Source organism: Elephas maximus, chromosome 5 (genome assembly GCF_024166365.1).
Source record: "Elephas maximus indicus isolate mEleMax1 chromosome 5, mEleMax1 primary haplotype, whole genome shotgun sequence".
In the NCBI taxonomy this organism is placed as follows: domain Eukaryota; kingdom Metazoa; phylum Chordata; class Mammalia; order Proboscidea; family Elephantidae; genus Elephas; species Elephas maximus.
This window is the reverse complement of record NC_064823.1, coordinates 146,669,352-147,109,387: the sequence shown is the minus strand read 5'-3', so window position 1 is coordinate 147,109,387 and position 440,036 is coordinate 146,669,352. Positions and strand designations below refer to the sequence as shown.

General features: G+C 38.4%; 3 protein-coding genes across 31 annotated transcripts; 1 reads left to right on the top strand and 2 right to left on the bottom strand.

Annotated features, from left to right (window-relative positions):
- Window positions 1-7,163: 7,163 nt before the first annotated feature.
- DCAF16 (DDB1 and CUL4 associated factor 16) lies at window positions 7,164-26,696 on the bottom strand. Of its 6 annotated transcripts, XR_007517753.1 has the most exons (5): window positions 26,415-26,586; window positions 18,510-18,620; window positions 17,847-18,210; window positions 8,637-8,766; window positions 7,164-7,182 (listed from the first exon to the last, which is right to left on the bottom strand). XR_007517753.1 is itself a non-coding variant. In XM_049887035.1 (3 exons), exon 3 carries the CDS (start codon window positions 17,584-17,586, stop codon window positions 16,936-16,938), a length of 651 nt encoding a protein of 216 aa, XP_049742992.1. In that variant the 5' UTR covers window positions 17,587-18,210; window positions 18,510-18,620; window positions 26,614-26,696; the 3' UTR covers window positions 8,790-16,935. The 6 variants fall into 6 exon arrangements, 4 of the variants coding, with proteins under 4 accessions (XP_049742992.1, XP_049742991.1, XP_049742989.1 ...); XR_007517752.1 differs by lacking the exon at window positions 7,164-7,182 and having other exon boundaries at window positions 8,043-8,766; window positions 26,415-26,584; XM_049887035.1 differs by lacking the exons at window positions 7,164-7,182; window positions 8,637-8,766; window positions 26,415-26,586 and adding an exon at window positions 26,614-26,696 and having other exon boundaries at window positions 8,790-18,210.
- NCAPG (non-SMC condensin I complex subunit G) lies at window positions 26,625-86,249 on the top strand. Of its 2 annotated transcripts, XM_049887010.1 has the most exons (22): window positions 26,625-26,986; window positions 29,291-29,491; window positions 33,451-33,679; window positions 44,693-44,838; window positions 45,898-45,982; window positions 47,897-48,089; window positions 48,553-48,702; window positions 57,268-57,408; window positions 57,880-58,003; window positions 59,343-59,432; window positions 59,753-59,932; window positions 63,663-63,773; window positions 66,640-66,759; window positions 67,675-67,902; window positions 70,597-70,778; window positions 71,066-71,240; window positions 73,514-73,675; window positions 73,883-74,021; window positions 74,412-74,498; window positions 76,087-76,168; window positions 77,124-77,203; window positions 80,433-86,249. In XM_049887010.1, the coding sequence occupies exons 1-22, from the start codon at window positions 26,876-26,878 to the stop codon at window positions 80,453-80,455; spliced, it is 3,039 nt and encodes a 1,012-aa protein (XP_049742967.1). In that variant the 5' UTR covers window positions 26,625-26,875; the 3' UTR covers window positions 80,456-86,249. The 2 variants fall into 2 exon arrangements, with proteins under 2 accessions (XP_049742967.1, XP_049742966.1); XM_049887009.1 differs by lacking the exon at window positions 80,433-86,249 and having other exon boundaries at window positions 26,626-26,986; window positions 76,087-76,156; window positions 77,124-77,247.
- On the bottom strand, window positions 77,223-294,488 carry LCORL (ligand dependent nuclear receptor corepressor like). 23 transcript variants are annotated; one of them, XM_049886993.1, is made up of 11 exons: window positions 244,419-244,486; window positions 234,199-234,276; window positions 231,220-231,311; window positions 228,481-228,630; window positions 227,995-228,049; window positions 226,924-227,003; window positions 225,870-225,999; window positions 219,031-219,091; window positions 129,191-129,442; window positions 110,784-110,877; window positions 96,112-102,787 (listed from the first exon to the last, which is right to left on the bottom strand). In XM_049886993.1, the coding sequence occupies exons 6-11, from the start codon at window positions 226,965-226,967 to the stop codon at window positions 97,945-97,947; spliced, it is 5,424 nt and encodes a 1,807-aa protein (XP_049742950.1). In that variant the 5' UTR covers window positions 226,968-227,003; window positions 227,995-228,049; window positions 228,481-228,630; window positions 231,220-231,311; window positions 234,199-234,276; window positions 244,419-244,486; the 3' UTR covers window positions 96,112-97,944. The 23 variants fall into 23 exon arrangements, with proteins under 23 accessions (XP_049742960.1, XP_049742942.1, XP_049742950.1 ...); XM_049886992.1 differs by lacking the exon at window positions 228,481-228,630 and adding an exon at window positions 227,827-227,892; XM_049886989.1 differs by lacking the exon at window positions 228,481-228,630.
- Between the last annotated feature and the right edge of the window lie 145,548 nt (window positions 294,489-440,036).

Sequence of the window (440,036 nt, the reverse complement as noted above, 5' to 3'; positions counted from 1 at the left end):
CGGGACGCAAGGAGGTGCGGGGTTCGGGGCGCACAGGGTGAGCCTGCGCTCGGGGTGCGGGTGCGCCCCTCCGCCCATCTTGGGGAGGAGCCGGAACGTTGCGGGAGGATTGCTGGAGATCACCGAACAAAGGAAAGAAGCAACAAGGGCGGGTGGGCGAAATCTGGGACAGGGAAGAACGGCACGCGTAGTGCAGTCAGCGGCAGGAGCACAGCAAGGAAGGTGACTTGCCCAAATCCACGCTGCTGCTTAGGGCCGACTGGAGCCAGAGCCTTTTTCGTTTGTTTGGTGTGCGGAGGGGTTGTTGTTGTTAGGTGCCATCAAATTGGTTCCGACTCATAGCGACCCCACGTACAACAGAACACTGCCCGGTCTTGCCATCTGGGGAGGGGTTAGCGGACCAAATCTCTTTGCGGCTTGTTTTCTCTGGTTTCAAACAGTTGGCTTTTGGGAAAGTAAGAACAGCGCCCTGATCAGATTTTCGTAAAGCGTGCATCAGTCACAGCGTCATCGGTAACAACGCAGTTGGCATGGATAATAGATTTCATTTTACAAACTACCTTGTATCAAGGGCTTTAATAATCTTGGTCAAGCAAGCAAGGAAGCTTACAGAAGAGCTCGGAAAGCCATAACCCCATCCCTCCCCACTGCCGGTAACGATGCCCATTTTTATAGATGAAGTAGACCCAGAACATTTTGTACCAAGTTGGACAATTACACGTAATAAAGTTGTGTCTGAAACGGAGGAATTCTTATTTTAAATTCCTTACTTTTCTCCCCACTACATTATACTGCATAAGAATGGCCAACCTGGTGTGTGTGTGTGTGTTTAGTTTCTAGTTTGTCATCTTTGTTTAGGTTAGTTTACCTCTCAGGACAACCATCCCCTCCCTCAGTTAATTCAGAAAATCAAATGCCTAACTAGAATCACTGCCAAGGGATTGGTACAGGTTCTTGGGCCCTGAGTTAAAGTTTCTGGAGGTAGAGGGCCAGGAATTCACATTTTAAACAAGCCTCCTAACCTGTTGAAACCTGTTGCCATCGAGTCTGATTCCTATTCATAACGACCCTATAGGACACAGTAGAACTGCCCCATAGGGTTTCCGAGGAACGCCTGGTGGATCCAAACCGCCAACTTTTTGGTTAGCAGCTGAATGCTTAACCACTGCGCCACCAGGGCTCCAACAAGCTCCCTACTTAATATTCTAAATGACATATTTAGAGTAGTTTTTGTAGGGTCTTAATATATACTGACTTTTCCAGGAATTCAACTATTGTGTAAACTAGAGGAAAATTAGCCTTTTTGTAAGTTGTTCACTCTTATGGCCATGTGGTTCATGGTATTTGGTTGCCAATACAACACACTTGTATCGAGGCTGCCGCATTCATGGTGAGTCTACTTACATCCTCAAGCATGGTGTACTACATTGTCATGAAGTTAATCATACCAGCTCATTTATATATTGAAATATATATTATTTAAATATAATGTGTTCTTTTATTTCTCCTTTATATTACTGTCAAGAATTTACACTAATTTAAAAAAAATATATAAGTAAACTAGGAGGCCCTGAGTGGCACGAACAGATAATTAAGCACTGGGCTACTAACCAAAAGGTTGGCGCTTCAACCCACCTAGAGGCACCTCGGAAGAAAAGCCTGGAGAACAGCTTTCGAAAGGTCACAGCCATGAAAACTCTACAACTCTGAATCACATGGGGTTGCCGTGAGTCAGAAGCGACTTGATGGCAACTTTTTCTTTTTTTAAGCAGAGTATATTATGTATGAATATCAGGATAGTTCATGGATATTATTTTTTTTAAAAGGTGATGTTGGGTCTGCGAAGTATTGACTTTTAGTTATTTAAATATGATTTTATTAGGTCCAGAGACCAAATTATTTCCTGACAAGATACATTATCCTTTCAACTTTATAATGGGAGATAGTGGGAAAGTCAGATTTCCTTATCAGGCTCTTTTGGGCCACAGCTACTGTAATCAAGGTGTCACGAGTAGACCCATCTTGGAAAGTCTTCTGCAGTTCCCTGGATTTTCAAGCACACTGATTAGTAGGCCCCTTGACACTCTCAGGAATGAATTAGAGGGCAGAAGAGAATTAAGCCCTGTATCAAACACAGGGCGAGAGAACATTTGTTAGATCGCTAACGTAATCTTGGCTCTGTGCTAAGCCCTTTGCGCATGTTCTTACCCCCTCTATGGTAGTTATTATCCTTATTCTTTTTTTTTTTTACAGACTGGGAAACTGAAGCTAAAGGACGCTACGTGGCTTACCCAATTTTATGCAGTTAGGAAATGCACCTAGGTCTATCTGACTTCAATGCCTAGACACTTCCCAGAACACAATGCTGGCAATCTGATTTAAGAAAAAAAAAATTATTTTTAATTATAAAAATAATATGCTTCTTGTAGTACCCTCCCCCAAAGGCCCTCACCTGTAATAATACAAAAAATGAGTGTACAAAGAAAACAAAAATCACCCCAAATCCTGCATTCAGAAAATTACTGTATTTTGGAGATCCTTCTAGATATCTCTCTGTACATACATAGAAAGGTTATGCATTTATGTGTATTTTTGAAACATAAATGGGATACCATACATAATGTTTTTTGAACCCTATTCACTTAAGAATATAAAGTGAATGTCTTTTCTTGTCAATAAAGATCTACATTTCCAGCCAGTATTCCATTACATACAGTAACATTTTTTCTTTTTTTGCTGTTTTAAGTAGAAATGTTTCTTATATGTTTGCAATGTGTGTTTGCTATGTCATGAGAATATTCAGCTTTGTTCTAGAGGATGGGAAAAACAAAAAGGATATATGAAACGTATGTTACGTATTATGAGTAAACAAGTATCTAGTGAGATGGGATTCTTAAAATATGTTAGGTACAGATAGTACACTCTAAGACACAATAAAAAAGTGATAAATGGAATATATGATAAAAAGGATGGAAGAAACAAGAGTGGTGCTAACATAAAAGGATGGAAAGGCCACGTCGTAAGATAGAAGATGATGCCACCTTCAGGACGATAGCAATGTCATCCCTAAAATGGCCATTCACTGGTGTTACACATTCTGGCCCCAAAACAGATTAAAAATGTGGCTCTCAGCAGGCCTTAGCCAGGCATACTTAACCCTGCATACTTCTCAAACAGCATGTGTTGGTTTTAGGCACCCTCCACCTGCTCAGCCCTCTTCAGTCTCAACTGGGAGCCTCCTAACCGCACCACCAGAGGTGGAGGTTGATGCAGCAGAAATGAGACGTATCAGCATGGCAAAACCCAAGGGTTTAAGCAGTGTGGTCCTCACATCTCCCTTGCACCTTATCCTTCCCTGTATCTTTCCAATTTCTGTTTAAAATTGATTGAATAAACCATGTAATTTGAGCATCTTAATTTGGGCTATGCGGTTTCCTTTCCCCTGACATCTGGGATCACCTACCTGATAGTGTAGCTACCACTGCATAAGGTAATTTCCTACCTGACATTGCTGTACCTGGATCTTTGCACAGATGTGCAAGTATTTCCATAGTAACACATTCTAGAATAAATCTGTTTTACAGAATGTACAAATTTTAAACAGTGATAAGCTTTGCCACACTGTTCTCTAGAATAGTTATTCCAATTTACACTCTCATTAGTTGTTGTGTGCCCTCGATTCCAACTCATAGCAACCCTATAGGACACAGTAGAACTGCCCCATAGGGTTTCCTAGGCTGTGAGCTTTACGGACGTGGATACCCAGGTCTTTACTCTCACAGAGCGGCTGGTTGGTTCAAACCGCAGACCTTTTGGTTAGCAGCTGAGTGCTTATCCACTGCACCACTAGGGCTCCTCTCATTAGTAACACGTAAACACGCATATTTTCCCATGCTATTGCCAATATGAGATGTTACCGATCTTCAAATATCTTCTAATTTAGTTAAGTGTTTCTTTCCCCAAGCTAATTACTAAAAAAAATTACTAGTGGGGTTGAATAAAAAAAAAAAAAGGATCAGTTGTTGGTATTAATCCCTTTGTGAATTGTGTTTGCCTTGTTTTCCTCCAGATCACAAAGAGCTTTTCCTTCGTAGAAGCTTTGAGGACCCTACCTATCACATATGTTGCAAATATTACTCTCAGTTAGTAATTTCTTTTAACCTCCTTATGCTCTCTAAACATTTTTAATTTATATATAGGGAAACCTGTTGATCTTTTCCTTTATATTTTTTTTTTTTTGCTTTTGCATCATGCTTAGAAACATTTGTAAAAACACGTTTATAAAAATCCAATCCAGAGTTTCTCTAAGTACTCTTCTGGCTTTATTTTTTAAATGTTAACATCTCTGATCTGGCTGGAATTTGTTGATATATGGAGTGAAGTTGGAATCCAGATTTGTGTTTTTCCAGATGGCTAAACAGTTGTCCCAACAGGTACCAAATAATTCCCCTCCCTACACTTATAAGCATTGCCTTAGATGATTTCTTCAGTAGACATTCACTTAGCTAATCTTTTAGGGTTTGCTAAGTAATTCTCTTTCGTAATCAAGGAGGTAGAGAGCCCTGATGACACAGTGGTTAACTGCTTGGTTGTTAACCAAAGGGTTGGCACTGAGGGAGAAAGATGTGGCAATCTGATTCCATAAAGATTACAGCCTCAAAAACCCTATGAGGCAGATCTACTCTGTTTTACAGGGTTGCTATGAGTTGGAATGGACCCGAGGGCACACAACAAGAACAATCAAGTAAGTAGCATGGGTAACTCTATTATTACTATTACTAACACACTTCTACCACTCACCTAAAAACAAAGAGATCGCATTCTTAAGTATTTCATTGAACTCTTTTACTTAGAATGCCATTTCCCCTAAACCAAAAAAAAAAAAACAAAACCAAACCCACTGCTGTCGAGTCCATTTCCCCTACTCTGACTTATTCCTACTCATCTTCTGGACCTCAGCTTAAACATCACTTCTTCAGGAAGGCTGTGCCAGTGCCCCCAGACAAGCTCTCATGGCTCTGCATTTCTGTGTAGCATCCATGTCATATTTTATTTTTAAAAGCTTAAGTTTTCTGGCAAATACCTCTTTTTTTTTTTTGAGTGAAGAATACAAGAAATGAACAAACGGCTTAAATCGGTACTATGTTTTTATTGTAACCCTAACACGCATTAACTAGTTCCCGGGTCTCGGTATCAAGTCATCCATCTCATTTCCAAGGGAGGAAAATGAAAACAAAAAACACTTTGTCACAAAATGACAACATTTGCACTGAGATTGCAGTGTATCAACTTAACACCATGAAACACAGAATTGTGGAAGGCTTGGTGGCAAAATCTTAGATTAAATATAATCTAATATGATCAGTGGAGTCCCTGGGTGGTACAAACAGTTAACATGCTAGGTTACTAACCAAAAGGTTGGGGGTTTCAGTCCACCAGAGGCACCTAGGAAGAAAGTCTTGGAGATCTATTTCTGAAAAACTGAGCCACTGGAAAACCTGTGGAGCACGGTTCTACTCTGACACAGGGTTGCCGTGAGTCAGCGTTGACTCTCAACTCGACAGCACCTGGTAATATGATCGCTATGAGCTCCACAAATTGTTTCAGAACAGCTTCTGGGCAATATGAGCCTAGGAACCCGGACACTGGTAGCCATTTTGTCTCATCTTCCCCATTAGAGCTGTATTAAAAGTAACAAAGGTGGGATAAAAGGTGGGATAAAAGAAGAGTTGAGCACACAGGCTAACAGCAGTTAGTGGCACGAGTATTTTTTTTCAGTACCTGGAACAACCAATTTACAAAGTACACTTGACTTCAATTTAGGGTAAACAAGCAGGAAGTGAATCTGGCAGTTCAATATTGTTGCTTTTCTGGTCTTTTTCTGGAGTTCAAAGGTAATCGAACAACGTAACTGTCTAGTACTCAAAAACTGAAGCTTTCTAATTCATTACACAGCGGTACAGTGCTCTATACTCAATGGAGAATCAAAGGTTTTTTAACTGATTAAGCATTTATTTTTATTACCGTCCATCGAGGTCAGACTGGCAATTTGGCTGACTATAACTGATATCTGCAATGTAGCAACTGTTTCTCAATGACCATTTCTGAAATTAACCACTGCTTTTTTCTTTTTTTTAAGTTGTCTATTGTGTCCACGCAATATAAATCCAAGTATGATCCAGAATATTTACATACTTTGTACCCAAAATATGTAGTGAACTACAAATCAATAAGAAACAGGCAATCTAATTTAAAAATGGACAAAAAAAAACTTAAACAAGTATTTTGAAAACAAAGTATCTGAATGGCCAATAAGCTTATGGAAAAGTGCTCAGCATGATGAATTACGGAAATGCAAATTAAAGCCAGAAGGAGATACCATTACACAATCACCAGAGTAGGTAAAATTAAAAAGACTGACACTTACAAGTTGTTTGTAAAGATGTGGGGCAACTGGAACTTTCCTACATTGGCAACGGTAGGGCTGTAAAATGATACAGCCAGTTTGGAAAGTGTTTGGCGGTTTTAGTAAAACTAAACATACACCTATCCTGTGATATAGCAATTGGACTCTTAGGTGTATATCTAAGAGGAATAAGTATATATATCCACAAAAATGCAAGTACAAGAGTGTTTATTGCAGCTTTATTCATAATAGCCAAAAATTGGAAAGAACCCAAATGCCATCAACAGGCAAACAGATAAATGAATTATGGTATATTCATAAATGTGATACTCTACAGCAATAAAAAAGAACAAACCACTGAGACATGCAAAATCCTGGACCAGTCATACAGATATTACGTTGATGACAGAAGCCAGGTATAAAACAGCACATACAGTCTGATCCCATTCACGTGAAATCTGAGAACAAGCCTAACTATTTTTAAAAAAGGGTGGTTATTGCTCCAGGAGGTAGAGACTGGCAAAGGGCATTGTTGTTGTTGTGTGCCATTGAGTTGACTGGAATCAGAAATTTTCCATACCTTGATTTGGAGGTTATATTAGTATATATGTGTGTGTGTATAAAATCAAGACATACACTTACGATTAGTGTACTTCACTGCATGTATGAATGAAACAAAAAAATCCTCAAAACTGGACCAATAAGTAGCATCATAAACGGAGAAAAGACTGAAGTTGTCAAGGATTTCATTTTACTTGGATCCACAATCAACACCCCTGGAAGCAACAGTCAAGAAATCAGACAACGCATTGCACTGGGCAAACCTGTGGCAAAAGATCTCTTTAAAGTGTTAAAAAGCAAAGATGTCACTTTAAGGACTAAGGTGCACCTGGCCCGTGCCATTGTGTTTTCGACTGCCTCATGCATGTGAAAACTAGACTGGAGGAAGAAGGAAAGGAAGACCAAAGAAGAATTGATGCCTTTGAATTGTGCTGTTGGCGAAGGATATTGAATATACCATGGACTGCCAGAAGAAGGAACAAATCTGTCTTGGAAGAAGTATAGCCAGAATGCTCATTAGAAGCAAGGATGGGGAGACATCATCTCACATGCTTTGGACATGTTATTAGGAGAAGGACATTATGCTTGGTAAAGTAGAGGGTCAGCGAAAAAAAGGAAGACGCTCAACAAGATGGACTGATACAGCGGGTGAAAGAATGGACTCAAGCATAACGATTGTGAGGCTGGCACAGGACTGGGTAGTGTTTTGTTCTGTTTTACACAGGGTTGTTATGAGTTGGAACCAATTTGACGGCACCCAACAACAACAACATGCTATCCCTCACTTTAAAAAAAAAAAAAAAAGCAGGGTGGAAAAGTGTCTTTGCATGGTTTACTCAATAGATTTGATGACAAAGAGAAAAAACTCATCATCACACATGTTGTCTGTAATTAAACCACAATTTATTCTGAGATTAACAATATTGATGTGAATAGGGCACAGGATAAAAACACTCAAGCGTAACTCATAGAAAAACACCTAAAGCATTATACAGGAATATATCATGGATCTGCCACTGGATCTGACAATATTTTTGGTAGCAAAAACACTATGGAAGAAGAAACACGATAAGAAATTTCAAAATATTGTTTTAGAAAAGTAGATAATACTTTATGCTTTTGAGTCTACAGAGGCTAAAAATTGAAATGAAAAGCTTGTTGAAATTATGGCTATAAACTATGCAACATTTCTGTAAATAATTTTTGTTTTGAGATTTGCCCAAGCAAAGGACAAAGTTCCTTTTACAAAACAAGTTATTGAAAATTTTTTCTGAAAACAATCTGCAGTGCCTACCTTATTGAAGGTGAGCATCTGTCGCAGTTGTAGAGTATGATGTCTGAAGGAGCAACCTAGTAGCTGGCAACGCTACAATTTTAGTACGTTTTTAATTTCAAACTTCTAAAATCTGATTATGTAATTATAGTGATTACATTTTAAGAAATAAAATTTCAGATTTATTCTTGTGACACTGAGATGCATCCAAGATGTGGAATTTGGTATACTTCTAATTTCCTCATTTCATCATTAACACCTGGTTTCCTATGTACTCGTTCTTTTTTCCATAATATTCCAACACCTGTCTTACTCCTTTTGACATTTTCCATGAACTTGAACATTTCTTTCCAAAGTTTCCTAGAGACCCACTTCCTGGAACCCCATCCTACTTACTTCGATGCAGTAGTCATCCTGGAACTTTCTTTCATTGGTCCCCTGTGTGAGATCCTTTGTTTTCAGGATCCCATGCCTTCTTACTTAGAGTACTTCTTTGTTCTGATACACCATAGCCTCCAGCATCCTCCTAAGAAAGGGTACATGGTGAGATCAAAAATTGAGAATGTACACGTGTAAAGATTTATCTTAGGCCTACGCTTGGATTCTAGGTTGGAAATAATGTTTCCTCTGAAGTTTGAAAGTCTTGCTTTCATAGTCTAGCATCCACTGTTACTACCAAAAAGTCCAAATATCATTCTGAAAACACCCTTTTTAAGTAACCTGTTTTTCCCCCTTTGGAAGCTTTTTTGGAGTCCCTGGGTGGTGCAAAGGGTTAAGCGCTGGGCTACTAACTTGTGGTTCAAACCCACACAGAGATACCTCAGAAAACAGGCCTGGCAATCTGCTTCTCAAAGGTCACAGCCATGAAAACCCTATGGAGCGTAGCTTTACTCTTGATACACATGGGGTCACCAGGAGTTGGAATCAACTGGACAGCAACTGGCTTGTTTTGGAAGCTTGTAGGACCCTCTTTAACCTGGTATCCTGAAATTTCATGATGATATGCTTTTGTGTTTTTAAATTCACTGCGCTAGGCACTCATGAGCCCTTAAATCCAGCAGACTCATGTCTTTTTTAGGGATTTTTTTTTTCCCCTCTTCTCTCACTTTGAACCTGCTATTAATCAGATGTTGCATCTCGTCCCGATCTTCTGATTTTCTTTGTTCTTTCCTATTTTCCATTTCTCTTTTTGTTCTACTTTCTGAAATTTTTTCATCTTCCAACACATCTACTTTTTTCCAACAGCATTTTATGATTACTTATTTTTAAATTTATTTTTTGTTGTTGCTGAGAATATACACATTAGCATATACACCAATTCAATAGTTTCTACGTGTACAATTCAACTGCCTGGATTATATTCCAGTTGTGCAACCATTCTCACCCTCCTCTTCTGAGTTGTCCCTCCCTCGTTGACATAAACTCATGTCCCCTAAGCTTTCTGTCTAATCTTTCCAGTTACTGTTGTCAGTTTGATCTCAGTTTTTCAGAGTACCATGCTCAAGACAGACATTTTCTACTAATTAAGCTAAACTATTGTTTGGTTTTAAGAAGACTTCAGGTGATATTTTTGGCTTAAGGTCTGAAGATTATTTCAGGGCAATAGTTTTGGGGGTATAGATTATTATTTTATTTTAAAAAATAGCATCCTTAATGGTCTGAGGCAGGAGGAACCCGGACTGTTAACTCAGAACTAAAACCATTCCTGAAACCAACTCTTCAGACAATGATTAGACTGGACTATGAAACATAAAATAAGACTTGTGAAGAGTGTGCTTCTTAGTTCAAGTAGTTACAGGAGACTTAATGGGCAGCTCCTGTCCCGAGGCGAGATGAGAAGGCAGAAAGGGATAGGAGCTGGTTGAATGGACTTGGGAAACTTGGGGTGGGAAGGAGTGTGCTGTCACATTATAAGGACTGCAACTAGGGTCACACAACAGTGTGTGCATAAATTTTTGTATGAGAAATTAACTTGAGCTGTAAACTTTCACTTAAAGCACAAAAAATGAAAAAAAAAAAGCATCATATTCTTATTTTGTGGATACAATATGTTCTCCTGTGACTCTGAGAATATTAATTATATATTCCGTTTGGGGAGTTTGTGTTCCTGTATTATTTCCATTTTTCTCAGGGCCTTTTATTTGTTTTGATCTTCATCATTCGTGTTGAAGGTTTCCTCAAATGCCTAGTAATCCTGGCTATAACTTCATAGTGATTTCAAGTGACTGAGAGCCATGCATGAATGACCAAGGCTGTGGACTCTGGGCTTCACTGTGACACATGATTGAGAGGCAAGCCATTTTTTCATTGTTAACTTTTTGGGTGGCAAGGGGAGTACACACAGGATGTGGGCTGGCCAGGGCTAGCTGTAAGTCTGGCTGCCAGATTCTGTAGCTGGATGGAAGAAAGGAACCGGAGGCTCCTAGCATTTAGAATACCAACATTCTCTTAATCCTCTTGTTTTTATGATAGCACCTCATTACCTCCACCACCCTCCCCTGGACCCCAGTTCTAGATCTGTTTGGTTCAGTGTCTCCAGAAAATAAGCCTCCAGTCTTTTGCTAGAAAGAGGGATAATCACCTGGCTACAAAGAGAGGAGAAAAGTAAACTTTCAACCAATCCCCTTGTTTCAAACTTTTCTCTCGTCCCCACCTTCCAGGATACCTTGTGCCTGCCTTCAAATTCTTGAGTCTTTGGGGGCTCTGGAAGGCAAAAATAAGTGTTCCAAATTTTAGACCTCTCCTGTGATGAAGAATGCCTGTCCGAACTGTGCTACCTATCAAATACATATATATTTTAAATCAGTACACTCAATCTTTCCCTTCATGGTAAGGGGCAGTAATAAATTAACTGTTTAAAACACAAACCAATAAACCTAAACTTCCTATTCATTGAGACTGCATTTTGAAAATGTATATGTCTGGAGATGTTTTAATGATATGTGATTATTTTAGCCAAATATGTATGTCCTATAAAAACTTGTATCTGTAACTGGACTTCCTCCTCCACCACTCAACAGTGGTAACTTTGAGGCAATTATGTATTAACTCTCCCTTCTCACATCAAGTACCTGGAGCTTAAAAAACAAAACAACATATAATAGGAAGAACCAGACTTTTCCCTGGGGAACAACCACAAGACTACAACCTAAGTTTAATCAATGTTACTAACACATTTATAGGGTTGCCAGATAAAACGCAGGTGGCTAGCTAAATTTCAGGGAAGTAGTAAGTATTCTAGTATAAGTATGTTCCGTATTTCATTATTTATCTGAAATTTAAGTTTATTTGGGCATTCTGGTTTTTTATTTGCTAAATCTGACAACCCAACACATTTAAAGACGTGTCGTAAGTAGAAAGTGACAAACATAGAAAAGCTGGGTTCAAGCAAGTAAACTGCGATCTGGACCAAAGCATTCAAGCCCCTGGAGGTCTACTTCAATACCAGGCAGGTAGCCAGGGGCCACCACCATACAACACATTTTGCGACTAAGTCCCCCTGGGACGCACTGGCTGTGACCAACATTGATGCCACCCCTTCAATTAATGTAAGAATTTGGTTCTCCAGGTTGTGGCTGGCCCCTTAACTGTGTCACCAGAGTTCTGCCACTCTATCAAAGCTATTCTGGTAACTTAGGGCTGTAACCATCAAGCCAATCTAGCATCTTTTTTTTTGTTTTGACTGAAGATGGCCATACCCTTGGCCTATTCCAATTGTTTGGGCATCTACCAAAGGAAGTTGTCTTTATTGGACCATTGCCTAATTACTACATTGCAAAACATCAGTTGGAGAAGCAGCCTTAAGCATAGGCTGAGCAGTGGACCCAACACAGTAAACTTAATAATAATATACTAGCAGCTCTTTAATGTACTAACTGCAAAGTCATTTTTAAACACTGTTTGATTGCATTCCTGTTGAAATCCAATTTGATATCTCACCAGTTCGGTTTCTGTATATAGTAGGAATTCAATTTTAGTCTTATTAGGATGACCAGGATCCGGACCATCCCTCTAGATTACTGGCTATGTCCTACTCCAGGAAACAGGACATAACTACCCAAATGATCCTAGACATTTTCAAATCATGTTATTATGATCATCTTTGTCTTTCCAAATTGGACAAATATATTGTCCAAATTCCACGCAATTTACTGCTTTATGATCCAACCTTAAACCGTCATTAACATTTTTAACTGACTCCACAACTGCACGCTATCATGTATATGGGCACATGATCTCTGACACTCCTCAACAATTTGTCACTGAGCGTGATGCTCTCAACCATCTCTTGAACCGATATCTCAAGTTTTTTCCTACAAAGTTTCACTAGTCATATCTTGCTGTTCGTTCAAACACTGTTTAGAAGGCAACAACCCCGGTACTGTTGGTCTGCTACGCTGATATTTTAAATGATCTTTAAAAAAATGACTATTATCAAGCATTCATTTACCATATGGCATTGGTAAGAGCTGGCCATAGCTCTCACAGTTCACAGGCAGCTGGGTAGGTGGCAAGTGTCGGGTCATTGTGGTATCCTTATCCTTTCCATTTTCTTGGTATCACTTCAAAACTTTTAAAGTATATAATCCCATTGCTGCCACCAATTAAAAGAGCTTGGTAGTCTGCGCACAATGTAAAACATGTACCCATCAACTAATCTCTGTTTAAAATTGTCACAGAGATTTTCCTTCTGCTAATAGTAAGCTGACACAGAAGAAATACCTGGTGATTGGTTTCAGTTAGTATGGCTCCCGCAGTTTCCCTCAATTCAGTGAATATTGTTCATTGGTGGACTTATATGTTAGCAGCTTGCACAAAAAGATGTCATGGTCTAAAAAGTTATCCAGGCTTTCTGGGCTTTTCTATATACCCCCCAATCAAAACCCAAACCCACTGCCATTGAGTCTATTCAGACTCCTAGCGCCCCTATAAGGACAGAGTAGAACTGCCCCATATGGTTTCCAAGGAGCACCTAGTAGATTTGAACTGCTGATCTTTGGTTAGCAGCCGTAGTTCTTAGCCACTACACCACCAAGATTTCCTCTATATACCCCAGCCGTGAACAAAACACATCTGACCCTGATCTTTGTGTGCCATTGCCTCGTGAACTTAACATATATAACAAATCTGTATATAAAATACCCATATATTTTATCTATTCCCTTGGATGACTACCCTTATGGGGTCTGACTGTTGGAATATGCCCGCCACATGATTCTACACTATACTTGGATGGCTCCCCTATTGAATTATTTTATACGACCCTTCACTGTAAGCAGTTTTCAAACATTTCAAAGACCAGTATAAAGATTAGGGTTTAAATGTATTTAATGTGACCCTAGAGAAATGTGGTCCGTGGCCAAAAGTTCTAGGGTAATGTATATTGGTTCCATATGTTTTATAACTAACTTCATATGTGTGGTATTTTATTTAATGTTGTTTTCCCAGTACTTGAACTATAGCAGGTACTCCATAATTGTTGTCGGGTGAACAACAAAATTTCTAACAAGAGATGTTTAAAACTAACAGGCTACTCTAAAAGACATTGAATTCTCTAACACTGGAACCAGAAGCAGAAAACCATCTATTAAAGATGTAAGAGAATTTATGTGTCTGTATAAAAAAATAACCAAAGTGACTTCTTTGCTTTAACAATCTACTCTAATATCAAAACACTGTTTTCCTCATAGAGAAATTTTTTAGATGGCTAGGTGTAATGGGAGCACCATTACAGCAGGAAAATCCCCTAAAAAACAAAAGCCAAACCAAACCTGTTGCCATCAAGTCAATTCCAACTCACAGTGACCCTATAGGGCACAGTAGAATAGAACTACCCCATACTGTTTCCAAGGAGTGGCTACTGGATTCAAACCGCAAACCTTTTTGGTTAGCAGCTAAGGTCTTAACCACTGTGCCACCAGGGCTCCAATAATTTGCCTGCCGTCTGCCATGTATCAATATTTTTGGGGGGGGGAAGCAGGTAAGATTAAAAGACAGAATTATGTTCATCTGAACTTCAGGTGGAGTCCCCAAGTGGTGCAAATGGTTAACCTGCTCGGCTGCTAACCAAAAGGTTAAAGGTTTGAGTCCACCCAGAAGTAAGGCCTGGCAATCAACTTTTGAAAAATCAGCCACTGAAAACCATACAGAGCAGCACAGTTCTACTCTGACACACATGGTGTCGCCATGAATCAGAATCAACTTGATGGCAAGTGGTTAGGGCTTAAAGTACCTGGACTTCTTCAACAAAAAGAGGCTGTCTACCTGCATTGAGAGAGGATAATAACTTTATCTAAGTTGTGAATGTCCATTGGTTTAGAATTCCTATTCTTTACCCCTTTGTTAAGTATTTCTACAAATGGAGGATACATTTGTCCCTCTTTATCATAATTACTGTGACTGCATTTAAACAGAGGTCCACATAGCCATAATAAAAATGGCAAATTCACTCCTCAACTCCAAATTCAAGGCACAGAAGTTAAGGCTTACTCAGGTATCTACCATTTTGTGCTTACTGGGATTATCTGAAATATACAAACAGGTTCACATTTAGGTCTTGATTGAATATCTGATATTCTCTTCTTCAAATGTGCTTCTTCTCTGAAGCTGCCAATTTCCCTTCCATCAAAGATATTATATACATACAGATACTACATCTATTAACTCTATTCAGCATTTAATGAATGTTAAATATGCCTTAAGCAAAGCAGGATCTATTTTATTTGAGGACAAATGACCATACTCTGTTCAGCATGTACAAAGCTGTTGGTTTATTCAGTTGCAAAGCTGGGGAAAATGCTTCCTTCTAGAGTGAAGACCAAAATGTATTCATGAGCAAGGCACTTTTATACACACACACAGAGAAAACAGAATGTAATATGGTTACATAACATCAACATATTTTAATTTGTAGGCCCACTCTTTACCTCTTACTACCCCACCAAAAAAAAAAAAGGAACTGGTGCTTGTAACATTTTAAAAACCAATTTCACAGAACATCTACATAAGAACAGTTTTTGATACATTTACTCACACTAATAGTATGATATGGTTCTGGTCAGTAATTTTCTACTAACATATTTTTTCTCCCTTTTACAATTTCCTTCTTTTTCCTTAAAACAGGACAACTAAGGCTCAGCAGAAATACTCATTAGGTTATAAACATTCTTCTTTCTCCTTAAAGTTGCTATACAGTTGTAGGACTTGTGATTCTCTGTTTCAATTTTTTATGCTACATTGTATACTGCACTTAATTATGGAGAACAGAAAAAGCAAAACTAAAATAAGGAAGAGGATATATGATACATCTTTAACATCCATTTTCTGATTCCCTTCAGATGCCCAGTCAACCAGGGCCACACACAGGTTTCATCTTTATTGTTGGGTGTGTGAAAAGATTGAATGGTCTCATGCAGTTCATATGCTGTATACTGATTTGTTTTGACTCATCTACAAACAGAGCAAGACTCTTTGTTCAGGTAGAAGAAAATCTAAAGCTTAACTACTGAACAATGTTGCTAAAACTCTTAATGTTGCATTAGGCTAAGTTTTTTTATAGTAAGTTTCTTTAAAGTTACAACGGTCCCTAAAGAGTTTGCAATGCATGTGCGAAGTGCATACACTTCTGCTCCAGGCAATGTTATACAGATGAAACATTTTAACCCTTTAGAGGTTAATACTGAAAGGATAAATGCTTTCTCAATCCTTTTCCACTGGTCTTTTGGAATGTGTATAACTTGTTCTTGACCAAAGTCTGGGTTTCAAGATGCACGAAACATATTCCCTATAGAACAAGCATCTGTTTAATCTCGAGGGATGACTTTACAGGTCAAGTTAGCCAGAGGCAATGGTGGAACCTATGATACAGAATGTTTATGCTGTAATTATGGGTACTGTAATAGGCCTGGAATAGTGTAGGTTAGGTTTGAAACTGCATCCCCCACCAAAAAGTAGGAGCCCCTACAGTGTCTTATATGCAAGTATATTTATATAAAAGCTGGGAAAAACCAAGAACCCAGTGCCGTTGAGTCTAGTCCAACTGATAGCGACCCTATAGGATAAAGCAGAACTGTCTCCATAGGGTTTCCAAGGAGCAGCTGGTGGATTCGAACTGCTGACCTTTTCGGTTAGCAGCCAAGCTCTTAACCATGGCGCCACCAGAGCTCAGAGAATATTCCTGTTATTTTCCTTTTTTAGTTACTCAATTTAATCTAACTATCTAGAAATAAACGTCAGAGCAGAGTCTGCTCAGGAAAGTATTACTGGGGGTTGCTAACTTTCTACTGCCCACAGTGGTTATTCTGAAAGTTGAGCCACAAAAGAGGTGGTGACCTACTTTTTCCTTCCTATTAATAATTAGATATCTAGTTAAAGCCCATTCAAATAGGCAGAGTAAACTGAGGAGCAAACTTAGTATAGAGAATAGTCACCTTATCTTTTGTTATATGGTCCCATTGGAGTATTTCTCCACTGAAGTTCTGTTTTTTCACAGGGGGATGCCCACAATACACATTTTCTAGAGCTGAGTTATGGGAGGGTACTTGGTAAAAAAAAAAAGGTAGCTATGGCTTATTAAGGGATGGCACGGTTTCGGTTGAGAAGCCATTAGTTCCTCAAACGTGGGCTGTGTAATGATTAACTTTGTATCCCTCTCTCAAACAGCAATGTAAAAATGATCAGAGTAAATGATGGATCTTTACAGTGATGCACTTAGGAGTTTGTTAACTGCCTTTTGGAAGTCAGTGTAGGAGTAGGTAGTGTTGATGGGTTCGGTGCGAGTTGTTTCCTTAACTGTTTTAGTTAGCCAGCCACAGCAACAACCGGAAACACATGAATTGGGCATCTGTTTTAGGTATTCAGGTATGGGCGTGGCTCTACTCAATGTTCGGCCTAACTGTTTGGTGGCAAACTGCAGTGCTCCATTTAGAGATGCATGATCTCTAGAGAGCCGGCTGGGGCTTATAATGGGCTTCTGAAAAGGTGGGACGCCACAAGAAGCCAGAGGGGGCCATTCAGGAATTGGTTCCAGTTTGGGTACACAATGGGAACAGTGAGAGAGTCTTAGACCTATCTCTCGAAGTATATGGACTGGTGTGCTTGGATCCAAGAGTTTAGCATGATATAACCAAGAATTAGGATTTAAAGGTTTCCAAGTTGTAGAATATTTTAAAAGACACTTAACCTGCCAGGCAAGACTCTCAAGAGGTGTTAAGTTGGGCACCACGGGGTCTTCTTCCTCAGAGGAATCCCACTCTTCCCCAGAACTCTCATTTAGGTAATTAGTGTTTTCCTCTTCCTCACTTTCTGACTCTGATAGTGGGTCAGGAGAGGGATTTCTGGGGCCCATGAGAATAGAACAGAATAAAGAACCAGAAAGAAGGTAAAAAGCTAAGCTAGAAAAATACTGACTAACACTGGCAAATAGAAACAAGAGATTAAAAATCCTTTACAAACTGATTTGTCTCTTGGTCCGTAATACACAAGCAGTATGCTTCTGGCCTGCCCCACTGTGCAATTCTTCAAGATTATGTTGTATATTCTTCTGTTACAAAGAAGGTATCTCAGTTGTCAGGACCAGTTCAGTGTGTAAAAGTGTTAGTCACTTACCAGTGGCACAGGTCACAGAGTTATCTCTTCAAATCATGGCTACCCAAGAAGAGAAAGGGTCCTCATCCAGGCAAGCTGATTTTCTTAGCATAGTGTCAACTGGTAATGATACTGTGAAGGGGCACTTTGTGCATTGTTTTGTCGGCAGCAATATTATCTCTCGTTGGAAATTAAAAGCTTGGTGGTCTGCTTCGTTGTCCACTGGTGCGGCAACTTTTGTGCAGGGGGATGGCAGATGAGTTGTCAAGGGCACCTGGTGTGCAAAGATCCGATGGTTTTCGTAAGTGGTCCAAATGCCCTTGGAATCTGGTGACTTAGTTGTTGGACTATCTGGAAAGGTAGCCTTAACCTGTGAGTGATAAGACTAAAATAGAGACATGATATTAAAGCCTAAAAGCAATGGGTAATGTTACTGTCTACCTAACTTTAGAGTATTCAAGAACATGGATGCTGAGCAAGAAGCCTTATAGACTTTTCCAACTCTATCTCATAGGCTTAGGCCTATTTCCCTGTTGGGAATGGCTCTCACAATCACAAAATTGGGGGGAACAGGGTCATTTTAATCCTTTGTTGGTACACAGTTGTACCCCACAATTACTTCTGCAAAGGCAGATCCCTTATGCCCCAAACTCCAAATACAGAGCAATAAAGGTATCTTTTTACCTTCAGATGTGCTTGTTGGGATTAGTTTTAGGGGGCCTGTCCTGGTTGCAGAGCTGTTAGATGTTAGGACTCTTGCTGGGACCTCAGAGGTTGTGGTCATATGACCATACTCTACAGGTATGAAAGAAGATGGCAGGTATAAATTTTAATATAGTAGCAATTATATTAAATACAAATAGGAGAGACCCACAATTAAAAGGCATATATTCATACTGGATTAAAACAGTAGCAACAGTATTTGACAATATGCTGCCAAAGAGATACTTCAAACCAAAATGACACAGACAGATTAAAGGACAAAAAAAGATCTATCAGGCAACTATGGACCAAAATAAAGCTGGGATAACCATCTTAATATCCAAAAAAAAAAAAAAAGAATTCAAGCCAAAAAATATCATAAGGGACAAAGATGGAAATTAACACTGATAAAAGGATCAGAATATGAACCTTAATATAGAATTTATCAGTAAAAAGTGGAAGAACTGAAGGGGAAATACATAAATCAGCAATTACAGTTGATTTTAAAACAAATCTCAAAGAAATGAAGAGATCGAACAAAAAATAAGCGAAAAAACATAAGAAGCCTGAAAAAAAGTTAAAATACTAATACAGCTTAGGTATTATATAAATATACACTCTTTTCAAACATATAAAAATAGACCCTGCATTAGGTTATAAAGTATAACTAGATTCCAAGGATCTATTTCATACAGACTATATTGTCTGACCCAAATGCATTAATGTAGACATTAAAAGTTGGTTAAAAACAATCTTATGCTAGAAAACGAAATAATTCATGGATTAAAGTGAAAATCATAAGGAAATTATTATGGATTGAATTATGCCCTCCAAAAATTTGTGTTGTAAATCCTAACCTCTATGCCTGTGGTTATAATTCCATTTGGGAATGGGCTGTCTTTGTTATGTTAATGAGGCAGGATTAGTGTACAGTGTATCTTGAGTCAATCTTTTTTGAGACATAAAAGAGATTCAACAAGCCAGCAGAGCAGACACTCGGAAAGACAGATGCCAAGCCACATAAAAACCACCAGCAGAAGCTCAAAAGAGACAAGAACCTTCCTCCAGAGCCCTGAGACAGAAAGAAAGCCTTGCCTAGAGCTGGCACTTTGAATTCAGACTTCCAGCCTCCTAGACTTTGAGGAAATAAATTTGTTTGTTAAAGCCACCCATTTGGGGGTATTCTTGTTATATAGCAGCACTAGATAACCAAGACAAATTTTAAGAAATACTAAAATTGAAAAATAATGCAAAGGCATGAGGCAAACTTTGTGGGACTTGGCCAAACCAGTACTTAAAAAAAAAAAAAAAGGTGTAGCTTTGAACACATTGATTAGGAAACAAAGTTTAAATAACCACAAGTTAAGCATTCAGTTCAAGATACTGGGAAATGAGCAACAGTTAAGAGAAGCAGGAAGGAAATAAAGACAGAAGCAGAAATAAGAAAGAAATGGTGCATGAAAGAATAACACAGAGTAATAAAACTAAAAGACTGTTTTCTGAAACAGGAAAGATGAAACAGGTGAAACTGATCAAGAAAGAGATTTAAAAATAATAAAAATGAGATAAAAAATTAAAAACATGATAACTCCATGCTACAAATGTGAAGATCTAGATGAAGTGGCTAAATTCTGGAAGAATACTAAAATTCATGCTGGAAGAAACGATCACTCGAATAGAACAGACCAATACATATTAGAGAAACTGAAAAGGTAATCATCAGCCTCTTATTAGAAACACCAGACCCAGATGGCTTTACGAGTTCACTAAACTTCCAAGGAAACTGTTATCTTATTCAAGAAAACAGAAAAGCATGAAAACTGACCAGCTCATTTTATGAGGATGATAAAACATTAATTACAAATCTAAGAACAAAATCATAGTATAGGCCCATTTTACTTGCAAAAATCCTAAATAAAATATTAAAAGAATTCAAAAAAATTGTTATAATCAAGCAAGAGAGCATGAATAGCTTTGCTTCAGAGGTTTCCACAGTCACAGACTAAAGGAAAAAAAACTCAGATAATTTTATCAATTGTGGATGTTTATTCTTAGTTCCTGGTCAACACTTTTTATGATTTAAAAAATAGAACAAAACAAAAAACTCTTACCAAATTAGAGAGAGAAAAATAGCATTCTCAACTTGGTAAAGGTTATATACTAAAAACTTTGAGCAAATATTATCTTAAAGAAAGACCTTAGATATATCCCCTTTAAAAATGAAATTAGGTAAGGATAAATATGATGGTGGGATACTGCCCGACATATTACTAAAAGTCCTAGTGAATGTTTAAAAAAAAAAAAAATGAGTGGTGTAAGAACTGGAAGATATAAAACTATTAATTCGCAAATCATCCAACAAAAAAATCCCAACAGAATCAACATATAAACTATTAGAGTTAATAAAAGAGTTCAACAAGGTTCCTCTATCTGAAATTAATCTATGAATATTCATTAATTTAACAGCTTATATAACATTTACTATTTTCCAGGTAGTAGTCGAGCAACTTTACAAATGTTAACTAACTTAGAATTCCAACAACCCTACAAACCAGGTACTTCCACTGTCCCCATCTTACACATGATGATTAAGATACCAGCCCAAGGTTATACATCCAATAAGTGATGGAGTCAGGAGCTGAACCCAGGTGCTCTTAAATTCTATACCAGCAATTGTCATATGCTGTCAAGTCAATTTTGACTCACAGTGACACTACAGAACATAGAACTGTTTCATAGGGTTTCCTAGGATGTAATCTTTACAAGCGCAGATTGTCAGTCTTTTCTTCCATGGAACTGCTAGTGGGTTTGAACCACCGTCCTTTTGGTTTAGTCACCAGCAGAGTGCTTAACCACTGTGCCACCAGGGCTCCTTAACCAGCAATATTAACTAGAAAATATATTACATAAATATCTTTCATAATGGAGGTAGAGGAAAAACCTAAAAAGGATCTAGGAATTAATCAATAATATAGAAGACTTCCATGAAGAAAAGTGTAGAATTCTGATAAAGAACACTGAAGATGATTTAAAATAGAGACATTTCATGATGGAATAACTGAATACTGTAAAGATGTCGACTTTCCCAAATTAATCTATAAATTCAATACAAATTTAATTTATAAACTTATAGCATTTATAAGAACTCCATAAACGCTAAAATTTATATGGAAAGAACATTTCCAGAATAGTAGAATCAACTGTATAAACAATAGTAAAGAGATTCTTGCCCTGCAAGATATTAAGATATATTACAAAAACACAGAAATGAAAATAAGGTGAAATTAGTGTAAGAGCAGACAAATAGTGCAACAGAACAGAAGAGACCTCAGAAACACGGTCATATATAATTTGAGAATACAGTATACAATAAAGTTCGCGAATAGTTGTATTTAGCTCGTAATATTTGTAGAACTGCCTCATTATACAAAGAAAAATAAAACTGGATACCTATATAATGCCACATACAAAAGAGGACTCACGATGGATGAAAAAGCTAAATGGGAATGGCAAAACTACGTAGTTAATAGACTATAACGCACTAGAATATCTTTGTGAGTTAAGGCCAGGCAAAGACTTCTTAAACAAAAAGCAAAAGATGAAAAAATGAATTCAATCATACCAAAATTAATCATTACTGAACTGAACTAAAGACATCAAGAACAACCAAACCAAAAACCAAACCCAGTGCTGTCGAGTCGATTCTGATTCATAGGGACCCTATAGGAAAGAGTAGAACTGCCCCATAGAGTTTCCAAGGAGCACCTGGCAGATTCGAACTGCTATCCCTTTGGATAGCAGCCGTAGCACTTAACCACTATGCCACCAGGGTTTCCATCAAGAACAAAGTAAACTACAAATCAGTAAGAAAAAGGCAGCAATTTCAATAAAGAAATGGTAAAGAATACCCAACTTAGAAAAGAGAAAACCTAAAGGCCATTAGCCATACACGTAAAGAGATACCACATTGTGCTAGCATTTTGGTAAAAATTAGAATGCTGGATAACGCCAGGTGTTCAGTGAGGAAGCAAAAGAAATCCCTATAGGAACCAGCACTGCTGGTGGGATTGTAGACTGGGGTTACCTTTCTGAAGTCAAATTAATGATTTACTAACATCTCATGATCTAGCAATTCTACTTCTAGGTATATCCAAAACCCAAACCAAACCCATTGCTGTTGAGTCGATTCGGACTCATAGGGACCCCACAGGACAGAGCGGAACTGCTCCATAGGGTTTCCAAGGCTGTTAATCTTTACGGAAGCAGACTGCCACATCTTTCTCCTGTAGAGCAGCTGGTGGATTTGAATCACTGATCTTTCAGTTTGCAGCCAACTGCTTTAACCGCTGGGCTACCATGGCTCTTTCTAGGTATAGAGTGCAAAGTAATTCTCTGTAAGACCAACATGTATGATGATGTACACTGAAGCTTTACTTGTGATGGTAGGGAGTTAGAAGCATTCTGGGTCTCCATCACTGGAGGAGTGCATTAGGTAAAATGTGATAGAAGCACATCGAAGCAGACAGAGCAACAGGGACGGACTTTAAAGGCATAGCTCTAGATGAAAAAAAGCAAAAAACAGAATGATCATGCCATCCTGTATGGCTGATGTCCAAAATGAAAGTCAGTGAACATCTCCGGTTTTATGTTACACTGAGTTGTGCTAATAACTTACGATATAGTTTCAGGTCAGTAACTTTTTTGTAATGAACGTTTTTCTGGGTTCTATACATTATTCTTTTCATCTCCTTCACTTTCTAGCACCGTATTTGGCATATACCAGGGACTCAGTGAATGTGTCTGAAAGAATTAATGAGAGAATGATGAAAGTCTGCAGTAACTGAACACATGTGCTCTGTTTTTATTCTAGGAAGACAAAAATTCCCAAATTATATTTAGGTTATTTGGTAATACGCTGAACAAAGGAAAGTGAAACAATTTTTTAAAGGAGGATCAATAAAGACTATACTATTACATCAATATAAAGGGAACTTTATATTTAAACTGTGGAAACTAAGATTGTATATATAAGCATGAATGTAAATATTTTTAAGTTAAGGTTATAGTATTTTTACCTAGTTCAATCTGAAAACAAAAAGTAAATTCAAGCCATGTCACATACTGTAAGTATTTTAAACAGGGGCAGTTGTTGGTTTTTAACTGTTCTGTCCTCATATTTTATTATTTTCATTTCAACCCCATTCCATCTGCAAAATTATTAATACTTCAGTTATTGTGTTACTCAAAGCATTCTTAAAGGGCTCACTACTTTAGCGGTGATAAGACATAAAAAGTCTATCTGAAGGTATATGTAAATTCTAGAGTGAGCTCATCACTAGTTTTCTTCCACATTCCATGTGCATATTTTTTCCATCATCAAAACTGAATTAACCACACCTATAAAAAGATTTTTTTTTATACTATCTAGTCCCATGTATAATTTACCTTTAAATGAATGATTATTTTGATATTTGGGAACTATCTTTACTATAAATATTCTTTAGTTTTTGTTATTTCTTCACCTAAACTAAGTTTATTGAGGACAGGAAGAGACTTCTGTGAACTATGAGTTTATTCTCATAGTGGTTAGTATTTGTTCTTTTCCACCGCACTAAAAGTTAAGTCTAGTTTAAAAAGACCAGATTTAGTGGTCTGACATACTGGAGAAACCCCAAGAGCATGGCCCCTGGACACCCTAATGAAGTAATGAAGTCGCTCCTGAAGTTTACCCTTTAGCCAAAGATTAGGCCATAAAACAAAACTAGACTAAAGGGGCACACCAGCCCAGGGGCAAAGACCAGAAGGCAGGAAGGGACAGGAAAGCTGGTAATAGGGAACCCAAGGCTGAGGAGAGTGTAGACATGTGGGGCTGGTAACCAATGTCACAAAACAATATGTATGCTATTTAGTGAGAGGCTAGCTTATTCTGCAAACCTTCATCTAAGGTACAATAATTAAAAAAAAAGTTAAAAAATATGGTTTAATTATTAAAAAAAAAAAAGGCAAAACTAAATCAAAATACAATTAGGCTGACCTCTGGAGTTAGGTGGTACAGCTGCTAACCAATAAGGTTGGCAGTTTGAATTCACCAGGTGCTGCTTGGAAACTCTGTAGGGCAATTCTATTCTGTGCTATAGGGTCGCTATGAGTCTGAATCGACTTGACGGCAACGGGTTTGGTTTCGTTTTGGTTTCTGGTGGCCAGATGCTTCATCATCCTTCAGTAACTGATAAAATGGTCTAAGTCTTCTCTCATTTGTGGTGAGATATCCAAATAAAATATAATAAAGGACATAACACTGCCAGAAACGTCCCAAACAAAGCACAATTATAGTAGGTCCCCAGAACATAAAAAGAGTTGAGCAGTTAAAAGCCACGAAATGAGAAACATTCTTAGTTTACCAGTTGACCTGACATTAACAACATATATGTAATGGTTCTCAAAGTATGGACCAGTTTTGCACGCCAGTACTGTAGCCACTTGCCCAATGTATCGATTTAGCACTTAAATGTGGCTATATGGGAACTGATATGTGCTGCAAGTGTAAAATAATGCCCAATTTTGAAACTTAGGACACAAAAATGCAAATTACCTCATTAACAATTTATATTGATTAAATGTTGAAATGAATTATTTTGAATATGAAACCAAAAACCAAACCTGCTGACATCAAGTCAGTTCTGACTCATAGCGACCCTATTTTGGATATACTTGGTTAAAAAATTAACGTCCTTTCTAAGTTTCTCTTTCCAGGTATTCTACATTTTAGGAACAGTGAGTTACAAACGTTATCAGTATATTCCATTCATACTTAGGACTCTAGGCTTTTGCTCTAGCTGATTAACCTGGAATACTGTTCTTGCCTTTTCAGAAATTAGATATTCTGGTAATTCAAAATATCAACTCAAATGCTACATTTATTACTCTAACTAGCATCTGAGCCTACAATGTTTCAGGAATTAGGGATACGAACCAAGAGAATGGGTGACTACATTATGGCATATTCATACAATGGAATACCATAGCAGCCTATCTGTGCCTCAGTTTCCTCATTTTAAAAGGAGATAGAAGTTATCCGACAGGGGCTGTTTGTAAGGATTAAATGAGGTAACGTGCTTAGAACAGTGTCTGGTACATGATCAGTAGGTGTTAGTTATTAACATGTCAATATGAATAAACCTGAAAAATTCGACTTGAAAAAGGAAGTTGTGCATATGAATGTCCATACAATGTTAAAACATGCAAAACAACAATTATTCAGGGGGTTATTCATATGCTGTTAATATATAAAAACCTGCGCGGGGAAGGTTAATTCAGAAAAGCCGTTATTTCTGTGGAGGGAAAGTAATTGAATACGAGAAATGTATACTAGAAGCTTTGTAATTTTTTTTTTTTGGTTGGCAGTTGGTACTGAGATGCTCGTTTTTGTCTGTCTGATATATTCCACTAAAAAATAAAGAGGTTTAAAGACAGTTCCTGCTCTAAGGCATTTCAAATGTCTTGACCATAACCACTATCCTACAGTATCCCAGTTGTGTTCTCCTTTGTTCACTGCCTTGTCGTTATGCATAGTCGTAAACGAGGCCTCCTCGAAAGCAGGGACACCTAGAATCATCTGTTGCTAAATTAAATCGGTCTTTTTAGAAGTCATCAGACTGCCTCGCTCCCCTGCAGCCCCTCCAGGCTGCCCTCCTCCAACCCAGGACCTCAGGCCTTAAAAGAACGCAGCCAGGATACCTCCGAACGCCCCCTCAGTCGACCCGGGAATGTTGCCCTCCAGTAATCCCTTTTTTTCCCTCCTTGACGCAACTTGAAACGCCCTTTCTCCCGGGATACCCCCTCAGCCGGAGCATGGATGGCTCCCCTCAGCAGACCCGCTGTTCTCACCCACGGAGGTTGTCTTCCTTCTCACCTCCCAGCTGGCCGCAGGACCCTGCCAGGCCTAGCGCCGCCAGCCTGACGTCCCGCGGGTCGCACAGCAGCTCCGCTCCCCACGCCCCCTGCTGACACTACTTCCGGCCGAACTAAAGTGCCCGCCCCTCATCCCCCGAAAGAAAACTTCCTATCGGGAGAAAGCGGGACAGACCCAACACCGCATGCGTCAAATCGGGGAGGGACGTGAATGCGTGTGGCTCCTTCTTCTCCCGCTCCCGCGCCGGACGCGCTCCCCTCAGTCTCGCGATACTTCCCCCCCCCGCGGGAATTATTTGAACTCTCGAGCGGTAACCACACCCTGGGGCTTCGAGGAGCTCTGAGGCTGGCTTGTGGCGGTCTGAGGAGACTGAGGAAAACTTGGCTTTGGGTTGACCGAGCACGGCCAGGGCTGGTCTCGGCTGGGTCACGGCGCCATGGGAGCGGAGAAGAGGCTGCTCTCGATTAAGGAGGCCTTTCAGCTGGCCCAGCATCCGCACCACAACCAGGCGAAGCTGGTGGTGGCGCTGAGCCGCACCTACGGCACGGTAAGCGCGGCGCCTGGCCTGCCCCACGGGCCTCCCCCGACCCTCCGGGCTAGGGGCACCAAGGGGATAGGACTGCGACTCCGAGGCGCTCATTTGCGGGCCTGCTTCATGCCCGGAGCTTCGGGACCCGGATTAACCTTCCCGACCCGCTTGGGAGGGACCCGAGGTTCGGAGAGGTCAGGCGACTGACTTGTCGAGGTCGCCTGGATCCAGGTTAGACTGACCCCCAATCCCGGGCGCCATCCACAAGGCGTCCGCCTTTGCTGTTTCGTCTCGGCCATGACTGCCCACCGCCCGGGCGCGGACCGTTAGTCCTCAGTCGGACGGTGAACTTGGAGAGTAAAGCATTTTTGTGAGCCCCGAGATGACCAGGCTCCAGTTGCTGAGCCAGCCGCAGAGCGGGTCCTGAATGTGGTCTCTCCGCGGTTGTTGTCTCTTCTTGTCACCTCCGGTCACCGCCCACGTCAGAAACGCTGTCAGCCAAGTTACTCTTTCTCCGCCCCCACAGTTAAATTGAACCTAATCACCAAATACCACATTAATCATCAGGACCAGGTCTTTCCTGTTCATGTAAATACTATTTGTCTCTATGTTTGAGGGGAGTCTTGGAAAGAATAGGACAATGAATTTTGGGAAAACTAGTGACCTTGAGGTACAAGAACAATTGCAATATAACAGAGCTTGAGGATGTGAGCTCTGTATCAAAAAGCAATGGCTGTGTGATTAAACCAAACCAAACTCACTGCCAGCCAGTGGATTCTGACTCAGAGCGACCCTGTGGGACAAGTAGAACTGCCCCATAGGTATTCCGAGACTGTAAATATTTACGAAGCAGGCTGCCGCATCTTCAGCGAAGTGGTTGGTGGGTTGGAACAGGTGACCTTCCGGTTAGCAGCTGAGCGCTTAACCACTGCGCCACCAGAGCTTCTGCTCTGTGATAACCAAACCAAAACCAAACCCGCTGCCATCGAGTCGATTCCGACTTATAGCAACCCTACGGGACAGAGTAGAACTGCCCCACACCGTTTCCAAGGAGCGCTGGTGGATTCGAACTGCTGACCTTTTAGTTAGTAGCCATAGCTCTTAACCACTATGTTACCAGGGTTTCCCTGCTGTGTGATAAAAAAAAAAAAAAGGAAGGCCTAAATATGATAAATATTAAAAGTCAGTGTTGATTTTGAGTTGTTCAGGAAGCTTTTTTTTTTTTTAGCTTTGTCTGTTTCTATTGGGATATATCCGAACAAAATACCTTTCAAGAAAACAGATAGATATCCACTATTTCATAGTTAGTAAAAAAAATCCATGTTAACTTTTTGAAACAACTAAGTAAGAATTTTAGTGTAATTAAGAAGCAAGACTTCCAGGCAAAAGAGAAAACAAAAACACACAGGCAAACAATTTAAGAAAAATGCTGTCATTTTTCATTTGTTTGAAAAAATTAGCATTGACCAGGACTGTATGTGATTTGGAGATATTTGATTTGAAAAATACACATGCATATACATATATAACCAGTTGCTTGTGTTGATTCCAGTTCATGGCAACCCCTTGTGCGTCATAGTAGAACTGTGCACCCTGTGGTTTTCAATGGCTGGTTTTTCTGAAGTAGATGGCCAGCCCTTCCTTTATTCCAAGGTGTCTCTGGGTGGACTTTGACCTCCAACCTTCTGGTTAGCAGCCAAGTGTCTTAACTGTTTGCACCACCCAGGGACTGTGTGTGTGTGTATGCTGTTTTTTTTTTTATTGTGGTAAAAATGTATATAACAAAACATTTGCCATGTCGGCATTATTTACATGTACGATTCAGTGACATTAATTATGTTCATGTTGCGTAATCATTACCACAGTCAGTTTCCAAATTTTTCACCACCCTTAATAAACTCAGTGCCCCCTAAGCAATGACTCCCCCCTTTTCACCTGCCTGCTGCCCCTGGTAACCACTGACAAACTTTGGTCTATTCTAGATGTTTCATATAAATGGGATCATACAATATTTGTCTTTTTGTGACTTATGTATTTCAGTCAACTGGTACTAAAGACATTGAGAATTCAAGAATGTTAAAAAACAATCAAAGAAATTATTTTATTGTCAAAATTTGTGTTTGTTTGCTCCCTGGTAGAAGTAAATTACAGCTTGGAGAAAAATTCATGCAATTCATTTGCAGGTTTGGATATTTGAGAGTTTACTAAATAAAAATGTTAGTTTATCTGAGTGAGGGTTAGAGCTTTCAACAGCCTTAAGGTAATGTTGGGAATAAAGGATTTTATCAGTGCGGTTTACTGGGGGTTTCTTTTGTCTTCCAGATGAACGATAAAGCAGTTTTTCATAAGGAGTTCATTCATTACCTTAAATATGCTATGGTGGTCTATAAACGTGAACCAGCTGTGGAGAGGGTAATAGAATTTGCAGCAAAGTTTGTTACTTCATTTCACCAATCAGAGATGGAAGACGATGATGGTGAAGATGGTGGCATTTTAAATGATTTGTTTACTTTTCTCTTAAAGGTATTGTGAAAACTAGCACTTGGGGGAAGGTATTATAGAAAATTTTGCCCTAATAAAAGGCAAAGGGAGTATGTATATTTTAAAGAATGAAATATCTGGCAATTGAGAAAATGTCTATGATTGTTTCTATAGAAAATAATTAGAAATATGATTAAGATAAAAGGTGGACTTTTAAAATGTGCCAGCATTAAATTTTTAATGACTCTGTGTTAGATATAATTTTCATCTTAAAATGTAAATAATCAATAGAGAGATTAGGATTTTATCTTAAACATAAAGAAATGCTCAGGTTTGCCATACATAAACTAAATTAGTTTATTGCAAGGTAGTCATGGTGAAGCATGCAAGTAAGACCTCACACGACAGCATTCATTTAGAACTTGAGAATCAGGATTAACAATTACAGTGACGGTGGTAGTTCAGTGGTTTGAGTCCAGATCTTTAGACTTCAGGCTTTTACCTTTTATGAGAGGTTCTTGGGAAGAAGGTTTAACCACAGCTCGAAGTCTGTGGAGGTCCTTCACAGCTAGGGTCTGAGGTTGGCAGCGGCATTCAGAGTCTAAAGTGGAGTCTCTTGCCTCTGCTCTGCTCTTCTCTGCCTCTACTCTTCTCTGAAAGCATGAGCCAAAACCCAGTGTATGTACACGTATATATGAATTTTTAACCTTGGCCTTTCACGGTAAGTGCTAGGTGATGTCATGCTTACAAAGACTAGTATGTCACCTTTTTTTCTTCAAGGTCAAAGATTAGGGGATTACTTATGATATACCTAGTGCCTCAAGGCCACCTTACAGAAATATAATTTTATGCCCTAATTCCTTTATCATATCACATATGTGCCCAGCCAACTTAGGTTTCTATCATATCATGTATTTGACAAACCAGTTTAGGGAGGTTTAACTGTATGTTCTGCCACATGACATACTTCTAATTTTTCTGTCGATAATTTAGAAATCCCCTATATAGTTATGAGTTATAATTTATCATAGTGAGCAAGCACAATGCCAGTTGCCTAAAGGTTGTTGACCACTTTCTTCTATTTATCAATTTCTAAATTTTCAACACTTGTAAATAACTTTCTGATGGCTTATAATTATGGTTTCTAACAGCTTGTAAGTTGCTGATGACATAAGTTTTCTGATTAGAGTATTTCACAGAAGTATATCTATGTGTTTCTGTTTTTAACTTTGTTATGAGTGAATTGTACATAGCATTTTGAAAGCATTATAATGTTGAAAACATTATGAAAGCCTATGTGATTTGAGAATATTATGTAGGCATACAACATTCTCTGAACCAGTTTTCGCATACATTTGTTTTAAATGAGTTCTCCATTTTAGAAAGAAAACAATAGTTTTTATAAAGGGTGTCTTAGCTGTGTAGTGCTACTATAACAGAAATACCACAAGTGGGTGGCCGAAACAAATAAATTTACTTTCTCAAAATTTAGGAGACTGGAAGTCCAAGCTCAGGGTGTGGCTCTAGGGGAAAGCTTTCGTTCTTTCGACTCTGGAGGAAGGTTCTTGTCTCTTCAGCTTTTGATTCCTGGTTCCTTGGAGATCTCTATATGTCTTGGCATCTATCTTACCCCATCTCTGCTTGCTCCCTTGCTTGTTTAATCTCTTTTATATCTCAAAGGGGATTGACTCAAAACACACCCTACACTAAACCTGCCTTATTATCATAACAAAGACAACCCATGCCCAAATGGGATTATAACCAGTCTTGTTGTTGTTAGGTGCTGTAGAGGCCTAACTCACAGGGACCCTGTGTACACAGCAGAATGAAACACTACCTGTTCCTACGCCGTCCTCACAGTCGTTCTTATGCTTGAGGCCATTCTTGGAGCCACTGTGTCAGTCCATCTTGTCAAGGGTCTTCCTCTTTTTCTCTGACCCTCTACTTCAACCAAGCATGATGTCCTTCTCCAGAGACTGACCCCTTCTGATAACACGTCCAAAGTACCTGAGACAGGTTTCACCAGCCACCCTTCGAAGGAGCATTCTGGCTGTACTTTTTCCAAGACAAATTTATTCTTCTGGCAGTCCATGGTATATTTAATATTCTTTGCAAACACCTTAATTCAAAGACATCAATTCTTCTTCAGGCTTCTTTATCAGTATTCAGCTTCTGCGTGCATATGAGGCAACTGAAAATACCACGGCTTGGGTCGGGCACACCTTAGTCTTCAAAGTGATGTCTTTGCTTTTTTACACTATAAAGAGGCCTTTTGCAGCAGATTTGCCCAATCCAATACATCCTTTGATTTCTCGACTGCTACTTCCATGGGCATTGACTGCAGATCCAAGTAAAATGCAGTCTTTTACAACTTCCATCTTCTCCGTTTATCATAGTGTTGCTTATTAGTCCATTTGTGAGGATTTTTGTTTTTATATTGAGGTATAGTCAGTAAGTGCTTCAAGTCCTCTTTACTTTTAGCAAGCAGAGTTCTGTCATTTGCTTAACTCAGGTTGTTAATGAGTCTCCCTCCAATCCCGATGTCCCATTCCATTCTTCTTCATGTAATCCAGCTTCTTGAATTATTTGCTCATTGTAGAGATTGAATAAGTATAGTGAAAAGATACAACCCTGGCGCACAACTTTCCCAGTTTTAAACCACGCAATACCCCTTGTTCTGTTTGAAAGACTGCCTCTTGGTCTATGTACAGGCTCCTATGAGCACAATTAAGTGTCTGGAATTCCCATTCTTTGCATCGTCATCCATAATTTGTTACGTTCCATACAATCGAATGTCTTTGCACAGTCAATGAAACACAGGTAAACATCTTCCTGGTATTCTCTGCTTTCAGCCAAAATCCATCTGACATCAGCAGTGATATCCCTTATTCTACCTTCTCTTCTGAATCCGGCTTGAATTTCTGGCAGTTTCCTGTCGATGTACTGCTGCAATAGCTTTTGAATTATCTCCAGCAAAATTTTACTTGCGTGTAATGTTAATGATATTATTCGACAATTTCTGCATTCTGTTGGATTATCTTTCTTTGGAATGGGCACAAATATGGATCTTTTCCAGTCGGTTGGCTAGGTAGCTGTCTTCCAAATTTCTTGGTATAGACAAGTGAGCACTACCAGCATTGGATCTGTGTTTTCAAACATCTCAATTCGTATTCTCTCAATTCTTGGAACCTTGTTTTTCGCCAGTGCGTTCAGTTCAGCTGGGACTTCTTCCTTCAATACCATTGGTTCTTGATCATATACACCTCCTGAAATGGTTGAACGTTGATCAGTTCCGTTTGGTACAGTGACTCTGTTTATTCCTTCCATCTTCTGGTGCTTTCTGTGTCATTCAGTATTTTGCCCATAGAACCCTTCAGTATCGCAGCTCAAGGCTTGAATGTTTTCTTCAGTTCTTTCAACCTCAGAAGTGCCGAATATGTTTTTCTCTTTTGGTTTTCTAACTCTGGGTCTTTGCACATTTCATTATAATACTGACAGGTGAGTGGTAAACCAGTCGTAGAGGTTAGGATTTACAACATATGTTTTGGAGGACACTTTTCATTTTATAACAGAAAAATAATACGCTCTTGTAATTTAGCAAATACTTATCAGACTACTTTTAGCATGTATGAATATATAGTTAGTATACATTTGGATCAAAGTAGCATTATGATTAATTTGATAGCTTTATGTTTTCTTTGCAAGAAAGGAATCATTTTTATCTTCTTGAGTTGTAAACATATAGAAATTCAAATGGTATGTGATTATTGTATTTTTACGCAAATAATGTGTGCCTTCTATGCTTGTCTTTCAGCCCCCTGCCCCCTCCAGGAGGTATTTTCTTAAGTGTTGCTATGCCAATTTTTTTACGTGTTACTCTTGAAATAAATTTACATGGCATGGTTGGCAAACCAATGTAGAAGACATGCATTATTTGTGTAAAAATATGGTATGTAGTAATGGTATATAACTGAATAACTTTTGATTTGTTTCTGTTTCAGTCTCATGAAGCAAACAGCAATGCAGTCAGATTTAGAGTGTGCCAGCTAATAAACAAGCTCTTGGGAAGTATGCCAGAAAATGCTCTGATTGATGATGATTTGTTTGATAAAATTAAAGAAGCCATGCTTATTAGATTGAAAGATAAAATTCCAAATGTTAGAATACAAGCAGTTCTGGCTCTTTCAAGACTTCAGGATCCCAAAGACGATGACTGCCCTGTGGTTAATGGTATGTGTGACTTTCTAAATTTTCTTTTCAGTTTTATTTAGATTCTGTCAAATTCTCAGTAGTCGAATTTTTTTTTTTTTTTTTGTGAACTATATATGTGGAAGAGTAATATAAGGAGCCTTGGTCGTGCAAATGGTTCAGTGCTGAAAAGTTGGTGATTTGAACCCATATATCATCTCCACTGGAGAAAGACCTGCTGATCTGCTTCTGTAAAGATTGCAGCTGAGAAAATCCTATGGGGCAGTTTTACTCTGTCACATGGAGTCACTATGAGTCAAAATCAACTTGATGGCACCTAAGAACAACAACATAAGTTATGTATTTATACAGTTCAAAAACCAAAAACAAATACCCAAGTAGCCACCACCCAGCTTAAAAATTTAGGAATATTATCAGTACCGGTTGCAATCCTTTTGTTCTACCTCAGAGGCAACTACTCCTCTGAATTTTGGGTTAATTTTCCCATTTTCTTTATAATTTAACCATGTATGTGTATCCTTAAATAATATTTTCTGTCATACTATATACTATGTGAATCATTCCGTATGTATTTTTCTGTGACTTTTTTCTCAGTTATTTTTTGTTCTAAGATTCATGCATGTTAATACATATTTTTTACTGTATTATAATACCCTGTTATATGAATATAACAGTTTATTCTTTCTAATGCTGATTGACCCTCTAGTTGTTGCCAGTTAATTTGCTCCTAAAAACACTATTGCTGCTATGAACTTTCTTGTACTTGGCTTCTGATGTTGTGAGCCAGTTCAGATTCATAGTGACCCTATGTACAACAGAACAAAACACCAGTCCTGTGCTGTCCTTACAAATATTCCAGTGTTTGAGCATATTGTGGCAACCACTGTGTCAATCCATATTGTTGATGGCCTTCCTCTTCTTTGCTGACACTGCCTTACCAAGCATGATGTCCTTCTCCAGGGACTGGTCCCTCCTGATAAAAACATGTCAAAGTATGTGAGATTGAAGTCTCCACATCCTCATTTCTGATGAGATTGTATTTCTTCCAAGACATATTTGTTCATTCTTCTGGCTGTTAGTTGTTAGGTGCTGTTGAGTTGGTTATGACTCATAGCGACCCTATGGGCAACAGAACGAAACACTGCCCTGTCCTGTGGCATTCTTACAGTCATTGCTATGTTTGAGCCCATTGTCGCAACCACTATTTCAATCCATCTTGTCAGGGGTCTTCCTCTTTTGCTGACCCTCTACCTTACCAAGCATGATGTCATTCTCCAGGGACTAGCACCTCCTGGTAACATGTCCAAAGTACATGAGAAGAATTCTCACCATCCTCACTTCCAGGGAGCAGTCTGGCTGTACCTTCCCCAAGACGGACTTGTATGTTCTTCTGGCAGTTCATGGTATATTCAATATTCTTTGCCAACACCATGATTCAGAGGCATCAATTTTTCTTTGGTCTTCCTTATTCATTGTCCAACTTTCATATGCATATGAAACATAACCTAACCTGTTGTCGCCGAGTCAATTCCGACTCATAGCAACCCTATAGGACAGAGTAGAATTGCCCCATAGGGTTTCCAAGGAGCATCTGGGGGATTCCAACTGCTGACCTCTTGGTTAGCAGCTGTAGCTCTTAACCACCAGGGTTTCCTCATATGCATATGAGGCTATTGAAAATATCATGGCTTGGGCTAAGTGCACCTTAGTACTCAAAGTGACATCTTTGCTTTTCAACACTTTAAATAGGTCTTTTGAAGCAAATTTGCCCAACACACTACATTGTTTGATTTCTTGACTGCTGCTTCCATGGACGTTTACTGTTGATCCAAGTGAAATGAAATCCTTGACATGGTGAATATTTTCTCCATTTATCATGATGTTGCTTACTGATCCATTTGTGAGGATTCTTATTTTCTTTATGTTGAGGTGTAGTCCATACTAAAGGCTGTAGCCTTTGATCTTCATCAGTAAGTGCTTCAAGGCCTCTTCGCATTAAGCAAGAAAGGTTGTCGCATCTGCACATCGCAGGTTGTTATTAAGTCTCCCTCCGATCCTGATGCCATGAACATTTTCATATTGTCCAGCTTCTCAGATTATTTGTTCAGCATACAGATTGAATAAGTGTGGTGAAAGGATACAGCCATAACTCACACCTATCCTGATTTTAAACCATGCTGTATTGCCTTGTTCTGTTTGAATGACCGCCTCTTGGTCTAGGTACAGGTTCCACATGAGCACAATTAAGTGTTCTGGAATCCCCATTCTTTGCAATGTTACCCATAATTTGTTATGATCCACACAGTCGATTGCCTTTTCATAGTCAATAAAATACAGGTAAACATCTTTCTGGTACAGCTCTGCTTTCAGTCAAGATCCATCTGACATTAGCAATGATATCCCTGATTCCACGTCCTTCTCTGAATCTGGCTTGAATTTCTGGCAGTTACCTACAGAAGTATTGTTGCAAACACTTTTGAATTGTCTTCAGCAAAATTTTGCACTTGGGTGTGATAGTAAAGATATTGTTCCACAATTTCTGCATTCTGTTGGACCACCCCTCTTTGGAATGAGCATAAAGATGGTTCTCTTCCAGTCAGTTGGCCAGGTAGCTGTCTTCCAAATTTCCTGGCATAGACTGGTACTTCCAGCACTGCTTCTGTTTGTTGAATCATCTCAGTTGGTCATCAGTTCCTGGAGACTTGTTTTTTTGCCAGTGCCTTCAGTGCAAATTTTTTTTTTGTTTTCAGTGCAGCTTCGACTTCTTACTTCAATACCAGCAGTTCTTGATCATATGCTGTCTCCTGAGAAGGTTGAATATCGACCAATTCTTTTTGGGTACAGTGACTCTGTATTCCTTCCATCTTTTTTTTTTTTTTAACAATTTTTTTTTCCCTTTAATTGAACTTTAGATGAAGGTTTACAGAACAAACTAGTTTCTCATCAAACAGTACACACATTGTTGTATGACATTGGTTAACAATCCCACGACATGTCAACACTCCCTTCTCAACCCTGGGTTCCCTATTACCAGCATTCCTGTTCCCTCCTACCTTCCAGTCCCTGCCCCAGGGCTGGTGCACCCTTTAGTCTTGTTTTGTTCCATAGGCCTGTTCAATCTTTGGTTGAAGGGGAACCTCAGGAGTGGCCTCATTACTGAGCTGAAAGGATGTCTGGGGGCCATACCCTCAGGGTTTCTCCAGTCCCTGTCAGGCCAGCAAGTGTGGTCTTTTTGGGTTAGAATTTTGTTCTATGTTTTTCTCCAGCTCTGCCTGTGACCCTCTATTGTGGATCCCTGTCAGAGCAGTCAGTAGTGGTAGCCGGGCACCATCTAGTTGTACTGGGCTCAGTCTGGTGGAGGCCGTGGTACATGTGGTCCATTAGTCCTTTGGACTAATTTTTCCCTTGTGTCTTTAGTTTTCTTCATTCTTGCTTGCTCCCAAGGGGGTGAGACCAGTGGAGGATCCTAGATGGCCACTCATAGGCTTTTAAGACCAAAGTAGAATGTAAAACGTTTTCTTTAAAAGCTCTGTTATGCCAGTTGAGCTAGATGTTCCCTGAGACCATGGTCCCCACAGCCCTCAGGGAGTGTGGATTGTATCTATGGAGCTACCGTGGCTCTGCCTTTTACACGGTGTGCTGGCTTCCCCAGTATTGTGTACTGTCTTACCCTTGACCAAAGTTACTGCTTATCTATTGTCTAGTGTTTTTCTATCCCCATCCCTCCATCGTAACCATCAAAGATTGTATCTTTTTGTATGTAAACCTTTTCATGGGTTTTTACAGTAGTGGTCTCATACAATATTTGTCCTTTTGTGATTGACTTATTTCACTCAGCATAATGTCCTCCAGATGCATCCATGTTACGGGATGCTTCACAGGTTGATCCTTGTTCTTTAGCGTTGTGTAACGCTCCATTATGTGTATGTACCACAGTTTGTTTATCCATCTGTTAATAGGCACCTAGGTTGTTTCCATCTTTTTGCTATTGTAAACAATGCTGCAGTGAACAGGGATGTACATATATCTGTTTGTGAGACGACTCTTATTTCTCTAGGATATATTCCTAGGAGTGGGATTGCTGGATTATATGGTATTTCTATTTCTAGCTTTCTAAGGAAGCGCCATATCATTTTCCAAAATGGTTGTATCATTTTGCATTCCCACCAGCAGTGCATAAGAGTTCCGATCTCCCCACAGCCTCTCCAATATTTGCATTTCTTTTTTAAATTAAAAAAAAAATTTTATTGTGCTTTAAGTGAAAGTTTACAAATCAAGTCGGACTCTTATACAAAAATTTATAAACACCTTGCTTTATACTCCTAACTGCTCTCCCCCTAATGAAACAACACACTCCTTCCCTCTTACATTTCTTTTCCATTTGGCCAGCTTTTGGCCCTCTCTACCCTCTCCTCTCCCCTTCAGACAGGAGATGCCAACATAGTCTCATGTGTCTACTTGATCCAAGAAGCTCATTCTTCACCAGTATCATTGACTATCCTGTAGTCCAGCCCAATCCCTGTCTGAAGAGTTGGCTTTGGGAATGGTGCCTGTGTTGGGCTAACAGAAGGTCTGGGGACCATGACCTCCGGGGTCATTCTAGTCTTGGTCAGACCATTAAGGCTGGTCTTTTTACGAGAATTTGGAGTCTGTATCCCACTGCTCTTCTGCTCCCTCAGGGGTTCTTTGTTGTGTTCCCTGCCAGGGCAGGCATCGGTTGTAGCTGGGCACCATCTAGTTCTTCTGGTCTCAGGCTGATGTAGTCTCTGGTTTATGTGGCTGTTTCTGTCTCTCGGACTCATAATTACCCTGTGTCTTTGGTGTTCTTCATTCTCCTTTGCTCCAGGTAGGCTGAGACCTGAGACCAGTTGATGCATCTTAGATGGCCGCTTGCTAGCCTTTAAGACCCCAGATGCCACTCTCCGAAGTGGGATGCAGAGTGTTTTCTTAATAGATTTTATTATGCCAGTTGACTTAGATGTCCCCTGAAACCGTGGCACCCAAACTTCCGCCCCTGATATGCTGGCCTTTGATGCATTCAGTTTATTCAGGAAACTCCTTTGCTTTTGATTTAGTCTATTTGTGCTGACCTCTCCTGTATTGTGTGTTGTCTTTCCCTGCATCAAAAATAGTTCTTATCTATACTCTCCAACATTTGTTATTTTCTGTTTTATTGGTGCGTGCCAGTAATGCTGGGGTGGATGGTATGTCATTGTGGTCTTACTTTACATTTCTCTGATGGCTAGAGATTGTGAGCGCTTCCTCATGTGTCTGTTGGCCGCTTGAATGTCTTCTTCGGTGAAGTGTCTGTTCATTTTCTTTCCCCATTTTTTAATGCATTATTTGTCCATTTGTTGTAGAGGTGTTGGATTTTCTTGTAGATTTTAGAGGTTAGACCTTTGTCTGATTTGTAATAGCCAAATTTTTTTTCCCAGTTTGTAGGTTCTCTTTTTACTCTTTTGGTGAAGTCTTTTGATGAGCATAGGTGTTTAATTTTTAGAAGATCCCAGTTATCTAGCTTATCTTCTGGAGCTTGTGTGTTGTTGGTTGTGATTTATATACTGTTAATGCCATGTACCAGGACCTCTAGCGTTGATCCTATTTTTTCTTCTATGAACTTAATGTGTTTTGGCTTTATATTTAGGTCTTTGACCTGTTTTAAATTAGTTTTTGTATACAGTGTGAAGTATGGGTCCTGTTTCACTTTTTTGCAGGTAGACATCCAGTTTTGCCAGCACCATTTGTTAAAAAGACTGTCTTTTCCCCATTTCATGGACTTTGGGCCTTTGTCAGAGATCAGGTGACCATAGGTGGATGAGATTTACATCTGGGTCCTCAATTCTGTTGCATTGGTCAGTGTGTCTGTTGTTGTACCAGTACCAGGCTGTTTTGACTACCATAGCTGTATAGTAGGTTCTGAGGTGAGGTAGTCGAGCCCTCTTACTTTATTCTTCTTCAGTAGTGCTTTACTTATCTTGGCCTCTTCCCTTTCCATATAAAGTTAATGATAAATTTTTCCATCCCTTTAAAGAATGTTGTTGGTATTTGGATTGATATTGCATTGTATTTGTAAATCGCTTTGGGTAGAATTGTCATTTTCACAATGTTGAGTCTACCTATCTGTAAGCATGGTATGATTTTCCATTTATGTAGATCTCTTTTGGTTTCTTGCAAGTAGTGTTTTGTAGTTTTCTTTGTGTGGGTCTTTTATATCCCTGATTAGATTTATCCCCAAGTATTTTATTTTTTTAGGTGCTATCATAAATGGTATTGTTTTCATTTTTCTCTTTGTTGGTGTACAGGAATCCAAGTGATTTTTTAGGTTGATTTTGTTTCCTGCTACTCTGCTGCATCTTTCTTAGTTCCAGTAGTTTTCTTGTGGAGTCTTTTTGGATTTTTTTAGTAACGTATCATCTGCAAATAGGGAGAGTTTAAGCTCTTCATTTTTTATTAGCAATTTGGATTCCCTGTATTTCTGTTTCTTGCCTTATTGCACTATCTAAAACTTCCACCTCAAATAGGAGTGGTGATAAAGGGCATCCTTGTCTTATTCCTGTTCTCAAAGGGAATGTTTTCAGCCTCTCTCCATTGAGATCAGTGTTGTCCGTTAGTTTTGGATTGATGCCCTTTATTAAGAAATTTCCCTTCTGTACTATTTTATTGAGAGTTTTTATCAGGAATGGGTGTTGGACTTTGTTGAATGCCTTTTCTGCCTTGATTGAGATGATCATGTGATTCTTTTCTTTGCTTTTATTTATGTGGTGGATTACGTTGATTGATTTTCTAATGTTGAATGCATAGGTGGTATGAATTCTCCTTGATCATGGTGTATTATTTTTTTGATATGATGCTAAATTCTATTGGCTATAATTTTTGTGTCTATAGTCATGAGAGATATTGATCTGTAATTTTCTTTTTTTTGTGGTGTCTTTGCCTGGTTTTGGTATCAGGGTTATGGTGGCTTCATAGAGTGAATTTGGAAGTATCGCTTCCTTTTCTATGTTCTGAAATAGTTTGAGCAGTACTGCTGTAAGCTTTCCTCTGAATGTTTGGTAGAATTCTCCAGTGAAGCTATCTAGGCCAGGGCTTTTTTGGTTGGGAGTTTTTAAAATTACGTTTTCAATCTCTTCTCTTGTTATGGGTCTGTTCAGATTTTCAATGTCATTTTGCGTTAGTTTGGGTCACTATGAGTTGGAATCGACTCAATTGCACTGGGTTTGGGTTTTTTTTGGTTTGTTGGGTAGGTAGTGTGTCTCTAGAAATTTATCCATTTCCTCTAGGTTTTCAAATTTGTTGAAATATAGTTTTTCATAATATTCTGTTATGATCCTTTCTATTTCAGTTGGGTCTCTTGTAATGCCGCTTATTTCTTATTTGGGTTATTTGCGTTCTCTCCTGTTTTCTTTTTGTCGGTTTGGCCAGTGGTTTGTTGATTTTGTTGATCCTTTCAAAGAACCAACTTTTGGTTTTGTTGATTCTTTCTGTTGTTTTTCTATTCTCTATTTCATTTATTTCTGCTCTGATCTTTGTTATTTCTTTTCTTCTGGTGGCTGTGGACTTCTTTTGCTGTTGTCTTTTTGTTCAAATTGTGTAACTAATGTTTCAATTTTGACTTTTTCTTCTTTTTTGATGTGTGCATCTAGTGCTATGAATTGACCTCTGAGGACTGCCTTTGCTGTGTCCCAAAGGTGTTGGTATGATGTGTTTTCCTTCTCGTTAGATTCTGGGAACTTTTTGATTCTGTCTTTTATTTCTTCTATTACCCAGTAATTTTCAAGCATGGTATCATTCAGTTTCCAGGTAATTGATTTTTTTTCCTTACTCTTCTTGTTGTTAATTTCTACTTTGACAGCATTCTGTCAGAGAAGATACTTTGTGTTATCTCAATGCTTTGGATTTTGTTGAGGGTTGCCCTGTGGCATAAGATGTGGTCTGTTCTGGAGAAAGTTCCATGTGTGTTGCAGCTGTTGGGCACAGTGTTCTGTATACGTCTATGAGGTTAAGTTGGCTGATTGTGCTTTGTAGCTCTACTGTATCTTTGTTGAGTTTCTCTTCCAGTTTCTTTTGCTGCTATGTTGTTCAGTGTTCTACCCATAAAATCCTTCATGATTTCAACTTGAGGCTTGAATTTTTTCTTCAGTTCTTTCAGCTTGAGAAATGCTGAGTGTATTCTTCCCTTTTAGCTACTCTGTGTTCAAGAGCAATTTGCAGAGGCTCTTCCGACATCCTTTCTGGTCTTTCTTTCCTGTCTCTTTAGTGACCTTTGTCTTTCTTCGTGTGTGATGTCCTTGATGTCATCCCACAACTTGTCTGCTCTCTGTTCATTAGCATTTGATGAGTCAAGTCTATTCTTGAGATGGTTTCCAAATTCAGGTGGGATACACTCAAGTTCGTATTTTGCCTCTCATGGTCTTGTTTTATTTTCTTCAGGTTCAACTTTATCTTGCATATGAGTAATTGATGGTCTGTTTTGTAGTCAGCCCCTGGCCTTGGCCTGAATGATGATATTGAGCTTCTCCATCATATCTTTCCACAGATGTAGTCAATTTGATTCCTGTGTTTTCTATCCTGTGAGGTCCATATGTATAGTTGCTGTTTACATTTTTGAAAAAAAGGTATTTATTTGCAATGAATAAGTCGTTGGTCTTACAAAATTCTATCATGTGGTTTCTGGCTTTGTGTCTTTCACCAAGGCCATATTTTCTGACTACTGATGCTTCTTTTTTTTCCAACTTTTTACATTGCAATCACTAGTAATTACCAGTGCATCTTGTTTGCCTATTTGATCAATTTTAGACTGCAGAAGTTGGTAAAAATCTTCAATCTTCTTAGTGGTTGGTGCATAAATTTGAATAATAGCCATGTTAACTGGTCTTTCTTATAGGAGCGTGGGTGTTATCCTATCAGTGACAGCATTGTACTTCAGGATAGATCATAAATATTCTTTTTGACAATGAGTGCAACACCATTCCTCTTCAATTTGTTATTCCCAGTTATGATTGTCTGATTCAAAGTGGCAGTACCATCCCATTTCAGCTCCCTAATGCCTAGGAATAAGTCTGTCCTGGAAGAAGTCCAACCAGAATGCTCCTTAGAAAGGAGAACGGCAAGACTTCGTCGACATATTATCAGGAGGGACCAGTTCCTGGAGAAGGACATCACACTTGGTAAAGTAAGGGTCAATGAAAAAGAAGGATCGTGAGGATGGTGTAGGATTGGTCTGTGTTTTGTTTTGTTGTACGTAGGGTCACTATGATTCAGAATCGACTTGATGGCAGCTAACAACAGCAGCAACACCTAGGATATTGATTTTTATGGTTTCTGTTTCATTTTCAGCAACTTCCAATTTTCCTGAATCCATACTTCGTATATTCCACATTCCAATTATTAATGGATGTTTGTAGCTGTTTCCTCCCATTTTGAGTCATGCCACGTCAGCAAATGAAGGTCCCAAAAGCTCGACTCTATCCATGTCATTAAGGTCAATTCTACTTTGAGGAGGCAGCTCTTCCTCAGTCATATTTTGATTGCCTTCCAACCTCAGGGGCCCATCTTCTGGCACTATACCAGACAGTTTTCTGCCGCTCTTCATAAGGTTTTCGCTGACCAATTTTTTCAGAAGTAGATTGCCCAGTCCTTCATCCTAGTCTCTCTTAGTCTGGAGGCTCTGCTGAAACCTGTCCACCATGGGTGACTCTGTTGGTATTTGAAATACTGGTGGCATAGCTTCCAGCAACTTGCAAGCCACTACGGTACAATAAACTGACAGACATGTGCTGGATGGCTTCTGGTACACATGTCAAAGGGTTTTGCTAGGGTGTATGTCTATGAGGGGGTTTTGCTAGGGTGTATGTCTATGAGGGGGCTTACTGGGATACATGCAGGCTCAGCTTTATATGATAATGTAGAAGTATTCAACCTAGTAATATCATTTAACATTCCTATTCATAATGTGTAAGAATTTTTATTGATCCATAATCCTCGTCTATAGGGTCGCTATGAGTTGTAATCGACTCGATGACAATGGGTTTGGTTTTGGTTTTTTTAATCCTCTCCAGTATTTGGTATTGTCAGATTTTAATTATATTTCTTCTGTATAAAGCCTGTTAATGTGTTTTACTCACTTTTCTATCAGGTTGTCTTATTGATTTATTTGAGTTCTTTATTCTCAAAAGAAGTCTTTTGGTTATATAAATTGTAGATATTTTTTTCTACCTTAGGTAGCTTGTTTAATTCTCTTTGGTGTGTCTTTTGTTGAACAGAGATTCTAAATGTCTAAATTATCTGTTTCTTCCTTTATGACTTGTACTTTTTATCTCTTATTTAAGAAATCTTTCTCTACCTCTGGGATCAAAAATATAGTCATATTTCACTTTTCCATATATGCCTAGGAATATTTCAGACACTCTTCTGTTTTATCATTCTATTTGTCTATCCCTGTTATTTTAGCTTTATAGTCAATCTTGATACCTGTGGATATTATACGACACACATTATAATATTGTGTAAAATGTAAATGTTTTAACAGTCAACATGTAACTTTATCATAAACGTGGGGAAGACGTGAGAAGTGGAGGTAGAATAAACGTTTAAATACAGCTAAAGAATTTTGTTTCAAGGAGTAAAACCAGAAAGCTATTTCTTTTTAGGACTCATTAAACATCAAAATAATAGGGCCCTATTTTTTTTTTTTTTTTATGAAGCCATATCAATTTAAAACAAACTGCTTGCTATACTAGACTTTCTTCTAACTCTTGAGGAGTAACAAAGACTTAATCTTTAGGGGATTGCCAAGATCTTTAGGGCCTTTTTTTTTTTTCCAGTTTTACTCTTCAGGCCCAGTCCATTGACCTATTTCTCAGCCCATCCTTGAAAGAGAAGTTGGGGGAAAAATCTTCAACTAAAATTGAATGTGTAAGACTGAAAAATGGTATCTTTATCATTTTAAAAACATTTTGAAATGTCAAAATGTGGGTTATTTTATGACTATAGTTTTTTCCTTAGTGTACTAAATATGTATTACTCTGTTTTTAGCATATGCTACTTTGATTGAAAACGATTCAAATCCAGAAGTTAGGCGAGCAGTGTTATCATATATTGCACCATCAGCAAAGACTCTGCCAAAAATAGTAGGACGCACCAAGGATGTGAAAGAGGCTGTCAGAAAGGTGGCTTATCAGGTAAATAAGTTCAATACCTTTTGTAGGCATTTTTTCAAAAATAATTTATTTTGTTGTTGAGAATATACACAGCAGAACATACACTGACTCAACAGTTTCTACATGTGCGATTCACTGACGTTGATTGTATTTTTCAAGTTATGCAAGCATTCTCACCTTCCTTTTCCCACTTTTTTCTCCCCCCATTAACATAAACCCACTGCATCCTAAATTTTCTTTTTAATCTTTCAAGTTGCTGTTGTCAATTTGATCCCATATATATAGATCTTAAAAGGGTACAGTACTCAAGGCAGATATTCTTTACTAGTTAAGCTAAACTATTGTTTTAAGAAGACTTTGGGGAATAATTTTGGTTTAAGTTTGAAAAATTATCTTGGGGCAACACGGGTTCATCCAGCCTCCCTGACCTCAGAAAGTCTGGATTCCATGAGAATTTGATATTCTGTTCTGCTTTTTCTCCCTTTTGATCAGAATTCTTCTATAGAATGTTTGATCAAAATTTTCAATAATGGTAGCCAGGCACCATCTAGATTTTCTGGGCTCATGGCAAAGAAGAATGTTGTTCATGGAGGCAATTAGCCACACATTCCATTGTCTCCCCTATTCCTGACTCTTCTTCCTCTGTTGGGTAGGCATATTCTTCAAAGACAAGAAGCCATATTCTTAAAGTACTTTTGAAAAATACTTGGCACATAACAAGAATTTCTCCAATTGTATTTTTTTTGAAGAGTATAGGTTAGTTACTGTATTTTTTCATGTTGCATATAATAACATAGAATAAATAAAATTTTTTCATGTTGCATATAAAAAAACTGGCATATCAGTGCTTATGAAAATATCTCCTGGGGGAGGGCATGGTTGGCAAAGAAATGTAGAAAGTGTGTTATTTGTGTAAAGATACAGTAGGTAGAATCTTATTGTATCAAATATATTAGCAGATATTAATTTATTTTGGAGAGTCAGGTAATTTTATTAGGTGAGGGAAACATTGCTAGTTAAGAAATCTTTAGATAGTGTTGGATTTAATGACCATCTTTTTATTATTATTTTTTCTTTAAGGTTTTAGCTGAAAAGATTCATATGAGAGCTATGTCCATTGCTCAGAGAGTAATGCTTCTTCAACAAGGTCTTAATGACAGATCAGGTAAAATATACATATTTATATATAATACATTAGTAGATTTTTAGGTCACACTTAAACAGTTTAGGAAACAAGTGTCCTAAGTTAGGTCAAATAAACCTGTCATTTACATCAACCTGGCGAAATCCATTTTGGTGTGTTGTGTAGAAAACATTTCCTAGGGTTAAAGGTCTTGTTACTTGAAATGAGTATAAAATAGTGGCATCAGAGGTCCTCTAACTTCGTGAGGAGGAGGATAATCAGCATCAGCCCCGACATATTTCCACACCCCAACCTTTTTACTATGCTAACACCAGCCATCCTCCCCAAAGCACAGTCTGCTTCTCTTTCTTCACTGTTAAGGCTCTCCAGTGTTACAGCTCTGTGTCTCCTGAGTATGGCAGATTCTCAGCGCAGGGACCCTGGATCCGAAGGACGTACTCTACTCCTGGGTCTTCTTGATGATAGTGAGATCTCCCCTCAATCTGTAGGATAGGCTTTTTTTAATCCTAGCAGGATGACAATACTGACTAATTCCCTTGGTGGGCCACAGGCACCTTATGTGCAATGTTCTAGCCAATTCCAGCAAGAGGTTTACACACCTTATTTGCATAGTCCCACTCAGTCATTTTGTGGGAGTTACAAGACCATGGCAGAAAGGCCATATAAAAAGAGAAACCCATTGCCCTGCGAGCAGAGTTCATATGTTTCAATCTCCCTGTGTTTTATAGATAGGGAAACTATAGCTTAAAGCTGTACAGCTAATTCATGTCAGCAGTAGGGCAGGGCCCCTCTTCCTTCTGTCCTTTAAAATCTGCTATATATCCTTTGTGTATTCCTGACATAAATGTGTTCTGTGCATCAGAAACAGCCATTAGGAAAGGTCAGGTTAGTACAATGCATATGTTTTCTTCCCCCCTCTTCCTGTTAATGTAGAGAATCTGCTTACAGTGATGATAAGTAATGTTGTTATAAAAATTTTCAACTCCCATGAGAAGGCTTTTTTTTTTTTTTTTTTTTTTTTTAGAAGGCTAAGCTGGCTCAATTTTGCTGTGGCAAAAAAACTTGAGTTTGAAAACATTGTCAGTGACCTTAAAAGCTAAGAATAAGGCTCAGTCAGTGATATGTACTTGTATGAATCACTGCTACAAACAGCAATCAACGTGTAGCAGGTGAAGTCAGGCAACAAGTAATAAAATGAGTATTATTCATGGCATCGCTACGAGTCAGAATCGATTTGACAGCAACTAACAGCAATATGGAGATCCTGGTGGTGTAGTGGTTAAGTGCTATGGCTGCTAACCAAAGGGTCAGCAGTATGAATCCACCAGGCACTCCTTGGAAACTCTATGGGGCAGTTCTGCTCTATCCTATAGAGTTGCTATGGGGTCGCTATGAGTCGGAATCAACTCGACGGCACTGGGTCTGGTTTTTTTTTTGGTTAACAGCAATATGGAAACCCTGGTGGCGTGGTGGTTAAGAGCTATGGCTGCTAACCAAAAGATCAGCGGTTCAAATTCACCAAGCACTCCTTGGAAACCGTATGGGGCAGTTCTACTCTGTACTATAGGGTTGTTGTGATTCGGAATCAACTCGATGGGAACGGGTTTGGTTTTTTTTTTTTTTTTTTTAACAACAATATAGTCTGGACTAACACCTGAAGCTCAGTGAACTCGGGAGAGAGAATGCGAAGATTTCGTTTTAGGCTGTGGTGGGGGTAGAATATTTGGTTCTGAAGTGAGCACCATAGTGACTTTTGCAATAATTGTAGTTTTTTTTCTCTAGTATGCTTTGTGTTCTGCCTTAAACTTTACTCACTTTTATTGTAATTATTGACTTTATGTTAACATTGATCAAATAAAAATGAATTATAGCAGGCAAAATGCAGGAAATGGAAGCTAGAGGGAGACTGTTGATCTGTTTCAAATGACTTAACAGATGCTGTGAAACAAGCAGTGCAGAAGCATCTTCTCCAAGGCTGGTTACGTTTCACTGAAGGAGATATTTTAGCGTTGCTTCATCGGTTGGATGTGGAAAATTCTTCTGAAGTGGCAGTCTCTGTTCTCAATGTCTTATTTTCAGTGACTCCTGTTAATGAACTGGTGGGGATCTGTAGAAACAATGATGCCAGGTACATGAAAGATTCATTATTGGAAATGCGATACTGATAAACATCTGCAGTTAAAACTCGTTTGTTCTTTTTTTTCTCTTCATAACCACAAATTATTTCAGTACCTTATATATATCCCTCTTTATTTTCTTTAGTCTGATGAATGTTTTTTTTCTCCTGTTTATTTTCTTTTCCTGGTGTAAGAACTCATTACTTTATCATAGACTATCTATTTTACCTGTGTTCCAACCCCTTCCCCCCTATTTTGTTACTTTGATTTTTGCATTATTCTATGATGGCAAAATTAAACATTTGTCCCTATTATATGTATGCTCATTTGATTATTTTTGGGGGGTCTAAGTTTCTTCATTCCTTTTTGTGTAGTGAGTGACTTTATAATTTAAAAGGATGGTGGTTATAAATCAGGTTTGTTATTTCTAACGAAAGATTATGCCTTCTTTCATTCTCTCCCTTTTAAATGAAGGAAATTAATTCCAGTGGAAACATTAACTCCTGAAATTGCATTGTATTGGCGTGTCCTTTGTGAATATTTGAAATCAAAAGGAGATGAGGGTGAAGAGTTTATAGAGCAGATTTTGCCAGAGCCTGTTGTATATGCAGAGTACTTACTAAGGTAAAATTTCTTCCACTGACTTAGACTCTGCTTGTGTTTTTGCATGTGTCAACCTCCCAGGCCCTTCTCTCAAAGTCTTGCTTGATTGGAAATAATAGAAAAATCATTTTTTTGGATATGTAGAGATATGCACATTGGGTCTTTCTGAAAAATATCCTGTGCTGGTTAGTACGCTAAGAGAACAAAGTAATATTTTGAGGATCATTTCTCAGAACGATTAAGATGTGATCGTGAACATTGCCCCATAAAGTTGATAGTGATGATGTGTTACTTTTTGAAATTTGCTGGCAAACTTTTACATTCCAGATAGTAAATATATTTGGCATTTTGAACCATGAAATCTTCGTCATAATGACTCAACTGTGCCAAAGGCAAGTATGTGAATGAGTGTGGCTGTTTTCCCATAAAGCATTTATTGATTTTTATGGCGTTAAAATTTTAATTTCATATGTCACGAAATATATTCTAATTTTTTTTCAATCATTTAAAAATGTAAAAATCACTCATAGCTTGAGAGTGAGAGCTGTACAAAAAACAGCAGATTTGGCACATAGGCCATAGTTTTCTGACTCCTGCTTTATGTAATCAAGGAGGGGATCTTTGTTTTAAGTTTTATTATTGATTAAATATTTTTACTATCTGGCTTTTCTAATTTTTAAGGATTTTCAAAATATGGCTTTCTCTTAAATTACTTTGGCTACTCTAATTTCTACTTAATTTTTTGAAAAATTACAATAAAACATGAGTGTGTTGTCAAAATTCAAATACAAAAGTACGTAGAATAAAAATGTGGGATTCTTTTATCTTCTACTTCTCCAATTCCATTATATCTTCAGGGTTAGTAGCTAAACAATTTGGGACTGTTTAGGGCTTTCAAACCTATTTCTTTCTATTTATATATTACCGTTTATCATTGCCACTGAGTTGATTCTGACTCATAGCGACCCTATCGAACAGAGAGTACTGCCCCGTAGAGTTTCCAAAGAGCGACTGGTAGATTCAAACTGCCAGGCTCTTGGTCAGCAGCCAAGCTTTTAACCGCTGTGCCACCAGGGCTCCCTATTTATATATACATATATTAAATGCATGAATGATTTTTTAAAATATAACATATAATACTTATTTAAAATTTTTTCACCTATTAATATCTGGGATCGTTATCTGTTAATACATATAAACTATCATATTATTAACAATATGATGTTCCATAGTATGATGGTAACATTAAATTTTTCCTCTATTGGTGAAGGTTTAAGATATTTTCAGTTTTCACTTGTAAGAACAATGATGTATTAAACTTTGTACATTTTTAATGTGTGTTTGTGGTTTTGTGGAGTGTATCCCCAGAAGTGGAATTCCTGGGGTAAATACACATACGTATATGTATTTTGATAGGTATTGGGGTACAGATTTTTAACTTTATGCTTTTGAAGCATTTTCTAAAAAGCTTGTTTCATATAACATGAATTATGGGCTTGAATTCTTTTTGTATGAAATATAGTACGCTACTTTAGCTTATAATGGTCCCATATATAAGCTAAGGAGCAAAGTTTTGAATGCATATAAACATCTCATGCAAAATCTTGAATCCATGATAAAAGTCTCAAATATGAGACAATATGGAAATGCATAGCTTGAGCCCATAGTAACATCATGAAAAACGTGTGTGAATCTAATAAGAATTTTAATAGCTATTATTTTTTTTTATTATTTCAGTCTTTGACATTTAATTAGAATATTCCTTATAATGCTGTTCAGGCTGTGTTGAAATGTTTCCAAGAGGAGTGAGTTTTGGGTAATGCGTAATAATATGTATTAGTATAAAATGAATAAATGCTTAGAGAAGACAGGGAAAACATGAGGAAATGTTAAGTATTTAAATGGTATAAAGTGGGAGCCTGCCCTCAAGGACTGCTTTACAGATTGATTAATTCTTCTTTCCGAAAAGTGACATGTTCACTTTTGGCTCCTGCAGCTCAAAGAGGTGAGGAATTCTCTTTAATTGCCTTTGTCATGTAATCTTTGAGCTTTGAAATAAAATAAATTCAACCTAATCAGTGTATTTTCTTAATTTATAATTACAATAGTTGAAAGAATACTTGAGGAGCATTACTAGATACTACCACTCGTCTGTCAGTTTGTCGTACTGTGGTGGCTTGCATGTTGCTGTGATGCTGGAAGCTATGCCACTGGTATTTCAAATACTAGCAAGGTCACCCATGGTGGACAAGTTTCAGCTGAGCTTCCAGACGAAGACAGACTAAGAGGAAAGACATGGCGATCTTAAAAAAAAAATTGGCTAGTAAAAACCTTACGAATAGTAACAGAACGTTTTTTGATATAGTGCCAGAATATGAGCCCCTCGAGTTGGAAGGCACTCAAAATATAACTGGGGAAGAGTTGCTCCTAAAAGTAGAGTTGACCTTAAGGACGTGGAGTGCAGCTTTTGGGACCTTCATTTGCTGATGCGGGACAACTCAAAACGAGAAGAAAAGCAGCAGACACCCGTTAATAATCAGAATGTGGAATGTATGAAGTATGAAGTTGTCAAAAATGAAATAGAATGCTTGAAGATAAATATTCCGTGGATTAGTGAGCTGCAATGGACTGGTATTGGCAACTTTGAATCAGACAATCATATGGTCTGCTACACTGGGAGTGACAGATTGGAGAGGAACAACATCATAGTGTCAAAAAGAACGTTTCAAGATCTATCATGAAGTAGAGTACAGTCAATGATAGGATAATATCCATACACCTAAAAGGAAGACCAGTTAATTTGACATTATTCAAATTTACTCACCAACCACTAAAGCCAAAGATGAAGAAATTGGAGAGTTTTACCAACTTCTACAGTCTGAAATAAATCAAGCATGCAATCAAGATGCACTGATAATTAATTATTGGTGATTGGAATGCGAAAATTGGAAACAATGAAGAAGGATCTGTAATTGGAAAATAAGGCCTTGGTGATAGAAACCATGCCAGAGATCACATGATAGAGTATTGTAAGACCAACTACCTATTCATTGGAATATCTTTTTACAACAACATAAATAGAGGCTATACATGTGGACCTCACCAGATAGAATACACAGGAATCAAACCTATTAAGTCTGTGGAAAGAGAAGAATCGAAGAAGCTCAATATTATCATCAGTCAGAACAAGACCAGGGGCTGACTGCAGAACAGACCATCAATTACTCATATATAAGTTCAAGTTGAAGCTGAAGAAAATTAAAACAAGTTCATGAGAGCCAAAATATGACCTTGAATATGTCCCACCTGAATTTAGAGACCATCTCGAGAATAGATTTGACGCATTGAACACTGATGACTGAAGACCAGATGAGTTGTGGGATGGCATCAAGGACATCATACAAGAAGAAAACAAAAAGACCAAAATGGATGTCTGAAACTTGCTCTTGAGTGTAGAACAGCTAAAGCAAAAGGAAGAAATGAAGTAAAAGAAGATATAAAGGGCAGCTGGAGAAGACAAAGTAAAGTATTATAATTAATTATGCAAAGACCTGGAGTTAAAAAACTAATAAGGAAGAACTTGCTTGGCATTTCTCAAGCTGAAAGAAGCGAAGAAAAAATTCAAGCCTCAAGATGAAATATCGAAGGATTCTATGGGCAAAATATAGAACAACATAGCATGAAAGCAGATGGAAAGAATACACAAAGTCAATGTAACAAAAAGAATTGGCTGATGTTTAACCTTTTCAGGAGGTAGCATATGATCAAGAACCGACGGTACTGAAGGAAGAAGTACAAGCTGCACTGAAGGTATCAGCGAAAAACAAGGCTTCACGGATACCTATTGAGATGTTTCATCAAATGAATTCAACCCTGGAAGCGTCCACTGGACTGTACTAAGAAATTTGGAAGACAGCTACCTGGTCAACTGACTGGAAGAGATCCATCATTGTCACGATTCCAAAGAAAGTTGGTCCAAGAGAATATGGAAATTATCAAAGTTTCCTCATCGGTTGAATCACCTTCTTTGGAATGGGCATAAATACGGATCTTTCTAGTCAGTTGACCAGGTAGTCGTCTTCCAAATTTCTTGGCATAGGCAAGTGAGCACTTGCAGCGCTGCATCAGTTTGTTGAAACATCTCAATTGGTATTCTGTTAATTCCTGGAGCCTTGTTTTTCGCCAGTGTCTCAGTGCAGATTGTACTTCTTCCTTCAGTACCATCAGTTTCTGATCATATGCTGCCTCCTGAAATGATTGAACGTCGACCAATTCTTTTTGGTATAATGACTTCTTTGCATTCCTCCCATCTTCTTTCGATGCTTCCTGTGTCATTTAATGTTTTTACCATGAAACCCTTCACCACTGCAACTCGAGGCTTGAATTTTTTCTTCAGTTCTTTCAGTTTGAGAAATGCCAAGTGTGTTCTTCCCTTTTGGTTGTCTAACTCCAGGTTATACATGTCGTTATAATACTTTGTCTTCTTAATCCGTCCTTTGAAATCTTCTTTTCAGCTCTTTTACGTCATCATTTCTTCCATTAGCTTTAGTTACTCTGCGTTCAGAAGCAAGTTTCAAAGTCTCTTGACATCCATTTTGGTCTTTTCTTTCTTTCCTGCCTTTTTAATGACCTCTTGCTTTCTTCATATATGACGTCTTTGTCATTCCACAGCTCGTCTGGTCTTTGGTTATTAATGTTCAACGCATCAAATCTGTTCTTGAGATGATCTCTAAATTCAGGTGGGATATACTCAAGGCCATATTTTGGCCCTTGTGAACTTGTTCTTATCTTCTTCAGCTTCAACTTGAACTCACATATGAGCAATTGATGGTTAGAAACCCTGCTGGCATAGTGGTTAAGTGCTACAGCTGCTAAACGAGAGGTTGGCAGTTTGAATCCACCAGGCACTCCTTGGAAACTCTATGGGGTCGTTCTACCCTGTCCTGTAGAGTTGCTATGAGTTGGAATTGACTCAATGGCAGTGGATTTGGTTTGGTTTTATAGTCAGCCCCTGGCCTTGTCCTGACTGATGATATTGATCTCTTCCATTGTTTCTTTCCACAGGTATAGTTGATTCGATTCTGTGTATTCCAACTGGCTAGGTCCATGTGTATAGTTGCTGTTTCTGTCATTGAAAAAAGGTATTTGCAATGAAGTAGTTGATCTTACAAAATTCTATCATGCAATCTCTGGCTTCATTTCTATCACCAAGGCTGTATTTCCAAACTACTGACCCTTCTTCCTTGTTTCCAATTTTCTTATTCCAATCACCAGTAATTATCAATGGATCCTGATTACATGTTTGATCAATGTTAGACTGCCGAAGTTGGTAAAAATCTTCAGTTTCTTCATCTTTGGCCTTAGTGGTTGGTGCATAAAATTGAATAATAGTCGTATTAATTGGTTGTCCTTGAAGGCATATGGATATTGTTCTATCGCTAACAGTGGTGTACTTAAGGATAGATCTTGAAATGTTCTTTTTAACGATGAATGAAACACCTTTCCTCAAGTTGTCATTCCTGGCATAGTATACCATATGATTGTCTGATTCAAAACGGCCAGTATCAGTCCATTTCACCTCACTAATGCCTAGGATATTGATGTTTATGTGTTTCATTTTATTTTTGATGACTTCCAATTTTCCTAGATTCATACTTTGTACATCCCAGGTTCCAATTATTAATGGATGTTTGCAGCGGTTTCATCTCATTTTGAGTCCTGCCGCATCAGCAAATGAAAGTCCTGAAAGCTTGACTCCATCCACGTCATTAAGGTAGACTCTGCTTTGAGGAGGCAGCTCTTCCCCAGTCATAGCTTCCAGCATCACAACAACACACAAGCCCCCATGGTAAGACAAACTGACAGACGCGTGGGGGTTCAATCCGTATGCTGAGAAAATAATCCAAGAAGCTGGACTATGAAGAACAGGGCATCAGGATTGGAGGAAGACTCGTTAACAGCCTGCAATATGCAGATGACACAACCTAAGGCAAAGAGAATTTGAAGCTCTTACTGATGAAGACCAGAGACTACAGCCTTCCGTATGGATTACATTTTAATGTAAAGACAACAAAATCCTCGCAACTGGACCAATAAGCAACATCATGATAAACGGAGAAAAGATTGAAGTTGTCAAGGATTTCATTTTACTTGGATCAACAATCAGCACCCATGGAAGCAGCAGTCAAGAAATCAAATGACATATTTCATTGAGCAAATATGCTGCAAAAGGTCTCTTTAGAGTGTTAAAAAGCAAAGATGTCACTTTGAGGACTAAGGTGTACTGTACCCAAGGCATGGCTTTTCATTTGCCTCACTTGCATGGGAAAGCTGGAAGGAAGACCAGTGAAGAATTGATGACTTTGAATTATGGTGTTGGCAAAGAATATTGAATGAACAAACCTGACTTAGAAGAAGTACATCCAGAATGCTCATTAGAAGCAAGAATGGCAAGACTTCATCTCAGGGACTTTGGACATGCTATCAGGAGGGACCAGTCCCTGGAGAAAAACATCATGCTTGGTAAAGGAGAGGCTTAGCCAAAAAGAGGAAGACCCTCAGCAAAATGGATTGACATATTGTCTGCAACAGTGGACTCAAACATAATAATGATTTTGAGAATGGCACAAAACTGGGCAGTGTTTTGTTCTGTTGCACATACAGTCACTATGAGTTGGAACCGACTCAATGGCACTTAACATCAACAACGTTACTTGATAGAAATAGTTTACTCAGGTAGAGAAACAAAATTAAGTTGGATTTTTTCATGATAATATTAATAATATATTTCTAGGCATTTTATAGCGAGAGGGTCAGTGACTAAGAATTCCAATCTAAAATGGTTTCTTGATATCTGAAGTGTTCAAATAAAAAGAAAAGTCAGGGATATTAAATGAGGCTTATTAAATAACAACTAAAAGAGACACGAATACAATTTGTACGGTGCTATCTTAAATGTTTGTTTGTGGGAGAGAGCCTATTTAAAAAAATGTTCTCTTGAGTGATCTCTTAATCATAATGAATATCTTTATAAAGATTAAAAAGAGATGATTTCAAGGTAATTATAATTCGTGGCTAATTTTAAGTTGTGCTTATGGGGTTTATGATTTTTAATCTGTTAATTATATGGCTACTCTTTGAATTTACTTAAGTAATCTCCATCTTTAATGCATTGTGCTGATGCTGGTGTGAGGAAGTGGGAGAGATTCAACAATGAGTTTTTAGCCTGTCAGAAAATAGGAACTCTGCTGATCTATTAGAAACCCTGGTGACATAGTAGTTAAGAGCTACAGCAGTTAACTAAAAGGTTAGCAGTTCAAATCCACCAGGTGCTCCTTGGAAACCCTATGGGGCGGTTCTACTCCATCCTATAGGGTTGCAACGAGTCAGAATCGACCCGACGGCAATGGGTTTGGTTTTTTGGGTTTACTGATCTATTACTTTTGATGATAATTATCAGCCATGTAGTTGTCCCTAAGTACCCTCCAGTCATTCTGTGGTCCTTTGCTTCTGTAAAGATTTACAGCCTTAGAAACCCTATGGGGCACTTCTACTCTGTCCTGTAGGGTTTCTATGAGTCCAAATCGACTTGCTAGCAATGGATTTTAGAGCTCAAAGGGTGGGGTTGCTTTGTAGTTCCTAATCTCTTGGCCAGAGTGTAGGAGTCTATTTACCCTTTTTTTTATCCTTTTATACCCGTACCCACAGGGTCGCTATGGGTCGGAATTGACTTGACGGCACTGGGTTTGGTTTGTTTTTTTTTATCCTTTTGTAATTGCCAAGCCCATTTACTCATGATATATTATTTTGCAGTTTATCTTGAGTTTTTGTTGATATTTTTTAAATGGCATATTATCACCAAGCTTATTGTTTTCTATTTTATTTCCAACCTTAAGGCATCTATTTGTCTAATAATTCTTTTTTTTTTTTTAAGTAGCTTTTTTGTTCCACACACAAAAGGGAGGCCCTTCTGGTAGACTATTGAGTATAATCTAGGTGAGGGTTGTTAAAGACTAGGAATAAAAGGGTAATTGATGGTGTTTGTTTAGGAGCACCAACATTAAAAGTAAGTAATAGAGATTAATAGGGTCCCTGTGCAAGGGTAGTACAAATTTGTGAACTATGCATATTTTTCTGATTTTTAAAAAAAGTTCTTTGTATTCATGAATTGCTTGTGTAATTACTAGTATTGTTACTATTACTTTAAACAAAAAATTTTTGAGTTGATTAGGCATGAGGGAGGACAAGCTCTTCATGGCTAATTGGATTTTTGGAACTTTATAATTGGGAGAATGCTGGTGACACTGAAATACTTAGTTAACAATCTGGGCAAGAAAAATTTGTACCTTTTGAAAATTTCATATTGACTCTGTAATGAAAGTACATTTTTCAAATTTAATGAAATTACATTTTTCAAATTCATTTGATTCCAGTCAGTTTGTTTATGGAAGTTCGTAACATCCGCAAACATCCACGTTTGGGCTAATGTGAACTGAAAAAGGCGCTTTTCTGTCCGAATCTTGGGAATCAACTCCTGTTTGATGTTTTTAAACAGATTCTTCATTTTATTAATTCTGCTTTCTTTAGTTATATTCAGAGCATTCCAGTTGTTAATGATGAACAGAGAGGTGATTTTGCCTATATTGGAAATTTGATGACAAAGGAGTTCATAGGTCAACAATTGATTCTAATTATCAAGTCTTTGGATACCAGTGAGGAAGGAGGGAGGTATGTCTAAATGTTAATACTCATTCTAATTTATTCTGATATCCTATACTAAAATGTAGTCCTGTTACAATATGATCGAATGTATATAGCCTAGCCGTTGCAAGTGCTATAAAGTTTTCTTTTCCCTTTCCTTTTCAATATATATACATGAATCATTCAATTTCTTCAGAACAAATCAGTGAAATTGCAGTGTTTTGGTTAAAAATTTCTATTTGTATTTTTTTTCTGGAGAGGTTTGGTATTATTTATCTGAAAAGTTTGATTCGCTTCTGGTTTTTATCATTTCATCATCTTGATTTATGAAATACCTTAGTGTCATTTATAAAAATTATTTTTCTACAGAGTATGAATATTTGACTTAAAATTAAAAATTGTATACCTATAGTATTAAACATGAATGAAAAAACTGAGAGTGAATGTGTTTCTATTTTTATGATGATACTAAATTAAAATAGTTCTTTTTCAATGCAGGAAACGACTGCTGGCTTTCTTACAGGAGATTCTTATTCTACCAACAACTCCAATTTCCCTGATTTCTTTTCTTGTTGAGAGACTGCTCCACATCATTACAGATGACAATAAAAGGACAGAAATTGTAAGATTTTTTTCCCTATTGTTGATAAAGATAAGACGTTTTGATCAATGGTATCAAGAACTATCTTATACTCTGTTCAGAACTTTTTGCTTTATTTATTTTTACTTGCTTTTTTTTTTTTTTTTTTAGTTTTGTTTCTTCAACAAGTTTATAAACTTCTTAGGAACAAATCATACACATATATGTCTGTGTGTATATATACATATATATGCGTATATAATTTTTTTAATAGTCTTCTTAGCATACCTATTGTTGTGTTCAGTCAACTTGAAATGGAGCAGATTTGGGAAAAAATGACAAGAGGGATGAGGTTTTGCCCATGACAAATTGAGCAGTAGAGTATTTGAATGAGAGCTGACTCAAATCACACATACCTAGGTTCAAGTCTCTGGCACACTGTGACTTTCAACAAGTTATTTAGCCTTTTTACTTGCCTGTAAAAGAAATAACAATGAAACCTACCTTTCTTGTGCAATTAGATAATACCCTGAAGTGTTTGGTAGGTACAGAAATAAATATTATCTATTATAATATTACTATTTCCAAAAATGTTGTTTCTGGGGCACCCAAAAAAGACAGACCTATATCATTGCTTTTCATAAAGTCATATATTCTCAGACTTGCCGGTTAATTCAGAGGTCATCTTGTCCAGTCCCTCTTTATACGTACATACTTATACGTAAGTCCCTTCAGCAACACTTTCATTACGTGCTTGTCCGGCCTCTGCTTAAGTACCCCCAGTTAGGAAGCAGTCTTTTCCCGAATTAGCAGTTCTGATGTTCTGGTGGTTCTGAAAGTCCTTCCCTATGTTATTATAAGGATAAAAGATATAAAAGAATCTTCTGTCTTTCTATGTTTAATTCATATGGAGCCAAACGGGGAGGGAGTTGAAGATTTTAGGCAGAAAATTTTAGTTTGTAATGTCTAATCTTTGGTACCATAATTCATAATTTCTGTTTTTCAAACACTGTTTTTAACATGTATGTGTATATTTTGCTCTATTTTTCAGTGTTGTTAGCTGCCGTAGAGTTGACCCTGACTCATGGCCACCCCACGTGTTACAGAGTGTAACTGCTCCATAGGGTTTTCTTGGCTGTAATCTTTACAGAAGTAGTTTCTGTGGCCTTTTCTTTTGCGGAGCTGCTGGGTGGGTTTGAACCACCAACTCTTAGATTAGCAGCAGATTACAAACTGCTTGTGCCACCTGGGCTCCTTATTTGTCAATACATTATGGAATTACTCTTTTGTTGTTTAAAATGTAACAGTTTGTTACCACCTTCTGATATAGAACATGAATTAAAAGATGTACTTTAAATTATAACTTTCTTATTGATATCAGGTTACAGAAATTATCTCAGAGATTCGGGCACCCATTGTTACTGTTGGTGTTAATGATGATTTAGCTGATGCAAGAAAGAAAGAACTCAAGGTAAATGCCTTCTAAATTACATAAAAGTATAGTGTAGTTTTGTAAGTCTATTATTTCTTTTTGCTATAGTTTGGAAATGTTTCACACAAAGTCAAATTATTGATTAAATATTGAACTATAAGAGTAAGTAAAATCTAACCAGGTTACGTGATTCTGAAAGATTTGTCTGTGTCAGGAAGATTACAACTTTATCTATATAGTTCTGCTTCTACTTAAATTCTGCGTTGCTGGGATGTTAAATATTACTGTTTAGATTGTTACAGATTGTCATATTAATTGTTTTTGTTTGGTGCTGAAGCAAAATTTTTGTCTCTCTGTAGATTGCTGAAATAAAAGTGAAACTTATTGAGGCAAAAGAAGCTTTGCAAAATTGTATTACTATACAGGATTTTAATCAGGCATCAAAACTAAAAGAAGAAATAAAAGCATTAGAAGATGCCAAAGTAAACCTATTGAAAGAGACAGAGCAACTTGAAATCAAAGAAGTCCACATAGAGAAGGTATAGTTTTTTCATACTAAATCTCAGCTGTTATTAATAATCTCAATGAAACCTTGTTTTCTTTCTTAGCTGCCAGAATATATTGATTTTGGAGGGTTTTATACAAACACTAAGAATTAGAACGAAAGAAGTGTTTTTTAACCCCTGCAGTTCCTTTGGACTTTGAAAGGCCTTAATTTAACTATTTAAGTGAGGACTTTATTTGTTCCCTGCCTTGCTGATCCCTGGAATCTGAAATCTTCCTCCCTTCTCAGGGAACACGCCTACCAGTGGTTTTCTTCTGATTTTTCAGTCTTGAATGGTTTACAAAATGCATCAGTCTTTTACTTGTAGAAGGCTCGTGACATTTCTACTGCTAGGAAAAGAGTTACTATGGTAACCATACCATCATGTGTTTATTTTTTAAAGCTCAATTTCTCTTATATTTTTAGAAAAAGCTGACTCACTTTACTATTTTTAATGTGGCACAGTGATAAAGTGTTGGGCTGCTAACCAAAAGATCGGCAGTTCGAATCTACCAGCCGCTTCTTGAAAACACTGTGGGGCAGTTCTACTCTGTCTTGTAGGGTTCCTACGAGTAAAATTAGTTTCTTATGTGGATTATTTCTTTCCTCATAGATGTTTAAACATAAGATGTTGATGTTGTTAGGTTTCATTGAGTCAATTCTGACTCATAGCGACTCTGTATACAACAGAATGAAACACTGTCTGATCTTGCACCATCCTCACCATCGTTTTGCTTGAGCCCATTGTTGTAGCTGCTGTGTCAGTCCACCTCACTGAGGGTCTTCTCTTTTTCACTGACCCCTCTACTTTACCAATCATGATGTCCTTCTACAGGAACTGATCCCTCCTGATAACATGTCCAAAGTATGTGAGACATAAGCTCGCCCTTCTTGCTTCTAAGGAGCATTCTGGTTGTATTTCTAAGACAGATCTGTTCATTCTTTTGACAGTCCATGGTATATTCAATATTCTTTGCCAACACCATAATTCAAAGGCATCAGTTCTTCCATCTTCCTTATTCATCTTCCAGCTTTCGCCTGCATATGAGGTGATTGAAAACACCCTGGCTTGAGACAGGCATACCTTAATCTTCTTAACACTTGTAAAGAGGTTTTTTTTGCAGCCAATATGCCCAGTGCAATGCGTCTTTTTATTTCTTGATTGCTGCTACCATGGGTATTGATTTTGGATCCAAGTAAGATGAAATTGTTGACACCTTCAAACTTTTCTCCATTTATCATGATGTTTATTGAGCCAGTTGTGAGGATTTTCTTTTTCTTTATGTTGAGGTGTAATCAGTACTAAAGGCTGTGGTCTTTGATCTTCATCTGTAAGCGCTTCAAGTCCTGTTCACTTTCAACAGGCAAGGTTGTATCATCTGCATAAGGCAGGTTGTTAACGAGTTTTCCTCCAATCCTGATGCCCCGTTCTTCTTCTTATAGTCCAGCTTCTAGGATTGTTTGCTCAGCATAGAGATTGAATAAGTACGGTGAAAGAATACAACCCTGATGCACACCTTTCCTGACTTTAAACCATGTAGTATCTCCTTGTCCTGTCCCAGCAACTGCCTCTTGATATATGTATAGGTTCCTTATGAGCACAGTTAAATGTTCTGGAATTCCCGTTCTAGCATTGCAAGCAGGCAGAATTGAATGTTTGCAGGCCCAGAAGGTAAACGTGCATGTTGTGTTAAAAGCTTCAGGTCAATATGACTAGAGAATTAAGGGGGTAGGGGAGGGTGGAGTAGGTAAGAGATTAAATCTGGGGAAAAATTAACGTCCAGGTCAGTTAACACTTTCATGAGTTAGAGCTGAGGTGATGGCAACTAACAACAATAGTAAGCAATTATTAAATAATTTGTGCCTTATCGAAAGGTCATGGAGAACCATTAAAGAGTTTTAAGTGTGGTATGAGATTTATGTCTTAGAAAGACCTCTGTTGTTTAGAAAATGGATTAAAGGGTGGTGAAAGTTTAGGCAGGGACACCAGTTGGAGGCTTTTACAGTAATACGGTTTCGAGGCACTACTGCCTGAACAAGGTAATGGTGATGGATATGGAAAGAAGTATATGAATTTGAGAGAGACTTAGGAATTAGCATCAGGGAGGAGAGGGAATTAAGAATGTACCTCTTAGGTCTTTTGATTTGGACAGTTGGGTACATGGCAGTGACATTTACCGAGATAGCACAGAAGGAGGAGGGATTTGTGTTAAATTTAGTTAGTTCCCTCTTGGACATGTTGAATTTAGAGTGTTTGTGGAACATCCAAGAGGAAATGTCTTGTAGCCACTTTTATATATGAACCTGAAACTTAGAAAATAGCTGGGCGAGGTCATGAATGGTAAATGGAGTTGTACCACCCAAAGAGCATGTATAGAGTGATAATATGCCTTAGAGAAAATGAGCATTTAAGAGATGAGCAGAAGAAACAGCACAAAAGAGACCAAAGAATGGTATAATCAGAAAGATAGGAGGAAAAATCAGGAGACCATGTGGTCATTGTAGCCAGAGAAAGAATGGCTAGAGAAAAAAGGGAATAGCCTCAATTGTTAGATATTGAAAGGAGACAAGTAAGATAAAGAATGACATTTCTCATGGTCTTAACAATTAAGGTCATGAGTCACCCTGGAGAGAGCAATTTGGTCAAATGAAAAGGGGAGTAGCTGCTATAGATTATAGTAGAGTAAGGAGTGAGTGGGAAGTAATAAGGAAGTGGAGAATCTAGCCAACTCCTTTAGAACATGAGATTTTTAATTGATGAAAATGGTTGAATGATTTGGTTTGGGTTTTTAACGTGGCAGATGGAAGCTTACATTTAAATGCTTTTGGAAAGAGCCAATAGAGAAAGAAGTAGATTATCCAAGAAGAGAAAGTATGACGGGACCTGAATGCAAAGCAAAGGTGGAAGGAACAACTTAGACTAGAGAGCAAGAAAAAAAAAAAAAAATTTTTTTTTTTAATTCCAATATGCCATATCTAAAAGCAGAAAGGGTAGATGTGGTTGCTCATGAGTTTGTGGGTTTTGTGGCAGGAAGCTGAAGGAGTTCTAGTCTAATGGTTTTGGGATTTTCTGTGAAATAGCAGGTGAGGTCACCTGCTAAGAGTGAAGAGAAAAGATGTACAACTGGGAATTTGAAATAGTTGTTGAGGATTTTTCATCCTGAGTATAGTGTCAGGGAAGGTAGGCAGTTGAATTCATCTAACATTAGTGTTTTGTTAGGTAGTACCTGACCATTTTAGTAATTTCCCAGATCAGCTATGCTGCTGCTCGCATATATAAGCTCTGTATAAATATTTCTTGAATTTATGACTTCATCACATTACTATTTCTTAAGCAGAACACATTTCTTTTAAGCATGTCTGAACAGTAGGAGAGAACAAAGATGGGACTACATTAGTCATAGATATCCTAGATATATTTATAAGGTGAGGAATTATATTATTATTTTGTTCTAATTTGTGATGGTAAATTTGTACAGTGATTACACAGCCCAGTATTTTTTTCTGAATTATGGAGAGCTAGCCATTGACTCGGAGCATCTAGATGAGAAACTTAGAGGCATGTTTTTACAACTAATTGGAATTTTAAAATAACTTGTGAATTCACTGTTATATACGTTCAGTTTATCATTTTACTTTTAATTCTATAGAGAGATGGAAGTCCCATGTCTTGCAGAAATAATGGAAATGTTGTTACTAATGCTGAATATTGTCTTTCATTTTAGAACGATTCTGAGACACTGCAGAAGTGTCTTATTTTGTGTTATGAACTGTTGAAGCAGATGTCCATTTCAGCTGGTATAAGTGCAACCATGAATGGGATCATTGAATCTTTGGTAAGTTGGTAGCCTCTGAGGCATTATTTTAACTCACCCCTTCCTCATTTTATAAGTAACATGTTCCTTTGAGTTTAAAAGGATGGGGAAGTTGCTATTTTAAACATCTGATAAATACAATAAAAAGAAAAATATAGTGGCTACTTTGTATTGTGAGGATTAAATGAAATAATCAATATAAAGAACCTGGTACATAGTGAATATTCAATAAATACTAAGTTATAATTATTCTTTTAAGAGGTTTTAAATAATTTTATACTAAAAGGAGATGCAGAATGTCTTCATTCTTTGAATTGTAAAAAGAAATGCAGAAACACATCAGAAATATTAAAGTCCTGGAATTGTGCTGTGTAGACTGAAAGACTATGAGAAAGTTATATTGTGAGTCCTGTAAAAGGAATTTGTTTATTATTATACTGACTTTTTGTTAAAGTTACCTTTTATAGGTAATCACCATTGCACTGACCATGGAAATGTAAGTCTGCAAGACACTAGAGTATCGCTCTCCAGTAGAAATACAGTCAATCCACATGGAACTTTAAATTTTTTAATAGCCACATTAAAAAAAGTAAAATAAACAGGCGAAATTAATTTTTAAAATATACTTTAACTCAGTGTATCTAAAATACTATCTTTTTGCCTTGTACTCAATATTAAACAAAAAAAAACTATTGAGATATTTTATATTCTGATTTTCATGCTGAGTCTTCTAGTACATCTTAATTTAGACTAGTTACATTTCAAGTTTTGGATAGCCACATGTAGCTAGTAGCTACAATAATTAGACAATTCAGGTCTAGAGTATTTTTTTTTTTAATGGTGCTATTCATCCAAAGCAAATTTGAATATACATGAGCTTTTACAAAGGAGCCCTGGTAGTGCAAACAGTTGAGTGCTCAGCTGCTAACTGAAAGGCTGGTGGTTCATGCCCACCCAGCAGCTGTATGGGAGAAAGACCTGGCAGTCTGCTTCCATAAAGATTAAAGCCTAGAAAATGCTACAGGGCAGTTCTGTTCTGTCACATGGAATTGCTATGAGTTGAGACCAACTGGACCGCAGACAACAACAATGAACTTTTACAGGATTTTCTTAAAATTCTTTTTATTTAGGATTGGCAGTAAACAGCCAATGAATGTGATCTGAAATCTCCTTCATTGTGTTGTCATGTGTTTCTAAATGCAGAAGGACTAGTTGTTGTTTTTAACAGTCTAGGGCTTCTGATTAAACACTAGATTGTACTCAAAATAACTATTAGAATTAAATTTTATTTTTAGTGAAGCAGATGTCTTCCGTGAAAAGTGATGCTTTTTTAGTACTGCTTGGGTGTTTTATATCTGGTCCTATTTTAAGAGAATAGTAAAGTAAATTATGCAAATTAAAGCAAGGATAGTGAGACTATGTCTCACATATTTTGAACGTGTTATCAGGAGGGATTAGTCCCTGGAGAAGGACATCATGCTTGGTAAAGTACAGGGTCAGTGGAAAAGAGGAAGACCCTCAATGAGATGGATTGACGCAGTGCCTACCAGAGAAGGCTCGAACAACAGAATTGTGAGGGTGGCGCAGGACCGGGCAGTGTTTCGTTCTGTTGTACATAGGATCATTACGAGTCGGAACCTACTCGACAGCACCTAACAACAACAAAGTAAATTATAGCATAATTAATTAAGCATCTAAAATAGTGAATATGAAGACTGTATGCAGAAAGGATACACAATGTTGAGTGAAGAAAGAACACAAAATTGAATAGTCATCCTGATTTTAAGTATATAAAAACAATCTATGGCTAAAGATTAAAATACCATGGAGAAAATAAACAGGCAAGGTATTTGGATAAAGGAATTACAATATTTTTTGGAGTTATTTTGTTTTAAATTAAAGGTCATTAATTTTAATACTGGGGATAAATGCATGGTATACAAAACAGATAGATTCTGCCCTCCTGTATCGTCTGGTCAACTGAGAAAAGTTTCCATCAATGGAAATGTATGCCTTTAATTATTGCTGTAAAAAGAGGTATATGGTCATATATAAACTTACAAGAGGGGTATTTGACCTATTCATGAAAGGTGACTCTGATCTGGTATTTGAATAGACATGAATTAAGTGAAAAGAGAGGAAAGAGTGCTCTAGACCTGCTTTCTCCAGTATGGTAGCCACCAGACACTTATGGCTGTTGAGCACTTGAAATATTGCTAGTCCACATTGAGAGGTACTGTAGGTGTAAAAATATACTGGGTTTTTAAGACTTACTATAAAGAATAAGAATGTAAAATATCTCATTAGTAACCCTTTTATATTGAGTACATGTTGCAATGATAATACTTAGATTGTATTGGGCTAAAATGTGACAGTTCATTTCACCTGTTCTTATTTTTAATGTGGCTACTAGAAAATTAAAACTTAAAATATGTGGCTCCCATTTGTGGCTTGCATTATTTCTATTGGACAGCACTGAAAAGTAGACATTAAAATCAGACCAGCTGGGCAAGCAGAGAGCAAGGGGGATCATGGTATAAATGAGACTGGGAAAGACTACACAGTGCATGGTATTATTATATGTCATTTAAGGGGGTTTGATCTTTATCCTGTGAGCACTGGGAAGCCATTGAATAAGTTTTAACAGGGTGGGAGGCGTCTCAAGATCAGACGGTATTTCAGAAAGATTACTCTGGCTATCTTGTTGTGTTTTAGCAATTTAATATTTATCTTTTTTTTTTCAAACCAAGAAGATTTCTTTAATAGCCAGTATGGGAAATGCAATAATCTATGATCTCACATGGAAACCATCATTTTGACTATGTTTTTAATATGATGTTCATTTCTTACCCTGATCGCAATTATTTTAATTCCTAATTAATTTTAGATTCTCCCTGGAATAATAAGTATTCACCCTGTAGTAAGAAATATGGCTGTTTTATGTTTGGGATGCTGTGGACTACAGAATAAGGATTTTGCAAGTAAACACTTCATGTTACTATTGCAGGTAGGTTTCATTTTTGTGTCAATATTTCATTTGTACTTGGTGAAATAAATACTTTGTGGTAAAAATGCTAATATTCTAAATCTGTCTATCCCAGGGTTTATTGAATTGGGTCCATGGATGATTTTTAAGATTCAGTGATTTTTGTCTTTGATGTCTTTGTAGACAGGAGATGAAATGTCATTTAATTTAAGATATTCTTTAATCATATAGCACATATTTATTGAATACATGTTATGTGCATGGCACTGTTTTAGGTTTAAAGCATGCGGCAGTGAAGAAAACCAAAATAAAAATTCTTGTCCTATTGGATCTTACATTCTGAAAGGGAAACGCACAAGTAAAAATATGTATGTGGTATGTCAGGTAGAGAAAAATAGAGCAGAGAAGGGGAATGAGGAGTGGGACTAGGGAGAGGGAACTGTATGGTCGAGAAAGCCCTCACTGGTTAGTTGACATTAGGCCCAATACCAGAGGGAAGTGAGAGAGTGAACCATGTGGATACCTGGGATAAGAGCTTTGCAAGCAGAGGGAAAAACAGGGAAAATGCCTGGAGGTCGGATTTGGCTTGGCATGTTCCAGAATCAGGAGGACATGTGGCTGCAGCAGACTGAGCAAAGGGGAGAGTAAAATAAAACCAGTTGTACTTTGGTTTCAGGAATTTTGACTGTGAAAATGACCTTTTGTTAAATGAAAAATAGCTCTAAATTTTACAATATTAGTAAATAAGAATGTAACTTTTAAATCAAAATTTTAATTATATTTCTGAAAAGTGACTTTTCTTGTAGACTTAACATTGTCATTGAAATTAGACTAAGAAAAGAAGAAAAAAAAATAAGATACATGTTAATTTTATGCAGGATAAACACAATAAAAAGTTGACTGAGTTTACTTTTTGGGGGGGATGTCTCAATTTAGGTTTTGCAAATTGATGATGTCACAGTAAAAATCAGTGCTTTAAAGGCAATCTTTGACCAACTGATGACGTTTGGGATTGAACCATTTAAAACTAAAAAAATCACGGCCCCTCAAGGTGAATACTCAGAAATAAACAGTGATGACAAGCAAGAGTTGAGAGAAGCTGAAGAAGAGACTGCTACGGCTAAGAATGTTCTGAAACTCCTTGCTGATTTCCTAGATAATGAGGTAAGAAATAATGGCTGCTTTGTGACTATGAACTATCATTTTCAGCATGTATTTGTTTTTGCTCTTTATATTTATACATTTTAATTTTTAGTATGGAAGTTTAAACTTGACCAAAGGGTATTTAATTTTCTTTTTGAGTATCTTATTAAATCTCAACTTTTCACTTTTAGCATACCTAGTTTTTCACTGTCAAAGTACATGTGCAAAGAATTTAAATATATAAACATAAACAAAAATGGTATTTTTTTTTCTCTGTAATTTAAGGGCTTAAAATTTTCCCCTAAGAGTCTTAAGAAAGAATTTAGAATAATTTTACCTTGGGAGGGTGGAGGGTCTAGGATAGTATGTGGGATTGGATCTCCTTCCTTAAGGTATTCTTTAAGGAAGAGTAGGACATGTGGCTACAACAGATTGAGTAAAGGGGAGAATACCTTTTTAGAGCATATAGAAATATTTAATTTTTTAGTTTAGTTTTTCCATTTTTTTAGCTTTAGCCAAGTGCTATACTGACTTCCTGTTGGAAATTGTCCAGTGCCATGGGCTTGCTGACATAGCAAGTGTAGGAGACCTATTGAACATTAACACTCTTTGACAATGAGTGGTTTTTTTGGTTGGGGAAGGTGGTAGTACTGGTACATTAACTCTCTTTCTGGCTAACATAGATTCTCTGACTTTATTTTTGCCATCACCACTGAAAAATCTAGATTTCTTGACATTATTCTCTGGGCCATAATTAACAATCTTTTATTATTCATGCTTTAAAGGCTTGCTATTGTGGCTCAGGAGTCCTGGTGGCACAGTGGTTAAGAGCTCGACTGCTAATCAATAAGTTGGCAGTTGAAATCCACTAGCTGCTCCATTGGAAACCCTTTGGGGCAGTTCTACTCTCGTATAGGGTCACTATGAGTTGGAATTGACTCGACAGCAATGGGTTTGCTTTTTGGTGTGTTCTGGCTCAATTCAAATTCTTGTCATTTAATTTCAAGTGGGTAACTGTTGCTATCAGGGAAGTATGTCACGGTTAGAAATTGAATTTCAAAAGGGGGCATATGCAGGCTTTGGGGTTGCAGATTTGTGTTCTGGTTGCATCTGTGTGAATCTTGGTTAAGATATTTACTGCCTGTCCTGTTTCCTCATCTGTAACATGGGAGTGATAGTACCTACTCTCTGGGATTGTTCTTTAATTCATTCAGCAAATATTTAAGTGGCAGTTATGTGCCAGTCAGTACATTCTCTGGAGAGTTCAGTGCTGAATGAAACAGTCTCTGCCCTCATGGTTGTTGTGAGCATTAAATAAGTTAGAGTGTGGAAAGCACATGGCAGTGCCTACCACTCATTAATATCATTGACCTCTGCGTCTTTTCCATTTTTGTGTTTTAAAAATGTTTTTTGAAATATCTCTTCAATTTGCTCATTCCACTGTTTTCACTTCTGTCTCCCTAGTTGAGACTTGTCTTTCATTCCTAGGTTATAACGTGAAGATAATTTTCCTTAGATCTCAATCATGTCCCCCTACATTTTCAAAAATCTTCTGTGGCTCCATATCCTACCTCATTAAGCTTTAATTTCTCTACCTAATTTTCAAGGTCTTTATAATCTGACTACCAAGTAAACTTTTCATTAAAACTAGTAAATAATTGTTAACATTTTTTGAGGATTTACTGTGTGACGGGCACTATGCTAAGAACTTTACATCTGTTATTTCTTCATCCTTGTAACTGTCTTATCTGATAGGTATTTTTATTATCTCCTTTTTGTTTATCAAAAAAGTGAGGCACAGGGAAGTTAAGTTATGTGCAGGATCACGCAGCTAGGATGTGTCAGAGGCTTGAGTTGAATTCAGACTCACTAGTCGGTATTCTTAACCACCACTGTGTATATCTGCACCTTCGTTCATACACCACCATGTTCTCTTCTTCTTCTTGCTTATGTTTGTTTTGGTCAGTCTTTCTTGAAATGACCTTTTTCACCTGTACACCTTCTATTTACATTCTAACCATAATTCAAACACACTGCTACTCTCATTTCTAAAGCTTTTGTTTATAATAGACAATTGCTAAAAGTTTCCTATGTCTTAGAACAGCTAGCACTATGCTAAGCATTCAAATACATTTAATTTTGTTTTAAAGAATTTTAAGGACACTGAAGGATGTATGACTAGGCTAAAGATTTGTCACTCAACTTTAACTTCAAAGGGGGAAATAAATCTTCCTTAACAAATTCATAATAACTAGTGATTTTTGGATAGTTCACATAAAAACATGGCAAGCTACCTTATACGGCTTAAAGAGGAAATACATCGACTTCTCAATTAGAGACATGATTAGGTTCTAAAGACCAGGTTGTTATACAAAATTTGCCATTATGTGAAAATGGAGGATGATCACATTAGATCAGGAAATGGAGGATGACTACATCATTACACATCTGCCAAATTAAATCATTACATAACTCCCAAACCACTGAGGATCATGGCCTAGCCAAGTTGACACATAACCGTAACCATCACAGCCAACGTTACTCTCGCCTTGCACCTTGGTGTTCATTGCTGCCAGACATGCATTGTTAATACGCAAAGTAGTTGGATAATTTTTTACTATTGTCGAAAATGCAAAATGTCAGATAATGAGATAGTCTATAAGTGAAGAGTAGGTGTATGTTAAAACTTCTTGTAATAAAAGATGTTTTTATTAGGTGTCTGAACTCAGAACAGGAGCTGCAGAAGGACTAGCCAAGCTGATGTTCTCTGGGCTTTTGGTCAGCAGCAGGATTCTTTCTCGTCTTATCTTGCTATGGTATAATCCCGTGACTGAAGAGGATGTGCGACTTCGACATTGCCTAGGAGTCTTCTTCCCCGTGTTTGCTTATGCAAGCAGGTATTGAGTCATACCAATAAATCAAAATCTGACTTGAAGTCAAATTCAGGCCCGCCCATGAGTGATGTCTATAATGTCATTTTATTGATGATGTTCTTTTTCTTCATTGGATAAATGATGAAATGAGAACTCAGCTACCTTTTATCTACCTGAATTATTTGGCTTTTTCCTCTGTGGAAATGTGGTTTATCTTGATGTGTTGAATTTTATATATGATATTGTTAAGAATCATAATCTTCGTCTCTCATAATATTCTGCCCACATACTTTCAAATTGTTTTCCCATAGGACCAATCAGGAATGCTTTGAAGAAGCTTTTCTTCCAACTCTGCAAACATTGGCCAATGCCCCTGCATCTTCTCCTTTAGCTGAAATAGATATCATGAATGTTGCTGAGTTGCTTGTAGACTTAACAAGACCAAGTGGATTAAATCCTCAGACCAAGAATTCCCAAGATTATCAGGTGGGTGAGTATGTGAGTCTGTGGATGGTAAGGATGAAGCATGCAGATTACCATTGTAAAATAATCCCTCTTATAGATTCTTTGAAATAGCAAGGAGCTGCATTTTGATCTTGAGACTTCTGGTCTACATGGTGGTGCATGACGCAAAGTTAAGAAAATGGATTTTTGGGGAAATGTGGAGGTAGTCATACGAAAATAAAATTAATCGCTTCTGCAAAGACGTAAATGAGAGGTCATCCCTATCACTGACCCTCTCTTCAGCCAATACTGGCTATTAATCACTCCTTAGTGATGTTCTACAACTATCTAGAACCTGCTGAGTCTTCAAACATTTACCTGCTATATGCCTGATACAAGGAAAGAGAGTTTCAAGAATGAAACTGCCCTCAAGCTTATTTTGGTTTTTGATTTAAAAAAAGATAAGTCAACTGCAAACTGACCCACCGAATAAATTTCAGCTGGATTTTGAAACTTTTTAATGTCGTTTGATCAGACTTGTTACCACCTTTGAAAATTAATGTGTTATTAATGATTTCAGATGCTAGCTGATTAAGTCGAAGCTATCATTCTTCTGTAACTTTAATTGCTACTTAGTGACTACATGAAGAGTCCCTGGGGGTGCAGATGGGCAAGTGCTTGACTAACCAAAAGGTTGGCGGTTTGAACCCCCCAGAGAGAGCCTTGGAAGAAAGGTCTGGCAGTCTGCTTCCAAAAGGCCACGGCCTTGAAAACCCTATGGAGTGCAGTTCTACTCTGCAACACATGGGGTCACCATGAGTTGGAATCGACTTGACAGCAACTGGTTTTTTATTAGTGACTACATATCCCGTTCAAGTCACTGTTATATACTATTAGAAAGATAAGATTACAAAGAGTATTAAGGTGAGTTATGGCAAAGGTAGGCGATACCAAAAACCAAACCAAACCCAGTGTCGTCGAGTCGATTCTGACTCATAGAGACCCTATAGGACAGAGTAGAACTGCCCCATGGAGTTTCCAGGGAGCACCTGGCAGATTCGAACTGCCGACCCTTTGGTTAGCAGCCATAACACTTAACTACTACGCCACCAGGGTTTCCAAGGTAGGTGATATAACTATTAAATGCTTTAGGAGTTTAGAGAAGAGCAGGATTCATGTGGTAGGGATGATGAGTACAGCATCGGTAGTTTTAAAACTCTATAGGTAAAATTCAGTTAGGTTTTGGTGTGGGATTTGAGGAGTGATTTGGATAGAGAGGAGAGCATGTTTAGTGGTGATAAATATAAATGGGGCCATACAAGTTATGTTGGGAAACTATAAAATCATTCTGGCTAAAGATCTGGAATTGGGACATTAGGGCAGAAAGTTGGGGTAGATCGTAGAGTGCTTTAAAGACCAAGGAATTTTAGGAGTTGGCCCTATTTGCAATGAGTTAGTATGCAAGGCCGATGATGAAACGGTTAATTAGATGAACGCTATTTGTTAGACTAATAATGGTGGTTTTTTGAGTTGGATTGGTGAGGGAATGGGAGAGAAAATGTTAATCAACACAGCAGTTAAGGATTTGTGTAGTTCGGAGATAGTAGCTTGAGTAGTGGAAATTGGCAGAGAAAAAGAAAAGGGGGTATAAAAGCCTAGAATGAAGAACTTTAAGAGTCAGAGGAAATAGAGGAGTCCAAGACAACTCTAAGGTCTTAAGTATAGGTGACAGAAGACCCCAGAGCAATTGTTGACAGTAGTTTATTTAGGGGGTACTCTCTCAGGATCAACATCTGTGAAGGAATGAGGGAAGTAGGTTGGGACAGAGGAGAAGTTGAACTGCGATGCAGTCAGAGGCGATGAGCCCTACGGTTGATCCTGTACGGTGTTCCAGAGCTGGGATGGCCCTTTAAATTGTCTAGAACTGAGACAAGTTGGCAGGGCTGGGGTACCCCCACATCAACCAGTCACTGGATGTGCACCGACCCTGGGGGAAGAGGTGTGGCCTTGGGCAGGATTCACTCATCAGCCTGGATCAGTTCTGCAGTCGGGAACTTTTAACCTCCAATGCTCACAGCAGTGGAGGGAATGTATGCTTTCATCCTAAAAGGGGCAGATCTGGGCCTGTACCACAGCATCCACTAAAAAAAAATCAAGAAGGGGAGCTTATTTGGGGAAGATATTAAATTTGGTTTTTGACATTTTGCATTTGAGATTGTGGCAAGCTAATTAGTTGGAAATGTTTGTTAGATGTATAGGTCTATATTTAATCATGCCATTTTCTATTTATAAAGATTTTTCTCTTGGTTTTCTAGGCCTTAACAGTACATGACAATTTGGCTGTGAAAATTTGCAATGAGATCTTAGCAAGTCCATGTTCACCAGAAATTCGGGTCTATACAAAAGCCTTGAGTTCTTTAGAGCTCAGTAGCTGTCTTGCAAAAGATCTTCTGGTTCTACTAAATGAGATTCTGGAGGTAAAACAACTTGAAATTATTCATAATTACTGTGTGTATATTTATCAAATAACATATTTGTAACTTTGCTTATTTGAAGTAAACATTTCCCTCATATATTTCATATAAATTTTAGGATGTTTTCAAACAACTTGTTGTCAACCTACTTTTTCAAAGGGAGGTTAGAAAATGTCACATTTAAAGTGTTATTAATGTTTTCTATTACAGCAAGTAAAAGATAGGCTGTGTCTGAGAGCTTTGGAGAAAATGAAGATTCAGTTAGAAAAAGGAAACAAAGAACACGGTGACCAAGCTGTAGCAGCCCAAGATGCCAAGATGACAGTGACTACTAGTCAAAATGAAGATGGTAATGACATACTAACCTGAATAGTTACAAGATTCTCTTTCATCTTCACTGAGACATTTTTTCTTTAATGCGTGTGACTGGATTTCAGAAATGAATGAAAATTTTTTCTAAATATTGCCCCAGGGAAAGGGTATTGATGATAAGTGTTTCTTCTACTTTTCTAGCTTTTTTTTTGTGTGTGTATATTTCTCACCTTATGGTCATGAATACTATTTTTTTTAGGAATGTTTTGTTTATTTTCCAGTATCCACATTATACTTATGATAACTTCTCAGTAGCTGGCTAATGGAATTGTCATTTCTGTTTATGAACAATGGACTTCCAAAGACCACTTAAAATATTTCATAAGACTATCTTTTGTTTACATTGTTGTATTCTTTCTTTTAATAGAAAAGAATAAGGAAGTCTATATGACTCCTCTCAGGGTTATGAAAGCAGCCCGAACATCAAAATCCACCCAGCAAAAGACTAACCGAGGTAGTATGTTGGTTGATTCATGTATGACTTTTAGCTGTATAATAAAACTGCTTTCAAATTTGTCTTCCAATGAAATATTTACAAGTTTCTTTGTTTCCTCAGGGATAGAGATTTTTAAATGTCTTAGGTACCTTTAATTTTCTTTTTAATTCTTTCAATTGGGATCAGTAAACTTTGTTTCTAAAACATCTAAAGTCAGTGTTGCTCCAAGTGCTTTTGATTGAAAGCAATATGATGCAAAAGATCATTTTGTAGACTATTTGATTTGATCAAGTGATAATTTTATCTTATCAGTAGTCTAAGCATTTAGGTCCCTTTTTCCTACCCAGCATTTTTTGGGGCTATGATTTTCCTTCTTATCATATTTCCCCAACTTATTTACTTCTCAAGGAATATCCAACAATAGGGGATTTGTTGGAATAAAGTAAATGCTGAGTATTAGGGGAACACTTGGAAAAAAATCTGAAATTCAAGATGTTTTTATTGTTTTATTATTATTACAAAAGCGATGCATGCTTATTACAGAAGAATCAGAAAATACATCCAAAGTACTATAAAGAACACTAATAATCCCACTCATGAGCCAGCCACTATTTTAACCCTTGAAAAATATTTTTTGAGTCCCCTTTTTATACAGATAAAATTTTATTTTCTTAAAATGGAATCTGTTCATAATACTGTTTTATAACCAATCCATTATTTAAACATCAGTTGCTAGATATTGATCCAAATTAGTCCCATATTGTTGGATGTTTTCTCGGGGATAAATGAATTAGAGATTTAAAAGGAAATAAGGTATGGAGAAAAATGAAGTCTTAACCCAAGCGAATGGGGCAAATTACTATTCGCCCAAATTATTATACCGAACAACTTAGTTTTGATCAGATTGCTTTTAGTCAGATAATACACCATGAGAACTCCACCCCTTTTACAAAAGAAATGGCCCAAACTTCATTTATGCATGCTCTACTTCACTGGTTATCACGAATGAGGAACATCACAAGGCATACTTGTCTGACTTCTTAGCTTTGTTTCTAGTAGGTAGAATTTTTGTAACTCCCAGTCTACAGTTTGAGGTTCAAGTTTTTTCACTGAAATATATTATAACTCATTTGAACTGGCTTTGTATATGTTTGAATATTTCACAAGCAGTCATTACCTTACTGGTAAAAGTTCTACTTCTGGACCGGTTTTATGGGCCTAATGTAGCTCCACAATCTTAATTTTCATTCGTTTTTCTGTATATTTTGTACTATTAGCCATATAGAGCTACTGTTTCTATAGCATGTTTTTGCATGCTTCTGCCCCCACATACATTGAGCTAAAATTTGCCTCCTTATAACTTGTTCATAATTTCAATATTTTCCCTTGCCCAAACTTAACAGAGCTTAGGAGAGAAATTCATGTAAATTTTAATCTTTATTGGGTTCCTTTTCTTTGTGGGGTTGATAATTGGTATCAAGGTGATTGAGAACAAGGAGGAATATGTTAAAGAGGGAAAATAAGGGATTTGGAAAGCCCAGAAACTAAATTAAAAGCAATAAGCAATTGGTAATAAAGTCTGATAGTGAATTATTCTATCCTCAAGGACGGAGAAAAGTGACAGCTTCGGGTAGGGTGAACCGAAGACATCACACCGCTGAGGCTGACTCTGAAAGGTATGCCATGCGGTATGTAATATATAGAAGTCTATCTTTTTTTTAATGTCTAGAAGTAGAGAAAATATTGTAGTTTGCCTCTACTGTGAATGAGAGAAACTCTATAACAAGACAGTGAAAATTATGAATAGCTGTCTTGGATGTAAGGTCTAAAATTCCATAATCAAAAGCATTTTACTTCCTATGACTTGTATGCTTTTGTGTATAGTTCGCCTGGCTTTAGTACTTGGTAGTCATCTTTAATAATACGTTCTCTCATTTGTTTCCATGTATTCTACTAATTACATGACCCTGTTTGTACGTCTCCCCTAAAATTTGGAACTAGCAAACTTTTGAGATTTAGGTAGCATTTTGAGTTCAGTACATTTACAGTGATAGAATAATTCTGCCTATAATTTGGATATATTAATGATTTGCGTGGGAGAGTGTTAATTTTTGGTTCCTGCCAATTAAACCAAAGTTGGAAGCTGAAAGTTCGTAGCTGTCTTACCTTTATCTCTTCATTGGTAAAAACGTTTAATACGTGTATTTTCAGTATAGCTTTAGATTAAGTCTTTACTAAATTTAAAGTATCTTTTTGGGAAACTTGTTATTAACAGTGTTTTAGGAATTTGTTGCCTAAATCAAGAAAATTTAGATTTTTTTTCACTTCTTGAGTTTCAAAAGTACTCTTTTGGACAGTTGTTATGGCCCCTGTTTACAAGTTTCATTGCAAAAGTTTGGTTTTATTTTATCTACATAATACGAGGTTCCATATAGATAAAAAAATTTGGTTAGTTTTCCAAGATTCATGTTGCTGGATACCAGTCAGTAGTTTTTTTGTTGAGATTTTAGTTTCAAGCTTAGACAACGGAATCAGGTTATCAATTACACACTGACAGAGTATCAGAAACTAACGTAAGGTTTATTTATAAACTGTAGTTTAAAAGCTTGTATTTAAATTGGTGTATTTTTAACATCTGTGTAGTGATCATGAAGTTCCAGAACCAGAATCAGAAATGAGGATGAGATTACCACGACGAGCCAAAACAGCAGCACTAGAAAAAAGTAAGCTTAATCTTACACAGTTTCTCAGTGAAGACAGTAGTTAAGAAAGATGGTGGACGTGGAGTTCTTTTAAAAAATATCCTTTAAAATTGTGTTCACTTGTTTGCTTTTAATAAAGCTACCCTTGTGTCAGAACAAAAGCACCTGACTTCTTTATGAGACTTTGTGCTGTGCAACTCCATGTTTACTTTGGCCTATACTGAAGCAGCAGGACAGGTTTCTTAGTGCTACGTCAGCCGTCAGTGAGATCTGTTTAATCGGGATTTCAGGGGGGGCCAGAAATCTCATTTTTAAACAAACTTTCTACGTGAGTCTAATGAATTCTCAAGTTGAAGATCTTGGCATTATGGAAAACTTTTGAATAAAATATAACTAGTAGCTTGCATTTGAGAAGCTTATGACTTAGATGAGGCAGATCCAACATAAGACGAAAATGCAACAACACACATTTAAAAATGACATTTGACAAACTGGCCGGGGAGGAGCTTATTTTCAGGGAAGAGAGTTTAATGAAATAATTCCAGTGAAATGGAAAAAAGCTCTTAAATGGGATGGAGAAGTAAGAAGCTTATCTATGAAAGTCTGGATGCATTTTAATCCATGACTCTGCTTGGCCTCAACTTTCAGGGTCTCCACAGGGCAGTGGGCTAGCCTGTAATACTATAAAATAAAGAGACCTGGGTTCTGGCCCTGCCTTCGTGGCTACCTACGTGAGTTTGGCTCCCAGCTTGTTCATGAGGTACACAACTGCAAGAACACTGGGCTAAGAGATGGGAAACCAAGATGCTACTTTAAATTCTTCCATGTGCCATGTGACCTTATAAAGTATTCCTTTGAGCCTTATCTTCATCATCTCTCAGGTAAAGGGATTAGATCAGATGATTCTTTGGTGCCTTTCTAGGTTTTTAGAAAACATTTTATTAGGAAAATGTGACCAAAAAAAAAAAAAGTAGAACTAGTTTAATGGACCCAAATACCTATCACCTAGTTTCAACAGTTAACATTTTGACAATCTGGTTTCATGAATCCTACCCTGAAAATATTTTTGATAATCTACGTGCATGGGTGATTCTCTTCCTAACGTATTTACATGTGGGAGCTCTGGGGCACTCAGTTCTCTGTGATGGTGGTTCCTGGGTTGCAGAGATGTAACGTGTGCATGTTTAGTCAGGAAGTTTTTTGTTGGTTTTTAGCATAATAAAATTATGAATATTGCTTATAAATAAAAATAATACTATTGGGAAAGGAATGTGACTGGAAGTCCTCTTTCTATACTAATTTGAGTACAATTTCTTCAATGCCAATTTTGTCATCTTCTGAAATAGGCACTTGTCTGGTTTATGAAATTTACACTGTATGAAATTAGTCCTTTCCTTCTGCAACATCCAAGTGAAGAGCCCAGCAACACACCTCTTATCCACTTGATAATTACCTTTTCTCTTTATTATTCAGGATAGAAATGTCCTAATATTAGGTCTATTTTAACAATAATTGTGCTTTTTAAAATTTATTTACCAGAGCCCATTTATTTAAGGTGATCTAATTTGGAGCATAAAGTCAGATCCCTGGCTTTTAGAACCAAATTGCTACATTACAACCAGATATGTGCTCTATAGAACTCAGAACTATAAAAGGAGTCTGAAAGTTTAAAAAAAAAAGAGCTCATTAAGCATATATGGCAATGATATAGAACAATGACAAACTGATGCTTGTTCTTCATTCTGTTGGCTCTGTGTCTTTTCCTGTGCTTTAAATTCCTTATGTTGATCTTCTTTTGTTTAATCCCTGTCATTTTAAAAACATTTTTTAGGGGGTAGGGAGGAATAAGGACTTAAAAAGTACACAAAATGTACTATGAGGAAAAGTCTTTAGAAACACAAGTTAACTAAATCCCATTTATGCCATAGCCAGGTCAGGAAAGAAGCCATGTTCTGATAACTTGCTATTACCACCATACCAAAGCATGCTTTCTCTGTATGGGAAAAATACATTTAAAACCTTTAGTATTCTTACAACTGAAGTCTTGGACACAATCACGTAGCCATTGCTGAAGCTATGCTTTGCACTATTAGGATTAAAGGTAAGAAATAATATCCTGCTTTTAATAGACATTCCTTTAAATTGTAAAATAAATGTCTAAAACGCAATAAAATAAAACCAACAGACGTAAATCCATTTACTGTTTTTCATTCAAAACTGGTAACTTAAAAAAACCGAAACAGTTATTCTTGTCTGCAAGATGTAGAGGCACAGATTCGCTGAAGTAAACATGCAGTTGTGCCACGGCTTTTCCAGCCCACAGACTCCCTAAGTTTAAAAGAGAAAACTGATCTGCTGAAATCCTCCTACAAAGGGAAACATGCTATTGAAGATAAACTGTGATCAATTTTTCTATAAAGACATAACTTTGAAAGAGACAGACTTCCAAGAGACACCTTTGCCTTTTACCAATTTGCTTCGAGGTAGTTGGTATCCACCTGCTACACAACTGACCATAGGTCAGGCCATCATCACAAGTCTTTACAATACTAGCATTCTAAATCCCATATGCATTATATATTAAACTTTGTGCACAGAAATAAAAAAGGACAATTATATATTTAAACTCAGGGCATACAAAACTCACAAAATACCATTCAAAAGAGAAGCATCAAAATCCATTTGTACTGCAAAATTTCACAATGGTCTGGTGCAAAACGTTATGTAAAAAAAATACCAAAAATATAATCAAAATGATTAATGCTAATGATTTAATATAGACAAGTCACAGGACTGGAAATATTTCAAGATCAATTGATAAATACTTATTGTTCAGCAGAAAGAATATTGACATACAAAATATAGTGCAAGAAGAACCGCAATCTATTTCTCTTCACTTGTGAGATTTTGGTTATGAACTGAACAGCTTGCTAGAGATGATGCTGTCAAATTCAGATTCCATTCAACGGGATGATTAAGGCACATCTTTATAGGGCTCAAAGGGCAACTTGCTGTATTCCCGTCAGACAAATTCAGTTTCTCATCAGTTTTCATTTGTAGCGTGCTGGAAAAAAGAGTTTAAGGCATTTTAGTTTTACTTTAATCTCAAATTATCAACCTTGTAAAAGAAAATACAGTAGTTTTATCGTTTGGACCTCTAAACATCAGAGTACATAGTACTTATCATCCTGAAAGTAATAGAGTACATAGTACTTATCATCCTGAAAGTAATGTTTTTTTTTTTTTTCAGCTCTTGCCTTCTTACAGAACTGAGTAAAAAGAACAGTGCCACGTGTAAGCCACGTACTTCAGAGATCACTCAGATACACTGAACAAAAAATTGCATATACGGATTACATTAGTAAACTTCAGAAAGGGCATTCCTTACTTAACCTGCTGAGCCTGGCAAGATTCAACCCCACAACTTGTCCTTTAGCCTACCAGTCTCAGAGCCACCTTGAAACAGGAAGAAGGAACTTCTGTTGAACGCCTGCTATGTTCAAGGCACTTTTCAAATCCATTATCTCGTTTAAATATTACAACAACCAAGCGAGGTTAGTATAACAAAAATAAATCCATTGCTGTTGTGTCAATTCCAACTTGAAGCAACCCTACGGGACAGAGAACTGCCCCATGGTTGGTTTACTTATCCTAATATATGATAAAAGTGAGTCTCAGTCAAGTACAAATATGCCCCAGTTACTGGGCTAGAATTGGAACACAAATCTGTTCTCACTTCAAAGCCTTTGCTCTTTCCCTTATACTTAACTAATTAGCTCTCCAATGAGATTATTAAGTTATCAGGAGTAAATGTAGTCTTGTCTTGATGGTAAAAAACTGTCAAGTTGTCCAGACTGCATGTTGGCCAGCTCAACAGAGGAACAAGTGTTGGCATCCACAGGGTATTTATTCTGGCTGCCTAAATCACAGAATTTCTGTATTTATGTAAAAGTTTGTAGCTTGTTTGGATTAATATCAGGTTGGACAGTTCTCTATTCAACATTATTGCCTAATGCACACCCTCTGTTCTGGTCAGACTTGTATCTTATTTCACAAACTCATTAAACACAATTCCTATCCATTTGTGTTGTTCCCACGTGGGAAAACTTGCCCTCCACTTTGTTTAACCAACCCATATTTCAGGTCCTGACCCAAATCACACAATTTGGGTATCTCCACAGATTTCTGGGCTTCTAACTCCCCTTTGGGAGCCCTGGTGGTGCAGTGGTTTGGAGTTATGGCTGCTAACCAAAGGTTGGCAGTTTGAATCCACCAGCTGCTCTTTAGAAACCCTATGGGGCAGCTCTACTCTGTCCTATAGGGTCGCTCTGAGTTGGAATTGACTCGATGGCAATGGGTTTTTTTTTGTTTTGTTTATTTAACTCCCCTTTACACTTAAAACTATTCTGGGTTGTCTGCTATTGTTCCGTGTGTGATAGTCTGGTAGCACCTACTGGACCTGAAGGGAAGGATGTTAATATTCTTAGCTCTGGAGACACATACAGTGCTGAATACACAGCAGCAGCTCAGTGAAAATTTGATGGACGTTTGTAAAAATCATGTAATGAAACATCTGGGACAGAGTGCTACTCTTCAGAATCACAGAAACGTGAGTCCGAAGGATAGTCAGTCCACCCCCCATGTAATGCACATGTACACGTGTAATTCCTTGTCTTAAATATTTATGGTAGCCAATTCACATCTTCAAATGTGAATCCTTACACTTAGGAATTGTATAGTTTTTCATACATCAGCTCATTTAACACTCAACTCTGTGGTTAGACTAAGTCGCTCCTCTGCTTTCTCCAACTTTAAGTCTAAAAATCTTATTTATGTACTAACAAGGAAATGAGGTGTCTAGTACTTAAGTGACTTGTTAGAGTTAGTAAATGGCAACATCCAGACTCCAGTAGCATTTTTTCAGATCCCTTTTGCAGCTTCAGCCAATTGACTCATTTGCCATTCAACAAACCACAATGTTTTGCCGTATTTTAACACAGCTATTGGAATCGACTTGATGGCAGTGAGTTTTTGTTTTGCTTTGTTTTTTATCATGTTCTCCCTAGGCTCCCAGGCAAACAGTGCCAGTTCCACTGAATGACATGGTTTCAACTATAACTATTATAGATAGTAGGTAAAATGACATAAACTACAAAGTAACTTAAAAGATTACTCGTCAAAAGTAGCAATCACTTTAAAGAACCAAAACAGATGTGATTAATAAAAAATAGGAGTATATTTAAGTCTCAGCTTGATGTGTGACAGATGAAAAAAAGATCCAAAACAATATTTTCATTCATATCAGAAATCTTAACTGATTTTAGAAAAAAAGTTTTAATTGGTTACAATTATTAGATTGATGGCCTCAAGGACTTCAAGTTTTGGTCTTTGAGTAGGCAAAGCTCAGATAAAGCAGTAATGTTTTTCCTTCCTTTGAGGACTACTTAGTCTTCATATTTTTATTTATGCATAAGGCCATACACATGGATAGAAAGAAAGTACTATTTTGTTTTAAAAAAGAACTAAGCTTTACTAGTAACGTACAGACTGTGTTTAATTCATAAGTATATATACAGTTAAAAAGAACAAGTAGGTGTGCAGTCACGGTTTGGGCACTGCTGATCCACCAAGTACCATGGATAGAGGAGTACAGTCAGCCTATGAGGTGCTGGAACCAGAGACCTTAGAACATTAAAGCTACAAGAGATTTATTTTTTAACAGAGAAACTAAGTTACAGAAAAATAGAACGCTTTCTTTCCAGTGTCCTAAAGCCAGATATATCTGGAGCATTGTAAGAACCTTGCTAGTACTTACCAGAGCACTTTTTGTTTCCCTTTTCAATACCAGAGTCAATTAAATGATTTTACAATCATTTATTGAGCTCTCATTAGAAAAGCACTTTTGGGACACAAAGACGAGGAAGACATGCTCCATGTTCTCAGAGTTTGCAGTCTAGAGGGAGTGTTTATAAACATTCCTTTCTATTTCAAAATTAAAATTTTGACTAAGTAGGTTTGATGTCAGGAATTTGTGCTGTAATCAGACACATTTGAACCAAGTGAAGGATTAGTAACTGTTCAACTCGATGTAATTTTTAAGTGTTTTTTTTTGCTTGAAACTAGGTAAAATTAAATCAATCAGTACAAATGTTATACAAGGAAAAGTCACTGCTCCTAGTCCCTCTTCTAAGGGCAACTCTTGTTACCAATTTCTTGTGTATTCTTCCAGATAGTCTCTTCATAATGAAGTATAGAAATATTTGTTTCAACATCCCTTTACCCCCTACATCATTCTATAGTTATGTATTTGCTTTCGAAAAATATATACTTCGGAGATTGTTTCGTATCTGTATAATACAAAAACTTAGTTCCTTTAACAGCTACATAGAATTCCACTCTGGGTACATCAAGAATTTATTTCACCAATCAGTCCTCAACTGATATTTGGGCTGTTCTAATCTTTTGCTTAAAATAGCAACAATGCATTCAGTATTCTTGTATGTGTGTCCTTAAGTATATGTGCAAGTATAAGGTTGATTTCTAGGTGTGGAATAGCTGGATCAAAGGGTGTGTGCTTTTAAATTTTGGTATGTCCTTCATAGTATACCAATGTACGCTCTGACCAAGAACGTATGAAAATGTCTTTCCTCACACTTTTACCAATAATATGTAATAAAACTTAGGGATCCCTGAAAATCAGACAGGCTAAAAAGTGGAATGTCACTGTTTTAATTTGCATTTCTTTTATGAGGAAGATTAAGCGTACTTTCACATTTTAGAAGTCATTTGTATCTCCTTTTGGGTCCTTTGCCAATGGGGATAATGACCTTTTTTAATTGTTGTGTAGTTGTTAAGAAAATTAATCCTTTGTTACAATCCCTCCTCCTCCTCCTCTCTCCCCCTAATTTGTTTTCTATCTCTTTATGGCTATTTTGGAGCCCCTGTGGCTCAGTGGTTAAGAGCTACGGGTGCTAACCAAAAGGTCTGCAGTTAAAATCCACCAGCTGCTCCTTGGAAACCCTATGGGGTGGTTCTACTCTGTCCTGTACAGTTGCTATACAGTCTGTATGCTGAGCAAATAATCTGAGAAGCTGGATTATATGAAGAAGAATGGGGCATAAAGAATGCTGCTTCAAAGGGAGGACAGCAGGACTATGTCTCCGGTACTTTGGACATGTTATCAGGAGGGACCAGTCACTGGAGAAGGACTTTGGACATGTTATCAGGAGGGACCAGTCACTGGAGAAGGACTTAGACTTGGTCGCTTGGTAGAGGGTCTGCAACAAAAAGGAAGACCCTCAATGAGATGGACTGACACAGTGACTGCAACAATGGGCTGAAACCCAGCAATAGTTGCCCAGGACTGAGCAGTGTTTTGTTCTGTCGTATACAGGGTCACTATGAGTCGGAACTGACTGGACAGCACCTAGCAACAGCAATGCAGGGCCTATGCTCTACTACCATATTTAAAAAAAAAAGAAAAAAATTTGTTGCCATCGAGTCGATTCTGACTCGTGGCAACACTATAGGACAGGTAGAACTGCCCCATAGGGTTTCCAAGGAGCAGCTGGTGGATTCAAACTGCCGACCTTTTGGTTAGTAGCCAAGCTCTTGGGTTGTTTTAATTCAGTCATGACCCCACCTTCATGTTAATACCTATTTATTTCTTCAAAATACATGTGAGATAAGTGGAAAAGTGTCTGGTTTACAGGTTTCAGACACAAAGTTATCCCTAAGGGCTAGTAGCCATGACCCCACCCAAAAGAGCTGTACAGCATGAAGCTTCCTCGTAGCATCATAGCATTTATCTAAATAAGGAGCTTCTGCTCATCTCTTTCAGCTTCAGGGGGAAAAAGGGGGGGGCATAGAATTCTTTTTGAGCTACTGTTAAGAGTATTCTTTAGGTCAAGGGTTTCAGGGAGCACAAATTCATCTTTTCAAAGGGAGAAAGAAGTCAGCTGCTTGCATAAATTGGATTTTGGTATAGAATTTGGAATTTGAACAGTTACTATAATGTACCCAACATCATCAAATTTGAATTCGTCAATTTAACTACAAGGTCTGGATGACTGGTTACTTCCACCACAGAATACCTCTGGAAATGGTGTCTTCCAGTTTTAACTCAGTAAAAATGTACTGAATACCTACTGTGGTTCAGCACTACCCTTGAGTCTGCTATCTCCATGAACCTACCCATATATTGTGATAGGGTTGTTAAATGCACAGGTCTAGATCAGAGAACCTTCACAATGTGGACAATTGTATTCCCATGTTTCTGATGTGTAAGTTATAAAAAGGAAGAGTGATTCGTCTATTGGACTCTTTGATATTGATGGTGCTGAGGCTCCAGGAGTCTTTATATGGAGAGAGGACCTTCGTGCCACAAAGCAGGGTTTGAGTTCTAAGGGGAGTTGGCATGTATTCATCAACCAGGTCCGGTGGTAGCTTCGGTCAGAACTCTTCCCTCAGTAGCCAAGCAGTACCTAACTAATACACTAGGAATTAAACAAAGCGTGATGGTGTCTGTTCTCAAGAATTCTGTAGCTTAGTAATGGGGCAGGGGGAGAAAGTATACATAAATTACTGAGCTAAAAAAGCAGCATGTGATAGAGAGTAACTGAGAACTAACGGATTACAGAGAGTCTAATCACAGCAGAATGAGAGGCTCAAGAGAATATTTAAAATATTCAGGGATGAGGATTTTAGTAAGCTGGGGCAGAGGAGGTGTTGTAGAACCTGAGTTCCGATCTTGAATCCAACCACTGACCAGCTGGATGCATGTTCCTTAAGCTCTCTTAGCTCCAATTTTTTATTTACCTGGAAAATGAAGACAGTGAAAACACCCACCTCATTATGATAATGTGATTATTAAATGAGTTTACGTAAAGCACTTGGTACAGGGACTACATATAAAATTCTTGGTCTGCTGATACATTGTTAAGAGTCAATAAATGTGAGTTAATGCTAGTACTCATAACAAAAAATAAAATAAAAAGGTACATGAGTTTTTATTAGGAATAAAAATGGTTGTCTATCTGTATGGTTTGTTTCTGCAGTGTCCACCATATAAGAGATTGTTAAATGAGAGAATTTAAGTCAGAATTTTCTTCTAACTTGCTTTTAATTATCCAGTGTGATTATGTGGAGAAGCAGCAGAACATGGTGATTAAGAACAAGACTTTGAAATAAGATAATGTTCGATTACAACTCTAGATTTCTAACTTATTTGGAACAATTTTAGGAAAATTCCTTTTTTTTTTTTTTTCAATATAAAGATGACACAGAGATTAGCACACTGGTGCAGGGTAGGTGCTTCATAACAAGTAAGTGCTATTATAACTATTAGAGAAAACCACGGTAATCAAGAATTCACACAAGAACATGTAGAGTGGAAAAATGTTTTTATAACTGAGAAATCTGGTATCTACTTGAGTTTTTAGTTGAATGGGAAATAAAAGTAATTATAATCAGATCAAGGGGACAAAACCAATCCTCTTCAGAAATCAATGAACACAGTCTGTTCTGCAAAACAATTTAGAAGACATCCATGACCATGTAGGATCCGAAAGACTTCCCCTGCATTTAATGAACTTGTATATTAATACAACAAAACTGTACCTGTAACAGTGTCTTAAATATAATAAGCATTCAAATATCCAACAAATACATAAATGTGACTCAGCCACCTTTAAAAAATGATTTAAAAAAGGAAATTTCACTACTAACTTAATGTGAAGTTAAAAGCAATTAGCAAGCTGTTGCTCTATAATAACGCCAATCAATTAACAGTAAAGAAGGCAGAAGCTGACATGACTTAAGATGTTTTGGACTCTGTTCTCACCTGCCTTCTCAGAATCTTATCATCAATGCTCATAACCAATAATTCCTGCTCCCCTTCCCCTCTGATATACCATCTGTGGTAGACTGATTGCATTAATAGCCCCAATTCTTTACTCATCTCTATATTCAGTCTCTTCATTGTGTAATTTTGTGGTGTCTTCCCATTCTGCCTCACCCATGTGATGTGGTCTGGCCAAATGAGATGTCAGCAAATATGATGCAAGCTGAAGCTTGATAAATGGTTTGGACATTTCCACTTACTGAAACTTCTGCCTTTGCCATGAGAACATGCCTGGGCTAGTCTGCTGGATAGATGGGAGACACGTGGAGCACATATCTGAAAGGCGGCTAATAAGAAGACATGTGAGGGAGCCCAGTCAAGATCAGAAGAACCTCCCAGTCTAACTTGCCAGCCCACAGACCCATGAGCAAAATAAATGTTTATTTTTTTAAGCCACTGAGTTTTGGGATGGTTTGTAATATAGCACTATTGTGGCAGTAGATAACCATCTCTTCTCCTCAACTGGATCCTTTCCATGGTGTTTAAACAAGTCAAAGAATGTCTCTCATTCTTTAACAAACAAATAAAAAAGAAAACTTTATTCAATCACTCATTTTCCCCAAGTTAACACTTTTAGAGCCAGACTAAAGAGTTATCCTAAAATCACTCTCCATTTTCTTACCTTCTTATTCTTGAACCTACTTCCATTTGGCTTCCAGTCCTTTGTCCTTTCACTCCACAAAAACAGCGCTTAATAAAGTCACCAATGACCCTCACATTGATAAATTTAATAAGCAATCTTTAGTTCTCAAATTTCTTGTCCTCTTAGGGACATTCAACTCTGGTAGCCATTCCTTCTTTCTTGAAAGTCAACTTCTCTTAGCTTTTGAAACGAAACACATTGCTGGCTTTCCTTTTGTCTCGGTTATCAGTCACTTCCACTGCAGGGCATCTTACACTACCTGGCTAATAACTGTTGGAATTTCTCCAGGTTGAGTCACAGGTCTTCTTTTCTTCTTATTCTACACTCTCTCTTTAGGAGTTCTCATCCATACTCACAGTTTGGGTCATCAGTGATATCCTAGATAACTCTACCCACAGCTTACATGTTACTTTTTCAGAGAGGGTTTTCCCAACTACTTAAAGTAGTTCCCTCTCTAAACTCCTAATTGTCCAATTTCATTAAGACAATTTATTACTGCTTCATGTTTTCTATTTTGTTTCTCCCTCCCACTGAAATACAAGCTTGATGGAAGTAGAGAACCTTGTTGGTCTCGTTCAGTACTTTATTTCTAGCACTGGTATTAGACCTAGCAATAGTTGAAGATTGATAAATGTTTGCTGAAAGATTTCATCTGGCATTGCTGCTTCTGGCCATGAAGGAGTAACAGAAACCAGATTTACAACTCACCTTAAATAAGACAGAAAGAAAGGAGGGAAGAAAAAAAGGGGGCGGGGAGAGGGAGGAAGGGAAGGAGGATCATTTTAAGAATCTGAATGGCAGGAAGTGCAGTGATCACCGAAAGAAGGGAAACAAATTGGTCTGGCTTACTTCTGGAGAGTTTCTAGGCTGCAACACAGGGAGGGGAATTCAAACAGAGATCAGAAGTTTTCCTGAATTGAGGACACAGAGTTTGGAGTTCAGGGAGACCAAAGTGACCACAATTTGTGGGGCAGAGTACAGGAGAGGAGAGAGTTTCCAAGAGACAGTTTCTGAGAATGAGAGATCCCCTAGAGTCTAGCGATGAATACTGGTAAGTTTGAATACTTCCTAACACTGTGAAAAGGGCTACTGAAAAGGACCAGGCAGATAATCCCTGGCTATTACATCAGGCTGGATATAGTTGTGTTCCCACTAGCCAAAATGAAAAGACCTCCTAACAAATGGGGCACTGTGTAGAGCTCTCAGGTGTGTATTGATATTGCTTCACAGCCCATTGCTATTGAGTCGATTCTGACTCATAGCAACCTTATAGGACAGAGTAGAACTGCCCCATAGGGTTTCCAAGGAGATGCTAGTGGATCTGAACTGCTGACCTTTTGATTAACAGCCAAGCTCTTAACCACTGCACCACCAAATTAGCCCTAAAGAGGTTTTCCCAACCCTGGCACTATTAACATTTTGGGCTAGATAATTTTTTGTTGTGGGAGGCTATCTATGCATTGTAGATTGTTTAGCTGCATCCCTGGTCTCTACCCACTAGATGCCCATGGCACCCAAGTTATGACAATCGAAAATGCCTTCCAACTCTGCCAAATATCCTTGGGGTGGGGGAAGGCAAAATTATCTCCGATTGAGAACCACCATCTTAGACTACAGGCTGTTCTGGTGTGCCTAAAAAAACAAGCCAAATGTTTCTGAGTAACTTAACTGTGTTGCAGAACAAAGCCCCAAAATATTTAAAACATAACCCCTCCCCTGACACACCCCAACACTCAACAACATAAAATTCACAATGTCTGGCATCTAATCCAAAATTACCGGGAATGCAAAAACATGAAAATATGGCCCATAATAAGGATAAAAATAAATCAATAGAAATCGACAAAGTAATAACAGATGACAGAATTGGCAGACAAGGCTGTTAAAACAGGTATTTTATGTAAACTCCATATGTTCCAGAAATTGGGGAAAGCATGAGCATGATGAGGAGAAATATGGTAGATATACAGAAGACCCAATTTGACTTCTGGAGTCAAAAATATATAACTATATAAAGAAAAATATCCTGTATGGGATTAACAGCAGATTAGACACCAGCAAAGAAAAATTTAATGAGCTTAAAAACATAGTAACTATCCAAAATGAATCAAAGAGGAAAAAAAATTAACAAAAATGAACAGAGTGTCAGTGATCTGTGGCACAAAATACTTGTGACTGGAATCCCAGGAGAGAAAATAGAAACATATTTGAAGAAACAATGACTGAGAAATATCCAAATGTGATGAACACTAAAAACTCACATACCCCAAGCAGAAGAAACATGAAGGAAACCATGCCAAGGCACTTTCATTATCAAATTACTGAAAACCAGCAATAAAGAGAAAGTCTTAAAAGCAGCCAGAGGAAAAAAAGACACATTGCATATAGAGGAACAATGATAAGAATAACAGCAGACTTCTCATCAGAAACAATGTAAGCTAGAAGACCGTGAAGCAATGTCTTTCAAGTACTAAAAGAAAAAAAAAAACAAAAAATTGGTCAAAGTTGAATTCAATACTAAGCAAAAATATCTTTCAAAAACAAAAGTGAAATAAAGACTTTTTCAGACATACGAAGGCAAGGCTGAGTTAATTAACTGCAGACCTAAACTACAAGAAATGCTGGAAGTTACTTAGGAAGAAGGAAGAAGATTATTGGATCTTTATAACAAAAATAAAGAGCACCAGGAATAGTAAATTTGTGTGAAAAATGTTTATTATTTTAAAAATATCTTTGAAAGATAACTGACATACTGAGAACTTATCAGATTTGTGTAATTATTTAAGCAATGTCTATGTCTCCAAATAATCTTGACTCATGAGGGCAGGAACCATATCTATTTTTGTCCACCATTATACCCCATGTGTCTAGCATACTGCCAGACACATAGGAGACAATTTTTTTTGAATGAATAAATTAATGGAATCTATAGAAACAAGCTTTTAAAATCTAGCTTTCTATGTTTGTAAAGCACAGAAAGTAGCAGTTTTCCAGGTTGCCAGGAACTGGAGGGAAGAAAATGCCAAGATGCTAATTAAAATGCAACAAACAAAAAAACCTAGCAGGATGAAACTGTCAGATACCTGCCCAGTCTTGTCTTCCCATTAAACCGTAGGTGAATTCAGTAGGCTTACTATAACGATAGTCACGAGAATCCTCAGCTCCACTATAAAGAGAAAAATTTACTGCCTGGGAAAAATGAGAGAGAGAGGGAGAAAGGCAGCCATGAAAGCTGAACTGAGAATTTTGTATTCCCAAGTGAAGAAATAGAAAAGGAAGAAAAGAGGGGAGAGAAGGGATGAACACTTAGACCCTGAGGCAGGAACGTATCATGATACGAAGCACTGAAATCAATCTCTAACAGGTAGTAGCAGCTGGTTGAGGAGAAGGGTGACCCTTGAACTTACCTCAGATAAAATAAAAGCAGGCTTGGACGCTGCAGGGCCGTTCAATAAAGATTTACAAAACAAAACCATATTGGCACTCATGGCTCTTCCAGCACCACTCTGCTGGATAATAAAACAGGTCTTGTCCCATAAAAACAAAACACTAACATGTCAGAAAGCATAAGAAATATACTGTACTGTGCGGGGAAGGGAGGGAACGGATGGGAAGTTGGGGATGAATGGGATAGAATGATTTCAATCAATTAAATGAAATTTCCATGGCATTTTTCCCCCTAGCCACGCTATATTAAAATTCTAAGGATTTAAAGCAGGGTTGGCAAAGTTCTTCTGCAAAAGGCCAGAGAGTAAATATTTTAGGCTTTGCAGGTCAAGTGGCCTCTGTTGCAACTACTCAATTTGGCATTCGGTTACTCTAGCACAAAAACAGCCATGGATAATATGCAGAAGAGTGAGCATGGCTGTGTTGCAATAAAACTTTATTTACACAACCAGGCCCTGGGCTGGACTCCCAGATTTAGAAAATTAATCCTATGCTTGAAAATAGTACTGTACTCCATATCCACTAGTATGGACAATCAGCCAGATTATCTTTTCTCAAGTTACACTAATTATATGTTGCCAAAGCAAAAACAACTTGGCATATCTTTTAGATAACCTCTTTGAGTTCCACTATAGGTAATATCTAATACAATGTCTGGCAAATCACAATTCAGTGATTGTTAAATAAGTTGAATGGTTTTCTATAAAAAACATGGGGCAATTAGTCGGAAAGCAGAATATCCTGAAAATTCAGTAATGGTTGAAACAGCAATGGGATATAAAATATTCAAGAAAAATTTTAAGAAAAAATATCAACACACTGGATTATCAAAGTAGCTGCTTTATATTTTAATAAAGTATTGTGGCAAAAGTTAGAAACACTTCAAAACTTAAAACTCTTGCTTTACTCAGTTTATCAGAGAATTATGATGGGGTAAAAAAAAAAAAAACAACCAAAACCTGACCGTAAACAAAAGGTGTATTAATTAAAAATTCCTAATTGTATTAGAATACTTTAAACAGAGTCAAAGTAATAATTTTACTTACGGCATTGGCAATTAGCAAAGCGGCAATATGAAGCCCATATAAAAAAGAATGTGTTGATGAACTGATTAGTTTTTATATTAAAATATCTACTTCATTTCATCCAGTTCTCACCAAATGAAGACTATGAACATGCACTTGTGAAGACACTGATCTCACATATTTCCCCAAATTCACAGTAAATATTTTCTCATTATGACCTGTAATACAGAGAGTAAAGCCTCCTGAGCTGACTCCTTCCACAGCTGTTCTTAGCTCAACATGAAAGAAATTCTAATATACAGACTAAACAGAATGAAATCATCTTTGGCTTCAAGGTGTATACCACAGTGTTCTCTTATGTGTTAATAAAGCACTTAAAATTTAATTTAAATTACCCTAACTTAATTTATATACAACTGGGCAACTATAATGAGGAACAATATAAATTAATTTCTCTATTTACAGCCATTACATTCTCTCTAGGACTATCACAGTAAAACACAGAGAAACCCTTGCAGGAAACTATGGAGAGCGGTGTTTCTCAATCACGCTCCCCAAACTATATCCTGCGGGATACTAACAGTTTAAACGGTAAGGCCTGGGGAATGTGACTGAACGTGCTAAGGGGCCCTGTGACTCCAGAACAGGAGAAAGAACTGCGCATTGCCCAACCATATCTGACCACTGAACCCTTTGCACACAGAGCATCTTGGGGGACTAGCAGTCCTTGGAATACATCTTTGGAAATGTTTGTGTACTGGAAATGTTTCTCTATCAAAATGTAATTTGGAAAATCATTCACTTTTAGTTTTTCCATTAATGATAACGATGACTTTTGAACAACGGCACATGAAGACGCTCTTTAAATACTGCATTAAAATGCTCAAGGACAGCCTGTGCCCAGGGCTGTCTCAATCATACAATTTTAAAAGAACACGTTAAGTTAGGACTCAGAAAGTGTAGTAAAATGTTCAAAGCAGGATCAGAGGAGGATGCATTGCTGTTATACCAGCTAGTTGGAAACCACCCATCAGTTATAAACCTGTGTGAAAATCAGAATCCGGAATGGAAAAAAAATGAATGTATATATTCAGTCATTTCTGCAGATAGAGTTCAAAACAGGAGAAGCTGCTAAACTGAACTGTTTTCAGTCATCTCAGAATCCAATTCAAGCATCTACTTACATTTCTGAATTTTTATGGGAAAATTAAAAAATGCCTTAGGATGAATACTGCTCGTATAAATGCTTCAAGTTCATAGTAGGGTATTTTTAGTCTTAAAAACTTCTGAGATGTTCAAATTCAGCTTGTTTACATCCAGATATTTATCAATTAGAAAAAGGCACATATTACATATTTGTTTTGGGAACTCAAGATATGGACATTAAAAAGGCTATATGATTATTTTCAATAGCCACCCTTCATTTTGGGACATTATCACCTCAAAAATCATCTCCTGTGACTGGTTATTCACACACCCCATCTTGCCCCCAAAACTATACTGTGTGCTACTGTTTGAAAGTCTTTTTAAATTCCACTATTCACAAAATAAAGGATATATTCCTGGCTTGATCTTTGTCCTTCTGTTCTACCCTCTCGGTCACCCGAAAACCAAACGAAACCAATTGCTGTCGAGTCAATTTTGGCTCATAGTGACCCTATACGACAGAGTAGAATTGCCCCATATGGTTTCCAAGGCTGTAATCTTTATGGAAGCAGACCGCCACGTCTTTCTCCTGAGGAGCGGCTGCTGGGTTTGAACTGCTGTCCTTTGGTTAGTAGCCCAGCACTCAACCACTGCACCACCAAAGCTCAACTACTTTAAAATGCAAGGGTCCACCTTACAACCTGGCAGCTGAGATAAAACCAAACAGCTGTGAAGTCATGTATCTCTCAAGACAGCTCTTACCCATTCTCCACAAGTATTTTAAGCCTCATCTACATTCCTCAATCCCACCACATTATTTGCTTCATAGAAAACCTAACAAAACAAACAAGACAAAAAAAAAAAAAAAAAACTATAATATCCTCTACATTCTGCCCATGAATTTATAAACTCATTGCATCCCTGCATATTTTCCCCACTTCCTTCATGTTCTAAGAGAGATGCGACCAAGGCTGCCCTTTCTAATAATGGCCCAGATGCTATCCTCAGTAACCAACTCAGGAGCTTCACTCCATCTCCACTGCTCCCATCTCGTTTTCGTATCTTCAGCCTTTCATTCTCCACTGGTTTCTTTCCTCTGGCATCTAAACAACTTTTTTGTTTTTAAACACCTGCCTTCAACCCCAAGTCTTCCTTCAGCTACTTCTCTAGGAGTGCTCTCTTATATCTCACTGAATGCTGCCCCCATCTGCCCAGATACTCAAGCCAAAAACCTGGACCTTACCCTTTACTTCTCTGCTCTTGAAGACATAAAGATTCTGTTTCATCCATCTCTCTCGAATTTATCTATTCTTCTCCGCCTTTACTGTCACTACCCACCCAGTGGGCTCTGTGGAAGAAAGGTCTGGCAATCTACTTTCGTAAGGATTACAGCCAAGAAAACCCTATGGAGAAGATCTTCTAAGTAACACACGGTTGACAGCTTGACGACACCTAACAACAACATTAGGGATCAAGACACTTTTTCATTAACTGACGTTAACCTCACAATTTAGGGTAGGCTTCCCTCAGTAGCTTTTTGTTTCACCATTCTACTGCATCCCCCCATCCATGATTCCTATTTTATGCCTCAGCTTTAGTGAACTTACTACAGTGAAATTACTCAGGGTAACCAACAAGCCATGCTCTCTTTCGTCCCACAGGTTTTCCACACGTAGTTTGTTCTGCCTGAAACATTTCCTTCTTGACTTCTCATAGCCTTGAATACTTCAAGCCTCAGTATAGATGTGACTACACAGGAAACCGTGCTTAGCTCCCTGGATCTGGGTTGTTTCTCTCACATGCTCCTACAGTCCAACTGTTGCTCCTACCAGAGCACAGAGCACTCATCTGTCTACTAGGATTGCCGATTCATTCTTCTCTCCTCCTGAGATTATAAGCTCCGTAAAAGCAGAAGCCATGACTTTAATCCTTCTCTCTCATGGTACACATTTAAAGCATAAAATACACTGTATTTAGTGAAGAAATAAACAATGTAGGCCTTGTTTTCTCACGTAAATGGAAAGGGAGCTTTCTGAGCCTTGCACAGTAGGCGTTCATTAAGGATTTGTTGAATTATGACTACAATGATCTAGAATGACATTTCTTCTCCCTCCTCTCCCTGTCTATACCTGATACATGCAGTGCACATGTGGCGAAGTATAAATTTTAAAACTCCCCTGTATTAAATTATATCTGGATAGTTCATGTCAAAATGTACAAAAACAAGACATTCATGGTTTTTCATCAATAGAAATATTTCATAATTCACTATACACATTGCCTTAAAATTTTTCTACAAAAGTCCTGTTGTTAAAAGTTTCCCTCAAGTCTTCAGCCACCAATAGTCTATGAAGAAGAAACACATGTAAAACTAATAATGAATTTTAGCATCACTTCCAAAAAAGGCAAAAAGAAGTATGGAATATCAAGAATAATGAGGGGGGGGGACACTTTAAGAAAACATTTAAAAACCAGATAAATATACCAAATGTGGCTATAAATACAACTTTGTTAGAAAAAAAAATCCTTGTTGATTAACAAAAAGAATATTAAAAAATAGAGAAGGAAAGTTATCAGTAAAAGACAAATAAAATTTTAATCAGAACAGGAAATAGTACTAGTAGTTTAAAAAATGAAAAAAGGGTAGATGAAAAATGACTCAATATGATACTAAAAATTTTTAAAATATCCCCAAAGTATTTTGAAATTAATTTGAAAAAGCAATAATAAGACATCTCCCATTTTACTTTTCTAGGATGATGTATTTATAGGGTGACGAATCATATTAAAATAAATTGTATACTTGTTCCTTAGGAATAACAACGGTTAAGAAGCTGGAAAGACAAAATACGGTTCTGTTGTGAAACAAATTAATACAAACTACCTTTGCTAAACTGTAACAAGCATGAAATGAGGATGGTAGAGAGAATTAAAAATGAAACTTTACACCTTACTCTCCACTTACAAAAGTCTTTTAAAGGAAGTGTGGGTATCTCTAGGTGAATTATCAGTTGCTTTTTTTGTAGTTGCTATTTTTAATCAGTACCAAATTATTTACTCTTCTTTTCTTTCTGACAGAATATTACGTTATTTTTGTTACAATGTTATCCTGAGGGCAAGAGACAAAGGACACTCTTTTCAGTTTTGATTCATCTTTCAATGAGACTACTTTGACCACCTTTATAATTGAGCATTAGATATTACTTAAGTGGGTATTTTGAATTATTCGGTTAAATAATTAACTTTGGGGGGCCACAGTAATTTAACCTATCAAAACTCTAGAGTTTCATTACTGCTTTTAATATTTTAATAAAAGACCCAATACTATTGGTTTTAGCCTTTAAAAAAGGTAAAAAGTAACAAAAATAAAACCAGTAACACCCTAATTCCTCCCCCCCACAAAAATAAGCTTCCCTAAAATGTACAGTGTAATAATGAAACCATATGATAAAATATCCTTCAATTTCTGAATGTAACCCTTCATGCCAGGGAAGCATCAGTCAGTACTAGCACACCCCTGAACACCCTGCATCGTCTAGCACTTGTTACCAGAGGTGGAGACGGCTACACTGGCAGCTGCAGTGCTGGTGTACCATTTTTGCTAGGCTCTGAGGATGAGTCTCCCCGAGGCAGCAAGGTCTCCTCAGCACGAAAGGTCAGTGTAACTGAGTAAAGCACGCAACTACTTCCTAATTTCAGCTGGCATTCTGAATTAAAGATTACCTTAACAATTACCTGTATATGACTCTTTCTCCTTTGTTAGGCTATGTGTGGCAAGGAATCCTTGTCTTTTATCATTGGAAACTAATTCAATGTCTAATACAAAAAACAGTACTCAACCAGTTTGTTGATATATTGAGAAAAACATATTGTTCCCGTGACACCTTTCAAATAACCTGCGTCCTAAAGTCCTCCCAGAAGCAGCACCAAAGGGCATAACAGCATAATGGTCAACGTGAGACTGAGATCCTAGGCCTATCCCATATGATGATCTTTATCAACTTGGTCTTTACTTCTTTTACATGGTTTTATTGTTGTTATTTATTACATTGTCAAGAGTATAAATGTATTTTAGCCTATAGTTTAGTAGCAAATTTTTAGTTAATTACTGGACATATTTATCTGTCAGAGTCAAATTGTTTTTTTAAGTTAGATCTATCAAATTCAAAAGCAGAGAATATAACTTTTACATTAATGATATGATAAGTTGAGCTTTCTGTGTCAACTTAATGTACTTTAACATGCTTGAAATCCTAGGTACACTAAGACACGGGGAAGGGTACTGGTATATTTATACCACTGCCATCGAGTCGATTCCGACTCATAGTGATCCTATAAGACAGAGTAGAACTACCCCACAGGATTTCTAAAGAGCGGTTGGTGGATTCGAACTGACGACCTTTCAGTTAGCAGCCAAGCATTCTAACCACTGCTCCACCAGGCACCTCACTGGTATACATAGCAGCGCATAATTTCCTGAATTTCATACTAGGTGCCAAGAAACGAGGTTGTCCAAATCTTTTAGAAACTAAAACTGGATCAGCTGCTCCTTTTCCATCTATCATGCTTGACTCAAGGCACCTATGATGAAACTTTAAAATTAAGGAGAGAAGAACTTACCTAGCTGGGATTTTGAATAATAGTTTGCCATTTGTCCACTCTTGCAAGACTGTCGTTTATGTCTTTTTGTTGACATTTCTGTGGTCTTCCAAGGTGGTCTTTTTCTTTTGCTCAACTTGCTAAGGACTACAGAGCTATCGGAATGATTCTTGTCATAGTTAACACATTTATTTAATTTACTATTGCCATGTTGGCTGGCAAATTTATTGGCAGAAGGGTTATTTGCTTTACCATTTTCTATTTCTTTAGACAGCATTTTCAAGGGATTTTGCCTAGCGGAATGGGATCTTAAGGTAAAGCGCTTTGATTCTTCTCTCTGAGTCTGACGATTACTTCCATTGTCAGTAGGGTCAGGAGAGTACATGATTGTATTTAACCTAAAAGTATTTCTGTGCTCAAGATAGTTGATCTTCCTCAAAAATATTCTACAATCTTTTAAGGTTTTTGACCTCCAATCATTTGCACATACATTTCCTAGCTTTGGTCCCTTTTCTTCTTTTTGGCTGCAACTTGTCTCATTCTCCTTTATTTCTGACTTAAACTTATTCTCTAAACTAGCGTGTGTTTTGAAGCCAGCCACTGCCTGTTGCAGAAAGTCATCCCTGATCTCAGGTGGCAAAATAAGCTGATTATCTACTGTGCTGCTTCCTTGGAGTGGGATGTCAACATGTGTTCCTTCCTCAGTCTTATTTAAAAATTGGCTCTGGCAGAAAAATCTTAAGTTTCTCCTTTGAGAGTTCCAACCAACCATTTCACGGTTGCGCAGCTTTCTCTCTCTTCTCCACCTGTCATGCTGCAACCTTTTAAACTCAGTCCTTTTTAATCTTGCTAGTGTTAAATTATTTTTCACTTTTAAGACAGGAGAGCTAACCATTTTATGCAATATATGCAATTTCCCTGCTGATTTTGAAGGAGAGGATAGTGCAAATTTTTTAAAGTGCTTTCTGATGGGGCTGGTATTAAAATCAGAATGCTTGGTCCCTAATTTAATTTCCCTGGTATTTATTACCTCCAAAGGGTTTCGAGCATTTGCTTTTCTAACTAATGAAAGAGACTGCGTTTCTGTCGTTTGCATAAACCAGGTACAGAGTTCATTTAAATCATACTTTTTCTGAAAAAGCATTTTTACAGGTGAAACTTCAAGTTCCACAAGGCAGGTTTCCAAAGGGTTTGCTATTTTGAAATGATCGTTTTCAATGTGTTCTCTGTTTTTATGAACAGAACTTTCAGCTTCATCTCCACTCACTTGCACCCAAGCATTTGTTATTTGCTCAAATCTATTGTTTAATTCCTCCAATAAAGAATCGTTTGAAGAAGTAGCCCACCACCTGAGTAAAGAGTTTGATGAAATTATAGGATCCATGGATACTTCAGCAATGGGTATTAATTTGTCATCTTCCAAACACTTTTTTGCATGCCTTGAATTTCTAGCTCCTGAGGTACCTTTGGAAGCTATTTTTATCCTTGACTGCCTATGTCTTTCCTTCTGGCCTTTACTTTTCTGCAAATGGAGTTTATATGACTTATGGAGCAGAGCGTTTCTATAAATGAGGGGTCTAGAAGATGTTAATGAATGCAGAAAATGCAGAGATGGTTTTCTGTCTCTCATAGAGTATCTCAAAGGTATAGCAGCAGCCATACTTTTTGATCCATTCTTTAAAATGTCTGCTTCCGTGTGCCTTGTTCTCTCTCTTTCATTACACCGGCGATTGTACTTTTCTTCAGGCAAACTCTTTCCTAACACATTCCCCTTTTCTAAAGGAGGTAAGTAGCTGTTAATACTTACTTCTCTTTCCTGAGGTGAAATTCTATTAATAGTCACAGATATGCCAGAGATTTTCACTTTTGCAGGCCTACCAGGCTTCCTAACTACTGTCAAAGGCTTCTGGCTTGGTTGAATAATGTTGTTGGAGAGGTGAGGTATTACAGACTTGTTCTTGATCGGTCTAACATACTCATAGCCAGGCCCCAAGGTTTCACTTTCAGTAGTCAAACTTGATACAGCACTTACTCTTTCAGTGGAGTCAATTTTGAGGTCTCTAATATGTCTCAGACTACTGTATTCAGCTGAAAAATCAGCAACATTATTGTTGAAAGACATAACATTGTTTATGTTTACACTTCCTTCAGAAACATACCTTTTAGTTCTTCTTGACCGTCCATAAACAACAGTTACTGTGATACTATTTTTATAAAGACCTTCTTTTACTCCTGATACGAGTGATTCTGGGCTTTTCTCTTCAGCACTAAAGGCCTTGTTTTGGCAAACAGGGATGTCTGTTTGATCCGTTTTAGGTTTTGGCGGTCTTCCAATTGGTCGCTTAATCTGTTTCACAACTTGGGGACCTATTTTTTTAGGTCTACCTGGTTTTCTTTTAAAAGATGAATCAGTTGCATTGCTTGAATTTTCGTTCGGTTCTTCTTGTGGCTTATCACTATTCATATTAGCTATATACATTGTAGGAGATTCTGGAATTTCGTTTGCACAATTAAATTTCTTTAGTTCTCCTTGAGGAGTGTCAACACCATTATGATTAGAACTGTAATTTTCAAAGTTAGCATTTGGGATATCTTCATTTGTTTCCTGTTTTTCTTCAATTACATGACGACTTGGACATTTTTCAGAAGGAAGATCAATATTTGATTCTGAAGTACCAACTGAAGTCAAAATGTATTTGACTGCTTCACTGCTTTTAACCTCAGAGAGAAACATGAGTTTGACAGGACTAGAGTAACTGGAAAAAGAGCTTTCAATTCCTTCATGTTTTGTTGGTACATCTTCAACCCTAGGAATCAAGCTACCCGTTTCTAAAATAGATGACTTTTTCAGATTATCAAGTCTTTTATTATTCAAATCCATTGCAGGCACATGACTGCTTTTGATAATCTTGCTGGATGCCAGCACAGGTTTTGAAAAACTCTGCTCTTTGCATGTCCTTCTACTCACGTTAACAGTCATATTTCTCTCAGCGTTTTGGTCTTTACCATAGGCATCGTCTATCGGTTTCTTGGATGCCTTATATCCTTCTGATAATGGCTGATGATTACTCCAAGACTTTTGGGCCATATTTATTGTATCTTCCAAGCGCTCGACAACAACTTGTAAATTTGAATGCATTGCAATTTTGTTTAGATCTATATTGTGTGAGCTTTCAATCTGAATATTTTTCACTGTATCTTTTTTTGGTATGGATTCAGATACTTTTTTAGGCTTAGAAGATTTTTTAAATACATAATTATTTGTCACATATATAGAATACCACCCTGGAGGCACGATATTTCGTTTAGTTCTACTCAGAAGTCCAGGAACATCACTTTTTGAAGGAGTATGGATGGTTTCAAATTTTGGATTCTCCCTATAGTTCTGCAGTTTTTTCCCCCCAGCTGCAGATTTCTCCTGTGGTTTTCTTGTGCTCATTTTCTCAGGGGTTGTTTTACAGTTTCCTGAACATGTGTCAAAAGCCAAGTTGGTTTCTAAACTATGAAGAGGTAGTTGCAATGGCTGTAATGTGGAATCTGGTGAAAATGATGCTCCCGCATGGTTTTTATCTTGATGGCTTTTAAAATTTTGTAAAGAAGGTCCCTGACAATGATAGGCTGGGCCTTTGTCCATTGAAAATATCTCACTATTGCGCATGGATTTCCTCAACTTTTTTTCAGTGTATCTTTTTCTTATAAAATTTTCACCAAGGCTAGCCAGTTCTCTTTTTATCTGTAAAGACTGCCTTCTAACTATGGGTGAATCAGGAGAGTTGTGCATTGCAAAGAGGGTTTGCTGTCGCTTTTGAAATCTTGTCTGAATAATTTTATTTTCTACTTTATCGTGTTGACTCAGTAACTCCATAAAACTGTAATCATCGGCCTTTGCATTGTGCAAGAGAGAGGTTATTAAATTTCCCAATTTTAAGTCATTATCTGTATTACAATCCCCACTAGATGATTTCACAAAGTTTGTCATATCTGTAGCTTCTATTGACTTTAACTTTTCATTAATACGATCTATTAAATCTTGAAAAATTAAACTGTTTTCACCTTTTTCCTGATTTGCATTACAGTTATTGCCGTCTCCCAAGAGCAAAGAATCAGAGTTAATGGGTGTTTTAGTTTTATATATTTTACCTTCATGATCATCCTTGTCACTGCTGACTTCTGCTGGTATGAGAGATGGAGGCTGGTTAATGTTTGTTTCAAGTCTGTTATTTTCTAAGGCTGAACATTTTGAAATAACATCTTTCAATTTTTCAAATTCTTCAGTCTGCACAGGTGATAATGGCGGGGGTGAGGGACTTCGAGACCTACACACATCTTTAAGATTGACTGAAAGATCACATACTTCCCTGGACAAAGGAGGAGTGTGAAAGGCTGATTTTGTAGAGTGAATGTTCGACAACTGTCCGGAACAGCACCTGAGAGAATTATAACCATTTGAACTTCTTCTATTCATTACTGTCTTAATGTGTTCAATAGCTACAGTTTGGCAGGATAAACAATGTGAATCTTGGATACAGTCTGACAGAGGTGCTAACCCAGGACTTTGTCTTGCATTTTGTAAACACCCTCTTTCTGCCAGTCTATATTCCCCACAACTACAAAATAGACCATGTAAATCATCTTCGATTAGGGGCTTTTGAGAGTCTGAAGACACAGCATATGATGTATTACAACAACAAAGAGAAGCAGCATTTTGCTCTTGAACTAGAAATTTCAACACAGCCAAAATTTGTTGCCGGTGATGTATGCACAAAGATTCCAAAACTCTGCTTAATGCTGATTTTTCTTTATCCATTTTAGTAGCTTCCTCTGAATTTGCATCAACAGTTGAACTAAAAATAAAAATCAAACAAAAATAATAAATTACAGCAAAAATACCAATAGTATAAGGAGTTTTAATCTTAACAGTGTTTGAACAAGAGAGATTTTGATATTGCTGGACTCCTAACTCCTACATTGTTGCAATAGTGACATCTTGATTATTGTTTGGCAAAAATATAATGAAGCATTGATGATAATTAATTTCTTATGATAAGGTATACGAGTCAAAGCCAAGCCCTGTTTTTGTAATGTGAACGCTATGATTATATACAGGATTATATTTACGGATTGATAATGTTTAGTGCTTTGGATATACTATGAATATTTAATGGAAAGTGCTTCAAAAGAAGTTAACGTTTTTGCAAGTGGATCTTTTATGTTATTTTTATAACTAATAATCAGTCCATATTAGTGCAAACAAGGAAATTAAGATATAGGAGCAAAATCTTTTCTATCTTTATTTAAAATAGATATTTTTCAAAGCAGTAAAAAAAGTATTAATAAAAGAGAGCTACGCATAGTAGTCGCAAGAAAAATTAAGGAATTTAGATTTAAGATAAATAACAGAATGTCTTTCCTTAGGTTAAACCGTAGGCATTTTAACCTGATTTAAGAAAATTAGAATTTAAGCTATTTAAAAATAAAATCTATTTTTAATTGATTTTAAATACTAAAGTAATTACATCAAAACTAAAGGCATTACTTACCTAATTATTTAATTTCAAATGCTGGAAAATGTCCCACTGCAGAAACTAATACGAATCTAACTTTAACTAAGACCCAGGATTGCTTAGCAACCAATGTAGAAATCTACAAAAAAATTTTTAATCCAATGCCAGCAGTAAGAAAAACAAAATATATTAAAGAATTCTGTTTCAGAAAAGTATCTATTTTAATTAAACATATCACCAAACTCTGTACATGAAACTAGCCTTCCACTCATTTCTTAGATTTGTTGTTGTTAACAGTGTCTGGTTTGCAGAAATTTTATTTAGGATTGGAATTGGGATATGCTGATTATGAACTGCCACTGAAGAAAGTATTTTATTTAAAGACTTATTATGTATATTAAAAATTAAAGAATTTTCTTTTAAAATGAAAAGTGGAATTAATCTTTTATTCTATTCCCTAAAATTTGCTTAATCTACTTCACAGCCAAATATGCAATACTCCATTTACATTTTGTAAAATTAGATTATTTGACTAACAAAAACATCAAAGCAAATTTTGAACATTTGTAAAAATTTTTCTGGAAAAAAGACAACTTTGCTAGATTCAACCAAAATCTCACTAAAACTAGCCAGTATGTAATCTGACATCAGGTAGCTATCACATGAAGTAAGAAGTCACAAAGTTACTTAAAAACTTTTGAAGCCCAGTGCTGCCTCCAGACACATGATGACAGGCCATGACTCCAATAGCCTTTCCTTTCTGAAAATCTCTTTTTGTAAATTTTATCATGGCTGGAAAGTAAAGTGACCCCAAAGAGCCACTATTAGACAATTCAAAACACATATGTTGAGAACAAAGGCACAGGGGAATGGCAGCTATCAAATACTAAGTGATAACATATTCTTTTCCAGCAAATTAAAAATTAATAATTTTCAAATAAGTGAAAGAAAACACAAAAAGTTCTGATAAGCGTACTTCAACAGTTTCCTTAAAATTATGTCATGGCCTATTAAGTAAATCTGTTAACTAATAATTAAAAAGGGAAATTACATGTTTCTTAGAAAAATATCTTGTACTGTATTTAAAGATTAATACCCTTTCATAATAGTTCCTAAAATGCTGAAAGGCTTTTTTTCTGTTAGTGAAGTCATGTGTAAAATAAAAATAATCAAGACTAAGACTTAGTGTTAAGTATTTTGAGAAATGTTATAATTTCAAGTTGCCAAATTCAAAATTATTATAAAAACCACTGAAAGATTTTCATATTCCCTTTCTGACATTCCAACGAAGTCTATGCTTTACAAGGAAAATTTTCTTATTCAGTTTTTTACTTAATGAAATTTTAAAAATACCACATCCCATTCTAGTGCTGTATGAAAAATTACTTAATAAAGTTACCGATTAAATATTCAGGTATTAGATTTATATCTAAGTTGTTACAGAACTCTACCATATGCTTATTTGGTTCATTTTTTTTTCTTTTCCATATTTCTTGCATGTTAGAATCTCAAAGAAAAATCTATCATATAACCAACTAATAGGTGAATACACACAGAAGTCTTGAACCTAGAGTTTATTTCCAAGTGACTGTATAAAGCTTCTAAAATTCTATTTTTCATAGATTCCCTTGTTAATTCCTTGTTTTTAATGTTAAAATTTTTTCTAACCTTTCCTGTTTATCAACTAAAACATCCTGCCTATTTTCTGTACATTATCCATTTCACCCATTGTAAGTCTTGTTGCTGAAATATTTCCTCAGAGAAAGTAAATTTCTCACATTAACGTTAATAAAACTGCTTCCAAAAGTGAATCAAAGAAGTCAGTGTAGTCAGTTTTTTTCTTTGCTTTTCCTTCCTTTTACTGAATGAGTAAATCAATCACACACCAACAGTGTTGTCAATTTATGTGCAAAAGCATTGAAGTGCTTTACTACAAATTACAACCTAGAAACACATTAACTGAACAATTAAAATTCATACAATCAGATTTAGGTGTATAACAACACAAAGTAGAAACAGAATTACAGTACATTTACAACACAAGACAGATACAGGAAGTCATTAGAAAATATTGTAATAAATAATTCATGAATTATAGTGCAATTGATTTATGCATAAATATAACTAATTGCCTAACAATCAGTTTATATTAACAAAATCTGTCAAAATCAAGGCAGCCACAGAGTTTTACTAATTTACTGCGACAATGGAAATACTGCAATTAAAAAACAAATACAAGTATTTGTACTGTAAACAACTAAAAAATCAGTCTCACTAAAGTTAGTATACAATTTAATATAAAATTGTCATTAGCTACCAGAAATGGTTTAAACAACTTTACTGAGCAGTAGTTCTAAAAACAGAGGCACTGTTTTTTCTTTTCTTTTCTTTCTTTTTTTTTTTTTTTTTTTTACGTATAAAATACTTGAGGAACATTCAAATAAGTAGAAAGCACGTAAGGGTTGCTTTCACCTTCATTAAAAGTCTGCTGAAACTGGATTTTTCAGAAAACTGTCAATAAGTGGTAACTGGTAACTAAATTTATAAAGTACTTTGAAAGTTTAACGTAAAGAACATCTTAATGGACTCATTGGGGAGAAGGGGAACCCATAAATTTCCCTGCCTTTCCTGGTTTGTATAATCAAAAGCTAACTCAATAATTAGAAACATCGTGTTTCTTTTAAAAGTTATGGGTTGATCATTATTATCTATAGACTATTAAAAAATATTTTAATTTACTAATTCTGACCAAAAATAAATAATACAAGTACTAAAATGCTGCAAATTAACTCTAATATTACCTATAAAACTACTGATCACTGTGAAGTCAATAGCAAAATGATCCCTGATTTCATGAATCCTGCAAAGTTTTTGGTCAGGTCATCTTTTAAATGATATAAAAGTGTTCTGTAAGTTTCCCTTTACTATAAACTTCTCAATCAATTTATTAATGTAAATATAGCGTGAGGAATAAAAAAGCTCAATACAATATAAATCTCATGTAATGCCTTCAAGCCCCCAAAGTTTGAAGTAAAATTCCCTATAAAGAGATCAATAAACCTGGTCTGGAACTTTCACTTTAGATTGAACTTTGTTTTTCAATGGGAAGAGGGGGAAATGTCTAAAATAATCCAAGTTCTGGCCCTCACAAAATATGGCTTAATTCTTTAAAAAGAAAGATGACCCTGACATCTGCTGTTTTGTAATCTATTATGTATATTTTCTTGGAGAAAACAAACAAACAAAAAGAGCAAGAGGACTCATATCCTAGTATGCAGGTAACATTAACGGCTGAAGAGGGCTGAAAATATATCTAAGAGACCAAATAACTACTTGGTGGTGTAGTTTCTCATTCTTCGGTTTCTTTAAAAATATGCAAGCAGTTTTTTAAATTTAATAGCCGAAAATCTCTTTAGTATTAAGTTTATATGTGATTATTAAATACACACAAACACAAGTGTAAAAACACAAGCATTTGACAAGGTGCACTTGTTTTTTAAAATTCAGCTAAAAGTATTCCTTTTGGATTTAGGAAAACTGGCTTAGAGAAACGATCAGAACCTGAATTTTAACAGAGAAAAGGGGCACTCGGAGAATTCTGAATATATAAAGCAAATCCCCATCCTTTCCATGGAGGCACATGCTTTAATTTCACCAGTAAAACTGCATACTCCGTAGGTCCGTCACGGATGCTCTGGGCCATACTTGGAAACTGCTCTATGAAGGTGACTGGTCTCTCTCAAGAGTTCACGACAAGTTAAAATGCACTGCCCAGCTTCTAACTACCAATTAACAGAGAGTTTACATTACTGAAAGTTCAAGACAGCTTCAGTGTTAAATATCTGTAAATCTATTCAAGACCCTGAACAAACTGCAAATTTGGTTATTAGCAAAATGATAATGTATCGCCCACCAAAATGAAATCTGTAGTTCATTTTGATAAACTGAAAATGTTTCGAAATGTCACAGCAGCAAATATATTAAAGTTACACTGAGGTTTTTCAATAGCAGGAGTGTGTCACAATCCTTAAAATTTTAAAGTAGTCATAACATCAACTAACCAGCACATTTAAACCAAAATTACCATTCTCGAGCTTTTTCTGTGCACATTATAAACATGCTCTAAGTTGCATTCCAACTTTCTTTTCTAACCTTACACATTAGCTTATTTTTCAAATGAAAAATGAAATTAAATTATTTCAATAATTAACTTTAAATTATTTTTTGTTCTTAGTATTCCATCTTATATTAAAGGGTTCTATAGCTGCTGGGGTTACCTGTGAGTCAGTTTTTTTTTTCTTTTTAAGTATATACCTTATAAACCCCAACTTCCTGCTAAATCAACTATTAAATGATAAATATTAAATTTCATTACACATATAATTTACGGTTTTCTTCTCTATTCCTGGCGGATGCACCTGAGTGCATCTTGTATCTCATAGAATGCACTGTAGTGTACTAATACTGTATATATTAATTTTTCTTAGTATGGAAGTAGCTGTCCATTTAAACTTTGATTGGTTGTTGGGTGTACTTACAAGAACTGTAAGTATGTTATGTAAAAAGGTTTATAAACGATTAATATCATATTTCCATTACAAGATGGTTCAACTGAATGGCTGGAGTGGTCTTTCACCAATAAAAATGTTTCACTTGACAATTACTTGTTTTCCCACAATGCTTTATGCTATTGACTACTAAAGAAAACCTGAATCTTTTTCACCTATTTATACAAGGATTAGATACAAACTATCAGAATTAAGCAACTATATAATTCTGTCCACAGTGAAAACCCTGAATAAAACTTTTTTTTCAAAAGGCATGTAAGTGGTTTTTGAACTGTAAAATTTCATGTCTCCTGTCAGAGTGAGCATCTGTAATTCCCACATGTGTGTATACAGACACACAAATACACACCTGTGCACATACACACACACGCAAACACACACACACGCACGCGCAAACATTTTCCTAACAAGTAATCTACACAGGCTTGCCGCTGTTTTTGCAGCTGCCAGTCCCTGAATCTGTCATATATAACCCAGTGTCTGGTAATCGGAGTTTCTTCTTCGGAGGAGTCTTCAGTGTTCCAGATCTTTCTTTTACCTTGTATTCTAAAGTGCTGTGAGGTACCCCATAAATTCCTTGTGCTTTGGAAACACTCATTTTTCCGCTCATTACCATTGCAATAGCCTCTTCCATTATTTCATGATCATACTGCCGATAGCGGCCACGTTTTTTCCTGGGCTGCTTACTATCTCTTCGATCCAATCCGTCTTCAGTGTTTTCTGAGGTTCCATCCACTGTTCCATTTTTAGAATTAAGACACAAAGGAGAGAGGTCCCCATGTAGAAAATAAGAGTCAACACTTGAGTGAGTTACAGGCCCAGAACATTCTATTTTGTTCTGCTTAGGGAGTATATTTTTCAGTTTTTGGAGAGCTGATCCTTCCAGGACTGAAGAGGTTTTAGAAACTTGATACATAACGTCCAGCAGACCAGAACCATCAGGCTGTGGTTTTGCGATAGAACTCACTCGTAGCTGAGGAATTTTTAACTGTACAGTGGGATTTGAAGTTTCATATTGTAGGCTTTCATCTTTTTCTTTAAATTGAGTAACCATTTTCTGTAGAGTTAACTGATGGAGGTAACTGGAAGCTGTTGGGAATTTTAATTCTGAGGTTTCAAGTAGATTGAGCTTACTTTTTTCTGTGCGCTCTGCTTGAGCTCTTGCCCACAAGGCTACTTTTTGCAGCACTGCACAAGTGTCTTTACTGTCTTTATATGAGTAACTATCATGGAAATCTCGAGTTTTGTTTTTAAAAGATGCAGGCTTCCCTGCTGGTAAGGCTTCTAAGTGGAGAAGTAAAGTTTTTTGAGGTACGCCATAAAGTATGCCTGCTTTATTTATGTCCAGTGCTCCAGACTGAATGTCTTTCAAAGCTTTTGAGAGCAAACCGTCTGCAAGCTCAGCACTCCTTTCCACATAGTCCTCTCTGTTTCTCTGCAGTCTCCTGGATGGATGGAATGAAACGATGGTAAACTGATGCATGAGAGACTCTCACACAGCTATGGAAGGGGAGGGTCCACTCCTTTATTATACTCCTTGCTTAGGTAACATCACTGCTTATGATACTTTTAAGTCTGTGAGATGTAGTACTTACTCCTTATCAAAGCAAACGCTACAGTCCTGGTAGGACAATGTGTCAATCATACGGTGGCCTCAACGGGCAGACCTTCCAAGAACATAACATCCTAACTCAGTATTTGTAAAAATATTCTCATGATGTTGCTATTCCTCTGACAGATGCTTGCAGAGTAACACTTAGAATTTTTATTTGCACAATTAGTGTTCCATTATAAAAAATACCCAAATCCTAAAGGAGCTTTTGTTAGTAGAAACGTGACGTTACCGCTAAACAAGTAATAAAAGAGTCAACCCCTTTAAAGGAAATTTGTAGCAGCAAGAATATTACCAAACACAAACATCCCGTATTTCCACAGACTAATTTTTCTCTAGACAAAAACTTAAAATTTGCAATAAGCTGATAAATCATATTTGAATGAGTTAGTTTTAAATGTTACAAATGCTGTTTCTATCTCTAATGTACCACTGTAATTTTCAAAGCTCCTCAGACAGAAACCTCACTGTAACTTAGGATTCAAATGCAACTACAACCCTGGTTGAAACAAATTATGGTCTACATCTAAAAAGGCCTCCTATGCTTTTAGTTAATGGGAAGATGCAAAAGTTAAATAATAAAATTAAAAAAAAAAGTAAATCCAAGAATCCAACAGAACAGCATTTTATAACTAATTTTTTATTTTAAATAATTTAATGACAGCTTTCAAAACATGAAAGGTCTATGTGTGGTGATTACTAAAATTAAATAGTTTGTCACCACACCTAAAGCACAATGAAAAAAATGTACACAGTATGAGCTAGCTTTAAAGTATTAAGTACAGTACTTTTAGAATTTGTTCACTGTTTAAAAACTTAAATATTGAAATTAAGTATTTTCCTTAAAATTGCCTCCTGGATATTTAAAATTGTCTTTACTTGTCCTGCTTCTTAGTCTGTATTCTATGAGTAAGAGGATAGTTCATTTTAGCAACATGAACTAAAGTTTGGTGATTGTTCTGATAACTTTTCTTTAACAGAAAGAATAAAAAAGAAAGAGAAAAGACAAATGAAAAGTATGAGAGAGACGTACTTATGAGGGACAAAAATTCTGGAGGAAAACTACGTATGTAAATCTACTCAGAACGGTATTCAGAGTTTTCTGCAGAGGTAGTTTACTATTAGTACCAAATGGTATTTCCTAGATATTGCTTACCCAGCCATTGAATTCTCAGAAGGAGGGTCACACAGGGATGATTCTTCAGGTTTTACGCTGGTTTTCTTTGTAGAGAGATCTAACACGCCATCCCCTGTAATTTTGGCAAGAGAAAAGACTTTATATTTGCGACACATAAGCAATCTTTACATTTTAACGTTTTATATTTTACTGATTTAACTTGTATTTGACTGTGGCCGTTAACTATTCATCTTATGGTCTTAGCAAAAGGGCATGTCTGGGATGGCACTATTTAGGAAAGAAAGACAGGAGGGGCTGGAGGGCCAAGGGATGTGAAGATAGAGACTGTGGCACATCCAATCTGTTACGAATCCACTCTGACCATCATTACCGGTCACTCCTCCCACAATTTTGCAGGAAACAACCATCTGCTTGCTCATCCAGGACTGCTTTGCACGCGCGGCTGCCCAGATGATGCTTTCTTTGGGAAGGTAGGAGTGGTGTAAGTTGTATACGCGGAGAGAACAGTAAAAAGGATGATGAGTAAGAGAGCTGAGCAGTTAGCATTTACTAGGACTAGCAACATGTGGCACACGTAAACTGTAACTCTATGTATAACCAATGCATTTTTTAGAACTCATGGTATTTAACTTATATTTTCAATTACTAAAATGTACAGTAGTTTAATGATTGCCTACATAATATGTTGTGGTTATATCTATGGTTGGATGAAGAATAATCAAAGTCATAACTTATAGTAATATAATTTTTAGGGAAAATAACCTGTTACAAAATGACTGCCTATTTGTTATTATAGTCATTTTTATTAGTATTATAATATTTACACAAATAAAACTTCAAAAATTCAGACATACTATTAATCTGACAAACTGCAGAGTCAAAAAGAATTACTAAACTATAAATTTAAAACACAGCAATAAATAATACTGTGAATATGTCTTTACTAACAGCTAAAAAAAAGGAAAGTTTAAGCTATAAAAAAGGGATCATTATTTTATTAAAAAATACATGTTAAACTATATACTTGAAAACTCAACTGGGTTTTATTATTACCATATGAATTCACCTAACACTTAAGTAACCTGGGAGATACGAGGTGAAAAAGTAAAACATCACACCCATAACCTCCTATGTATAATCCAACAATTATTTATTGTTTATGATGTGCAAAGCAGAGGTAAAAAAACGTCAGATGAAGTACCTGTTAGGATCTAGTGTGATGATTCATACAATAATGCTAACAGTGACAATACCAAACATATTTCAGGTTGAGGATAAAGAATGAAGAGTAAGTTGATAATGACCACAGGGCTGATGGGTTGCTATTTTATAAACAGAGTCCATTGGTGCAGGCCTTTGACTTGAAGAGTCCTGAACAAAGTGAGGGTACCAACCAAGAAGGTATCTGGGGGAAATCTTCTAGAAGGAACAGTCTGTGCAAGGGCTCTGATGTGCAATCACTTATGCAATATTTAAGGAATGAATAGTAAAGAGGCCCAGGGTGGCTGGGATGGAGTGAGCCAGGCTGAGAGTGAGATGAGATTAGAAGCACTGCCAGAAGACATATCACATAAGACCCTGTAGGCCATGGTAAAACTGTGAGTTTTATTTTGAGAGAGACAGGAAGCCATTGAAGGGCTTTGAGCATAAGACTGACATGATTTTAGTGTATGGTTTTAAAGGATCAACCTGCTGTGGGGCACAGGGCCTGCATGGGGCTAAGGGTGGAGGCGGGAAACTGGTTGGAGACAGTGCTATGCTATTTCTCATCTCTGTTCATTCGTATGTTCAGCTAGTTTCCTCTGCCTGGAAGGCAACTAATTCTGCCTTCCTTCTATCCCCACACACATTCTCACCAATCTTATTTAGCATTCAGGTCACATCTTGTACTTGGTTGTCAGTCTTCTAGGTTCCAATACCAGCAACACTTACCTATATTATTTAGTATTTAGCAGGCTGTAGTCCAGGTGCTTATATACTTACCAGTGTTAGTCATCAGTCTATAAGCTATGTAAGGCAGTGTCTGTTTTGTTCACTGATGTGAACCACTGTCTACAATAGTGCCTGGCACACAATAAATTTCAATAAATATTTGCTGAATAGAATTTTGAAGAACTGCAAGAAATTCAGTATGGCTAGAGATTAGTTTGCCTGTAGTAAAAGTGTAAAAGTATCAAGTTTTTTTTTAAATGAAGTATCTTGCTTCAGTTTACTGGTAATCTCCCACTCCTTACGTATCAAAGCATTTACTCATGAAACCCATTACCACTAAGTTGATTCCCACTCACAGTGACCCTACAAGGCAGTGCTACTCTGCCTTGTAGGGTTTCCAAGGCTGTAAACTTTACGGAAGCGAACTGCTACGTCTTTCTCTCGAGGAGAAGCTAATGAGTTCAAACCACCAACCTTACGGTTAGCAGCTGAGCGCTTAACCACTGCGCCACCACAGCTCCCCAATGTACTTAAAAAGTCCCTCAAATATGCTAGGCGGTGGCATCATGTCTCTGGAAGTACAGCACATTGTTGGAATGCTCTTTCTACCTATTCAGCGTGTCCAATTCCTACTTTGACTTCCCTACTCATCCTTAGAGATCCACATCTCCCCAAGCAGAAGCTCATTATCTCCTCCCGTGGGCCAGCAGCATCCTCTGGCGCTGTACTGTGTTACACTACATAAATACAACACTACGACACTATCGTGCAATTATTAATTTACATATCTTTTTCTCCCATGAGAGTGAATTCCTCAGAGTTGGAGATCTTACTATTCACTTGTGTTTCATTAAATCTAATACAGTATTAGAATCTTCTAAAGGAAGAACCAAATGCCGTTTTCTCAGTTTCATTACCATTATTTGTCTTTTCTAGTATTAAAATCTTACTCTTCCTTCAAGACCTTTAAGACCATCTTCTTCAAGAAATGATTACTGTCCAACCCATATTCACGTTTATAACTGTATCCACTAATTTTGATTTTGCTCATGTTTTATGTACAGTTTGTAGCATATGAAACATACTTCCTCGTAAGTCTGTTAATTCCTAGTAAAAGTTACAAAATGAATTAATGAAATTTTCTTCAATGCTAAACTGTTCTAGATTGTTAAGATATTCAATATAAAATTATTCCACAAATAGGAATCACAAAAGGAGGTGCAGGGAGCCCCTTTTCTCCTTTACATAAACCCTGTAAACCAGCCATAGCTCCCTGGCTAGGGCAATATAGGTATTCTTGTCCTTTCAGGAGCATCCTTTGACTGCTGCTTTGACAGCCACACACAGCTCTGGTTACAGCTCATTCTAATCTTGAGGATGAGCTAGACCTATGCCCTGTTCTATCTTTATGATACACTCCTGACTCTTTCTCTGCAGAAACTCTAAACAGGGACCCAGATGAGAAATGCTTTAATCTTTTTTATTACAGTCCCATCTACAGATCTAGGCTGTCTCTGTTACAGGTTTTGCTAGTAACTAAAGTAACATATCATAATCTGTGTCTAGTAAAAATGGAAACTGTACTCTTTACATATTTGTCACCCATTGCACTAGAGTCGATTCCGACCCATAGCAAACCTAGAGAACAGAGAACTGTCCCACAGTTTCCAAGAGCGGCTGGTGGATTTGAACTGCTGACTTCTTGTTTAGCAGCCATATCCCTTAACCCCTGCGCCACCAGGGCTCCATATTTGTTGCGTCATGTTAAAATTCTTTAATCAATGGACATTACATAGTGAACACAAAAAACATAAATATGTAAGTAAATAGCTCTGATGTACATTAAAGATTTTTAGGTAAATTTTAGTTATCAACAGCAAATTTCACTTTCTTTCAGCAGTATTACCACTTATACTATTTTGTGACTACTATTATTACTTCTTTGTGTTTAAAGCCTGTAGCTCAATAGCTAGAGAAAACAAAACCAGTTATCCCTAGGATTGTCTGAATTAGAAAAGCAAAGCAATAAGGAGAGACGGGGAGAGATTGGGAAGAAAGATGGAGAAAAAGAGAGATCAGGTTTATTTTCTTACTCCTTCTGATAATTTCTATCTAGCTGATTTATATCAGGATCACTCATTGGACAGGTGGCTATCACGTCATAACTAGACTGTTTTGTTTGATGTGTTTATTCCCAAAGTCCTGATTAATTCAATGGATAAAAGCTAAGCATTTATTATTCTATATGCTCTAGGGTAATACAAAATAAGTAGAAGAAATAGTTTGACCTTGTACATTTTAGAGTCTAGATAGAAACATGGGATGGATTTATACGAAGCAAAAAGAGGTAAAATTCTTGAAGCAAAAAGTTAAGTGTAACAAGTTCAAACAGAAATACAAAAACTCACCAAAGCTGTTTATTTTTCTGTCATTCTAATTACCAATGCTACTGTTTTATGTATTATTACAACAACTTAAATTTTAAATGGACACACATCTCATGTAAAGGTAAAAACTCTAAAGAAAACTATAGTCAAAATTACCTTGAAAATTCTCTAGAGAAGTCAACACATGGGAGATCAAAACACTACCTCTCAATAATTGGACAATTGTTTCTCCCAGTGTAGGAAAGAATAAGCGATTTCTTTGGTTAAATATGTCATAGTTGACATGTGTTCAGAGCCCATATTGACGGAAGATGAATATCTTTAAATAACTTCAGGGTAGCAACGTATTATGGACTAAACTGTGTCCCCCCAAAACATGTGTTGGAATCCTAATCCCTATACCTGTGGATGTAATCCTGTTTAGAAATAGGGTTTTCTTTGTTATGCTAATTAGATTATATCCAAGTATCTAAGCACTTCTGAATTATAAAAGGAGCAGATCAGACACAAGGGAAGCATACACAGGGTAAGACTGAGGCTATGTGAGGATCACCAAGGAACCAAAGAATACCTGGGGCTACCAACAAGGAAAGAACTGACAAGGCGGAGACCTTGACTTGGACTTCTAGCCTCCAAAACTGTCAGAAAATCAATTTCTGTTTTTTAAAGTCACCCACTTGGAGTATTTCTATTACAGCAGCACTAGGAAACTAAGACACAAGGTTAGCACTGTTGGATAGCTGCTCAATGGAAGGCATGTGGACATTAATGAAGAGAATAGCAAAATCATCTTCCATTTCATCTCACTCTGGATTATGCTCGCTGGATGGAATGGCAAGCATAATTCCCACAATTTTTGAATGTTTATTCCTCTCTCTCTCTCTGAGTACTGAATTCATATACATTACATGGGCATATGCTGCAAATCCAATGAGAATATAACAGAGTATTAGTTAAGAGTGAGACTTCTGGACCAGACTGATGGGTTCAAATCCTGGCTCCTCCATGTTTAAATGTGTGACTCTGGGCAAGTTATTTAACCATTCTTAGCATCAGTTTCCATCTCTGTAAAATGGGGATGAAACAGTGCTTATCTCATAGGCTACTATGAGGTTTAAAGGAGCTCTTGTATGTAAAGAATGGTGCATAGAACCATGTTCAATAAATATTAGTGATTATTGCTATTATAAATCTCTAAAGATTAAAATCCTAACAATAGAATTCTTTCCCAAACTTCTCATCTAGAATTGTTATGCTCTGTACCATCCCTCTAAGTTTCCAACTTTCTGTTTGAACTTCAAGGTCCAGCAAACGATACTGGAAATTTTTGATCAAAATGGCAAACTGAGCTGATGTGGAAAGGCCCTATTCCTTCTCCACACACATGGAAATGCTGGATAAATATTTACACCAAACATTTACAAAAATCACAGCCAAATTCCAAAGTAAGAAAAAGAAACCCCCAAGGTTCAGAAAACCAGGAGGAAAAATACAATTGCCTTTTCTTACTTATTTAACACCTATTCAAGCATGTGTATGTGTGTGTGTGTGTATGAAAGGAGAAAGGAGAGGGAAGGAGAAGGAGGAGAGAGAGACTGATTTAATTCATTCATTTGTATCACTTGGGTTGTATTTAGTTTTTCACTATTACAATAATGCGGAAATGAACATTCTTGTAAATATTTTCTTGTGTTTACGTGCAAGAGTTTCTTCAAAATATACACCAAGAAGTGAAACTGCTGGACACTAGGACATATTTAACTTTAGTAGGTATTACCAAATTTCTTTCCGACATCCTTGCCAACATTTCGTGTTGAGATTTTTAATTTTTCCTAATCTGATGAGCCAGTATCAACTTGACAGCAGTGAGTTTTTGGTTAGATGAACTAAGGAGTTAAAGCTCCAGAGTCATGAGGGATACAAGCAATACTACATAAGAGCATCACATTGGCCAGGCCTTAACACTGGTATTTTCTTCCCTCAGTTGCCTCCCAACCCACATGCAATATTTTTTTTAAAAAGGGAGGTTACTGTTCTCCCAATGTGTTTTATCTAGTGCATAAATAATCTAGTACTAAGATCTAAGGTAATAATTAAGACTGGGTGCAAAGTCTTAGCTCAAGGATGTTTATTTGTGTCCTGTTTCTATAATGTTCTCTAATCACACAGGGTATAAGTCATTATTATGTTTTCAAAATACACAAACACACACACACACACATATATACTTATAATACGAATTTAGAAACAGAAACATGCCTACCCTTGTGAGGCTAATCTTAAGTATTAAAAACAAATGAACGAACCAAATCCATTGCTATCCAGTTGATTCTGACTCACAGCACCCCTATAGCTATTATAAACCTGTAAGTCATTAGAAAGTTATTTAGAAAATTCCTGAACTTAGACATGGAAATATGTAAAGTATGTGAAGAATATAAAGTTGATTTTGATCTGGCATGCTGTGACAAAAGAAAACATAATTAATCTCTGTAAACTAGCCTTGAGACGTAAGTCTAAACAATCTCCCTAATCTCTAACTTTGAAGAGAAGATGTGACATCTGGCTAATCTCTAGTTCTGGAGAGAAGACATAACATGCTGGTCTTTGAGGTTGTGATCCTTATCCTTATTTGGCCCTTATCCTGTGAAGCCAAGGTGAGAATTTCAATATAAACCCTGAAGTTCTGCTCACTCAACAAGAGAAGGCAGAGGCAACGGGATCTTCCTCTAGTCTCTGAACTCTCTCAGAATACCGAGAGCCTGCTGAGACTGCCCACAGCTGCTGACCTTGGAACCTGGCTACGAGGGACCTCTGCTGACTTTGAGCTGTGGTCAAGCCTTCCTTCCAAGATCTCTTGTGAATGTACTTGTTAATTCTGATTCTTGGGTTCTAAAAGAATGCTGTGAAGCCTTTCTTGCGTGGCTTGCCATGACTACGTTTGCAATAAACATGTTTATGCATGTCAAACCTAGGTACTTCTCTGTTAATTTCTAAGATTACAATCCTACATGAAAATTTAGGACTGTTAATCAAAAAATATTGGAAACTGCTTATATATCTGAAGATACAGAATAAGTTAAATATAATGTGATACTTTTACAAAATATAATACTATCCAGTTAAGTAAATCAATTAGACTCTTAAAATAATTCTGCAGAAAAATATTTACTAACACAAGGTATTTAAAAATATTAATTAAAAAAAAAAAACAGGTTACAGAAGATTATTGTTTTCCCGTGGTGTCATTAAATTTGTTCTTTTATCTCTGTAACTCTGATAAACTTGGAGTTAGATCTAAAGCAAGTGGTTCTCAAACATTTTGATTTCATAATCCGTCTTCACTCATAAACATTATTGAAGACCTCAAGGAGCTTTTGTTTATGTGCTTTATATTTACTACATCTATATCAAAAGAGAACTAGGAAAACAGGACATAGTTCTAATCATTAATCAGGATGCAACGTAAGACAAAAAGATACAAAATAGAAGAGACATGAAGACATGAAGAGCAAGAGTAAGAACATCAAGTATGTTTCACGTTTCAACGCCAACTGCAACAGGAGATAGAGAGTTGTAATATATTTGAAATGATAATTTAATTTAAAGACATGCATCTTCAGTTTTAGGATCCATTATGACTCCCATGCAAAATAAGTGAAAAGAAACTGATTCCCAAACATACCCTAGACAACCTGAACAACACCATGAACAAAACAGAGACGGAGAGCTGGGAGAAGGGGGAGAGCAGGAGCGAGCGAGAAGGAAAACAAGAGGGGAGGGGAGAGTGGGAGGGAGAGGAAGAGTGGGAGAAAGATAGAGGGGGAAGAAGAGGGAGAGATCCTAAAAGCTGAGACAGTGAAGATTATCTACAAAGGAAAGACTATTAGTTGGGCAGCTACAGCATCACTGGAAGCCAAAAGACACTATTATAGTATCCTTAAAATGTTGAAAGAAAGTAAATTCAGCCGAGATTTGTGTACCCAGAAAAATTCTTTTAAGGACAAAGGAAAAACAAATGAGTTTACTACCAATAGACCCTTATAAGAGGAATTTCAGATCCCAGAAGAAAATGAGATGTAAGAAGGAATGGTCAACAACAACAACAAAAAGATAATTATGGATGTAGCTCTAAACAACATGATACAAAGTTATAATGTTTAAATTGTGGTGTCATAAAAAGGGAACCAAAGCACTGATAAAATGGCATAAGTGTCAGGGGCAGGTGATGAGTTAAAACACTTCAGGGTAACCACTAACATAATGGATTATATAACTTCAAAAATGGCAAAGGGAAAAAAGGTGAAATGTGATGAAAAAACTCCATCATTCCAAACGAAAATAAGAAAGGAGAAAAAAATACATAACAAAGGGGACAAATAGAAAACATAAAGTAAGATGACAGAAATAACTACAGGGGCGATGAGTGCTTTAAAAGGATACAGGAAAACAAAGCTAAATTTTGGTGGGAATTATTAATGTACGTGTATGCATGTGGGTTTATGCATGTCTCTGTGTGTTCAATTTGGGAGGTGTAGGGGAAGTTTTCCTAAGGAAATGATGTTTAAAGTGAGACCTGAAAAAAAACGAGTACAATTTTAGAAAAAGCGGTGAGGGTAGAGGGTAGCTTCTACACTTGAGTGTTCTGAGGCCAGAGTGTTATGACATTCAGGAAACTGAGAGAAAGCCAGCATGATGAAGAAGAAAGAGAGACCCAGACAAGACAAGACAGGCAGGCAAGGGTTAGACAGTGAAGTACAGTATTTTAGACTTTATCCTAAGGACAATGTGAAGCCATTAAAGGTTTTTAAGTGGTGAGAGGTATACCTAGATTGGGAATTTTAAAAGACAACCTACTGTTTCCTCTATCCCTAGGGTCGGAGAAGGTTAGTTTGGAAGGGACATGAGCTCATCTAATTGTATTATGTTTTGTTCTTCACATTTACTAAATCATGGCTTCTTCTCAGGCATGGAACATAAAGTTTTCTTCCACATGAGTTTAGCCTCAGAAAATAAAAGCTCAGCACAGAAAAACAAGAAGGAAATTTTATTGTCTTCATTAGTGGATACAGAAATATACCTTTTGAATTGCACTTTAAAAGCAGTTTGACATTTTCCTAACGGAATTAACAACAGACTTCATTTATAAACAGTGTAGTTAAGCATAATACATAACACCACATACAGCTCTCTTAATTACACTAATATCTCAGCTGACAGCTGTACCTACCTTGATCACAGCCGAGAAACCAGAAGATAACGGTAGTAGCAGCAGCAACAACCATGGATACTCAATGACTAACTATAGTACTGAAATTCATACATTCTATTCCACATTCTCTCAGATGCTCACTTGAAGACTATCATATTTTTATGCAAATAACGTGCACATTATATGTTTTTTGCGAACCATGCAATCCTCCTTGTGCATTATTTTCCTGGGCATGTCATGTGCATTGTATGTGTGGGCACGTTATTTACGTGGGCACATTATTTGTGAAAATACAGTAATTGGTATTACCCTCATACATAATTTGTTTAAAAAAAGAAGGCAATCTTACTCAAACCAGCAGACACAGTTTTCCAAAATTTTAGCCTACTGAGAGCAGTATAATTTTTAAAAAAGATTTTATCTGTTGCCAATTAAAAAAAAAAACAAACCTACTGTCGTCAAGTCGATTTCGGACTCATAGAGACCCTACAGAACAGAGCAGGACTGCCCCGTAGAGTTTTCAAGGAGCGCCTGGCGGATTCAAATTGCTGACCTCTTGGTTAGCAGCTGTAGCACTTAACCACTACACCACCAGGGTTTCCTGTTGACAATTAGTTTAAGAGAAAATAATCCTAAAATATTCAAGTTACTGTAAGACAGTGCAATCGTTAATATTCGTAAAAATGACCCTTAAAGTTCTACATGCTATTTAAGATAATATAAAGATATTTCAGAGTAGTTTCCATCCAGAATTCTAAAATAACAAATTTCATTGTTAAATATCAGAAATCCAACGGTCAAGCCTAAATCAGCAGCATTAGTTAGCTGTATTTAGGAATAGCGAAAATTTTTAATCCTATAAATTCAGTATGTCATACATTATGCCAAGCACTGGGGATCCAAAAATGAAAAGACAAGGTTCCTGCTCCTAAAGGTTTAGTACAAGGGTTTAACAGACATGCAAACATTCGTAAGGCAGTAAGAAAATTACCATAATGAAAGTTCTAGCAAAATATTCATTGGACCTCACAGCATAAAACTGTAATGACAAGGCCAATTAAGTGCTGTTTCCATCTCTGCCCACATTTAATCTTATTTTGTGTAGGCTTGGTAAATACTTCATAGTTGTCAAGGTAATGATAAAGGTCCATAGCTGCAAATTTCTTCCTGTACATGGGAATTTAAGAGAAGTGTTTACTTTCGAGTCAGGTTAAAGCTGGAAGCTTAAAAGACAAAACAAAGCAAAACTTTGATCTACTCATGTTATTTATACTTGTTTCTTAGTGTACCTGGACAAAAAAGAATCACTGGCATTGACAATGCATGATTTACTTCCCTATCACTTTCTGAAGCTCAGAGTATTTATGCAAATCTGCACGACCTAAAGAGCACAAAGAAATACCTACTAATATTTAAACACCTGGATTGAAAACACAATGAAGAGGTGAATGGGAATGTTTTTCTCAGGGTAACTGTATTTTAAGTCAGTCTAGAGTTTGTGGAAGAGAGGGCAAAGATAATGAGGAGAGTGGAAACTGACTTAGGAAAACAATTAAGGAAAAACTGAAAAGATTATCACAGAAAACAGATGTTTGCAGAGTATAACAGTTTCAAGAATTGTTTACACTCCCAATATGTAAAAGTAGTAGTCTTTCTCATATTGTTGCAAATGTGGCAAAAAAAAAAAAAAGCCCCTAAAGATTAGCATGGAAAAGTGTTTTTGAGATATAATCATTTCTATAAATATTTACAGTACTACTAACTAATAGATGGAATACACAGGAATAAAATCAAACACATCTGTGGAAAGAGAGGATGGAGAAGTTGTGTCCTCAGTCGGAAAAAGGCCAGGGGCTGAATGCAGAACAGACCATCAACTGGTCATACGCAACTTTAATATGAAGCTGATGAAAATTACAGCAAGTCCACAGGAGCCAAAATACGACTCTGAATATATGCCACCTGAATTTAGAGACCATCTCAAGAACGTTTTTGACGTATTGAACACTAATGACCAAAGACCACACAAGTTGTCAAATGACATCAAGGACACCATACATGAAGAAAGCAAAAGGTCATTAAAAAGACAGGAAAGAAAAAAAAGACCAAAATGGATGTCCGAAGAGAGTCTAAAACCTCCTCTTGAATGTCGAGTAGCTAAAGCAAAAGGATGAAATAAAAAGTAAAAAAGCTGAACAGAAGATTTCAAAGGGTGGCTCACGAAGAAAAAGTAAAGTTTTATAACAAAGCTTGCAGACATGAAGTTAGAAAAACAAAAAGGAAGGACACGCTCGGCATTTCTCAAACTGAAAGAACTAAAGAAAAATTCAACCCTCAAGTTGCAAAATTGAAGGATTCTATGGGGGGAAATATTAAATGATGCAGGAAGCATCAAAAGAAGATGGAAGGAATACACAGAGTCACAGTCCCGAAAAGAACTGGTTGACATTCAACCACTTCAGGAGGCAGCATATGATTAGGAACCAATGGTACTTAAGGGAAGAAGTCCAAGCTTCCCTGAAGGCACTGGCAAAAAAAAATGGCTCCAGGAATTAATGGAATACCAATTGAGATGTTTCCACAAACAGATGCAGTGCTGGAGGTGCTCACTGATCTATGTCAAGAAATTTGTAAGACAGCTTCCTGGTCAACAGACTGGAAGAGATCCATATTTGTGTCCATTACAAAGAAAAGTGATTCAACAGACTGGGGGAATTTTCAAATATCATTAATATCACATGCAAGTAAAATTTCACTGAAGATCATTCAAAAGCAGCTGCAGCGGTACATGGACAGGGAACTGGCAGAAATTCAAGCCATACTCAGAAAAGGATACAGAACCAGGGATATCATTGCTGACGTCAGATGATCTTGGCTGAAAGCAGCAAATGCCAGCAAGATGTTTACTTGTGTTTTATTGACTATGTGATGGCATTCGACTGTGTGGATCATAACCAATTATGGATAACATTGCACAGAATGGGAATTCCGGAATGGTTAGACTTGTGCTCATGAGGAACCTGTACAAAGACCAACAGGCAGTGGTTCGAACAGAACAAGGGAATATCAGGAAAGGTGTGCAACAGGGTTGTATCCTTTCACCATACTTCTTCAATCTGTATGCTGAGCAAAAAATCCAAGAAGCTGGACTATATGAAGGAGAACAGGGCATCAGGATTGGAGGGAGACTCATTAACAACCTGCAATATGCAGATGACACAAACTTGCATGCAGAAAGTGAAGAGGACTTGAAACACTTACTGATGAACATCGAAGACTATAGCCTTTAGTATGGATTGCACCTCAACATAAAGAAAACAAAAATCCTCACAACTGGACTGTAAGCAACATAATGATAAACAGAAAAAGGCTAAAGTTGTCAAAGATTTCATTTTACTGGGATCCACAATCAATGCCCAGGGAAGCAGCAGTCAAGAAATCAAAAGATGTATTGCATCGGGCAAACCTGCTGCAAAAGATCTCTGTAAAAGTGCTCAAAAGCAAAGATGTTACTTTGAGGACTAAGGTGTGTCTGACCCAAGCCACAGTGTTTTCAGTTGCCTCATATGCGTGTGAAAGCTGGACAAGGAATAAGGAAGACTGAAGAAGAACTCACACCACGGTGTTGGCAAAGACTACTGAATATGGATTGCCAGAAGAATGAACAAATCTGCCTGGGCATAAGTACAGCCAGAATGCTCCTCAGAAGCATGGATGCTGAGAATTTGTCTCATGTATTTTGGACATGTTATCAGGAGGGACTAGTCCCTGGAGAAGGACATCATGCTTGGTAAGGTAGAGGGTCAGCGAAAAACAGGAAGACCTTCAACAAGATGGACTGACACAGTGGCTGGAACAATGGGCTCAAGCATAACAAGGATTGTGAGGATGGCGCAGGACAGGGCAGCGTTTTGTTGTACATAAAAGGTCGCTATGAGTCAGAACTGACTTGATGCACTTAACGACAACTACTAAGTAAAAGTAGTATACTCACATTGTTACAGGTGAAAAAAAAGTAAAACAATGGGCAAATGTTTAAGAGAGATTTGAGCTTATTTATCAGAGGTGTCGAACAATAATGTTTTTTTCTTTACAAGCAGTTAGTGTAAATCAGTGCTATAATTATCATCTCTTATAGAAGGAAACCCTGGTGGTGTACTGGTTGAGAGCCAGGCCTGCTAACCAAAAGGTCAGCAGTTCGAATCCACCAGCCCCTCCTTGGAAACCCTAAGGGGCAGTTCAATTCTATCCTATAGGTTTGCGATGAATTTTTTGTTTGTTTTATGTTATAGAAGAAAAGAACCCTATATTGGGAAGGAAGCTAGGCAGGATACTCCGTTGAACAATTTCTTTGCTTATCTGGACATGCTGGTTTGTTCTTCTGAGAACTGTCTTTGCCTATTTTTCTATTGTCTTTTACTCATTGGTTACAGTTTTGTTTTGTTATTCTAATGGCTGTCACTTATATAAATTGTAAATACTGTCCCCAAAGTGGAGGTTTGCCAGTTTCACTCTGTTCACAGCGACTTTGTCTCCAAAGCTGAGGCTTGACAATTTCACTCTGTTCACGGCGAATTTTATAATACTTAAGGTATTATTTTGAGTTCATTAAGTTATTATCCCATATTTTGTTTTCAAAGTTTTAGTTTTGCTTTTCACATTTAGCCCTTTAACCCAACATGAATTAATTTTGCAAGTGGTGTGAGGTAGGGATCCATCTATTTTTTTCTCCATATGCATAACCAATTGCTTCAGAACCATTTATTCAATATGCTATCCTTTCCAGTGATTTCTAATCACATCTCTGTCCTGAACCAAAACCAAACTCGTTGCCATCAAGTTGATTCCAACTCACAGCAGCCTTACAGGACAGAGTAGAACTGCCCCAGATGGTTTCCAAGGACTGTCTGATGGATCTGAACCAATGACCTTTTGGTTAGCAGCCATAGCTCTAAACCACTATGCCACCAGGGTTTCCGTCTTGAACCAAGATTCTACCAGTATCTGGAGAGTTTCTGGGCTCTCTAATCTGTCCTACTAATGTCTATCCTGGACAAAACTAATCTGTTTTAATTTGCTACACTTAATAAGACTTGCTATGTTTTAGGGCAAATCCCTCACAACCTTCATGTGGCTATATTTGGTTCTTTACATCTTGCTTATAAATTTTAAGATGAGCTACTCATCTTTTGCAATAAACCCTATCAGGATTTTTACTGGAATAGTGCTGGATATGTAAGTACATCTTCTATAGCCTTCTCATCCATTAAAACTGAAAACATTCATTTATGGGGTCCTCTTCAGTATCCTTCAACAAAGCTTTATAATGTTCTTCATAAGGTCTTATACAGTTCATTAGTTCCATTCTAAGGCGTTTTAATGTTTTCCCTGGTGCTGTAGCTGTTGTAGAAGAGATTTTTTTAAAAAAAACTAGATTGTCTAATTGAGTGGTTGCTGATACGTAAAATTCACACTGACTCTTAAGTATATCTTTTCTGAATTTTTCCAGCGGTTCTAAAAGTTTACCTAGTCTTCATGTTTTCTATTTAAAGAACCATATTGTTTATAAACAACCACAATTTGCTTATTCTTTCCTTATCTCATTATTTATTCTCATATTTTTACCATGTCTTTCTCATTATGCCCTCATATACGTTCACACACATAAAAGCATCTCATAAAATTTTGAAAATCAGTGAAAGTGTGCATTTTTGTTTTGTCCTTTACTTCAAACCATTAAGTTATGGTGTTTTTGGTAGTTTTCCAGTAGATGCCCTTTATCACGGTTACCAGAGTGGCCATCTAGTCTTGGTTTTATAAGCATTTATCATAAATCTGTATCAGCTTTTGTAGCATAATTTGTTTATTAAGATGGTATCATTTTTCTTTTTTAATTTGATAATGCGGAAGATCACAAAGGTTTTTCAAATCCTGAATCATCTCTGTAGTCCCGGACATGATTTGCTAGGTTTTTGTACTTCACTGGATCCAATTTGCTAGTATTTTATCTAGGACTTTAGCACTTAGGTTTGTAAATGTGACTGGATTACAACTTTCTTTTGTCATCCTTGTTTGCTTCTGACATCAACGTTATGCCACACTTTCTCTCTTACCTCTCTTCTGTGGAACAGGCTTCTCCAAAGAATGGCAAATTATCTACTACTTTAAGGTAATATAAAGTTACCTGTAAGACCATTTGGGGTTGAGAATTTTAGATTCATGGATTAGACTATCCATACATCTAGTTATTATACAAATTATCCATATTATTTATGGTTAGATTATCCATTGGGTTTATAGATTAGATTATTTAATTTGAATAAAGTAACTCACAAAATGAACAAGTAACTTAAATGAGCACTATGAAGATGTTATAGAGTGAAATAATATGAATAATGTAAACACAGAAGCAAATAAAAAAAAAGAAGTGACACTGCTAATTCTGGTAGGAGCTCTTTAGCAACTATACTATGACTAAGAACACTGAAATCAAGCCAAACATTTTTTTAAATTCTTAAGAAAACGATGTGAAATATGGAGTTATACATTCTCTCATTTCTAACAAAACTCTCCCTAAGTGTATATGGTATAATAAAATACTGGCGGTAAAAGTCTTCGTGGTTAGCATTTAAAAATTGTTTATAGCATTTTTATTTAAACCTTAAAAAATTTTAATTTGTAGAAAGATTACTATATATAATGTATTAGTGTGTATACATGCACACATACACACACAAATGCACTGAAAGGTTATTTTTTTTTCCCCCTGATTTGATTTACAAGTAGGCAAGTCTAGAGACCACCAGTGAATACCACAGCAAAATAATCTTGTAAATCTGATCTTTTCACTCTCTGCTTAGAACAGTCTTGCAGCCCTCTGTGGACTTCTTTAGAAGAAAATTTGAAATTCACAGTATTTCCTACATGGATGGCGTTCTCATAATCTGGTCCCTACCTACTTAGCCACATCTATTACCATTCTCCCTCTTGCTTGCTACACTACAAGACTAAATGATTTCTATCTTAAGAATTCTGAAATCACAAATGACAATCAACCAGAAAAATTAAACTAATCAAGAACACTATTTGATGTACAGATTTATATCCATTAGCATTTTTCTTTTCAACCTTGGGATGTTCATATATATATATTTGTGACTTTGCCTGGAATATCACAATAATTTAAAAAATGTACATATTGTTGTTTTTTACATACTTGGACCTGCCTTACCACTTAAAGTTCATGGAATCATAGAATTTAAAAACTGGAATTTTACTTTTAAAATGTCATCTATTCCAATTGCTCATCTGATGCTTCTGAATTGCTCCAATGATGAGGAAACCAGGGAACCATTTTCTCCTAGGGGTCCCTACCCCCTTTCTACTTTAAGAAAGGTCTAATCCTTAGAAATACTATTTCTTATGTGAATCTGAAATCTGTTTCTCTCTAAATTCTAGCTAGTGATTCTAATTCTACTCACTGGATCATACAGAGGAAGTTCATTCCTTCTTTACTGTAACAGCCCTACAAATATTCATAGACCAATCTCATGTTACTTCTAAGGCATCCCTTCTGTGGTGAGGAACAGGAGATAGAAGAGTATGAAGACATTGTGTTTGAGTATCTTTTATGAGTTCATTATTATTATGGCCATATTATAAAGTAGGAAATTAAAGTTCCAATAGGTAAGTTATTTGTTAAGTAATTTAGGGAAGCTAAGCAGCAGAGCTGAGATTCTAATCCCCAATCTGTCAGATAACAAAGCCTGTGTTCTATTCTTTTTAGTCAGGTAAACTTCCTCCCCTGAAGACCGGAGACATAAAGGGGTACAAAGATGGAAAAGCAAAACAGAAAAGATTCTGAAACCTCTCTCTGCTTTCCAATTTTCAAAATTCCCTGTACTGATACAATTTTTCCTTAAGCTTTATATCATAGTCATCTTTGACATTTCTGTCTTAAAACCTTATCTAATTATTACCTTAAATATTTCTCAGATCTTTCTACATAAACATAAATAAACTCATACAACTTAAAATCAGGGAATCAAGAAAAATTTTTTTTTCCGTATTTCAGTCTCTCTTAATTCTAATCTGTTTTACACACAGAAAAGACTATCTTCTTTAAATATTGGCTAGTATACACTTTTTTGGAGCCCTGAATTAATACCACTGCCTTCTGGGATCAAATTTAATGTTGACTTTTTTATGGCTTCAAAGTCTGACACCACCATCCCTAAATTCCAAAGCTACTTGTTCTCTCTTCTCCAGGCAAATACTTATTTGGCATCCTCCACACCCACTTAAAAGACTCTTGGTTCCATTAAACTCAATTAGATAAATCCAACATAGCTTTCACCATTAAGGTGTCTTATGAAAATGTGTCTATGTTATTAATTACATGATTAAACTATATTTATCACATGTATTAACTTTCCTCTTTTCCAGGCCACATCATAAACAACTGGAAGACAAATCATTGACTTTCTTATTATTTGAAAAAAAAAAAAAAATACATTTTTTCAAAAACTAAAAAAGCTGAATGGCAAGTGCTTAATTAATGTTCTCAGCTGTCCACTGTGAAAGTACTTATCACACACATCTTTATACTTATATCCTTTCTAAGTCATTTGCTAGGATTCTCTCACCATACACTTTATTATGAAAAGAGATGACAGTAGCTCAAGCAAATCTCTTTTATAAATAATTAAATACAAAAGCTCTAAGTTAACACTTCTCTCTAGCCCATCTCACATTGGCTAATTACAAGTAATATTACTCCTAAAATAAATTTCTCTATAAATATAAAAAAACTTTTCTTAAATATAAAAAGCTACATATATTTTAAAAGATATTAAAATGTAAAGTTATATATGACACATACAAAAAAATCTTACCTTGCTGAGTATTTTGTTCTTGCATTCGATTCACAGTGAGGTCTAAGGGGCCTTCCTGCTCTTCCTGAAGGGAGCTTTCTGCTTGATTCATTTGGATACTTTTACATATTAGACTTGGTCCAATTGAACCATTTCTGTTCTCTTGAATTTTACCACTTTTTGAAATGTACTCAATTGCAAACTGACGTATCATCTTTTTCATTAATTCCTGAGCAACTAGGGGAATGTTAGGATCACAGTTCTGAGGAAGATCTAGGGAAGAAATAGATATAATAGGTATTAAAAAAGAGAAATAGAAGTACCAATACTTAAACTAATTTTTTTTACAAACTAATGATTTCAGATTTTAGCATCGCTCCATAATGAGAAGTGGTTCCTAGTGCTCAACAATAGAAACCTCATAGATTTAACTTGCTTTATGATAACATAGCAAACAAAAACTTGGTATATTTCATCAGTTCTTACAAGTAAACATCTTCTGTCCCAAACTAAGAGGTGAAAATTAGACACAGAATAGCTTATTTCAGAGTTCTAATATTCATTCAAATGTATTCTATTAGATGTTAAACCACTTCATGTGTAAACATACATTGTATATGTAACTTAATATGCATAGTAAAAAAAAAAAAAAATTTTTTTTTTTTTTTTTTTTTTTTTTACCGCCATAATTATTAAGAAAACACCTAAACTCTTATAACTCTGTATCCATTACATCTTCAATTCTGTCACATATCAATGTGCATTTCATATACAGTCTGAATGTCATCATCAAGAGCCTTTTCCTTTCCCTAACTTTTTATACCAAAAAATTTCAGTCCTATAGAAAAAATGATAAACAGTATAATTAATACCCAGACAGCCTCCTCTAAGACTCAAGAATTGTTATCATTTTGCTGCATTTGCTTTCTTTTCATATTTCTTGTTTGCTGAAGCACTGAAAGGAAATTGCAAGTTTATGACATTTCATTTCTAAATATTTTAGCATGTATCTCCTAAGAACATTCTTCTATAAAATCACAATATCGTTAGTGAGGGTCATAACCAATCCTCAACCCCAAAGCATTTTTATCAGCTGCAACTATAATGAAGTTTGGCAGCGATTTAAAAAATTCTGCTCAAAAATTGTACAACAACAGATGAATGATTTTTATAGTGAGAAGTATGGGGTAAGCACAGACCACTTATAAACACGAAATATGAAAGTGATGAGAGAGTTCAGAATTGGGGTGTGTGTGGGGGGCAGGGGGACTTTTCACACACATTCCTGGCCATGCTCTAATCCCTTTATTTACTCTGACACATTCCTGGCCATGCTCTAATCCCTTTATTTACTCTGGCCCTTCACAGTAGAGTGATTGGTAAATTGAAGGAAAAATAAAAACAAAAACTTTGGTTAGGTTTATGCTTCTTCCTCTTGGAAGCGGGCCTATTTCTAGAGTTACAGCTCTTTTCTCCTCAAATCTTACCCAAGCAGTCCCTTTTCCTGAGAATTAGGTGTGTACATATACATACATATATATGTATATATATGACAACCCTGGCGGCATAGTGATTAAGAGCTACAGCTGCTAACCAAAAGGCCGGCAGTTCAAATCCACCAGGTGCCCCTTGGAAACTCTATGGGGCAGTTCTACTCTGCCCTATAGGGTTGCTATGAGTCGGAATCGACTCGATGGCAATAGGTTTGGTTTTTTTGGTTTGGTATATACCCAGAAAACCCAGTGCCGTCAAGTCGATTCCAACTCATAGTGACCCTACAGGACAGAGTAGAACTGCCCCACAGAGTTTCCTAGGAGCGTCTGGCAGAATATATATATATAATTATGTTTTTGGTAAAAGTTTACACAGCAAATTTAACAATTTCTAAATGTAATGTTCAGTGACATTTGTCACATTTTTCACAATGTGTCAACATTCTCTTATTTTCATTCTGGTTGTTCTGTTTCCATTACTCTAGCTTCCTCGCCCCCCTTACCTTCTCATCTTTGCTTTATGGTAAATGTTGACCATTTGGTCTCATATATATATTTTTAAATGGCTCATTACTCACTAGTGATACAGTTTATTTTATGATCCAATCTGTTATTATGCTGACAGGTGACACCTCCAGGACTGGTTTCAGTCCAAGTTTAAAGGATGTCTCAAGGCGACAGTCTCAAGGATTCCTCTAGTCTCTATTTTTTTTTTTTTTAAGTATTGGAGTTTTGTTCTACACTTTTCTCCCAATCTATTGGAGACCATCTATTGTGTCCCTGGCCACAACGGTCAGTAGTGGTAGCTGGGCACCATCTAATTCTTCTGGTCTTAAGGATAGACGAGGACATGGTTCATGTGAGCTATTAGTCTTGTAGTTTCTTCTTTGAGTCTTTGGTTTCCCTCTTTCTCTTCTGTTCCAGACAAGTGAGACCAATAGTTGTATCTTAGATGGCCACTCATAAGCTTTTAAGACCCCAGGCACTACTCATCCAACTAGGATGTAGAACATAAACTTTATAAACCATGTTGTGCCAACTGATCAAATTGTCTCACAAGACTATGGTCCTAAGCCTTCAAACACAATAAAACCAATCCTGGGAGGTATTTTATTACAATCTAAGAAGGCTTCATAATTGTGCCTCCTGTGTGCTTTATTATAGGTACATGCAGCACACACAAACATGTATATATTCATGCCTACAGAGACACCTATACATGCACCTACATATACTATCTTCTGCCTTCCTATACACATGAATGTACACACATCTACCTATGTAACCAAACACGTAGTTTTGGTTGTTATTGCTGCTGTTACAGAATTGTGTATATTACATTTACTAAAAATGCTCCTTATTCTTGTGTACGTCTTAGTGTCATCATTTACCGGTCAAGTTGTGCAGACTTCGCCTTCATCTGGTATTGCCTTTCCTATCACCAAAAATAACAAGCAGTGGATAAGGTTTTTTCTCATCTTTTTTTCAAACTTAATCTTGCTTAGGTTAATTTTGGTCCTCAATTTATGGACTGACATCACCTTACCAATTCAAAATAATAAAAGTTACCAAAAAGAAAGAGGCATAATTACATTTAAAAAAAAATTTTTTTTTTTTTAGGATGTCTGAGACTGGAGTTTGATAAAGCCTCCCTTGTTTTGAAGTTCAATATTAGCTAGACCACTTGTCTAAGCAATTTGAAGACAAGTCTTCTAATCCAGCATCTATCATCATAGGTTCATGACTCTCTAATTTGAAAAGCCCTGAAAACATACTAATAGGGGGTGGCGGGGGGGGGGGGGCATAACAAAACTACCATACCACCATGACCGCATTTGATAGCAGCACATGACCTGAGCTGACATGAGTCCATTTACATACTTCGCTGTGGAAATATCAACATATTTGATTACAAGCTGCTTACCTCAGACCTTGCTGAAGATGTTACATAACTTATATATACTGTTTTACCTTTTTCAAAACAAAGAATTTTGGATACTGAAAAACATCTGAGAAAAGACAGTGGTGGGCCTATAATAAAAGTAATGGTTTAGCCTCCGCATTTATTGTTTGTTTAGAACGAGGCAGGGAACAGGAACATTATCCATTAATGGGCTCTGGAGTAAAAGACCTGACTAGGTTACAGCTGGAACCACTGTCCATCGTTATGAGCTTAGGCTATACAGCCTCTCCATGCTTTAGTTTCTCCACCCATAAAAATGGAAATAACAACAGTGTAGAAAAGCCTTGTTCACAAAGATGTTATAAGAATTACATGAGACAGTAAATAAAAAATTGAACACTGTACACGACATATTAACAGTTCAATAAATGTTAGCCGTTATCATAGATTCTAGTAGAAATAACAAGGGAGATAAAAAGACTGAACAAGTTATATTTTATTTAAGTCACAAAATGACAAATAAGTAAAAACATGTATTAACTAGCTTAATAACTAGGAAAACAAAAAAGATAATTTCTAAGTCCATATGATACCTTTTTTTGGTCCAGAATAGGTAGACTTAGCATATGTAACCTAACTGAAGTGAATAACCAAAACAAGAAATTTCCGTGTTGCACATACAAATCCCAATATATTCCATTTCTTGATTATTACCTCCAGGAATCTGTGAAGGCTTCTGTAAACATTCTTCACCTTTTTTTCAAACCCAATCTGGCTTCAGATTATGTGTTAAAAAGAGATACGGGCTTTATTTCCAGGTGCTTTCGTTAATTGCCCTCCAATCTGTTAACTAACATCACCTTATCAACTCAAAATAATAAAAGTTACCAAAAAAGAAGAGAAACATTATCACACTCCTATCTTCTTTGTCTACTGAGATTATCATGTGATTTTGCCCTTAGTCTGTAAATGTGTTATAATATTGGCCTCAGAGAACGTGTTGGGAAGTGTTCCCTCATCATCTACTTTTTTGAAAGAGTTTGTGAAGCACTGGTGTTAATTTTTCTTTACACATTTGGTAGAATTCACCAGCGAAGCCATCTGGCCCTTATTTAATAAGAAGATTAACTCTTTATTTGTAATATATACACTGCCAGTGTTTTCTCCCAGTTTGACATTTGTCGTTCAAGGGCTTTTTTGCTAGACAGTTTTAGAAAACGTAATTGAACTTTTTAAATGAGGTCAATATTTTATTTAGTTGCATCTGGACATTTAGTCATAGTTAGAAAGTCTTTGCCCTATACTCAAGTTACAAAACATTTCACCAATATTTTCCTCTAGTACTTAAATACAGTTACATATTTTTTATATTTGGATCTCTTATCTAACTGAAATTTATTGTGGTATGCATATGAAGTATGGATCTAATTTTAACTTTTCCAACTGGCTTTCCAGTTATCTCATAACCATTTATTAAAATAGTCCATATTCCCCCCCGCCAGTGATTTGAAATGTCATCAGCATCATATATAAATTTCCCTGGGATGTGGGTCTATTTCTTGATGAGTGTGCTTGCCTATTCAGGTGCCAGTACCATAGTTTTAATTTTCTTTAATTAGTTTTATTACATGTTTTAATGGTTGGAGGGGCCGGTACAGCCTCACTGCTCTTTTTTAACCAAGGGTTTTCCTAGCTATTACTGTGTATTTTTCCAAATACAAATCCTTCCAAAATTGCATACTTGCTTTCCCATATATTAGCTACAGAAAAAAAATTATGATATTTTTTAAAAGATCATATTGAATTTACATATTAACTTAGGGAAAACAGAAATTTCTTGCATGCTTTTTCCAAAGTATTTTTTTTAATTACTACTGTGTGCTTACATTTAATTATATCACAGATTATATGTCATCATTATTGCTCAGGAGCCATTGAGTCACTTCTGACTCACAGGAAACCCATGTATAACAAAACAAAATGTTTCCTGGTCCTGTACCATTCTCACAACCATTGCTATGTTAGTGCCCATTGTTGCAGCCACTGTGTCAATCCATCTCACTGCAGGTCTTCCTCTTTTTCATTGACCCTCTCTACTTTACCAAGCATGATGTCCTTCTCCAAGGATTGGTCCCTCCTGATAACATGTCCAAAGTAAGTGACACAAAGTCTCACCATCCTCGCCTCTAATGAGCATTCTGGCTGTACTTCTTCCGAGACAGATTTGTTCATTCTTCTGGCAGTTCATGGTATGTATATTCAATATTCTTTGTCAACACCATAATTCAAAGGCGTCAATACTTCGGTCTTCCTTATTCATTGTCCAGCTTTCGCATGCATATGACGCAATGGAAAACACTGTGATTTGGGTCAGGCACACCTTAGTCCTCAAGGTGACATCTTTGCTTTTCAAAACTTTGCAGCAGATTTGCCCAATGCAATACGTCCTTTGACTTCTTGACCACTGCTTTCATGGATGTTGACTGTGGAACCAAGTAAGACGAAATCCTTGACAACTTCAACATTTATCATGATGCTGCTTATTGGTCCAGTTATGAGGATTGATTATGTATACATGAAAGCAACTGGCTGTTCACTTTATATCCCGATATCACACTGAATTCTTTGACTATTTTAGTTTTATCATCAATTCTCTTGGGTTTCTATTACCATCTACAAAAAGAATTAGTTTTCTTTCCTCTTTTTCAATTTTTATGCATCTAAAAGTCTTCTCTTGGCTCACTCGAATCGTAGTGGGAATGCTGCCAGGGATTCCTCCCACACTGTTATGGAAATACCATCAATTCTATTTTATTGAGTATTTTTACCAGGAACGTATGTTCCATTCTGCAGAAAGCCCCTTCAGTACCAATGGAGATGAATGTGACTTGTTTGTTCCTCTTTATATTAACAGATGAATTACACTACTGGATTCCCTAAAACTATACCATTATTGCATTATGGGAATAAATCTCACTTAACAGTGATGTACTGTTTTCTTAATGTAGTGTATAAATCTGTTTGATACTTTATTTAGGATTTTTGAATTGACACAAGGAGATTGGTAGTTGTGTATTATTTTATAAGACTTTTAACTAGATCAATATCATACTTATATTTTTTATGCTCGAAAAATTTGCAGAACATTGAGAATTATCTATCTGATCTTTGAAGGTGTGGTAAAATATCTATTTGAAACCTTCTGAGTTTGCTTGTTTTGTTGAGATTTCTTGATACCTTTCTCTGTTTCTTATAAAGAAATTACCTATTTTAAGCTTTCTATCTCTTTTGGGACAATTTTGGTAAATTGGATTTTCCTAGGAAATTATCCATTTTACCTAAGGTGCACAAAATAGAATCTTGTGACTTTTACAATTGTTTCAATGGTTATTTCCCATTCTCATGTCTTGTGTATTTGTGCTTTGTTCCCTCTTCTCAATTAAGTTACCTAAGGGTTTCTCTATTTTGCTGACTTTATTGAAAGAACCAGTATTTTTTTTCTATTTAATTTTTTGGATCTGTGCATTTAATATCTTCTGCCTCATTAATCTTTACTTTTATCTTTATTATTTCCTTCTTTGTGATTTACTCTGATCTTCTTTACTGTGCTTTTTCTAGTTTTGAGATGAGAAATTTAATTCATTTATTCTCATTCTTTAATTTTTAGTGATATAGTACGTAAGGCTGTAAATCTTTCTCTAATCACTGCTTTTATTATATTCCTTAGATTCTCATACATAGTTTTTCATTATCTGCCATTTTTTATACATTCTGAAATTCTGGTTTCTCCATTTTCACCCAAAAGGTATTTACTAGAGTTTTACATCAGGGGGGTGGGCCTTTTGGGTTTTGATTTTGTCATTTATTTCCAGATTTGTTGCATTATAAGAACAATATGTTTTCTATATTGTTTCTATTTTACAGAAATTATTCAGGATTTCCTTGTGACTTAATACATAAAAAATTCTTTGGATATTCCACATGGACTTCAGAAGTATGTTGTATATTATGTGAAGATGAAGTTCAGTACATATTTATATGATAGCCCTTACGGATTATTTTGTTTAGGTCTTCTATATCCTTACCTATTCTGTATCCAGCTCACCCATCTTGGGCTGAGATAGATGCGTTAATTCTCCTGTGTCTGTCCCTGTCTCTCAACTCTCTGTAATTTCTGCTTCATAAAGGTAGATGCTGGAACATTTGGTAAAGAGATACTCATATCTACAGTGTAAGTTTTGGCTTTTAATATTATAAAATAACCTTTTTTTGTTGCTCTTTTAACTTAAATTCCACTCTAACTGACATCAGGATTACAATCTCTGCTTTCAGACTATTCTTATTGCTTCCATTTGCCTACTATACCTTGCCCATCCCTTTATTTTTAGCCTTTTTGAATCATTTCCTTTTAGGTGCATATATATACCTTGAAGTTGGGTACTGGACTGTTAAACACTTTGGAAATCTTTTTAATAGATGAGTTAGGCCTATTTACATTTCCTAAAATATCTGACCTCTTAGTTTACAGAGTAATATTATAATTACTGTTTCTTTGCCATGTGGTCTATTTTCTTTGCTTTTCTCATTTTCCAGTAGTTAAGACAGCTTGTATTTCTGTTGGTTTCCTTTTTACCTTTTTTAATTTTTTAAACACCCGTTATGATGCCTTTAGTGGCCCTTTTCCTTAGGTTACTATTTGGTAGCCTTCCGGAAGCTACTGCAAGCTGTAAATGATATCTCTGAGGCCCACATACCTATGTGACACTCCATGAACTTATTTTACTTTCCCGCCTCTTTATCCTCCCGGACCAATCCCTTTGCTGTAGCCTTAGACATAGCCAATACTCACATTCTTTTTGCCATTCTTTTGTACTAAGCTTGTCCTCTATTAAAAACCCATTGCCATAGAGTAGTGCTCACCTACTAATGTAAAGGGTGGCAGTTTAAAACCACCCAGTGGCGCCACAGAAAAGCCTAGCAATCTTCTTCTATAAAGATTACAAGCAAGAAAATCCCATGAGAAAGATTAGTCCAAAGGACTAATGGACCACAACTGCGACAGCCTCCACCAGACTGTGTTCAGCACAACTAGATGATGCCCTGCTACCACCACAGACTGCTCTGACATGGATCACAATACACGGTCCTGGACAGAGCTGGAGAAAAATGTAGAGCAAAATTCTAACTCACAAAAAAAAGGCCAGACTTACTGGTCTGACAGAGACTGGAGAAACCCTGAGAGTATGGCCTGCGGATACTGTTTTAGTTCAGTAATGAAGTCGCACCTGAGGTTCACCCTTCAGCCAAAGATTAGACATGCCCATAAAAAAAACGAGGCTAAATGGGCACACCAGCCCAGCAGCAAGAATGAGAAGGCAGGAAGTAAAACGAAAGCTGGTAATGGGGAACCTAAGGTAGAAAAGGGTAGAGTGTTGACATGTTGTGTGCGTGGCAACTAATGTCACGAAACAATATGTGTATTAATTGTTTAATGAGAAGCTGGCTTGCTCTGTAATCTTAAGTACAATAAAAAGAAAGACAATCCCATGGGGCAGTTTTACTATGTAATACATGGGGTCATCATGTCCTCTAGTCAGAGGTCACAAAAGCCTACAGGTCAAATTTTTACTAACAATATTTACAAATAAAGTTTTATTGGAACACAGCCATACTCATCTGTGTATTTATCATCCATGGATGCTTTTGTGCTACAATAGCAGAGTTAAGTAGTTACAATGGAGACTACGCTGACCAAAAACTACAATATTTACTATCTGGCCCTTTACAGAAAAATTTTGCCAACTACTGCTCCAGTCCCTCACACATCTGTCAGTTTCCATTACTGTGGAAGCATGCACATTGCTGTGATGTTGGAAGTTATGCCACTGGTATGCAAATACCAGCAAGGACACCCATGGTTGATAGGTTTCAGCTGAGCTTCCAGACTAAGGAAGACTAGGAAGAAAGACACGGTGGTCTATTTCTGAAAAGAATTAGCCAATGAAAACATTATGAAACAGCAGCAAAACAATGTTTGATATAGTGCTGGAAGATGAGCCCCCCCCAGGTTGGAAGGCCCTCAAAATACGACTGGGGAAGAACTGCCTCCTCAAAGTAGAGTTGACCTTAATGACGTGGATGGAGTCAAGCTTTCCAGGCCTTCATTTACTGATGTGTCACGACTAAAAATGAGAAGAAACAGCTGCAAACATCCATTAATAATCGGAACCTGGGATGTATGAAGTATGAATCTAGGAAAATTGGGAATCATCAAAATGAAATGGAATGCATAAAGATCGACACCCTAGGCATTAGTGAGTTGAAATGGACTGGTATTGGTCATTCCGAATCAGACAATCATATAGTCTACTTGAAGAGGAATGGTGTGGCATTCATCGTCAAAAAGAACATTTCAAGATCTATCCTGAAGTACAATGCTGTCAGTGATAGGATAACCCACAAGGACAACCAGTTAATGTGACTATTATTCAAATTTACGCACCAACCTTTAAGGCCAAAGATGAAGAAACTGAAGATTTTTACCAACGTCTGCAGTCTGAAATTGATGAAACACGCAGTCAGGATGCACTGATAATTACTGGTGACTGGGATGAAAAAGTTGGAAATAAAGAAGGATCAGTAGTTGGAAAATATGGCCTTGGCGACAGAAATGATGCCAGAGATTACATGAGTGAATTTTGCAAGACCAATGACTTCTTCATTGCAAATACTTTTTTCACCAACATAAACGGCAACTATACATATGAACCTCGCCAGACAGAATACACAGGAATCAAATTAACTACATTTGTGGAAAGAGACGATGGAAAAGTTCAATATCATCAGTGGCAACAAGGCCAGGGGCCGATTGCAGAACAGACCATCAGTTACTCATGTGTGAGTTCAAGCTGAAACCGAAGACAATTAGAACAAGTCAATGAGTACCAAAGCACAACCTTGAATGTATCCCACCTGAATTTAGAGGCCATCTCAAGAATAGATTTGATGTATTGAATATTAATGACCAAAGACCAGATAAACTGTGGAATGATATCAGGGACATCACACATGAAGAAAGCAAAAAGACCGAAGTGGATGTCAGAAGAAACTGTGAAATTTGTTCTTGGAACGTTCAGTAGCTAAAACAAAAGGAAAAAATGAGGAGCTGAAAAGAAGATTTCGAAGGGCGACTTGAGAAGACAAAGTATTATATGTGCAAAGAGCTGGAGATAGAAAACCAAAAGGGAAGAACACGCTCAGCATTTCTCAAGCTGAAAGAACTGAAGAAAAAATTCAAGCCTCGAGTTGCAATTCTGAATATCAAACAATGCATGGAGCATGAAAAGAAGATGGAAGGAATACACAGTCACTATACCAAAAAGAACTGGTTGACATTCAACCATTTCAGGAGGTGGCATATGACCAGGAACCGATGGTACTAAAGGAAGAAGTCCAAGCTGCACTGAAGGCACTGGTGATAAATAAGGTTCCAGGAATTGATGGAATGCCAATTGAGATGTTTCAACAAATGGATGCAGTGCTGTAAGTGCTCACTCGTCTATGCCAAGAAATTTGGAAGACAGCTACCTGGCCAACCTACTGAAAAAGATTCGTTTACTTATGCCTATTTCCAAGAAAGGTGATCCAACCGAATGTGGAAATTATCGAACAATATCATTAATATCACATGCAAGCAAAATTTTGCTGAAGATCATTCAAAAGTGGCTACAGCAGTATATGGACAAGAACTGCCAGAAATTCAAGCTGGATTCAGAAGAGGATGTGGAACCAGAAATATCATTGCTGATGTCAGATGGATCCTGGCTGAAAGCAGAGAATACCAGATAGATGTTTACCTGTGTTTCATTGACTATGCTAAGGCATTCAGCTGCGTGGATCATAACAAATTATGGATAACATTGTGGAGAATGAGAATTCTGGGGACATTTAATTGTGCTCAATGATGAACCTACACATAGACCAAGAGGCAGTCATTAGAACAGGACAAGGGGATACTGCATGATTTAAAGTCAGGAAAGGTGTGCGTCAGAGTTGTATCTTTTCACCATACCTATTCAATCTGTATACTGGGAAAATAATCACAGAAACTGGACTATACGAAGATCGGGGCATCAGGATTGGAGGAAGACTCATTAACAACCTGCATTATGTTTTTTTTTTTTTTATTATGCAGATGACACAACCTTGCCTGCTGAATGTGAAGGGGACTTGAAACACTTATTGATGAAGATCAAAGACTACAGTCTTCAGTATGGATTACACCTCAACATAAAGAAAAAAATCCTCACAACTGGCCCGATGATAAACAGAGAAAAGATAGAGGTTGCCAAGGGTTTCATTTTACTTGGATCCACAATCAACACCCAGGGAAGCAGCAGTTATGAAATCAAAACACCCATTGCATTGGGCAAGCTGGCTGCAAAAGCCCCCTTTAAAGTGTTAAAAAGCAAAGATGTCACCTTGAAGACTAAGGCGTACCTGACCCAAGCCATGGTTTCAATCGCCCCACATGCACGTGAAAGCTGGACAATGAATAAGGAAGACAGAAGAATTTACACCTTTGAATTGTGATGCTGGTGAAGAATACCATGGGCTGCCTGAAGAACAAACAAATCTGTCTTGGAAGAAGTACAACCAGAATGCTCCTTAGATGCAAGGATGGCGAGACTAGGTCTCATATACTTTGGACATGTTAGCAGGAGGGACCAGTCCCTGGAGAAGGACACCATGCTTGGTAAAATAGAGGGTCAGCAAAAAAGAGGAAGGCCTTCAACAAGATGGACTGACACAGTGACTGCAACAGTGGGCTCAAGCATAGCAACAATTGCGACGATGGCATGGGACTGGGCAGTGTTTTGTTGTGTTGTGCACAGGGTCAGAACCAACTCGATGGCACCTAACAACATAACACTGCTCTAGCAGATTACTCAAGTAGGGCTTTTAAGTACATTGTTTCCTGAGCTCTTGTATGTTTAAAGCTATTTTCTACAACCTTAACACACGGGAGACAATTTGGCTTCGTACAAAAACCTTGGTTTACATTTTCTTTTCCTTTCAGTTTTTTTTCAAAATGTTGATCCAGTATTGTCTTGTTCTAAATGTTGCTGAAAAGTATGGCTGAATTTGGTTTTCATTCTTTGTGACTTAGCCTTTTTGTCTGGAGGACCAAAGAAATACTTTATTTTTATATTATCATATTTGACTATTTTTTAAAAAGATATTTATCAAAGTTGACTATTTTGGGTCAATTATCCCAGGTACACAGCCGCCTATGTAGTTTAAAATATTTTATTTCCGGAAAGCTTTCTTGAATTATATTTTTAAATATTAACTGTGTTCCATTATTTTGATTCCTTTTTTAGGGTTCTAATTATATCTGCTGGATTTTCTTCACCTATCATCTCTATCAGTTTCTTTCTCTTCCTTTTTACCTTATTCCATTTTCATGTCTTTTCTCAAAGATCCTTATTATATTTGCAATCAAATCTACTCTCCTTTGGATACTCTCAAATTAAGTATTCATTTCTAAAATGATTGTTTTTTTTCTCCTGAAATATTTTCTCTTGCCTTTGCTCAGTTCTTAATTCCCATCTTCGTTTTTTTTTTTTTCCCAAGTTAAAAACTTTTCTTTTAAGGCTACATAATTCACTTTGGAGGGTATGATCAGCTTTCTTATGTTTTGCTTTTATTTTTAGAAAATTTTCATAAGTTGATAACGCTTTCTCATTTCCTGTTTTTTCTTTGTATGGCCCAAGTACTATTAATTTTGAATCACTTTATTTCCTCAGAACACCCATTATTATGTGTAGACAATTTTTATATATAGAAGGGAACAAAAGAACACTCCTATATTATTATAGTAATGTATAGTTTCTTTAATTAGTGGGGGTTTTTCATGGTAGAAGGAGGGAAGGGTTGGTGTACTTTCGGATTTTGTAAAAGGACATTTAATATCTTCCTTCTATTCAGTATCTAGCTTACAAACAACATCCCTTCTAATTTACCCTTCTCTCCCTGAGATATGGTACCTTGCTAAGATTGACACCTCTGGTCCTGCATTCCTTCAATCCCCTTCCTTTTTACTCCCTAGTATCCAGTACTCTAACCTTAGCAATTCCCCACTAAATGTAGAACTCTCCCACCATCCCTGGGGTTAATTTAAATGTATGATACTTCCCCTAAGGGTCAACTCCCCTGCTCTTTTTAGTGCACCATCTCCAACTGATTCTTTAGGGCTAACTTTCTTGAGCTGTTGAATACCAACCTGCAATTTGAAGTCTATATTAATCTGTTTTTCTAATTATGCTGTAGAAGTAGATTATGCGTAGTTTTATTTTCTCTCCTATTAATACATATTCCTTTGCAGGGAGAGAGGTAAAGAATGTATGAAGAAATTTAATTTGCCCCACTACAGTCTTAAAAAGAGAAGACACCAAATAGCTTCTGTTTCTGTGAGCTTTATCTACAATTATTATATTCAAAATTAAAACCAGAAAACTTCCTTCATTTTTCATGGCTTCCTCGGATCTCTTTCAGATCAATTCTCTTTACTATACACAATTGGCTGTTTAATACTTTTACTGCACTTTTAACTTTCATTATCATAATTCTAACTTTTAGAAGTTTTAGTTACTTATTTTACACACATATTAGGAAGTTTTTAATAGCTCCTTACTCATGTTTTCAATTTTATTTTGTTAGATATATTAAAGCAATTAATATTGTTTTAATCATTTTAGAAAATCCACCATCTTTGAAGGTTTGGTCTTCTTTATTATTTCTGCTAAGTCTTGGATATTGTGCCTTGTTTGCTTGTATGTTTTATGATTTATTTTACTTTTGGGGGTGGATGAGCTTTTTTTCTTTTTTTTAAACATCATTGTATATAGGAATTTTTGAGGTGTAGGATTTGGCTCCTAGAGTAGCTACCAAGTTGATTTTAAATGTAAATCCTTGACTCTCGATTAATGTAAATTCAGATTCCTAAGGACTGGGAGAGTTTGCCATGGCTAAATGTTACCAGGGGATATTTTTTACTTTTAGATATAGATATATTTTCTGGTTCTTTATTCATTTTAAAGTTCTGTTTTGTTTTTTAATCTAGCACTTCTTGTTGCTTCTTTTAGTGAAAGGGTTTCATATTTCTAATCTGCCCCATTTCCAGAAACAAAAGTCTTCCTTGGAATTATAAAGTTCTCCTTCATATCAGTGGAACTAATCATACAAATTCTGGAAACAAATCGCTACTTTCTTTAACTAACAATTCACGTACAGCAAATTACTCATATTCTCTAATTTTAGAGACATAATTGATACAAAGATTTAGGATTATTTCTTTACATGATTTAAAGATACTATAAGTGACTCGGAAACCCTGGTGGTGTAATGGTTAAGTGCTACAGCTGCTAACCAAAGGGTCAGCAGTTCAAATCTGCCAGGCGCTTCTTGGAAACTCTGTGGGGCAGTTCTACTCTGTCCTATAGGGTCGCTATAAGTCGGAATCGACTCGATGGCACTGGGTTTGGTTTGGGTATAAGTGACTTATTGGGGCCCTGATGGTGCAGCAGTTAAGTGCTCAGCTGCTAACCAAAAGGTCAGTGGTTCAAATCCACCAGATGCTCCTTTGAAACCCTACGGGGAAGTTCTACGCTGGCCTATAGGTTCACTATGAGTCAGAATCTATAACACGTTTGAGTTTTTTTTTTTTTTTTTGTAATTTATCAGATCTACCTTTTTTTTTTTTCACCTTTAGTAATCTTCTTAAGCTTAATGACACAGTGAGGCATTTAAATTTCCTGTGTAACCCTGCTGAGAAGCTCTAATCGTACATGGAAAAATTCTAAGAGCCTAAATATAGAATCAGGGAGCCTTGGTGCTGCAGTGGTTAAACCATTCGACTGCTAACAGAAAGACTGGCAGTTCGAACCCACTAGCTTATCCATGGGAGGAAGATGCGGCAGTTGGCTTCTTTAAAGATTTACAGCCTTGGAAACCCTACGGGGCAGTTCTACTTTGTCCTATAGGGTCACTATGAGTTGGAATCAAACAGACGGCAGTGGGTATTGTTTTAAATGCAGAATCGTAAACAGGATTAGTGATTTTTCAGTGCTCTCATAATCTCAAAATAATCCCCTAAAATGTTTAATCTTCGTAGGACAAGGAGAGATAACTAAATCCCCATAGTAAAACTCTCCTCGAGCCAGGGTTACTAACACTGATAAAAAACACATCTTCCACTTTGGAATGTCTCTAAGACATAAACATATTTAGATTTAATGCAAGAGACATGTTAAACAAAGTATTTTATTTTAAAGGAAAAAAGTTGTAATACAAAATACATTTAGGTCAGTTAGCAATAGAATAACAAAACATGTCATCTGACTTGATGACCCATTACTACTTACTTCCTAGGTGAAGCTGCAAAAACGTTAAATTAAGGTCTAAAAACCTTGTGACAAGAAAGAATCAGATGAATTAAATGAAAAATCCATGATACGATTTTAGAATTTTTTGTTTAAAAAACTATTCAATAGATGGCACCAGAGATCTTTCAGAATTAGGAATTCTAAGATGCACTGTACTATTCGTAACGCTTAGTTCTGACACTGATACCTGCTTTGAGATCCTGTTTATTCATTAGTGAATAATCTGACTGATGCTTCTCAGAAAAATATGTTATCGACAACTAATTTTAGCTGCAAAATATATCACTCCATAAGTAGGTAAATAATCATAGAAATCTAGGAATAGAGATCTGATGAATTATAGAGCAACAGTAATTCCCTATTATGGGTAAATGAAAAAAGTATTATATTGAGATATTTAAAAACCAAACTCCAACTCACATTTTGACAACTACACAGCACGTTCATTTGACACTTCTTGAATACTAGTGAGCAAATACTTCATTAGTAAGTTATCTTTCTCCACTGACTAAAGGCATTCACTAAACATGTCAGGAAGGCATTTTAAAATTTATTTTCTCCTCAAGCTAGGATACAGTATATGTCTTTCCAAAAAGCAGAGGGTGAAAATACGTTAATTACCCACCAAGCAACCAATCACCCGCTCACCCACCTAACTACCAGTATTTCACTGACATACTCAAAATGCACTTTGATAGGGAACAAATAATGTAGCCCTGACTTAGGAAATAATCTCTTCCTCTACCCTTTTAGTTTAGATCACTTAAAAGTGATGTTTACCCATTGATGAAGTTCCAATACTATAATGTCACTTTGGTGGGCACAAGAGAGATGGCGTAGAAGGAAGGCAGAAATAAAAGTAGTATCTGGAAAGGAGAATACAATATACTCTTGTTCTCTCACATTTAGAATTCAATTCTCAGAAAACAAATTAATTAATTATGGCAGCATATGGCTGAAATAATACAAGTCAAATATATTAATAATTAATTACCATTATAGACTTCTGTACATTGAACTAGAATTACTATTATGAAAAAATATTACTCAGTATTCAAAAACAAAAATCCAATTTTCAGAACATAACTATAGTTGAAGAACAATAGAAACACAGAATGAAATTAAGCCTAGGTAGAAACCTTGGTGGCATAGTGGTTAAGTGCTATGGCTGCTAACCAGGAAGTCGGGAGTTTAAATCTGCCAGGCGCTCCTTGGAAACTCTGTGGGGCAGTTCTACTCTGTCCTGTAGGGTCGCTGTGAGTCGGAATCGACTCGATAACAGTGGGTTTTTTAATACATTAATTGAAAACCAATCTTGGAAATGAATCCCTTGAAAGTCTACTGCATATTAATGAATAATACAAAAATATGACCACTGATGGGTCTCTGATTTGCTTAAAAATAAAGGTATTAATCTTAATTTGTAAAAAATAAACTATGGTACCTACATCTGGAGAAATACACCTTATGTAGTATATATAACACAGGGATTCTCAGTATTTTATAATATAGTTTCCTATTTTTAATTCAAAGATATGGCAATAAGGGGTCTGGCAAATTTTATAAAGAAACAGTAATATTAATTATAGCCGAACATAAAGGAACTATGTGTTTGGTTCAGTTTATTACAGTCTTATTGCAGGCAGTGTAAGACTTTTTTCGGCTTTAGGAATGGTTAAAATAGTTTCTGCACTCTTTTTACCACCTTCCAGAACTACTAGTCCACCAGACTAAGGCAAAATCTAATCCAATCCCGTCATTTTTGGAGAGGGAAACAAAAGCCCAGAAAAATCAAGTGAGAGATGGTGGAAGAGCCTAGAACACAGGTTTCCTGTTTCCCAATCGATACTGTTTCTACCAGACCATGTGATCTCACTAAAATTACTACTACATGTCACTCCCCTTTTCCGAATCTATTTGATTCCTGTGTTAACATAGTTTGAAGAGCAAGCCCAGAAAGGAGAAGATATTCCATCGCGTGAACCAATTGGGTTCCTGAGTTTTCAATACTCAGGAACTGATTGGAAAATTTATCTGAATTTATTCAGTCCTGAGTTTAAATCATGAGAGTTCAAATAGAGAGGGAGACATATATTTTATAAGAGGATGGATGAGAAAAATTTTGGTGCCTTACTTTCCTTCTTGTTTTCTCATTCACCCCACCCCAATGTTCAATAGTCAAACTGTCTTTCTGTCTATAGCGCCATGTTGGTTCCTGACTAAAATCTCTTTCTTCTTTTTCTTTTAGAGATAGAGAAATGGTAACTTAATTAGAAAAAGATTATTCCAGTTTATCTCCAAATTGCTGCTCACATATAATATTGTAGAAGGTTCTCAATTACCACACACAGAAGTACATACAGTAGCTTAAATAGATTAAATTGAACAATTATGTTACAAACCAACATACCCAGTACTCATAGGTCATTTAACACTATTCAGTAATAATTTCATAATTCATTATATTTTATAAAATTTGCATATAGGGTTAAGTAATTTGTAAAATGGCATATGTTAAGTGCCCTTTAAATTCCCCCAAACATTAGAGGTATTCATCCTCAGCTTAAGTGGGGTCTCTGTTTCTCATGCCTATTCCTTAATGCCAAAATAATATTACTCTAAGATAACAATCTAATCATTTTAAAGTTTTCAGACAAATTTTGCCAACATCGCACTGCAAATGTTCTTCTGTGTCTATATTCATGAGAGATACTGGTCTGTAATTTTTTTTGTGGTGTCTCTACCTAGTTTTGGTATCATGGTTATGCTGGCTTTACAGATTGAGTTTGGGAGTATTCCATCCCTTGCTATGCTCTGAAATACCTTTAGTAGTACTGCTGTTAACTCTTCTCTGAAAGTTTGGTAGAATTCTCCAAAGAAGCCATCAGGGCCAGGGCTTTTTTTTGTTGGGAGTTTAATTACCTTTTCAATTGCTTCTTTTGTTATGGGTTTATTTAGTTGTTCTACCTCTGTTCATGTTAGTTTATGTGGGCAGTGCGTTACTAGACATTTGTCCATTTCCTCCTGGTTTTCAAATTTGTTGGAGTACAATTTTTCAAAGTATTCTGTTATGATTCTTTTAACTTCAGTTGGGTCTGCTGTGATATCACCCATCTCATTTCTTATCTGGGTTACTTGCTTCCTGTTTTTCTTTTGTCAGTTTGGCCAACAGCTTGATTTTGCTGATCTTTTCGAAGAACCAGCTTTTGATCTTGTTAACTGTTTCAATTGTTTTTCTATTCTCTATTTCAACTATTTCTGCACTAATTTTTATTATTTCCTTTTTTCTGGTGCCCGTGGGTTTCTTTTGCTGCTCATTTTCTATTTGTTCAAGTTGTAAGGTTAATGTTTTGATTTTGACCCTTCTTTTTGGATGTGTGCATTAATTGCTATAAATTAACCTCTGAGCACTGCTTTTGCTGTGTCTCAAAGGTTCTGGTAGTATGTGTTTTCATTCTCATTTGATTCTGTAAATTTCTTTATTCCATCCTTGATTTCTTCTATAACCCAGTAGTTTTTGAGCAATGTGCTGTTCAGTTTCCATATATTTCATTTTTTTCCCCTTGCTTTTTCTGTTATTGATTTCTACTTTTATGGCTTTATGCTCAGAAAAGATGCTTTGTAATATTTCAATGTTCTCGATTCTGTTAAGACGTGCTTTGCAGCCTAATATGTGGTCTATTCGGGAGAATGTTCCATGTGCGTTGGAAAAAAAATATAATTGGCTGCTGCTGGATGGAATACTCTGCACATGCCTATGGTATCAAGTTGGTTGACTGTGGCATTTAGATCTTCCATGTCTTTACTGAGCTTCTTTTTGGACGTTCTGTCCTTCACTGAAAGTGGTGCGTTGAAGTCTCCTACTATTATTGTGGAGCTATTTCTCTCTCCAATACTGTTAGAGTTTGTTTCATGTATTTTGGAGCCCTGTTGTTGGGTACGTAAATATTTATTATGGTTATGTGCTCCTGGTGTATTGATGTTTTAATCATTATGTAGTGTCCTTTCTTATCCTTTTTGGTAGATTTTGCTTTAAAGTCTATTTTGTTAGAAATTTATTGCCACTCCTGCTCTTTTTTGTTGTTTGCCTGATATATTTTTATTCCATTCTTTGAATTTTAGTTTGTTTGTATCTTTGAGTCTAGGGTGTGTCTGTTGTAGGCAGCATATAGATGGATTGTGTTTTTTAATCCATTTGCCACTCTCTGTCTCTATATTGGTGCATTTAGTCCATTTACATTCAGCATAATTATTGACAGGTCTGAGTTTAGTGCTATCATTTTGATGTATTTCTGTGTGTGTGTTGCTGCCAGTTTCTTTGTTAATTTTCTGTGCTGAGTCGTTTTTCTTTATGTATTTTCTTTTCATCATTATCACTGTTGTTGATTTTGTATTTGCTGAGTCTTTGTATTTTTCTTCTCTTTTATTTTGATGTGTATGATTGTTAGTTTCCTTTGTGATTGCCTTAATATTTACCTTTGTTCTGTCCTGTGTTCTAGTCTGTAAATGTTCATCTAGTATGTTATAACCCATTTCCATCCACTACTGCATATATTTCAACAAAAAAAAACCGAAACCCATGCTATACCAGACAACTGGAAAAAACATTTTAAAAAGTTTATTAATAATCAGAAGACAGGGCACTGAAAACCCTATGGAATACAGTTCTACTCAGACACACATGGGGTAACCATGAGTCAGAATCAACTCAACGGCAACGAGTTTTTTTTAATAAATAAATGCCACTTTCTGCAATCAGTACACTAGAGTATCAGAAAAAGATATCCTCAATATATACAGTAGTATTTATATAGCTAACTTAATAAAATTAATTAACAGTAGAATCTAAGGATAGTATGCCTAATTGATTCTCACAGTTTAAAAAAAATATGATTTTCATTATTGATTTCATCTTTACCAAAATCTACTTCAATAAAGGCAATAAATACTAAACCTTACTGATTTAGATTTCTTCTTTGCCTCATTATACCATAGGGAAAGATATTAACACGTATAACACGTGAACACCAAAGCATAAAGAGCAGAACATACCCCTGCCCCTCACAACAAGAGTTATCGGCTAAACCATATAAAAAGAAAGTTGTCATATTAATTATCGACTTACAAACCCTGGTGGCGTAGTGGTTAAGAGCTGTGGCTGCTAACCAAAAAGGCAGCAGTTTGAATCCACCAGGCATTCCTTGGAAGCCCTATGGGGCAGCTCTACTCTGTCCTGTAAGGATCGCTATGAGTCAGAATCGACTTGACAGCAGTGCGTTGTGTTATGTTTTTATGTTATCTATTGATAAACCTAGCTACACATTTCTCAAATTAACAACAAAAAAAAAGACTATAATAGACACTTCACTAAAGACATTCAGGTAGCTAACAGATATATGAGGAAGTGTTCACGATCATTAGCCATTAGAGAAATGCAGATCAAAACTACAATGAGATTTCATCTCACTCCAACAAGGCTAGCATTAATCCAAAACACACAAAATAATAAATGTTGGAGAGGCTGTGGAGAGATTGGAACACTTATACACTGCTGGTGGGAATGTCAAATGGTACAACCACTTTGGAAATCGATTTGGCACTTCCTTAAAAAGCTAGAAATAGGGGCGGGGCCAAGATCGCGGACTAGGTGGATGCTACCGCGGATCCCTCTTGCAACAAAGACTCGGAAAAACAAGTGAATTGATCACATACATAACAATCTACAAACTCTGAACAACAAACACAGACTTAGACACGGAAAACGAACAAATACGGGCAGACAGCGACCGTTTTCAGAACTAGGAGCCAGCGTACCAGGCAGGTGACCTTCGGAACCCGATCTGGGGCAGAGCCCTGGGGGGCAGACGGCACAGACAAGGGGCCCAGCCCTACCCCCCCCCCGAACCCATCCCGGGAGGGAGTCTAGCTGGTTGGCGCGGGCGGCGTAGCGGCGCAGCCGGAGGGAGAAGCACCCGGGAGGCAGTGACTGCTCTTGTAGCGGGGAGAGCAGCGTCCCAGCCGGGGAGTTATCCTGCCGGGAGCTTGGCGGGAAGCGGGCGTGGCGCAAGCGTGGGGATCAGCTATATTTCCCTAAAACGACCCGGGGCGGGGCCCACACGTTTGTGCGGGGGACGCCCACTCAGTTGGCGCGTGCGGAGTGGCGCACCGGAGGGAGAAGTCCCCGGGAGGAAGTGACTGGTCTTGGAGCAGGGAGAGCAGGGGGCGGGCCCACCTGGTCGTGCGGGTGACGCCCACCCAGTGCGCGCGAGCAGTGCGGCGCACCGGAGGGAGAAGTCCCTGGGAGGAAGTGACTGGACACGGAGCGGGGAAAGCAGCGTCCCAGCCGGGGAGCCATCCCGCTGGGATTTGGGTGCTCGCGGGCGGGGCGTGAGCGCGGTGTCCAATTATATTCCCCTGAATAGACCCCGGGGGCAGGCCCACCCATTCGAGCAGGAGACGCCCACCCAGTTCACGCGAGTGGTGCAGCGCACCGGAGGGAGAAGTCCCCGGGAGGAAGTGACTGGTCTCAGAGCGGGGAGAGTAGCGTCCCAGCCGGGGAGCCGTCCCGCCGGGATTTTGGCGGACGGGGGCGGAGCGTGAACGCGGGAATCAGCTCTGTATTCTGTGGTGCTACACTCCTAGCTCTCTGATCTCTCCCCCACCCTCCCCAGGCGGCTCCATTAACATCCAAATACCCTGAGCCAGACGGAGAATTCAGATAGGGATCTGACTGCATTTTTTTTTTTAGCTGATTACCTGGAAAATCTAGTCTCCCAGTGATGGCTCGGAGACAGCAGTCCATATCAAACCACATAAAGAAACAGACCATGACAGCTTCTCCAACCCCCCAAACAAAAGAATCAAAATCTTTCCCAAATGAAGATACAATCCTGGAATTATCAGATACAGAATATAAAAAACTAATTTACAGAATGCTTAAAGATATCACAAATGAAATTAGGATAACTGCAGAAAAAGCCAAGGAACACACTGATAAAACTGTTGAAGAACTCAAAAAGATTATTCAAGAACATAGTGGAAAAATTAATAAGTTGCAAGAATCCATAGAGAGACAGCATGTAGAAATCCAGAAGATTAACAATAAAATTACAGAATTAGACAACGCAATAGAAAGTCAGAGGAGCAGACTCGAGCAATGAGAATGTAGACTGGGACTTCTGGAGGACCAGGGAATCAACACCAACATAGCTGAAAAAAAATCAGATAAAAGAATTAAAAAAAATGAAGAAACCCTAAGAATCATGTGGGACTCTATCAAGAAGGATAACTTGCGAGTGATTGGAGTTCCAGAACAGGGAGGGGGGACAGAGAACGCAGAGAAAATAGCTGAAGAACTCCTGACACAAAACTTCCCTGACATCATGAAAGACGAAAGGATATCTATCCAAGATGCTCATCGAACCCCATTTAAGATTGATCCAAAAAGAAAAACATCAAGACATATTATCATCAAACTTGCCAAAACCAAAGACAAACAGAAAATTTTAAAAGCAGCCAGGGAGAAAAGAAAGGTTTCCTTCAAGGGAGAATCAATAAGAATAAGTTCAGACTACTCAGCAGAAACCATGCAGGCAAGAAGGGAATGGGACGATGTATACAGAGCATTGAACAAGAAAAACTGCCAACCAAGGATCATATATCCAGCAAAACTCTCTCTGAAATATGAAGGAGAAATTAAGATATTTACAGATAAACACAAGTTTAGAGAATCTGCAAAAACTAAACCAAGACTGCAAGAAATGCTAAACGAGATTGTTTGGCCTGATGACCAATAATATCAGGTACCAGCACAATACAAGGTCACAAAACAGAACGTCCTGATATCAAGGCAACTCAAATAGGGAAAGCACAAAAACAAACAAATTAAGATTAATTCTAAAAAATAAATAAATAAACAAAATAATACACATAACAGGAAATCATGGAAATCAATAGATAAACGATCACAATAATCAAAAAGAGGGACTAAATATAGGAGGCATTGAACTGCCAGATGGAGAGTGATACAAGGCGATATAGAACGATACAAGTTAGGTTTTTACTTAGAAAAATAGGGGTAAATAATAAGGTAACCACAAAAAGGAATATCAATTCCATAACTCAAGAAAAAAGCCAAGAAAAACGTAACGACTCAACAAACATAAAGTTAAACATTATGAAAATGAGGATCTCACAAGCTACTAAGAAAAACGTCTCAGCACAAAAAAGTATGTGGAAAAATGAAATGGCCAACAACACACATGAAAAGGTATCAAAATGACAGCACTAAAAACTTATTTATCTATAATTATGCTGAATGTAAATGGACTAAATGCACCAATAAAGAGACAGAGAGTCACGGACTGGATAAAGAAACACGATCCATCTATATGCTGCCTACAAGAGACACACCTTAGACTTAGGGACACAAACAAACTAAAACTCAAAGGATGGAAAAAAATATATCAAGCAAATAATAAGCAAAAAAGAAGAGGAGTAGCAATATTAATTTCTGACAAAATAGACTTTAGACTTATATCCAACACAAAGGATAAAGAAGGACACTATATAATGATAAAAGGGACAATTGATCAGGAAGATATAACCATATTAAATATTTACGCACCCAATGACAGGGCTGCAAGATACATAAATCAAATTTTAACAGAATTGAAAAGTGAGATAGACATGTCCACATTTATAGTAGGAGACTTCAACATACCACTTTCGGAGAAGGACAGGACATCCAGTAAGAAGCTCAATAGAGACACGGAAGACCTACTTACAACAATCAACCAACTTGACCTCATTGACTTATACAGAACTCTCCACCCAACTGCTGCAAAATATACTTTTTTTTCTAGTGCACATGGAACATTCTCTAGAATAGACCACATATTAGGTCATAAAACAAATCTTTGCAGAATCCAAAACATCGAAATATTACAAAGCATCTTCTCAGACCACAAGGCAATGAAGCTAGAAATCAATAACAGAAAAACTAGGGAAAAGAAATCAAATACTTGGAAAATGAACAATACCCTACTGAAAAAAGACTGGGTTATAGAGGACATCAAGGAGGGAATAAGGAAATTCTTAGAAAGCAAAGAGAATGAAAATACTTCCTATCAAAACCTCTGGGACACAGCAAAAGCAGTGCTCAGAGGCCAATTTATATCGATAAATGCACACATACATAAAGAAGAAAGAGCCAAAATCAGAGAACTGTCCTGACAACTTGAACAAATAGAAAGTGAGCAACAGAAGAACCCAACAGGAACCAGAAGAAAACAAATAATAAAAATTAGAGCTGAACTAAATGAATTAGAGAACAGAAAAACAATTGAAAGAATTAACAAAGCCAAAAGCTGGTTCTTTGAAAAAATTAACAAAATTGATAAACCATTGGCTAGACTGACTAAAGAAAAACAGGAAAGGAAACAAATAACCCGAATAAGAAACGAGAAGGACCACATCACAACAGAGCCAAATGAAATTAAAAGAATCATTTCAGATTACTACGTAAAATTGTACTCTAACAAATTTGAAAACCTAGAAGAAATGGATAAATTCTTGGAAAATACTACCTACCTAAACTAACACATTCAGAAGTAGAACAACTAAATAGACCCATAACAAAAAAAGAGATTGAAACGGTAATCAAAAAACTTCCAACAAAAAAAAGTCCTGGCCCAGACAGCTTCACTGCAGAGTTCTACCAAACCTTCAGAGAAGACTTAACACCATTACTACTGAAGGTATTTCAAAGCATAGAAAAAGACGGAATACTATCCAACTCATTCTATGAAGCCACCATCTCCCTGATACCAAAACCAGGTAAAGACATTACAAAAAAAGAAAATTTCAGACCTATATCCCTCATGAACATAGATGCAAAAATCCTCAACAAAATTCTAGCCAATAGAATCCAACAACACATCAAAAAAATAATTCACCCTGATCAAGTGGGATTTATACCAGGTATGCAAGGCTGGTTTAATATCAGAAAAACCATTAATGTAATCCATCACATAAATAAAACAAAAGATAAAAACCACACGATCTTATCAATAGATGCAGAAAAGGCATTTGACAAAGTTCAACACCCATTTATGATAAAAACTCTTACCAAAATAGGAATTGAAGGAAAATTCCTCAACATAATAAAGGGCATCTATGCAAAGCTAACAGCCAATATCACTCTAAATGGAGAGAACCTGAAAGCATTTCCCTTGAGAACGGGAACCAGACAAGCATGCCCTTTATCACCACTCTTATTCAACATCGTACTTGAAGTCCTAGCCAGGGCAATTAGGCTAGACAAAGAAATAAAGGGTATCCAGATTGGTAAGGAGGAAGTAAAGCTATCACTATTTGCAGATGACATGATCGTATACATGGAAAACCCTAAGGAATCCTCCAGAAAACTACTGAAACTAATAGAAGAGTTTGGAAGAGTCTCAGGTTATAAAATAAACATACAAAAATAACTTGGATTCCTCTACATCAAAAAAAAGAACACCGAAGAGGAAATAACCAAATCAATACCATTCACAGTAGCCCCCAAGAAGATAAAATACTTAGGAATAAATCTTACCAAGGATGTAAAAGACCTATTCAAAGAAAACTATAAAACTCTGCTACAAGAAATTCAAAAGGACATACTTAAGTGGAAAAACGTACCCTGCTCATGGATAGGAAGACTTAACATAGTAAAAATGTCTATTCTACCAAAAGCCATCTATACATATAACGCACTTCCAATCCAAATACCAATGTCATATTTTAAGGGGATAGAGAAACAAATCACTAATTTCATATGGAAGGGAAAGAACCCCCGGATAAGCAAAGCATTACTGAAAAAGAAGAAGAAAGTGGGAGGCCTCACTCTACCTGATTTCAGAACCTATTATATAGCTACAGTAGTCAAAACAGCCTGGTACTGGTACAACAACAGGCACATAGACCAATGGAACAGAATTGAGAACCCAGATATATATCCATCCACGTATGAGCGGCTGATATTTGACAAAGGACCAGTGTCAGTCAATTGGGGAAATGATAGTCTTTTTAACAAATGGTGCTGGCATAACTGGATATCCATTTGCAAAAGAATGAAACAGGACCCATACCTCACACCATGCACAAAAACTAATTCCAAGTGGATCAAAGACCTAAACATAAAGAATAAAACGATAAAGATCATGGAAGAAAAAATAGGGACAACCCTAGGAGCCCTAATACAGGGCATAAACACAATACAAAACATTACCAAAAATGATCAAGAGAAACCCGATAACTGGGAGCTCCTAAAAATCAAACACCTATGCTCATCTAAAGACTTCACCAAAAGAGTAAAAAGACCACCTACAGACTGGGAAAGAATATTCAGCTATGACATCTCAGACCAGCGCCTGATCTCTAAAATCTACATGATTCTGTCAAAACTCAACCACAAAAAGACAAACAACCCAATCAAGAAGTGGGCAAAGGAGATGAACACACATTTCACTAAAGATATTCAGGCAGCCAACAGATACATGAGAAAATGCTCCCGATCATTAGCCATTAGAGAAATGCAAATTAAAACTACGATGAGATTCCATCTCACACCAACTAGACTGGCATTAATCCAAAAAACACAAAATAATAAATGTTGGAGAGGCTGCGGAGAGATGGGAACTCTCATACACTGCTGGTGGGATTGTAAAATGGTACAACCACTTTGGAAATCCATCTGGCATTATCTTAAACAGTTAGAAATAGAACTACCATACAACCCAGAAATCCCACTCCTAGGAATATACCCTAGAGATACAAGAGCCTTCACACAAACAGATATATGCACACCCATGTTTATTGCAGCTCTGTTTACAATAGCAAAAAGCTGGAAGCAACCAAGATGTCCGTCAACGGATGAATGGGTAAATAAATTGTGGTATATTCACACAATGGAATACTACGCATCGATAAAGAACAGTGACGAATCTCTGAAACATTTCATAACATGGAGGAATCTGGAAGGCATTATGCTGAGCGAAATGAGTCAGAGGCAAAAGGACAAATATTGTATAAGACCAGTATTGTAAGATCTTGAGAAATAGAAAAAACGGAGAGGAACACATACTTTTGTGGTTACAAAGGGGGGAGGGAGGGAGGGAGGGAGGGAGAGGGCTTTTTATTGATCAATCAGTAGATAAGAACTGCTTTGGGTGAAGGGAAAGACAACGCTCAATACAAGGAAGGTCAGCCTAATTGGACTGGACTAAAAGCAAAGAGGTTTCCGGGATAAAATGAAAGCTTCAAATGTCAGCGGAGCAGGGGCTGGGGTCTGGGGAACTTGGTTTGAGGGGACTTCTAAGTCAATGGGCAAAATAATTCTATTATGAAAACACTCTGCATCCCACTTTGAATTGTGGCGCCTGGGGTCCTAAATGCCAACAAGCGGCCATCTAAGATACATCAATTGGTCTCAACCCACCTGGAGCAAAGGCAAAGGAAGAACACCAAGGTCCCACGACAACTAAGAACCCAAGAGACAGAAAGGGCCACATGAACCAGAGACCTACATTATCCTGAGACCAGAAGAACTAGTTGGTGCCCGGCCACAATCGATGTCTGCCCTGTCAGGGAGCACAACAGACAACTCCTGAGGGAGCAGGAGACCAATGGGATACAGACCCCAAATTCTCATAAAAAGACCATACCTAATGGTATGACTGCGACTAGAGGAATCCCAGAGACAATGCTCCCCAGAACTTCTGATGGCACAGGACAGGAACCATCCCCAAAGACAACTCATCAGGCATGAAAAGGACTGGTCAGTGGGGGGGGAGAGAGATGCTGATGAAGAGTGAGCTAATTAAATCAGGTGGACACTGGAGAGTGTGTTGGCAACTCTTGACTGGAGGGGGGATGGGAAGATAGAGAGAGAGGGAAGATGGCAAAATTGGCACGAAACAAGAGACTGAAAGGACTGACTCAATAGGGGGAGAGCAAGTGGGAGAACGGAGTAAGATGTATGTAAACCTACATGTGACAGACTGATTGGAATGGTAAATGTTCACTTGAAGCTTAATAAAAATTAATTAAAAAAAAAAAAGCTAGAAATAGAACTATCATAGGATCCAGCAATCCCACTCTTTGGAATATATCCTAGAGAAATAAGAACCTTTACAAGAACAGATATATGCACATCCATGTTTACAACTGCAAAAAGATGGAAGCAACCAAGGTGCCCATCAATGGATGAATGGATAAATAAATTATGGTATATTCACACAATGGAATACTACGCATCAATAAAGAACAGTGAGGAGTCTGTGAAACATTTCATAACATGGAGGAACCTGGAAGGCATTATGCTGAGTGAAATTAGTCAGTTGTAAAAGGACAAATATTATATAAGACAACTATTATAAGAACTTGAGAAATAGTTTAAACTGAGAAGAAAACATTCTTTTGTGGTTACGAGAGAGGGGAGGGAGGGCGGGTGGGAGGGGGTATTCACTAATTAGATAATAGATAAGAACTACTTCAGGTGAACGGAAAGACGATACACAAGACAGAGGAGGTCAGCACAAATGGACTAAACCAAAAGCAGTTTCCTGAATAACTGAATGCTTTGAAGGCCAGCATAGCAGGGGCAGGGGTTTGGGGGCCATGGTTTCAGGGGACATCTAAGTCAATTGGCATAATGAAATCTATTAAGAAAACATTCTGCATCCCACTTTGAAGAGTGGCGTCTGGGGTCTTAAATGCTAGCAAGTGGCCGTCTAAGATGCATCAGTGAGCCTCAACCCACCTGGATCAAAGGAAAATGAAGAAGACCAGGGCACAAGGTAATTACGAGCCCAAGAGATAGAAAGGGCCACATAAACCAGAGACTACATCATCCTGAGACCAGAAGAACTACATGGTGCCCGGCTACAACTGATGACTGCCCTGACAGGGAAAACAACAGAGAACCCCTGAGGGAGCAGAAGAGCAGTGGGATGCAGATCCCAAATTCTCATAAAAAGACCAGACTTAATGGTCTGACTGAGACTGGAAGGACCCCGGTGGTCATGGCCCCCAGGCTTTCTCTTGGCCCAGGACAGGAACCATTCCTGAAGCCAACTCTTCAGACATGGATTGGACTGGACAATGGGTTGAAGAGGGATGCTGGTAAGGAGTGAACTTCTTGGATCAGGTGGACACTTGAGACTTCGCTGGCATCTCCTGCCTGGAGGGGAGATATGGCGGTGGAGGGGGTTAGAAGCTGGCGAAATGGACACGAAAAGAGGGAGTGGAGGGAGAAAGCAGGCTGCCTTATTAGGGGGAGAGTAATTGGGAGTGTGTAGCAAGTTGTATATGGGTTTTTGTGTGAGAGACTGACTTGACTTGTAAACTTTCACTTAAAGCACAATAAAAATTATTAAAAAAAAAAAAACTAAAAAGTGATAAAGTGGAACTTGTCTAATGTTATAGATTGAATTGTGCCCCCTCCATATTTGTGTCAACAAAAAAAGACCAGACTTACTGGTCTGACAGAGTCTGCAGAAACCCTAAGACAATGGCCCCCAGACACCCTTTTAACTCAGTACTGAAGTCACTCCTGAGGTTTACCTTTCAGCCAAAGATTAGATGGGCCCATAAAACAAGATTAAATGGGCACACCAACCAAGGGGCAAGGAAGAGAAATCAGGAGGGGATAGGAAAGGTGGTAATGGTGAACCCAAGGTCAAGAAGGGGAAAAGTGTTGACGTATCATGTAGTTGGCAACCAACGTTACAAAACAATATGTGTATTAATTGTTTAATGAGAAACTAATTTGCTCTAAAAACCTTTAACTAAAGCACAATAAAAAAAAAAAAAAAAATGTGTCAACTTGGCTAGGCCATAGTTCCCAGTATTGTGTGACTGTCCACCACTTTGTCATCTGATACGGTTTTCCTTTGTGGTGTAAATCCTACCTCTATAATGTTAATGAGGCAAGACTAGAGATAGTTATGTTAATGAGGTAGGACTCAATCTACAAGATTAGGTTGTCTCTTCAGATATAAAAGACAGAAGCAAGCAGAGAAACAGAGGAACCTCACATCACCAAGAATGAAGAACCAGGAGGAGGGCATGTCCTTTGGACCCAGGGTCCCTGCACTGAAAAGCTCCTAGAACAGAGGAAGACTGATGACGAGGACCTTCCCCCAAAGCTGACAGAGATAGAAAGCCCTTCCCTGCAGGTGGCACCCTGAATTCGCGCTTCTAGCCTCCTAGACTGTGAGAGAATAAATTTCTCTTTGTTAAAGCCATCCACGTGTGGTGTTTCTGTTACGGCAGCACTAGATAACTAAGACATCTAGTTTTACATCTACTAAGTACACAGTCAGAAGAGCCATTTGACTTGGGCCTCACTCACACTTACCAATTAACCGCATATTTAGACTCTGACATCATCTTCAAATAAGGTTATATGTTTATATCTGACAGGATTAAAAGAAGGCTTTAGCCTTGCAACTTTAAAATTCTATCCCATTTCTAAACTACCTGGACATTACAAATTAACACTTTTTACAGATCCTGAGTCAGAATGATGCCTTTGAACTGTGGTGTTGAAGAATATTGAATATACCACGGACTGCCGAAAGAACAAACGAATCTGTCTTGGAAGAAGTACAACCAGAATGCTTCTTACAAGTAAGGATGGCGAGAATACATCTTACATACTTTGGACATGTTATCCGGAGGGAGTGGTCCCTGGAGAAAGACGTCATGCTTGGTAAGGTAGAGGGTCAGCAAAAAAGAGGAAGACCCTTAACTAGATGGACTGATACAGTGGCTGCAACAATGGGCTGAAGCATAGCAACAACCTTGAGGATGGTGCAGGACTGGGTAGTGTTTCATTCTGTTGTGTGTAGGGTTGCTGAGTCGGAATCGACTCAACAGCACCTAAAAACAACATGAGTCACAACTGACTCAGCAGCAATGGGTCTGATTTGGTTTGGTATAATAATCTTGTGAATACTATATTATTTCATTTCATAAATGTGTTTAAAGCTTAATTTGTTATACATTAATATTTAAAAATACAACAGTTCCTACAACCCACCTCAAAAAGTAAAGTTGCCAAAGCTTCTCTCAACCTCAGAGGTCCCCTTCTTATTTTCTTAGCTTAGTTTCTTCTGTATGTCTAAGTTTCTTTACCTACCACATGGAAGATGTCAAAACTATTATATCATTCAGCTAGCAATGTTAATCTACCCAACAAATTAGGTAGGAAGTATAAAGGCACTTCAACAAATGTTAAAGCACTATTCAACAAACACAAAGCATTAGTAATGATATCACGAAATAACTGAATCTGGAATTTATAAAGAGCACTTCCAAATGTGCAACAGTAAGCAAACAACCCAATTAAAAATTGCCAAATGACTTGAACAGATCCTTTAAAAAAGAAGATAAACCCAATTAAAAATTGCCAAATGACCTGAACAGATCCTTAAAAAAAGAAGATATACAGATAACTAATGACAACATTAAAAAGTGATCAACATCATTAGTCATCAAGGAAATGTAATTAAAAGCAAAATGAGATACCACTTTGCATACACTAGAATATTTATTAACAAAGACTGACAACGCTAAATGCTGGCAGAGATGTAGAGCAACTGGAATTCTCATGTACTGCTGGTGAGACTGTGAAACGGTACATTTTAGAGAATGCTTCAGCAATTTCTAACATATTTTAAACATACAATTGATCCGATAACCCAGCAATTTCATTCCTTTGTATTTTTCCAAGAGAAATGAAATACAGAGAAACCTGTGAGAACTGAAACTCAGTGGGGCTACCTTGTTTTTCCGGTTCTTGCACGTTTTCCACCTTTGACAGGGTGCAGTCTTACCACTTTTTTATCGCTTGTTTTAGTGGAAAATATTTTAGTTTTCCTTCTTTGACAGGTTTCCACTTTACAGAGGCTCCAGCTTTTGCAGGTTTTACCGTACATGTAGTCCCCGACTTATGGAAGGGTTCCATTCCAACGACTCCATCATAAGTTGGTTCTTAAATTGAATACCCTTTTTTTCATATACAGTAGTGTTTTGAACAGTAAATCACAACACTGAACATTTATGAGTGAACATCTGAGGATAACATCAGCAAACTGCATACTGTAACACTGTACGTAGTACATATTACTAACAAGATGTAAAGAAAAAAACAGGTTCGTTCGTGTGGTTTGTCATAACTTGAATAGATGGTAAGTCAGGGACTGCATGTATATGTTCAGAGCAACATGTATAAGAATACTCATAGCAGCCTTATTAATAATCCCTAGCTACCTATTATTAACCTCTTGCAGATGCGGTGGTAAGGAAGACAAAGAATCAAAGATGATTCCTGCACTTTAATTCTGGGCAAGTGGGAAGGTGGTGACTGCACTAACAAACAAGGAATGTAAGAGGAAAGTGGAGCCTTGGTGGCACAAAGGTTAACAGTTCTGCTACTAACTAAAATGTTGACAGTTTGAATCCACCAGCCACTCCTGGAAACCCTATGGGGCAGCTCATTTCTGTCCTGTGGGTGGCTATGAGTCGGAATCAACTCGATGGCAACAGGTTTTGTTTTTTTGCTTGTAAGAGGAAAAAGAATGGGTTTACAAAGGAAAATAGGTTTAGTTTTGGATTCACCAAATTTAAAATTCCTCCCACAATATATATGTGAGATGTTTAGAAATAAACATCAAACTTACAAAAGACTGTGGCTCATCTAAATAAAGATTAAGTGCTGAGGATGAGGGAAAGGGTGATACCTGAAGAAAAGCGCGCGCACACACACACACACACACACAGTGACACCTGTAAGAGCCATAACTTGACGGAATTGCTTGTTTCTCCAGGTCTCGCAAGTTTTCCACCTTTGAGAGGGTACAGTCTTACCACTTTTTTATTGTTCTCTATTAAGGATCCTCATAAACGCCCAGAAAGTATTTCTTTTCGATTTTATAGGATGGAAAAGGAACCAAACCATTTATGATATGCATGTTCTTTTAAGTTATGTACACATATGTGCATATATTATTCAATACTATTTAATAAATACATCTGATGTGTCCCTGAAAAACATACGTTGTAATCCTAACCTCTATGCCTGTGGTTATAATCCCATTAAGGAATGAGATGTCTTTGCTATGTTAATGAGGCAGGATTAGTGTAGGGTGTATCTTGAGTCAATCTCTTCTGAGATATAAAGGAGATTAAACGAGCAATCCATTTGTGGTACTTCTGTTACAGCAGCACTAGATAACTAAGACAAATCTGGTACTGGAAGAGTGGAGTGTTGCTCTGATAGATACTAAGATGTGGAAGCAGTTTTGGAATTGGGTAATGAGTGGAGGCTGCAAGAGTTTTAAGGTGCCTAAGAGTAAAAGCCTAGATTGCCTTGAGGAGACTGTTGGGAGAATTATGGATATCAAAAGCAATTCTGCTGAGGTGTCAGAAGGAAGTGAGGAGAACTATAGAGAAAATCTCTATCATATCAGAGAATACATATGGTGCCAGCAACAGAATGTTGCTAGAAATACGGATGTTAAACATGCTTTTGGTGAGGCTTTAAAAGAAAATGATGAACACGTGATTAGACAATGGAGAAAGGGCAATGCTTTTTATGCAGTGATAAAGAACTTGTCTGAATTATGTTCAAATACTTGGTAGAAGGCAGAACTTGTGACGAACTTGAGTATCTGACTGATGAGATTTCTAAGCAAGATCTTAAAGGGGCTGCATGATTTCTCCTTGTCACTTACAGTAAAATGCGAGAGGAAAGACATGAACTATGCAAAATGAAAACAGAACTTCAAAGATTTGGGAAATTTCATTGTACAAACTAAAGGCATGTGTCTTAGAATGTTTACCAATGACATGGCCACACAAACTTTTGTTAAAGAGATTAAGCCTGTGATTGATGGATTCAACCAATTACCACAGCAGAAAACCCATCAACTTAGACTGAAGACGACAGAGAAAGAATGAAAGAACACTGTCTGCCCCTTGGAATTCTACAAGCAGGGAACAGACCAAAGGAGCTACATCTGTTGTCCTCCAAGAAAAGAAAAGAACCATCCCTGGAGTAGCTTGGAGATCAGCAAAACTGTTAGAGGGAGCACGGGAAGCACAGCCTTCTTGGTTTCAAAGGGTGGGGCCACAGTCTCCTGGATCTCAAAGGGTGGGATCTTTGCCAACCTGGTTCTGGAGTGTAGGGCTACCAATAAGGTGTGCCACCATCCAAAGTGAGAGGCCAGGGCTGCCATGTCCAAGGGGCAGAAGAATGGGACCTGCTGGGGCTGAGGGGGTGGGGTCACTACTCAGATGGGCTAAAAGAATGAGGCCAGCCCAAAGCCAAGGCAGCAGAGTTGCCACCCTGCTTGGAAGGCAGAACTGAAGCCCAGGGGTGAGGGCCCTCGACCCAGAATCCAGAGGGTGTGGCCAACACCCAGAGTCTGGTGGGTGAAGCCATTGCCCAGATGGTCTTTGAGAAGAGAAGATTATTTTTAAGACTGGAGAGTTAATATAATTTGTTCTGCTGGGTTTTGGACTTAGCGGGTGCCTGGTATCCCTTCTTTCCTTCCAATTTTTCCCATTTGTAATGGAAATATCTATCATGTGCCTGTTCTACCACTGAACACTGGAAACAGATAACTTGTATTCTAGATTTCACAGGTTCAAGGATGAAGAGGAATTTTACCCTAGGATGGAATATGCCTAAAATCTCACCCATATTTGATTTAGATGATTCAGAAGATGAAATTACGACCCTGGAGTTGACTTATGACTTTTGGGATGATGTGATGGGGTGAATGTGTTTTGCACATGGCAAGGACATGAAATTTCAGGGGCCAAAGGGTGGAATGTTATGGATTTAATTATGTCCTCAAAAATTTGTGTTATACATCCTAATCTTTTTGCCTGTAGTTAAAAACCCATTTGGGAATTGGTGGTCTTTGTTATGTAAGAGGCAGAATTAATGTAGGGTTTATCTTGAGTCAATCTCTTTCGAGACATAAAAGAGATTAAACAAGCCATCCATTTGTGGTATTTCTGTATAGCAGCACTAGATAACTGAAATAGCTATTGTTTAGGTTTTTTTTGGATGAAATTATTGAGACAAATTTCTCAGTCTGTAGCCTTATCAAAAAACTCCTGGTGTCTTTCAACTTTTCCAAATTCCTTCAAAGCCTTTAAATAGCTGAAAATTGTGTTTGACTTAACGGCTAGGCTCTTCTGATGGTAGGTCTTCATCATCATCTCATCATCTTCAGACTGCAAGTCCACAATTTACTGCAGGTTTATATCATCCATTGCTGTGGCAGTTTCTTTGTCAATATTAATGTAAGATGCAGTGCTGACCCTATTTTATGAAACACCACTATAAATGTAATTTATTGTGTCCTGAATTTGCATGATGTTATTGGGCTCAATAACTGTTTCCTTTTGTGTAATATCACCAAGGCCAAACAAGAGACCACAGTTCTTAAAAGCATTTTCTTACACTTTCTTCCTTAATCACTTTGACTGATCGATTAAGACATGAAACTGCATAAAGGATATCTACTTTTCCTGAAATCTCCGATGGCATCTTACACATCTCAATGTTGGCAATCGCTTTTTGAAGCAATAGCTTCCTGTAGTTTACTTTAACATTTTGGATAATACCATTACCCAGAGGTTGTAAAACTGACGTCATGGATGATGGAAAAAAAATTAATTTAATATTGGACAGGTGTAGTGACCAATGACAAGCAGCATTGTCAATGAACAAAAGAATGCTTCGATTTTGTTTTTTCATGCTACTGTTGAGTTTATTTAAAAACTCTTCGTAAATTGTTCTCGTTATCCATGCTTTTTTATTCCATTTCCATTCCACTGAAAGCTAATTAATTTTGATATTCTTGAAGCACCGTGGTTGCTCACTCTTTCTAATTACCCATGGTTTCTCAAATGTCCCATCTGCAAATGTGGTCAAGAGGATGGTAATTTGCTATTTTGAAAACTGACCCTGCAAGCACTTTTACCCCTTCATTTTCAGGGTTCTATCAGGCATTGCCTTGTAAAATAGAGCAGTCTCATCGGCATTTGCAACGTCTTTAGGATCATACCCCCTTATGATCGCTTTTAATCTTGTGAACCAGTTTTGAACATCTTTGTTGACCTCATTTGACTCCTCTCAAGCTACACTGCAAGTGATTCCATGTTTTTTTTTTTTTTAAGCTCTGAAGCCACACATTAGACACTGAAAATCCATCAACTTTTAAAAGTTTTGCCATTTCCTTTGCCTTTGCTTGCAGGATAGGTCCTGAAATGGGGACTTTTTTGGCAGAGGCTTGAAGAAACCACTCAAAAACAGATTTGTTGATTTCCACATAATATCTATCCCTTCCTTTCTTGACTCTCACATTGGTACTGCTCAGGTATTTTTCAATTATTTTATCCTTTTCTTTCATAATTGAGCAAATTTGCGTCTTCTTGCACTTGAACTTAATTACAGCTTCTTTAATGGTCATTTTCTCTTCAGTTATTTTGACAACATCAAACTTTTCTTTCAGAGATAAATTTCTCACTCTCTTGTCCATGGCTGTGAAGGAATAAGCTTTATTAAAAAAGGAAACAAAAAAGGAGGTACATTCTTACAAAAATTAAAGAATTTATGATCTTCTTGAAAACGTGAATATCTCAAACAAAAAAAAATGAAAACTATCAACATCGTTAGCACACTTCAGTAAAATATTTAAGAAAAAAACACATCTGAAGAATGTTTTTGCTTTTATACACACATTGAATATGTTAAGTGAGGAACTGTTTCCCTATTTTTTGGGCAAAACAAGAAATTTTGAAGGAAGAATTTCACAGAAATAGAGCTAATTCTGAAAATTGTAATAACGTGTATCAAAACCACAAACAGCTAAAGCGAAAACTAAAAATTAAAGATATGGAGAAGAGTAAAACTTCTCAAGATAAGGAAAAAAGTGTGTTTTATCAGATTTTAATGAAAATAATGGAATTTATAAGTGTCTCTTACCTTCTTCCAACAAAAAAAGAAAAAGGCAAAACCGTAAAGCATGGACATACTCAGAGAACAGCAGCAATGCACAGAATGCACTCACACACACTAACAATGCATAAGGAAGTGGAAGACTAAGCCTTCATCTCTGACTCTTGTACTTCTTGGAAGTATTTCTAACTTTTGCATAGGCACTTCCATGTATTCGGGTTGCAGTACCAATGATTTTCTGATTCCATACACACCTCCCAGTTTTCAGCTTTCAGAGAATATTTATTAGACTGAAGTAATCGTTTTCGCAGAAAATACTTGAATTTTTCTTCTCTGACAGGTTTTTGCATTACACAGGTTCCGGCTTTCGCAGTTTTTACTAATTATCTGTCTTACTCACATACTTATATAATATGCATATATGTATACAAGGAGCCCTGGTGGCGCCGTGGTTAAATGCTTGTGAACCCTGCAGCCATGCTGCAGGAGAAAGATGTGGCAGTCTGCTTCTGTAAAGGCTACGGCCTCGGAAACCCTATGAGGCAGTTTCACTCTGTCCTAAAGGGTTGTTATGAGTCGGAATCAGCTGGACAGGCAACACGTTTGTTTTTCTTTTGGTTATATATGTATACAGTAAAATCTGTGAAAGCTGGAACCTGTGTAAAGTGCAAATCTGTCAAAGAAGGAAAACTAAAGTATTTTCCATTAAAATGAGTGATAGAAAACTGGTAAGACTGCACCTTGTCAAAGAATAAAAAAGGCAGTCTCGTTGAGTTTCAGCTCTTACAGGTTTCACTGCGCGCACACACACACACACACACACACACACACAAAGTTGATGCCTTTCAATTATGGTGCCGGCAAAGAATCCTGAATATACCACAGACTGTCAGGAGAACGAACAAATCTGTCTTGGAAGGAGTACAGCCAGAATGCTCCTTGGAAGCCAGGATGGCAAGGCTTTTCCTCTGGTACTTTGGGTATGTTATCAGAAAGGACCAGTCCCTGGAGAAGTACATCATGCTTGGGTCAACGAAAAAGAGGAAGACCCTCAACGAGATGGACTGACACAATAGCTGCAACAATGGGCTCAGACACAGTAACAACTGTGAGGATGGTGCAGCATCTGGCAGTGTTTCGTTCTGCTGTACATAGGGTCGCTGTGAGCCGGAACCAACTCAAGGGCACCTAACTAACAATGGCAACAACAAGGACATGGTCCTTAAGGTATGACATTCTAGGGAACAGCATAAACCTGCAAATAGTTAAGGAAGTAGGCAGGATTCTTAACCTTTTTTGTGCAAGAACTCCTCTGCTGGTGTGGTAAAAGAAGCATATTTTTAATTGCATAAAGTAATATATAGAGTTAGAAAGGAAACCAACTATACTGAGACATGGTTGTCAAATTTCTCTTTAAAATTGTGATAATATATGTGCTTCTTTCTTAATGCATTAAAAAATATATGATCTAGTAATAAGTCTAATATCTACTATAATTTTAAAGTAGTGGAGATGTAAATAACTCAAGATAAAATATGATATGAAAATACCTATGATTTCTGACTCTACTGCTGTTTGTTGTCCACTTTTATATTTGAAGGAAATGCTGTTTCTTCTAGAGATTAGCGAAAAAAAAAAAGATGTAATTTTTTTTCTCATTTGAGTTCATTTGAGCCATGAAATCCTATCCACAAACTTTTTGAGGAGTCCGTGAATCCCAAGCTAAGAACCCCTGAGCTAAGAGATAAAACCAAAGAGATATACAACTTTGATAAAACAGTATCATGGAAATTAGAGCAGCAAAATAACATTTGCTAATTTTAAATTAGAATGATAAAATACTACAATATAACCTGCAAAAGCCGGAACCTATGTAAGGTGAAAACTTGTCACAGAAGGAAAACTGAAATATTTTCCACTAAAACAACCAACAGTAAGTAGTAATACTGCACCCTGTTAAAGGCAGAAAACTTTTGAGACCTGGAAGAACAAGGCAGTCCACTCGATTTCCTGCTCTCACAGGTTTCACCGTATACGCATTGCTTTGCTTCTTACAACTACTAGGTGGAAAGAGAGAAAGGTGAGACAGCAGAATGTTAAGCATTGTTTTTGTTACTGCTGTGTGCTGTTAAGTCAATTTCGGCTCACAGAGACCCCATGTGACAGAGAACTGTACCATAGGGTTTTCTTAGACTGTACTCTTTATGGAAGCAGATCACCAAGTCTTTCTTCCACAGAGCCACTGGGTGTTCAAACTACCATCCTTTTGGTTAACAGCCAGGTGCTTAACCATTGCACCACCAATGTAAGGTAGAAAAAAATTCATGGGTTTTTGAATATTTTCAGAAAAAGAACATAAATCACAACTGTATGTAAACTAATCCTAAAAAATACATTCCCACTAAAAATTACTTGATAAGCACCGTAAACATTGTCAATATAATCATTATTCTATGTAAGTGTACTCAGACATTCCACTCCATCCTGTTTCATCCAGTTTCCACTTCTTATACAATCCACTGACATATTCTGCTGCTGTGGATTGAATTGTCTACTCCCAAATTATTGTTAGAATTCTAACCTGTGGATGCAATCCTGTTTAAAAACAGGGTATCCCTTGTTATATTAATGAAGCCCATATCAGTATAGGGTCTTGTCCTACACCTAATTATTTCTGAGTTACAAAAAGAGCAGATCAGACACAGATGCAGGCACAATAAGGGGGAAAACTGACTCTATCTAACCATGACAGAGACAGATGAATCTACGAGCCCAGAACTCCAAGGACTGCAGGCTACTAGAAGCTAAAAAAAAGGAGCCTTGGTGGCACAGTGTTTAAGCGTTTGGGGGTTAAACTGATGATGGGAAGTTTGAACCCACAGCTGCTCCACGGGAGGGAGATGTAGCAGTCGGAATCCTTAAAGATTACAGCCTTAAAACCCTATTAAGGCGTTTCTACTCTGTCCTACACAGTCATTATGAGTCAGAATCAGCTTTAAGACAATGAGTGTGGGATTTTTTTTTTGGTGGCACAACAGTTAAGTGCTCGGCTTCTAGTCGAAAGGTTGGCACTTCAAACCCACCCAGCGGCTCCTTGGGGGAAGACCTGACAATCTGCTCCTGTAAAGACTACAGCCTAGAAAACCCTATGGGGCAGTTCTACTCTATCACATCGGGCGGCTGTGAGTCAAAAATCAGCTCGACAGCACCTAATAACAAAAACAAGCTGCAACAGAGAAAGAAGGACCTCTTCCTACAGTTGTTATTGTTAGTTTGCCCTCAACTCTGCTCCAACTAATGGCAACCTTATGAGCAGAGGATGGTGCAGGACCAGGCAATGTTTCATTCATTCCTCCTACAGCCATGCCCCGAATTCATACTTTTAGCTTCCTGAACTGTCAGAAAATAAATTTCCTTAGTGTAAAGCCACCCACTTGTGGTATTTCTGTAACAACAGGACTAGGGAACAAAGACATCTACCACGCAAGCCAGGTTCAGAACAGATTAATAATGACAGTACGAGCCTTCAGGTGGCCTAACTGCTACCCTACATATATGAAACAGTTCATTATGGTACTGAACAAGAGGATAAACCATTACACTCTTAGAAGGATGCAGTCAGGTACTTTACTATAGATACATTACCTCCATGGTCATATCTCTCAACCCAACAGTCTGCTTTGTGCTGGAAGTCTGACCAGAAAATACTTGAAATGCTGAATGATTTCCCACACTCATGCTAGACTGTCTTTCTACCTCCTCAGAAACAATGGCACTTGCTATTAAGTAGTATCAATCTCTAATCCAAAAAAGTAGTTGTTTAGATAACTACTCCTATCACAGCGACCTTCAACACAGTTTAGAAGTTATTGCAGAGAGGCTATTCTGGGGAGTAGGGGCTATTATGGCTAACAGTGGCATGAATGTCTGACTTGCAGAATACACGTACTCTGGTCAGTGTGGTATTCAGAGAGATGCTAACCTATCTAGAAAAACTTTTGGAGCTGCTAAAATTGGGGCACTCATGGGAATAAACGGAAAAGGAAGTAAAAGCGTTGAAAAGTTGGCTCAGTACCCAAGAAAATTTAACATTTTAACAGACTGCAGCTCAAATAAGGTTGTAAAAAGTCTATTACAAATCAGTTAAGTTTGATAAGAACCACTGTGGACCACTGTAAGATTAAAATGTATTGTTTCCTGGTCATGACAAGTCCATGCAGAATATCTAAATGCTGTGACAACAGGTAGAAAGGTGAACTGAGTAGTGAAGCTTAATACTCAACTAGCGAGACTAATATTGCTCTTTCTTGCCTATTCAATAAGAGCCAAAAAAGACCCTAAACAAAATGCAAATACAGTACTATTGACAAGTGTTAAAAAAACACTAGCTGTTTACCTAGAAATTAATGGGCTACTACAGAGGCACAGAGCTGTATTTTAACTAAAGATCACTTTTTATTTTTACAAATAAAGTCATTAAAAATCAATTAGCAAGACTCTAATATATTTCTGTTCTTCAAAGTCATTCACTTTGTGGTACTTCTAGTATAGCAACCTTAGGAAACTGAGACAGATTTAACTACAAACTTTTATTTGGATTCCATCAGTTTTTCCACTAATATCCTTTTTCTGTTCTAGAATCCAAACCAGGATCCCATACTACATTTAGCTGTCATGTTTCCTTAGTCTTCTCTAATTGATGAAAGCTCCTCAGTCTTTACTTGTCTTTCATGATATTGACATTTTTGATGAGTGTTGGTCAATTATTTGGTAGAATGTCCCTCAATTTATGTGACGCCTCTCATAGTTAGACTGAGGTTATGCATTTTTGGCAAAATTTACCACAGAAGTGATGTGCCTTTCTCAGTTCACCGTATTAGGGGGGTAAGTGAGTTGTCTTAGTACTAGGGATATGACCCTTGATCACTTGGTCAAGGTGGTAGCTACTAGGATCCTCCACTGTAAACTTACTATGTTTCTCTTCATAATTAATATCTTTGGGGCAACACATTTAGGCTTTGCAAATAATCTGTTTCTCCTCAGACTTTTGGTCATGAATTTTAGCATTTGTTGGTGGATGTAACAATTACTGTGCTATTCTGAGGTGATTTTCACGTCTTTCATTCCTTTTACATTTTTAAATTAGATTTTGCTAGAAGAAATCCAAGGACTATTTCCTTATTTATTTCCAGATGAAAACCTGAATATTTATTTTATTCTATCAATTATAACCCAAATTTATCACTTATTTTGTTGCTGGAATTGTTCTAGCTTTGGCTACTGGGATCTCTTTCAGGTTAGTGCCTATTAACATGTTTCCATCCTTTTGTGAACGCTTCCTTCCTTTCTGGTACCGTAGGGTGCTCCAGACTCATCCTGTATTTTCCCAGCGCCAGTCCTGGAAAAAAATCGTTTCTCCAAGGAGCCCCGAGTTCCTTTTATCGTAGAATCATTTTATTAAGGATACATATTAATGTCAATCAAAGTCCTCCACTTCACTGGGTCATCTTAAGTACATAAACACATTATTTTGAAGAGCACTGTTAATATAATACTGCTCCATGACCATATACATCTTTTGTTCTGAAAAAATATTCAACAACAATAAAGGAACACTCTCTATCCATACTCCTAAACATTACTAAGGTTAACACAAGTTGATTAAAACAATAATAATTAAAAAAAAAGCATGTGCAAGGAAGATCTATAGACTTGTCAATATCATCCATAATTTCATCACTATACTTTATTACACTTTCCAGGCACATATAAGGCGTACAACACTGGCACTAACTCTAATAACGTCAACGAACTACAATGCCAGAGGTACATGAAGATACCCTAGTCAAGGTGAACACTATTACCCCACCAAAGGAACAGTGGTTCTTTTACAAGCAGCCTCAATAATATCAATCATGACTGTCAGTAAAGTTATGTTTTTTAAGAAAAACAGAGGTGGATAAAAACTTCCATAAAAATATCAGCTCACAAATGAGTAGCTGATAAGAATGAGATATATGCAAAGAGCCATCATGGTATACCACACCCAAAGGGATTTTGGGTTCAAATAATGCTGCATAATTAGAGTCTATGATAGGACTTCCTAGGATACTTAGCTAGCATTATTGTTCCAGCTGCTCAAGTGAAACGCTGACAGACTCACTTAACGGGTTTAAGATAGAAGGAAACCTAAAACAGGCCACTTTTTAATACCCTGCTGGCTTAAATAGAAAATAAGTTTTTTAAAGACCATACATGAAAGGAATTAGAATAACGACTACCAAGGCTGGTCAACTCTGTAAACTACCTAGGCTGAAGTTTTATTTCCAGGTGCCACACATGGGTATTGAAGGTTGGAGTACATGCTTCTAAAATATTTTTCTAAAATGTTTCTTTATACTTTGGTTCACCCTTAAATGCTACATGTACATTTACATATCAACATATTTTAACTATTTTAGCAAAATTGTGGTGGCTTGCATGTTGTGATGCTGGAAGCTAGGCCACCGGTATTTGAAATATAAACAGGGTCACCCACGGTGGACAGGTTTCAGCGGAGCTTCCAGACTAAGACAGACTAACAAGAAGGACCTGGCAGTCTAACTATAAAAAATTTGGCCAGTGAAAACCTTATGAATAGCAGTAGAACACTGTCCGATACAGTGCCAGAAGATGCAGCCCTCAGGTTGGAAAGCCCTCAAAATACACTGGGGAACAGCTGCCTCCTCAAAGTGGATTCGGCCTTAATGACAAGGATTCAGTAAAGCATTCAAGACCTCTATATGCTGATGTGGCACAATCCAAAATAACAAGAGCTGTAAATATCCGTTAATAATTGGAATGTAGAATCTATGAAAAATGAATCCAGAAAACTTGGAAGTTGTTTAAAATGAAGTGGAATGCTTCAAGGTAGATACCTTAAGCATTGGTGAGCTGAAATGGACTGGTATCAGACATTCTGAATTGGAGAAACATATGGTTTATTATGGCGGTAATGATAAATTGAACACAGCTCAAAAACAGTTGTACCAGGACACTGATAGCGAACTGCCAGAAATTCAACCCAGATTTAGAAGAGGATGTGGAACAAGAGATATCACTGCTGTTATCAGATGGATCTTGGATGAAGGCAGAGAATACCAGAAAGATGTTTACCTGTATCTTATTGACTATGCAAAGGCATTCGACTATATGGATCATAACAAATTATGGATAATAATACTGCAAAGAATGGGGGATTCCAGAGCATTTAATTGTGCTCAAGCAGAACCTATACATAGACTGAGAAGCAGTTGTTTGAAAAGAACAAGGGGATACTGGGTGGTTTAAACTCAGGAAAGGTATATGTGTTAGGATTGTATTCTTTCACCATATTTATTCGAAATTTATGGTAAGCAAATAATCTAAGAACCTGGACTATATGAAGAACAGGGTATCAGGATCAGAGGGTGACTTGTTAACAATATGTGATATGCAGATGACATAACCTTGCTTGCTGAAAGGATCTGAAGCACTTACTGATGAAGTTCAAAGACTACATACAGCCTTCAGTATGGACTACACCTCAACACAAAGAAAAGAAAATCCAACTGAACCAATAAGCAGTATCATGATAAAAGGAGAAAATATTGAAGTTGTTAAGGATTTCATTTCACTTGGATCCACAATAACACTCATGGAAGCAGCAGTCAAGAAATCAAACAATGTATCGCACTGGGAAATCTACTGCAAAAGACCTCTTTAAAGTGTACAAAAACAAAGCTGTCACTTTGAGGACTAAGGTGCAAATGATTCAAGCCATGGTATTTTCAACTGCCTCATATGATGTGAAAGCTGGACAATGAATAAGAAAGACTGAAGAAGAATTGATGCATTTGAATTATGGTATTGGCAAAGAATACTGAATACACCATGGACTTCCAGAAGAACAAACAAAACTATCTTGGAAGAAGTGGAGCCAGAGTGTTCCTTGGAAGCAAGGATGGCCTGACTTCGTCTCATATACTTTGAACACGTTATCAGGAAGGATCAGTCTTGATAACATGTCCTTTTCCAAGCAGAAGGACATCATGCTCTATAAAGTAGTGGGTCAGCGAAAAAGAGGAAGACTCTCAACGAGATGGACCAATACAGTTGCTGCAACGATGAGCCCAAACCTACCAACAACTGTTAGAAGACATGGGACTGGGCAGCGTTTTGTTCTGTTGCACAAAGGGTCTCTATGAATCAGAACTGACTCGACAGCACCTAACAAAAACAACAAGCGAAACTATAGGGCTAATATTGTTGCATTTTATCATCTAAGAAATTGAAGCACAGAAGTGACTTTCATTTATATAAAATAAAACAAATGCAAAGAACATTATAATTAGTATTGCATTCACCGACAAATCTACCTCCAAAAGTATCCAAAGAGCACTACATTTACTGTTGACGCTATAGGTTGCTGTTGTTGTTAGGTGTTGTTGAGTCCATTCTAGTTCACAGTGACCCTATGCACAACAGAACGGAACACTGCCCGGTCCTGCACCATCCTCACAACCCTTCTTATGCTTGAGCCCATTATTGCTCCCACTGTGTCAATCCATCTCGTTGAGGGTCTTCCTCTTTTCCACTGACCCTGTACTTTACCAAGCATGATGTCTTTCTCCAGGGACTGATCCCTTCTGAAACATGTACAAAGTATGTGAGATGTAGTCTCACCAACCCTGCATTCTGATTGTACTTCTTCCAAGACATCAAGGCCATATTTTACAACTACTGATTCTTCTTTGTGTCCAACTTTCACATTCCAATCACCAGTAATTATCAATGCATCCTGATCGCATGTTTGATCAATTTCAGACTGCAGAAGTTGGTAAAAACCTTCAATTTCTTTGGCCTTAGTGGTCGGTGCATAAATTCGAGTAATAGTAGTACAAACTGGTCTTCCTTGTAAGGTATGGATATTATCCTATCACTGACAGCATTGTACTTCAGGGTAGATCTTGAAATGTTCTTTTTGATCTTGAAATGCAACATCATTCCTCTTCAAGCTGTCTTTCCTGGCATAATAGACCATATGATTGTCCAATTCAAAATGGCCAATACCATTCCATTTCAGCTCATTAATGCCTAGGATATTGATGTTTATGCGTTCCATTTCATTTTTGATGATTTCAATTTTCCTAGATTCATACTTCATACATTCCATGTTCCGATTATTAATGGACGGTTGCAGCTGCTTCTTCGCATTTTTAGTCATGCCACATCAGTAAACGAAGGTACCAAAAGCTTGACTCCATCCACATCATTAATGTCAACTCTACTTTGAGAAGGCAGGTGTTCCCAAGTCTTATTCTGAGTGCCTTCCAACCCGAGGGGCTCATCAGACAATGTTCCACTGCTATTCACAAGCTTTTTCACTGGCTAACTCTTTTCAGAAGTTGACCACTGGCTTCTTCTTCCTAGTCTATCCTAGTCTGGAAGCTCAGCTGAAACCTGTTCACCATGGGTGACCCTGCTGGTGTTTGAATACCAGTGGCACAGTTTCCAACATCACAGCAACACGCAAGCCCCCATGGTATGACAGACAGACATGTGACACCACAGGTATACATGTTTTAATTACTAAAATCTAAACTAGCATCTTCTGTTTTAATGAAACTCTCCTTTCGTGAGGGAAGACAATACAGTCTAAGCATCTACAATTATTATGCCTCTTCTACAGGCAAAAAACTAAGTCCCCAAAACAAAAAGGCTTAGTAATTTGTTAGAATCACATAGCTAATATTGTGATAGGGCTAAAATTGAATCCATGTTCAGTGGTAAGGCTCATGCTTTCCCCTTTCTAAAAAGGATAGAAAATTTTAGATGACTTCACTCAAAACTTTTCATGAATGGAAAAACACACACATAAATAAACAAATTCATACGGGAAAGGTAGAGGATAACTGCTACTTGGTACTAACAAATTAACAAGCTCTAGTCAGTGGCAGTTAAGCAGCAGAATTCTTGTCTTCCATGCGGGAGACCCAGGTTCAATTTCTGGTCAATACGTTTCATACGCAGCCACTACCTGTCTGTCATGCTATGATGCTGAACATTTTTCACTAGAGCTTCTAGACTAACATGGCCTAGGAACAAACGGCTGGCAATCTACATTGGAAAATCAGTCAATGAAAACTCTATGGATCACAATGTTTCCAACTCGACAGCAACTAAAAACACAGTATCTCTAGATAAACATCATAAAACAGTTTGAGCATATTGTAGATATAATGTACAACTAGCCAAGAGTAAATAGTATACTGTAGCAGACTATTCGTAGTTAATTATCCATAAGTTAAAAATGATGAGATGGCCATTTACAAAACTAATTTATCATGCTTGGCAAGTTCAGTACTTGATCAAACCCTCCACTAGGATCCTAAAATCCTTGTATTTTATAAAATCAGATAGAAATTATCGGCCACAGAGGTTCCAAAGTAATTCTTTAAAACAGAATCATACTTATATTAAATGCAATAGAACAAAAAGCTCATATATTAGGGCAGGGTTAAATTCTTAGTAAATTGAGGATAAAGTTCTATGTGTATAAAAATGCATTAAAAAGAAACAAATTTTATGTGAGAATAAGAAACTGAAAATATTGGATTAAAAATTATGCAAGACAGAACTTTATCTAACCTGTTACAAAACAGTAAGTTGGTAAATTGATTCAATGGCTGGCTTATAACTCAGGTGTTTTTATACTAGAGTTTATCACCCATAAAAGTTTATCATCCATAAAGTATGTGTAGTTCTATCTGGAGAAAACTCCATCTCCCTCCCTTTTTATTTCAGGTCAGCACACATGAAATATTTCAGTTCTTGACTAATATCCTTGACCTATCAAAAGTAAGTTTCGCTGTTTTTTTCCTTAAAAGCTTTGAATTTGAGGTTCTAATACACCTAATTTAGTATGTTGGGTTGTTATATTCTTTAATTTACAGTCACATTACAATTAAGTTAAAGTCTTATAACCAAAATCCCAAGAGGAAATATATTTTTAAGAATTCTGGATTAGATTTCAGAGGCATTTTTTACAATGGCAATGAAAATTTTCTAAATTTATTCTTTAATAAGGGGCATCTTAAAATAAACTACACAAAAGAACTTTCACAGTGATTTTTACTCTAAAAGTCATCTAACAACCTGCTGTTTATAGCAAAGATCACCACTTTAAAGTATACCAACTAATCCATTTCGCAGTTTAATTTAAAAAACTTAAGCTACCATAAATGGTTTATAAATGCAAACAGACAAAATTAAAAACAAAACAAAACAAAGTTTAAAAAAAAAAGAGGGAGAGAAAAGCGGACTACTAAAAGATGTAGATTTTCCAAGAAGTTAAAACAAACCACTGACAACCATTTATAATAACCCCTAAAAAGATAAAATACTTAAGAATAAATCTTAACAGGGATGTAAAAAACTTATACAAAGAAAACTACAAAACACTAGTGTGAGGAACCAAAAGAGACCTACAGAAATGAAAAACATACCATGCTCATGGATAGGAAGACTCAACATTGTGAAAATGTCAGGTCTACCCAAAGCGATCTATAGATATTAAAGAATGCTGTTGGTATTTGGATCAAGACTGCATTATGAGATGGAAAAACTAATCACCAACTTTGTGTGGAAAGAGGCCCAGATAAGCAAAGCAATGACAGACACATAGACGAATGGAACAGAATCAAGAACCCAGATGTAAAATCCACTGATGGTCAGCTGATATTTGACAAAGGACCAAAATCCATTAACCTGGAAAAGATAGTCTTTTTAACAAATGGTACTGGCAAAATTGGATATCCATCTGTAAAAAAAAGAAACAGGACCCATACCTCATACCATACAGAAAAACGAACTCAAAATGGATCAAAGAACTAAATATAAAACCTAAAATGATAAAAATCAAGGAAGGAAAAATAGGGACAACCCTAGGGTCCCTAACACATGGCATAAATACAATATAAAACATAACAATGCACAAACACTGGATGAGAAGCTAGGTAAACTGGGGGCTCCTAAAAATTAAAGATTTATCCTCATGAAAAGACCTCAACAAAAGAGTAAAAACAGAGACTACAGACTGGGAAAAAAATCTTGGCTATGACATATCCAACAAATGTCTAATCTCTAAAATCTATAAAATACTTTAACACCTCAACAACAAAAAAGACAAATAATCCAATTAAAAAATGGGCAAAGGACATGAACAGATACTTCACCAAAGACGACACTCATGCAGCTAACAGACACATGAGGAAATACCCGAGATCATGAGCCTTTAGAGAAATGCAAATCAAAACTACAATGAGATGCTATATAACGCCAATATTACTGGCACTAATCGAAAAAACAGAAAACAAATGCTGGAGAGGCTGCGGGAAGACTGGAACTTTAATGCACTGCTGGTAGGAATGCAAAATGGTAAAACCACTATAGAAAACAGTATGATGCCTCCTTAAAAAGCACACGATCCAGCAATCTCACTCCTAGGAATACATCATAGAGAAATAAGAGCCGTCACATGAACAGACGTACTCACGCCCATGTGTGCTGCATTATTCACAATAGCAAAAAGATGGAAACAACCTCAGTGCCCATCAACTGATCAAAAGATAATCAAATTATGGTGCATATACACAATGGAATACTAGCCCACGATAAATAACAAGGATGAATCCATGAAACATTTCATAACATAGATAAATCTGCTCAGTGAAATAGACAAATACTTTATGAGACCACTATTATTATAAAAACTCAAGAAAAGGTTTATACACAGAAAAAAGCAATCTTTGATTGTTACAAGGGAGGGGAGGGGTGGGAAGGGAAATCACTAACCAGACAGTAAATAAATAATATCGTTAATATCACATGCAAGTAAAATCTTGCCGAAGATCATTCAAAAGTGCCTGCAGCAGTATATTGACAGGGAACTGCCAGAAATTCAAGTTGGATTCAGAAGAGGGCGTGGAACCAGGGATATCATTGCTGAGGTCAGAAGGATCCTGCCTGAAAGCAGGGAATACCAGAAAGATGTTTACCTGTGTTTTATTGACTATGCAAAGGCATATGACTGTGTGGATACATAACAAACTACGGGTATAGCTGCAAAATTCTAATGGGAATTCCGAACACTTAGTTGTGCTAATGAGGAACCTGTGCATATCAAGAGGCAGTCTTTCGAGTACAACAAGGGAATACTAAGTGGTTTAAAGTCAGGAAAGGTGTGCACCTGGGTTGTATTCTTTCACCATGCTTACTCAAACCGTATGCTGAACTCTATGAAGAAGAATGGGGCATCAAGGTTGGAGGAAGACTCATTAAGAACCTGCATTATGCAGATGACACAACCTTGGTTGCTGAAAGTGAAGAGGACTTGAGGCACTTACTAATTAAGATCAAAGACCACAGCCTCCACTATGGATTACACCTCAACATAAATAAAACAAAAATGCTCACAAATGCAGCAATAAGCAACATCATGATAAATGGAGAGAAGACTGGAGTTGTCAAGTATTTCATTTTACTTACATCTACAATCAACACCCATCGAAACAGAAGTCAAGGAATCAAAAGATGCATTGCATTGGGCAAGCTGGCTGCAAAAGACCTCTTCAAAGTGTTGAAAAGCAAAGATGTCACCTTGAAGACTAATGTGTGCCTGACCCAAGCCATGGCATTTTCAATTGCCTCCTATGCATGTGAAAGCTGGACAATGAATAAGGAAGACCAAAGAAGAACTCATGCCTTTGAACTGTGGTGTTGATGAAGAATACTGAATATACCATGGACTGCCAAAAGAAAGATCAAATCTGTCTTGGAAGAAGTAAAACCAGAATGCTCTTCAGAAGTAAGGATGGCGAGATTACGTCTCACATACTTTGGACATGTTGTCAGGAGGGATCAGTCCCTGGAGAAGGACATCATGCTTGGTAAAATAGAGGGTAAGTGAAAAACTGGAAGACCCTCAACGAGATGGACTGCCACAGTGGCTGCAACAATGGGCTCAAGCATAAGAACTGTGAGGATCAGGCAATGTTTCGTTCTGTTGTACACAGGGCCACTGTGAGTCCAAACCAACTCAAAGGCACCTAACAATAACAACTTCGGTGAAGTGAAAGATGTCATGGACTGAATTATGTTCCCCCCAAAATGTGTGTATCAACTGGGCTGGACCATGATTCCTAGTACTGTATGATCTTCCTATATGTTGTTAATCCTGCCTCTATGATGTTAATGAGGGAGGATGGGTGGCAGTTGTGTTAGTGAGGCAGGGCTCAATCTACAAGACTGGATTGTGTCTTGAGGCAATCTCTTGAGCTATAAAAGAAAGAAGCAAGCCAAGAGACAAGGGGACCTCATACCACCAAGAAAGCAGCACCAGGAGCAGAGCACTTCCTTTGGACCCAGGGTCCCTGCACCTGAGAAGCTCCTCAACCAGGGAAAGATTGATGAGAAGGCTGACAGAGAAAGTCTTCCCCTGGAGCTGACACCCTGAATGTGGACTTTTAGCCTACTTTACTGAGAAGAAATAAATTTTTCTTTGTTAAAACCATCCACTTGTGGTATTTCTGTTATAGCAGCACTAGATGACTAAGACAAAAGACAACACTTAAATAGGGGAAGTCAGTACAACTTGACCAAGACAAAGTCACAGAAGCTTCCTAGACAATGAACACATTGAGGGACCAAGTTACTGGGGCTGAAGGCTGGGGATCACAATCTAGGGGGACATTACGTTCAACTGGCATAACATAGTTCATAAAGAAAATGTTCTACCATCCTACTTTAAGTAGCGTCTGGGGTCTTAAAAGCTTGCAAGCGGCCATCTAAGGTGTATCTATTGGTCCCATTCCATGCAGAGCAAAGAAGAATGAAAAAACCAATGACTCAAGGAAAATATTAGTCCAAAGGACTAACGGTCCACATGAACCACAGCCTGCACCAGCCTGAGCCCAGAAGACCTATATGGTGAGAGGCTACCACCATCAACCACTCTGGCAGGGATTACCGTGGAAGGAGAAAAATGTAGAACAAAATATAAACACAGGAAAAAAGACCAGACTTACTTGTCTGACAGAGACTGGTGGAACCCCAACACTACGGCCAGTAGACACCCTGCTAACTCAGAACTGAACCAGCTCCTGAAGTCTACCTTTCAGCCAAAGACAAGGCTATAAAACAATGAGGAATGTGCTTCTTATTTCTATCAAGCATAGTAGGCCAAATGGGCAACACCTGCCCAAAAGCAAAGATGAGAAGGCAGGAAGTGACAGGGAGCCTGGACGAATGGACATGGGGAAACTGGGGCGGAAAGGGGTAGAGTACTGACTCACTATGGGGATTGTAACCAATGTCACAAAACAATTTGTGTATAAATTTCTGATTGAGAAATTAACTTTTGCTGTAAACTTTCACCTAAAGCACACAAAAAAATTAAAAACCCTTATTTTCACAGCACCCCTTAACATACAATTTTTTTTTTTTTTCTTTTTGGCCAGGGGAATTGGAATGAATGCATAAAGATGAGTCCTATTAAACAAAAAGAAAACTCACCTTAGAAACATATTAGTTCATAAAGCAAAATTTTACCACACCTGAAGATATAACAAGTGAAAAGGTGAATGCTGACCAGGAAACTGCCTTTGTAGTTTCTGGGTAGGAACTTCTGAGGAGGTTACTCCTGTATTTGTTCGATATGGCAGTATTCCTGAACTATATGGCTGTCTGGTGTCCTACAAGTTCCTAGAAAGCTTGAAAATGTTATTCCAGAAACAGCATGCATGTATGTAGTGAACATGAATGTGCCATTTTTCTTAAAACTTTATGCCTAAAATGCATAATTTACTTGTACATAAATCGAGAGGCAAGTATATATTGCATGTTGGAGAGTGTCTTTTGTATTTTATGTCTCTGACCAAAATTCACCTATTTGAAACACAAATAAAAAATGTTTATTATATAAGGAACTGAGAATATAAAAATTACTATGGCATTCTCTGTCTCCAAGGACTTCAAAACCTACAGACCTCAATGCTCTTAAGAGGATATGGTAGGACAATATCTAAAATTGGCAAAATTGCAAAGAAAGGTGAAAATGATTTTGTATAATCAAAATTATCCTTGAAAATTCCTTTCACAACCATAAGTAGGATATGCAGTATTTAAGACCTACAATCTTATCATAATTACGTATTATGAAACACATCTTTTAAACCATGTTCTATTTGCAGAGATGCTTACAGCACAGGAGGCGTGTAGGAACTAAGAGCTATTAAAATAACAAAATTCAAAGGTCTCCCATCTCGCAGTCTCTATGGGCTACATTCTGACCAAATGGAACAATAAATAGATGTCCACACGACATAAATTTTTATTTTTCATCATATTCTTTCTCTCCTTGGCAGAGCACATGTAATTCACGTTCTATTTTGTGTACGGGATATGTATCTAAGAAGAAACCTTTCATTTCTGCCTGGAGGGAGTAGAAAAAACAGGGAAAGGATCAGCGAAGATAAAACAGCTTTTCTTTCAAGGATGATTTCATTCATGAAGCAAAGAAGAAATGGGAAAAAGCAAAGACATTAAGGTGCAAATAAATACAGCAGGAGTTGAGTGGGTCCCTAGCATTGATACTAAGAAGCTAAAGAAAGTCAACAGTTTTTTTTTTTTTTTAAAGTAAGGGAATAATGGCTTTGTTTTAAAAAGAAAATTAGTGACAAGATGAATAGGTGGGGCTACGGTAACGGTATAAGCAAGAAAAAATATGAATTGGACTGTCAATAAAAAATTAATAGTTCAAAATAGAATCACAGGATAAAGTGGACTTAGCAGATTCATTCAACGAATGTTTAAGGGGAGGTTTCTACTCAAGGTAACCGGGAGTGTGGGTTATTTACACAAAAAACCTGACATGCAGAATAGGGTTTTTTAAATAGCTCTCATTTTCTGGGGAATGGAAGAGAAAAACTTCATTGAATATTTATTGGGCATAAATTGATGTACCAAGTACTAATGGAAAAAAAATGATAAAAGAGTGTTTATCCTCAGAAAGTTCAAAGTTTAACAGAGAAGATAATTTCACATATCAGAATAAAAAATATTATGGTACTACAGTCATCCAGAGAACAATCATCTGGCAGTCTGGGAAAGGGGAATGTGTGAGTAGGAGTAAAAGGGAATAGCTAAAATTTTCCAGTGTTAGACATATCACTTCCTTGGAGATTCTGTGTGATGTATTTGGAAGGAGATAACCTAGAACCAGCTGGGAATATGAACCTGAAAAATCAGGACCAAGAGCAACGATTTTCTAGCAATAGAATGTGAAGGTTTAAAGCTATAAGATAGGGTAAGACTTCCCAGGGAGAACGTGTAAAATTAAAAGGAGGGTTGAGAATTGAGCCTAAAGAAAAAACAATATTTAAGAGATGAAACGAAGAACAAGTATGGCCCCTACATCCACCTTCTCTCATATCAAAGAAAAAAAAAAGGAGGGGGGACAGAGAAGAGGAAAGAGAACTGGAAGAAAATGGGCAATGAAAGCCAAAGGAAGGAAAAGAGTTTCTAAGAAAAGAGGAGAACGATCAACAAAGTCAAACACTGCAGTCTAAACAGCAAGGGATAAGAAGTCCTTGTTTCTGGCAAATTAAGGGGTACGGTGTATATGTAGTATTTTTATATACTGTCCAGAATTCAACTCTCTTATTTTAGCACTCCAATCTCCTTTTTCAGGGATTTAGCCTTTTTGTGTAGTAAGCAGAGAGCACCATTATAAAAAACATTCACTTCACCTGGCAACTCTAGAATCTTAAGCTTTTTATATACCTGGTTTATTTAGTTATCTTCATTGCCTGGACACCTGTTCCTATTTTTTAGCTAGCTGTACTACAGACTTGGAAGAGGCTAGATCCATCCTCTTTCTCCCTGCCCTAGTGCAGCTAAGACCGTGGAGGAAATGTGTTAGCCTGGCAAATTAAATGATTCCTCTCAGGACTTGGCGGGGGGGGGGGGGGGCGGGGGCGGGGGGAGAAAACCACACATAGTATGGAAGCAATAAAACGCAAAACATACAAGCCTGTTTGCTATCATGATGCATCTTTGGATATGGTTCCTCCATATCCCTAGATTCCTTCTCATTTTCCAAGCTTGGTCCTCAAGCCTCCAGCCAATTCTGAAAAGTCAGTACCTTCCCAATAACTCCCTTTTCCCTGGCTGTTTGTGTGTGCTGCTGAGTTAATAACTACTCACAGCAACCCTATATGACAGAGCAGAACTGACCCACAGGGTTTCCTAGGCTGAAATCTTTACCAGAGCAAATCACCAGGTTTTTTCAAAGATGGAGTGGCTGATGGGTTTAAACTGCTATCTGTTGGTTAGCAGACAAGCACTTAAACATCACGCCACCAGGGAGGGCTCCTTCCTAGTTAATGTTGTTATTGTCAGGTGCTGTTGAGTCAGTTCAGACTCACAGTGACCCTACGTACAACAGAACAAAACACTGCCCAGTCCTGCGCCACTGTCACAGTCGTTATGCTTCAGCCCACTGTTGTGGCCACTGTGGCAATCCACCTCGTTGAGAGTCTTCCTCTTTTTCACTGAAACTCTACCAAGAATGATGTCCTTCTCCAGGGATTGATCCCTCCCAATAACACGTCCAAAATATGTGAGATGTATTCTCACCATCCTTGCTTCTAAGGAGCATTCTGGTTGTACTACTTTTAAGACAGATTTGTTCATTCTTTTGGTAGTCCATGGTGTATGCAATATTCTTTGCCAACACCATAATTCAAAGCCGTCAATTCTTCTCTCTTCCTTATTCAATGCCCAACTTTTGCATGCATGAGGTGACTGAAAACACCATGACTTAGTCAGACGCACCTTAGTCTTCAAGGTGACATCTTTGCATTTCAACACTTTAAAGAGGTCTTTTGCAGCACATTTACCCACTGCAATGTGTCTTTTGATTTCTTGACTGCTGCTTCCGTGGGTGTTGATTGTAGATCCATGTAAAATGAAATCCTTGACAACTCCAATATTTTCTCTAGTGTTTAACAGCTATGGCTGCTAAACAAAAGGTCTGCAGTTCAAATCCATCAGGTGTTCCTTGGAAACTCTATGCGGCAGTTCTACTTTGCACTACGGGGTCACTATGAGTCGGAATTGACTCGGTGGCAACGGGTTTGGGTTTTTTTTTGGTATTGTGATGTTGCTTATTGGTCCAGTTGTGAGGATTTTTGTTTTATGTTGAAGTGTAATCCATACTGAAGGCTGTGGTCTTTGATCTTCATCATTAAATATTCAAGTTCTCTTCGCTTTCAGCAAGCACGGTTGTGTCATCTGCATAACACAGGCTGTTAATGAGTCTTCCTCCAATCCTGATGCCCTGTTCTTCTTCATATAGTCCAGCTTCTCAGATTATTTCCTCAGTATACAGATTGAATAAATATGGTGAGATGATAAAACCCTGACACACACCTTTCCTGACTTTAAACTGTGTAGTATTCCCTTGTTCTGTATGAACGATTGTCTCTTCATCTATGTACAGTCTCCACATGAGCACAGTAAGTGTTTGGAAATTCCCATCCTTTGCAATATTATCCATAATTTGTTACAATCCACACAGCCGAATGCCTATGCATAGTCAATTAAACACAGGTAAACATCTTTCTGGTATTCTCTGCTTTCAGCCAGGATCTATCTGACATCAGCTATGATATCCCTGGTTCCAAATTTTCTTGTGAATCCAGCTTGAATTTCTGGCAGTTCCCTGTCGATATACTGCTGCAGGAAGTCTTAAATGATCTTCAGCAAAATTTTACTTGTATGTGACATTAATGATATTGTTTGATAATTTTTCTGTCCAGTTGGATCACCCTTCTTAGGAACAGTCCTTCCAACCTGAGGGGCTCATCTTCCAGCACTATATCAGACAACGTCCTGCTAGTATTCACAAGGTTTTCACTGGCTAATTCTTTTCAGAAGTAGATCGCTGGGTCCTTCTTTCCAGTCTGTCTTAGTCTAGAAGCTCAGCTGAAACCTGTCCACCATGGGTGACCCTGCTGGTATTTGACTACCAATGGCATAGCTCCCAGCATCACAGCAACACACAAGCCTCTCACACTATGACAACATTACAAATGTGTGGGGGTGCTGGTTAATTGTTAACTGTTGTTAGGTGCCGTCGAGTTGGTTCTGACTCATAGCGGCCCTAGGCACAACAGAACAAAACACTGCCTGGTCCTGAGCCATCCTTACAATCGTTGTAAAACATAAGCTCGTTGTTACAATCACTGTGTCAATCTATGTCGTTGAGGGTCTTCCTCTTTTCCACTGACCCTGTACTCTGTCGAGCATGATGTCCTTCTCCAGGGACTGATCTCTCCTGACAACACGTCCAAAGTATATAACACGCAGTCTCGCCATCCTTGCTTCTAAGGAGCATTTTGGCTGTATTTCTTCCAAAACAGATTTGTTCATTCCTTTGGCAGTCCATGGTATATTCAATATTCTTCGCCAACAGAATCCAAAGGAGTCAATTCTCCTTCGGTCTTTCTTATTCATTGTCCAGCTTTCACATGCATATGATGCAGCTGAAAATACCATGGCTTGGGTCAGGCACACCTTAGTCTTCAAGGTGACATCTTTGCTCTTCAACACTTTAAACAGGTCCTTTGCAGCAGATTTACCCAATGCAACGCATCTTTTGATTTCTTGACTGCTGCTTCCATGGCTCTTGATTGTGGATCCAAGTCAAATGAAATCCTTGACAACTTCAATCTTTTCTCCGTTTATCATGATGTTGCTCACTGGTCCAGTTGAGAGGATTTTTGTTTTCTTCATGTTGAGGTGCAATCCATACTGAAGGCTGTGGTCTTTGATCTTCATTAGTAAGTGCTTCAAGTCCTCTTCACTTTCAGCAAGCAAGGTTGTGTCATCTGCGTAACACAGACTGTTAACCAGTCTTCCTCCAATCCTGATGCCCCGTTCTTCTTCATATAGTCCAGCTTCTCGGATTATTTGCTCAGCATACAGACTAAATAGGTATGGTGAAAGAATACACCCCTGGTGCACACCTTTCCTGACTTTAAACCAATTGGTATCCCCTAGTTCTATCCAAACAACTGCCTCTTGATCTATGTAAAGGTTCCTCATGACCACAATTAAGTGTTCTGGAATTCCCATTCTTCGCAATGTTATCCGTAATTTGTTATGATCCACACAGTCAAATGCCTTTGCATAGTCAATGAAACACAGGTAAACATCTTTCTGGTATTCTCTGCTTTCAGGCAGGATCCATCTGACATCATCAATGATATTCCTGGTTTCACTTCCTCTTCTGAAACCAGCCTGAATTTCTGGCAGTTCCCTGTCGGTATACTGTTGCAGCCATTTTTGAATGATCTTCAGCAAAATTTTGCTTGCGTGTGATATTAATGATATTGTGCTATAATTTCCACATTCGGTTGGATCACCTTTCTTGCGAATAGGCATAAATATGGATCTCTTCCAGTCACTTGGCCAGGAAGTTGTCTTCCATATTTCTTAGCATACACGAGTGAGCACCTCCAGCGCTGCATCTGTTTGTTGAAACATCTCAATTGATATTCCATCAATTATGGGAGCCTTGTTTTTTGCCAATGCCTTCAGAGCAGCTTGGACTTCTTCCTTCAGTACCATTGGTTCCTGATCATGTGCCACCTCTTGAAATGGTTGAATAGCAATTAATTCTTTTTGGTACAATGACTCTGTGTATTCCTTCCATCTTCTTTTGATGCTTCCTGTGTCATTTAATATTTTCCCCATAGAATCCTTTACTATTGCAACTCAAGGCTTGAATTTTTTTCTTCAGTTCTTTCAGCTTGAGAAATGCTGAGCATGTTCTTCCCTTTTGGTTTTCCATCTCCAGCTCTTTGCACATGTCATTATAATACTTTGTCTTCTCGAGCTGCCCTTTGAAATCCTCTGTTCAGTTCTTTTACTTCATCAATTCTTCCTTTTGCTTTAGCTGCTCAACGTTCGAAAGCAAGTTTCAGAGTCTCCTCTGACATCCACCTTGGTCTTTTCTTTCTTCCCTGTCTTTTCAATGACCTCTTTCTTCATGGATGATGTCCTTGATGCCATTCCACAACTCATCTGGTCTTCGGTCACTAGTGTTCAATGCATCAAATCTACTCTTGAGATGGCCTCTAAATTCAGGTGGGATATACTCAAGGTTGTATTTTGGCTCTCGTGGACTTGCTCTGATTTTCTCCAGTTTCAGCTTGAACTTGCATATGAGCAAATGATGGTCTGTTCCACAGTCGGCCCCTGGCCTTGTTCTGACAGATGATATCGAGCTTTTCCATCATCTCTTTTCACAGATGTAGTCAACTTGATTTCTGTGTGTTCCATCTGGCGAGGTCCATGCGTATAGTCATTGTTTATGTTGGTGAAAGAAGGTATTTGCAATGAAGAAGTCGTTGGTCTTGCAAAATTCTATCATTCGGTCTTTGGCATTGTTTCTGTCACCAAGGCCATATTTTCCAACTACTGATCTTCTTTGTTTCCAACTTTCACATTCCAATCGCCAGTAATTATCAATGTATCTTGATTGCATGTTCAATCAATTTCAGACTGCAGCAGCTGATAAAAATCTTCTATTTCTTCATCTTTGGCCCTAGTGGTTGGTGCATAAATTTGAATAATAGTTGTGTTAACTGGTCTTCCTTGTAGAAAACTACTCAGTGCCATTGAGTCGATTCCGACTCATAGTGACCCTGGAGGACAGAGTAGAAATGCCCCATAGAGTTTCCAAGGAGTGCCTGGCACATTTGAACTGCCGACCCTTTGGTTAGCAGCCGTACCACTTAACCACTACACCACCAGGGTTTCCTTCCTTGTAGGCGTATGGATATTATCCTATCACTGACAGCGTTGTACTTCAGGATAGATCTTGAAGTGTTGTTTTTGACGATGAATGCAACACCATTCCTCTTTAAGTTGCATTCTCAGCATTGTAGACTACATCATTGTCCGATTCACAATGGCCAGTACCAGTCCATTTCAGCTCACTTGTGCCTAGGATATCGATGTTGATATGTTCCATTTCATTTTTGGCAATTTCCAATTTTCCTAGATTCATACTTCGTACATTCCAGGTTCTGATTATTAATGGATGTTTGCAGCTGTCTCTTCTCATTTTGAGTCATGCCACATCAGCAAATGACGGTCCCGAAAGCTTTACTCCACCCACATCATTAAGGTCGACTCTACTTTGAGGAGGGAGCTCTTTCCCCAGTCATCTTTTGAGTGCCTTCGAACCTGGGGGGGTCATCTTCCAGCACTATATCAGACAATGTTCCCCTGCTATTCATAAAGTTTTCACTGGCTAATGCTTTTCAGAAGGAGACTGCCGGGTCCTTTTTCCTAGTCTGTCTTAGTCTGGAAGCTCAGCGGAAATCTGCCCTCCATGGGTGACCCTGCTGGTATCTGAATACCGGTGGCATGGCTTCCAGCATCACAGCAACATGCAAGCCCCCACAGTACAACAAGCTGACAGACACGTGGGGGTGCTGTTAATAGCAGGAGTTAAATCAATACGTTTTCCCTTAAAATGGTTTAAATTAGTAGCTTAGAATAAAGAACGCTGATACAGGAGCTATCCATTTTTTTTACTTTGTTTCACTGGGACAATTCTGCCCAATTGTTAACTTCTTTTATAAAGACTGTACTGACAATAATATATTTTCTTTCTAGCCCTCACCTGAAGTAGAATTATTTGTACCTTTTTTTTAGGGATGACTGTGGCAAAAGATGGCTGGAGTAAAGTGAAGGAAAAGGTCATCAGAAGTGAAGCTATCAAGTAACTCAGAGGCCAGAGTGCTGGATGATTCAGCTACATAGATTTGGAAATCACCAAGAACTATTATGGGAATAGTATTTGGGAGGAAGAAGGAGAAAAGGCTGGTAGAGGTCGACAACACGGTAATATAGACGGAATAGTTTGATGGTTTGTGCTGCAAAGGAGCTCATGGTTTTGAGGAAAGAGGGCAAATAAATGATCAGGAAGCAGTTATGAAGATCTTGTAGGTTGCCAGCCAATTTCATCACCCTTATGGTATATGAAGCGAGGAATTAAAACAGCCACCAAGAGAGGGCTGCAGGAGAAACATCCTTTATAAACAGATATGTTTCAATCACAGCAATAAAGAGAAGGGAACATTCAGACAAGAGTCTGAGGACATACGGGATTTTGTTGGTGAGGGACAAGTTTCAAAGGCACAGCAGAAAGGATCTGGTACTTATAAAGGGGTAGGAAGCTGGGTAAAATTAGGGGATAAGTGAGGTAAAAGGAGATAAGAATCTAGGCGATTATGAATAATCTGGAAGTCCTCCAATGGAAGCACCGCAGGTAGAAGATGATCTTACCAGAAACATACATTTCACTTAAATGATTAGTTTTCTAGTTGATGACATTAAAGCCTTAAATCCAGTTCTAATTTTAGGTGTGTTCTTGGCATTTGATTAATATCCTCCAGGCATACGGTAAAACAAGAATAAAAACCTTTTCAATTAATACCTCTGAATGCAGCTCACAATGATACATGGATTATGTTATGGTACTAACAGAGTTTCCTGAGAGGTCCAAAAGAGTAACCCATAAAAAGAAATTCAGAGGCAAAAAATTATCTTAGGTGAAGGGAAGATGAAAGCACAACACAGGGGAAGTCTGTACAACTGGACTAAACCAAAAGCAAAGAAGTTTCCTGAATACAACCAAAACGCTTCGAAGGCCACAGTATCAGCAACCAGGGTCTGGGTACCATGGTTTCAGGGGACAGCTAAATCAACTGGCATAACAAAATGTATTAAGAAAACATTCTGCATCCCACTTTGGTGAGAGGCATCTGGGGTCTTAAATGCTAGCAAGCGGCCATCTAAGATGCATCAATTGGTCTCAACCTATTTGGAGCAAAAGAGAATGAAGAACACCAAAGACATATGGTAAAGATTAGCCCAAGAGACAGAAAGGGCCACATAAACCAGAGACTCCATCAGCCTGACACCAGAAGAACTAGATGGTGCCCAGCTACCACCAACAGGGAACACAAAAGAGAATCCCTGATGGAGCAGGAGAACAGTGGGATACAGATCTCAAATTCTCGTTAGAGGGACCCTGACGGTCATGGTACCTGGACCCTTTGTTAGCCCAAGATCGGAACCATTCCCGAAGCCAACTCCACAGACAGGATTGGACTGGACTGTAAAAATGGACAATGATACTGAAGATGAGTGAGCTTCTTGGCTCAAGTGGACACTTCGAGTCCATGAGTGGAATTCCTGTCTGGTGGTGACATCAGAAGAAAGAGGGGGAGAGGAGCCAGTTAAATGGACTTGGGAATACAGGGTAGAGAGAAGGAATCTGCTGTCTCATTAGGAGGTGAGCAGCTGGGAGTGCATACCACGGTGTGTATGGCTTTTTGTATGAGAGACTGACTTGATCTGTAAACTTTCACCGTAAAGCAGAACAAAAGAACAAAAAGAAACCTAATGGATGATTAAAGTGATATCACAAAGGCACACTTGGATAAGATACACTTAGGGCCTGAATGAATCATGGCAAATTTACATAGTCACTCAAGGATGCCAGCAGTTAGAGAAAAGCAATCTACAAGATTAACACTCCTTGACTCTGAGAAATCAAATAATTTACAATCAGTCATAACTCAACTGTTAAGTGAATATTAGCATTTATTTTATGCCACATATGAGACTCAAAAATTAAGAGTTTCAAAGCAAAAAGGCTTGTATTCAGAAAAGGCATGGAAAATTTCATATGAAACTTTGCTTTCAATTAATTTAAAAGGGTTGATTAATAGAAGCTTTTAACTATCTGCATCAAATCCATCCGGACGGTCTCTGAAAAGAAAGGGTCAGAATAGGAGTTAACATGAACTGTAAATGTGTGTTGGGGTAAACGATAAAAGAAAATTTATACATATTTTGACAAAGACAGGTTTCCTTTTATTATACATTTAGTGGTATGATTCATTCAGCTACTATATACATACAACTTGTCCAATTTAGCTAAGTCAAGCAGCTTTCCTTACTTTAAAAATAAAAGATGAGACATCTCCCTGAATCAGAAGCCAGTGACTTATACTTCTTTAGGTGATCAGAGAATGTGAAGCTAAAAGCCAAAATAGTTTATAGCTCATGGGAATAGCTTTGGAAAAATCATTTTATACCTACATGCTTATGTTTATTCACATTAAAAACAAACTAATATTCAATCTATTCACAGTAATAAAAGGACAAAGTAGGAAAGGTAAATTATATGAACATGCTAAATAATTTACTTAATCAAATAGAACAAACGAAGTACTAATAACAACTAAACATTTAGAAAAACTTGGAGATACCTGGAATACAGTTTATCTTAGTACTCATTCATTCATTTATTTATCTGTAGTATTCTAGATACTACAGCCCTGGTGGCACAGTGGTTAAAAGCGCAGCTGCTAACAAAAAAGGTTAGCAGTTTGAATCCTTGAAAACCCTACAGGGCAGTACTACTCGGTCCTACAAGGTCGCTATGAGTTGGAATTGACTCCATGGCAACGGGTCTGGTTTTGTTCTAGATACTGAGAAGTCAGCAATGACCAAAACAAAGTCCTTGATATCATGGAAATTTTTCTTTAACACTCTAGTCAATTTCAATTTTAAGATTACCTGCTAGTAAGAATTTAACTTTGAAAAATGTCTACAGTAAAAAATATATAAAGCTAGTTAAGAATTCACCTCACTAAAACACTCCCTCCTTTCTATTTATTCAATACTGATAAGAGAATTTTTGACTAGCTTCTCATTACAAGAGATTATTCTAATTGTATTTTTGTTTAAGTAACAAGCTTTCATTCCCTGGAAGTTCAAATGCCACTGCCATTCCTATCATCGATTATTAGGAAATAATAGGAGACCACTCACTACAATTGTTCACATTTTGGGAGGAGGAGCCAAAATGGCAGAATAGATAGATGCTTCCGGTGAGCCGTCTTTACAACAAAGACCCGAAAAAACAAGTGAAATGAGAATATTTATGACAACCTAGGCGCCCTGAACATCAAAGGCAAGCTAAGAAAATGAACTCAGGGGAAGGAGGAGGAAGAGATGGCTCAGAAGCAGAAAGGAGTTACCAGACCTTAATCGCGGGGAGACCTCAGGCACCATTCCCAGAGCGGTGGCGGCAGGCTGGTACCAGCATTTGGCCGCAGTTTCCCCAGGGAGAAGCAGCCAGCCACGAAGCCTGCTCACACCTCTGGAACCAGAGAAGAACGGCGCTCTCGGCAAAAGCTAAATACTTGCATGTATTTCCCCCCCCGCCCCATTTCCAAGCCATCTCCAGTGGCTGAGTTCCCTGGGCCTGAGATACGCACCATTGAGCGCCTAGAGCCATCCGTTCGGCCTTGATGAAGGAATAAATTTGCAACTAGGGGAAAAGATAATATGCAAGCTCCACTGACTGGGGGAGCTCAGGACAGAAGCAGCTCCTGTCCAGGCATAAACGGTCCATGGACTTTGAGTGCCTTTCCCCTCTGCATGGACCAGTGTGGGCCTATTTTAGGAGAATAGGCCCTTGTTGGCAAACTTGAACCATTTCAGCTACGTGGCGGAGAGGTGGGTGTTTGATGTTTGACATTGCTTTGCCTATTAAACAGGGTCCTCACCTACCCACATCAGGGCCCTAAGGACTAGTAGCTCCACCCAGGTCACACAGCCACCCATGATAGGGCTCCAAAGATAACTTGTACCACCCAGTCCTTACAACCAAAAACACTGGGTGCCCATGGCCTGTCTGCAGAACCCACCCACCTGTAGAATCTAAGGAACAGGGACACGCTTTCCTCAGAGACACACGGCGGATGATTCTCAGTCCCCTGCCTTATTCAGAGTGTGACCCCCTGCTGCAAACAGATACCGGTACCTACACCAATCACCCCTGCCCATCTAAGACTGTAGGACAAAGCCTGTACCATACACTTGATGATCAGCTACCTGGACACCTGAGCTGAATTCATACAAGAAAAGTGAATGGCCTCCTAGACTGATATGCCTGATAACAGCTCTAGCCATCTGGGGACAGGAGGTCAGAGCTCCAAAGGCGAAAATAATTAAGCCAGCTCACCCAAGCAACCCATTTGGGCAGATCAATACAAAACAAGGAAAGAAGCTACGACACAGTAAGCAAACATATAATAAACCAATACAATAACTTATAGATGGCTCAGAGACAACAGTCAATACCAAGACATATAAAGAAATAAACGATGATCGCTTCAACAAGCTCTCAAAACAAAGCATCCAGGGATCTTCTAGATGAAAGTGCATTCCTGGAATTACCAGAGGCAGAATACAAAAGATTAATATACAGAACCCTTCAAGACATCAGGAAGGAAATGAGGCAATACACAGAACAAGCCAAGGAACACACAGATAAAGCAAATGAACAAATTAAAAAGATTATTCAGGAAAATAATTAAAAATTTAATAAGCTGGAAAAATCCACAGACAGCAATCAGAAATTCAGAAGATTAACAATAAAATTACACAAGTAGACAATTTTTTAGACAACTCAGTAGAAAGTAAGAGAAGCAGAAACGAACAAGTGGAAGGCAGAATTTCTGAATTTGAAGATAAAGCACGTGGCACCAATATATTTGAAGAAAAATCAGATAAAAGAGTTAAAAAAAAAAATGAAGAAACCTTAAGAATCGCATGGGACTCTATCAAGAGAAATAACCTATGAGTGATTGGAGTACCTGAACAGGGAGGGATAACACAGAGAATTGTTGAAGATTTGTTGGCAGAAAACTTCCCTGATATCATGAAAGATGAGAAGATATCTATCCAAGATGCTCATCGAACTCCACGTAAGGTAGATCTTAAAAGAAAGTCACTGAGACATATTATAATCAAACTTGCAAAAACCAAAGATAAACAGAGAATTTTAAGAGCAGCTAGTGATAAACAAAAAGTCACCTACAAAGGAGAGCCAATAAAAATAAGCTTGGACTACTCAGACACGATGCAGGCAAGAAGGCAATGGGAAAACTTACATAAAAAATTGAAGTAAAAAAATTGCCAGCCAAGAATTATATATCCAGCAAAACTGTCAATCAAATATGAAGGTGAAATTGGGACATTTCCAGATAAACAGAAGTTTAGGGAATTTGAAAAAAACCAAACCAAAATTGCAAGAAATACTAATGGGAGCTCTTTGGTTAGAAAATCAGTAATATCAGGTATAAACTCAAGACTAGAACACTGGGCAGAGCAAACACATGTCAACCCAGACAAGGATATCAAAAAACTAAACCAACATTAAAAAAATGCTCAAAACAGGGTAACAGTGATGTTATTACATAAAAGAAGACAACATTAAAACAATAAAGAGGGACTAAGAAATGTAGTCACAGATCTTCCACATGGAGAAGATAAAGAGATATAAAGAAATAAAATTAGGTTTAAATTTACAAAAATATGGGTAAATAATAAGGTAACCACAAAGGAGACAAATTACACATCAAAATAAAATACAAAAAAAAAATAGAGACTCAGAAGAAACAAAATCAACAACGACAAATATGAGGAAACAACAAAATATAATCTATTCAGCACATAAAATTAAGTGGGAAAAAGAAACTGTCAACAACACACAAAAAAAGACATCAAAATGACAGCACTAAATTCATACCTATCCATAATTACCCTGAAGGTAAATGGACTACATGCACCAATAAAGACACAGAGTGGCAGAATGGATTAAAAAACAAGATCCATCTAGATGCTGCCTACAAGAGACACACCTTAGACTTAGACACACACACTAAAACTCAAAGGATGGAAAAAAAATATCTCAAGTAAACAACAATCAAAAAAGAGCAAGAGTGGCAATATTAGTTTCTGACGAAACAGACTTTCAAATCCATCAGCAAGGATAAGGAAGGACACTATATAATGATTAAAGGAACAATACACCAAGAAGATACAACCATATTAAATATTTATGCACCCAATGACAGGGCCGCAAGACACATAAAACAAACTTTATCACCATTGAAAAGTGAGATAGACAGCTCCACAATAATAGTAGGAGACTTCAACACACCACTTTTGGTGAAGGACAGGACATCCAGAAAGAACCTCAATAAAGACACGGAAGATGTAAATGCCACAATCAAACAACTTGACCTCACAGACACATACAAAACACTCCACCCAAAAGCAACCAAGTACACTTTCTTTTCTAGTGCACATGGAACATTTTCTAGAATAGACCACGTATTAGGTTATAAAGCAAGCCTTAGCAGCATCCAAAACACTGAAATATTACAAAGCATCTTCTCTGACCATAAGGCCATAAAAGTGGAAAAAAACAGCAGAAAACGCAGGGAAAAGAAATCAAATACTTGGAAACTGAACAATACTCTGCTCATAAAAGACTGGGTTACAGAAGACATTAAGGATGGAATAAAGAAATTCACAGAATACAATGAGAATGAAAACACGTCCTATTAGAACCTTTGGAACACAGTGAAAGCAGTGCTCAGAGGTAAATTTATATCAATAAATGCACATATACTAAATGAAAGGGCCAAAATCAAAGAATTATCCTTACAACTTGAACAAATAGAAAGAGAGGAACAAAAGAAACCTGCAGGCAGGCACAAGAAGAAAACAAAAATTAGAGCAGAAGTAAATGAAACAGAAAAATAATTAAAAGAATTAACAAAGCTGGTTCTTTGAAAAAAATCAACAAAATTGATAAACCATTGGCCAAAATGATGAAAGAAAAACAGGAGAGGAAGCAAATAACCCGAATAAGAAATGAGAAGGGTGATATTACAACACACTCAACTGAAATAAAAAGAATCATATTGGATTACTATGAAAAACCGTACTCTAACAAATCTGAAAACCTAGAAGAAATGTACGAATTCCTAGAAACACACTACCTAACAAAACTAATACAAACAGAGGTAGAACAACTAAATAGACCCATAAAAAAAGAAGAGATTCAAAAGGTAATCAAAAAACACCCAACAAAAATAATCCTGGCCTGGACAGCTTCACTGCTGAGTTCTACCACACATTCACAGAAGAGTTAACACCACTATCACAAAAGGTATTTCAGAGCATAGAAAAGGATGGAATTCTACCAAACTCATTCTATGAAGCCACCATATCTCTGATACCAAAACCAGCTAAAGACACCACTAAAAAAGAAAATTACAAACCTATATCCGTCATGAACACAGGTGCAAAAATCCTCAACAAAATTTTAGCCAAGAGAATTCAACAAAATATCAAAAAAATAATTTGCCATGACCAAATGGGATTCACACCATGTATGCAGGGATGGTTCAACATTAGAAAATCAATTAATGTAATCCATCATATAAATAAAAGAATCACATGATTTTATCAATTGATGCAGAAAAGGCATTTGACAAAGTTCAACACCCATGCATGATAAAAACTCTGAACAAAATACAAATAGAAGGAAAATTCCTCCACATAATAAAGGGCATTTATACAAAGCCAATAGCCAATGTCATCCTAAATGGAGAGAGCCTAGAAGCATTACCCTTGAGATTGGGAAGAAGACAAGGATGCCCTTTAACACCACTCTTACTCAACATTGTGCTGGACGTGCTACCCTGAGCAATTAGGCTAGATAAAGAAATAAAGGGCATCCAGATTGGCAAGGAAGAAGTAAAACTATCTCTATATGCAGATGACATGATCTTATACCCAGAAAACCCTAAAGAATCCTCAAGAAAACTACTGAAACTAATAAAAGAGTTCAGCAGACTATCAGGATATAATATAAACACACAAAAATCAGCTGGATTCCTCTACACCAACAAAAAGAACATCGAAGAGGAAATCACCAAATCAATACCAGTTACAGTAGCCCCCAAGAAGATCAAATACTTAGGAATAAATCTTACCAGAGATGTAAAAGATTTATACAAAGAAAACTACAGAACACTTCTGCAAGAAACCAAGAGAGACCTACACATATGGAAAAACATACCTTGCTCATGGACAGGAAGACAACATTATAAAAACGTCTATTACCAAAAGCGATGAATAGTATTAATGCAATTTCCATGCAAATTCCAACGACATTTTTTAATGAGATGGAGAAAGAAATTACCAACTTCATATGGAAGGGAAAGAGGCCCCGGATAATTAAAGCATTACTGAAAAAGAAGAACAAAGTGGGAGGCCTTATTCTACCTGATTTTAGAACCTATTATACCACCACATTAGTCAAAACAGCCTGGCTGATACAACAACAGATACATAGACCAATGGAACAGAACTGAGAATGCAGACATAAATCCATCCACATATGAGCGGCTGATATTTGACAAAGGCCCCCAAAAGAGTTTAATGGGGAAAAGACGGTCTTTTTAACAAATGATGCTGGCATAACTGGATATCCATCTGCAAAAAAAAAAAAAAATGAAACAAGACCCATACCTCACTCCATGCAGAATAACGAGCTCAAAATGGATCAAAAGACCTAAATATAAAATCTAAAATGATAAAGATCATCGAAGAAAAAATAAGGGCAATGTTAGGAGCCCTAATACATGGCATAAACAGTATACAAAACATTACTAAGAACGCAGAAGACAAACTAGATAACTGGGAGCTCCTAAAAATCCAACACCTATGCTCATCCAAAGACTTCACCAAAACGGTAAAAGACTACCTACAGACTGGGAAAAAGTTTTTAGCTATGACATTTCTGATCAGTGCCTGATCTCTAAAATCTACATGATACTGCAGAAACTCAACTACAAAAAGACAAATAACCCAGTTAAAAAACGGGCAAAAGATATGAACAGGCACTTCACTGAAGAAGACGTTCAGGTAGCTAACAGATACATGAGGAATGCTCACGATCATTAGTCATTAGAGAAATGCAAAACAAAACTACAATAAGATTTCATCTCACTCCAACAAGGGTGGCATTAATCCAAAAAAACACAAAATAGTAAATGTTGGAGAGGTTGTGGAGAGACTGGAACACTTATACACTGCTGGTAGGAATGTAAAATGCTAAAACAACTTTGGAAATCGATTTGGCACTTCCCTAAAAAACTAGAAATAGAACTACCATATGATCCAGTAATCCCACTCCTTGGAATATATCCTAGAGAAATAACAGCCTTTACAAGAACAGATATATGCACACCCATGTTTACTGCAGCACTGTTTACAATAGCAAAAAGATGGAAGCAACCAAGGTGTCCATCAATATATGAATGGATAAATAAATTATGGTATATTCGCACAATGGAATATTACACATTGATAAAGACCAGTGATGAATCTGTGAAACATTTCATAACATGGAGCAATCTGGAAGGCATTATGCTGAGTGAAATTAGTTCGTTGCAGAAAGACAAATATTGTATAAGACCCCTATTATAAGAACTTGAGAAATAGTTTAAAAAGAGAAGAAAAAATTCTTTGATGGTTACAAGCGGGGGGAGGGAGGGAGGGTGGGAGAGGGAAATTCACTAATTAGATAGTAAATAAGAACTAATTTAGGTGACAGGAAAGTCAACACAGAATACAGGCGAGGTCAGCACAACTGGACTAAATCAAAAGCCAAGAAGTTTCCTGAATAAACTGAAATGCTTCGAAGGCCAGCGTAGCAGGGGCAGGGGTTTGGGGACCATGGCTTCAGGGGACATCTAAGTCAACTGGCATAATAAAATCTATTAAGAAAACATTCTACACCCCACTTTGGAGAGTGGCGTCTGGGGTCTTAAACGCTAGCAAGCAGCCATCTAAGATCCATCAATAGGTCTCAACCCACCTGGATCAAAGGAAAATGAACAACACCAAGGACACAAGGTAATTACGAGCCCAAGAGACAGAAAGGGCCACATAAACCAGAGACTACATCAGCCTGAGACCAGAAGAACTAGATGGTGTCTGGCTACAACTGATGACTGCCCTGACAGGGAACATAACAGAGAACCCCTGAGGGAGCAGGAGAGCAGTGGGATGTAGACCCCAAATTCTCATAAAAAGACCAGACTTAATAAGTCTGAGACTAGAAGGACCACAGTGCTCATGACCCCCAGACCTGTTGGCCCAGGACAGGAAACATTCCCAAAGCCAACTCTTCAGACATGGATTGGACTGGACAATGCGTTGGAGAGAGATGCTGGTGAGGAGTGAGCTTCTTGGATCAGGTGGACACTTGAGACTATGCTGGCATCTCCTGCCTAGTAGGGAGATGAGAGGGTGTTAGAAGCTGGCAAAACGGACATGAAAAGAGAGAATGGAGGGAGGGAGCGGGTTGTCTCATTAGGGGGAGGGTAACTGGGAGTATGTGGCAAGGTGCATGTGTTTTTATGAGAGAGAGAGACTGACTTGATTTGTAAACTTTCACTTCAAGCACAATAAAAATTATAAAACTCTTCACATTCCATATACAGGAAAAATAAAAACCTACGATAAACATACATCATTTCTCATAGGTACTCTGTAGTCTACATACTTCAACTAAAATAATCCTAATCCTAGGCTGCTAAGTAATAGAAAAGGATAAAACTTCCTCAAAACCCCATTGCCATGGACTCATAGCAACCCTATAGGACAAAGCAGAAATGTCCCATAGGGTTTCCAAGGAGCAGCTCGTGGATTCAAACTGCTTGACCCATTGCTATCAAATAGATTCCGACTTATGGCGATCCCATATGTTGCAAAGCAGACCTGCTCCATAGGGTATTCTTGGCTGTAATCTTCACAGAAGTAAATTGCCAGGCCTTTCTTCCTTGGTACAACTGGGAGGGTTCAAATTGTCAACCTTTCAGTTAGGAGTCGAGTGCAAACGATTGGTGCCACTTGTTGTTGTTAGGTGCCATCGAGTCAGTTCTGACTCATAGCTACTCCATGCACTAGAGAACAAGATACTGCCTGGCCCTACGCCATCCTTACAATGGTTATCCTTGAGCTCACTGTTGCAGCCACTGTGTCAATCCACCCCGTTGAGGGTCTTCCTCTTTTCTGCAGACCCTGTACTCTGCCAAGTATGATGTCCCTCTCCAAGGACTGATCCCTCCTGACAACATGTCCAAAGTATGTAAGACGCAGGCTCCCCATCCTTGCTTCTAAGGAGCATTCTGGTTGCACTTCCTCCAAGACAGATTCGTTCATTCTTTTGGCAGTCCATGGTATATTCAATATTCTTCGCCAACACCACAATTCAAAGGCATTAATTCTTTCTTCTTTCTTATTCATCGCCCAGCTTTCACATGCATAGGAGGCGACTGAAAATGCCATGGCTTGGGTCAGGTGCACATTAGTCTTCGAGGTGACATCTTAGCTTTTCAACACTTTAAAGAGGTCCTTTGCAGCAGATTTACCCAATGTAATGCATCTTTTGATTTCCTGACTGCTGCTTCCGTGGTTGTTGATTGTGGATCTAAGTAAAATGAAATCCTTGATAGCTTCAATCTTTTCTCCATTTAACGTTTTGCTCATTGGTCCAGTTGTGAGGATTTTTGTTTTCTCTATCTTGAGGTGCAATCCATACTGAAGGCTGTGGCCTTTGATCTTCATTAGTAAGTGCTTCAAGTCTTTTTCGCTTTCAGCAAGCAACGTTGTGTCACCCGCATGAAGCAGGTCGTGAATGTCTTCCTCCAATCCTGATGCCCCAGCCTTCTTCATGCAGTCTAGCTTCTCTGATTACTTGCTCAGCATACAGACTGAACAGGTGTGGTAAAAGGATACTACCCTGACCCACACCTCTTCTGACTTTAAACCAATCAGTATCCCCTTGTTTTTTCCAAACAACTACCTCTTGATCTATATAACGGTTCCTTATGAGCACAATTAAGTGTTCGGGAATTCCCATTCTTCGCAATGTTATCCATAATTTGTTATGATCCACATGGTTGAATACCTTTGCACAGTCAATAAACGACAGGTAAACATCCTTCTGGTATTCTCTGCTTTCAGCCAGGATCCATCTGACATCAGCAATGATATCCCTGGTTCCATGTCCTCTTCTGAAACCAGCCTGAATTTCTGGCAGTTCCCTGTCGATACACTGCTGCAGCCTTTTTGAATGACCTTCAGCAAAATTTTGCTTGCATGTGATATTAATGACATTGTTCTATACTTCCCACATTTGGTTGGATCACCTTTCTTGGGAATAGGCATAAATATGGATCTCTTCTAGTCAGTTGGCCAGGAAGCTGTCTTCCATATTTCTTGGCATAGATGAGTGAGCACCTCTAGCGCTGCATCTGTTTGTTTAAACATCTCAATTGATATTCCATCAATTCCTGGAGCCTTGTTTTTCACCAATGCCTTCAGAGCAGCTTGGACTTCTTCCTTCAGTACCATTGGTTCCTGATCATATGCCACCTCTTGAAATGGCTGAACATCGACCAATTCTTTGTGGTATAATGACTCTGTATTCCATCTTCTTTTGACGCTTCCTGCATCATTTCATATTTTCCCCATAGAATCCTGCACTATTGCAACCCGAGGCTTGAATTTTTTCTTCAGTTCCTTCAGCTTGAGAAACGTCAAGCATGTTCCTCCCTTTTGGTTTCCTGTCTCCAGCTCCTTACACATATCATTATAATACTTTACTTTGTCTTCTCGAGAAGCCTTTTGAAATCTTCTGTTCAGTTCTTTTACTTCATCAATTCTTCCTTTTGCTTTAGTTGCTCAACGTTCGTGAGCAAGTTTCAGAGTCTCCTCTGACATCTAGGTCTTTTCTTTCTTTCCTGTCTTTTCAATGACCTTTTGCTTTCTTCGTGGATGATGTCCTTGATGTCATTCCGCAACTCGTCTGGTCTTCAGTCACTAGTGTTCAACGCATCAAATCTATTCTTGAGATGGTCTCTAAATTCAGGTGGGATATACTCAAGGTTGTATTTTGGCTCTCGTGGACTTGCTCTGATTTTCTTCAGTTTCAGCTTGAACTTGCATAGGAGCAATTGATGGTCTGTTACACAGTCAGTCTCTGGCCTTGTACTGACTGATGATATTGAGCTTTTCCATCATCTTTCTACAGATATAGTTGATTTGATTCCGTTGTGTTCCATCTGCTGAGGTCCATGTGTATGGTTGCCGTTTATGTTGGGGAAAGAAGGTATTCGCAGTGAAGAAATTGTTGGTCTCGAAAAATTCTATCATCTGATCTCTGGCATTTTTTCTATCACTAAGGCCATGTTTTCCAGCTACCAATCCTTCTTCTTTGTTTCCATGTTTCGCATTCCAATCACCAGTAATTACCAATGCATCTTGACTACATGTTCGATCAATTTCAGACTTCAGCAGCTGATAAAAATCTATTTCTTCATCTTTGGCCTCAGTGGTTGTTGTGTAAATTTGAATAATATTCGTATTAACTGGTCTTCCTTGTAGGCGTAGGGATATTATCCTAACACTGACAGCATTGTACTTCAGGATAGATCTTGAAATGTTCTTTTTGACTGAATGCAACACCATCCCTCTTCAAGTTGCATTCCCAGCATAGTAGACTATATGACAGTCCAGTTCGAAATGGCCAATACCAGTCCGTTTCAGCTCACTAACGCCTAGGACAGCGATGTTTTTATGTTCCATTTCAATTTTTGACAATTTCCAATTTTCCTAGATTCACACTTTGTACATTCCAGGTTCTGATTATTAATGGATGTTTGCAGCTGTTTCTTCTCATTTTGAGTCATGCCACATCAGGAAATGAACATTCCAAAAGCTTTACTCTGTGCATATCATTAAGGCTGACTCTACTTTGAGGAGACAGCTCTTCCCCTGTGTTTTAAGTGCCTTCTAACCTGGGGGGCTCATCTTCCAGCACTATATCAGAAAATATGCTGCTGCTATTCCTGAGGTTTTCACTGGCTAATGCTTTTCAGAAGTAGACTGCTGGGTCCTTCTTCCTAGTCTGTCTTAGTCTGGAAGCTCAGCTGAAACCTGTTCTCAATGGGTGACCCTGCTGGTATCTGAATACCGGTGGCATAGCTTCCAACATCACAGCATCACGCAAGCCCCCACGGTATGACAAACGCAGAAACGTGGGGGTTGTGCCACCTAGGTACGTCTCTAGCTGTTAATATAAGGAGCCCTAGTGGTGCAATGATTAAGCGTTTCGGCTGCTAAACAAAAGGTCATGGTTCAATCCTACGAATGGCTCTGTGGGAGAAAAGACCTGCAAACTATTCCCATAAAGATCATAACCTCGCAAACCCTATGGGGCAGTTCTACTCTGTCCTATAGGGTTACTATGAGTCAGAATCAACTTAATGACACACAACCACCACCTATTAATATAGTAACCGTATCTACCCCATAACATTGTTTTGGTATTAAATTAGATAAGGCATAAAAAGCATTTAATGCAGAGTGATATCAGAAAGCCAGCAGAGTAGTAAACTACATGCTCCCACCCCACCATACAAACAAAAAAAAAAGCAGAAACTGTGAGAATTTTGTCGCAACACTGGAAAAACACAGTTTTTCACCAATCAAACAAATGCTATATCAAGAAAAAGGCAACTTTAAAACAGTAGGTAAGCTCTGTGGCTTTTTTTCTTATCTCCCCTGCCCCGTCGAGCACTTAAAGGATATGGTCAGCATTCCCAGTGTGGTACCCTAATTGCTGGTTCTGGAGAGTGAAAAGAAGATTTTATTAAAAAATTATGAAGTTTCTCAGTTCTAATCTGGGTGGCTACATAAAGGATTGAAGCAAGGAGCTTTTGGGGTGGGGGCGGGGTCAGGAAAGTGGGAGGCACTTCCTGAACACTGTAAGGCAAACAGGCAACCTGTAGCCGCCTGAGACAGTGCAATTGAAGCATACATCAGATTGTCTAAGAACTGGGAGGAAAAACCTGGGAGAGAGTTTCTTTGAGAAATAAGGGCATTTAAAAAAAAAAAAAAAGTATACTTTTTTTATATATATATAAAGGGGATTTAGAAAGTCCAGGGCAATTTGTATACCCAGAAAAGACCCGATAAGCTTTCGCTTTGGACTGATCGTTAGGCTCAGTGTAAGCCTGGCTAAGAGCTGAATGTAGGTGCCAGCACAGAGCCAATCTACACAGACTGAAAAAGATACTTGTCTTCTGTTGTTTTTGTTTTTTCTTTTAACTCCTGGCGTTCAAAGAAACCTGACAAAACACTGGCTGAACACAAACTAAAAGAATACAAACTTCAGTGACCATACACCTCAAGAAACACAAGCTTTGCAAAAAAAGTTTGAAAAAGTCACTAAACCAGTAGACTAGTACAGTCTTCAACAATCCAAAAGGGGGGAAAAAAAGGAGAGAGGGGGCAAAAAGCAAATCCTGAGGTACAGCAAGAAGTCAATTTCCAGAGCTTCCACACTATGATATTCAAATGACTAGCTGTCAACAAAAAATCAGTAAAGTTACCAAGCTACCAGTGGGGAAAGCATCATCTCTTCAACACATGATGCTGGGACACCTGGATATCTATATGCAGAATACTGAATCTGGACCTTTAAAATTTAAAAAACAAAAATTTTTTTAAAGAAAACGTAGGGGTAAATCTTCATGACCTTGGATTTGATGATGATTCTTAGATACAACACCAAAAGCAAGAGCAACAAGAACAAAAAATAGATACACTGCACCAGATCAAAATTAAAACCTTTTCTGTATCAATGGACATTATCAAGAAAGTGAAAAGACAACCTACAGAATGAGAGGAAATGTCTGAAATCATATATCTGATAAGGGTTTGTCATGGATTGAATTGTGTCCCCCCAAGATATGTATCAACTCAGCTGGGCCACAATTCTAGTACTGTCCACCATTCTGTCATCTGGCGTGATTTTCCCATGTGTTGTAAACCTATCTCCATGTTGTTAATGAGGCAGGATTAGATGCAGTTATGTTAACGACACAGGACTCAATCTACAAGATTAGGTTATGTCTTAAGTCAATCTCTTTTGAGATATAAAAAACAGAATCAAGCAGACAGAAAGGGGGACCTCACACCACCAAGAATGCAGGTCCAAGAGGGGAACCCATCCTTTGGACCTGAGGTTCCTGTGCTGAAAAACTCCTGTTGTAGTTGTTGTTAGGTGCCACCGAGTCGGTTTCGGTTCCGACTCATAGCAACCCTATGGAAACAGAATGAAACACTGTCCAGTCCTGCGCCATCCTCACAATCCTTGTTATGCTTGAAACCACTGCTGCCGCCACTGTGCCAATCCAACTGTTGAGAGTCTTCCTCTTTTCTGCTGACCCTCGACTTTACCAAGCATGACGTCCTTCTTCAGAGACTGGTCCCTCCTAATAATATGTTTAAAGTATGTGAGACGAAGTCTCCTCATCCTTGCTTCTAAGGAGCATTCTGGCGGTATTTCTTCCAAGACAGATTCGCTCGTTCTTTTGGCACTTCATGGGATAGGCAATATTCTTCACCAACACCACAACTAAAAGGCATCAATTCTTCTTCGATCTTCCCTATTTATTGTTCAGCTTTTGCATGCATACGAGGTGACTGAAAACACCATGGATTGGGTCAGGTAAACCTTAGTCCTCAAAGTGACATCTTTGTTTTTTAACACTTTAAAAAAGGTCTTTCGCAGCAGATTGTCCAATGCAATGCGTCTTTTGATTTCTTGACTACTGTGTCCATGGGTGTTGATTGTGGATTCAAGTAAAGTGAAATCCTTGATGACTTCAATCTTTTCTCCGTTTATCAGGATGCTACTTATTGGTCCAGTTGTGAGGATTTTTGTTATCTTTATGTTGAGGTGTAATCCATACTGAAGCCTGTAGTCTTTGATCTTCATCAGTAAGTGCTTGAAGTCCTTTTCACTTTCAGCAAAGCAAGGTTGTGTCATCTGCATAACACAGGTTGTTAATGAGTCTCCCTCCAATCCTGATGCCCATTCTTCTTCATACAGTTCAGCTTCTCTGATTATTTGCTCAGCATATAGAATGAATATATATGATGAAAGGTTACAACCCCGATACACACCTTTCCTGACTTTAAACCACGCAGTATCCCCTTGTTCTGTTCAAACAACTGCCTCTTGATCTATGACAGGTTCCTCATGAACACAATGAAGTGTTCTGGAATTTCCACTCCTCCCAACGTTATCCATAATTTGTTATGATGCACAAAACCGAATGCTTTTGCGCAGTCAATAAAACACAGGTAAACATCTTTCTGTCATTCTCTGATTTCAGCCATGATCCATCTGACATCAGCGATGATATCCCTGGCTCCACATCCTCTTCTGAATCTGGCCTGAATTTCTGGCAGTTCCCTGTCGATGTGCTGCTGTAACCGCTTTTGAATGATCTTCAGCAAAATTTTACGTGTGTGTGCCATACTAATGATATTGTTCAATAATTTCTGCGTTCAGTTGGGTCACCTTTCTTTAGAATAGGCATAAATATGGTTCTCTTGCAGTCTTCCAGGTAGCTGTCTTTCAAATTTCTTGGCACAGACGAGTAAGCACTTCCAGTACTGCATCAGTTTGTTGAAATATCTCAACTGGTATTCCTTCAATTTCTGGAGACTTGTTTTTTGCCAGTGTCTTCAGTGCTGCTTGGACCTCTTCCTTCAGTACCAACGATTCCTGATCATATTCCAGCTCCTGAAATGATTGAACATCGAACAGTTCTTTTTGGTACAGTGACTCTGTGTATTCATTTCATCTTCTTTTAATGCTTCCTGCGTCGTTCAGTATTTTGCCCGTAGGATCCTTCAATACTGCAACTCGAGATTCGAATTTTTTCTTCAGTTCTTTCAGATTGAGAATTACCAAGTATGTTCTTCCCTTTTGGTTTTCTAACCCTTACACATTGTCATTATAATACTTCACTTCGTCTTCTCAAGCTGCCCTTTGAAATCTTCTGTTCAGCTCTTTATTTCATCATTTCTTCCACTTGCTTTAGCTACTCAACGTTCAAAAGCAAGCTTCAGAGCTCTTCTGACATCGATTTCAGAGTCTCTTCTGACATCCATCTGGTGGCACAGCTCTCAGTATCACAGCAACACAAAAGCCCCCACAATATGACAAAATGACAGATGCGTGGCGGAAAGAGAAGTTCCTTGGGCAGGAGATGATTGATGACAAGGACCTTCCCCCAGGGGTGACAGAGAGAGAGAAAGCCTTCCCCTGGAGCTGACACCCTGAATTCGTACTTCTGGCCTCCTAAACTGTGAGAGGATAAGCTTGTTTGTTAAAGCCCTCCACTTGTATTTCTGTTATAGCAGCACTAGATAACTAAGACAGGGTTTAATATCCAGTATACACAAAAAACTCCTACAACTTAACAACAAGACAACCCAATTAAAAACTGGACCAAAAGGAATAAACATTTTTCACATGAGTAAATGTTCAACATCATTTAGAAAATGCAAATAAAAACCACAATGAGATACCATTTCATACCCACTTTTTCAGGATATTACTGAAGCCCTGGTGGCATAGTGGTTAAGGGCTCAGGCAACTAATCAAAAGGTTGGCAGTTCTGATCTACAAGTCACTCCCTGGAAACCTTAGAGGGCAGTTCTGCTCTATTCTGTAAGGCTGCTATGAGTCAGAATCGACTTGACAGCAATTTTTTTTTTTTTGGTAGGATATTACCAAAAAAAGGAAAATAAAAAGTGTTCTCCAGGATATGGAAAAACTGGAAACCTTGTATTTTGCTGGTGAGAATGTAAAATGGTGTATGTAGCCCTATGGAAAAGTCTGGCAGTTCCTCAAAAAGTTAAACATAGAATTACCATTTGACATAGTGATTCCACACCTAGCTTCGTATTCAAAGGAACTGAAAGCAGGGATTCAAACAGACTCTTGTACATCAATGTCTGCAGCAGCATTATCTGCAATAGTGAAAGGTAGAAACATTCCAATTGTCCATCAACAGATGAATGGATGAATAAAACATGGTACATCCAAACAATGGAGTATTATTTAGCCATAAAAAAATAAAGTTTTGATATATGCAACAACATGGATGACCCCTCAGAAAACACTATGTTCAGTGAAATACACCAAACACAAAAGGACAAATATCAGATGATTCTACTTATGTGAAATATCTAGAATATGCAAATTCATAGGGACAAAAAGTAGATTAGAGGTTACCAGGGGACAGAGGGAGGGAAGATGGGGAGTTATTACCCAATGAATTCAAAGTTTCTGTTTGGGGTGCTGAATAGGAACTGGCTCAGATAAAAATGACTGTAAAGCCTTATGAAAATTACAAGACAATTTCGAAGTATAATAACAAAGAAGGATTTGCTCAACAGTTTTGAAACATAAAATATAACAAAAGGAGAGAAAAAGTGACTGGGTATGGTGACTACTTGGCAATAACAGGTATTCAATAAATGTCACTTCCTTGTTCCTCAGTCCTTTTCAACTACTACCGTAGTGAAATTTATACGTGTCAGTTTTGTTATATTTGCCAATAATTTATTTCTCTATATTTTAATAAAGCCAGAAAAATAAAATTCATCTTTGATACCAAATGGGGGGGGGGCTGCTTAGTGCTCAGTCATAAATCAGAGCATAATACATCATCATCTAAAAAAAAAAGGTAGTAAGTTCTCAATAAATAGCAGCTTACATTTATCATTATCACCATCCCAAAAACCAGAAGTTGGGAAAGGAAGTAAACAAGTTACTATAAGGATATTAAAAGATTTCTTTACCAACGGTGGGCGGGAAGTAGGGGTGGAACTATACAGTTTTAGTTTATACCTGAAGTAGTATAATGTTGTTTGGGTAGCCTGTGATAAGTTAAAGATATATATTTTAAATCCTAGATCAACCATTTAAAAAAAGAGAGATACAGCTAATAAATCAATAAAGGAGATAAAATAGAACACTAAAAATAATAGCTAATAAGTCAATAAAGGAGAAAAAAAAAGATTTCTTTACATATTGGCAAAATTAACAACATGTATATACTCCTCAAACCAAGCAAGAGAGTTAAAGCATCAGTAATGCTGAAGTTACCACTATCCAGGACTCCTACAAACGGCCAAGTGTGGGTGAATTTTCAACAATCAAATAAAAGCTTCACTAATAAGACACTTTATCAACATTTTACTTGTTATTCCAAAGACTCAAAAATATTTCCTATCTTCAAAAACATTATATATTTCTTTCCTTACATTTCAAGGGAGAGTTAGCAGACATTCCTCTACTCCCTACTCCCCCTCACAACACAAAACAAAGGAGTTAAGACCATTTAAAAGATATTGTTATCTTCCAGCCCCATTGTGCCATCTTGAAAATTTCTATAACAGTTGTACTCAAAAAATAATAAACAATAAAAACAAACCCAAGTAAACAAACAAGCAGAAAAATTCTTATGCTTAAATGAATCTACAAAGTGAGGGACTCCCAATAAAAGAATTAACAAATATAAGACGAGAAGTAAAACAAAAATACTGGTAAGAATTTTTAATTTAAAAACTGCAATCTCTCAAAGGATCTTAAAGAAAACCAAGAAATCCCCAAATGGAGAGGTGACTAAACATCCATGAACACTCACCCAACCATTGGTAGGAGACCTCTTGGAGACCGAGATGCTTGAATTAGCTGAAATAGTACCAAGTTTTTACTGATTACTCTTAATAGGGCAATGGAGCACAGGTTAACTCCACACTATCAAAAAATTGAAGTCATTATTACAGGTAATTCTAGCTACTACCATTACAACTGACTCGAAGGAAAAGGCAATTCAGTAATGAGTTCTAAGGTAAACAAAACTTACTGTGTGCATGTGTGTAAATGTGTATATTTCTTCCTGTTCTCATAATGATGTAAGTCTTATGGCATAATTCTTCAAGTATAACTATACTGACAATAAAATTTTCTAAATTAATAAAAGTATTATAAATTTCTTTTCAAAATCATGTAAAATATTTCAATAATGGTTCAAATCAATGTTTCCAAAAAAAGAATTTTTTCTTTTACAATAATACCAATTTTTCAACATGAATATTGTAATTCCTTCAGTAATACACTGGATAAGGTTTTCAGTCCCTCGCACTTAAAAAAAAAAAAATACAGTTCTTAAGTTCAGACTCTTTAATTATACTAATGATTGTCTTAACCAGATGATTCTCACATTTCAATACATAAAAGAACTCATGTGTAAATAAAACTCATTCCAAAAGGCAAGGACTACTTAAAACCTTATTAATGATTAAAACCTGAAAGTTTCCAACAATTTAATAAAAAAAAAAAATCAGATGATACCCAATCCAAAGAATTTGAGGAAGGCAGAGTCAACACCTATATGAAAATATGGTAACGTTTTTCTCCAACTCTAGAAGCTGGGAGGTTGGATGATTTTTTTCTCCCAACTAATTCCAAAGGTCTATGTCATAAAAATTAAAACACTTTACTACCACAGGAATGGTGAATAACAAGTGGCAAAGGTATAAAAACTGCTTCTGCCTGATATATATGTGCCAAGTAGGGTAACAAATGAAACAAGCCCTATTTGGTTTGAATAGTTGAGATAGACAGGAAGCAAAAGAACACTGACTTTTTAATGTAAAGTAAGCCTATTCAAAGCACAAAATAATCAAACAGCAAGCCACTAAATATGCTCCAACTTGACTGACGAATGACTTAACTGTTACATATTTAAAGATAACCACATAGTATCATATATCCCTGAACTGATAATCTGTAGTGCCCTTCCTCTGCTTATTCACACATCAGAACAGGATACATGACTCATATATAAATGTACACACACACACAAATACATATATACATACGTATACATATATATATGTATGTGTGTGTCTTACCTATCCAGATGTAACTGCTTTTTAATGCGACTATAATATTAGTTACTGAACACTTAAGTGATGTATGCCATATTAGCGGAGTGAGATGAACTGGATTATAAAATTTTTAGTGGATACAGAGAACTAAGATTTTTACTACATACCACATTTTCTACGGAAAGAATATTCCACATATTCTCCAACAAAGAAAAGAACTCAGTGAACTTAGTTTCAACAATCAATATAAAATTCTGCTGATTTCCCATGATGAAAAACTGACTTCCATCAATTTTGCTCTAAACAGCTAATACATCAATTTTGATGCTTGTTTCATAATAAATGCTATAATTATAAATGAACAAATGAAAAAGATCATTTCACAAAATAAAATTTAATGACCAGAAAACAAATATTACAACAAATTACTATATTTTCTGTTTGGATAGACCTTTCATCTCTTACATGTTATAACTAAAAACATTTTCTATTCTCTGCTCTTAGAAATTCTTCAATGATTTCACCACAAGTAAGCAGCCGAACAATATCCACTTCCATACATAGTAAGGATAATGAATCAAGTATTTCTTGAATCACTGCTACATGCTGAAGGTTTCTGAGTCTCGTTAGGGACGAAAATGATTGTTCTGTTGTGCAGTTTGTGATCATTAGCTAGGAATATGCATAAAGTAATTTCAACCTCAGGAAATGTGCACTGTATATTACCTTCTATTACAGAATCATACATCCTACATGAGTAAAACCTGTCTTCCCTGAATCTGTAAACTTAGTTCTCAAGTAAAAATGAAATTGTTGCACTTCTCCATAAAGGTTTGTATTGAAGTCATCAGGATAAGCCTGCACTAATTTCTTGGATGTCTTCATGTATTCCACACTGTTTAAGAATGAAAAATCTATATGAAAGAAGTTCATACACTTTTGTCCTTCTTTTCATCCAAGATTCAAGTCTGTCAGTGGTAGTGTAGTACGTGGTTATACAAAATTCATCTCTGCCACTCAATCATATTTCTGGAGCACTTTCGTCATTTATTTGTTTCTTTCTAATGGTTTTGCGATGATGAACTGCTTGATAATCAGTATTTGGCAGTGTTTTTTTCGTTGTATTTTCAAATTTTTCAATATCTTCTCTTAAATTATGCAAATGCCCCATTTAATGACTGGTAAAAAAATTTTTTTTTTTTTTTTTAAAGATTAAAGCATGTTACTTTTGAATCTTGGAGAGCTTGACTGATCTGACGAAAATGCTACAATATATTATTCCACATAACCAACATAAATGCACACTCTAGTGTTTGCATTTTGTTGACAATGTTTTCAGCTTCTTGTTTGATATCTTTTTGTATCCGGTCTTCAACAATATTTTCTAAGGCATCTAGAATTTGAGTGTATAATTCCAGGATTACACTCGTTGCTACAGCATGTGCTTCCCAAAGTGTATTAGAAAGACATTTTAATACTCAATCATTGCCCAAATATGTTTTAAGAACTGCCCATCGGTAAGTAGAGGCAGCAAAATATGTGTAGAATAACTGGACAGTAGAAAAAAAATCAACTGCATTTGGACAAAAATCCCCTGAGCTGCATACTACAAGATTAACTGAATGCACGGCACATGGTATGAAAGTGGCATATTCATTACATTCTGAAATTTTCTGTTGCATGCCTTTATAACATCCTAACATATTGGCAGCATTGTCATAGGACTGGTCTTTGAACATAGAAAAATCAATTTCGCAAACTTCACATAAATAGCTAAGTATCTAATCTGCAATTTCTTCACTGGTATGACTTCTTAAGCTAGTAAATGTGATAAATCACTCGACAGGTTTCCCGTCTGTTGGAGATATGTATCTTAAAACGACACGTAGCTGATTTGTATGAGAAAGATCAGGAGTGGAATCTACAGACAAACTGAAATACTGAGCTATGCTTATTTCACTGAAAACAGTTGATGTAACTTGATCACTTACTAATTCTTCACATGTTGTTTCAGGCATATGTGATGGGCTGCCCTTTCCTGTGTTATCGTATTTTGAGAAATGATCTGCTAAAAATGGATCAAACTGAGCAATAAGTCCGAGTAAACCCCCAAATTTTCCATTTTTGTAGGGACCCAAACACTTCTGCTTCTTCCTCAAAAAGATAATCCACGTTCAGCAACTGCTTTAATGACAGCAACAATGCACTGCAAGACAGCTTTCCAGTACTGTTCTTTATTAATTTTTGTTTCCAATTCATGAGTGAAGTCAAAACTATGTCTTTGGTTTAAAGATGACAACGTAAAATCTCTGTGAATTGAACTGTTTTCATGTCTATCAACCACACTTGAATCGCATCAATCGCTAAAGCCATCTGTATCAAAAGGAGAATTAAATGACTTAGAACCAAATAGTTTGCAAACAAAACAATATACAGAGCTGACTGATGGGGCATATAGTACTCATTCCTTCTTATAATTCTCACTATTAGCTTTCCACCCTAGAGATATATTCTGGCTATAGAACTTTGTTTTCTTACCATCCAGAAATTTTCTACATCCAGAATTTTCAAATGGTCTACCATGATGTTGACAGTGCCTTGGCCCTTTTTCAATCCAATAATTTACATCATTAGATCAAACTGAGCAATACAAAGCAGGATCTGTATTTCTGTTATTTATAGGATGTGCAGATGCGACAGTTCCACATTCTAAAATAGCTTCACTTTCTCTACCATTTATTAATTTTTTTACTACAGCAAGAAACAGATGCAGAATTCGGGACAAATTCTGTTATATTCGTATTGCTAGTAGTAATTTCAGCACTAGTGGTACTAGTACAACAATTTGCACTTTTAAACTCGTGTGATCGACGGAAGAAGTCTCTTCTGATTCATTATGTTTTAAAAAGGAAATTAATTTTGTAATTCTCTTTAGTGATTCATAAGTCCTTTTCTTTTTATCTTCTTTGAGCTTTCGCTTTTGTGCTCCAGTTAGATGTTGCCGTTTCAGTTTACCTGGATATAAAATTATGTCACTGTTTAAATTTGCTTCTACTGTAGCAAATACATTTGAATAACTGAAAATACTTAAAATTTATAAAACAAAGTTTATAAAATAAAATTCATATTTGAATTTGGATATTCATACAAAAATTTATATTTGAAAATCAGTAAGTAAAAAAAAAATCAAGTTGGAACACGTAATTTCGGTTTTCAGGTATGAAATGGTCAAAAGAAATAGTACGCACGAGGCAGTTGGAAATAATTACAATTGCTTGTCATACAATGTCTGTTGTCAGGCCCTTTGCAGATCTCAGCGTTTTTCATCTTGAAATAATACTTAAAAACTTGCACACTCACATTCTGTTCTTTGATGGATGGGTCTTCACAGTTCATTGGACTACTGCTGATACCCGAAAGAGGCGAGAGTGATGACAAAAAGCATGATACCAATACAAGAGTATTAACAATCTGAAGGCGTGTTTTGGTTTATTTTGCATAGTACCAGATAGGTCACAAGTCACGTGGTTATACTGCCCCTGGCGTGTTCTCACGTGGTTGATGAGACAGAATGGAATGTGAGGTTATACCCGACTGGTCCAAAATGAAAAAGAAAATATAACTGTTACTGTGTACAAAATTTGTAAAATAGTACCAATTTCATTTAATGCCCTATGAGTTCCCTTCCACTATGGTGCTTGCTTTTCCTTGTGTCCTGTTTGCACATCAACGGGTGATCCCTTTGACAACAAGTGCCCCTGTTTTATTGCTGCCCTAAGCATGTGGTTACCTTGCTTCTTGGGTAATCCGTCCCTGGCCAAGGGGATGAGTGGAGCTGGAATGCAGCCTGTACTCTGCTCTCCAGCTGTGAGCCCTAGCTGAGAGCTCCAGAGGGAGCATCTTTTCTAAGTCACACAGACTCCACACAGAGTCGCTTTCCTGACTGGACTCGCTGGTTGTTTGATGCCACCTGTGGTGACAGGACTTCCTTGGACTTCCTTAATGCGGCCTTTTGCCTTGGTTCTTTGGAAAAACAACTCGAAAGATTCATCCTCTAAGCCTTAAGGAGTTACCTTTGCCCTAGTTTTCTATCCCAGAGGGTTTGTTACTTTTGACCAGGTTGACTGACATTTACTGGGTAAGTTGTAAACAATTTGCTGTAATTCTTTTTGTCCAGTCCTGGGCTGCAGCCTGCCCTGTGATTGGTATGCACTTAACAGAAATTGGTCAATAGACTAAGTGAATGAAGTGAGCTGTAGCCTAGCCATGTATGTCTACTATGTAAATGAAGTGTCTGGCCTACCAGGAGAGTACTGGTCAGTTTGTACCCCTGGTGAGAGTACCACGACTTGAAACTGACAAGTTTATCTATTTAGGCAGCCAGCCCCACAGAGAGTTTTGAGACAGAAAGACCCAAGATGAGAACCAGCAGGAAGAAGCAGAAGGAAGTAGAGAAAGAGTGGAGGCAAGGAACCTCCTAAGTGAGCTGTAACACTGGTTAAGGACTGGAACACCAAAGACATCAAAAGGCCCAGAAGGGACTGAGGCACAGAGCCGGTGGCAAAAGGCCCAGAAGGGGCCCAGAGGTAGCACTGGAAGTGACAGGCGGCAAGACCAAGAAGATACTGTACTCAGGGAGCTGAAAGGAGCCTGTACTTAAGGGGGTAGGGAGAAGGCCTGCACTACTCAGAGGAGCTGAGAGAGCAGTCCTGCATTGAAGAAGGAAAGCTTTATCTACATGCTTCCTGATCCTGATCCCAAGTTGTACCCTGTTAATTCCTTAATAAGCCACTTAACTGTAAGTACGGTCTGTGAGTTCTCTGTGACCGATGCAATGGATACTGAACCCAAAAGAGAAGTAGAGAATGCCATGGGAGGGACAGCTGGTGTCAGAATTTGTAAAAAGGTTGGAGAGTGGATGTGTGCCTGACCTCCACCTCAAAGGAATCAGCTTTGTGTTGATTCTGGTCATTGTTCCCCTGAGGTTAGACAGTTTCTGATGCTACTACTACTACTAGTACTACTAGTACTACTACTACTACTACTACTACCACCACTGCCACCCCTACCCTTCTGCACTACTCCTTCCTTATAATTTTGCTATCTTCTCATTTCGTCAGGCCAGACTAGTAAAGCAAAGACAAAAATATTAATACCCTGCCCACCGCCTACTTAGCAGGAATCTTCTCCCTGCTCTATCTTTTTTTATATTTTATCTGTAGTTGGATAGAAGTCTGCTAGTCTCCAAGGTAGAAAGGTGCAGTGAGCTGGCACACAAAGCTTATTTTGGACTCCTTTTTTCAAGCTTAAAAATCTGACTTTATGCAAAGGTTCTTTGTTGTTGATCCTATACAATAACCCTTTCAAAATAAATGCAGGGATTAGATACTAATGTCACAAATGTGCTTTGGCAAGCAATAAATACCAAGCTTATTCCTGAAATCTAACCTCTCAAGAACAGAAGTGTCCTAAACATGAAACATTCCATGACAACGAGAACTTTCTTCACCGGTCTGTGAAATCCTTCCACTTGTCTATCATAGACACTCTGGGAGAAAAAATAACTAGTTGAAATACAAAGAGATTAATGGCAAAGACACAATGAGGTATATTCAGGCCAAGATATGAATATAGATCTCACTGGTCGTCCAATAACGGTCTCTCACTAACAAAAAAAAAAAAAAACACAGATACAGCAAAGTTTTTAAATAAACAAAAATGGTGAAGCCAAACCGTACAATTTATAATCGCAATGCTACCACTACGTTATAGACTTGCATTCCATTAACGTTACTGCAATTGCTGAATTACCAAAGTCATCATTTTATAATAAGAAAGCTTTCAGAAATCAAACCAAGGTCATTAAAGTAGTCATTCAGTTGGCCTCATTTGATGAATAGAATCTATGGTGCTGGCTCAAATGGCTTTTCAATTTTTCATCTATACCAAAGAGCTTAATTGAATAAGTTATTTTTAATAAAATTTTAATAGTTAATAATTACTGCTTTTAAATGTTTTAGAAAAGAAAATTATTCTGCAAATACTTTCTAATTGTAGGCTGTTTGCAAATCCAGAATTAAATTGAAGCTAGTGGATATAGTCCCCCAAAGGCTGGAAAAAGTCACCTTTGTGGCTGAATTTTTCCATGTATGTCAGGTCAGTCATCTTTCTTTTAAAGTGAGATGGCTGGTAAAAAAAAAAAAAAAATTTTTTTTTTAGCCTTGGCAATACTAAATAGCTTCCATTTAAGCTCTAAAACAGATGTACTACAAAATCCTGAAATTTTCAAGCAAGTTATCCAGTATGGCTGTATTTTTCAGTAAAATAAAGAATTTTACGTCAATCTCCTACATTATAACCCCCCCCAAAAAACCCATATATTATATAGATGAAAATTCAATCTATTCACTAAATAACTTCAGTTAATAGGAGAATGAATAGAGAGTAAAAATTAGGTATATTTCCATATATGGCTCTGAAACTGTCTCAGCTATCTGGGAAGGGGAAAAAAAAAGATAAATATTAAACTGCTAGATTCTTCCCAGTGCTCCTTCTTTGAAAACCAGATTCTTTTCATTCACTCATTCCTTTGCTTACTCATTCATATATTTATTGAGTGCTTGCTTTATATAAGTTTCCTTTATATAAGGCATGACTGGATATAGTGCTTTATTGTTCTACAGACAAGGGCTTTTTTCTAAAATGTATAAGATCCTTTACAGAAACCAGGTATTTACCTGGAAAAACAGAGGAGTGCTTCTCTCTAAAGAAATAAAATAATCCAGAGATATCTATGGCAGTTAACCACGGCCTTGATGCCTGTGGTAGACTGTGTGATTGGCTTACGATTCTCTCTCTCCTGGCAACTTTTGCCAAGATAGTGCTGGAATGGCTTTCTGGGAAATCAACCTAGAAAGCAGTCAGTACATATTGGACATAGGAGAAAAGTGGACTGGCACAGGAGACCTCTGTGGAAAGGTGAAATTCAAGAGATTTTCAAGTACCCATGAAGATAACTTAAAGATTCTATTAGGGTTCATGAAGCAAGAGGACAAAAAGGACATTAGAAATCTCAGGAACATAAAGAATAAATAAACAAATGACTTGGCTGTTCCGTGAACACAGTTATAACATGTAGACAACTTTAATGATCAACTTTTAGGATCAATCTACAAAGAAAGCATAGGAGATTTAAATATGAATACAGAATAGATTGTAAATATTATCAAACTTGATGTGAAAGAACAAATGACCAAAAGTAAACATTGTGAGAGGAAAAGAAAGTGCAAACTGAAAGACACGGATGCTAAAAATCTGCATCTTGAGAAATGGAGAATCAAATATATTGTCTATGATTGCTGAAACAAGAAATTAAAGTATATAAAACCGTAGTATAATAAAATATGCCCCCACGTCTGTCAGTCTGTCGTACTGTGGGGGCTTGCGTGTTGCTATGATGCTGGAAACTATGCCACTGGTATTCAGATGCCAGCAGGGTCACCCACAGAGGATAGGTTTCAGCTGAGCTTCCAGACTAAAACAGACTAGGAAGAAGGACCTGGCAGTTTACTTCTGAAAAGCATTAGCCAGTGAAAACAAATTATGGATAACATTGGGAAGAATGGGAATTCCAGAATGCTTAATTGTGCTCATGAGGAACCTTTACATAGATCAAGAGGCAGTTGTTCGGACAGAACAAGGGGATACTGATTGGTCTTTTAAAGTCAGGAAAGGTGTGCGTCAGGGTTGTATTCTTTCACCATACCTATTCAATCTGTATGCTGAGCAAATAATACGAGAAGCTAGACTATATGAAGAAGAACGGGGCATCAGGATTGGAGGAAGACTCATTAACAACCTGTGTTATGCAGATGACACAACCTTGCTTGCTGAAAGTGAAGAGGACTTGAAGCACTTACTAATGAAGACCAAAGACCACAGCCTTCAGTATGGATTACACCTCAACATAAAGAAAACAAAAATCCTCGGAACTGGACCAATAAGCAACATCATGATAAACAGAGAAAAGACTGAAGTTGTCAAGGATTTCATTTTACTTGGATCCATAATCAACAGCCATGGAAGCAGCAGTCAAGAAATCAAGACTCACTGCATTGGGTAAATCTGCTGCAAAGGACCTCTTTAAAGTGTTGAAGAGCAAAGATGTCACCTTGAAGACTAAGGTGTGCCTGACCCAAGCCATGGTATTTTCAATTACATCATATGCACGTGAAAGCTGGACAAGGAATAAGGAAGACCAAAGAAAAACTGACGCCTTTGAATTGTGGTGTTGGCGAAGAATATTGAACACACCATGGACTGCCAAAAGAATGAACAAATCTGTCTTGGAAGAAGTACAGCCAGAATGCTCCTTAGAAGCAAGGATGGCGAGACTGCGTCTTACATACTTTGGACATGTTGTCAGGAGGGATCAGTCCCTGAAGAAGGACATCGTGATTGGCAGACTACAGGGTCAGCGGAAAAGAGGAAGACCCTCAACGAGGTGGACTGACACAGTGGCTGTAACGAGCTCAAGCATAACGATTGTAAGGATGGCTCAGGACTAGGCAGTGTTTCCTTCTGTTGTGCACAGGGTTGCTATGAGTCTGAACTGACTTGATGGCACCTAACAACAACAGTAAAATATGTATTAAAAAGTGACAATTATATTGAAAGGTAGGAGAAGAGAAAATGGGTATTTGATAATGTCTACAACTGATGTCAAGAAATAGTGGTAAGCACATAATATTCTGAGATAGGAAACTAACACAGCGTTGCCACGGACAGTTGTGTAAGTTGTGCACAGTGCTATTGAACATGGCAGTCCTGACTGACCACAAGAATACCTATTAACAAACAGTTTAAAAAGTTAAAAGTACCAGTAGTCCCCAATTTACAACATATTTAAGTTAAGATGAATGGCACTTTCAACCTTCGATATTTTTGTTTGGTTGGTTCCTGTGCATCTTATTGTTCGTATATCTTCCTGAGAGGAAGTTATGGGAAAATGCATGCAGGGGATATAGAAAAAATGGCTGAGTTACATGAACATGCTCCAAGTGTTTTATCAGGATAATATGCTAGTGACAGTGAAAAAATCATCCATATGGCAAGAACACTGAATGCAGAACGCCAACGTGGAACAGCTCATAGATCACAAAGAAGGGGAACTGAGAGATCAGGACTTAATGGGTTTTGAAGAAGAAAGAAATAATAAGGAAGATTAGAGACACTGTCAAAAAATTGTAGTGAAAGGATTAGCAGGAGTTTTTCTAAACTAAATCAGGGGCTTCAGTTGCTTGAAAATATGAACCCAAACGCTGATCGCTTTGCTAAAGTTGATAGGCAGGTTCAGGATGAGATGTACTGCGAAATACACGAAGGAAAAAAACAAAAGGACCATACAGACAACTCTCACTAAATTTCTGACTAGAAACACCATCCCCATTCCCGGGAATAATCTAGATAATCTAGAACCTTCCAAAAGTGGAGTTATTACTGCAATTGACAAAATGCCAATGTCATCCAACTCTTCTTCATCATCAGTCAATTTTTATGATTTGTGTATTTTTTATGTATGTATGTACTAAAATATATTTGTAAGTTTATATGTAATGTTTCCAACCCCAAAGATAAAGATTGAATTTATGAAGACACTGATAATAAAAGGCAGTAATAATGAAATTTTTAGAAAAAGGAAAAAATTCAACATGTCAGAAGCAACTTCCGATGGAGTCGCTGGAAAGGAACTTGTCGTAACTCGATGACTACCTGCAGTTTGTTATGGGAAACGGGACTGGGATTGAGGAAGGCTGAGATAGCTGCTTATCGTCTTTTCATAATAAGCCACTCTGTACTAGTTTATTCTAAAATCACATGCAGGAATTACCTTATAAAAAGAAATTTTTTTATGTCAAATTAAAATAAATAAAGGGCCACACCCGCCCAAAAGCAAAGGTAAGAAAACAGAAGGGGCAAGAAAACCGGACAAATGGAAACAGGGGACCTGGGGTGGAAAGAGTGAGAGTTCTGACACATTATGGGGATTGCAACCAATGTCACAAAACAATTTGTGTATAAATTTTTGAATGAGAAATTAATTTGCTCTGTAAACTTTCACCTAAACCTCAATACGGAAACCCTGGTGGCATAGTAGTTAAGTGCTATGGCCACTAACCAAGAGGTCGGTAGTTCAAATCCACCAGGCGCTCCTTGGAAACTCTATGGTCCAGTTCTACTCTGTCCTATAAAGTCGCTATGAGTCAGAATCAACTCGACGGCAGTGGGTTCCTTTGGTGGGGTAAACGTCAATACAATGTTTTTTAAAAAAGATACAGTTTCTAAAAGGAAGGTAATCAAATGCTGTACAACAAAAACTATAACATCCGCCATGACTAAAAGAACAGATTCTGTGTCTTGTCTCTCAATTGCCAGGTAATAAAAGAGCGACTTGGCTGCTACCCAAAAGGCTGGTGGAACAAACCCACTAGCTGCTCCACAGGGGAAAGATGTGGCAGTCAACTTCAGGAAAGATTACAGCCTTGGAAACCCCATGAGGCAGTTCTATTCTGTCCTACAGGGTCCCTATGAGTAGGAATCAACTCGCAATAACAGTGTATTACCACCTGACAAACATAATGTGCCCAAAACGTTTACTGAATTTTTGTGTATGAGGTACTGCTGACTAAAAGATATATTTTATGATAAGGTATTGTTATGGATTAAATTGCGTCCCCACGATATATGTGTTGTAAATCTTAATGTCTATACCTGCAGGAGGAGCCCTAGTGATACGGTGCTTAAGAGCCTGGCTGCTAATCAAAAGGTCAGCAGTTTGAATCCACCAACCGCTCCTTGGAAATCCTTTGAGACAGTTCTACTCTGTCCTACAGGGTCGCTATGAGTGGGAATCAACTCAAAGGCAATGAGTTTTTTTTTTTTTTAACCTGTGGTGATAATTCCATTTGGGATGTGTTTTCTTTGTTATGTAAATAAGGTAATATTGTAGTGCCTGTCCTATATAAAGGAGCAGATGAAGGAAGGAAGCGAGCTGAAACAGAGGGGAATATACAAGCGGAAGCTAAAAAGAGACAAGGACCTTGCTCCAGAGTAAATACAGACAGAGAGCCTTCCCCTAGATCTTGCACCCTGAATCTGTACTGATAGCCTCCTAAACTGTAAGAAAATAAATTTCTGTTCGTTCAAACCACCCACCTGTGGTATTTCTGTTATAGCAGCACTAGGTAACTAAGACAGGTATTCATCTTAAATATTACATTTTTAAATTAAATCATCCTATTCATACAAATGCAAAAGTTGTTTAACATATTTCTGTGAAAGTGAACAGTATTTTATAGTTATGTACAAATTTTAATCATACTAAATTTTCAAAATAAGAATTTATCACATTTTTTTGTGCACCGCAGTTTTGCTGGAGTGGAAATCGCTGTGAAAAATCCAACCCGAAGTAGTTGACATTTTGGAGGGCTTTTTATTTTTATAAATCCTTCTTAAAGGGTGCTTTAAATGAAAATATTGCTTCAATAAGTTTTGCATAATCTTCACGGTGCTAAAATAAACTCCTGGATCAAGGGATTCATAATACAAAACGGACTGATTTTTAAACTTACAGAAAAGCACGTTTGAAGATTTATTCTCAAAAGTGAGTACTTGCAAACCAGACTTCTTTGAGAAATAAAGGTGTGTTAACAGGCATTCTATTTTAGCAAATGAGATTCCCCAACAGCATGATGCAACTGTTTCGTTAGCTGTATGCAAGTACTTGATTCTTCTTGCTCTTCCCATTCCTTGTAGAAGCTATCTGGGCAGCTCTTAAATGCTACCAGGACAATTTCTCCCTTCACTTCCTCCTGCCAAACCGAGTGCACCAGTGCCATAATTGTCATCAACATGTGATCATCTGTTTCATATTGCTTTAACTCGTGCTGAATCAAAGCACCAGTGTGATTTGCCATTTCGTATCAGCTCTTATTCTTGGAAAGTAAAAAATATGTGAACTCTCCTTATGTTTCTTTTTTCCAAATGAGAAGACTGTGAATAAATTTACATTGTCCCATTTGATGCATTGTACTGTTTGACTGGAGGAAGAAAGATCAGTTGGATAGAAAAGAGAGGAAAAAAAAATTTCAAGAGAAGAAAATTGATGGGGGGAGGGAGAAGAATGAGGACTGTACTTGTTGTGCGCTTTTGAGTTAATCCGACTCATAGCAACCCTATAGGACAAAACAGAGCTGCCCTATAGAGTTTCCTAAGCTAAAGCAAATGGAAGAAATGATGAAGCAAAAGAGCTGAACAAAAGACAAACTATAATCACGTGACTTGTGATGTATGTGGTCCTGCGCCAAGCAAACCAAAATACTGTGTTCAGATCGAGCATACCCCCATATTTGTACCAAGAATCTTTGCCATCGCTCTCACACCCATCAGGTTATCAGCAGATCACGAGTAGTCCAAAGAACTGTGAAGATGCAGCATCAAAGGACAGAAAGTGAGTGCGTAAGTTTTAAGTATTATTTCAAGATGAAAAGCACTTGTGGAAATCTGTGAAGGGCCCATCAATAAACATCGTATGACACACAAATGAAATTATCCGTCACTTATTGAACATGAAAGAATTTTTTAAGCTTTGAGAACAACAGAATAAGGAAGACCAGAAGCATAAATATATTTTACAGGTGCCCAAAGTATGCAAATAAAATGTCTAACAGAAAGTCAAAGAGAGACTTGAGAACAGAGTTAAGAAAAGGAATGACCACTGGAAGACTAGAACTAGAATGACTGAGGTTCTTACTGCCTCTAAAAATATGAAGAAAAATTACAGATAAAGATAGAAATAATCTGGAACAAAGTATAATTTATATATAAAATACTTCTGTATGAAAAAAAAATACAATACTTTAGTTCCCTACTGCAAATTTTAGATGAGAAAGCATGCTAATATTACCTTTCTTTCGAAAGAGTGCATGTAGGTAATTTTCTGCTTGGCATTCAATCTTATCAGTGTTGGACTGGCCCTGAGATGATAGCTCCTCCGTTGGTGTTGACTGTGAAGAATCAAGAGATGGTATACAATCCTAAAATTAGTAAAAAATAACAGAACACAAATCACTTCACTTAAAATGGAATTCCATTAAAAATGGCAGAAAGAAATTATTCATCTAAGTGCTCATTTGTTCAACTTTTTAAATATATGAAGTTATATAGACAGACCACAAAATTTGGGACAGGAGACAGGAAAAAAAGATTTTTTCAGCTCTGATGAGAGAATCGAATTAGTTTTATTCCTTAGCAAAACACCAGTCAAAAAAAAAAAGGGAGGAGCAGATCAAATAAATTCGATGAATAAATTCACTATCTGGCATGTCAGTAATGTAATCCTTTCAGAGACTTTAACAAAGCAGATAAGTTTACCCACTAATCTGACCAAACTGGATATAGTTCTCCCTTCTTCTTGGCCCTTGTCACAGAAGTATATTAGGAATAAACATTTTCTATCATACAAGATGCTGCTTGCATAGTATATGCCCTGTATACAGTAGACATTTAATACTTAATCATTTACACAAGAGATAATTCTGATGTCCAGAAGACTTCAAGAGTAAGTGAAAGGCTAAAAAATAGCAGCCCATCATCCCCCTACTAATTTATCCCTAAGAAATCAGTTTCTACGGTGGTCTGAGACCAAACTAGGCCTCTAATCCCACCCTAGGCTATACCTAAAAACAGCACAGACCTAAACTGAACTTCATCAATCAGGGAACAAAAGAAAGAAATGTGAAATAAGCAAAAAAAAAGATGAGTTTTCTGGAAGCCTCACTTGTGAGTTAAGCTAAATGTTACACTTTCACCGTTAGACCTTAAAATAGTCTTCTCATTACCAATATCAAGTATTTAGACTTTAAGTCACATATTTTCAGAACAAATTAAGTTAAAAATATAAGAATTCTGTTACAATTGTGCCATTAATTTAGAAATAATTTCATAGCACTAAAACTTACACTGACTGCTTCTCTCTGTAGGTTACAAAATGAACATTTTTCATCCATAGACCAGTCAGTCAGCTCTTCTGGTTCACAGTCTTTAAAAGAGGGAAAAATACTCATTAAATTCACTAACTTTATTAAAACAAACAAAAATACCTCTCCACAACTGCAATGGGTTATATATAAAAAAAACTAACTACTAACATTCAGGGCAGAAGGCCTAACTTTAAAATCAAACTGATGACATCTAGAACCAGAATAAACAGAGAAGGCTAAAAGGACAGTAAATTTTGCACTATTAGGGGACAAGGTAACAAGGGGAATAATGAACTGGTCATAAATGAATACCTTTCCAGCAATAGGATTTTAAGTATCATCTAGTCTTCTGAAAGAGTTCTGCAGTAGCACCGCTAAGCACTTGGCTACTAATTAAAGATTGGTGGTTCAAATCTACCCAGAGGAGCCTCAGAAGAAAGGCCTGGTGATCTAATTCTCAAAGATCACAGCCATTAAAAACCCTCTGGAGCACAGTTTTACTCTGCCACACATGGGGTCGCCCTTAGTTGAAATCAACTCGACAGCAACCGGCTTGTTTTTTCAGCATTCTGAAACATGCAACTTTTCACTGTTCATTAACCTTATTTTTCATTTTAGCTCTGAGAGAAACTAGAACAAATAAAGAGATATGAGGAGGAAAGGAATAAATTTTGCATATCATGAAAAGCAACATACAACCAGGGAAATGGAAGGATCAGAAAAACTCACGGATTTGAGAAAATGAAGTAATATCCAAGAAAACAAGTAGAAATTCATAGCTAGTAAAGTCAGATTTTTATTATAATTGTTCAGAGGCTTTGTTGCAAGAGTTAGAATAAAAAAGAGATAAACAAATAATAGGTTATATTATTCAACACATACATGGATTTTTTCCCACAAGACTATCTGTTCTTTATAATCCAACTGATGTAATAAATTACAGAGTTTCTGGAAAACAAAAACGTTTTTCTACTGAAGCAGTTTTATGAGAAGTATAATAACAATGTCATTCTAACTGTACTGGGTATAGACAATGATTTTCAAACTTACTCCATGCAGCAGAAACCTCCAGATTTCTCTTCCCAAACAAATTCGTGTGCTGAACCTCAAATACATAAAATCATTATCGTGTGAGCCAGTTACACTGGGACTAATTTGAAAAGCACTGGTGTACCACAGTAATTTATTCCATATTTTTTAAATACATGTAAAGTTGAACACATGTTTCTGCCAAACTGCACAGGAAATAAGCTTACTATTTTCTGGATTAATAATGAATGAATATTAGTTATGATCAGCCCCAAGGACTCTCTTGTATCAATACAGCTATATAGGTCAGAAAAGAAGATACATAATTTGTTGGAATATAAAGAGTATAGTGATATCTCCCCCCTTTAATACTGGCAGTGTTGTTGTTAGGTGCTGTCGACTCAGTTCCGACACACAGTAACCCTACGTACAACAGAACAAAACACTGCCTGGTCCTGCATTTTGGCAGTAGCGGTCCACATATATATATATAGTTCTAATACTTACCTGAACTTAAAAAAAATAACGGAATGGGAACATAACATGTAGTAGAGGGTAATGGAAAGATCATTGGATTTGAAGTCTCTGAATATCTGGGACAAAATTCTACTTATTAGTTGTCATCTTAACAAGCCACAAAGTTTTTAATTGCCTCATCTGTGGATCAAATGAAAAAAATGTGGAAATGATTTATGAACTACAAAGCACCATGCAAAGGCTAATAATTAAGAAAAGCAGAATCATTAATTCTTTTTTTAGTCCTATACCATCATACAAAGGAGCCCTGGTAGTACAATGGTTAAGTGCTTGGCTGCTAACCAAAAGGTTGGTAGTTCGAACGCACCAGCCACTCCGCGTAAGAAAGATGTGACAGTCTGTTTCTGACAAAATTACAGCCTTGGGAATCCTATGGGACAGTTTTACTCTGTCTTATAGGGTTGATGGAAACCCTGGTGGTGTAGTGGTTAAGTGCTACGGCTACTAATCAAAAGTTCGCATTTCGAATCCACCAGGTGCTCCCTAGAAACCCTGTGGGGCAGCTCTACTCTGTCCTGTAGGGTCGCTATGAGTCAGAATTGACTCGATGGCAATGGGTTTGGTCTTCTGATTTATAGAGTCAATATGACTGGAATCAACTCAATGGCAACAGGTTCGGGACCATTACACATGTATTTAATAAGATTAGTTTGCAGAGGACAAATAACATTAAATTTCTGGTTTAAAAAATAGATCACTTTTTGTGAAACAATCTAACAAATCAAAAAGCTTAAGCTCTCCATACAATTAAAAACCCATCTTTATAGAAATGTAGCTGTGTGAGCCTACTGTTTTCAACCTTTCCCTGTAACAGAATCATACATTCACACCTCTGAGGTAGGACTGTAGTGCCTTCACTAGAGAGGCAGATGTGCCGTGACCAATGGAATGGATGTGAAAAAGTGGCTGCGTGTCATTCCAAGCTGAAGCTTTAGGAGGCATGGTAAGTCTCCCCCAGTCCTCCTGACCCTCCAATATTAAAGGAACTTCCTCAGTCATTATTCCTTCATTCCGGGCCCCAGAGTCAGGCAGAGAAACAGGATCCCAATCTAAGCTTGGAGTCCAGCTGCACCAGATGACCCTTGAGTGTGAAATAGATTTTGTGGAGTCGTTTGTTATGCACCATTTTGTAGCAAAAACCTGACTCCTATTTTTTTTATGTCAGGCATAATGTGATTTTGGTAGGTCAAATGAATTTTATGCTTTTTTATTATGGCCCTGTGAATAGGAGCTATGAAACGTATCTAGCACTGGGAATTTTATTAAGCAGGTAGGTATGAAGAAGGGGTATTTTTGAAAAACGGTTCTAAGGGGTCATCAAGTTTTAGTGCTAAACATGTTGACTCATTCCAGATCCATGCACTATAAAAAACATGGACAACAACTTTGGATTAAGACATATACCAGTTTTAAGATAAAAAATGAGGTGTGCTGAGACTACTGTAATTTACTTCAGTAGTAGGTCTTTAAGAAAAAGTTACTTAAAGTAAATGACTACATAGTTAACTGGTACTGAATAATCAATTGGTTATATATAAGCCATTAGATTTTGCTAGGCTTAAAAATCTATGACTCTGCTAACAAATATTTAATAATTACTCTCTTTATAGTAGTAGCTTTTGAATTTGACTCCAAATAAATGATGGTGAGATATATTTTTTACATATGGGAAAAGATTTTAAAAGATCAGCTCTTTCTCAGATTTCCTCTTCCCCCAAGATTATCTTTCAGTGTCATTAAAAAGTAAATGAATACTGTAATAAAACACATTCATTTTACCTCTCAAACAAAATTTGACAGTGAATCAGATATTCCTCTTTAAAACTGGATTTTTTAAATTTCAATACATGAAGGTATAAGCTCAAAAAAGGTCAAATTATATGCATTACAGAAATAGCCTTATTGATAAAGAGCAATGTGATAATGAAAACTGGTAATAAATGTCTGACAAATATGAACCTTTCCACCCCGGATATTTATTCTTGTGGTTAAAGCCTGGCTCCAATCATTTTATCTAATCTATCTTAGATAGGTGACAGTCTTTGAAGTAAGGGAACTCAAGTTTTGAATCATAAGCTTTTCCACATACTTGATGTGACTTGGAGCCCTGGCGACTCAGTGGCTAAGAGCTTGGCTGCTAACCAAAAGGTCGGCAGTTTGAATCCTCGAGACACTCCTTGGAAAACCTGTGGGGCAGTTCTACTCTGTCATATAGGGTCACTACGAGTTGGAATCAACTGGACAGAATGAGTGAGATGTGACTCTGTGCAACTTAACTTCTCTGAGATTCTCTGAGCTTCAGTTTCCTCATCAAATGATATAACTGCATTTTAATGCTGCAGAAAGAATTAAATGAAAACATATGCAAAATACCTAATGAGTTTAATAGATGCTTCCTTCACTTTCTCGTAAATAACCTCGCTTCTTTTTAATGGTTTTATTCTTATCAGTAGCTTTATCCATAGCAAATAAATTCAGAGCTCCCAAATACCAAGCCCAGTGAAAAGTAAAATGAGGGTCATGAGAAACTGGTTATAAATACAGTCGGCCCTCCGTATTTGTGTGTTCCACATCCGCATTCAATCAAGCAGGGATTAAAAATATTCAGGAGGAAAAAAAAAAAGGTAAGTTAGAAAAAGCAAAACTTGAATTTGCTGCACACCAAGCACTACACCGAATCCCCGCAAATGAAGTGATGCGTAGGCATACCTGCGGTAGCCTCTCACCATTTCACAGATCCTCCGTCTCTCTCCAGCACTCCTTGTTTGAACATCGTTCACCTCGCATCTTGTAATTATTCCCTAAACAATACCGTACAACAACTATTTACATTGCATTAGGTATTGTAAGTAATCAAGAGATGATTTAAATAAAGTATACAGAAAGATGTGCTTAGGTTATATGCCAATACTATGTGATTTTATATAAGGGGCTTGAACATCCTTGGATTTTGGTATCTGCAGGGGATCCTGCAACCAATCCCTCTCAGATACCCAAGGGGTGACTATACGTTGATTTGGGGAGAAGATATGAATAGGGGGCAATGCAATTTAAAAAACTTTTTCATTATGAAAATGCATGTTAATTCTATAAAAATGTACAAAGGGGAAATGAAAAATTATTCAGAATCCCATCATTCAGAGTCGGAAGAAAGGCCTGGCGATCTACTTCCAAAAAATCAGCCATTGAAAACCATAAGCAGCACAGTTCTACTCTGTCACATGTGGGGTCTCCATGAGTCAGAAGTGACTCAACGGCAACTGGTTTTGGTTTTATTATCCACAGACAGTGACTAACATTTTGCTATATAGCCTTTTGTATATTCTATATATTCTATGTGTTTTTAGGAATTGTTGTGTTATTGTTGTTAGGTGTTGCTGGGTAACTTCCAACTCACAGCGACCCTATGTACAAAAGAACGCAACACTGCCCACTCCCGCGTCAACCTCACAATCATTGCCTATGTTTGAGCTCGTTGTCGCAGCCACTGTGTCAATCCATCTTGTTGAGGGTCTTCCTCGTTTTCGCTGACCCTCTCTCTACTGTACCAAGCATGATGTATGTCCTTCTTCAGGAACTGGTCCCTCCTGATAACTTGTCCAAAGTATGTGAGACAAGGTCTCACATCCTTGCTTCTAAGGAGCATTCTGTCTGTACTTCCAAGACAGATTTGTTTTTTTGTTCTGGCAATCCATGATCTTTCAATGTTCTTCGCCAACGCCGTAACTGAAAAGCACCAATTCTTCTTCAGTCTTCCTTATTCATTGTCCAGCTTTTGAATGCATATGAAATAGGATCAAATTATACACTTATCCTTATTTATGAAAACTATTTCCATGCTCAAATATACACCTAAGTCATATTTAATAGATTAGTATATCCCATCAAAGACATGTCTAATAATTTATTTAACCTTTTTTTTTTTTTATCCTGTTGCTGGATAATTAAGCTGTTTCTCCATTTTTGGTATTACAAACACCACAATGAACAACAGATAAATATTTGTATGCATGTGTGATAAGAACTAATACAATTTATATAACTACCAATAGTATTAGATTCTCTAATTTTAACTATACAATATAAAATAATCATCAATTCATAACAGAAAAATCTGACTTTTAAGTTAATACAAGGCTATGGGTTCCTAGCAGGCAGAGAACTCTACTTATTCATCTGTTTTTTCTCACTGCTAACCAGAGTGCCTAACACTAAACAGCATTCAAAATATTTCATTCAATAAATCTTATTAAAAGGTAATTATGTTGTCTCCATCATTGTAAACTGCTAAAAAAAGAAATTAAACCAAAACTATTAAATTTCAGCCAACAGTATAAAGCAGGAGCCAGAAAATTTTTCCTGTAAAGGACCAAATAGTAGATATTTTAGGCTCTGTGAGGCATACAGTCTCTGTTACAACTATTCAGCTCTACTACTGAAGTGAAAATGCAGCCATACACAATACATCAACCAATAAGAATGTCTGTTTTCCAGTAAATTCCAATTTCATATAATTGATGTGCCATTAAATACTATCAATGCATCTTGACTACACGTTTGATCAATTATGGACTGCAGACGTTGGTAAAAATCTTTAATTTGGCATTAGTGGTAGTGCGAAAGTTTGAATAACGGTTACAATTAACTGGTCTTCCTTTTGGGCATATGGATATTATCCTCTCACTGACAGCACTGTACTTCAGGACAGAAGTACATATTCTTTTTGACAATGAATGTGACACCATTCCTCTTCAATTTGTCATTGTTGTTGTTAGGTGCCGTCGAGTTGGTTCCAGCTCATAGTGACCCTACGCACAACAGAACGGAACACTGCCCGATCCTGCGCCATCCTTACAATCGTTGTTATGCTTGAGCTCATTGTTGCAGCCACCGTGTCAATCCACCTCGTTGAGGGTCTTCCTCTTTTCCGCTGACCCTGTACTCTGCCAAGCAATTTGTCATTACCGGTACAGTAAATCATATGATTGTTCAATTCAAAATGGACAATATCAGTCCATTTCAGCTAACTAATGACTAGGATATTGATATTTATGCGTTCCATTTCATTTCTGACAACTTCCAGCCTTCCTAGATTCATACTTTGTACATTCCACATTTTGATTATTAATAGATGTCTGTGGCTGTTTATTCTCATTCTGAGTCATACCACAACAACAAATGAAGGTTCCAAAAGTTTTACTCCATCCAAGTCATTAAGGTCGACTCTACTTTGAGGAGGCAGCCCTTCCCCAGTCATATTTTAAGTGACTTCCAAGCTTAGGGGCTCATCTTTCAGCCCTACCTCAGACAATGTTCTGCTGCTATTCATAAGGTTTTCATTGGCCAACTTTTCAGAAGTACACCACCCGGTCCTTCTTACTAGTTTGTCTAAGTCTGGAAGCTCCACTGAAACCTGTCCACAGTGGGTCATCCTGCTGGTATCTGAAATACCACTGGCACAGATTCCAGCATCACAGCAACACGCAAGCCCCAGAGTGAAACAAACTGACAGAATGATGAGTGGTGGTGCAATCAAGATGCACTGATAACTACTGGTGACTGAAATGTGAAAGGTGGGAACAAAGAAGAAGGACCAGTAGTTGGAAAATATGATTTTGGTGACAGAAACAACGCCAGAGATTGCATAATAGAATTCTGCAAGACCAATGACTTCTTCATTGTAAATACCTTTTCTGAACAACGTAAACAGCGACTGTACACGTGGACCTTGCCAGATGGAATACACAGGAATTAAATCAACTACATCTGTGGAAAGAGACAATGGAGAAGCTCAATATCACCACTCAGAACAAGGCCAGGGCCAACTGTGAAACAGACCATCAATTGCTTACATGCAAGTTCAAGCAGAAGCTGAAGAAAATTAGAAAAGGTCCATGAGAGCCAAAATACGACCTCTGAATATATCACACCTGAATTTAAAGACCATTTCGAGATAGATTTGATGCCTTGTACACTGATATAATGACCGAAGACCAGACCAGTAAGCATCAAGGACATATACTTGAAGAAAGCAAGAAGTCATTAAAAAGACAGGAAAGAAAGAAAAGACCAAAATGGATGTTGGAAGAGACTCTGAAACTTGCTCTCGAATGTAGCATAGCTAAAGTGAATGGAAGAAATGATGAAACAAATGAACTGAATAGAAGATTCCAAAGGGTGGCTTGAGAAGACAAAGTAAATTGTTATAATGACATGTGCAAAGACCTGGTGTTTGAAAATCAAAAGGGAAAAACATGCTTGGCAGTTATCAACCTGAAGGAACTGAAGAAAAAATTCAAACCTTGTGTTTCAATACAGAACAATTCTATGAACAAAAAACTGAATGATGCAGGAAACATCAAAAGAAGATGGAAGGAATACACAGAGACACTACACCAAAAAGAACTGGTCCATGTTCAACCATTACAGGAAGTAGCATATGATCAATAGCCTATAGTATTAAGGGGGAAGAAGTCCAAGCTGCACCAAAGGTGCTGGTGAAAAGCAAGGCTCCAGGAATTGACAGAATACCAACTGAGATGTTTCAACAAACAGACGCAGTGCTGGAGGTGCTCACTCATCTATGTAGAAAAATTTGGAAGATTGCTACCTGGCCAACGAACTGGAAGAGATCCATATTCATGCCCATTCCAAAGAAACGTGATCCAACAGAACGCAGAAATTATCAAACAATATCATTAATATCACACACAGGTAAAACTTTGCTGAAGATCATTCGAATGTGGTTGCAGCAGTACATCAACAGGGAACTGCCAAAAATCCTACCAGGTTCAGAGGAGGACACGGAATGAGGGAGATCACTGCTAATGTCAGATGGATCTTGGCTGAAAGCAAAGAATATCAGAAAATGTTTACCTGTGTTTTATTGACTATGCAAAGGCATTCAACTTTGTGGATCATGACAAACTATGGATAACAATGCAAAGAATGGGAATTCCAGAACACTTAATTGTGCTCATGAGGAACCTGTACATAGGCTGCGAGGCAGTCATTCAAACAGAACATGGGGATACCGCACAGTTTAAAGTCAGGAAAGGTGTGCGTCAGAGTTGTATCCTTTCACCATACTTATTCAATCTGTATGCTGAGCATATAATCTGAGAAGCTGGAGTATATAAAGAAGATTACGGCATCAGGATCGGAGGAAGACTAATTCACAACCTGCCATGTGCAGATGATACCGCCTTATTTGCTAAAAGCAAAGAGAACTGGAAGCACACTTACTGATAAAGATCAAAGACCACAGTCTGCAATATGGACTGAGCCTCGACAGAAAGAAAACAAAAATCCTCACAACTCTATCAATAAGCAACATCATGACACAACAGAGAAAAGACTCAAGTTGCCAAGGATTTCGTTTTACTTGGATCCATAATAACACCCACAGGAGCAGCAGTCAAGAAATGAAACGATGTATTGCACTGGGCAAATGTGCTGCAAAAGACCCGTTTAAAGAGTTTAAAAAGCAAAGATGTCACCTTAAAGACTAATATGCGCCTCACCCAAGCCATGGTATTTTCAATCACCTCATATACACGCAAAAGTTGGGCAATGCATGAGGAAGGCTGAAGAAGAATTGATGCCTTTGAATCATGGTGTTGGCTAAGAATACTGAATATACCATGGACTGCTGGAAGAACGAACTAAGCTGTCTTGGAAGAAATACAGCCAGCATGCTCCTAAGAAGTAAGGATGGCAAGACTTCATCTCATGTACCAGTAACCAGTTCATGGAGAAAGACATCATGTTTAGTAAAGTGGATGGTCAGCAAAAAAGAGGACAGCCCTCAATGAGATGGACTGACAAATGGGCACTACAATGGGCTCAAGTATAACAACTGTGAGGATGGCACTGGACTGGGCAGTGTTTAGTTCTGTTCTATGCTGGGCTCCTATGAGTCAGAATCGACTCAATGGCACCTAACAACAGCAAAATATTAAACTTCTTTTGATTTTTTTCAATTATTTAAAAATGTAAAAACCATTTTGAACTCCAAGGTATTCAAAAACAGGCAGTGAACTGGATTTGGCCAACAGGCTGTATCTTGCTGGCCTCTGGTATAAATAATCTCCTTCTGATATGTGGCTCCATATATAGAAAACCAGTAAGCATCAATCAGCCAGTTTACACAGGCCTACAACAGTGAGGTTCAGGCCACATATAATCTTCTCAAATTTTTGTAAATATCCATAGTCAGAGTAAGTAAATCAGATGACTCCCAGATGAAAGAAACTGGCCCACCAATAAGACATGAGAAAAGAGTAACTAAAGTGGAAAACAAGAATAAATTTTTCTTTAAAACATCCTGTGACAGTGGGAGAAATGAGTTTTAAAGGAGATGGAGAAGGAAGAGAGGCACGTTTCTGGGAGTACATAAATGTTCCAAGTTTATGGCAATCAAAGGTTCTTTGAAAATCTCACTTCAAAAAGAGGAAAGAGCTATGTTTTCCTCAGTATGACAAAGAATCATGAAAACAGACCAGAGATGGAACTTCTGTTTTGTTTCCAACAAATTAAAAATTAGTGTTTAGCACTCAAAAGTTTCTCTCAAAACTCAATCTGGAGGTGGTTCTGAATTCAGTTTCAGGATTAATATTCAAGACACCGATACATATGATACAAAAGTCTTTACCAGTCTTCAACTAAAAAACACATGGTGTGACAAAGTTGATTTTTAATGCAATGGTATGAAATTTAGAATGTATTTTTCCACACAGTAGCCAATTTTATAAAATGATGTGAGTCTACTTAACTTACATGTAGCCAAAATAATATACATTTGATTTATACTAAAAAATAATCTAGAATAATATACAAGAATCCTTTGCTATCCAATTTATTTGGTTCCTTAGTTTTGAATAGGGAGTAACAAGGCTTCAGGTTTCAAAAGACTTATCTAAACACACACTAATGTACTTGATTCCTGCATATAGATTTGTATAATGAGGAATACCCATGCGTGTAGTCCTAGTATTTAAATATTAAAGCACTTTAAACAATGGTACCAACAAAGAAAGTGCATTTATTTAGAAGAAAATGAGAAAGAAACTGGAGGATCCTATAATGAACAGCTTTTACATGCTTTTTTCAAGAGGCTCTACACTTTGGCAGCACTGGTTTAATGTCCCCTCAAAATGTATGGCTCTCTTCATCCTTGACAGATAAACAGATTTATTACTGAACTAATATCACTACTCTTATGCCATAAAATTTTATTAGAATTTTTTTTTTTTCCTTTAAAAAAGCAAGAAAAGGAAGGACAAATGTATCTAAAGCACCTGAAGAAATGTTTGGACACTTAGGGTAAAAAAGGGCAGTGAAGTAAATACGTGTGAGAAAAAAATTGCCTCAGATCCTAAGCTTAGCTAATTTTATAACAGAAAAAGAAAGAAGGGAGGGAAGAAGGAAAGGCTTGGAGGGAGGGAGGGAGGGAGGGAGGGAGGGAGGGAGGGAGGGACGGAGGGAGGGAGGGAGGGAGGGAGGGAGGGAGGGAGGGAGGGAGGGAGGAAGGAAGGAAGGAAGGAAGGAAGGAAGGAAGGAAGGAAGGAAGGAAGGAAGGAAGGAAGGAAGGAAGGAAGGAAGGAAGGAAGGAAGGAAGGAAGGAAGGAAGGAAGGAAGGAACTGCATAAAGTAAAATACCAGCATGAATTGAAAGAATAAATAGAATGAGATCTTCAGCAAGCAAGCATTAATTATTACAGATCCACAATGTTCTGCAGCCATTAAAAATGTTGATTCCGAATTTTATATACCCAGGAAAATATGTTCCTGATAACACAGTACGCACAAAAGTGTAGATACTCTGAACATATACTGCTGTTAGGTGCCAAAGAATCAGCTCTGACTCACAGTGACCATATGTATAACAGAATGAAATGTTGCCCAGCTCTGTGCCATATCACAATAGTTGCTACGTATAGTATGAATATACTATATCCTATTTTAATAAAAGAATAAATACATACAAACATATTTAGCATTTATAGAAAAAATGTTAACAGGTAGTGAAATTGGTGGTAATTTTTTCCCTTCAGGTTTATTGTGTTTTGGAATTTCCTAAAAAGGAATATATACTACTTGATTACTAAATAAATAAGTTTAAAATAACAAAAACGCAGAGATTTATGTCCTTAGAACATTTTGCCCTTTGTGTAATACACAGCTAGTCTCTGAAGGAATGTAAAAACATACATAACTATATAAATAAATGTGAGGTGAGCAAGAAGCTATGAGTCACAAGTTGTAATGTGGGTCCATTAGGTAATTTACCAAGGTGAGTAGTTATAATGCTGAGTTTGGATGTGAGCAAGGGTAGCAGGTAAGAAAGGCTGAAGGAACATCAAGCACAGGTTAAATTCTTGATTCTTTAGATTTTTTTCTTTGTTCATTTGTAAGCTCAGCAGAAAAATAGGTGGAACTTACAATCAGTTGATACTGCTTATAAATATATCTGATATGAATATTTAATTAAGGGCAAAAATATGCTAAAATAAGGAGAGGGTGATTAAAGTTAGGATATTTTAAAAAATAAAATCCTCCTGGCCGCTGAACTGGCAAAAGTTCTCTGATAGATATACTTACAAAGATGACCAAAAAAAAAAGAGTAGCTGCTGAGGCTGCCTATTTAAAAAAAAAAACAAAACAAAAACTGCCTAGTCATAAGAATAATAAAACACTAGACTAACGTAAATTTTGGACTCTTCCTCCTTAAAATGTTGTGAATGGACATCATTCTTCTGGCTGAAGACAAGTGGCTGGGACAGCTGATCTGTCATAGCTACTTCCAGCTCTGTGGTTTCTAACAACTATCCTGCTCAACATTAAGAAAGATATTACACATCCAAAAATGAGAGGAACATTCTTGACCACCCCCACCACCACTATCGCTCCCTCAACTCTAGACTTATTTACACAGAAGAAGGACCCTTAGAGATGCCTTGTTCTCAGTAGAAACAAAGGTACCATAGTAGAACAGAAGGCGCCAGAGTTGGCACACAAAATTGACCAGATACGAGATCTAGAAATGATTCAATCAGAATCAAGACGGAAAATCTAGACAGGATCCCCATCTTGAAAATGAACTGTACTATAAAACCTAAGTCTACAGAAATGTCCTTAGTGCTCTAAATTTTAGTTAAGTTTCCAAGCAAGCAACACATCAGCTAACATATGGTATCACAGCAATTACATCACAGATCAAAATCACCACTTGAGTTATGTTTTACAAAGTAACAATATTCCAAGATCAAATTTAGGATCCTATAGCTGAAGGTAATCTCTCCCCACCAGTGTTGACATTTAAAGTGGAAGTCCTTTGATTCCTGGACAGTGGGCAGAAGTAGTCATTTGGGTCTTTCTTGTTATCCCCTAAAGGAAAAGGAAGGAGAGGATATTGAGTTCCAGTGGCAGCAATGGTGAAGCTACTGTCTTCAAAGCAGCAACGTAAAGGAAAAAAATTAGCAGACAGGCAGCAGTGCGCAGAGTACCAGACTGAAGAAATCAGCCTAAAATTAGGCACTTCTGTTAAACATGGGAGTTTTAGAAAGAAATCCTAACCTATGCACCCAGTGCAAATTCAGACATGCCCAGGCATTTCTGGAGATTCTGTTAAGAGTTTATTTGTAGGTGGAACCAGGGAACGTTACTGTATGAAATCAACCCTAAAAAAAACAGGATAGAAATATCAAGCTCTTTATGGAGAACCTTTTGAAGAAACAATTAAAAATATACAAGTACTTGATATTTAAGTTATTCTCTAGTATTTCCCTCAAGAGGATTATGCTAGAGCCCTTGGAAGAAGGAACTTTAATAATTAACAAATGGTACTATGAAAACCTAAAACTGAGCACGCAAGGCAGTGTTTCTCAAAGCGGCAATCTGAGTTACAAGCTGCCTGTATCATGAGCGACAGCAGATAAGCTGCAAACTTATAACCTATATTGCCGTACAGGCGCTAGGAGCCCAAGGGCTTCAATGAGTCATTCAAACATTTCTGAGCACTGACTAGCTGCTGGGAATACTGATTTAACACTATGTTCCTAACCTCAAAGGCCATAAAGCCCTTAGGAATACATTTAAGCTAACCCAGAGGTGCTTTCCAACTAGATGGGGAAGACTACAAAATTAATTCATATCCCTATATACCTGAAAGGTCCCATCTCTGCCTCTGGCACAGTTTAAGAAAACATGGGTTATATGTGAAAGAAAGTATGAATTTGAGACTTCCAATACAATTAAATTCATGGTTTTATAATTTTATCAGCAGGTTAAACTTCAACTGGTATCTCATACCATACTATTACTGTACACATAATATGATTAATATCACTGAAAAAATTAATAGTTGATACAACTGCATAATGCTCTTAATTTAGTCAGCTGTAGGCCTTTCTAATATTCATGTTTTCCTAAGAAAAATGCAAAAAGTGTGCTTTTTAAAAAGTTTTCTTTTTTAAGTTTCATATTCTTGATTAATAGGAAAAAAAAGGTATATAAAAGGAAATAAAAATCATGCATAATCCATACTCAAAGATAACCACCAGAACATTTTGGTGTCTTTTCATTCTAGTCCATTTTCTATAAAAACATACAAGCTTCCCCCCCCCCCAAAATAGGATCAATCAATATACAGCATATGCATAACAACGTGATCTTCCACCTAACAACGGCAATCTTTCCATGTCATTAAGCACATCTCCATAAAAAAAAAACTCTTAATAGCTGTATATACTACGATTACAGGTAAAAGTAATTTACTGAACATCTTATTTTTTTTAATACATAACAAAAAAATTGGAACTTTAAAAGCATTATAATGAGAAGCCTTATAGATTCCATCTTCTCCACACTTATCTGTTTCCTTGAGATAGCCAGAAGCAGATAAACTGTTCAGCTATGCATGTTTTTTAGGCTTTTGATATTTACTGACAAACTCTTTTAGGAAGGCTGTATTAGTAATGAACAGAAAGTCTTTATCCCTAACCACCCCTTGAAAATATTAAGCCCATCGACGTCGAGTCAATTCCGACTCATAACAACCCTACAGGACAGAATACAACTGCCCCACAGGGTTTCCAAGGAGCACCTGGTGGATTCAAACTGCTGATCTCTTGGTTAGCAGCCAAATTACTTTCAATTTGACAGTAAATCTTTGTTCTTTGGAATAAAAAAAAAAAAAAAGTTGTATAAAATAACATACAAAACATGTAAACATACAAAAAAAATTCATGATGATAACGTTACACTTTGGTAACAAAATCAAAGCCTGAAATAATATACTTTTAGTCAATTTTTGAACATTTATACAAAAAATGTTAAGGAAATCTTGTAAAATCATACAGATAGCAGAAGCAAAAAAATAATTTTTGACAAATACTAGGAAAATACTTTAGTATGGTTTAACGACAGTGGAGAAAGATGTGGCAGTTTGTTTCTGTAAAGATTTACGGCCTAGGAAACCCTATGGGGCAGAGTTTTACTCTGTCCTACAGGGTCGCTATGAGTCAGAATCAACTCAACGGCAGTGGGTTTGGTTTTAAAGATATATGTAAGTTTGAAAAACGTAAAGTGATAACATTAAGGTAAAATTACTGTTTAGGAATATCTTTTTTTATAAAACAGTTGCAAAGACAATCAAAACAGGTCACACCTGTTAAGAAATGTATTCCTATTAAATTAAAAAAAAAATTGCTACTGTCCAACATTAATATCATTACTACCAATATTCCAAGTCCACTTTTCCTTTGGACAACAGCAACAAAGGCTTTCTTTATTTTCACAAACTATCTTAGAGAAGAGCCAAGTTTATAGATTAGAAATATGTTGCCCTTATAAGCTTAAGTGACTTTCCCAAACTTAGTAAGAATAGGTCTCTTGACTTCTAACCAATATCCTTTTCTATAAAGTCTTCATTTAATAAATGTTTTACAACAACTCAAGCTCTTCAGATACTAGAAACAAATGTCCTGACAAAAACAGATAAAAAGGAATCGGTATGTTCAGCCACAGACTCTCCCTTTCCAATATTCATAAGTGTTTCACTAAGAAAAATACAAAAAGACTACCGAGATCTTAAAAAACAAAAAATAAAATTTCTTGGGACAACTTTTTAGAAAATATGTATTTAACTGAACCTATTAAATCCTTTTTAAGAGTAAGTCAGAAATGTATAAAATGAAAACTAAATTTCAACATGGAATGGACAAAGGTTATGAACAGGCACTTCACCAAAGAAGACATTCAGGAGGCTGACACATAACATGAGGAAATGCTCACGATCATTAGCATTAGAGAAATGCAAATCAAAACTACAATGAGATCCCATCTCACCCCAACAAAGCTAGCATTTATCCAAAACACACAAAATAATAAATGTTGGAGAGGTTGTGGAGAGGATGTCACAGGACCAGGCAGTGTTTCTTTCTATTGTGCACAGGATCACTATGAGGCGGAACCGACTCTAACGGCACCTAACAACAACACCACACACAGTGAAATATTACACAATGATAAAGGACAATGAGGAATCCATGAAACATCTCACGACATGGGTGAATCTGGAAGGCATTATGGTGAATGAAATCAGTCAGTCACAAAAGGACAAATATTGTATTAGACCCCTATATAAGAACTCGAGAAAAGGTTTAAACGTAGAAGAAAACATTCTTTATGGTTATGAGGGTGGGTGGGAGGTAAATGGGAATTCACTAACTAGACAGCAGACAAGAATTCTTAGGTGAAGGGAAGGACAGCACACAATATGGGGAAGGGGGAAGCCAGCACGACTGGACTAAACCAAAAGCTAAGAAATTTCCTGAACGCAACCAAACACTTTGAGCAGCAGGAGTGGGGGTCTGGGGTTTCGGGGAACATACAGGTCACTTGGCATAACAAAGGTTATTAAGAAAATGTTCTGCATCCTACTTTGGTAAGTGGCATCTGGGGTCTTAAAAAAGCTAGCAAGCAGCCTTCTAAGATGCATCAATTGGTCCCAACGCAACTGGAGCAAAAGAGAATAAAAAACTTCAAAGACGAAAGGAAAACACTAGCCCAGGAAACAAAAGGACCACATAAACCAGAGACTACATCAGCCTGAGACCAGAAGAACTAGATGGTGCCCAGCTAACACCAATGATCGCTCTGACAGGGACCACAACAGAGGGTCTCTGATGGAGCAGGAGAAAAGTGTGGTGCAGAACTCAAAGCCACGTAAGAAGACCAGACTTAATGATCTGAGACTACAAAAACTCCAGAAGACATGGTCTCCAAACTCTGTGTTAACCCACAACTAAAACCAATCCCAAAGCCAACTCTTCAGACAAAGATTAGACTGGACTACAAAACATAAAATAATACTTTTGAAGAATGTGCTTCATAGTTCAAGTAGATAAAAAAAAAAAAAAAAAAAACACGAGACTAAATGGGCAGCTCCAATCCAGAGGCAGGATGAGAAGACAGAAGGGGATAGGAGCTGGCTGAATGGATACGGGAAACCAAGGGTAGAAAGGGGGAGAGTGCTGTCACGTTATAGAGGTTGCAACTAGGGTCACATAACAATACGTGTATAAATTTTTGTAAGAGAAATTAGTTTGAGCAGTAAGCTTTCACCTAAAGCACAACCAACCAATCAATAAATAAATGGAAAAAAAATTTCAACACTGAGCCAAAAACAAGCTTCACTTTGTTTTGATTTTAGTATACTAATTTTTTTTTGTTGTTAATAAAACAAAAATCTTTGCATCATTTTATTTATCCATTTTTGGAAAATACTGCATAATTAGAAGAGATCACAAATTCTTATTTAATATAAAATTAGCATAAAACAACCATATATAATTTTTAATCAGGGGGCAGGAGGTTAAAATTTAAAAATAAAAAAACCATTTTACCTTCAAACAAACTGAGGTCTCTTCGTAGCCGTGGTCCATAAAGCCCTTCTAAAATACTCTCAAAACCTGTGTTTTTAAAGAAAAAAAAAAGGTCTATTAACTGCTGGAAAAGCTTAATTTTATAATAATCAAAAAACTCTACAGCTATCAGCAAATTATAAATTTAATATACTGTGCATTGTTCTCTTATTGGTAAGTGAATTGAGCTGAATTGTGTAATATACAACATAGTAAATAATCATATATGACTATCAGAAATTATATCACTATGCTATAAATGAAATATTCAAACTCAGGCATTCATTACTAAAATAATTAAAAACCTTTGTCACTTAGAAATATTCCTGGCTTAAAACACTGTGAGCATATTCCTTATTATTTTATAGAGAAAGGAAGAATATTTAGAAACGACAATATAATCCTGTTTGTGTTACAGAAAACGTTAACTTTTTAAAAAAAGCTTTAAATTCAATTACAGAAATGAGTATATAAAAGTCAATTTTAAGAAATTCCCATTGTGAAAAGTATGATGTGTAAAGCTTAAAGCAACTTATAAAATTTAAACAGCCATTTGTTCATAGCTAAGGACTAACTTTATGGACTACCTTAATTTTTTTACAGAAACAAATCACTGAAAATACTGACAAATTAACAAAATCCCAATTCACATATTTATCAATTATTCTACTTTCTGAATATACTAATTTTAAGATTTTTCAATTTTTTAAGTGTAGATCATACCCAATTTTATCATTTTTAAATGGGGGGTAGCTTATTGATAAGCTTATTGACAAGGCATCTAAAGAAAAAGGACAAGGATGGCAAAATACTTTGGAAACCAAGAAAAGCAGCTAACTTCATGCAATACACAACATTTCTAACATGCAATATTTCTAAATGAAACAACTAGGAAGAAAAAACAAAATTGAAGATGGCATGAGAGACCAACAAATTAAGGAAAAAGTAGGTTTTTCTCAGTGGTATTCCTAAACTGTAAAGCATTAGAAATGTTCCTTCAGAAATATTTCATAAATTATAAGATGCTTTTAAAAAAACACTTTAGCAACTCTCAAATCAAGATGCATCTAAAAATCAATTGTGTGTCATAGTCTAATTGGTAACATTTTTTCATTTGGTAGATCAAGAACTAATAATACATTTTACAACCGATGATGTATTAAATTTGACAAAGTAAGGTAATTATGGTACTTTGTACAGATGTTCTCAATAAATCTTTATGAAATGACTTAGCACTAACTTTGATAAGTAGAAATTTCAGATAGAAAGTGAATGAACGACCACTAGAGTTTCCAAGGATACTACAGAAAAAACTTTCGTATTGAGTAAAGACTCAGACTAAATAAGCCCAAACTCTTCTTCTATAATTAAGATACTCTAGTTTTACTTTGAGGTTCCCAACAAAAACCAAATCAAACCTGTTGGTGTGAGTCGATTCTGACTCACAGCGAGGTTCCTAGACGGTGCAAAATATATTGTGCTGGACCGCTAACCTAAAGGTTGGTGGTTTGAACCCACTCAACAATACAACAAAAGACAGGTCTACTTATCTGCTTCAGGTAAGATTACCCTATGGAGCACTTCTACTCTGTAACACATGGGGTCACCATGAGTTGGAATCCGTTTGGTGGCAATTAACAACAGTTTTATTTTGTTGTCATCAATGTCATTTAGATATATTGCAGATTACTATTTTAGGATGTTATTCCGTGGTATGCGTGGAAAAAAAAATGCACACAGCCTCTGAATTTAAACAATGCAATGGATTTCAAGGAAGAGATCTTCAATTTCTAGCACTGCTAAAAGAACTAAACTGAATTATGCGATATACAACATACTAAATAGTCGAAAACAAGTTTCACTTTCTGTTTTGATTTAGTATACTAAAACTATAGTAAGATTTAGGGAAATCTTACATAATTATACAGATAACAGAAGTAAAAAAACTAATATTTGGCAAACATTTTGATATAAGATTGTCAATAAACATACTAAGCTCTACATTTGGGGAAATCATGTAAAGTAGATCTTGAAATTTGGGACTATCAACTGTCAAGGGTTGCATATGAAATCTAGACCTCAAGACTAAAAAGTCAGATGATCAGAGCTGCAACGGATCTAACCAAAGTATTAATCATGTTGGTCTGCCCTTTCAATGTGGTTCTGGAGGTAGAGAATGAGACTCAAAACTGTGGCAGAATCAGGACTGGCAATGAGACTGGGTTGCAGAAAATGGCCTCAGAGAGGTGGCTCAGTAAGATAGGTGAAAACAAACCCAAACCCATTGCCGTTGAGTCAATTCCGACTCACAGCGACCCTAAAGGACAAAGAAGAACTGCCAGACCACTGAAAATCATGGCCCAGCCAAGTTGACATACAACCTTAACCATCACGGTCCACCACTTGTCAACCTGGCACCTGTACACATCTCCTTAAACCATACATATTCTCTGAATAAAGGTAATTATGAAGTCATGCTTTCACCTAACAGGATACAACTAGCACACATACAAACAAAAATGCTCTAGCCTCACTTACATCTTCTATTTTATAAGTGAAGAAAACAAAAATATTTGGTGCACGCACACAAAGCAGAAATACTCAACAACTGCAGTCCTTGTTTTTGCAACCGGTCACACGGTTTTATCTGGTATTTAGAACTGCCTTCTACCACCTATTTCGTATTCGCTTTACCCTCAGCAAGCACTTCAGCCGGCCGTGATTCTCTGCCTGGTGGGGTGGCCCAAACCTTCACTCCTGAAGGGTCTGGGCCATTAGTAGTCACGTCAGAATTGGGTTGCTGTAATCTTCCACTGACTTTAGTCACAGTTCAGGGTAGTGCTAAAAGACCCCCTAAAGGATCTCCTGCATTCCAGAGATACTCTTTTTTACTTCCTTTATGCAGTATCAATCTGACTTCTTCTTGGTAATCAGGATCAATTGCTCCAGACTACCTTCTCTGCCTGTTGATCCCGAGGCATAAGCAGCCCAAAGTGCCCAGGTGGCATTCTTAACTTCCAGTTCAAAGGAATCATGGATGTGTCTCCAGATGAACACATTCCTCCCTTTGGAAATAAGACCTCTAGACCCGCAGAGCACATGGTCTCGGGGACAGGAAGCAAATATTTTGCAAGTGGGTCATTAAGGGTAATAGTGAGTAGTGCCACTCCCATTTCCACCCCCTCGATTCCTGGACTCACGAATCCTGGCTATGGGAGAAGCAGCATCATATATTGGATGCTGGTTTAGAGCATACACAGCCTCCTGGAGAATACTGTCCCAACCCTGAACGGTACTGCCACTTAGCTGGAGCCATAATTTTGTCTTTAGAAGGCCATTCCATCTTGTTCAATCAAACCATGATGATGGAGAACATGGTAATACCAGTGAATTCCACGAGCATGGGCCTACTGCCACAGTTCATTTGCTGTGAAGTGAGTCCCTTGATCCAAGGCAATGCTGTGTGGGATACCATGACAGTGAATAAGGCATTCTGTAAGCCCACGGATGGCAGCTTTGGCAGAAGCACTGCATGGGAGGAAGGCAAATCCATATGCAGAGTGTCTATTCCAGTAAGAATAAACCACTGCCCTTTCCATGATGGAAGTGGTCCAATGTAATTAACTTGCCACCAGGTTGCTGGCTGATCACCTTGAGGGATGGTGCCATATCAGGGACTCAGTGTTGGTCTCTGCTGCTGGCAGATTGGGCACTCAGCAGCGGATGCAGCCTAGCTGGCCTTGGTGGGTAGAAGTCCATGTTGCTGAGCCCATGCATAACCTCCATCCCTGAAACCATGGTCACTTTGTTCATCAGCTCATTGAGCAATGACAGGAGTAGATGGTGAAAGAGGATGTCTGGTTTCCACAGAATGCATCATCCTATCCACTTGATTGTTAAAATCCTCTTCCGCCGAGGTCACTCTTTGGTGAGCATGCACATTGTGTTGTTGTTGTTAGGTGCCATCAAGTTGGTTCTGACTCATAGCAACCCTATGTACCACAGAACGAAACACTGCCCCACCTCGCGCCATGCTCCAATCGTTGTTATGGTTGAGCCCATTATTTCAGCCACCGTGTCAATCTCTTTCCCTCTGACCTTGTGTTTTACCCAGCATGATGTCCTTCTCCAAGGACTGATCCCTCCTGACAACATGTCCAAAGTATGTAAGATGCAGTCTTGCCATCCTTGCTTTTAAGGAGCATTCTGGTTGTACTTCTCCTAAGACAGTTTGTTCGTTCTTTTGGCAGTCCATGGTGTAGTCAATATTCTTCGCCAACACCACAATTCAAAGGCGGCAATTCTTCCTTGGTCTTCCTTATTCACTGTCCAGCTTTCCCATGCATATGATGCGATTGAAAATACAATGGCTTGGGTCAGGCACACCTTAGTCTTCCAAGTGACATCTTTACTTTTCAACACTTTAAAGGGGTTCTTTGCAGCAGATTTGCCCAATGCAATGCGTCTTCTGATTTCTTGACTGCTGCTTCCATGGCTGTTGATTGTGGATACACGTAAAATGAAATCCCTGACTTCAAACTATTCTCCATTTATCATTGTGTTGTTTATTGGTCCAGTTGTCAGGATTTTTATTTTCTTTATGTTGAGGTATAATCCATACTGAAGGCTGTATTCTTTGATCTTCATCAGTAAGTGCTTCAAGTCCTCTTCACTTTCAGCAAGCAAGGTTTTGTTATCTACATAACGCGGGTTGTTAATGAGCCTTCCTCCAATCCTAATGACCCGTTCTTTTTCATATAGTCCAGCACATAGGGTCGCTATGAGTCGGAATCAACTCAACAGCAGCAGGTTTGGTTTGGCTGGTTTTTATAGGACACATATATCTTGACTTCTTTGGCCCATTCAGAGATGTCATTTATGAGGCATGTGAGCCATGACTCTGAAACCCTGAGCTCATCTCTTTCTTCCACCGGTTTGTCTAGCGAATGTATAAGGACCAACCAACCAGCTTCCTTATACTTCTCATTAAGACAAAACTGTAGAAAGGTATCACACAAATGATCATCCAGAGCTTCGCCTTTCACCAATACTGATCTATCAGTGTTGATATTTTGCATATTTGTATTGCCACCTCACGCCACGGATTAGTAGTGCCCTCTTTACTACTGGAAGGAGAGTTATCAACATCTTTAAGACCAACCAGACTTGAGAACCAGTTTAGAAAACACATCCTTACAATTTTGTTTCTCTAGAACAACTCTCAGGCCAGATGTCTTAAGCTGGGTTCTCTACAGAAGCAAAACCAGTAAAGCACATAAATATCTATAAAAAGAGATTTATATTAAGCAAAGGGCTCACACGAGTGTAGAGGCTAGAACATCCCAAATCCGTATGTCAGGCTGCAGGGGCTGGCGAACTGCGAAGACCAGCGAATCCCAAGTCTGGTACGCAAGACAGCAAGTAAGCTGCTAACTCAAGTCCCGAGAACTGGAGGTCAGACAAGCAGGGGCCAGCTACAGGATCCAGAGACAGCAAAAGCCTGCAAGCCTTGCCAGAGTCCACTTATATTCAATGCATGCCACAGCCCCAAGGAAACTCCCTTTCAAGTGATTGGCTACTCACAGCAGCTCCCATCATGGAAGCGATCACATTATATCAAATCTCATTGTGGAAGTGATCACATCATCATACGACTGCCAAACTACATCACAAATGCCAAACCGCTGAGAATAATGGCCCAGCCAAGTTAACACACAACCTTAAGGATCACAAGTATCTTTCTCTCTCTATTGGGAATTCTCTTTATTGTTGTTGTAATGTGCCATAGATTCGGTTCCAACTCACAACAATACTAGAAAGACAGAACAAAACAATGCCCAGTCCTTCACCATCCTTACAATCATTTCAACATTTGAACCCAATATTTCAGCCATTGTGTCAATCCATCTTGAGGGTCTTCCCCTTTTTGCTGATATTCTACTTTACCAAGCATGATGTCCTTCTCCAAGGGACTGGTCCCTCCTGATAACATGTTCAAAGAATATGAGGTGATGACATGAAATCCTCGCTCCTAAGGAGCATTCTGGATACACTTTTTCCAAGACAGATTTGTTCATTCTTCTGGCAGTCCACGGTATATTCAATATTCTTCGCCAACACTATAATTCTAAGGTATCAATTCCTCAGTCTTTATTCACTGTCCATCCAGCTTTTGCATACATGTGAAGTGACTGAAAATACCATGGCTTGGTCAGGCACACCTTAGCCCTCAAAGTGACGTCTTTACTTTGTAACACTTTAAAGGTGTCTTTTGCAGCAGATTTGCCCAATGCAATATGTCATTTGATTTCTTAACTGCTGCTTCCATAGATATTGATTGTGGATCCAGGTAAAATGAAATCCATGACAATTTCAATAGTTTCTCCATTTATCACGTCGTTGCTTATTTGTCCAGTTGTAAGGATTTTTGTTTTATGTTGAGGTGTAATCCATACAGAAGGCTGGAGCCCTTGATATTCATCAGTATGAGCTTCAAGTCCTCTTCATTTTCATCAAAGTTGTGCCATCTGCATATCACATGTTCTTAATTAGTCTTCCTCCAATCCTAATGTCATGTTCTTCATATAGACTGGTTTCTCAGATTATCTGCTCAGCATAGAAATGGAAAAAGTACGGTGAAAGGGCACAACTCTGATGCACTCACTCTATTGCTGATTTTAAAGCATGCAGTTTCTCCCTGCTCTGTTCCAATAACTGCCACTATGTACAGGGTCCACATGATGCACAATTAAGCATTCTGGACTCCCATTCTTCGAAATGTTATCCATAATTTGTTATGATCCACACAGTAGAATACCTTTGATTAGTCAATAAAACCAACGCAAACATCTTTCTGGTATTCTCTGCAATCAGCCAAAATCCATCTAACATAATAACAATGATATTCTTTGTTCCAATGTCCTCTTCTGAAACTGGGTTGAATTTCTGGCAGTTCCCTGGCAATGAACTGCTACAACTGTTTTTGAATTACCTTCAGCATAACTTTACTTGTGTGTGATATTAATGATATCATCCAATAATTTCAACATCCTGTTGATTCACCTTTCTTTGGAACGGGCATGATTATGGATCTCTTCCAGTCAGTTGGCCAGGTAGCTATCTTCCAAATTTCTTGGCTTCCAGCATTATATCTGTTTGTTAAAACATGTCAGCTGGTATTCTGTCAGTTCATGGAGCCTTGTTTTTTGCCAACGCTTTCAGTGCAGCTTGGACTTCTTCTTTCAGTACCATCACTTCTTGATCGTATGCTACCTCCTAAAATGGCTGAACATCAACCAATTCTTCTTGGTACAGTGACTCTGTATTTTCTCCGTCTTATTTTGATGCTTCCCATGTTGTTCAATTTTTTCCCCATAGAATCCTTCAATATTGGAACTCAAGGCTTGAAGTTTTTTCTGCAATTCTTTCAGCTTGAGAAATGCCAAGCATGTTCTTCCCTTTTGGTTTTCTATCTCCAGGTCTTTGTACATGTCGTTATAATACTTTACTTGATCTTCCCAAGCTGCCCTTTAAATCTTCTGTTCAGCTCTTTTACTTCATGATTTTTTCCTTTTGCTTTAGCTATTCTGGAAACCCTGGTGGCATAGTGGTTACGTGCTACGGCTGCTAACCAAAAGGTCAGCAATTCAAATCCACCAGGCACTCCTTGGCAACTCTATGGAGCAGTTCTACTCTGTCCTATAGGGTCGCTATGAGTGGGAATCGACTCAATGGCAGTGGATTTTTTTTTTTTTTTTGGTTTTAGCTATTCCACATTCAAGAGCAAGTTTCAGAGTCTCTTCTGACATCCACTTTGGCCTTTTTCTCTTTCTGTCTTTTTAATGCCTTCTTGCTTTCTTCATGATGCCCCTGATGTCATCTAATCTTTTGAGCTGGTGTTATGAATTTGGGATTTTTTTGGTTTTGGGGATCAAATTCATAACACCAACTCAGATGATTAGATGACATCAAGGGCATCATGAAGAAAGCAAAAGGTCATTAAAAAAAAGTACTGAAAAGAGCATAATGCTCAAGATTGACCTCTTTTAGTTAAGCTAAACTAATGCTTGGTTTTAAGAAGACTTCAGGGAATACTTTTGGTTTAAGCTTTAAAGATTATCTCAGGGTAATGGTTCCAGGGGTTCATCCAACTTTCTTGGCTCCAGGAAGTCTGGAATCCATTAGAATTTGAAATTCTGTTCTGCACTTTTTTCCCTTTTGATCAGGATTCTTCCATGGAATCTTTGATCAAATTGTTCAGTGATGGCAGCCAGGCACCATCCAGTTCTTCTGGTCTCATTACAATGGAGGCAGCTGTTCATGGAGGCAATTAGACACATATTCCATATTCTCCTCCTGTTCCTGACTCTCTTTATTCCTCTGTTGTTTCCAGATAATAGAGACTAACTGTTGTGCCTTGGATCACCTCTTGCAAGCTTTGAAGACCGCAGGTACTACACATCGAACTAGGAGGTAGAAGAGAGCTACTAAACTTGTTATTATGTCATTTAACTGGGATGTCCCATGAAACCAAGACCCAAAATTTCCAGATCAAGAAATCAAATCCCATGAGGTGTTTGGTTGTACATAAGGAGCTTCAGAGCTACTTTTTTTTTTTTTTTTTTGGTCACTGTTGTAAATATATCTATCATACAACTTTGGCCAATTCAACTTTTACAGGTGTACTACTTAGTGACAGTAATTACAATAATTGGCTGTGCAACCCTACCCTTAATCAATGTGATATTTCCATCTCCTTTAATCCTTCCTTTCTCCCTTCCTCTCACCCCTGATAATCACTAATGAACTTTGTTCTATACACTTGCTGACAATATAACACTAACGTGAAAACATTTTTTAGTAAGTAATAATATTGTTATTTCAACAACAAAGTAAGATGAAAGATTTGAGGGTTTTCTTCACATTAGTTACATTGATGTTAATTCTTGTGGCTCTACATATTGAAAAACAGTGAACTGTTCATCACATGCAGAGAGTCTATTATTAGGTAAAATCTCCTCTGGTTTGCTTGATGAATATGAAATGTCAGACAGACCCAAGGCATAAGCAATGGTCTTAATGGTTTTAGAGCTATTCAAAATGCAGAGCATAAAGAAGCTGTTCTCATTACAAAACAAAATAAGCTTCTGGGGCCTACAATTCAACTTTTATGGCTTATAACCATACTATATATAACTAAAACCAATTAATATTAATCCTAAAAGCAAGCAATAAAATGTCATGGGAATACTTTTCACAACTCTGGCGTAAATTCATGGCCAATGCAACATAATGTACAATCTGGGTTTATTCACATTAGAACATGGAATTTACTGCAGCACATCTGACAACCAACATATAAAATGTTTTGATCCGACTGCCAATTTTAATATTAAAAATTAGGTCAGAATATGTTATATTTTTGAAGCTGAGTCACAGGAATATGGAGATTCATTATGCTTTCTCCTACATTTTAATGTATTTGAAAGTCCCATAATTATTTTTAGAAATTATTTCCAATTTTTCCAAATAGTCTCATATGAAAGCTACTTTTTTGATTGCTCAAAAGAAAGTGGGCCCACATTTGGGTAGTGTTGGTATAAAACAGAAAATTTCAACAGTAAATTCACTAAATGGGATGTGGAAACGGGCATTCTTGCCAGCCATTTTCCTCAACCCTATGTCCTCTCCCTTAAAAACAAACTAATAAAAATTTCAACTGAATCCTAATTAAATATCGGAATAAAAACCAAATTTCTTAATTCAATATAAAAATCCCTTCACAATCTGGCCGCCAGCCAAAATTTGTACTTTGATGGTTTCCGCCACAATGCAACTTTAGGGGGTGCTATAATAATTCTTCAAAAACCAAACATACCCTCTCGTGTTTTTATTTCTGATGCAAAATAACTTGACAGGAGGGTTGAGAATAGAGGAAAAACGTCATCAGATATTTGTCTGCAGAATGAAAGACTGAACTACAGAAGGATAAGAGCTGAAAAGAGGAAAATATGTAAGCATTTTTACAGTAGTCCATGCAAATAGGCTGACTTGGACTGGAGAGAGAAAGCAGTGAAAATGGAACAAAATGGATGGGATGAAGATGTATTCTGGAAGCATAATCAATAATAATTGGTGAGCCAGGCATCGCAGAAGGAAAAAAAAAGTGAATTCTACAAACTTCAATTTATTAAGTGGAAACTCTATGAGGTAGGCCTTTCAAAATTATTTATGAAATTATAGAACATCTACCTAAGCTAAATTTTCCTGAGAAATAATAGCAATCATATTTTGAAGGTAAAAAAGGAAAATACCACATACCATTGCACACAAAGCATATTTGTAGACCCTCATAGTTTTTAGGCTGGACCTTCCAATATGAAGAGTGCAGAGGTGTCATGTGTATTCCTACATTATAAGCAGAAGCCTTTTAACTATAAAAGCTCAGAATTTATGTAATGAGTAGAGGGAAATTCCATTCTATGATTCGCTCTCCTAGAGGTTTTGCAGTACATACCCTTGCAATAACTGGCTTTAAGGCAAGCTTTTTTGCGTTTCCGTTGCTGTCCTGTCATTTGTTGATCCTAGACATCGATAAGCCTACATACTGACTAAGCTAACTCAAAGATGAGAATATTCAGCTTGATAGCCTATCCTTCCTACTGAAATGGTCTTATAATCCAATTAAGCTTTTTAGGAAATTATTCTCTATTCTTTGTCCTTTTCTGTATTACCTATAGCTAATCAATGACTTAAAATTTGTTGATTGAAACTCCTAGTATCTTTTGTATTCTTCCCATTCTCATTATTCACGCTGCACTCTTATTTCAGGCCCTCATACTTTTTAGGCTGGGCTGACTGATTTGATTGTCCTATTCTACACATCCCCCACATGTCTGTCAGTATACCATACTGAGGGGGCTTGTGTGTTGCTGTGATGCTGGAAGCTACGCCACCAGTATTCATATACCAGCAGGCTCACCCACGGAGGACAGGTTTCAGCTGAGCTTTCAGACTAAGAAAGACTATGAAGAAGGTCTACTTCTGAAAAGAAAATGAAAATCTTATGAATAGCAGCAGAACACCATCTGATGCAGCGCGAGAAGATGAGCCCCTTCAGTTGAAAGGCACTCAAAAGACGACTGGGGAAGAGCTGCCTCCTCAAAGTAAAGTGGACCTTAGTAACATGAATGGAGTCAACCTTTCAGGACGCTTGTCATTTGCTGACATGGAACAAATTAAAATGAGAAGAAATAGCTGCACACATCCATTAATAATCAGAACCTGGAATATATAAAGTATGTATCGTTAAAAACGAAATGGGGAGGTGGGGCCAAATAGCAGAATAGCTAGGTGCTTCCGGTGATCCTCTTACAACAAAGACCCAAAAAAACAAATGAAACGATTATATTTATGACAAGTTAGGAGCCCTGAACATCAAACACAAAGTTAGAAAATGGACTAAGAGGCAGGGGGAGGGAGAGATGGTTCAGAAGCAGAGAGGAGTTACTGGACCTGAATCGCCAGGACCCCTCAGGCACCATCCCTGGGAGTGACTGCAGCGGGCTGGTGGTAGTGTTCAGCCACAGTTTCCTCAGGGAGAAACAGCCAGCTGCACAGCCTACTCATACCTCCAGAACCACAGAAGAACAGCGCTCTCGGCGAAAGCTAAGTAATTACATATATTTTACCGCACCCCTTGCCCACGCCCAATAACCACCTTCAGTGGTTATTGATTTTCCTGGGTCTGAGATAGGGCCTTTGAGTATCCTGAGCCAATCTCCCAGCCTTGGAGAAGGAATAAAATCACAATTGGAGGAAGAGATTATTTGCCAGCTCCACTAACCTGGGGAGCTCAGGACGGCGGTGGCTCCTGTCCAGGCACAGACGGTCCATGGACTTTGAATACCTTTCCATTTGCATGGACCTGTGTGGGTCTATTTCAGGAGAACAGGCCCTTGTTGGCAGACTACAACCATTTCAGCTGTACAGTAGAGACGTGGGTGTGTGATGTTTGACACCACTTTACCTATTAAACAGGGCCCTCACCTACCCACATCAAGGGCCTAAGGACTGGTGGCTCCACTCAGGTCACCCAGCCAAGCACAACAGGGGTCCAAAGATACCTGGTACCTCCCAGTCCTTAAAACCAAAAGCACTGGGTGCCTGTAGTCCATATGCTGAACCCACCCACCTGTACGCTCTGGAGAACAGGGACACACTTTACTCACAGACAGTCAGGGGATGGTTGTCAGCCCCTGCCTTGCTCACAGTTTGATCCCCCTGCTGCAACCAGATACCGGTACCTACACCAAACACCGCTGCCTCTCTAAGACTGTAGGACAGAGCCTGTAACACACACTTGACGACCAGCTTCCCAGACACCTGAGCTGAATCCATACAATAGTGAACAGACTCCTAGACCTAATAACAGCTCTAGCCACCTGCTGACAGGATGTCAGAGCTTCAAAGGCAAAAATAATCAAGCTAGCTCGGTCAAACAACCCATTTGGGTGTATCAAAACAAAACAAAGCAAGAAACTGGGCTACAGCAAGCAAACATAAACTAATACAATAACTTATAGATGGCTCGAAGACAACAGTCAATATCAAATCACATAAAAAAACAGACCACAATCACTTCAACGAGCTCTCAAAACAAAGAATCAAGGGATCTTCTAGATGAACATGCATTCCTGGAATTACCAGATGCAGAACACAAAAGATTAGTATACAGAACTCTTCAAGACATCAGGAATGAGATTAGGATGGAGATCAGGCAATACGCAGAACAAGCCAAGGAACACACAGATAAAGCAGTTAAGAAATTAAAAAGGTTATTCAAGAACATAAAAAAAATTAATAAACTACAAGAATCCATAGAGAGACAGTAATCAGAAATTCAGAACATTAACAATAAAATTACAGCATTAGACAACTCAGTAAAAAGTCAGAGGAGCAGAATTGAGAAGTGGAAGGTAGAATTGGTAAGACTGAAGAAAAAGCACTTGGCACCAATATATTTGAAGAAAAATCAGATAAAGCAATTTTAAAAATGAAGAAACCTAAAGAATCATGTGGGACTCTATCAAGAGAAATAACCTATGAGTGATTGGAGTACCAAAACAGGGAGGAATAACAGAAAATACTGAGAGAATTGTCGAAGATTTGTTGGCAGAAAAATTCCCTGATACTGTGAAAGATGAGAAGATATCTATCCAAGATGCTCATCGAACTCCACATAAGGCAGATCTTAAATGAAAGTAACCAAGACATATTATAATCAAACTTGCCAAAACCAAAGATAAAGAGAGAATTTTAAGAGCAGCTATAAAAAAAAGATAAATGAAAATTCACCTACAAAGGAGAGTCAATAAGAATAAGCTCGGACTGCTCAGCAGAAACCACGCAGGCAAGAAGGCAATGGGATGACTTACATAAAGCATTGAAGGAAAAATCTTCCCAGCCAAGAATCATATATCCAGCAAAACTGTCTCTCAAATATGAAGGTGAAATTAGGACATTTCCAGATAAACAGAACTTTAGGGAATTTGTGAAAACTAAACCAAAACTACAGGAAATACTAAACGAAGTTCTTTGGTCAGAAAAACAATAATATCAGGTATCAACCCAAGACCAGAACACTGGACAGAGCAATCAGATGTCAACCTGGACAGGGAAATCACAAAAATAAATCAATATAAAAAAAAGAAAAAATGCTCAAAAAAGGGAAATAACGATGTTATGATGTAAAAGAGACAACTTTAAAATAATAAAGAGGGACTAAGAAATGTAGTGATAGATCTTTCATATGGAGAGGGAGATAAGGCAATAAAAAGAAATAAAAATTAGGTTTAAACTTAGATAAATATGGGTAAATATTCAGGTAACTAAGAAGGAAACTAACAATCCTACTCATCGAAATAAAATACAAGAAAAAAATACTCAGCAGAAACAAAATCAGCAACAAATAAGAGGAAAAGACAATATATAAACTACACAGCACAAAAAAATAAGTGGGAAAAAGAAACTCAACAACACACAAAAAAGACATCAAAATGATAGCACTAAACTCATACCTAGAAGAAATGGATGAATTCCTAGAAACACACTACCTACCTAATCTAACACAGAGGTAGAATAACTAAATAAACCTATAACAAAAGGAGAGATTGAAAAGGTAATCAAAAAACTCTCCCCCCACTTCCCCCCAAAAAAGCCATGGCCCTAAGGCTTCACTGCAGAGTTCTACCAAACTTTCAGAGAAGAGTTAACACCATTACTATTAAAGGTATTTCAGAGCAAGAAAAGGACGGAATACTCCCAAAATCATTCTATGAAGCCACCATATCCCTGATACCAAAACCAGATAAAGACAACACAAAAAAAGAAAATTACAGACCTATATCCCTCACGAAATTAGATGCAAAAATTCTCAACAGAAGTCTAGCCAATAGACTGCAGCAACGCACCAAAAAAATAATTCACCATGATCAAGTGGGATTCATACCAGGTATGCAGGGACATGTGAACATTAGAAAAGCAATTAATGTAATTCATCATATAAATAAAACAGAAGAACCACATGATCTTATCAACTGATGCACAAAAGGCATCTAACAAAGTTCAACACCCATTCATGATAAAAACTCTCAGCAAAACTGGAATAAAAGGATAATTCCTCAACATAATAAAGGGCATTTATACAAAGCCAACAGCGAATATCATCCTAAATGGAGTCTGAAAGCATTCCCCTTGAGATGGGGATCACACAAGGATGCCCTTTATCACCACTCTTATTCAACATTGTGCTAGAGTTCCTAGCCACAGCAATTACGCTAGATAAAGAAACAAAGGGCATCCAGATTGGTAAGGGAAAAGTAAAAATATCTCTATTTGCAGATGACATGATCTTACACACAGAAAACGGTCACGAATCCTCAGGAAAACTAATGAAGCTAATAGAAGATATCAGCAGAATATCAGGATACAAGATAAACATACAAAAATCAGTTGGATTCCTCTACACCAACGAAAAGAACATGGAAGAGGAAATCACCAAATCAATACCATCCACAGTAGCCCCCAAGAAGATAAAATACTTAATAATAAATCTTACCAGAGATGTAAAGGACCTATACAAAGAAAACTACAAGACACTACTGCAAGAAACAAAAAGAGGCCTACATAATTGGAAAAACACACATTGCTCATGGATAGGAAGGCTTAACATTGTAAAAACATCTACTCTACCAAAAACCATCTATAGATACAATGAAATTCTGATCCAAATTCAAATGGCATTTTTTAAAGAGCTGGAGGACAAATCTCCAACATAATACGGAAGGGGAAGAGGCCCCGGATAAGTAAAGCATTACTGAAAAAGACCAACAAAGTGGGAGGCCAAACACTACCTGATCTTAGAATCTACTGTACCGTCACAGTAGTCAAAACAGCCTGATACTGGTACGACAACAGATACATAGACCAATGGAACAAAATTGAGAATCCAGACATAAATCCATCCACATATGAACAGCTGATATTTGACAAGGCTCAAAATCAGTTAAATGGGGAAAAGACAGTCTCTTTAACAAATGGTGATGGCATAACTGGATATCCCTGTACAAGGAAAATGAAACAAGACCCATACCTCACGCCATGCACAAAAATGAGCTCAAAATGGATCAAAGACCTAAACATAAAATCTAAAACAATGAAGATCATGGAAGAAAAAAGTAGGAACAACACTAGAAGACCTAATACATGACATAAACAGTATACAAAACATTATTAATAATGCAGAAGAAAAACCAGATAACTGGGAGCTCCTAAAAATCAAATACCTATGCTCAGCCAAAGACTTCACCAAAAGAGTAAAACAATTACCTACAGACTGGGAAAAAGTTTTTTTAGCTATGACATTTCCCATCAGCACCTGATCTCTAAAATCTGCATAATACTGCAAACACTCAACTACAAAAAGATAAATAACCCAATTAAAAAATGGGCAAAGGATATGAACAGGCACTTCACTAAAGAAGACATTCAGGTAGGTAACAGATACATGAGGACACGCTCACAATCACTAGCCATTACAGAAATGCAAATCAAAACTACAATGAGATTTCATCTTACTCCAACAAAAAAGCTGGCATTAATCCAAAAAACACAGAATAATAAATTTTGGAGAAGTTGTGGAGAGACTGGAACACTTATACACTGCTCGTGGTAATCTAAAATGGTATAACCACTTTGGAAATCGATTTGGTGCTTTCCTAAAAAACTAGAAATAGAACTACCATAGGATCCAGCAATCCCACTCCTTGGAATATATCCTAAAGAAATAAGAGCCTTTACATGAACAGATATATGCACACGCATGTTCACTGCAGCACTGTTTACAATAGTGAAAAGATGGAAGCAACCAAGATGCCCATCAACAGATGAATGGATAAATAAATTACACTATATTCACAGAAAGATATATATAAAAAAAAAAATTCACAGAATGGAATATTACACATCAATAAAGAACAATGATGAATCCATGAAACATTTCATAACATGGAGGAATCTGGAAGGCATCATGCTGAGTGAAATCAGTCAGTTGCAAAAGGGCAAATATTGTATGAGATCACTATTATAAGAAATCGAGAAATAGTTTAAACAGAGAAGAAAATATTCTTTGACGGTTATGAGGGGGGGAGGGAGGGAGAGGGGTTTTTAGATAAGAATTATTTTAGGTGAAGGGAAAGACAACACACAATACAAGAGAGGTCAGCATAACTGGACTAAACCAAAAGCAAAGAAGTTTCCTGAATAAACTGAACGCTTCGAAGGTCAGCGTAGCAGGGGCAGGGATTTGGGGACCATGGTTTCAGGGGACATCTAAGTCAACTGGCATAATAAAATCCATTAAGAAAACATTCTGCATCCCGCTTTGGAGAGTGGTGTTTGGGGTCTTAAACGCTAGCAAATGGCCATCTAAGATTCATCTATTGGTCTCAACCGACCTGGAGCAAAGGAGAATGAAGAACACCAAGGACACAAGGTAATTATGAGCCCAAGAGACAGAAAGGGCAGCATATGCCAGAGACTACATCAGCCTGAGACCAGAAGAACTAGATGGTGCCTGGCTACAACCGATGACTGCCCTGACAGGGAGCACAACAGAGAACCCCTGAGGGAGCAGGAGAGCAGTGGGATGCAGACCCCAAATTCTAGTAAAAAGACCAGACTTAATGGTCTGACTGAGACTAGAAGAACCCTGGAGGTTATGGTCTGCAGACCTTCTGTTAGGGCAAGACAGGAACCGTTCCCAAAGCCAACTCTTCAGAGAGGGATTGGGCTGGACTATGGGATAGAAAACGATACTGGTGAAGAATGAACTTCTTGGATCAAAACGACACATGAGACTATGTGGGCATATCCTGTCTGGTGAGGAGATGAGAGGGCAGAGGGTAGCAGACGATGGCCAAATGGACACAAAAAGAGAGTAGAGGGAAGCAGTGTGCTGTCTCATTGGGGGAAGAGCGATTAGGAGTATACAGCAAGGTGTATATAAATTTTTATATGAGAGACTGACCTGATTTGTAAACTTTCACTTAAATCACAATAAAAACTAAAAAAAAAAAAGAAAGAAAGAAATGGAACGCATAAAGATTGAAATCCTAGGCATAAGTGAGATGAAATGGCATGGTATCGGTCATTTTGAAGCGGACAATCATATGGTCTACTCTGCCGGGAATGACAAGTTGAAGAGGAATGGCGTTGCATTCGTCATGAAAAAGAACATTTCAAGATCTATCCTGAAGCACAATGCTGTCAGTGATAGGATAATATCATATACCTAAAAGGAGGACCAGTTAACACAATTACTGTTCAAATTTACACACAACTAAGTCCAAAGATGAAGAAATTGAAGATTTTGAACAAGTCCACGAGAGCCAGAGTACAACCTTGAGTATATCCCACCTGAGTTTAGATACCGTCTCAAGAATAGATTTGACACGCTGAACACTAATGACTGAAGACCAGATGAGTTATGGAATGACATCAAGGACATCATACATGAAGAAAGCAAGAGGTCATTAAAAAGACAAGAAAGACAGAAAAGATCAAAATGGATGTCAGAAGAGACTCTGAGACTTGCTTTTGAACACAGAGTAGCAACAACAAAAGGAAAAAATGATGACATAGAAGAGATGAAGAGAAGATTTCAATGGGTGACTCCAGAAGACAAAGTAAAGTATTATGATGACATGTGCAAAGACCTGGAGATAGAAAACCAAAAGGAAAGAACATGCTCAGCATTTCTCAATCTGAAAGAACTGAAGAAAAAAATTCAAGCCTCGAGTTGCAATACTGGAGGATTTTACAGAGAAAATATTAAACAACGCACACAGCATCAAAAGAAGATGGAAGGAATACACTCAGTCACTGTAAGAGAAAGAATTGGTTGATGTTGAGTCATTTCAGGAAGTAACATATGATCAGGAACCAATGGTACTGAAGGAAGACGCCCAAGCTGTACTGAAGGCATTTGTCAGAAACAAGGCACCGGGAACTGACGGAATACCAATTGAGATGTTTCAACAAATGGATGCAGCCCCGGAAGTGCTCCCTTTTCTATGCCAAGAAATTTGGAAGACAGCTACCTGGCCAACCGACTGGAAGAGATCCATATTTATGCCTATTCCCAAGAAAGGTGATGAAACAGAATAAGGAAATTATCGAACAACATCATTAATATCACATGCAAGCAAAATTTTGATGAAAGCCATTCAAAAGCAGCTGCAACAGTATCTAACAAGGAACTGTCAGAAATTCAAGCCAGATTTAGAAGAGGACATGAAACCATGGATATCACTGATTTCAGATGGATCCTGGCTGAAAGCAGAGAATACCAAAAACATGTTTACCTGTGTTTTATTGACTATGCTAAGGCATTTAACTGTGTGGATCATGCAAAATTATGGATAACATTGGGAAGGATGGGAGTTCTGGAACACTTAATTGTGCTCATAGGGAATCTGTACGTAGATCAAGAGGCAGTCAGTTGAAGAGAACAAGCAGATACAGCATGGTTTAAAGTCAGGAAAGGTGTGCACCAGGGTTGTATCCTTTCGCCATACCTACTCAATCTGTACGTTGAGCAAATTATCCGAGAGGCTGGACTACATGAAGAAGAACGGGGCATCAGGACTAGAGGAAGACTTGTTAACAACCTACGTTACTCAGATGACATAACCTTGCTCGCTGAAAGTGAAGAGGACTTGAAGCACTTACTGATGAAGATCAAAGACCACAGCCTTTAATATTGATTACGCCTCAACATAAAGAAAACAAAAATCCTCACAACTGGACCAGTAAGCAGCATTATGATAAATGGAAAGAAGATTGAGGTTGTCAAGGATTTCATTTTACTTAGATCCACAATCAACACCCACAGAAGCTGCAGCTAAGAAATCAGAAGACGCATTGCTCTGGGCAAATCTGCTGCAAAAGACCTCTTTAAAGTGTGGAAAAGCAAAGATGTCACCTTGAGGAGTAAGGTGTGCCTGACTCAAGCCATGGTGTTTTCAATCGCTTCGTATACATGCAAATGCTAGACAATGAATAAGGAAGACCAAAGAAGAATTGATGCCTTTGAACTGTGGTGCTGGGGAAGAATATTGCATATACCATGGACTGCCAAAAAAACAAACAAATCGGTCTTGTAAGGACTATAACCAAAATGCTCATCAGAAGCAAGGATGGAGAGACTATGTCTCACACACTTTGGATATGTTATCAGGAGCAATCAGTCCCTGGAGAAGGACATCATGCTTGGTAAAGCAGAGGGTTAGTGGATGAGAGGAAGACCCTCAGTGAGATGGACTGACACAGTGGCTGCAACAATGGGCTCAAGCACAGCAACAACTGTGAGGATGGCTCAGGACAGGGCAGCGTTTCATTCTGTTGTGCACAGTGTTGCTATGAGTTGGAACCAGCTCGACGATGCTTACAAACAACAACAACAAATGCTACACATTATCAGAGTAATCTTATAAAACCACAAATTAAGCTATGTCACCTCCATGCTTAAAATATTTCAGTGGTTTTCCACTACCTATAAAAGTAGGGATGATAAAAATAGTTCCTGGAGGCGGAGCCAAGATGGCGGAATAGATAGACGCTTCCGGGGAGTCCTCTTTACAACAAAAACCAGAAAAACACAAGTGAAACGAGTATATTTGTGACAAGCTGGGGGCCCTGAGCATCAAAGGCAAGCTTAGACAACAAACTGAGGGGCAGGGGGAAGAAGAGACCATTCAGAAGTGGAGAGGAGTTACAGGACCTGAATCGCGGGGAGCCCTCAGGCATCATTCCCGGAGTGGCCGTGACAGGGGTGGCGGGCTGGTACTAGCGTTCGGCCTCAGCTTCCTCAGGGAGAAGCAGCCAGCCACACAGCCTACTCAAACCTCCGGAACCTGAGGAGAACAACACTCTTGGCAACAGCTAAGTACTTGCGTATATTTTACTGTGCCCCCCACCCCCCACCCCCCAAGCCGGCTTCAGCGGCTGAATCCCTGGGCCTGAGATAGACCCTGGTGAGCACCTAGAGTCATCCTCCTGGCCTTGGGGAAGGAAAAAATTTGCAACTGGGGGGAAAAAAGTTTGCTAGCTCCATTAACCAGGGGAGCTCAGGACAGAAGTGGCTCCTGTCCGGGCATAAACCGTCCATGGACCTTGAGCACATTTCCCTTCTGCATGGACCCGTGTAGGCCTATTTTGGGAGAAGAGGCCCTTGTTGGCAAACTCCAAACATTTCAGCTGTGTGGTGGAGAGGTGGGTGTCTGACGTTTGACACTGCTTGGCCTATTAAACAAGGTCCTCACCTACCTACATCAGGGACCTAAAGACTGGTAGCTCCACTCAGGTCACCCAGCCACCCGTGACAGGGGTCCAAAGATAACTGGTACCTCCCAGTCCTTACAAGCAAAAGCTTTGGGTGCCCATGGTCCCTTTGCAGAACCCACCCACCAGCACGCTCTAGAGAACAGAGACGCGTTTTCCTCAGAGACACTTCGGGGTCAGTTCTCAGCCCCTGCCTTGTTCAGAGCATGGCCCCCTGCTGCGATCAGATTCTGGTATGTACGCCAATCACCCATGCCCCTCTAAGACTGTAGGACAGAGCCTGTACCACACACTTGATATCAGCTACCTGAAAACCTGAGCTGAATTCATACAAGAAAACTGAATGGACTCCTAGACTGATATGCCTGATAGCAGCTGTAGCCAGCTGGGGACAGGACACCAGAGCTCCAAAGGTGAAAATAATCAAGCTAGCTCACTGAAGCAACCCATAGGTTATACCAAAACAAAACAAAAAAAGCAAGTAGCTATGACACAGTAAGCAAGCATAAACTAATACAATAACTTATAAATGGCTTAGAGACACATCCAGTCACATAAAGAAACAGACCATGATCACATCAACAGGCTCTCAAAACAAAGAATCCAGGGATCTTCTAGATGAAAGTACATTCCTGCAATTACCAGATGCAGAATACAAAAGATTAATATACAGAACCCTTCAAGACATCAGGAAGGAAATGAGGCAATATGCGGAACAAGCCAAGGAACACACAGATAAGGCAACTGAAGAAATCAGAAAGATTATTCAGGAACATAATGAAAAGTTTAATAAGCTGGAAAAATCCATAGACAGCAATCAGAAATTCAGAAGATTAACAATAAAATTACAGAATTAGACAAATCAATAGAAAGTCAGAGGAGCAGAATTGAGCAAGTAGAAGATGGAATTTCTGAACTTGAAGATAAATCACTTGGCACTAATATATTTGAAGAAAAATCAGATAAAAGAATTAAAAAAAAATGAAGAAACCTTAAGAATCGCATGGGACTCTATCAAGAGAAATAACCTACAAGTGATTGGAGTACCAGAACTGGGAGGGATAACGGAGAATACAGAGAAAATTGTTGAAGATTTGTTGGCAGAAAACTTCCCTGATATTGTGAAAGATGAGAAGATATCTACCCAAGATGCTCATCGTACTCCACATAAGGTTGATGTTAAAAGGAAGTCACCAAGACATATAATCAAACTTGCCAAAACCAAAGATAAAGAGACAATTATAAGAGCAGCGAGGGATAAACGAAAAGTCACCTACAAAGGAGAACCAATAAGAATAAGCTCGGACTACTCGGCAGAAACCATGCAGGCAACAAGGCAATGGGATGACATATTTAAAAAACTGAAGGAAAAAACTGCCTTCCAAGAATCATATATCCATCAAAACTGTCTTTAAATATGAAGGTGAAATTAAGACATTGCCAGATAAACACAAGTTTAGGGAATTTGTAAAAACCCAACCAAAACAACAAGAGATACTAAAGGGAGTTCTCTGGTTAGAAAATCAATAGTATCAGGTATCAACCCAAGACTTGAACACTGGGCAGAGCAACCAGAAGTCAACCCAGACAGGGAAATCCAAAAAAAACAAAGCAAGAGTATTAAAAAAAAAAAAGAGGCCCAAAACAGGGTAACAGCGATGTTATTGTATAAAAGAAGACAACATTAAAATAATAAAGAGGTACTAAGAAATGTAATCATACACCTTCCATATGGAGGGGAAGATACAGTGATACAAAGAAATAAAAGTTACTTTCAAATTTAGAAAAACAGGGGTAAATAATAAGGTAACCACAAAGGAGACAAACTATCCTACTCATCAAAATAAAATACAAGGGAAAAATACAGACTCAGCAGAAACAAAATCAACAACAACAAATATGAGGAAAGGACAATATATAAAGAAAATCTACTCAGCACATAAAATCAAGTGGGAAAAAGAAACTGTCAACACACAAAAAAAGACATCAAAATGATAGCACTAAATTCATACCTATCCATAATTACCCTGAAGGTAAATGGACTAAATGCACCAATAAAGAGGCAGACAGTGGCAGAACGGATTAAAAAACAAGATCCATCTATATGCTGCCTACAAGAGATACAACTTAGATTTAGAGACACAAAAAAAACTAAAACTCAAAGAATGGAAAAAATATATCAAGCAAACAATCAAAAAAGAGCAGGAGTGGCAATATTAATTTCTGACAAATAGACTTTAAAGTTAAATCCATCAGAAAGGATAAGGAAGGACACTATACAATGATTAAAGGGACAATATACCGAGAAGATATAACCATATTAAATATTTATGCACCCAATGAACAGGGCTGCAAGATACATAAAACAAACTCTATCGGCATTGAAAAGTGAGATAGACAGCTCCACAATAATAGTAGGAGACTTTTCAACACATCGCTTTCAGTGAAGGACAGGACATCCAGAAAGAAGCTCAATAAAGACACAGAAGATCTAAATGCCACAATCAACCAACTTGACCTCGTAGACATATACAGAACACTTCACCCAACAGCAAACAATGATACTTTCTTTTCTAGTGCACATGGAACATTCTCTAGAATAGACCACATATTAGGTCATAAAGCAAGCCTTAGCAGAATCCAAAACACTGAAATATTACAAAGCATCTTCTCTGACCATAAGGCCATAAAAGTAGAAATCAATAACGGAAAAAGAAATGAAACACTTGGAACTGAACAATACCCTGCTCAAGAAAGACTGGACTATAGAAGACATTAAGGATGGAATAAAGAAATTCAGAGAATCCAATGAGAATGAAAACTCTTCCTATCAGAACCTTTGGGAAACAGCAAAAGCAGTGCTCAGAGGCCAATTTATATCAATAAATGCACATATCCAAAACAAAGAAAGGGCCAAAATCAAAGAATTATCCCTACAACTTGAACAAATAGAGAGCAACAAGGCACCAGAAGAAAACAAATAATAAAAATTAGAGCTGAGCTAAATGACATAGAAAACAGAAAAAAAAAAATTGAAAGAACTAACAAGACCAAAAGCTGGTTTTTTGAAAAAAATCAACAAAATTGATAAACCACTGGCCAAAGTGACAAAAGAAAAACAGGAGAGGAAGCAAATAACCCAAATAAGAAATGAGAGGGGCAATATTACAACAGACCCAACTGAAATTAAAAGAATCATATCAGATTACTATGAAAAACTATACTCAAATTTGAAAACCTAGAAAAAACAAATGAACTCCTAGGAACACCCAACCTACCTAAACTAACACAAACAGAGGTAGAACAACTAAATAGACTCATAACAAAAGAAGAGATTCAAAAGGTAATCGTAGAACTCCCAACAGAAAAATGAGCTGGTCCGGAAGGCTTCACTGCAGAGTTCTACCAAACTTTCAGAGAAGAGTTACCACCACTACTACTAAAGGTATTTCAGAGCATAAAAAAGGACGCAATACTACCAAACTCATTTTATGATGCCGTCGTATCCCTGATACCAAAACGAGGTAAAGACACGACAAGAAAAGAAAATTATAGACCTATATCCCTCATGAATGTAGATGCAAAAATCTTCAACAAAATTCTAGCCAATAGAATTCAACAACAAATCAAAAAAATAACTCACCATGACCAAGTGGGATTCATAGCAGGTATGCAGGGATGGTTCAACATTAGAAAAACAATTAATGTAATCCACCACATAAATAAAACGAAAGACAAGAATCACATGGTCTTATCAATTGGTGCAGAAAAAGCATTTGACAAAGTTCAACACTCATTCATGATAAAAACTCTCAGCAAAATAGGAATAGAAGGAAAATTCCTCAACATAATAAAGGGCATTTATACAAAGCCAACAGCCAACATCATCCTAAATGCAGAGAGCCTGAAAACATTCCCACTGAGATCGGGAACCAGACAAGAATGCCCTTTATCACCACTCTTATTCAACATTGTGCTGGAAGTCCTAGCCAGAGCAATTAGGCTAGATAAAGAAATAAAGGGCATCCAGATTGGCAAGGAAGAAGTAAAAGTATCTCTATTTGCAGACGACATGATCTTATACAAAGAGAACCCTAAGGAATCTTCCAGAAAACTACTGAAACTAATAGAAGAGCTCAGCAGGGTATTGGGATACAAGATAAACATAGAAAAATCAGTTGGATTCCTCTACACCAACAAAAAGAACATCGAGGAGGAAATCACCAAATCAATGCCATTTACAGTAGCCCCCAAAAAGATAAAATACTTAGGAATAAATCTTACCAGAGATGTAAAAGACTTATACAAAGAAAACTACAGTACACTTTTGGAAGAAACCAAAAGAGACTTACATAAGTGGAAGAACATACCTTGCTCGCGGATAGGAAGACTTAACATTACAAAAATGTCTATTCTACCAAAAGCGATCTATACATTTAATGCAATTCCGATCCAAATCCCAACGACATTCTTTAATGAGATGGAGAAACAAATCACCAACTTCATATGGAAGGGAAAGAGGCCCCGGATAAATAATGCATTACTGAAAAAGAAGAACAAAGCGGGAGGCCTTACTTTACCTGATTTTAGAACCTATTATACCACCACAGTAGTCAAAGCAGCCTGGTACTGGTACAACAACAGATACATGGACCAATGGAACAGAATTGAGAATCCAGACATAAATCCATCCACATATGAGCAGTTGATATTTGACAAAGGCCCCCAAAACAGTTTAATGGGGAAAAGACAGTGTTTTTAACAAATGGTGCTGGCATAACTGGATAACCATCTGCAAAAAAATGAAACAAGACCCATACCTCACTCCATGCACAAAAACTAACTCAAAACGGATCAAAGATCTAAATATAAAATCTAAAACGATAAAGATCATGGAAGAAAAAATAGGGACAATGTTAGGAGCCCTAACAAATGGCATAAACTGCATACAAAACATCATATAAAGAATGTAGAAGAAAAACTAGATAACTGGGAGCTCCTAAAAATCCAACACCTATGCTCATCCAAAGACTTCACCAAAACAGTAAAAGACTACCTACAGACTGGGAAAAAGTTTTTAGCTATGACATTTCTGATCAGCGCCGGATCTCTAAAATCTACATGATACGGCAAAAACTCAAGTACAAAAAGACAAATAATCTAATTAAAAAATGGGGAAAAGATATGAATAGACACTTCAGTAAAGAAGACATTCAGGTAGCAAACAGATGTATGAGGAAATGTTCACCATCATTAGCTGTTAGAGAAATGCAGATCAAAACTACAATGAGATTTCATCTCACTCCAACAAGGCTGGCATTAGGCCAAAACACACAAAATAATAAATGTTGGAGAGGCTGTGGAGATACTGGAACACTTCTACACTGCTGGTGGGAATGTCAAATGGTACAACCACTTTAGAAATCAATTTGGCGCTTCCTTAAAAAGCTAGAAAGAGAACTACCATACCATGCAGCAATCCCCCTCCTCGGAATATATCCTAGAGAAATAAGAGCCTTTACAGGAACAGATATATGCAAACCCATGTTTGTTGCAGCACTGTTTACAACAGCAAAAAGATGGAAGCAACCAAGGTGCCCATCAACAGATGAATGGATAAATAAATTATAGTATATTCACACAATGGAATACTACGCACCAATAAAGAACAGTGAGGAATCTGTGAAACATTTCGTAACACGGAGGAACCTGGAAGGCATTATGCTGAGTGGAATTAGTCAGTTGCAAAGGACAAATATTGCAAAAGACCACTATTATAAGAACTTGAGAAATAGTTTAAACTGAGAAGAAAACATTCTTTTGTGGTTACGAGAGGGGGAGGGTGGGAGGGTGGGAGAGAAGCATTCGCTAATTAGATAGTAGATAAGAACTACTTTAGGTGAAAGGAAAGACAGCACACAATACAGGAGAGGTCAGCACAATTGGACTAAACCAAAAGCAAAGAAGTTTCCTGAATAAACCGAATGCTTCAAAGGCCAGCGTAGCAGGGGCAGGGTCTGGGGACCATGGTTTTGGGGACATTTAAGTCAATTGGCATAGTAAAATCTATTAAGAAAACATTCTGCATCCCACTTTGAAGAGTGGCATCTGGGGTCTTAAACACTAGCAAGCAGCCATCTAAGATGCATCAGTTGGTCTCAACCCACCTGGATCAAAGGAGAATGAAGAACACCAAGGACACAAGGCCATTACGAGCCCAAGAGACAGAAAGGGCCACATGAACCAGCGACTACATCATCCTGAGACCAGAAGAACTACATGGTGCCTGGCTACAACCGATGACTGCCCTGACAGGGAACACAACGGAGAACCCCTGAGGGAGCAGGAGAGCAGTGGGATGCAGACCCCAAATTCTTATAAGACCAGACTTAATGGTCTGACTGAGGCTAGAAGGACCCCATTGGTCATGGCCCCCAGACCTTCTGTTGGCTCAGGACAGGAACCATTCCTGAAGCCAAGTCTTCAGACATGGATTGGACTGGACAATGGGTTGAAGACGGATGCTGGTGAGGAGTGAGCTTCTTGAATCAGGTGGACACTTGAGACTGTGTTGGCATCTCCTGCCTGGAGGTGAGATGAGAGGGTGGAGGGGGTTAGAAGCTGGCGGAATGGACACAAAAAGAGGGAGTGGAGGGAGAGAGCAAGCTGTCTCATTAGGGGGGGAGTAATTGGGAGTGTGTAGCAAGGTATATATGGGTTTTTGTGTGAGAGACTGACTTTATTTGCAAATAATAAAAAGTATAAAAAAAAATAGTTCCTGCCTTATGTGGTTGTTGTGAAAATCAAACTAATTCTAAGTGTAAAGCATTTAGTGCCTAACCTACAATAAAATTTAGATATTAAAAATAAGAATAATTACTATTATAGCTTGTTTACAAATTTCTCCACGATTCAGCCCCTATCTGTCTTTAGTCTTCTCATTTCCCACAACCATCGTATTACCCTTCCTGGACCCACACAAGAAGACCTCATCACTCTCCTCCTTTACATTCCAATTGTAATCTTATATCTGCTTCTACTGCAGCATTTATCATTTATCTATTACATACTCTATAGTGGAGTGCCTCATGTCTTACCTACAAGAATGTGCTTCATACAGAGAATCTAATGCATCTGAGTCACCTCATAGAGTGCCTGGGCCATAAACATTTACTGAAAAAATTAAGGGGAGAGAGATGGAAAAGGACTATAGCACATGGTCATCCATCACCCATCTGCCAGTTTGTCATACTGTGGTGGCTTGTGTCTTGCTGTGATGCTAGAAGTTATGCCATAAGTATTTCAAATGCAAACAGGGTCACCCACAGTGGACCAGTTTCAATGGAGTGTCCAGATTAAGGCAAACTAAGAAGAAGGTGCTGGCGGTCTACTTCTGAGAAAACTGGCCACTGAAAACAGTATAAACAGCAGCAAACATTGTCTGACATAATACTGGAAGGTGAGCCCCTCAGGTTGGAGGGACTCAAAACATGACTAAGGAAGAGCTGCCTCTTCAAAGCTGAGTCTACCTTAATGATACAGATGAAATCAAGCTTTAGGGACCTTCATTTGCTGATGTGGCATGACTCAAAATGAGAAGAAACAGCTGCAAACATCGATTAATAATCAGAATGTGGAATGTATGAAATATGAATCTAGGAAAATTGAAAGTTGTCAAAAATGAAACAGAACATGCAAAGGTTGAGATGCTAGGCACTACTGAGCTGAAATAGACTGGTATTGGCCATTTTCAGTCAGACAATCATACGGTCTACTATCCTGGCAATGAAAAATTGAAGAGGAAAGCTGTTGCATTCATTGCCAAAGAGAACATCTGAGATCCATCCTGAAGTACGACCCCGTCACTGGTAGGATAATATCTATACATCTACAAGAAAGACCAGTTAATATGACTATTATTCAAATTTACATACCAATCACGAATGCCAAAGATGAATAAAGTGAAGAATTTACCAACTTCTGCAGTCTAAAACTGATCAAATATGCAATCAAGATGCACTGATAACTAATGGTGATTGGAATTTGAAAGTTGGTAACAAGGAAGAAGGATCTATCATTAGAAATATGGCGTCAGTGGTAGAAACAATGCTGGAGATTGCATGACAGAATTTTCCAAGGCCAACAATTTATTCATTGCAAATACCCTTTTTCAACAACATAAAATGGTAACTATACACACGGAACTCACCCCATGGAAAATGCAGGAATCAAATCGACATTTGTGGAAGTAGACAATGAAAAAGCTCAGTATCAGTAAGAACAAGGCCAGGGGCCAACTGCAAAACAGACCATCAACTGCTCATATGAAAGTTTAAATTAAAACAAGTTCATAAGAACCAAAATACAAACTTGAGTATATCCTACCTGAATTTGAGATCATCTTGAATAAAGATTTGGCGCACTGAACACTAATGATCGAAAACCAGATGAGTTGTGGGATGACATCAAAGATATCATACATGAAGAAAGCAAAAGGTCATTAAAAAGAAAGGAGAGAAAGAAAAGACCAAAATGGATGTCAGAAGAGACTCTGAAACTCTTGAATGCAGAGTAGCTAAGGTGAATGGAAAAGATGAAGTAAAAGAGCTGAACGGAAGATTTCAAGGAGTGGCTCAAGAAGACCCAGTAAAGTATTATAATGAAATGTGCAAAGAACTGGCGTTAGAAAACTAAAACGGAAGAACATGTTTGGCATTTTTCAAGATAAAAGAACTGAAGGAAAAATTCAAGCCTTCTGTTTTAATACTGAAGGATTTTATGGACAAAAAGTTGAATGCTACAGGAAGCATCAAAAGAAGATGGAAGGAATACCCAGAATCATTGTACCAGAAAGAGCTGGTTGACATTCAACCATTTTAGGAGGTGGCATATGATCAAGACCCAATTGTTCAAGCTGCACTGAGGACACTGGCAAAAAACAAGGCTCCAGGAATTGATGGAATAAAAATGAAGATGTTTCAACAAACTGGAGGTACTCACTTGTCTAATGCCGAAAAATCTGGAAGACAGCTTCCTGGGCAACCGACTGGAAAAGATACACACTTGTGCCCATTCCAGAGAAAGCTGATCTAAAGGAATGTGAAAATCACCAATCAATATCATCAATATCACACGCAAGTAAAATTTTGCTAATGACAGTTCAAAATGGTTGTAGCAGTACATCCGCAGGCAACCTGCAGAAGTTCAAATCGGATTCGGAAGAGGACATGGAATGAGGGATATCACTGGTGATATCCAATGGATCCTGCCTGAAAGCAGAGAATACCAGAAAGATGTTTACCTGTGTTTTATTGGCTATGCAAAGGCATTTGACTGTGTGGACCATAACAAATTATGGATAACATTGTAGAGAATGGGAGTTCCGGAACACTTACTTGTGCTCATGTGGAAGCTGTAGACAGAACAAGAGGCAGTCGTTAGAACAGAACAAAGGGATACTACACGGTTTAATGTCAGGAAAGGTGTGCATCAGGGTTGTACTCCTTCACCATACTCATTCAGTCTGTACTGTGAGCAAATAATCTATATGAAGAATAACATGGCATCAGGATTTTTGGAAGACTCAACAACAACCTGCTAAAATGTTAAAAAGCAGAGATGACAACTTGAAGATTAAGATGGGCGTGACCTAAGCCACAGTGTTTTCAATCACCTATATGCATGCAAAAGCTAGACAATGAAAAAAGAAGACTGAAGAAGAACTGACACCTTTGAATTGTGGAGCTGGCAAAGAATATTGAATATACTATGGACTGCCAAAAGATCTAACAAATCTGTCTTGGAAGAAGTACAACCAGAATGCTCCTTAGAAGCAAGGATAACGAGGCTACGTCTTATATACTTTGGATGTGTTATCAGGGAGTGTCAGTCCCTGGAGAAGGGCATCATGCTTGGTAAAGTAAAGGGTCAGTGAAAAAAAAGACCCTCAACGAGACAGACACAGTGGCTATAACAATGGGCTCAAGCATAACAATGATTGTGAGGATGGGCAGGACCCTGCAGTGTTTCATTCTGTTTTACACAGTCAGAACTGACTCCATGACACCTAACAACAATAACATACGCAGATGACACAACCTTGCTTGCTGTGAGTGAAGAGGACTTGAAGCACTTACTGATGAAGATTAAAGACTACAGCCTTCAGCGTGGATTACACCTCAACATAAAGAAAACAAAATCCTCACAACTGGACCAATAAGCAACATCATGATAAACGGAGAAATGACTGAAGTTGTCAAGGACTTCATTTTACTTGGATCCACAATCAATGCCCATGCAAGAAATCAAACAACGTACTGCATTGGGCAAATCTGCTACAAAAGACCTCTTTAAAGTGTTGAAAAGAGAAGATATCACTTTGAGGACTAAGGTACCCCTAGCCAAGTCATGATATTTTCAATTGTCTCACAGGCATGCAAATGCTGGACAATGAATAAGGAAGACCAAAGAAAAATTGATGCCTTTGAATATGGTGCTGGTGAAGGATACTGAATATACCATGTACTGCCAGAAGAACAAACAAATGTGTCTTGGAAGAAGTACAGCCAGAATGCTCCTTGGAAGTGATGATGGTGAGACTTCATCTCACACACTTTGGACATGTTATCAGGAGGGACCAGTCCCTGGAGAAGGACATCATGCTTGGTAAAGTGGAGAGTCAATGAAAAAGAGGCAGACCCTCAACTAGATGGAACGACACAGTGGCTGCAACAACTGGCTCAAATACATCAAAAACTGTAGGGATGTCACAGGACCAGGCAGTTTTTCATTCTGTTGTACACAGGGTCACTATGAGTTGGAACTAACTCAAAGACACCTAACGACAACATGGTCAGGCTTTCTTCAACACTGAAAATCCTATATCCTTGACCTAAAACAAAAGCAATTTTAGGAAGAGGCTGAGGAACAAGTGGGTTAGGAAAAACTCACTCTGTGACTGAGGATGAAAGAATCTATGAATTCAGATTGGTCAGAAAAGTGAAGAGTTAGATAAAAGGTAATGTGCTCTAGCCCTTGTGGCACAGTGGTTAACAGTTCAGTTGCCAACCACAAGGTCGGGAGCTGAAATCCACCAGCTGCTCCTTGGAAACCCTATGGAGCAGTTCTATTCTGTCCTATAGGGTCATATGAGTTGGAATCAACTTGACAGCAACGGGTTTGGTTTTGCTTTAATGGGTTATACGGATATCAGGATAGAAATATTAAAAACTCAAGTAACAAGGCCAAGAGAGGGAGAGAGAAAAAACATAAAGCTAATGATTAGGCTGATGCCTTAACATTGATGTATTAACAAAACAAAAAACAGAAATTTGACTGAGAACTGCTTTCTTGTATGCTCAATGGGCATGAGAGAACAGGCAAGAATGGCTTAAAATGGAATAATAAACTGTGATTAGGTATATTCTATTTGATCATTTCCCATTGTTGTGGAAAATGGAAGAAGGGATAGAAAGGTGAAGCCTGTCATTTTTACAACTAGGGTAGAAAAGTAACTAACTTTATACCCAGACCAAAACAACAATGGCATCCTGTTCTTTGGAAAATTCTTGCCCACTAACTCAATACTGTCACCATCCCCATGCCCACCCCCCCTCTTCAATCCCAATTGTGAGAGCAATAAATAAATTTGGAATTATTCCCTAATTAGCCCATCTCAACAGAACCCTTAAGCACACATATACGAAGACCCTCTTACTCCAAGCCAGGAACAAAACGCAAAGGAAACATAAACCCAGAATACTTTTCTACACTTCTGAAAATCAAGGCTCTAAAATAAAACAAAGAGCAGCACTACCAAAGTTTTAAACCCAACCAGTTGACCAGGAAGAATCAGGCTTGCTAAATTTGTAACAAACTTTGACCTGATACAGTGGTTAACACCCAAACCTGTTGTGTATGAGTAGATTCCAACTCGCAGAGACCATACAGGATAGAGTAGAACTGCCCCATAGGGTTTCCTAATCTTTAATCTTTCCAAAGTTGCCACATCTTTCTCCTGGAGAGCATCTGGTGGGTTCACATCACCAGCCTTTTGGTTAGCAGACTTAACTACTGTCCCATCAGGACTATAAACATGTACGTGAATTCTAACTTCATCATTTACTAAATGGGAAGTCTTAGGTAAGTTTCTTTTTAATTTTCTTCATCTAAAAAAATGTAGATTAAAAATTATATTATTTCATTTATGAAAATTAACTGTGGTAATACATACAAATGTTTGGTATAGTGTCTGACAAATAGTAAACACTAAATAAATAAATTAGCAGTCATTATTTCAAAGGGTGATGCTTAATGCTGAAAAGTCTGTAAGATAATTTATATATTACTATGTGATTTCAGAGTCCTGGTGGCACAGTGGCTAAAGCACTCGGCTGCTAACCAAAAGGTCGGCAGCTGGAACCCACAAACAAGCCACTCCACAGGAGAAAAATGTGGCTGTTTGCTTTTGTAAAGGTTTACAGCCTTGAAAAGCCTATGAGGCAGTTCTTCTCTGTCTTAGAGGATCACTAGGAGTCGGAATCGACTCGACAGTAATGGGTCTTATGTGATTTTAAGGGCTGAAAGTGATTAATCCGAGAGAACATAATATGCAGACTAATGACAGTTCTTTTAGATATTTATATTTTATAACAATCTTAAACTTACAGAAAGGTTATATGTAGTAAAAAGAATTTTTATTTTTCCAAACCATCTGAGTAAGTGGCCTACATGATGCCCCAACGCTCTTGGATACTTCAGTGAGTATTTCCTCCACTCTCCAAAGAATATAACCATCAAATTTGGAAATTAACATTGACACATTATGTTCACTGCTATTGCGGCAGCCTGCTCCCAAGCCTCCTCTCAGTGAATAGGTTAGAGATTCTGTGTGTCCATGCAGGAACTGCGAAGTAAGATTGACAAGAATGAAGAGTTAGATAAGCAAGCTAATGTGCATTCGTAAGAAATGTCCACCCCACTTCTAGGTTACATCTGTGCCAGAACAGAAATATTAAAAGGTCAAGTGATAAGGGTTCATGGATTGAATTGCATAACCCAAAATATCTGTCTTGGCTAGATCATGATTCCCAATATTGTATGATTGTCTACCATTTTGTCATTTGATGAGATTTCCCGGTGTGTTGTAAATCCTATCACTATGATGTAATGAGATGGATTAGTGGCAATTATACTGATGAGATCTACAAGATTAGATAGTGTTTTAAGCCAATCTCTTTTGAGATATAAAAGAGAGAGCAAGCAGAGAGACACGGGGACCTCATACCACCGAGAGGGCAGTGCCAGGAACAGAGTGCGTCCTTTGGACCTGAGGTTCCCAAATGGAGACGCTCCCAGATCAAGGCAAGACTGATTAATGACAAGGACCTTCCTCCAGAGCTGACAGACAAAGCCTTGCCCTGGAGCTGAAGCCCTGAATTTGGACTTGTAGCCTACAAAACTGTGAGAAAATCAACTTCTCTTTGTTAAAGCCATCTACTTGTGGTATTTCTGTTACAGCAGCACTAGATGACTAAGATACAAGGTAAAGAACAAAAAAAAGCTAACAATTGGTTTGCTGTCATAACACTGATGTACTAAAAAATATAAATTTACACACACATCTATATTTCTAACATCGTGAAAACTATTCAAACCGGTTAACACCATTTCCAATCCAACGCTACAGAGAGCATTCTAGTTTTCTCCACATACATTCATCACGGTTGGTAAAGTTGAAGGTCAGTGAAAAAGAGGGAGACCCTCAACAAGACAGACTGACACAGTGGCTGCAACAATGGGCTCAAATGCAGAAAGACTGTGAGGACTGTCCAGGACCAGGGAACGTTTCATTCTATTATACAAAAGGTCACTATGAGTCTGCACCGACTTGACAGCACCTAACAACAACATACTCGTTACTCCCTTCTCTGACAGAGAGAAGCCTGACTCTCATTCTTAACAATTACTTATTTGATCAGTCTCCCTTGTATGTAACCAATCTCCCATTGTTGTTGCCTACCGCTTCCCCACATGGACATTGTCCTCACCTGCTCCAGTCTAAAACTATCCCCATTACTCCACATGTAAAAGCCCCTCACTGTTCAGACCCCTGCTCCTCATGACTGGCATCCCTCCTACATTAGCTTCCTCACCCTGCTCAGGCTCTGATATACATACTGAGCTGACCCCCAGTGAGGTGCCTCCGCCACAAACAAGGTGCTGACACGCTGCACTGGAACACACCCCAGAGGAAGACTCCCATACCCTGACATCTCATGCATGGCTGCACCCTGTCCCATGTGGATGCTCTCCTCACTCTCTTATCCTGTCCAGGTGGAGACATGCCTCATTGGGACCAGCCTACTGTCCACCATACCAGGTGACCTTCATAGATGACATGCTCACCATTCATGGGCTCCAACACCCAGCACCAGAGTGCTCCCCTGTGCACAGGTGCTCCTCATCCCTCACAACTCCATCACCCAACATGGAGACCCCCCTCACCCTAGTCAGGCTTGCATATCTGCTCTCCTGAGATGACATGGCTCTGCATAAGTACACCCTACCCAGTGTGGACATCTACCTTTTTTGGCCCCATCTGATGGCTTTGGTACTCCACTGCTCACAAAGGGAAGAAGAAAACAACAAGGAAGAATCACTGATGACACTTTAAAGATGTATCAGTGAATAAACTGCATAAGCACCCATAATCAAAGTGAATTAAAAACAATATCTATCAAAATACCTGTTTTTTGTACTTAAAGAAACAGTGCTCTATTCTTTTTATACTAATTCCTTCTAAATTAAAACATCAATTAAAAATTGACAAAGAAAGGTACCTTGTCTTTCTTTCCTAGCTGAACTTGCAGTCTATCTAAAAATCTTACGTAGGCCTGTAGAAAATCTAATTAAAAAAAAAACTTATTAATTTTGAGAGTTTAAAAAGTATAGTTGCTTGAAAAATGAAAATTAAATATTAAGAAAAATATAGAATATGTTAATTTTGTTTTCAACATATTGACAGTTGTACTGTTTCTAATGCACTATCCCCAGATTAAAAAAATACTAGCTACCTTTGAGTTGATTCCAATTCATGGTCACCCCATGTGCTTCAGAGTAGAACTATGCTCTAAAGGGTTTTCAATGGCTGTGATCCTTCAGGAGGAGTCTCCGGGTGGTGTAAATGGTTAAGCGCTGGGCTACTAACTAAAAAGGTGGCAGTTCAAACTCACCCAAACATGCCTCAGAAGGAAGTCTTGTCAATCTGTTTCCAAAAGGTCTGTAATGGATTGAACTGTGACCCCAAAAATATGTGTCAACTTGGTTAGGTCACATATGGTTGTACTTTAGTGATCTTCCTATGTGTTATAAATCATAATCTCTGCCTGTGGTTGAAGAGGGTTAGGGTGGGATATAACAGTATTGCTCAGGTCACATCCGTGATCCAATGTAAAGGGAGTTTCCCTGGGGTGTGGCCTACAACACCTTTTATCTTAAAAGAGACAAAAGGAAAGGGAAGTAGGGAGTTGGGGACCTCATACCACCAACAAAGACGCACCAGGAGCAGTGTGCGTCCTTTGGACCCAGGGTTCCTGCCTTGAGATGCTCCTAGTCCAGGGGAAGATTAGTGAGAAAGACCTTCCTCCCGAGCCGACAGAGAGAGAAAGCCTTCTCCTGGAGCTGACGCCTGAATTTGGACTTCTAGTCTACTAGACTGTAAGAAAATCAATTTCTCTTTGTTAAAGCCACCCACTTACGGCATTTCTGTTACAGCAGCACTACATGACTAAGACAAGGACACAGCCCTAAAAACCCCACGGAGAGCACTCCTGCTCTGACACGTGGGGTCACCACGGGTTGGAACTGACTCAGCGTATACTTTTTTTGGGCGGGGGTCTTTTGGAAGTAGATCACCATGGCTTTCTTCAGAGGCACCTCTGAGTAGACTCAAACCGCCGACCTTTCATTTCGTAGCCAAGCGCTTAACCATTTGCACCATCCAAAGATCCCATCACAATACAACCCTACAAAAGTTAGTCTCGATTGTTAGAGGAACAACATCTTTCCCTTGCTCCTGGTTTCTAGGAGGAAAAATGTGTCAAAAGCACAAGCTGGGCCTCTCTTCACTCCTAGGAAAGTGAAGCATCTTGTCTGATTGATGATTTGGGAAGAATAACCGAGCAGAGTTCAGTTCTAGTCTTCCCCTTGTGAGTGAGCTGTCTAGAGAGGTCACACCTGCAGAGAACTCATTCTTCACTCTTCTTCCTTAGTGTTGTTGCCTAGGACTGGGTAGATTAGTCTGCCTGTGTCATACATGTCACACCACCTGACTCTCTCGTGAAGCCATTCCTCCACCTGACCTTTATCAGTAATAAAAGTGATATTCTGACCTCCATCTTTCCCTTTATTTCTCAAGTTGTTCAGAATCCAGGCAGAAAAGGACGTCATTTGAGAGTACTTTAGCAATCCAACATTTTAATTAATATATTGAAGTGTGACTGCTCATTTTCCCAGTTTTGACTTAAAAGGATTGCTTCAATTTGAGCTTCTTAAAACTATTACACACAAACAACTCTCAAACTTGAACCAACAGCAGATGTTCAAAGAGAAAATAAGCCGATTCATCTGATCATGCTTGTTTCAAAGGTTCTTAGGAAGGCTATAATCTATAATTCCTGATTTATTTCCTACTCCCACCCAAAACTTCAGTGTTGGGTATTTTCAGAATATATAATCATTTAGGTTTCAGTACCTTTGCTTATACGATCCTTCTGCCTATTCCCTCCACTCTACTCTCTTGCTAGATGTTTTAGCCCAGGCATCAGCAAGCTAGGCCTACAGGCGAAATCTGCATATTTTGGTAAATAAAGTTTTACTGGAAGACAGCCTTGCTCACTCATTTATGTACTGCCTGTGGCTGCTTTGCACTACAACAGTGAAATATGAGAAGTTGCATTAAAGACCTTATGGCCCACAAAGCCTAAAATATCTATTATGTGGTCCTTTACAGAAAGTTTGCCGACCCCTGCTTTCACTCGATCCTTTGAAACCTAGTCACTCCAGACCTTTCAAGTCAAAATTAATCACACCCTCCTATGTTCTACCATTATATTATACTTATTATACTTGTTGTTGTTAGTAACCATTAAGTTGATTCCGATTCATGGTGACCCCATGTGCACAGAGTACTTAACATGCTTGATAACTGTGAGCTCCTTAATAGGGTTCAGACTTTGAGGTCTATTCTAGTATAGACAGTAAGTTTTTTGCCCAACCCACAATTCCCACCTTTCTCATAAAATAGGAACTCCCACAAATACTTTTCACATTCTTAAATGAAATACTTTGGAGGAAGCTTCTGCCATTTTTGCTGCCCCCTTTTTTTTATTATTATTCCGTCTTAAAGGAAAGAGCAATGACTAATATTGGCAACATTCTGATAGCTGTTCCTAGTGGACTGGATTAATGTCTTAAAGGTCATTTTTCATGCATGGCCAAGCCTCCCACTCCTCTGCCTGGATGGTGGTCTTGCCTACCAAGGAGCAAATCACGTGGTACACTCACTAGGGTAGAGCTTCCTTGTATTATGGAAGTCATGCAGCTACAGCTGCTCTGTCTTTGACTGGGTTGGTTAAATTCAGTTCAGTTCAGAGGGTTAAGTAGGTAGCAAGGCCTCAATTCCATGCCAAGTTCTCCAATGCAACCTTACCATTTAAAAAGAAAAAGCTCCTATTTTGATCCCTGATTCCTAAGTCTATTTCTCTGTTCCCAGTGCAGAAGAAAAACAGAATTATACCCCAACTAATGGCACACAGCAAGACTCAACATATGTGATTACTGACTGACAACAATACGTTAATATGAAAAAAAAAAAAAAGTTACTTTAAAATGTGTAACACCCCAATGCAATATATACCACATCTTAGTGACAGGTTTTATTAGAAAAATATTTTCTTGAAAGGAAAAAAGATAAAGTTAAGAGCTCACATTCAGTGATTTAAACCACACCCACCGTATTTCTTTATTTGTCACAGTATTATGCTGCTATCAGATCTCAAACCAAAAAACCAAACCCATTGCCACTGAGTCGATACCGACTCATGGCAACCCTAAAGGACTGAGCAGAACTGCCCCATAGGGTTTCCAAGGAGCGCCTGGTGGATTTGAACTGCTGATCTTTTGGTTAGCAGCTGTAGCTCTTAACAACTACGCCAACAGGGTTTCCTATCAGATCTCAGGTTGATTAAATTGAACATATAAAAGAATCATGGATATCACCGATTGAAAAAATTATCTTACTTAGTATCTTAAATGGCATCTCTTATCTGCAAAACAAACATCTCTAGACCTCTGATCCCTCTAGTTACTGCTTCTTTTATTTGTTCTTTCTCAAAACAAAACTTCTCAAATGAGTACTCTACTATACATGCTATCTCCACATGCACACCTTATTTACTTTCTAACTTATTATAACACGGCTTCCATCTGAAATTTCTCCAGTCAGGGTCACCGAGAACTCTACATTGTAAAAAACAACGTACACTTCCCTGTTGGACGTTACTTCACATCTTATCAACATGTATGGATCCTTCCTTATAAAACTCTTCTCTCTTAGATTTGGTGATATCACTCTCTTCTGGTCTTCTTACTTGGCCAATGGTCTTATTTTTCAGTGTTAACATCCAGCGGCCTTTCCCTGAATGTTAGGATTCCTTATGGCTTGGCTCTGGGTTCTCTATTCCTCTCCATCTATATTAACCCGTACCCCTAGGTGATTGCACCCATTTCTATGGATTTAAACATCGTCTTTATGCTAGTAATTCCCTAATGTATATCTTCTGCCCTGAAACCACCACTATGTATGTATTATAGCACCTTTCCAAAAAAAAAAAAAAAAAAAGTGAACATTTGAGGACAAATATTATCCCAGTTTCACACATTTCTAAAAGACTTGTGCCTAAGATTACAATGATAGAGGCTAAGAAAAGAACTGCATTCTTTCAATTCTTAGTTCTTCCTACCACTTGTAAAGACTTGGTTCCCTATCCCTAAACAATTTATACTTAAATATGGAGACAAATAGGTCTCGAAACGGTTTTTCATTAAATGCTTCAGAAAAGACTGTACCTTACAGTTGAATTTTAAAAGTGAGTAAAGATGTAGGGCCACCAGGTGTCTGTCAGTTTGCCAGGCTGTGGTGGCTTGCATGTTACTGTGATACTGGAAGCTTTGCCATCGGTATTTTACATACTAGCAGGGTCACCCTTGGTGGACAGGTTTCGGCGGTGCTTCCAGACTAAGACAGACTAGGCAGAAGGCCCTGGCAGTCTACCTCTCAAAAAATTGGCCAGTGAAAACATTATAAATACGAGCTGAACACTGTCTGATAAAGTGCTGGAAGATGACCCCTCAGGTTGGAAGGCAATCAGATTACAACTGGAGAAGGGCTGCCTCCTCAAAGTAGAGTCAACCTTAGTGGCGTGGATGGAGTCAAGATTTCAGGACCTTATTTGCTGATGTGACATGACTCAAAATGAAAAGACACAGCTGCAAACATCCATTAGTAATCAGAACGTGAAATATACGAATTACGACTCTAGGACAATTGGAAGTTGTCAAAAGTGAAACTGAATGCCTGAACATCAACGTCCTAGGCATTAGTATGCTGAAATGGATTGGTACCAGCCATTCTGAATCAGACAATCATATAATCTACTATGTCGGGAATGACAAATTGAAGAGGAATGGCATCGCATTCATCCTCAAACATTTCAAGATCTATCCTGAAATACAACGCTGTCAGTGATAGGATAATATCCACAGGCATACATGGAAGACCAGTTAATACAACTATTATTCAAATCTGTACACCAACCAATAATGCTAAAGATAAAGAAACTGAAGATTTTTACTAACTTCTGCTGTCTAAAGTGAATCAAACATGCAATGAAGATGCACTGATAATCACTGGCGATTGCAATGCGAAGGTTGGAAACAAAGAAGAAGGATTGGTAGTTGGAAAATATGGCCTTGGTGATAGAAACAACACCAGAGACTCTATGATAGAATTCTGCAAGACCAACAACGTCCTCGTCGTAAATACCTTTTTTCAACAACATGAATGGTAACTATACACGTGGACCTCACTAGATGGAATACACACATACCAAATCAACCACATCTGTGGAAAGAGATGATAGAAAAACTCGATATCACCAGTCAGAACAAGGCCAGAGGCCAACTGTGGAACAGACTATCAACCGCTCATGTGCAAATTCAAGTTAAAGTTGGAGGAAATTAGCAGCAGTCCACAAGAGCCAAAGCAGGACCATGAGTGCAGCCTACGTGAACTTAGAGACTATCTCAAGAGTAGATTTGACGCACTTCGGTCAAATCTTCGGTCATTAGTAGATTGAACACTAATGACCGAAGACCAGACAAGTTGTGGAATGATATCAAGGACATCATACAGGAAGAAAGCAAGAGGTCATTAAAAAGACAGGAAAGAAAGAAAAAAACAAAATGCATGTCAGAAGAGACTCTGAAACTTGCCCTTGAAATGTAGAGTAGCTAAAGCAAACAGAAGAAATGATGAAGTAAAACACCTGAATAGAAGATTCCAACGGGCAGCTCAAGAAGACACAGTAAAGTATTATAATAAAATGTGCAAAGACCTGGAGCTAGAAAACCAAAAGGAACAAATATGCTTGACATTTCTCAAGCTGAAAGAAATGAAGAAAAAAATTCACTTCTCGAGTTGCAATATTTAAAGTATTAAACAACGCAGAAACATCAAAAGAAGATGGAAGGAATACACACAGTCACTGTACCAAAAAGAACTGTTCAACGTTCAACCATCTCAGGAGGTAGCAAATGATCAAGAACCAATGGTACTGAAGGAAGAAGTCTAAGCTGCACTGAAGGCACTGGTGAAAAACAAGGCTCCAGAAGCTGACAGAATGCCTATTGAGGTGTTTCAACAAACAGATGTAGCGCTGGAAGCACTCACCCCTGTATGCCGAAAAACCTGGAAGACAGCTACCTGGTCAACCAACTGGAAAAGATCCTTATTTGTACCAATTTCAAGGAAAGGTGATTCGACAGAATGCAGAAATTACCAAACAGTATCATTAATATCACATGCAAACAAAATTTTGCTGAAGACCATTCAAAAGTGGCTGGGAACGGCCAGAAATTCAAGACGGATTTAGAAGAGGACATGGAACCAGGGATATTACTGCTGATGTCAGATGGATCCTGGCTGAAAGCAGAGGATACGAGAAAGATGTTTACCTGTGTTTTATTGACTATGCTAAGGCATTCGGCTGTGTGGATCATAACAAATTATGGATAACACTGTGAAGAATGGTAATTTCAGAACACTTAATTGAGCTCATGAGGAACCTGTACTTAGACCAAGATGGAGTTGTTTGAACAGAACAAGGGGATACTGCCTTCTTTAAAGTCAGGGTTGTATCCTTTCCCCATGCTTATTCAATCTGTATGCTGAGCATATAATCTGAGAAGCTGGACTATACGAAGAATGTGGCATCAGAATTAGAGGAAGACTCGTTAACAACTTGCAATATGCAGATGACACAACCCTGGATGCTGAAAATGAAGAGGATTTGAGGCACTTACTAATGAAGATCAAAGACCACAGCCTTCGGTATGGATTACACCTCAAGACAAAGAAAACAAAAATTCTCAAAACTGGACCAATAAGCAACATCATGATTAATGGAGAAAAAACCGAAGTTGCCAAGATTTTATTTTACTTGGATCCACAATCAATGCCCATGGATTTCAGCAGTCCAGAAATCAATCAACACATTTTATTTGGGCTAATCTGCTTCAAAAGACCTCTTTTAAGTGTTAAAAAGCAAAGATATCACTTTAAGGACTAAGGTGAGCCTGACCCAAGCCATGGTGTTTTTAACTGCCTCATATACATGTGAAAGCTGAATAAGGAAGACTGGAGAAGAACTGATGCATTTGAATTATGGTGTTAGCAAAGAATATGGAATATACCATAGACTGCCAGATGAATGAACAAATCTTGGAAGAAGTACAGCCAGAATGCTCCTTAGAAGTGAGTCCTATAGGGTTGCTATGAGTCAGAATCAACTCCATGGCAATAGGTTTTTTTTTCGGGGGGGGGTGGGGGCTTTGCCATCTTCAAGTGTTAAAGCTCTATGAAGGGCTTCCATTACTTCTATAGAAGTTGAAAATAGAGGAAGAGAACGTCCTCTGCCACTAAGACTGCTAATTATAATGAGGCAGGTAATGTGGAAAAATGTCCATTCTACAAACACTTGTAAATGGCTCTTAGACAGTGATGTGGCTTATAGGAAGAAGAGTAAGCAAAGAGTAGTACCAAAAAACCGTAGCTTCAAGATGATCTATATGGTAGATTTTTGCAATAAACTAAAAGTAACTTATTGTATTCAGTTATCACATAACCAAAAGAGTGCTCAGCACGCAGGAAGGCATCAAATGTCTTTTGGTCTCCTCATACATAAAAAGGTAGGTTAGCTAAGTGCTACTCTGCGATTCTAAAACTATGATTCCATAGGTCTAGAATAACCCTAGAATACAAATCATTCAAACCCTTAATATCTTTTCCTCTAATATGATCTTTTAATTGTCATCAGCCTTTCCACCAGAAAAAAAATCTATTGGCAAAGGCATAAAGCTCAAACCTACTAATAACCTCTGTAAATCAATAATAATAATAATAATAAACCCAGTGCCATTGAGTCAATTCCAACTCATAGCGACCCTATACGATGGAGTAGAACTGCCCCATAGAGTTTCCAAGGAGCGCCTGGTGGATTTGAACTGCCGACCCCTTGGTTAGCAGCCGTTGTACTTAACTACTACGCCACCAGAGTTTCCATTATAATAATAGCTAATATTTATTGAATGCTTACTACATGGCAGGCACTGTTCTAAGTACTTCACATATACTAAAAATTAATTCTCAAACAACCTAATTATCTCCATTTTACAGGTAAAGAAACTGAAATACAGAGACTTGTTCAAACTGGTAATGGTTCAAATACAGGTAATCGAGCTCCAGAGACCATATTCTTAATTGCTGTACTATACTACACAAATAATGTACTTGAAGAAAGAGAAATGAAGCTAGAGATTTGGTTATTATCAACATATTTTAACAAGTGGGACCATGATAATTAAGAGTCGGCTCAAACCACTACAGTACAGAGCTGGACTGTTCAATATGGCAGCCACTTAGCCCATGTAGCTATTATGCACCTGAAACATGGCTAGTCAAAATTGTGATGTGCTTTAAGTGTAAAATAAATGCTAGATTTTGACAACCTATTATAAAAAAACTAAACGATCTCACTATTTTATAGTTAATGTTGAAATGATAACATTTTGCATAAAATGAGTTGAATAAAATGTGCTTTTTAATGAGGCTATTTAAAAATATAATTTAAATTATATATTTGGTTTCCATTAGACTTCTACTAGACAACATTGGTATACAGGAAAAAGCTGGGGTTTACAGAATATGATTCTAATTCAATCTTTGCCATTTTCTTTTGCTGTTGCAGCTTTAGACAAACTACAATTACACTAATTATCAGTTTTGTATCAGGAAAATAGGGTTTAAAAGTAGTCCTGAAACCTAGTGCCCAGATTTTTATTTCTAAATCTATTTTTCTTTAAAAGAAAGAGGGCTCCTTGGAGAAATGGCTGGTATCAGGGCTACGGCAGGTAAAGTACAAGATGAGCCTGGAGTATCTTGTTTTGACAGAAACTAAGGAAATGCTCAAAAAGCCATGGGGGAAAAATGGTGCCGGGTCAAAAACTACACAGGAACCAGCTTGAGGGGACTCCAACTGGGTAAACCTGGGACAGTGTGAAAATTGAAATAATGAAATAATAGATTTAACTACAGGATAAAGTAAGAATCTAAGTTCATACAGATATAAACAACTGAACAAATACATAATGGAGAAGATGAGAAAGTACTCTTGAAGACAGAATGACAACTATTAATTGTACAAGAAACAAAGTTATAAATCATCAGTGAATGCCAACACTCACAGGTCAAAGTTTAATGGCTGATAAATAATAACTTTTCAGTGGAGAAACATGGAGGATACCACCTTTAACCAAGTTTTGAAAGTTAACAGTACCAACACTGGCACAGATGACATCATGAACCTCACAATATGATGTACTGAGAAGGTGAGAACATCTCTTCAGTGGTCATACTGCCAAAAAATGCATAACCGATCTAATCATGAGACAGTAACAAATTCAAATTGAGGGAGCTTCTACAAAATAACTGGACTGTGCTTTTCAAAAATGTCAAGGTCAAGAAATACAAAGAAAATCTGAAGAAGACTAAAAGAGATGAAAAGAGACAAAAATCCTCACAACTAGACCAATAAGCAACAACATGATAAATGGAGAAAAGATTGAAGTTGTCAAGGATTTCATTATACTCGGATCCACAATCCAATGCCCATGGATTTCAGGAGTCAAGAAATCAAATAACATATTGCATTGGGCAAATCTGCTGCAAAAGACCTCTTTAAAGTGTTAAAAAGCAAAGATGTTACTTTGAGGACAAGGTACGCTTGACCCGTGGTGTTTTCAATTGCCTCCTACGCATGTGAAAGCCGGACAACAAATACGGAAGACCAAAGAAGAACTGATGCATTTGAATTATGGTGCTGGCAAACAATATTGAACATACCATAGACTGTCAAAAGAATGAACAAATACGTCTTGGAAGAAGTACAGCCAGAATGCGTCTTAACAGGGAGGATGGCAAGACTTTGTCTCACAAGCTTTGAACATGTTATCAGGAGGGACCAGTCCCTGGAGAAGGACATCATGCTTGGTAAAATAAGAGAGCCAGCGAAAAAGAGGAAAACCCTCAACAGGATGCACTGACAAAGTGGCTGCAACAATGGGCTCAAACATAGCAAAGATTGTGAGAATGGCACAGAACCGGGCACTGTTTCGTTCTGTTGTACACAGGGTCGCTATGAGTTGTAACCGACTCAATGGCACCCAGCAACAACAAAGAGATGTAAGACTAACAACCCTGGCTCTTTAGAATGGAGTGGATCTCAGACTAGAGAAAAAGAGAGCTATAAAATATAAAGCTCATTATTGGGACAATAGATAAAATCTGAATATGGACTATGGATTAGATAATAGTATTATACCAATATTAAATTTCCTGGCTTTAATAACTGCATTGTGGTAATGCAAGACAATGCCCTTGTTCTTAGGAAATACACACTGAAAAACTTAGAGGTAAAGAGGTATGAGGTTTCCAAATTACCCTCAAATGGCTCTGAACAAAATAATATATAGATGGATATAAAGCAAGAACTCAGATGAAGCAAATGTGGTAAAATGTAAAACAACTGATGGATGTGGGTAAGGTATTTGTGAGATCCTTGTGCTGTTCTTTCAACTATCCTGGTAAATTCAAAATTAGAAGGTAAAAACAAATAAGCAAAAACCAAAAACAAAAAAAAAACTTGTCCTACTTCTAGATCGAATATACTAATAAAACTATACAAATTCTCATAATGCTCAAAAAATATACTAACGCAAAGCATTATTATTAATAAAAAAAGCAAAGTACTTCAGATCAAGAGGCATATCTTTTATTCTAGACCTAAATGTTTTTAATATTATGACTTCTCAGATACTAATTTTATTATATATTCCTTAAGATCTGGGACTTTGTCCATTATCACTCCATACCATACTGAATAGTAGGATACTACTTATTATATCCAATAAGCACTCAAACATTTGTTAGCTGAGCACACTCAAAATTCCACAGTACAAAACGATTATAGAAATATCATCAAATTATAAAAAGCACCATATTGCAAATAAAGCTATTAATTGGGAAACAGAGCTTATAGGATCACCCTTCAATTAAATAATAAAAGAGAAAAACCAGAAATAAATCAGAGTAGCCACAAATCTAACAGTAAAGAGACAAGTTCCACAAATAGTGTGTCTTTTCATACCAAGAGTTAAACATCTTAGCTCTTCAGCTAACTACAAGTAGTCACTGTAATTAAATCTTTTTCTCCTATAAAGTTAGATTACACACGAGTTATAAAAAAATTTAACTACTTTAAAGAGTTAAGCTAAGAACAGAAATTCAACACTTCTGTACGGGTTCGTTATTAATCTGATGCACAACCTTGAGATACTTCATCTAAAAATGAGATATTTAGATCATTTTCTTCACAAAGGGAAAAAGGAGAATATAAAAATGATATGAAGCAACAAAGAATATTCAATACAGAAATAAATGCACACACACAGAAGAAAAAGAACATGACTTTTTTTTGTAAATACATTTAAAAAATAATGTAAGCACATACATAGCAAAAGCTAATTAAAATAATCATACAAACTACATTTTATCTCACGTCACACTATGAATAAGTGCTTCACGTAAGGACAGTAAAAAACAAAACATCCTATCAGTAATTGTTTGTTAACAAAGTATGACACGGATCTCACTAGATCTCCTGACTAGGACCAGAGCTGTGGAAAGTAATTCTCAAATAAACTTACAGCCCCAGAAAATTTCCTTTCACATACAATATCCTCTCAACTCAAAAACTCAGCGCCGTCAAGTCGATTCCGACTCATAGCAACCCTATAGGACCATAATTATATGTTACATCAGAAATGTAATATGGAGATTGCATATTAGACATACAGTATAAACTCTAAATTTTCAATATCTTCCAATCATACTTTAGTATGCAAGTAGGTAAGGCAGAAAGATACTTGCATTTCTTTTTCCCCATCAAATTCAATTAATTTTGTTTCACGTCTCTAAAATTTGACTATTTTTCAAAAGTACATACATTTTTGTGATACAAAGTGATACTTAACGCATCTAAATAAGCTAAAAGAGAAGGAAAAAAATCTAAATGTTTTTAAAATGTAAAAACTGACTAAGGATACCCTCAAATCACTGTGTGCCTGGTAAAACTTAACACAGTAATATCACAAGCAAGTGTGACCATGCTGTCATCCTACCTGACCCCAAATGATGAATTCTACAATTTCTTAACAGGTTTTTAGGGGAAGAGATCTTCACACCAGCAATGATTTTTTAAAAAAAGGGGCGGGGGGCGATTTTTATTCAAGAAGCACCACTAACATTTAGCTTTTTTTTTTAATTTGAGGTTTTTTTTTCACTTTTAAAAAAGAACTAAGATCACTTATGAATATTTGACTTAAGCTTTTTTCATCAACTTTTTTTTGGGGAAGACCAAAATATATTTCGTAAGAGTAACAACAGTAAACTGCCTAAACAACACTTGAATGCCCCTAATCGGAGCAGCCTTCCTTCTTGGGCATTTTCCTACATCCGTCGTGTTCTGCAAGGCATATTTCTGAACTGAAGGTGTACTAGCTTACCATCTCCTTTTCATTCTTGAAAACAGGAAAGATCTTAGGGCGCAAACGAAAACAGTCTGAGAGGGGTGGGGGGAAGGGGCGCGAGGTGGCGCAAGAGCAGATGGAAACAAGGTAAGACAGTTGTTTTCTTAAGGCACTAAGGTTACTCCCCAAACTCCAAATGCCAAGAACCAAAGAGAGTAGTGCAAGCTGCTGCCACTACGCACTCCTTAGACAATAAAACCGTCCTACTCTTCCCCTGCTCTATCACCCACAACTCCCTTCCAAAACAAACACAAAACACACTCCCATACATGTTATCCCCTCCATGCACACGAAACCAACCTGCTGGATAACACCTCCAAACATTCGTCTCACGCAGGCAAAAAAGCGACGACAGCAAGCTAAGGAGTCCCCACCACGTCCCACTGCCCTGAGCAAGCCACAGGATGAGAGCCCCAAGCCCCGAAGTTTGAAGGGAATCAAATCAGACCCCGCCAAAACGAGAAGGCGGAATGGAAGGAGAACGGGGACCGGAGGTGGGAAGGCGGTGTGTTTGTGCATGTGCACCGAAGAGCCCATCACATGACAGTAAGAGAGGACCAGAGTCTTCGGGGTGTCCGCAAGTGGAGGGGGGTGCCGTTGCCACGGCAACGCCCCCCCCCATTCCGTCCAGACTTCCAAAGAGGGAGGAAGAACTTCAAATCCCAACCGTCAGCGCTCGAGCGGCTCCTTCTTAAAGAGGTACACACCGCGCCGCCGCCACCGAGCGCGAGAGGGCAGAGTTGGGCGCCCCCCGGCCCCCAGGCGACGCCCCCGCCGCCCCTCGACCCCCGCTGGCCCACCTGCCGCCCCAGCCCGAGGAACGCCCGGGAGGTCTCCGGGCCCAGGGCACTCGGACGCGCCAGCCGGCCCGGCCCCCGGCGGCGAGAAGGGGGTGTGTGTGCGGCCGGCGGAGCGCAAACCAGCCCGCCTTCCTCCCGCCGGCGCCCTGACCCGCCGGGCCGCTTCCTCCCTCTTGACAGGAGGACAGCAGGCGGCCCGAGGCGCCGAGGAGTTTCGGGGAGAGCGCGGGCGCGCCGAGCGGTTTCCCCAGGGGCGCGGCAAGCGGGTCCGAACTAACAGTTCCCGGGCAGCCCAAACGCCGAGAGGGCGCAGGAGCGCGGACGGCGCCCGGCGAGGAGCCCCAGACAAAAGGCGAGCGCCGAACCGTCCGCGCCGCCGCCGCTCCCATCGCTTTCCCATTGAACTGACCCGAACAGGAGGTTCAACTCAAACCCTCCTTAGCCCAAACTCCTCCGGCTGCGGCAGCCGCGCCGCGCGGAGCCCGGGGCCGGCGTGTCTCTCTTACCTACACAGTGCATGAGGCGGTGGCGCCAAGAGTCGAGTTCCCGCCGGAATCCTCTCCTCTCCGCCGCGCACCGAGGGCTCCGGCACTGAGCAGCGGCGGCGGCGGCGGCGGCAGCAGCGGCGGCGGCAGCGGCCATTCTCTCTCTTCCCTTGTCCATCTGCGTCCCGCGTCACGCGCCCTCATTTACATACGAGCGGCGCAGGCACGAGGCAGGGGCGCGAGCCCTCGGCGCGAGCCCCGGAGCGCGCGCCCCCCGGAGGGGGTTGATTGACACGTGTCACTACCTTCCCTCTGCCCTTCCCTCCCCCTCCCACCGCTCCCTCAGGGAGAGGCGGGGAGGGAGCAGGAGAAGGAGGAACAACCTGCCGCTTCCGCCGGCCCCGCCTCCCCATTCCCACTCCCCTCTCCCCCCTCCCTCCAGAGTTTACTCCAGCGAGCCATACTGCTCCTGCCGCCCGCGAAAACCGTGAGCCGGAGCGAGAGGTTTGGAGCACCGCCAGGAACCTGCGCGCTAATAGAGCGCACAACGACTAGCAACGCCTCCCTTCAGCCTTCGCGACGGGACTCCGGACACCCGGAAACTTCACTTCCCAGGCTCCATTGCGCGGGAGTCCCGAAGCGGAGCTCGGCGCCACGGCGCGATGCATGCTGGGGCTTGTAGTCCAGGAGGGACAGGCACTCACCGGTCTCGGTTTCTCCACCGCCACTCCCTGTCACCAGGAGTGCGAGCTGCCGGCGTTAGCCGGCCTGAGCCGCCTTAGCTTCTTGAAGCTCCTCTGTGAAAGGGCGATGGCAGCTGCAGGATTCTGTCCCTTGCGTGTTCAGGCTGCGCTTTGTGTTTTAAGTGGCGGAAACTTCGGGGGCATTGTCGTCCCCTCTCTCTGAAGGGAAAGAGCAAGTGGATCAAACGTCCAAAGAAAGATCAAGATCCCGCAGTGACTTCAGTTTCCAGAGCGAAGAGCTCTCGGACAGCGTGAATATTTGCAAGGATCTGGGGAAAGATACGGGACTTTTTCACCAAAAATTATCTACGGAGGCTTGGGTGGGTGGGTGAAAACTCCAAAGGGGAAACTTTTTATATTTCGCAAAATGTAAACCACTGGACGGCAGCGACCCACTGAGACTTCTGTACCGTAACTTTGACTTGCCCGACCCTAAGACAGTACCTGGCACAGGATTAGCACTTTACAAACGTATGGAATGAATTCTACGTTGTGCTAGGGAAAGGCTTTTGATTAAAAATAAACTCTAATTCATTTTGGGTTTAGCATCAGAGCGATGCGTGTGTCTGTGTATACGTGCAAGGGGCAGAACTGAAGCTAAGCTACCCAAAGTTAGCCGAGAAGTACTGTATATTACTGGGAACTTATGCACAAGTTTGTGAGAAATAGGTTCTAATTCTTCCTGGCAAGACCTATGAACGAAATAAGTTCAGTTCTACCCTTCTTGTTTTGTGCTTATCCTCGTTCACCTTCTCTCTTTTTCTTCTGTGAGAAAGTGTTTCCTTGGTCATTACCTCAAGAATGAAGATGTGGTTTTGCATCTTCATAAATAAAATTAAAAAAAAAAAATGAAGCTTGAAATCCCAAAATCACCTTTTCTAGAATGGCCATAATTGGAGAAGCAGGCGAAATCATTAGTGCTTTTGGAATTATTAGTGGATAATTTCAGTTGCTGATTCCACTCATATTGTAATTGCCAAGGAGATCAATCTTTGTAGCTTTCCTGATCACTTTTACAATAATCTCTTATAATAGTTAGGATGGGCTAGGTTACAGTGCAGAAAAAATGTAGCCAAAAATCTCAGCAGCTTAAAACAACAAAAAACTGCATTTCCTGCTTACCTACATGTTCAACTATGCTGGGAGGAGGGGAGAGTAGGGCTTCTTTTTTCATGGTTCTTATAAAGGACTCTGATGACTTAGGGAAGCTCCACCCTCTGGAACTTTCCCAGTTGCATGGTAGGCAGAAGGAAGATGAGGAGTGGAAAGCTGGTTCTTTCTGAAAGTAATACAAATCACTTCTGCTCGTATTTCATTGACCAAAGCAATCATATTGGTATGCCTAGCCCTGGTGGTGCAATGGTTTAAATGCTCAGCTGCTAACCAAAAGGTAGGTAGTTGGAACCCACCAGCTGCTTCATGAGAGAAAAGACCTGGCAATTTATCGCCATAAAGATTACAGCCTAGGAAACCTTATGGGGAAGTTCTACTCTGTCATATATGGTTACTGTAAGTCAGAATTGACTCAACAGCACGCAACAACAATCTTCTACCAAGCCATGGTCTTTTCAGTCACCTCATACATATGTGAAAGCTGGACAACTGGGGAAAAAAAGACAAAAGAAGAATTGATGCCTTTGAATTGTGGTATTGGCAAAGAATAGTGACTGTACCGTGGGCTGTCAGAAGAATGAACAAATCGGTCTTAGAATAAATACAATCAGAATGCTCTTAAAGGTGGCAAGACTTCACCTTGCTTACTTTGGAAACATCATCAGGAAAGACCAATCGTTAGAAAAGGACATAAAGTAGAGGGTCAACAGAAACAAACAATAACCTCAATAGTGGGCTCAAATGTACCAATGATTGTGAGGATGGTCAGAACCAGGCAACATTTCGTTCTGTTGTACATAAGGTTGCCCTGAGTCGTAGCCTACTCAATGGCAACTAACAGTCTTCAAGGGGACAGGGAAGGGTAATCCTATTTTCCCAGTAGGAACATAACTAGAATTTATTGGTGGACATACCAATGATTACTGTAATCCATTTTGTAGTCACCAATTTACAGTTCACTCTCCTGGTGTACAAAATATATTCACTACTACTACAAGTGAGAAAATCCAGAAGTCCTGTTCAATAATGGCATCAATATCAAAGTCTAGCATCTCTGAATGATGCTTGGTAGTCTCTGTATTAGAACTGGATATGGATTCTCTTGTTTCAAAACCAAACCAAACCTGTTGTCATCGAGGCAATCCAACTCATAATGACCATATAGGACAGAACAGAACTGCCCCACAGGGTCTCCAAGGAACAGCTGGTGGATTCAAACTGCTGACCTTTTGGTTAGCAGCTGTGTTGGTCATGTAGTGCTGCCATAACAGAAATACCACAAATGGATGGCTTTAACAAAGAGAAATTATTTTCTCACATTTTAGTACGTTACAAGTCCAAATTCAGAGTCTCAGTTCCAGGGGAAGGCTCTCTCTCTCTCTCTCTCCCTCCCTCCCTCCCTCTGGGAAGGTCCTTGTCCTCAGTCTTCCCATGGTCAAGGAGCTTCTCAGGCGCAGGGACCCCTGGCCCAAAGGATGCACTCTGCTCCTGGTGCTGCCTTCTTGGTAGTATGAGGTCCCCAACTCTCTGCTTGCTTCCCTTTCATCTCTTGAGAGATAAAAGGTGGTGCAGGCCACACCCCAGGGAAACTCTCTTTACATTGGATCAGGGAGGTGACCTGAGTAAGGGTGGTGTTAGAATCCCACCCAAATCCTTCTTAACATAAAATTACAATCACAAAATCACAGAATACTGGGAATCATGGCCCAACCAAATTGATACATATTTTGGGGGGACACAATTCAATCCATTACAACAGCCGAACTCTTAACCACTGCACCGCCAGGGCTCCAGGAATCTTGTTACAGAGACCTAAAAAGACAAGATACCTGGCCTCCTCACTTACACACACACACACACACACACACAAGCACACTTTTTCAATATACAGCGATGGAACAGGGACAGGACAGCCATGGTAAATATTCCTACTTAGAAAGGGAAGAATGGGAAACACACATCAACAATTTTACCTAATATTTTACCACATATATCATGGATTGCCAACTTTCCAACCTCTGACAACAGTTTACTTGCCACCCACCGTTGAACCCCAAAGTGATAGGCACATATTTTAGGCTTTCTGCTATAACTGCACCCCACTTCTGGGTGCCAATTTCTGTTTTAGTTAGAACGTATACTAGGTTATGCTGCAGTAACAAAAGCCCCAAATCTCAGTGGCTTAAAATAAAAGTTTATTTTTTAATTATACTATATATCTTTCAAAGATCAGTGTGGGGGAGGGTGGGGAAAACTGCTCCATGTCCCTTTAGGGACCCAGGTTTCTGGAGCTCCCCCATCTGGCAGCTCCCCAGTCACCATGATAAGAGAATGAAGACGCTGAATCACACTCTTGCTCTTAAAGGCTTCTTCCAGAAGTGACACATTTCATTGAATGAAGCAAATCATATGATTTAAGGAAATGATGGGTCAAATAACTTTTGGGGTATACCAAATCACCCCGAAATTTAGTAGCTTAAAACACCAGCCATTTTAACTCATCATTCTGTGGGATGGTAATTTGTGTTCAGCACAACTGGTTAGTTCCATGGCCTTGACTGGGCTCACTCATGTGTTTACGGTCAGCTGCCTGTCAGCTAGGTCACTATGTTACTAAGGGTTAGCTGATTGTCAACTTGGACACAGTGCCATCAGCCGTGTGTCCATCATCACCCAGAGGCTAGCCCAGGCTCGTTCACATGGTGGGAGTCACAGGATTCCAAGAACAGAAAGACAGCGTTCCCTAATGTACAGATACTTTTCAAGTCTCTGGTTGGACCACTTAGAAAGTTGCATGGGCAAGCCCAATATCAGTGCAGGAAAAAGTCTTCCTCTTGATAGCAGGCACTACAAATTACAAAGGGTTATGGATAGAAAGAAGGATATAACTTGTATCCACTTTTGCAATCTACCACAGATGGAGGAGCGCAAAGCTACTACCATAATCCCCCAAAGAAGAAGAAACAGATATATTGAACAGAACTAGTGAATATCACATCTCCAGAATTTCTGGGAGAAGGAAAAGATCAAGGCCAGATATGATGAAATACACAAATGGAGTTAATTTTGGAACTCAGTTTGAATTTTAAGAGTTAAGACTTTCCTATGGCAAGTGTCACAGAGTGTATTATAGTTACCCAATAACAACTTTAGGGTAAGCTCGGGGAACACACAGATAGGAGTCTAGCTGATTCACCATTGTGTTTTCTACACCTAGCACTGTGCCAGGTACTTAGTTGATGCCTAATATTGATTGATTGATTGAGAAAATGTTCAGGATACAGATATAGATAAATGATAGACAGCTCCAAGATAGAGGGACATATTCAAAATTGTCTCCTACACTGAAAATCCAGTTATTCACAATAGATTTTAATGTTAACAACAGATATATGATAAGAAAATGTTACTGTTCTTTGAAAAGATGTTTTTGTTCTGCTGTCTATTTCCTATAGGGTTGCTATGAGTTAGAATCCTTTCAACAGCAACAGGTTATCTATTTCCTATACATATGTATCATTTATTTATTGCTCAGTAGCAATTCATTCTATAACTTGTTGTTAGATGTTGTTATTGTTGTGTAGCAATTCATTCCATAACTTGTTGTTGTTGTTAGGTGCTGTTCAGTTGACTCCAACTCATAGCTATGTACCTGTGTACAACAAAATGAACACTACCCAGTCCTGCAACATCCTCACAATTCTTGTTATACTGGAGCCCATTGTAGCAGCCACTGTGTCTATCCATCACATTGAGGGTCTTCCTCTTTTTCACTGACCCTCTACTTTACCAGGCATGAAGTCCTTCTCCAGGGACTGGTCCCTCCTGATAACGTGTCCAAAGTACGTGAGATGAAGTCTCACCATCCTTGCTTCTAATGAGCATTCTGGCTGTATTTCTTTCAAGACAGATTCCATAACTTAGTCACTTCAGTCTACAGGCCTGCTGGCCTGGCCTGGCTCTGCTGATCTTGATTGGGGTTGCTAATACTGGAAGCTGGATGATCTAGGATGGCCTCACTCACTTGTCCGGAGCTTGGCTCACTGGTCGCTGGGGTAATGGGAGTGACTGAGCCATGTGTAGTCTCTTGTCACTCAGAGGCTAGTTAGGGCTTATTTACAGAGTGGTAGTTTGTCAAACAAAAGAGGCCAAAGCCCTAAAGCCAAGTGTTTTTTAAGTCTGCTTTCATTATGTTTGCTACTGTCCTATTGGCCAAAGCAAATCACAAGAGATTGAGTGGGAGGACACTAACAAAAGGACCTAGATACAAGAAGGTGTGAACAAATTGCAGTCATTACTGTAATCAACCCCCTATAAATATCCATCCTAGGTCACTACTATCCACTTTCAACTGGTAAGCACATCTAAAGCGTTATCTCATACAGTACAAGTATAGATAGCTGGGGGAATTTGTAAATTATCGATTTATTTGCTGTTTATTTCCAATCTTGGACATATTTTAGGAGAATTTGATATAAGAATACAAATAAATTGGAGTAGTTTGAAACACTCGTGTTTCCACAGTTGTTGCTATTTTCTTTGAGTCAGCTCCGACTCATGGTGACTTCATGTATAATATAACGAATTGTTACCTGGTCCCAAGCCATCTTCATGATAGTTGGTATGTTTTAGTCCATTGTTGCTGCTATTGTATAGTGTTTTCCAATCTAGGAGCCTCATCCTCCAGCAGTAGACTAATATAATATTACAGAAGAGTATAACTAGATTTTTTTTTAGAGTTACTAACTCAAAATGAAAGTTACCCTTTTGTTTTGTAACAAAGATAAGCGAGCCAATAAACTTGGATTGTAAAATATCTGTTCATATTATGAAATATCAACATGTACAGTAAAAATAATATTATTTTCTAATTTAATAAAATACAAACATGTTCCTATCATTAAATATTTATAATTATTAATACATAACCATAAAATGACTTAAGTAATTATAAGAGGCTTCATAATGCTGAGAAACCTTTTTTGGGGGGGTAAACACTATTAGCTGCTATTTTTTTTTTTTTTAAATCACACCTTCCTGTATTTCCTTTAGGGAACCCTGGTGGCGTAGTGGTCAAGTTCTACGGCTGCTAACCTAAAGACTGGCAGTTTGAATCCACCAGGTGCTCCTTGGAAGCTCTATGGGGCTGTTCTACTCTGTCCTATAGGATCGCTGTGAGTCAGGATAGACTTGAAGGCAACAGGTTTGGTTTTCGGTTTTGTATTTCCTTTAATTGTGAATTGTAATGCACTCCACTGATCAGAGACCTAAAAAATCAGAGACAATTTTGATTAGCTAATTATTTTGGACGGGAAATATAGCCCCTTCCAGAAAATTTCTAATCAACCACATAATCATATTATACAAACCTTTATGCAGGCACCTTAGACTTGTTGAGGTTTGTGACCCAGAGATTTCTCAGCCTTCTTTTTTCCTGTAGGAGAATGGACTCCAAGGACACCATCATATCAGCTATATATGTGAAGATGAGTGTGTATTTCAATACTGCAGTTAAATAGAGATATCTAAAATGGATTCATGACTGTCTTCTTGTCACATTTCCCAACATTATCAATTTTTTTTTTGAATATTTTGTAGGAAACAAAGATAAAATTTCAAAAGAAGGAATGAAAATGGAAGAGGCAGAGATATAACACTGATACATTTAATTTCTTAGATTCTTAATGTCTACCTGGAGCCCTAGTGGCATAATGCTTAAGAACTCAGGCTGCTAACCAAAATGTCAGCAGTCTGAATCTACCAGCGGCTCCTTGGAAACCCTATGGGGCAGTTCTACTCTGTCATATAGGGTCGCTAGGAGTCGGAACTGACTCAACAGCAACAGCTTTTTTTTTTCAACATCTACCGAGTTCCTATTCTAGACTGTCCTTAGGGTGCATAAAAGTGGGCATGATAGCTGGTCCAATTTTGCCACCTCTGTCAGAGTGGCAACTCAAAGTTTTGTTCTTTGTGCTCTCTATTTAGCCCAACATTTGAACATGTAAAAAATATCAAGGTTATTTTATACCTGCTACCATCTAAATACCAAATATCATATAGATGGACATACTTTTAGCTATATTGGGAAGACTCAAGCCCTAAACTGTCAGGATAACCAATAATAAAATTAGAGTGAGCATGCTCTCTAATTTTTTATTTAACAAAATCATATGCCTTTGAGCTCAGCATCTGAATTTAATACCATTTACCATTTATTTTCTCTTGCATCTAGGCAGATGATAATAGGAGCTGATCTATCGTTACTTTTATTCTGTTCACTTAAAATCACTCCCTCAGACTAATGCATTATTATCACTTCCATTTTCAGCTTTTTAATAAATTTTCAATGTATTATAGACTCAGTGAAGGCAATTTGATCCAATTTAATCCAATTGCATGGTCAGTATTAAAGCCAAATGAAAAATGTCATCTTTAGCATTTAGAGGGAATACAGATCATCTAGGTCAATCCTCTAATCTGCAGATAGGGAAATTGAAGCTCAGAGAAGGTAAGAAGTTTTATATAGGTCACACAGCTTATAAACTGAAGGTCAGATTTCCTGTTTCCTAATCTTGAATCTTTTGGCTACAATAGCAGCTATAATTTATTGAGCACTTATACATATTGTTTCCTAGTATTGTAACAGAAATATCACAAGTGGGTGGCTTTAAAAGAACAGAAATTTATTGCCTCACAGTTGAGGAGACTAGAAGTCAGAATTCAGGGCTCCAGCTCTAGGGGAAGGCTCCCTCTGTCTGCTGCAGAGGAAAATCCTTGTCTCTTTCAACTTTTCTTCCTTGGTTCTAGGTGATCTCCACATGGCATCAAATTTCTCCATTTGTGCTTCTTTTTGAATCTCAAAAGACATACCCTACACCTATACGACCTCATTAGTACAACAAGGAAAATCCTTTTCCCATATGGAATTACACCCACAAGTATGTTGTTGTTGTTGTTAGGTGCAGTCGAGTCAGTTCCGACTCATAGCAACCCCATGCACAACAGAACGAAACACTGCCCAGTCCTGCGCCATCCTTACAATCGTCGTTGTGCTTGAGCTCATTGTTGCAGCTACTGTGTCAATCCACCTCGTTGAGGGTCTTCCTCTTTTCTGCTGACCCGGTACTCTGCCAAGCATCATGTCCTTCTCCAGGGACTCATCTCTCCTGACAACATGTCCAAAGTATGTAAGATGCAGTCTTGCCATCCTCGCCTCTAAGGAGCATTCTGGCCACGCTTCTTCCGAGACAGATTTGTTAGTTCCTTTGGCAGTCCATGGTATATTCAATACTCTTCGCCAACACCGCAATTCAAAGGCATCAACTCCTCTTCGGTCTTCCTAATTCATTGTCCAGCTTTCACATGCATATGATGTGATTGAAAATACCATGGCTTGGGTCAGGCACACCTTAGTCTTCAGGGTGACATCTTTGCTCTTCAACACTTTGAAGAGGTTCTTTCCAGCAGATTTGCCCAATGCAATGCGTCTTTTGATTTCTTGACTGCTGCTTCCATGAATGTTGACTGTGGATCCAAGTAAAATGAGATCCTTGACAACTTCAATCTTTTCTCCCTTTATCATGATGTTGCTCACTGGTCCAGTTGTGAAGATTTTTGTTTTCTTTATGTTGAGTTGCAGTCCATACCGAAGGCTGTGGTTTTTGATCTTCATTAGTAAGTGTTTCAAGTCTTCTTCACTATCAGCAAGCAAGGTTGTGTCATCTGCATAGCGCAGGTTGTTAATGAGTCTTCCTCCAATCCTGATGCCCTGTTCTTCTTTATATAGTCCAGCTTCTCGTATTATTTGCTCAGCATACAGATTAAATAGGTATGGTGAAAGGATACAACCCTGACGCCCACCTTTCCTGACTTTAAACCAATCAGTATTCCCTTGTTCTGTCCAAACAACTGCCTCTTGATCTATGTAAAGGTTCCTCATGAGCAGAATTAAGTGTTCTGGAATTCCCATTCTTCGCAATGTTATCCGTAATTTGTTACGATCCACGCAGTCGAATGCCTTTGCATAGTCAATAAAACACAGGTAAACATCCTTCTGTTATTCTCTGCTTTCAGCCAGGGTCCATCTGACATCAGTAATGATATCCCTGCTTCCACGTCCTCTTCTGAAACCAGCCTGAATTTCTGGCAGTTCCCTATTGATATACTGCTACAGCCGTTTTTGAATGTTCTTCAGCAAAATTTTGCTTGCGTGTGATATTCATGGTATTGTTCTATAATTTCCACATTCGGTTGGATCATCTTTCTTGGGAATAGGCATAAATACAGATCTCTTCCAGTCACTTGGCCAGGGAGCTGTCTTCCACATTTCTTGGCATAGATGAGTGAGCACCTCCAGCGCTGTATCTGTTTGTTGAAACATCTCAATTGATATTCCATCCATTCCTGGAGCGTTGTTTTTCGCCAATGCCTTCAGAGCAGCTTGGACTTCTTTCTTCCATACCATTGGTTCCTGATCATAAGCCACCTCTTGAAATGGTTGAATATTGACTAATTCTTTTTGGTATAATGACTCTGAGTATTCCTTCCATCTTCTTTTGATGCTTCCTGCATTGTTTAATATTTTCCCCATGGAGTCCTTCACTATTGCAACTCGAGGCTTGAATTTTTTCTTCAGTTCTTTCAGGTTGAGAAATGCTGAGCGTTTTCTTCCCTTTTGGTTTTCTATCTCCAGCTCTTTGCACATGTCCACAAGTATAGGGATTAAGATTTACAACATGTATTTTTGGGTAACAGAATTCAAGCCATAGCAGCTATAAACCTGAAACCTGAGAAAAAAGGATGAAGGAGGACCTGTCAACATTTTGTTCCATTGTTACAATGAATTGGAGTCAACTGACAGCAGCTATCTCCCTGTCTATCAATAATTGTATATAATTATACAACATGAAGCATTAGCAATAGGTGCATAAATAGCTTGGAAAATAGAAAGATCCTCAATATCTGTGACTTTAGATTTTTACCTTTGTTTTTCCAGTACCTAATGTAGTACCTGCCACAGAAAAGGATCTCAATGTGTGCTTGGTAAATGGACGAATGAACTAATAATAATAATAATATTTTTATTAGTATCATAACATTCCTTTCCCAGCACCCACTACAGTTCCTTTAACATCGTTTAACATCTATGAATGTTTGTTAAATTATATGAACACAAATTGCTTACTTAATCGTTTGTTGTGTTACTGCTGTTAGGTGCCCTTGAGTCCTTTCCGACTCATGACAACCCTATGTACCACAGAAAGAAACATTGCCCAGTTCTGTGCCACCCTCACAATTGTTGTTGTGTTTGAGCCCATGGTTGCAGCCACTCTGTCAATCCATCTTGTTGAGGGTCTTCACTCTTTTTCACTGACCCTCTACCAAGCATGATGTCTTTCTCCAGGGACTGGTCCCTTCTGATAACATGTCCAAAGTATGTGAGATGAAGTCTCTCCATTCTCACTTTAAGGAGCATTCTGGCAGTACTTCTTCCAAGTCAGACTTGTTCATTCTTCTGGCAGTCCATGGTATATTCAATATCCTTCACCAACACCATAATTCAAAGGCATCAATTCTTCTTTGGTCCCCTTTATTCATCATCCAGCTTTCACATGCATTTGAGGCAATTGAAAATACCATGGTTCGGGTCAGGTGAACCTTAGTCCTCAAATTGACATCTTTGCTTTTCAACTCTTTAAAGAGGCATCTTGTAGCACATTTGCCCAATGCAATGTGTCATTTGATTTTTTGACCGCTGTTTCCGTGGGTGTTGATTGTGGATCCTAGCAAAATGAAATCCTTGACTACTTCAATCTTTTCTCCATTTATCATGTTTTGCTTATTGGTCCAGTTGTGAATATTTTTCTTTTCTTTTGAGGTGCAATCCATACTGAAGGCTGTGGTCTTTGATCATCATCAGTAAGTGCTTCACTTTCAGCAAGCAAGGGTGTGTCATCTGCATATTGCAGGTTGTTAGTGACTCTTTCTCCAATCCTGATGCCCTATTCTTCTTCATATAGTCCAGCTTCTTGGGCTATTTGCTCAGTATACAGTTTGAATAAGTATGGTGAAAGGATACAACCCTGGTGCACACTTTTCCTGACTTAAAATCATTTGTTAATCCATATACATTAGCCAAATAGTTAGTTTTGAAGAACAGATATTAATTTTAAATTTGTTTGATCAAAAAAGAGAATTCATTAAAATTATGAAAAATTCTATGTGATAAACTTTAGGCACAGAATGGATCCAGGTACTCCAAAATAATCTGCTTCTCTCTGTCTCTTAGATATGCTTTCTTTTTTGTTGTTTCCATTCTAAGATCAGATCTCCCATGTTTTGGCAAAGATGGCAATGAGTGATTATAGGATATAATCTCCCAGATTCGAAACTCCTCTTTTTCAGTAGTTCTATCCAAATCCCAGAGGTGTTCACATTTGACCAACTTTTGTCAGTTACTTATTCTTGAGCTAATTACTGTAGCCAGGGGGATGAAATATTCAGATCAGTTAGGCCTGTGTCACATGCCCAACTCTATCATGGGTCTGCACCATCCAAACAATGTGCATTCAAAATCAGAGAGAGATGATTCCTCAGAGAAATGCCAGGGCACTATTACCTGAAAAAGGGAGTACAGATACTCAGGAAAAAACAATTGATCCTCTCCCAACACATAGCAACACTACTGAAAAAAATGACCTACTTTTACCCTGACCTCTTACTAGAGAGACAAATATTTCTCCAAGCAAGACTTTAAAATATAAAATAGCATCGTGAAATTCTTGTTAAATATGACTTTTTACCTCATGTCTGACCATTCCAATTTCTTGGCAAGTAAACTGTGGACCAGAACTGTCCAACAGAAATGTAATGTGAGACACAAAGGCAAGCAGCATGTGGAATTTTGTTGATTTCTAATAGGCACTTTAAAAAACTAAAAGTGAAATTAATTTAAATAATATATTTAATTTAACTCAACATATCCAAAACAGTATAATTTTAACATGTAATCATTATAAAATTCATTAATGAGATATTTTACATTCTTTATTTCTGTACTAGGCCTTGAAACTCCTTGTGTATTTTGCCCATACAGCACATTTCAATTCAGATTGGCTACATTTGAAGTACCCAATAGTCACATGCAGGTTTCTTTGTTTGTTAGGTGCTGTTGAGTCAATTTTCACTCATATTGACCCCAAATGACAGAGAAGAACTACTCCATCAAGTTTTCTAGGCTGTAATTTTTATGGGAGCAGATGAGCAAGTCTTTTTCCCATGGAGTCGCTGGGTGAGTTCTAAGCAGAGAAATTTCTCTTAGAAACCAGACCCGTTGCCATTGAGTCAATTCTGACTCATGGCGATCTTACAGGACACAATGGAACTGCCCCCATTGGGTTTCCAAGGAGCGGCTGGTGGATTCAAACTGCTGACTTTTGGTTAGCAGCCAGATACTTAACCACTGTGTCACAAGGGCTCCCTCACATAACTAGAGGCTGCCATACTGAGCAGAGCTAGTCTGGACTGTGAAAGGTTTTATTGTACTACTAAGGAGACCTGGTAGTAAAATGGTTAAGCACTAGGCCACTAACAGAAAGGTTGGCAGTTTGAACTCACTAGGGGCTCCATGGCAGAAAAGACCTGGTTATCTACTCCTGTAAAGACTGTTGTTGTTAGGTGCCAAAGAGGTGGTTCCAACTCACAGTGACCCTATGTACAACAGAACGAAATGCTTCCTATTCCTGTACCATCCTCACAACTGTTGCTATGTTTGAGCCCATTGTTGCACCCACTGTGCCAATCCATCTTATTGAGGGTCTTCTTCTTTTTTGCTGATCCTCTCCTTTACCAAGCATGATGCCCTTCTCCAGGGACGGGGTTCCTCCTGATCACATGTCAAAAGTAAATGAGATGAAGCCTCACCATTCTTGCTTCTAAGGAGCATTCTGGATATACTTCTTCCAAGTAGATTCTTTTTTGTCCATTCTTCTGACAGTAAACTGTATATATAATATTCTTCACCATCACCATAATTCAAAGGCATTAATTCTTCTTTGGGCTTCCTTATTCATTGTCCAGCTTTTGCATGCATATGAGGCGATAGAAAATATCTTGGCTTCGGCCAGGAGCAATATAATCCTCAAAGTGAAATTTTTGCTTTTTAACACTTTAAAGAGGCCTTTTGCAGCAGATTCGCCCAACGCAATCTGTCGTTTGACTTCTTGACTGGTGCTTCCATGTAGGTTGGTTGTGCATCCAAGTAAAATGAAATCCTTGACAACTTCAATCTTTTCTCCATTTATCATAATGTTGCTTATTGGCCCAGTTGTGGGCATTTTTGTTTTCTTTATTTTGAGGTGTAATCCATACTGAAGGCTGTAATCTTTATTCTTCATCAGTAAGCACTTCAAGTTCTCTTTGCTTTCAGCAAGAAAGGCTGTGTCATCTGCATATCGAAGGTTGTTAATGAGTCTTCCTCTAATGCTGATGCCCTGTTCTTCTTCAGAGTCCAGCTTCTCAGATCATTTGCTCAGCATACATATTGAATAAGTATGGTGCAAGGATACAACTGTGACACACACTTGTTCTGATTTTAAACCATGCAGTAGCCTCTTCTGTTGGAATGACTGCCTCTTAGTCCATATACAGGTTTCACACGAGCACAATTAAGTGTTCTGATATTATCATTGTTTGCAATGTTATCCATAATTTATTATGATGTACACAGTCTAATGCCTTAGCATAGTCAATAAAACAAAGGAAACATCTTTCTGGTATTCTTTGCTTTCAGTCGAGAGCCATCTAACATCAGCAATGATATCCCTGGTTTCACTTCTTCTTTTGAATTTGGCTTGAATTACTGGCAGTTCTCTGTCAATGTACTGCTACAACCATTTTTGAACTATCTTTATCAAAATTTTACTTGCATGTCATATTAATGATATCATTTGATGATTCCTGAATTGCGTTGATCACCTTTCTTTGGAGTGGGCACAGATATGGATCTTTTCCAGTCAGTTGGCCAGGTAACTGTCTTCCGAATTTCTTAGCATAGACAAGTAAGTGCTTCTAGCATTGTATGCATTTGTTGAAAAATTTCAATTGGTATTCTGATGATTCCTGGAGCCTTGTTTTTTTGCCCATGCCCTCAGTGCAGCGTGGACTTCTTCCTTCAGTACTACCGTTTCTTGATCATATGCTACCTCCTAAAATGGTTGAATGTTGACCAGTTCCTTTTGGTTCAGTGACTCTGTATTCCTTCCATCTTCTCTTGATGCTTCCTGCATCATTCAATTTTTTTGCCCATAGAATCCTTCAATATAGCAACTCGAGACTTGAATTTCTTCTTCAGTTCTTCCAGTTGAGAAATGCCAAGCAAGTTCTTCCCTTTTGGTTTTCTAATTCCAGGTCTTTGCACATTTCGTTATAATGCTTTGCTTTGTCTTCTTGATCCTTCCTTTGAAATCTTCTGTTCATCTCTTTTACTTTATCATTTCTCCCATTTGGTTTAGCCTTGGAAACTCTATGGGGCAGTTCTGTTCTGTCCTACAGGATCACTATGAGTCTGATTAACTAGAAGGCACACAACAACAACAACAACAACAACAACAACAACAACAACAACAACAACAACGAGTATAGTCCTCATTCTCCTCCTGCCCCATCAATATTCTTGTCTTGAAAATTTTTTTCCTCTCTTTTCTATCTTACTCATCTTTCTCCCTCCAGTCAAATAGCACAATGCATCAAATAGGACAATGTTAATTTATTCACAGTGTTCTCATTTGGGAAAAGGAAACATAAAGAGAGTTCACATATTTTCTGCTTTCCAAGAATAAGAGCTGATATGAAATGGCAAATCACACTGGTGCTTTGATTTAGCACGAGTTAAAGCAATATGAAACAAATGATCACATATTGATGACAATTATGGTACTGCTTGGCAGGAAGAAGTGAAGGTAGAATTTGTCCTGGTAGCATTTAATAGCTGCCTAGATAAGTTCTACAAGGGTCAGGAAGAACAAGAAGGATCAAGCACCTTCATAAAGCTAATGAAATAATTGCATCATGCCGTTGGGGAATCTCAATTGCTAAGATAGAATGCCTGTTAACACACCTTTATTTCTCAAAGAAGCCTGGTTTGCAAGTACTCACTTTTGAGAATAAATCTTTAAATGTGCTTTTCTGTAAGTTTAAACATCAGGCCATTTTCTATTACGAATCCCTTGATCCAAGAGCTTATTTTGGCACCCCAAAGATTATGCATAACTTATTGATGAAGCAATATTTTCTTTTAAAGCACTCCTTCAGAAAGATTTTAAAAATAAAATAAAAAGCCCTCCAAGATGTCAACTACTTTGGGTTGAATTTTTTATGATGATTTCCGTTCAAACAAAACTGTGGTACATACAAAAGTGTAACAAAGTCTTATTTTGAAAACTTAGTATGATTAGAATTTATATGTAGCAATAAAATACTGTTCATTTGCATAGAAATACTTTGTTGTCTTGGAGTCGATTCTGATGCATAGACATCCTAAAGGACAGAATAGAACTGGCCCATATGGTTTCCAAGGCTGTAAATGTTTAGGGAAGCAGACTGCCACATCTTTCTTCCACGGAGCTGCTAATGGGTTCCAACCACCAACCTTTTGGTTAGCAGACAAGTGCTTAATCATTGTGCTACCAAGGGTCCTTTGTTACCTCGGGATTCAGAATCTGCTATTTTGGTCATGGATGTCTATAGTTTTTGTTGTACAGCATTTGTTTAGGTATTTTTGGAAACTGTATCTTGATTTTTCCATGAAGACCATTCTCCTATTCTCAATTTACCTACTTCCTATGGAATTAACTCCAGCCCCTGACTTAAGGGGATGAACAAGTTACTCAACTAGCCAATCAGAACCTGACAGTAGTGATGGGTTCGTGGTTAGACACATTACCCAGTCGGGGTCAATAAGACACAATGGGATAAGATCCCAGCTGTTTTTCGTTAAATGTAGTAGGACTGTCTTACAACTTACATGGAGTTTGAGAATGAAACCAACATGGAGATGGATCCTGGCTGAAAGCAGAGAATACCAAAAAGGTGTTTTTGTTTTATTGACTATGCAAAGGCATTCAACTGTGTGGATCATAACAAATTATGGATAATATTGTGAAGAATGGGAATTCCAGAACACTTCATTGTGCTCATGAGGAATCTGTACATAAATCAAGAGGCAGTTGTTCAAACAGATCAAGGAGATACTGTGTGGTTTAAAGTCAGGGAAGGTGTGCATCAGGATTGTATCCTTTCACCACACCTATTCAATCTTTATGCTGAGCAAATAATCCAAGAAGCTGGACTATATGAAGAAGAATGGGGCATCAGGATTGGCGGAAGATTCATTAACAACCTGCGTTATGCAGATGACACAACCTTGCTTGCTGAAAGTGAGGAGGACTTGAAGCACTTACTGATGCATATCAAAGACCACAGCCTTCAGTATGGATTACTCCTCAACATAAAGAAAACAAAAATCCTCACAACTGGACCAATGAGCAACAGCATGATAAACTGAGAAAAGATTGAAGTCGTCAAGGATTTCATTTTACTTGAATTCACAACCAACGCCTATAGAAGCAGCAGTCAAGAAATCAAAAGATGCATCGCATCGGGCAAATCTGCTGCAACAGACCTCTTTAAAGTCTTTAAAAAGCAAAGATGTCACTTTAAGGACTAAGGTCCGCCTGACCCAAGCTATGGTGTTTTCAGTCACCTCATATGCATATGATGCTGGAGTATGAATAAGGAAGACCAAAGAAGAATTGACACCTTTGAATTGTGGTGTTGGTGAAAAATATCGAATATATACAAGCAAGGAACAAGCTAACAAATGGAGAGAAGAAAACCAAGTCCTGGGATGTTGTTGTTAGGTGCGGTCAAGTCTGTTCTGACTCGTAGCTACCCTATGTACAACAGAATGAAACACTTCCCAGTCCTGCACCATCCTTACAATTGCTGTTATGCTTTAGCCCATTATCACAGACCCTGTGTCAATATATCTCATTGAGAGTCTTCCTCTTTTTCACTGACCCTCTACTTTACCAGGTGTGATGTGCTTCTCTAGGGACTGGTCCTGGAATGCGTTCTGCCTAAAGGCAGTAACCCTCAGACTAAAGGATGAGAAGAGAGTAAGCTGAATAAAGGGAATGAGAACAGGAGTGGGGTGTTGGAGTTTAGAAGAGGAAAGAGCATTTCAGTCAGATAATATAAGAGTAGAGGCAGAAACAGCATGGTGAGTGGGAAAAAATTAAAAGTTTTGAGGGGAGGAATAAAGTAAAGTAATGGAGTTGTCAGAGAAGACACTCGAGAGATGGACATGGGGCAGATCATGGAAGATCTTATCCTCCTTATTAAGAAGCATCACACAGGCAAAGGCAGGCTCACTGAAATATTTTAAGCTGGTCATATTTTTCTTCAAGATAGTCGACTTTAGAGGTGTGTGCAAGGTAAGTTTGAGGGGGATAAAGGCAAGGAAAACATGGAGTTCATTCAAGAGCTAATAAGCATTGAAAATAGGACAATAGTGGAGAGAAGGCAATGGGAAAATGAAACATTTATTTATTTATTTGAAATTGAAGTTAAAATTTTTCTTTTTATCAAAGTAATACATACACACGATTTTAGAATAAGCTAGTCCAGAGTGGCTTCCTATGAAAAGACAATAGGCAGCTATCTCAGCCTTCTTCAATGCCAGTCGCGTTCCCTGTAACAAACTGCAGTTAGTCCTTGACTTACGACAGGGTTCTTTCTGACAACTCCATTGTAGGTTGCTTCTGACGTAAGCACTATACCTCCCTTTTTTTTTTTTTTGGTTAGTTTTCATTATTATTGCCTTTCATTACCAATATCTTCATAAATCTGATCTTTATTTGTCTATGGGGTTGGAAACATTACGTATAAACTTACAGATATATTTTAATACGTTCATACATAAAAAATACACAAATTAAAAAAATTTACTCTGACAATGAAGAAGAGCTGGACAACATTGGCATTTTGTCAGTTGCAGTAATAACTCTACTTGTGGAAGGTTCTGGATCATCTGGATTATCCCTGGGAATGGTGTTTGTACTCAGAACCTGAATGAGAGTTATCTTTATGTTTATGGTCCTTTTCTTTCTTTGTTCATATATTTCGTTGTACCATCTCACTGCCTCCCATGCATCTGTCAGTTTGTCATACTATGGTGGCTTGCCTGCCTGTGATGCTGGAAGCTATGCCACTGGTATTCAGATACCAGGAGGGTCACCCATGGTGGACAGGTTTCAGATGAGCTTCCAGACTAAGACAAATTAGAAAGAAGGACCTGGCGGTCTACTTCTGAAAAAAATTGCCCATGAAAACCTTATGAATAGCAGCAGAACATTATCTGATATAGTGCCAGAAGATGAGCCCCTTAGTTTGGAAGGCACTCAAAAAACCACTGGGGAAGAGCTGCCTCCTCAAAATAGAGTCAACCTTAATGACATGGATGGAGTCAAGCTTTCAGAACCTTCATTTGCTGATGTGGCATGACTCAAAATGAGAAGAAACAGCTGCAAACATCCATTAATAATCAGAATGTGGAATGTACAAAGTATGAATCCAGGAAAATTGGAAACCATTAACAATGAAATGGAACACATAAACATTAATATCATAGGCATTAGTGAGCTGAAATGGACTGGTATTGGTCATTTTGAATCTACAATCACATGATCTGCTGTGCCAGGAATGACAAATGGAAGACGAATGGCTTCACATTCCTAGCAAAAAAGAACATTTCGGATCTATCCTAAGTACAACACTGTCAGTGATGGCATGATAACCATGCTCCTACGAGGAAGACCAGTTAACACAACCATTATTCAAATTTATATGCCAATCACTAAGGCCAAAGATGAAGAAATTGAAAATTTTACCAACATCTGCAGCCTGAAACTGGTTGAACATGCAATTAGGATACACTGATAATTAGTGGTGATTGGAATGTGGAAGTTGGAAACAAAAAAGAAGGATCAGTAGTTGGAAAATAAGGCCTTGGTAACGGAAACAATGCCAGAGATCACATGATAGAATTTATGAGACCAACAACTTCATTGCAAATACCTTTTTTCAACAACATAAACGGTGACTATACATGTGCACCTTGCCAGTTGGAATACACACAAATCAAATCGACTATATCTGTGGAAAGAAGTGATGAAAAAGCTCAATATCATCAGTCAGAACAAGGCAGGGGCCGACTGTGGAACAGATCATAGATTGCTCCTATGCAATTTTAAGTTGAACAAACGAAAATTAGAGCAAGTCCACAGAAGCCAAAGTATTCCCTTGAGAATATCCCACCTGAATTGAGAGACCATTTCAAGAATAGATTTGACCGACTGAACATCAATGACCTAAGACCAGACAAGTTGTGAAATGACATCAAAGATATCATACATGAAGAAAGCAAGAGGTCATTACAAAGACTGGAAAGAAACAAACAACCAAAATGGATGTCAGAAGAGACTCTGAAACTTGCTCTTGAACGCCGAGTTGCTAAAAGTGAATGGAAGAAATGATGAAGCAAAAGAGCCAAACAGAAGATTTCAAAGGTCAGCTCAAGAAGTCAGAGTAAAATATTATAATAAAATGTGCAAAGACCTGGAGATAGAAAACCAAAAGGGATGAATATGCTCTGCATTTCTCAAGCTGAAAGAAATGAAGAAAATACTTCAAGCCTTGAGTTGCAATATTGAAGAATTCTACAGGGAAAATATTAAACAATGCTTGAAGCATCAAAAGAAGAGGCGAAGAATACACAGAGTAACTGTACCAAAAAATTGGTTGTCATTCAATCATTCCAGAATGTAGCATATGATCGAGAACCTATGGTACTGAAGGAAGAGGTCCAAGCTGCACTAAAGGCATTCTCATTTGGTGTTGCAGAAGAATATTGAATATACCATGAACTGCCAGAAGAACGAACAAATCTGTCTTAGAAGAAGTACAACCAGAATGCTCCTTAGAAGCAAGCATGATGTCCTTCCCCAGGGATTGTTCCCTCCTGATAACATGTTTAAAGTACATGAGACAAAGTCTTGCCATCCTTGCTTCTAAGGAGCATTCTGGCTGTACTTCTTCCAAGACAGATTTGTTTGTTCTTCTGGCAGTTCATGGTATATTCAATATTCCTCCGCAACACCAAAATTAGTATGGTGAAAGACACAATGATTTCAGCAATGTGCGCAAGTGTAACAAAGATTGTGACGGTGGCACAGAACCAGGCAGTATTTCATTCTGTTGTACTTAGGATCTCTATGAGTCGGGACCGACTCAACAGCACCTAACAGCAACATGATTTATCTATAGATTGATCCTAAAAATTGATACTCAGTTAAAGTTGTTTTCGTGTTATAACTCTGTTCACTGAATAGCCAAGTCATTTATTTATTTATTCTTTATATTCCTGAGGTTTCTAATGTCCTTTTGCATTATGAACTCCAATAGAATCTTTAAGTTCTCTTATGGATATTTACAAATCTCTTGAATTTCACCTTCCCATAGAGGTCTCCTGTGTCAGGCCTCCTACCCTCCAATATGGACCGACTGCTTTCTAGGGAGATATCCCGGGAAGTCATTCTAGCACTACCTTGGCAAAGGTTGCCGGGAGAGAGAATCGTGAGCCAATAACACATTCCACCACAGGCACCAAGGGCCATGGTTAACTGCCATAGATATCCCTGGATTATTTTATTTCTTTACAGAGAAGCACTCCTTTTTTTTTTCTCGTTAAATACCTGGCTTCAGTTAAAGATCATATACATTTTTAAAAAAAGATTTTGTCCATAAAACAATAAAGTAGTGCATCCAATCATGCCTTATGTAAAGCAAGCACTCAATAAATATTTGAAAGAATAAATGAATGAGCGAATGAAAAGAAACTTTTTTTAATAAAGAAGCTCTTGGAAGGATCTGGCAGTTTAATATTTATCTTTTTTTTTTTTTCCCTCCCAGATAGCTGAGAGAATGTCAGAGCCATATACGGAAATCTGCCTACGTGCCCTGTATTCATTCTCCTATTAACTCAAGTTATTCAGTGAATATATTGAATTTTTATCTATATAACACATGGGAGATTAATGTAAAATTTTTATTTTACTAAAAAATACTGCCATGACAGATGACTTGCTTGAGAAATTCAGGATCTTATAGCGCAGCTGTTTTAGAGCTTAAATGGAAACTATTTCATATTGCCAAGGCTCTAAAAAATACAAATTTTTACCAGCCATCTCATTTTAAGAGAAAGATGACTGGCCTGAAGTACATGGAAAAATTCAGCCACAAAGGTGTCTTTTTCTAACCCTTGGAGGACTACATCCACTAGCTTCAATTTAAACTTGGATTTGCAAACAGCCTACAATTAGAAAGTATTTGCAGAATAATTTTCTTTTCTAAAACATTTAAAAACAGTTATTATTAGCTAGTAAATTTTATTAAAAATAACTTACTTGATTAAGCTCTTTGGCATAGATGAAAAATAAAAAAAGCCATTTGGGCCAGCACCATGGATTCCATTCATCAAATGAGGCCAACTGAACGACTGCTTTAATGACCTGGGTTTGATTTCTGAAAGCTTTCTTATTATAAAATGATGACTTTGGTAATTCAGCAATTGCGGTAATGTTAATGGGATGCAAGTCTATAATGTAGTGGTGGCATTGTGATTATAAATTGTATGGTTTGGCTTCACCATTTTTGTTTATTTAAAAACTTTGCTGTATCTGTTAGTGGGAGACCATTGTTGGAGGACTGGTGAGGTCTATATTCATATCTTGGCCTGAATATACCTCATTGTGTCTTTGCCATTAATCTGTTTGTATTTCAACCAGTTATTTTTTCTCCCAAGATGTCTGTGATAGAGAAGTGGGAAGATTTCACAGACTGGTAAAGAAAGTTCTCATTGTCATGGAATGTTTCCTGTTTAGGATGCTTCTGTTCTTGAGAGGCTAGATTTCAGGAATAAGCTTAGTATTTGTTGCTTGCCAAAGCATATTTGTGATATTGGTATCTAATCTCTGCATTTATTTTGAAAGGGTTGTTCTTTGGAAGCATGAAGTCAGATTTTTCAGCTTTTAAAAATGAGTCCACAATAAGCTTTGTGTGCCAGCTCAGGGGGGGACTCCCTTAAATTCACTGCAGCTGTCTACCTTGGAGTAGCAGACTTCTATCACTACAGATAATATATAAAAAAAGAGCAGGGAGAAGGTTCCCGCTAAGTTGGCAGTAGGCAGGGTGTTAATATTTTTCTTTGCTTTACTAGGCTTATCTGACAAAATGAGAAGATAGCAGGAATATAAGCAGGAGGTGGTATAAAGGATAAGGTTTAGTAGTAGTAGTAGCATCACAACCTGTCTAACTTCATGGGGACAGTGACCAGGATCAGCCCAAAGCTGATTCCTATGAGGTGGAGGTCAGACATACTTCCACTCTCCAAAATTTTTACCAGCTCTGACACCAGCCGTCCCTCCCATGGCATTCTCTACTCCTCTTCTGGGTTTGATAATCCATTGCACTGGCCACACAGAACTCACGGACCATACTTAAGTGATTTATTAAAGAAATAACAGGGTACAACTTGGGATCAGAATCAACAGGCTACAACTCAGGATTAGGAAGCATGCAGACAAAGCCTTCCTTCTTCAGTGTGGGACAGCTCCCTCAGTGGCTCTGAACAGTGCAGGCCTCCTCTCTGCCTGCCTCCTTTGGGACAGGCTCCTCTCAGCTCCCTCAGCACAGGATCTTCTTGGCCTTGTTGCCTGCCACTGTGGGCCGGCAAAGTCTCCCTTCTTCAGTGCAGGACAGCTCCCTCAGCTGCTCTCATCCCTCTAAGCAAAGGCTCCCCTTGACCCTCCTGTCTGTAATTGTCGGCTCTGCTGCTGGAACCCTCTCTGTCTTCAGTGTTCCAGCTCTTGAGCAGTGTTACAGCTGTTTAGGAGGTTCCTTGCCTACTCTCTCTGCTGCTTCTTTCTGCATTCTTTCTTCTGCTTCTTCCTGCTGCTTCTTGTGTTGCTTTTTTCTGTCTGCAAACCTCTGTGGACTGGCTGCTTACACACACAAACTCCTTGTCAATTTGAAGGCATGGCACTCCCACTAGGGCCATAAACTGACCAATCCCCTCTTGGTAGGCCAGATACTTCATTTGCATAGTAGGCATGACTGGGTTATAATTCATCTCATTTGCACAGTCTGTTGACTAATCACTGCAAGGTACATACCAATCACAGGGCAGGCTGCAGCCCAGGACCAGACAAAAAGTATCAAACCAAGTTGTTTGCAACTTAGGAAATGTCGACCAACCTGGACAATAGTACCAAACCCTCTGGGGTACAAAACTAGGGCATAGGAAACTTCTCAGGGCTTAGAGGAAAAATCTCTCAAGCTGTTTATTTAAAGAGCCAAGGCAAAAGGCCACATTAAGGAACTCGTTTCACCACAAGTGGCATAAAACAACCAAATGAGTCCAGTCAGGAAAGGTCTCTGTGTGGAGTCTGTGTGACTTAGAAAAGATGCTCCCTCTGGAGTGCTAAGCTAGGGTTCACAGTTGGAGAGCAGAGCACAGGCTGCATTCCAGCTCCCCTCATCCCTTTGGCATAGTGTATTTTTGAGGTACACAAACAGCCTAACCAACCAGTGAACCTAAGACTGGAAGTAGATGATGATGGTGAGGTGGTGGTGGTAGTGTTCATTGCCATCGAGTCAGCATGGAGTCACGACGACCCTGCATACAACAGAAAAAAACGTTGCTGAGTGTGGCACCATCTTCACTACTGTTGTTGCTCTTGAGTGCATCGTTGCCATTACTATGTATTTTCAGTGCCTTCTAACCTAAATTTCTCTCTTTTTTTCTAACCTAGGGGCTCATCTTCCAGCACTATATCAGACAATATTCTGGTGTGATCCATAGGATCTTCATTGGCTACTTTTCAGAAAAGTCCAAAGACCTTTCTTCCTAGTCTGTCTTAGTCTAGAAGCTCTGCTGAAACTGGTCCATGATGGGTGACTCTGGTGGTGTTTGAAATACTGGTGGCATAGCCTCCAGCATCATAGCAACAGGCAAGCCACCACAGTATGGCAAACTGACAGACGAACGGTGATTTGGGAAATCAGAGCATACATATGGGGGGTGAGGCGTAGGAAGTGAGAATGCTGGCAAGGACAAGCTTGTGAAAATGGAATATTTTGGGGGGGGTGGAGCAGCAGGGAGAGAGGACTCATTCACTCATTCAACCAGTATTTATTGAGTATTTGCCATATCCGAGGCACTCTGGTAGTGCTTGACCAGAATGAAGTAGACGTGGTTCCTGTCCTTAGGAGCTTACAGTCTAGTGCAGACAGATATGGACAAGAAAACAACAAACACATTTTTGTTCATTGCTATCTGAACTTATCACATTGTTGTTTGTTTATGGCCTGATTCCATACAGCAAAATTCAAGCTTCCTGCAGGCAGGGCCTTGTGTATCTTCATAGCTGTATCCATAGCACATAGATCATAGCTCATAGTAAGTGCCCAACAAATATTTATTCAATGAATATAAGAATGAATGGAATCCAGGAATAGAGAAATACTCTTAAATGAACAATTTCTTTAAGAAGAATCAGCACAAGCTGCTCCTTAAGAGGCAGAGGTTAAAGATGTCGTCCCAGATTGCCAACTTGTCCCAGATTTCCAACTTGTCCCAGCTGCTGTACCACTGAATCAGCTCTGACACCAGCTACTCCTTCTCCCCTCAGTACTCTTCCTTCTTCCACTGGGTTTGGTAATTTGCCGCAATGTTTCACAGAACTCGCAAACTGTACTTGCAGTTAAGTGGCTTATTAGGAAGTAACAGACTGCAACTCGAGATCAGGATCAACTTGGAAGTAACAGGATACAACTCAGAAAACAGAATGCAGTTCACCAATCAGGACAGCTTCCAACCAGCCCAGCTTTCTTGGCTGTTCTAGGCCGTGTTGGCAGGCCCTCCTCTCATCTGTGCATGGCTCTCTCGACGCTGCTTTTGGCTACTGCCATGCTGCCTGAGGGCTACACAGCTCCCGAGGCCTCTGTACTGCCATTGGGCCTCGCGCGGCCTTGCCTCTGCCACTGGGCCTTGTTGGGCCTCCGTCTGGCTTAGACAAGTGTTACAGCTCATTTGGCTCCATGAACAAGTGCCCACAGGTACCTGCTCTGCCAGCAAGCCTCCTGCCCTATGGCACTCATCTCTTTCTCTCTCTCCATGGGCCTCAGGGATGGATTAGCCAATAAGCAAGGTACATACGGCTTACTTGTTCTTGCTTACTAATCTGTAGTGCACAATTTCACCTGTTTTTCACTACATCAAAGATGGGGTAAATCCCTTGTGAAACTGTGCACCACGGTTTAGTAAGTAAACACGATTAAGCCTGTGCGTACCTTGCTTACTGGTTAATCCGCCCCCGGTGGGCTGGCAAGGATCACCGCAGCCATCTTCCGGTCTCAGGGCTTTAGCTGCTCATACTGATGCCTTTGTCTTGTGCCATTTCATGCTGTTTTCAGTGTTACAGCTCTTGAGTCATATTACAGCTCTTTTTAGAGATTCCCACCTTGTTTCTCCCTCCGTGCCTCTCTAAAAACTTCTGTCAGGTTGGCTGCTTATAAAAGCAAGCTCCTTATCAGTTTCAAGGCATGGCCTTCCCAGCTGGGCCACAAATAGACCACTCCCCACAAGGCTACTTAGTCCTTATTGGCTGGTTTTACGTACTCTGTTTCCATAGTGAACTGACCAATCCCTGCAAGGTACATAAAATAGACCAATCACAGGGCAGGCAGTGGCCCAACCAATTATTGTTGGCAGAATTGTAAACCCAAGGCCAGAGAGCCATCCATAAAGAGAAACCCATTGCGCTGCAACTCCTATTGACAAGAACAGTACAAGCTTATTTATTCAAGGTTGTCAAACATCTTTAAATGATTCTTCTAAGAAGACTATTAAAACCAAACCTAAAAAACCCAAACCTGTTGCCATTGAGTGAATTCCTACTCATAGCGACCATATAGGACAGAGTAGAACTGCCCCATACGTTTCCAAGGAGTGCCTGGTGGATTTGAAATGCTGGCCTTTTGGTTGGAAGCCGTAGCTCTTAACCACTATGCCTCCAAGGTTTCCAAGAAGACTATTAGAGAAGTCACTTATATTTAATAAATTCATTTAAAAAATATAGCTCTGAACAAATTCACACAATTAAACCTTTAAGGAGAGCATGACTATCTACTCCTCTTGAGATGGTACATTCATGAGGGTAGAAATTCCTTCTAACATTCAGTAGGCATTTTCTCATAGTATTTATCATATTGCTTTGCATACTGCACATAGTAAAAATAGTAACTGTTATTAGGAGTAATAATAGGTAATATTTATCGAGCACTTATTGCATGAGACATTATTTTAACTGTTTTATGTAATCTCATGTATATCTCTCAACAACCCTATAACTTGCCTGCAGTTACTCAGTTTATAAGTAACAGAGACAGCATTTGAACCAAGAAAACCTAACTCTAGAAACTGTTCTTAACTGCAATCACATACTATCCCTAGGACTGTATGCTCAAGAAAGAGCTTGTTGCTATAAAATAATTAAGGCAATGATTTAATATACAATGAATATTTAATGAGTGTTATTCAAAAGCTTCACCTTTGTAAGCTATGTATCTCTGAAAGACTTTTAGTTTTTTTTTTTAATTAAAAAATTATGATATGTCATCAAATGAAAGCTCATGACCAAAACTCTGCAGGCAATCCAGAGTAATTATCTCAAACATGTCTTGCACAATGAAAGGAGGATTGGAACGGGGTATAGCTTCTTTTCTTAATCAGGGTTCCTTCAGTTGCAAGTAACAAAATAGATTCAACACAAGAGAAGATTTATTTCAAGGAAACAAGGACATATTGGGGAAATCCAAATACAGGAAATAGGACTGTGCCTTGAAAATCTAGAAGCAGATCAAAAACAAGGCAGCTGCTCTTTCTCTCTGTCTGTGGCCACAGGCCCCATTAATTTCCATGTCTGCATCATTAGTTCTTGTACGACCCTCAGCTTATTTATTTATCTCTCTGCCTTTTGGTAGACATAGTGGAAAATGACTGACCAAGAATGGGAGTCTAAATCTTAGCTTCTGCAGGTAACTGATGTGTGTGCCTGATTTCTGGTTCTCAATTATAAGTTTTCAGGAGAGAGCTCAGTAGTCCATTTGGTTTGGTCTCAATTCTGGTCTAACCAGCCGTAGTTGGGCAACAGAGTTGACCCAGTACAAAGGCCCAATGCTTTGGGTGAAGTGCATGGGATTGGAGAAAGCCCTATGAGAAGGGGAATAGGAACTCATCAGGTAGATGTACCAGAGCTGTTTGCTATGACTCTCAAGGTGACAACTTCGGGGGAGATGGTCACTCACTCATAATCACAGAACCAACATCCTTGAGCCCACTAAACTTTAATGGAGTATTACCAATGCTGTTGAATCTGTGTTCCTCTGTGACCTCTTCTTTCCTTTTCCTGCCCTTCCTCTCTCTACTTCAACCAGATACACATTTCCTGAATTTTATGTTTATCCTTCCTTTGCTTGTGTTTACATTAGCAATGTCATGTATGTGGTAAAGGTATCCTTAAACAACAAATTGTTTAATTTTGCTTTTCATGAGCTTTATAAAATATCATACTCTATGTAGCCTTCTGTGGTCTGCCTTTTTCCCGCTCAAGGTTATGTTTTGATTTTGTTCCTATTGTGGCATATAGCCTTGGTTCATTCAATATTACTGTTACATAATAATCCAATGTTTCAACATATTATAATTTATCCAACTGTCTGTTATTGAACATTATGATTACATTATTTCCATTTTTTTTTGCTACTAGAAACAATACTTCTATGAATATTCTTGTACACGTTTCCTGTTTTTCTAGGATGTATACCTAGGAGTTAAGCTGTTGGATCATAGGTGTGTGCATGTTCAATCTTACGAGACAATGTCAAATTATTTTCCTAAGTAATTACACCAAATTACAATCACACCAATAGTATACTTGTCAATATTGTTGTTACATTTCCTACTTTCTACCAATCTAGTGGGTATAGCATTTGCCTCATAGCAGCCTTATTTTACATTTCTTATTATTAATAGAGTCTAGGGCATTTTAGTATGCTTATTGGCTCCTTAGCTTTCCTGTGCAGTGCAATAATTGGCCATGTCTTTTAGATAGTTTTCCACTGAGCTATTTAACTTTTTCTTATTGATTCAGAGAAGTTCGTTATGTAGCCTGGATACAAATCCTTTGTCAGTTATTTGTGTTGCAATTATCTTCTACAGTTTGTGGTTTGTCTTTTCATTTTCTTTATACTATCTTCTGATGAAAATAAATTCTTAATCTTACTACAGTAGAATTTATCAGTCTTTTTCTTAATAGTTGGTATCTCATATAAGAAATACTTCCCTACCCCGAGGTCGTAACATATTTTCCTATATTTTCTTCTAAAAGTTTGCAAGTTTTGCCATGACACATACACTTTTAATCCATTGGATTTTGATTACTGTATATGCTATAAGGTAAGGACTCAATTTGATTTTTATTTTTTCCATGTGGATAACCAGTTGCCCCAGCATCATTTATTGAAAAGCTTGTTCTTCTAGTTATCTGTAATATTCTGTTTTTTGGTAATCTATTCTGTTCCATGTATCAGCTTCATTTATCTTTATGCTCATAAGGCACTGTCTTAATTTAAAAAGCTTTAAAATAATCTTGATATTTAATCGAAAAATTTCTCCCACTTTATGTTTGTTCTTTAGACTATTCTGTCATTTTGGGGCCTTTGCTTTATCATATCAATTTTAGAATCAACTTCTTAAGTCTCTTGGAGAAATCTGCTGGGAATAAGAAAAAAAAAATTAGTACAAAAAGTTTCAAGGGTACAAAGAAATAAATAACTGTGCCACCAGGGCTCCTAAAGAGAATGGTATAGCAACTATCGTAATCAATATATCAATCAGTGTACCAATCAACTAAATCTAAAAATCATTACCATTTTCTATAATGCTTCTATATTTTCTTTCTTTGCTGAAATATTTTAAAGAAAATTCCAGGTATCCTGACATTTCTCCCCTAAATAGCTCAGGAAGCATCTTTAAAAATAAGAGCAGTTTCTTAGATATTCACAATAACTTATCATGCCTCAAAAGATTAGCAATAATTCCTTAATATAACGTAACACCCAAGTCATATTTGTATTTCCCCAATTGTTGCCCAAATGTCTTTTTTAATTGTGGTAAAATATACATACATAATAAAAAATTTTCCATGTTAACAATTTTTAAGTGTATAATTTAGTGTCACTAATTTTTAATTATATTCACAACGTTATGCAACCATCACCACCATTTATTTTCAATTTTTTTCATCACTCCAAACAGAAACTCTGTACTCATTAAGCAACAACTCCCATTCCCTCCTTCCCTTAGTCCCTGGTAACCACTAATAAATTGTTTTCATACATTTGCCTAATCTAAATATTTCATATAAGTCGAATCATACAATACTTGCTCTTTTGTGTCTGGCTAATTTCACTTAGCATAACGTTTTCAAGATTCATGCATGTAGTAGCATGTATCCTCATTTCTTATTATACTTATATTATACACCTTGTTTGGCTTATCCATTTATCTGTTGATGTGTCAAACATCTTTTTAAAGTTGATCTGTTAACATCTAAGATCCAAATAAGGCCTACACATTGTATTTGGCTATTACATTTCTTAAGTCTCTTTTAATTGAGAGAGTCCCTCTGCCTTTTTTTTTTTTGGTAATGCCATCGATTTCTTAAAGAAACCAAGAAGCCGGATCAATTGTCCCGTAGAATATTCTACATTTTTAATATGTTTTATATCTTCTTTGGGTTGTCCTTGAACTTACATTTCTCTATTCCCTGAATTTCAGCTCTAAATGTGATTTGATTCAAGTTCAAGAGTCATATAATGTCATCTAACTGTACCACTTTTAGCAACACTAACAAAAATCACACAAAATGAGACAGTTTCCAAAAGGAAATAATGCAGGGCAGATGGCAGAAATGTAGAAGGAAGTTTGTGTTTGGACCGATGCCATATAGTGGAAGCTGCGTGTGCCAAGTGTAGAGTAATAGTGAGAAGGTGATGATATAAGGAACTAAAGAAGTTCGTTAGGGCTAAAGCTCAGTTTCTGTATTTAGAAATAATTCTAGAAGAGGAGGAGAGTGAGAAGAAATGAGACCAAAGCAGTGAACATGGGCTTGATAGTGAAGGGCCTTGTATGCCATGCTACCAAAAAAAAAAGAACCCGTTGCAGTTAAGTTGATTCTGACTGTTCGTAGAACTGCCCCATAGGGTTTCCAAGGAGCAGCTGGTGGATTTGAACTGCTGATTTTTTGGTTAGCAGCCGAGCTCTTAAGCACTGCAACACCAGGGCTCCATGCCATGTCAAGGAGCATGTGTAATTTCTGTAGACAAGGAAAGGGACTGGAATTGTTTAGAATGTGGTAAAATGATGAGATTTGCATTTTAGAGGGAGCATTTAAGTGGCTGTGTGGGAGAAGGGAGGATTAAAGATCAACCTGGAGGTAAGGAGAGTTGTTAGAAGTCTTTTGCAGAGCTCTAAATAAGGAATAATTAAAAGCAGAACAAAGGCTGGAGCAGTGTAACTTGGAAAGAGATGCATTGGAGAAATACTGAAGATGTGAAATCAATAGAACTTGTTGATTTATCTCAATCAAAGACCACTCTAGTTTCTGATTTAAGCTGTCCATTTTCTGTCAGTTTTCATTTAGTACATGCCTTCCATTCATGATACCAAAAAAAAAAAACCCAAACCTGTTGCTGTCAAGCTGATTCCAACCCATAAGACCCTATAAGACAGAGTAGAACTGCCCTCCCCAGACGGCTTCCAAGGAGCAGCTGGCGGATTTGAACTACTGACCTTTTGGTTAGTACTGTAGCTCTTAACTACTATGCCACCAGGGTTTCCTCCATTCTTGATACCAAAAAACCAAACCGAATGCTGTTGATGTCGACTCATAATAATCCTATAGGACAGAATAGAACTGCCCCATAGAGTTTCCAAGGAGCGCCTGGCCCGTTCAAACTGCTGACCCTTTGGTTAGCAGCCATAGCACTTAACGACTATGCCACCAGGGTTTCCCCATTCTTGATAAGTAGGAACTAAATAGAAGCCACACAAACCCAGCAATGGTCAATTTAGAATTATTACAGGGAAATCTGTTCTGTTATGCACTGCCACTCTGTGTATGCACTAACATATCAGAACTGAAGTTCTGGAATATATAATTTTGGAAGTCATATAAGTGTTAGTTAAGGCTATATGAATGAATGAGATCATTCAGAGAAGGAGTGTAGAATAAATTTAGAAGAGAGCAAGAATAAATTTAGAAGAGAGCCAAAGACAGACCCAGGGGAACCATAGCATTTAGGTGGTAAGCGAAGGAGAGCTGAGTTGTAGCCAGAGAAGTAGGAGAAAAAAACCAAGAGTGGTGTTGTAGAAGTTAAAGAACAAGAAGCTTTAAAGTAGAAAAGAACAGCAAATTTTGTCAAATAAAATGAAGAGATTCAGTAAAATGAGGATCAAAAACTTGCCTGTTTGTCTTATCAGCAAAGACGATATTTGGGACATTGGAGAAGGTAGTTTCGGTTGACGGTGCAGATGACATATCGCTAGGTTGAGGAGTGAATACAATTGTGGAAGTAGACACATAAGTGGAAACTATATCTTCAAGAAGCTTGGCTGATATGGGGAGGAGATATAGGATAAAGATATAGAATCTGGGGTAATAGCTGGGTCTTGAAGATTGTATAGAATTTAGATTGAAGAGAATTGTGGGGCAAACATTCCAAGATGGAGGGGAATATCATGGTAATACGTACAGATGTGAGAATGTAAACGTTTTTTCAAGGTCTAGTGATTAATTGTTCTACTCGGGGAAAACTATCTTTGTAAGGGAGTTACCACCAGTTGCTGTCGAGTGAATTATGACTCATGGCAACTCCATGTGTGTCACAGTAGAATTGCGCTCCATAGGGTTTTCAGTAGCTGATTTTTTGGGAGCAGATAATCAACGCTTTATCTCGAGTTGTCTCTGGGCGAACTGAATCTCCAACCTTTTGGTTAGCAGTCAAGTACATTAACCATTTACACTACCTGGGAACTCAGTAGCAGCTAAATCTAGAAAGATAATTTGAGATTATGATGTAGAGGGTCTCAGAAGACATGTGAAAGAGTTTAACCTTCATCTTATGGGAGCCTTTGAAAGTTTTTAAACAGACAAGTGACATGATTGAAGAGATATTTCATAAAAAAATAATTTGATAGCAGTGTTTTATCAGGCTGAGAGTTATGACTGTCATTTAATTTAAACTGAAAAAGAAACATTTGGGGGAAGAATATGGAGGAAATCACACATGGAAAGCCTGGAGAAATGGATTTGGAAAAATACAGGACCAAGTCCACTCCATGGGTCTAGACAGAAAAAATTAATGCACAGAACTGTCAGGATGCCTTACCTGAAATAATGAGATACAACCATTTCAGTCTTGGTACTATACCTACTTGATATTTTTGTTCCAAGAAGAAGCATCTGATGGTCCATCTTTGGGTCATGCATCTGCTTATTGGGGGTTAGAGGTCAGGATGCTTTGATTAACATTCCCAGGTGAAATGGAGGAGAGGTGATTATCTAAAAGAAAATTGAGGCATGGTTACTAAAAGAGCAAATGTCTACAACAAATGTGTAAGGGAAGGACCTGGAGGCAAGAAGACAGTGAGAAGATGATTTTAAAAATACCACATGAGGTAATGAGCGATTGGACTAGGGTCAAGCAGATACTATTGAAGAAAGTCTTGATGATACCCCAAAATTGACTAATGATGAGGGGAGTATGAACTCAGATGGTTTGAGGATGATGGCAAAATCATGGTGGTCAGAAGGGAAAGCTGATTTTATAGGAAAGTGTAGGAACATTTGTTGTTTTTGGCTGCCCAGCACCCAAACACTCTTCATATTTTGGAAGGACATCAAAAAGAAGGAAGGCAGAACCCTGTATTCCACTATAGGAGCCAAAAATGTGTGTGTGGCAGCAGACAAACTCTTTCCAAGCTTCTTCACAGTTAAGGCATAGGCATGCGACCTCGGCTGGGCACATCAGATGCTTCCAACTTTGATTCTTGAGGGAGTGACGGGAAGCAGAGCAGACGATTGTTTACTGTGGCAGAGCTGAGTTCAGCAGCATGAGCATAAGGGTCTGGTGGTGAAGACATAAGGATAGCATCCTCAGCAACCTGAGTCTGGGGTGGGCTTGTGGCTGTGTTTTGGCACCCCTTGGTTTCTGCCCATGTTTGGAGGCCGCTTCTCCAACCTCCCATCGATCCTGTGACCTAGCCCACACAGCCTTCCAATCATGTCATTGTTTACTTAAGCTGAGAGTTTGGGAAGATAGATTATGATGTCCAGGAGGTACAGTGGGATTGACCATGACTGACACTTTAGTCATGATAAGTGAAAGCAAATATCAAGACAATCATATGGAAATGTCCGGAGTCAGCTGGGGAAGTACAAGGAGTGCGTGAAAGGAGTCAGTAGCGGAGGTAGATTTGGTTGTTACCTCCCTAGATGTGATTAAGGCAATTATGACAGTGGATGAGTCTGCTGGTGAGAAAGAGCAAGGGAAAGAAAAGAACACCAAGGGCTGATCCTTGGGCTACCCCACAGCAAGAGAACAGAAAAAGAAAGAAACAAATAGCAGCAGTTACAGAGGTGGTCACAATACAGTTCAGTGTTACAGATATCAAGGAGACAAGTTCAAGGAGACACAGAAAGGTCAAATGGGTCAAAAAACAATCCAGGAGAATGAGAACTAATTATAATCTATTCAATATGTACCTGGCATCATTTAAAAAAATTATATCAATGATAATAGCTAGCATTTATTTGAATACCTACTATGTGGTGGGACCTGTGACAAGCACTCTATGTGTATTATTGTATGTGAAGTAGGTAATATTATTATACACCTATTGTGTACAATGAGGAAATAAAGAAGTCGTTGGTCTTGCAAAATTCTATCATTCGATTGCCAGCATTGTTACTATTACCAAGGCCATATTTTCCAACTACTGATCCTTCTTCTTTGTTTCCAGCTTTCGGATTCCAATCGCCAGTAATTATCAATGCATCTTGATTGCATGTAATATCAATTTCAGACTGCAGCAGCTGATAAAAATCTTCTATTTCTTCATCTTTGGACCTAGTGGCTGGTGCGTAAATTTGGATAATAGTTGCATTAACTGGTCTTCCTTGTAGATGTATGGATATTATCCTGTCACTGGGAGCGGTGTACTTCAGGATAGATCTTGAAACGTTCTTTTTGACAATGAATGCAACACCATTCCTCTTCGAGTTGTCATTCCCAGCATAGTAGACTATACGATTGTGCAATTCAAAATGGCCAATACCAGTCCTTTTCAGCTAGGATGCCTAGGATATTGATGTTTATGCGTTCCATTTCCTTTTTGATGATTTCCAGTTTTCCTAGATTCATACTTCATAATTCCAGGTTCCGATTATTAATGGATGTTTACAGCTGTTTCTTCTCATTTTGAGTCGTGCCACATCAGCAAATGAAGGTCCCGAAAGCTTTACTCCATCCATGTCATTAAGGTCAACTGTACTTTGAGGAGGCAGCTCTTCCCCAGCCATCTTTTGAGTGCCTTCCAACCTGGGGGGCTAATCTTCCAGCACTATATCAGACAATGTTCTGCTGCTATTCATAAGGTTTTCACTGGCTAATACTTTTCAGATGGAGACTGCCGGGTCCATACTGAAAGCTGTGGTCTTTCACTTTCATCAGTAAGTGCTTCAAGTCCTCTTCACTTTCAGCAAACAAGGTTGTGTCATCTTCATGACAGAGGTTGTTAATGAGTCTTCCTCTAATCCTGATCCCCCAATCTTCTTCCTGTAGTCCACCTTCTCAGATTACTTGCTCAACATACAGACTGAATAGGTATGGTGAAAGGATACAATCCTGACGCATGCCTTTCCTGACGTTAAGACATGTAGTATTCCCTTGTTCTGTTTGAACAACTGCCTCTTGATCTATGTACAGATTTCTCATGAGCACAATTGGGTGTTCCGGGTTTCCCATTCTCTGCAATGTTATCCATAATTTGTTATGATCTACACAGTCGAATACCTTAGCATAGTCAATAAAACACAGGTAAACATCCTTCTGCTATTCTCTGCTTTTAGCCAGGATCCATCTGACATCAGCAGTGATATCCCTGGTTCCACATTGTCTTCTAAATCTGGCTTGAATTTCTGGCAGTTCCCTGTCAATATACCGCTGCAGCTGCTTTTCAATGATCTTCAGCAAAATTTCGCTTGCATATGATGTTAATGATATCGTTCAACAATTTCCACATTTGGTTGGATCAGCTTTCTTGGGAATAGGTATAAATATGGATCTCTTTCATATTAGGAAAGTAACAGGTTACAATTCAGGATATAGTTCTTCGATCAGGACAGTCTCTTCTCACATGTTTCCGCAGGCAGGCCTCTCTCTGGCCCTCAGCCACTTGGCCTGTCCTCTGCCCTGCTCTGGCAAGTGTTACAAAGACTTTCTGAAACTCCACTAATAATAAGTGTTCAGAGGCACCCCACTTTGCCAGTAAGACTCTTGCTTGAAGGCGCTCAGCTTTCTCACTCTGTGGGTCAGTGAGCCTAGTTCTGCCAACTGCCTGGAGGCACCACACTCCGCCAGCAAGCCTCCTGCCTGAAGGTGCTCAACTTTCTTGCTCTGTGGGCTGGGAAGCTCACTGCGCCATCTCCTGCCAGTCTCCTGGTTCTGCCATCGCTGTTTCTCTGTTGTCGCTTCTTGCCATCTTGCCATCTCTGGTGTTACAGCATTCTCTCTCTCTTAGATGGTCTAGGAGGATCTCAGCACAAGGACCTCGAGTCTAAAGGACGTGCCCTGCTCTCATCTCTTCTTGGTGGTAGTCATGTCCCTACTTTCTGCCTCTGGGATGGCTCATTTTAATCCTAGCAGGATTGCAAAACTGATCAATCCCCTCATTAGGGTTCCATACAGTTATTTGCATGGTCCCACCCCCACGAGTGTGCCATGCACCTTATTTGTATTATTAACAAGCTGTCTAATCCCTTTGGTGGGACACAAGCACCTCATTTGCATAGCTCTACCCAATTTTTTGGTGAGCGTTACAAGGTCATGCCTAGAAAGGCCGTATAAAATTGATTCATCACACTATAGCTTCCAACCAGGACAGCTCTCAGCTCCTTCTAGGCTGTCCTAGCTGGCAGGCTGCAGGTGGGGCTCTGCCTTCAGCCTTCACTCAGACCTGGCCTCTGCATTGGCCTGCACTTGGGCCTGGGGTCTTCTACTGGGTCCCACTCAAGCAAGTGCTACAGCTCTATTGGCTCCATCATTAAGTGCTCTGCCAACAAGCTTCCTGACCAAAGGCACTCAGCTCTCTTTTTCCATGAGTTGATGAGCCCACTGTAGCTGTCTCTTTCCATGGATTGGCAAGGCCACTGCACCACCTCACACCTGTCTCCTGGTTCTCACCACCCATCTTGTGCCATCTCCAGTGTGACAGCTTTCTCTGTCTCCTGGGTCCAGAAAATTCTCAGTGCAGAGAACCCAGGTCCAAAGAATGTGTTCTACTCCCAGCTCTTCTTCTTGATGGTAGTGAGGTCCCCAGCAGCTTCTGTGGGATTGGGTCTTTTATAAGTCTACTCCTCCCACCAAGGCCATGAAGAGACCAATCCCCTCAGTAGGCCACAGTTACTTATTTGCATAGTAAACTGTCCAATCCCCTTGCAAGACTGGCCTAGCAAATCATCCTGGCAAAACTGTAAACCCAGGCCCGGAAAGGCCACATATAAAGAGAAACCTGCTGCGCTGCACCTATGAAGTCATTGTTAGTTGCTGTGAAGTGGTTCCAATTTATGGTGACCTTACATATAACAGAACGAAATGTGGCTCAGTCCTGCACCATCTTCACGATTGTTAGTATGTTTGAGTCCCTTGTTGTAGTTATTATGTCAGTCCATCTCATTGAAGCCTCCCTCATTTTCGTTGGCCCTTTACTTTACCAAGCACTTGTGGTGCAGTGATTAGGAGCCTGAGCTCCTAACCAAAACGTCAGCAGTTCAAATCCATCAGCAGCTCCTTGGAAACCCTGTGGGTCAGCTCTTATCTGTCCTATAGCATTGCTATGAGTTGAAATTGACTCGACAGCAAAGGGTTTGGATTTTTTGAAAGGGGTCCTGGTGGCGCAATGGGTAAGCACTAAGCTGCTAACCGAACCGTTGATAGTTTGTACCCACCAGCAGCTCCATGGAAGGAAAGACCTGGCTATCTGCTCCTACAAATATTGTTGTTGATAGGTGTCCTTGAGACAGTTCTGTTTCACAGTGACCCTATGTACAACAGAATGAAATGCTGCCTGGTCCTGTGTCATCCTCACAATCATTGCTATGTTTGAGTCCATTGTTGCTGCTACTGTGTCAGTTCATCTCCGTGAGGGCCTTCTTCTTTTTCACTGACCCTCTACTTTACCATGCATGATGTCCTTCTCCAGGGTCTAGTCCCTCCTGCTAACTTGCCCAAAGTATGTGAGATGAAGTCTCGCCATTCCTACCTTTCAGGAGCACCCTGGCTGTACTTCTTCCAAGACTTGTTTGTTCTTTTGGCAGTCCATGGTATATTCAGTGTTCTTCTCCAACACCATAATTCCAACGCATCAATTTTTCTTTGGTTTTCCTTATTCATTGTCCAGCTTTTACATGCATATGAAGTGATTGAAAATACCATGGCTTGCATCAGGAGCACCTTAGTCCTCGAAGCAACACCTGTGCTGTTTTAAAACACTGTTATTGTTAGTTGCCATGGAGTGGCTTCTGACTCATGGTGACCCCATGTGCAGAGTAAAAGTGCTCCACAGGTTTTCAAGTCTATGACCTTCTGGAAGCACATTGTCAGGCCTGTCTCTTCTCAGGCATCTATGGGTGGGTTTGCTTCAACCCTTGGATTAGCAGCAGATTGCAAACCACTTGCACCACCACGTAAGTTCCTTAGCAGAGCACTTCATCATTTGCACTACCCACGGACTCCGTTAGATACGTCTTTTGCAGCAGATTTGCCCAATGCGACATGTTGTTCAATTTCTTGACTGCTGCTATCGTGGCTGTTGATCCAAGTAGAATAAAATTGCTGACAGCTTCAAGTTTTTCTCCATTTATCATGATATCGTTTATCATGATGTATCACAACCTATGAAGAACCAAACCCACCAAATCTATCGCTGTCGAGTTGATTTCAACTCATAGTGACCCTATAGGACGGAGTAGAACTGCCCCAAAGGGTAATCTTTAAGGAAGCAGACTGCCACGTCTTTCTCTCATGGGGCGGCTGGTGGGTTCAAGCCGCCGACCTTTCAGTTAGCAGCTGAGTGCTTTTAACCACTGTGCCGCCAGGGCTGTACCTATGAAGAAGGCTCTATAATTATGCTCTTTTACAAAGTGGCAACTGAAGCTCAAACTGGTTAAGTAATTTGCCTCAATAGGTCTAACGTTCCAGGTTGTACTTCAATAGCTATAATGATCCTCGGAATCTAGAGTGACAGTCTGTTCTTTTGCTAATTATTATACAGAGCAGGACCAATATTCTTGATTACCTATCCACTTGAAAACAAAGATTGTGATTGTTTAGGACTGCTTTGAAAAACTGGAGCTAACCAAACTTCAAGTAAGTTTAAAAAACTCATATGAATAAGGTCATTATCAATACTTCAGAAGGAATGCAGCTTATTTTTTTTTTTAACATTTGATTTCAAAACCTTTTAAAAATATAAAACTCAGACTTTTTAATTCAAATTTTTTTTAGGAATAATAGACCTTTCTATGCTTGTGGAATTGGGTCACTAAATAATGTTCAAGACATCATTTTTGTTCTTAACCTTTAAGAAATTACATTAACATTGGGACAAAGAGTGCATTGATATCTCAAAAAACTGATAAAGATGGTGAACTGGTGTTTACATGGTTTGAGAAAAATAGAAAGAGGATTCAGAGCTAGACTGTCGCCTACAATTGCGCTACGTAATTTTCCCGTAATGTCAGGTAAAAGCAAAATTTTAAAAGTTCTAAGGTCTCTACCTGCCTCCGTAACACCCCTCTCTATTGGGAATTATTCAGGCCCTTGAGTACTTTCAGGACTGGTCAAGATTCTGGAGAATTCAGACAAAATATTCCTTAACCTTAAGAAGAGCAAAGTGGGTTTCCTTTTGCTTGGCTTACTGTGCCCTTCAGCATTTCCAAGAATGTGATCCATAGAACAGTATTTCTTTGGGCTATGTTCCTTTAAAGAAGGATTCTGTATTCAAATATATTTGGGGAACTCTGGGTAAAGCAAAGCTGAAATATATATATTTTTTAAGCCTGTGGTTCTTTGCAGATCGTTTAGTATTGAAGAAGAATCTAATTTTTTGATCAACAAATTTTTGGTAAACACCTTCCATGATCCAGACACCACACCAGCCTTTGGGGCACAGAGAGGACACAATCCCTGCCCTCAAGGAACCAAGGTCTACAGAAAATCTCTTATCAATTTGCAAACAAATGGTAAGGTATACAGAGTTTCCCATACTCTTTTGACCATACGAAGCTTTTTCTTTTTTCTTTTGGTGAAGCCATCTCTGTTGATGTTGTTGTTGTTTGCCCTCGAGAAGACTCGGACTCATAGGCGACCTTGCATGACAGATTAGAATGCCTCATAAGATTTCCTAGGTTGTAATCTCTCTATGAGTCGGAATTGGCTTGACACCAAAAAACCAAATCCGTTGCGTTGAGCTGATGCATCGACTCATAGAGGCCCTATAGGACAGAGTAGAACTGCCCTATATGATTTCCAAGGAACACCTGGTGGATTCGAACTGCCGACTTTTTGGTTAGCCACTGAGCTCTTAACCACTGCACCACTAGGTCTCCTTTGTGAACTACACTAATCAATTGACTTCCTAGATGCTGCTTTTCCCAACGTTTCTCCTAAGAAATCCAGATGTTAGAGAAAAAGGCCAGGATGGGCAAGCAACGAGGCTGACTCAACTGAAGACTTTTCATGCCAATGTACCCAGCTATGGTGAGGGCAGCTCTAGGAACACAGGGACAAGAATGGAAAGTATAGTACTTGGAAATGGTGAAGTTGTTCGGTGATTTAATTTCAGCAGAGATGATGATGGATGACATTTAGATTCAGAAGTTTTCAAAATACAAATTATCAAATTTGAATTCTAATCAGAGAGATTCTATGGGTGCAGCACCTTTCTTCCTGCTAGGGGGCCAGGAGACTACTTTGTACTCACAGGGGAAAAAGGGCACAGGTGCTTTTTTCTTTGTGGAGAAGAACCAAAGAGGAAAAGGTTTGAGATGGTGGGGTGGGCGAACAATATGATTCAGGAACACAAGTTTGAGAACTGAGATTATTTCCAACCTAAAATTCAAATGTACAGGTTAACTTAAATCTTACGTGGGTGTGTAGGACCCACTGCCCATGTTGTTGTTGTTGTGTGCCGTCAAGTTGATTCCAACTCTTAGTGACCTTGTGTGACAGAAAAGAACTACCCTGTAGGGTTTCCTAGGCTGTAATCTTTATGGAAACAGATTGCCAGGTCTTTTTTCCCGAGGAGCTGCTGGTGGGTTTGAACCACTGACTTTTCAGTTAGCAGCTGAGTGCTTAACCACTGGGCCACCAGGGATCCTTAGACCTCCTCAATACTGTTTTACAGAGCAAAAGACCGTGGTGCTGGGATGGTATCAGGAAAGGACAAAGCTTGGATGTGAGAGATAGACCTCAATTTGAATTCAGGCCACTTTCCTTTCTGTTGGGTGCTTGCCACTTACAATTACTATGCCCTCGGTTATGTGCAAAGGCTCTGCAAAGCTTGCAAAGATGAAACAAACAGGAACTTTGTCCTCAAAGAACTTATGATTTGAACGGGCGATAAAGCATGTACTTTTACCTGTAAGGTAGGAAAAAAGAAAAAGAGATTGGGGTCAAAGTAATTTTATTGATTTGAAATAATGACGGCCTCTTAGCATTTGAAGACTGTATTGCTGGATTTAATTTCTTAAGAAAAAATAAATATCACACATATCTCCATGTTGGCTGAGTTTCTATTTGTTTGTTAAAATTAGGTATTAGTTAGTGCTACCTCTAATAATAAACTATTTTGAATATATGGTTCTTTCTAAGTTTCAACCTGCTTTCACATATGTTCCTAGTATCAACTAGATTCAGTGAGGAAGGTACTAACACATCTATTTGACAGATGAGGAACACTGAGCCTCAAAGACCAAAAAACCCAAACCTGTTGCCGTTGAGTCGATTCTGACTCATAGTAACCCTATGGGACAGAGTAAAACTGCCCCACAGAGTTTCCAAGGAGTGCCTCGTGGATTCAAACAGCCAACCTTTTGTTAGCAGCCATAGCTCTTAAACACTAAGCCACTAGGGTTTCCCAGCCTCAAAGTCATTGGATGATTTACTCAAGTTTAGTGTAAGAGGCAGAGTCAGAAATAGAACCAGAGTTTATTGATTCCAGTTCCTGTGTTTTTTCCTGCAGACTGTTGTTTTCCAGCCTTTGGGCTTTAGACTCTTACAAAAGGCTGCAGACTTATTGCAAGAGGTTAGTGAGTCCAAATATACAGCAAAAATTAACTGTACTTTAGAGATATATCTTCACACACATATATTTGCTGTTGTTTCAATGCAGGTAGAGGATATGGTAACACATACAAACCAAACACTAAACCAGTTGCAGTTGAGTAGACTCCAACTCATGGTGACCCCCATGTATGTCAGAGTAGAACTGTGCTCCATAGGGTTTTCAATGCCTAACTTCTTTGCAAGATCAGCAGACTTTTCTTCTGAGGAGCCTCTCGATGGACTTAAACAGTCGACATTTTGGTTGGCAGCCAATCTTGCTAACCGTTTGTGCCACCCAGGACTCCAATGAATACAAGATAATCTCATTTAAAACTGTTAATTAATTCATATTTGTTTTTTGTCTTCATGCTTTTTCTTCAACCGATGGATATCATATGGAGGATATTGATTATTATATTATTATTTTTAACATTGGAAAAGATTCCTTACTGCCTATGCCTCCTCCATGGTCAACTATTTTAATTAAAATGCAAGTTAATCCTTTGAAAATGACACTTCAGAGGAAGTTTTTTTTTTTTAAGTTCCTGCTCGTTGCTGCTTTGGAAGCCTGTGGTTTCTTTGAAGTCCAAGTGCCTATTTTTAGTCTGCACCCAAAAGGCCTGGAATTCTCATGTTGACACAGATGACCAAATTTTCCTCTTGACCAAGCTGTTGATGAGACAGGATACAGAAGTCTTTTTCTACCTTTATTTTTGCAATTGCTTTTAAAATTTCATGAAATATTGGGATATTTGTGATTAGGTGGTCCAGAAAACAAAAGTTGGTCTTATAATTTTACAGCAGAATGAACTAAAAACTGTTTCTGCTATGGTTGCATGAAATGAGAAATAATTTTCCGGTTAACTCTTCAATAAAAAGAAGCTGTTTTTGACTTGTGGTTAAAAAAAAAAAATCTGTGTTATCTTGTGCCAGAAGAAAAAAATGACAGACCACAGAGAAAATGACCACACATGAGAAATGGGAAAGAAAATCCTATCGGTCCCCTCTTTGCCGTTCCCTCACAAGTCCCTCATCTCTAGGACACATTTGACAGTGAAAGGAAGTGCTGTTTAGAATTATGCTGGTATATACTGGACAGTCTGCCCCTTGCAAACTGAAAAGCATAGCTGTTCTACTTACAACAGAGACAAACAATTAGGAAGCAGGTTCCTAAGGCATATTTTAGAACAATTGAAGAGTTTTAGAATTCCTTTTCAACTCACTCACACTTGAACTTTGACTCCCAGTATTAGCAAAATGGTATGCAAGCTTAGTTACTTTATTGTTCAAAGGCAGCCAGAATAAGAAATACCCTTCAAAATGTATTAGAGTGATACTTCCATTAACCCTTGTGTTTCAGTTCTTTCATGTGTCTCAATAGTACAGATAAGTGGTTGACAGAAGCAAGTCTTGCCAAATATGCAAATAAGCAAGCGTAATTACAAGAAAAGGTTATTTCTATGTAAAAAGGAATGTGTTCCATTTCTTAAGGAGAGCAAAATAGAAATTCAATTTAAAAAGGTATTTGTGTAAGAGCTAACATGAATATAAATTTTCAAGTATTTAACATCTTTTCCCAGTTAGTCGTCATTAAGGGCACCATTTCTCATACTGAGCTTTTTGTTCTATTAATTTCATTTATTTGTGTATTGCCACTTTTTGTTAATTATTGACTAACAGAAACAAAAATGAAAATAGTTGACAATTCTAAAGGTTAAAAAACAGAGATTTTTTTTTCCTCTCATAAAATGGATGCTGTACTGAGGTTACAGAAGATTGCAAAATCATCCAAGAAAATAATTTATAAAGATTTTTAAATAAAGAAAAATCAGAGTGTGTTTTAATGCCTAGAAAATAGGGCTGATGTAATAACATGAATACCCTCTCCCTTCTTGTTAGGAATTTAAGGAGGCGGAATTGGCGGGTTATGTTCAGAACATTTCTGATACTGAAAGAAGAGGGAAAGCAGCTGGTAAAGTTTAACGACTGTAGTTGGAACTATGTTTTCAGGCTTTTACGTGGCTTAAGTTGGTTTTCGTCTACGCAAAATTATAAATGCTTAAAAAATGTGTGCTCTACTTGAGGGCAAACGAACAATATATCTTATTCATCTTTGCATCGGTGGTGACTGCAACGTTGCTTGGCATAGACACTTTATACTCATTGCTGAGGAGTCGATTTCAGCTCAGAGAGACCCTGTAGGACAGGATAGAACTGCCCCATAGGGTTTCTGAGGAGCAGCTGGTGAATTCCAACTACTGACCTTTTGGTTAGCAGCAGAAAGCGTAGCCACTGAGCTACCAGGGCTCCTGCTTGGCATATAGTAGAGTTCAGCACATATATATGGAATAAATGGAAATAACATCCCTTAACTTTTAAGTGAATTCCGTATCATTGTCCTATTTGTTCTGTTCTTAAGAATTTTGTGATATTCTACCCTATTCACTTAGTTGTTTGTAGATGGAACATATAAGAATAATCTGAATGCTTGTTTGATTAGGTTCCCCATCATTTCCCCTTGGAACTTAGAAGGCATTGCTTATGTTCTTGCATCTAAAATTGATGAAAATTTAAGGTCAGTGTAAGTCTCAGTTCTTTGTAGCATACCTGTTATTTTTCCCTCTTTTGGAAGCTTTTAAGACTTTCTTTTTTTCTTGGTATTCTGAAAATTAACCATCTGTATTTACATTCTTTGAATTGGAACATTTGTTTCTACAGTTTTGGGAAATATGCTTCTTTTATTTCTCTGGTTATTTACTCTCTTTCATTCTCTCTTTTATTATTTACAGAAGACCCATTAAATATGTTGTAAAATTTCTGAGTCTAGTCTGCATATTTCTTGATGTTTCTTTTATCCATTCCTTCTTTGTTCTTTTGTGCTATGTTCTGGCAGGATAAAAATCCGTTGCCATCAGGTGGATTCTGACTCATAGCGACCCTATAGGACAGAATAGAACTGCCCTATAGGGCTTCCAAGGAGCGGCTGGTAGAGTCAAATTGCCAGCCTTTTTGTTAGCAGCCAAGCTCTTAACCATTGCAGCAATTTTCCATCTCGTATACTGATATTTAGCCATGTCTATTATGCAATTCAGTCCATGTGTTTATTATTTTATTTTTAAATTCATATAGCTTAAATGTGTAAATAAATATAGATATTTTGAGTAAATTTTTATGAAGGTGTGAGAAAGGGGTCCAAATTAATTTTTTACATGTAGATATCCAGCCCTGCCAGCATCATTTGTTGAAAAACTATTATTTCCTCCATTTAATTGCCTTGGTATCCTTGTTGAAAATCAATTGACCATAAATATAAAGGTTTATTTCTGGACTTGCAATTCTATTCCATTGACAATATTTTGATGAGGATTTTTGCATCTATAGTCATAAAGAATATTTGTAGTTTTGTCTTCTTGTGATGTCATGTCTGGTTTGGTATCAAGATAATACCGGCCTCATAAAATAATGTGTGTAGTTTTCATACCTTTTCTATTTTTTTGGAATAGTCTGTAAAGGATTTGTTGTGTTAATTCATCTTTAAGCATTTCCAGAATTCACCAGGGAAGCCATCTAGGACAGGGCTTTTCTTTGTGGCAAGTTTTTTGATTATAGCTTTTAATCAGAAAGTTTAACCATTTACATTTAATATGGTTACTAATAGATAAGGTGGTATCTGCCACTTTCCTATTTGTCTTTTACATGTCTAATGCTTTTTTTGCTCCTTTATTCCTTCATTACCACCATTTGTGTTTTAATTTTCTTGTCGTTTCTTTTATTTTTCTTTAAACTTTCTTACTTTCTTAGTGGTTACCATTGGGATTTTATTAATGGTATCAATTATGACAATCTCAAACCAAACCAAACCAAACCAAACCCAGTGCCGTCGAGTCAATTCTGACTCATAGCAAACCTATAGGACAGAGTAAAACTGCCCCATAGAATTTCCAAGGAGCACCTGGTGGATTCGAACTGCAAACCCTTTGGTTAGCAGCCATAGCACTTAACTGCTACACGACCAGGGTTTCCTATAACAATCTAGTTTGGATTAATATCAGTTTAATTTCAGTACCATTCAGGTCTTTGTTCCTATATAGCTCTGATTCCTGCCCTCCTTTATGCTATTATTGTCATGCAAATTATATATTTAACAATATAAGCCCATCAATACAGCTTTATGATTGTTGTCTTACGGAGTTGTCTTTGAAATTAGGAGAAGAAAAGTATTATAAACAAAAACACGTTTATGTTGTTGTTGTTAGGGATCACTGAGTTGGTTCTGACTCATAGTGACTGTATGTACAACAAAATGAAACACTGCTAGGTCCTTCACCATCCTCACAATTGTTGTTATGCTTGAGTCTATTGTTGCAGCCACTGTGTCAATCCATCTTTTGAGGGTCTTCCTCTTTTTCACTTGCTCTCTACCAAACATGATGTCCTTCTCCTGGGAATGGTCCCTCCTGATAACATGTTCACCTATGTGAGACAAAGTCTCACCATTCTTGCTTCTAAGGACCATTCTGGCTGTACTTATTCCAAGACAAATTTGTTTGCTCTTCTGGCAGTCCACGGTATATTCAGTAGGCTTCACCAATACTGTGTAATTTGTAATTCCTAATTGGAAGGCATCAATTCCTCTCCGGTCTTCCTTATTCATTGTCCAGCTTTCACACGCATATGAGGCAATTGAAAACACCATGGCTTTGGTCAGGCTCACCTTAGTCCTTAAAGTGACATCTTTGCTTTTTTATACTTTAAAGAGATCTTTTGCAGCAGATTTGCCCAATGTAATATTGGGTTTGGGAATGTGTTGTTTGATTTCTTGACTGCTGCTTATATGGGCGTTGATTGTGGATTCAAGTAAAATGAAATCCTTTACAACTTCAATATTTTCTCCATTTATGATGATGTTGCTTATTGGTTGTAATCCATACTGAAGGCTATAATCTTTGGTCTTCATCAGTAAGTGCTTCAAGTACACTTCACTTTCAGCAAGCAAGGTTGTGTCACCTGCACATCACAGGTTGTTAATGAGCCTCCCTCTAATCCTGATGCTGCATTCATCTTTAAATAGCACAGCTTCTCTGATTATTTGCTCAACATACAGATTGAATAAGTATGGTGAAAGGATACAACCCTGACACACATCGTGATTGACTTTAAATCATGCAGGAAAAAAAAAAAACCCAGCTGCCATCGAGTCGATTCTAACTCGTAGTGACCCTATAGGACAGAGTGGAACTGCTCCATATGGTTTCCAAGGAGCAGCTGGTGGATAGAACTGCTGACTTTTTTGGTTAGCAGCCATATCACTTGACCACTGCCCCAGCAGGACCCCTCCTTGTTCTGTTTGAAAGACTGCCTCTTGATCTAAGTACAGTTTCCTCCTGAGCACCATTAAGTCTTCTGGAATTCCCATTCTTTACAATGTTATCCATAATTTGTTATGATCCACATAGTCAAGTGCCTTTTCATAGTTAACAAAACACACAGAAATCAAATTGGCTACATCTGTGGACAGAGATGATGGTAAAGCTCAATATCATCAGTCAGGACAAGGCCAGGGGCTGACTGTGGAACAGACCATCAATTGCTCATATGCAAGTTCAAGCTGAAACTGAAGAAAATCAGAACAAGTCCACGAGAGGCAAAATATGACCTTGAGTACATCTCACCTGAATTTAGAGACCATCTGAAGGATAGATTTGACACATTGAACACTAGTGACCCAAGACCAGACAAGTTGTGGAATTACATCAAGGACCTCATCCATGAAGAAAGCAAGAGGTCACTGAAAAGACAGGAAAGAAAGAAAAGACCAAGATGGATGTCAGAAGAGACTCTGAAACTTGCTCTTGAGCATTGAGCAGCTAAAGCAAAAGGAAGAATTGATGAAGTAAAAGAACTGAACAGAAGATTTCAAAGGGCCTCTCGAGAAGACAAAGTAAAGTATCATAAGGACATGTGCAAAGAGCTGGAAATGGAAAACCAAAAGGGAAGAACACGTTTGGCATTTCTCAAGCTGAAAGAACTGAAGAAAAAATTCAAGCCTCGAGTTGCAATAGTGAAGGATTCCATGGGGAAAATATTAAACGACGCAGGATGCATCAAAAGAAGATGGAAGGAATACACAGAGTCATTATACCAAAAAGAATTAGTCAATATTCAACCATTTCAAGAGGTGACATATGATCAGGAACCGATGGTACTGAAGGAAGAAGTCCAAGCTGCTCTGAAGGCATTGGTGAAAAACAAGGCTCCAGGAATTGATGGAATATCAATTGAGATGTTTCAACAAACAGATGCAGTGCTGGAGGTGCTCACTTGTCTATGCCAAGAAATATGGAAGACAGCTCCCTGGCCAAGTGACTGAAAGAGATCCATATTTTTGCCTATTCCCAAGAAAAATGATCCAACCGAATGTGGAAATTATAGAACAATACCATTGATATCACACACAAGTAAAATTTTGCTGAAGATCATTCAAAAACGGCTGTAGCAGTATATCAACAGGGAACTGTCAGAAATTCAGGCTGGTTTCAGAAGAGGACGTGGAACCAGAGATATCATTGCTGATGTCAGATGGATCCTGGCTGAAAGCAGAGAATACCAGAAGGTTGTTTACCTGTGTTTTCTTGACTATGCAAAGGCATTCGACTGTGTTTATCATAACAAACTAGGGATAACACTGCGAAGAATGGGAATTCCAGAACACTTAATTCTGCTCATGAGGAACCTTTACATAGATCAAGAGGCAGTTGTTTGGACAGAACAAGGGAATACTGATTGGTTTAAAGTCAGGAAAGGTGGGCGTCAGGGTTGTATCCTTTCACCATACCTATTTAATCTGTATGCTGAGCAAATAATCCGAGAAGCTGGACTATATAAAGAAGAACGGGGCATCAAAATCGGAGGAAGACTCATTAACAACCTGCGCTATGCAGATGACACAACCTTGCTTGCTGAAAGTGAAGAGGACCTGAAGCACTTACTAATGAAGATCAAAGACCACAGCCTTCAGTATGGATTGCACCTCAACATAAAAAAAAGACAAATACTCACAACTGGAGCAATGAGCAACATCATGACAAAAGGAGAAAAGATTGAAGTTGTCAAGGATCTCATTTTACTTGGATCCACAATCAACAGCCATGGAAGCTGCAGTCAAGAAATCAAAAGACGCATTGCATTGGGCAAATCTGCTGGAAAGAACCTCTTCAAAGTGTTGAAGAGCAAAGATGTCACCCTGAAGACTAAGGTGCGCCTGACCCAAGCCATAGTATTTTCAATCGTATCATATGTGTGTGAAAGCTGGATAATGAATAAGGAAGACCGAAGAGGAGTTGACGCCCTTGAATTGTGGTGTTGGTGAAGAATATTGAATATTCCATGGACTGCCAAAAGAACGAACAAATCTGTCTTGGAAGAAGTGAGGCCAGAATGCTCCTTAGAGGCAAGGATGGCGAGACTGCGCCTTATATACTTTGGACATGTTGCCAGGAGGGAGGAGTTCCCGGAGAAGGACATCACGCTTGGCAGAGTACAGGGTCAGCAGAAAATAGGAAGACCCTCAACGAGGTGGATTGACACAGTGGCTGCAACAATGAGCTCAAGGATAACAACGATTGCAAGGATGGCTCAGGACCGGGCAGTGTTTTGTTCTGTTGGGCATAGGGTCGCTATGAGTTGGAACCAACTCCATGGCACCTAACAACAACAACAACAAACGTCTTTCTGGTATTCTCTGCTTTCAGGTGATCTTCCCTGTTTGATAATACTTAGTGTGTTTTGTCACACGTTGTTGAGATAGTTAAGTGCTGTCCATGTTACTCCACTGGGTGAAGACAATGGAAGTTTCTGCCTGGACTCCATTCTATAAGAATTTTTTCTTTCAGATTTTCATCTATTTTCTTTCTGTGTAATAAACTGTGATCATGAATATAATAGCTTTTTGGAGCTCTGTGAGTCCTCTAGAGAATCACTGAACATCATCAGGATGGTCTTCGTGACCTGATACAGGCTGAATTAGTCTTTTTCTAGTAAATCCAATGTCTGAGCTTCTTCAGGGTGTAGTTTTTTTCCCCCTGTGTGCAGGACATACTTTCCTGTTTCTTTGCATGTTTTTTATTGAAAACTAAACATTCTAAATAATATAATGTGGCAATTCTGGAAACCAGATTTCCTTCTCTTCTCCATTGTTTGTTGTTTATGTATTGTATGGGTTGTTGTTGCTATTTGTTTAGTATCTCTCTTGAACTAATTGTCTAAAGTAGGCATTTTGTTTTTGTCATGTGTACACTCTGAAGTCTCTGCTTGGTTGGCTTATTGGTCAGATAATGACTGGAACTGGGATTTCCTTATTTTTCTAGCCTTTGCTGAGAGATTCTGTGTGCTAATACTCTGGTAGTTTACAACGCTGTCTTAATCGTCATTTCCTTCTTATGTAGCGCCTCAAATTCAGTAAGACATAAAAGCTTTCTCAGGTTTTTCCTGAGCATTGTAGGTCTTTCCTGGGTATTCCTAGACTCCTAGGAATATGTTGGATTGTTCTCAAAGCCTTCTATGAGCATCTCACTTTCCAGCTTTTCTTTTTAAGTTTTTTAGTCAGCCTCTTTTTGGCTCTAACTGCTAATCCCACTTTAGGCAGTTGTAATATTAAATAATTGCTACTACTTTTTTCAGTAAATGCCCTGAGGAAAAGCTATTCATAATGAGAGAGCTCTGAGTCAAGTAAAATACAGATAGGTCCTAAAAATGGGGTTTCCAGGTAGCTGCCAGATATGTCAAATAAAGACAATTCTCTTGGAATGGAGATTATTTTGGGACTCCAAACCTATTCTGTCCCCTCCATTCACTTTAGACTGCTGGTTTTCACAGGTACTGTAGTTATGAGGCTATTCATTTTTAAGGCTATCGTAGAGCTGGAGAGAGAGGAGTGGGAACAGAACAAGTTAAAATGCCAGAAAACTCAGTATTTTTACTGAGATTCCATGATTTTTCTTTAATAAATACTCCTTCAATTGTTACAAGTCTTCGGTTAATTTCTAGAGTGCTGGAAAAAATTGATTTTGGCAATTTTTGCCAGTATTGTCATTGCATTTATGAAAGAGCAGATTCTCAGAGGTTCTCATTCTGCTGTTACAGAATGGTTCCCTTTTCCGTTTTTTTAAGCAGAACTCCTCTGTTTATCTTTGTGTTTGAGAATTCCCCCTTGCTTTAGCCTGAATGACAATTTTGATTATAAGAATTTGACTTTGGTGATTATGGGAAAGGCATGGGGTGTACACAAGTAGGATGCGCTGGTAGATTGGCTTATGGGTGTGAGGGCCTGTGTGGAGCTACCTATCTGTGGTACCGCTCTGACTATCTATAACTAGCATTTCCATAGACTAAAGCAGTGAATCTATTGTCCATTGTTCAACATGAAGAAGCATGGAAAAGGGACTAACTGGCACAGCTTCTCTGAATGTAGTTCCTCAGTTAACCACCCTAATGAGAGGTAAAGGCCTTTTTCTCCTCCTTGTACAAGTCATATCTGACCTTGGAACATCACTAGAACTTCCACGGCATTCTTCTTCTGAGTATATTTTGTGTTGTGGTTCCCTCTGCTAATGCGATCCTTTTGCTTTGTATTTGTCAGCAATTCCTCCAACTTTCTTGTCCACTAATGATTTACTTACTTCTGGTCTACTTTTTCTTCTTCTTTTTGCTTTTCACCTCTGTCTTCTTCATCCCCCACCTCTCTTCTTTCTTTTCCCGTTTTCTTTCTCTAAATATTTTTCTGTCATGTATAGATTTATGGTGGGTAGCAGGGGGAAATATATAACATTAAAATATATACATTCATATCAAAAAAATAATTCACCATGACCAAGTGGGTTTCATACCAGGTATGCAGGGGTGGTTCAACATTAGAAAACCCAATCAAAGTAATCCATCATATAAATAAAACAAGACAAGAACCACATGACTTTATCAATCCATGCAGAAAAGGCATTTGACAAAGTTCAACACCCATTCCTGATAAAAACTCTCAGCAAAATAGGAATAGAAGGAAAACTCCTCAACATAATAAAGGGCATTTATTCAAAGCCAACAGCCAACGTCACAGTAAATAGAGAGAGCCTGAAAGCATCCCCCTAGAGATCAGGAACCAGACAAGGATGCATTTTTTTTTTTTTTTAAGAATTTTTATTGTGCTTTAAGTGAAAGTTTACAAATCAAGTCAGCCTCTCACATAAAAACTTATATACACCTTGCTACACACTCCCAATTACTGTCCCCCTAATGAGACAGCCCACTCTCTCCCTCCACTCTCTCTTTTCGTGTCCATTTCACCAGCTTCTAACCTCCTCTACCCTCCCATCTACCCTCCAGGCAGGAGACGCCAACACAGTCTCAAGTGTCCACCTGATCCAAGAAGCTCACTCCTCACCAGCATCCCTCTCCAACCCATTGTCCAGTCCAATCCATGTCTAAAGAGCTGGCTTCAGGAATGGTTCCTGTCCTGGGCCAACAGAAGGTCTAGGGGCCATGACCACCAGGGACCTTCTAGCCTCAGTCAGACTATTAAGTCTGGTCTTTTTATGAGAATTTGGGGTCACCATCCCACTGCTCTCCTGCTCCCCCAGGGGTTCTCTGTTGTGTTCCCTGTTAGGGCAGTCATCGGTTGTAGCCGGGCACCATCTAGTTCTTCTGGTCTCAGGATGATGTAGTCGCTGGTTCATGTGGCCCTTTCTGTCTCTTGGGCTCGTATTTACCTGGCGTCCTTGGTGTTCTTCTTTCTCCTTTGATCCAGGTGGGTTGAGACCAATTGACACATCTTAGATAGCTGCTTGCTAGTGTTTAAAACCCCAGATACCACTTTTCAAAGTGGGATGCAGAATGTTTTCTTAATAGATTTTATTATGCCAATTGACTTAGATGTCCCCCAAAATCATAGTCCCCAAAACCCTGCCGCTGCTACACTGGCCTTCGAAACTTTCAGTTTATTCAGGAAACTTCTTTGCTTTTGGTTTAGTCCACCTGTGCTGAACTCCCCTGTATCATGTGTTGTCTTTCCCTTCACCTAAAGTAGTTCTTATCTACCATCTAATTAGTGAATACCCCTCTCCCACTCTCCCTCTCTCCCCCATCTCATAACCACAAAAGAATGTTTTCTTCTCACTTTAAACTATTTCTCGAGTTCTTATAATTGTGGTCTTATGCAATATTTGTCCTTTTGCAACTGACTAATTTCACTCAGCATAATGCCTTCCAGGTTCCTCCATGTTATGAAATGTTTCACAGATTCCTCACTGTTCTTTATCGATGCGTAGTATTCCATTGTGTGAATATATCATAATTTATTTTTCCATTCATCCATTGATGGGCACCTTGGTTGCTTCCACCTTTTTGCTATTGTAAACAGTGCTGCAACAAACATGGGTGTGCATATATCTGTTCATGTAAAGGCTCTTATTTCTCTAGGATATATTACAAGGAGTGGGATTGCTGGATCGTACAGTAGTTCTATTTCTAGCTTTTTAAGGAAGCGCCAAATCGATTTCCAAAGTGGTTGTACCATTTGACATTCCAAACCAGCAGTGTGTATAAGTGTTCCAATCTCTCCATAGCCTCTCCAGCATTTATTATTTTGTGTTTTTTGGATTAACGCCAGCCTTGTTGGAGTGAGATGAAATCTCATTGTAGTTTTGATCTGCATTTCTCTAATGGCTAATGATCATGAACATTTCCTCATGTATCTTTTATCTACCTGAATGTCTTCTTTACTGAAGTGTCTATTCATATCTTTTGCCCATTTTTTTTAATAGTGTTATTTGTCTTTTTGTAGTTGAGTTTTTGCAGTATCATGTAGATTTTAGAGATCAAACGCTGATCGGAAGTGTTATAGCTAAAAACTTTTTACTTTTTTGATGAAGTCTTTGGATGAGCATAGGTGTTTGATTTTAGGAGCTCCCAGTTATCTAGTTTTTCTTCTGCATTCTTAAACAAGGATGCATTTTATCACCACTCTTATTCAACTTTGTGCTGGAGGTCCTAGCCAGAACAATTAGGCTAGATAAGAAATAAAGGGTATCCAGATTTGTAAGGGAGAAGTAAAAGTATCTCTATTTGCAGATGACATGATCTTATACACAGAAAACCCTAAAGAATCCTCAAAAATACTACTGAAACTAATAGAAGAGTTCAGCAGAGTATCAGGATACAAGATAAACGTACAAAAATCAGTTGAATTCCTCCACACCAACAAAAAGAACATCGAAGAGGAAATCACCAAATCAATGCTATTTACAGTAGCCCCCAAGAAGATAAAATACTTAGGAATAAATCTTACCAGAGATGTAAAAGACTTCTACAAAGGAAACTATAAGACACTACTGCAAGAAACCAAAAGAGACCTACATAAGTGGAAAAACATACCTTGCTCATGGATAGGAAGACTTAACATTGTAAAAACGTCTATTCTACCAAAAGCCATCTATAGATACAATGCAATTCTGATCCAAATTCCAACGACATTTTTTAATGAGTTGGAGAAACAAATCACCAACTTCATATAGAAGGGAAAGAGGCCCCAAATAAGAAAAGCATTACTGAAAAAGAAAAACAAAGTGGAAGGTCTCACTCTACCTGATTTTAGAAGCTGTTATACCACCACAGTAGTCAAAACAGCCTGGTACTGGTACAACAACGGATACATGGACCAATGGAACAGAATTGAGAATCCAGACATAAATCCATCCACATACGAGCAGGTGATATTTGACAAAGGCCTCAAATCAGTTAAGTGGGGAAAAGATAGTCTTTTTAACAAATGGTGCTGGCATAACTGGATATCCATCTGCAAAAAAATGAAACAAGACCCATACCTCACACCATGCACAAAAATGAGCTCAAAATGGATCAAAGACCTAAATATAAAATCTAAAACGATAAAGATCTTGGAAGAAAAAATAGGAACAACGCTAGAAGCCCTAATACGTGGCATAAACAGTATACAAAACATTACTAACAGTGCAGAAGAGAAACTAGATAACTGGGCGCTCCTAAAAATCCAACACCCATGCTCATCCAAAGAATTCACCAAAAGAGTAAAAAGATTACCTACAGTCTGGGAAAAAGTTTTTAGCTATGACATTTCTGATCAGTGCCTGATTTCTAAAATCTACATGATACTGCAAAAACTCAACTACAAAAAGACAAATAACACTATTAAAAAATGGGCAAAGGATATGAACAGACACTTCACTAAAGAAGACATTCAGGTAGCTAACAGATACATGAGGAAATGCTCACGATCATTAGCCATCAGAGAAATGCAAATCAAAGCTACAATGAGATTCCATCTCACTCCAACAAAGCTGGCATTAACCCAAAAAACACAAAATAATAAATGTTGGAGAGGTTGTGGAAAGGCTGGAACACTTATACACACTGCTGGTTTGAAATGTCAAATGGTACAACCACTTTGGAAATCGATTTGGCGCTTTCTTAAAAAACTAGAAATAAAACTACCAGATGATTCGGCAATCCCACTTCTCAGAATATATCCTAGAGAAATAAGAGCCTTTACACGAACAGATATATGCACACCCATGTTCATTGCAGCACTGTTTACAATAGCAAAAATTTGGAAGCAACCAAGGTGCCCATCAAAGGATGAATGGATAAATTATGGTATATTCACAAAATGGAGTATTATGCATCAGTAAAGAACAATGATGAATCCGTGAAACATTTCATAACTTGGAGCAACCTGGAAGGCATTATGCTGAGTGAAATTACTCAGCAGCAAAAGGACAGATATTGTATAAGACCACAATTATAAGAACTTGAGAAACAGTTTAAACAGAGAAGAGAATATTCTTTGATGGTTATGAGAAGGGGGAGGGAGGGAGGGAGGGAGGGAGGGAGGGAGAGGAGTTTTCACTAATTACTTGGTTGATAAGAACTATTTTTGATGAAGGGAAAGACAACACACAATACAGGAGCGGTCAGCACAATTGGACTAAACAAAAAGCAAAGAAGTTTCCTGAATAAACTGAATGCTTTGAGGCCCAGTGTAGCAGGGGCGGGGTTTGGAGATCATGGCTTCGGGTCACATCTAAGTCAATTGGCATATTGACTTAGATCTGTTAAGAAAACATTCTGCATCCTACTTTGGAGAGTGGTGTCTGGGGTCTTAAACACTAGCAAGCAGCCTTCTAAGATGCATGAATTGGTCTCAACACACCTGGATCAAAGGAGAAAGAAGAACACCAAAGACAAGAGGTAATTAAGAGCCCAAGAGACAGAAAGGGCCACATAAACCAGGGACTATATTAGCCTGAGACCAGAGGAACTAGATGGTGCCTGGCTACAACCGATGACTGCCCTAACAGGGAACACAACAGAGAACCCCTGAGGGAGCAGGAGAGCAGTGGGGTGCTGACCCCAAATTCCCGTGAAAAGGCCAGACTTAATGGTCTGACTGAGACTAGAATGGCCCCAGAGATCATGGTCCCCAGACCTTCTGTTAGCCTAAGACAGGAACCATTCCTAATGCTAACTCTTCAGACAGCGATTGGACTAGACTATGGGATAGACAATGATACTGGTGAAAAATGAGCTTCTTGGATCAAGTAGACGCATAAGACTATGTTGGCATCTCCTGTCTGAAGGCCAGATGAGAGGGTAGAATGGGTCAGAAGCTGGCCAAATTGACATGAAAAGAAATAGAGGAGGGAAGGAGTGTATTGTCTTATTAGGGGGAGAGCAATTATGTAGCAAGATGTTTATAAATTTTTGTATGAGAGTCCGACTTGATTTGTAAACTTTCACTTAAAGCATAATAAAAATTAAAGTATATATATATGTTCAAGAAATGCTTAAATCCATGCAAAATGTATGTCATATGACAAGTATAAAAATGAAGATTCAAGATTGTATTTGTGGTATAACGTCAAGAATTAAAAAAACATGAAAAATCTTGGGCGAAATATGCCAAAATATTAATAAAATATTTCGAATAGATGGCAGTGGGTTTTTTTTTTTTTTTATCCCCTGTTACTTAAAGGTTAATGGCTAGTAGTTAAGCCAGTGTCTGTAACTCCTTACATGATCTGGTCCCTAGCTAATCCCCCTATGCTCACTCTGATACAACCTTACTGGCTTCCTTTTTTGGTCCCTGCACACATCAAACTTGCTTCCACCTTAGGACCTACGCACTTACCATTTCCTCTGCAGAGTATGCTATTTCCCCACATAGTCCCATGGCTCAGTGCCTCATTTCATTTACTCCTCTGACTCCCTGTCTCCTTACATTGACTTATTTTTCTTTATAATGTATCACTATCTGACAATATATTTGTGTATTGTATTTTTCCCCACTGGGATTATCAGTGTCATGAAAGCAGAAACTTTGGTTTTTCACTGCTCTGTCTTTATGGCCTAGATGCAATGCCTGGAATATAGTAGGTACATAATAAATGTTTGAAAATAATTTTATGAATGATATTTTACATAAAACAGGCAATCTGTTATTTTAGCCTATCATTTCAACTAACAAAATATATCTGGATCCTAATTTCTTATTGAAGTTTGGAGAGTTAATATGGAGTATGGAAATAATGTAATAAAATATAAAAATTTAAACCCAGTTTTCAGAAATCATATTTTGTCTAAGAACTGCTAACAGTGGATGAAGCTGCAATTATATTACAGGGTTGGCCTATTGATTTGCTGGAAAAATAGAACGCAGTACATGAGTTAAATAATCATTTGTTGAGTGCCTACTATATTGTGCTTTTATACATGATCTTAATTGCTTTGCTGCATGCATATGAAACAAGAGATTATAGGTCCTGCTTTTCAAATGAGGAAACTGAGGCCCCAAAAGGATAAATTATTCACCCAATGTTATAAGGAAGTAAGTTGTACAGCCTGGATGCAAACTTAGGTCATCATACTTTAAGCCTAGCACTTTGTCATTAGATCAAGTCATTAATTTAAAAAACATTTATTGAGCACCTACTATGTGCCAGGCTCTGTTTTATATACTATAAATACAACAGTAAGAAAAACAGAAAAATATTTCACATGCTGTGTTACATTCTACTGGTTGTAGAATAACAACAAATTCGCAAGTAAAAAATATAACAGAGGGTGATTAGTGCTATGGAGAAAATAAAGCAGAGAAGAAGATAGAAAGTTGGAGGAAGGATAGTGATGGTGGTGAAGTTAATATATCAAGTAGGGTTTTTAGGGAAGACCTCATTGAGAAAGTGACATATGAACTGCGATCATCTGGGGAAGCAACATCCTAAATAGGGGCAACAGTGAGTGCAAAGGTTCTCCTGAGGCTGAAGTGTGCTTGAGGTATTTGAGGAACAGCAAGGATGCCAGTGTGGCTGGAGCGGAATGGTCAAGGTGGAGAGTGGAAGGAGATTGACAGTAGGTAGGTCAAGAGGAGAAAAACAGTCACTTAGGGCTTTGTAGGAGATTTTAAGGATTTGGACTTATACTGTGAATAAAATCAGAAGCGACCTGGCAGCTTTAAGCAGTGAAAGAGATAATGTGGTTTATGTTTTTAAATGATTTATGTGTTTATGTCTCAATGAGGTGGATTGATACAATAACCACAATAATGGACTCAAACATACCAACCGTCATGAAGGTGACACAGGACTGGGCATCTTTTTGTTCTGTTATACATAAGGTCGCCAGGAGTCGGAGCTGACCCGATGGCAGCTAACACCAACAACATGTTTACAGGACAGATTTGGAGGGGAAGACCAAAACTTTGGTTTTATCCATGTTAAGTTTGAGCTGTCTGGCATCATGAGTGGAAATATTGAGGAGGCAATTGGATGGAGTCTGGAATTCAAGGGAGAGGTCTAGGCTGGAGATATCATTTTGGGAATTATCAGCACATTGATGGTATTTAAAGTAATAAGTTTGGATAAAATCACCTAGGGAATGAAGATGGGAAACAGGTCCAAGGATTGAAACCTGGGCCTCCAACATCAGGAGGAACCAGCAAAGGAGACTGAGAAGTAGCACCCAGCAAGACAATCAGGAGAAAGGGATGTCTCAGAAGCCAAAAGAATCAAGTGCTTCAAGGGGAAGGACATAGTCAACTCTGCAACATGGTGCAGAACTGGTATGTGTGGAGAGAAGAGGAGTGAAATATTTGGGGATGTATGCCTTCATGCCAGCTAAGAAAATGTTCTTCCTTCCTAAATTCCCTGTAATTTCATCCATGTGGTGATGTAAGGTGATGGGCTGGGTTGGGTGCTATGGTTGACTTGTTTTTGGTGTGTGTAATCCATCTGTCCCCCTCTGCCCTGATTACTGATGATCCTGGCGAGGAACATTACCATGGGGACATGTGCATCTGGCTTGTAGACAAGTAAATACAAACTCTGCTTTATCAATTTACAGTACAGTTGCTCCATGGCCAAAAGTAGAGTTGGAAGTGTGCTCCCCACTGCCTGCAGGACAGAGGCCAAACTCCTAAGGATACTGTATCAGCCTTCTTAAGATACAAAGATATTGCTACCCTCCCACTTCTCCACCTTCTCTGCCCCCCGGATCTCCTCACCCCATCTCACACCCATTATGTTTTATTCATACTGGACTGCTTGTGCCTCTCCAACCATGCCCTGCTCTTCTACGCCTCTGTCCCTTTACACGTGCTATTCCTTATACTTGCAATGCCCTTCCTTGCTTTTGTGCTCAGGAAAGTACTGGTCATTTGAGGTCTAGCTGACGTGACTGGGGTTCTACTATGAATCCTTACTGATCTGCAGGCTGGAGTATTTACTCCTTTCTCTGCTTCACCCTCTCTTATTGCATTTCTACATTACCTTGCAATTGTTTGTTTACATGTCTGACATTTCTCATTGGGCTTTATGGTTCTCAAAGTCGGGAGTCATAACTTATTTATATCAGTACCTCCACTCTCTGCCACGTAGTAGGTACTTACCAATAACTTTTAAAAACAATCTTATAATGTACTTGCCTTTGTGCTAAGTGCTTTTGCAGGTATTCTATCATTGAATCCTCATAACAACACAAGAGACAGAATGTACAAATGGCAACGTCCAGACCATATATTAAAATACATCTCTGACCCACAAGCTGCAACAACAGGCCCAGGAAGCCAAACCACAACCTCTGTAGCAATCAGCCCCAAACGGTCAGAAGAAGATCAAGAACTGACGGCTTCCCTAACCTCCTCCCCCAATTCTAAACCAGAGAAAGCCAAATATGCTCCCCTAACAAAACACATAGGCTGCCTTGCTTCTATTAACCTACCTTGAGCTTTCTCAGAAAACATCCTCCAATCAGAGCATGCATAAAAAAAAAAAAAAAAAGCCTTTCCTTTTTACCACCTTAAAGCTTTCCCACTCTTCTGTCTTCCTTTAAGTCTCTTTCAAACGTAATGATGGTGGCTAACTCCTTTGCTATAGGAAGGTCTGAAAAAATAGCCTTTGCTTGCTCTCATCTGAGTGGTTATTTTTACAAACCCTATGAGGTAAGGTTATTATTACCCTGTGCTACAGATGAAGAAACTGAGGTTCATAATGTTTATAAGATTGCCCAATGTTACATAACTTGGATTTCAGATCCAGCTGTGCTTAAATAAGGGAGGAAGAAATGGTTAGAAGTGGAAGTTCCTTATCTGGTTTTCTGAGGCCCAAAGCTCCTATATTTTCATCTTTCCTTAATTTCTAAACTAATATGCCTTGCATTTGCCTTGTTTCTAAAAGATTAAGTGGCATCCTTGTCCCTTTCATATATACTACAAAAGTCTTCCTTATCCAGGAAATGTGCAGTAGGAATCTATGTTCTGGGCATGCCCAGAGAAGCAACTGTAACCAGGTCTGAATCCAGGAAAAGATTCCATGTAGAGCAGGGAAGAAGGGGAAGCAGTGAAGGAACAGGGCTACCACATAGTACAACTCCTGGAGAAGCCCATCTCATTGTGATCTCATGTGAATGGTACACTCAGGGAAGATGGAGAAAAGAGATTGGTGAGTGTTATGGTTAGTTGTATGCATCAGCTTGGCTAGGCTGTTGTCCCTAGCTAATTAATCAAACACCAATTTAGGTGTTGTGTGAATGTATTTTGTAGATGAGATTAACATCTATAGTTGTGAAGATATTTCGTAGATGCAATTAATATTTATAATCATTTTAGTAAAGAAGATTATCCTTGATAATCTGAGTGGGCCTGGTCCAATCAGTTGAAAGGCCTTAAGAGCAGAACTGAGATTTTTTCTGAAGAGGAAATTCTGCCTGTGGACTGAATCTTCAGTTGGTGCCTGAGAATTTGCAGCCTGCCCTTCCTGACAGCCTACCCAATGCATTTCATACAAACTTGCCTAGCCATCCCCAACAATTGTGTAAGCCAATTCCTTGAAATAAATAAACACACGTACACACACACACACACACACGTATAGTCTCCTATAGGTCCTGTTTTCTGAATGACACAGTAAGCATGAAAATGTAATGATAGGATGAACCAAAGAGAAAAAAAAGTAGCCAAATAAAGGGAAGGGCAGAATATGACAATACAATAACAGAAAACGTGAAGAAGAGCTACTTATCTTTTGAGATTGACATTCGTAATTATAAAATCAATATCCATCATTCCTTTTTTCAGACGAAATGAACTCTTGTTTTATTCAGGGTGGCAATGCGCCTGCCTAAAAAGGACATTTCTCAGCCTCTCTTGTAGCAGACAGTTGCCGCGTGACACAGTTCTGGACAATGAGATATGAACAGATGCTCCTGGGAGAAGTTTCTGAGGAAATTCTTTAAAGTGGAGAACATCATCTGCTCCTTGCCCTCCCCTTCCTTTCAACTAGAATATTTGACATTAAGGAGCGATCTTGCCATAACGAGGCAGTATGGGAATAGAAGACACCTGCGACAGAAGAAAGGTAAAGTAGAAGGTTAGAAAGAACCCAGATCCCTGAGGGCATCAGAGTGTTACCATTCTTGGACTGCTGAATCCTGGGCTTGTTTTACATGAAAAAAATGAAGACTCAGTTGTTTAGGTCACTTTTTTTTCTTTCCTATTAATTCCAGCAGATACCAACTGTTATGGATTGAATCATGTGTCCCTTCCCCCCAAAATATTGAAGTCTTAACCCCAAGACCTGTGAATGTGACCTTATTTTATTTTTAAAAAATATTTTATTTTATTTTTGTTGTTGTTGAAAATATACACAGAAAATCCAGGAACTTATAAGGAAAAAATTTTGATTGGTTGGCATTTACAAAATCATGATTTAACAGGCACCAGACAATTGCAGTCTCCCTTAAGCATTATTTTCTTAATCACAGAGTTTGAGTCAGTTCACTTCTTGTTAGTCGATGGATAGTTTGACGGGCAGCCTGAGTAAATACTCTTCCTGGGAACATGCTGTGAGAAGAAGGGAGGGGAGGGGAGGAGGGCTCAAAAGCTTCTTGGGGCATTCTGGCTAGCTGATTTTTGAAAGTCAGCTAAGAATGAACAATAAACAACAAAAATGGAGTTCAACCTACATCTCTGGCAAAAGCCTCTCCTTAGGCCAGGCACCTAGATTTTTAGGACTTCTTCACAGCACTTTTAGGACTCCTTCATACCCCGACCTTCTGATCAAGAATTTCTATAGAAATTCATTGATCACTATTGTAAGAGTGTCTTATTCAGCATGGTTTTATTTTCCTTGTGTTCCTTAGATGGTTGCCTGTTTAAAACAGGCTGTTAAGACTCCAGGCATTCTCCATGAAAGGTAGCCAGGCACCGTCTGTTTATTGGTGGCCATTTAATTTGATAAGCCTTTCAGACCCTGTCGCTATTTTGCAGATAGCAGGACACCATCGCAGACCTCTTTTTTACGCCATAGCTTGGACTTCTGCTTCTGTGATATTTTAGGAAGTGATAAATTAATAGGAAAACTTGGTAGAGAGAGGCATTGGTTAAGGTGAAGAGCTGAACTATTTTCTAAGGAATTGCTGTTTCTTCAAAATACATGACCTTTTGCATGGTAAATAGTGTTGCATTGTGAGTACAAGCATTTGAAAAAACATTTCATAAAACATTTGATTAATCCTGTAATAATTATTATAATAATTAAGAGAATTAATCCAATTTGCAAAATCGAATGCTCCCAAGAACCAATTTCAGTAGGTAGCCAGCTAAAAATGTCAAGAAATGGGGAATTAGACAAAGGGAGTAGTTGAAGCCATGTAACTTTCTGGTGGACTTGTTTAAGATCTTGTTCTACTTCTCCTGATGTTTTCATCCAAGTACAACAAGCGGTATTAGCAATTGCACAAACTCCTCCTTGCTGTGCTAGAAGAAAATCAAGATTAATTCTAGCATCTAACACAACTTTAATAAGAGTTTAAAGATTCTTGTTGAGCTTCTATGCTGTTGGCTACTGTTATTTGAAGCATAGTAGCAGACAAATTGCTAATAGATTTCTCAAATTCAGGGATACCCATAAGTGAAAAAAAGTCCCTGAACAAATGTCTATCCATCCTCTGATATATGCATTATAGGCTTTTCATTATTTCTTTTATGTTGGGAAAAGACTTTCAGATCATTGGTCCAATGTACACTTTCATTATATGAGTGGAGACTCAGAGAGAATCCTAAAAAGCCAAATGTACATTGACCTGTCATTTTTATACCAACTAGAGGTAGTAATGCCCAAGCATAGGGTTTGTTATTCAGGTTATTCAGGTTTGGGCTATTCTTAGTGGGGTATTTTGACCTCTCCCCCACATAAAAATATATATCCATGAGAAGCACACATCATATCATCTCCAATGTCATTTTACGGAGAGGGGTGATTTGGTTGACTTTTTCAAGCCATTCTTCAGTCAAAAAATTATTACAAATAGGTAATAGCCCCTAGTATGTAGGGTGGCAAATATATTAATACAAAAGTTAGCTTTTCTTTGGTACTGTTGCAAGGTCCTCCTATAAGAGTTTGAAGATACCTGGGGTTCCTCAAGTGTATGTGTGGCCAATCTGTACAGGAGTAAAACTTCCCTGTATTTTTGGTACAGTTTTTCAAGCTTTCTTCTGTATCACTGACTTGAGGGTGTTGAGTTAAATTGAAACATGGCTCTTGGAGACTTGTTAGTAATTCCAGTTGGTGCCATCACATGACATGTATAGCCCCTTAAAGGAAGTATTAGGATTTACAATAGAATTAGATACAGAGCTATACTTAAACACGGACATAGCAAAAGGTTTTGAAATTTGATGGCAAACCCACTAGCTACTGACCGAGCTAATCTAGTAAAGGTATTATCATGCCAGGCATCAGTAAGGGCCATGATATACACTAAGAGAATACTTAAGAAAGGCTTCAGAGTGTAAGAATACTAAAAAGTAATACAAAAATTGTAGTTATGATAAAGCAAACTTCACAGGAAAAAAAAGAGAATATTGAAACAAGGGATAATACCACAAGTGTGTAATAGAGCAACTACCATAAGAATACCAGTAATCAGGAAACAAAGCCCAAAAACTTCAGTAGGTTGTAGAAATCTTGTTGTGAGGTCTTGGGAAGAGCCATCTACTTTGACATTGTCTTCTTCTGGTCATAAGGGTATTTGAACTCCAGTTTAAGTCCTTCAGCAGGTTTAACAGTCCAGAAAGGGGTTTTGGCTCTCTTTAACTGAGATAGATGAATACAAGTTTTAATTCTCTGTAATTTAACCACAGAAGGATTAATGAGAAGGACCAAAGATGGTATTTTCCAATGAGTCTCCAGGGGATCTTTTAATTGGTGCCTTTTCCAATACACATAATCACCTGGTTCAATAGTACGTAATTTTTGTATTTCTAAATTTTGGCTGTTAAAAGCTTCTTTGACTTCTGAAAGTTGTTCCATAGAGTACTGAATCAAAGACTGACAATATTTCAGTAATTCAGGCTGAACTAGATTGGAGTCAGAAAAAGTTGAAAAATAAAAGTCATAGGCCTTACAGTAATAATTTCATGTGAAGTTGTTTTATGTGGCCCAATTGGAGTGGAACTCAAATTTGGAAGGACTAAGGGAAGGGAAGGGCCAAGCTGCACTGAAGGCTTTGGCAAAAAACGAGGTTTCACGAATTGACAGAATATCAATTGAGTTTTCTCAATAAACAGATACAACACTGAAAGTGCTCATTTGTCTTTGCCAAGAAACTTGGAAGACAGCTACCTGGCCAACCGTCTGTAAAACACCCATGTTTACACCTACTTCCAAGAAAGGTGACCCAGCTGAATGCGGAAATTATAGAACAATATAATTAATTTCACACGTAAGTAAAATTTTGCTGAAGATCATTCAAAAGTGGCTGCAACAGTATATGGACAGGGAACTGTCAGAAATTCAGGCCGGATTCAGAAGAGGATGTGGAGCCAGGGTTATCATTGCTGATTTCAGATGGCTCCTGGCTGAAAGCAGAGAATACGAGGAAAATGTGTACCTGTGTTTCATGGACTATGCAAAGGCATTAGACTGTACGGGTCATAACAAATTATGGATAACATTGTGAAGATGGGAATTCCAGAACACTTGATTGTGCTCATGAGGAACCTGTACCTAGATCAAGAGGCAGTCGTTTGAACAGAGCAAGGGGATACTGCATGGTTTAAAGTCAGAAAAGGTATGTGTCAAGATTATTTCTTTTCCCCATACATATTCAATCTGTATGCTGAGAAGCTAGACTATGTGAAGAAGAATGGGGCATCAGAATTGGAGGAAGACTCATTAACGGCCTGCATTATGCAGATGATACATCCTTGCTTGCTGAAAGTGAAAAGGACTTGAAGCATTCACTGACGAAGATCAAAGACCACAGCCTCCAGTATGGATTGCCCCCTCAACATAAAAATAAATAAATAAATAATAAAGAAGACAAAAATCCTCACAACTGGACCAATAAGCAACATCATGATAAATGGAGAAAATATTGAATTTGTCAAGAATTTAATTTTACTTGGGTCCATAATCAACAGCCATGGAAGGAGCAGTCAGAAATGACTCATTGCACTAGGTAAATCGGCTCCAAAAGACCTTGTTTAAAATGTTGAAAAGCAAAGATCTCAGCTTGAAGACTAAGATGCACCTGACCCAAGCTGTGGTGTTTTCAATCGTCTGATATGCATGCGAAAGCTGGATGATGAATAAGTAAACCGGAGAAGAATTGATCCCTTTGAATTGTGGCGTTGGCAAAGAATATTCAATATACCATGGGCTGCTAAAGGAACGAATAAATCTGTCTTGGAAGAAGTACAACCAGAATGCTGCTTAGAAGCCAGAATGGCAAGACTACGTCTCACGTATTTGGGACACGTGGTCAGGAGGAATCAGTCCCTGGAGAAGAACATTGTGCTTTATAACATAGGAGGCCAGTGAAAAAGAGAAAGACCCTCGTCAAGATGGATTGACATAGGGGCTGCAACAACAGGCTCAAGTATAACAATGATTGTGAGGATGGTGCAGGACTCGGTGGTGTTTCATTCTGTTGTACATAGGGTTGCTATGAGTTGGAATCGACTCGATGCACCTAACAACAACAACATTCGGAAGGACCATAGACCGGGATAAGTTTAAGGACTTAGAAAGCTTGGCTAATTGGGTTTATTACACCATTAGTCCTTTCCAATACCCCAGAAGATTGCAGATGGTATGAACAATTAAGTTTTTGATAAATAGGAAAGCTCTTACATATTTCTTTAACATGTAAGTCTGGTAAAATGTGTTCCCCTGTCACAGCAAAGTATTGATGTTCCCCCAAGTGTGGATTATATTTTCAAGAAGATTTTTAGCCACAAAGTTTCCAGTGGCATGGCAGCTAGGAAAAGCTTCTGTCCAGTGTGAAAATCGGCAGACCATCACTAATACATATTTGTAAGAGCTGGACAAAATCTAATTGCCATTCAAGCATAGATCCTGAAGGTAATGGGTATTTTCCAGGTGAAACGTTAGAAGATTTGTCTGGCTTATAATGGGAACAAATAGAGCACTGAAAGGCAACATGCTTGGAGGCCTCAAAAAATTTTCCCCTCCAATATTTCCTTAGATTTTCAATAATTTTATCTCATCCCAAATGGGATCTTTTGTGGAGAGCTTTCAGCATAGGGACATAAAATGATTTAAATAAGACAAGCTTCTGATTAGGCCCTAACCATAATTTGGTTATGGGATTCTGAGAACAATCAGCTTTCTTCCATTTTTCAATTTTCTCAGTTTTAGTCAATTGTTGATTTTATTATTATTTTTAAAGTTAATTTGTTAAGGTTACGATTATTTATGAAAAAATTAGGGCAATTTCCTTCTGCCTTCATTATGGCTAAAATAACTTGAGAGGAAGCTTGTTTGGCTGCTTTATCAGAAAAGTTATCCCCTCTTATCTCTGCAGTCTGAGGGACTCCTTTAGGCTGATGGGCCTGTATTTTTATCACAGCAATTTCAGAGGGCAGTAATAAAGTATCTATAGGTCTGCCACTAAAGCTACATTTTCTTTTTAAATAATTTTTATTGAGCTTTAAGTGAATGTTTACAAATCAAGTCAGTCTGTCACATATAAGCTTATATACACCTTACTCCATACTCCCACTTACTCTCCCCCTAATGAGTCAGCCCTTCCAGTGTCTCCTTTTGTGACAATGTTGCCAGTTTCTAACCCTCTCTACCCTCCTATCTCCCCTCCAGACAGGAGATGCCAACACAGTCTCAAGTGTCCACCTGATACAAGTAGCTCACTCTTCATCAGCATCTCTCTCCTACCCATTGTCCAGTCCCTTCCATGTCTGATGAGTTGTCTTCGGGAATGGTTCCTATCCTGAGCCAACAGAAGGTTTGGGGACCATGACAGCCGGGATTCCTCTAGTCTCAGTCAGACCATTAAGTCGGGTCTTTTTATGAGAATTTGGGGTCTGCATCCCACTGATCTCCTGCTCCCTCAGGGGTTCTCTGTTGTGCTCCCTGTCAGGGCAGTCATCGGTTGTGGCCGGGCACCATCTAGTTCTTCTGGTCTCAGGATGATGTAAGTCTCTGGTTCATGTGGCCCTTTCTGTCTCTTGGGCTTGTTAAAGCTACATTTTTTATGGCAGTTTCAGAAGAGCTTAGAGATCTTGTTTCCATAACATGATAAAATCATATGTAACCCCAAAGGCATAATTAGAATCTGTGTAAACATTATGGACCTCCCTTAAGTTTTTTTTTTCTTAAGTTTGCAGGCTTTCTCCCCACTACCGATTCTGACTCATGGCTCTGGTAAGAAGAATTAATTCAGTTTGTTGTGTCAAAGTAGCTTCAGGAAAGGCTTGACTTCCAAGAAACTCAGTAGTAGGTTTTGATGGCATACCCAGCTTGATAGAGCTAGTAGGATCAGATTTCAAATAGGACCCATCAACAAATAGAATTTAATCAGGATTAGCCAAAGGAGTTTCTCTTAAATTTTTTCATGGGGTTAAACGTTGTTCATTTAAATTTAAGTAATCATGCATTCAGTAATACTTATTGTCAATTTCTGGAAGGAGAATGGTGGGATTTAAACAAGACACAGAATGTAGTCTAATATTAGGTGTAGCCAGTAGGACACTTCATAGGAACTGAGTTGATTGGTGGAAAAATTTTGGATCAAAGCGAAGTTAAAGATTGCAGATACTGCATGGGGAACGTAAACAGAAAATTTCCCAGCACCATAACTGCAGTGCTTTCAACTAGTTCGGCTGTGGCAACAACAATCCTGAGGCAGGGTGAGTACCCTTCAGCTACTGGGTCAAGATGCAGATTGTAGTAGCCTATTGGCTTCTGACATTCTCCACGCTTCTGGGTTAAAATATCTAAAGTGTGTCCAGAGGCTTCATGTGCAAACAGGGAAAAATCCAGGTGATAGTTATGAAAGCTTAGTTCACATGTGTTTGCTGAGTCTTCAGTTTAGCTACTTATCCTCTGGTGTAATTTGAGAAGAATCTGGCTTGGAGACTTTCAAATATTTATATAGGGGCTGGGCTAATAAGGAAAAATTACAAATCCAAGTTCTAAAGAAGCCACAAAGCCTCAGAAACTCATGTAATTGTTTCTTAGTTTGGGGATGTGAAAAATGAAAATAACTTCTTTCCATTTAGGATCAATAGAAATGGTTTCTGTAAGAATAAAATAACCTTAATACTTAAAAGAAGGCTGGGCCGATTGTAGTTTTTCTCTAGAAACTTTATGCCCTCCAGAGGCCAGATGTTTTAATGAGGTTATACTGTCATCAATGCAGGCTCGAGCATATTAATGTCACTCAACATAATTGCAATAATCTAAATCCATTTTGAATTGCAAGGGCTATAAATCAGCACAAAGTATTTGAGAAAAGTAAGTGGGAGATCTAGTGAAACCCTGGGGCATTACAATCCAGGTAAATTGTTTGTTGTCCCAGGTGAAAGGAAACAAATATTGACTCTCAGGGTGGACAAGTATACTGAAAAAGATGCTACAGAGATCAATAATAGTAAAGTGTGTAGCATCCAGTGGGACATTCGATAGCCATAACTGAGAATTTGGGACCACTGGAAATCTGTGAATAGCAATGTGGTTAATAGCCCTTAAATCCTATACAAATCTCCAGGTTCAGTTTCCTGACTTCTTAATAAGGAGTACAGCGGTGTTGCAAGGCCTGGTGCAGGGGATGATTAATCCTTAGAAAGGAAGCCCTAAATAATAGGGGCTAATCCTCAGGGGAGTCCTGGTAAAGGCTTACAAATGTCTACCCTAACTTTAATGGATTAAGCCGATAAAATTTGCCCCACATTGGTAGATGTTGTGGCCCATAAAGTTTCAGGAACGAATGAAAAAAAGGTCAGAAGGGAATGGGATGGAAGGGTTAAATTATCTTTGTGTATGACTAATGCTGGTAAATAGCACGAAGCTTTTTCCCTTGAATTAGTTTTGATTCAAATCCCTCATTAGATGTTTTCTGGGGGTCTGGCAGGTTTAATAATATTTCCCCTTTTTCTGAAAATTGTAAATGGTAGGTGCATTTAGGTAAAAGATCTCAGCCCAACAAATTAACAAGACCACCAGGGCTAAGCAGAAATGGATGTAAATCTTCAATAGGATCAAGGGAAATAGGAACAGGTTTTGAACAAATTAAAAGTCTGTTCTTGATTTGTAACCCTTACAACTTTTGACATTTTTGTACTCTGGGGCAGAGGCTTTTGTAAACATGTGGAAATAATGGCACAGAATGTAGTACCAGTGTCCATTAGAAATTTTCAAGTTTCTCCATTAATATATGGTAGTTTCTCCTTGCAGGTAAACTCTTTTGTGACCCTTGGGACATAAAGCACCCACCTATATTTTCCACCTCTCAGGTCTTTTGGGAAGGTTTTTTTCTCACTGATGGCATGTGCTGCTGGCAGGGGGGACCTATATAACTGTTTAAATGGAAGAAAAGGGCATGAGCAGAAAATTATTGTTTGACAGGGTATTGTATGAAGTTATGCACCCTGGATGTGTGATTGTGCAGGACTTTAGTCTGTTTTGGCTTTTGTACAGTGTGAGAAGCCTTGTAGGTATATTTCCAGGTTCCTGTGTGTAATTCAAGGAGCCCTGGTGGTGCAGTGGTTAAAGCACTTGGTTATTAACTGAAAGGTTGGCTGCCTGGACCCCCTAGCTGCTCCATGGGAGAAATATATGGCATTCTGCTTGCATAAAAATTTACAGGCTTAGAAGCCCTATGGGGCAGTTCTACTCTGTCCTATAGGATCACTACAAGTTGGAATCAACTCAGTGCCAAGAATTTGGCTTTTGGGTTTGTGTGTTATTTGGAAATTGTGTTTCTCATGATGATTTCATGTTCTTGGAAATATCTCATTTTAAGGCCAGCATGAGATGCAGTGCAATCAGACAGGATGCCGTGCACCTGATGTACCATCAATCCTACCCTCAGAGCCCAGAGGAACATGTGTGTCTCACATAATCCTACCCCCAGAGTCCAAAGGAGTATATATGCCCCGCATAATATGTATCAAAATCTGTATTTCAGAACAAAATTTCAGAAATTCTCCTAAATTCAACGTGCCTTCCATTAATTAAAACACATGGTATCAACAAAAAATTCAAAACAGAAAATAATTGAGTCATGAATTAAGTGCCATCATAGGAAAAGCCCCTGTTGTGTTCCTGGAGTCCCTTCATTCCATATCTGGCTGAAGGGTTTCTGACTTCAGCTGTGTCTTTATTTTTCTTTAACTTATAACAATTCTTTTTTCAGTGCCCAGGTGTCTCACAATAATTGCAAGTATCAGGTTTAGCACCTCCAAAGGGCCTGGATTTACCTTGCTAACTAGGAGATTGCAATTGTTGTAATTGTAAGGCCATTAGCTATTTGCCTTGGAAGTTCGCTTAGTTTCCAAGGTCTGAGAGAGTTCGTGAGCTTGGCAATGGAAGCTGCTTTCCAATCTAGTCAATGCCTTTTTACTAAGCTGAAAGTTCAGGTGTGACTCCAAATGTAAAAACTGCATTAAAAGCCCCTGCAGCCCCAGGGGATAATGGATCAACCCTGAAATGTTCAGCAAATCTTTGAAATAACCTGGTCTGGTGATCATAAACATTTTAGTGTTTGTTTTGTATACAAGAGTGAATGTCATATCTATTACAGGGGAGGAGTGGGGAGGAGAGCTTTCAGAATGGCCTTTAGCAATCTTTTACTGATAGCCAAAGACTTTTCTAACAGTTGGGCAGCTGTTTTATCTAGGTCTAGACCTAAACTGTCTTTGGAATTTCTCCATTCAGCCTGTTCTAACCACAATTGGGCCTCCCCTGACTCGGCTGTCATGTGGACTAGCAGATACAAATCTGGGAGTCCAGGCAGGTAAGACTCAACAAAGATTCTAAATTCCTCAGCAAACTTGAACTTGTAAAGATCCTCCTGCAGTTTTGGGAAAACTTTAGCAATTTTATGTAATTCTGGACATGTCCAAAGATTAAAAATAATGTGGGGAGGAATCCTCAATATCTGCAATGGGATGGATTTTAAAAGGCATTTCTTCTCCAGTAGATTCTTTAGGGAAAAAGGGAAGTTCAGGCAGTGTTGATAGAGTAATCTTTAGCAGCATCAGAGGGGCAAGAAGGGAGAGGAGGATACATAGGAGAAGAGGCCAGAAAAGGAGAAGATGGTCTTGAAATAGTTTGGGCAGTTGGAAAAGAAATCTGTGGTTGAAATTCCTTTGCTTAGTCAATTCAGAGACATTTTCTTGTAGGGAAGTGATTTTATTCTCCTCATGTCTTCTATAGACTTCAAAATACCAATTAAAAAAAGTGTCCCATTGCTTCTGCTTAATTCAAGAGCCTTTCTTTTCTAATTATGGTGCAGAAAATTCAATTTAGATAGTTCAAGAGAATCAAAAAGTGGCCACATATTTTCTGGACTTTCTTTAGTGAGATAATGCCTAGAAGATAAGTACAAGCAGGTAGCAGAGCTAGAACACTTGTCCATGTATTGGGCAAGAGGGAATTCCACATTGACCCTAGATATGGCATTTCCCATTTTCAAAGAAGGCTCGAGTTTCTTCAAAGTTTAGGACTCTCAGACTCAACAAAATCCTGATGGGAAATGCTACTGTTTGGGCAGCGAATTGCTTGAACCAATATGTTCCTTTTATTGCGTGAGCTTTTGCTTATTGTTGGCAGGCAGCCTAATGCTCTGGCCTGTCCCATTACCTGGCTTATCCTGTCATGTGAGACTTTAACTGCTTCTGCAGTGGGTGACTACTCTATTGGCTTTTATTCGCTGTCTCGTGTCCTTGTTTTTGTTTGTGGCTTATGGAGTCTGAGACTTCACAAACTTAAAAACTTCTAGGCCAATAAATTGCCCAGAACCTCACACGTCTGCCACTAGCGGAGGAAAAATTTGGCAAAAGTTCTTGAAGGACCAGAATGAAAACAGACAAGACAAAATGAAACTAGAATTCTAGGAGACTAAGACACCAACTTTAATCCTTCAATATGTCTTGGAGAGCTCAACACAAAAAAGTGGAGCTTGAAATTCGAGAGGTTATTTACCTGCTGGCAATTCCCAAGACGTTCACGGAGCGGTGAGCACAAACAGCCATGCTTTGGTACCGAAGCTGGGTCCTTGAGTCCTTGGGGGGTTGCTTTTGAAATCCCACTCTGACACCAAGAAATGTCAAAGAGAAAACTGGAGCTTTTTTTAAAAAATAAAGCAAAGAGATTTATTGAAGGAATGGAGCTATGTGAATCAGGCAGCACTTTATGAGGATTCACAAAAGCAATCCAATGAAAGGAATTTTTCATGAAGTTTAAGTACAGAAAATCCAGGACCTTACAAGAAAAAAATTCTGATTGGTTGGCATTTACAAAATTATGATTTAACAGGCACCAGACAATTGCAAGCTCCCTTAAGCATTGCTTTGTTAATCATAGAGTTTGAGTCAGTTAACCTCTTGTTAATATATGGATATTTTGGGGGATAGCCTGAGTGAATACCCTTCCTAGGAGCATACTGGCGGGGGTGAGGGGAGGAGAGCTAGAAAACTTCCTGAGGCATTCTGGCTAGCTGATTTTTGAAAGTCAGCTAAGAATGAGCAGTAAACAGCAAAAAGGGAGTCCACCCTACATCTTTGGCAGAAGCCTCTCCTTATGCTAGGCACTTCGGTTTTTAGGGCTTCTTTACAGTTCTTTTAGGGCTCCTTCACAGAATAAATTTCTATTTTAAGGCAGCCACTTTGTGGTATTTTGTCATGGCATCCCTAGGAAACTAAGACACCAACTTTAACAGATAGACCTCTTAATAAGAGCATTTTGTTGCATGCTACCATGACTCTTATAAGCAATGGCTGAAAGCAAGAATTTCAGAACTAACAGGATCTCTGTTATACCCCATTAAGGATATAAATATGAACTTTTCCTGAGTAGACTTCAGGTGAAGTTGATGCTTACATTTTTTATTTCTTTCTTAACTAAAAATGGTAGTCCTGTTGTTAAGCAAGCAGCATGGTGAAATAAAGTCAGAAACTTGGGTTTGGGAAACATTTAGTTGTTATCTGACTGTGTAATATTTGGCAACCCTCTCAACGTTTCTGTAACTCGGTTTCTTAAAAAAAAAAAAATGGAGCTAATAATACCTATTTTGAAGGGTCAATGTAAAAATTGAGTATGTTATATACAACATTTAGCATAGTTCATGGCACATTGTAAATACCCAGGGTTAATTTTCTGATTATAATGGTGACAGTTATTATGCTAATGTCTTTCAGCTCTAAACCCTCCTCCCCAGATTTGGCTTTGTAATGCTGTTGTTGAAACTCAGCACACAACACTTTGGCTTTGCCAGCTGCTCTCTCTGTTACTGTTCCAGTGGGGGGCACTATAGGAAGACTCTGAAATTGGAGGAGGAAGAAAGCACATGCTTCTTCTTGTCTGCTTCCTGTTGGCTTCTTTTCTGTTTCCTGTTTCTGTGAACTGCACCTTAGCAATGCTTTTCTATCCCCAGCAGAAAGCGTCAGTTCCTTCCTATAAAAAAACAAAAAACAAAATCAGTTGTCATCAAGTCAATTCCAACTCATAGTGATCCTGTGTGTGTCAGAGTAGAATTGTGCTCCAGACGGTTTTCAGTGGCTGATTTTCAGAAGTAGATCTTCAGGCCTTCCTTCTGCAGTGTCTCTGGGTGGACTTGAACAGCCAACCTTTTGGTTGGCAGCTGAGTGCTTAACCATATGCACCACCCAGGGACTCCAATAGTAGGAGTTGAATTCAACTTGCAGTTTCTTTGACACTTGCAAATATTGTGCCTCGCTTAAAAGTCACCAGAATCAGTCACACTCCTCTTTAGAGGTCTGTGTCTCAGGCCCACGGATCCTCCTCTCAATTCCATTCACCAGCATCAGCTGAGTAGCACCCCTCTCCAGAGCCCTAAGTTTAAGCTCTGCAGGGCCCCTCTGCCAAGATTCTAAGTTTTAATAATTTCGACCTCTTTCCTTTGTTTCTCAGGCCTAGTGTTGGTAGTGGCTTCCTGTGGTTGCTACCTTTATGCTTGAGCCAGTTTGTACTGGCTTGCAAGAGCCAATTGTTAATTTTTCAGAAATTTTGCAAGTTAGTTGTTGAACCATTGGTAGCTGGAAATCAGCCATGGTGGGAGTATATAGGCCATGAAACTTGGCAAGTGCTACAAATCGAGTTTTCCCTACCAGAGAGAAGGTTGTTAAACCCTTCCAGCACACCATTGCTTAGGGTTCTCTTTTTACCCCTTCAGTTACCTGGTTAACATCTTTATATATAGTTAACAGTACTTTATATTCATTTTTTTCTATTCAAATAATTGGTATGGTTTCTGTGTCCTAAATGGATCCTAGTTGATACAATAGCCTCACAAAGTTGTGCATCTAGCAAACCTAGTTGTATTCCAGGAAAACTGGTGTGTGTGTGTGTAGTTGTTGTTTTTAACAAATATTTTTTGTAAAAAATGCCTCACATGGGGCAACTGGATCTCCACAGGAAAAATAATGAAGTTGGATCTAGACCTCACACCATATACAAAAGCAAAATGAATCAAGGATCTAAATATAAGAGCTGCAACTATAAAACCCTTAGAGGCAGAATGCTTCAGGACCTAATTTTTGACAAAGAATTCTTAGATATGACACTGAAAGTATGAGTAATAAAAGAGAAATAGATCAAATGGACTTCAAAATTGAGAACTTTGTGCATCAAAGGACTTTACTAAGAAAATGAAGAGGCAGCCTACAGATTGACAGAAAATATTTGTTAACTGTATATCTGATAAGGCTTTAAAACTCAGCAACAAAAAGACAAACAGCACAAAAACTGGGCAAAGGGCTTAGTAGACATTTTTTAAAAGAAGACATATGAATGGCTAACAAGCACATTAAAAGATGCTCAATGCCATTAGTTATTAGGGAAATGAAAACTAAAAGTGCAATGAGATGCCTCTTCACAAGCACTACAAAACCAGAAATGAAGTTACTGCCAAGGAGATTCCAACTCATGGTGACATGGGGTCAAACTCACTAGGATTAGACTGTTATCAGAAACATTGTAAACAAGTGTTGGAGAGAATGTGGAGAAACTGGGACCTTCATTCATTCATTGCTGGTGGGAGTGCAAAATGGTGTAGCTGCTATGGAAAATAGTTTGGTAGTTCCTCACAAAATTAGACATTGAATTACCATCCCCATTTAAAACCCATTGCTGTCGAGTTAATTCTGACTCATAGTGACCCTATAGGACAGAGTAGAACTGCCCCATAGAGTTTCCAATGAGCACCTGGTGGATTCAAACTGCTGACCCTGTGGTTAGCAGCTGTAGCACTTAGCCACTACGTCACCAGGATTTCCATGAGTTACCGTATGACCCAGCAATTCCACTCCTAGGTATATACCTGACAGATTGGAAAACAGAGTCTCAAACAGATTTGCAGACCAATGTTTATTGCAGCATTATTTACAATAGCCAAATGGTGGAAACAACTCATCTATCCATCAACAGATGAATGGATAAACAAAATATGGTATATACATACCATGGAATATTATTCAGCCATAAAGAGTAATGAAGTTCTGATACAAGTTATGACATTGGATGAACCTTGAAAACAGTATGCTAAGTGAAATAAGTTAGATTCAAAAGGACAAATACTATATGATTACTTTTATCTGAAATATCTAGAACAGGAAATGCATAGAGACTGAAGTTTATCAGTGGTTATCAGGGGATGGGAAGTGGGAGGAATGGGGAGTTACTGCTTACGGGAACTGGGTTTCTGTTTGGGGTGATTAATTTTGTTTTGGAAATGGACAGTGGTGATGGTTGCACAGCATAGTGAATGTAATTAATGTCACTGAATTGTACACTTAAGGCTGGTGGAAACAACAAATATCTTGTGATACATATTTTACAACAATAAAAAAAAGTGCCTGATACATAGAATTTTATAAATTTTCAATAAATATTAGCTCTATTACTAATTAGTTAACATAAATCACCTGAATTGATGCTGGTTCCGAGCCTTCGGTAGCCATGCGGAGAGGTATCTTGCCTGCATTAAGGTATAGTTTGTAATTCTGTTCTCTGGATAGAAGGGAATGAGATAAAGCCACTAACCATATTTTTGCTGAGCAAGGAGGATGCCATATTTCTTGGGGAAAAAAAAAAAAACACAACAATTAAATAAATCAAATCCTGTTTTGAACATGTTAGGGTAGTTTGGGTCAAAAGGAATTCTATTATAAATCTTTTTGTAAAAGAAACAATCATCCCCTATTTTGGCATTGTGTAGACTGGATTCACGTATCAGGTTTCTATAAAGCAAGGTGTACTCAATATCTCTGATTCCTTAAGATATATACTCTGGCTCTCAATAATTATATGCTCTCTGTAAAGGCTTTTGATCTCCATTTTAACCACATAGTTTTGCTTATTAGACTTGGAGAACCGTTTCCTTGGCTGTCCAAAGCTTTGATCTCACTCAGCATGCCTGAGTGAAGCTCTACAAGGTTATAGTCTGAAACAAGATGCCAACATTCTAATATAATCATCAAAATAACTTGTAAGAAAAAGCAAACTTTTCACACAAATCCTATATTTAAAAATGCCTTCCTTCCAATAACATTCATTAAGGGACCATCTGGACCACTAATAAGCGAGTTTAATCTGAGCAATGTTATTTGCATGCTACTTCTAAATTTAGTGCATTTCAAAGAAGTCAGCAAGCCTGGCCTCCAGAAAATATTGTCTTTGATGTAACATCTGGTTTTCAGGGAGTTTCTGTGTAGTGCCCAACTGGGGGGTACACCAAAGTGCAAAGGGAATTCAAATGACTTGCCCAGAGTCATGTAATCAGTTAATGGCTTAACCTGGATTAGTTATAATTTCTATCTGTGGAGAAAAATTCTAGCCCTTGTGTTTCTATTCTGTATACTGTATAGATACTGCATATGCAGACATAGAAACACCCCATATTTTTACAGATAGATAAATGAAGTATGGATCTATAAAACTGATTATAAAAAAAAAATCTGTTTATACGTAGCTTTCTTTTTGGTGTTTCCTCTCTATATTTTGGGAAGAAAAAAATTTTCTGCATAATTACCTTCTTCATAAAAAAATGGTTTGAAATATCAGTAAACTGTTATTGTCTGCAAAAATTTTTCTATAATTGATATGCTTGATCTTTTTCCTTGCCAGGGAAATGGAAGGTTAAATTGAATAAACAACCCCCTTGATTTAAAGGACAGTGGAAGGCATCAACATTCAACTTTTATCCCTTCTCAATTCTTCTCTCCTTTTTCTTTCTCTGGGCTGGAGATCACAGAGCTGTCAACACCTATAGTGCATGATTTTAAAGAAAGTTCAAGGTTAAGATGCTTTTACTTTAAAGCAATTCTATTTTGTCACTTTACTGAGTCAATACATTTTGTAATCGAAGTGTGATTTTAATATCGACGGCACCTAACAACAACATCTAAGTAAAACATAGATGTATGCCATCTGATTAGGATTAAACTTTCAATGTATTTTCACATTTACAATTTCATTTACTCTCAGGTTTTTATTATAAAATAACATGCATATTACACATATTGTATATACTTTGGAATTGTTTTTCTAGCACCAAAAGGACTTCTCCAATGTTTCCGCAGTTGTTGTGAGCTGCTGTCAAGTCGGCCATAGACTCACGGCGGTCCCATGCGCAGTGGAACTTAATGCTGCTGGGTCCTGAGCCATCCCCATGATAGGCTGCAGATCAGACCTTTGTGATCTATGGGGTTTTCATTGGCTGAATTTTGGAAGTAGACTGTCAGGGTTTTCTTCCTAGACTGTTTTAGTCCGGAAGCTCTGCTGAAACTTGCTCAGCATCATAGCAACATGCAGGCCTCCACTGATGGGTGGTGGTTGAGCTTGAGATGCTTTGAACTCAGGTCTCCTGCCTAGAAGGTGAGAATGTTATAAAAGGAGAAAACAAAAATTCTAATCTGGCAGATTGAAGTGTAAATCTTGGCTCTGCTGGTTGGGTGACCTTGGGCAAATCACTAGATCTTTCTAAACTTCAATATCCTCATCTGTAAATTACATCTTGCATAGAATATGAGGTCGGAAGAGATAACATACGTAAAACTGTTAGCACGGTGCTCACATACACATTACAAATTTGGGAAATGATCCTCTATGTTCCTTCCTTTTCTTTTTTCTATAAAGTACATTAGTGTTTTATGTTGGTTCTTGCCTAAGACAATCACAGAAACATAGTGGAGTGAGAAGGGATCTGGGAAATCTTGTTGTTGTTAGGTGCTGTTGAGTCAGTTCTGACTCATAGTGACCCTGTGTACAACAGAACAAAACACTACCTGATCCTGCACCATCCTCACAATCGTAGCTATGTTTAAGCCCATTGTTGCAGCCACTGTGTCAATGCATCTCATTGAAGGTCTTCTGCTTTTTCGCTGACCCTCTACTTTACCAAGCACGATGTCCTTCTCCAGGGACTGATCCCTCCTGATAACATGTCTCGGGAATATGAGATGAAGTTTTCCCATCTTTGCTTTCAAGGAGCACTCTGGGTGTATTTCTTCCAAAACAGACTTGTTCATTCTTATGGCAATCTATGGTGTATTTAATATTCATTGCTAACACCGTAATTGAGAGGCATCAGTTCTTCTTCAGTCTTCCCTACTCATGGTCCAGCTTTTGCATGTGTATGAGGCGATTGAAAACACCATGGCTTGGGTCAGGAGCACCTTAGTCCTCAAAGTGATGTCTTTGATTTTTAATGCTTGAAAGAGATCTTTTGCAGAAGATATGCCCAATGCAATTTGTAGAAAATCTTAGAAAACTTAGAAAAATGAATGAAATGGTATGGTAGAGACTTTTGATATTTGGCTGGTCAAGATCCATTCTCTCTGCTTTGGGGAATGCCACCCTGATTTCCATTTAGGGAGTTCTTGCTTTTTTCTGTGTAGTCTTGAGAGGAGTGTCATAAAACTGACATGCCTTCTCTCAGTCAAGGGTGGCACATGGGGCCCAAGCCATTGCAATTATGCTACTGGTCCTGGGTGAAGTAACACAAGGGCAAGAAAAAGATTGGAATCACTTGGAACCTTGAAGTGGCTACCAATCAGAGGAGCTGTGTAGTACAGTGAGTGGCAAAGACTTAGGACTTGGGAGCCAGATAGGTTGGGTTCAAATCCTCTTACAGGGTAAGTGACCACAACTAAGGCAAATTAATTGTCCTCTTCATACCTCAGTTTCCTTATTTCTACAATGGAGTGATTAATAGTACCTAACTTACAGGGCTGTTTTGAGAGTTAAAAGAAGTTAGAATATCTAAAGTGCTCAAAACATGACTGGTACGTATTAAGCAATGTGTGCATTATAACTGCAATTGCTGCTGCTGTTACTTTGTTCTTGCCTTGAGACACCCAGGAGTGTCCTACTTCCTGTCCTTCCTTGATCATAGTTCTCCAGCCTTCCCTTTGATTCTGAGAGGTACTCGATATTCTTTTTATCATCTTTTTTACTGCCTAAAGCAGTCAGGAAAAGCCTGGTGGTGTAATGGTTAAGTGCTATGGCTGCTAACCAAAAGGTCAGCAGTTCAAATCCACCAGGCGCTCCTGGGAATCCCTATGGGGCAGTTCTGCTCTGTCCTATAGGGTCGCTATGAGTCAAAATCCACTCGACGGCAACAGGTTTGGTTTTTGGTTTAAAGCAGTCAGAGCTGGTTTCTGTTGCTTGCAATCAGAAGATCTTAATAAGAATGGGCCTGAGACCCTGATATGCCATCTCTTCTTTTTATAGATTGGAAAACTGAGTGAAATGAATTGATCGAGATTTCTTACTGTGCAGAGTTTGGATTATTGTTTATCTAATCTGAACACCAGCCATGGAGTTTCGTCACTGTACCAGGATTATGCTTAATTTATTTTTACTCCTTTTTCTTTCTTTAAAACAATGCCTCTTCACTAACTTTTTTTTTGTTGATGAGCCTAATTTATTTTACACATTAACTTTGCATTAAGTTATCAACTCTGTCATCTAATTGGTATTTCCCCCATTTGACAGTTGAGGAGACCAAGGCACTGGTATCCTAGAACTCACTGCTGTTTAGGGACTCAATTAGGACAGATATTTGGTCTTTGCTGCGTTCTCCTTTCCATTAGTCATGCTTTTGTCTTATTTTGAAACATATTATTTCAGTTACTTCATTTGTATACTCATTCCTCAATAAATATTTAAAAAACTATTTCATTTTATTTTATTATTGTGGTGAAATTACTTGCAACAAAACATACGCCAATGCGATGATTTCTACACGTACAGCTCAGTGACATTATGTTCTTCAAGTTGTGCAACCATTCTTGCTATTCTTTTCCAAAATATTCCCCCACTATTAACATAAACTCAATTCCCCTTAAACAAATTCCCCCTCCTCCCTGTCTCTTATCCCTTGTAACCACTAATAATCTTTGGTTTCTATATATTTGCCTATTCCTCAATAAATATTTACTGAGAACCGATCACATGCTAGGAAATGTTCTAGATGCTGGGGATACATCAATGAGCAAGGAAAAGTCTCTAACTGCAAGGAGCTTACATTCCAGACAGAAAAATAAAATTATAATAGAATCTTACACAGTGATAAAAACTGTCAAGAAAAATAAGAGTAAGGGGGCAGAGAGTAAACGGTCTTATATAGGGCATTGAGGAGGCAACATATGAACAGGGACTTGAATGACATGAAGACAGGAATTGTGTGGATATCTGTAGGAGTAAAATTCCCTGCAACTGGAATATGCTTGGAATTTTTGAGGACTAACAAAGAGACCAGTGTGGCTGAGGACAGTGAACAAGTTGAAGAGTAGCGAGGTCTGAGAAGTAGCAGGGGCTAGGCCATGCAGGGCTTTGAGTTCATAGTAAGGACTCTGGATTTTTTTTCTAAGTGTAAAGGAAACAGTGATGTCCTGGAGCTTGCTTATACTGATGTAGGTTGGTAGGTAGATGGATAGCTGCTGTTGAGTCAACTACGACTCATAGTGACCTTATTTATGTACAGCAGAACCAAGCTTGGCTAGTCTTGCATTATACTTGTGATTGCTGGCATGTTAATGTCCATCATTGTGGCTATTGTGCCAATCAATCCCACCAAGTGTCTCCCTTATCCTTGCTGACCCTCTGCTTCACCAGACATGATGTCTTCTTCCAGCAACTGATCCCTCCTGATGATGTGTACAAGGGAAATGAGTCGGACAATGTTCTGTTGTGATAGTAAGGTTTTTATTAGCTATTTTTTAGAAGTAGATTTCCTGACCTTTCTTCCTTGTCTGTCTTAGTATGGAAACTCCACTGAAATCTGTCTACCATGGGTAACTGCTGTTATTTGAAATACTGGTGGCATAGCTTCCAGCATCACAGCACCATGCAAGCCACCACAGTATGACAAACTGACAGATGGGTGGTGATATACTGACATATGAGAACAGACTGTTAGCATCTCTTCCCAACCATGTCTTGTGTTAAATGACCTCACAATGGTTGCTGAACATCGATCAACACACCACAGGGTGGAAAGCTTTTGGAGGGTTAAGAGCAGGAAAGTGGCACAATCTCATTACCTTTTCAAAGTTTCACTCTGGCTGTTCTTCAGAGAATGCTTTGTAGGGAGCCAAGAGTGGAAGCAGGGAGACTAGTTAGAAGTCTATTGTTATAGTCCTGGGAGTGTTGATGTTAGCTCAGAGTTTGAGGATAATGCAAGAAATGGTGGAATGTGGGATATATTTTGGAGACAGAGTGACAGTATGTGCTGATGAATTAAATGAAGAGTGTGAGAGGAGAAGTGTCAAGAAAAACTTCAAATTTGCAATTAGAATAATAGAGTATTGGAGGCTCTTGTTACTGAGATGGTGAAGAATGGAGAATTGGCAGATTGGAAAGCTAGCAATAAACAGATGTAGTTTGTACCTTTGTTTCCAAAACAGAAAAACTGAGGACCAAAGGAGAATAATCATTAGGAAGTGTAGTTGTTGTTGCTGTTGTTAGGTGCTGTCAAGTTGGTTCTGACTCTTAGTGACCCTATGTACAACAGAAGGAAATACTGCCCAGTTCTGTACCATCCTCATGATTGTTGTTATTCTTGAGCCCAATGTTGCAGCCACTGTGTCAATCTGTCTTGTTGAGGGTCTTCCTCTTTTTTGTGGACCCTCTGCTTTACCAAGCATGAAGCGTAACCACTGATAAAAGACCATACAAAGAGGAGGATGGAACTGGGGAGTAGTCAATTGGCAGGAACCAAGGTACTTTAGAAGAGTCAGATTATATTTGGGAGGGAAAAATTGGAAATGAAATCCTTGAGGGCAGGTATTAGTCTTTTAGAGAGTTGGCCACTTCTTTCTTAAAGTACTAACAGGTTTCTACCTAACATTAACAATGCACCTGTTACATAAAGACCTCAAACAAATGTAAACACAGAAAATAAAAGCATTTCATTGATTATCGACTTTCTGAACCTAAGCCAGATTCGTCCCTGTGCCTAATCAATTGCTGATTATCAGATTTCTACTTAATAATTCATTTTGACTCTTTTAAGCCACATTATTACAGTGGTGAGGGAGCCCCTGGGTGGTACAAACCATTAACTGAAAAGTTGGAGGTTAAAGTCCACCCAGGGGCTCCAAGAAAGACTTGGAGCATGGTTCTACTCTGACACCAAGGAGGTCTCCATGGTTTGGGGTAGACTTGGTGACAACTGTTGTTTATTTATTTTTATTATAGTGGTGAAGGTGAAGAATAATCATTAAGAGAAGAAGAGCTGGAGTTCAAATGCCTGGGTTCAATCCCAAGTCTGTCCATTTCCAGCAGCGTGACCTTGGGCAGGCTGGTGGAGCAGTCTTGCTCTGAAACTTGCCAGCCTCATGGCAGAGGGAAAAGAGACATGGCTAACCACGTGCCAACTCTTTTAGCTTCTTCTCAAAAATGACAAATGTGACTTTCTCTTACATTTTATTAGCCAAAACCAGTTACATGGTCAAGCTTGATATCACCAGTCAAAAAATCTCAAACCTGTTGCTCTCTAGACAATTCTGAGTCATGGAGACCCCGTGTGAGTAGAATCGAGCTCCGCAGAGTTTTCTTGGCTGTGGCCTTTACAGAAGCAGATCGCCAGGCCTTCCTTCCTCAGTGCCACTAAGTGGGCTCCATCTACCAACCTTTTAGTAAGTAATGGAAGGCAAAGTGTTTGGGCTACCCAGAGACTTCCAGAAATCAACAGGGAGGGGATATTTGATCTTCTCACAGAGAGTGGCAACACAGGTCACAAGACAAAGCCTGATTTCAATCTCCCTCTGGGATGATTTTGAACAATATACAGACTACTGGAGAGTGATATAGTACAGAGTAATACACAGACTTTATCTTTAGCATCTAACAGCATGTAATATTAGTAAAGCTCTAGATTCCAGCCATCACTTGTTTGTCACTTTGTTGTACTGTGGTGGCTTGCGTGTTGCTGTGATGCTGGAACTTATGCCACCAGTATGAGGACAGGTTTCAGCAGACCTTCCAGACTAAGACACGCTAGGAAGAAGGACCTGGCAGTCTTTTTCTGAAAAAAAATTGGCCAGTGAAAGCCTGAGGAATAACAGCAAAACGTTGTCTAATATAGTGCTGGAAGATGAGCTCCTCAGATTGGAAGACACTCAGAATACGACTGGGGAAGAGCTGCCTACTCAAAGTAGAATCAACCTTAATGGTGTGGATGGAATGAAGTTTTTAGGCTCTTCCTTTGCTAAGAAAAAAAAAACAGCTACAAACATCCATTAATAATTGAAATGTGAAATGTACAGAGTATGAATCAAGGAAAATTGGAAGTCACCAAAAATGAAATGAAGCTCATAAACATCAGTACCCTAGGCATTAGTGAGCTGAAATAGACTGGCACTGGCCATTTTGAATCAGACAATCATATGGTCTACTATGCTGGGAATGACAACTTGAAGAGGAATGGCATTGCATTCATCATCAAAAAGAACATTTCAAGATCTATCCTGAAGAACAACGCTGTTAGTGATAGGATAATATCCATACGCCTACAAGGAATAATAGGGCTATTATTTAAATTATCCTACTAACCACTAAGGCCAAAGATGAAGAAATTAAAGATTTTTACCAACTTTTCCAGCCTGAAGTGGATCAAACATGCAATCAAGATGCATTGATAATTACTGGTGATTGGAATGCGAAAGTTGGAAGCAAAGAAGAAGGATCAGTAGTTGGAAAATATGGCCTTGGTGATGGTAACGATGCAGGAAATCGCATGAATGAATTTTGTAAGACCAATGACTTCTTCATTGCAAATACCTTTTTTCAACAACATGGAAGGCAACTATACATGTGGACCGCACTAGATGAAAAACACAGGAATCAAGTCGACTACATCTGTGGAAACGGACGACAGGGATGCTTCATACATGAAGAAAGCAAAAGGTCATTAAAAAGACAGGAAAGGAAGAAAAGGCCAATGTGGATGTCAAACATGCTCTTGAATGTAGAGTAGCTAAACATGCTCTTGAATGTAGAGTAGCTAAAACGAATGGAAGAAATGATGAAATAGAAGACCCGAACAGAAGATTTCAAAGGGTGGCTCGAGAAGACAAAATAAAGTATTATAATGAAATGTGCAAAGACCTGGAGTTAGAAAACCAAAAGAGAAGAATACTCTCACCATTTCTCAAGCTGAAGGAAATGAAACAATAATTCAAGCCTTGAATTGCAATACTGAAGAATTCTATGGGGAAAATATTGAATAATCCAGGAAGTATCAAAAGAAGATGGAAGGAATACAAAGTCAGTGTACCAAAAAGAATCGGTTGATGTTCAACCATTTCAGGATGTAGCATATGATCAAGAACTGATGATACTGAAGGAAGAAGTCCAAGCTGCACTCAAAAACAACAACAAAAAAACAAACCCAGTGCCACCGATTCCGACTCATAGCGACCCTGTAGGACAGAGTAGTACTGCCCCATAGAGTTTCCAAGGAGCGCCTGGCGGATTCAAACTGCTGACCCTTTGGTTAGCAGCCACAGCACTTAGCCACTACACCACCAGGGTTTCCAACTGCACTCAAGGCATTGCCCAAAACAAGGTTCCAGAAATTGATGAAGCAGTCAAGAAATCAAAGCATGTATTGCTTTGGGCAAATCTCCTGCAAATGGCCCCTTTAAAGTGTTACAATGCAAAGATGTAACTTTGAGGACAAATACCCAAGCCATGGTATTTTCGATCACCTCATATACAAAAAAAATAAATAAATAAAAAAAATTTTTTTTTCATATATATGCAAAAGCTGGTCAATGAATAAGGAAAACCAAAGAAGAATTGATGCCTTTGAATACGGTGTTGGTGAAGAATATTGAATATGCCGTGTACTGCCAGAAGAATGTACAATACAGCCAGAATGTTCCTAGGAACCAAGCATGGCTACACTTCATCTCGTGTATTTTGGACTTGTTACCAAGAGGGACCAGTCCCTGGAAAAGGACATTATGCTTGCTGAAGATTCAGCGAAAAAGAGGAAAACCCTCAATGAGATGGATTGGCACAGTGCCCGCAACAATGGGCTCAGATATAACCACGATTGTGAGGATGGCACAGGACAGGGCAGTGTTTTGTTCTGATGTACGTGGGGTTTCTTTGATTTGGAGCTGACTTGACGGCATCTAACAACTACAACTGGGTTCCAGGGTTTAGTACCAACAACATTAAAATTCTCTAAAAATGATAATTTTTCGTTAACACCTAGAAGGGGACAGAGTAGAGAAGAAAGTCCTGGAGGCTAATTAGAAGGGAATGTTTTTCCAATTTTAGAATTTTAGATTTTGCTGTATGGACAAATATCTTCCAGGGGCCTGAATGTTTGAGGGTTTAGTGTCTGGATGTTAGAATTTCTAGCTGCTGCTTGGCTTTCTCCCTGGCTTCCCTACGAGCCTGATGGGCCAATACTGCCACTCACCCTATCCCCTGAGCCTCATCATTTTTCTGTGAAACAAGGTAGACCACTTATCATCCACTTGACTCACAGTCATGTTGTGAGGATTAACGAGTTAAAGTTTGTAAAATGTCTCCAGATCCTGAAAGGTGATAAATAGAAAGCATAATTATTGGTATTTTCCAGTCTTTACTTAGCCTTGAAAGGCGTTTTGAGCCACCTTTGAGATTTTGACATAAGTTGGCCATGGTGGTGAATTTAATTTGTTTTACCTCCCTTCTGTTTGACATTTCTCTACCCTCTCCCCATCACAACAATTTTAAAAAAGGAATGTCAACCTTAACCTTTCATGTCTCCGTCTGTTGAGATTTTGGGCTTGTCTTATTGTTATTTTGATATATTTTCTTTTACAATTTATAAGAACGTGCTGTCAGGCCTCTTCTGTTAGTTAAGCAACATGAAGGCATAAAGGGCAGACTGTAGTCACGTTTATTCCATATAGTGCCTTGCGAGTTCATAGGGTGGCTGGATGATTAATCAACATTATTCACAAACACAGGCTTCCAGTGAGTTCTCAATCTGCAAATCTCATTGCTAATTTAAAATGAGGCCAAAACAAATATTTATTATTAATGTATTCAATGCATTAATATATAGGCACTTACCATCCTTGAAGGAACCCTTGTTAAGGTGTAGCAGTTAAGAGCTCAGCTCTTCAAATCCGTCATCCGCTCCTTGGAAACCCTATGGGGCAGTTCTACTCTGTCCTATAGGGTTGCTATGAGTCAAAAACCGACTAGATGGCAATTTTTTTTTTTTTTAACCATCTCTGAAAGGAGCTCTGGTGGCACAGCTGCTGACCGAAAAGTTGGCTGTTTGAACTAAGCCAGTGGCTCCATGGGAAAGAGTCCTGGAGATCTGTTTCTGTAAAGATTATATTGAAGAAAATCCTATGGGGCAGCTCTACTCTGCCACACGGGTTTGCCATGAGTTAAAATCGACTTGACAGCACCTAACAACAACTATCCCTGGCTTTGACTGGATAGCATAAAGAAAGAGCAGAGTTGGGAGAGGAATATTCTACGTAGAAGCTGTCATTTAAGTTAGAAATATTGTGTCTGCTGTGCTTTTGATTTTGGGGTACAGAAATAGATTATCATTCTATTCCAGCCAGGCACATGTGGCTTCTTTCAAGAACATGCAAATAAGTAGCTTCCATTTTCATATCTTCAGTCACTGTCACTGTAAGAGCCGGCTTTTCTGTAGATTCACGTTCCTCCTTTAAAACTTGCCTTGGAAAAGCTGACTCACATTTGGCCCACCTCATTCCAGTGATGAGTTATTGGACTTTCCTTTGGCTAATGGAGAAAGGGTGGTGGATTTAAAGAGCTACTCCATGTAAAGCCCTTTATACTGTGAGGCTCAAGAAGTTCCATATAAAATTCCATATAAAACTCGACTCAGGAAATCACAGGTTCAAGTTTTGGCTCATTCATATATCCAATCAACCAATAATGATAAGTGCTTATTAGGACTCAGACACGCTTGGTTCTGGGTACATCTTTGCTTCTTGCGTGGGGTTTTCCTTTGGACAAGTCACTTGAGCTTTCAAGCCTTAGTCTTTTATCTGTAAAAGAACCTGTCTTAGTTTTTCTTTGATTGCAAGTTACGGTGTCCCCTTATATTGTACTTTTAATCTAGCTATTCACAAAACCAGTATGATTACTGAGTCTTAAAATTAATGGGGTCTTAAAAAAGGGTCTTAAAATTAAAATCTTGGAAACTTTTGCTTCTTACCCATTTTGATCCTTGCATTTACTGTGTTCCTGATCTCTTTACAACGTCTTCTGTTATTTTTTATTGTTATTGGCTGTAAGTAAAATCCTTGGTCTCTACGGATTGACACTTGGCTTTTTCTTTCCACCTTTTCTGACAGCCCTGGCTCATTACTTAGCCTGATCAAGCCTTGTCTGACCCTGACACCTAATCTTGCAGCTGGTCTTCTGAGCTGGTGACCTGATTGGGTCTACTATGGTATACATGAAGGGGAAATTTCATGCATCTGATCTCAGCTGCACCAAGAAGGTATCAGCAAATCTTAATGTAGTCATTAAGGCCTTACTTGGCTGGGGCTCAGGGGAGGGCCCTAGGTCTAGGGAGGGAACTGGAGTCCTATTAGTCAGGACCTGTGGTAAACCCAGCCACGTGGTCACCCCCAAAAGTATTACGAGAATAACGTGGCTTGGTGGGCTCATAGGAGTCCAGGGCTTGTTCTGGAACACTGGAGACTAAGCTCAAAGGACTAGGTCACCATCTCTATGTTGGTTGTTGAGCCATAGGGTCAGAAACTGAGCGAAGAAGAGCCTAGGGGTTAGAGTGTTAGTATTCATTGCTAAGAGGAATCAGAAAAGGCAGGTACTGACACTTTGTAAACTCAAAAATAAAACAGTTGCCATAGAATCAATTCGATTCATGGTGACCCCACGTGTCACAGTAGTCCTGTGCTCCACAGGGTTTTCAATGGCTGATTTTTTGGAAGTAGATCACCAGGCTTTTCTTTTGAGGTGTCTTTGGGTGGATTTGAACCTCCAAACTTTCAATTAGCAGCCGAGGGCATTAACGGTTTGTACCACCCAGGGACTTTGTAAACTCTAAAGAGTTATCGAAATGTGGATATCATTATGATCAATACTACTGGCACATACTCATAGCAACCCCATAGGACAGAGTAGTACTTTTCTATAGGGTTCCCAAGGCTATAATCTTGATGAGAGCAGAGTAGATCGCCAGGCCTTTTCTCCAACAGGGTGGCTGGTGGGTTGGAACCACTGACACCAGGGCTCTCCAATGGCACATAAACCAAACAAACGAACAAACAAAAAACAAAAAAAACCAAACCCGTTGTGGTAAAGTCGATTCTAACACACGTAGCAGATACTTAATTGGTATTTGGAAACCCTGGTGGCAGTGATTAAGAGCTATGGCTGCTCACCAAAAGATTGGCAGTTTGAATCCACCAGGGTCTCCTTGGAAATCCTGTGGGGCAGTTCTACTCTGTACTATAGTGTCACTATGAGTCAGAATCGACTCGACGGCAATGGGTTTGTTTTTTTTGGTTTAATTGGTATTTGTTGAATAATATCCACTACTTTTACTGGTTAGTGATTTATATGTTTCTTAGAAAGAGCTCTTGTGCCTATTGTACATTTATTATCCTATTTCGAACCTTGTTTTTTCTTCCAAGAAACATCTGGCAACTTTAGGGTGCTTTTTGCCAGATACAGTACCTAGTATCCAGTGAGTCCTTGATTCAGAGCAGTTTATTCAACAAGTGGTGGTTGAATACTGGGGTGGGAGAAGCCCTGGATTCCTTTTATCAGTCACCTTTGTTTGAGTGTGTTCAAATAATAGGCTGGCTGGGGGCTAGGGCTTCCTGGGAGGGAGTAATTTAATCTATGTTAATTTCTTCCTCATCGGCACTGTTTTGAGAATTAGAAATTAGATGCGCAGTGGTAACTCTGTTTCCTTAGGCTAAATGCTTTCTGTTCTTTTCCTAGAAGACTTGTTTAACAGCCAAGCAATATTAATGATAACGAGTATTATTAATCACTATTCAGATTTGATTAAGCAGGCATTATAAACTGCTCAGAGCATTGTTTTATTTATGCTTTTAAAATCCCCTATGATGGATTTTGGCCAAGTTATTCATCTTCTCTGAATCCTAGTTTCTTTATCTGTATACTGCGAATGATCTTGGTTACCTTGAGGATGGCTATAAGGATGAAATGGAACGAGACAGTGTTCTGACAAGCATTTACTGAGTGTCTTCTAAGTGGCAGGCACTGAGCCAGCTCCTTAAATCAAATCTGACATTGTCTCTACCTTCATAGAGATTGCAATTTGGTAATGGAAATAGACATTAAACAAATAATGTAGACTACTGTTTAATGACAGTAGTGGTCAGTACTGCAAAGTAAAAAGGCAGTGTGCTAGGACTGAGTATTGCAGACAAACTGACCTGAACATGAAGTCATGGAAGGAAAGCTTCCTTGGGAAAGAGATGGTTAACTAAGACCTGAGGATGAGTAGGAGTGAGAAAGGAGATCCGACAAGAGCATTTCAGGAAGGTGAGAAGGAACCTGGTGCCTTACCATACGGTATGGTGGGATTCCATGAACAAGAGTGAAAGGGTTGCAGATGAGTGGGGGAGGTCTTTCAGGATATGATCATGCAGGGCTTTATATTATTAGCTGCATTGAGTTAGCCCCCGACTCATGGCAACCCAGTGCACAATGGAAGGAATTGCTGCCTAGTCCTGCACCATCCCCATGATCAGTTGTGAATTAGACCCTTGTGATTCATAGGACTTTCATTGACTGATTTTCAGAAGTAGATCATCAGGCTTTTCTTCCTAGTTTGTTTTAGTCTGGAAGCTCCACTGAAACCTGTTTGGCATGTAGCAACGTGGAAGCCTCCACTGACAGATGGGTAGTGGTTGCACACGAGGTGCTTTGGCTGGAAATCGAACCTGGGTCTCCCATTTGGAAGCTGAGAATTTTACCACTGAACCACCAATTTCCCCATTCAGGGCCATGGTAAGGAAATTTGAATCTGTTCTAAGGTTCTAGACTCTTGGAATACAACAATGGACAAAACAATGTCCTTGGCATCAGGAAGTTTACATTCTAGTGAAGGGAGAAAGTCTATTAATAAATAACGAATAAATATTTCATGTTTTAGATGTGATAAGGCCTATGGAAAAAAATAAAGCAGGTTAAGAAGATAGAGAATGACTGGTGTGTGTGTATGTAAGTGTTATGCATCTGTGTATGTGCAGATGACGTTAAAAAAAAAGTTGCTGTCCAGGTTGTTGTGACTCATGGCAACTCCATGTGTGTCAGAGTAGAACTGAGCTCCATAGGGTTTTTAATAGCTGTTTTTTTTTTCTTTTTTTTGGAAGAACATTGCCAGGCCTTTCTTCTGAGACACCTCTGGGTGGACTCAAACCTTCAGTCTTTTGGTTGTCAGCCAAATGCATCAACTGTTTGTACAAGCCAGGGACTCCCATGGACTACATTGATAAGGAGATAAAGAAGGCTCTGGTAAAGAGTCTTGGTGGCTAACTGAAAAGTTAGCGTTTTGAACACACCAGCCCCTCCGTGGGAGAAAAGACTTGGTGATCTGCTCCCGTAAAGACTGTTGTCGTTAGGTGCTGTCCAATCAGTTCTGATTCATAGTGATCCTATGTACAACAGAAAGAAACACTACCTGGTCATGCACCATCCTCACACATGTTGCTATGTTTGAACCCATTGTTACAGCCAGTATGTCAATCCATCTCATTGAGGCTCTTCCTCTTTTTCTCTGACGCTCTACTTTACCAAGCATAATGTCCTTCTCCAGGGACTGGTCTCTCAATAACATGTCCAAAGTACATGAGATGAAGTCTCACCATCCTTGCTTCTGAGGAGCATTCTTGCTGTACTTCTGCCAAGATAGATTTGTTCATTATTCTGGCAGTCCATGGTATATGCAATATTCTTTGCCAACGCCATAACTGTTTGATTTCTAAGCCTCATTTTCCTTCTTTGTGATGTGGGAATGACAATAATTTTTACATCATAGGACAATTAGGAAGATTAAATGAAGTAATACATGTAAAAAAAAGTCAGTGGTTTGAACCCACAAGTAGCTCTTTGGGAGAAAGACCTGGAGATCTGATCCTATAAAGATCACAGCCCAGGAAACCCTATGGGACAGTTCTGTTCTGCCCTATAGGGTTGCTAGGAATCGAAATTGACTCAATTTCACATGACAACAAAAACTGGTAATGTTATATTTGAACAGATACCTCGAAGAATTAAGAGACAGGTGCATGTGGTTATCTGGGAGGATAGTGTTCCAGGCTGAGCAATAAGAGAAGGTGAGGTTCTGGGGCAGAAGGGTGCATGTCAGGTTTGAGAATAGAAAGGCGGTCAGTATTGCTGGGGCTTGGTGAGCCGGGTGAGGAGTGTTGGGAAGTTAGGTCAGATCCTGGAGAATCTTGTGGGTCATGGGAAGGACTTGGGATTTTATCCTGAGTGACATGAGACACTGGAGGGCTTTGAGCGGGGGAATGATATGACCTAAGTTTTAAAAGGATCATGCTGACTGCTCTGTGGATGGTGGACAGTGGAGTTGCATGGATGGATATAGAGGACTCAGTTAGAGCACTACTGTAACAGTTCAGTCAAAAGATGATAGTAGCTTAGACTAAGAGGCAGAGGAGGAGGTGGTGGAAAGGGCTGGGATTTTGGATACGTTTTGAAGGTTGAGCCAATGGGATTTTCTGATGGTTTGGATTTGTGCGTGTGAGAGCAAGAAAGGAATCAATGATAATACTAAGTTGGTGGGTCTGAGCACCTTGGAAGCATAGAGTTTTTATTTCCTGAGATGGAGGAGACTGTGGGCGGAGAATGTAAGGAAGGGGTGGTGGTAAGAATCAAGTTCAGTTATGCATGTCATAAATTTGTGATGCTTATAAGACATCCTGAGTCCCTGGGTGGTGCAACAGTTAACATGCTCAGCTCAGCTGCTAACCGAAAGGTTGGAAATTTCAGTCTACCTGGAAGTGCCTGGAAGAAAGGCCTGGCGATCTACTTTGGAAAAAATCAGCCATTGAAAACTCTGTGGAGCACAGGTCTACTCTGACACACACAAAGGATCATTATGAGTTGGAATCAACTTGTCGGCAACTGGTTCATAAGATATCCAAGTGAAGATGGTGGGACATCTGTGTGCTAATCACTGGGCCATCCAGTCGGCCTTCCTTTTGGAAATTCATTTGGATCTTGTCACAGGAAGTGCAGTATAGGGATTGTTACTTAAAATGCAGCCATTATCTAAATTATCTGTCAGGTTTTGTTTGACCAGCTCATATGAAAGAAAAAAGAGATAAATAGATAAATAAATAAATAAACAGATGAATAAAAGCAAGCCAGCTTTACAGGACAATAGAGACAGAGATGTGGTATTCTGGTGATTATACCTAATGCAGAATTTGTGGCAGTGTAATCCAGGGCTAATTGCACTTTTGAAATCAGTACATTTTGTTCATTATCTTTTATCATGAGATGGCCCTAATTCACTTGGTGTTTCAGATAAAGTTTAATGGAAGAATCTCAGAGTCGCCTTGATCTCCCTTACCTGACAAATTAGAGTAATATTGAGCTTGAATTTAACCTGAGCTCAAAGTTGTTAAATACTTTAATTTTCATCTGTGTTTTGTGTTGGAAAATAATTTTAATATTAAAGGACAGCTGTAGACTGCTAATGACTTGAATACGGTTTGACTGTTTTCATGAAGTGCTCTGTGGGATGTCAGAATATTTAATTCAGGATGTTAAAAACATCCCAAAATGTCACAATAATTATATCACAGCAGGCAATTAAAACACTGGAAAATGCCAACTGACTAAGAGTGTTCCTTGTTATTTAGGAAACTATTAAGAACCTGACATATAAAGTAAAAAATGCTGGTTATAACTTTCTATCTCAAGAGACAATTTCAGCATCATGTATGAAATTAACAATTGATACCATAAGGGTCATGCTTGAATATGCAGCTGAAAGAGGGACTAAAGAGGATGCTTCCACTTGATCTTTAACTTTATAATATCTATATTTATCAATTATAAAAAACATTGGTTTTACATATCATACCATATGTGCTGCAACACCCACACACAATGGTTGCGTAAATTATATCATATGCTGGCAGCCTTAATTGACGTGATTTTACTGTTCTAAATTATGGGCAACAGAGCTACTTCTTCATCTCCCGAGTTGTACTTTCATAAATCCTAATGGATTAACAATGTAATGCTGAAGACCAGTGGCAGTGTTTGCTTAATCTGCAAGGATTAGAGTGTCATTCTCGGGGGGATATTAACTGGAAGGGGATATTATCAGGCAGGATGAGGTACGGAAAGCAGGGTGTGCCAAAGTCTCAAGAGTATAAACACAATTACAGGTGTGTGGTTATCTTGGGTACAAATGAAGAGTTTGCCCGTACAACCCTAACATTTGGAAGGACCACATTGATTGACAAGGAAGCCATGGTTAACCCGAAGCCACGTTTTGGGGAACTATGTCCAAGTTTAAGTGGGTCACTTGAAAATTTAGGCTAATTGTTATCTTTAACCAACACACTTGTCTTAGGCTGTGTGCTCTAGAGGAGTAAAATCAGTGAAGTGTATATATAAACATATAGAGATTTATTCCAAGGAAATGGCTCACGCACTTGGTGGAGGCTTGTGAGTCCCAAATCCATGGGTTTTGAGACTGGAGGCTGGAGGCTTCTCCTGACTCATGTCTTGAACCCCAAAATGGCAGGACACACAGGAGGCTGTTGACTAATGGGGGTGCAGGACCTGGTGAATCCCGAAACCTGCACGTCAGACAGCAAGCTGAAGTCTCATGTCCCGAGAACTGGAGGTCAGAGGATAATGAGTTGAATACAGGATTGAGAGAGGGTGAGCTTTGCCAGAATATCCATATATGTTGGATATAGGCCACACTCCCAAGGAAGCTCCCCTTTCAACTGATTGGCTGCTCCCATCAAATCACAAAATGGATGGTGATTACATATTATCTGCCAAACCACTGAGAATGGTGGCCTAGCCAAGTTGACGCATAACCACCACAACACTCAAGAAGAACTTGTTGCCAAATATTATTAGCACCAGGGTTGAGTAAGAAATATTAAAACCAACATTTATTTTTGATTGAGGGGAAATATAGAGAAAAACAATAGCCCTGCCTTAAAGAAATGTATATGATTAAACAAAATAATGTCATAATACACCTAACATGATGTTCCAGCATAGAGTAGTTGCTTAAAATATTTTAGTACTTCCCTTCATGGGAACAGACATCAACACAAAAAACCACGGTGTAGGAGGTGACATTTGAGTCAAATGTTAAAGGATAAATTGCTAGGTGGAGGAGTCGCTAGGTGGCTCAAATGATTAAGGGCTGGACTACTAACCTAAAGGCCAGTGGCTCAAACCTACCATAAAGGCTCATGAAGACCTTATGTATAACAGAACAAAATGTTGCCCAGTCCTGTACCATCTCCATGATCTCTGATAGGCCTCGTAAACTGCTTCTGAAAGGCCACAGCCATGAAAACTCTATGGAGCAGTTCTGCTCTGCACACAGGGGTCACCATGAGTCAGAATTGACTTGATGGCAACTAATAATAACAACAAAAGATAAGTAGGAGAGAAAAACAATGTCTAAGAACAATTCTAAACCCACAGCAGCTTCTAGTGTTCACATAGTTTTAGAGGCCCTCTTTAAGAAAAGAACATAGGAAGAAAAATGAATATTTAACTGAGAATGAGAAAAGAAATCACAACAATTTATAAATTTTTAAAAGTTGATTAGTATCACAAAACAGAGAAAAATAACATTTTATTTTTATTATTTACCTACCTGTAACACTACTGTGATACCTTCTTTCCTTCATTTTTTAGCTGCATACTTTTTGATCATGTTTTCATATGGCAATGATTTTGCAGTATTTTCTATAGAGAGTAAAAACCAAAACAACAACAGCAACAACAACAGCAACAACAAACCCACTGCTGACGATTCCAGCCCATATCGACTCTGTAGGACAGAGTCGAACTGCCCCATAGGGTTTCTGTAATCTTTATGGAAGCTGACTGCCACATCTTTCTCCCGCAGAGTGGCTGGTGGGTTCGAACTGCCAACCTTTCGGTTAGCAGCTGAGTGCTTAACCACTGCATCACCAGGGCTCCTTGAGTACAGGATGATAATTCAATCTTTTCTTTAGCGTAATAATCAAAATCTGGTTTTTAAATATTATTAATTGAGCTTCACAACTGGTTATTTGCAATAATGTAAATATTTAAGATTATTTTCAAATTTGGGGAAAATTCTATTAAATTTCTTCCGTATATGAGCTGCAAGATTTAGAGACATTTCACAACTTTCTTGTGTCAGACTAATCGTCAATACTGGTAGAGTTCATTGAGATCTTTGTCATTGATGTCCTCATTGCAATGGAATATTAAGAATTATCTTTGTTGATGTATTTCATGTCCAATCAGCAAGAAATTTAATTTTTTTCCCAATATATTCATATGATTCACTCCTCTTCATTAACGGAATTCTCAAAATATCTAAGAGTCTATTCATTATTTTTATTCAAAATTTATTTTGTCCTCTTAATCAATCGTTTCATTTCATATGATCTGAAATCCTTTTTGTTACAAGTTGCTCATCTGTGTCAGAGTAACTTCTTTCGATTTCATTGTTTATTGCTTGTGTTTCATATTTCATTATTTTTATCCAAAATACTGTCTGTTCATTAAAAAATAATTTAAAAGTGATAAAAGAAGGTGTCATTCATATGCACCCAAGTTGTTGCCATTAGCTGCTGTTGAGTCAGCTCCGACTCACGGGGACCTGATGTATAATGGAACAAAATGTGGCCTGGTCCCGTGCCATCTCCAGGATCTTTGGTAAGTTTGAGCCCATTTTGTGGCTATTGTGTCAATCCATGTCATTGAGGGTTTCACTCAAATTAGGAGTCTGTAATTCCTCACTTGTTTTATGGAAATGTTCTAAAATGACAATAAAATTGTGCATTTGAACTTTACCAAACATACCATTCTCATAAAAACAAACAAACAAAAAACGACTCCTACACTGAGATGGCTCAAAATATATGGATCATACTTGGAAATGACTGTGAACATGAAACCCAAATTAAACGTATAACCAACTTACCTTCCCTTAGCTGGATCCCAAAAATGCCCTAGCCATTCCAACACCAACTGACACCAGAGGAAGTTTTGTGGAGGAGAAATCAGAGTGGAAGAGACATCTGTCTTTATAGATTGCAGTGGGAGCTTTTTTCTTTTGCAAAATCTTCAAAAACGTATGACTGTGTAAACACCTTGCTGGTCCTCTCCTAGTGAGTACCTTGGAAGGATTCCATGGAAGTGTGGGGCCCTGTAGCTTAAACTTCATTACTTTAGACGTAATTCTGCCTTTGTCCAAACCTCTTAATATAGCTGTATACAATCTGACTTCTGCTAACTTCTCCAGCCTAGTGTTGTATCACTTTCTCCCCTTCCTTCTCTACCTCAGCTTCTCTCAGTTTCTTTCAGTTCCTTGTATGTTTCTTGCTCTCTCTTACCCTGTGGGCATTCCCCAGTGGGATTTTCTGTCTGGCTAAAAATTCATTCTCCAACTGTCGATTGAGAAATCATTTAGCTTTCTCTGACTACAAATATCTGAGATAAATATCTCTCCTATTTGCTATCATAATAATCATCATAATAAATAATGAATAACTAATAATAACCTTAATCATAATAGTAATCATAATAATAAATAATTAATAAATAATAATCCCATTGTGTTGTTTTTGTTAGGTGCTGTTGAGTTGATTCAGACTCATAGAGACCCCATGGGACAGAGTAAAAATGCCCTATGGGGTTTTCTAGGCTGTAATCATTACCTATCTTTCTCCAGAGAGCAGCTGGGTGGGTTCAAACTGCCAACCTTTTGTTGAGCCACCAGAGCTCCTTAATCCCATGGTACAATGTAATGAATAATAATAATAATAAATATGTATTACATCAAATTGGAGGCCCTGGGTGGTGCAAATGGTTAACTGTACTTGACTGCTAAATGAAAGTTTAGAGGTTCGAGTTTACCCAGAGATGTCTCAGAAGAAAGGGATGGGATCTATTTCTTAAAAAATCAGCCATTCAAAATCTATGGAGCACAGTTCTACTTTGACATGCACGGGGTCATCATGACTAAGAATTGATTGACAGCAACTGGTAAACTGATATCATATCAAATTATTTTATATTTACTTGGAGGCTACAGTAGGTGTGTTGACCCACGGAGTGAGAGAGCTGAGAGCCTTCGGGCAGGAGGATTCCTGGTGTAGTGGGGTGCTTCTGGGCACTTGTCAACAGAGTTAGCTAGGCTCACTGACACATGGAGCTAGAGACCTGAGTGCCTTTGGGCCAAGGCTTATTGATGGAGTGGGCAGAGGCTAATCTGGCCTAAGAGGCTCAAGAGGCCTGAGGGCTAGGGGAACACCTGCCTGTGGGTATGCCCGAGAAGCTGTCCTGACCTAAGAACTGTATCCTGAGTCATTCCTGTTACTTCCCTAATAAACCCCGTAGTCATGAGTATTGTCTGTGAGTTCTGTGTGGCCATTGCAACTAATTATCGGACCCAACAAAGAAGTAGAGGGTGTGAGAGGGACGGCTGGGGTCAGAATTGGTAAGAAGGTAGGAGAGAAGAGGTATGTCTGACCTCTGCTTCATAGGAATCAGCCTTGGGCTGATGCTGATGGTGATTCTCTTTCCCCTTGTAAGGTTAGACAAGGAGATCTGACGCTTCTGCCAGGCCATTTTTACAGCTGGCACCATTTTTTAAGAGTTGATGTTAGAAGCTGGACTTGTTGCAGTGGTGTCAGACTCACACAAGCACAAGAATTTTTAATAGAAAGAATGAAGGGGTGTGGGAAGTGAAACTTTTGATTCTTAGATGGTTACTTTGGTTGTTGTTACCTGTAATGGCTGAAAGGAAAGTACGAGATGTTATGCTGCAGCTGAGGGGAGAAAATCCACATCTGGAGTGGCTTTGGGAAAAAGCCAGGGTGGTTAAACAAGATGATAGATAGGGGTCCAGGATCTTCTGATTCCACTCAGCCAGAGGCCCAAGACCATATGCATATGAATGGGAAGATAGTCAAGGTGTGGAGAAGAGAAGATGAAACTGGAATCTTTTAAAAAGGGTTATGTGTTTATTTGGAAGTACCATGGATATTGAATATTTCTCCTACCTGGTATTGTAAAACAGACCTACACGTTTGATGGAAATGAATATTGGATATTATAGACAACAGAGAGCCTGTAGCTTTGTTTTCAACCAATACTCGATTGGGTATACTAAAAGAGGAACTAGAATTTGCCCAAAAGAAACACAGGCTGTTAGTTTGAATGCAATAGCCCTGCATATAGAGTACTGGGGGCTTAGGTCAAAAACCTAAGGATTTCACTTTACTGAGATCCACAGACAATGCCCGTGGAAGCAGCAATCAAGAAATCAAAAGACGTATTGCATAGAGCGATCTGCTGCAAAAGACATTTTTAAAGTGCTAAAAAGCAAAGATGTCACCTTGAGGACTAAAGTGCAAGATCCAAGTCATGGTATTTTCAATCCCCTTGTATGCATGCAAAAACTGGACAATGAATAAGGAAGACCAAAGAACAATTGATACCTTTGAATTATGATTTTGGTGAAGAATATTGAATATACCGTGGACTGCCAGAAGAACATACGAATCTGTCTTGGAAGAAGTACAGCCAGAAAGCTTCTTAGAAGGGAGGATGGTGAAACTTTGTCTCATGTACTTTGGACATTTTCTCAGGGGAGATCAGTCCCTGGAGAAGGACATCATGCTTTGCAAAGTAGAGGGTCATCAAAAAAGAGGAAGACCCTCCAAATGAGATGGATTGACACAGTGGCTACAACAATGGGGTCAAATATAGCAAGGATTGTAAGGATGGCACAGGACGGGGCAGTGTTTTGTTCTCTTGTACATGGGGTTGCTATGAGTCAGAACCAACTGATGGCACCTAATAACAGGTTGAAAACCTAAACCCCACCCAGAGTCTTTCCAGCCAGGAAATTTGCTTTTGAAAAGACATACAGAGCCCCCCAGAACTGCCGAGACAACAGGAGATTTGCATTTGAAGGAAGGATCTGCAGAAAAAAATGACTGTAGTCCTTTTTGAATATTGAACAAGTGGTTTGCCTTTGGGTGCAGTGAGGCAGGAAAAGTCAGTGCCTATTTTTTTTATCAGAAGAACCACTTCTGAGACTGGAAGTTAAAGGGAGCTGGCCTTGCTGGTCAGAAGTGCAGGGAGGTGTGTGGACTCTTGAACCTAGGGCTGGTACACATTGACCTAGCTTGGATGGCTAGGGGTTAGTTGACCCTGACTAAATAAATAAGGATGAAGATGAGCTGACCAGAACCCTGCTGTTGTAGTTATCTAGTGCTGCTGTAATACCACAAGTGGATGGCTTTATCAGACAGTTTACTCTCTCACAGTTTAGAAGGCTAGAAGTCTGAATTCAGGGTGCCTGCTCAGGGGAAGGCATTTTTTTCTCTGTAGGCTCTGGGGGAAGATCCTTGTCATCAATCTTCCCCTGGGTCTAGGAGTTTCTCAGCACAGGGGCCCCAAGTCCATAATATGTGCTCCACTCCTGGTTCTTCTTGCTTAGTGGTAATGAGATCCCTCTCCTCTCTGTTCGATTCTGTTTTGGACTGATAAAATAATTGGGAGGGGGAAGTTATCCTCCGAGTATGAAAAAATCATTGTTAGAAAAGCCAGGGGGCAGTCTGTAGTATGATGGGTCACTTTTATGCAGCCTTTCTCACCATAATCTTGTAATTCTCGTCAAACGATTGGGTGGGACTACACAAATAAGGTTCTTGGGGACACTTTGATAATGATGCAAATAAGGTGCAGGGCACCCTTGTGGGAGTGAGACTATGCAAATTAGATGTATGAAACCCTAATTGATGGGATTGGTCGGTTTTGCCATCTCACCAGGCTTAAAATGAGCCACTCTAGAGGTGGAAAGGAAGGACCTCACTACCACCCAGAAGAAGAGATGAGAGCAGAGTGAATCCTTTGGACCTGGGATCCCTATGCTGAGAACCTACTAGACTCAGGAGACAGACAGAGAGAGAGAGCTATAATACAGGAGATGGTGAGCAATGGCAAGAAGTAGCAGCAGAGAAACAGCAGCAGAGAGGCAGCAGAACCAGGAGACTGCCGGGAGATGGAACATTGGGCTTTACCTCTCACAAAGTGAGAAAGCTGAAACCTTCTGGCAGGAAGCTTACTGGCAGAGTGGGGTGCCTCTGGGCACTTATTGGTGGAGCCAAAGTGCTTTGTAACATTTGCCGGAGGAGGGCAAAGACTGGGCTGGCCCAACAGGCCTGAATGGCCAAGGGCTGAGAGGCTAAGGGCCAGGGGGAGTCCTGCCTGTGGGCATAGCCAAGAAGCTGTCCTGACCAAAGAACTGGATTCTGAATCATTCCTGATCCTGAATTGTACCCTGTTAGTTCTCTAATCTCCCATGCATCTGTCAGTTTCTCCTACTGTGGGGGCTTGCTTGTTGCTGTGATGCTGGAAGCTATGCCACCGGTATTCAAATACAAGCAGGATCACCCATGGTGGACAGATTTCAGCTGAGCTTTAAGACTAAGACAGATGAGGAAGAAGGACCTGGCAGTCTACTTCTGAATACAATTAGCCAGTGAAAACCTTATGAATAGCAGTGGAACATTGTCTGATACAGTGCTGGAAGATGAGTTGGAAGGCACTCAAAATACGATGGAATCAAGCTTTGGAACCTTCATTTGCTGATGTGGCACTACTCAAAATGAGAAGAAACAGCTGCAAACATCCATTAATAATAGGAACATGGAATATAAGAAGCATGAACCTAGGAAAATTGGAGATTGTCAAAAATGAAATGGAATACATAAACATCAATATCCTAGGCATTAATAAGCTGAAATGGACTGGCATTGGCCATTTTGAATTGGTGGTCTGCTATGCTGGAAACGACATCTTGAAGAGTTGAACAGAAGGTTTCAAAGGGCAGCATGAGGAGACAAAGTAAAGTATTATAATGACAGGTGCAAAGACCTGGAGATAGAAAACCAAAAGGAAAGAACATGCTCAGCATTTCTCAAGCTGAAAGAACTGAAGAAAAAATTCAAGCCTCCAGATGCAATATTGAAAGATTCTATGGGGAAAATATTAAACGACACTGGAAGCTTTAAAAGAAGATGGAAGGAATACACAGAGTCACTATACCAAAAAAAACTGCTCAATGTTCAACCATTTCATGGGTAGTGTATGATCAGGAACCGATGGTACTAAAGGAAGAAGTCCAAGTTGCACTGAAGGCATTGGCAAAAAACAAGGCTCCAGGAATTGGCAGAATACTGACTGAGATGTTTAACCAACGGATGTAACACTGGAAGTACTCACTCATCTATGCCAAGAAATTTGGAAGACAGCTACCTGGTCAACTGACTGGAAGAGTTCCATATTTATGCCTATTCCCCAGAAAGGTGATCCAACCGAATGTGGAAATTATCGAACAATATCATTTAATATCACATGCAAGTAAAATTTTGCTGAAGATCATTCAAAAGTGCCCGCAGCAGCATATCGACAGAGAACTGCCAGAAATTCAAGCTGGATTTAGAGGACGGCGTGGAATGAAGGCTATCACTGCTGATGTCAGATGGATCATGGCTGAAAGTAAATACCAGAAAGATGTTTACCTGTGTTTCACTGACTATGCAAAGGCATTCGACTGTGTGGATCATAATAAATTATGGATAACATTGCAAAGAATGGGAATTCCAGAACACTTAATTGTTCTCATGGGGAACCTGTACATAGATCAAGCAGCAGTCATTTGAACAGAACAAGGGGATATGGAGTGGTTTAAAGTCAGGTAAAGTATGTGTCAGGGTTGTATCCTTTCATTCTTTAACCACACTTAGTCAATCTGTCTGCTGAGCAAATAACCTGAGAAACAGGACTATATGAAGAAGAATGGGGCATCAGGGTTGAAGGAAGACTCATTAACAACCTGAGATATGTGGATAACACAAACTTGCTTGCTGAAAGTGAAGAGACTCGAAGCAGTTACTGAAGAAGACGAAAGACCACAGCCTTCAGTATGGATTACACCTCAACATAAAGAAAACAAAAATCCTCACAACTGGGATGATAAGCAGCACCATGAAAAATGGAGAAAAGATTGAATTTATAAAGGATTTCATTTTACTTGGATCCACAATCAAAGCCCATGGAAGCAGCAGTCAAGAAATCAAAAGACGCATTGCATCGGGTAAATCTGCGGCAAAAGACCTCTTTAAAGTGTTGAAAAGCAAAGATGTCACCTTGAAGACTAAGACGTGCCTGACTGAGGCTGTGGTGTTTTCAGTCGCCTCATATGCATGCAAAAGCTGGATGATGAATATGGAAGATTGAAGAAGAATTGATGCTTTTGAATTGCACTCTTAGCGAAGAATATTGAACATACCATGGGCTCCCAAAAGAATGAACAAATCTGTCTTGGAAGAGGTACAAATAAAATGCTTCTTAGAAGCAAGGATGGTGAGACTATGTCTTGCATACTTTGGACGTGTTATCAGGAGGGATCAGTCTCTGGAGAAGGACATCATGCTTGGTAAAATGGAGGGCCAGAGAAAAAGAGGAAGACCCTGAAGGAGGTGGACTGACACAGTGGCTGCAACAATGGGCTCAAGCATAACAACGGTTGTGAGGATGGCTCAGGACTGGGCTGTGTTTTGTTCTGCTGTACATAGGGTCATTGTGAGTTGGAGCCAACTTGATGGCACCTAACAATAACACTTCCCTAACAAATTCCGTAATGATGAGTATTGCCTGTGAGTTCTGTGCTGCCACAACAATGTATTATCAAACCCAGAAGAGAAGTAGAGAGGGCCATGGGAGGCACTGCTGGCGTCAGATTGGTAAAATGGTTGGAGAGAAGTATGTCTTGATCCCGGCTTCATAGGAATCAGCTTTGGGCTGCTGATGATGGCGACTCTTTCTCCCCCTTGCCAAGTTAGAGGAGGTCAGATGCCTCTGCTATGCCATTTTTATAGCAGTCATTTCTTTTTAGTTTTTCCTTTTTCTTTCTGGTACTGTCCTTCTATTTCCATATTGATTCATATCCTCTACTGAACTAATTGCTGCTTAGTGTCAGATAGTATATCTTCAATGCAAAACAACTTTAGTTGGTTAGAGTTCAATCCTTCCCCATGAACTAAAATTCAACAACTGCATATTTATTGCTTCAGCTATTTTCATTCCCACTTTCTATTGCACAAATGTAAGCAATGAAGGAAATGACAAAATGAGAAGGTGCTCTGAGTAATAACCTTTTGCCTGTAATTGCTTGTGAACACTTTGTGCTTTGCTGAGGTGGGAAGGGGTTTATTGCACTCTGGTTTGGAGAGGGAAAATACAAACCAACCAACCAACAAACCCTATGCTGCCAGAAGACTACTCCCTGTTACTCTAATCTTTCATTTAGGGCTGTTTCCTATGTCCCACAGATACGTAAATTCCCTCTGAAATAGGTTACATTTATTTTTAAGAGCTGTTCCTTGAGAGAAGGCTCAGTGTTCTTAGGCTTTTCCTATTTAAAATTTCATGCATTCTCCTTGTGTGTTGCACTTAAATAAAGGTAACATTTTCATCTTTAGTTGTGAAGGTTGACTCATGACTATAAAGACAAGGTGGTTAAACTGGCTTGTTTACAATCTTAAGCATTTTGGCAAAATTCCCACTTTTATACCACAGAGCTGTGTGCACATTTAAACCTCATGCTTTTCTTTCATGCAATTTTTTTTTTTTTTTTACACTATGCAGAGAACTTTGATATCATTCTTTTCTGATCTTCAAATCTGCCCAGTGAGGTAGCTGGGGTGTGTGAGATGACTACCTAATTTATGGATTAAATCCGTTGCTGTCGAGCCAAAATTTACAGATTAGGAAAATAAAATTCAAAGAGGTTGACTCACCCTAGATGACATGAAGTAAGTAGCAGAAATAGGACTAATCAGCAATATTCCCCCAAAATTCGTTTGGAGAATTCATGCCTTCCCTATCTTTATTCTGTGTGGACTGGATGGGTCTCTATGCATATGTAATAAGCAACGTATCTTGTTATGCAGGTCCAAGACAACGGCATCTCCATTGTCTGGAACCAGAGATGAGTCAAGAGTAGGTAAGTGACCAACATATGATCCATCCAAAGGAATGCTAGAATTTTGGAGAGTGGTGTGGGAAAGGAATCTTCTTTACTCTGGAGTTGGTGTTAGGAGGAGGTGACGCTGGAGCTGCTAATCACCACATGGAGTCAGAGATGAAAGCAGAGAGAGCAGAAGGCAGTGCCAGACAGGAAGAAAAAAAAGAAGCCATGTTCTGGTAACACTTTTGAGCACCTGCATCAAGCCACACCTCAAAGTCAGCTTTACCTTTGGACTTTTTAGTTAAGTGAAAAGCCTTTTTCTGCTCAAGCCTGTTTGGGTTGGGTTTTCAGTCCTAACAAAACGAGCCACGGCTTCTGCTGTCAAGGACTACAATTTCCCAATCTAGACAATGAAGGTGCTTTGATAGCCTTTTATAACTCTGAAGTTATGATTCCATCTTGATGCTCTAAGGTTCATCTCAACAGCCCGGTGACAGGCAATGAGTGCTCTTTGGTGTCTGAGAATTTGACTGTACTCTTGGGTATGGTTTTTCTTCCCCTTTGGCAAATAGGTAGTATTCCCAAGGCTGAGTCTGGGAAAGATTTGTAGTAGCCCAAGATTTTTTTTTTTTCTTTTAAATTTTGGTGAAGATATATGTAACAACACATATGCCAACTCAATAATTTCTACATGTACAATTCAGTGACATTGATTTCATTCTTCAAGTTATGGAACCATTCTCACTATCCTTTTCCAAATCGTTCTACCACCATTAACATAAACTCAATGCTTCCTAAGCAAAAACTTCCCCATCCCCCTACCTTAATTTCTCTTTATGGCTAAATAGTATTCCATTGTGTATATATGCTACATTGTGTTTATCTATTCATCTGTCGATGAACGTTTCTGTTGTTTCCACCTTTTGGCTAATGTGAAAAGTGCTTCAGTGAACACTGGTGTGCAGGTAGTTGTCCAAAATTTTCATCCAGAAATGGTTAGGGTGTCAGCCTTTAAAATATTAACAGAAACATTAAAGAAGAACTCAGTCAAAAGGAGACATTGGGAGAAATATCTCTTCCAGTATGTCAAGAATCTATGCGTTAAACCTATGGGTTATTTTAACATTAACTAATTTATGTTTTGGAGTCCCTGAGTGGCACAAATCGTTAAGTTCTGGACTACCAGCCCATAGGCTGGTGCTTGAAACCCACCCAGAAGCACTTTGGAAGACAAGCCTGGTTATCTGCTTCTAAAAGGTCACAACCTTAAAAACTCTATGGAGCAGTTCTACTCCATACACATGGGGTTGCCATGAGTTAGCATCCACTCGATGGCAACTACCAACAACAACAATTCGTGGTTTGCTATGTAAATATAGTGGATTCTCTCCATAACATGATCAATGGGATCACCAAAATTTGGTCATGAAAATTATGGTATTTTGTTGTTGCAATGTTAAACAAAAACTATATATGAATGTGTGTGTGCACATGTGTTGTTTTTCTAGTTACTGTGCAGAGAAAAAAAGAAAAGCACATTTTCCATTTATCAGATGTGTTGGTTTTGTAGGAAATAATATCGAGACATCAATCAAACACTGAACTGAGAAAGGCCTCAGTGATGGGGTAAGGGTCACTTCTCAACCATCCTTATCCTCACATAACATAACTTTAACCCTTTAAAGTTGCCATGTGGGGGTCCTGAGCACATGATCGGAGCTAATTGTCAATTGTCTTATAGCCATGTTTGTTGCTTTGTGAGGTTTTACTGTGTTTGATACGATGATATAACTGTTCTACTTAAATCCTCATGACAAATTAAGTGTTTGGCTGTCTCTAGAAAGTCATTGCTCCTTTTCCCCTAAACATATAGGTTTCCTAGCTCCACGCCATTGTGTATGCATTTCCTCATTCTGAAATGCCCTTCCTTCCCTTCTTCCCCAGTGAGCCACTGCTAACCTTTAAAGACTTAGTTCAAAAGGGCTTTCTTACCTGGGCTCCTCCTCTAGGAATTTGAACACTCTGTCCATGGTCCCGCCATTGTACCTCAGCTGTGTTTTTTACTATGGAATCTGTCAAGGGACATTGCAGTAGTTCTCTGCCCTTGTGGCACAGTGGTGAAGGAGCTATGGCTGCTAACCAAAAGGTTGGCAGTTTGAATCCACCAGGCCCTCCTTGGAAACCCTGTGGGGCAGCTCTTCTCTATCCTATAGGGTTGCTATGGGTCGGAATTGACTCGACAGCAAGGCATGTGGTTTTGGTTTGTCTCCGCTACTGGACTGTGAGGACCTTAGATTCGAGGACTTGCCTGACCCTGCAAGTGACCAATAAATACTTGCTGGATGAATAAATAACCTTGTTATTGTTGTTGTTAGGTGCCACTGGATCAATTCCGACTCATAGCGATTCAATGTTATAGAGTAGAACTGCCCCATAGGGTTTTCCAGGCTATAATTTTTACGGAAGCACATCTTACTCTCACAGAGACTCTGGGTGGGTTTGAACCACCAACATTTCAGTTAGCAGCCAAGCACTTACCGTTGTAGCAACAGGGGTCCTTCTCACCTTAGTGGTCCTCATTGGAGTGAACCCTATGAGCATAAATCTAATGGGTAACCATTTTTAATACCTAATAATGGCCAGGAAATTTATGCATATTATAATTTATCATAATTTAATCTTTTACCCTGGAAAGTATATATTATTCTCCCCACCCCCGCACTATGTAGATGAGAAAACTGAGTCTCAGAGAAGTTTAGAGTGTTGCCCAAGATGTTAGTAGTAAGTGGTAGAGCCAGGATACACAGCCTGTGCTCTTTTCTCCACATATTATCGCCAACTTTGCTTGAAATAGTTATTTAAAAAAATTTTTTTTAAATGCTTCCTTTTAAACATTCCCTCAACATTCCCTTGAGGTATCTGTTTCCTGCTAGCTTTGTGCTACCTGCTTCCGTCTGCGAAATCAAATAAGCCACTTGGTGCAGCTCCTTCCTCAGGAAATCTGGAAAACTGAGCTGTTCTTTCTAGGAACACTAACAATTCATCTACATTTACTGGCCTGGATGGTGATTTTTCAGTTTAACCCATTGTGGTTCATGTTCCCTGGAGCTTAGGTTGTCAGCATCTTCAGTCTAAAAGAGTTTTTGTTCCCGGCAAATGGAAGCAGGAAATGGAAGCAGACTTCTGGAAAGGCTGGTTAAGAAAGAAATTATTTCTGTAATCAAAGCCAAACAAATATTTTGATTAAAATTATCTGACTAATTCCAATTATCTGCTTTGTTCTGTCAGCGTGGATCTGGTTCACATCTGTTAAACTCTGCAGTAGACTTTACACTGGTGATTTCCAGATGCTGGTCTGTGGACTCGTTCTGCCCAAGTCTGAGGTTTTAACCGACTAAAGGAAAATGAGAGATAAAAACACAGTGTGTCTTAGTCAACTAGTACTGCTACAACAGAAATACCACAATTGGATGGCTTTAACAAAGAGAAATTTATTCTCTCATGGTCTAGTAGGTTACACGTCCAAATTCAGGGTGTCAGCCCCAGGGGAAGGCTTTCTGTCTTTGTTGGCTGTGGAGGAAGGTCCTTGTTCTCAATCTTCCTCTGGTCGAGGAGCTTCTCAGGCACAGGGACCCCAGGTGGAAAGGATGCACTCTGCTCCCAGCACTGCTTTCTTGGTGGTGTGAGGTCCCTACTCTCTGCTAGTTTCTCTTTCCTTTAATCTCTTGAGAGATAAAAGGTGTTACAGGCCACACCCCAGAGAAACTCCCTTTACATTGGATCAGGGAAGTGACCTGAGCAAGAGTGTTTCATCACACCCTAATCCTTTTAACCACAGGCAGAGATTATAACACATAGGAAAATTACAAAATGGAGGACAACCTCACATGGCCTAACCAAGTTAATACACACATTTTTTGGGGGGGAACACAATTCAGTCCATGACACAGTGTTACATGCGTATCTAATATATGTGTACATATACACACACACACACAACCATTGGGTCCCAAATTGGGGGAGTTTTTTTTTTTTTTTGCTCCAAGATTATGTCTATCAGCTTATTTTTTGGCATGAAAACATCCATCTTTTTAAGAAATTCTGGTATGAGTACAGGGTAGTTTTCTTGATGTCTCAGTCTGACAAAATAGAAAGGTCTCAGAAAGCCCTGTTTCATTCACTTTGATTAAAAAAAAAAAATTACTGGTCCATGAAAATCCAGGGCTCTGGAACTATGTCTCACTTCTTATTTTTCCTTGTTTTTTTTATTTTTATTTTTGGTTGGCCCTAAGAAAACAAATCTACTCTCAATCCCAAAAAGAGAAGAATAGTATTTTAAAAATGGTTTCCTCCTCTGTACTCTAGTCTCACCTGTTGTCTTCAACCTTTGCTGGCAGTGAGAATATGATGCCTTGTTTTTAGGTGCTGTCAAGTCAGTTTCTACTCATAGCGACCCTATGTACAGCAGAACAAAACACTGCCTGGTCCTGTGCCGTCCTCATGATCATTGTCATGCTTAAGCCCATTGTTACAAGTCACAGTGTCAATCCACCTCATTGAGGGTCTTCTTCTTTTTCACTGACCAACTACTTTACCAAGCATGATATCCTTCTCCAGGGACTGGTCCCGCCTGATAACATGTCCAGATGGTTAGCTGTTTTAAAATAGATTTAGAGTCAGGAACTTCAGCAGAGAGGTGATAGAAATTAATAAAATAATAATGACAGCATGTTTGACAATAATAATGAAATAAATTTAATAAATATTAAAAAGTTAATATTTATTAAGTGCTTTCTATATACTAGGTCCTATTTTAAGCATTCCATATGTTTGACTCATTTAATCCTTACAACAAGCATGTAAGTTAGGTTTTATTGTCACTGCCCAAGTCCCTGGGTGGTGCAAATGTTTAACTTACTTGGCTCTTAACCAAAAGGTTGGAGGTTCAAGTCCATCCAGAGATGTCTCAGAAGAAAGGCCTGGCAATCTGCTTCTGAAAAATCAGCTGTTGAGAACCCTGTGGATACAGTTCTGCGCTGATACACATGGGGTCACCATGAACCAGAATGGATTTGATGGCATCTGGAAGAATAATTATCACTGCCTTCATTTTTTTTTTTTTTCATTTTACAGGGGAAGAAATCCAGATACAGAGGGATGAAGTAACCTGTCAAGAGTCACCTGGCTTTTACTCCGCAGTTCTGGAATTTGAACCCAGATAGGCTTAGCATGAACACTCAGTGCTCCTAACTGCCACACCATGCTGCTTCCTGCAAGAACACCTCTGAGAGCTGTACCTGGAGAAGAACAACAGTGACAGCAGCAGCAATTGCAACAGCCAGAATTGGGATGATCCCAGTGTGCCAAAGGCTTTATGTGTGTTATTTAATGCTTACAGCAACCCCATGCAGTCTGGGTTCCTATTGTCCCCATTTTATAGATGAGGCTTGAAGATGTTAAGTGACTTGCCGATGACTGGAAAATGGCAGACCTCAGGTATGGGTTTGTCTGACTTCAAGTCCCTGAGGTATCATGGTGCACTTGCATAAGTCCAGGATTCAGGGCAGGAAAACCCCATCTCTAGTAGCTGAACAGCTGTGGTCATCTTAGTGGACTGTTTGAGATTGTTCCATCATCTATACGGAGGCGGCGCCAAGGACATGTGTGTAAAGGTGATTTTGCTGTTAGCTGCTGTCAAGTTGGCCCCCCAAAAACGGTGACCATATGCACAGTGGAAAGAAATGCCACCAGGTCCTGTGTCCTCCCCATGATAGGTTGCAGATTGGACCATTGTGATCTACAGGGTCTTCAATGGCTGATTTTCAGGAGCATATTGCTTTGCCTTTCTTCAGGTTCTGCCTTGGACTGGAAGATCTACATCTGTTCAGCCTCTAAGCAACATGCAAGCTTCCACTGACAGATAGGTGGTGGCTGTGCACGAGGTCCATTGGCCAAGAATCAAGCCTGGGTCTCCAGCACAGATGAGAACTCTTCCACTGAACCACCAGTGCCTCGTAAAGGTGTTTAATAAACAGCAATGTGCTGCTTAAATGTAATTTATTTATGTACGTGGCAGACTCATTCTATTTCCTGACTCTCTGGGCATCTCTGAAGATTCAGAAAGCTCTTTGCTTCCCACGCTAGCAGGCTCCTCAGACAGACTTGGGCTCCTGTTGCTGTGTAGCTCTAGGGAATCTATTTTGAGTTGCCGCTCACCTATAGCCACAGAAAGAAATCAAGGCTGACAAGCACTGTGCTCATTAGGTAGAAGCTCAGTTCTATCCAGTCACAAAGATATTAGGAAAAGATATTTATAGCTGACCTTTCAAGATTAATAATTCCAGGAATGAGAAACTGTGGTATTCAACACAATTAAAAAAAAAAATCATGAGTACTAAAGGGCATAATTATTTTACTGTTTGAAGTACAGGTTGTTACATTTATTAAAAATTTAATAAAATGTATATGCATATCTAGCACACTTAAAAGAAAGTAACAAGTAATATAAAATCAAGTTATTTTGTGTCTTTAAAATTGAATGTGTGACATTACCATGACTCTCAATTATTTCGATATTTTCTTAAAAGTACGTGCATTAATCTTCTAATTTGAGAAAGTAAAATTACCTAACCATCAGTTAATAAGAAACTCAAAAATGGATCTTTTAGACACATTAGCAGTCAATTGCCAAGGCATTCATGATTTTAAATGCTAGGAAATAAAAAGAGAAAAACACAAGAAAGTAATGTGTTCTTTTTTCTTACCCTTTGTCCCCATCCTTCCTTTTGCCTCTACGTTAAATTGGTAGCTAATCTCCTATTTAGATATTGTGTGCCTGGTGAAGATCTTCCTGGCTTATTTTATTGTCTTGAAAAGGCAAGAATTAGGAGAATCCACTTTGTCTCCAAATAAAAGCAGTTGCATTGATGCAGCTTCGGCTGAAAATCCATAAACTGTTTAAGCAATTAAATGCTCTGTGCTGTGAACATAAAATACGCCATACTCTGTGAAAAAACACAACCTTCCAGAGGAGAGCAACTTGAGTTGTTCAGGCGGGAGGGGAAGGATGGAGGCCGACAGGACACAGTGTAAATTAACGTTGTGGGAATATTTGCGTAAGTACTTGATGCTTTGGGTTAACTCTCGTGTGTGAAACTAAAAAGATCGTTGTAAATAAAGCCAATAAACAATTAAAAAATAAATACAAAAGCATTTCCTGAATATAAACACCCCATCCCTTCTTTTTTAACTTGTGAATTATTATAAAGGGATTTCAGAAAGATTTTTATCAGTCACCATTAACATACTAAAAAACAACCGTCTTTATTATGCACATTTATGATTTTTACTTGCGTATCATAAAAAAAAATTTTTTTTTTATCATCAGGACAATTTTATCATTTTAAGTTTTGTAACGACATTATATTTTCTCTGTTATTATCATTATTCAAATCTATATAATATTACCTTGAGTTGGTTAGTCAATACTTTTTAGAGCAGTTTCTTATTTTTTTTTTTTGACAATTAGGTTTTTTTTTTTAATTTATTTTGCTTTTCTAGAAATAACAACTACATACTCTAGGCTTTCTAAATATTTAGTTCCATTGTCCCCATAATTTTCTTTGTATTTGTGTGTCCTGCTTTTTGCTTTATAAAATATGGTCCTGATAGTCCTAGTTAATACTGCAATGACCCTAAATATGCCTACAGTATTTCGATCTATGGCAAGTTATTTCTTTAGGACAAATTTTCCTCCCTCTGCTTGAATTACTTTTTCATCTTATTTTTAAGGCTAAGTCCTACTAATCATTTAATACCCAGTTACATATCTTTCCTCTGAGTCTTTCATTAATACCTTTTAGCAGGGTTTGTCACTCTGTCTCTTATTACATTGCTTGTTTACAGCAGAGAATACATTGTAGTGCGATTATGTTTAATTTCAAATGTTTGCTGTCCCTACTACACCCTGCATGTTTGGGGACAGACCCTGAGTACTTTTTTGCATGTATCTCAACTTCACAGAACAGTGGTTGAAAAATTAAATATTTGTTCATGATTGAATGAACAAATTAAATAATAGAGCTTACAAAGACCTAGATGAGTGGAAGAGGAAATAAAGTACTATATTAAAGGAGTTCAGAGAAAGGAAAGACCATCAGGGGCTGGAGAAGAAGGGGAAGGAAAGGAAACATATTTCTATTGAGCTTTGTTATGCACCAGGCATGGTGCCACGTATTTTATATACCTTGTCTCATTTAACCCTGAAAACGACTCTGAAGTAGATTCTTTCACTTCCATATCACAGATAAGAAAATTAATGTTCACAGATGTTTAGTAATTACATGGGTTCACTCCATTAGGAAGTGCCTAAACTGGAGATAGAGGACAATACTAATGGAGAAGAAGGAGAGTTTCACTGAAGCTCGGATGGTGGGATCAATGGGTGGATTTTTCCAAAGGCAAATAGACAAACATGGGTAGTAATGATTAGACGGTGTTTATAGTTTATGGCCAAGGTCAACTTGGCAAACCTGGAGAGTTTGAAATGAGATGGGAGGTTGGTAATGTGTGTTCATGCTGTCACTTGATCTAAGAATCATTAAGCCATTAAGGCCTGTAGTAGAATAGAAGGGGTTAAGGGCCCGTGAAGGGTGTGTCTATATAAATAATGGTTATGACTAGGTTGGCCTGGGCAACTCCTGATACCCAAGGCAGACAACATTCTTACTACCGAACTGTTACCAAATGATTATGCTTGAGCCCATAGGAATTAATTTACATTGCTGGAAGCCTGTTTTTTTTTTTTTTTTTGTGGGAATGCCCAGTTGAATTTTTTGTTTTTGTTATGCAAGCTTCATTTTTTTTTTCTTTTTTAATTTCACAAGGAATGTATAAGTATATACTAAAAAAAAAAAAAAGTGGAAAATCCAAAAACTATAGAATATAGAGTGTATAAAGTGATCATTTACTCAAAACTACATCTACATGAAATATGTGGGAAAAAGTCTGAAAGGTTATGCCAGCTGAGGGTTTTAAGGAAACCCTTTAATGATAGTTGAGCTAAGTAAAATAACTCAAGAGAGAAAGAAAGCTCTGCTACTTGAAGGTTTACCTTGAAAATCAAAATGCATTATTTAAAAGGGAAAAAAGATTAACAAAAGTTGTTAGTTTATTTTGGTTTTTCTTTCTCTATAGGAACACTTGTAAAATGAAACACAACTTTTAGGCAAGAGTAGTTATAGGCACCTTTTTCACTATTGTCTTATCTTTTTGTTTTGGGGTCACCCTGCTACCACTACCACCAAGCCATCATCTGTATTAACAAACCTGGACTTTCTGGAGTACAACACTGTAGTCATCAACACTGCAGTATACTAAGACGCATAAGGCCCAGTCCTTGCTCTTGAAGGGCTTATACCTGAGGAAATAGAAGATAATAAGGGAGTTAACACTTATTTAGTCCTTTCTATGTACCAAAAACCAAACCCACTGCTGTTGAGTCAATTCTGACTCATAGCAACCTTTACCAGGCAGAGTAGAACTGCCCCATGGGGTTTCCAAGGCTGTAAATCTTGACAGAAGTAGACTGCCACATCTTTCTCCCATGGAGAGGCTGGTGAGTTTGAATCGCTGACCTTTCAGTTAGGGGCCAAGCACTTACCCACTGTACCACCAGGGTTCCTTCTATGTTCCACATGGTTCAGTGGTAAAATTCTTCCCTTGCATGCAGGAGACCTGGATTTGACTCCCTGTCAATGCAGCTCATATGCAGCCACCACTTGTCTGTCAGGTTTCAGCAGAGCTTCCAAACTCCAAACTTCCAGACAAGGAAGAAAGGACTGGTAGTCTACTTCCAGAAATCAGCCGATGAAAGCCCTATGGGTCATGACAGTCGGATCTACAACTGATCATGGAGTTGGTACAGGACCAGGCAGCATTTCGTTCCATTGTGCATGGTATTGCCATGAGTCGGGATCAACTCGATGGCAGCTGATAAAATAACAACGTGACTAAATATGTTGCCATGAGTAGAGATTGAAAAAAAAATTGCTCTCTTGGCAGCTGGCACAAGAGTTATTTTAGGAAAAGAAGAATCTTTGTTTAGAAAACTTTTATAGGCTACTTTGGTGGTGAAAAGCGAGGCCTGGAGAGCTGTTTTGGAAGAAGACTGTGTTACAAAGAGACAGAAAAAGTTAAGATTAGCAAAAATTTGGGAGTGGGGTAAACAGCGAGAGAGTCAGGCACAGTGTCCCACATTGCTTTCGTATGAAACGAAATGCAGATGAGCGTGATTGGTTTAATCCAGGTCACATGCTGTTTTGGTTTCTTAAGGCTGTTATAGAGAAATACCACAAAGTAGGTGACTTCGAAGAACACAGATTTATTGCCTCACATTTCTGGAGGCTAGAAGTCTAACTTGAGGCATTGGTAGTGCCAGGCTTTCTCTGTCTGCTCTAGGGGAAGATCCTTCCTTGTCTCTTTCAGCTTCTGTAGCCCCAGGCATTCCTTGCCTTGTAGATGAATCTTCACTTGGTGTCTTTGTGGCTCTATCTCCATGTCTGTTCTTCTTCTTCTTCTTTTTTTTCATTTATAAAATACCACTCAAGGGATTAGGATCCACCATACTCCTGTATGATCTCACTAACTTAACTGATATCATTTTCAAAGAAAACCCCTACTTGCAAACAAAGTCCCCTTCACAGGTACAGGGGTTAGGACTTCAATGTATCTTTTTGGGGGACATGATTTCAGCCCCTAACACGTGCTTCTACTCAAATGGCCTAAGCAAGGAGAGCTAGAAAAAGGAATTTTCTCTCTATGTTGGAAAGGTGAGAGTCATAATGTAGGACATTTCTCAAACATGTGAAAGCTGTTCAGGAGATGCTGGTGGGCCCAAATATCATAACCCCAGTCCAAACAGAAATCCTTTGAATCTATTTCTGCCCCTTCTTTCTTGATTATGGGTGTCTGTGAAAAGCAGTGCCCAGGGCCACTGTGTACAGAAGTACTGGCTGTGCATGGCATGACTTCTCAGAGGGTGCTATTCATATAGACTTCGGGCATTACAGAAATGAATCTTTCTACAGTTGTGCAACTTGACAGCCCTCAATGAGCCCCTACCATTTACTATATTAATTAATACGAAAAAGTATCACTGAGTATCTACCATGATTTTGGTATTGTCCTACTTCAGGATATTGGAGTGGTCCAGAGTCTGGACTTTGTGGTCTTGGGTTTAAATTTTATGTTATGTTGTTATGTTAGGTGCCACCAAGTTGATTTGGACCCATAACAACCCTATGTACCTATGTACTTAGGTACAACAGAATGATCACTGCCTGGTCCTGTGCTATCCTCACAATCAATTGCTATGTTTGAGCCCATTGTGGCAGCCATTGTGTCAATCCATCTCATTGAGGGTCTTCCTCTTTTTCACTGACCCGCTACTTTACCAAGTATGATGTCGTTCTCCAGGGACTGGGCCCTCCTGATAACACGTCCAAAGTACTTTAGATGAAGTCTCACCATCCTTGCTTCCAAGGAGCACTCTGGTTCCACTTTTTCCAAGACAGATGTGTTCATTCTTCTGGCAGTCCATGGAATATTCAGTATTTTTCAGCAACACCATAATTCAAATGCACCATGGCAATGGGGATCACAAGCATTATCTCATTTAATCCCCATTACAGTCTTATAATTAAGCTCTAACTCATGGGGAAACTGAGGTTCAGAGAACATAGTGGTTTCTCCATGATAAAACAGCTGTGGAGTGGCAGAGCACAAATTCAGATTCAGATTCTGGAGCTAGAATTCATTCCACACTCACAAACTGGTTTTTACCTAATTCTAACTATGAATCTTCAATCTAAAGTCCTCTTCTTCTGAGCCTCTCTTGTCATGTCCAACATAAATATTAACGCAGCTACCATCTGCCACCATGTAAAACACTTGATCAAATCTATTTTAGCAAATGGAGCAAAACTGCTTCTATTTGGCTTGGTGTATGTGTGTGTTATGCTTCTTTTTGACTATCCAGTCCATTTCCCGAATACAGTCTTGGTTACCTAGGGAACTAGCATTCGGCACTAGTAATTTTTTTTTTTTTTTTAATGAGATACAAGTTCAAAGTTGTTAGAATTGTTGGCTGAGTTTCTAGTGGTGACCCCTCTTTTGACTGGAAATTTTTACTTTTTATGTAAAAACAAAATTAGAGGTGGAAGAAAATGAAAAGAGTTGATGAAAGTTGGTGAAAAATAACAATCTTTAAGTTGCAGATATTCTGCCTGCAGCTGGAAGCTTAATCATATTTATTTCAGAGTGTATAACCTGTACATATTTCCATTGCATTGATACATGTTGTATATATTTTTAAATGGAAATAAATTTCATGAGCCATGTGATAGGAGATATGTAGCCATCATGTTTTTTTCTGGAGAAGCACTATGCAAATTCTGTGAGACCTTGCTACTTCCTAAGCTTCTTTTTCATTTTAGAGAAGCCTGGCTAGTTTAACGATTCAAAGCTCTTATAATGCACAAACTATCCTTACAAAACTAATTGCAATATAAAAAGAAAATTACGCAGCGTCTGTTCCTCCTGTTTCAAGGGCTACGACTTGCAAAGCCAAGTAGGTGAAGGTAGAGGATGTTTTCTGAGACCAAGCCCAGGACAGAGAGGTCCAATTGAAGTGACACAGGATCCTGGGAACTGAAGTCATGAGCCAAAGCAAGGTTTGAGGAACCAGAAGTTCCTATAACAAGAAGCATATTAAGAGGCTTGAGGGCCGGAAGTCTAAGGGCTCAGAGTGAAGATTTGGGGCCAGGTAAAGACTCAAAGGAACCTAGACTAAAATTAAACCAAGGGAAAGCTGGATGTTGTTCGTGTATTACTTTAATGGTGGCAGGTGATGGAAACTTGGATTAGTCAAGTTACAGTAAAATGGCAGTGTCAGGGCAAATGTGTCCTCACAAAGCATCTTTTTAGCTTTTCCATGTTTTCTTCTTATCTTTTGTATTAACTAGAACTAAGTTTGACCATGAAGGACTTTTCTTAGGTTGGGTATTCTAGGTGCAAAGGTTGATAATATGAAGCCAAGAAAGAGATGTTAACCAGCCTAGGGCTGATGTTGGACTCAAGAGTCTAGCATGTAACTTCCAAAGTGTTAATATAATGGGTCTGCTCTGAAAGATAATCATTTATGTGGTGGGAATTAGAGGCACAGAAAAAAGAGCAAGCAAGACCAGAATAAAAGGTGGGAGGTGCATGGAGGTGCTAGGTGTAGCCACAAAGTGTGTATGGCTTTTTCTGTGTGAGCTAGACTGTAAGTTTTTAAGAGCACTCAACCAGTTTAGATTGATTGGACCTTGAAGGATGAATAGGATCTGATGGAGTGAGATAGGGAGACAGGCATTTCAGTGGAAGGGTGCTCATGGTGAGCTAATATGGGAGGGGTCATTGAAATGTCTCATAGGTCTCTTTAACCTATGCTCCTCAGCCATTTGAGATTCACTTTTGTGGTATATCTTGTCCCCTTCGTTTGAGCTCTTGACTTATGTAAAAACTGAGATGATGAAGTCAGCTGTTGGTGATTTCATGTGTTAGAAGTGTAGCCGGTCACTTTATTCTGAAGAGTCTCCTTCACACTCATAGTAATACTCTTCTCTAATTGAAGGTGAAATGTCAGAACAAAGGGAACTGTGCCTGTCCTATAAAGACATCCAAGGTGAAAAGATGAAGGACTTTCTAGAGGAAGCTCACCAGAAGGCAAAGTATTTTCAATCTGAATGGTGCAGTGAAAATAAAATATAATGCACAGATGAAGCAAATGAAGAAGAGAAAAAATTGTGCAAGAACCAGGGACTAGAGGAGAAGGGAAAAGTGAATGTCAAAGAATTAGTATTCAGTGCAGAAATGTCTAAATAATGCCATAGCCACCACCAGTGAAGGAGCGCATGAACCAACTCTTGGTGCAAGAGGTAAGAGGTGGTCAAACTAAGGGCACAGTTAGTTCACATGTATGTAGAAATAAATTGTTTTTTTAGCAAAATCATCTACTACGCACAATGTGTTATGCTCAAACATGTTCCTTAAAAAAAAATTACAAATCCCAGTTGAGAATACCTACAAGTTGGTGGAATACCTCAATTTGAGTAGATTTTACCAACCACATGACTCCTGGATTAATACCCAGACTGGACAGTCTTTTCTCATTTGAGTCTACCTAGATCTTTGTTTTCCTGGTAGGAGTGAAGGGGCTTTGGGTACTTATATATCTGAAATATAGGATATCTGATGTAACAGAGTTGTATATAAAGATAGGCAAGCTGCCCACTCTTAAAAACATTTCACTCTACAAAGGCAGAAAGGTGTAAATTTAAGGACAAATTTGTGCAAATAAATCACTCCATATACACTTGCTGACATGAATATATAATGCTTTCAGAAACAAATTGAAATGTTTACATGGACACGTAAATTCTTCACATTTGAAACATATGACCAAAGACATGAAAACATCCACAGAGGCTGCTTTTCAACAGAATTGACTTAAGCTCCCCATTTTATAAGCAACAGACTGTAATTGTTATGAAGAGGACTAGAAACATCTACGACTTTGTATTCCACAACAGATGCGAAGGCCAGTGCTCTGTGGAGGACAGCATGTCTTCTAACCTGTTCTGAATGAATTGTTGGTATGTTATAAATCTCCTTGAAACATTGAATTATTAGATTTTAAAAACCAGGCACGTATAGTCATCAAGTAAATGGTTTATCTTCTAGTTACAGTTACATATGGCACTATGTGGTAATCTAAAAAGCACGGTATGGAGGCATAAAAATGCGTCTTTGAATAAGGTCCCAAATAGAAAACCTTGGCACTCATAGCATTAATATTTGTGTTTTTGCCTATTTCCGAGTGACCCTGGAAGTCTGTGATATGAAATCCTCTGCCATTTTGCTAAGACACGTGTAGTGTAGACATGATTTTAGTCATAGGCCTTATGTTAATAACTTTGTAAATTGCTTTAGTTCTGTCCCTGTAGGGTCTTTATTAGTTGAAAGGGGTTTACTTGAAAATTTTCATCTCTATTTACCCCATTTTTTTTCTGGGAGCAATTATATGCTGTAGTGATATTCTCAAATATTTTTCATGGATATCAAAGGTCTGTCAAATGAATAAAGGTAATAGAAATATGTTTTCCTGTGTAATGATAATTCTGGAGAGGGAACAGAGGACCCTGTGTGACATGGTCCATGAGTGATGATAAAGATGACAAAGGGTGATGATATGGTTTGCTGTTTATAGGTGTTCTCTGCTGTTGGGTTTTCGGGTTCTATTTCTAAAGAAAAAAAATCATCATTTCAATGAGCCAGGAAAGCCAAAACTGTAGGTCAAATTCAAAAATCAAGGCCAGGACAGAAGGCAAGATGAGCATTCAGGACAGGAAGACTGGGCAGAGGTTCACAATAACAGATACAAGGAATTTAAAAGAAGGAGGAAGATCGGAGGTCGGTCACGTAGCCTGGAACTAAGGTCTCTCGCCTCTTAAACAGATGGCTGTTGAATCTTTTCTTGAATACCTCCCTTAGAGGTGAGATATTCTATTTTAAGGAAGTTCTAATTTTATAAAGGTAATCTTTTATATATTGAGAACAAATCTTAATTTTCTTTTTATCCATTAACCAAACCCAACCAGTTGGTGTTGAGCTGATGGACTCATGGCAACCCCATGTATGTCAGGGTAGAGGTGTGCTCCATAGGGTTTTCAATGGCTGTGACTTTTTGGAAGTAGATTGCCAGAATTTCCCTCCAAGATACCTGTGACCATTGTGCCAACTTGGCTGGGCCATGATTCTCAGTGATTTGGCTGTTATAAAGTAGTTTGGCAGTCTTATGATGATATGATCACTTCCATGATAAGATTTGATATAATGTGATCACCTCCATGATGGGATCTACTGAGAGTAGTCAATCAGTCGAAAGGGAGTTTCCTTCCTGGTGTTGTGTGCATCCAATATAAGTAGACTTTTTTGCTCGCACTGGATCCTGTGGCTGGCTTCTGTTCATCTGACCTCTGGCTCTTGGGACTTGAGCTAGCAGCTTACCTGCTGCCTTGTCTGCCGATCTTGGGATTCATTGATCTTCGCGGCCTGTGAGCCAGAGCCCTGCTATCTGACTTGCCCATTTCGGGTTCCCCAGTCCCTATGGCTACATGAATCAGGAGAAGCCTCCAGTCTGACCCATGTTCCAGCCTCTACAACCACGTGAGTCATTTCTTTAATACAAATCTCTCTCTATATATGTTTATACACTTCACTGGTTTTGCTTCTCTAGAGCATCCAGCCTAAGACAGTGCCTCTGGATGGTTTTGAATCTTCAATCTTTCGGTTAGTAGCGAAGTGCTTAACTGTTTGCACCACCCAAGGAATCATTTTATCCATTGGTATTAGATAATTTCCAGATACCCCACAATTCTTTTAGTAAGTAGGTACAAGGACCTACTATGTGTCAGACACCATTATCTGTCCTGAGGATACAGTCTTACTGAGACAGAAGGGTCTCAAAGACCTGGAGCTTACATTTTAGTGGGGGAAGACAAAAAAATATGCAATAAAAGAGTGAACACAAACAAAAATATCAGAGGGTAGCATGGTGTACAGAAAATTAAATAAGGTGGCATGATATGGAGTGGTGGGGAGGCCAAGAGAAGGTTTCCCTTGAGAAGTTAACTTGAAAACTATGAGAAGATGGGGGGAGATCACTTGATCAGAGGGAACAGGTATGAAAGAGACTTCAGGTGCTCATGAGGTTCATTGTGTTCAGGAACTTAAGACCTTTGTGTGTGCAGGGCAGCATGTGAGGAAGAGGGTGGCCTGAGGTAAAGCCATAGAGGAAAGAAAAGGGCAGATTAATATAGGGCTTTGTGAGCTAGAAAAGGAGTCAACTTTTATTCTGTTATAGAAGTTTTAAACAGCAGAATGAGGTGATATAATGTACATTAGAAAAGGATCACCCTGGCTGCTAGGTGGAGAATGAAGGCAAGAGTGGAAGAGAGGTGACAACAGGGGGCTATAGCAATAATTCTGGTGAGAGATGATGGTGGCTTGGACGAGGATGGTTATGATAGAGAGGGAGATAAATGAACATATTGAAGATCTGTTTTGGAGGTAGGGACAACAAGATGTGATGGATGAATTGAATACTGAATATCCAACAGAGGAGTTGAAGAAGTGGTTAGGTTTAGGATCCACCCTACTTGGGTATGGTCTAATTAACATAACAAAGAAAATCTATTTCCAAATAGGATATATCCACAAATGTAGGGGGAAGGACTTCAATACACTTTTGGTGTTGGGGGCGGGGGGGCACAATTAAATCCATAACAAGTACCTATCTCCTAAGGTTGTGAGGATTAAATGGGTTAATAACCCATTAAATGGGCAATGTAAGTACCTGCTTATAAAAATAAATAAAAAATCAAAACCAAATCCGTTGCTCTCAAGTCAGTTCCGACTCATAGTGGCCCTACAGGACAGAGTAGAACTGCCCCATAGGGTTTCCAAGGAATGACTGGTGGATTCCAACTGCCGGCCTTTTGGTTAGCAGCTGAGCTCTTAACCATTGTATGAGTTTTAGCTATTATTGTTGTTATCATTATTATCATTGCTTGGTGTCTACGTTATTGTCATATGCTTATAAATGACAACACAGTATTTATTGGCTAGGTGAGGAAAATGAGTACTTTTATTCATTGTACATCATGGTATAAATTAGCTAATTATTTTTGGAGGCATGTTTTACAGTATATCCCCAAAGTCTTAATTAAAATCTTTAATAAAATAATTATATTTTTAGAAATTCAACCAATAACCTATTTCTTCATAAGACTGTTCATAGAATGCTTGCTTATAATGGTAAAAAATTAGCAATGATTTGATCTCCAGGTAAACAGGTAGTCTGAATATACATTTAATTTTATTCACTCTCTATACTTCATTGGAGCCCTGGTGGCACAGTGGTTAACAGCTCAGGCTGCTAACCAAAAGGTTGGCAGTTCAAATCTACCAGCCACTACTTGGAAAACCTATGGGGCAGTTCTTCTCTATCAGGTCACTATGAGTTGGAATTGACTCGACAGCACATAACAACACAACAACACACTTCATTAAATTTTACAATAACTACACTAAGAAAATTTTCTTTTTTAAATTTTATTGTTTAAGGTGAAAATCTACAATGCAAATTAGTTTCTCATTCAAAAATTTATACACAAATTGTTTTGTGACATTGGTGGCAATCCCCACAATGTATCACCTCTCTCCCCCTTTTCCTGTCTAATCTTTCACTGAAAAGTAGACTTTGGGGTTGGCTTCAGTTCTGAGTTAGCAGAGTGTCCAGTGGTCATAGTATCAGCCATTCCTCCAGTGTCTCTCAGACCCATAAGTCTGATCTTGTTTTGTGAATTTGAATTTTGTTCTACATTTTTCTCCTGCGGTGTCTGGGACCCTCTATTGTGATCCCTGTCAGAGGGTTGATGGTGGTAGCCCGGCACCATATAGTTTTTCTAGACTCAGGTTGGTTGAGGCTGTGGTTCATATGGTCCATTAGTCCTTTGAACTAATTTTTCCTTGGTCTTTGTTTTTTTTCATTCTACTTTTCTCCAGACAGAATTGGGCCAAAAGATGTATTTAAATGGCCGCTCACAAGTTTTTAAGACCCCAGACCCTTCTCACCAAAGTAGGATGCAGAACATTTTCTTTATGAACTATGTTATGCCAGTTGACCTAATGTCCCTCGAGACTGTGGTTCTCAGCCCTCAGCCCCAGTAACTTGGTCCCTCAAGGTGTTTGGATATGTCTAGGAAGTTTCTATGACTTTTCTTTGGTCAAGTTGTGCTGACTTCACCTATATTGTGTACTATCTTTCCCTTCATTGAAGTTAACCCTTACCTAGTTACTCTGAAATTTTTGTAATACTGGTCTCATGCAGTATTTGCCGTTGTGTGATTGACTTATTTCACTCAGCATAATGCCCTACAGATTCATCCATGTTGTGAGATATTTAAAGGATTCGTCATTATTCTTTATTGTTGTATAGTATTCCATTGTGTATATGCACCATAGTTTGTTTATCCATTCATCTGTTGAAAGGCACTTAGTTTGTTTCCATCTTTTAGCTATTGTGAATAATGCTGCAATGAACATGGGTGTGCATATATGTATTGTGTGATGACTTATTTCTCTAGGATATATTCCTAGGAGTGGGATTGCCGTATCTGATATATGTATCACATAGCATTTCTATTTCTAGCTTTTTTAAGGAGGTGCCGATCATTCTCCATAGTGGTGGTACCATTTTACATTCCCACCAGCAATGCATAAGTGTTCCAATCTCCCTTCAACCTCTCCAATATTTGTTATTTATTTTTTAAATTTGTGCCAGTAATGTCAGGGTGAAATGGTATCTCACTGTGGCTTTGATTTGCTTTTCTCTAGTGGCATTTCTCTAATGGACCCTTGGTGGTGTAGCAGTTAACAGGTCGGCTGCTAACCAGAAGGTCAACAGTTCAAATGCAGTAACTGCTCCTTGGAAATCCTATGGGACAGTTCTACTCTGCCCTATAGGGTTGCTCTAAGTTGGAACCCACTCCACGGTACCTAACAACAAAACAATGGCTAATGATCATGAGCATTTCCTTATGTATCTGTTAGTTGCCAGAGAGTCTTCTTTGGTGAAGTGTCTGTTCATATCCTTTGCCCATTTTTTAACTGGATTGTTTATCTTTTTGTTATTGAGATGTTGAGGTATTCTATAGATTTTAGAGATTAGGCCCTTGTCAGATATGTTGTAGCCAAAAATTTTTTCCCAGTCTGTAGGTTCTCTTTTTACTCTTTTGGTGAAGTCTTTTGATGAGCATAAGTGTTTAATTTTTAGGAGCTCCCAGTTATCTAGTAGTTTGTGCATTGTTAGTTATGGTTTGTATTGTATTTATGCCATATATTAGGGTCCCTAGCGTTGCTTCTATTTTTCCTTTCATGATTTTTATTGTTTTATGTTTTATATTTAGGACTTTGATCAGTTTTGAGTTAGTTTATGTGTATTGTGTGAGGTGTAGGTCCTGTTTCATTTTTTAATAGATGGACATTCAGTATTGCCAGCAGCATTTGTTAAAATGACTGTCTTTTCCCCATTTAATGGACTTTGGGCATTTGTCAAAGATCAACTGACCACAAATGGTAGATGGATTTACATCTGTGCTCTCACTTCTGTTCCATTGGTCTATGTGTATATTGTTATACCAGTACCAGGCTGTTTCGACTACTGTGACTGTATAGTAGGTTCTGAGATGAGGTAGTGTGAGGCCTCCTACTTTATTCTTTTTTGTCAATGATGCTTTGCTTATCCAGGGCCTCTTTTCTTTCCATATAAATGGAAGATCAGTTTTTCCATCTTGTTAAAGAATGCTGTTGATGTTCGGATCAGGATTGCAATATATCTGTAGATCACTTTGGGTGGAATTGACATTTTCACTATGTTGAGTCTTCCTATCCATGAGCATGGTATGATTTCCTATTTATGTAGGTTTCTTGCAGTAGTGTTTTGTAGTTTTCTTTGTAAATGTCTTTTACATCCCTGGTTAGATTTATTCCTAAGTATCTTTTTAGGGGCTATTATAAATGATATTGTTTTCCTGATTTCCATTTTGAAGTTCTTTGTTGGTGTATAGGAGTACAACTGATTTTAGTATATTGATCTTGTATGCTGCTACTCTGCCGAATCTTTATATTAGTGCCAGTACTTTTCTCGCAGAATCTTTGGGGTTCTCTATGTACAGGATCATATCATCTGCAAACAGGGATAGTTTTACTTCTACTTTTCCATTTTGGTTGCCCTTTATTCCTTTTTCTTGCCTTCTTACTCTAGCTAGAAAGTATTTTTTATTTAGGTAAAATTCATATACAGGGAAATAATTAAATGTATAATATGATGAGTTTTGAGAACTGAGCTCACAGTTGAGAATATTTCCATGCCCCTAGAATGTTCCTTCATGCCCTATTCAAGTCAACTCTCACCCCATTGACTATACAGTTCAGGTTTCTATCACCATAGATTAGTTTTGCTTGTCCTTGGACTTCATATAAATGAAATTGTACAATATGGATTCTTCTGTGTCTGATTTCTTTCTCTCAGTATAATATTTTTGAAAACCTGTTTATGTTGCTATATGTATCAGTAGTCTATTCCTTTCTTGTTGTTGTTGTTAGCTGTTCTTGAGTTGGCCTCAACTCACAACAGGATAGGATTGTTGCAATCCATAGAATTTTCATTGACTGATTTCCAGAAGTGGATCACCAGGCCCTCATAGTCCATCTGAGTCTGGAAGCTCTGCTGAAACCTGCTCAGCATCATAGCAACTTACAAGCCACCACTGACAGACAAGTGGTGGCTATGCTTGAGAACTGAATCTGGGTCTCCCACGTGGAAGACAAGAATTCTATCACTGAACCACTACTGCCCTAAATTGAATACTTTTTTCCTCTTTATTCCTATGTCCTCTATTCCTTTATTGCTTAGTGGCATTCACTTTTTTGCATATACTAGAATTTGTTTATCTATTTCCCTATTGCTGATGTTTGAGTTGTTTTTGCTACCATAAATAAAGCTGCTATGGACATTCTTGTGCACTGGATATTCTTGTGCAAAACTTTTTGTGGGCATATGTTTTACTTTCATTTGGACAAAAACTCAGGAGTGGAATTGCTGGATCATAAGTAAGTGTATGTTTGTTATAAGAAACTGCTAAAGAGTTTTCCAAAGTGTTACCATTTTATACTTCACCAGAAATGAATGTGGATTCTTATTGCTCCATGTCTTTACTAACATTTGGTGTTGTCAGACATTTTTTATTTTAATTATTCCGCTAGGTGTGAAGTGGTATATAATTGTAGTATTAATTTGTATTTCTCTGCTGACAAGTGATGCTGAGCTCCTTTTCTTGTGCTTACTGCTCATTGATACATCTTCTTTAAGGAAGTATCTATTCAAGACTTTTTCCCTAACTTGCAAAGACATAGTTCTACATTTTCTTCTGGAAACTTTATGGTTTTAGATTTTGCATTTAGGTTTATGATCCATTTCAAACTAAATTTTGTGTATGATATGAGGCTCATGTTTTCCATAGCTTTTTTTATAGTTGTTCCAGCTCAATATATTGAAAACACTTTTCTTTCCCTATTGATGTCTTGATATATTTGTTGAAATCAATTAACTGTACATGTATGAGTTAATTTCTGGACTCTATGTTGTGTTACATTGATCTATTTATCAAATTTCATACTAAAACTCCCCCACCCATCTGTCAGTTGGTCATTATGTAGGGGCTTGTGTTTGCTGTGATGCTGGAAAGTATGCTACCCTAAAAGGAGGTATGCTACTGGTATTCAAATACCAGCAGGGTCACCCATAGTGGACAGGTTTCAGCTGAGCTTCCAGACTAAGACAGACTAGAAGAACCTGCCCCCTCAAAGTAGAGTTGACCTTAGTGATGTGGATGGAGTCAAGTTTCAGGACCTTCATTTGCTGATGTGGCATGACTCAAAATGAGAAGAAACAACTGCAAACATTCATTAATAATTGGAACCTGGGATGTACGAAGTATGAATCTAGGAAAATTAGAAATCATCAAAATGAAATGGAATGCATAAACATCAATATCCTAGGCATTAGTGAGCTGAAATGGACTGGTATTGGTCATTCTGAATTGGGCAATCTTATGGTCTACTATGCTGGGAATTACGACTTGGAGAGGAATGGAGTTGCATTCATTGTCAAAAAGAACATTCAAGGTCTATCCTGAAATACAGTGCTGTCAGTGGTAGGATAATATCAATATGCCTACAAGGAAGAACGATTAACACAGCTATTATTCAAATTTATGCACCAAGCACTAAGGCCAAAGATGAAGAAATCGAAAATTTTTTACCAAGTTCTGCAGTCTGAAATTGATCCAACATGCAAGTAGGATGCACTGATAATTACTGGTGATTGGAATGCTAAAGTTGAAAAAAAAAAAAAAAAGAAGACAGATAGGCAGTTGGAAAATATGGCCTTCGTGATAGAATTGATGCTGGAGATCACATGATAGAATTTTGCAAGACCAACGACTTCTTCATTGCAAATACGTTTTTTTTCACCAACATAAACAGTGGCTATACACATGGATCTTGCTAGATGGAATACACAGGAATTATACTGACTACATCTGTGGAAAGAGATGATGGAAAAGCTCAATATCACCGGTCAGAACAAGGCCAGGGGCTGACTGTGGGTCAGATCATCAATCACTCATATGCAAGTTCAAGTTGAAACTGAAGAAAATTAGAACAAGTCCATAGGAGCCAAAGTACAACCTTAAGTATACCCCACCTGAATTTAGAGACTATCACAAGAACAGATTTGACACATTGAACGCTAATGACTGAAGACCAGATGAGTTATGGAATGACAACAAGGACATCATACATGAAGTAAGCAAAAGGTCAGTAAAAAGACCGGAGAGAAAGAAAAGACCAAAATGGGTGTCAGAAGAGACTCTGAAACTTGCTCTTGAATGTCGAGTAGTGAAAGCAAAAGGGAAAAATGATGAAGTACAAGAGCTGAACAGAAGATTTCAAAGGGCGGCTCAAAAAGACAAAACAAAGTATTACGATGACATGTGCAAAGATCTGGAGATAGAAAACCAAAAGGGGAAAACATGCTCAGCATTTCTCAAGCTAAAAGAATTGAAGAAAATACAGGGAAAATATTAAATGACACAGGAAGCATCAAAAGAAGATGGAAGGAACACAGAGAGTCACTATACCAAAAAGAATTGGTCAACTTTCAACCATTTCAGGAGGTAACATATGATGAGGAACCAATGGTACTGCAGTAAGAAGTCCAAGTTACACTGAAGGCATCGGCAAAAAACAAGGCTCTGGGAATTGATGGAATACAAACTGAGATGTTTCAACGATTGGATGCAGCACTGGAAGTACTCTCTTGTCTATGCCAAGAAATTGGAAGACAGCCACCTGTGCAACTGACTGGAAGAGATCCATATTTATGCTCATTCCCAAGAAAGGTGATCCAACCAAATGTGGAAATTATCGAAAAATATCGTTAATATCATATGGAAGCCAGATCTTGCTGATGATCATTCAAAAGCAGTTGCAGCAGTATATCGACAGGGAACTGCCAGAAATTCAAGCTGGATTTAGAAGAGCACATGGAACCAGGGATATCATTGCTGATGTCAGATGGATCCTGGCTGAAAGTAAAGAGTACCAGAAAGATGTTTACCTGTGTTTTATTGACTATGCAAAGGCATTCAACTGTGTGGGCCATAACAAAGTAAGGCTTACATTGCAGAGAATGGGAATTCTGGAACACTTAATTGTGCTCATGAGGAATCTGTACATGGATCAAGAGGCAGTCATTTGAACAAAACAAGGAAATACTGAGGGATTTAAAGTCAGGAAAGGTGTGCGTCAGGGTTGTATTCTTTCACCATACCTATTCAATCTGTATGTTGAGCAAATAATCCGAGCAGCTGGACTATATGAAGAAGATTGGAGGAAAACTCATTAACAACCTGTGCTATGCAAATGACACAACCTTGCTTCTAAAAGTGAAGAGGATTTGAAGAGCTTACTGATGAAGATCAAAGACCGCAGCCTTCAGTATGGATTACACCTTGACATAAAGAGAACAAAAATCCTCACAACTGGACCAATAAGCAATATCATGATGAACGCAGAAAAGACTGATGTCAAGGATTTCATTTTACTTGGATCCCCAGGCAACACCTATGGAAGCGGCAGCATTCAAGAAATCAAATGACACATTCCATCGGGCAAATCTGCTGCTAAAGACCTCTTTAAAGTGTTGAAAAGCAAAGACGTCACATTGAGGGCTAAGGTGCGCCTGACCCAAGCCATGGCCTTTTCAGTCACCTCTTATGCATGCGAAAGCTGGACAATAAATAAGACTGAACAAGAATTGATGTAATTGATGTCTTTGAATTGTGGTGTTGGCAAAGAATATTGAATATATACCATGGACTGCCAAAAGAAGGAACAAATCCGTCTTGGAAGGAGTACAACCAGAGTGCTCCTTAGAAGCAAGGATGGTGAGATTATGTCTCACATACTTTGGACATGTTATCAGGAGGGATCAGTCACTGGTGAAGGACATCATGTTGGTAAAGAAGTGAGTCAGTGAAAAAGAGGAAGATCCTCAATGAGATGGATTGACACAGTGGCTGCAACAATGGGTACAAGCATGGCTACAATTGTGAGGATGGCACAGGATGGGCAGTGTTTCATTCTGTTGTGGATGGGGTTCCTATGATTGGGAATTGACTCAATGGCACCTAACAACAACATACTAAAACTACACTGTCTTGATAGTCACTTTGCAGTAAATCTTGTAATCAGTGATGTGAATATTCTATGTTTGCTTTCTTTTCTTCAAAAGCATTTTTACTATTCTAGATACTTTAAATTTCCATATAAATTTTGGAATAAATGTGTCATTTGCTTCCTAAAAGCCCAGAAATTTACCTGCATGCAACACAAAGGCATACATTTAAGGGTATTCACTGTAGTTTAGTTTGATGTAGCAACGGACTGCAAACAATTTAAACGTTGATCAACAAGGAATTGGTACAATATACTATGTCACATCCGCACAATGGAATTTTATCATCTAACTGGACCGATAAACAACACCATGATAAATGGAGAAGAAATTAAAGTTGTCAATGATTTAATTCTACTTGGATGAACAATCAATGTTCATGGAAGCAGTAGCCAGGAAACCAAACAACGTATTGCATTGGGCAAATCTACTGTTAAAGATTCCTTTAAAGTTCTAAAAAGTAATAATGTCACTTTGATGCTTACGTTGTGTCTGACTCAAGCCATGGTCTTTTCAATCACCTAGTATGCATATGAAAGCTGGGCGATGAAAAAGGGAGACAGAAGAAGAACTGATGCATTGGAATTGTGGTATTTGTGAAGAATATTAAATATACCATGGACTGCCAAAATAATGAATAAATCAGTCTTAGAAGAAATACAACCAGAATGTTCCTTAGAAATAAGGTTTCCGACTTCCCAATCACTTACTTTGGACATATCATAAGGAAAGATAAAGACGTCATGATTGGTAAAATGAAGGGTCAGTGAAAACAAGGGAAACCATCATGAGATGGGTTGACACAATAGACTCAAACATACCAATAATCATGAAGATAGTGCAGGACTGGGCAATGTTTTATTCTGTTATGCATAAGGTTACCATGAGTTGAAGACAACTTGACAATAACTAACAACAACAACAATTAAAATGGATAACAAAGGTAATCTATATGGGTTAATATGGGCATTCTACAAGATATATTGTTAAGTGCAAAAAGCAATGTGTAGAACATGGTAAAAAGTATGCTCCCATTTGTATTAAAAATTACGATATATAGATATATGTTTTCGAGGAAGTACGGCCAGAATGCTCATTAGATGCGAGGATGGAGAGACTTTGTTTCATGTAATCTGGGCATGTTATCAGAAGGTGCCAGTCCCTGGAGAAGGGCATCATACTTAGCAAAGTAGAGAGTCAGTGAATAAGAGGAAGACCCTAAAAGGGATGGAGTGACACAGTAGCTGCAACAATGGGCTCTAACATAGCAACGATTGTGAGGATGGTGCAGAACTGGGCAGTGTTTCCTTCTATTGTACATAGGGTTGCTACGCATGGGAACCGACTCGATGGCACCTAACAACTGCATGTGTATATGAAATTTATTGGTTCATTCAATGGAAAAGTTGAGAGGTTGAGTGGTCCTCAAGCAAGACTAAATCTAAGGGCTCTCATGATGATAAAGGATTCTGCCTCTTGTTCTGTAGCTTGGCTCTGTTTTTCTCTATGTTGACTTCATTGCACACAGCTTCTTCCATGCCTTTGGAAGCTCTAGGCTCCCCTAGTTACCATAATTTATGGGAGACACTACCTATCTTGGTGTTCATTTATCAAATGTAACAGAGAGATTCTGGCCTGGTTTGAGTTATATGCCTATTCTGTGGCTCCATCACTTTGAAGGAGGGATGAAGAAATTTGATTGGCTAAGTGGGCCGTATGCTCACACCTGTAACTAAAGAAGGAGAAGACACCAGAACTGCACAGGATTGGGGAAGGGGGGAGCAGAAGTTTCTCAGTGTAAGGGATGATGTGCTGATTAAACTACACATTTGTATGTACTGTCTTTAATAGTGACTTCACTGTTTATGCATAACTAAAACAACAACAACAATAAAAAAAAAAAACCTGTTGCCATCAAGTTGATTCCGACTCATAAGGATCCTATAGGACAGAGTAGAACTCTCCCATTGGGTTTCCAAGGAGGCCCTGGTGGATTCAAACTGCCAACCTTTTGGTTAGGAGCTGAACTCTTAACCACTAAGCCATCAGGGTTTATGTATAAGTATAGTGATTTTCTATAAAAAGTCACTAAAATTGTATTATTAGGGACTCTGCCTCTCATTCTTCAGTTTGATTATTCTCATCCCCGGCTGGCTTCCAGCCTGTGGCCTTTTTCTTGTTTCTCTCATTTTGCCTTGTTCCTTTGGACTGATAACGTGGCTATGCCATCTGCCAAGGATTGATTTTGGTGTTTGTCTTTGACCCTGACCCTTAGATTATGCGATTTGGTTTAGTGCACTACAGCCTTTGGGCAAATACTGCTTTGCTCCTTTGATTAGTCCCAATTGAGCTCTACCTCCTATTTGTCTGGGAGGGCGATCAGATGTGATTCTCTGAACTCCCATTCCTGATCACTTTCATTGGTCCTTAATGGAAGGGCCAAAATGGCTGATTTCACACCTGTATTTCCCTGCCAGGTACTCTTGATTCATGTGTAGTTGCGTGAGTGTACACTGAACTAGAGAACTAGATATAACACGTGGTCTTCTGCTTGTTTCCAAGTAAGAATCAGGTAATATTGCTGAGTGATTATAGATTATAAAGAATATAATTATTCTGTAATTGCTTACTATTTTATATTCAAGGTAAATCTGGTTGTTACCACTCTGTGTCTAAATGGAACAACTTCTTCGATGTATAAAAATATATTAATCTGGAATTAGCTTGGGTTAAACTTTCTAATATGATTATCACTAATTGACGAGAGCAGAGGGAAAGATAGTAAGATAAGGATGTGTTGAAATAAAAATAAATGGAGAGATGATATAATAATAGTGAAATAAAAAGGATGAAACTGGAGATTTGGGTGAATTTTAGGATTTAAAAAACACGTACTAAATGAGCTGAGCCATTATCCAGATTAAGACAGCAAATAGGCACAAGAAGCTCAGAGAGCAAAAAGCTTCTAATTACAAAAATACAGCTATTTAAGTAATGCATTGCTAATTTTAAAAGAAATTAGGGCTCAGAGAAAGTAACTGCCCTGGTTTAAGCTCCCCAGATAAACTGGAGGATCAAGTAATTGATTTATTTGACGCTTTCTCATTCACTCATTCTTAGCCAGTCAGGGCAATAAATTTTTCGGTAATATTTATGTTTCACTTTTAAATGGAAACAATCTATTCATCATACAACTGAGACTGTGTAAAAGCCCAGCCTCTGCATATGATCGTTTCACTCCCGTCTTTAGTACTCAGCCACACCATCCTCCTGCTTGGCCTGGTCCTTTTATTTTTGAACAAATATACTCAAACCACTTTCCGATACTTTACTTAGACTTCCTTTTCTGCCATACTGGTCTACCTTACTGGACCACTAAAAATTTCTTTTTTATTAATCTAATTTTGTTTATTGAAAAAAATGAGAAAATATGTAGAAGTGTAAAGAAGGATACAAAGACATATTGAAACCCCATCTATGCAAATAATTACAATGTTAAATAATTATTAGCTTTTTACTGTATTTAATCAAATTTAAGATACCAGTGACTGTAATTTATAATGTAATTTTATATACCACTAAGAAAGAACAAATGCTGTCAATTAAACTCTGACATACTGCTTTGTTCACTGTTACAAAAATTGTATTCATTTGAAAATTTCTTTTAGGCTTGCTTAGACAGAGATTTCTATCATATATGACTTTTGCACATTATATAAAAGGAAAATATAAGCAAAATAAATTGGATAAAGTAGTCCTAAATCCTGTGCATATTCAGAGTCCAACTCTTCTGTGTCACTTTTTGATTCAGAGCTGTCAATATCTATGCTTTTCCTCATGGCTTCATTCTCTGGATTATCAAGAGCATTGAAGATGCAGCATTTCTTAAAAAAGTGCTTAAGTATTGTTTCCCAAGGTTTCATCCAAGCTGTTGTTGTTGCTGTTAGGTGCCATTGAGTTGGTCCCCACTCATAATGACCCTATGTACCACAGAATGAAACACTACCCCGTTTGCACTATCCTCACAATCATTGCTGTGTTTGAGCCCATTGTTGCAGCCTCTGCGTCAACCCATCTCATTGAGGTTCTTCCTCTTTTTTGCAGACACTTTACTTTGCCAAGCATGATGTCCGCTGCCCCAAGGGACTATGGTGGCCTACAGACCCCAGAATCAGCAAGTCAGACAGCAGGTCTTTGGGGAGGTCAGTTGATCATGAACCAGACATGGAATCCAGATGCAGAGAGAGACAGCGAGCCTTGCCAGGACACACACATATATCTTAGATGCAGGCTACACTCCAGGAAAGGGCGTAACTTTACTAAGGGTGGGGCCTCAGTCATGCTGTCTTGCAAGACACACATTACACCAATCCTGCCTCATCAACATGTAGAGGTCAGGATCCACAACACACAAACTGAAGGACAATCACAAAATGCTGGAAATCATGGCCCAGGCAAGTTGACACATAACTCCAACCATCACAGTTTCTATGCCTTATTTGCATAGTCCCACTCAATGATCGTGTGTGAGTCACAAAGACCATAGCTAGAATGTTCATATTAAGTAATTCATTGCACTGCATTTACCAACACCGTAATTAAAATGCATTAATCCTTCTTTGGTCTCATTCATTTCCAGATTTCAATTGTATACGAGGCAATTGAAAATATCATGGCTTGGGTCAGGTGCACCTTAGTTCTCAAAATGATATCTTTGCTTTTCAATACTTTAAAGAGGTCTTTTGCAGCAAATAAGCCCCATGCGTATGTCCTCTGATCTCTTGACTGCTGCCTCCATGGGTGTTGATTGTGGACCCAAGTGAAATGAAATTCTTTACAACTAATCCTCCCTCATCAACACGTAGAGGTCAGGATTCACAGCACATAAAATGAAGGACAACCACAAAACACTGGAAATCATGGCCCAGCCAAGTTGACACGTAACCCCAACCATCACAGGTTGCATATACCTTGTTTGCATAGCCCCACTCAATCATTGTGTGTGAGTCACAAGGACCACAGGGAGAAGGGCTTGATGTAGTCTATTGGTCTAGTTGGGAGGATTTTTGTTTCTTTATATTGAGTTGTAATCCATACTGAAGTCTTTGCTTATCATTAGTAAGTGCTTCAAGTCATCTTCGCTTTCAGCAAGCAAGACTGTGTTATCTGCATATCTCATTTTGTTAATGAGTCTTCCTCCAATCCTAACGGTTCTTGGATTATTTGCTCAGCATACAGATTGAACAGGTAATGTCAAAGGATATAACCCCGACACACATCTTTTCTGACTTTAAACCATGTAGTATACCCTTGTTGTGTTTGAACAACTACCTCTTGGTCTATATACAGGTTCCTCATGAGCACAATTAAGTGTTCTGGAAATCAAATTCTTCAAAATGTTATCCATAATTTGTTATGATCCACACATTTGAATGCCCTTGCATAGTCAATAAAACACAGGTAAACATCCTTCTGGTATTCTCTGCTTTTAGCCAAGATCCATCTGACATCAGCAATGATAACCCTGGTTCCATGTCCTCTTCTAAATCTGGCTTGAATTTCTGGCTGTTCCCTACCAATGTACTACTGAAACTGTTTTTGAATAATCTTCAGAAAAATTTTACTTCCGTGTGATATTAATGATATTGTTTGATAATCTCTGCATTCTGTTAAATCACTTTCTTTGGAATGGGCACAAATACAGATCTCTTTCAGTTAGTTGGCCCGGTAGCTGTCTTCCAAATTTCTTCGCATAGAAGAGTGAGGACCTCCAGCACCACATTCCTTTGTTGAAACATCTCGATTGGTATTCTATCAATTCTTGGAGGCTTGGTCGCTATGAGTCGGAATTGACTTGATGGCAGTGGATTTGGCTTTGGTTTTTTGTTTTTCTCTGGTCCCTTCAGTGCAGCTTGGATTTCTTCCTTCAGTACCATGGATTCTTGATCACATGCTACTTCCTGAAATGGTTGAACATTGACCAGTTCTTTTTGGTACAGTGACTCTGTGTATTCCTTCCATCTTCTTTTGATGCTTTCTGTGTCATTCAATATGTTGCCCAGAGAATCCTTCAATATTGTAACTTGAGGCTTGAATTTTTTCTTCTGTTCTTTCAGCTTGAGAAATGCTGCATATGTTCTTCCTTTTTTATTTTCTAACTCCAGGTCTTTGTACATTTCATTGTAATAGCTTACTTTGTCTTCTCGAGCTGCCCTTTGAATTCTTCTGGTCAGGACTTTACCTCATCATTTCTTCTTTAGGTAGCCTGTGTTCAAGAAAAAATTTCAGAGCCTCTTCCGACATCCATTTTGGTCTTTTCTTTCTTTCCTATCTTTTTAATGACCTTCTGCTTTCTTCATGTATGATGTCCTTCATGTCATTCCACATTTTCTTCAACTTCAACTTGAACATGCATATGAGGAATTGATGGTCTGTTCTGTTTTTGGCCCTTGGCCTTGTTCTTACTGATGATATTGAGCTTTTCCATTGTCTCTTTCCACAGATGTAGTTGATTTATTTTCCGTGTTTTACATCTGGTGTGGTCCATATGTATAGTCACCATTTATGTTGTTGAAGAAGGTATTTGCAATGAATAAGTCATTGGTCTTACAAATACAAAGTGTCATTTCTATCTCCAAGGCCATATTTTCCAACTACAGATCCTTCTTTATTTTCAACTTTGGCATTCCAATCACTGGTAATTATCAATGCATCTTGATTGCAGGTTTGATCAGTTTCAGACTGCAGAAGTTAGTAAAAATCTTCAATTTCCTCACCTTTGGCATTAGTGTTTGGGTGCGTAAATTTGAATAATAGTGATATTAACTGGTTTTCCCTGTAGTCATATGGATATTATTCTATCACTGGCAGTATTTTACTTCAGGATAGATAGATCTTGAGATTTTCTTTTGACAATGAATGTGATGACACTTCCCTTAATTCCTCATTCCTGGTATGGTAGACCATATAACTGTCTGATTCAAAACGGCCAATGCCAGTCCATTACAGCTTACTGTTGTCGTTGTTAGGTGCTGTCAAATCAGTTCTGACTCATAGCCACCCTATGCACAACAGAACGAAACACTGCCCGGTCCCGAGGCATCCTTACAGTTGTTGTTATGCTTGAGCTCATTGTTGCAGCCACTGTGTCAATCCACCTCATTGAGGGTCTTTCTCTTTTCCGCTGACCCTGTACTCTGCCAAGCATGATGTCCTTTTCCAGGGACTGATCCCTCCTGACAACATGTCCAAAGTGTGTAAGACACAGTCTGGCCATCCTTGCCTCTAAGGAGCATTCTGGCTGTATTTCTTCTAAGATTTGTTCGTTCTCTTGGCAGCCCATGGTATATTCAATATTCTCCGCCAACACCACAATTCAAAGGCATCAATTCTTCTTCTGTCTTCCTAATTCACTGTCCAGCTTTCACATGCATATGATGCGATTGAAAATACCACAGCTTGGGTCAGGCACACCTTCATCATTAAGGTGACATCTTTGCTCTTCAACGCTTTAAAGAGGTCTTTTGTAGCAGATTTACCCAATGCAATGTGTCTTTTCATTTCTTGACTGCCACTTCCATGGCTGTTGATTGTGGATCCAAGTAAAATGAAATCCTTGACAGCTTCAGTCTTTTCTCTGTTTATCATGATGTTGCTCGTTGGTCCAGTTGTGAGGATTTTTGTTTTCTTTATGTTGAGGTGTAATCCATACTGAAGTCTGTGGTCTTTGATCTTTACTAGTAAATGCTTCAAGTCTGACTGGAAGAGATCCATATTTATGCCTATTCTGAAGAAAGGTGATCCAACCAAATGTGGAAATTATAGAACAATATCATTAATATCACACGCAAGCAAAATTTTGCTGAAGATCATTCAAAAATGTCTGCAACAGCATACCGACAGGGAACTGTCAGAAATTCAGGCCGGTTTCAGAAGAGGATGTGGAACCAGGGGTATCATTGCTGATGTCAGATGGATCCTGGCTGAAAGCAGAGAATACCAGAAGGATGTTTACCTGTGTTTTATTGACTATGGAAAGGTATTTGACTGTGTGGATCATAACAAACTATGGATAACACTGCGAAGAATGGGAATTCCAGAACACTTAATTGTGCTCATGAGGAACCTTTACATAGATCAAGAGGCAGTTGTTTGGACAGAACAGGGGGATACTGATTGGTTTAAAGTCAGGAAAGGTGTGCATCAGGGTTGTATTCTTTCACCATACCTATTCAATCTGTATGCTGAGCAAATAATCTCTGAAGTTGGACTATACGAAGAAGAACGGGGCATCAGGATTGGAGGCAGACTCATTAACAACCTGAGTTATGCAGAGGACAAAACCTTGCTTGCTAAAAGTGAAGAGGACTTCAGCTCACTAATGCCTAGGATATTGATCTTTATGCATACCACTTTATTTTTGATTACTTTCTATTCTCCTAGTTTCACACTTTGTATATCCCAACTTCCTGTTATTAATGGATGTTTTTAGCTGCTTCTTCTCATTTTGAGTCATGCCACATCAGCAAATGAAGATCTCAAAAGCTGGACTCCATCCATGTTATTAAGGTCTACTCTTCTTTGAGGAGGCAGCTCTTCCTTAGTGGTATTTTGAATGCCTTCCTACCTGAGGGGCCCATCTTCCAGCACTATACCAGACAATGTACCTCTGCTATTTATAGGGTTTTCACTGGCCATTTTTTTCAGTGGTAGACTGCCAGGTCCTTCTTCCTAGTCTGTCTTAGCCTGGAAGCTCCACTGAAACTTGCCTACCATGGATGACCCTGCTGGTATTTGAAATACCAGTGGCATACCTTCCAGTATCGCAGCACCATGCATGCCACCATAGGATGATAAACTGGTCATCCAAGCTACTGATGCCAATTTAGCAAATTTTGATGGTGCTTTTTTTTTTTTTTTTGTATTTTACCAGTGGTAACAAAGCACGGTTTTCAGAAAATAATCAGGATGCATAGTCTTTCTGTAAATGATCCTGAAATGGTTTATTACCCAAAATATCGAAGGATGGAGCTGTCCAGTCATGCCACTAGGAATAATAACCAAATGAATGCAAATGCAGAATGCAAACTATATCATGATTTCTTCCAGAACAATAGTGATTAGAGGATGTCATCAATTGTAAGATAAATACCACTTGCAGAGACATTAAAATCTGAGAATATATGCATCTTAGATTCAGTGAAATATAGTATTTAACCCTTTAGTCTTTTTATAGTTGTTTTTGTGTAATCTAAAAAATCTTTGCTTACCCCAAGGTTACAAAGCTATTCTGTTATGTTTTCTTCTGGAGGACTTATGATTCTAATTTTTCTAATACTGTCTATGATCTATCTCAAATTAACTCTGTTATTGGAATAAGGTGGGGGTCAAAGTTCATTGATTTTTCATTTTATCTAGGTTTTTGAACACATTATTAAATTATTTCTTTTTCTGTTTTTGCCAATATGGTAAATAAAAATAATATTTTAGTGTTGTTTGATGCCCTGATGGACTCTTGACTTTGAATGTTTTCCAAGTTTCCATGTTCTTGTAACTCTGAAACAGATATTCCAATATCCAGCCCCAAAGCTTGAGCTTCCTGACTTCAGTAAACAATGCTGTGAAATTACCTTACCAGGACTTATCTAGTGATACTGGGCCAATCAAGATTAGAGAAAAAACAGAAGATTATTGGCAGCCATCAATCTGTTTTAAATTAATAAGATTTTAAGCTGATCTATGAAGCATTAAGAGAGGTATATTTGCATGGTGTTGCTTGACTATGGGAGAGGTGGGGTTGTTTAACACAGGTTAAGGCATAGGTGAAGACAAATTAAAGCAAATTGTTAACGATAATATAAATGTTAGATTTATAAAGCATAAGCTATGCTTCCTGGGGAAATAAAGACATCTGTTTTTAAAGATAATTAAAATAAAGGTATAAAGAAGAGCAGAAAATTACGTTTCAAGGAAACATCTTCTGCTGACAAGTTGAGACAAAATACTTTGGAGATTTTTTCCCTTAGATTTCTACGGCCTATAAAAACAGGAGCCATCCACCTGATGTTAGAACCTGAGTTTCTCAGAAAAGAGAAAATCTCAGTCCCGCAGTTTTTTAGGGGTAGATGAGCTGCAGCTGTTAGGAGGGTAAGACTTTCATATTCACTGTGAAGGGTTAATGTCTGAGAAAAGTGACTAGCTAAGCAGCTATAATCATTCCAATGGAGAGCACATTCACATTTTTCTAATAATACAATTCGTGTAATTCTTTATGCCACATAAATCTTTTCCACACACTTTCAGATAGTTGGCATTGGGCCAAATATGCTCATAAATGCTATAAAATAAACGCAAATCTTCCTTTTCTCTGATATTTTCTCAGTTAACTTCCTGTCATAACCTCTAGTAATGATGTTACGTCGTTTAGAATTAGAACTCTAAATAATTTTTCCTTCATCCTCCCATCTTCTTTTTGACAAATGACAAGGGCTGTTATTTAAAAAAAAAAAAAAAGTCCTTACATACACTTTATTAAACAGTTTGAATTTTGTAGTTCCACCACATCTTAATTTCTGTTGAACTTCCCTATCTGGTGACTAAAAAATAATTCGGAGACTTCAATACAAGTGCAAGTAATTGCCACGGGGAGAGCATTGTCATATATTCCCATCTTGTTATCTCTTTAAAATAGCTGAGCACGTTTTTCCTCAGAGATTTAACATTTATTTTTTCCAGTACTTTTGTGGCTGCTGAAAAAACAACTTTATGTTATGAATAGAGTTCTACTAATATCTGTGACAGCAGTCCTGTCAAAATACTCGAAAAGCACACTCACTCATTGTGGAAATGTTGAAAGCCTCTGCTCCTTCAGAAAGATATGTTTTGCTTTGGAAATTACCGAAAACAGCTTACATTTTGGAACATCATTAGAAGAAATCCTCAGAGAAACTATTTTAGTTTCCTCATTAGAGAATCCAGGACAATGTTATAGGATGCAGTGTAGACAACGTCACTTTATCGAAGGCAGTACTAATAACACCTTCTTGAAAGGGTCTGGAAACCCTGGTGGCGTAGTGGTTAAGTGCTATGTCTGCTAACCAAGAGGTCAGCAGTTCGAACCCACGAGGCGTTCCTTGGAAACTCTATGGGGCAATTCTACTCTGTTCTATACGGTTGCTATGAGTTGGAATCAACTAGATAGCAGTGGGTTTGGTTTTATTTTTTTGGTTTGAAAGAGTCTTGGCAACAGAGAAGTTTTCAGCATTTCCCTAATAATACATCAGCAGCTTAAAGAATTGCCATGCTTTAAATGCAAGCTATTGAAGACCCAAATGCTCTGAGCTGGTCCTTTCTGACAGAGGAGAAAGGCCAATAAGCCAGCCCCAAATGGTATAATCAGGAGCAGCACATAATTAAAAGCCATGTGTGTGTCTTGTGTACCCCTTTCTGTATGTGAAATAGGGCAGCACTATGTGAGTACTTAAAAGCTCCTTTCAAAAATCTCAATTCCTTATTGAGACATTACTCTGCAGTGCAGAGAATGAGACAAACCCAAGTATTCATGACCAGCCCCCTCCCACTTCTTTTTCTCATAAGATGTGTGAGTGATTTATAATCAAATTAACATAACACCATACCACCACACTAAAAATGTTTATTGTAGATGTAAGAATATGCTATAGTTCACAAAAGAAAAAAAAGTTAAGTTGTAGGAGCTCAGAAAATAACGTTGCTGTGTGTATCCATCAAGATTATAGTCAAGAGTTCATTCTGAATTCTAATGAAGGCTGTGCCCTACTCCCACAAACAAATGCTAGTGACTAAGACTTCAGTTTCAGAAGCTTTATTTTTCTCTTCTTTAGGATGAACTTGACTTCTAAGCAAATATTTAATATGTTTTCTTTACCAGGAAGTAACTGGTAAAGGGGCCTACTAATCGTTCTAGTAATAGGCTTAAATCATAACTAGGCGATTTTCCTTTTAATCCCACAGTGATGGCCGAGCTTGCTAAAGTGAAACTGTGTGTTTAGCAGGTAAATTTAGAAATTATCTCATCCTACACAGATCATCATTACCATTCAATGGCACATTTTCTTGTGTTTTTGTGGTTTGAAACGTTAAAAAAGAGAATCTGGCACTGAATAAAAGTTAGCCTAGATGCCCGCAGGACTCCCTTCCAGCTCTTGTTGTTGTTGTGGTTAGGTGCCATCGAGTCGGTTCTGACTCATAGCGACCCTATGTTCTCATAGCTACCCTATGAACAAAATATTGCCTGTTTCTTCGCCATCCTTACAATCTTTGTTATGCGTGAGCCCATTGTTGCAGCCACTGTGTCAATCCATCTCGTTGAGGGTCTTCCTCTTTTTCGCTGACCTTCCACTTTACCAAGCATGATGTCCTTCTCCAGGGACTGGTCCCTCCTGATAACATGTCCAAAGTATGTGAGACAAAGTCTCACCATCCTCTCTTCTAAGGAGCATTCTGGCTGTACTTCTTCTAAGACAGACTTGTTCATTCTTTTGGCAGTCCGTGGAATATTCAATATTCTTCACCAAGACCACAAGTCAAAGGCGTCAATTCTTCTTTGGTCCTCCTTATTCATTGCCCAGCTTTCACACGCTTCTTAGGCAACTGAAAACACCATGGCTTGGGTCAGGTGCACCTTAGTCCTCAAACTGACATCTTTGCTTTTCCCAACTCTTAGATTTTATGATTTTATGAGAGTTTGATTTGTTAGGATACTGTATTTCAATAGTCAGAGAAAGTGTGCAGGGTTATTATGTAAAGAGATAAAAGAACAAAGATCTTCAATCTTTAAAATGTCCTTTGATAAGATTTTGCTTCCACTATTTCTTATCTATAGAACTTATATCACCACCCTACATCCTTTCTACATTTCCCATCACACAGAATCCTTTCTTTTTAGATTTCAAGTCTAAGTTCTTAGAGATTCCAAATGTAAATGGTACGTCTTTATTGTTGTTGCTAGGTGCCGTTGAGTCATTTCTGACTCATAGCCACCCTATGCACAACAGAATGAAGCACTGCCCCGTCCTGCACCATCCTCACAGTCATTGTTATGCTTGAGCTCATTGTTGCAGCCACTGTGTCAATCTACCTCATTGAGGGTCTTCCTCTTTTCTGCTGACCCTGTACTTTGCCAAGCATGATGTCCATCTCCAGGAACTGATCCCTCCTGACAACATGTCTAAAGTGTGTAAGACCCAGTCTCGCCATCCTTGCCTTTAAGGAACATCCTGGCCGTACTTCTTCCAAGACAGATTTGTTCGTTCTTTTGGCAGTCCATGGTATATTCAATATTCTTCGCCAACACAATTCAAAGGCGTCAATTCTTCTTCGGTCTTCCTTACTCATTGTCCAGCTTTCACATGCACATGATGTGACTGAAAATACCATGGCTTGGGTCAGGTGCGCCTTTGTCTTCAAGGTGACATCTTTGCTTTTTCACACTTTAAAGAGGTCCTTTGCAGCAGATTTACCCAACGCAATGTGTCTTTTGATTTCTTGACTGCTGCTTCCATGGGCGGTGACTGTGGATCCAAGTAAAATGAAATCCTTGACAACTTCAATCTTTTCTCCGTTTATCATGATGTTGCTTATTGGTCTAGTTGTGAGGATTTTTGTTTTCTTTATGTTGAGGTGCAGTCCATTACTGAAGGCTGTGGTCTTTGATATTCATTAGTAAGTACTTCAATTCCTCTTCACTTTCAGCAAGCAAGGTTGCGTCATCTGCATAATGCAGGTTGTTAATGAGTCTTCCTCCAATCCTGATGCCCCGTTCTTCTTCATATGGTATGTCTAGGGAGAGTAGAATATGGTATATTCCAGATTATCCTTTCCAAATGTAATTGGTATGTCTAGTTGGGGTACAAATAATTGATATTCCAGTA

What these genes read in the sequence shown, in the direction of transcription:
- DCAF16 (XM_049887035.1), bottom strand. Translation starts at nt 17,586, where the DNA reads ATGGGCCCCAGAAATCCCTCTCCTGACCCACTATCAGAGTCAGAAAGT.
- NCAPG (XM_049887009.1), top strand. Translation starts at nt 26,876, where the DNA reads ATGGGAGCGGAGAAGAGGCTGCTCTCGATTAAGGAGGCCTTTCAGCTG. An exon ending in TGTTTACTTTTCTCTTAAAG is followed by an intron (nt 29,492 to 33,450) that starts GTATTGTGAAAA and finishes TTTCTGTTTCAG; the next exon opens with TCTCATGAAGCAAACAGCAA. An exon ending in TACTAGTCAAAATGAAGATG is followed by an intron (nt 74,022 to 74,411) that starts GTAATGACATAC and finishes TTCTTTTAATAG; the next exon opens with AAAAGAATAAGGAAGTCTAT.
- LCORL (XM_049886984.1), bottom strand. Translation starts at nt 294,283, where the DNA reads ATGGACAAGGGAAGAGAGAGAATGGCCGCTGCCGCCGCCGCTGCTGCC. An exon ending in TACAGAGAGAAGCAGTCAGT is followed by an intron (nt 226,000 to 226,923) that starts GTAAGTTTTAGT and finishes TACTAATTTTAG; the next exon opens with GATTGTATACCATCTCTTGA. An exon ending in TGCACTCTTTCGAAAGAAAG is followed by an intron (nt 129,443 to 225,869) that starts GTAATATTAGCA and finishes TTTCTTCCCTAG; the next exon opens with ATCTTCCTCAGAACTGTGAT.